Source organism: Athene noctua, chromosome 1 (genome assembly GCF_965140245.1).
Source record: "Athene noctua chromosome 1, bAthNoc1.hap1.1, whole genome shotgun sequence".
Classification (NCBI taxonomy): Eukaryota; Metazoa; Chordata; class Aves; order Strigiformes; family Strigidae; genus Athene; species Athene noctua.
Genome location: NC_134037.1, coordinates 33,307,014 through 33,874,348, shown reverse-complemented (window position 1 = coordinate 33,874,348; position 567,335 = coordinate 33,307,014). Strand labels below are relative to the sequence as shown.

The 567,335-nt window shown below is 37.3% G+C and overlaps 1 protein-coding gene across 5 annotated transcripts; it reads right to left on the bottom strand.

Annotated features, from left to right (window-relative positions):
- Positions 1-84,222: 84,222 nt before the first annotated feature.
- Positions 84,223-562,831, bottom strand: ADGRB3 (adhesion G protein-coupled receptor B3). Of its 5 annotated transcripts, XM_074895823.1 has the most exons (32): positions 562,551-562,831; positions 559,041-559,809; positions 374,769-374,879; positions 369,448-369,609; positions 361,262-361,426; positions 357,356-357,520; positions 356,361-356,525; positions 350,060-350,161; positions 349,401-349,507; positions 330,036-330,230; positions 323,412-323,480; positions 318,406-318,514; positions 291,552-291,698; positions 290,725-290,800; positions 281,800-281,902; positions 275,886-275,929; positions 189,265-189,391; positions 187,496-187,599; positions 183,973-184,075; positions 129,979-130,129; positions 129,342-129,411; positions 124,462-124,528; positions 122,188-122,273; positions 118,612-118,710; positions 118,107-118,278; positions 111,084-111,179; positions 109,682-109,721; positions 106,894-107,537; positions 94,555-94,590; positions 86,951-87,055; positions 86,161-86,188; positions 84,932-85,018 (listed from the first exon to the last, which is right to left on the bottom strand). In XM_074895823.1, the coding sequence occupies exons 2-31, from the start codon at positions 559,792-559,794 to the stop codon at positions 86,168-86,170; spliced, it is 4,395 nt and encodes a 1,464-aa protein (XP_074751924.1). In that variant the 5' UTR covers positions 559,795-559,809; positions 562,551-562,831; the 3' UTR covers positions 84,932-85,018; positions 86,161-86,167. The 5 variants fall into 5 exon arrangements, with proteins under 5 accessions (XP_074751920.1, XP_074751922.1, XP_074751921.1 ...); XM_074895819.1 differs by lacking the exon at positions 86,161-86,188 and having other exon boundaries at positions 84,223-85,018; XM_074895821.1 differs by lacking the exons at positions 86,161-86,188; positions 86,951-87,055 and having other exon boundaries at positions 84,223-85,018.
- Between the last annotated feature and the right edge of the window lie 4,504 nt (positions 562,832-567,335).

Below are 567,335 nucleotides of genomic sequence, written 5' to 3'. Positions count from 1 at the left end.
CATCATTTTCCCATTGATGAAGCAGGTATTTTACTTTATTCAGAAACTGGTCTTGAAGAAATAATGTTAGTTTTACTAATATCCTTGACTAGAAAAATATGCCTTTCAAGTTGTGTAGACACTGATAAGAGGATTATTTTACAGTAGGATTTTCAAAAATGAGGGGTGTAGTTCCTACTGAAAACTGCAGGGACTTCAGATCCTAGGTGATTTGGAACATGCTGGTTTGTGCTTAAAGTACTTCGGACAAGTACAAAACAAACGGTTTTCCTTCCCAGTTCATGAAGGAATTAAAAAGAAAAAAATCATTTTAATGAATGGAGTTGAACATGACAGTAGTTTTTATGTATTTAAAAATGCATTCCTGAAAAATTAATACTTGATCAATGCAATTATTGTAGAATGGTTTTCGGGCTTCACTAGTCATGTCCCCGCTTCTGATAGGGAGCAGAAGGGTACTGTCAGAAGCTGGATTGCATCTTTCCTGAACTAGCTTTGAGCACAGGGTTAGGAGATTTAATGATAAAGGACCTTTTTTTTTGTGCATACTATTTTTAATATGTGGCTCTTGGCCTTGTGCTATTTAAAGCCTGTCCAAATATATCTGACAATATGCTGTGAGATGCTGACATCTCTTGGAAAAGAGTGTGTTTGAAGCAGCAATTTTTCATAGACAAGACAAAGGTTGAGAGGAAAGACTCTTGCATGTGCTAGATGTGCAGAGTAACTTAGAGCTTGCACCATAGAGCTCAACACTACCCAGATTTTAGACAGTCTGGTAGCTGAAGATTCGATGCTGCTTCGCTCTAGGCTAATTTGCATCATGAGGAGAGTTTATGCTGTGGGATGGTGTGTGCAAAACTAGAGTACTAAAAAGGTGCTTGTTGGTTACAGGTGTGCATGATATAAACCTGGTGTGTAGCTTCCTGTGTTTGATCTATAAAGAGGCTTTCACTGCTGGCAGGGAATCAGATTTCTCTACTATGAGAGGACAACTTATCTAGTTGAAGAAGTCCCTACTCGTTGCAGGGGAGGTTGGACTAGATGAGCTTTAAAGGTCCCTTCTAACCCAAACCATTTGAAGAATCATTGTCTTGATGAGTTAGATCTCAAGAGCTATATTGCCTATTTGGGAATGTACCAAAGAGATGAACACTTGGTGGAAGCTGGTTAGGGGCTGAGCCTAGATTTTTAGACCTGGCACTTGAATTGTTTTAATCAACCCTTGCTATGAATGCAAAAGGTGTGGGCAGAACTTAGCTCAGAATTTAGAGAGTACTTGCTCAGACTATCTCATTTTAAACAGACTAATCCCAGGTATTTTTAAAAACTACTAATGCATGATTTGGGCTACCAGGCTTTCTAGATATCTGTAATTAAGGTGTTCAGAGATGTCCTTTTCTGAAGGTGTGCCTAACATCTGATTTACACTGTTTGAAATACAGCTGGGACTACCCACTTCATGCAGTCAACCAGCTGACAGCAATACCAGCCCAGTACTGGTAGATCATGACAGCATCCTCAATTTGAATTGAACAAACTTTTGTTTTCACACCTGGTAAAGAATACTCATCACTGCACTGAGGGAGAACTCTATATCCCTGCTGTCGAACTTGATGTATTGCAGACTTCTAAACATCTGTTGACATCGAAGAGAGAAAAGCAGAATCACCAGCTTCTATAGCCAACTGCTCTGTGGTGTGTCCACAAGCCAAGTGTGTTCGTGTGCCTGGCTGGCAGCAAATTATAGTTTTTGTGGTCTTGGAGATATTCCAAGAGTAGCTAGAGCGGTACTACAGCCTTGAAAAAAGCTGCATCATAACGTAATCAAGCAAAAGAGCACTCACTCATCCCTCATCCTGCCATGTTGTCCTGATGAACAAAGGATTTATCATGCTGTGGAACCAGTGCTACTTATGTGATGTGTGTCGAACCAGCATCAAAGTGCAAGACTTGCTGAGCAGACAAATGGTGCCAGCTCTAAGTGGTAACAGTAGAAATCCACATCCCACCAACAGGAGTGCTGCCTTCTTTCAGAGATGAAGCACATCTACTTTGTGCTTTAGAAAAAACTTAAGATCAGCATCCTGACAAGCTGTCATCCTCCTACAGTGGAGCAAGGAGCTGTTTTAATGCCTTTCTACTGTTCCTATAGATTGCTGGTGCAACCGCAGAAGTCGTATGAGGATGGTTTTGTCTCATCCTCTTTGCTATGTGTGAACAGTCCCTGTTTTGACAGGCTTGCTGGATGTGTCTTCACAGTTCCCAGTAAGGCTCCCAGGTCCCCTGCCAAAGACACAGTGATAAGTACGTCATTCAGACTTGGCAAATCTACAGTTGGGCTGGATGAGTACGTGGAGAAGGGCTGCTCTTCACGTACATGAAATTTGTCTTATGGAATGCATTCTAAATAGAAGTGTTTCCATATTAGTGTCCTGTTTTAGGCAAGTGACTGAACAAATCTCTTGAGTAGCATCAACTCTGAGTGTCTGATATGATGGGGATGTTTTGAACTGAAGAGCTTGTCTCATAAAATAGCTACCATATCACTCCTGATAGTATTACTTTTAATCTTACTCCATCTGTTTCTGAAGGGCCTTATGTAGATTTACCTATTAATTTTAAATTAAACCTAGGACTTCCCTCACTGTTCTCCAATGAATTTTTTTTTTAGGTTTTGTGATTTTTTTCCATTTTTTCGAACTTATTTTTTTAAAATGCTTTTTCTGGATTGTCATCAGTTCTGTGGGCAAATGATCTCCCAAGTATTTTGAAGAATTCACTCATTTTGTATAGTTGTGTTGTAAAATTTATCCTCAAGGTAGTGTTGGAGTTACATTTATGTAACTTGGTTGAGTTCTCCAAAGTCATGATCTGCTAATGGATAAAAGAAACTACTGCCCCATTGTTGCTCTCTGACATGGGTGTATTGTTTGGACTCTTTCCAAAACTGTTCTCAGTGATTCTTTTTCAAATCCTCAGCTCTTTAACTGCAAAGATTATGCTTCTAGTTGGCATATGTACTTTTTTTTTCCCCTTACATTTTATCACAGCTCATCCAGCATCATTATTCTTTGAAATATGCCAGTACTTTCAAATATGTAATGCTCCTGTGTGAGCATTTTCAGTTATAAAACTTTACATATTGGACTTGACTATTAAATTTCATGCTGGATGAGAGCTATTCGCCGTACTGTAATGGATTCAGCTAGCTGCTCCCGTTCCTGCTGTTCTGAAGTGGATCCTGCTCTGTAGTCACCTGCAGTGTCTGTCATCAATATGAAGAAAAAACCAAAACCTATCTTATGTGCTCCAGTGGGGAGTTTGGCAGAGTATCTCTGAAGTTGCCCAGCCCCAGAAAGCCATACTGAGTTTTTAACTACCCTTGAAGCACTTCTAGTTGTTTGTTTGCCATTGTGCTAGTCTCAAGAGCTAGTAGTGAGTCACATTGTTTACATCTATATGTTCATATGATTAGTTCTTAGTTATGAAAAACTCTCTTCTAGAGCAATGATGTATGTTTGATTTTAAAAAGTTCCTAGGGTGGAAGCTCTAGCCCCAAAGTATTAAAATTACTTTTGTTATGGCTCATCTTGCCCCAGCGATAGGAATGTTAAGTGTAATTGTCATAATATGGATACTTCTTTAACATTTTATTAATATATAATTTGATGCAGCATATATAATGTTTAGTGTAAATTATTTTGCATTTAATCATGCTTTGAGTTATCAGAAGTGAAAATTATCAGAAACAGGGAGTTCTCATGAATCAGAATATTTTTTATTTTACCAGTGAAATACAAAAATATGTATCTATAGAAGTAAAACAGTGCCCCTTTGAATTAAGAACACCACAGACTGTCCCTTAGGTAAGGAAGGAATAGGATGAGGATGAACATGAGTTATGTTGAGCTACTTCAATAGCTTGATGCAAAAGGAGCCCCCTCTGTGTATTCCTGCTGAATCTGGTGCTTGGCTAATCTGTTTGAGAGCTGATGCAGTTTGCTACTGTAATAGCAAAACTAGCAGAGACTAGGGGGGATGAGAACTGCATGACTGAAGCAGGGGGGAAAATGCTGGGGAGGGATAGCGACTGACCTTCTCAGGACAGCCAGCAAATTGTGCATTGGATCACATGGAAAGTCTTTGGAAGATTATCCATCCTTGGAAGACTCCAGAAAGACAGCTGTAAGAACTAATGTACTTTACCAGGAATGAGGAAGTCCATGTCAGGGTTGCAGGCTTGGATATTAAAGTGGTACGATACTCTTCTAGCCACTCTGGAGGTATCTTATCTAGCTAAGGCAGACCTATGTCCTAGGGAAGTGTGGTCACCAAGGGCTCCTTTCCTCATCCCTTCCCTTTTTCTACCTCTGTTTTTTATCACACCCTAATCTGACTTAATCTTTACATCTGAACTGGTAGTACCTAGTGTCTTTTTTTTTTTTAAACAAATAATATATCTTCGAGTGTTTTGCACTACCATGACTTGAATTCAGTGTGGTTTAAACAGCAAGTCGATAACATGACATTTTTCATACAAAGATGAACAATTTGATAATGTGACATTTTTCACACAAAGGTGAAGCAGGTCTCTGGTGTGCCTTAGAAATAACCAGCTCCCTTGCATGTGGTTCAGGTATCCAAAGAGCAACAGACTTGAATGAACTAGGGAACAGCTGTCACCCTCAGGGGCAGAAGCCAAGCTTTTTAGTCAGGTCACCACAAAAGAGTTCTTGGACTGCTGAGGCACTGCAGTGCATGCTTGCTCCTTGAGGGTCCACAAGGAACTGATAAGACAGAGATGAGCTGGCTCCTCTCACCTGCCTGTTCCTTAGAAAGTAAATGTGTTTTGCACTGCTTGAGCAGGTGGTCTTACAGCTAGCTACAGAGTAAGCTAGGCTGAATTTCATGCCCTGGGGAGGAGCCCAGAATCATCTTTGAGACAAAGGTGAAACACTTCAATTATAATAAAAAGTAATCCTATAAACATCAGTAAGAAAACGGGAAAGGACTCCTCTGACTCAGAGCGGGTCCATCAGAGGACTTACTAGATTTTTATTGTGCCAGGCTTCACTGAAAGGGTCACATGACTGACTCCTGTGGGCTGGTGGCTGGAAGAATTAATCCAGTCATGAAATGATAAAACGTAGCTTTGAATAAAGATTGAACAGATTAAGAGAATACTTCAGTAAGTTACTTTAAGATTGGTTAAACCTGTTGAACTTTATCCTAAAATAAAACATTCTTCCCTGTTTCAGCCGTTATGCCCTCTCATCCACCCCCCCACCCCCTCCTCAAAAAAAAACCTGATGAGATGTCAGACCCTTTCATTTATGTGGGGGAATTCTGTGATGATGTGTCAGAACACTGAAGAAAAGAGCAAGACTAGTATTTCTTTCACTTGGAGAGCTCAAAGTAGTGGTAGTAGTCAGAAAAGTCTAACCCTGTCAGATTCCAAGAAAAATAGTTGAATAATTAGTAAGTACCTGGAAGCTTGCCAGTAGATAAGTAGCAATTGATAAAGCATTATGGGCAGAGAAGAAAGTTCTGGCCTTAGAAAGCATTTTGACAGTCCTGATGGGATTCTGATAAGTGATCTCAGGAAACCTACTAGTAGGTAAATGCAGAAGTAATTGGAGAACTGTACTTGGAAGGTATTAACTGATCATTAATAAACTAGGAAAAATGTGTCTGTCCTGGATCCGGTGTTATACAATAGTAGCATTATAGATGGACCTGGATGACGGAATGGAGGGTAGATTTCAGAAACTTGCAAATAGTTTAAGTCTGGGGAGGAGTGCAGGCACTGTAGAATTAAAATAATAAAATTTAAATGTTCCAACAAATGAAAGGAACGGGTGGGTGATGTGATTAGGCAGAAAGCCAAAATGAAGAACAAGTGGCTAATATTCCTCGTGTAGAAAAGGCTCTAGAAATTACTGTGCATGACAGGCTTAACAAGTAGAGCTTGTGGCTACTATCTTTTTCATCCCTTAACAAACTGATGGCAACACATAAATGAATAGCTGACTTGCAAGAGCTGTGAAATCATTGTTCAGACTGACCCGGAATACTTCCTGCTGCTCTGTGTACTGCATTTCAAAAGCATGTAAGTAAATGGGAGACAGTTCTCGGGAGGGTGACAGGATTGAATAGGGGTCAAAATATGACTTACAGGGACAGGCTGGATGAACTTCTGAGAACTCTAATAGCAAGAACAGTGAAGTATTGGAACTTCTTGTTTAGGAAAGTTATAGAGTGAGTCATAGGAGATCCTTGTCTAGCCTGTACTTTCTTTGGAAGGAAAGTGCCTCTCTTAACTATGTCAAGAAGCTGCAAGATCCTGCATTGTTTCCATGTGCTTAAACTGTTAAAGTCTTGCAGTTGGACTAACCAGCACGCTTTATAGCCCGTACCTCTTAACATCTGTCCTCTGACATCCTCTTGTTGGTGGACAATGCTTTTAACCTGCTATTCAAGATTTTCTGGTAGTCTGTTTGTTACTTCCCACAGGTGAGAGTCAGTGAAGAGAATGAAGGCAGGGTGTTGGACTACATTTTATAGCATAATGGTATTTCCATGTTGATTTAAAGTGTTATAGGTGTCCCAGGTTATGAGTGTTCCAGAGGCTAAATTCACACTGTAGAAAGAAGTGGCCCATCTGAAGTTAATCCCCTGTTATAGTGGTTTGTACAACAAGTTTTTTTCAAATATTGTCAAGGAGCTGATAAAGTTGCAACTCTAACTTCAACTGATATCTCTTTAAGAGGGAAGACCAAGGCTGAATATCCACTGCTGGTGACTGCTGAGCAATGAAGATAAATTGGGACAAAAAAATAGATATCTGAAAATCTGTAAATCTATTTTAGTGACATAAAATTGCTAATGGAACCAAGCTGATTGGGGACAGAATTTCTGAAAGTTAAGCAAATAGAGAAAATGAAAATGTGATAATATGCTGCGCTTAAGTGATATATCTTCCTTCTCCCTCCCCATCCCCCTGTTAAAGAGCACTTGTGTTCCTGTTTTCACATTGGGACACTGATAACAAGAGCTGTTCAGTTAAGGATAGCAAGAAAATGTTATTCATAGAAGAAAGTGTAAAAAAAAAAAAAAAAAAGAAAATTGTTGTAGAAGAAAATGCAGCTGATTTGATGACTTACTCTTGACAGGATAAACATTCACCTCAGCTGTCTGTGCATTGCTTACAAATAAGATTGCTTATACGTTCCAGTCTTTTCTTGGGAACTGACTTAAGTTATTTTATGATTTTTGACTCCTTGTTGTATGTGCCCCTATGAAATACAGATAATAACCTTTTTAATATTTTCTGGAGTTTCTTCTTTCCACAGCTCTGATCTTCATGAGTTCTAGTATATTAGATAAAGAACACAAGGATAGCTGTAGCGTGGGTCAGACCAAACATCTGTCTCATCCAGGCTTCTGAAAGCTCATGGATTGAGATAAAAATATGACAAATGTGTAGTGATGCTTTCTGAAACATTTTCTCAATATCCACTTGTTCATTTGGGTCTTGCCTCTTCTCTCTGTTTCCATCCAGAATTCTCACCTCATTTGTTTTTTTCAGTTTCTCTGCTCTTTCTATTGTGACTGTCATATGTATGGAAAATTCTTTGTGGTTATTAGCAAGGAACAACATATATCTCATTTTGTGCTGGACTTTCTCACTGGACTCTCATTTGAACCCATTTTCTTTTCATGTGCTGCTTTTTCAAATTTTAAGCTGCTGAACAGCTCATGAGTTCTTGTCCTTTATTTTCTCAAGAATTCTTTTCCTCTGTGATTTTACTATCATTCTTTAAGAAATGGAAAAATCTCTCCCTCCACCTTAATCTTATCTTTATCTCCTAGCTATCAAATTAGTTTTGAAAACTGAATTCTTAAAATCTCTGATTCTTCTTCACTGCCTATCTAAAAAAGAATTAGCAGTATCATTCTGTAATCACTTGTGTACAGGTTTGCCTCTTACTGTCCTTTTCAACTAACTTTTATTCCAATTTATATATAAATAATATAACTTCTATTCCAACTATAATCTTCCTCTTTTTGTTTTCTCCAACTTGGACGAGGTGGTCTACTTTTTCACTCTAAGACACTAATGAAGAATCTTTACTCTCTTTCAACAATGGAGGTTGTAAGTACTAAATTATCACCATGTTGAGCACTTCAGAATATTTCAATAGGTATGAAAAAAAAAAAATCATATTTCTCTCATCTGCCTGGTTTGGGCTCTAAAGTAGTCCCTACACCATGATGGAGGGCTTGGTTTTTTTCCTTTTATTTTCCTTCTCTTCACATCCCCTAGTTTTATTGGCTTGGACACAATGGCAGTCCAATGTAGCTGTATCATATTTGGTTGGTTTACAGCCTAGACAGATAGTGTTGTTATAACCTCATCTACTCTTTAGACATGAGTACTGGTAAGTGGAGAAAGAGGCACATGGATATACGAATTGGGTATGATGACTGTAGGTAAAGTCCTTACCTTGAAGGTTTGGTTTTGGATTTGCTTTTGGTCTTATTTCAACCATAGCCTTGTCCTCAGATATCCCAGTTGTGTTCTGTCTTTCAGGCTGGTGACAGTCTTAGCGTTTCAGCCTCTGCTACCTGAAGTTGTTCTACTCTATTAAAATCAATATTTACTAAAGGAAGGGTTTACATTTGTTGCTTTTAGTAGTGTCATTGTCCACTTATACTGAATATCATTCTTTCTAGCCTAGCTGTAGTGGATTGACCATGGCTAGCAACTAAACACCCATCCAGTTGTTCACTTACTCCCCTCACTCTCCCGCAACAGGATGGGGGAGAGAATCAGAAGAGAAAAACCAAGAAAACTTGTGGCTTAAGATAAAGACAGTTTAACAGGTGAAACAAATCTGTACATCCAAGCAAAGCAAAATAAGGAATTTCATTACTTCCTATCAGCAGGCAGATGTTTAGCTGCTTACTGGACAGCAGAGCTTGGTAGTGCGTAATGGTTACTTGGGAAGACAAATGCCATAACTCTGAATGTTCTCCCTGCCTCCTCTTCTCCCCGAGATTTATTGTTGAGCACATTGTCATACGGTACAGGATATCCCTTTGGTCAGTTGGGGTCAGCTGCCCTGGCTGTCCCCTCCCAAATTCTTGCCCACCCCAAACCTACTCCCTTGGGGAGCAGCATGAGAAATGGAGATGGCCTTGATGCTGTGCAAGCACTGCACAGCAGCAGCCAAAGCACGGGGATGTTATTAATGCTCTGTTAGTCACAAATGCAAAACACAGTTTCATACTCTCTGCTATGAACAAAGTTAACTCTATCCCAGCCAGACTCAGTACACTAATTAATACTTAAATGGACCTTTTCTTTCTCCTTAGTTGCCATCTGTGTTAGTTCTGTGTAACTCATTGTTGCCTGTGAATATCACACAGTTGTGTCTGTTTCTGTGCATGTTTTGTTTGGAGAATATGGGCATTTTGTAAGGGGTTGAAGATTCTAAGTGCTTAATTACCTAAAAAATTATGTATTATCATCCTTAAACAAAAGTGAAGCTATAAAGGAAGTCTGAGAGAAGAACTGAGTACCATTTTCTATGGCTTCAATTTAGGTCTTGACTATATTTTCTTCCTAATTTCTGGCAGCAATAAATTTTCTCCAGGATTCACAAGAGCACCCCTGAAGTTTCTGTTACTGGACTTGGTTGAAAGAAAGAGTTCAGATCAGATGCTTCTATAGCAAAAACTAACTCCGGATCAACCTTTATGAACCAAAAGACTGAGTCCTCCTCTTTTGACTGTCTGCATAAGTGGCAACTGTGAAGATCCTTGTGTTGCATTTTGGAAGGGTTTCTTTAAAGCAGTTACAATCCTCTAGGCTGTGGTTAGAGTTCATAAGGTTCGCTAAGAATGAGCATCTTCTGGTTTTGTTTCATTCAGAAGAAATTACAGTTTGTGCGTGGCAAGACTGTTCTGCAGTGTGAACAAAAACACAAGAAGTGGGATGGTCAAGAAATGGATCTATACTGGAAAAGTAATCTATTTGCATCCTTTGTCTTTGGAATCAACGATAAAAATGAGTTGTTCATTTCTGAGAGGTCTGATACCTGTGAAGTACCTAAAGGGGCTGGTGTTGGTGCAAACATAGTGACCTGGGTGGCAGTAGAACATACTGTGCAATGACTGTGGTAAAACATGCTGGCCTTTTCACCTGTGGGGTGAAACAGCTGGTGTTTGACCTTTTTCTGAACCTTCTGGGATCAGGCTCCAAGAATCTATGGGGCTTAAAAGCAGCCTTTAGCTGTGCTTTTAGCTTTCTGTGTCTAACTTTTTGCTGCATGGTGTCTTACTGCCAACAGGAGGGACAAGAAGTACTTCTGCTTTCAGCCCTGATCAGTTATGCTATAGTTCTGACTTTAGAGAACTGCCCAGAATGCGGTATGTTGGGAAAAGCCCTCCAGCCAAGGGAAGAACTGACCCCTAGTCTGCTGTACCTTGCCTAAATTAATTTATTACCTTAGCATGATGATGCAAATACTTTCTCTTTTGCCCTAGGTTGTATGTAGTTAAAATATTTTTGTGTGTCTTAATTAAAGTGTGTCAGGTTCTGAAACTGTTTCCCATGGGCACCCTAAGTTTTCAGGAAGAAATTATGTTGTGTATGACTGATTTGGCACTTCTTATGGATACCTTCCTTGACCCTAGTCAGAAAGTAGGCAGCTGTGTGCCTCATTCTTAAGCTGCTTCCCTATTTGCTTTGCAAGGAGCCAAAGTACATAATTCAACCCTGTGTAAATCCACACCTTATACTTGTTGCAGGAATGCTTGAATATCATGACTTAAATCTCTCGACTGCACCATTAAGGATTTTGCATGTTTGTGAAGAAACTGATGAGTAGCCACATCCTTTTGTTGCAGCTCCCAGCACTCTAATTTCAGAGCACCGTTTACTGGAAGGCCAGAATCAACAATGCGGAAATTAAATATCAGAAAAAATGCGGCCTGTTTTGCCAGGGCAGCCGGACCGTACCTGCGTGTCAAGTGCTGCTGGATGCTGCAGAATGATTTAACCCTTTATTCTGACTTGCTGAAGCTACGAGGGATGAAAAACAGTAGTTGTCATACTTTCTTTTATTTGCATTGAATTTCATTACTGCAAATGTAGATCCAACTGTTCATTTCAAAGCCATGGCTTATACACAGCACTTTCTTTATAAGTTCTGTTCCTTGAAGTGTTTGTGCAGGATGACTAATAACAATCTCATTAAATCTTCTTTCTTGTTCTGTGAAGATTCACTCTGAAGGTTAGTATTATTTGCTTTGTTTGAATGGGTGTTACAGCTAAAATTTTTGCACTGAAGTGAAATACATTATACTGAAAAACTGTCAAACATGCTCAATTCCTGTTACCATAGGAATTCATGAACAGCAGAAGACTATATTTTTAACAACCTTTCATTTTTTCTTGGAATCCCATTTTATTGAAATAGGTAGCAAGATAGTGTTTTGATTCCAGAAAATGTTGACTGAGGGGTTAGGACAACAGGCCAGCCTTATTTCTCTTAAAGTCGTAATGACAATACCAAATTATCACTATGAGAAGAGAAAATAAGCCTAGCTTTTGTGTCTCCTGAGTCTTGTTTTTCTGAAGGCTCTGGTGTGATTCAAAGATTCACAGCAATGTTAAAATGTCATGCGGCATTATTCTACATAGAGCTCATGTGGGAATCTGCCGCAAATGAAATGCAACTCCCATCAGCTGTTTCTGCTGTATTTTCTAGATGCAAAAGTAAACCCCCACTCCTCCTTGGAGGAGCTTGGAAGTACAATGTACTCGAACTCATGTATGTACACTGGTTTTTGGACAGGGCTTTGAAGTAAGATGACTATGGAATAACTGTATTTCATAGTCCATTTCAGATCAGTTTGGGAAGGGATGTTGTATATCACAAGACAACAAATCATTGAAACATCTGTAATTTAAGATAGTTTTCCTTGATCATATAACTGGAAAATAGCATAGCAATTTCACTGGCCAAAAAGCTTCAGTCTTCAAAAGAAGAAAAGTAAAAAATCCCAGTATTCGAAAAAGAGTACAGGAAAACTTAAACACTAATGACTGAAGTAGCCACATGGCTGAAGGACCATGAAGATTATTGAGAGACTGCAGCACCTTTCATATGAAGAAAGTCTGAGATACCTGGCCTTGTTTAGTCTAGAGATGCTCAGGGGCCATCTCCTCAATGTATAGAATACTTGAAGGGAGATTGTAAAGAAGACAGAGTCAGGCTTTTTGTAGAGCCCAGGACAATGGGCGCAAACTGAATACGGGAGGTTCCCTCTGAACATCAGAGAATGCTTTTCACTGTGAGGATGACAAAGCACTGGCACACAGATTGCTCAGGGAGTCTGTGGAGTTTCCCTTCTTGGAGATATTCAGGAGTTATCTGGATATGGTCCTGGGCAACTGGCTCTAGGTGAACCTGCTTGAGCAGGGGGTTGGACCAGGTGGCCTCCAGAGCTCCCTTTCTACCTTAGTCATTCTGTGAAAATCAATCCATAATTGTTGTAATCCACAAACCTCTTTCTCAGAAAATGACTAGTATCTTCATATTTCCCACCCTTTACTGCTTAACAGCAAGGTTCTTGAAAAATCCTCCTTTATTTTGTCTGCTCACATTCTCTGTCAGTTCTCACTTTGGGTTTGATTCATCATCTGGTCAGTCTCATGTTTTATCCTCTACTGGAGATAAATGGTCTCCTTAGGTGATAATGTCTTCATGTTCAATGTCAACCCTTCCTTAGTGACCTTGACGAAATAAGTGAGGAACCCATGGCTAGCTGTGAAATGCTCATGACAAGTGCCTTTATGCTTGTGTGTGTGTATATATACATTTATACATACACACACATACAGGAATACATATATGTGTCAGCTGTTACAAATGCTTACATGCTGGCCCAAATGCTCCCACAGCCTTCTTGTCCTCATCTCATTCTAAATTTGCACTCTTCACCTGTAACTAGATTTACCTGATGGTTGATTGTAAGTGCTAGGAATAAGAGCTCTCTGTTTTAATGGCTTTGTGAAATGTCAGCAATAATGGAATCCAATCATGATCTACATCCCTCAGGATTCCTGTAGCATAGACAAATGGTTTCTGCTCCTATATTACTCAGTCCCACAGTGCAGGGGCTTTTATTATTTTCAAGTAAAAATTAAGCTGAAGCCCACTTATATTTGATCACTATTAAATAAACGACACACTTGTTATTTAAACGCTTTTTTCCTATCTTGTTCACATCCTTCATTATTATAGCTTATTATGGGCTTTAGATTAAGGTTTTAATGATACAATCGGGTTTTCAAGGTATTCAGCGGAGGTGATTCTAAAATGTGGTACTTCACAAAAATCTATTTCTAACAGCTCCATAGAAGCCACATGTGAGAGGACTATTGTCATGCTGAAGAAGTCTACCTGAATACAGAGTTAAAGAATTCTCTCCAGTGCTTCTTTTTCTATTGAGAGTATTGTTTCAGTCTAAACTACCACTTATATATATAAAAAAAAGAATAACCTGGCTTTGTTTTTCTATCACAGGTTTGGATCTTTGGACCTTCAGCCATACTTCATATCTCCATTATTGCACCAGAATTTCTGAATGTTAGGAAGAGTATTGACTCTCTGAGGAACCAATCCTTCTTTTTACTGAATACTACCTGAGTCTTCAGAAGTTCTGTATTTTTTTAAAAAATTGAAATAAGTGATATGTATACAATAAATTCATCATTTTTCTTCTCAAAAGACTATTTGAGCACTTGCAATGATCAAGCCATGTTAAATAATCCAAGATTTCCTTTTATAGCTTTAGTAGTTCTTGTAAGCACATCTAAATTATCTCTCTCCTTCCCTGCTCCAATAGCAACCAAACAGGCCAAAAAAAGTGAACATTAACCAGGAAGAAATGCTTGTTATGTTTTTTCTTGAAAGTTATAGAAATTCCTTGGCTGTTTTATCTCTTGGAATTCCTTTCTGGAATTTCATGAATTAGAACACCATATCTCTATCTGAAGTGACTGCATCCGAGTAAACCCCCTATATAAAGAAAAAAACTTTCACTTTTCAGTAATGTCTGTCTTGGAGAACCTGTGGCTATCGAATCAGTCAACAGGATGTTTTTGATTATGGCTCTGTCTGTAGATTTCCATAATCCTGTAAAGTCCTGATTGAGAAATAAAATTAGAAATGTGAGGGCAGCAAGAATTGAAATTGAAATAATAGTGGTATTGAAATTGTATATTCATTTAGTTATGTATTTGGGAAGACAATTACTTATTATTTAGCTGTTCCAATTCTGGACACAAGATGTTTGTAAATTCTAATTTGGTACTCAACTGTCTGTCTTAGATTTTGTTAAAAATTACTCTTCAAGGTGAAAGGTTAGATTGTTCTGAGAAAACAGAAGTCTGTCTTTTCGAAGCTCCCTTCTCAATAATCTAACTCCTACACTTTTTTTCTCAGGAGCCCTGAGAAAGCTGCTTCTTTTTTTTTTTTTTTTTTTTTTTTTCCTTGAGGAATGGAAGAATCTCTAATATTCTCTTCTATAACTTATATCTTCTTTGGTTGTATTTTTAATACTGGAGAAATCTCTATGTTGTTCAAAGCTACCAGTTTAAGGAGATGCAAAATTTGCAAGCCTTGTATGTCCTGAATGGCGCTACTGCATGTACTCACCCCAGCAACACACAAGGCTGAGCCTACAAAGTTCATGCTACAGTGCATGCGGCCACAGCTGAAAGTGTCATGGTGGCATCTAAACCATAAATCAGTACAGTTCAGTGTGTTTATTTTACCGTTTTATGATGATGATGTTTGTTTGTTTGTTTTTTAATTGGCTGGCTGAGGGATCCCTATCAGTGTATGTATATGCAGAACCAATCAACTCTAACTCCTGTGGGAACAGTAAGATATTCTGTACTTTGAGAAATCAGATTTTAATTTGAGGTATATACAGAAAGTTAAACTCATTGAAATAAATAAAATTTAAGAAAACTGAATAAGATAATCTCTCCAAAGAGCTAAACAGTGATTTATTGGCTGGTCTTAAGGTCAAGAGTTACAGATGGTCTTGTTTGCAAGTAAGAATTATAACTTCTTTATATATAGCAAACATGTCTTATAATAGGTTTTTGCAATCAGTTATTTTTAAAGTCTGGGGGTTTTGGTTTTTGTTTTCAAAAAGGGTACCAAAGCACATTCTAAATGAAATGGAACCTTTAAATTCAGGTCCAGATAATTTTAGAAAATTCAGAAGCTCCACTGAATATCTTTTAACAGCTAGTTTTAGCAGGACTTTTCTGAATTGGCAGTAATCCAACTCATTGACTCATGGTTTTAGAAAGTGCTATGGATAATTTGTCTAATGGCATAGCATAGTGCTCCAAAGCAGAGTAAATCACAATGCATGACTTGGATGTGTGACCAATGTGTTTTGTTCACTGGGTCAGCAAGTAATTAAAGAGAAGATTCAAGCCCTGGCACGCAACAGCAAGCTATCCTGAGGAAGAAAGTTACCACCACCGCTATAAACTCTACCAACCTTCAAATATTTTCTATTTGCCCCCTAATCTCATCAGCATAAAGTCCTGTAGTGACTGCACTACTTGTAGGAGTCACTCCTATTCACAAGTACAAAAACAGAAAGATTTTAAGAGCTTGCACATCCTTTTATTTTACATCATAATTCCTCCTCCATCTCCCTTTTTTGTTTTCTGTTTCATCTACTGACACTCCAAAAAAAAAAAAAAATCTTTGCTTGTTTGCATGTGTGTACACTTTTAAGAATACTTGGATAGTCCAGATGAGGAAGATGCCAGAAAGAAAATTGCTTTCACTTAAATGTATTTTTGAAAAGTGGAATATACGTATTTCCTATCTGCATAGAAGTCTAAGGAGAGCTGTCATCTGTAGATTTTTCTATAAGGTTTGTTTGATTACTTTTTTGAATGCTTTATTAGGGACACCTGAGTGGGAGAGGGAATGAGAAAGTTCTTTCAGTCACATAAAAACTTAAATTTATGCAGGAAGATTTAAATGGCTTTTAGGCTGAGAGCTAGGGGAAGTAGTATTTTAGTTATGAATCCCAACTATGGAACTTAACCAGCAGCAGTAAATAAAAGCCTTACTTGGCTGAATATTTTAGAAGATGGCTACACCTATTTTTAATAATTTGTAGGATAGATCAATTGCAGTGTTAACTTGGATTCAACTAACTTGTCTTCAGTCTAATATAGCAGGAATAATCCGTAAGTAGCATTTTAAAAATTAAAATATATAATGTTCTAAAAGGGCCATATTCTTGCAGCTAGCCAAAAGGTGTGATAGAAGCCTGGTAAAAATCCAAGAGACCCTTTCCAGTCCTTGACTGTCAGAAATAGAGGAATTCATGACACAACAGACCTTTTTATCTGAGTGTGGAGAAGTTGCACTTCACATTTTGACATGCTCCTCACAGGGAAATTTGCTTCTCTGTCCAAGGAAAGAAAGGAGTGTACAGTGTCTACTTCTTTTCTGCAAGACTCCTTCCCCATCGTTTCTCTTTCCGGATGCTGTTTGTTCCAGCTAGGTTAATCGGGCATTCCAGGCAAGGGTATCTGAGTTGATGAGACACCATTTAATCTTTTCCTTTCATAGCAGCTGAGAACTGAATCTGCCTGATGGCCATCTTTTTCTATTCCCTGACACTTGCTTAGGCCTGTAGCTTTCTTTTCAAACCCACTTCTTTTGATTTCTAGGAAGAAAAGCTATGTTAGATTTTCTTTGTTTTCCTTATAAAAAACAATGGTATTAGAATGCCAAATATCTGCACTTAGAATACATGTTCTTTTCTCTATTGTTCAATCAGGAAAAGGTCAATTTTTAATGGAAGTTTTTTACTCAGTGCGTGGGCTCTGTCAGAGGCTTTCTTTTGTCCATTTTATTACTAGTGCCATATTTTCTGTTAATAAGTAGACACTTCCCATCTGTATGATTTTGTGCAGCAGTAGAGAATAAGGTGTTTGCTATCTTTCACTTCTCAAGAGGCCTGCCTCCTGGCTATTGATAGTGATATTGCACACAGTAATTTCTCAATATAAAATTGGTACTGAGAAGGACTGACTTTTTGCAAGACTGTCTTTTCAAATATGTGAAGGCTTTTCCATGACCTTCTGTCCATCATTGTATATTCCTTATGGCACCTCAACAACCAAGCAGGCTTTTGGCATAACTAGCAGTTACTCAGTCCCATATCAGGCTTCAGTAGATTTGTGTGGTAATTCAATAGGTGCTTTATCTTTCTCAGGAGTCTGAGCTTCTTCAAGCTACTTCACCTGCCTCACTGTCTCCTTATCATATAGCTCCTTATCATATACAGAGTAGTTTTGACTCTGGACAGGCTCTCTCCCAGCTCTATGTTTCAGTCATGCACTAAGGAAAATGGAGTGTTCCCTATCCTGACTGTGTTGCTTTACCCTTATCCAGTGAGGTGAGACTGCAGTGGCAAAACAAATTCAGGTCTTATCTTCTTGATGTCATAGATACCTTAGTGAGCCTGTTTTCTAAGAATTTTATTTCCTTTTGCATTTTTGAAAACAAAATCTTAATGAAATTTGCTTCGAGAAGTTTACTGCTTCCTGGAGGTCATAATAGAACCTCTGAAATGCTGTGCTAAAATAACTTGCTGTTGTAGTGTGAGATTAGACATTGTTTCATGGTGTGGATTTGAATTAATGTGTGGATTTCATGGTATGGATTTGATGTGGATTTGGTGTTTCATGGTGTGGATTTGAATTATGGTAGCACATTCTGATTAAATGATTTTGAATTCTTAACATGCTTTACTTGACATTATTTTTCACATCAAAATTAGAAATAATTAAAACCAGAGAAAATTATTTTCCATTCAAGAGCTCAGAACATTTCCTTCAAAATATTTCCTTAGCCCTCACTTAACTGCAGTTTATCTGGAGCTGGAAATCACCCACAAAAGAATGAGTGAAAGGTGAAAATTAATTCTACAGTGATCCTGAGGATGACTTTTATACTGAGGATCATTAAGAAACAGAAATCTATTTGCTGTCTCTGTAGCAATCAGATAAATCATGTTGAGTCTAGACACCCTGTTGTGGATACATCAAAAAGAAGATGTACTCATATGTTCCTCTAAGTGCCTCAGTATAACATTTAGCTCCTGCTAATGTTCACAGAATATCCATTAGACTTGCAGTCACCAAAGCTGACTCTGCAACTAAATTTTACCCATCACTGCCTAAATTCTGGTAGTTTCAAGTCACTTAGTTCCTATCTTTTTTAAAAGTCTTGTCAGTATTGACAAAACAGACATTTGCTTTTGGAGGAGATATATTCTGATGCATATTTAGATGTCATCTAACACGATTAAGTGTATGTCTTCCCTCCCCTTCCTCTTTTAGACACCATTGATTTAAGAATCAGGCTGTACAATGTTTTTCCACTAGTTCTGAAGTTTTATTGTCTTGTAATAAATCCACTTTGTACACACTACTTAAATATTCATTGAGTGAAAGACAGAAAGCAGAACAGACTGGTTCTGTACAGACTAGCAGTTAGGGCACCCACTAGGGAAGGAAAACATCATCTTTTTATTTCCTGCTCCGATAAATACTTAATATGAAATACTGAAATATTCATTAATAAGTGGAATGGTATCTGACCATATATGAAGTAACATCTTAGCCTGCATGAAGTTAAAATGAAGGAACTTCTATAATGACCCTGAGGAAAGAAGGTCCAACATCTGGCATGATGTATAATTAGCTGGTTGTTAGGAAGTACTGAAAGAAAACTTGCCACCAGTGCTATTGAGAAATTTCTTTCTGTGGTTTTATTAGGAATTTGAACTAATACAGATCTGTTACAATGTAAGATGTATAACTTATTTCCATTATATTAGGCCCAATGGGACCATAAAAAAAAGGTTTTCATTCATAACTGCTTGGTCAGTACCAGGACTAAAAACCAGACTCTGCATATTAAAGAGCACCTAGAAATAATGACATTTCCAGTGTGCCATGAAGTGATGAGCACCAAACTAATTTATTTTTGTGGAGAAATTGTTATGCTCCACATTAATATTTGATGCATAAAGTACAGGGCAGCAGGCAATATATTTCAGTGAAGTAGAGAAGTTCAGCCTTTTCCGAGTGCCGACTAGGTAGTAACTCATGAAAATGTGTTGCTCAGTTCAATCCAGGTCCTAGTAATAAAGTGGGTATTTAGTTACCGGGAAGATGCAAGTAGTAGAAGGCCACAGATGGATGGGCATGTCACAGAGACTGCCACTGAAATTGCCATTAGATGGAAGCCTTTGTTGACCTTCAGCTGAACGGTCGAATCCTAAATGGACAAAGAAATTAATCTAGTGTCTCTTTCTTGCCTTTTGGTAGTAATTAGTCTGATAGATCTTTTCCCCTCTTTACTGATCGGAGGCATTTGCACTCTATGGCATTTAAAAAAATTCACGTCCACCATAACTTCTCATATATTTGGAGCACTGGTAGGCGGTGCGTAGGTAAGGTGAGCAACTAATCACTCATTATGCAGTTCTGCCTATCAAACACATCTGCTACTTTTTTCTTAGTATAAAACACTGATAACAGTTTTGATCCTTTATAAACAATTTTTGGGAAGTATTTTATATAACACAGATAGTTAGCCTTTAGACATTACACTGTTATTTGGAAGCAATGTAATCATTAACTACATATATTTTTCTTCTTCACAAATAGCCTGTGAAAGGTTTAAAACAAAGGTGCTTGTCTGAAAATGTTTGATGATATCATGTAAACATGTTTGAAATTATGGCTTTTTATTACTTTTTGTAAAATTCTGTATTCAGGTGTTTATTAGTTATTGAGAAATTATAATATTTTTTTGTGCTTTTTTTGAATGTTTGATTAGGTGATACAGAGGTAATGAACTATTCTGCCCTCCCAGCAGAATTTGGTTGCAAATTTAGCCTGTGTTTAGTTACCATGGTGATAAGGGTTTTTTAATATAGCTTCATTCTTTTACCCTTTTATTCTTTTAATGAACAGATGTATGCTTCGATACTTTTTTAAAGCCTTCATACGAACAAAAATTTGATGTATAAACCATTTGCAAATTCCAAATGAAATATCGTATCAGTGTGGTTGAGAAGAAATATTGCAGATGTATCTTTCTTCATATTTGTAAACAGCTTCCTTTTAAACTATCAATCTAGGCAATATATCTCTAACAAAGTGCTAAAATATGTGGTACAATAAAAGACATTAATGTGGTGGTTTGGGCTCCTTCTTTCAAATCCCTTCTCGTGAACAAAAGACATTCCGGCTTCTCCCTCTCCAACTGTTTAGGACACGAGTTGTTCACTCCTGAGTAATAATTAACTCCTCTTGGACTTGTATTGATAAGATGTCAATAATGGCAACTATTCCAGAACGGAGTATTCGGTGCAAATCTGTAATGGCCATAGAATGTGTGCTGGAAGGAAACTAGAAGGGTCACCTTATCTATCCTCTGATTCAAGGGTGAGATAAACTATTTCTTACAGCTTTTTTCATTCCTGATGACCTTCAAGTGGCCAAAACTCCACAGTTTCTTCTGGATCAAAAAGAAATGGAGGAACTACATGCAATCGATTGAAGTGTGAATGTGCTAACCTCAAAATTCTATTCTTTACATATCCATGCATGTTGTGTAAGCCAAGTTGATTATATACTTCTGTGCCAAATCCTGCTCCTATATGACCCAGCTGTAGCAACTGTGCATGAAAAGAGGTTCTCTTAGAAAGAGACACCATCATTTTTGTGACAGCAGTGCGGAGAAGGGAAGAAGGGGCCTCACTGGCAGACACAGGTGTAGGAGTCTATTATGTTAAGCTAGAGAAAATTTAGTTATGTCTTTACTCTGTGGATTGGTTATAAGACCCACAGATAACAAGATTAAGACAGATTCAAATTGAATTTTGAGTCTTAAGTGCATTTTAAAACTGAAGACATATACAGTACTATTAACGATGAATAAATTAATTGGAGATTTATAGGAGCATTCAAAAGCAAGACGTGCAGCATGTAGGAGGGGAGTGTGGGCAGAAATAGGAAATGACTGGCAATGTAAAACTGCAGAAGTAAAAATATTTAATTGAATTATTGTGATTAAGTGATCTGGCTCTGAATGCTGAGATTTGGACTTTGGGACAGTAAAAAAAAATGTTTCAGGCAAAAAGGAAAGCCAATCTGTTTTTTAGAACAAGGACTAGCACATACATCCAATAAGGAGATACCTTATGCTTGAATCCCTGTTTCGGTGCAGGCCTTTTTTTCCTATTAACTTAGAAAGTTTAATAAAAGCAGCTAGCAAATTCTTTTGAAGGTGGTATTTAAAAATATCTACTTCTTTTTTTTTTTTTTTTTTTTCCAGCATGGATCTTAGAAACACTACAGATGACATACAATTTTTTCCATCTTTTGAACAATTCATTTAATTTCTAAAATATTTTATCTGTCTGTTTTCTTACATTTAAAAATACTTAAATTATATTTACAGTCTAATAGTTTCTTTAAACTTTACAATGACTAAATTTCTCAGCTATATTTGTAACCCCACAACTTCGTGACCTATATTTTCCCAAAAGTAGTATTAATGTGAGACCTTTAAATATTCGGTTTGTTTATTTCACTGTCTAAAATAATATCCTAGATTTTCAGAACACTGGATACAACTATTACATAAAGCAAGTAGTGTAAAATAAACAAAGATAAGATGTATCAGTGAATAACTGTAGTTTAACTTGTCAGCTGAACAGAGAAATTATGAGCTTTTCAAACATTACAATGGCTATTAAATTTTTCTCAGAGTGGGGGTGAACCAATCCCACTGTTGGTGATACTTTTGCCAGCAGACCCATTTCTTTGCTTTTTCAAGGGTTTCATCTGGGGTTCCTTAGCTGTCCTGTCCTCCCTGTCAGAACATGCAACTCAATCACATTTAAACAATATTATAACTTATTTTAAAATGAGTTTACCTATTGCAAATCTGTCTATGTGTAGTGTAAAGTGATTTCATGGCACAATATTTTTTAAGGTAAACAGACTCCAGATGTAGCTATAGACTCACTAGACTCTCTTCAGCACTTCACCTGATATATAGCAAAGGTATGGCTAGTTGTGCATAGGTCTAGAGTGAGGGGGAAAAAATTCATCCTTTCTTTCTGATTGCAGATAGATAACAACACAGAGACAGCTGTTACAGTATATTCCAGAACTGATATTCTGGTGTTGACTTATTTTAGGCGGAGTAGTCAAACTGGTTTAAATGGTTTAAATGCCACTAAATCTTCAGCTCATCTGCACTTACATAGGATGCAAGCTTGCCTTCATGTAAACCTGTTCTGCATTACACTCTTATAGCTCTGATTTTAACTTCTCTTTTTAAGGAAAATAATCTGTTGCACAGATGCAGAAACCTACTTTTGGTCTTCACAAGCACAGTCTTTCAATATCCCTTAATCACAACAGAGTAGGAAGCCTAGTTTCCAAATAGAAAGTATCGTTGGCTATGCTACTGAAGATGGCTAAGAAATTCTCTTGCATGCCAGAACCTCTTGGTTGACAGACTATACGGTGACATCTATATTAATGTTTAAGTTCAATTCAGGAACATGCTTTTGATGTGAATCTTCTGACTGTTCCTACTTTCCATGCTTTGAGTTGCACTGACTGTGGAGAAGTTTCAGACTGTGTGAACTGAAATGAAATCTTCAGAGGAAAAGCCAGTGTGCTCCAGCCACTAGGGAATGTTCAGTCTATTGGACCAGACCAGAGGTAATCTGCATGAAAACCTTCAAAATAAAAATACTGTGGACACATACCATATTCTCAGCGCCAAATATTTGTCTCTACAAATCTTTCCCATTGTGCAGCACTACTTTTCAATGTAGATGTAGCCTGCTAGATCTCTTTTTCTGTCTGATCTGTTTACTTACTGTTGAAGGAGGAATGGACACAGTAGGCTTGAATCCTTTCTGCAAATCATATCTGGTTCAAGCTAACCTTTTTTTTAGGTAGTCCATTACCAGTAAATCACAACCTGTGCATCTCTGGCTGCTTGAATAGTGTGCTAGGTGTTTAACAGCAGAACTTCATCTTGCACTTCAGGCATTTAACCTCATCACAACCACTTAACACTTAAGGTAAGGAGAAGAGAGAAAATGGTTTAAAATTAATCTAATTCAAAATACAAAAAGTCTTATTTATAGTGATACAAAAGAAACAAAAATGAGTCGACACTGTAGATTTTTCCTGTTATTCACTAACATTCTTTTGTCTTCTCTTGACTATTGGCTAAGTGGCAAAATGACACTATGATAAATTGGTCCTGTAATTGGTTTATTATGATACTGTTCAGATGGTTGAAGTGGGCTTTATTAGCACAACATTAATAATCGAGTCCTTTAGCAGAAACAAAACAATATAAAAATTATTTTGGTACCAAGCTTGCTTCCACCTTGCAAGCACAGGGAAAGCATTCTTCAAAAATTTGCCTGCTTGCTGATAGCCTTTTCAGTGATTTTTCATGAGCTCTGTCATACAAAGGGTGAGGCTGTTTAATTTATTTCTATTTTCTAATTCAAGTAATGTATGTAGCAATATTCTCACCAGCAATCCATAGCATGCTGCTGTAAAAAATGGACTCTTGCTCCACTTAAAAATATCCTGAGTCTGGGAACCAGCATGAGACTGTAGTTATTTGGGATGCCTCTACCTCCCTCCCAGCTCCTCCTGGTATGAGTGTTGCTAGCTCTTCTTGTTTCTGTGTGTTTTCTTGTGATGGCAAGAACTCCTATATGTTTTGTTTAAAGAAAAAAAGTCTGTGTACCTGGTGGAGAAAAAGACATTTTGCTGCTGCAGACTGCTTCAAATGGGAACCTTATAAAGGGGAGAAGAGATAGCATGTGCTTTTCTCAAGAACAGCTTAGGCCATGCACTTGGGCCATCCACACAGGGAACACGCTGGAGTGTAGGGCAGGATGGGCTGAGAGAGACTATGTGGAGACTCTGCAGTTTATGCTCTCCATGTAAATATGTTGTTGGCAGAGAATATGTTTGTTAACAGTCTGAAGAAAATATTTTTTCCCTCTGTAGATGGATTTTCACTATTAATAGTTATACGATTTGTGTTAATTGTGTCCTAACAAGGCATTTTGTGTCTTACAGTAGGTGCACAGTGGAAGAAGGGACATAATTTCACGTCAAGGTTTTGGTCAATTGAAGATCCTGGCCCAACACTTCAGTCTCCTCCATGTCCCTAGCCCTGAAACAGGAGGATGATCCTTAAGGAAGGTGTCTCTTTTTTCCACTCTGTTGCCTGTCCTTTGTTGGTATAGGGAAACTTTGGTCCTGAGCTTTTGTTCTAGCTCTTGTATATATCCAACAATAACTGATTATTTTTTAGAGAGCAGCAGAGAAGGATGTAAAAGATCATTTACTACAATAGCAACAGCCTTTCCCTTTCAGTTTCTGTTTCCTGACTCCTCAAACCACCAGGCAAGACAGGACATTTGTACCCAGAGGACAGAATGAAGCACAGAAGTTATTTTTGTCTTAAGTGATAAGTAGATGTTAAAACAGTTTGGCTTATCCTGTTAACATGAGCTTTGGGTTTGTGTCAGCAGAGCAGGACTGAAGTGAACTAAACAGCGCTGTGAGAATCCATATGAGAACTACAAGAACCTCTTCCAAACATTGACATTCAGACCTTGTGTGAACCTGCTTCTGAGCTCCCTTGCACCGGGAGGGCTGTGTTTGAAACTACCTGTGAGGATTTACATATACTGCCTGAGATGCTCACCCTTTCAGTCTTTAAGTGAGAATGTGCAAAACTGGCTAAAAGCTGATGGCTGTACCCTCAACGTTACAGGGGTCAGAGTGATATACTGCTGCCAATAGCGGGGGCTGTGCTATGAGTCAAGGCCTTGTTCCTCACTCACATCATAATGCAGGGCTTGTGTAACTGTTATGGGAGAACAACCTAGGAAGTTTTGTGCCAAATTCTCTCCCAGCTTGACCCAGAATTGTTAATCCCACTTTACCTGTTTCAGGTTGTGTCTTCTCAAAAGACATACAGAAGAACCTACATGGTTAAACCAAAGTCTGAGTGTATCCAGCACACAATAGTTTGCACTGAAGGTGTCTGGAAACCTGCAGAAAGCAGGATGGGACTCATCTGTTTAATACCTTTATCTATCGCCCTGGAGGAAGTGACTGAGTGCTCATAAAATTTGTAGATGACGCCAGACTTGGGTGACACTAGTTGATATGCTCAAGGACATGGCTGCCATCCAGAGGGATGTAGACAAGCTGGAGGAATGGTACAATAATGACTTAATGAAATTCAGCCAAGTCCTGCACCTGAGAAGGAAGTGCCCCTTCCTATGACACAGTCTGGAGTTGCCTGGCTGGGGAGCAGCTGTGCAGGAAACGTCCTGGGGGTGCTGGTGGGCATTGAACTGAAGTTGAGCCAGCAGTGGCCCTGGCAGCAGTGAGGGCCAACAGCATCCAGGGCTGTAACACTAGGAGTACAGCCAATAAGCTGAGCAATGGATTGCCTTCCTCGTCTCAGCACTTGTTGTATCACGTCTGAAATACTGTGGGCAGGTTTGAGCACCCCAGTACAGGAAAGACATCAATAAACTGGAGCAAGTTCAGCAGAACTTGCATTGTCTTCAATTGCTATCAATTTGAGGCTTGAGATGCACAGAGGTGATGGGCTCAATTGCTGAGTGAGGTGGAAGCAGCTACCCCCTACCCTTGCAATGGCCTTCACTCCCATTTTATACTTTCCACTCCACTATCTTGCGTTTGAATTTTGAAAGCTGCTTCCCACCTCCAAAGCAAAGTGGGATCTCTGGGAGGATATTTTTCAACAAAGAAGGATTTTAAAGAAAAAGATGTAATTTCTCAGTTTGACTACATACCTCAGTTTGAATCTCGTCATAATTTGGAAGCTGATATGAAAGAATGGGCCTGAAATACTATTTTAGGGCTGAATATTGCCAAGCCTTGTGGGGACTAAAATTCCCAAACTGCTCCTTCAAGGCCTTAAAAGCTGTGAGTCAGGACTCAGAAAATCATGTCCTGGGTTTGATAATAGGAGTTACTTATCATGATACATTTAGATGTGTCATAACACATTCAGATCTATGCCTTCTGACAATATCCTTTTGACCCTTCTGGCTTTGTGGCTCATTTTCAAGCTTTTCCCTGTAGCCAGAAGGGTTTTTTTTCCCGACTTTTTTCTGGCTTTGCTTTTTAAACAATGTAAATGGATAGTAATGGTCTAGTGTGTACAGACAATGTCAAATCTAAAGTTTTTAAGATAAAGGTCCATGATTAAAATCTATGAGCTGGCAACACCAAAAATTGGATGCACATATTGTAATTTAGTCTTATTTTAGATATAATTTATATGGATGTACAATATAATTCTTATGTCTATAATCATAGTTCCTCCTAATTGACTGCTTAGCAAGTGATTATCACAGTAATTCCTGGGGTTTAATATCTGTAATAAAATAATGTTTGCTTTATCTCTTCTAAGAAGTTCATTGGGTCCAGTAAGTGCATCAAAATTCTTCTCCATAGCAAAGAAAAACAGCTATCAGTGGAGAATTTGTACCTAAGTAACAGGCTGTTTAAAATTAGGATTTTCCAGGGTGAATTATTACTTGAAGGTTTACACTTAGAGCCATACAGTCAGCGTTTATATCTGATGCCAAGCTGCAGGGAAATATTCCTGACAATGTTTTCCTTGCGCCCCTCACTGACTGATTGAAATTTACAGCTGACCTCCCTGACAATAATTCTGTCAGAGGATCAGTCCTTCAGGCAAATTGCCAGCTCAGACATGAAAATCTGCAAACGGAAGAATGCAGAAAGCCTTTTGCATTAAAACTGTAGAGATGTAAATTTTCCCTGACAAAGCTGGTGTTGTGGCTTCTTTTGCAGATTTCTCCTTCATCATTTTTCTTCCAACTGAGGAGGGAGAAATGATATTTTTCTAATCCCAGGGCATGTCCAATCATACTAAAATGCTGTTGTACTAAATGCCAAGGATTCATTATTGTTCTTGAATATTTGTCTCTCTAATGGAACTGTGTGGCCTCTGAGAAAGTTTCAGTTAGTTCGCAATTCCAGGTATCAAAATTACTTCAAAATATCAAAATAGAAGGGTTTCATTATGAATTAATCTAAGGGAAAGAATATTTTCATTGCAAGGGTTTTACTGGTAGGTCATGCCCCTTTAGAGCTTTATGCTCGTCAGGTACAATGTGCTGTAAAAAGTGTCAGTGATTCAACAGGACACACTTTTTTATTAACAAATTGATACATGGGACAATTTCACAGGTGTTATGTTACTGAAGGTGCTGGTTTTGAGCTGGGAAATAATACATTCATCTGTGTAACTATGTTCTGCATGATGATTCACTTTTCATGTAATTAACAATTTACTTCTCTACCCACGCTCTCTGTTGTCTGTTGCTGTGTCCTGTAGAATAAGTACTGTGTTTCAAAGATCAGGAAGATGAACCTAGAATTTAATGAATAATTAACATGCAGATTTCATAGGTGAAGTGCCTTAGAAGCCCCAGGAATAAAAAATACCATGCAGAAGTACCACTCTGACAGGGTGAATTTATGTTGAGCACAGACATGATCTCAGTTCAATTCCTGCTTCATTTGGAGCCTTTCCAAGTGGTTACAGGTAATTCATTTTAGGCTAAAGTTTTTGTGTCTGGTACCTGTAGCAGACCACTGCCCTTGTGAAGGTATGTTTCACAGAAGCAGTCAGGAAACTGAAATAACATCACTTATGGCCAAAAGCTGACAGAAAGCTCTCCCAGGCAAGAAGAAGCAGATGATGCACTCAAAATCTTTTTTTTTGGCCAAAAGGGAATACGTTATATGTACATGCATACATATGTATATGTATATGCATATATAACACTTGAACTAAGAATTTATTCTTAGGCCAGTGAATACTTTAACAGTCTAATCAAAATAAAACAACCGTTTGCAGTCCATCTGCAGTCCATTTGCAGGAATACCAACACTCATTGTCCACATTGATTAAAAAAAAAGAAATGCATTTGACAAGTGCCACATGACAAATGATTTCTATAACATAAAACCTAAAGGTCATGTTTCCAACGTTTACTCTTTTCTCTTCACTGTTAATCTTGTACAAGCAGGTTAATGACTTTGGTAACTTGTAGAATGTTCAGAGCCCTGGAATTCTGTATTTGGGGGGTGTGTGTGTGTGTGTGTGAGGTGGAAATATATATATATATATATATATATATATATATATATATATATGTACTGACAGATTAAAAAAAAAAAAAAAAAGAGACATGAACCAGAGAATGAGATTTAATAACAAAATTTGCTCATTTTCCTGTGCAAATAATTCTACTGACTTTTGCAAGACTACTGTAAAGTGAAACTAAGGCATTCAATAATAATAGCTGTCAGTTTCCAAAGAATTAATCTCTTCCTGCAACAGAGTACTGTCCGTTCTCCTCCTGTATTATACAGTTAATCAACATCCATTTCTAATGGGTTGTTTTATCTGCATGGGATTATTTATGATTTACTTATGCACCTAGAGGAGTATGTCTAATGATAAGCAGTGCTGATCCTCTGTACTTACACACTGGCCACTTATCCTAGCTTCTTAAGATGGTATCTGAGCTTTGTAAGACTATCCCCTAGTAACTGATATTTTTGTACCTTGTTACTTACGGCTATTCCATAACTAATTCTCTCAATGCTTTTGAACTTTTGTCATTGAAGAAAGGGACTAATTCTGATGAAAACAATAACTGAAGAGTTGGAGGTGAAAAGGGGTAAAATGCAACATAGTTTTCCAAAATGAGATAGATCATGCCAGGCTGTCGTGGGTGCAGGGGGCGCCTCGGGGAAAATGTGTGTAAGGAGGGGCAGAAAATGCCACAGGGAGAGCAGGAGAGAAAACAAGGTCAGAGGAAGAGGAGGTGCTCCATGGCAGAGCAGATATCAAGGCTGCGGCCCACAAAGGGCCCACGCCGGAGCAGAGAAAAGAGTGAGGAGGAAGGATTGGCCAAGAAGAGCTGTTATGGGCTGACTCCAACACCCGTTCCCATCCCCCTGCACTGCTCGGGGTGAGGGAAACGTAAAAGAATTGAGAGTGTGTTGTGGAGGCTCACAAATTGCACTCCGAATTTTCAGTTGGTACTCCAGCAGTTGTTCATAAACAGCAGATCTGAATGTCCATGGGAGGGAAAAAACCTATTACTGCACAATCAGTTCAATACATTTCTAGGATTTAACCACAATCCAAAATGCTCAATCACTCACCTAAAAAGTGAGGGCTCTTAACCTCAAGGAGTTTGTTTTGGGCAGCATCCCAACCCAAGGGGAGCACCCTTGACTGCAGCCATGCTGCTCTAAAGGGGACTGGCTCAAAATGGCTGCCCCAAGGGACTCCATTTTTATCCAAGCTGAATCTGATCTGTGGTCAATGTCAGTGCCCATTGGCTGAGGGCCCAGTTATTGTAAACACCTGAGAATGAGGACACAAAAAAGGAACCAGCAGCCTCTATGTCTCAACAGTCAGGAAGACCCATCTCTGTCAGGGTGTGTGCACCTGCCGTAGAGTGAAGGAGTGAAGTTGAGCCTGGGAAGAGGGAGGGTAGGGGGAACATGTTGTTTTAATGTTTCTGTTTGTTTCTCATTACCTGAATCAATAATTAAATAGGTATTTTAGTTGGCAATAAATTAATTTTACCTGCACTGCATCTGTTTTACCTGTGTTGGTAAATAGTAAGCAATCTGCCTTCTTTTATCTCAACCCGTGACATTTCTCATTCCTGCTTGCCTTTTCTCCCCTTGTCTAGTTGAATGGAGAGGGGAAAGGGAAAGGTGAGCAGCTGAGTAGGAGTTTGGCTGTTAACCAAGGCTAACCCACCACACAGACTAATTTCATAGATTCCTTTAAAAACATTTTTTTTGCCTTTAGTAGCTGCAGACAGAACTTGCTGTCCTGGAAAAAAGCTCTTAGTCTTACCTCTCTATCAGTTTGTCACGACCATATGTGGAAATCTAGTTTGAAGTCTGAGCAGCTAGGGAAGCTCTAATTGAAACTTTTTCATAGAATCAGAGGATGGTTGAGGTTGGAAAGGACCTCTGGAGGTTATGCGATCCAACATCCCTGCTCAAGCAGGACCACCTAGAGCCAGTGACTCAGGATCATGTCCAGATGGCTTTTGAATATCTCTGAAGTGGGAGACTCCACAACCTCACTGGGCAACCTGTGCCAGTGTTTGGTCACCCTTGTAGAAGAAGTGTTTCCTGATGTTTGGAAGGAATTTCTTGTGTTCCAATCTGTGCCCATTGCCTCTTGTCCTGTCACTGGGCACCACTGAAAAGAGCCCAACTCCATCTTCTGTACATCCTTCCTGAAGGTATGTAGGAGATCCCCCCTGAAGCTTCTCTTCTTCAGGCTGAAGTGTCAGCTCTGTCAGCTTTTCCTCAGGAGACATGCTCCAGTCCCTTCATCATCTTTGTGATCGTTTGCTGGACTCTCTCCCATATGTCCCATGTCTCTCTTGTACTGGGCAGCCCAGAACCGAACACAGCACTCCAGGTGTGGCCTCATAGGTACTGAGTCGAGGGGAAGGATCACTTCCAATGGCCTACTGGTAGCACTCCTCCTAATGCAGCTCAAAATACCATTAGCCTTCTTTGCCACAATGGCACATTGCTGGCTTGTGTTCAACATGGTGTCCACCATGTCCCCCAGGTCCTTTTCTGTAAGGCTCCTTTCCTGCTGGTGGTTCCCCAGCATACACTCGTGCCTGGGGTTCTTTCTCCACAGCTGCAGGACTTTGTACTTCCCTTTGTTGATCTTCATGAGGTTCCTTTCAGCCCATTTCTTTACACTGTGAAGGGCCCTCTGGATGGCAGCACAAACCTTGAGCTTTTTTTTTTTTTTTTTTTTTAAATGGAAAAGAAGATGATCAAAGCTTTTGGAGCTTTCAAAGTGGACAGGTTATGCTGGAGAGAACCCTTCACCAGCCACAGAAGGAATAGACACCATCTGAAGTTCAGTTATGCAAGGTCTGGAACATTTTAGGTAAGAATTTGTTTTGCTTTTGGAGTAATAAAATGGTTTTGTTTGTGCTGGCTACCAAAAGCATCAAATGTTCACCTGGCAAAGGGTCTTTCCAATCTATATCACAATCTGTCCCACTGAATCAGGGAGCTTAAATGAGAAACTCAACCCTTAACTGTATTAACAGAAATACAGTCAGGAAAAATGTAGACTTAAGAAACACAGCTGATGTAAATGAGTTGCATACTAGGTATGCTGACACAGAAGTTATTTTGTCTTCTAGAGTAAGGTGGCAGCCTTGGTTAAAGACAAACTCAATATATTTGTATTTTATTTTGTTAAAATTGTTTCATATGGTAAGTTACAAGGTTGAGTATTGACATAGCAACAAGTTGATGTGTTGACATCAGCTTGGTGAAGACAATTTCTGTAACTAAGCATATAGTTCTTTAATGATTTTAATCAGTATAAATGCATTAACTAATAAAATGAAGAGATGTTTAGAAAATTAACACATTCCATAGACAAATTAAGATGAAAAACTATGCAAAAGAAGGTGGTTTAAAGGAAATTTTCCATCACTAGTTCTCCTGGACCTCATGGATTTTTTCTGCTAGGACATGTCAAGGTAAACTAGGAAGTCAGATCTAGCCTCTGAGCAGTAAATGCACTACTTTATTCCTGCAGTGTTTTCAATACCTTTATTCTGCCTGACCAGTGACGAATCCGTCTGGTATAACAGATGTTGCGTGAGCCTTGTCTCATCTCATTCAAGTTGGAGTACAGCAGAGAAAGAGGCTTTTCTCTCTTGAGGGAGTGTCCATTTATTCTGAAGGAATTTTGTCTTGTAAGTAAATCTGCATAGCTAAGGCAGCTACAGGGTGGTGACAGATTGGAAGTAGAGGCAGCTCTGAGGTGCTGAACAGTGTAGAATGACTTGACTTGAGACCCTTGTTTAGGAAATTTAGTTCTGCCTTAGAGGGATGAAATGTTTGCAGGATGGACAAGGACTGTTTAGTAAATTACTCACAGAGGTAAATTTGAGTCCTAAATAGTCATGGTTTAAGCTGATTTTGTTTTCAGAGGAAATCTCTAGATAGGTCAACTGAGCCCTTTGTCAATGCTGACAACATACTTTCAAAGAATAATTATTTCAGCTTTAGTGTATATAGACTGAAGTTTCATGTAGTGAGTTAGAAATATGGGGAAGAAATATGATAATCTACAGTGGTGAAAGTAGAATGATAGATCTATACTTTATGAGAGTGGTATTTCTGGATTCATATGCCAAATTCACAGATGATCTGTTGAAGTTTAAGTAGGGGAATGTACATCTTCATAACATTCTCTAGTATATAATCTGCATCTCTTAAACTATGTATATTATAATCTTGTTTTATATAATTTTTGAAATTGGAAGACGGCTTACACTGGGGTTTTAGAATTTTTTTCAGAGTCTAGCAGAACGGTGTGAAATAGTCAAAGCACAATGGCATTAATTTAAAAGAATGGCCCTTGAGTTACTTGCATTCTCCTTTAGCGTGGGATAATAAAAAATACAGAACAGCAGAGATAACTTTGTTCCTACATGTAGTGGGCCAAATTGCAAAGGTCACGTGTAAAGGTTGCGACCTATATAAACCAGATTCTGTGGGAGTGAGAAAGAAATAAAAGTAATATCAGCTCAGTGTCCCTTCCACCCATTTGCATTCACCTCTGATTTAAACCCAGTGGAGTTGCGTTTTAATGAACCATGCATTCTGGTCTTAAGACACTAATGTAAACTCTTCCAGCTTTGATTAGCCCAGGCAGCAAGGTATTAATTTTTAAATGGGACGTTCTCTGCAGGGAAGCTTTCTGCCAAAGTGTATCTTAAAGTCCTCCTTAAGATGGAAATCTAAACAAGGTGCCAAAGGATGAAACAAAATAGGATTATCAGCTAAATTTTACTGGGAGAGATTATATAGTAAAGATTGTCTGTAATATTACATTGCAGTGAAGTCTTACTCTAAGAATTACTAATAAAACACTAAAACATTTATCAGACTCAATTATGCATATCTGCAACCATTTTGTGGAGCTCTTCATTTAGCCATAGCTTTTAAATAAGTAAAAACGGACAGATGCATTAACTCTTGTCCTCTTCCCAAGCCTTTATTCCACCATTAGGTTTGCTAAACTGAAAAGCCTCCTCTCAGAGGATGCATTTAGCGTTTGATAGGGTAACCTCTCAGTCTGCACAAGAGCTTGAGACAGCAACAGCGTTGCCAATATACACACATTGGCTCCCCTGCTTTGTCTCATGCAGTGTTGGTTTGTCACAGGCTGTTTGCTCTGGATCATTGTAGAGTTTAGGAAAAGGATGGCTGCTTAAGACTAATTTGAAATTTAATGGCCACCATGACAGCAACTGGTATATGCTTGTGTATACAGAGGATCATATTTAGGAAGGGATTCAGTGCCTTGGGAGAAGATGAATAATACATTTTTCCCCATGACTAGACAATTACATCTTGCAGTTTAAGGCACAGGTCTACCTTTGTTCTAATTAGGATAAAGAATTTTCTTGATGGTTCTTTTATGAAGATTACTATGCCCAATTCCGTTTGAAAATTCCTTAACAGTTTATAATTTCTGGCCATCCGTCAGTGGCCTGGTAAGGCATAATAACTGTGTCCTGTTCTCAGGCATTAATACATTCCTCCGAAGCATCTTTTTCCTAAGCCATACTAGTCATTATAATTTACCCTACATTCCATTATGCTTTAATTACCTGATCATCTGTGCAGATTATGGTTCAGTATTAAAAAAAAAAAGAGAGATTCACAATGTTTGTCAGAAGCAAATGCCCTTTTCTTAGCTTCACAGGCCGTGTATGTTTGCTCCAAATTAAGCTAAGGTTGGTAATTGGAGAAATGAAAGAGCTTGTGAACTGAAAATCAGTTTGGTGTACAGGAACGTATGGCACAAAGAATACTTTCTTATGAAATATTTTTGTTTCTTGCCTTTTTATGTACCTATAATTATTTATGCTAATTATAACTAAAGTAGAGATACTTTACATGCACACGAGACTGGCAATTATATGTGACCTCCAAAACCAGAAACTTGTAAGAAACAAGTTAGAACTACAATGTTAGAAAATACAAGCCCTGCTATGGGAGCTTCTGCATCTAGGCCTGTATTTGTCCTGGAACAAAGGCAGTATTCTCACTCCACTGCACAGAAGCACAATTTGAGTTTAGAATGAAGCACTTGTCTCTTACAGTTATGTGTTATCCAGTTATAATATCAGAGAACTTGTTTAAAAAACCCTGTTTTCTTTTGGTTGAATTTAAGCCAGATCCTTAGCAGGAAAAATTGTCTTGTCTCTGAATTCAGCAGAAGGTCTTGATGGATTATGAGCAAGTGAAAGTAGCTGATTACCTAGTATGGAGGGTACTGATCCCTCTGTGATATGGAATGGAGAGCCCTGTGGGTTGAGAGCCTTTGTCCATCACTGCTGGATGTCCACAAAATGGCAGACTTTCCTGTTCCCTCATCCCCCAGTTCCCACTCTTTGCTCAGGAAGGCATCTCATCCTAAAGATTTTGGCTGTATCACTGTTTGACTAAAGAGGTAAGACAACAGCATTTTAGTGCAAGGTCATAGCAAAATTCCTGCCATGTCATTTAGAATCATGCATAGAAATATGCTTTAACTAGAAATAAAAAGATTCTGAAGAGGGATATTCTTTAGTACTTTAGTTAGGAACTAAGGTAATAGACGTAACTAAGGTAAAAGAGATCAAACTTTTTTTTTTTTTTTTTTTTTTTTGGGTCAATAGCAGACAGTACCAGAATTATGGTGTATTATTCAGACTAATGCTTTATTTGTGTGACTCCATCAGGTGATTTCACGCAAGTTTAGCTGATGGGGTAGTGATGTGAAAGAAGTATGGTAGTAGCAACAAGTTAAATTATATTATTCTTTTGCCTGCAACTTGTGGAAGTAGCCTTTGAGGTCCAAGTCCTACACTGAGAGGAGGGACAGGTGTTAATTTTATCAATATCTTGCAGTTCTATATGCCATTCACTTCATGCTATGACAGTAACAGATTTAGAATACATGCCCATCGTTTCCATACTCACCCCATTATCTAGGCTTTACTGTTACAGTCCTGAATCTTTGGCTTTTTTTTTTTTCTCATATAGGTTCTCATGGATCCTGTGGACTAGATGTATCCTGATGTAAACGGGAGACAGGGAGGCCACAATCATGACATTTTAGACAGGTACCATGTCAGACAAGGACATCTGGCATAATGTCTGTGGCAAGGGACTGAGTCAGGACTGTGACATGATGGTATTAACAATAATTGTGATTGCCAATGGGATTTTTTGGAGAAGAGTAGGATTTATTTCTTGTAGAGTCTGTGACGAATCCTGTAGATGTGCACAATGGCATATTTCTGATAACTTTATTGGCTTCAATGCTGCTACTCTCATATAAAATATTAAGCAAATTTGTAAGTACTTGATGGTTATGTGGATGAAATGGTTCCTTTGTAACAATTGGAAAATTTTCGTGTGCAAAAGAAATCATACTTGATAGTCTTTGCCAAACTACTTGGAATGGTTCATGTTGTCACGTAAATTTTAATTTTTATTGTAAAGGTATATGGGGAGGAGAAGTATCATGTGATCAGCCAGCAGCTGATGTTAGGCACTAACTTCAAGCCTGCTGGACTTAAGCCACAGAACCACCCAGTGCCTTAGTTCTTTAGTTATAGAAAAGCAAGAATGTGTTTGCTTAATTAAAGGTTGAAGTCTGCATATATTATTGTAATGACATATAAATAATCTTAAAATAAGGTATTCCCATTCCACTGTCCAAGGTTATGTGTATACAGTAACCTTCTGAAGTGCAGTGAAGGCAAATCCAAATTGGCCCTGCATGAGCCAGCTGGGATCTAGAAGCCCTGTATCTCTTTTTTGCACAAATGCACATCCAAGCTGAGACGGCCTGTTGATTTGGATAAAGTGTCAGATGGCATACTCTGCCTTCAGATCTTGATTGGATGTCCATATTATGTGTGAATGGTACCATATAGGCTGAGACCCTTGGTTTGCCTTGATCTTCCTTGGTACAGGGATCTTTTCACCACCCTTCACAGATGAAAGCAAGCAAAATGTTGTTATATATCTATATGCATCAAGTAGTGTTAGCCTGAACTGGATTAGAAGGGAATAGATTCTGATCTCTTCCCAAATGAAGAAAGATTCCTGAAAGATGCTGCTTGATTTATGCTATCATATACATGTCATTTTGATTCAAATTAATTTTTTAGGTATTGGTAGCTGGCCGTATGAGTGAATTTGAATATTTGAAACATACATTTACATGTCTGCTTTGATTATATGCCTCTATCTTGTGTAAGGATAATGGATCTTGCAGGTACACTCGTGAGACACAGTACACACTTCAGATCACTGGCTGTTAGTACGTGCCAGGTTTAAAGAAGCTAGACTTTAAGGGACTCTATAACAAATGGACCAAAAAAATTGCTGCAAGAGATTGAGTAATGTAGGGAAGAACAAACAGGAAATCAATGGTCTATTTAGCTTGCAACTCTTTGGTGTTGCATCTTACATTTGTTTGCACAGTGTCTCATGCTTTGTATTTGTTGGCAATATCATAAACATATAATTAATATAAATTGCAATTCGTGATATTCAGTGATAGTCCTGAAAGACTGTTTGCTGAGGACAACTAACTAAAATGAGAAGACAAGTTCCACATGAGGTGCTTGGCAAGATAAAATAAATTCATTATAAAGGATGAAAACATAATTTGTGTAAACCTGACTTACGCATAGCTATATCACCTCCTACAAAGATAAATAACAACAAAAAATTCCAAACTTCCCTTTTTAAGTCTTCAGTATCAAGGATTTGCCTAAGCAATGACTTTGTGAGACTGAGCTCCCTAAACGCTTTTGAAAACAGTATGCTGGAGATAATAAATGAGTGACTCAATGCTTTGGCACACTCCTGAAAATGTGAACAGTTGGGACCACAGCTAACAGCAACAGATGGGGACTTCTCCAGCTTTGAATGTTCAGTAGGAGGCCACAGTAATTCTGTAAGCATGCCAAAGAAAACACCAAGTTGGAATAAATAATTACTAGGCTTGCGGTCTCCTAGACTCTTCAGTCCCCAGACTTGCCGTTCAATACCTTCCTTCATGCCCACCTGATTATTGGACCTTCACAACCTTTCTCATTAAAACCAGTGACAAAACTCAGCCCAGACTGCGTAGAACCTCTCAATTTCCTGCATCACCTTTAAAAATGTCATCTTTATGTCATCTTGTTTGGAGACTGGCTGAAGATGTTTCATGTGGAAGCCTTGAACTGTATGGACCGTTATTGTCAGTGTTAACACCATTTTACGTGGTTGGTGCTACTTTACTCACAGCACAGTTTATGAATGTCACCAACACTTTCTCTTATGTTTTGCCCACTTCATATCAAGCTGCATGCTGAACATTGCACCTCTCTATTGGTCCACAAGAGAGGGAAACAATGGGGAAAGGATTGCAGTGATTTAACTGTTCTACTGATACTTAGCTTTCTATCACCATGTCAACCAACAAGACTAAATACTTAGGCTAATGTCCAGGGGTGACCAAGACACATTTGACAGCTAGCCAGTCAGGGACCATACTGCGCTGATGCCAATGAGTTGGAGAAAGCATCAGTCAGGGAGGAGAGGTTGAGATGAGACTTCTGACACTTTTTGATCAAGACTTGAGATTTGATTTTGTGTCTGCCTGTGATACTGAATTCTTATTTCCTCTTAGATAATAATTTTGCAGCATTCTGGGCAAGATTTTATGGGCAGTATAGTAAGTGTTTTCTGTATGTAGAGCTTTCACCATGAGCTGTGAATCTACCATTTCAAGGATTCATTAGCCCTGGAGGTGTAACTACAAATATAAGTTGTTTAAAACACAAACAACTATATGACAGGTGCAGCCCATACATGAAGTAGAACCTTGCAGTGCTGCTTATTACAAGCCTCCACGAACCGTTTGGTGGTTTCCAGATGATTTCAAGACATCTGTTTTCACTAACAGAACACATACTGTGTTGGAGTAGTCAACTGGAGGTAAAAAAGGCAGGATTCAGTCCAAATTATTGGAAACCTAATCAATACAGCTAACAAATTTTAAAATGCAGTTTAGCTAACCAAATTCAGACATCTACTCTAAGTGATTTGAACTAATCCTGACTCATCATTGACTTCACTGGGTGGATCTTAACTGATTACAGTCAGAACCTAGTATACTTATAGACACTCCCATGTAGACATCTGAAAGTAGGTGTATTACTCTGGAGTTCACTCGCATTTTGCTTTTCTGGATCATATTCTGACACTGTTAGAATCAGAGGAGGTTGACCCCTAGCAAAAAAAAAAGGCTTTTCAGCTTGATTTTTCTAAGCTTATTTTTCCGTTCCAGGTTTAGAATATCTGTTGTCATGTGAAATTCCATACATTAAAAACATCTTCTCTAGGTGTCACCATAAGAAGACAAACTAAAAGTACTATTTCTGATTAATTATTAATGTGTGTGTGTGTATTATTTAGCTTAAATATAATGTAAATTGGAAAAGTCTGAATTTAAGGTTAAGAATTCTTTTCAACTTGTGAAATTAACAGCAACAATAAGCATGTGAGAAGCATATCTGTATCCATAGCTAAATCTGTATCTGTATGTAATTAGACATAGTTAAATACATGGCTTCCTAATATTAATGATTGTTATTTTTCCCTGTGGTATTTTGGAAAAGTATGATATAAGGCTTAATTGTGGCAATTTCAAGAAATAGAACTTCTTTATGAGAATCATCAGTTTGTTGGTTAAGTATTCCAAATGGCAGAGATCTCTGTGAACTCTGCTCCAAAATCTACCATAACACTCTGTAGTAAGTACTCTGTGGGCATCTAACATATCTGGTCCAAAAGCCCAGGAGACTGACTAGTGCTCACTGAGTGTGACTTTGTAGAGAAGTGAATTTCGGATATCATATTCTTTATGATGAGCCAAGGGAGAACTATAGGCTATGTCTGCCTCCCTGGCAGCTCAGTCCCTCCTTTTACAGACATGCGCATAGGTGAAACAATTTTTTCCTTGTCAGTCATGACAGCAGTCAAAGGAAGGAAGATATTTTTAACTTTTGCTCAAGAACACAGATTAAGCAGTCTTGTACAAGATAACAGAGGAACAGGACAATGACTTTGTATACCCTGAGTCACAGCTCAATTCCTTGCCAACAACAACCTCCAGAGAAAGTTTCCTCTGTTTCCATAAGAATACTTGTTTGTCCTGTGCAAGTAGGGTGATGTTAGTTCCCTGTTGCTTTATAATATTCCTGCTATTATGCTACTGCTGGTCAGGCAAAGAATATCAGATAAACAAAACCATCTCCACATGTCAGTAACATACTCAGTAATTAATCATACTGAAGTTAATTTGTTTAAATAGTTAAATCTGAAGTGGTGTATTTTTCTAGCTTTTCAAATGTGTAATAAAAAAAAAAAAAAAGAAAAAGATTTATTCCAGCATGGGCAGAAAGTTAAGTACAGGATAAAAATGATCTGAAATCTATATATTCCACAAGGAATGAGAAAAAATAAGCAGAAGCCTTACCAGTCTGATAATGAGGCTGTGGGAGGTAGAAAATATCAATAAAGAGTCCAAAAAAGCTGATCTAAGCAATGATCTAATGAGCTCCTATTTCATAGCATTAGACTTTTTTCTTTTAAAGGGGCATAACCAAATAAATAACCTTAGACATGATCTTGTTTTAAGGTCATTCTAATCTTGTGGAAATGTCCTTAGTGTATGAGCATTGATTTTGTTCTTAAAATATTTCACTTTAGGAGAAATTTGATAAGGTAGTAACTGCTTATAGGCTCTTATGACCCTTTTTTCCCCCTAATGTCTGTGCAGGAGCCAAGAAATCTTTCCATAGTCTTTTTTTTTTTTTTTTTTTTTTTTAAGTAATCTTGGTAATTTCATTGTGATGAAACCAAATCAATTAATTGTAGTCAACTGGGAATTAAGTGAAACTCAGATATTAGTAACTTAAATGGGCCACAGATCTCTGTCTGGGGTTTGACTGATCAAGAAAGAAATGAGTGTTTAATCCAGATCCAATTAGATCTCCCAAATTTCTAGTTTCAGAAATATCATTAAAATATTGGTGATTACATTTGATTTTGCCTGTTTAGGACTTGATACTGTGACATCTACCATATAGCTTGAGCTGAAGTTCCATTTCTTTTCCATCTTTACTTCCCCCTCCCCTCCCCCCTTTTGTTTAATTGGTGCTTCCCGGAATCCTATTCTGTAATAAAGGGAGTAAACAAAAAGAGGTGGCCTAGGGCCACCTAATGCATAAATGGGTACGATTGTTTCTTCCATCTCTTGCTAGTAGTTCCATATGCAGCTGTCTGCTCCCACCACTGCCTTACTAAAATCTACGAGGTGCTGCTTGCACACTGCCCAGTCCACAGAGTGAGTATAAATGAACAGCAAAATGGCTCAGTCTGTCTTGGAGAAGGTCACAGGGAAGGGTACAAATACAATTACTAGATTTGTGGCAAGGTAGAATGGAAATCGTCCAATCTGAACCTTACTTGGCATAGGGCTTACCAATACCTTTACTGTGCATGCCCAAAGGTGGTCCCAGAGGTGCTCAGCGTCCAGAGGGATGGTCAAGACATGTCATGAGCAAGAAGAAGTCCTCTGCTTGCCTGAAAAGATGTAATGGACATGCTTAGTGCTCCTTCCTTTCTTAAACTGACAGGTTGTACCCACAGAAGCAAATAGGACATGCAGATGGTTGCCTTGAGTTACCTTAACAGATCAGCGGAAACCTGCAGAGCTTTCCTGGCAGGAATGTGCCAAACATACTGACTTGCAAGAGGTGGCAAATCAATAGGAATCTTATCACTGTTGTTTCTGTGTGAAATCTTAAATTTCATGGCGCATTAAGTCACAGTTCTGTGTCACGTTAACCTAGCTTTGAGAAAGCAGTAAGTTTCAAAGAATAAGGGGTGTCTTTAAATGGAAAAATCTGTTTTATATTTGGTCAACTATTAATCTGAACAGAATTTCAGTCTTTCAGACTTGTTGATTCATGTATTAAAAGCAGAGCTGCGATGTAAAGGTTTATGACTAAAGGCAAGGTAGGTTAATTACTAACCAATGGTCTGAAACCAAGTACCCTGCAATATCATTTAAGATTTATATAGTGGTGATTAATTAATGCACAGTCTGGATTAAGACCAGATAAAGGGAAAAAAATGCTGGTGGAACAACTGTGATTGTATAGAAACATTCTCTTCTGTTTTTCTGAAGTGCCCGATAAGTCCCTGAGAACCACTGCATTTTTTGTAAGTAAACACAACCTTATTTCTATTGCTATTTGATGCATATGGCATATTTACCAAGGTGTTTCAAGTTGGGTCATGGAACTAATTGAACCAAGGTGTGAAAATACTGAGCTTAATAAGTCTCAGCCTATAAAGACAAATTGTCTTCCTAAACCAGTTCTAATTATAACAGATTTCTAACTGGAGCCTGTTGAGTTATATATGTGCCTTTAGATTTCAAGGTCTTTCTTGTTCATGTTGCATCTGCTGCAGATTTTGCATAATGATCTCTTGATAAAAATAAAGGTATTCTTACTAGAAATAAATCCTCATTTTCAGACCAAGAAAGGATTTTACTGCTGATCAATGACTTTCAAATAACTTTATTCTTCTCCATGAGCTTTCAACCAAAATGGCTTTCCTCTGCTCAAATGAGGCTATGGAAAATAAAAAAATGGCTATAAAATCTGAAGTTCAGTACTTAATTTTATCAGATTAATTGATTTATGGCATAGATTTTTTTTTCCTTTTTTTCTGTTTGTGGTGAAATACTTGTCCTTGCAAGGCTATAAGTCTGCACAGAAACAAAGCAGGGTCAAGGAGAGGGAACCCACTGCCAACCTGCAGAGATGGTAGACAGTGTTCTGTGCTGCTGCACTCCAGCCTACTTATGTTAGCACAGGAGGACTTGACCCTTGAAGACCATCTTTTCTATTAAAATAATTTAAAAATTACCCTCTCTTCTTTAACAGCATTTTATAAGTGGTATGTTTCTTCCTATTATTCCCCTTTAAAATATCCTAGTTTATTTTCACCAAACCAAATGCTGACTATAACCTGGATTCCTTTTCTTGACAGCATCTGCATCGAACCAATGCATCAGACGGATGCATGCTAGTGAAATTGTAGGAACAGCACAATCAGAGGTCATTAAACCAGCAGGAAAATCACTTGCCACATTGACTATGGGTGAGAATAATTTGGCGAGATATTGAGCACAGATTGTCCCTTGTGAGTGCCTGAAGCCACCCTTTTCTAAAAAATTGCCAGCAGGTTGGAGGCGATCATTGAAGAAAGTGATTGACTAATACAGCTTTAACTTGTAGCAACAACAAATAATTATTTCAGCACATGCCAGAAGGAAGGTATATTCTAGTGCAGCTTTGGATTTGGACCCATTCAATGCTTGCATTGAATTTTTTAGTCTTCTGGAGGCAATATCCGTAAATATTGATTGAACATACCCGGTGATTTGAAAGCAATGACTGCAACCTTAGGTCAAAATTTGCATCTTTTAGTGCAGCTGAAATCTGAAGTAGCCATCAATAAATCAATGGAAAAAGGCCCTAAATTGCTGTAGATATCTATAACTATTTATTTCTGACTGTAGTCTAATCTATATTGAGAATATAAATAATGGCTTGTATGGTTTATGTGAAAACCTCTCTTTTTTGAATTAAAGGAATATGATGTAAAAACAGAAGTTAGATGAAGTAAGGCTGTAACTCACACTATGTCAGTGCAGGGTTGCTTTTTATTGAACACTTATTGAATTTCTGGGCATTTATATGTGAACTGAACAAAAGATGGAGTGTACACCATTTTCCTTGAGATGCCATTCCCCAGCCAAACAGATGTCAGTGTCAGGGATATTTGCTGATTCCTCGATTTTTTCCTCCTAATTGGATTTTGTTACTCCTAATTATATAGACTTTTACTATTCTAAAGGATTAATCTTCTTTTAAGGAATGTACATGGGTATTAGTAGCAGACATTTTTTCTTCAGTAATAAGCTACACAGTTGCCAGTTTCAAATGGGTGTACTGCTCAGTCTATAAGGACTGACTAATTGACGATGTCATGCCAAATATTTGCAATATTTGAAGAAGGCATTCACAGGGCATTCACTGTAATGGTGGGGTGTTTCCCAAAGCTTTAAAGAACAGTAAAAAATATTAATCTCAGGTAGCTAAAGGAACTTTGCTCTGTCACTCTTAACCAGCCTTAACCTCACTTTTAGCCCCAGTCCTTCATTTTCAGAGCTGAAATCCTAGCAGTCTTGTCTGAGAACTGTTTGATTTCTGTGTTCAAAGCAGGCTCGGGGCCTGCACAAAGAACCCTTTTCCTATCTCAAATACAACTCCTAGCCCATGACGTCTCCTGAAGCTCATTTCTTTTTCTTAGACAGGGAGGCTTGTCTTGAATATTAGTTTCCTATTAAAGGTTGCATTGGGCATACCTGCTGGGGTGTGTGCATCTGGGGCTGCAGGGTGACCTGTGTAGGAGGAGGCAGGAACTGCCTGGGGAGGTCATGGCTAGTTCCAGATGGCTCAGCAGCAGTTGGAAACACGACACTGTGCCCCAAAACTGCAGGCAGTCAGAGGGGAGCATGGCCCTCGTACGTGTTTAAGAAAGGGTGGAAGCTGAGAGAGGCAAGAGATACATGTGGGCTCACCTGAGGAGTTCTGTGCAGACACATACGAGGAGACACAAGAGGAAATGTGTGGAAGGGGACACTTGCTGGGGACACAGCTGGAGATGCACTCTTGGAAAGAGGTGTTCTGTGACAGAGCAAAAGCATCCCTGAGGCGACTGTGGGTCATGGTGTGAGAGGTGACTTGTAAAAACAGGTCCTGAAAGAAACAGGCCTGGAAGAAACAAGGACTGAGAAAAAGAGCCTGAGAAAAAGATAAAGGTTAATGAGGGGAGTGGAGGCCCTCTGAGCTAAGGAATGTCTCAAACACTCACAAGTAATGAAACTAGAGTCATGGGGTGGATGGTATGGAGGTCAAAGCTAAGGCTGCCCAAAGAACACAGGATGCAGCTGGAGGAGGGAGCCTGTGGAGACAGGACGGTTCTGCTCTGGTGCACCTGGTCAAATTTCAAGGACCATCTGTGCAATGAATTACCTTTGCTTCATTATTCACAAAATGCATATTAAAGTTAACACCCCTGAATATGCTAACAAACAAGATTATGCTAATTACACCATCTCATGAAACACCTTACCCCTTCCCATACATGGGATACGTAGGTGTGTGGGTCAACCTAGGGGATGGACCCAAGGAAAGTGGATATAAATTGAGGGGGCTGGGTCCGGGGAGTGAAGTGAAGCGAAGAAGGTTGATACCTCCTGGAACCCTCTCTGGCGGGATCGATGCAGGAACTCAGACCAGTGATCTCTATTCCTGTATTCTCTCCATCTTCCTCCCTTCCTTTTCCCCCTTTTTCCTTCACTACCATTAAGCAATGCAAGGCATACTGTATTGCTTGCCACACTCATTATATACTTAGCCAATTATTGTGTATCCAATTAGTACATTGTGGGAAGTTAATAAATATTTGGACTTTGAGACTTGTCTCACCATTGTCCACTTCGCTGGGGATTTGCAAATCTGAGTTCCTTGTCTCCCACGTCTAAGTGGGATGTGACACATGGGTGACCCATGCCAGAGCAGGGACACTCCTGAGGGACTCCAGCCATGGGTAACCTACACTGGGACAGGGATATCCTTAAAAGGATTGAGGCCTCTGGATGAGCCAAAGGGCAGTAAGAAGCAAGGAGCAGTGAAGTAAAACAAGTAAGAAACAAGGAGGAGCAGAAAGAAACCATTACAACCAGACCCCAACCTCCTGCACCACCCATCGCCTCACCCAAGGGTTTAGAGGGCCTGAGTGTAATGCACGCTGAAAACAAGGCACCTGGGATGGGGCAGGGTGGAGAGATGCTGGAGGGAGAAGAGGTATTGGACTGAAGCTGAGCCTGAGGAAAGAAGAAAATAGTTTTCACTGATACACTGTCTTCTTTTCTTAATTCCTAAACATCTGAATCACTAATTAAAAGTTTATATTAAATGCCATTAAATTAAATTAAGTAAAATTCCATTAATTTAGACTGTTTTGCCTGCCCAGCTGTGTGCTGACCCAGCAGTGCAGGGGCTCAGGCTCACCATGGCCTGAGCTGGGTGTTGTTGGTTTAACCCCTGTGTCGGGGCCAGTGACTGCTGCCTCTCCTGCTTCAGCCTCAGCTCTGGGGGTGGCCCTGCTGGGGAGGGGGGACACCCTTTCTTCTTCCCTCTTCCCCCAGTCACTGCCTGACAAACCACTGCCTTCTGTGTGTGTGTGTGGCTAGGAGGGCTGGGGCCCACTGTCAGGCTTCAGCTGGCAGCTCAGGAGAAAGAAGATGAGCAGTCCAGAACTGAGAAGAAGAAAGCCCCACCACGAACACCACCCTCCTCCAATGAGGAAAGCAGGATGCTGGTGGTTTGTCGTAACACCTTCTGCCCCTACTGCTCAAGGAGCAGGAAGCTCTCATCTTGCATTGTCCAAACTATGTTGGAAGGATGAGCATGACACCCAAGAAGAGAGGCCCTTATTTATAGGCTTTCCTGTACGACAATGTTAAGGTTATTAAACAGGCTTTTTTAAAAATTAGTTTGGATAATGAGCGTTGGTATTCCTGCAAGTGGAGTACCAGTAACTGTTGTATTTTATTTGACTGTTAAAGCACTCATTGGCTTAGCAGTAAATTTTTAGCTCCTCATATATAGGGTGTTTTCTTTTGCTCTTAACAAAATTTTTGAGAATAACAAAGGACTGCAGACGATAGGCAGACTTCCCGCTAGTGCGCTTGTCAGGTGAGGATCTGAGGAACAGAGATCAGCTTTTTCGGCTTGTCTGTCTCCTGGGCTTTGGTGGCAAGATTGTACTTTTTACACTGGACCTTGTCCGGAGACCATAGTGCCACTTCAGCCTTTAAAATGCCAAAGAAAGAATGTCCCTAGGGAAATGCAGGGCTGGAGTAGACCTCGCAGAGTTATCCAGCATGATCCTCTCTTCTGAAGCATCATAAAGATTCATTCCCAGATGAATATCAGAGTCATCAGAAACCTTGAAAGAAAGCATCTCTACAACTTTCCTAGGTGTCATTTCACTTCTCTGTGTCCACTTCTCTGTGTCTCTGTGTTTAAAATTTAGGGGTTTTATATATTCAGGTTTCCAAACTGTGGGCAGCTCTGAGAGAGCAACAGTGCACTGGCTCAAACACAGGTCGGTGGCCAAATTCTAAACCTGAAAATGTAGGCACAGATCAATGTTACAATGGATGCACAGTCCACTATGGTGAGTCTACTTCCCAAACGAAAATACGTTCATGTACCCTCTACTTACCAGTCTGGATTTGTAACCTATAACCTACTGACCATGTCTGCCTCTCCAGCCTCATGCTCCATACCTGCCCTGCATACCTTTAAATACTTAAATCAGGATCACCCCCATAATCTTCACTTCCCTGTTTCCTTTTGTCACACTTCACTTCCCATTTCCCTTTCTTTCACCTACTTAAACCTGTCTGACCTCTGCAGCCACATCTTCTGTCTCACCCTGCTCTTGCAGCTAAGTCTGAAGTGCACATCTCAAGCCTAGTTTTGGCACAGAAGCAGCTGCTGCTGCGTATCACTTTGAAGTGGTTCATGCAGCACTGCTGATATTTGTATTTACAGTGTGAGAACAATTGATCTAGGTAATATTTCTTCAGCCTTTTCAGAAGAACGTGGCTCAAGACAGTTTCTGAGTCCTTGCTAAAGCAAGATACATTATATCTACTGCTTCCCTTTAATCCATTATGCCAATTATATTGGCAGACAGGGACATTAGATTGGTTTGACATCATCAGTTCTTAACACACTCAAGTGGGCTGTCTTTTATCATCTTACTGTCCTGCTGCTTTTGAATTGATTGCTTAAGAGTTTGTTCCAGAATCTTTCTGGGAATTGAAGTCAACTGTTCTGTAATTCTCTGGATCCCTCCCTCACACCCCTTGTCTCCCTCTTTTTCAAGATTCCCTTTTCCAGTCTTTTGGGACTTCTCTGGTTGAAACTTGGTAGATTTCTGAGAATGTTCTTGAGCTCAAAGGGATAAAATGGTTTGTCCTGATTCCTTTTCCCTATGCATATGGTGTAAGTTGTAAGACCCTGCTGAATTAAATACATTAATTTACTAAATATTGAACCTATTTTTTTGGCTTACTTTCATGATGATTGTTAAATTTAAATTTGTTAAGCCTCAGCAAAGTAAATTTGGGAGGAGTGAAGCCCAGAATATAAACAAATTTTCTGCATCATTTGTAATTGCTCTTTTTCCTGGTCCTCTAACTTTTTAAAGCAAGGGACTTCCTTTAGTATTTGTAGAAATTTATATTACTCATAGATTATATAAATCCTGTTTGACAGGCTGTAATCTTCTTCATCCTTCCTTCTTATGTGCCTTAATCTTAGCAGAGAAACAGTCCCTTACAGATGCATAAGACTATTTACCTTCAAATGAGACAAGTGACTAAATGTCTGGATTAATAGAGATAAGTATACAAGCACTGCGAGAAAAACTACTGTGTCCAGATTAGGAACTGTATTATCTTTTAGGCTTAATAACTGACTTATGCCTTTTTAACACTAACTTTTGATCTCCTCTGTGGTTAGATTGTTTCCATCTTTGTACCTTTTGAACTGGCATCTCTCATAAACCCAAAATTCATGTACATATTTTGAATATTTCAGTCATACACTTGGAGGGAGGGCAGAAATGGTTACAAAAATAATGTCTCAAGTGGAGAGCAAAAGCACCTTGTACAAGCCAGAAAATAATATTCTTATGGGAAGTTCTAATCCCTTTAAAATATTGCTTGATATTTATGGAGCAACTTCCACCAGAAGATCTTCAGATGTTGTTGAAAAGCTAATTGATTCCACTCTGGTGAATTCTATGAGGTAGGAAGGAAACACCTAAAATTTGTATCAGGAGAATCAAGCACAGAGGATAAATGACCTATCTCAGGTTACACAGAAAGTCTCGGAAGGGCCAGAATTAAAAAACAGGCTCCTGACTCACAGTCCTTTGTCTTGCTAGCCTTCTCCAATGTAAATAACTTCTTATAGTGCAATTGCCTTCTTTAAAATGGAGTTATTGCTTTGCTCTAATAACATTAGAAAAATAAAAATAAAAATAAAAATAAAAAAGAAGAAATCACTTTAGTACCCATCTATTGCAACTTCCCTTTATTCTATTTTCAAGGACTTGGTCTACAGAGAGGCTTCACTGGGCATACAAGATTCCTCTCTTTTAATTAGAACATTAATATTCCCACTGTTTCCTTAGCTTCTAACTAAGACTAATTTTAATTCTTCCCCCTTCAGTCACTTGGCAAAGAATGTGAAGACTTAGTATCAGGATGAGGTTCTGTGTGCAAAGCTTTCTAAGTCATAAAACATAAGGCTGTGTTGTTATATACCTGTCATTTTTTTTTTTTTTTTTTTTTTTTTTTTTATAGCAGTATCCATGCAGACAAATGTCACATTATCTCTGCACCACAGCAGGATTCATTTGCTTTGCTCTTTCACTTCCCAGAGCAATTTTTTCCTGTATTTTGAACTGAAGGGAATTATGTCATGAAAGTATGTTTAAAATGGTTGCAATGTAACAAAAAGTTTACGTCTCCAAATAATAATAAGAAAAAGCCCTTCCAATCAGTGTGTTGCTTAGCAACATGATACAGAGAGCTGGAAGTGACTGCTGGAATTCATTTGAATTGACAAGGGATCTGCAAATGAGTGACAGAGCCACCCTAGCTGGCAGCTCTGTCAAGAAGCTGGAAAAAAGGGATGACAAAAACTGAAAATTACCAATAGAGAGGGTGGGATGACCTTCAAGATGAGAGGGATGGTGGACTCCCACAAAAGAAAAGAAACAGCAAAAAGTAAAAATCAGAAGGGAAAAACAAGCGAAAAAAAAAAAAATGATTAGGACTCCATTCAAACAATTACTCTGGTCAGAAAATATTATTAAGGTTCATCCCTAACCAATTACAGGAAAAAATTGTGCATTGCAGATGTGAAGTGCCATGAATAGGAAAGATTTGGGTATGTGCATTTGCACAACCCAAAGTGCAGTTATCCCTGCACTTGTTCACTCACACACTTGTGTGGACTTATGAGGGAGCTGGGAGCTGCCTCTGCAGAGCAGGCTGGACATGCTTCAGTGACCTGTATCCCAGCTCCACTACTCTGTGATGGGAAGACCATAGAAGGGATAAAAAAAATTTAGAGTATTTCTTTATGCTCTGTAAATTTGATGCTCTTGAATATTCATTCCCATTTGAATAAACATGAAAACAGAGGCTGTATCAGTAGCTGTTAACGTGTACATCTTTGAGATCACAAGTCAGTCATCACATGTTTTAAAGTGGTACAGGACTACCAGTTTTTCATCTCCAGTCCAGATGCACACAGACACCGAGGAAGTCAGAGCTGGGCCAGGCACACAGTATATGTTAGAGCAGGCATGGGAATACAGAGCAGGTTTTCATTCCCTGGCATTTGAACTGAATTTTCCTATGTCTCTCAGAGGCTCCAGACTTCCTTTTCCATAGCCCTTTGCAGTTTATACTCAGACTTGGTATGTATGAAAGTGTGTGCATCAGTAACTGTTAATATACTTTAAATTTCTTTCAGTACTTCTCACCTGAAGGCTTTCAAAATGCGTTAGAGTTTTAATGAAAAGGAATATACACCAAATTCTGCTTATACTAATGTCAATTCATAATAGCTGTGTGAATTTTAATGGTGGTGCCAGATTTACACCGCTGCATCTGAATGCAGAATGTCAGCCACTGTGCCTGCACTGGTAGCTTTGGATGTGCAACAAACACAACACATGGTAATGACTTCACCTGTTCCCCTGAAAGATTATAATCTCTGGAGTCAAGAGTGTCAATTCTTTAACAAAAACAGTGTAGCTATTTAAAATAGGCTATAATCCTGTGGGAAATGATCAGAAAAACTGTATGTTGTGTTGTCTGACTTCATCAAAATTATAAATGATGTATTTGATTTCAGATGATTGATTATAGCAATTCCTTCAGTCCTTCAATGGATCACATCTGTTATCATTTACAAGAACTGAAATTAATTTAGTGTTTTGAAGCAATTCATTATTTAGGTACTGACGTAAATTTACATGTTTCTGTGGTGTTAGTCTTTACTCTCTAATTGAGAGAAAATACCAAGTCTCCTTATATTCATGTGTTATTAGCAACTGCATAAATATGTGAGAAGTGAAAAAAGGTTTTTTCCTTTCAAAAGCACTAAATGCCTTTAGGCCAATACCACATTCCATTAGTTATCTTAGTGTACATGGGGTTTAGCCATGCTTTCTTCAGAATTTTCTGAAATATGAACAGATATTGAATATTGAGAAGTCCACACAGAAAAAAGTGAAAATGGATGTAGTATTAGTCTCAAGAAACAGGAAGAGAAGATAGTTTTGTCAGTTGCTATGCTGGTTAAACAGCAGATTCCCAACCGTGTTTGCTTTCTTTTCTATCGCACGTTGGATATGTGAATGTCAGTCCATTTGTTTCCTCCTCTGATTATTCTCTCCTGATAGACTTTGGTCATGATGTTTGTGCCCATGATTAATGCTTTCTGCTGTCCCTGGGTGGCTGGAACCATCTGTCCCATCTGGGTGGAGGTGAGTGGGCCTGTTATTTACTGAATACAACCTATGGTAATACAATATATTTTCCATTAGCATTCAGGAACTTCTTATTGATATGGAGCATTGTGCTGTATGTATTCAGTAACATGTTATCAGTGTTGGTCCTACAAACTTCTCATACTATGAAGTCAGGTTCAATACCAGGATCACTACCTACAAAGCCCTTATTGCTCTGAGCCCAGAGGATCTAAGGGTATGTTAGCATTGTGTGGCAGAACTCAGTGCAGTGGTTCTACAGCTTGCAACAAAGAAGTTAGCAGAGGAGTGGAAAATGGATGTGGTAATTTATGGTCAGTGTTAGGTTAATGGTTGGGCTAAATGATCTTCAAGGTCTTTTCCAACCTAGATGATTCTGTGATCCTGTAATGTGACAGTATGTCCAAGATGAACAGATTTCAGGACACCAGCATGGATGCATATCAGCTCCTGTAGAGAGAGACCTCACTGCTTTGCTCAAGTAGACATAGTCTGAAAGGTCTCCTACCAGTCTGTGAAGACTAACTTATTAGTACCCTTCCTCAGGTACAAGTGAACTCAGTAATCCATCTGTTCATATCATCTGTTCAGTAGATGAAGATTTCTCAGAGGTTGTTTTGATCAAGATCTTTTAGAAAGAAGGAATCACCTTTGCAGCTACTGCTTTAATGCCCTTAGTTTTCCATAGTAAGTACGTGGCAGGTATATTTCTCAACAAAGCAAACATCCAGAATTTGTCAATCTGGAAGTCTATTCTGCTTGTAAAATTCTCCCTGTTCAGAGAAGTCAAGGGAGTAAAAGCTTCATACTTGACCAACATTACTCATGTCACCTTATGCTCTGACATCTGGTACTAGACACTGGGGTGGCACGAACAGGACAAGCACTTTTGTGGAACTCTCCGGCAGCTCAGCTGGGACAAGCTGGCTGCTTCCTGCATGTGTGCATGATACTGCTGGGGCTGGTTTCCCTGCTCATATCATTGAGACTGATGATGTATTGTGGGATAACTTTTGTTCTGTAACTTACAAACGGCTTGTGTGACATAACATTTTACTTAGCACTTACCAGTTTTTAAAGGGTAGCATCATCTTCTAGCTAAAATGCTCTATTTCAGAGTTTATTGTATTTCTGGTCGGTTTTGAAGAGATGACAGAATAGAATGTCCTTCCTTTCTCTGGTCCTCTGTCTTCTTTCCCCCTTGCTATGGTAATCTAAGTGCTAAACACAGTGTTCTCTCTGAATGCTACAGTCTAAACCTGCTGCAGCCCATGGTTGCTGTATGTGCGGGTCTGACACTCTCATGTGTCAGTGACAAAAACTGTCATCTTTGCCTATTGCATAGACTGTGTTTATTTCTCACAGGTCAAGATAAATAAATGGAGGGATTTGTGTAGGTGGTTTTGTTTTTTTGTTGGGTTTTGTTTGTTTGTTTGTATGTTTGTATGTTTGTTTGTTTAACTCAGCTGTCACGTCCTTGTTAGAAATGCTCTGTTCTTGGTCTTGAGGGAGCTCTCAAACCCAGATATGGTGGGTGACCCAGATGGTGCCTCAGCTCAAGAAGGGGATACTGAATAGAGTGGAATATAATACTTAACAGTTTACAGACCACTGCTGCAGCTTTCAGGCATTAAGGGCAAAATGTATTAGCTGCTTTAGAACAAATTAATAAATGAACAGAATTGCTGAGGAGAGGGCAGAGTGCATAATTGGCATCAACTATGTTATCAGGACATGCTTCAAATAGATAATGGTTTTCAAAAACCATCTGAGAAAATGACCTACTTAAAAAAGGCACGAGAAAAAAGCCAAAACCAGACTTGTGCCTGTTTCTGGTGATTATTAAAGTGGAAATTAAAAGATCCCTTAGTGCTTTCTGAAGAGAGAAGAGGAAAATACAGCTTTCCTGGCCTGTGCTCCATCTGCCAATAAAAGTGACTTTAAAGCCTAAAACTTCATGTAAGTTACTGCCAGAGCTACAGTAGCTATTGCAGTTGCCAAAAGAGGCATTTACAATGCTGGTATCTGACTTATTCCTATGAATCCCTCTGAGATGAAGACAGCACTCCACATAACCCATCTACTCTTTATTGGAAATTACATTTATAGATACACAGTTTTATACAGTAATTCCTTTTGTCCCCACTGTGACACATCAACCACTCCTTGCCATGTCAGTCTCCTCTAGGAGTAGATAGAGATGTTTTTCTGCTGCTTTCTGTACTCATATAAATGTTATATCTATTACCAGAGCCTCTGATAACCTGAAAACAGAACTGAAAGGAATTCTTTCATCCAAAGAAATGGCAATGGTATCCCAATAGCTTAAAATGGTTGTACTGAAATATTTTTATATTTGCCATGAAATATAACTTTTATTTTACTGTTCATCCATTTTCTAAGCTTTCTAAACATTCATAAATTAAGTGAGAATTAACAAAAAACCTGGCACGAAGTGTTTAACACATTATAAAAAAGGTAGATAAGGACACATCTCTCTTGTCAACTCTGGATTAAAAAACAAGGGTAGACAGAGATAATGAAATGATTTTATATTTTTAGATTATTTTCAGATTATAATACATAACATTTTCATCAGTCTGTGTGCAAATGCATCATATAATCATAGTATTTTTTAGTGCCAGAACTGTCATTCGCAGGAGCACATGTGAACATGGGCTCACTGTCTCATATGAAAACTGTGGTCCTGTTTTCCACAACAGAGCAAACACAGGTCTGTGCATTGTCCAGCTCCTCTAACTGTTAATTTGCTAATGGAAACAGTGCCAGCACAAACGAGGAGGATATTCTCAATATGAGAGCAGACCTAAATGAAAGCTTTGCAATTTATTCTGTGTTTTTTCCCCCTTTTGTTTTGAAAACTAATGATGGCAAGAACTGAAAATTCTCAGGTTTTTAAATGTGCATTTATTCCTGATTTTCTGCAGCAAATAATGCTTGGTCTGCTAACCACTCAATAAATAGCTTGTCAGGAAGTAGGTTCATTCTGATTTGTGATTAGAAGACTTCTGGAGATACAGCAGCTCTTGCAATTGCCAAAGTCGGTGCTTACACTACTGATACCGAGTATGTGAAAATACTGTGTGCTGGTGTGTGATGTAGACTGAGTTGTCAGTGATGGGCGGCATTCTTGACCGGGCTCCGAGTTTTTAACCCTGCACTTGAAGTGCCCACATGTTCAGCACTCCCTCTAGCCTTGCATCCTCACAGCTGTTATCAGCTGGGACATTGACAGGTACAGAAAACGGGGTGGTGACCTTGGTCCTTAATGGGTAAGAAGGAAAACTGTGACTGAACCTGGAGACTGGATCAGGAAACCTAGTGGAACTAGAGTAAAGAGAAGAAAGGTGAGGAAAGATGTCACTTGAGATAGAACCAGTTTGTGAAGGAAGAGCTAATAGGCTATACCTATCCATCGAGCAAGCTAGCTCCCAAGCTCTAGCTGTGAAGCCAGCTAGTACTCTCTGGCCACATCTAAACTGTGTCATGGTTTCCTGCTCCAGAACAGAGTGACTGCACCCAATTTGATGGTTGCCTATCTCTGGCCACTCATGGCCCTTTCCAGCAGCTGATCTGGGAGAAGGCTAGCTGGCCCGACTGAATACATGGTAGGGGCTGTTCTAAAGATTTATAAGTATAAAGTATAGATGAACAACTTTTAGGGTCAGTGTTTATGTCCTGGAACACTTCAGTTTCACAGTATGGACAAAATCTTGAATGATGCTAACCTACTACTCCTATCAGTTATCCAGTTCAGGCTGCATGTGTTTTTTTTCACTACATAATAATTTTCCTCTTGTCTCATGTGATAGTTGAAATTATGCCACAGAAAGGAGTTAATGAGGAAAGATAAGAAATTATGTTAAAAGATTATTACCAAGGCTGCAAAATCAAGCTTTCAAAAAATTTGAAAATGCCGAAGTACCTCTGATGCATATACATTAAGACAGCCTTCAACCACATAATTGCATGCTATTTTTCTCAGGACATTTGGGTCACTCAGTGCACACAGTAGATAGCCTTAGTTTCTCAATATGTGGATAGCCATCGTGGTATCTGCTAGTAAATAGCTTCTATTACAGTTCAAGCACATCAGTCATTTTTGCTGACTGTACTAGAAATCAACTGAAGATGTTATTTTGTTAGACTTGTGTAGGGAAAATTATGAAAACTCAGAGGAAGAGGTTATATATTAAGGGAACCAAAGAACAATCAGTTGTAAGGAGTATATTTATATGTGTGTGATAGACATCAGTGTATTTAATTTATTGGTGTCCAGCAAGGCCAGACGCAGGGGCTGGAAGCTGCAAGCCCACCTGGATGCAGGAGTGTTCACTGCGCAGTAAACCCTTAGGGCAGCTGTGGTTTGGACTAAGCACTGACTTACAAGGGCAACGTGAATGTGGGGCTGGCTGCAGCTGTCCCTGTAGAAACATTCATAGCAACTATGAAGAAAGTTGTCAGTGTGGGCTTGTCAGTTTGGCAGCACAGCCATGCTCTGTTTGTGCTCCCCTCTGCTTTTCCCTTCTTGCTGCCGGGATACTAAGAGGACAGAGTTGTGTGCTCTGCAAAGAGTGAGACTGTCTTGCAGGTTTGTATTTGTGTGTTCTTTTTTCTTTGTTAATGATACTATTATCCTATAGTTCTTATGCTATGAACACAGTTTATTACTAATAAACAAAAACTCTATTTCTAGTGTTTTCCCTCAGGGGGTTCCAAACAACAGTTACTTACGGATAGAAGCACTGTCACCTCCTGCTTCTTGGACTGTACCAGAGTGCAATGATCATCTAGTAAATGGGGTTTATACATAACAGTATGGAAGCTTGTTCATACTGCCAGTGGCTAATTCACTGGTAAATGCTCTTAAGTCTATTGGATTTTGCTCAGTCTTTTACCTGAGCACTAGTCTCCAATTTAATTAATTACTGACCAGTCCTAGCAGTATCTTTTATGTTCTTAAATAAATCACCTGCTCTTTCTTCAAAGCTCAGCTGGCTTTCTATAGCAATAAAGCATTACTTAACCTAATCTAAACCCTTTTACAGTCCTTATCACATTCAATCTCTCTACCAGGCTATCTGTGAAGTTGACCTGGCTTCTCAGAAAAGACTTCCTCTTTCCTTGGAAGTGATTTCTTGAGTGATGCCCCATTTTCAAGGAGACAGCATAATTCTCTAACGGCTCTTTAAGAAATTAGTCCTCTTCTTAAGGAAGGGTTGAAGAAGTCTGAGTAGCAGCATCTTTATCTGGCACCCTTCCATTCCCTATGAATGATGGTTGTCTCTTCAGGCACTGATTCCACTGCTTTGATGGCTGCAGTCTTGACATTTTCACAAACTTTTCTTCCATCTCCTGGGAGGTGTGTTTGAAAACTGTTTAAATTTATGGTGCTTTGCTTGACTGTGCAATGTTTTCTCAGGCAAACACAGAGGCCAATTAACTGTGGTAAGGGTCCTTTATTTGTCCTTCAGCTTTGCATAAGAAACCGCAGTTTCAAAATAGAAATGGTTTTGAAGGATCATAACCGCTTAGAATTTTCAGATATTAATTTTTGCTACACTTTTAGCAGAATGTGATAAATAGTCTCTCTTCCTGCAAAGTATGCATGTTTTTTTAGCCCTTAGCAGTCTGTTACTATAACTAGTCTTCAGTGAGTATAGTTCTTTAAAGATAGTTATTTCTGCAGTCCTTCACAACTCTCTGAAATTTCCCCAATGGTGATACTAAATTGAGGCAAACATCACTTTTTAGAGAGCCAACATTCAGAGTGCAAAAATTCCTCACTTTAATAATTCATACTGAGCAGCATTCAACTTAACAATTGCTCATTTGGATGAATAAACAACATGGGCTGGTAGCTCAGCTGGAGTAAATTAGTGTAATGTTTTTTCAGTCACTAGAGTTATAGCAGTTTAGACCAGTGGAGGGTTTCGTCACACAATTTTATTTAGAGTTTTTTAAAATTTATTTACTCTGGCATTCATAACTGTAGTAGATGGCAACTTCACATAATTAATTAACTGATTCATTCATATAGTTCCCTTGGGAAGTAGGGAGGTACAGTATTCATTTTACAGATGATCAACTAAGGTACAAAGGGACATTTTGAAAAGATATTGACATTTCTAAAATGTCCAGTGTCTCATGCTTTCAAAAAATAACATCATAGAATTGCAGAACCATAGAAATTTTGTCTGGAAGGGACCTCTGAAGGCCTTGAGTCCTCCCACCTGCCTGAAGCAGGACTATTGCTGGTACCAGAACAGGTCAGCCATGATTTTGTCCAATTAAGTCCTGAAAACTTGCAAACATGGAGACTCCATAACCTTTCCAGGCAACTTGAGTTGCATTGACCTTATGATGATTTTTTTTTTTCCTCTCTAATATTCAGTTTGAACTTGCTAAACCACAGCTTGTGGTGTTGACAATTTTTATTTCTCTTGCCACTTCTGAGTAAGGCTTAGCTCCATAATTTCTGTAATTGTTTCAAGGAGTGATAAGCAGGCAATTAACTCACTGTTTACCCTCTTTTCTGTCAAATTAAACCAGCCCATCTCCTTCCACCTGTCCTTGTAGCTCATGTGCTCGCAGCCTTTGACTGTCTCAGTAGCCCTACACTGGACACTCTCCAGCTTCTCAACATTGGATTCACCAACTATATGTTGCCTTTCTGTACCTTCATATCTTTAAAAATGTGATCCAAATACAAAGATTGAGTAATTTGCTCAAAGCCAACCAAGATAGTTATTAGTCATATTTTCCAAGGAATTTAGGAGCCAAAAGAGATAGATAGGAGATTAGAGAGATTTTCAAAATTACCCAGGCACCTAGAAGCTTCTTTAACTATCTAGTATAATCTTGATCTTCTTCCTACTGACTCCCAGACAGCCTTTCACTTACAAGATCATAGAGTGAAGCATACAGCTTTAGATCCTATGTGTGTAGCAAGGAGGCATATAAAGATTTGTTTGGAAGGATATACAATGATTGATGGCCTGCCAAGTATTGTCATTAATGAATTCACGTGAGATTTGCTTTGCTGTGCTTGAAAGGCTTGTTTTGGCCTTGATATTTGTTGGTTTACACACAGGTTGTTAACATTTCAAATCTTTATCCCTATAAATATCCCCAGAAATTCAGAAATAATGCAGAGGTACTGTAAGGTCTTTGGATATTGTTCAGCTTCCAGAATCGAGTGACTAAGGTTATCATTTACATTGTTTAATTTATTTATATTGCCATTGGATCTGGGAGCTGTAATCATTAACCAGAGGACTTACTTCAACTCCATGCACTGTTCAAATGCAAAACATAGCAGTAATCCTTGGTCCAGCCAGTATTCAGCATAAGCACATGGAAACAGGAAGCAGATGGGTATAAACATGAGGGGGAGTACAAGAAGCAGTAAAATGACATTGATTAGAAGGATAAACACCACGGTGAGGGTACCAGAGGATACAATGAATTTTATAGGCAACACTATATTGGAAAAGGGGTGGGGTTCTCCTTTGTGGTAGAAAAATGCGATTGAATTGTGGTCTGGGAAGAACGAATAACAGCTTTGCATCACCCATGTTGAGCATAAGATGATGACAGGACACCCATCACAGGACTCCCATGTGACAGTGCAAGGTTTTAGTGAGGACACAGTAAGGTAGGAAAAAAATGATCTCTAAGTTTCTCTGTTGGATGGTGTAAAGAGCTGCTAGCTAGAAGTGAAAGGACTTTTGTCTGGAAGGGAGGAAGCTGAGGCTGCCCATGGATGACTGCTCTCTCTTTAAAAGTAAATGTGTTGAAACTGTAGTAGGTAGGAAAGAGCTTGGTGTGTGTTCAATTAATCTGGGGCAGTTCTTTTTCACACCCTGGGAAGAGGAGGTAAGAAGTGAGGTTGACTACTTGGTAGAAGGTTCCATTTTTGTCCATCTCCTTTCAGCTGTTGCACTACTACCATTTCTTCCCTTTGGTGTTTTAGGCAGTATCAGCTTGACAATACTTCTCCTTCAACATTGGCCTACCACTGTTCTACAAAATTTGCAAGGAAACCCAAGTCCTGCATCAGTCTGCAGGGTTTTGTAGTGTAGGTGGCATGCAGTGATGGCAGTCACTTTCATCCCTGTTGCTGTTGACTGTTCAGATGGCACTTAGTGTTCAGGAGCTGCAATGAAGTTTTGAGTACCTGGAGAAATTTCTGTCTCATTAACCCCTTCCATTATTTCTCAGCTCTTAACAGCAGGAGGTGAGCAACAGGAAGATCACAAGCAAAGCAGCCAGTTAATTAACACATCAGTGTACCATCTGCCATACCTGACTCACCAGAGAAGAGCTCTGATCTCACTGCTCTCACTGACCTTACCAAGAACCTTATTAAGAGCTGAGAGATGGGGTATGTTAGGTATGAAATGTAGAAAATACAGGGAGGCACAATATATAATGAATGGCACGAGCAGTTATGGTAAGAATTAGATAGCATCCTAGTAAGGGGAGGGAAGTGGGGCAACCAGTAAAGAGGTCTAGTGGAAGAGTGAAGGCTACATGAGAGAATGACAGTTATCCCTAATGATTTATTCCTCTCTCAGACATGTATATTAAAAAAAATTTAAAAAATAAAAAAATTCTTATGTCTAATAGCATAGAGCTGAGTATAGGGGTTGGCCCTGATTTTGCCTGTATAGTGTCTCTGTTGACTGAACCACTGTGAGACACTGGAAGCATGTGGATTCATCTCACATGATAAATTCAGGAATGTATAGATGAGATAAAAAGGATTTTAGTTCAAATTCTGAACATTCTCCTGAAAAGATGTGAAATGTGCCTAGAAAATTAAATATGTCTTTCTCACTCAGGTAACTCATATTTGAAAATAATCCCTGTGGAGTTTCAACTTTAACTAAAGGATTTAAACCACACCTGTCAGTGTGAACCCTGAGCTAGCTACTGTATTGAGAGAGATTTATTTCTTAATTTGTTTCCTCTGAAGATACCAGTAGGACTTGAATCTCCAAAACTAAGTTTTATCAGAATGCATACACTAGAGAAAATGTGGAGTGAGAAAGAACAGAAATAAAGGTGCTCAGTAGGAAGACCCCAGCCCACAAGAAGACAGGGACAGGTCTTGTCTTTTTCTCTGGGTGTTCTCAGAAGCCAACAGCCTTTCATTCCTGAATGATAGTCCCCTCTGAGCTTTGTTGTATGTCTGCTCTTTGCCTTTCTCACGAGTCTGCTGGCTTTGACTCCTTTTTCAAGCCCCCTTTTTGCTGAGATTTCTCACTTTTCCCGAGATACAGGATGTTCTTGATGTTCTTGCTCAGATGCTTGCAAGAAAGGCTCAATCTCCCTGTCTCCTCAAAGCATTTTGCCAGTATCATCTTGCCCAGACATACATAATACTCTTTCTAAACAAGAGCATACAATGGAAGCATATTACAAACAATGAAGAAAAAGATACTACTTGCCATAGCTGTGAAATAACATTTGTCTGTAAAATCCTAACATAACACAGTTCTCTTTGCCTAACCCCTGTATTTTGTAATTAAATGTGGATGGCAAAATTAAAGAATAAACTCCTTTATTTAGTTTATTTTATTTAAAAATATTTTTTATTTAAAAGTAATGTAAAGTATTTACGGTGATAAAGTCTAAATCTCTTTGAACTTGAATAAATGAATTTGAATAAAAAACCCTTAAAATAATATACATCTTAATATGCAATTCTTAAAGGTCTTGTACTCATATAACCCTAAGACAAGCAGGAATATACAGGACAACTCACCTAGCTGTATAAAGTTAGTGTTCTGAAAGGTTATAGCAGACTAAGTTTTTCCTATTACAAACCAAGTAGGTCTCCAATGTGTGTGACATTTCAAATACCTTTGTGGAGCAAAAGAAAAGGACTTGTTGGATTTATCTCAACTGTGTTGCTGAGCTTGAAATAGAACTATGTGACAAAGTTCTGAAATACAGTTCTTGCTTGTTCTTTAGCCTCATCCAAGAAGATCTTAAGATTTTTCTTCTACAGCCTCTTTCAGGAATTCCTTTCTAGCCAGTCTTGTTTTTCCCTTCAATGTAATGCCTCTCACCCAGGCATCTAGCACAAAGCCTTCAGAAGTGTCAGGTAAACACAGTAACCCCTGCTCTACCTCACCCTTTGGTTTCTAGCTAGGCTTGGGTTCTCCTACTGCTCCTACATAATTTGATAGGGATAATCTTTCCTTGTCTGACCCTGGCTTTTTTATTCTCATCCTCCAGCCATTTTGTATGACTTCTGATACTATCAGACATGACATTCTTTCAGGTCCCTAAAGCAAATAAGCAGTTTTAGATGCCTTGCTCTGTCATTTCATTTTCACCTTACTTTATCTAACTACTTCTTTCTGTGCCTGAAAGTCTCTATTTCTACCTTTGGATTTACCTGCTAGACATTTATATTAGCATACCTTAATTTTCTACCTTTTAAAGAAAGCAATGTGTACTGAAGCTACACTTTGTTTATCTGACAGCTGAGCTCATTACATAAACAAACAAATATTTAAGGAGTAGTCAAATATTTAGATTCAGGAGCATATATTTCTTAAGTTGATCCTAGTTTCTCCTTCATTTAAAATGTAAATGCACACTGTGATTTACAATCGTATTTTAAAATAGAAAGGTCAAGATAAAAGTCTTGCTTACATTCATCTTTCCACCTTGTTTGAGAATGACAGGTCTGGAGGTTTCCAAACAGCCGAAGGTGCTCCTGATTAAAACTATTGTCTGTTTTGGGGCAAAATGAAAAAGTGGACTGACTATAAGGTGTTGGTATTTTGTCTACATGAACCAGAGAAAAGATAGAATTAATGATCCAGTTAGGCTCTCTCACCTGAAAAAAATATTAGATGCTATTACTGCAAATGCGGAGAGACAATTCCTTTTAGGATTTTGTATCAAATACCATTCTTCTTTGTGTCTTTTAAAACCTCAGTAATTTGCTGGTGCTGTACAGGCAGCCAGTGCTAACTGGCTAAACACTTGCAAGTACACTAATAAAACACTCCTGTAAAAGCTACAATAGCCATAAAAAAAGTCAGGTCTTTAAGTTAAGTAGCACTTTCTGAATGTCTACAGTAAACACCTCAGGAAAGCAGCTCACACTGTTATCAATGGCACTGGAGATATTTATAATCATTTATAACACAATACATCAAGAACAGAGAGACCTTGCATTACAAATTTTGCATTAGAGCACATGTAACAAACAGTGCATAAGACTACTATAAAAACATGGATATATATTGAAAGTATATTCACCCTTTTATTAATGAACCTTTAGAGAGGTTTTTATATTCTTCCATATATTTCTTGCAGAAACTGTCCACTTGATCTATTATATCCAATAAAGAGACCTTGTTTGCATTGACATCTACAGTCTTGGAAACAGATAAATGGAAACTATCAAAATTAATGTATTGATAATGGTTATCTTTACACTCTTAGTTCTGGTGTGCCATAATCCAAAAATATAAATGGCTTTAACTAATCTGAAGGAAAACAGACCTTATTTTTGTTTTATGAAGTAGTACTGTGATGCACAGTGCTGTAAAACTGAGTGAGTCGTTGCAAAGGGTTTAGATGTCTACAGCTAGGGCCAAACTGTCAACCCTTCTCTATGTGTACTGGGGAGCAGCTGTTCACTGGAGTAGACTCTCTGACTTCAGCTGGTGGTAATAAGTAAATGGCTGGTCCCTAAAAGTGACTAAGGACATGAGGAGGTCATAAAATTTGTTTGTCTGAGGAGTAATACCATAAGCAATTCAAAATACAATGCAAACCTTTTAAATAAAGGCCAGTTAGAAAAAGTTCTAGCTGTGAGAAAGTCTCCTGACCGTGACTGTGGTGTTTCATAAAATGTTTTTAGAGTGGTGTAACTCCACTGTGACTGCCACAGCAGAGTGAACTATTGAGTAAGTCCCTGAAGGTTACACGGGTTTCAGGTCTCTTTCACCTTAGACTTATTATTGAGCAATATCTCTTCAGGTCAAAATTTTTAAAGGCATGTAAATGCTGACCTTGTTTTATTGCCATCCTTTTTTTTTTTTTTTGTGTTACCTATGAGGACTCAAATATTTTCAGAGAGAGATCTCTTATGAGGTACAGTTATTGCAGATGTATGAGTTGCAGGTACAGTGGATATTCCCAGGTTCTGCTGTCAGATAAACAATAGTAATTCAAGTTATTCCTGCTTACTTCATTTCAAGTAAACACTGAGCCATTTCATTTTAATCTTTTTAATGTAGCTCCTAGGAGATCTATATCTGGTTGAAAAACTGTTTAGGTTGGGCAAGTACAGAGGCTTAGGCACACACAATAATTCCTAAAAAATGTAAGTACGGGAGATCTATAGCTAATAATAAGTGACTATGTGGGAAGGAATGTTTAGGGTCATGACAAAATTACAGGCTGAGCCTGCCAACTACTTGGCGGTTCTGGTCAGTTAAAACATTTTGTGTTTTATCTTTGATAAAACAAATGCATTTATACATGCTGTTCCTGACTGCCAAATGTCACCACAGATCTGAGATCTGAGGGAGGTTTTGATACAGAAATGACTTTAGGGAGATGTGGTAGTGTCGCATGGAGTATTCGTCATTGCAGTAATTAACGTAAGCAGTAATGACCTCCAGGTCAGTTAGATTCTTATACTTAATGACTGTCTGAGCAGTGAACATTGCCTCAGGCCATTAATTCCTCCAGACAGTCATTTAAGTGTGACTTAACTGACAGTCATTCTTCCCCAACTTTAAAAGATACTCACAGCTGGTTTCCCAAATTTTCCCTATTGTTCAACACTAGGGAGTGCTACACCTTCTTCAACCAGAAACGGTTTAAAAGCATGCTAGTGTACACAAAATTTCCTGAAAAGGTTATCAGGCTAATAGTTCTCAATCAACTTGGACTGTAGTAAGGTGGATGACATATACACCCATTTCTCAATACTTATTTTAATTTGATGAGAAAATACATGCTGGGCCTAAACCATTTTGCGTTTAGATAATCTTACTGTGACATTAAAGTACAGAAAATAGCTGCAAACTAAACTGCATTATGAGGATACATATCTATTCCTGTTTATCTGAGTCCATAGCAGCAGATGTTATTGTCATACTATCTGAAAACCAGTACTGCCTGAGCTTATTTAATTGCTGTTTTAAAAAGTGGGTTCAGGTACCAGTCTCTTCTGCTGTGTGGATTTAAAGAACAGTTTAGCATAGTATTTATTCCATTACATTATCTCTGTAAATCTTTCTAGAAATCTTGAAAAGGTCTAGGATGCATAAAAGAACTGCATTCTCATTCTGCAGCAAACGAATTGAAGTTATTTCAATAGACGCAAGGTTAGATAGCAAGATAACATTTTCAGATGTCTTTCACAGTATCTGACATAGAATAGTTTGCAATTCAAGAGTTTATTTCTCTTATTACTTTGACAGTTCAGGGTCTACTAATCGGGCTGTGTACCTGTGTTCACAATTAAATATAAGTCAACAATAAATCTCTTCTGTGCAAGTGCTCTCCTTGTTTTAAAGAGATCAAGTTGATCTTCTCATTTTGATGGAATAACTCAATAAGCCACTGGAAATGTGGCTAGCATAAAATTCAGTAATGTAGTTAGAAGACAAATTTGATCACTTTTTTTTTTTTTTTTTTTTTTTAAATTATGGTGATATCGTTACCTAGTGGCTTTGCATCTTGATGGGGGAGATGGAAACAATCAAATCCAGTCATACTAACTGGATGTTTCAATTCTGTTCCATATAGGAGAACCAGTTATAATTTTGCTTCAATTAAAAAAATTCCATTGAATTGCTCATTGGCAATCCTAGCATATGTCAGACTTGATTAAAAAGAATAGAAATGTACTGTAGAGGTTTGGGTAATCTCCTGAGAAGTTTTTGGGAACTGAAATGAGTAAAAAGATTTGAAGAAAAATCAAGTACTTGCATTAAGAAAAAAAGTAGATTTCTTTGCGTAGTAAGGGTCGTATGACAGATGAGGCTGACAGTGAAACTGTGTATCATTTCTGGATGTAAAGGGTTCATATGGAAGATATCCTCTTTGCCCAAAGAAAACTAACCAACATTGTATTGACAGATGGATTAGTGTGAATCTTATTTCATGTCCATTGAATTTCCTATACTTTGAATCCTTTTTCCAGCAGTCATAAGTAAATTACATCAGCCCTGGTATAATCCATTGGATATGTACTACTACAAATTTGTAATCACAGTTCTGATTTCCCTTCATACAGAAATGTTTCCATTCTTCACTAATCCCTCACACTCCTAATCAGAAAAATGTAAAAAATTTTAGATATTTTCCAAATTGTGTTATATCTTATCAAGAATACAAGCCTTCTGTTCTATGAAAATTCTCTGGTTTGGGAAAAAATGGCAGTGTTTTCTGAATGTTAAGGATTTTAGGGAGAAATGGGAAATACATATCTATCAATTGGCTTATCTCCTTAAATATTATAAAATGTATTTACTATATATATGTGGAACCACAACAGTAGAGGTATCGAACATCTGAGACTTGTCAAGGACTCATGTGTTTTATATATGTATTCAGAAGTTTTTAATCATATTTACTGCAGCAAATCATTCTGTAGTATGACCTATCTCCCCCTACAAATTACAGTTGTCTGTTAAAAACTCAGGGGAATGTAGAGGAAATGATAGCATAGGTGTGGTATCTCATCATCCCTTGCCTGTTTGTTTAGACCAGAGGTACATAGGTGCCTAAAACATCATGTAATTGCAACCTTGATTTTTAAACTAGTCTTTAGAAAAATTGTCAGTATTGTAAAAGGCCAGAGGCACTTACTTCTACTTTCATCCAGAAGGGTTTGATTTAACATTTTGTCTAAAACAGCAGAAGCTTCAAGCCTGTGTGGAATAAAGAAAGCATTTTCATTACCTATTTGAATTTTGGTCAAGGGTTCCATTATGAAGAAATGCAAAGAGAAATATTGTGAAGAAATCACTCTTTCTACTACCACTTTCCATTTCAAACTCCAACCTTTCATTAACTTTCATATTTGCAGAAGACAGCTATGTTATATTTTTGTACCTCTTTGTTATGAACTTCTCTCGCCTTTTAGTTCTCTTGGATTATCCTTTGATTCTTCCCAAAACGGTTTCCAGCTTTTTGCTGACACCTTTGCATTGTTCTTATTCATAGAGCTCATTTGACTTTTGACTTTATGGAATTCTTGTTGACCCTTTTTAGAAACATCTAGGGGTTAAAGATTGAATCCCAAATGCCTATTTAAACATCTTTTGACTGTCCCATATTTATCATACTCTCATCTTTATAGACACTGGTTTGTCTGTCAAAAAACCAACCTCCTCAGTCCTACACCTTCACAATTTTCTCACCCTCTCATGATTCAGAAGCAGCATGGGTTGCTTGAGGTTGATAGCAATGTTGGTAGGAAAAGACCTCTGGAGGTCAACTTCCCCCATAGACCTAAGTTATGTGCCCTAGACCCCTGACTGTCTTGGAGACTCTGCTGTACACTCTCCAGTTTGTCCGCATCCCTCTTGAACTAGAGGGAACCACAACTAGGCACTAGAAACTATTGCAGATGCATTTCAGCACTGCTGAGTAGATAGACTATAGCTTCTATTACTAGCCATGATTCTCTTAATATAACCTGCTATATGAATTGCTCTATTTGTGGGGAGAGCATACTTTTCACTTTGGTGGTCCCAGCAGCCCACAGGGGGTTTTCAGCAGGGTGATACCCAAGGGAACTACTCCTAGACAGTAGCCCTATGTCCCTGATACCCCCTTTCCTCAAGTCCATTTCTTCTTCCCTAGTTGTCTCTTCCGTCTCTCTGCCTCTGAGTTTATTGCTGGTCTTTTTTGGTAGACCCCAGCTGCAACTCCCTTCTGCCTCTGATCTTATGCAGGTTATCTTCAGCTGCAGATTACTGAAGCCACAGGTTGTTTGAGGACTTGTTTTCAAAGGGTGAAAAGGTCCTGAAATCATGTTTATAAATTTGAAAACATAGCAAAAAGAACATGATGGATTGTATTTTTTTCTTTGTTTCAATACCCATACCATAAAGACAGAAAATTAAATTTCACATATGGATGGTCCAAGTTTTTTATCACTTGGAATTTTTACAATGGGCTTGGATAGCTCATACTGCTCTATCTCAACCAGAAGTCATCAAATGCATGCAGGAAATGCATTCTGCGTCCAGTTTTATGAAAACAGTTAGATGAACTGATAATAATGCCTCTGGCTTTCAAAAGCTGGGTAGAAGAGTTTGTCATTAGAGATTATCATCCTACATATGTTTTGGGGTTTTTTTTACATTTTTTATTAACTCTGTGTGAGCTGAAGAAAAATAATACTAAAACAGAATAGTATTTCAGGAAAATAGGAAGAATATGGTGCTTTATAAGTCTGTTACTTTTCCAGATAGAAATAAAGCCAAATCCTGTGAAAAGGTATAAGCTCCAACAGAGCTGCCAAAGTCTCCATGGAGTAATATGTGGATATCTGCGGCTCATGTATCAGGCAAATTTAGAGTGACTCTGTTCTGATACAGGAAGGGAAAATGGTGAGAAGGGAAAAAAAAAAGTACCATTAAATCACAAGACATATTGCATTTCTTAATGAAATCAAGTGGGCATTATAAATGTTATCACCTACCAAGACTAAACTATCTAGGTTCCAACTATAGTTCAAACTGTTTTCAGTGCTAAAAGGTGGCTTAGAGCCAGATACTAATATAAATGTTTTGAATTGCCCCTTGAGGAATCTCGTTCTTGTTCCATGTTTGTAGAGGAAATGGGGATACAAATTTGAAGATGATAAAGTGTATCTTTGTGAAGATCCTCTTTCTCACCTCACCTTTCCAAAGGTTTTCAAAACATAGTTTTAAAAGTTGTTGGTACTCAGAAGAGGAAAAACAAGCATATGGGACACAGATTTGGAAACTATTGCATGATGGATCTGTACTCAAGACGTCAGCCTTCTTTCTGTGGTAGGACTGGGAAAAACTGTTGAAAATAAAGTTAATTTGAAATTATGTTTTTTTTCTCTGCAGTTTGTATGTAAAGAGTTATTACACCAAAGGTTGATGTTTCTTTTCCTTAATTTCATTTAGACTACTTCCTTCATGTGCATGGTTCATCAGCAACTGCAGTCACATTTTAAAGCACTGTATTCAAGAATATCAGCCTGTTACCATGACTTGTGTTTCCAAAGCATTCAGGGACACGAATAATCAGAAATCATGTCCCTCACAAATTGTGTGTAACTCAGCACATCCTTCTAAAGTAAGTGCTGTTAAACATACCAGCCCCAGCAGATCTGTTAAGCAGTATTGTCTTACTTTATTGCCTACTAAAGTATCTTTTTCTGCAGGCCTCTTCAGGCTGGTGATCATCAGGATAAGCCTTCTAAACCCCTTGGTAATAAGGGATAGTCAGGGTCATCCAAAACAGCTCAATCCAACAAGAATTCATGTGTCATGAGTAGTAGCTCTAAGGGAGCTCAGGAAGCTGTTTTGCTGAAAGATACTAATTATTGTACTGTATTGTACTGTATTGTGCTAGGTTTCAAGTGTCTAGTTTTGGTCCCTTCTGGTTCAAGAGGGATGCTGTGTAACAAAAACTGTCTGGCGATAGTCATTCCCACTGTAGCTATGATTAATGTGCACACTCCATACTGATTATTCACAAGTCTGAGGCCCAGAGTGTGATAGAAATATTCTTCAAGTTTGGTATTGATTTTTCTTATCTTCATGTTATGAATTTCTTTCTGCCCCATGACTACTCCAGACTTTCTTCTGAAAAGTTTTGAGCTGGACCAGTATTTCTGTGGCCTCATGACAATATATTCCTATTGCTGTGTGTTTGGGAGGTAGGTCAAGAATAGTCCTCAGCAAACAGGACTGATTTTTATATGAGACGCTGCAGTAACTATCTTCACACGTATTTATGAGATCTCACTTTGAGCACTATTTGCTCTGTCTTTGGCTTCCAGCCACCTTACTTGCATGGCAACAAGCAATTTCTGGAACAACCCAGCAGAATGTGAGCTGGTTTATTCAAATGGTGGGGTCAGACCACTATTATTGCAGGTGACTTCTGCCTGAGCAGCACCTGAGATGAAGGCTGAATATTGAAAAGAACATGACTGCTTGGCACTAAGTTGAACTTCTAAAGAGTGTGCTCAGTTGCCAGGAGTAAGCAGATAGGACTGCAGTGATTTTATGAACCAAAGTCTTCTCTTGCCCATTTGAACATTCTTAAGTCTTTATGCCTGACTACTGAATGTAGTATGAACTCACAGTGTAACACAGGCATTTGTTTGACATCATTAAGCTTAACTAAGGTAAATCTCTAGTGTAGCATTAAAAGTAGAAAGAATTTCTTGTATGTGCTCAGGCTGTGGCAGTGTGTACATTTATAATAATCAAATGCTGAATGAATGGAGAGTTTCTCTGTACCCTGAGATTTTGGATTACAGGCTGTGAATCCTTCATTGCAAACAGCCTCAAACACTACCTTTCCAAATTAGCAGTCATGTATTTTTATAGCAAGTCTCATGATTTATATAATAAATTTATATAATGATTTTTTATTATTTTATTATTTATGTCTTTTCAATAAAATGATTTATAAAACTTCATAATTTTCCTGAAACATCACCTGCTTTTAATAATTTTAAGATGTCAAGAAATACACTTCATGGACATTTTAGGTATAAGTTGCAATAGCAAGCAATGAAATCAAGCATACATTGTAGTTATGCAGTATCCTAATCCTTTGCAGACCTATCTGTAATTGACTACCCCCATAGTTCTCCTACCTCACCTCTCTGTTATTTTTCCATCTACATCTTGCTCTATCATGTACCTCATCTGCTATAACTTTTATCATGTTGTCTTACAGAGTGTCTGGCCCAGGACTATTCTCTTTTTATATTCTGTTGAGTCTCCCTGGCAGAACCACTCATTTCTTTTCTTGTCTGTGTGTGCTATTCTCAGCCTACACCTTATTATATTCATCTTCACTCAGTTGCATTTCTTTTCTTTTTTCTTTCTCTCTTTTTTTTTTTTTTTTTTTTTTAAGAGCTTCTGTGCTTCTAATCCATAAGTCATTGCAGGAAGGACACACTGATTGAAAACCTCTCTTTCCAGGCAGAATGGTAAATTGCTTTTCATTATATGATTCAGATTTCTCGAAGGCTTCAATTTCACCTAGGTCCACTTTTATTGAAAAAAACACAAAGACGACCGAAGCCAAATAAAGACAAAACAAAAATATCTTTTAAAAATGCTGTTGAAAGCAAATATTTTAGTTTTCATATCTTTAAGTGCATTTTACTGCAGGATTGCAAAATGTGATTTTTACAGGCTCACCCTAGACGTATTGCTAAAAGCACCCTGGTGATTTACTGGTAGGGCAAAGAAAAACGAAGGAGAATTTCAGCAATAGTATCTTGCATAGTGGCAGGGAGGATTCAGTCTAGCCTAGTGTTCACAGTTTTGCTTACAGCAGTCTAGGAGTAGTTGGTTGTGGGATGCTGGATGCTCTTTTTAACTTGACTGTGATGAAAAGCCCCAGCGACAGCATACCAGAATCTGGGTCTCTGGTGCTGCTTGTGGAACAAAATTGTCCCCTTCAAGATGCGTTTCTCCTTTTCTTCCATTGGTCATGCAGTAAAGAATTTATTTCAAAAGACTAACTCACTTGGTATGAAGAAACTTGAAGTTTGATTTTGCAGAAGAAAAGTGACTTATTTCTTGGTCATTGAAAACCCCACTTATAATAAATGTATCTGTTCTTCATTCACAAGCTAACAAAGGGTATGGAACAGCTTTTTACACAAAAATAATGAAATTGCCGTCAGTTGTGGAAGGGCTTAAAAACACAGTTTCCTCCTTAATGTCTTTCTGCAAAGACACATGCTCACAAACACGCACACATATAAATGTCAGAGTCAAGTCTTCAGCAACTGTGAAAGTTAATTTTCTTTGCTTCATCATATTTTATTTATTTATTTATTTATTTATTTATTTATTTTACATTTACTTCAATTCCAGAGCACTTATCCTGTCTGTAAGAGTCATGGAAGCTCTAGGCAGACAATCATTTCATAGTTTATCTGAGGTTTGCCACATTTCATACACATATTGTACATTGTCTCATGTCCTCATACTTGTACCAATCTGTTAGGATGGCATAGTTTCAAGTTGGTCAGACTTGCCCTAGGGAATCAGAGAATCTGCTAAGTTTGGTATGAAAAAAGGAACAGGATACTAGTGAAACTTTCCCCTCTTCAGAACATCTCATATCTGTAGTATCGGTGTGCTGGAGGCATTTTGGATTAACTTCTGGAGAACTGGAGGAGACCATTATATATTCCCTTCAGACTTTTCAAATGATACATACACTGATCCAGACTCTGAAGGAGCACCTCAAACTGAACTTAAATCATCCCAACCTGGCATATAGCAAGTTTTGATTCAAATAAAGATATCTCAAATGTGCACTTTAGGTGAAAAACTGTTTTTGTCTCTCTTTGCTCAAGCTCTCGAAAACATAACCAGTTAAGGGCTGAGCGATTGTATTCAGGATCAGATTCTCCACATAATCTTCTTCATACCTATTACAGGTTGCGAGAAGCTTAATGCTTGACAATCAGAGTAACAGCTTTGTTGTGCAGGAGGTGTTATTTTTCCATCTTCTGGCTTTTAAAGACAGACTGAACACATATAATAAAAGATTAGGTGTGTATCTGTGACATAATGTATCCAGGAAATTGTTATTATGAAAACCTTATGACTAGTTGTTAAAAATCCAATCTATTCTTCTTAATAAGCATGAGGAATTGCTAAAGCCCTAAATGCGAGTAATATAAATTTTTTTTTTTTTGATGGTGCCTAAAAGGTAGGTTGTAGAGAAGTTCCAAACAAGACTGAAATTCTCAGCGTTTCTGGAAAGATTCATAAAGTGTTTGGGACATCAATAATGATAGCTAGAGTTGAGCTTCTGCCTCTTGCCAACGACCTATCCTTACCAGAATCTTCCTGTAGAAGAGGAAGTGTTTTGCTGATTTATGTGAGAGAACTGTTTGCATATATATAAAATGATAGAAGAAATTTAGTCACTTTACATCCACATCAGATGTGTAAGTCTACATCTACACTAGCATGGGGAAAAAACTAACTAGTTTTTTTTTTCTTTGCTTACACTGATATGAATAAGAGAGAGCTCTGAGGAGACCCATGGATTTATTCCAGATTTATGGTGGTATAACAAAGAATAAAAACTGGCCTAAGTTGCCTATCTTTCCAGGTGAGGTGATTTACCTGCACTTAAAGTAATTTCATCTGTAATGTTTCTTTTTTTATTTGGGAGTAAATCTATATTGTTCACATGTAAAAGAGAAGGATTTTCCAGTACTCAGGAACTTGAAACTGTCAAGTTATGTGTGTTTCCAAGAATACTCTGATGAAGTGCAATCCCTGAACCAGTGTATTTCAGAGCGTACAGTAGCAAATGTCACATCCCCTGCTGACCAGAGCAGACGTTGCTGCTCCCCTTGTTGAGTGGGTTCCAAATTTTGCAGGCCTATACCTGCATCTTGCATGTGGGAATTAATCCTCAACCTGACTATATTAGAGCTGACAGCCTTCCAGGCCCCTCCAGCTGTCACCAAAATAAATTCTCCACCAGCCTTTCCACCTGTGTAGAATTCCTTAGGTGACAGAGGATACATTTTTCTGATTCACATCATCTGTGGTGACACAGATCACAACGTGGCTGCAATAAAGCTGAAGTATTCCCTGACAAGAACTCACTGGCTTGTCTTTTTCTCATCCAGGTTAATTCAGTTTTCATGAGGTTTGACTCTCATGCTGTGGTTGTGTAGCATGAAGCTAAAAATCCTGCCAGCTTCACAAATAGATGCCACAGGTTACAGGAGGAGTTGTCAGTCAAGGTTGGTGACTGGTGTTTCATAAAACATTCACAACCTGGAGAGAACTGTGGGTTGCTTTTGCTAGCTTTGATGTGGAAGCGGGACTAACTAGCATACCACTGTGTCTCAGTTCACAGAGAGGGCAGATAGGCATCTGGGAACTGCTGAGATGAGACACCCCTTTGAAATGGTAGTAAATTTCGCAATACTCACTCCTTGAGCTAGGAAAACAAGGAATTGTAATAATTTGGTTTCTGATCACCATGAAATGTCTTTGATTGCTTGAATGGCTAAAGGCTTTTTTGGAGAGGCTCTTGAGACAAAAAGGTAATTTTAGCAGCCTTACTTAAGTCCTCCTATCTCTTTCCAATCTATTTTAGACTCTGTTTTCTCTTACAGTTCCCTCAATCTTCTCAGTACTTTTCCTCAGGCAGCAGGCCAGCAAATGAGAGTCCACAACAAAGCCTTTAGCGATTTCATCATGCTTAATTCTTCCGAAGGTAGGATGGGATATTTAACTCCTTTTTTCCACTAAATGGCTGAGACAGTTCACTTTGTTTTCTCATCCCTCTTGCATCTAGATAATCAGTACCACTGTCAAGAAGGTATGGCAGGAAGGTCAATCAGGTAGACGCATCAATTTTCTTTACACATCACAAAGAAGCGGCAGTGCAAGGCAAAGGGTAACATGCACCTTTCATCAGTCTTAGGCCTGAGAGAAGGATGGGCAAGTAGAGACTTCAATTCTCTCATGCTTTAGAATAAGAACTAGCAGTAACATGATCTTCATGTTGGAGTGCAGCAATGGTATCTGGTCATCTCTCGTTCAGGCTTGGGAGAATGAGGGTGTGCTTCTACACTGAGGACAGGAATTTAGATTGTAATGAAAGGTAATGAAAGGACTTCAGCACAGGCAGAGAAGGACAGTTCAGATTCCTCCTGAAATCACTTCTGGCTTAGGCTGTATTCCTGGAAGACTTTGAGTATGGGAGGACAGGAGTGTACAGCTCCTCAGGAGCTGTGAGAAAGAATCCGTTTCTGGAAAAATGAACAACAAACCTGCTGGCAATGGACACATATGTTGCTGCTGTATGTCCCTTCTGTATGATACTGCTTCTGCCTTGGCTGTCCCTGGCCTGCTCTGGGCTGGCATCCTGCTAAGAAACGAAAAAAAAAGCTTTGTGCTCTGACATGTTTGTACGCCTAAGACCTGCGTATGTTTGATGTGAGTGGTGGACATAGCAGCAGCTGAAGTACACACTTGCTCTGTCCCAGAACAGGCTCTGGGGTCTTGAGCAAAAACTTTCTCTTTCCAGCCTTTTCATTTCCCACTGCAGTCTAACTGCTTGCCCTCGGCTGCTGTCAGTGAGTAGTGAGTGGCTGCAGTGGGCCCAGGGCAGGAGTTTTTCTGTGAAGCCACTGACACCCCCGAGTGGGGGGACAGTAGAAGGTGTACTCAGCCTCCCCCTCAGAAACAAGAAAACAAGTAGAATGAATTAATGTGTCATAACCTCCATTTTAGGTAAACCAATAGTCAGTTATGGCTAATAGCAATATGGTGTAATACAGTTATTGTGTTAAAATAATATTAAAAAATGTTCATCATCTATATTTGAAAGTAAATATACCACTATCCTGAAATATCATTCATACAGGTTTTTATTATTAACTTTTAATAAGTGGTTAGCATTTTTTAAAAGAGGCATTTTGAAAGAATGGCAAATACTTCAATGATTCACTTTCACTGTAAAAACGATATCTTTCTTAGTCAACAATTTAATGAATGCTAAAACCAGTCATCTAGCTACAGTAATCAAAACTTGTGTAGAAAGGCAACCTGGTAGTTTGATAAAAGTTTTAACTGTATTAATATTTACCCCATTAAAGACTAAAATCAATATCTAAGTCACAGCATAAGTCACAAGTAGTCAAAACACAGCCATTAAAGAAAGTTAAATATGTTCTGTTGTCTGTGGTCTGTGTGATAAAGTCAAATGTGGACAGAAGCTGACAAGCATTTTCTGATACAGCAGCTGGTATGACGACAGCTACTTAATTACCTGAAATACATGCTTGCATTCAAACAGGTTTCCCCACACAATTTAACTTGCGCAGTATTTTTTCCTGTTCCATGGAAAAGGTGTTCAAGCAATGTGTAAACTGCAGCCTGTTAAATGCCAAGCATTAGCTCAGATCCATCCCTGCAGAACTGAAGTGGTTTGAAGGTATGACATCTGCAGGAGCTCATAGTTTTTTGTCTTGTTAGAAGGATTGTAACCAATCTAGGATGCTAATGGGATGGCAGTGGATGAATGGACAACCAGGTTGGTAAACAAATGGTTGGGTGGTTGGGATCACAGGGGTTGTGGGTTTAGAGGTGGGTAATAAATGTGTTTGTCAAAGATGCAAGATCGTGCATTCTCATCAGGTGTGCAGATGACACCAAACTAGAACAACTAGTTGGTATGTCCAAGCAGGACTGCCATGTAGTGAGACAGGAGAGATGGGCCAACAGCAGTGTGCAGCAGCAATGTCCAGCGATATCTTGAGTTGTATCAAGAGCACAGCCAGCAGATTAAGGGAAGGGTACTTGTTATATCACATTTAGGATACTATGTCCTGTTTTGGTCTTGCCAGCAATGACAAACTGTACTGAGTGCAGGGTATGTCTGCCAAGATGGTTGGGGTCTGAAGCACTTGCATTAGGGGTGGGGAAGCGAGGGAACTAGGCTTATTCAGTCTGGAGAAGAGATGGCTTGGTGTGGGTCACACCTAACAGCATTCCAACTCATGGCAGTCTGGATCTTCCCATAATCTTATGATTAGCCTATGATCCTATGACTGGGTAATCGGAGTCAGATTTGCTCCTTTATCCTTATTTTTCAGAATGGATCAGAGGGAAAGACAGATAGCCATTTGTTTTCTTCAATATCTTGTCAAACATATATTTTAAAAAATTGTATTGTAATTAGTAACCTTTGGTTGATACCTTTTATTCCTTATTATTTAAAATCAGTTAGAGAACGTATCTTGAGAAAAAAAATATTTAGGGACTAGCTTTAGGAAACTACACCTCTCCATAAAGTTTTCTGCTTCATTTCTTTGCTTGCTGTGGTACATGAATGGCCAAGACTGGAAGTAAATGCTGTGGAGTTGAACTTTCAAAACAGTAAAAACATAAAAAATGACCTAAGAGTCCAGGATTTTGTAGCCAAGTACCTACCAGCTAATACCCAACATAAAATATGCTATTGATTTTTAGCTGCAGTGAGCTCTCTGGTGTCTTCAGATCATTGGAGTTTTCAAAGCTCTCCAGCACGTTGCGATTTTAGGTGGACTGAAAATGGAACTAGAGGTCTTCATACCTAGTTCTCTAAGAGAGTTAGCAACTTCTTATCCAAATGTGAAAAGTGGACCCTCTCTTTAGAAGTCATTCTAGGATGAATACACTGAGTTCTTAAGATCTGAAGTTCTGATGCACACTACAAAGACTGTCATACTCGAGTAGGTTTCTTTAATACAGGGACCTCTTGCTATGCAAACATTAATTTCTGTGAAGAAGACAACGTTGCTTTCCCCTACAAAAATGAATCAATTTTTTCTTGCTATACCAAATTTACAAGAACATAGGGTCTTAAGTGGCAACATTAAATTAAAAAAAAAAAAATCTACTTTAAATATTTTTAAATTCAATACAGATATCTTTGTAATGAGTTTTTTTAGAATATGAAATTTGCATATAAATTTACAGGTAAAAATTAAACAGTCTCTTTTCTATTTGGATATATGTAAATATTATAACACCTCTTAGGCAGTTGGCTAATTCCACCAAAATATAATCATCAGGTTATAGCCAAAGGATGGTGCTGAGGAAGACGATTTTGATTTTGACCTTTTTTTTTTTTTTTTTTTTTTTTTTTTTTTTTAAATGATGTGTGATGGAATTATATAGTTATTTTGGACTAAGAATTAAGTGTGGGTGTTTTTTGATTTTGCAGACCTAATAGAGAAAAATGTGTGTTCTCCTCTTTTAGAATAATATTAAATGTTTACAATTTTCTCTCATTTTTTTAATTATGAGATAATGAGACAATATTTTTTAATATAGTTTCCTATATAGTACCTAAAAGCTACCATTTACAATGCAGTTAGAGTTAGGGTGTAAAACAGAACACTTTTCCCTCATTTCTTTTTTTTTTTTTTTTTTTTTCATGGTGTAACAGGTTACCTTTTCCAGGTCTGAGTAATCTCCCTTGGGAATTGACTGGGCTTTTTTGTAGCATCTAAAGACGAAATGGATTTGTTACGGGAGTGGTTGAGAGACCATTCTAATGTTTCTGTGGCAAAACCAGTGTATATATTTGTTCTCAGAAAGCATGTCATGAGTCTATCCACTGAATACTACTGTCTTTATCTGCTCTGAGGGTGGGAGTGTCTTTCCTTCTTTGCATAATTATCTGCTGGTCAGTAGGCAGCATGAAGAAGCTGGAAAGATTTCTCATCCTACTCATCTTAGAAAGGCTTGAACCATCACCTTCTAACTTTCAGGAAAAGGCTGAAAGTCAAGTTTAACTTAAAGTTAAGACAGTATTCCTGGTAGACATACTTGTCATCTTCCTAGTTCAAGTCTGGCCTTTGTGTCACCAAAAATATGAACACCAGAAGGCCAGAAGACCACAAAGAAGAAGTAGCTTGACTGTTGCTTAATAGTTAGGAGAATCTCTCTGAGTGAGAAAGCAAGACAGTAGTGCCAGGTCAGTACGGCAAGTGTTTGTATTCTACATCAGACATTTGTGGCTGAAATCTAACAACCAGCTCAAAGCATAACATTATAATTTTCCTGGCTCCATGACTCCCGCATCCCTGGCTGACCCATATATAATCTTCCAGAATGTGTTTTTTCACAATCTGATATTTAGCAGATTAGATTGTCATGGATTTTGTGTCCTTTACCTTTCAGGAGGATATGAACCTGGATAATCTGCATGAAGAATTTAGAGGGCTAACAAAATTATAGAGAAGATGAATTATCTACTTGAACAGACATAAATAGTCAGAAAAGGAGCAGGCAAGGTGGATTCTGAGTAAGTAGTGGTAATGTGTAGTAGTGAGGATACCTATGACATTCATATCAAGTTGGAAAACATGACATAAACCCATAATTCTGTGTCTCTATGGAGTGATAGGTGGAGTCTGGATATCCCAGAGCATCTTGGAAAATCTTCCCCCGGAGCTGGATTCACCTGTCCAAACACCAGTGTCTAGTATCATTTCAGGTGTGGGATGGGGTACTGCTTGGACCAGAAGGGTGTAGGTCTCCCTTAAATTGTCTTTCATGTCTGCAATCCCCATGCAAATGTTTCAAAAGCTATAGGGCATCTCATATTAACTGCACCCTGCCTCTAGTAATGGGTAAACTGAATTGGTCTTTAGGCTCTACTGACTGTATTGACCTGTTGTCCACTGATTATAATGGGAGCTTAGACATTAGCTCACGCTGATGACTAAATCTGGCTAAATCTGGTGCTTAATCTAGAATAATTTTATTGCCCTTAGGGGGCTTTTAAATTCTCTATGCAATCAATGGAAAGATGTTAGTACTTAATTTAGAGAACTGGCTGGGTCTAGTTTGGCTTCAAAGATGCCTCCCTTTTTCTTTAGGTTACAGAAAGAACCGAGACAGCTATGACAGGCAGAGTTAGATTGCCCTGCAGAGTTCTGTGCCTGAAATATTGGCAAGACAGTGTTTTAGTTAGAATTCTAAATGAAATAGAATGTATTCTGCCTATCTGTCTTTAGAAACCATAGCTAATTATTGCTTGATTTAAGAACCTAATTACTAAAAACAGAGCTCTGAAAAACTTTTCCTAATACACAGTTTGTGAGAAGAGCAGGAAATAAAGTAGTTAGGTTCAACGAGACACTGAATAAAAAATTGAACATACACACTGATCAATTTCAGTTTACTTTTTATACTATGAGGTCCTTCAGGCATCACCTTTTGCAATTTCCTGAGCCAACAGCCTTGGGACATAATACAATAAATCATTGAATTGATGATGGGAAAAAAACACTAGCTTGTTGCTGTTCTTAAAATTCGATTATGAGAACTAGATTTTAAAAAGTATTTCAACTCCTAAGGGTTTGATCCACAAAAGGGCATAGATTTTTTTGATGGTCAGCATGGCATCATAGAAGGTTTAGGTTTCTGTTTCCTACGGTTGATGGCATATGTTGAACAAGGTACATTATTTGCTTATACAACACATGCAAAGAAGTAGGTGTCTCCAGCCAGGATTCACAAATAGCTGCTTAAGTTAATCAACAAGAAAACACTGAGACTATAGAGTTGTTTCTTAAATCCCACCTCTCTTGAGATACAGGTGCTTAACTTTTAGTAACAGGGATGAAGAGTCATGAGCAGCAGCTCCCAAACCCTTCCCTGGCTCAGGTGCCCATTCTGGGTTTTAAAGAGTCAGCACGTGAGTGTACGTCACTCTGAACACGGGGGGGTTCAGTTGGGGGAAGGGGGGGTTACAAAAACTGAACAAAAGCTCAGAATTCAGCACTTTCAGAATGTGGGAAACAACTACTATTCCATCTGAAAGCATTCACATAGCCCTTGCTCACTTTCTGACTGTAAAACCTAACCAGTGGGTGTAGACAACTTGCTGCAGCAGCAGTGCTACTCAAGAAAGTCTACATACACAGCACCAAAGAGAAGAAAAAGCAGAAAATAAATTACTAAAGTCCACTTGTCAAGACGATTATTTAAGAGAAGCTGTCTAGTGCCCATTTCTTACTCAAACACATGGTCATGTATTTTCCATTAAACTGTTAGATAAAAACATTAAAATTCAGGTATTTTTGAAGCTGGTTGGGTATTTTTCCCCTACCGATTGAAAAAGCATTTTAGAGGCTTCATGGCTGAGTTTTTCCTTTTTCTGCAGGGATCAAACAGAATGCTCTAATGAGTTCCAGATTTACTGAGAATTATTTAAGAACTTTAGCAGACCTGGAAAAGCTGTAAAGGAGACAAAGATAGTAGAAATGAAGGAAGGGCTTCCATATGAGGACTAACTGTGTGGGTTTGTAATCCTGAAAAACTGTAACTGTGGGCCTAGAGCAGAAGCCTGCACAGTGAAGAAAAGAAGTTGAATTGGTTAGTTATTAACTGTTCCTTATAAGAAATAATGAGGTATAAAACAAAACTAGTTCAGAACAAACAAGAAGAGCAGTACAGTGCAGTTAATCTGAGTAACTCATTGCCACAGGATGGTCCAATGCAGCCTATGTAAGAGACAATTTTGTCAAAACCAGATAAATGGCTCTTCCTTTACCTTGCAATTGTAATTAATTTACAGAACATTCCAGTGGGAGTGTTAGGGTTAGTAATCATGCATATATTAACACCAATTGATTTTTTCTTAGTAAAGTCTTTTTTGCTTTCCTTGGTAAGAAAGATGTTTCTAGAAAAGCAGCATAGTGTACAGCACTGTACTTGTTGATACCTGGCTCAAAATGAATCACAGCTCCCCAAACACATATTCAACTGGGTACCTCTCTGTTTACTTCCCTCAGCAGATGAGAACAGACTCGATTGCACAAGAGAGCCCTAGAACACTTTGAGGGAGGGAAATAATGTTTGCTTCATACAAACTGCTTCTTGCAGCTTATCCAGAGATACGGTACAACCTCGAGCTAATGCCTGAGGAATGGAAAATCTACTATCAATACACAATGTCTCCATCTGCTGATTGCTAACAGAGATTTTCATATCCTTTTGCATAACCCAATGGAAAGCACACTGCTAATGCTATGACAGATGGATGCCTGCTTCCAAGCGGGAAGCAGACCTTTTGTTAAATCTGGTCTCTAAGTACAGCATTGCCTAGCAACTATGGGAAATGGAGGCAAGCTAAAGCATCAGAAAACATTTCACCTGGTGCAGCATGGGGCTGGGGTTTTTTGTTTGTTTTCAAAAGAAACTACCCTAGTTTAATCCTGTGTAAAACAATATTAGGTTATTTATGCTTTATCACCACAGAAGCAAATGATGTCCTTACAGGAGTGTCAGGACAGCATTTCCCAGAGAACAGCTCTGTTTCACTGATAATGGAGAAATTCAGATCCAGTAGCGAATCAAATGGAAAAGACCCTTATCTGTTTGTGTCTTTTGTTACAGCTTTGTCCTAAATTTTCATTGTAAGGAGTCATTAGCATTACATATATGCCGACATTAAGCCTATGACACTCCCAAAGGTGCATCAGCATGGCAGCACTGCTATTATTTTTCTCATCCCTTGTAGCAGCATTTAGTCTCTCCTTTTTCTTTCCAAGAGATATTGCAGAGTATGAGCTAAAGCTCAATCCTCAGAAGATCCTGGATTAAATAATATCACATTAACAAGAGTCCATGTAGCAAATAACCTTGTTAGTGCTTTTATGACAGCAACACTAAGCCCCTTTACACAGCCTTGGATGTGAAATCATGGATATCCTGAACTGCTGTCCAGGTGATCTATGCAGCTCAGCTAGATTTTCTGTATATACTGCTTCCCTATACTGAAAAGTCCAGGCCATATTTTGCTTAGCATTGACTTGCCAGAAGAAAATCTTTCTCCGTGTATGTATGTAAGAGGAAGACAGAGAGAGAGAAACTGCATATGGTCTTATATTATTATTGATGTGTAATTAAACTGTTGAGAAAAGGAGGTCTTTTGAAAAAAAATATTTGCTTTTTCTATGTAAGTCTAGGGAATATGTATTTTAAATTGAATTAAGCTAAACTCTAGGCTGAGCTCAACTGCCTCAATATACTCTAGTGCCAGCTGCAGCAATGTTAGTTAGATGAGCCCTCAAAGGCCTGAACTTTTCTGGAACTGCAGCTGGAGGACAGGTGAGGTAGTACAGGGCACACCAAGCAGCACTAGCCTGACCTGGCAGACAAATGCAGAGCCCCCTGTCATCTTTGCATCTAGTACAATGTAGGGAGTTCTGACTCAATTTCTATTTGCATGTAATGTAATGCCAAACATCAGTGCTCTACCAACATTGAAGCTAGGGCATACAAGTTTGTGTTCTCCTGCTATGTTCAGTCTGACTTGCATCTTTTCAGAGACATTGATCAGCAAAGCTAAGTATGTGCAGCATCTTGCTTACAGAAAACAAACTCTGCTTTAGTATGAAGCAGTCAAATTGGTAGGCAAATACACTGAGTTTCAGCATGTTCTTAATATTACTAAATATGAAATACATAGGAAAATCAAAATTTCTGTGCAGGGCAGCACAAGCACAAAGAGTCACGGAACATTGCTGCTCATACATCTCTGGCTGCTGTGTGGTACATAAACACCCAGGCTAATGCTAAACCTGACTCAACTGGGTTATTAATAACAGCACAACTGGGTCAGCAGTGTATTCAGTGTAGACCAATTTATCTTGTTTCCTGGGTAAGTCTGCAGCCTACCCTAAGCTTTCTGCAGTTGTAACTAGACTGCCATTAAAAAGGAATTATGCGGTATAAAGCTTATGCAAATAATCTTTGCACTATAGTTATTGAAATACCAAGGTGATCTAAATTTGTATATGTTTAGATCGATCAAGGAGGAATCTAAAGTTTATACCTGGATTCAGTGGCCTAAGATTCTTGATTTGGTCTCAAAATTTAGAAATTTTGAAAAACCTTCTCTGCTTGAGACATATCTATTATACTGGATGAAATCCTTAAAATATGTGCAGTTTCTATTATATATCTAAAGGGAAAATAAACCCTTTTTAAGTTAGAACTTGATATAAAATAAGAGAGTTTTCTGGTACACTATCTGATCTGAGGTGTGATGTTAGTAGGCTGTATAGCCAGCCTTGCCAGCTGCCTCCTTCTGTATCAGCCTCTTGATAAAAGGCGAGTTCTGATTGATTGATTGATTGATGTATTGCAATATTGAGTATTGCATCATCTAACTTCTAGGCACCTACACCAGTTAATGGACTTGATACCAGTTTGGTAGCTAATTATTTTGTGCTGAAGCATTAATTAGAGAAGTCTACATTCTTCATGAGATGCTCACTCGAAGTAGGCAAAGTCAGGCTCCTTTTCATGACTTAAGTACTTTGCTGTGGCCTGGAGAAAGTATTTTCTAACTGAAACACTTTCCTGAAGGTTGGTTCTAAGTAATTTTCTCTCAGCAGGTGAATGATATTCTCCTCCTACCACTGCTCTGGGTTAAGATCTTGCTGCCAAGCCTCTATTCTAGTCTTCTTTTCTTCCTAAGCAGATTTGTGGTCGTGTTTCCTTCCTCTCTAAGAGCTCTTCAGCTAGTAGGCTGCAGCATATTCAATTCTGTACAGCAGATACTAAAATAGTTCTTGGAAACATTTTTCTAGAAACATGGCACCTGAAGATTTGAGATATCTGCCTCTTCCCGCCACCCTGCCCCCCCCAGTTATGCTGTAGATGAGGAGAGATTTTGAAGATCTGCTTTTGGTTGTAAGCAGAGAAAGGGGGATTTAGTCTCTCTATTCCTAATTTTTTAACTGTATTTTCTACATAAATCATGCTCTGCTCTTGATTTATAATATGAAACACACTTTTTTTTTTCTTTTTTTGTCTAAAATACTTCAGAATTTTTTATCTTTAAAGTCTTTCCTGTTGTTATACAGCAACAAGACCATGCACAAGAAGTAATGATTCTCAATTAAAATTTTCTTTGGGTGCTGTGCATTGAAATTTAACATTTTCCATTATTCGTCTTTCTACAATAAGACAAACATTTTTATAAAACAGAATAATTGTAATAGTATTCTGACAAGTCCAATTTATATGGTACATTGTCACAAAAGAATACCTAAGAAAAAGCAGAATGGCTATACAAGCCTGCTAATATGCTTTAGAAACTCTTTGAAGGAGCTAGAACAACATGCTATTAAAACTCCAAATACATATTCGATATGCGTGTTTTTAAAGAAAACTTTATAAATATCCAAATTTAAGATAAACAAATACAGAATAAAAAGCACTAAGAAACTGATATGTAGACAAAGGTTTATTTACACCATACAACATTTTAAATATTTTATACACAGCTGCAGCAGAGAAAGCTACTCTGAGCTTTCTAGAGAAAACTGCAATAATAAAGATGTGAAATATATTATTCATATAAAAGTGAGATTATTACTTTATTGCATTTAAAGCAATGAAGAATGTAGCTCAACAGACATTCATTTAATGACAAAAACTTTGCTTTTATATTATAAAGTAAAAAGTGTAGTAATGGCCAAACAGACTGTTATAAACTTTAAAAACTGCATAAATATATACATTGTGCTTCATGGTGAAGTTTTTTGAAAACTAAACCAAATGAAGCTGTTACAACATGAATCGTTGCTTGAGGTTTATCTATAAAGATTACCTTACAAATCCATTCCACGGGTACTTACAACACACGATGGTAAGAATTGTACACCTGGTTCTCCACTAGCTGCACTAGTGGGAATATACTGTACGAAAAAAACCACTGACATTTGGCACAGGAAGAGCCTGACGTAAAGTAGTCACAACGTTCAGACAGGAGTGTCAGGATTCCCAAAGTCTCTTTATTGTCAGTGCAATGAATTATTTTTGTTTTGTTTTTGTTTTGTTCAGTTTGTTTTCCTTTTTGTTAAACTTCTGTTTGAAAGTCACCTTCTTGCACATCTAAAGGCAAGTTCAGACACTTCTCCCATTCTGCTGGTCTGAGTTCTAAAGCATCTTTTGCCTCTGTGTCTAATACATTTATTGTTGTATAGTGTTGGTAGTCGCCTGTGGTTTTGAAACTGTCCCATGGAGCCTTGCTCGGTGCTGAGTTCTCCTGAAGACCAAAGAAAGAAGAATTAAAACCAAGGATGAAATATTGTGTTTTCAATTTATAAGGCTGATCACTAACGTGCTCTCATGAGACACAGAAGCCAGAGAGGGGAAATGACTTTGCAGGGAGCCAGGCTGGCGGGTGTTCAGCACCGTTGCGACTCTTTCTCTGTGAACAATCAACACTTTGGCAGGCTCCTCACCTGAGCTGCCGGCTAAGCCCTTTCTTTCACAAGAACCAATGTATGTGAGGAATGGCCGAGTGATCCAGTACCAATAGCCATCTCTGTAACAGCGGTTGTGTAGAAAAGTGAGAGAAGAGAAGGTAATTGAGAATAGCTTGCTGCCTGAAATATGGAGTGGTTTGTAACAGAGATTGCCAGCTGGATTTTAAATTGGGGCAGGTGCATGACAGAACCATGGAAACCTAGTCCTTGAAAATGCTGAGAGCTACCTTGTTTTACAGGCTGATGAGCTCATGTATACTAGGTTTAACATGCTGAAAGCTGCTTATTTTGCACTGAATTATTTTATTTTTTAATGCTAAGTTTTATAGTGTAAAAGACCAATTTAATTAGTGATTCTGCTGTAACACATTGGGTGGGACTTAGGTGCCAAAACACTAAGATTTTTGCACCATTACAGATGCCTTTGGATTTTCTGCCTGATCTCCAACTATCTCTCATGAGAGGTGTAGGTCTCCCTTGAGACTTGTGTCATCATTGCCTGTACCATGATGTAGACTAAGATACCTGAGGCTGTCTAAAATAGCCTGAGATGCCTATATTTAGGTACCTGGATCACTCTCTGACTGTCTTACAGATAGACCATTTCTCGAGGCAGCTTTTATTAGCAGACCTTTCAAAGACATAACACTGATGTGAAACGGAGTAAACACAACTCTTCCACTGAGATTCCTTTTGAGATTTTGAATTAATTCAAGCTTTACATGGACAGCAAATCTCAAATAGGGGGGTGAATGAAAACTTAAATGTCAGCAAAGCTCAGAAGAGGGAGTGAGTGACAACTGGGTGCAAAATAACACATATCACAGCTAAAGGTTCATCAAAGAATCAGGGCCAAATTTCTGCTGGATTAAGATGATGTAAATGATGTAAATCCATTGGCCTCATATCTGCTTAATACCTCTTCTTCATGTCTGTGAGCAGCTCTTCTGAAAAAGTTATAAATACAATGATTCTAGCTCAGTTCCATTAAATACACAATTTTCACATTATGAAATTATATATAAAATTATTACTAATCATAATATTACTGCTAACAAATATGTCACACTAAATTAGCTGTTTTAATTAGGCAGAATCAACGATTTCCTTGCTCTAATTATCAGATGTAGTCAGGGTGTTATGCATGTGTGTATGAGTGTGTGTGTACAAATTTGAATTATGATGATAGCAGAGTCAACTCAGGATGATTTAATTTTTGCTTTTCCCGTGGTAAATATTTATAAAGCTATTATGGAAAAGACACGGCATTACAGTAACCCTGTATGTTTTCTGGACCATCTCATGTATAGGTGAATCTAACTGGACTTGTTTGTACTAACTAATTTAATATCTGCTTGTCTAGCTAGAGGAAAAGCCCTATTGGCCAAATTACATTAGTGAGCTGCTTTCTCTGTATAAAGTCCTTTAGACTTGGGACACACATACAGATTTGAAATCTGTTCCCTACAGTTCAATTACCTGTCATCTATAATGATGTCAGTGAGTTAGTTATGGTCTAGCTGAAAAACCTAATGAGTCTCGTTACAGGTTAGATTATTGAAAATATCTTTTGTTCTAATTTCTGAGCTATCTAAAGGTAGCACAGAGTAAGGTCTTCTCAGGAAATAACACTGAATTCAAAGGACTCTTGTTTCATTGTTGTTGTTAAGGATCCATCATATTTTAAATATCTAAGAAGGAAAACTTACCATACTGCCTGATTTTGGTACATCCCGAAATCTGTCCAGTGTCTGAAATTTCTGATTTAACTCTTGAAACAATTCCATGTGCCTCTTTCTTGTATGCATGACCTTCTGCAAAATGGAGCATAATTGCTTGCATTTATAATTGAATCTGGGCTTTTTTAAGAGAAGCATTATTTTCCCCAACATAATAAAGTAAATTGAATTTGGTAGGGCCATCTTTTCCCTATAGACTTGACCAGTGGAAGTGAATTGCACTGAGCCTTCTCTCTGCTGTGTTTAATGTTCTTCCTGTGTACAAGAGACTGTTTGTACCCCACATTTATTGAGTTGCTGAAGTTAAGGGACACTGTTTTTGTGCTAACCTAAAAGTGTTTTGAGAATGATGGTAGTTTCTCAGAAGGATACTTCTCTTGCACATTAGGAATGTTTTCTAGAATTTCTGTTTTCATCATGGATGATAATATTTTAATTTCTATAGGAATGCAACAGCAGTTTGAAATCATCCCTATCGGAATAATTTTTTGAGAACACTGAACTCAGAAATCTTGGTCCAAAATGGAAAAGCCCCAAATGTTATGTTGTTGTTTTGGTTTTTTTTGTGGTTTTTTTTTGTTGTTTTTTTGTTTTGTTTTGTTTTTTTAATTAGACATCTCTTGTCATTCAGATCATCATAAAATAAAGTTGAAAAGGCATTCATATTAAGAAAAGTAGGCACTATTTTTCAATTTTACTTGCTTTCTTATGTCATGGACTGGGCAATTGGAAACCAGTCCTCCTCTAGCCCATGCACAGGGCACTCTTCCACAAAAACTAATTATATGACTCCTGTGCAAGAGTTGGGGATCCCAAACAGCCCCCACAGTTGGAGAAAACCCCTGGCCATGTATTTGTCTTGGCAGCTACATGGAGAATAAAGCCTGTTTTGAAGCCTAGACTGTCAAGGCTACCATCTGCATTGTTTCCAAACAAGCTCACACTGAGTTATGGATTCAGACCAGCCTCTGGAGCAAAGCTGAAGGCTGCTTTATTGTTCTACCAGTCTCATGGTTCTGTGGTCTGGGTGGACAGGGGACAGGAGGGACCAAGGATGCTTCACCTCAGTCCAACAGCAGATGGGCTCAGCTTGGCTTTTCTTAAACTTTTATAACTGCTTGAACTTGAGTTACAGCCAGGGCAGCATCAATAATGATGACAGAAAAGGTGCAGAACACCAGCCTCAGTGCATATCCACTAATTTTCAAGCCTGATTTTCCCTGAGATTGTACATGACAAACCCTGCAAACTTGTGTACACAGTGCCTGAGTGTGACCCTTCCCAGCAAGACCGCTTCTGGCAAGTCTGGATTAGTACCTTTTAAACTGGAGTGGGAGTAGCTGACCCTCAAATAATGCTTTACCAATACTAATTTTAACTTTATCTTTCTTTTTCATTCTGTGTTTATAAATTTCATGAAATATGGCTTCTATCTTGGCCATGCATTTCTACTGCCATGCTGTAATAACCATATTATCCTTAATAAAGCTACACCGTAACTTAAGAATCACAGAATCATAGAATGGTTTGGGTTGGAAGGGACCTTAAAGATCACCTAGATCCAGCCCCCCTGCCATGGGCAGGGACACCTCCCACTAGCCCAGGTTGCTCAAAGCCCCGTCCAGCCTGGCCTTGAACACTGCCAGGGAGGGGGCAGCCACAGCTTCTCTGGGAAACCTGTGCCAGTGCCTCACCACCCTCACAGTGAAGAATTTCTTCCTTATGTCTAATCTAAATCTACCCTCTTTCAATTTAAAACTGCTACCCCTGGTCCTATCACTACATATACTTGTACACTTCTGGGAACAGGAAATTGGCAACATCATTCATAAAAGAGACATGAGATACAGCAAACAATTAAAGACCTATTAATGTGAGTTTTGGGTGAATAAGGGAAACAATTTTGCAAGATTTGGTGAGGAACTTGCAAAATGTAAGCTGATCTAAATTTATGAGGGAAGTTTCACTTAAGTGACTTCCTAGGGATTCTTTTAGGCTATTGCTGTTATGGTAGACAGGGATATGTAGCAAATTTCACATATACAGAATTTAAAAAAGAAAGGTTCTACCTCATAGATTATTATTGGCTGAAATAAGGAGACATGCTGAAGGGAATAAAACAAATTTGGTGGGTTAAAATACTGGTTCTAAAAGCAGGAAATAGCATATGACTGTGAAATAAGTATCTCCAGTCGGAAACTTTTTAATAGAAGGTTAGGAATATACTGAATGTTACTTTCTGATATTTTTTTGAATTGTGTACCCAAGAATTCATTAAATAGCAAATATGAATAATGTAAATGTCTTACTCAGTTCATTACATTATTCCTGAGGAGAAGCAGGTGGGAGGAGAAATTAAACACTTGCAGTGGAAACTCTTCCAGAAAAAAGGCTTTACATTTTTTTCTTAATAGCAGAATGACTGGTATGCACATCTACCTATGGATCTTTTGGTTGCTTTGTGTTTTTCTGGCTTCCATTCCATAATTCCTACCCACTGACACCCGCCCCTCCCCACTGCTTATAAAGAACAATCTGAACTGAAAGTGCAGTAATTTAAATTTTCAACTTTAACTTTTCTAAACTTCTTTTAAATTCCTTGTTAGAAAGCATCATATTACCTCCTTTCTAAAAAATGCGGTCTGTTGGGTAACTCTTTCTCTTTTATGAGAAAATAACTCAGAGTATTTGTAGGCGTTTAATCTGTCTTCTCTATTAAATGGGAAATATGGAAAATGCAGCTTTATCAATCTCAGAAATACACAATTTTTGTCAATACAAAGCTGGAGATCTTGACCAATATATACTAGGATGATTGTAGTAGCATCAGGACCTGAACAGGATGGAAAAGCAGCTTCTCATGCTACCCTTTAAAAGCACATTTTCTTTAGGTGCAGCTGGGGATTTTCCCATTAATGCCACATTCCCTCTAGAAGCACCTGAGTTAGCCACATTTTCCTGTGGTCTTTCCTGCAGGCTCTGTAACTCCTGTGCCTCAAACCCTAAAGGGGGTCAGACTGAACTGAAACCCCTTCTACATTTCTACTTGCACTCACAAGTAACATCACGTGTGTTTTGAACGAACTAAGCCTTAGCTGAGCATCTACTCTCAGAAGAGGATTCAGTGGCTATCATCAAGATGAGAAGCACTTCAAACATAACTCTGTACCCAGGTCCCTTTTTTATTTATGACAGGTTTGTAGATGAGTTCAAGCACAAACATTTTCATGAAGGTTTGTGGTCAATCTTATGAACAACAGTAATAATAATAATAATAATAATAATAATGTAATTCAATTTGTCTTGGAGAATTTCTATATTGTCACAGGTAAAAATGTACTCTCTCAAATATTGTATGAAATAGCTAAGTGAAAAGAACAGATGGGGGAGTGCCTTCCCAGCCTTATAATAGAAACATGCTGTGTTTTCAAGATGTTACAGGTATGATCAGCTGCCAAACGTAGGAATGGGAAAGGATTTTTCCCTGCAGGCATATTTTTTTCACCTTTGTCTTTGAGACATGTCTTCAGGTTAGTAAGAGAATGATTTTAAACTTTTGTGTGAGTTTATAATGTTATAATGAATAGCTATGGCAGAAGAAATTCCAGAAGAATGCAGCTCCAGCAATTAAGGATCACTTTAGTAGTATTGCTGGGGAGACTCTCCTGCTCTGTGGAAAGAAGACATTTCGGTATTCACACTTGTCCTGCATATCTTTCCTCTCCCTGATGGGTAGAAGCTCAAAAAGAGCCAGCGATCACTTGAATCCTGGGGAGCAGGGTAGTAAGACACTTTTCTGAATTATTTGACATAAATGTTATTACCAGCATAGATCCATTGAATGCCTCATAGAAAGGGGGGAGTGGGGTGGATGACTGGGGAAATTCAGCAGTCAGACCCTCTCATAGAATTAAAAGCTAATTGTGATCTTGAATCTTAAAATGCATGTCAATAATACTGTTTAACTCTTCTGTATGTTTTTTATAAGTGTCAGTGCACACCTATTATAAAGTCCTCCTGGGAATTTCCACAACATCTGTATTTCTGTTCAACATAATTAGAATGAATTTTATTTGATCTGACAGCTAAGTATTACTGCTGAACCTTCATGAAAGAGCTACTTGTCCAGCTTTAGGGAAAAACAGAACATAATGACTGGGATTGGGGGGCTCTTAGCTGCGGTCACCATAGTCAGCAGCAGCAAGGATCTAAAATGTCCAGACTTATGAATTTTGGTCATGTTTTGGATACTGGACTGCATGAATGAGTCTAAACTAATCCTTGGTAATAGCAAGATAAGAGCGGTAAAGCTGTTGCATGTTGACTGTTGATTTTATCAAAATTCAAATTTCAAATAAATTACTCAGTGTTTTGCAAAATCTAATAGTGGAGAGTATATTATTTGGCAGCAATACTTTCTGTCTACAGACTAAACCCAGTATGTTACAGTCTGTCTTTTTTTTTTTTTTTTTTTTTTTTCTACATAAAGGCATAATCTAAGAATGTAAAGGGAAACTATTTAAAAAGGGAAAACAAGATACCACCTAGACTCCTCTCTAAGATCTATGGTAAGGGCTGGCCAAATAGGATGCCATCATTTTCTCTCTCCCTTTCTTTTAACTGTAGACATAAGCCTTCTGTAACACTACCCCGCAGTCACAGGACTTTTACTATTTGTAGCCCATTGCAAAGGCTCTTGAAGATACACCTGTATTTCTACATATATTGGAGATAACTGGGACAGAGAGTATTTTATGGCATTGAGTAAAGTCATGATTTGCCTGTGTTCACACTATATAGCAGCTGTATTTGAGTTTCAGCTGTGGTCCTCAGGAAAAAAAAATAAATTATTTGTGTGTTTCTTTGTTTTTATTTAAATTTGTCTATATTGAGGCAAGTGTTGCATTGCAGCCCACTAGCACAGTCTTTCTTTTTTTTTTTTTTTAACCAGTGAAACTGTGACTCTACTGTAGTAAGTCAAACCTGTCCAAGACCATTCTCTGACACCATCTAGCATGGAATGTTCTCCATGAATGCTACAAAATTGTTTTAGTCTTCAAAATAAGAAGTCTACAACCAATTGCCTATTGCGAATGGTACCTAGGTTGCACTGGTTCCCTAAGGACATTTCAGGAACTGTTTGGAGAGACAAGGGTGATCCAGACTAAAATAGTAAAGGTCATTCTAAAAATTCATCCATATAAAAACTGTTGTTTTGGAAGCCAGGAATATTCCCCCAACTGCCTTTAGTTAGACAGGCATAGCCTGAGGATTTGTCTTGTATGATACAGATAGACATGTGTGAGAGGTTGAGGGTGTAGAGACTGCTGGAAAAGTGTTAAAAGAAAAAGTATAGAGAGTGCCAAGCTTGTCACAGTCTTGTCCATACTGTGTATTTAGCATGTGTTGCCCTCAGAACCACATCCATAGCATTTGTTATCCTCAGGACTGTGGAAGGATGTTGTCTCAGAGAGGACCAGCTGGCACTGGTCACAGACAAAGCAGAGAAAGTGTTAAACATTTAAGTGGTATGGCCAATCACTCCAGCTGGACCGCACCTCTGGGCTCTGTTCTCGTTTGAAGTGAAGCTGCTTTGAAGTACCAAAAGGGCAGTGCTTTGGCCACACAACACTATCTCAATTCCCTTCATCACTATGCTTTGCTGAGCGAAGGAATCTGAGTGGCTATTTGAACATTTTATGGCTTATTTTGCTTTACCTCAGACAGACAGCCACGCTATGTGTGAGGACACAGGAAAGCCTACAGGCTTAATCACAGGAACCATAAAACAGGGAGGTGAGATGTGGTTAGTTTGAGTCAGTACTTTGAAAACACAGCAGCAACTGGCACAGCATCACTGTCACTCTCACTTCCTCAGCAGTGAATCCTAATGGCCCCATCCTTCCCTCTTTACAAACAAATATATTTTCCTGCATTATAATCATATTTCTAAAAATATTAGGTCATGGAGCAATTATGCTACAAATAAGACAAGAAAAAGGTGTAAGCATCTTAAATACACTATGTGAGTCAAAAGAAGATATGTGATGGGAGGACTGATTCTTGAGAGCAGAATGTGTACAGCATTGTCAGTGTTTATTTGGTGTTGGATTTTGCTCTCCTGAGTGATAGGAAGAATGTTTTAGTATCTGTTGCCACCAGGAATGTTCTCATCATGAACAGCATGATATTCCTACCTTTCAATAAAAACCATTAAAATTCAGAATTCTTTATATCACTATAATTATAAAGCTTTTGTTCATACTGCTTTCATTTCATTTTAGACTTGCTTGCTCATCAGAATTTTGTTATTGATTCATGGCTTTTTTTTTCCTTTCTATGCATTGTTCCTAAAGCATATTTAGGATAAGCTTTTAATTTTATTTTCCTTAAACTTACTGTGTGAATCTTTGTCTGGTGGATTATTTGAGACATTAAATGACTGCTTAAGGTCACTATACTCTCCGGGTGAAAATGACGTAGGAGATTAAGGCATGATGTTAAACTACCAAGAAACCACAGTCAGACACAAAAGGTCAGTATTTCAGCAAAAGCAGGTCGCAACAGCAAAATTCTCTCCCTGCAAGGTTTCTATGACCACTGTTGTAGTTGCATTTTGCTAGTTCTGTCTCTTTCTTCTCTAGGGACTCGAATCTGAAAGTACATGTGCTGTGCTTATTGGCCAAATAATAATCAAAAATGCTTTTCTTTGCATATGCAAACAGTGAGGGTGATTTATAGCTATATTTGATATATACTGATCACTGGATGTTAAAGTTTAGCTTGAGATCTGTAGGTTCCATGTAACTATTACAATTGTTCAACTTGCATGAACCTATGCAAAAACTCCAAATCCATAAATTCTTAACTTTCCCTTGAAAACCAACTCCTGTATGGCTTCTGGTAGAGAATAGAGAAAAATCTCTCAGATAAACAAAACTTTAAGAGACCTAACCATACTGACTGAGATAGAACAAAATGGTCATTAGCTAGCACAACCAAACCTTCTTATTCAATGTGAATATTCAACCTGAAGAACCTTACATGAACTTGATTTTTTAGATAGCATGTGATCCGTAAGCTTTTGCAACTGCAGCACTTTGTCATCAAAATTTTGACACATTCATAATCACTATTTGGATGTGAAACTCGTATGTCAGTAAATCAGTACTGAATAAAGAGAGATAGAAAAAATGATTGACAATCTCCTGAAGAAAGCAACCTTCTGCAACACCATGGCCTGTCCTACAGAAGTGACACACTTTTTCAATAGATAGCCAGCAAAATAAAAAAAAAAAAAAAAGAAAAACAGATGAAAATGAAGAGGCAGAGAATTTAAAAACTGAAACCATGATGGTTAATATTGCAATATGACAGTTTGAGCTCAGAATATTTTACAAACAAGTTGCACCAAAGTAGTTTTAATGAATTGCTCACCATGTTCTGTACAGTACCAATTGAACAACCCTATGACATCTCCTATGTCAGAAGACTAAAATCTGCTAAAATGAACACTTCACATTTACTTTTAGGAAAATACTTTTAATAATCAGGAATAATTCAGTAAAACTTACTTCAAAGTCAAGGTCCGAATAACGTGATTTTCTTCTCTATTAAGCAGTAAAAAAGAAAGAAAAAAGAGGTTTCATTAACAAGGGGACTATTCACCAAATCATATTAATGAGTCTAAATAACATTCTTGTTTTTCTATCATATATATATTAGGAATTCTGTGAGAGGTTGTAGATTTTTATCTTGATAATTTAAGATTAATGCATGACTTTGAATACAGTTTTTTTAGACCAGTATCATATTCTTTTATCTGAAATAAACCAGACTGCATTTCACCAGGATGCATAATGTGCATGTTACTTGCATGCAATTGAACCTGCTGGTGTGTAAAATGTAACTATTTCTGTACTTTCTGTGGTATTTGCAAATTATCGTTATGTTTATCCTTTTTACACAGCTATCTATGATTTAGGTTTGTATAGGTATACAGAAATTCTTCCTTTCCTACATCAGGCTTACATTGGTACAACTCCATTGATTTTAATGGAATAAATGATAGCAAAATCAAGCCGAAGCCATCTATACTTTCCATAGCTTCCACTTGTTTTTTTTGCAATGAAAATCTGGATGGAGAAAGCAATGATTTTGTTTTACACTTATGACAAATCTGATTCAAAGCATCTGATATAAAGCAAGAATGATTTACTAGTGAAATAATCACTTGTATACAGTGCAACAGAATATGATTATTTAGACATATCACAAATAATTTAGCACATAATTTTTTACAGAGTCTAAAAGAAACCAATTATAAAGTCAAATTATATTAGAAAGAAGCAGAAATATTATAAGGAAGAGATAAAAATATCTTTTTTCTTCTAAGGTTGGAAATTGGATGGCTTGCAATAGACTAAAGAGATGTAGAAACAGTGGCTGGAAGAGCTGAAAAGAGTTCAAAGAACATGTGAATGGAAAGAAAAGATACATTCTCCTTCAGGAAGGAGAGTTAAAGGAAAGGAAAAGTACCCCAAGGAAACAAAAAGGCTTGGTGCTACAATTTAACCCTAATTTTTGTGTTAGGATAGGATGGCTTTAAGTTATGGTAAATGAACCTTTTCAGATTGCTCCTACTTTCTGCAGTGAGATACAAATCAAACCCATTAACTCAAGATGAATAATGTTACTATCTTCATTAGACTTTGATTCTACTTGGTTTAACAAACACACAGGTTTTAGCTGTTTTGTTTTCTTGCAATCAAAATAAATAATTTTACAACTCTTTCAGTTGTAGAAAGTGGAAAATGTTTGGTCTCTGAGCCCTTGATAATACTACTTTGTGACATATTGTCTAGTTTTGTAGTAAAATTTTGATACTCCAATCCACAGTAATATGAAGAAGAGCACTATAGCACTTTTGACACACTGATGTCTAAAGAGCTGGGAGGCCGTATGACAGAACAGTCTATAAAACAATTCAACCAACCAACAACAAGGTTTGGAGAAGCTATCTTTAATCAGCTAAGCTTGATTTAACCTAGCACATTTAAAAGAGAGTATTTAAAAATAAATTAAATAATTCTGCAAAAATAAGTAGCATGAAAACACGAAAACAGCAAAGGTCCTGGAGGCAAAAATAATACGAGGATATTATACCCAAATTCTTAAAGTAGCTAAGTTCTTACTTCTCACTCATATTAAGGGGACTATGGTACAAGTGTATCTTGACACAGGCTTTCATCATTCCACAGTAAACCAGCACCTGAAGAAATCTATGGATCTCTAATGAGGAAGGACCTTTTTAAGGTGCCATTGGAGCACATCTACCACTATGAAGGCTCAGTGGCTACAAAAGAAGAAACTTGTACAGCAGATAAGTGAAGTTTACAGGAGAAGCTTTGAAAAGCTATTTTGAAGCTACAGTTCAGTAATAAACCTGGTATCATTGAACTATCTGACTGAGAATCCTAAGTGGAAACTGAGAATCCTAAGTGGAAACATGGAAAATTTAGGAAGAAATGTGTAGTTTGCTAGATACTCTTATTTATAAAACTGGAGCATTTGTATTTTGCCTTAAGTCTGCTTGATCACACTGAAAATATTCTTGGCATAGCTGGATTATTAGGCTTTGTAGCCTATCACTGTTTACATGGTAAAAAGACATATCTAACAGACTGCAGCATATTTAACTGTGTTGTCAGAAAGTGTTAACTATTGCAATTTTGCTGATAGATTACACAAGTTATGACCAAACAGGTCATGCCACAGGTTTATCTCAGTGAGTATATTTGTAGGGCTCAACAAGAACCTGTCACAAACACATTTATTTTAAACTTACACAGAACATCTGTTCTGTGCTTGTTCTTCACTTTTTTCCATGGCTGCATACAATGAAATACAGCACAAGTGCTGTCAAAGCCTGTTCTCCTCAAACATAAAAGTATGTAACTGCCACAGGTCTGTAAATTTCTGAAAAACAAAGGATGCTGGTTATGAATGTGATCCTGCATCACTGAAAGTCATCTGCAATATTGTCACTGACACCACTAGGTACACAGTCAGGTCCTCCGGGCTATTAGATCATTGCCTTGAAATGACTGTAGTGTTATTTTTTGAGAGAGAAACATATTCAGAAGCATGAAGTCACTGGGAATCTTGATTTATGAGGATGGAAGTTTCCCTTCAGTCCCAAATGGAAGTGATCATTTTTCTCCTAGTTTCTGTATGATATACAACAAGCTTAAAACATGCAAATCAACACTTTAATTGTTATTATATATATATATATATTTTTTTTTTTTCCTTAAATGCAGTTTACTTGTGTCTCTTTTGGCTGATAAAAATGTGGTTTCCCACACATACCTAAATGCTTTCAGAAATCAACCATCTGGCTCATTCTATAATTTAAATTAATGAAAGCTAGCAGCTGAGTGGAGTAAGGGGAAAAAAAAAGTCTCTTGCATCAAATGAGTTGCTGAACTGGTTACACCACTATGTTTCTTTTCAAAAAGCTGTTTCTTTTACCCACCTGCAGAACAGAATTATTTTATCCAGCATAAAAATTAGACTAGAAGCTGATGTTTTTTTCAAGGATCAGTTGCAGATCGATTTGATTATTAATGTCAGTAGAACATAAATAACAAGTAACTGTAAGAGATAATATCAAATGTTTTCCCTCTTTAGTATTTTGTATTTGGCCAGGTTCTGCAGTGATGCTGCAGGAATGATGCTTCAGAAATGACACAAGGGCAAGTATAAAGTGATATTTCTGCTGCTGTACCCTCCCTAGTTCTTCAGTGGTTTAGGAATTTCCTTGGGAGGAGCTTACTCTGTTGAGCTTAATAACACTTTTTTACATTATTCCATTAATCTAATCATGTTTTATAATAATTCTTAATTTTGACATCAAATGTGCTGAGGTAGTAAATTCCACAACTTAAATATGCATAGCGTGACAAAGAAAGTAATTTTGTTTATCCCTTTGCCATTTAATTTGATGCTCCTATTTTTTATATTATAGGGAATATGAATAATCATTCCTTATTCACTATTCACTCATCTGTCTTCCAAGCTGATGAGCTTTAATGCTGAAGACCTGCAAGGGTAACTAATAAAGGGACTTCCTAAAAAGCTGAAGACACATGAAATTATTTAGCATCAGGGAGTTAACTGGAATAATTCTGAAGAAGCTCAGGGGTATTGGTAAGTAGTGAACTGCAATCCATGCGCAATTACAAACGCTACAAAAAAAAGGTCAAGTCTCCATTTAAACAGGTAAGGATCTGAATAGCCTTTTCTCAACAACTCCAGTGAGTTGTATTAGTGTTCTAAACTGGCAGAAGTCAAATCAGGCCTGTAAACTGGGGAAATTTCAGATGACCGCAGCAAAAAGTACTTTAAAAGAGTTAATGACACGGGATCAAAGGAAAAGTTAAAAGAGTGATACAGCTTTAAACAATGTTTAAATATTGGCTCTGGAAGAGGCAAACACAGAAGCTTGTTCAGAAACCTTAGAAGGATATAAACACTGGTAAACAAAGATGGTGTGAGAAAAAACTGAAAAGCTGTAATTCAGACAAAATAGTGAAAAATAAAGGAAATTCCAGAGATGCTGTTGGGAATAGAGAAAATTTATTTTACTGTGAAATAATCTGCTAACGGAAACAGTGGAAGCCCTTCACTCTAGTCTTGAAAGTGAGGTTTGACTCTGCACTGGGGAAATGTGCTGTAGAAAATGTTATTCCATTGCTAGAAAAGATGACCTGACAAGATTTTTTCCATCTCTGATTTCTACAGCTCTTTGATCTTAATTGATAAAATCCATTTTACAGAAAAAAAAAAAAAAAGAGATCCAACTTTCATGCCAGGACCAAAGTGAAACTCTGAAAAGAGGTCTGAAGCAGTAATTAATTTTAAATCAATTTTACTTTGTACTAATCATGTATAGCTTCTCTGTGTAATTCCAGAGCAACTTTAAACTCTGCTCACTGAGGGACAAAAATAGAATACTGAAGAATAATTTCCATAGAGCATGCACTAATCCGCTGGCACCAGGAAAGAGCTGCTCTCACTAAATGACTAATAAAATCCCTCTCCATCTCTGTAAAATGACAAATGCCTGGTTTTCTCCTTATTCTAGCCAGCATTACACCACTACCTGATTAATTACACGAGATACTCCTGAAGATATATTGCATTGTGCAAAGTATAATTGAAACCAGAGATACCATATTATAGTGAGGGCTATAACCATGCTTCTATTAATATAAAGCCTTATTATCAGCAGTTTATAATTCACTCTGAGATTAGATTTGACATACAAGATCTTAGCCCTGGGAGGATTTCTTTCCTGAACAAAATTAAAGAAAAATCTTTTTTGGCCCTCAGAGATATAAAAGTGGAATGTGGATAGACAGTTTTGATTTAAAATGTATTTTGTGTGTATATAACTGGAAAAAACATTAGTTTCTGAATAGAAAATTATGTTGGCTCTTAGTTCATAACATGAGCTAGACATAAAGCAAGTACATTTTCATAAAAAAGTGGATTAGCTCTTTAATGTGGGAATTTTAAAATAAGCTAGCAAATTTAGTGCATCAACACACAGCACAAATGTAATTTCAGAGATACCAATTTAAAAATATTCTGGCAAATTATTTTGCTTTGCTGCTCCCTTTTTTAATAGGAAAACCTGCATATGTCTTTACTCAATAAGCAAAACCCACTTGTTTTGTGTTTCTGAAGGCTTTGAGGAAAAGCAAGGCATTTCTTAAATGGACAAGCAATTGAAAATAAGTTTCTTAAGGACAGTATGTACATAAGATAACTGCTTATAATATCAAGTCTGAAATATATGCTGTACTTCATCATGCTGACTAAAATTTTGGTTCTTTAAATCTTCTGTTACTAGAATCTATTCTGCCTAATTCTACCCCCACTCCTGTACAATAACCTGAAAATAAGCTGGATCAATTTCTGAAGTCAGAGGAATCTGAGACCTACTCATTCAAGCAAAAAAGAGGGTTGTTATGGGGCTAGCCTTCATTTCACTGAGTCACAAAACTGGCAAGATCTGTCTCTACAGCTTACTGAAGAATGAAATGAAGAATGGGAGGCAGAGAAATCTCAGATACAGAATGCCTGAAAATGCAATGTGGAAACATGATAAAGAGGAAATTCCTGTGGTGCTCATTTCTTTACTTCTTCTCTCTCTGTCTCTTTACTTCTCATATCATAAATCAAAATGACTCCACACCTTTTTGGTTTTGTTCTGCCTGATGCTCTGGTACTTTATTGACAAGACTGACTGTTTTAACTGCGTATTTCTTCTTTCCTGGTTTGTTTTGTTTTGTTTTTTTTTTTTTTTTTTTTAATTGTAGACCTTGCTCCTTCCCTGATGCTTTCACTTCATTCTTCCTAATACTTTCATTTTAAGCTTCTTCTCCATTTCTGCCATCTTTCTCTTCCTTTTTCTTCAACATGCCTGTCTTTCTTTTCTCTCTTCTTTATCTATACCTTTACCTTTTCTTTGCACTTCACTATTTTTAATGTATTCCTTTATTTTCTCAGCTGTAACAGTTTTTCTTCCTGAAGTCCCATATCAGCAATTTGGCCAAGGAGCTCTGGAGCATACTTTCTTTGAATATGTTAAGAGATCTTATGAATGAATACAGGATTATTTTGGTCACCCAATCAACTTCCCATCTAAGGGCTTTGTGTCTTTCTCCACATAAAATCTCATAGCAGAAGCTGAGACAGAAAAAATAAAGAAAGCAGGTATGAGACTGGAAAGAGAATCCCAGTCCTTTACATGGCAAACAGTTTGGGAAGTCCTTTCCTTCCTGTTATAAAGCAGATGCTCTTTCTTCCTTTCAATAAATGTTTCTATGTCCTTCCTTTACATGCCCTTCCTCTTATGATAGTTAAAAGTCTTTGGCTCCTTTCAGCTCTTTTCAATTTCTGCTCACATTACACTAACTATAGTTCCCTTGAAAGAACCCATCATTCTTCTTCCACAAAGGTAACAATGGAAGTCTCCTCACATAGTCAGGCAGCAGGCGTCTACTCCTTCTTGCATTTTTTTGCACAATGAAAAGAAAAGAATTACTTATCCTGGAGATATGTTGAACAAATCAGCTTCTTTCTCTGCATTTAAAACTCCTAACCTTCCCTTGCATCTAAGTGGTTGGGAATGCACTATTTCACTTCAAAGTAATTTCATATTAATGAACTCACCACTCCGAGTATATATTTTCAAAACAAAAACCATTCCAAAAGAATGTATTGAGAACACTTTCTTCATTAAAATCAAAACACTCTGAACTGAAGGAACACACTCCAAGCCACTTTGATGCCAAGGTAGCAAAGCCAGTTTTAATCCAAGCATATAAGGGTTCTGCAGGAGATTAGCCAGATGTTCAATTACTCCTCCTAAGAAACTCCGTAATGTACTAATAAGCCTTCCTTTGCCTATAATCGCATGAGTACTGTTGGGTGCATACCAAACAGAATGAAAAATCACTGACTTGCACATTGTGAATCTGCAGATCCTTAAATTTACACTTATTTGGACAATATTTTTATGTAAATATTATGGTATTCTCAGACTATCTTTTGAATGCTGAAACTGTTCCCTATAGAATAAAGCATTTGATTGTTTCGAACTAAGCATTTTCTTGAGAAAAAAATATGCAGATATAAAAACTAGAAGACTGTTTATGACAAAGTGTAGGATTCATCTGACTAAATGTAGGATACCAACATTTTTGATGTTTATGTCTGAACTACTCATTTTGGCTTCCTCTGTGGCACCTGAAGAGAGGCACCTGCAGTGAGGGCATGTGATTTACTTCATCCTGGAGCATATGTCTAAAAGTGGCCAAAAATTGCCTATTTCTCTCCATTGACTCTAAAGGGGAGCCAAATTTGAAAAGCTCTTTTTCCATATCAGAAGGGGAATGCCTACATTTAGAGATCTAATGGAAGGGGTGATGGATCCTCCCTGAAAAGTATGTTCTTGTGCTGATACCATAGTTGTGTTCCAAAACATCCATCTCCAAAGACCACAATGAATACAAAGACTAAATCATAGAATTATAGAATGGTTTGGGCCAGAAGGGTCCTTAAAAATGATCTAGTTCCAGCCCCCCTGCCATGGGCAGGGACACCTCCCACTAGCCCAGGTTGCTCAAAGCCCCCTCCAACCTGGCCTTGAACACTGCCAGGGAGGGGGCAGCCACAGCTTCTCTGGGAAACCTGTGCCAGTGCCTCACCACAATCACAGTGAAGAACTTCTTCCCTATATCTAATCTACTCTCTTTCAGTTTAAAGCCACTACTCCTTGTTTGCTCACTACATGCCGTTGTAAAAAGTTCCTTTCTAGCTTTCTGGTAGGCCTCATTTAGGAAATGGAAGGCTGCTATAAGGTCTCCCCAGAGTCTTCTCTTCTCCAGCTGCATCTATTCTCTGAACAACCCCAATCCTCTCAGGCTGTCTTTGTAGGAGAGGTGCTCCATTCCTCCGGTCATCTTCATGGTCCTCCTCTGGATCCACTCAAACAGGTCCATGTCCTTCTAATGTTGGGGGCCCCAGAACTGGACACAGTACTCCAGGTGGGGTCTCACAAGCGTGGAGTAGAAGGGGCAGAATCCCCTCCCTCGACCTGCTGGCCACAGTTCTCTTGATGCAACCCAGGATACAGTTGGCTTTCTGGGCTGTGAGTGCACATTGCTGGCTCATATCCAGCTTTTCATCCACCAGTACCCCAGAGTCCTTCTCCACAGGGCTGCTCTCAATCCACTCACCGTTCAGCCTGTACTTGTGCTTGGGATTTCCCTGGCCCATATTCAGGACCTTGCACTTGGCCTTGTTGAACTTCATGAGGTTTGCATGGGCCCACCTCTCAAGCCTGTTCAGGTCCCTCTGAATGGCACATCCCTCCAGAGTGTCAGCCGCATCACACAGCTTGGTGTCTTTATCAAACTTGCTGAGGGTGCACTCAATCCCACTGTCCATGTTGCCAACAAAGATGTTAAACAGTGCCGGTCCCAGTACTGACCCCTGAGGAACGGCACTCGCCACTGCTCTCCACTTGGACAGCAAGCCACTGAACACAACTCTTTCTGTGAGACCATACAGCCAATTTCTTATCAACCGAGCAGTTGATCCATCAACTGATGGATCCAGTTTAGAGACAAGGATGTCATGTGGAACAATGTTGAATGCTTTGCACAAGTCCAGTTAGATGACATCAGTTGCTCTTCCCCTATCCACCAGTGCTGTAATCCCACTGTAGAAGGCCACCAAATTTATCAGGCACGATTTGCCCTTAGTGCAGCCATGTTGCCTGTCACCAATCACCTCCCTATTTTCTATGTGCTCTAGCATAGCTTCCAGGAGGATCTGCTCCATGATTTTGCTGGGCACATTGGTGAGACTGACTGGCTTGTAGTTCCCTGAGTCTTCCTTTTTTCCCTTTTAGAAGTGGCAGTTACGTTTTGCCCATTCCCTCAGGACCTGTGGATGTACCTTATCAGGTCCTATGGACTTGTGCACCTTCAAGTTCCTTAGGTGATCTTCAACTTCATCTTTTACAGTGGGTGGTTCTTCATTCTTCTAGTCCCTGCCTTTGTGTTCTATGACTTGGGTGGTGTGTCTGGAGCACTTGCCAGTGAAGCCTGATGTAAAAAAGCCCATGTCCTGGGTAACCAGGTCTCCTATTTCCTTCCAGAGAGGGCCCACATTTTCCCTAGTCTTCCTTTTATCACTGACATACCTATAGAACCTCTTCTTGTTGCCCTTGATGTCTTTGGCCAAAATTAATTCTATCAGGGCTTTAGTTTTCCTAAACTGATCCCTGGCTGCTCAAACAATTTCTCTGTGTTCCTCCCACCTGTTCTTGCTTCCACACTCTGTAGGCTCCTTTTTGAGTTTCCTGTTCATCCATGCAGGCCTCCTGGCATTTTTGCATGACTTCGTCTTTGTTCGGATGCATCGCTCCTGAGATTGGAGGAGGTGATCCTTGAATATTAACCTTGTTTTTCAGGGAAGTGAAAGGGGAACTGCTCCTACAGAGCAGAAATCCTTCTGCTTTTATGTTGGACTTCAGGTGGGACAGCAGTATAAGCTGATAAGAGAAAGATTCTTCCTACTGCTCAGGATCTTTAGAGATGTTCTAGTCATGCTCTGTCTGGAAAAACGTGGGCAGAATGATCAATGTCCTGCTGCAGGTTTAGCTGCTCTGTAGAGTCTGACAAAGCCTTGTCTTTTGGAAGGTCTTGAAATCTAAAATGATACTGTACTGACATAAAAAATATTCTGAAAAAAATCTCTTGCACTCCCTTTATTTTGTTTATGGCAGAAATAAAAGTTAATCCAGCTGGTCAGTTCTAGCCAATAGCATTTTTGGGCTTTCCCTCAACCATTGCTTCTTACACACTGCACACATAAAACCACAATCATATTCTTTATTTGGCTGGATCTGCTTATCTGGATCTGCTTGAGACTCTGTTTTTCTTTTATGTATATTTTTTTCATGTTCCTATCTTCAATTAATTGCAGCACATCCTTATCAAAAGATGAAGTAATGCTATATAATCTAGTAGCTCTGAGAACCACAAAGGCAGACACAAAAGCCAAAAGAGTTCCTTTCATTTCTGATCTGCCCTAATATCTGGTTTTTTTCCTAATATATGGAATTATGCTGGGTTTGGTTAGGTTTAATAATGTAACTGTTTACAGCTTTCTGGACAAAAATACAGCTTTCTAAACCTAATATGTTTACCAAGTTAGAAGAGACTATATATTTACTACCATATTTTACTATGTTTTACTATATTTTCTACTACATACTTAATAGTCTCTTCTGATCCTAAAAATGATATACAGAATAGTGATCATCTATGGTGGGTGGGTAACTATATCCCATCCGAGACGTAAGCTTAAAATATGATACAAATACAGTTAAAAAAAATGAACTCTAAAGGAGCGGTACATTATACTCAAGATTTTCAGGCACATTTTCTGAAGTGGCCACAGGAATTGGAACTCTGTGTAAGATGAAATAATTATTGTCCCAATTTTTACAACTTAACTAAGGTCTCCTTGTTTTCAGGTCTCCTAGATGGCCTTCATCACCAATGGAAAGAAAGCGGCATCACCAGAGAGCAATTAGACCTCAGGTAAAATGGATGGTATAGTGGCAGGTATGTCTATTTTCTCAAGGAATTCTGAACCTTCCCTAGATATCTCACCCATATGTCTAATCTTAACCAGGCTGGATTTGAGTCTCTATATCTGACAAAAAGTATCTGAAAAACGGTATTGTAGATAGACAGGACAGGATACTACTGCAAGGTGAGTTAAGCTATCCTGCTTCTGGGCTTGCATTAAATTGGAGAACCCCTGTCACCACCTAAGATGTATTAAGTAATGTATCTGAGCTGAGGGCAGTGACTTCCTTAAGGATGCAAACTTGATTTGAAAGAGCCTGTCTGTCTGAGCACTGAGTGGGCAAGCACTTGCACTATCTTTTACAAAGAAGTTTGAAAATTTGTCCCAAGGTTATACACATTCACTTTAACAACAAACAGAAAGTGGACACTGTTTGATTACTTGCAAAGCCCCACACTTCATTTTTCAATTAATTATTTCAGTTAAATTATGTCTTGTAAAACATTTGATAGTACACACACAATATAAACAGCAAAAGAAATATTTCACTTTCAAAGACTGTAAAGGCATCTTTTGAAACGAAACTAAGTTCTGTTCTTCTGCCCAAACTCTCCAGCAGATACACATGTACAACTTTAACTCTATTTAAAAAGAAATATCCATAAGAATCCCCTGTTCTATGAAATACCAGCTACAGTTCTGTGTCTAACAATTGAAAAATCAGGTAGTTACTGCTTCCCTACACAGATGGGTCCAAACATTATATATATATATATATATATATATATATATAAAATTGCTTCAGGTTTGCACATACAGTACAATTTTTTTCCATTTGTAACTTCTTTCTGAGACTAAGTAAGTACCATATTTTTCTCATTTGTATTTTTCTTTCCCACCAAATGCTGCATTTCATAACATTTGAAATACAGGTGAAATATATTTCAATTATTAAGGAGGCCCAAATATGAAATCAAGTCCACCTCACTGGTGATTTTACATAAATAAAGGCTCCAACAGGAGTGGCAGTATTTTATACTTAAATCTTAAGATTATGTAAATAGCTTTCACTTTTATAATGTTTAAATCTTACAGATTGTAGTAATGATTTCCTTTTAAAGGCTTTTCAGTTCACTTTGCAATCTGACTGGAATCTAGGATACTCCACATGCAGTTCACCTTTACTGCACACATCAGTTGTACCAATGCCTGCACACACATGCAAACATGCATAAAAAATAAATCAGTAAATGGTGAACTACTGGATGGAAGAATCCAAGATTTAGGTTAGTGAGAGCAGAATCAGACCTATCATATCTGACACAGATATGATTGTCAGCAATAAAATGGCAAATATTTTCAACTGCAAGTGCTTGCAGCTAGGGTCAATGATTATCATTTGTATCTTGCAGGAATACTTTTTCTTCTTGTATCAACGCAGCAAGTTCCAGTGGACTTTACCTGGTAGGTCATGAAATCCTTTGCAGTTGTGTGGAATGTTAAATCTCCAGAACTACAGAATTTCATACAGACTGGCTCAGAAACTCTAATCTTGTTTTCTAGGTATAAACACCTCTGATAATAAGAGAAATATGAACAGCAGTGTATGATTACCAACAATAATTTATACTGAATTAAAACATTAGCTTCACCCCTTAGACACACAACACAATTTATTGTCTTACCACGTAATTAGAACAACAGAGCGTGCAATTTTTTTATGTACCACTGACCTCTAAAGAGCTCATTGATATTGTGGATCCAGTTTCACTTCTTGATAATCCTGCATTGTCATCCAGCTCCGAGGCAATGAAATTCTTCACTGCTGTGCGGGGCTCAAATGGTAAATTCTGCATATGTTCCTGGGTGGGAAGATGCTGGTCTAAATTGATATTAAATTGGTCCATTACAGAGGGATTCATATTGAACTCTGGATTAACTTTGTAGTGCAACAGCCTTTCGTGAGGCAGTGTATCCATGCCTATATTCATTTTGCTCTCATCTTTCAGTGATGGCTGGGCATTTACTGAGCCCCGGGGCATGACTATATAGTCGCTTTCTATCATCCGTTCTTGAGGGTGGACTATGTCCATATCTGCACCTCTCAAATTATCATCAGTGCATAAATACACAGTCCTCCGCAACTCACTGTTGTCTTTTTTCAAGCACTGATTGGCCAGTTCACTCATACTCATAGGCATGTGGAGACCTGTTGGTTGCTGGATGATGACTTTGGAGATGATGTTTCCAGGCAAGGTAGAATAGCTCATTGCCTCAGGGTTTGGTCCCTTCTCTTCCTCTTCATCATTTAGTGAAATTCTAGAAAGTGTTCCTGTTATAGTAGCTGCTCTGCAAGGTCCAATGTCTTTATGCAAAACTGTGGGTCAGAGAACAGAATTCTTACAACATGCAACCATGTCTGCATAACACTGCTTTTTTTGTGGCGTTATTTAGCAGCATTTCCTTTAAGAGTGCATCTAACTTTTTTCCTATCCTTTTAATAACTTTTATTCTATAAATATTGTTGTGGTTTGTTTGTGTTTTTTTTTCTCTTTTAAATCAACATCTCTATCTACTGTGTATAACTGACACAGATCTCTGACTAAGCCTGAGTCATTTATATAAATTAAAACCACTTCTTCATTTATTCCTAATGCTTTACATAGATCTTAGGTGACCTACAGCTTAAGCAAAAGCCTGCCATGTGGAACTTGATTAAGGGTTTTCCAAAAAATGCACTATGACATCTGTACTGCCATTATTAACTCCACATAACCTCTTGGAAAATGTCAAACAGATTGTAAGGCAGAATCATTTTGTCAATCCACTGTAATGACCTACCATCGTTGTTTTCCAGCCATTCCACAAACCACAGCATTATAACTATGATCATGTGTTCCTGAGCTCCTAAATGTTTCTTTTGTGTTAAATTATTTTTTAAATAAATGTGACAAAAAAGTATCCACATGAGGAAGAAATTCCACTGGTATCAGAAAGACATATTTTGCTGCAACTGAAAAAGGTTATAAAGAATATAAACATGTCTCATAACACACTCATAACCCACTTTTGGTATAGACCTAGGCCTTCCTGATCAAACCTGTAGCAACATCCTGTAATTTTGGGGGGGGATAAGCTCCACATATAGAAGTTATTAATCCTGCCATAGAATACAAAATTTCCAGGAGCTCTGAAAGATACATTCAAAAGCAAAGCATCTATTCAATCACAATTATTGAACTTAAAAAGTAAATATGTCTGTAATTCAACATTTGTAATGAAAGAAAAAGGATATATTGTAAGAAAAAAATAAATTGAAGTAACTAATTATTGGGCTTATTCCAGCTGGGTGCAAGTATCTTCTTTTCCCAGTTGAAAATATGTTAATTCACAACAGTGCTATTTTGTGCAATAAAATCTAGCTCATGGGCTGAGACATTAAGACAACCTGAAGTATCTCAGGTGTTACATTTACATCCCCTTTGGTAGCCTGAGGGCTCCAATGACCCAGATCACCCGATATCTGTCAGTTCAGTGCCATGTTCCATAGCAAGAAGCTCATAAGGCAGGCCACTCTCCCACCTCACACAAAACTGCCTCTCATTCTTCCATTATGAAAAGAACAGTTTGTCTCAAAACAGCAGTGCACAAATGCCCAACTTCTTTAACATGATCAGCTTTCTTGGCTCCCCATGTAGCCAGTGAAGAGAGACACTGTCCTCCAAGATGCAGAACGGCTGAGTCACGCTTCTGCTCTGACTCACCCTGTGCAGAGGACAACCCTCTTAGTCTTTCTCTCTTCATTGAAAACAGAGGGTATCTAGGCAGGATTGCCTCCCTAGGTAAAACTGTCCTTTGGGAATATTTCCCAGGTTTAAAAATTTCTTTAGTGTTTAAAGGGTCATTTATTTTACACTGTGCTTCATTTAAGCAAGGTCGGCAAATAAACTGCTTAAAATAGGTTATTTTCAATATGCAGAAACAGACATAGCTGACATTAAAGATCATGTCACTGAAATGTCTTTAGAAAAACAACTTGTTCCGATACAGTGAAATAAAATTTCATTTTCCTGCTCCCGTATTAACTACTTTTGATTTCACTTAGAGCCCTAAAAAGTTACTGTCTTTAAAACTAAATCAATGGATGCATCTTTCATATACATAGCTTTAAAGATACAGTATGTAATTTTTTTTCTTTTTTTGGGGCAAAGGGCATTAGCAAAATGTCTGTTTTACATTTGCTTGTGTACTAGGGCAAGGAAAGTTTTTTGTGCAAGACTGATCTTCTTTCCAAAACTGTTTGCTTTCTAATAGGCAATCATACCTTTGGCTGCTTCCCAACTGCTGAATTCTAGTAAAAGGCTTTTGTAGGAAAACAAAATAAATGTATTTGTATAGTGGTATCACTTTTTTTGTTTACATTTATAAATACGTGTTGTAAACAATTTTCTGTTTTTCATTTCACAAGGAACTAGTGCAAAACTTCTTTTTGTTGGCTAAATACTCTGTCAATGTTCTTACCTGACCGACAAGCAATGTCCACGTCCTTTTCAAAATCAGTCTGTAACAAGAAACAACGAAACAGGACAACCGTTATTAATTGAAAACTAAACCACAATACCTTTTTGCCAACTAGCGCTTCCAAAATGTCCTACTTACAGAGTCATAGTCTCTTAAAAGTGGTTTCTTGTTGCTGAGAAGGTGAAGTGTATTGTTTTACAACAGCAGAGCTTTACAAAGTTTCCTAAAGTATAACTGGGTGGTTTTCAAAGTATGCTGCCTGACCAGAAAAAATAAAATAAAATAGGTGGGAGTATATAATTTTAATAAAACGATACAGTGTATAGTTTTTTTATGTATATGGAAGAGTAACTTCTATATCTCATGGAAGGATCATCTTTAAGGAAGCTTATCATAATAATTTTAAAAACAGAAGTATGAAAAATAGTCTGCAATACAAATTACTGTGAATAAGTGTAATCCAATTAGTCCACCCTGTCTGAAACTTCATTAATTTGTTATGAAGTGGTTATTTGTTATATAACATTCTGCCCATCCTTTCTACTAATGCAATCATGTCAAGTTTGTACTCCCTGAAAACAACTATTATTTCATTGGGCAAAAATGAATTGTAAGAGCTAAGAATGAATTTTAACAGTTGAAAAACCAAGCACACTTTTCCCAGTTAAGAAAAACTATGTATCCTCTTATAGAATTCAAGTAATTTTGAATTATGTTTCTATTTCCACAAAAAGTTTATTGCATGAAAAATGTTTAATAAAACTGACCTCCTTGATTCTGAAGTCCAAACATTGGATTCTTTTTTGAGTCATAATATTTTGAAGGGCATCTGCTTGTTGAGCCTTGCATTTTTTTTAGGGCCTAATCCTCTTCCCGTTATAGTCAATGACAAACTGTCATTGAAAGTGAAGGGACCAATATTTGTTTTAATATACTATCTAACAGTATTAGTAAATCCAATTTGGCATACTAAGCCATTCACCATCTCCGTAATTCAAGCCACTAAATAGAATCCCCCTCTTGAATAGCACTTTTTCCTTTCCGAATTAAAAAATTTTTCAACCCCTCATGAAGGGAAGACTCTCAAATGTATCAGTGGTCTTTACACCAACAGTAGAGAACGCCATGATATATTATTAGGTTACGTTCTCATTTTCTTGTGTAAAAATCTTTTGTCATAAAGAACACTGGTGGAAGATACTAATTCACTGTGCTACACTCCATAAATGATCTCACCAATAATTTAAAGGTTGCTAAGAGATTTAAGCAAGCAGATAATGACCTAAACAGACTTATGCTAAGAATATTTTGGCTGTGCATACTTGCCATGTACAGTACTGTAAGTTTTTTCTTTTGGATAAGAGCACTAGATTAAGAGTCGAAGAAAAAAATAAAAGCTAACCATGATTTGAGCATGTCCATTAGGAAAAGAACTTGAAGAATCTGCATTAATTGGATCCTGGCAATTTCTCAGTCGACATCTGAATGCATCTTGAACCTGTGAAAACAATATCTTATACTGATTCTTGTGCAACATCATGTACTCTACTCCTATTAAATATTAATTAATCTGTATGGAATGCTATGCATGACTTTTGTTTAGCATACTTAATAAATCATAAGCAGTAAACATAAATGCTTATTTCTGCCATTTCATACATTTGCTATAATCTGTGGCTGCTGCAAAGTCTGTCAGTCTACCACAACAAGACCACAGAATTAGATTTGCCCATGGACAGAATTAACTACTAGTCAGTGATGATCTGGTACTCAAGTCAAATCTTTACTGGGTGATAATATTTGGCTTTGCGTTCTCATTCAGTTTGGTACAGGTCTGATAGTAGGATTAGACATACTATTAGCCACTGCAAAATAAAATGTATCTTCTACTTGATAAATGTAAGATTCTTGAAAGACAGTTCTTAACAGTTAATATAATCAGATACATAGTGCTGTCCTAATTATGCTTTAAAGAATAAGCCATTTTGAATTCTGGTTCCAATCATAAGCTCTAACTCAATGCATAGAATCTCAGGCATCTCTTCTAGGAGGAAAACTCTTCAGACCAGGTAAATATCTTCTGTGTGAGAACAAGAAGAAAAGTGGACTATTTGCAGAGTTTGTTTTATTGAAACAAAACCAAAAAAAAGGAAATTCTCAGAAATTACTGTTTACTAATATGATCTATAATGCAAATTTGACGATGTCTCTAAAATACAAGTATATGTGAGGAATTATCTTTTCATAGAAAAGGCCTTTTTTTTTTTTTTAACTTCGATTTTGGGCAGAATGCATGTCTAAAGAAATATTACTATGTATGCAACACTTATGTGAGAAAGATGTGGTTCAACAGAGAGGCACATCCAAAAGAAAAATCCAGTTCCTGTTTGCTGACAGTGGAATGGAAATAAATTTTGCTGCTTTCTCACACATACCATAGCAGGGACAGCAAGGCAGCTTTCGGAATGGAAGGGATATTTTCACCAATACTTTTAAAGTATATAGAGAATATTTCTTTTGAATGCATAACCTAATTTTTTTCACTTCTATATGTATCCTCAGGTGCATTCTAATATAGTAATATAATCTAAATTTTATAATGTGAATTTTCATTCCTGAAATGTAAGTATTCATATTTGCAATCTGATTGCAAGATATGACTTGGAAAATGGGAACTTAGTTGTGTGACCTCCAACCAAAAAAACCTAGTATCATTTCTTGTTTGAATATGAAAATACTCTCAATGGAATGCCTACAAAAATCTACATACCATTATTATCTGTAGAAATTACTTGATGTCTTATATTAATAAATAATAATTAAAAGGGAGAACATATTCTACTCATGGACATTTTGTGAACAGCAGAAGAGGAAAATTCATTAATTGTTGCTGATGAAAAGGGGTCCCCTTTCAATACATCATACTCTGCGGCAAGCTGTATAAGAGCTTTCACAAATAGGAAAATGAAAACAGAAAAAAAAAATATTTATTTTTTGTAATTAGGAAGCATTATTTTAAAGTGCTCAACCCTTAAATGAGTAAGAGTGCTCTGCAGTCTTGATAAGTGACTGCTGCAGATGGAGGAATACTAATATAGAGCAGAAAGAAGAATGAAGCAAGGTGGGAAGGTCTGAACTGATTTCAAAACACCTAGTCTTCCCACATGTGGTAGGGTAATGTAAAGTATGCTTGGCCTGTACCATGACTTTAAGCACTACTCTGATTTTAAGCACTACCCTTGCTGTGGTTTTCCACGTGACATAATTTAATTCTCCCAGTTGTTGCAAATTTAATCCAAGACTCCTCTCACTTTATCAGTGCTGAAGTAAGGTCACACTTCAGCCTTTTGTGCTCTTGCATAAGCACTCGCAGAGTGATTTGATCAAAAAAAAAAAAAAATTTACTCCATCTAAAGTATCCCCAGCTGTGCTGAATCTCATCTCAAGGCTCATGACACTTGACCCTAAAGCACTCAGAACACGTTATGTGACATCTCATTCCATGCAGTGGCCCTCATTTTTGGGACTCTCTGTTCATGAAGCTTCCCCAGTTCAGATAGCTCCAGAGATCTCAAGAATCTCATGTCCTACTTTCACTACCTTCTATATTAAAGTGGTGAAACTTGATGCTTCTTACAAGTGCAAGCAGCATATGATTTGAACATGTTAACAGAATGTCAAATGTAGCTGTATCCATCATATCAACATATGTTGCAATTTCTAGGTGTCCTCACACAAGTCAGAAACAAAAAGGCTGAACTTTCTAAATGCCAACTTATTTTTCCAAATTGCTTGTTCAAACTTGTTGTTTGAATAAAGTCTTTATATTTTGCTTTGAAACATAATCTTGTTCCCCACCCCCTTAAAATCAAGTTACAAGATTTTCTTAGAGCCAGGCAGAGCAGGAGACACAGATGTGATGAACATGCAGATACCAGGGAAGTGGTTTCCTTAGCAACAGTAACCAACTCCAAGCTTTTATAACTTACCCTCTCCCTACTCATGCACTCTATTTTTCTCTTGCAATACAGAAATGTGGGCTTTATACGCCAACGATGCATTTAATCCAAATGCTCTCTAGTCAGCAGAGCACAGCAAAAGGAGAAAACACATGTGGGTTCCTCCCATCACCAGCATTAACAGGAGTTACTCAGTGTGATTCAAAATAGCTTTAGACAATCTCATGTTAAAGCAGGTCAGGCAAACTGGTTTGCTCTGATGGAGAAGCTTCAGCACTAACCTCTCCTATCATGCTCTGTTCTGTGACACATGCCTCACCATCTTCCAAGGACCAGTTAGGTATTTAAAGAGCAAGAAGAGGAAAAAAAATACTAGGCTCTCTGGACTAAGGCGGCAAGATAAAGCAGTAATACCTAACACTTTGCATTTTTCTTTCCTAATTCCCAAATGGTCTCTAAGAGGTCTCATGGTTAAGTATTTTATATTTATCTTAGAAGCTGGGAAACAGAATTGTAGAAAGATTTAATATCTTTCCAGAAGACACTGATAGAGGGCAGAAACAGACACAACACATCACTTAGTTGCCTTCTAGTTGTATGTCTTAATGAACCTCTCTGGCTTTTTGATGCAGCCCTTGTTGCACAAGATTACTGATAGAGCATACTAGAGAAAGTAAAAAATGTTTCTATCATTTATGTTTATATCGATATAACTAAGAGGAAAATATAAGGGGTCATATATATATATATATAATTGTAAAATTCTGTGTCTTTTTGTAATGTAACAACAATAAAGGCACAGTAAATCAGGGCTGTCCTCTTCTTTGTTTGAATTTTATGGTGATATATTCCACCTCATACTTTTTTTTCTGACAGTCAGAATTATTGTTTTGCCTGTGCTGGCATGCTATAAATATTAGATCAATCCTATAGGCTATAACTGAGATAGCTTTGTAGCTGTCATCAAGAGTGACAAATATGTTGGCAGGGTTTCCCTGACAGGCACTGGCAGAGCAAAATGCTTTTGCAGACAACAGAAAGTAACAGACTAACTTTCAGCTGGGGAGGTATCCTGTGCAGTGCAAAGACTGCAAGATGGCCACTATCTTGGCTTGCACACACCTAAGGGTGTCTGGAGCTAGAAAGCCAGACTCTCTAGAGCCAGACTGAAACATAAATTACTGGAATAACATCTCTTTCTGTGTAGGAACTTGTTGCAGTAAACAATTATGTCTTCGCTGCTGCAAACTGGTCTGTCTAAGTGCAGACTGTACACATTGTTGAAACCAAAATTGTTTCAAGTGCATCAACTTTTACTTCTTTGCTGTTCTTGAAGAGCTTTCTATTAATTTTCTTTTCCCATATAAAAAAAGCCCACCTTAACTAGTTCCTCAGGTGTTTTTCACAGTTTACCATTTAAATCCGGAGGTCTAAAGAAGATTCAGTGTGCTCTGTCAAATAGAATTCAAACAGCAATATGTCTAGGCTTCTTTGTCTTCCACCACGACCGCTATCATCATCTTGACTGGAGATAATCTACTGATTAGTGAATAAGATGTCTCTGTACATTTAATTCTGCCCATGATCTCATGACTGAAGAAAAAACTCCTTTCCATTTTTGATAAGGGACAACTTTATCAAACCTAGGGCCTCACTGGGAAATCTTCTCATGAGGTCTTTTTTTTTTTTTTACAATACCATGCAGATAGATTGATCAGTTGTTTTATCAAATGCCTTTCTTCTAGAATTAGGTATAATTCTCAAGACTGGCTTGCAGGAACAACTCCTTCAAGTAGTTAAAGAAACAATGATTCTTTGCAGTTATATACGTATATGTGATCGATTAAAAGAGCAGCCAATAAACTATAACTAGCTGATTGCCTACACAAAACAAATTCAGATTCTAAATTCTTGTATAAATATCTTTATAAGCAGATAATTTTGCATATTGCTTATACTAGAACCAGTGAGTTAAGTAGTTCAAGTCAAGGTATATGAAAACTGAGCTTACTTATAGAAAACACTAATTCCACCTCTTATCACCACAGTCCTACCTGTGAGTAGGGTCAGACAAGAACATTTCCATAAGTTCATCAATATCTAAGCAACTCCTGGGAACAAAGCATTTGCAGCAAATATCTCTCATTAGTGTAGGGAACCTGTCTTGAATTCAAGGCTTGGGGCATTGTGGGAAGATGCCCATTCAATTTAATCTTAAGCAGTTAAAATATTTTTTTTCCCAAATAAACTCCTGCATTACTGCATTGAGGCAGGCTTTAATGTCTGATTTTTTTTTTTTTTTTTTTATTTTAAACACTGCTACGCCATATTATGTTCAGAATTTCTCATGGGTTTTGGTCCATTCCTTGACAAAATCAATGATAATAAATAACTAACAACTGTTGTAACCTCTCTGCACCCTCACAAAGGACACAAGAAAATGGAGTGAAGTTGCACCAAGGGAAATTCAGACTGGACATCAGGAAAAGGTTCTTCACTGACAGGGTGGTCAGTCACTAGAACAGGCTGCCCAGGGAAGTGGTCACAGAACCAAGCCTACTGAGAGTTCAAGGATCATCTGGACGATGGTCTTAGTCATATAGTTTAGTTTTAGGTACTCCTGTGAGGAGCAAGGAGTTGGATTCAATGATCCTTATAGGTCCCTTCCAACTTGAAATATTATATGATTCTATGAAAGATAATGCTGTTTACACTGCTTTTCTTTTGAAGGCTTCATCTGTAACCTTGAGCTAAAGATATATATTTTTAAATAAAAATGGTTCCTCAGTATAGTAAGTGGGAGGTGGTAAGCCCTTTCCAGACTAATTAATACATCCCAATGGAAATACAGGTTTCATAGACAGGAAAACCAGTATGGAGCTGTCATTCTCTCTGCTGAAAATAGTTGCAGTGTCTTACCGTTTTACTACAAGAATAGGTGAAATGATTGTTTTCCATTCTACAGATGAGAATACTCTCTTTCACAGATGCAAATCATAAGGGGAAAGAAAATGCTGTAGAAAATAAGGGGATAGCAAGACAGTTCTACATAAAATAGATTTGTTGTGAGTATAATTTCTTATCTTGAACATATACTGAACAAAAAAAAAATTTGGAAAAAGAAGAAAAAAGAAAAGGTATTAAAGGAGACAACCCCTTCCACTATGAAAGCTGATAAACTAAGAGAAACAAAAGTTTAAAGCCTCTAGAAGCTTGAATAAAGTGGGATGAAGTCAGCAGAATGGAAGGTACTAATTTCTGCAAGATATTGATAAGTTTTTTCCTTAAAAATTTAAAACTTAATTCTTCCATAAGATTGTAATGTATGCATACTCTGTAGGATAGTGATATAAAGATCATGCAAAGTGGTACACTACTGAAAGAATGAAACAAATTATGTCACTCATAATTGTGAGTTTCAATGTTTAAAGGGTATGAATGGTGGAAAGAGAAACCATTGTGTGAGATTACTCACTCAGCATTGGCAATAAACTTTCTTAAAACATCTTCCTGTTTTTTTAGTCTTGAAATGCTTTTCGATAACTCCTGCACATCATAGGGAACCATGCTAGACATTGTAATTTGGTTTACTGGTGTGGTAAATATCCTGAAGTTGATAAATGGCTAATGCATAGGTATGGTATGCCAGTGGACCATGTTACTGCTCTCCAGTATAGCTCCACCTGCTCATTTTTGATAGACAGTCCCACCACCACAGATCTGCCAGCAAAGCTGTTGTGTTACTGTTCTCAAACCTATCTCAATAAAAATGTAGGGTTAGTTAGAAGGTTAGATAGGTTAGAGAAGCTGTCACCACAGCCAGATTAAAGAGCACTTGTGTGGTAGCTTTGACATCAGTTTTCAGTGGTGACAAATTCTGTGGTGGGTGGCCCTGTGCTGTGAAGGGCAGGCTGCAGTACCAGCTTTTTCTTGCTGCTCTCAAAGCATTCATCTATCTTAATCCTCACTGTCTCCATAACTTAAGTATGTTACCTTAAGTATGTGCCTGAGTTTGTAGAACTGAAAGGGTAGACCTTCACCAACGTAACACCTCATCTCCTTGTGTCCTCTTTCAGGGACAGTACAAGCAGAAATAGTTTTGTGTTTGAATCAGTTTTAGAGACTGTAAAAATCTATAGTTTTTGGTCCTCGGGAAAAGGGCATTCATATTAGCATTTCCCTATACTCACAATATTGAGAAAGCCTAACAAACTGAATTTGGGACTGATCAAAAGCCACCTTTGATTAAGCGGGTACAGTTTTATATTGAAACTGACATTCTACACTTGGTATTAACTGATCTTCCTCCCTTCTCTCTTTCACTTGTTCTTCTACATTTCACCATATAATATTTTTCTCCTTCTATGAAATACATTTCAGCAGAGCAAGCTGTATATAACATTAAAGAGCAGTTGGGATATTAACAGGAGCACAGTCCTTTAGAAAACTGGGAAGCCATTCCTCACCTCCCTTCGGAGAATACAATGGACCATGACAATAACAAAGCCTTGTAATGAATCAAATACTGCAAAAAGTATCTGAAATAAGATTGATCTTTTGTCTGTCATGGCCAGAACTGCAGACATCCAAGTCAGGGCTAGAAGTGGCAACACCACACAGGAACTCCAAAGGGATGCCCTATTGAAAAAAAGAGAAAAGCAGCATTGTAATATTGTAAAAAGAGATTAAAAGATCACTATTAAAATAAAACATATTTAAGGATGGCACTTTATCAAGTTAACTTGAAAAACACAGACAAGAATGTAACAGTGTCGTACTTTATGTTCTAAAGAACATCCTGTATTCAGTTAATAAAGAGTTGCTTTTTTTTTTTTTTTTTTTGTTAAAAAGTATTTAAACGTGCTCAGCACTCTATACAGTGTTAGCAAACACAGTTGTCATCATCAAACTATTGTCTCACATGCACTGTATAAGATTTGTAACAAGAAGATGTAAATGATCAGGACTAACATGGCATTACTGGCGGTGGTGGCTGACAAAGCTGTTGTTGAAACTACTCCACACTTGGCACATTTGAGCGTCAAACCGCTATGAGGCTCACTCATCTGACTGCAAACAAACAGAACACCCACAAAAAGAACAAAATATTGAATTGTCACCAAAAAACGTTGCTACTGAAATTTAGCTTTTAAATATGACGTCATGCAGAAAAAGTAAGTAGACTTATTCAGGATGAATGCTCTATGTTGTGGCAAAACTGCACTTTGAATTTTACATTATTGTTAGCTTTAAATGTTAATGTTATGGGGCTTAATTTCATGCAGAGTCTATTGCTTCTGTTTAAGCTAAAAAAAGGCCCCAAATGTCCAGTGATCAAAACTGCTCAGTACACTCAAGTAAACGTAAGCACGTGCTAGGATAGACACACAAAGTGAAATCCCTCTATTCAGACCTGTTAAAAAACTGTTGCAGCTCAAATTGCTTGAGAAAGAGTATAAGACATTTAAAGGAGAAGTATGAAGTATGTACAGTTACAGAGCATTAATAGGGAAAGAAACCTGTAAAATGTATTCAAGCATCAAATCAGTATGGGAATACTGTATAGTCAGATTTGTACTAGTGATCTGAACGGCCCACTAACATCTGAAGTGATTTTATTCATGCCACATGAAGGTCTGAATACAGGGCTTGAAATGTATGGAATCTGATGAAATAAGTATCAGTTTGTACTAAAAAAAGGGTGACCTGTTTTGCATTTTAATAAAACACAGTACACAAGCATTAAGCTGAAAGCATTTCGTATGGACAATTGTACCTCGGCACCTGTCAGAAGAGTTAAAAGGCAAAACCTGGAATTTAAATTTTCTTTTACAGACAGCATGCATTCAAATTCCGGAGTCAACTGAATAAAGACTTTTGCTATTCCTTTTCTTTCTGGTGTCAGAATCAGAAATAACCACAGCTGACTGAGATGCCACAGGAAGGACACTTTACCTATTCCTAGCTGGCAAGTGGTCAACATGGTGAAGATAGGTACACTTCAGTTTTTTTCCCAGTTCTTTCAACCAATGGAACTCCTTTTTATTTCCAAACCCAGCATTCAGAAGATTTTTAGCATACTGCCCAAAACAACATTGAACTCTAGTGGTTTCCATTTTGATTAAAAAAATGATGATTTTCCATTAAAAAGTTCAGTATATTTTCCATAAAAATGCAGTTATTTTCCATAAGAAAACAGTGAGAACCATGACCTTGCATAAGGTGATCGTGGGGTATGAAAATAACTCAGTGAAGCCACATCAGTTTACACCAGTTAAAGATCTACATTAATGAATGAACTAGAAAAATGCCTTGGGTAAGCTTAAACTAAGCTTGGGAAAATACTTCATGACTTTGGCAATATTTCAAAACTACCAGACTGGATTATTCTCTTTACCTCTATAGATCTGTTCTGGCTCTTGCAAATAATAATAGACCTTGTTGTGTATACAAAACAAATATAATCTTTCTGTCTGGGCATATATCTATGCTATCCCTTATGCCAGGAAAATGATGGAGATCCACCAAAACAAGTATTTTTATTTTTTATTTTTTTTTCCCACTTGTTGATTCTCCATATGCTTATTAAGGTCGTAAAAAGCATATTGACTAGCATATTTTACCCCGTTCACTGCTTTAAATCATACATAAATGATTTCTACAGCTGAACCTTTGACTGAACTTTTGACAGGTATGAGTTTGCCAGAAAGAATGAAGTTGGCTTCCAGAGCATGGCTGGCAAGAGATACTTGAGAAATGAGTGACAATCCCCTTTTTAGTGGAGGTCAAATGCTACACCAATTTCTATGCACCAAAGAATGACTCAAGACCCATCACCTGCTAAGTAGTATCAAGGAATGCTGTTGCCAAACCACCATCTCATACTATCACAGAAGTTAAGACTGTTTCTCATTAGGATATCTACATGCTTTTCCAGAATAGTTGGATTGTTTCTCATAGAATAATTTTTAGTTCTTTATCCATTTATTTTTAATTAAAATACCTTTTTACTATGTTGCACAATTAGGAAGCAAGTTCTTTGTTTCATCAGGAAAGTATGCTATAAGCAAACAGACAGATTTCTATACCCTGCAATTGAGTAGCTGCAAAAAGAAGTGCAGTTAAAATCTAAGCTTGGATATCCTTAGAAAATGTACAAAGCCAAACCTATGGCTGCTCCAACTCCTTAAATCACTGGAATTAGGCCAGATGTGAATTTGAATTGTTGATTACTAAGTTATTACTACTCTTGAAATAATTTGGGTAGTTCTGTAATATTCTAGATTTCATCAGTGTTATTACACAGTAAAGAATGTTGATTGAGCAATGTAGACAAAAGTAAGGTTAAGAAATCAGTACTTTCTAGTGAAAAAGGAGGAAAAGAGAAGGAATAAAACAAAAACTTTCAGTACGTAGTTGTCAGAATGATGGTGAGAGAGTTGAAAACCAGAAAGAAGTAATTGAATTAATATTAAATCAAAATCACACAGCTGAAGTATTTATCATAAATCTGCTCATCTAACCAATGAATTGAACTTATTAGGAATGCTACTGTTAGTGAAATGGTAAAATAATTCAAAGTGAAGCTGTAATAAATTTACGCATAGCAGTAATGCACACCAAAATGAAGATATCAATGCTTATCATTGCTAGAAATGTAGATATTTGTGGTGTGAACTACTAGCTGGGCCAAAAGATAATACTGGAACATACAGCTGCAAAAAATGGTTACTCAGAGTTTAAATATACATTCATAAGCATTAAGAAGGTGATGATGCACTTGAGAAGGTGAAATATTTTTCTCCAATATGGAATGAATCTAGGTTTGCTGCTCAGTACTTCAAATCATTGTCACCCACTGAAAAAGTTTCTGATACCACCACTGTCTTAATCCTTTCGTCTCATGATAACAAACAGAATTTGAATGTAAATGCAAGTAAATAATCAACAACACAGAATTTCCATTTACCTTTTTTCTTGTTTAGGTTTTAAAACATGGGTTTTTTACTTTGCAATCCTGTTACACTAATTTAGAACACATATCTATGTAGATATGGATGTAAGAACAAAGGCAAATTCTTCACATAGTCAGAATGGCAGAATAACGTTGACCTCAGTAAAGGATATACTGCTGTAAAATATACTTTATAACAGTTTACACAAATGAGTAACATTTAGTAATTAAATTTGACAGCTAGACAAAAATAATCAGTTCCTTCAGCACACACAGTTCATAAAACTCTTTTCCTAAGTGCAACAACTTTACATGTGTGACAATCTTGTGAAATCTCTGCTCAGATTTGTTTAATCCTCATTTGTATTAACTTAATACTGTTGTACTTGTGTTTTATTATGTTTAGTTTGTATAGTTGCATTCCCTCAGGATAATGCAACGGCAGTTTTGGAGATGAATGGAATCTGTTAGACACACTGTTACACTGATATAAAAGTTCAAAGCACAATCAAAAGCATTTTTTGTGAATATCTGTGATTGAAAATTGGTGATACAATTTTAATATACTTTGAAATAACCCAGTTGCTGCTTACCCCGCTCTGTGTTTGAGCTTTTTATCTAGGATTCCATCTCTGGAAACAAGTTTATTAAATACCAAAATGCCAATCACCATATTGACCTGTCAAAAAGAAAACAAACAGTTGATCTTTCAGTTCCTGAAATAAAATATTATATCCTGTTACTTCAGAAAAAGGCTCTTACAGGACTTCAAAATGCCTCCTGTTACATTTCTGAGTACTCCTTCAGAACCTGTGTAACACTGTCCCTCAGCACACCAAAGGGCTGAATTCTCAATGGGAAATACACACACTCAACAGGCTTCGTTTTGAATCTTGAATTATGCCTGCTATCAAGTTATATGTGTACATGTCTGCTGGCCAGAAGCTTAAGTACTATAGCTTTAATATTTGCTTGGTTTTAATTGCAACTATATACCCTATTCCAGGAAAATGATTGCATTTGAGTTGTGCGCACAGGGAAGAGCTAGTCAGAGCACACGATGACCGTAACTGTGTTCCTTTTTAAGCATTTATGGCCCATGTGGGTGTTCCCACTTATGCAGAACCAGCCTGTGGTTTTCTGAATCTTCCTGCAGATTAGTCACTCTATATGTCATTCACCAAAATGCCAGTCTTGAGCCTTGTTTGACTGCAATTTCCTTTTTTTTTTTTTTTTGTGGGCCAGGTAAATGCCCGGGGTAAGTCTGTTTAGCTGCATTAAAGTAAATGGTGTAATGATCACATGCACGGGTTGAAGACCTAACAAAAAATTTCAAGTGTTTCAGCAGTCAGACTTTGGCACTTAATGGACATACTAATGGTATTTAATGGACAACTTAATGACTGTTATTATCCATTTGTATTCTTGAACTGAACTCTATGAACCGTGTCTCTACATGGCCCTGCAAAAAGGTAATACCAAGTTCTGAATCTATTAAATAAATGTACCTTTTTTTTTTTTTTTTTTTTTTTAAATTAGAAAAGGGTAATCCTTTTTTCCTTTCAAACAGATTTTTCAAGACCCGTGCCAAAATACCTAATTGTTGCCAGTCTGTCCTGCCAACTCTTTTCAGCTTTTCTTATCATCACTTTATTTTCAGCATTTACATTTTTCAGCTGATGTTATATAATTCTTTTGCTTCATACACTTAGGCTTAAGTGGCTGCATGGAACAGCTCCTTCCACAGCTACTAGCTAATGGTAGGGCAAACTGCGACTGTGAACTTCAAGCATCTCTGAACAAAGCTTGCCAATTACACAGAGAACATAGAGTTCCATGTGAAAATTATGACTGGCTTTTTGTAAACATCCTTGGCTCCTCTATCATGACAGGGACTGTGAGTTGTACAAAAGGATCCTGGCTTGACTCCAGGCAATGATGAGACAAACTCTATGGGAGTAGTAAACATCCATTTCATGAAAATCCGTGTAGCTAAATGGCTGTATCTTTGATGACTACTAAGAGTGATTCCCTTTTGCAAGGGAAAATCAGAAATAACCGGTGTTGATAGAGCTACCTTAGTATAAAATTGGTGGAGCGGAATGAAGAATTAGATTCAAAATCTGTAAGGGAAAAATGCTAAACAAATTATTGTAAAAAATCCATACAGACTGCAGAGCAAATGACTGATAGCCAATGGCATATATAGGGTGCAATTCATCCTACCCTGAAGTAGACACCTGAAATGCTTCTAATAGTTTAAGCTCTAAATGTCTGTATTTTTGTCCACTGACAATGAAACATGGCTGGGATAACTAGCTCAGATGCAGAAATCTACACTGCAGATGTCTACAATTAGGCAAAGTGAAACCTACACCTAAATGCATTTTGAGACTTGTAGAAGATTAATACACAAATGAGTAACATTTCTCAGCTATGATCATTTTTTTCTTTGCCTTCAAAAGCAGTAGCCATGGAGAACTTGCTGGCTGGTTCCACTCCTTATGTTGCTTTTGCTGGCACAGCGATACACTGCCAAGCAGCACTCTATCAAGACTGTCACTGAACTTCACAAGGCAGTGACAATTGCATAGATGCTACTGATGGTAACTCAGTGATGCCTGTAACAAGTTTTCTGTGCCACTAATCAGTACATTATCCTTTCACAGCTTACTGTGTAAACATGGAGAGATAGCTGGTATAAAGAAGTAATACAATTAAATGAATCATGGATTCAAAATACTGAAGGTATGTTAAACAATACTAAGCTCAGTATTTGCCTCAAAATGTAATGCTAAGCTTTTAAAATTTAAATAGCACATTCCATCATTTCATATGAAAATACTGGAAATTATATTAATGTTTACCAAGACAACAGCAGCTGCAGGTCCAACGAAAGCATAAAGTAGCCCTCCTTCAAGAGACAACCAACAGCTGGAAAGAACAATAGAGAAGAACTAACAAATTAAAAATAAGTATAATGCATTGCCAAGAAAACATTTATAATTACTACAGCATGAGATTCTTCTTGTGTGTGTTCAATCCTACATATAGATATTCACATGCACACACAAAAGAAGAATTACTTTGTTGATATGATGATATGAAGAGTTGAAAGTTATTTCCATGACCAATTTTTAATGTTTCAAAAGTTGTAATGTGAATTATACATATACTGAAATGCCTAAAATGTATTAAAAGCACAATAGAAAATAAGTTTGCAAATCTTTATTGAATCTTCTCTAACCATTTATGATGAGTTAACTGAACAGGACTTGCCAGGTAGGTATCTAGCAGCATTTCCAACTTACAGTGTCTCAAGGTCAAGTACCTGTAACATGGAACTTCAGAAACAACCAGGTTTCTACATATCTTCTCTTGTCATATGGTAATTGCTGTTAGAATTGGGTCTTATAGATAATATTCCCATGGGAGAAAAATCATGTATGACCTAACTGTTCTGTATTCTATAGAATATTTTGCAAACAGCTTAAATGTATATTTTAAGGCATCTAAAAACTGTATTTTCTGGTGAGCTACTAATCTTGCAGAGTTTGTCGTATTGCATCAGGGCTTTCACTGAAACCCATCAGATTTCCAAACACAGAGCGCTTACAGAATCAAATTCTAAATATTTGATACACCATAATGTAAAGCTTTCCATATCTGCAAAAGATCAGGAGCTTTTCACACACTGAAGTAAATGCAGCTGTGCTGTTTTCCCAGTGATTACACATTCAAAGAACTGCATGTTTATTTGAATACATGATCACACCTACATATAAGAAAACTCAAGTATATGCATTCAAATAATTTACTTGGATCTGACATCCAGAATCATTCACATCAGAATCATATGTATCTTCTTTTCCAGTACTGGTTTTGCACTTTTGAAGACCAAGTTACTTAAATAGAAGCACATCATAATATTAATGGTCTGTCAGGGCTGGAATTCTAACTGCAAAGAATTAAAGTGTTTCCTGTTGCAATGAAGTCATTTAAAATCTGCCACGTGAACCCAACTGCATCAGTGTGCTAAATTCTGGAATGATAAATTGATGTAAATAGTTCCTATCTGCTTCACCGTTAAAAAGGCAATACGTGTCAGGCTAGTCTACATCCCACCTCAAAAAACAACTGCAATGATAATGTTCAATTTATTTTTGTAATGTCAAAGAAAAATGCTTTCAAAATTTTCTACAATTTATCCTACTATTTTTCTCAGTTCTAAGAAGGGGGAAATGTATTCACAGTGCATTTCCCTACCACTATGAACTTTTAAATTTAGTGAAGATGACCACTCTGCATAACTAGGACATACAATTAAAATTTTTATGTTTATTGGGAGATGGAAACATCAATTCATAAAAATTGTTGATGTATTTTACTTGAAACATAATTTCAGTTACCTGTGCTGAAAATAAGGGTCAAAAAAGTGGTTTTGGTTAGTTTTTTTGTTTTTTTGTTTTTTTTTTTTTTTTTTTTTTTTTGTTTTTTTTTTTTTTGTTTGTTTTTTTTTTTTTCCGATAAAAAGAAAACAGTTTCTACTACAAAAAACTTTAAGACCAAGGGAGAATTTTTTATTCCCTTTCCCATGCCCTGAAGCAAAAAGGCTGTACAAAAGACTGGCTTCCATTTAGAGGCAGAGCTGGAAAAAAATGTAGTTGTCCTCTTTTATTTACACAATCTGAATTTTCAGCAATCTGATTTTCAACAATGTGTGACGTTACTAATTCAATGTATTCAGTATCTTCCACTTGAAGAATCTGAAATGCATTTTTTCCAAATTTTTTCCATGGAAGACTTTCTGAAGACAGATTCTCAGGTGTCTTCATATACCATAAGGCAATTGTTGTCAATTTTTTACTAATTTTTCCTTCTTTTTCTTTGCTCTAATAGCTTTCTCTGTGCTTTATAGTTGTTTTTATTTTGTTGCCCTGTTCTGTCTTCCTTCTCCCTGATCCCTACATGGCAGAAAGCCATATAACTTGATTAGTATTAAGAGCGTACTGGTGGTTTTATGGGACCCTGTTATATGATCATAAAATTCTGCTGAGTGATGAAGTATCTGTGTCCTGTACATTTTGTGAGTTGTTTGATGTTCTCCAGGAGAAAGGTTCCTTCTCTTAGGATAGCATGACTATGACAGAACTTTAATTTTTGCTAATATAATGAATTCCTGGAATACCTACTCATTAATATATAGCACTGTATGTAAACATGCGTAGGTCACATAGATTTATTAACTGTAACTTGTAGTAGTGGTGCTTTCATAGCTCTGATCATCTGAAGAAAGGTAACAACATATTTATTTTTCTCACAGAAGTAGTTGGAAAAATAACCAAGCTTTCAGACACACAAATCTCTTCCACATATCCTGAAATATCTCAAAACTTGTCACTGTGTTTTTTTATTATTTTTAGGAAATCCCTTCAGCTTCTATATCTATATGAGTACAAATGTCTGTGTGAAATATTTTTCACATGCAGTTTTAAATGTACAGTAATATGATTATTTAATAATTGGGACTGAAAGAAAAAGATAGAAATGAGAGACTTTTGGTCACAGAACTGATTCGAGTGTGAACAATTCATGCCACCCCCACCAGTCATACACCGTATGATACTGCTTCAAAGATCCTTGGACCTTCTCCCTTTTCATCAATCTCTTCATGTGTGGGACTATGGGACTGGAATCAATTTCTTTATTTTCACTCTTAATTTTCTCCATTTGAAACTGTCGTTTTTCAAAAATTGCATCTTAAGACCAGGAATTGTTTGCCACAGGATGCATTTCTGATGACAGCATGCATGTAACTGATTGCAGCCAAACAGGCCAAATATAGTGTAAGCAGTTAAAAAACTTATGCAACGTCTTTAGTGATGGAGAAGGAGCAGGACAGGAGCTCTGCTTTTATATCACCCAATAGTTGTTATGGGACACAATTCTTCTGAGTGGGACAGCACATCAGCTGGTGATGGAGGACAAATCTCATTTCCTTGCATTCCCCGTTCTCCTTATGTAATTATGATATCAAATACCAAGAAAATGTATTTGCAAATAAAATGGCTGCATTATGGTTCGATTCGTCCCTTGTACACCTTCTTTTGTGCTTTTGTCCCACAGTAGCATGTTAGTTGAATTTGGATCCTGGGAGAGGAGCTGTTATATGCACAGAGACGTGCTCTTTTTTACTTTACAGGTTGGCCTTAATGAATGATTTGTTGCTTTGTCTGAATATTTCAGTACACCCTCTTTTAAAAATGCATTCAGCCCAGGAAGGAAGCAGGAAGCAACACTAACTAAAGCAAGTAGTCACACATTAATAATTTCAGTAGAGTAAATGCAATGGGATTGATCCTGCAAGGAACAGAGCTACATCCCCAACAGGGTCTGGACACTGTAATCTTGTGATTTGTAATTCTCACAGCCTAAATGGTTCTCCAGTCCTGGTTCAAGGACTAAATAATGAAAAAGCCAGCAACATGAGTAGATATTAGTTAGAAAAAAATGTCAGAGGAGTGGGTCCTCAATATAATTCCCAAAAGATGGCTAACCATTGTTTCACTAATGATTGCCAGGTAGCTATAAGTGCAAGTTAAGCACTTAAGTAAGCCATTCCCCATTAAAAAAATATGAGACGCATGCTGTCACATTTTAAGCTAAAGACCTCAGAGGTTAGAGATGGTATTCAGGAGGAGATTTGGTTTTGAATCATTATCCACCCAGATCTGGAATGAGGGTTTGAAGCCTTCCCCATCATGTCCCAAGATGGTTGGACACACAGGGCAGGGAGGGGGAATCCTGATCTCACTCAGTGATGGTGCTAAGGACAATAATTAAATATTCATTGAAGCAAGGACTTGACCTAACTCATCCACATCTCTGATGAATGCCCTCATTACGAGGCTACAGAGTCATATTTCCTCTCCTTCTGTCCAGATGCATACTAAATTTCTTAGACAACATGAGGAGAGCTCCAAACCGAATGACTGAAGGAAACTCACTCTTGCATATATAACGTCTCAGTAGTTGGAACACTGGCAGGAGGGACACTCAGACCAAGCTTCTTCAGCAGGAGACAACCAAAGGGCAGCCTCACTGCGGAGTGAAATTTTCAGGGGGCTAATTATGCACTGAAACAGTCAGGTGGCTAAACAGGAACTCTATTAATAAAATGTAAATGAAGTATACAGATCTCCTCCTCGCTGCCTCTCAAGTACAGCCCAGTCCAGGAAATGGTCTGGATCAGGCACTCTAGGAGAGAGGGGATGTTTGGGAAAGCTATTCTGAGATTTCTGCAGGGCTTTGGCTCCAAGCAGCTCAGGGGCATTAAAGCTGAGGTACATGCTTGGTGGGCAAAAACGTGGGTGCCAAAGACACTCCTGCCAGTAGTTTTAGACATGCTTAGAGGTTGGCAAGTACTAGCCATTACATTTAACATTCTTTATGGTAAATATATTTAAATGTTAGGTGTCTAAATGGACCTAACCCTCAGTGTTTCTAAAAGGCTTGCTACTTCAAGAAACCTCACAAGAAATCCAGGATCCCTGGTGCTTTATTGAGCTCAGTCCAAGACTGGCATATGGTTTTCTCTTTGTCCTTTAGTGGACCACTCAGTGACTCTTAGGGCAGTTCCAAGTGTGAATAGATACCTGTAGAGCCTTTAGACTATGCTATGTAGTTCCTGATGGGTATGACAGTCTTGTTAATTAAAACCATAATTTATCATTTCAGATTGACTTACTAGTGGGCTGTTCCATATCCTTTTGTCTTGGTAAAGCCTATTGATATTGCAACCACTAGTGCTGGTAAACCTGAAAAAAAACAAACCAGTAATAACCATTAGATGCTGAGTAAAATATTGCTATTCTGCCTGGACAAAAAATGACAGAGCAAGCTAATGCAAAATGGCCAATTTTACATGGAACGAATCATTTAATGAAACACAGTGCTATTGCAGGATTTGTTTTTCTGAAGCACTGGTAGGGAGGAGAACACTGTTTTCTGCCCACGGTGTACCACTTTGATGTAGCTAAATTACTGGTACATTTGACAGGTCTTAAAGTGAACTAGGAAGAGGCTTTATGAATATTCAGTGAATGTTTTTTCTTGTTTTATTTTGATTTCTTCATACTACACTACTTCGCTGAAAATCTTCTAAAATTTTGTTAAAACACATTTATAAAAGAATGCTAAAATATACCCCAGCATAGTTTGAGCTTGAGATAAAGTGGAAAGGCTCCTAACCTAGTTTTCTTTTTAGTAATGTGATGTCTACTATCTTTCAGGTTTACTGAAGAAAATGATTATATTCTTGACATTGTCTCTGCATTAAATGTTTCATTTCAATGATTCTGAGGAAATGATTTTTACAGACTTACCCCATCCAAGGCACAGGAAACGCTTCCTTATGAGCCGTGTCCTAATTTTTCCAGTAACAGCCATATATGACTGCCACGCTTCTGTCAAAACCCAACAGAATGAAGCTAAGAAGAAGAAGTGTAAAAATGCGGTGGTTGTGGTGCAGATGCCCTGCAGGGAGCAAAGAGAAGCTCATGCTGAATACTCAGGGACACTCATTTCTCTCTTCAATTCAAAGAGTTGTCATATTCTATCATCTTGACCTTTATACTTAGCATCAACTCCCCCTTTACGATGTGGTGGCCACAAGGAGAGAGAAAAAGACAGAGGGGTGTTGCTGGGGATTAGGCAGAAGTTTTGACTTTTTCCAAACACTGAGTGCTGAGCAGGGACAAAGAACACAAAATAAATCATGTCAACAGATTTTTCTCTACACATTTACTTTGACCAGGGAACCATCATAAGGCCATTGTCGTAAACAAGTTACAATATTACTGATTATAAAATCTCACAAAGCTGAATAAGGAAAATGTGGGGATACAAATGTTCCTAATTGTCAGTTACGTTTTCTTTTCCTCCGTGCAGAAAGATCCTGACTGTAAATCTGAATTTGAGGCAATAGATTGATTTATTTGATTTTTTATTTAAATCTTACAGAATGTTGACCTATTGGAATATACTGCTGGAGATCTTTTTAGTCACGTTTAAGTATCATAACCTTAACGGTTACCCTGGATATTGTTTTTATGGCTGTCAGTCATCTGAAAGCAGCTTTCTTTTGTCACTTAATTAAACTTCACATTGTGGCTCATTATATAAATGAGCTTCTTCACATAAATTGTGATCTACCCTCCGTTGTGCTCCCTAAGAAGCCTGTTGAAGGCTACAAAATGCAGTGTCCATTGTACCCCAGAACCAAATCTACATCAGTAAAGTCAAGAATATCCTTATCACAATTTATCAAAATTTGAAGTGTCAAAATTATATCAAGGTAAAAAATAATTCACATCCTCAATATTAACAATGCAAGATCATACTCGAGAAATGTAGATATTGTTTTGATGATTATGTCTTTATGCAGCATACACATCCAATAGTTATTTTACACACAGTTAATAAAAGGCTCGTCAATTATTTTTTTTTTTACTATAATCCCAGTTCAGCAAACTATTTTGAGCAAATATGCAAATTCCTGACTATATATACATGGTTGTATATATCGTTACTGGTAACTGCAAAAATTTGTGAACAAGCTGTATATGACACCATGCATGTTTTCTAGTTGATTTTATTTTTCTAATTGCTTTCAGGTCTTTTTGTTTTGAATTTTCTATTGTGTTAATTTTCTCAGATTCTTATCTGAAATCAGCTGTGTTGGTACACTCCAATAGTTATCTGAAATACTTAGCTGATAGCTGATATCAGCTGATATTAGAATTAGCTGCTATCAAACTTCAATGTTATGCACTTGAACAGTCAAAACTTAATGATTTCCTGCTATGAATTTACAGATGTGACCAACACCTTGTTTTCTAATCCTGGGTCAAATTGTCTATTTAAATCGGGGGGAAAGGGATTCTATATAGTTATATGCAAAATAACTGTTGTTTATTTTTAAAAAGTGAGGAATGTAAACTGGAAAAAAACAGCAGATCCTGAAAATGCGCTAGTCATTTCATCCTAGATTTTGCCATTAATTCCTATGTTTAGATGTCCCTAAAGTATGTGGATTCATAAAATGCATCCTGTTAAAGCGTGACTGGTAGCAGTATTTTCTGTATACGAAAAATAAATACTTATTTAAAATGAAAGTTATGCAGTGAACCACACAATAAATATAAGAGAAAATACAGAAATGTCCTTTCTTTTACTAGCTGGCTCATATGTTATGAATTCCTATTATGCAGCTTTAATTTGGTTTCCTATCAATATTTTCGTAAAAGCTAGCATATTCTGTTGGAATGAGATTTTGACACTAAAATGTCTTTTGCAGGATAGTACAGAAGCTTTTAGGGAGAAACTGCATAGGTAAAATATGGTATTACCCTGAAAAAAATGTGAATATATTTTTTCCCTTATAAATAATGAAAATACAAACAAATTCTCATCTTTTTGGTGAAAACATTGCTAAATTATAGGTGAGTTTGGATTGTAGGATTGACTTCATAATTTATCCACTCTATTGAATGTAAGATAGAAGATGCTAATCTGAGACAAATGTGGACATGTCTGTTCTAGTAGAAAGAACTGTGATGAAAATGTTAATGATCATGTTGATTACAAAATGAGAAGACAGAAGCAAGTGTTATTAGAAGTGATCTGTGCTTTAGCTGGAATATATGACTGCTGATTATAACTAACTCTTCTGAATGGCAGACAGGGGTCTTTAATGAACACCGATGGTAAGTCTGTATCACTGATATAACCGTGTATCTGCATCACATGCCATCAGAAAGATGCAAATCAGCATCAAAACACCACCTAACAACCACTGTGGGATTCTGATGACAGAATCATGTTCAGACAGTGCTTGAAGTCAACTCAGTTTCCCTCCTTCCCCAGCCGGAGAAGTGGTCCTGGCAAATGAAACTCCTCTCTCCCATTTATAGCCATGGGCTCAGCATGGTTGACAAATACCTGCCTAGAAATTTGGCTTTTATGTACTTCTGTATTCCTCCCCTTTGATAAACAAATAAACAAACAATGCTGTCCTATCATTTCTATTTCCAAATATGAACAAAAGTTCATTTTCACTAAAGGCTGTTATCAAATGGGGCATTGAGTATCTCTAGCCAGACCATGATTTTAGCAAGTACTTTATTAGTACTTTTTTCTTTCTCACCAGGTCATGGTCTGCTCCAATTTCTCCTTCTCCCTCTCCTCTTTTCCCTTGCCATGGGACCACCACCTCCCCTCACATTGCTATACATGCAGTATCATCACTAAAACCTTGTGGCCCATCACTCAAAGAAAGTTGCAGTGTGTCAACCTGTCTGCACCAAGAGATAGCGGTACTCATCTTCCCCACTGCTTTAGGAGGAGATGTTTCTTATTTGTTTCTAAATCTAGTTTATTAAAATTCACTGAACTAATTACCTGTGCTGAGCACCTGTCAACTTGCAACAAAATTAATTTTAACAGCCTAATTTATTCACTATTTCTTCAAGCTTCTGAAATTAAGTCAACTCTGCTATTCTAACCTCCTCTTCCTCCCATTGCTGTTGTTCTCAGCAGCTCATATTTAATTCTAATTACAAGTGGGGGAAGGGAGCTTTTCTGTCCTCAGAATGCACAATTTCAGGAGCTTTAATTGAGCCTCAAGTGTTTAGCTAACTTGAATATCTAAGTAAGACCATTCATCCCTTCTTTATAAACAATATACTATTGAAAGCAAGAGTTCACATTAGGTATCAATTGTTTCCTTCTTTCATTCTTGTAAGACACCAACTCCAAATAAGCACAGCTGAGAAACGTAAAAAACACTGCAAACTTAAAGCTATTTGTTCTAACAATTTATTTTTTAAATGTAATAATGATTAATAATATAGAGAACATTTATCCATATTTATGACCTAGAAAAAAAGAGGTTAGAAATGTAAATGCAAAATAATAATTTATCATTATTTTTGGAGCATCTAGTGGTTATTTGTTGTGGGTTTTTTGTGTTTTTTTGGTTTTTTTTGTTTTTTTTTTTTAATAGAACAGTTTTTTTAACAGCAGTGTGAACAGGTCTTCCACACAAAGAGGGTTATGTAAGGACACCTGATTTGTCTTCTTGCCCTGAAACAGGTTCTATTTGCTTCAGCAAACTAGTTGCCCATCTCTGGGTTCTTATAAACAGTATAAGAAACAAAGTTACTGGAAAATGAACATAAAAAATGAAACCTGTAATGGTGATAGTAAAATAAATAGGGCTAAAATTCACTCAGGTGGATTATGTCATGAAGTAGAAATGAAAGTAGAAAATCTTTTTTCTTTTCTTTTACAGGCTTGAGTACTGCTAACACAACTTGTTCAAGCAAAGAATTCAGGAAATTTGGTAACCATATTGAAAATAGCACTATAGTGGAAGGAATTGTTCTAAAATAATGTTACTCGTATTTTAAACTAACAGCAATGAAACTATTTATTTTAATTAACTTACAGACAAACTTGCAGATCTTCTAAAAATCTTCTCCAATGTCCTTAAAAGTTGAAGGCTCAAGTGGTTTAATTTCATTATACTGTGTTCTGATATCTGACATGATAACCCAAAATAATTAGCATTTGACTTCATGAGCATTTATGTGGAGAGATAGGCACAGTTAATTATTATACTGCAGGATTCTATGTGTGGTATAAGACTGTGAATGGTAACCTTTACTTGGATTTTTAGAGCAAGCTAATTTTTCAGTGAAACAATGGTGGGTTTTGAGTGGTTATGTGATCTCCCCCACAAAGATAATGAGCAATAACTAAGGACACTCAATTTTTTTCTTCTTCTACTCAATCATTTTTGTTAGCCCACAACAATCAAGATGTCTTTCTAGGTTCTGATAAATAGCTTGTAATCTGGCTGTAAACGGCCCAGCTGTTTCTGTCGTTCTTTTGGTTTAGTTTACAACTATAGTCTCACAAAGGACATCTATATCAACAGCACTGCAATGCCACAGGAAGATATTTTCAGTGTCAAGCTTTGATTTTTTTTTTTTTTTTCATCATGTGCAAATCACAATAGTTGTTAAACTTTGGGGCCACTACATGTGCCCAGTCTCAGGGTGCAGTAGAATTTGTTCAGCTATTTTGATTTAAGGTTTATTTGTCTGTCATACCTTGCCTTCTCTTCTGGCATCTGTCCTCTTATCTGACAGTATAACCCCAGTGATCCTAGGCAATGCTCTAAGTGTAACTGAAAGAAAACTTATACTTTAAAGAGTAAGCTTTCTCTGTATTTGCACTTTCCAGACAAACTTTAAGTATCTGTCTTATTTTCACCTAAAGTTTCTAAAGACAGATTCAATTCCTGCTCCTCTTTTTCCAACGTTTACCTCAAACGTATTTATGAAAATTACCTCTCTATGAGTAAAGCATTCACAGGCTTTATTGACACTTACGAAGAACAGTCAGAATGTCTCCCATTTTTTCCCAGGTACAGAGTCCAGCAATAGAGGTGCTGTTTGTGTCTGATCCACTAAAAGTATAGTCTTCTTTTTAGCTTCTGGCCTTTGCAGTTAGTTTTCTTCTTCTTTGATAGTTGTCACCTCTATCACTCAATACCCTCTGCATTTAAATTTGATACCATATAGTTATACTTCAGCATCCTTCAGTTATGTCTACAGATAACTGCTGGGTTTTATCCAAACTAATTCCTCTGCTAACCACTATTCTTCTCCAGTCCTTATAATCATTCTATCAATCAATTAGATGTGAAGGGATAGGCTGTTCGTTTTTTGGGATGGAAAAGAATTCATGAAAGTTGCATACTGCATGTGCAAACCTTCCTTGCTCTGTCGTATGGCAGGATCTGTCAACACTAGTATCAGTAAAGGCATCCTTCATACACTGGCATGCCGCTAAATTGTCAGTGAATTCCTTGGCACAGTTTTGACCTGGGCCAAAAATTGCTCTCCCAGTCCAGGCCCACACACAGATTGAAGGAGAGCCTGGGCCAGGAACCCTGCCTGATGGTCAGCTTGCACACAACCATCCTTCTGCCCTGGAGGGCTCAGTTTTAATAGATGTAAGATGTGTTGTGCTAATTTGCCTTGGGGCTACAGAAATATTTGTGGCTCATTTTGGTTGGGATAGAGGCGAGACGTCCAGCTGGATAATTCATAATATGCTCAGCTATTACTAACATATGAGAGAGTAAAATTCATTCTGTGTTGTTTACAGAATTCTCTGGTCTCTGTCAGTGCAATGCACAGGTTTGTAATGTGTTAACTCAGAATTGCTTTCTTGGTGGCATGCCTACTGTAAATTGAAAGCCAGTTGGAAGACAGTTCCTCATACAGTTTCCTTATGCTCATACTCATTTTAGACTTCCCGGTTTGTAGTGTTATTGCTAGGTTATATTCAAGCAAATGAGCTAGCTCAGCACAAGCAATATTATAGAATAGGTTACTCAGAGGCAATTTAATTTCTTCGACTACAAAACCTGGCAAGGGAAGCTCTTCCCTTTTTGCCTTTGTGCTGTGAACATGTATATTTTTCTGGGTAGGCAGGATATGAAGGAATGGGATCTTCTAATTGTTTACAGGATTAAATCAAAAGTTTGTGGAAAGACTCCCACTGATTTAAATGGGCTTTATATTGGGTGTTGCATTTATAGAGTAAGGGATGAAAGGTTTGTCAGCAGAGGCTCGTGATCTTGCTTCTTTTCCTAAATATTTAAAATGTCTACAAAGTATAAGATTAATATTTCTCTGGTAAGTGAATACGGCCTACTTCACATCATGAATTTATTCTGTTGACTTTGATGTTAAACACTTTAAACAAGATAAATATCAACTCTGTCAGGACAAAATTATTTAGTATTTTAACTATGTCCTCACATGAATCTGTTGTGAAGTTTATGAAGCTCAGAACAGCAGGTTTTCAGGCAGACATAAAAGGAAATAAGAAGCCATTTACTAGTCTGAAGCATAAAATCAATTTAAATACAAGTTTTTCAACTTCTTCCTGACCAGTTAATCTCAAATTGCTATCACTGCCTTGTAAGAGTGATGTTTCCCTGTGTCAGAGAACACCCTTTCCTAGTTCTTTTTGTTGTATTTGTAATTTTTAATTTTTAATTTATTTTTTTTTAAATCAACCCTTTTGGGTGTAAAGTGATCGTGCTCAGTTCAGTTAAAAAATTAGAAATCACTAGAATGTTTTGTTAAAATAACTTCTTGATTACTGAGCTACTGAGGAATGACTATGAAAAAATTAAATTGAAGATGATGCTATCCTGAAAAATTAACTCTATAAAAATAACTTTGTGAGGTTTTGCATTACCAAGTCTGAAAGGTTTCTTATTTAAAGATGGATAAAATATAGATTTGTGGATAAAATATAATTTGTTTTTTGAATTGATGGGCAAGCAAAAATCAACCTGGTCTCTGAAAACCATTGAAAAATTGAAGTTATTATGTTCTTGCATATCACTGAGGGTAAAAAGTATTACAGAAGCAGAACTGAAGGTGCAGTGTGAACACAGGGACTGGATTGATACCGATGAAAGGGCAATTTGGCCTGAAAAGTCTCCGTAAATGGCTGTGACTCATAGGATAAAAGAGAAGGCATGCTGGCTGTCAGAGTGGTTCTACTGGGCTGTCAGAAACAATTCTCTTTACTTGGGAACTATGCAAACTAAGGTGGAGATTCTGGATAAATAATAAATAAGTTTCACTGATGTTATTACACTTCAGTTTCCAAGACAGTTGTTTTTCAGGAACTGTTTTTAGACTCTGAAAATTCCATATTGGATTAATTTTAAAATACGGAATGCACAGTGTGCTCTCAAATGAAGACAAATGCTCTTGGCAGGTTTGAAAAGATATAATAATGAAACAACTGCATTAACAATGAAGTAAAGGCTGTTTGGCTATAACATACAACAATGTGCTATATGCTCATTTCAGTGTACTACATAAAGATGCGCAGATTTTTAGATCTCTCTTTGGATTGTTGCAATTAGAAATATTTGGCTGCATTATCATACTAATGGCTATACCTGTTTGGAGAAGAATGAAGGATTACAAAAGCCAACAGTCAATTAGAATGATGAGCAATTCCAAAGGTCCTGAGTCTTCCTAAAATTAATTTATTTAAAAGTTCACTGTGGGGGCTGCATGAGTAGCTAGGGGCAATGAGCCAGGATTGATAATGAAGGGGTGGCTGAGCTAAGCACAAGGGTTACACATGAGTCAGCAGTGACTGCAGCTAAAAAAAAGAGTAGTTCAGAAAACAGTTGAGAGGGAGCTCCCTATGGAGTTCTGAGAAAAAGAGGAGGAGGTGTCTGGGCACTGACAAAGGCATGGAATTGAAGAAGCTTCCTTGAAGAGATAGTGTAACGTAAAAGAGTAACAGAATAGATACTGATACGTTTAAGACAGTGGAGCCTGATATGTGAGACCTCAAATTCCTATAGGAGAATCCAAGTGCAGCCAGTGAAAAGTGATGTCCTGATGGAAAAATTACCAGGAAAAGTACTGACTGAGTAGATAGAAAATAATGCCTTGTGTTCTCCCTCAGTGCTACATGGGTAAAAACTTGCTGTCAAAGAAGTTTTCCTTTTAGGAAAATGTGGCTGTCACTTGAGTGACTACTCTTAAATCAGATCATCTGTTTGCTGTATTTTAAGTTTTGATCTCATTTGCTAACAATAAAATTGCTGTAATATGAGGGAGTTTCCAAAGCAATCAAAATAATGACTAGAACGAGAAGTTTAATAACAAAGCCTGTAGTTGCCTTTCACTTAGTCTGACTGCAATGATTATAATCCTGCCATATGAAAACAGTCCATCTTGTCTGGGATATTGGTGTCAGCAAATATTTGTTCTCTGCATAACTGTACAAGTCCATCCCTTTACACAACTGACTGGACCCACTGAAGCAATAGTTTTGCAATGTTACTACAACACTGCCCCACGTCACCTACCCCTATTCTTTTTACGTTTATTTTTTAATCACAGTTGTATATATGTGTCTTAAAAGTCTTTATATAAGAATAATGGTAACAGAAAAAGGATGATTTTGAGCACCCTCAGTTTCAAGCGTGTCCAGTTTTCTTCAAAGGACAGTGTCTTTTAGGATTAGCAGTTTGCAGACAGTGAGTAGTCCCTGTTGAGAGAAGTAGTTTATGTCCAAAATGGAAATAATCCAGGAAAGGAAGATAGTATCTACATTACTGTGGTCATCCAAAATCTTCTTAAACCACATAACTTGAGGGTTTTTTTCAAAAATAACTGATAAAGTAGATTTTTAAAAGATACAGTATGGCTACATCTCTTTGTACTTGCAAACAAAATGGTTTAGAAAGCACTCACTCATCCTGCGGCCAGCTGGAATGACACAACAAATGTCTACATTAGTAAATTTCTTTGTACTCCAAAATAAGGTGGCAACATCCAAACTGCCTGCTGTCACTGGTCCCTTGCCAGTTCCAACTATCCCAAACTCAGGGCATTGACTGGGATAATGTTAGTTAGTGTGGGACAAAATTGTGCCAGGACGCATGCTAATGCTTCCACAGTATGGATGACTTCATGCCAATGCTTGGGGTCATGCCCACCTACAGAGGCGTGTAGAACACTTTGGCTTTGTTCTCTTATCCAATAAAGCATGTGGTGGTTTTGAGCAAACGTGGTGGGCTGTCCTCGGCCAGCAGCTAAGCACCCACCCAGTCACTTGCTCACTCTCTCCTAGCAAGATGGGGGAGAGAATTGGAAGAGAAAAAGTGAGAAAAATTTGTGGGTCGAGATAGACAGTTTAATAAGTGAAGGAAAAAAAGTGTGCACCAAGTGATGCAAAGGCAATCACTCACCACCTCCCACCAGCAGACTGTTGCCCAGCCAGTCTCCAAGCAACAGCTACCTTTGAAAGACCACCACCAGTTGTATTTCTGAGCACATTGTCATATGGCATGGGATATCCCTTTGGTCAGCTGGGGTCAGCTGTCCCAGCTGTGTCCCTTCTCAATTTCTTGCCCACCCCAAGTCTACTTGCTGGCAGGGCAGCTGAGAAATGGAGAAGGTCTTGATGCTATGTAAGCACTGCTCAGCAATAGCTAAAACATCAGCGTGTTAGCAACACTGTTTTAGCCAGAAATACAAACCACATCACCATACAGGGTCCTGTGAAGAAAATGAACTCCATCCCAGCCAGACTCAGTAAAGAAACCTAACACTGAACCTGAGTAGAGTGTGTGTGTGTGTATGTCCTCGTATGCCTATGAAGAGAGGAGACCAGCGGCTTTTGAATCAAGCACTGTCCATATAACATACAGGCATACATACACAGACAGGCACTTTAAAAAAAATTAATTTAAATGCATCTGAAAGTTGTTAATGTGATACATATATGTATACATGTGGTTTAACAGTTTTTACTGTTTCATTTAATTGAAAACCTGATTTTTATTTTATTTTTTTTTTTTCAGAAATACGTACTTTTTCCCAGTAGCTTTAGAATCAGATTACACATTGTCACACTAGAAAAGCTAGTGGAGGCAGAGAGAGGCTTGGACAGCTTATGCATTGCAAAGCAATGTTTTCAGCAGCTAGAAGACAGAGGAGATTGCTTTACATCTCTGTATCAGAACATATCAACCTGTGTACCTGAAAGTGAGCACAGCGTGAGGGGTGAAGAACAGAATCTCCAATTCAGGCAACTGACAGTGCCCTAGTTCATGTACATCACAGTTGATGCAAACTTATTATACAACAGCATCATGAATCACATTAATTCCTCTTATGGTCATGATATTAATTTGTAATGCCTTTAATGCATTAACCATGAGTTGTTTCAGAGGCCATCCATCTTTCTCTTCACTTCATGTAGAGATCCATGTAATGGTGATGAAGCTGACCCATCTACAGGATGAAATTTCAGCTGGAAGAAAGAGATTCCTAATAGAGGGCTCTTTTATGCAAAACAGCTAAAAAACTTAGGCTATAGAGTCCCTCTACATACAGGATAGGGAAAACACTGAGTAATTACAAGTTTCTAATGATATTAATGAAATCTCAGTGATTTTGCATAGAAGAAAGATTGTATAGCAGTGGATACATGTGCACATTGAGGAAATCAAAGAAATCAGTTCCTCGGGGTACACTGCATCTCTGACTGACCATCAGTTCTAGTCACTGTATACCATGGTTTCTGCCATGACGGGTAATGAGGTAATTTATGGAAGGTGAAAGAAAAAAGCAACAGTATCCACAACCAGAGAGAAGAGGTTGTGACCACACATGTATATGGAAAATCGATTAAGAATGGGAGAACAATAGGTAAAAAACCAAATTTCTCCATTCAGTTAATATTTTGACATTAGCTTCTACTCACTGCTTGCACAAGAAAGCAAAATGTTAAGATTTTTTTTTTTTTATAAAGTGTGAAGTCACTAATGCTGCTTATACCTTTGCACTGTCTTCCAGTAAGGAGGAAATTCTGTGAGGTATCACATTCATTCAGTTCTCTTTATCTGCTATGTTAAACCAGTAGGATAAAAGGGTTTTGGTAATGAAAATATTTATGCCAAAGCAGTGTGGAATCTTTCACAATGATTCCTTTAATGTGAGTATAAACATTTTTGAAGTTATGATTATTAACGAGAAACTAACAACCTGTGTGCTTTAAGGAATAAAGAATGAAATTATTTTGTAGAGGGATCAGATGCAGCAGGATGAGTTATAACTAGTAAAAGCTCCTGTATCATATTCATGCCAGATACCTTGATTAAGGAGAAATCTTTTTATTGGTGCTGGCTTTCTTGCCTGTATTTGACTTCCTTCTGTTTCTCCTCACGAAGCCACAGAAAAGGTTTAGCTGAGTTAGTCTATACTTGGGTGTAAGGTGAGGTGAATCCACTCCTGTCATCACAATCTGGAGGGAGAGCTGGGACATCATTACTATCTGGATAGCACCAATTCCTCACAGATACAATCAAGCACAAGGTTCTTCTTCCAATGTGCTCTAAATATATTCTTCCTATGGGAGTCATTATAAGGAGTCTTGTTAGGACCCCAAAGCTCTCTGCAAGGCCTCATATCTACTGTTTTCACCTTTGCTTAACTCCTAGGGGGTCTAAGAATGTTAGCCTCTTGTTGGAGAAAAAAGAGGTTTCCAAATGAAGAAGGAAAAATTTTGTAGAGGAACACCGGAGAGACTGCACAGAGATTTCAGCAAGATAAACTACAGAGAAAACTAGTGCCTAGCAACATGATAGCTTTCTCCAGGTGGACTTCAGCTATGATCTTAGATAATGCTCACCAAGGAATTTAAAGACCTTCCATTAAAGATGCCTACAGCAATATAAGAGTTACAGTGTCTCAAAGTTTGCTATATATTTCAGGAAGAAGGGAACCAGAAGGTCTACATGATCAGTTTGAAGATGGCCAAACCTTCATTTCTGGGCTGTGGACACAAACAGCATCAAGAGAAGCAGGCAGTATGCAAAGCTCCCATTATGAACACTTGTTTAAAATTTACTTTATTCTTGTATCTGTGCATTTTTCATATCAGAGAAGATGTCCTGAGATTCCCATATTTATCTGGGTTATTCAATCTTCTGCTCCACTCATAACAGAACAGTGGCCACTTGCACAGGAAAGATATTAATGCTTCGTAAGAAGGTGATTTGTACTCCCTAACGAAGTGCATGAGAACATTGTGTGAATGAACATATATTCTACCAGAGGATGGATTTAAATAAAACTACATCTTTATTGCTTTTAGTTCAGTGTCTTGAAATGTATATGCTCTGTGCCTGACTCAAACTGAAGTCTCCATGACAGAGGACCCCCCCGTGCTCTCTCCCTCAGTGCTGGTACAGAGCCGAGCACTCTGGGACACCTGATATACATGACGGCTAATAACATAATCACTCAGAGTGATGCCTTGACAGAAGTTTAATTCTAGTAGTGTCTTTACCCCAGGAGATTTAATATAGCTTTGGGGACAAGTACAGTAGTTAAAGCCAGGTAGGAAAAGAGCAAATGCATTTCTTGAAGGCTTATTTTATATATTAGTTAAAGGGCAAACAGAACTGCTCAGTTTACAAAACTGCTAATTTATCTTCACCCCATATATCAGAAGGACTGATTTTGCAGCGCTACTTACTCAAACCTATCATTGCTTAATAAATTACTCATGTGTTTCTGACTGCCTCTTGTCATTGATTTTAGCTCTAGTCAGCTTTAAGTGTGCTGTTATTTCTTGGTTCTTTCCTTCATTAATATTACCTTCTCAATCCACGCTAGGCACATAGTTTCTAAAGATAAATTGTTTTCAGCCCTTGAAGGTGGTAATGCTGTGACGGCTTTATGGTAAGTGCTTGCTACTAATTACTTCAGAACTACTGTTGAATCAACTTCAGCCAGATGAGGCAGATATATTGTGGTGCTTTTTTCCCCTCTCTTTCTCTCCCCTGTAAATAACTTTGCTATTTTTATCCATTAAAAAATATTTTTAAAGATTATTTTTGACTATTTTATTCTACATTTAGTTGGCCGATTGTAAGATAGCTTTCTGTCTATATGTAGCACAAAAGCATTGGTTGAAATTACTAATGTTTTGGGTTTTTAAGCTTTTCTGGTGAAAACACTCATTCTAATTACTCAATTGATCTCAACAAACTATCACCACATAAATTTCAAAACTTCCTCTTATAGTTTCTTATTCTAATTCACAAACCATCTAATATTAAATTTTCAATTAAAGAAATTGCAGAGTTTATAATATTTGAAAGAAAATTGCTGGTGCTTAAAAATATAAGCACATTCTGATGAAGCTGAAATGATGACACTTTGGCTAGTATCACAGCTCTCTGGTTTTTGCATGAAACATAACAGCCAACAGGATGCAGCCGATCATCTGCAATTTTGTCTGAGTGTTGGATACACATGAATCAGTCTCATCTGTGGCGCTTTTTAAAATTTACTTCCAGTTATTGTGAAGGACTGTAAAGACAAACAACTCCGCTCAGGATACAAATAATGTGATTTGCATTCAAATAAAAATGTAAGTGTTAGAACCAGGATGCTCAACATATTACTTTATTTTTATATCATTGATACATCACAAAATTGAAATGTGGAACTCACTGCTTTAGGATTTGAAGGTAGCCAAAGAGAGAACAGGCTGCTAGATGTTTTGGATGCAGTCCTGGCTCAGAAAATCTTTAAATTTCTGACTGCCAAGATCCAAGAAGGCATATCAGAGATAGGATCATTCATTTCCTGTTCCTATATGCCTGGTTAATGTAGACAGCACGGTGAATAAGACAGATCACTTGGCTGATCCGATTCTGCTGTTCTTATGTTCTAAAGCTGGCAGTAGCAAAATTATATCAGATGATTTTAAAAATCAGGTCAAATCATGAGGGATAAGAATTCTGCCAGTGTGAAGAAAAAACTCTTTCATCTATATAGTTGTGAGGAACAGGCACTCCTCTGATGGTCTGTTTAGAGACAGGTCCAAGATACTCAGTAAAAGTCCCCTGTACAGGTAGCCCAAACCTGCACCAGCTGCTTTCACTCCTGTACTGTCCAGGAATATCATCCCCACTTCATTATAGCCATCACTTTTCAGTCTTATCTTTTTTCTATCCAATACAGAACATAAGTTTCAGACCTATTGTTCTTACATGAAATACTTTGATTTAATATAACTGAACAGGATTTTATAAAAACAATTTTCCTCTATGTTCATACAGGTTTCTTTTACTCTGTGAATTTAACGGACTTTTGAGGTAGTCAGTGCCACAGTTCTCAGGGTGTAGTCCTACTTCCTGCTTGTTTGTGGGCATTTTTCATACATCAACAGGAGAGAGGCAAGGATATTATGAGCCAGAAATGTAAACCTTCCAAAAAGGAGAGATTAGGTATGAAGTGTAGTGTCAGAAACCACTTGATAAGGTACTGAAAATTTGTAAATTTGCTAGTACAGTCAGTGAAACTGTTAGCTGACTGACTGACCTTGGGCAATTTTTATTCTCTTACTGTCTGTACTTGCCTTCCTACAACTATAAAACAGTAATGATGACACACACGCCACTCTCATAAAACACTCAGACTCGAAGTGGAAAAATTACATATCTATGCATATTTGGAGTAATTGGATTTCAAGTTGAATGCATCTTTCTTTTTTTCTTAGTAATTTTTTCTCAAAGAACAGGAAAGTTTTGTGGAATGTCTTTGAAATATCTGTTAAAGGAAAAGGTCAAATATAAAGTAAACAACCACCTACTCTTCCAAACTCACAGATGTTTGTATGTGGACATTATGGTTTATCTTTCTATCAATATCTGTCACTCAACAGAGTAATGCAAGAAGGGGGAGAGAGAGAGACAGAGATGTGAAAAAAAATCTAAGTAGGCTGAAAAATGTTGTCATAGAGACTGATTCAGACATTATAAAAATAGCTCTATGTATTGTTGATATCGTCATTTTGCTTTTTGGTTATCTACCTGACTGAAGCAGACAGCCTCAACAAGATGCCTGGAATCATCAAAAGTAAAGTAGCAAGTCTGTGGAGGATCTCCCAGATTATTTTGAATCTGTGACTATCTGCAAAGTTGGGTTAAATTACTTGATTCAAAATCTAGTAACATAGCTCCTGGAAGACAGGCCAAGAAATTTGTCTCTTTACAGCTGTTTTGTTGTGTAGCAGCTTCCTGGCAATTATATAAATTCTCTTATTTTAAAATGAAAAAGAAAAACAGTAAAATCACTCTTCTGTCCCTTCATAATCACTGGAGTCTTTATTAGGAACAAAGTTGCTGTGCTCTTGTTATAAAATTACTTCGTATATGTGCTTATGTTTTTTTGATTTTTTTTTGTGTGACTTGAAATAAAAAAGTAAGATTCTTGAAATTGCTGGCTGGAGATACATATATATTGTAGTCTTTTTACACATTTGTAGGCAGTAAAAGCTATTTGTAGCCAGTAAAAGCTAGCAATGGGAGTTTAACAAACTGATGAACAGGACATTAATTTAGGATTAATTTTCTGTTAACAGAAATACTGAGTTTTCCACTCAGTTTTGATAGAAGAATCATTGCCCAGTCCTTCTTGTATGTGCTAGACACATTTCTTAGAATTCTACTTTTAAAAATGTATTTCTTTTCATTTCACTGCTAAAATAAGAAGCTTTCAGGATAGGAATGCTTCAGTCACTGAAATAGACATTTTCAGACAAATAATTCTGATACAAAAAAGGAGTAGTCTGCAATAAAAAAGCGCAACTGATACTAATGGCTGTACTTCTTCCCACTCTTCTTGTGGCTTAGCCCCATTCAACAGGACTGTGGAGCCTTGCACTTGTTTATTTTATCCTAGCCAGTGGACTGGTTCACCTTGTTCTTATCCTACTTTTCTAGTCCCTGGTTTGATATTGATACAACAAGCATACTTATACATCACTTCTTTCAGAGGTGAGGGATTTGAGACATTTACTTCGTTGCGTTGGCAAAGCTACTAGAATTAATGGAATTATACCTGCCAAAACATGGTGATAAATTTTAATGAAATAATCTTCCTAGTGCAACTGAAACTGAATGGGCCAGATCTTTGCTCTTTGTATGCCTTTTTGTACTGGCAAGGGAGTAATTTGCCTCAGGAAACTCTAAAGCCATAATACTTATGGATATTTCACAGAATCACAGAATCATCTAGGTTGGAAAAGACCTTGAAGATCATCATCCCCTTTCCCAGTAGTGTTGAGGTTTGGTCAAGTTAGGTTTGCAAAGCTCATAAAACCCTTGGAGCTGGGCCTGGGTTAGAGTTTCCTGCTAGTTACAGATGGGTTTGAGGACAAAGCTCACCCTGATCAGCAGTTTTTGCTTGTTTTGTCTGGACAACAGATTTGTTTTGACTGGTATTTCTAGTGTTGGGAAATGTCAGTTTGTTCACCAGAAAAGAGCTGTGTCTTTATACCCACAGCTGAAGCAGTAGGTTGGGCAGTAGTCTGTGCAGTTGTCCAGAGAAGAGGACTCCAAATTGCAGAAGAGTGAGGAAAATAAGCAGAAAGAATATCCCCATTTGAGAATTTTTCAGCTGAAGCTCAAATATTAGGCATCTTTGACATGGTCGCCCACAGTGACACAAGGATTGGAAAGAATCATGCTGTCTAAAGGAGCAATAAAGAAAAAGAAACCTTGCAACACTGCTGCAGGGGTGAATTAACAGGGAAAAAGGAAACTTCTGAAGGAAACTCAGCTCCAGCATTCTTCAGTAATAAAGCCAAGATTACAAATGCCTGTGTGATAAAGGCCATTGTGAGGTCCTTGCTCTGTCTAGAGACTTCAGCAGCATCAGTGGCTTTTAGTGTAGTTGGCAATATCAGGCAAGCATTCTGATGTATGCCACAGGTGACATTGCCGAAGACCCTGTGTGTCGAATCCTAGGGTGACAATGGAAGAAAAGGATACAGTAAAATACAACGGACTTTTCATATTAATAGACTAGGTAGAAAGATTTGCTAAGGCAAAGCTTATTGGAAGATTCCAGGACCAAGAGAGGGGAAAAAAAGAAGCAGCTTTTAGCTGTTGCAGTTCAGTCTTGATGAACTCTGGAAATACAGAACATTAAAAGCAGACACTAATAAAAGACAAGATGGCTGATAGCATCAGAGATACTAGTTTGCCAGCACAGCTCTATTTAGACCTAGAACTCACACTAGGAAAAGTGAGGTCTCATGAAGCCTTAAAAAATAGGAACATGGTTTACAAGTTAGCAGGTTAAAAGGCAATATTGAGGAAAAGTCACAATTGTGAAAGAATTAACTGAAGCCCATCAGGGAAGTTGTGCATTTGTAAGGACACGCAGTCAAGAACATGTGTTATATGTAGCTCACTGGGCATTAATTTGAGTGCCAGTGGCCAAAGCATTATCACAGTCAGATGTTAGTGTAGGTTCCTGGCAAATCCACCTAGCTAAAGAATCTGTTTCATTGTACACGTGCATCAAAGCCCTTGTCAGGAAGCTGTGCCTCTAATGGATGTTGGTCGTGGATCTTCACCACCTGAGCACCTCCAGAACAGTCATTCAGACTGTCAAATTGGCAGTGTCTTTCCACACTTCTGAAACAGAATTGGTTGTGGCTCAGAGACAGTTTCATTGTGAGTTCTAACATCCAAATATATGACCAAGATGTGTACATTTACAGCAGAGATGTTAACACGGTAGATTAATAAATGGAGGTTTGAGGTCCAACAAGCTGATATATCTCTGAATGAGAATATGAATTGGGAAATTCGTGTGACATGAATAAACAGGAAACTCAGTTGCTTTTAAATGAAACTCTAGTATTCAGAGTGTTTCTAATTTAAGACGATACCTGGCTATGACAAATGGAGAAATTTTTACAGACTATTCTTAATTCTTACATTTATAGAGTCACATACATGACTCTATAAAAATTCACAGGAAAATCCAAAATAAAAGAACCACTCTAAGACACTTTATATTTTTTTTACAGAGTCATTCTATAACAACAGCAATGTTGGGCACAGCTTCTTGCGGTCAGCATGACACAAACACCAAACATTTGGGAGAAAATGGCCATACAAAAAGCCTTTACAGAACTTGACTGATAATCTTAAGTGGAAAAGGAGACATTAGCAGTCAGGTTTTTTTACTCTTGCATTTTAACATTAAAAAAGCCATAAACACTTGGTGGAATTTTTGGCTTTAAAATTCTTGCATGACATTATACATTGCACTTCAAGATTTTTATTAATTTTTTTCAGCACTGAATGCAAAGGCAAAAACACTCATGGCAGTGGCCACTATCCACTGCTTAAATTAAACAGCTACCAACAAAAGAAGAAAAGGCTTTAAAGAAAGATTTTCAGATCTACATTGACCTTGTCCTGGAAACAATCCCAGCATCTGACAGTTAATTTCAACAAATTAGAAATGAATAACTAATGGATTAGACTTGCCAGAAACCTGTGTAGCTCTGCCAAAGAGCAAGGTATCAGTGAAGTCAGCATCAAACAAACTTACTATTGTATTGGAAGGACTGAATTGATTTGCACACAACTGACGGTCAAATTTTGAAGAAAGCACTATCTAATCCATATTGTACTTTAGACAGAGATCTTTTCCAAAGTTTGAGTGACATCAGGATGCAAGCAAAGTCAAGTGCACCAAGAACAATAACCTGTGTGGTGGCTTGCTCTGATTAAGTGAGTTCAGACACTAGGAGAATAAGGTGATGAAAGTAAGCAAATAAAAAAATATACCTTACCAGATTCTAGAAAACTCTTTGTCAAGTGGTATGTAGTGTTTTTAGTGTTGTTATTTTAGACTTCATTTTGGGGTTTGTTTTGTTGTTGGTTTTTTTCCTTTGTTTTTTGTTTGTCTGGGGTTTTGGTGTGGGGTTTTTTTTTTGTTTGTTTGTTTGTTTTTTTTTCCTATGAAGAACATATGAAAGTTCCTGTAGCAGTGACTTTGCCAGATATATCAACTTGATTACAATTTAAAGACCTCATCACACCATATTACACGAAAAGCAAGTCAATATTTGCAAAATGCAGGTTATATCTGCACCAGCAAATTAAGCAAATTAAGCTGACCAAGCTATGGGTCCAAGCACCTGGCAGGTGATATCCATACTGCTGAACTACTAGCATGACCCCTGCCACGGTCTCTGTCAAGCAACACTTCCCCTACGCAATACCCATCACACTCCACAGGACAGCACAGGCCAACAAGCAGGATGGATGCATCCTGCCTCTTCTGGAAGGCAAGAGTTTGTATTGATTGTCCTCAGACCCAGAGAACATTTCCTGGCCAATTTAATTAATTATAGATGTATAGACAGAGACATGGAGTTTCTGAAACCTTGTAACAAAACATGGATCTTATTTTCTCTCTCTCAGAATGTTCTCATTAATGCTTCCCTTACTGCCTCAAAGCTTAATGTAGAAGTCAAAAACTGCAGAAAGGTTTCTGTAATTTCTTTTTGCTCAAACATGCCTGGGTACCTATTATATGAAATATTACTGGTGGTCCCTCTTGCCCTCTGCATTTGTGAAGTGGGAAAACTAATACTTTGCTCCAGAAGCACTGTCAGGACAAATACAGTGGTGGATGTGAAACTCCTAGACATTGAATTATGAGAACCACACATACCTTTGATTGAGTCTGAGGATTATATAGAATTTTAAGACAAAGACCAAACTAAATGCATTTCTTAATTATCACTAATATCTTCATGGAAATATAAAAACAGACATCTTGCTTTGCCTTCTTTCACAGACAAGCTGTCAAGAAATAATTTATCTATACAGTACATTTACGTAATTTAATAAATGGGCTTTATAGTAAAAGACTCATTTTTTCAGTTTTACAGAATTAGCAATACTAATATTTCTACTTCTGCCCTTACTGTGACTTTGTATTACCTGTTCATGTTTCAACTAAAGCTGAAAACTTTTCATATCTTTTCACATTTTCTACTGTTCAAACTTACTCAGCCTTTGGATGCCTTAGTACTTATCCATTCAGTTGATGAATAAGCACTGAGCGTCTTTGTATGGTTTTTTTTGTTTGTTTGGTTGGTTGTTTTTTTTTTTGCACTTGCTTAATATGAGTGCAAAGCAGGAGTAAATACTGTTGTTTTGAGTTTGTGGCACTTAGACCCTCTTTGCACAGGAATAAATGGTTACATGAAGACAGTAAAGAGTCAAGCCTTTTATTTAAGGCTTCCAAATAACTCTGTGTCAAATTATTCATAGTGCAGTACTTTCAGCTGAAATGTTTTGGATGTCCACAATGTATTTGGCAGATCCCCATAGTTTAACAAGACCTTTTTTTTCACCCCTGAACAGTTGTGTGAAATTACTACAGAATTAAATAGGGGTTGTGAACATAGTCTGAATTCTTGCAGTTTATTACTCTTCATAACTGCTGATACTATACAAAATGTATTAAGGTACTACTACAGAAGCAATTAAACTGGGATAATATGCAAAAGTGCTTTGACCTTTCCTATTAAAATATCAGGTATCAATTATTCTCTTTATTCATTGTAGACAGAACAAAAAAGCTTATATGGAATCAGGAAAAAAACAGGTCATTTAATAGGAAAAAGCTTTTGGTAATGTAACCCATTCCATGGGTAATTACAGGAGCATCAGTATTCAGAAATAGACATTGTTTCTACAGGTAATGATTCAGGACTAATGAAGTCATTCCAGATACAATGTGATGGATAAGACAATGTTAAACAAAAAAATTGAAGAAGTATTACTAAAAGCCTTTATTTAAGCAGTTGCATGTAAAACCATCTTAAATTTTGCAGTACGCTCCTTGTTTGAAAGCCGTTCCCTATATTTGAAACGGATGACCAGTATAAGTAACAATCACCAAAAAAGCAAGAGAGTAAGCAAGTCAAAGTAGAGATGAGATCAGTCTGCATCTATAGGCCAAACTTTTCACTGATATCACTCTAGATGTCTAAGCACCTTTTATAGTTTGCTGTTGACTTTGGAAAATCTGATGTGCCCTCCTGAACCACACACATAAATCTGCTTTTTTCTGGAGGGGGTTTGTATGTGTGTGGGTGTTACTTTTGGATTTGCTACAAACTTATTTCTCCATATTGGTGGAAGTACCACAATTGTGTCAGATGGCTGTTACACAAGAAAAACAGGAACATCATTTCTTACTCTTCTACATTAGTTAGTTTTGCTTGAACTCAGTTGCTGGTCCAGCAACTTCACATTTCAAATTACATTATACTCTGTTAATGCAAAATTTTCAGGTAAAGTAATTGAAAACATATCTCATTTATTGAAAATAAAGTGCAAGATGGCTAATTCAACACATAAAAGGTACACTAATCAAAGTCACTTGGCTATTACTATTATTGGTTCTTTTAGGCAAATACAGTTCCACCACTATTTCACCTGATATTTCTATCTCATGTCTAGGATTTTATATTCTTTATTCTCCACTGCATATAGAAAAATATAGACTTGCTTTGAAAACAATAAAAATGTATGTCTGGCTTTGGGCACTTTTGATATCCATATGTTCTCAGGGTTTTAATAATGGTTTAATGCACTAATATAATTCTATGTGCTTTTTACATCAACATTAACTTTTTAACTGAATTTTATATATTTTCTATATTTTTAATTACTTTTCCTTTAATATTTCTAGGGTTTATTTAACTTTTATTGTGGTATTCTCTCCTTTATTTCTGTAACAGCTATCAATCTCCACTGCATAGATTCTTCAGTATTGCCACTCTCCTGTTCTCCTGTATTAACTTTTTAGCTTCATTTGCCCCAGGCATACCCATCTGTCACACAAAATCAACTTTAATATGCATCAAGGAAATCTCAGACCCTTAATCAGGGAGGGAGATAGCAAAGAAAGGGTATATTTGGATATTTATCTAAAGCTTCATTCTGGAAAGATGGATTTATGATTTGTGTCCTATACAGAGAACTCATCTTTTACCATGCAAGAGATATGACCATGGGCAATCCAGTCCTATAATCATTAAAAAAGGGAAATACCCTGTCACTCTAATATTCTGTCCAAAAAGCCTAAGTCCTGCATATTCTGCTGCTAGCTGCTATTTGTTCTATGTGTGTTATTGTATTCGCTCCAGAAACCAGGTTTCAGGAATGATGGATAACACATCATTGCACAGGGTGCCAAGTCAGCTGGTCACTGTGTTGGGTCTCTTTCTGATTTAACTGTCCACCCATTTTACTTTACATCCTCTTCCCCACTTTCAGTTGAAACTCTTAAGTCTCCCCATTCCCAGTGAATACTGCTGTCATTATGCCATGTTAGACATCTTTCAATTATGATGATTACCTTGCAACTGAGATAGGACTTTAGGCAGCTTCTATTCATCTGCTTTTGGTTGTTTTGTAAGTAGTGGCTTGCCTTGTGACTTAAATGTTTTAATTTGTGTGATGTGCTGACACTGATCAAAATTAGGAAGAAAGCATAATGGTGCCATGACCTTGCCTCAGCTAGAAAACTTGCATAAGATATTAGAAAACTGCACAGATATAAATGCGTTTTTGTCTAATCAATTAATTATACTGTTCTGAGGTTAAGTTGCTCCTCACTCTATTTGTGCAGGTTAACTGATAAATCTACACAAATGCAAGAAACAGATTTTGATTTTTTTTTTTTTTTCAAAAAAAATCCTTGTAGGACTCTTTAGTTATATAAAATTAAATGCAGTAGAAATGCAATATTAAAAGAAGTTCAAAAATTCACTTTCTTTACTGATCAGAATAGTGTTTTATACAACAGAGTCTACACAACATTTTGTAATGAGCTCTTTAGGAAATGATGTAACTCATATTCTGTAAGATAAATGGGCAAATGAGAAGTGAAAAAATTTAATACATCATATCATGTTCTGTAGATAGCAACTTAGACAACCAAATGTGGACAGACAGCAGAATCTCCTTTTACTTTCTAGTAAAGGTAAGCAAGTAGTGTTCAGAGTGATTGGTACAAAAAAGATACTGATCATGTCTGTAAAATTTTGGCTTTGGTAAGGCCCTTCAGTTACCCCTACCATTCAACCAATGACTCTAAGAAAAAGTACTTAACATGGTAAAACTTCAGAGGCACCTATCATCAAGTTATTAAAATATTAACTGATTATGTCTTTTGCAAGTGTATGGAACAGAAATATTGCTGCCCCCCAAAAAAGAAAACCCGTATTTGCAACTCAGTCTGCATTAAGTGACGAGCTATGAGGCCTACTTTTCCCTCAACAGATGAAACCTGACAGAAAGGCCAGCCTGGGAAATCTTTTAATGTCATAGTTTCCAAAAGACTGTATTTTAAGTTTTGAGTCTACCAGTTTTAACCTGTATGTGACTTAGGTGAATGATGTGATTTTTTGTAATGACAAAATACAAGGGATATTACTTATACAGCAGAGAGAAAACTGAAAGTCTGAATCTTGAAATGGAAAAGCTTGTACAATATTGTTAAGATAAGGGCAAAGACTGTTATAAACAGAGATTTGTAGGCATGAGAGAGAACTCAATATTCTCAATATTAGCACATGCTTCTCCCTGGGTGGCTGTCATTAGTCTGTGAGCATATAAAGATCAATTGCCATCCTCTACTTTGGAAAGGGTAACTTTGGTGTATGAAACAATACAGACAAGCTGATAGAGCGATCTCGTCACTAAACTATATAATGTATAAATAAGATAATTTTGATTTAAAGAAGAATCTGCTGGTGCTTTAATAAATTTTCAGTGTCCAGTGTTAGTTCAGAGAGGTTTGTTAGAGAGAGATTCCTCTGCAAGACTCACATGCTTGGGAACTCTCTTCTATTATGAGTCTTCTTTGACAGCTGATCAAAGAGAAAATTGAGAGAGAGACTACAGCTGTAAAAAAAATTGCCAGCAGTTGATGGAGTGTAATCAAGCGTAGCTGATAGACTACCAGTAGCTTGATATGCATCCTCCCCTTAAACAAGGACACTGCTAATGGTTCAGGCGTAACAGGGAGGGTTTCAGAACCCCATTTACTAGCAGACTTAGCCAGTAGCTTGAAAAAGCTAGTGGTCCAGAATGGGCACTCTGATTGTATTTGGGTTTGAGGAGGTTCCCTCTTCCCTGGAAACTCCATGGGGCAGGTTGTCTCAGAAATAATGCTCCTCCTTTGCCAGGGTTGTGCCCTCACAGTTGGCAGCTATGTGTCTGCAGTGAATATTTCACATCTATGTCTTTTCTCAATGGGGAAGACTGAAAAGTATGGAATGCAGCTTGAAAATCTACCTAATTACTACAGGGTAGTAGGATATATACTAGCAATAAATCTGTAAACCAATCCCCAAAGAGATTATTTTCACAAATCTATGTATGCTGGGTCTATACTCATCAGGACAGGTTACTAAATGAGTTTCGCCTGCCTGGTTTGACAAAGGATGAATTCAGGAAAAAAGCAGAGTGAGAGAAGCTAGTGATGTACTAAAGTCATGCTAGTTGTGTCATCTTATAATTGTTTTCTGAATGGGATGGAAGAGGAAGGTATCTCCTGTCATTGTAACATTGAACTAAGTGGAGAAGCCTTTCTGCCTGGATGGAATTGAATAATGAAAACTGTCATTGCACAAGTCCATTCTGAAATATTATGGTATCTGGTTCTGACATTGATATGTTCAGGCCTTCTATTTTTCTCAGTTAATTGGGTAAAAATTAATAACTTCTGCCCATTATTGTGTTAGCCTATATGTTGGAAGGGATGAATGCAAATAAATGCGTAAGTGTAATCTCAATTAACTGCTGAAGACTCTCCTGGAAACTTCTCGAGACTGTCCTGGAAGGAACATAGTGCCATTGATCTGATTTAGTCAAAAAGGGCTGGGAAGATTTGCAGTAAAAGCAATATTCTTCCTACAATTTCAGTAGATTATGCTCAGACTTGTTTTCAAGATAATTTGAGAATAAACTTGACATTTATGGAAATATTCAGGCAGTAACTGAGTAATTTTGATTTTGAGAAAGAGATCCTTTCAGAGTCTTCCCCTTGCCCCTTTAAATGTCAGAATGTTTTAATATTCATTATTTTTATACCTGAAAGAAATATTGGAAACCTCAGAGAACATCATGATTGATATTTTTACTGATCAACTTAGAGTGCAGGGAATCTTGAAATCAACCTAGAAATATAAGACAGGAGATACAATATTGTGCTTCCTACACGATGGTTTTCTAGTTTTACTTCTCTCTCACAACTTTAATGATTTAAAACAAAATTTTAATACAACTTTTCTTGTTAATTGCTTTTGCAAGAGATTGACTGTTTTATTCTGATGTGACTCTTGGGAGACTGAGATACTGACTGAGCCTCGCTAGCTCACCTTGGCAGGAAACTTGTTAGCTCTCTCCAAAGGAGGTAGGAAAGGCAGTTTCTCTCAGATATTTGAGAATGCAGACAAAAAAGGGAGATGGAATGAGCTGGAATTCATTGTTTGTTTCCGTTTAACCTCCTGCTAATACAAATTTCCAATAATGGATGAATGCTGATCCAGGACAGCCCATGTTGACACTCTGAAGACCTTCTGTTCAGAACCTGAAATTATCACAGCCTTTAGTATCTTTTTTTTTTTTAATTTCTAAATATTTTAAATTACATTGTCCAAATAGTTTGTGTTTTCTAAGGTGTTAACTGCAGTTTCCATCAGTACTAAGAGGCACCATAAAGTCACTGATCACCCTAAACCAGTCATTTTTTCAAAATTCAAACCCAAAATAAGGTGACAAAAATGCTCTGACACATTAATGAGTTGCATGTTGGTTGTACCTGCACACTTCCATTTTACTGCTTATCACTATATTTTCAAAACATGAACCATGGTATAATCTGATGGCCAACACAGTACCCTGACAACCCATGCCCTCTGCACCCTTACATAATTACAGGCTTTGGAAATGTTTCCCCTGACTCTTTCAGGAAGGTGGAAAACTGGTATGTGTTTTCTTTCTTCTTCAGGATTCTGTCTTGCCTTAAGAAGCACAGACCAGCCTGGCCTCAGCCTATATATCTGTCTTGAAGTCAATGAAGATAGCTTATTTCACACAAGGTGAAACTCTAGCACTCTGTTTTACTTCCCCTGGTCACTAGACTCCTGTGACTATTTAGTGGCCTTTGCTTTATTATGCATCTGTCACAGCATCACAGAATCGTCTAGGTTGAAAAAGACCTTGAAGATCATCCAGTCCAACCATCAACCTAACACTGACAGTTCCCAACTACACCATATCCCTTAGCACTAAGTCAGCCTGACTCTTAAACACTTCCAGGGATGGGGACTCCACCACCTCCCTGGGCAGCCCATTCCAACACCTAACAATCTCTTCTGGAAAGAAATGCTTCCTAATATCCAGTCTAAACTTGCCCTGGTGCAACCTGAGGCCATTCCCTCTTGTCCTATTGCTTGTTACTTGGTTAAAGAGACTCATCCCCAGCTCTCTTCAACCTCCTTTCAGGGAGCTGTAGAAGGCGATGAGGTCTCCCCTCAGCCTCGTCTTCTCCAGACTAAACACCCCCAGTTCCCTCAGCCGCTCCCCGTACGACCTGTGCTCCAGACCCTGCACCAGCTTCGTTGCCATTCTCTGGACACGCTCGAGTCATTCAATGTCCTTTTTGGAGTGAGGGGCCCATCACTGAACATAGGAATCGAGGGGTGGCCTCAGCAGTGCCGAGTACAGGGGTAAGATCCCTTCCCTGTCCCTGCTGGCCACGCTATTGCTGACACAAGCCAGGATGCCATTGGCCTTCTTGGCCACCTGGGCACACTGCTGGCTCCTGTTCAGCCGGCTGTCAATCAACACCCCCTGGTCCCTCTCTGACTGGCAGCTCTCCAGCCACTCCTCCCCAAGCCTGTAGCGCTGCTGGGGGTTGTTGTGGCCCAAGGGTAGCCCCCGGCATTTGGCCTTATTCACACTCCTCCAGTTGGCCTCAGCCCATGGGTCCAGCCTGTCCAGGTCTCTCTGCAGAGCCTCCCTACCCTCAAGCAGATCAACACTCCCACCCACCTTGGTGTCATCTGCAAACTGACTGAGAGTGCACTCGATCCCCTCGTCTAGATCATCAATAAAGATGTTAAACATGAGTGGCCCCAACACCGAGCCCTGGGGGACACCACTCGTGACGGGCCACCAACCGGATTTAACTCTGTTCACCACAACTCTTTTGCCCCGGCCATCCAGTCTGTTTTTTACACAGTAAAGTGTGTGCCAATCCAAGCCACAATCAGTCTTCATGTGTAGTGACAGTGTATAGAGCACAATTCAGCAAGTGATATGCAACAGATGCACACACACAAAAAAACCTTCAATAAATTTGGTGCTAGCCTACACATGGTTGTTGAAATATCTTGAGAACTGGTATATTCCAAACAGGGCTGCAAAGGCTCCCACCTGGAGCCCTTGGTCATTACTGGATGGAAGGTGAGGGAGAAACACATAATGATGTCTCCTTTTTTATTGCTATAGTCTCAGTGAAGTCCAGTTGTCAGCTTTGAGATTGGTCTTATATTACCACAGTATTACTACACTGGGCTGAGATCATATTGAAATGATCCTCCAAGGGCTACCTGAAATAACCTTCTGGCCATTTTATCTCTGTAACTTGACATTAGAAGACATTCAGAGAAAAACACATGAGCTGCCACAGTCAGTTACTAACTTAAAATCATTAAATGAGAAGCAAAGTATGTAGACTGATGGGATGTTCTTTGTCAGATGAAATGAGAGAAACCAAACCTGCTACTAGTATAACCTGGCCCGATGCTGGCAAAATCAGTGGAAGCTGGTTGCTTATTCCAGTAATCTACTTGGCTCAGTGCCTTGTGGTCTTGCCTCATGGGGCACTAAAAATGGCTACATTTTAAAGGACAGTGATCACATGCAAAAGTGGAATACACATATTGCTGAAAACACTTTGTCACCAAATGGCTCAGAAAACAGAACAGGTAAAAAAATATTTATATTGGTTGGTAATAGTTGGTAAAATCAAACACACATTAAGATTCAAGGTAATTAAGAGAAGATTTCAGTGGATTAAAATGTTGTCACAGGATAATGGTCTCCCACTGATAGATAAATTCTGAGAATATTTGCTTTCTAAATAAGAAGCATTAACCAGTAGCAAAATACTTAAACCATTCATTAGTTTCTGATGTAGTGAGGAATTAAACAATTAAAAAAGAAACAAAACAATTAATTGGTACTGGGATGGTGGAGTTGTAACAGTTACAATAAAGACCAACCTTTAAATTGGAAAATAATGCTTTGTCTGATTGGAACTCAAACCTTGCTCACAGTGATGGCAAGGCAAGATGAGAGCCAGGGACAGAAAAAAAAACAGTTGGCAACCCTGTGGGAAAATAGAAACCAGCTTAAAACTAACACAGATCTAAAGTCTTCTTTCTTTCTATTTCTTTCCCTTCCTTCCTTCCTTCCTTCCTTCCTTCCTTCCTTCCTTCCTTCCTTCCTTCCCTTCTTTCTTTCTGGGAGGATTCTTTTTTGCAGTAAATTTAAAAAACTATCAGTTTGTCTACACATCCAGCCTTGCTCTTCCTGTTCACATATGCCATGAGTACGACAGTCATATAAACAAATTACCTAGATCTGACTTTTGATTTGTATAGTGCATCCAAGAAAGAGTACATGAAATTTTAGATAGGTCTAATTTTAATATCTATAGGATAAAGCTTATAGATATCATATGAATAGTTGACACAAAGCAGGCAAATTAATCTAATATTTATAAAGGTACTTAGGTCCCTATCACTTCAGGTGCCAAAATGCAGAGCTTCACAGTCTCTGTGTTGCTACTGCCTAATTTAGAAGGCATTTATTTTCGACCAGGATGGTTCTTAAAGCACACTGATTTCTGCCAGAAGGAGTGTACAAATCCCTGTAAGTGCTGATGTTGGCCAGAATTTGAATGGGAGACTTAATGAATTTGAAGTTTGTCTCCCTAACATTTTGGGATAAGCCTTATAGATTGTATATTGTGCTTTCCCAACATCCTAGCAATGCTAGAGAAAAACTGTTATCCTAGTGAAAAGATACTAGTGTACAGGAATAACTGCCAGAACTGGCAGAGACTTTTCCTCTCTTCCTCTTTCTATAGAAACTTTTCCTCTGTTGACAATGATAATTATCCAGTGAGGCTAAAAGAAATTTTTAGCTTGATAGTGAGAAGGTAGGGAAGGATAATGACTCTAAACTTGTTAACAGGAAACTTATCCATGAGACCTGGTCTCTAGGCTGTGTTCCAACTAATATTTAAATATTTTACATACAGGGAAATTTCCACGGAAATGAGAAAAGTCCTTCAAAGTACCCATCACTAAGCTGTTTGGTCACTCCTTGGTACATGAACATGTGTTTTTTGCTCCTAATTGAGCTGAGGAAGGACATGAATTCATTCTACACATCTCATCTAAGTACTTTAACTCCTAAACACCATTTAAAAATGGGGGAGGACTGACCTGAACTTGGTGATTATGATTTTCATAAGCAGGTAGAAGTGCTAAGATTACAACAGTGAGCTGTAAACCTTTCCTCAATGATTTCTCATTTTTACTGTAGGCATTACTGACTCAGCACACTGATAACTGTGCACACTTTTACAAGTATCTTAACTTTTTCTACCTTTGAACAGTGGAGTCTAGCTATCTTATATAAGGGCACAGATGGCATTACTTTTTATGGCTTTTCTGATGAAAACCTTCCACATTACTGAGTTAACACCTAAACTCTTACTGTGGATCTGGACCCAAGATAACATAGCTAGCTCAAACACTGCTTTATCCATGTAAAAGATCCAACTGGAATTTTAGACAGCCATTGACTTAATTCAGCCCAAATTAATGTGCATAACATGAGAAAACGTATTATACACATGTCATTTCATCTGTCTGTGTATATCTGTTGCTCTAAAATATACAGTCATTTTTCAGGTTGTTCATAATTATAAATTCTCAACTCTAATGTTGCGGTGCAAGACAGAAGTATTTAAAAGCCATATTTTAAAAAAAGAGTGTAGTAGTTGTAGTTCACTTATGTACAAGTATGTATCTCCATAGAGAAGGCACATGTATACATGGTGTCAAGTAATCTGGCAGAAATGAAGATATAAATGATATTTTATTTTCTTGATAATTCAAATAACTTGTTCTAATATATACACTGTAAGCACTTTAAAATACACTTTTTAAAACTCTAGAGATATTTCTCCTCTGTCTCCACATACATTCAAGAATAGAACTATGTATAAAGTTCATAATAAAGTTAAGTTCCAAGTCAGCAAAAAATCAAACTCTCTAGAGTCTATTCTTTGTGCTGCTACTACATTAACAATGGTATGCTCATTTAGCATTTAACAGACGATTGTACTTGACATTATGTACAAAAAGCTCTAATCATGAAAGCTTGGGTAATCTAAAACCCATCCCTGACAAGATTTCACTGCTGGAAGTCTAATTTCAAAATGTCAGCCAAGGCTGAGGAGCCATATATTACATGCTCATTAAATGTAATAAATCCATCACAAACTTTTCAAAATTTGCTACAATCTTGCCCGTAACCCTGGAATGAATGTGAGACCATACAAAAATGAAAAAATGTTGCCTTTCATGCTATGTGATATATGAAAATGAGGCTTAATAAGGCTAACTGCTTTTATCTTTCTGCGATTTAAATTATACTTTCCAACTATTTAAGTGACTGGAAATCTATAAGGTCTCTACATCTTTGAAAGTTCACATTTTCTAAATATATGTCTTCACCTCATGGTATGTCATAAGTACATCACAAGGGAAAGAGTATAATGACAAAAAATTTAGAAAGACTCTGAATGTAAACAGCTTTATCAGTGTGACCTCTTCTTTTTAATTTAAATGAAACTTTACGCTGTAGTTAAAAATCCAAACAAATCTGACGTATATATTAAATATACCATTTTAGAGGTCCTATTTTGTTACAAAATGTGTATAGAAACCAGTGTTACAAAATAGCCCTCTTCAGATAAGTGCGCAGACTAGTCAACATAAAAAATGGGGCACCTACAGTTAGTCCCTCAATGTGACAGGGAGCAGTGCAGCGCACTGATCCTAAGGCATCCCTGGATGCACTGCTCCATCACTGGGAGCAGTGGGGCTGTAACAGCGCCACACTCCCACCATCTGCTGTGCATAAGCCTTTGTCCAAGGACCAGCCTAACTGCTGCTGAAGGACTGCAGCTGATGTGTATTTAGGTAGGCTTGAAAACTCTCTAAACATATGATTACATCCTATTACAATCAACTGCACATTCCTGTTATGGAATTATAATTAATATCAACACTTTCATGCACAAATGCTTGGTATGTTATAATCTTTGTTTAAGAAGGTGTTACTGACAGGCAGTTTGGTTTCACACAGGATCAGAAGGAGGAAACATTTTTTAAAATTTAAATTATCTCAGGACAGCATTTGAATTCCACAGCTGTTGCTTTGTATAAATTAGTCCTGAGTTTTACTTCCTACTAGTTTCAGAAGAGCAGAAGACTCCCAACCACATTTTAACCTGAAGACCAGTAGTACAGAACTTGACAGTGGGAACTTAGGAATGTATCCATTCTTCACCCAGAGCCTGGCTCCCAGAGGGAAAAAAATGCAGTGTTAGGCGTTTTTTATTAGGAGGTTGGCTCTGTTGCTGTGGGTTAGATGTACTCTCAGAACACAGAACACTTAGGCCCTCCAAAGCTAGTACTTGGGGAAATATCTGGTTTCTGTATCATACATGGGTTTGGAGGCAACTAAGCAGTTCAGCTCCATAGAGAAAGTGTGTTTTGCAGCAAGTATGAAATTATATTCTGGGAGTCTTGAGATTTTATATATATATATATATTCAACTAAAGGTGTCCAGATTTTGTTTCTGAATATCCTGCAAGACTCAAATGTTTGAGTCCTTCCACAAAAGGCAAAACCACGAACCACTACATTTGGCACAGAATTTGTACTGACTTCAGTAAGTCTAGACTACTGCATTTTGAAAGATATTTCACACTTATCATTGGGGGAATAACCCATGGAAATGTGCTTAATGCTTAAAATATAAACAGATTTAAATCCAATAGTCTATGCATCTGTAATATTTTCAACTGCTTTAAGTTTAGCCGCTACAATGTAATTAGAGTTGATGACCAGTGTGCTTGCATATTCACAGAATCACAAGATCATTCAGGTTGGAAAAGACCCTTGGGATCATCGAGTCCAACCATCAGCCCTACTTTACAAAGTTCTCCCCTACACCATATCCCCCAACATCTCATCCAAACAACCCTTAAACACATCCAGGGATGGTGACTCCACCACCTCCCTGGGCAGCCTATTCCACTGTCTGACCACTCTTTCTGTGAAAAATTTTTTCCTAATGTCCTGTCTGAACCTCCCCTGTTGCAGTTTAAAGCCGTTCCCTCTTGTTCTGTCACTAATCACCTGTGAGAAGAGACCAGCACCAACCTCTCTACAGTCTCCTTTCAGGTAGTTGTAGAGAGTGATGAGGTCTCCCCTCAGCCTTCTCCGCCTCAAACTGAACAGTCCCAGCTCCTTCAATCTCTCCTCATAGGATCTGTTCTCCAGGCCCTTCACCAGCTTCGTTGCCCTCCTCTGCACTCGCTCCAGCACCTCGATATCTCTCTCGTACTGAGGTGCCCAAAACTGGACACAATACTCCAGGTGTGGCCTCACCAGTGCAGAGTACAGGGGGACTGTCACCTCCCTACTTCTGCTGGTCACACTATTTCTGACACAAGCCAGGATGCCGTTGGCTTTCTTGGCCACCTGGGCACACTGCTGGCTCATGTTCAGCTGCTTGTCAGTTAGAACCCCCAGATCCTTCTCTTCCAGACAGCTCTCCAGCCACACCTCCCCAAGCCTGTAGCCATGCATGGGATTGTTGTGGCCCAAGTGCAGGACCTGGCACTTGGCCTCGTTGAAGCTCATCCTGTTAACATTGGTCCACACATCCAATCTATCCAAGTCTCTCTGTAGAGCCTCCCCATCTTCATGCAGATTGACACTCCTGCTTAACTTGGTGTCATCTGTGAACTTACTGATGATACACTCTATGTCCTTATCAAGATCATCAATAAAGATGTTGAACAGAAATGGTCCCAACACCGAGCCCTGAGGATCACCACTTGTGACCGGCCACCAGCTGGATTTAGCTCCACTGACCACCACTCTCTGGGACCGTCCATCCAGCCAGGGCTTGACCCAGCAGACCGTTCAGTCATCCAGGCCATGGGAAGTCAGTTTTTCTATGAGAATTAAATGGGGAACTGTGTCGAAAGCTTTTCAAAAATCCAGGCAGACAACATCCATAGCTTTTCCCTCGTCCAATAGTCAGGATATTAGTATTTTAGCATATTAGTACTTTCAAGAAAAAGGTGAGTTATTAGCATTGTCTTATTAACAAAAGTCTCTGGATAAATGCTAAATATCATCCTAAACCTTCTAGTTAGATTAAGAAATAAATTCTTTCTACCCTAAAGGTAGAGAAGGTTTTGAAAATCAGGCTAGGTTCTCTATGGCACATGAACTTTTGCTTATACATGGCAAAATCAGTAACTGAAGAGCCACAAAGTTAAAGTTAAATCAGTTTAATATTACATTACAAATCTATACTAATGTTTCAGATCAAATATTAAGTTTTCTGCTGAAATGGAAGAATCTAGAGGCATAAAGAAAGTGGCATAGTCACTCAAGAGAGCACAACCTGTCAGTTCTTTTTGTAGAAGGATTGGAACACCCACCGTCCCCTGGGAACCTGTAGGCAAATCAACCCCACTAGCTGTTTAAAAATGTTAACATGGCAGCCTTGTCACTATTGTGATTGCTCACAGAAAAACCTAATAGAAATAGTAATAAATTCAGCTGGATATAATGTCATGACTACTTAACATAAGACATGACTTGACTCTCAGCTCACTGAAAAGCAACTGTATCATTGCACAAAACAAGATCCAATTCAAGCTGCTTGCTCATGGACCCATAACACGTTCACAGCTTCTTATTGCCATAAAAGCTGATGATACTTCCTTCTTACAAAATAAAATGCCACGAATGTGAGACAAGTGATACAGGAAATCACATGATGCGTAGAACCAGATGTCAAATATGCAGAAAAATATCCAATGTACTTTTACAGTAAAGACTTCAGCTACTGTCAAACTCATTAAAAGGCTAAACATTATTTTGAACTCTGAAATATTTCTGAAGTAAGGAAGGCTTATTGTTAATTGAATTGTTCAAATCAATAAATATTAACTTACCTCAAATGAGACTAAAGGAATATATAAATGGTACTACGTACTGATATTTATTAGAATATTGTAATATAAAAAAGAAAAAAAAAAGGTATGTTTTTGGTTTTCAAAAGAATATTTTTCAAACATATCTTCAAAGAAAACATCAAAAATAGCATATTACCTTTTGATTCAGTAGCTTACGCTGTGGGTTCCTCATGCCTTTGTGTTTAGATATTTTCGTTAATTTCTTTACGTATCTACCACATTGCCTTTGTTTTCATCATTTGCTCGTATTGCAAATGCATCAACAAGACGTTACATTTTGACATCAGGATTCTCGTTGATTTAATCACTAATGGGCTGTATGGTCTCATGCATACTTTTAGATCACATCATAATAAAGGGAGCTGTGTATTTGAAAGTAAAAATTAATATATATGACTGGTTCCTATTTGGAAAATCCTGCACTTATCAGTATACACACATAGGCACGTATATATACTCTCGTACATACATGCACAAAGAAATATTCTATAGGAGTTTCTGGAGTTCTTCAGCATTTATTCCAAACTGCTCTGGAATTGCATATTTTCAAGAGATGCACTGAATATTCTCCAAGAATCTAAAATACAGATTTATTTTTTTTTTAAAGAATAATTCAAATACAGAACACTTACTATTTTGAATGAAATATACAGGACTTTTCCATAAGGGTGTTAAGTATGTGAAACTTGAATTATTGTTCAGGAACAATGATTTAAAAACTAACTGGTACACAGAGCTGGGTGATAACAGTCACTTCAGATTTTTTACAATGCCACAATCACTACAACAAAAGGCCTGTCTTAAAGCGAAATGTTGCACAGGTCCCAGAGCTTTGGTGGGGCTCCGAAGAATTCACTTCAGAATTAGGGTCTAATTCAGTTGCAGGCACTATCATCTATCAAATTCTGTTGATTAAATGTTCTGTTACTACAGTTGTGTAACAAATGGTTAGATCTTTTCCTCTGAAATACACTCAATGTCTTGAAAACTGTCTCATCAAAAGAGGTGGCTTAAAAAAAAAAGATTGGCAAAGAAGGGCATCCCACAAGTAAACAGGTTAGTATTATGACAAATACAAATTTTGCTTCTGTGTTCGATTTGCCACAATTAGTCTTTCATGACATTATCTAAAAGTATATCAAATGTATGGTATGTTGGTATTTTGGCAGGCATAGTCAATATAAAATAGTGTTCCTTGGATAAGTCCTATGTGAAACACATTAGTCCTGTTCCAGCAATATCTGTGAAACTACTTGGGCCTTTCTCCACTCTGGTGCCAACACATACTGCTGAATAAAAATCCATAATTTCCAAAGCACTGCAGGGTTTTAAGCTTAATTTCAAAGCGCTGCAGGATTTTATGCTGCACAACCCCCATTACAATCTGGGGGCATTGTGCAGCTTAGAAAGCACTGTATGGAAAATCTACCCCTAAATGAGAGTTGGGAAGGAATGAATCTCCTATTTGGAATTAAAGAAACGGAAAGAAAAGGGCCCATTCTTTTACTCTTTAACAAGCAGCTAGAAGAAAAGAAGAAAGAAATATTTGCTACTATCTTTGAGCTATTTTGTGCTGAGCACTTGATAGAAAGCAATTGTAAGCTAACTGCTTAACCAGGCAGCAAAGGGTTTACGGCCTGTTTGCATTTTGAAAGGAATACAGAGGAGGTGAATTAGACTTCAGGCTTGATTTTCACCATTTATCTTTATCTAGTGACTCATACCTATGTGCGATGATTGTGATGGTTTTCAAGTAGTTCTGCTGTTACACTATACCTGCCATTTCATAAGGGTTTACTGGCTACAGGTACAAGCTGACTGACAACCCAGCCCTGTTTAATTTTTGTCACCCAGCCCATAGTTTAACATGGATTTTAAAAGGTAGATTTTAGTAAACATGGATATAGTGCTAGATACAGAGAAGTAACATGGTGTTCTGAATATCAATCTAATGTTCTCAATCTCTGACAGCACAGAGATAAAAAAAGGCCTAAGATCAGCCTGGAAGGTGGGTGTGTAATAAACAATCTGTTTATTTATTTACTGAGTTCAATTTTCTCTGTTTAAAATGTTTAATTCTTTTGGTGGATTGAAAAACCCCAATTTTATAAAGGTAGATTTGATTTTTAAAAGGTAATATTAGTCAAAAATTAATCAAAACCCACCTGGCCTACTTTAAAAGATAACAGAATAGATTGAGACATGAGTATAGCATGGGAGATAGTGACATTCAGCTTGCTAAAGAGAAAAAAAAAGCCACACAGTGTGATTTCCTATAATAGCATAAAGGCACACAGGAACAGGGCAATCACATGACAGAATGGATGCTTTTGCGAAGGGACTTCAGAACAAGCCTTTAGATCCTTGGGCTCCCTCGCACTTATGCATGAGGCAGTTTCTCAGTCCTGCTCTGTGCCGTGGGGCCGTCAGAGTGTCAATGATCACTGTCTGGTCTAGGATATAACCCCCCCAACTAGGGCTACTGAATTTTGAGTGGAAGCCTTTTAAATAATTATTCCACAATATGTGAAAATACTACATACAGCACCATTGCATAGTATAATTCTATAATAAATAGATAGTAATATAGTTTCAGCTCCCCACTGTCTTTTAAACTGTAGTTCAATAACAAAAAGAAAACAAAAACATTTGTTTTTGAGAAGCACAGCAATGGAGAACTGCTTGCACACCATGGAGGTCTCAGTAGTATATGATGAGAGTCTCACTGAGCTATCACATCTCAAACCAACACTTCCCTTTATTTCTCATTTTTCTATCTGTGGGGCAGAGCTACTGCATTCAATTGTTATAACCGAGCTTGTGTACTGAGTTTACACAGCCAGGTTTGGGTAGTAGTGGGGCTACAGGAGTGGCTTCTGTGAGAAATTGCTAGAAGCTGCTCCCATGTCCAACAGAGCCAATGCCAGCCGGCTCTGAGATGAACCCACTGCTGGCCAGGGCTGAGACCATCAGTGATGGTGGTAGCACATCTGTGATAACATACTTAAGAAGGGGAAGAAAAACCTGCTGCAGAACAGCAGCAGAAGAGACAAATGAGACTATGTGAGAAACAACTCTGCAGCCCCCAAGGTGAGTGAAGGAGGAGGGGCAGGAGGTGCTGCAGGCACCGGGGCAGAGATTCCCCTGCAGGCCGTGGTGCAGCCCATGGTGAGGCAGCTGTGCCCTGCGCCCGTGGGGGGGCAATGGGGGGGCAGAGACCCATCTGCAGCCCGGGGAGGACCCCACGCTGGAGCAGGGGGATGCCCAAAGGAGGCTGTGAACCCGTGGGAAGCCCACGCTGGAGGAGGCTCCTGGCAGGACCTGTGGCCCCATGAAGAGAGGAGCCCACGCTGAGCAGCTTTGCTGGAAGAAATTATGACCCCATGGGGGACCCACGCTGGAGCAGTTATGAAGAACTGCAGACTGTGGGAATGAATCATGTTAGAGAAGCTTGTGGAATACTGTCTCACATGGGAGGGATGCCACCCTGAAGCAGGGGAAGAGTGTGAGGAGTCCTCCCCCTGAGGAGGAAGGAATGGCAAACAGGTGATGCAACCCCCATTCCCTGTCTGCCTGCAATGCTGGGTGGGAAGGAGGTAGAGAATTTGGGAGTGAAGTTGACCCCAGGAAGAAGGGAGAGGTGGGAGGAAGGTGTTTTAAGATTTGGTTTTATTTCTCATTATCCTAGTCTGATTTGATTGGTAATAAATTAAACTAATTTCCCCAAATCAAGTCTGTTTTGCCAGTGATGGTAACTGATGAATGATCTCTCCCTGTCCTTATCTTGACCCACAAGCCTTTTGTTACATTTTGTCTCCCCTGTCCAGTTGAGGAGGGGAGTAATAGATTGGCTCTGGTGGGGCACCTGGCATCCAAGCAGGGTCAACCCACAACAGCTTGAAAAGTTTAACTTATCCTCCCTGAGAAAGGGATTTTGATAGTTTGAAGGCAACAGCAGAAGAGATCATAGCCATTACTATGAAGAGATTATCTGTTGAGAAATTTGACAGTCAAGGCAAAGGAGAACTTCATCAGAATGAAAAAGTGGACAAGAAGTGTAGAGGGACAAAGTAAGTAGGAAGATCCCTGCTTCGCAGGAAAAGAAAGAGAGGCAGAAGAGAGGGTGAAAAAAATAGAACAGAGAGGATCTTTCCTTCTTCTAAAATGTAAATCCTTGAGGAAGTTGTTTCTGTCAGAATTCAGGTTGGAGCATTGGACAAACCCTCCTATAGTCCAGGGACGTTATGGGTTCCTCTGTAAGAAATGATCTAGAAACAAAACCCACCCAACTGGCCAGAGCCACTAAAGATTTCAGTACTATAGTTGGATGCTGCCTCTCTTTCCTATGAGTTCCAGTGCCTTGTCATTACCAGAAAGTTGTTTACCAGTGAAATTCAAATGCTGAAGAAAACCCACATGATCAGAAAGTAAGCCATCTTCTCTCTTTGAAAATGGAGAAGACCCATGTAGAAGCCCGTGAATTCCCAAATGTTGTCTTTTATCATAATGTTGGATGAGAAAGAAACAAGGAAACAATATCAAGGAAGTCAAACAAATGGAACGGTGAGGAAAGCCAGAACAGAAGTAGATTACAAATCATAAAAGCAAGGGAAACAATAAATGAAGAAAGAAGATAAAAGAAATGAAGGGAACAAAAGAAAAAGAAAGGGGAACTGATGAAAGAAGTGACTGTGCAATGACCCTTTTACTTTCTTAATCATTAATTTGAAAACATTATTTTTTTCACATGAAGGCCTGAAGAGAAAACCTCCACTCACTATGAACACTTCTTGCAAGAAGGAGATAGGAATAGAAAACGCAGCCATCAGGACTAGGACCTTTCCCTCTTCATGCCACACAGCAAGGGCTGTGTAAAGTGGTTCTTGGCTCCTACCTAAAGACAGCCTGTCTGGAAGACTCTCCCTCTCTCCTCCTTTCTGACAGTCAGTGACAGACATCATGCCTATGGAGCTCAAGAAGTACTTTACTCCCACCCAAGAAGTGACCTGCATTTTTCACAGTAATTAGGGAGTGAAATAATTTTACTGTGATCCTCTTCTCTGAAAAGCTAGCAGTACCACAGCTTTGTTTTCACAAGGAGGATTTTCCCTTGGACCAAGAGTTGGTGTTCAAGAGAAAAAGAATGGGTAGCTGTCTTGTCTACTGAACATGTTGGTCTGCTGTTCTACACTCAAACTTTCTATGGCCTGGAAGGCACTGCATGAAATTAAATACAGAATAACTGTGTTGTTAGTAAAACATTATCTTAGTTTTTAGCATTTTTTCTTCCTAATTAGAAATCATTAGCATATATAAACATTCTTTTGCCAAAATGTTTTGAGCTCTGTTCCAATTTAGATTTGGTTATTTTGAAAGGTAAATAACCATAAAAATATTAAGCAAAATTCAAAGTTGCACATAAAGCTCAAAGAAATACAGATGTTTACCATAAGCTTCAGATTGAAAGCAAATGCTACTGTATTGTTTTCAGTGTGTGTGACTTCAAATTGCTCCTAAGTAACATAATTATCATTGACTGAGCCTGGGCATTTTATTATATAGAAATTATGACTTATTAAATAATGCATTAGTAGCATTTTAAATGGAATAAAATCCGTTCAGTTATTTTAAACCATTAACCGCATGGCTAACCACATGATTAACACCTGGCTCTACGTCTCCCTGAGTATCAGATTAAACTTTAATGTATATGGGATGCAAACAGTTCCCATGTAAAACAATATGTACTAAGAGAATATCTGCAGAAAAAAAAATAGTATCTTAGTGGGAGGAGATGGATTTTTATCTGGCACAGAGCTATCTTTGTGGAATGCACTAAAATCAGTGAACATCTAAGCAGAGCAGGGAGTATTTTAGAGAAAGATATAAAGGTGCTCCACTCATTCTGACCACATGCGTGGCCTTCTATGTTGTAACCTCTAACTCCTAACATGTAAATCCTTGAGGAAGTTGTTTCTGTCACAATTCAGGTTGGAGCACTGGACAAACCCTCCTACAGTCCAGGGACGTGATGGGTTCCTCTGTAAGAAATGATCTAGAAACAAAACCCACCCAACTGGCCAGAGCCACTAAAGATTTCAGTACTATAGTTGGATGCTGCCTCTCTTTCCTATGAGTTCCAGTGCCTTGTCATTACCAGAAAGTTGTTTACCAGTGAAATTCAAATGCTGAAGAAAACCTACATGATCAGAAAGAAAAGCTTGTATCCTATGAGCTGTCTTCTCTCACTGAAAATGGAGAAGACCTGTGTAGAAGTCCCTGAATTCCCAAATATTATTTGTACCCATCTGTGTATGGAGCAGAAGTTGTGATTCACTTATATACCAGCTTTTGAGGCCTACATATTTAACTGCTATAACCTGTTCAACATGTGAAGTGCTCAGTGGGTGACACTTCCAAATCAGAAGTTTCTGCTAATGCAAAAAATAAATTAATACTTTGGTTCCACTTGTCTGTGATTGTAATCAATAAGAGCAAAGTTTGACCCCTTCACAGAACTACTGCTTCTAGTACAGCTCCTCCCTGTAGGATCTACTCCCCTCGCTTGTGTTGCTGGGTGGAAAGAGAGCATATTTTTTGCTCCATACTACCTGACAGAGTTTCACACCCTAACTTCTTCATAACATCCACTGCTTCTGTGTATCAATTAACATTTGTAGTGTTAAAATGCTCAGAAATGAAGGCTGAACAGTCTTACTACCACTGAAAGTGTCCTCACCTCTGTCCCTCTCTCCATGCTTCTATAGGAGAGCTGAGAGATCTCGATGTTGACATTGAGAACAGAGTGCAAGGTTGATATATTTACTCAAGGTTTTTCCTATGGGAGGGGCAAGTAGGAATAAGTTGAGGCTCTGACTGGAGGGAGAAATAAAATAAAAATGTTTATATCTGTTAATAAATCAAATTGAAAATTTGTTGATGTTGGAAATACTCCCAGAGCCTTAATGATAGGTTTATTTTTATCAACAACAACAATAATTAATAATTAATGCTACATGTCTCTCAGACGCATCTTGGCAACTAAAATTAGCAAGTATAAAATGTTACATTTTAAATACTATACTTAGCATGATGTCTCCTCCTACAAAATCTCCCAGACTACATCCATGTCCATCACGCCCTGGATGACAAGATAATAGCCAAATTACCTTTGGAAAGTTTATATCTGTATTCTCTCTGGTCCTCTGCTGGGAATTCTCTTAGTGGATGCTCTGTGACCTGCACAGATCAGATAAATTTGCCTGCAGAGCCAACCACTGAAATCAGTGCAAACCTCTGTACACACAGCAGTGCCTCTAAACCAATTGTGCTGACAGGTTTGGATCATTGTAGGAAAGCAATCTACCCTTCCAGATGCCAGAAGGCACAGGATTTTTTTGATTTTACTTTTTTAACAGTATTTAGAAACTGGGTAATGTTTTATTAAAGATCTATTTCTATATTTTAGAAGCTACTGAAAACAAAAGCCTCTAGTAAACCATGGTGAGAGATCCAGACTGTCACAGGGCAGTATTGTGATTATGGGCCTAACAAGTTTGGAGAAGAAATAAGCTAGGGACTGTGCTGAAAGGCTACTTGTTTTGTGCATTCATAATAATCCAGTTTTTATTCCCTTTTCTTCAACACCACTTATACAAATTCCTTCCAGAAGTTTAAGGTTTCACAGTGCACTAGCAGATTTCTGCTCACCGGTTTCTAGGGGAGACAAGTGAATCCATGTGACCCAAACCTGTCCTTCTAGCTGACGCATGATGACAGGTTTAAATATAGAGAACAGAAGGACTATGACCTGAGATTAGCAAAGCCTGTATGAATGCTTACTATTTAACTAATACAGTGTAATACTGAGAGATACCAAGGTCCAGTTGTGCTGGGTGCAGTATACAAATATCCTGAACTCCTGCAAAGTGCTTCTTTGACAATGAAACCTCAAAGTGCTTTCTTTGGCTCTACTCTGCTTACCATACCTTTTCACTGAAGTATTGAAACCGAGACCTCCAGGGGTTCAAACACACAATCAAGTCATCACGGCATAACAAGTGTCAGCTGAGCTGTATCAATAACTGTGTGCATGCTCCTAGCCATGGCAACTGCAAGGCAACACAATTTGGCTTCGTTCTAATTCATTTCAGGCTTTGCATTTGCTACTGGCAAAATGCGCACACAGGGATTAATGCCACAACTTGAAGTTTTGAAAGCTTCCTATCTGAAATTGACAGACAATTTCCTACAATTATAAAAACATGATTGATTGTTTAATGACTAATATTTAACTAGGGCAGATATGTTCTTTAGATATTCATGGAATGCGATTAAGACTTCTCAGTAAGGTTTAAAAATCTGACCAGAATATATTTTTACTGATGTTAGATACTATTGATGAATCTTCTATATTAAGGAAGAATTCTTTAGAAATTAATGGAAACAGACACTTGTTCAGGTTTAAACCATTACAAATTTGTTTCTAGAGCAATTTTATGGGATGAGTTCATGAATAGCTACAACAGACAGAGTCCACCAGCAGTTCTTGTCCATCATTCATAGTCTTGATACTGAGGTCTAACTATGATTCCTAACAAAACCATTTTTCTTCCATTGTAGTACAGCTGCAATGCCTTGTGGGATCATTCAGTTCAGTGAAATGTTATTACGATTTTGTATTTACTTTAAAAGATAAGCAGTGCCAAAAATTAAGGGTTTATAACAATAATTAAATTGCTAACACTCAAGCCTGAATTCTGATTGACGTGACATAAGAGGATATGTGGTAAAAAAAAGAGACTTGAAAGCCCTCTTATTTTTAAGAAGTGTAAAATCTCAATGAAAATAACAACAGCTTTACAATTAATCCCATCTTTTTAAAATCCAAGTTTCAATAGCTGTAGGTTCTGACACATTGGGCTTTGTTGTCCTGTATGGCTCAGCTAAGCTTGTTAAGGAAGCCATTCTCATTTTAAGCCTTCACCTAACTTTAAGTGGTATTTAAAGAATAATAAATCTATTTAGATTTCCTAGCCTAAAGAAATTTTTTAGCAAATATGGGATAGGTTGAAGATGTGACTTTTTATGAAATGAAGAGCATAGAGCACAAATTATATGCCATGCTACTAATTAGAGACAGATATATAATCACTTACTAATGGAACAACATTTTGTGCCAACCTTATTCATACTTCCTTCCAACTGCTGGACTCCTTGTGCCAGATATATTTCAGTTTTCTTCAGAAGAGAGAGATACTAACATGTTTTCCATCCTGTTTTTAAACCCAGAAGTCTAGTGCATACTGAACTTTCCTGACATTTCAGAAATTCTATCAGTTTTAACAGCTTGAGGCCTTTTTATTACAAACATGTACATTTCCCTGCAGGGTTCTGGAAATCTCACAATTACATTCATTAAAAATGTCCATGATTATAGCCAAATGCATGCTTCGTAAATTTACCTTTACAGTTTTCTTTCAGTAATTATTCTGAGCATAATTTTCTATTAAATTCCACAATATACCTACTTATTCATTCAAAATGTCAGTTTTATATAAATTTTGACAAAACCATCAAAAGAGAAAAATACTAGAACACAGTTACTGTCAAATTTTTCAGTACCGCGTTTGATGTCTATGGTGTGACTCACTGAAACTCAACATAATAAGCATGTAAGTCCATGAAAACAAATATGAAAAGGTCATGTTTCAGTAGTGGTCTAAAATTGCAGGCACTACAAGCATTTTACACTAGGACTAAGAGGATCTCTGAATACATAATTTTGGGTCCCTAACCACACCGAGGAGTCCCTTTATTTGACAAGATGAGCATCCCTTTCACAACAAAGTCCTGCTGTGATCCATAGCATCTAACAACATTGTTCTTTCTCATGATGCAATTAATATGCTCAGACCACACTTAGTGAATGCTGACTCCAATGAGTTCAGCACACAGTGACCAGTTTCTTTCTCAGAAAGAAAAAGCATGAAAGGTCAGAATTTGTGTGATCATCTTTGGCATTCGATCTGATTTTTGGTCTCAGTCTAGAATGGTGATTCACAACCTGCTTGTCTCACTTCCCATAAAATTTCACTTACCATCACTTTGTAGAAGAGCTAAGTGGAAAAGGGAAGGAAACTCAATGCTTTTCTGTTTGAAACCTGTCTGCTTGTAGCCAGGCGAACAAGATTCACAGAGGAGGGAGGGAGGGAAAGAAACTAACTTGAGATCCCCTCTTTTCACACCTTACTAATTTTTTTTTTTTTTTTTTTTTTCTCCAAAGGCAGACAAATGTAAAATGAATAAACAGGTTCTGGACATAGGTACTGGAACCCAGACCTCAATCTCAGCACCTGAAAACAATTATCATTTCATAGGAAGTTTATTTTGGCCATGACTTAAAATCAGTCACAAATTAAATAATCTAATAAGGTACAGGGTAGGTTAAACTCACAATTGCCCAGGGCAGAGCCTCTTGTACTTCTGGAGTGGCTGGTTTTGGCTGCTGTTCAAACAGCATCCTGGACTAGTTTGATTGAATCTAGCAAAACATGATTCACTTTTTTTTATTATTATTTTTTTAGTTTCAGTTGCTGCAAAAGCAAGAGGGATTCCAGCATAAAAAATGAACCGCTTCACTAGCAAGCTCTGTTTTCAGAACTGAGTGTGCTTCAACCAAAGTAATAAACACAAACCCCATGATTCACAGAATCACAGAATCATCTAGGTTGGAAAGGACCTTGAAGATCATCCAGTCCAACTGCTAATCTAGAACTGTTAACTACACCATATCCCTCAGTGCTATGTCGATCCGACTTTTAAACACCTCCAGGGATGGGGACTCCACCACCTCCCTGGGCAGCCCATTCCAACACCTAACAACACCTTCTGTAAAGAAATGCTTCCTAATATCCAGTCTAAACCTTCCCTGGTGCAACTTGAGGCCATTCCCTCTTGTCCTATCACTTGTTACTTGGTTAAAGAGGCTCATCCCCAGCTCTCTGCAGCCTCCTTTCAGGGAGCTGTAGAGGGCGATGAGGTCTCCCCTCAGCCTCGTCTTCTCCAGACTAAGCACCCCCAGTTCCCTCAGCCACTCCTCGTACGACCTGTGCTCCAGACTCTGCACCAGCTTCGTTGCCCTTCTCTGGACATGCTCGAGTCATTCAATGTCCTTTTTGGAGTGAGGGGCCCAAAACTGAACACAGGAATCGAGGTGCGGCCTCAGCAGTGCCGAGTACAGGGGTCAGATCCCTTCCCTGTCCCTGCTGGCCATGCTATTTCTGATTCATTTTTATACTGATTCTTCAACCACCTCTGAGCCTGTTTCTCCCAACTTCTATGTGACACTATTTCTAAAACTTTAAAGTAAAAGTAAACATAGGGCTAGAGAATACTTTTATGAAAAGGATCACAGGACTGAGCCCCATAGCTTTTTCAGTATAAAGTATGTGGTGTTAAGTAAGGAAAGAATACCCATTTTACAGATTCTGATCAGACCAATCTGAGAATCAGACCAATCTAACAGTCCATTATAGAACACTCTCACTGACTTGACTGCAAGTTATATAGCCCTAAAAGCTCTGACCTAGGAGAATACAAGGAAAAAAATGTAAAACTGCAGAAATGAACTTTATAGTGCATGTCAAGGTTAAACTGTACCATATGTTTCTGAAAATATGCAGACACAACAGGGACTTGTAGGGAAGTATAAATAAAATTCAGTACAATACGTAGATAATATTTTGCACAAAATTTACACTACTGTACCTTAAAGGATAGTGTTTTAAAAGAGGTTGTGTTTACTAACATGTTTCATTTTGTTATACAGGAAGAGTAATGATGTAATAATTACCGTAGTAGGACATAAGATTTACACTGTGTTTATCTCAGAGTTGTATTTTTTAATGCATTATTTTACCAGATAGCACTATAAAAAAATATCTTAGTGTGTTTCTGTATTTTATTTGGTTTATGTGACAAATGGATTCTATGTCTACATTCTTAGAAATGGTAATCCACATAGGAGAATCCATGTAGGAAATTCAAGTTTCATATGCAAATGGAAATGACCAAGTAGCTGAATGCTGATTTTTGGTGTTGCTGTTATTATCACTATCACTTAAACTGCTTTGTCTTGTGAAGTCTATTCCTATTGTATCTTAATTTAAAAATCCTTTTTACTATTGTCACTTTTTTGTCACTTTTTAAAACTAAGATTATGTAAATGAAAGACATAAACATTGAACTGCTTGTAGGTTGATCTACTTCCCATTGACTGCTTTTCTATTTCCACTGAAATTCAACAAATAAGCAAAAGACAAGTAGAAAAAAGGTGTGAAGCCCAAAATAGCTGCTTGAGTCATCAACAGATTGTCTGAGATGATTCAAACAGGTGTTTGTGAGAGAATTAGTTATTTTTCTCAGGGCTGTGGGGGTGAATTTTAGAAGAGAAAAAACTACTGTAAACAGATCCTGAAGAGCAAGGAAGAAAAAACCCACCATTTTGGGAAGAGTAGGACAGCAGAGGGTTACCTCGGGGAAGTCTGAGCTATGTTTTTTCTTGTGCTAATGCAGGACAGCAGAGGCACACATGCCAGCAGGAAACCCAGCACCACAACCAGTGAGGAGGGAATAGACTACACCTGTGCAACATTCCTCAGCACACAGGTGCAATGTGTGGTGGCTTGAGTGGGTGGGAGAAGACCCTCACCAGCCGAAACACACTAGATCTGGCACTAGTGTGAGTCACGGGTCAGACACAGTCTAAGTCTCACGGGTAAACTTTGGTAAATATTGGATTTCCAAGCCAATATCACTTTTGCTTTTCAAAATAAAGGTCATTAAATTGAACTCCAACAAAGTTTCTCACAATATTCTTGCAACTAATCTAGGAGGTCACGGCTGGATGAATGGACAACAAGATGGATAAAAAAACTAGTTGGAAAGGCATGGCTTCCATCCAGAAAGACCTAGACATGTTGGAGGGATGGGGAGTGAGCCGAATATGAGTCACCAGTGTCCCCTGGCAACACAGACAGTTGACAGCGTCTGGGGCTGCATCAAGAGAAGTACAGCCAGTACGTTGAAGGATGGATTGTCCTCCTCTGCTCAGCACTTATCAGACCATATCTAGAATACTGTGTCCAATACAATTGGGTTGCCCAGTACAATTGGGTTGCCCAGTACAAGGAAGACTTGATAAACCAGAGTGAGTCCAGCAGAGGCGACCAACATGCTTGGGAGGCTAAGGAAGGTGGGCTTGTTTAGCTTGGAGAAGACATAGCTTCAGGGGCATCTAACAGAAGCCTGTAATTGAGAAGATGAAGCCAGGCTCTTCACAGTGATGTGTGGTGGGATGACAAGGGACAATGAGCATAAATTGAAACAAGAGGAGGTCCAGACCAGGTATGTGGGAAAACATTTTAACCATGAGGACAGTTAAGCAGTGGATCAAGTTTCCCATGCAAGCTGTGCCGTTTCCACACCTGGAGGTTTTCAAGACTTGAATATATAAAGCCCTAAGCAACCCATTCTGACCTTACAGCTGACCCTGACTTGAGAATGAGGTTGGACCAGATGATCTTCCAACCTTAACAATTCAGTGATTCTAAAATAATTCACAGAGCTCTTAAAAGGTTCTGGGGTTTGGAGGCAGAGAACACACGCTGATAGTATCTACCCAATTTCTTCCCTGTAACTTGCTTACAATCAAAATGTCTGTTTTGTTTAGAAATAGCAAACTGAATGATAAAGTTGATGCATTTTGAGAAAGAGTGGCAAGCACTTTTGAGAAGAATGTTACCTTCTCCTCTGAGGCAGGTAACAGTAGCATGAATGACAATGTTTACGGATCTTGGGTAAGAAAGATCTGCTCCCAGAGGTTCTCCTGAGAATCTAAAAGCAGGTAGTTCATTCAGCTAATATTAACAGGTTTTGTCAGAATTTGGCATGGTAAAACAGTTGCTTAAACAGACCTACTCCTGTAATAGTTATGCAGTTAAGTGGGCTCTTCTCCCGTTAATTGTTTCTAAATTCCTGAAAAGACAGCAGGCAGATGTGCATGGTGCAGTGCACTCTGGTTGCTGACCTATTTATGGGTGTGTTTCTGTGATGGACACAAACTCTGTAGCTCAGCTGCTCGCAAAGCTGTTACACAAAGAAAAAGATGACAATCACCAGAGAAAGTGTTAATTTGGAAGTTGGGTACTGGCAAAAATGGAAGGACATATTTTCACGGGCTTCAGCTGCTTAAATGGGGGGTATTCCTCTGAAGTTCTCCAAGCAAGACCTGAAACACAGAGTGCTACTGCCTGACATACTAAATTCCCTACTCCCTCATTGATTTTCTAACACAACCTTAATGCTGTGTTAGCATCATTTCTCTGTTCATTCCATCTGCTCTTAGGTCTCCCCCGCTGTTTCCTAGGAGATATATTGCCCTGATGCCTGCATCTGTAAGGCAGTGGCAGATATGGGGCAAGAACCACATGGTTAGAGGCAGCATTAGGACCACCTGAACATTTGCAGGGTTCTCAGGGGATCCTGCCACACACTGTTTCTCACAACTGGAGAGAGCTCTAGTTACACAGTCAGCTGCTTCAGAGTGCCATGGGAATGGGATTCTGTGCCTTCTCAACTCCTTTCCACTTCTATTTGCTTCTTTCGGCCTAGAACCTCTATTTAAAAGAAAAAGGCTAAAGTGGTGTTACTTTTGTACAATTGGCCTATTTAAGAAACATTCCAACCTTATTATCTACAAAAATGTATGGGATTTTTGACGATTTACAGTGCATTTATCAAAACTACTGATTGCTTATATTATGCTCTTTAGGTGTTCAGGACGTGCCTTTTTCATATACTTTCAGGTATGATCTAAGAGACAAATTCCAAAATGTAGTAGTAAGCATAATAAACTGAACATTGCAATTAAACGGGGATGACACAGAATATCAGGGTTGCTAAATCTTGCCTTGTGCCTTAACATCTTCCTTGTTCTTTCCTTGGCAGGCACACATAAAACTGACGATGGCTAACAAAATGTACGGAATGACATTTCTAAAAATATGACTGCTTCTCACAAGTGACCCCAGCTCCAGCAATGAACTCTTAAGTACGCTTGGAAACAGATAATATAGAAAATAACCCACTTTTGCCCATATGTATAATGAATTCTATGGTTTATTTTAAATTGTATTAATATTTGTTTTCTTCACAGGAAAAATAGGTAAATAAGAATTGTTTACATCGAACAGCTTATGTGTTTTTATTTAGGCAGAACTATGAAAAAACTAAGGCATTTTCTGAATGTATGCAAAAGAAAAGCGAATTTATGAAAAGCCCACATAATATTAATCAATAACTTATTGGGGGTAGAGAATGTCTTCATTAAATGGGATCAGAAGCACAGTAAAGATTTATAGCTTAAACATTAAATGTCCACATATAGAAGAAATACAATCATTTTTCTTGATAGCAAGAAGAACATTAGGAAACATAATATAGTAAGAGTTACGTTACAGTGAAACCTACAAATCACTGATGGATATTTCCTCAAACAAAACTGTCAGTCTCTTTGAAGTAAATATGTAATGCTTTTGTAGGTGTCAGGGATATCTAATTTGTGAAATAACAGATATTTGAGCAGTTAAGTTATACATGAAAAGTGTTACCCTTCCTTAATTCAAGAGATTTAATTTCAATGTTACAGCTAAATTCAGCTGTTAAAAGGCTATCTCCAGTGTATCAATTCCATATCCTCAAATTCAAATACAATGATGTGGCTAACATTTAACACTGAAAACAAAACAACAGACAGAAAGAAATACTAAAGTAAGTTAATATGCTTCTCATGTCTAGTATAACACCAACTATCTTTAAACAAGACACATAATTAATTTCATAATATTTTTGCAAATTCAGCCTTCAGTGACCTGTATTTCAAAACAGGATCTGACAAAACAAATCTCTTACACAGTCTGAAACATTAAGAAGGCTTTGAATAAAGTTCTTCATTTTGAAAGCTTTGGGAAACATACTGAAAAGAGCAGAACATTTCTCAGCTGTGTCCTTCAATAAAATGCACAACACGTTTGGCTAAGAAGGAATAAAGAAGCAAAGCTTTTCTGTTGACAAAAGGCTTTTTTGCTATCCCAATCCAAATCTTCCAAGTGAAACCATACTCCTCTCCATGCCTCCCATCATGAACTATTCTAAAACAAGCTAAAAAGCCCCATGACCTAGACCTCTGGTCTAATGTTGATATCCTCAAGTTATGGAAACTGCAGAAAAAAAAGTTTTTTAACAGGGAATATTAGAAATGGAAAATCTATGGTAGCTTGAAAGAATTTAAACTACTTCAACACGTCCATTGTAAATATTTCGTCCATTTCTGCCTGTGGGAAATACCCTGATCTTTTTTATCAAAAAAAGGCAGAACTTAGTTGAACCAAAGGGAGTGCAATATTCAGACTCACTTAGTGTCCACTAAAAGAAGGTGTTTGAAAAACATCGAGGATACACTCAGCCTTCAAAGGGTAGAGCAAGTATCTATGATTTACATAAAACAGAAAATAACAGAAAACCTGCACTTATACAGACCAAGAGACTCAATATTCTTTTATTTGTCGCGGATGTCAATGGGCATACCAAAACGAACCAGAGAAATTTCCTGGAGATCAAATAGCATTGAAAGGAATAAAAGTACTTGCTGCAGTGTTTAATGCAGACAGAGAAAATCACAAATTGCAGACAGACTGACAATATGCTGTTTGTTATAAATACATCTTCGGTATGCTTAATTTACACACTGTTCAACTTTAAACTGGAATTCAGCTTTGATGACATTTACAAGCACCTAGTCTCAAAGGGAATATACAGAAATATAGAGGTGGGGACAATTTAAACTCAGAAGCCAAGCTAAACTAAAGCATGGGAAAAGGAGGCATTCTTCAACTTTATGAACATCAGAAGCATTCTATGGACATTAACTAGGTGCCCCAGTAATATGAGAAGAGTATGAACATAAGAATGAGGACAGAACAGACTAAATAAACTCCCAAACCTGGTATATCATATTTCTCAATTTTTCTCCAATACATTAAACAAACTGAGCTTATCTTCTTGCCCTAAAACACCAATTCAGCCTTTATTCAGGAAACAATTTCTGCTGATTTGAATATTACATTGTCTTGATAAAATATTCCCAAGATTTCTCGCAAAATTTTCAGACAAACACTAAAAATCCAAATGGTTTGATTTCTAGTAAATAATAAAATCTCAGAAACAAATGTAAAATGTTTTTCATCTTAAACCATAGGTAAGGACCTGATTTTCTTTCTAAGGTTCCCATTTACAGATTTAATTTTCCAGCTCAGCAAAATGAAAACATAAATTTTCCTACAGATGTCAGTATTGTAATCTAGATCTATGGACTAAAAATCAAACACCGTCTTCTTCTGGTAATATATGATTTTTGAAAATAAAAAAATCAGAACTTGAATTCAAACACATCTGATGCCAGAACACATCCTTACGAACATAATGAAGTCATACCTGGATCTGATTGCTTTAATTTGAATGAGGTTTTGCTAAACAGTGAGTTTAGCTGACTGTTTTGTTGATGGGGCATTCACAGGCTAGCCTCTTGCAATATCTCCACTTATCAGTGGACATAGGGATAAAAAGATTTTTGGTCTATAACAAGGAGTATCTTCCTTGGTATAAAAAATTTATTCTGCCTTTGATCCATTAGAGGTACTCCCTGGCTAGAAGCTCCCAGGTGGTACATGTATCAAAACCAAGATGTGGATTGAAAAAGGAGTGTAGTAAAAAGTGATATTTTAGAGTCATTCTTCTGGCCACGTATTCAAAATGTAAACTTTGTGATGAGTTGTTTTTTCTGTCAATTGTTTCCTCTGAACATCTCCATTTTTAGTATCTGCTGTTCTCAGAAATAAGTCAATATAATATGACTCTACTTTCAGGAGTTCAGGAAGAAGTGAGGGAGCTCAAGGAGATTAAGATTAAAAGAAAGGAAGTAGATTAGGGGCTCGTTTTAGCCCAGAGTTCCCTGAGTCAAGCATCAGAGAAAGCTGCCAGCATACCTACGGAGCATGCTATCACAGTCGTTCTGCCCTCAAACCCTGATTCCACAGTGGCCATATACATAGGAACTTTCAGCTACTGAACCATATTTCTTCTTGAAATCCATAATAAAATTGTATATATGACTACACATGTTAGTGCTGAAATTATAGAGAGGCTTAAGACTTCTTCTGCATTCTGACACTTGGAAGTTACTCGTGCATTTCAGACTTCTTTTCCCCTGAATAAAATCTAAGAGTCATGTATTTCTTCTGCAAATCCATATGTACCTCTACATACTTTCAAAAATTTAAAGCATATTATTATGCTTTAATATTGTAATAATTTTGTTAAATTATGTGTTGGAAATGACTGCTTGTTTTGGATATGCTTTAAAAAGTACAGCTATTGACTTGCCACTGAATTTACGAAACTTGTGGCAGCTAAATTTCTAAGCATCCATTTGAAAAGAATAAATTATTAATCACTGGTGTGTTGCAGAAACACCAGCTATCCTATAGCAGATGATAAACGTATTTCATCAGATATTGGAAAACTTAAGATAAGCAGTGCATTAAGTAGTGTAGCACAGTGGGATAAAGAATTACTTTACAGATACTTGCTCACTCCAAAATTTAACACCATTCTATCACATACTGTCCTATTCACCAACTACACAATTTTTTATTCCAAACTGTAGCTATAGTTAATTTTAAGCAACTACTTATTGCCACTTCTGAAAGTTGCCTAGCATCACTAGGCACTGGGTGATGCCTCAAAACACCGACACAGCCCTGCTCTACAGGAGAGGGACAAATAACGACTATGTTCAGAAAGACTCTGAGAACAGATTAGTAATACATCAGCAATATATCCCTAACTAAGGTATGCAGGGTTATTACTTTCTTATAGCTACATCAGTCAGAGATTTATCAGTTCTATAGCTTGTTATGAGGTCTGTTTCTGCACATTTTCAAGAGTAGTACTCTAACTTCTAAGCAATTTCTACTAGTCTTTTGAGTACCAGTGTGTTAATAAAAAGACAAAAACACTGTAGCACAATCCTATTACAACTATTATAATGAACCAGAATTTGTGCTTTTGATGTTGAGTCTTTGAACTTTTTTGCTTTGAAATTTAGTTATAAAACATACAAGTCTACCACAGAGAACACAGCTTATCCAGAGGGAACAATACCAAAAGGGATTTTTTGAGGGGGAAAAAAATACTACAAAAGACGGTAAATATTTTCCCTTGTCTGTTAATATTTTACCAAAAATGCCGAGTCCTATGAGCATAGGATGTAATTATTTTAAGCTAAACACAAACAAAACAAAGATATCAATATTTAAGTGTAAATGTAATGCAATCCATTATCATACCTTGTTATGTGTCTGAGTTTGTCCAACGAGGATAAGGATATTTGATGAGATAATAGACAGGCAGAAATTGATTAGAATTATTGACCTCTCAGACCTGATGTACCTGTTCAAATAAACAAAGAGAGAGTACAACTTTTCTAAAAGGAAAACAACTAGTAAATCATATGAAGCTTTGATGCAATTCTTGCAGTAAATATTGGAGATATCCTGAAAGGTATGCGATCTGTTTCAAGTGCTCAAACAGAGTATCTATCACATTACAAACATAGAAACTATGATATTTTGATAGATATTCTGCAATTCCCTCTTAGTATCTTGGCATATTTTAAAAATAATCTATTAATGCTTTTGTAAAAACTGCTGGCAACACTGTTATAACACCATACTGATAATAATGCAGGTTTGCATGCGTTCATGTCAGGAACTTATGCTCTCTGCTCATCCCTGGGAATATCCACAGCTGGCATAGACCACTCACAATAACTAACTTCAGCAAAAATATGGTGATTTAAATAAACAGAAGATCTAGTCCATCATGCATAAATAAAATCCAGGTTGGTTGATGATACTATGGTGGTGCATTTTGGAACGTGTTATTGGGATAATGATAACATTAATCTAGAAGTTCCACCATATTTACAAAACAATTTGTATGAAGAAACAATAATACTGTCATATCTTAATCTTCGTAAGACCTAATGCCAAAAAATATCTAAGTTTGTACAGAAAGATCAAATTCTAACAGTGAGCATCACACCGTCTCTCTTGCAAACTTATCATACACATTTTACAAATATGTTTAGGATGAAAGAGTCAAATACTAATATCACATTTCCTTATAAGATGCAAATGTTCCCATTTTTTTATATACAGGACAGAAAAAGAATGATTATGGTTTCAAGTGAAGTACCTTACTGACCTGATTTTCAGAGCTGCTAACAGAGTAAATGTTGACTGCTGAAGTAAATGAATGTTAAGGGTGCTCAGTTCCTCTGAAAACCATGCCATATGTTTATATATTCTATGACCTATACTACATGATTCTCACTGGAGCTTAGTTAATATTGCTGTCTCCTCCTGAACTCTACACCCATAGCTGACACTCTGAGGAGGTCATAACAAAGGGTGTTGAAACCACAAGAAATGCTGAGCTTTGAACATAGAATGAATTGTAGTCCATTTTGCTCAGCTATCAACTAAGTAATGTAGCATTACATTTTTTAGTTAAGAAGACAGAAGAACCCTGATACCACAACCCACATTTTTCCTTAAAATATAACAATGTTGTTAAGGCTAGTTCTATGCGTTTGCAAACAAATGCAGAGTCTAGTCCCTTTGTCCACACAGTCAGTAAGCTGCTACTTTTTAAATTGTTAACTATTGATTCACCTGGGCCAGTTCCTAACACTGAGTATCTATGGACTATAGAGGATCTTAGTGGCTGAGTAAATACAGTGCAAGCAGGAGCTCATAGCATTGACTTAAGCTAGGGAGTTTAGTTTTTCTGTCAGCCCACTATTGAGGAAGAGGAAGGGGAAGGGGAAGGGGAAGGGGAGGGGAGGGGAGGGGAGGGGAGGGAAGGGAAGGGAAGGGAAGGGAAGGGAAGGGAAGGGAAGGGAAGGGAAGGGAAGGGAAGGGAAGGGAAGGGAAGGGAAGGGAAGGGAAGGGAAGGGAAGGGAAGGGAAGGGTGAATATTTGACTGGTATAGAATTTATTTTTCATTTTGAATTTTCAGTTGGGGGGATCAAATTAGCCAACCATAAAAGACTGCTAACACAGCCCTTCTATGGACCAGAACACCTCTACCTTGTATCACTTCTAAACAGGCCCTGCCTTTCAAAGGGAAGGTGCGTGTTCCAAGATGTAAATACAGACATAGGGACAAACTATCAAATTTGTCCCTACCCCTAGATTTATAAAACAATCTTATATATATTTAAGTTCCAGTGTCTATCTTCTCCCTATAATTAGTTACTATGTGCTCTTGAGAAACATGTTGAAGGCAAAAGTTAATGATCCAAATGACAGTTGTCATAATACTTTCAAATTATCTCACTGATAGAACACTGAGATCTATATGAGTTATCTTTTCTTCAGCTGGATCAAGAACCCACACTATGTCCATAGGACATCACATGCATTTTTTTATCCGCTTGGAAGTTACTAGAATCATAGAATCATAGACTAGTTTGAGTTGGAAAGGACCTTTAAAGATCATCCAGTTCTAACCCTCCTGGCATGGGCAGGGACACCTTCCACTAGACCAGGTTGCTCAAAGCCCCTTGAACACTTCCAGGGAGGGGGCATTCCCAACTTCTCTGGGCAACCTGTTCCAGTGTCTCACCACCCTCATTGTAGAAAATTCCTTCATTATATCTAATTTAAATAATGGAGAAGACCAGTTCCACTGAGCATGACAGTATTTCCATCCAAGTGCTAAATATACCAGGGAGTGCAAAAATAACACTATAATTCTTCAGATGGGAATTATATCCTGAAATACTCTCATTCTTAGCTTTGACAGACAAGAACTGATCATTTTTACACTCTTTTTATTATAACTTATGTAACTAGATATTCTATATTTATTACATATATGTCTAATCCTGTAAGTCTCTGTGGCTACATAAGAGAGTGAAAGAGAAAAGGGTGTAAAATTACCAAGCTGCTTCTAAAAAAGCAAAATTCTATTGGTTGATTTTTCGTTACTCTAAAAATTATTATTTTCTCCCTGTGTTTGTTCTTACTCGCATAAGAACCTATATTTCTTATATTATGGAAAAAAGTTAAATGAGAACCCATGTTCGCTTTTTAAAAACATTTATTCCTTTGCATAACTTTTCCTCTTACTTTTCTATTTCTTCTACAGTAAGAGATCATGCTATTTCTCATCACTTCTCAAATTAATTTACTCCATAAATATCTCTTGCACTTCTAAGTCAATATAATATTTTAATACAGTAAACTCAAGATGGGAAGAATGTCTGTTACTGGAATGTACCACCACACTATTTGAGACTACTTAATTTTGTGGTCTTCATTGAAACTTATAAATTATCCACCAAAGTGGATAATCTCAAAACCAGTTAACTGAACCTCCCTAAATCTGCAATATCCGATGTGGCACTTTGATATGTCATTTTTAACACATAGAAATTTTGTTTTGAAATGTAAATGGGGGAAAACCAGTCACAGGTATAGGCCAGAAGCCTCACAAGAAACATATCATATAGAAGAATCCTGTAAAACGTTAATTGGCACTGTGAATACACCCCTGAAAGAGCAATACCATTTACACTGGAGAGGGGAAAGAGTGGGCCATACCATCACCAGTAGGCCAGGAGAGTAAAACTAATCCATCACATAAAAAAATTTAGGGATCAAAACATGCACTACATTTGGCTTCATTTTTTTTTTTTTTCTTTTCCATATAATAAAAGTTGCATCTAAGGCTCACTTTAAATTTTAATTCAACTAAATATAACTATGTATTCACATTCAGCTTTGTCAAACCATTACATACCTCCATAGCGCTGCATAGACAATGGCTAGGGTGATCAAGGCCAAGCATGAAAGACCACTGCCTACTATTAAGGTCACTGAGGGTGTACCAGATGATTCCATGATCTGTAGGTTACAACAGACAACCATGAAGAAAAACCATCCTCCAGCAATTTAAACAAGTCAAAAGAAAAAAAAGCAACAAAAGCAAAATACTAAAAGCAGCCACGCTGTCACAGATAGCTTCAGTAATATTACTTATGAAGCAGAAATCAACTTAATTCCAAAACTGATCCATACATAACTCTGAGATCTGTTTAATTATTGATACATTCCTCAGAGGCCTTTGAGCTTTAAAATCCCATATAATACCCGCATGGTATTTTGAAAAATAAAAAAGTAGTAATATTACAGTGTAATAGGAGACTGTGATGTTAGCACAAGTTTAACTACTCCCCAGTTAAAATTAATTAAAAGATATAGTTCTCTTGAGAAACAGCAATATTTAGAATTGTGTAGTAAACAGCTCGGTTTCACATTAATATATTAAAGATCATCCAGTAATTTGTCTCAGAATTTGATTCATGCTTGTTACAGAATTACCAAACTTTCTGACTTTTAATAACTTTGACTTCAATCCACTATCCTCACACACTTAATTTCCTTGGGCCTCTGATTGTCTAGAAGGAATGGCAAGATATCTATGGCAACAATATCATAAGCCTTCTGTAAAGATGCTACAAGTTTAGAATTATTTCATTTCTATGCTGTGTATTAATAAAAAATGAAAATAAATAAATGACCTTGAAAACAAACTCGCTTTCCTTGCTGTAAAAGAAACTATTATAATCAGATATCAGGTAATGTTTATTCCCTGTGTGCATATGTGCTCATGTTCTGAAATAGGTATTTCCTAATACAAATGAAAAAAACCATAGATCTAAAAGTTTGAAAGGATACTGTGCCTGGTTTGCCAGAATCCTTTTGAAAGCCTCAGGGATGTATTGTAAATTACATTTATCAAGATATCTTTTGTCACCCAAATAGGAGATAAGACTGATGTACTTTTAGGCCAGATTTCAGGCAGAAAGTAAAATTTTATTTCAACCACTTTGTTCCAAACTGGTTTACTTTGTTATTAAAAAGAGTCTGATCATATGCTTCCAAAACCAGGGGAACGAAATTATGCCTTAGCAGGATAACTTCACAAATATTTGTTTCTTATCTATTTTTACATTCAGTAATACTGGGAGTGTCTGCTTATACACTTAATGTCCCCTCTTTCTCATGAAAACTTGATTATCTTTCTTACATCATATCAACAGACTATACAGAAAATCTGTGCTGAAAACGTCCAATGCAGATCTGCAATCTGTTTAACTACAGTATCTAGGGTTTTCCTACCAAGAGCAATAATAGAGCCCTGTACATTCCCCTGGAAAGGCTTGCAACCTTTAAAAAGCTTGTTAAGTTAATAATTGTTCAATACAAAAGTTTTGAACACATTTGCATCACAATTAGAAGGCTTTCTCTGAAAAATTCAGAGTTCGAGAACATGCAAATTTCACTAGAATTTAGTTATATCACAGAATCTGGAATTCATTTCTCTGAGACACTGTAGACACCAGGAGACTAACATTTGCCTACCTGCAATATTAAACAATTCCTCAATGCAACGTCTGAAATATACCTGAGAGGAAAGCTCTATCAGTTCCCCCCCGCCCCCCGCAGCCCCCCCGCCGTTGCCTTTTGCATTAAAACTGGATTTTTTTTTCCCCCTTTGTTACTTACTATTTCTCTAGGTTGCTGAGCCAAAATGGCGAAGGTAGAGAGACGATCACATAAGCATTTCGTATGGGATGCATCGGTAAGCACAGTTTTACATCCCTGGGTGGACCAGGTTCCCAAAGAGTCGTTCCTGCAAAGGAGAGAGAGAAAGAGGGGGGGAAAAAAAATCGGGATAATTACTCCTGACGGCCAATTCCGTGAGGAGACAATGCCGTTTGATCGCGAGGAGAGTGGAGTGTAGTTCCCGGACAGCGGAGAGGTACTTGTGCTGGGGCAGGACCGGCGCCGGCGGCGCCCCCGCGGCGCGGCCGGGCGGGCGGGGAGCGGGGCGCGGCGCGGAGCCGCGCGGAGCGGCGCGGAGCGGCGCGGAGCTGTCCGGCGCGGCGGTGCTGACAGCCCGGCGCGCTGCGCTGCGCGGAGCCCCGCCAGCCGCGGCAGCAGCCGCCCCCTGCGCTGCCAGCCACCTCCGAGCCTCACCAGAGCACTGCGAAAAACTCATCGGGGGAAGAGGGGGAGGCTTTTCTCTCTCTTTTTTCGCCCCTTTTCCTACCGGCTCTGCTTCTGGCCCTTTTGTGAAATATGTGATGGTCGGGAGTTGCAGTGTCTTTTTTTTTTTTTTTTTTTTTTTTTTTTTCCCCCTCTCCCGTGTGTGTGGCTTGTTTAAAGGCAGATGGTTCTCAAACGTCTGTCTGGGTTATGCCAGTTGGACTGGGAGATGCCGGATCTTCTATTCTGACGGCTATTTTTGCTGAGGTTTTTTGTTTTTTTGGTTGTTGTTCTTAGTGATCAGCCTTAGAAATTTCACCCTGGAAACGGCAGCATCAGATGCCTCCAACTCTTGCCTTAGCTCCAGCAGAGGGGTGGATTTCAGTACAGCAGCACACAACATCACCAAAGAGACACACGAGTTCGCCCTCCAGACATCACTCAGTCAACTCGCCTTTCCCTAGCTCCCTCCCCCTTCTCGATTTCTTTTTCCTGGGGTGGCAGCACCACACTAACCCCAAGCCAAAGAGATCATTTGCTGGCACCTTTCACCAACCACCCCTAAACAAAAGAAGATGATTAACACAGCCCCCGAATTCAATTAGACATTCAATATGCTAATGCAAGGTCTGAAACCCACCCCAGCAGAACAATAAAAATGGTATCAACCCACGTTTTCTTTGTGCGGGCAAGGAGAGGGAGAGACAAAAAATCATCTTTTTCCTGAACTGCAGCGGGGGGAAAATAATTTCTACAGGAAAAAGGGGTTGGCTTCAACTAAAGCAAACCTACTATCTTTACATATGTTATGTTTAGAGAACAACAATTGGGTTTCTTATTTCTTTTTTTCCCTTCCTTTCATGTCCAGGGAGCAACTGCAGCAACTCTGATGCCAGCAGCAGCATGCACGCTGTCAATTCCTGTCCATTTCACCTCAGGTCACTAAATGACTTGAAAAAAGAAGAAGGAAGGTGGAAGAAACAAGGCAGGGGAATAATAATTGCCAGTCCCTGTGATCACCCTTGTTACACCTCTTTTGCCTTGACAACCCACCTTCGTGAGTGATTCTATATGCCAGGGCCCTCATGCAAAGGCAATTTGTTATCCTAAGCCTGCTCTCAGAGCGCAGTTCACCCCAGCCCACCTCGGCATTTTACGCCTCTAGTTTTTGAACACGCACCAGATGTAACCCTTACATAGTATTGTCTTTGGAACAGTATCCTGTAATAAGCAAAACAAACAGCAACTGAGGGAAACAATTGAGAGAAAATCACCAATTCTTCAAGCCACTAAAGCTGTCTATTAGCTTTCCTTCACAAATTGTGTCTTTCAGAGACCCACAGGCTAAATCAACACCCACTCTGAAAAATATAGTTACATATTCTAAATTCTGAAGCATTATCTTCTGGATAACTTAACCAATTTACTTTATTAGCTTTCCTGTCTCTTATCTTATTGTGACACATAGTTAAGGCCAAATGAAATGCATTTATCTGTGCTGATTAAATATTAAAGAATGATAGCTTAAGAAAAATTGACATGTTTTAAAACAAAAGCATGGTATTATTCATCCTGAGAATAAGATTTAATGTATTGGATATATTGAATTCACCCTAAGCTGAAAAGCACTGGATGCACAATACATACAGTTAGCACTAAATCCTTGCAGATGGTGTCCAATGCACAGAGTTAGACAAGTTCTAATTATAAAAGTAGACAACCACAGAGACCAGCTTAATTTAAAACAAAACATCTGTTACAATTATATTTAAATTAGTATAAATCATGGGCAGTCCACCAAGTTTAGAGGGGTTCAATCTGTCCAAGTCACTTGTGCAAACAGAAAATTCCGGTCATATATTAGCTGTGCAGTTCACTGTTGCACTATATCGCCAGGTATTACAAATGCACTGCCTATTTTGCAAAATATCTTGAATACTACTGAAAATGGAATTTCCAAAAGCACTCTGAAATGAAGGAAGTGCTCTAGTCAAATTTAACAATAAGACATCCATTGACACAGCAGGAGCAGAGTCAGTCTAATATGGACACTTTTTACATTTCATTGTTCATTTTCAGTGATACACTTCAATTTCTTGCCTAGCAGCACTGTATTTGAATATGTAACAGATGAAAATTCAGTGATTAAATATGCTCTATCTCTCTTTTCTAACCAATGAAGTTAAAAAAAAATCCTCATTAACAAATATGTTTGTAGCCTGTTGAAAAGATGGCTGACAGAAGCTGTGCAGAACGTTACACTAACTCCATGAAGGAGACGGAATTATAAACAGAATCCAGAAGAAAAGTGTAACTGCGATTTGTTGCATGATGCTCATGCCTGCAGAAGAGTAAATGTATGATTAGTAACTCACTGAGAGATGTTGGACGTTTTGACTTGCTGACATAAAATCAGTATTTGGTTTTAGGTATAAAGTAAATAAGGAATGGAAATATGTTGTTAAAACAGATGTGTTATATTTACTACACCTCAATGCTGAACTATTTATGAAGTCCTCTATATATGATCTATCCCTCACAATGCAACTCTACTGGGCCAATCAGAATCTATCTCTTATTTGGAAGTTTCATTCCTTTTTGGTGTGATCTTTGAATGTGTGTCTAATGTTTAGGGTTATCATATGAATAAGCAAAGGGGCACCTATTATTCCTGTGGATTTTTCCTGTTATGCAGAAAGCTATAAAGAAGTGACAGGTGCTATTAACACATGTTCTATTTATATCAAGGAAAATTATCGAATTGAAAATACGTAGCAAATATAGATGTAGGTTCATGCCCATTATTGGCAATTTTTTACTGTTCCACTGAGCTACAGATGATTTAATCAACCTGGCAGAATTCCCATGATATAAGCAAAGGAATTCCCAAGAAGCATATATTCACCATTGCAGATCCTGTGTCATGCTGCAGCTAAGGCTGGGGAAAAAGCAGGGGAAGCAGGGAAGTAGGGAAAAAAGTCTACGTAGGATGTAATTTGGGCCCATGGATCTATGTCTGATATGACATTAAGCACCAAAACAACCTCAGCTCCTGCATTTGCCTGAGAGTGTGTCCTTCTCCGTGTAGTCTTACACTTAGAGGAATGCTGGGGTGTCTTTTCAAAACCCTTTCAGAGTTTAATGTAAACTTCCTCGTTCTAATTAAGAATTGGGAACATACTGTGCAATAAAAATGATGGACAAATGATGCATAGAAAAGTATTTCAATCATGTATGATATAGAAGAAATAATGTGATTTTCACTCTAATAATGTATTCTGCAGTATTGCATGGTATGTAAGTAATGCTCACTACTGAAAACAATTATATGACTGTCTCAAATATTGAAATGGAAATGTAGTTTATAGGATAGGAGCATTTCTGTAGAATAAAAAATTCATTCACAGACACACCTGCCAATCTGACACAGACTGATGATCAAACTACATTTGATATGCTAGCAACTATGTTTCCATTATTTTGCAGTGTTTTTCTTGGTCTCATGACATGGTTTACCACTTACTACTGACATATTTTGATAAATTAATAATATACATGTCTTACTAATTTCATTGTTTTGTCTAACATATTGATGAACAAAAATCAGCTATGACATTGCTGTCAAAACCACTCAGTAAAGGACTTCACCTCTTATCATACACTGTCTACCTTATTAATTTATTTTCAAGAATTTTTTTTTTTTTAATGAAAGGGTTATTTTGGAGGGAGATGTTGTGAGACATAGAAAAAGGAAGTTAACAATACTGTTAACTTTTTTTTTTTTTCCATGATGTCAACTAGTGATCAAAGTAGTTGCCTGGGTTTTGATCATCATGAATGAAAAGTTAACATCTTGGCTATATATATATATGATGGTAGTTTACTTTAGTAATTTCTTTGATGATTGATATCTGTGCTTAAAGTAGGATGCGAAACCCTTTCCATCATTAAGTTACATTTAATAATAGCTTTGTAGAAAGCAAACTGCACAGGAGTAAAGAAATTATAATAGTCATTCTCCTGAGGTAATTTTAATTCTCTCTACTTCTTAGGTCATTATACATTTTGTTATCTGTTCAACTACATGCTGTTTTTCCTTTGGGACAGACTTCGGTATTCCAAACCTGTTCTCCGTAAAGAATGACATATAATGTTGAGAAGCACATGGAAAATGCAGACTTAAGAATTTTTTAGCCTAGCGAAATATAGGAAAGAAGCTCATGGGCCTTCTGAGCAGCAGATTATGTACATCACTGTGTCTGTTCAGATGTGCTGGCTGGCACATTAGTGAAGATAAAGTCCTTCCAACACCTGCTTACTTCTTTACACCTGGACCTAAAATCCCAAGAAAGCAATAGGGAAGGCTCAACTGCAGGAGTCTTCTTTCAGTTGTGCATGTCCATATGTCTGAGACATGACCTAACTCTTAGTATGCATAATTTCTGCTGTGATCAATCTTATCCCTACCAGTAGTATATGGCAACATCTGGTTTATCTCCACAGTTTTTACTAAAGAAAAAAAAAGTAAAGAAAGAAAAAGAAAAAACAAACAAACAAACAAAACCCAACAAAGGTAGATGCAAACACACTTTGCTTAATAATGTCACACTTAAAAATGTAGCTTAACAAAGTATTGTTTACCCTGAAATTGTTGATATGATTAACATCATGTCATTATGACTTAGGGCTTTTTTTCCCCCTCACACAACTTAGAAAAACTAATGCATGAAATCATGGAAATGAAAGAAATAGAATGGACAAAAATAACTGTCTTATGACTACATGTCTAAAATACTGCAAATGTCCCAAAAAGGATGTCTGAATTTGTGTGGTATCAGAAGAAAGAGCTGGGTGGTGAATATCTTGCAATTGGATCTCCAAACAGAATACTATGGGGAGTTAGTTTTCATAAAGAATAAGGCAACTTTTCTAATTACGGCATCCAAATGTTTATTCTTCCTCAATTACATACTTGTGAATTTATTTTTTTGCCAAAGAAAGTAGAAATACTGGAAAAATTAATTTTCTTGCTGATCTTTATATTACAAATAAATCCTATCTGACTAAATTTTTTTTTTTTTTTTTTTTTTTTTGTAAAACAAATGTGCATCTGGGCTCTGGAAACCAAACTTTATTCCAATGTGATTTAAACCAGATGAGATATTAAATCCTAAAAAGTAGGGTTTATAACAGAGCCATTGTAGTTACAAGCATACATTGTTACATTAACTTTCTAATAATGTACAACTCATAGAAAGGTCTAAAAGAAGATAAAAAATTACCTGAGTTACCAGTTTGACTACTATATACAAATGATTCATCAAAAGAGGAGCTATGGAAGTGAGTATTAATGCTTGAGGGAACATTTTATTACTCTTTAAAACTTTTCTGTCCATACAGTTTAGGGTATGATCTAGCACACAGTGTGCAGAAGCTGTGCTGTAATCAATAGCTGCCCTGTACTGCAAGTGTATCAAAGTGTAAAAGAAATACTAAAGGACTTGTATGACAAAAAAGGGATGCGACAAATACTAGGAGTTTCCTGCCTCCTACTGAATAGTTCTTGATTACTGGTGCTCTGTACTACTGTATAACACAGAGTTATCATTATAAGAGTTACAGGATCCTTCCATGTTTCTGAACAACATCAGACAAACTACAGTCATTCAGCTCTATTTCTCTATTTTAAAGACCCTAATGGATGGACATTTGAACAAGACTATTGCCCCTTTCCCAAGATTATAGAGAAAATCTCCTAAGAAGATGAGTATTGGTGCATCAAAGAAAATGAGGGAAACCAACCACTTTCTGTAGCTTCATCTCTGCCTGACACTATAGATGGTCTCAGAGAAAGTAGCATGGGAGTAAGTACTGGGCATTCCTCTGATATACACACTGCCAAAGGATGTGAATATCTGCTGAGGACTTACGAAAACTATGACTTCTTTCCTCATGGACGTCCAGCATAAATGGAGCAGAAAAGAGGCCACACTTCCCTTCCAGGGTATCTTTGTCCCAAGACAATGATTTCCTAGAAACTACAGGAAGCAACAGAGGGATATTATGACCTTTGGAAGAGGGGCCAGGTCTCTCATGAAGACTATAAAGATGTAGTGAAGTTATGCAGGGAGAATATCAGGAGAGCCAAAGCACAACTAGAGTTCAACTTGGCTACAGCTGTTAAGGATAATTAAAAATGTTTCTATAAATTCATTAACAGCAAAAGGACAATTAGGGAAAATCTCCCTCCTTTACGGGATGCAGAGGGAAACATGGTAAAAAAGGATGAGGAAAAGGCTGAGGTGCTCAACGCCTACTTTGCCTCAGTCTTTAGCAGTGGAACTGGCTGTTCCCTGGACACCCAGCCTCATGAGCTGGGAGATGGGGAGGGGAAGCAGACTGAGGTCAGCACAGTTGAAGAGGAGGTGGTCAGAGACCTGCTGCACCCCTTGGATGCACACAAGTCTGTGGGACCGGATGGGTTACACCCAAGGGTGCTGAAAGAGTTGGCAGATGTGCTCGCCAAGCTGCTGTCCATGATTTACCTGAAGCCATGGCTAACTGGGGACGTCCCATTGGACTGGAGGGTGGCAAATGTGACACCCATCTACAAGAGAGGCAGAAAGGAGGATCCAGGAAACTATAGGCCTGTCAGTCTGACCTCGGTACCAGGGAAGGTCATGGAGCAGGTCATCTCGAGTGCCATTAAGAGTCATATAATGGACAACCAGGGGATGAGGCCCAGTCAGCATGGGTTTATGAAAGGCAGGTCCTGCCTGACAAACTTGATCTCCTTCTATGACAAAATGACCTGACTATTGGACGAGGGAAAAGCTGTGGATATTGTCTACCTGGATTTTTGAAAAGCATTCGACACAGTTCCCCATAGAATTCTCGTAGAAAAACTGGCTGCTCATGGTCAGGATGAGCGAACGGTCTGCTGGGTCAAGCCCTGGCTGGATGGACGGTCCCAGAGAGTGGTGGTCAGTGGAGCTAAATCCAGCTGGTGGCCGGTCACAAGTGGTGTTCCTCAGGGCTCGGTGCTGGGACCATTTCTGTTCAACATCTTTATTGATGATCTTGATAAGGACATAGAGTGTATCATCAGTAAGTTCACAGATGACACCAAGTTAAGCGGGAGTGTCGATCTGCATGAAGATGGGGAGGCTCTACAGAGAGACTTGGATAGATTGGATCCGTGAGCCAATGTTAATGGGATGAGCTTCAACAAGGCCAAGTGCCAGCTCCTGCACTTGGGCCACAACAATCCCATGCATGGCTACAGGCCTGGGGAGGTGTGGCTGGAGAGCTGTCTGGAAGAGAAGGATCTGGGGGTTCTAACTGACAAGCAGCTGAACATGAGCCAGCAGTGTGCCCAGGTGGCCAAGAAAGCCAACGGCATCCTGGCTTGTATCAGCCATAGTGTGACCAGCAGAAGTAGGGAGGTGATAGTCCCCCTGTACTCTGCACTGGTGAGGCCACACCTGGAGTATTGTGTCCAGTTTTGGGCACCTCAATACGAGAGAGATATCGAGGTGCTGGAGCGAGTGCAGAGGGCAATGAAGCTGGTGAAGGGCCTGGAGAACAGATCCTATGAGGAGAGATTGAAGGAGCTGGGACTGTTCAGTTTGAGGCAGAGAAGGCTGAGGGGAGACCTCATCACTCTCTACAACTACCTGAAAGGAGACTGTAGAGAGGTTGGTGCTGGTCTCTTCTCACAGGTGATTAGTGACAGAACAAGGGGGAACGGCTTTAAACTGCAACAGGGGAGGTTCAGACTAGACATTAGGAAAATTTTTTCACAAAAAGACAGTGGAATAGGCTGTCCAGGGAGGTGGTGGAGTCACCATCCCTGGATGTGTTTAAGGGTCGTCTGGATGAGATGTTGGGGGATATGGTGTCGGGGAGAACTTTGTAGAGTTGGACTCGATGATCCCAAGGATCTTTTCCAACCTGAATGATTCTGTGATTCTGTGATATTTCTTATTTTCATAAAAACAATAATTGAAGCAAACTGGTAACTCTACTACAAATTCTACAGTGTATTGCTGTCTCCCTTCCTTCCTGATGAGGTCTCATTTATTATCAGTCTGTAATCTAATTTTGTCTTTCATTTCAATAAAGTCTTGATAAGTTTGTTTACTATGAAAGGGAAGTATGCCTGATAATGCTGAATGACCAAGACAACAAGGATCATGTTACATTTTGAAAGCATGCATTACTTAACTGTGGGTACCTTCAGAGATCAGAATCTTCATTTAAGTTGCTGTATGACATATTTGGTTTCTTTGGGAAAAGTCATATATAGTCTTGCTATGTTAAAATTTATAATCTCAAAGTTTGCACTAGTGAGTTTAGTAGCATTTTGGATATGTATAAAATTGCTCAGTTTCAATTAGGTTAATTTTACAGGATAACACTATCAGATATTTAGTAGGAAAAAAAAAGATAGACCTTAACAAATATTTTATTAGCTTTCACTCCTCACAAAATCAGTAAAATATTTCATATTCATTTGTTCAGGCTATAAATATTTATGTAGATTTATAGTGATCTCAGGAAAAATTGTCACGTAGTGTTTACCCAATGATCAGCCTATTAAATGTTTCGCCCTGCACTATTATTCACAGGGACTCCTAGGAAAAAGGATCCTTATAAAATGTATATTGCCAGGGGCTGGAAAAGATTAGGAGCTCAGAAGTTTATCCTGGAAATTAAGAGTGTCAAAGCCTGGATCAGGATCATAGGTATCATTAATGTTTCTTCCAAATGACAAGATTAGCAATAAGGCATGGTATCATTAGTTCTAGTTTCAAGGCCAGCTATGGCCAGCAGGGAGTGGAACAAATGGGAAAGGGAATTGATAAGGGAAAGAACAGAAGCTGGGCTTTCATCACTCTTACTGTTACAACATCCTTTGCTATTCTAGATTGAATGGACAGATAAAACTAAAAACAGTACTTGTGCAGCCTCCACAGAGAGTGCTTTGAATTAGGCTCCAGAGATGCCAACCATGACGTCAGAAGAAAGTTAAGCCACAAAATGAGAATGGCAGAAGCAAACATGTCAGGCACTGAAAGATCCTCATTGGTCTAGCGATGCACAGGTCTCTTGCAGCTGGATGTGTACATGTTGCCTTTCAAAATCTGAAGTTAGGTTCACCTCGAAGATGGCCAGCGGAGAGTCCCTCTTTTATCTAACACCTCAGTGGTGGTGAGAAGAGGTGAATTCAATTTCCTTCTCTACATGAGTCGTGTTGAATAGTTATTTTGCAGCAGATGACCTAACTGCAGCCCACAGTATATTCTGGTGTGAGAGTATCCTCACCCCTTCCTGTTGAAGTAGGTGCTCAGTGAACAGAACTATGCATTGGGCTAGAAGGTGAGGCAAAGCACGGACTCTGTAGTCATACTGCAGGAAGACAAGGATGGGTATCTGCATTCCAGCTCCTGCTCCACTCAGTATTGTTCAGCAGACTGATCATTCAAACAGCAGTGTCACATGTTCTCCAAAGATCCTCAGGTTTTGTACGTTTGTTCATATCTTAGCAGCATGACTAAGAACCTTCCTGGTTGTCAGCCCCTCCTGCCCTCTGTCTTGTGATATCACCTGCTGCTCCTACACAGTCCCACTGTGCATACTCAACTCTGTTACCAGTGGGTTCCCTGAAGAACATGCTGTGGAGCTATGGAGATAAGTCATCTCAGCGTCCAATTTTAAAGAAAGAAGTAAAGATGTTTTTCTGTCCACTTACACTTTGAAAACAAACTTAAGCCAGGCTGAGATAAAACAAAGAAAGAAACAAACAAAAATAGGACATAGTTACAAATGTTTATAAGACACAAAAAAGAGAAATAAAACTGATGTTTGTTCTACTGACACAGGGATTATGTCAGCAGTATGTCTCCCCTTTTATCCAGCTGTTATTCTGCAAGATTTCCTAAACATTCAGTTTATAAAGAGTTCTATTTTCTGTATACATTAGGCCTCGGGTAATGTCCTTTTCCTTGTGCAAGACACTTGCTTTTTATAACCAATCTTCTTTTGTATGTCCTCCCCAGGAGTCTAAACAGATCTAATCTGTTTTTCCTCAAATGGATTGATTTCTTTCTTGTTTGGGAGATAATCTCACCATCCCTCTTAATTAAAATAAGTATTTTTTTTTTCTTCCTTAGATATGTTTCTTTGCTAGATCAGATGTTATCTTATGTGCCTGACTGGCCAATTAACAACTGCTTCAATAAGAGTAATGCTTATCTCCCTATTCTCTCTTTGGTGAGTCAGAGTACACCCTGACTGAACCTGCACCAAATCTTTTATTGGTTATCAGGCTGCACATTAAAACCACATTTGATACAAATATCCCAATAAGACAAAGGCATAGAGCTTGTTATTGGCTCTTGACTGAGATCACACACAGTAATTAGCCAGTTTGAGGTGACAAGGGGTTTGTAGTGACTGATGCTGAACATTTTCAGGTGCATATCTTTTCTTCAGTGAAAACCTTAGCTACGGATTGCAAAAGTGAGTAGTCTTTGCCTTTCAGACAATCAATATTTAGTTATAATATGAAAGACTAGGAGTAATTGTGATCAGAGGGAATTAGAGAAGCTTCCTTACTCCAAAATGCCCTACATCCTGAAGACTGGGTCATTCCTCCCAAAAAGGTTCTGAATTTTGCAAGCACAGATAAGACCTCACTTTGGGTAAGTCTGTCCTGTCCTGGGTGAATTTTCTAACAGCTGAACCGCTGGACAAAAGAGCTATAGTATAGGTCTTCATACATGTGCTCTCTGTTTTAGGTAGCAGCCAATTCACTACTAAGTACCCATGGAGGTTGAGGTGCTGAGCATGTTGGAATGAAGACTTGGTGGCCAAGCAGCTTAACATAAAAATCATAAGAATCTCTGGATTTAGGATTCTCCAGAGTTGTATGGTGGCTGGAAGGGAGGTCTGACAAACTCCATTATGGATTGAGGTACCCATAGTGGCAGATGAAGCTGATAGATGAAGGCTGTACATTGAAAATTCTGTAATTCACAGAGTTAACTTTTATGACATTATAAAGTAATGCATCTTTTTGTCTTAATATTTTTTTTTTAAGAGTGGGAAAATCATTGTGATTATAGAGTCAAATAAAGTCAAGTACAGATTTAGGAAATAGAGGCTCTTTTGTTTAAAAGAAGATGTAAGAGGTACCTCCTTAATGTATACTTTAGACTATTCTAAGCCAGTCTTGGCCCTGATGTTTTTGCCTTTCAGTAAGGCTTATTACCTTAGGACATTATTACTATGTCTTCTTAGATTCCAGACACAAAATGGTTTGAATGTAGCCACTTTGGAATGCAGTTATGTGGGCTACTGCTCATCTGAGTCTTCCTATTTACTGACCAACTGCCCAGTAAAGTAAATTACACCAAACTGACATGCTTTTTAATACCACTTCACACCTGTGTAATGGTAGTGTTGGCTAAAACAAAGTCCACTGATAATGATAATCTCCGGATATAACATCTAAACTGTTCCACTGTGTTTTTTGCTAGGAGTGCCTGGACACAGGCTAGAAGAAGGAGGTATGTATCACAGTGCATCACAACACATGAAAACAGACGCTTCCATGTTTCATCTGGAAAATTCTGGGAAAGTAATGTGGGTCTGCACTGTGCCATGTCTGGACAACAAACTTTATGTACCAGGGATTGTGCTGACTCAATAGCATAAGGGCACATGTTGCAGAAGAGGCTACCGTGGTGCACAAGGTTCAGTGGATTCTGTGGACATGCTCTGAATTTGATCTACATGTGTGCAATATGTCTGATGGAGTCACAGTGGAACAGACAATTTGCACTTACAACAACCATATATCTGGAAATCCCAGAAAAATTTACTGCACTGAATAGTGGCAATACAGAATTTAAGACCTCCTACTCCATTTCAGCTAGTCACATGTCAGGTAGATTGTGTGTTTAGACAAATGTGATTGCTGTCATTAAAAACTACATACGTTGGTTAAGAGGTTGGATAAATGCTTTTGTTTCACAGTCTAGGAAAAAAAAAAAAGCATAGAGGAGGTGTTGAGGAGTACGAGCCTTAACTAGATGCCAAAAAAAGCCTGTCTGAACATACGAGAAAAGCTTACGAGACTATCCACTTTCTTTCACCTCATGAGAATATTTTTTGTTTGTGTGTGACTTCCATATGTGAAACAGCACAAGAAGAATTCCCAGTGCTCTGCAGGTACAGAGGTTGTAATAATGGGCTTGTCTTCTGTTGGCTGACAAAGTTGGTGAAATCTTGAGCTTTCAGGTATAGTGGAAAAGGACTGAAAAATGTGTCGCAAAATAATCAATGTTAATACACTAATAGTCTACCCATTATATAGCAACTTTCAGCTGAAAGCCTTAAAATAGAAAAGGACAGTGTCACCCTGAATCTTAACATGAGGCCCAGGAATATTAAGAGACATCCCTAGGACTCAAGGCCAAAGTGAAAATGTGAACATAAATTACTTCTATGCTCAAAAGAAAATGCAGCCAAATATAGTGTTATATTTTATTCCTTCTATTTCTATATAGAGGTCTCATACACTATTTTTGATGCTGTATATTATGCCGTATAGAATATTGAAAGTATACAGATCTAAATCATATGCAGTAACATTATTCAGTTAATGTTGCAGTTTTTGCAGAATGGAATCAAGTCTCATTGGCATGAAAGGCATATCACATGCTGTCTGTCTGCCTGTAATGTGTCACATAGATGTGGCATGCTTTAGCTGAAAACTCCAAATCTGAAATGACTTTCCCTTCAGTCAGACATAGTGTTGTAAGTAGAAACTGCTACAGCATCTTCTTACATTTTGAAGTAATTTGCATTCTGTTATGTGCTCATGCTACTTGATGTTTTAAAAGTGCAATAAATAAAGAATACAATTAATTTAGATTACACTACTTGATCTGAATTATATACAGACTACTTAGTACATGAAGCTTATTAGCTAGAATATATCTCCTAGAAATTACATAATGATGAGTGCAATTGCAATCATTGTCTGTGCCTATATAGTATTCAGAGAATGTCATGAATCCTCTTCATGTCAGTGCATGCTGTATATTGATTGGACCTGTCAACTTCAATGGAGTATCCTCAGTATAACTCACATCAGAACCTGGCACTATATTTTGATCTCTCAGACAGCTAAATGATATCTAAAATTACATATAAGCAAACATCTTTCTATTGACTATGCATTGGAGAAAACTTATGTGTATATTTTAATTCAAAGATGCTAGAGCATGTCAAGCGCATGATGTGTTCTTCAGTTATATTAGTTTTTGGCAGGGGTTTGAAACAGCAAAACAGAAAATATGACTATGACTATGCCACTCTAAAAAAGTCTGCGATATGCCCACATTTTGAACACGTTATGCAGTTCTGATCTCTTCCTAACTCAAACAGATCTACTGGAACTAGGAAAGCTATAGGGAAAGGGGACAAGGTGACAGAAGATATGGGACAGCTTCCATATGGTAAGTCCCTCCAGTCTGGGTAAGAGGTGGTCAAAGGAGATCTGGTAAAGGTCTGTAAGAGTGCCACAGTGAAAACGAACCAGAAATGATGGGGTTTTATTCCTTGTAATATAAAATCTAAGGGCATTATATTAAATGGTTAGGTTCTATATTCAAAACAATAGGAAGTATTTTTTCCTCACAGGGCATAGCTAAACTGGAAATCACTGCCACAAGAAGTTTTAAATGACAGATTATGCAACCCAAAAGTGTGATTAGGTAAATTCACAGACAAAAAAATCTTTTAAGGCTACAGCACACAAAGATAAAAAATCTGACTGTACATCACAAACCTGTTGGAATTTAGAAGGCATACCAGAGGAATATCTACTAAATAAGTACCTTGTTCTTATGCATTCTTCTAGGGATTTGTTAACAGCTACTGTGGCTGCCAAGATGTTGGGGCTAGACTAATCTGATGAGATTGGCTTACACTTTTAACTATTACTCCTGGTTTAAAGATTTTGTTTTCAAATTAATCACATTTCAGTTTGCTGGTTGTTACACACTGCATATGTGTTTCTGAGGTGAGCAGCTCCAGTGTCAGCATGACCTGCAGCAGAGCACTCCAGTGCAGTGAACAGGGGGGCTTCTGAACTGGGGGGGCCCAGGGGGAGCCGAGAGAGTCGCCAGGAGCCTGCAGCTCGGCCACAGCAGCTGATGGGACCTGGTCAGGGCCAGGAGCAATGGGGGACAAGTCCCCATCTGTGTATAACCAAAGCCCTTAGGGAGCGCCAGCGACCAGGAGTGCTGCCAGTATGGCAGGGGAAGGGAAGGGAAGGGAAGGGAAAGGGAAAGGGAAAGGGAAAGGGAAAGGGAAAGGGAAAGGGAAAGGGAAAGGGAAAGGGAAAGGGAAGGGAAGGAAAGGGAAAGGGAAAGGGAAAGGGAAAGGGAAAGGGAAAGGGAAAGGGAAAGGGAAAGGGAAAGGGAAAGGGAAAGGGAAAGGGAAAGGGAAAGGGAAAGGGAAAGGGAAAGGGAAAGGGAAAGGGAAAGGGAAAGGGAAAGGGAAAGGGAAAGGGAAAGGGAAAGGGAAAGGGAAAGGGAAAGGGAAAGGGAAAGGAAGGGAAGGGAAGGGTGTGCCAGAAGGGAAGGGCGCTAGAGCCCTGCCCGCTTGACCAGGGAGCGAGGGTATCGGCCCAGTAGAAAGCCATGTGTCTGCTCTAAGCTCTGCACCCACCATGACTGACGCAGCTGCCCAGCCAGAGCTCTGGTGGGAGCGTGCTGCCACCCCAGAGCCAGGCTGCAGGGCGGGTCCTGCTCTTGTGTCCGTACTGGATGGCATCAGTGAGCACAGCTGTGGGAGCTGTGCCCAGGGAGAGAAACTCCTCCACTCAGTGACAGAGTTCAGGGAGGAGGTCAGTAGGTTGAGGAGTATCAGGGAGTGCAAGAGAGAGGGAGGCTACTGGAATAGCACCCCACCTTCCCTGGGAAAGGCCCGACAGGCAGACAGGACACATGGCACAGAGGATTCCCTATCCTCTCCCCTCCTGGCTGAACACAGTGACTCAAGGGACAGGGGGCAATGGTGATGGGTTCCTGCCCCATGCGTCAGGCACTTCTCCTCTGTGAGTTCCCCCCCTCCCCAGGGGCCGTTGCATAATAGGTTCTTGAGGCTCTGCAGGTGGAACCACACAATAATGAGTACAATGGTTCATCTAGCTTGGAGGTGTCACTTAGGTTAAGTTGTCCTATGCCCTGCATCAAAACTGCTTCCATAAAGAGAAAAAGACAAGTCATTGTCATAGAAGTCTCCCTTCTGAAGGGAACAGAAGGCCCAATATGCAGACCAGACCTGCTTCTTAGGGAAGTCTGCTGCCTCCCTGGGGCCTGGGTTAAAGATGTGAAGAGAAAGATTCCCCCACTGGTACAACCCTCACAGTATTATTCATTATTGATTTTTTAGGTAAGCAGTGATGAAGTTGCAACAAGAAGTCCAAGGGCAATCAAGAAGGACTTCAGGGCCTTGGGTCGACTTGTTAAGGGATTAAGAGCACAAGTAGTGTTCTCTTCTATCTTTCCAGTTGCAGGGAACAATGAGGGAAGAAACACGAAAAGCCAGCAGATCAATACCTGGCCTGGTGTCACTGGTAGAATTTTGTGGTTTTTGATCATGGGTAGTTTTACACAACACCAGACCTGCTGGCAACAGATGGGGTACAGCTGTCTCAAAGGGGTAAAAAGATTTTTGCACAGAAGTTAGCAGGGCTCATTGAAAGAGTTTTAAACAATATTTGAATGAGAAAAGGGATAAAACTAGACTCACTAGAGAGAAGCCTGGGGGCAGCATCCCAGTGTTTGAGGGACGTGCTAGTGAGGTCCTTCAGTCTGACAACTCAGTGGAGATAAGGGATGGAGATCTATGCAGCAGCAAAGACGCAAGGATTACTGATGTGTTAAAAACCATGGAAGTGCCTGAGAATGGTCATGTAGGAATTGGGGCTTCTCCCCCTAAAAAGATGATGGGATCAATAGCCCAACTGAAGTAGATCTACACCAATGCATGCAGCATGGGCAACAAACAGGAGAAGATGGAAGCCATTGTGCAGCAGGAAAACTATGACATAGTTGCCATCATGGAAACATGGTGAGGTGACTCACACAACTGGAGTACTGCAACGGATGGCTATAAATTCTTCAGAATGGATAAGCAAGGAAGGAGAGGCAGTGGGGTATCCCTGTATGTTAGGGAGTGTTTTGATTGTTTAGACCTTAATGATGGTGACAGGATTGAGTGTTTATAGGTAACAATCAGGGGGAAGGCCAGCAAGGCAGATATCATAGTGGGAGTCTCTTATAGATCACTCGACCAGGATAAAAAAGGCAGATAAAATATGTATAAGCATCTGGGAGAAGTCTCAAAATCACTAGCCCTTGTTCTCATGGGGGAATTCAATTTACCAGATGTCTGCTGGAAATACAATACAGCAGAAAGGAAACAGTCCAGGAGATTCCTGGAGTGTGTGGAAGATAATTTCCTGACAAAGCTGAGGAGTGAGCCAGCTAGGGAAGGCAACCCACTGGACCTGTTATTTGGGAACAGAGAAAGACATGTGGGTAATGTGATGGTTGGAGGCCATCTTGGGCACAGCAATCATGCAATGATAGTGTTTAGGATTCTTGGAGAAATAAGGAGGGGGATCAGCAGTACTGCTATCTTGGGCTTTCAGAGGGCAGACTTTGGCCTCTGTAGGAGACTGGTTGACAGAGTCCCTTGAGGGGCGGTCCTGAAAGGCAGAGGAGTCTGTGAAGGCTGGACATTCTTTAAGAAGGAAATCTTAAAGGCACTGGAGCAGGCTGTCCCCATGTGCCAAAAGATGAGCCGGTGGGCAATAAGACCAGACTGGCTGAACAGAGAGCTCTGGCTGGAACTCAGGAAAAAAACGAGAGTTTATGACCTTTGGAAGAAAGGCCAGGTAACTTAGGAGGACTACGAGCATGTTGTGAGGTTATGCAGGTGTCTTGGGTTTGAATGAGTGTCAGGGGTTTTTGGTAGCAGAGAAGGGGACTAACAGTGGTGGCCCTCTCTGAGAAGCTTCTTGAAGCTCCCCCAGCATTTGCACCAAGGCTGAACCAATTAGCTGCACCTCTGTGCTAATGTATTTAAGAAGGGAAACCTGGGAGGAGTTGTGGGAGTTGTGAGAAGTTGCAAGGAGAATGTCTGTGTGAACACTGAGATCAGTGGAAGGAAGGAGGAGAAGCGGGGAAGGCGTGCCAGAGCAGAGACTCCCCTGTATCTTGTGGTGAGAGAGCAGGGCCACCCCCCTGCCACCCATGGGGGTCTGTGGTGGACCAGATACTGTTTTGCAGCCTGTGGGGTCCCCATGTTGACCTAGGTAACTGTGCCTGAAGAAGGTCAGGACCCCAGGAGAAGCAGCCCTTGATGTTGTAGTTTGGCTCTGGGAGGACTGCAACATGCAGGGGTGACCCGCATGCCCGTGGGAGTGACTCATGTCAGAGCTGGTTTGTGGAGGACTGTCTCCTGTGGGAGGGGGACTGTGCTGGAACAGGGGGAGAATGCCAGAAGTTCCCCACCCCGGGGTGGAAGAAGCAGCAGGACTGACTGCACCTCCCCATTCCCTTCCCCCTGCACCGCTGAGGAGGAGGAGGTAGAAATAACAGGAGCAAAGCTGAGCCTGGGAAGAAGGGAGGGATAGGGGAAGGTGTTTGCAAGATGTGATAATGCTTCTCACGGTTCTACTCTGTCTGTTAACTGTTGTTGTTGCTAGTGTCTGCATTAAATTTATGTTCTTTTTTTTTCCCTAAGAAGTTTGTCTTTTGCGTGTGATGTAACAGATGAGATAATCCCTCCCTGTCCTTATCTTGATTCCTGAGCCCTTTGCTTTACTTTCTCCTTACCAGCACTGGGGGGGGGGGGGGGGGGGGGGGGGAGAGGGAAGTGAGCGTGGTATTCAGTTGCCCTCTGAGCTCAAACTATGACAGCAGGGAGAAAAATAGAAGGGCCAAAGCCCAACTAGAATTTAATCTCGGTATTGCCATAAAAGATCATTTAAAATGCTTCTATAAATACATCAGCAACAAAAGGAGGGTTAAGGAAAATCTCCCTCCTTTATTGGATATGGGGGGAAACATAGTGACAAAGATGTGGAAAAGGCTAAGGTACTTAATGCCTTCTTTGCCTCAGTATTAAGACCAGTTGTTCTCTGGGTACCCAGCCCCCTGAGCTGGAAGACAGATATGGGGAGCAGAACAAAGCTCCCATAATCCAAGGGAAAATAGCTAGTGAACTGCTGCACCACTTAGAGACACACAAGTCTATGGGGCCAGATGGGATCCACCCAAAGGTACTGAAGGAGATGGTGGAAGTGCTCACCAAGACACCTTCAATGATTTATCAGCAGTCCTGGCTAACCAGGGAGGCCCCACTTGACTGGAAATTAGAAAATAAGATGCCTATATACGAGAAGGGTCAAAAGAAGGATCCAGGGAACTACAGGCCTGTCAGTCTGACCTCTCTGCTGAGGAAGGTTATGAACCAGATCATCCTGAGTGCCATCACATGGCACGTACAGGACAACCAGGTGTTCAAGCCCAGTCAGCATGGGTTTATGAAAGGCAGGTCCTGCTTAACTAACCTGATATCCTATGACAAGGTGATGACACAGTGGATGAGGAAGAGGCTGTGGATGTTGTTTACCTGGACTTCAGTAAAGCCTTTGACACTGTTTCCCACAGCATCTTCCTGGAGAAACTGGCTGCTCATGGCTTGGATGGATGTGCTCTTCACTGGGTAAAAAAATAGCTGGATGGCTGGGCCCAAAGAGTTGTGGTGAATGGAGTTAAATCCAGCTGGTGGCCGATTACAAGTGCTGTTCCCCAGGACTCATTACTGGGGACAGTTCTGTTTAGTATCTTTATCAATGATCTAGATGAGGGGATCAAGTGCACCCTTAGTCAGTTTGCAGATGACACCCAGTTGGGTGGGAGTGTTGATCTGCTCGAGGGTAGGGAGGCTCCGCAGAGAGACCTGGACAGGCTGGAGCCATGGGCTCAGGCCAACTGGAGGAGGTTCAACAAGGCTCAGTGCCGGGTTCTGCACTTGGGTCTCAACAACCCTGTGCAACACTATGGGCTTGGGGAAGAACGGCTAAAAAGCTGCACAGAGGAAAAGGACCTGGGGGTGTTGTCAACAGCTGGCTGAATATGAGCTGGCAATGTGCCCAGGTGGCCAAGAAGGCCAATGGCATCCTGGCTTGTGTCAGCAACAGTGTGGCCAGCAGGGACAGGGAAGGGATCTGACCACTGTACTCGGCACTGGTGAGGCTGCCCCTCGATTCCTGTGTTCAGTTTTGGGCCTCTTACTACAAGAAAGACACTGAGGTGCTGGAGCATGTCTAAAGGGCAACAAGGATGGTGAAGGGTCTGGAGCACATGTGCTATGAGGAGCAACTGAGTGAACTGGGGTTGTTTAGCCTGGAGAAAAGAAGGATGAGGGGAGACCTTAGTGCTCTCTACAACTACCTGAAAGGAGGCTGTAGCGAGGTGGGTGTCGGTCTCTTCTCCCAAGTAACAAGCAATAGGACAAGAGGAAATGGCCTCAAGATGCACCAGGGAAGGTTTAGTTTGGACATCAGGAAAAACTGATGTACCGAAAGGGTTGTCAAGCGTCGAAACAGGCTGCCCATGGAAGTGGTCTTGAGTCACCACCCTGGAGGTATTTAACAGATGTGTAGGTGTGGTGCTTAGGGACATGGTTTAGTGGTGATCTTGGCAATGTTAGGTTAACTGTTGGAATCAATGATCTTAAAGGTCCATTCCAACCTAAACAATTCTATGATTCTACACGCATACTAAATCCAAGACATAGTGCTGAGACAGCAGTATCTTAGCTGAGCCTCAATATAATTTTGAGATACTATGACATCCTAAATTTACAAATTTAATTTCTTGACATCATATAAGTGGACATTGAACAGAATTGTATTTATTGTATTATTTATATTATTTGTACTCCCTGACCCTTCGAATGGTAAAGTTTTAATCCTAGGCCAATAACATCTATTCTGCATTTAAAAATGTCACTGCTTTTAAGTCCAATACCTAGTAGTCCTGCAGGGCTATAGGCAATAAGTTGTAAAGGGAAATTTTCTCTACTTTCCAATTGGACACACAGACCTTGCTTCTAACCCCGCAGGGCTGTCAGCTATCAAACTCTGAAGTCATGACATTTTAAAGGAAATGTATGGAGGAGTTATTTTTAGCTTACTTTAGAAAAAAATTATTGCTCTTTTTTTGCCCTATGCTTTCAATGAGTAAGATATCTAGTTTTACAGGTGGACATGTATTAAAATAATACTAGTAAATGCTTTAAAGAACCTAACTTATTCTAAAGGTTATATGATATAAATTCATGCAAAAATGTTAGCACTTGTGGAAAAATGAAGGAATGAAACACTCAAGGTCAGAAATACAGAAACACGGACCTCAGCTGCAACTTTTCTTATGGTTGTGTTTTAATGTCTAGTGCCTTATTATCTTTCAGGCCATCTCACATTAAAATTAATTGAAATGACTGCACCTTTAGTTGAATTAAGCCATCCTTCATTTTCAATGATATGTTAATTAATACCAATATGTAGTACAATGCAAACTGGAATTTCTGACAGATTTCTATACAAGAGTTGCAACATTACTAGTACTAGTAATTTAATTCTTGATGTTAAAAAATGTCTGCTTTGGAAAAATATTAGTTCACTTGCTTTAAAACTGCAAATATTTTACTGCTTCATAATCCTAAATTTCACAAATTTCCAATTTTGAACTCAAATAAATATATATATTAAAAATTAAATTGAATTAATTCCACTTCTACTGAACTAATTTTAACTCTGGAATAACTTTCTGTGAAAAAATATTTTAAAATTTAGATTTTTAGTGTAGGAAAAGTAATTCAGAAATACCATAATCCATTGCTTCTCTAAGACCATGGTTCAGCATAATATTACATATGTCTATAACTTCAGATGCCAGTGATTTCAGCAAATTTACTGATATAATCAAAGTAGTTACATGCTCAAATTTCTAGTGAAATCACAGGCATTTCCATCTCAGAATCACAAAATATCAATGAATTAAGCTTTAAAATGGGCCCTTAAAATAAGTAAGGATCACTGGTCACATATTCCAGATGGTGAAATTCTATGCTGTTGCACTAGATAATCAGAGCAGATCCTTCCTCTTTTAAATCATAACAATCGCTAAAAAATGTAAAGACTTTGCATATTACATTGTAACTTATGTTGTGGAAGATCTTTCTTCTTGAATTAAGTACTTGCTCAAATAATTGATCATTACAGTTTCAGTATAATTTGTGTTAATAATATAAATTATTTTTCATGAATAAGCCCTTACTACATCAAATAAAAAACTAAACAGATTTATGTTAATTTAATATCTTTTTGCAACAACTAGTAGAATTAGGAATCAATTCCAACTCAAATGCAAATAATAATCATAATCATGGAAACATACTTCTCTACTGAAACATATTTTAAAAGTCCCTCTCTACATGTAATGCAATTCCTTTCCCTTAGCAGCCCCTCCTCTCCAATTTCTAAAAGAAAAATGACTGATAATACATCTTGTTGTTCTCATGATTTCAAACTATTCGGCTTGATGTTTTTCAAATACTGCAATTCCTAAGGGAAGTCACTTGAAGTCCAGAGTACCTATACAAGGTCATGAGTATGACGTGCTGAATAGTCAGGAAATGATTCCCCTTTTTTAATTTGTTGACAACATCAATAGGCAATTAAATATGTGCTAGTAGTTGCAAAAAAATGTTTCTTTGTTAAGTAAAGTTCATGCTAACATTGTCCCACTTAATTGTCATTCATTACTGTTCAATGTCGTTGGGAAAGGTACTTTTATTGGGAGAAATCCCAGTACAAGTGCTGGCAGAAGTCAGCAGAGTGCAAGAGATCATGCTGCAGCACTTTCTACCTGGATACTGTAGTTCTTCCACGGGTGAAACCATGTGAAACTCATGAAACATTTCACATCAAATTGTTCAGCTGGAGAGGGTTTCATGGAAGTAGCTACTAGAAAAATGAACACTTGCATCTGAGAGAAAATATTATTGATGCAGTTGCCCTTGTGCTACCCATGTGAGGTGTGGCATGAAAGGGAGGACTTATTGACAGAGCATTGCTGGGAATACAAGAACGTGGATGCAGCTCAAGAAGGACCATGGGCAGGATACTGGAGCAGCCCCGAGGAAAAGGAAACACTGCAGTACTTAAGCTGGGTGTCTGGAAAAATGGAAGCTTATTGCATAATGCCTCTGTGTATATTCTGTCCAACAAATTCTTTTATGTCTGTATGAGGCAGATGGCACTTTAATTAAAGGTTCTGTAAACTTTCCCAAAACATCTTTGTGATTTCTGTGTTCAGCATGTTTATGTAGCTCCCCCTGCAAATTAACAGGTTTTCAAATATTTAACAATGATGCATGGTTGCTTCTGCTCCACGAATGAAGAGAGAATCCAGCACCACCTGCATGATGTTAATATATGTTTTGGTCAAGACTACAGTGACTGTGGTATATAGAAAGTGCGATGGCAAAACTGAGGAATGAGATAAGACCGTGAGGGAAAAACTGCCTTGGACATGAAGAATATATATTTAGGGGTTTATGAAAGTAAGGTTAATACCCATTTTTGCTTGTAATTGTATTACAAGCTTATGTTGTAGAAATATTTTTTAAAAAGCTCTGGATGTCCCTGACTTCAGTATTGTCAGTAATGAATGCAACATCTTGGCATATTTGATTTTTTCCCCTTAAAACAATTTTCAAAGGCATCAGATACGCTGCGGGGGGTGGTGGGGTGGGGAAGTGTTCTTACAGAGAAAAGCATGCAGTGAACAGTTCCTTCTCCACAAGGTAAAATAATTTCTAGACTGAGTTATAGAGATATGTTCCTTTTTTGTCTGGAGCCAATATATATTTTTGGTAGCTTTCTTCCAGTAGAAAAACAAATACTAAAGAGGACTATTTAAAGTTAATTAGAAAAAATAACAAAACTATGTGAATAGGAATTTATCTCAAATTACGGAAATCAGCTGTGTTCATAAGCACATTTACCTCAAAACAATTAATTTCTGATTTAAACATAAATTGATGTAGACTTTAAATCAACTTTGTAAAAATTACTTTAGAGATAAATGTAAAGACAAAAAACAGCAGCAACATTAGACTTCATCGCTGATTCAAATAAAGTCTGCCATTAGATCTTCTATTTTCTTCTTGAAATTAAATTATTTACATAGTACTTTTGATCCTTAAAATGACAAAGGAAACCTTGGTATACAAGACGTATCACTGTTCATACATCTGAGCTTCTGAGCACTCACACAGTTGTGCATGCAATGTTATATAGATAGACAGTCCCATCTTTACATATGTAAGCCATTGAAGGATCTGGTTCTAATGCTATCATGAATATAAAACTGCGGTTTTGACAGCTGAAGCTGAAATGCAAACAATAGCAACCTGGTTGTAGGTTGCTACTCCTGTGGACAGTGTAATAGAATTTATATAAAAATTTATCTGAGTATTTGCTAATGTAGACAGCGCTCAAGTCTGCTTCTTTTTGTGTACTCCTGTTTACAAGATTTCCTGTGAAATTGCTGTCAGAAACTACAAAGGTCACATTAAATTTTTGTGGAGGTCTTTCTGGATATGTTGCCTTTGTGTCCATGAGGCAACATGTCAAACACTGTTGTAAATGCATGTACTGTAAAGCACTGCTTTCCATGACAAGTAAGTCATCACATGAATGAAGGGAAGAGGCCTCCAGCTATCTTGTGACTCCTACATTTTTCCATTTTACCAGTTGTGGGTCCTTTCATGAATACGCAGCATGCTTTATATGCTGGAGGACTAGAATCATTGTTTTAACTGTTCCTTTTGACTTTTGGGTAAATGAAAGGAGGTTGTTGCATAAAAGAAGAGACAGCATATAAAATTACTAAAGCTTTCTTTTGGAAAAGCAAATTCCTCACTACCTCCCAAGGGAATTATATGAAAAGCTCATGCAAACAGAATGTGTATATTTTTATGACTCTAGCTATGAAGTTACAGCCACATACGGTATTTCATTTTGTCTTCACTATCAACCGCAATTGCTCCTCTTTCCATCTAATCTTTCATCTCTGCAGCTCCTCTTTGGAATCTCATTAGATTAATGGGTCACTAAAACATTGTTTGATCATATTTCTCAACCACCTTCATCAGTTTATGAGTCAAGCCTGCAACATATGAAAGCAAGATCATTTTTACCCTTAATTCCTCTAACATATTTTAAATATTCAATGTTAAGAAAATAGCTGTTCCATCCCACCTTCTCTTCTGTGTCACAAGGTAGTAGGTATTTTAATTCAAGACTACTATGAAAAATGGCAGACTACACAGATTTCAAATTCATCTGACAGATGTGCCAAATCAAATATACAACAGATATGACAGTTGGAGGATATGCAAAAGAAATTAACTCTTGAAGGACAAGCAAGGGCAGCCCGAACTGGGTACTGGGATCTCATAATGCCAAAGCAGACCTAGCTAAGTATCTGGCATTTGGCTTTATATTGTTGACAAACTCTGTGATCTGATGTTTAGATTTAGCATCTTCTATTCCACTTAGTGCCCGAAGAAATATGAGACATGAAATATTCCCCTTCCTGTTCAAGTCAAATGAAAAAAGAAATATATCTGCATCGAGAGAGTATTTTTGTAGTTTAATCATCCCAGTCTACTGAAACCAGGCATCAGGGCAATGTCCAATTAAACACACAATGTTTGATGAAAAAGCAAAGTAATTTGAGACAGTACAGAAGACAGTAACAAAGAGGATCAAAGATCCAGAAAACGTGACTGATGAGAAAGACTGTAAGAACAGGCATATTTAATTGAGGGAGAAGAATATCTGAGAGGAAACATGACAACAGTTTTCTCATATACAAAAGGTTGCCAGGAAGAGAAAGTACTGTCCTGTTCTTTTCCACCAGAGACAGGAAAAAAAGTGCTGAGCTTAGACAGAATCAGAGGCTACTAGGGAAAACTTTCCAGCTGTAGAGATATTAAAGCCTTGATCATTCTGCCTTGGGGAGCCCTGGAATCTCCATCATCTCAAGTTTTTAAGAGCAGATTACAGAACAGTCTGCTGGGAATGAGCAAGACAACAGGGTAAGTGATCTCTTGAGTGACCTTCTTCACTATGTGCTACAAGCCACTGTTTTCTTCTAAAGGGATCTGTGTTTGTTGCACACTCCTGAAAATGCTGAAGTGCCTTCCACAGCCAATGACTGTAATATGACCATGCTGCATCTTGTACATTTGAGCACAAAACTGGGAACTGGACAAGCTAAATGCCTGGCAGTTTATCAGCATGGTTTCGAGAGCTGTATGACTCTTTTTGTTGTTGTTCTTATTGTGGTATGCTTGTTTCAGGATTTGTACAGATGTAACCTATGAGATTTCAGAACTGAGCAGAACTCTTATGCAAATGCAAATACAAAATCCAAAGCCAGCTGAAGTAAGCAGAAGAGTTTCAGATGGCTTTTATGGCTTTGGAGCAGGTCTGTGAGGTGGGTGTGTCTAAGGTCAGCTGTGTATCTGTGTGTCTGTGCTGAGGAGAGGGGGAAGGAGATATCTATACAGCCACTTACTCTGACTTTGAAACGCTGGCTTTATGTAATTGACTCAGGGGTGTATTCAAACTTCCTAATTTATGAGTTGAAATAACTGTGGCATTTAGGCTCAAAACAGAAAAAATGAAACTGCATAATCTCTGGGGTGGACAGGCTCCCCATATGCCAGTGAAGAGACTTAATCTCTATGTTTATATGAAACACTTACTATAATCTGAATACATACTTTGACAATAAAATTGAACATGTTCTTTAAGCATTCAGCTTATCTTAAGTGCCTGAATAGTACTTCAACAGGAACATAATACAGAACATAAACCAGAGTATCATGACTCACAAAAAAGGGAAGTAAAGTTAAAACATTTAAAAGGTCATATTTCATTTTTAGATGATGCAGAAACTATTTTATATGTTCATAACAGTCAATTGGAAGCAGTGGAATTTTCTTGGTAATTTGTGAAGCTAATTAGTTGACACACTGAGAAATCCAATATATAAAGCATACCATTGTCAGATCAATGATAATAAGAAATAGTTCTGTTGATTTTTTCAGTGTTTTATTGTTGTATACAGGGACACAATAATATCGCAGAAAATTGATTTTCTGTGGAAAAGTTCCCCTGTTAAGCATTGTATTCATCATATTGGAAACCAATGAGATTTTTAAAAAGAACTAATAGTTAAGCAGTATTAGCAAAGTTCTTTCCCCCACAATGTTAAATTCAGGTGGTTAAACTGAATAATGAAGTGGGTCAGTGATCCAACCGCAGAGTTTCTACACAATGGCCTCCTGTGAGGCACAATGTTCTACGTGAAGCCATTTAGAGTTGACAAACCATATCACCTCCCAGGAGGTAGATAAGGCCCTATATTGTACATTTTATAATTCCGCAAAAAAACTTTATGCGTTTTTTATTATCATTGATCTGTGCATACAACTCCTGTTGAGTTGAAATAGAAACTTTGTGGACCAAAGAAAGTACATGCTAATATTGTGATATGTATAAACAACTGAAAATCCAAAGTCAAAGTGACGGGCAATTAGAAAGGACATCTTTTATGAAAGTTGTGTTTTCTTATCAAGTGTCAGGGCCCTGATTTTGACAACAGGCTTGTTGATTATCCTGACAAATCTATAACCATCTTTCTCCATAATCTTTTTCCATAACCTCTTTTCTCACCCATTCCCAGAGGCTAGGTTTCCCCTGCTCAGGGTCACTTCTGATCTGCCAGAACTGCATAACTTTTTATCCGCCTGCTGTGAAAACATCTATGCCATAAAAAAAAAAAAAAAAAAAAGGTGTGAAAAGCTGGGACCTCCATGCACACATGCTTCACCCATTGGTTTAGGGGTTGCATTTAAGCTCAGGCCCCTGCCCTTGTCCCATGTCTGTGATATGCTGTAGTTACACTGTGCTTGACCTTGCACCATGCCAGTCCTGACTTTGTCTTGCTAGCTTGACTTCACAGCCTGATCTCAGACCTGCCACATCACTACAGGCTGTCTGATGATCAGTGGGCTGTGACTGACCCCGGACCCATTCTGCTCTTCTTGTTGGCATACGTGGGACTGCATCTTTCATCTGAGCCTTGCTGTCAGCCTCAGCTCCCAGCTCACCTTCCCTTCTGGATCTGCCCTCTCCTGCTGCTCCCTGATGTCAAGGTGCTGCACCACAATTCGAGTACATACACATAGGGGACAAGTCTAATGATAGGGGCCCTGAATGAAAGTTCTTACTTTTATCTCAGTCCACTGAGGGCGATCAAAAGTTTCAGCACCTTTCTGAAGGGGCTGTGAACCTTATTAACCAGCTTTGGGAAAAACTGTATTATCTACTACAGTGAGTGAATGTACTGAAAATTAGTACAATACATTGAACAGGGAAGGACCTTGAGATGTCTTTTCCTGTGGTATTGCAAGAATGTCTTACAAATGTCCATTAACTAATTACATTAATTAGAGCTTCTCTCCTATCTCACAGGAAACATTCAAGTTCTGTTTGACTCTTTCATACTTTCTTTGAAATCTTGGCCAGGCAGCAGGACAGGGTGCTGTCATCCTAGGCTGATGAAACAGCCTTACAGATTTGCATACATTTCCCAAAGTATCTTATTCTGTAAACTGACTCCAGAGTAATTTAAAAATTTGTATTTGTATTACTAAGGTTTGTTTTTCTTCATCTAAGAAGAATCTTCTCCATCACTCATGTTTTACACTTCTGTCCTGAATGCTGGTTCAAGGCAGGTCCATAAACACAGGGCTCCATCACAATCCTACTTCCAAGTAATCCCAATAATAGCTTCAGCAGTAGTAGAAAATAACTGTTTTCCTGATGGAGGTGAGATGAACAACAAAAAATTTCCCTTTTCTCCCTACTAAAACATGGTGGGATGCAATGTAGATACTAGGCATCTCTTGTTTAGCCCCCTGAGAACGCTTGGAGAGTGCTTAGCACCCTCAGCTTAATGTGGCAGATCTAAAGCTTTTTAGCTGGAGCGGATCCTGGTTGATTCAGGATGATTGTGTAGGCACAGTGGATGTATGTTGTGGTCCTGGCACATCTGGTGCTGTGCTTAGCACAGGAGGGAATACAGACAGAGAGACTCACAAAGTTTTGGGGTGTGTGTGTGTGATCCTGCTGTGCTCCTGAGAACTTGCATGGGCATTAGCACAAAAATATTTTTTAAAAATATATATGTGTGTTATGAGGGGGAGAGAAACTTCCCGGATCTGTGCTGTGTGAGGAGACTGAGCTGCTGTATCTCATCTGCCAGGATGGTGAGCCTTGCAGCATCAGGCTGCAAGCAAGGCCCCAGACATTAAGTAATATGCATATTTCAGGCTGAAATGAGCCACAGACAGAACACAAGAATTATGGAAACAATAAGTAAAGGAGATGATGATTGTAGAAACACAGGTAGACCCCTTTCTTGCAATGTAGAACAATCTTGGACTGTGGCCTGTGTCCAGGGCTCTCAAAATTGCTGATGCAGAAGATACCCAGAATGCAAACATGATGCAAACGTGCCCAGAATCTGAAACATGTTGCCTCATTCTGTTCTCTTGGAATTTAATTTGGTTACAGAAACAGACTTTCTTTAATTTGATCTCTTTACTCCCATGAAATTTAATTTCTTTCTTCAGAATGATTCAACCTCAGCAACAGTTGTGGTTGAAATTTTCTTCTCTGAGATGGAAGAGGTGGTATAAAGCTCCAGGTATTCATGAGGAAAATTAGGGTAGAACTGTAGCTTCAAAGGCAAGTGTTTTTGAAAGCCATCATATAATGCATCATATAAAAGGCCACTAGACCATCATATAATAGATGGGTGCGTCACTGATCCTCCTTAATGAAAGCAACAAGCCAATTGTCCATAAACATGTAGATGTCATCTACAACTGGAAAGTATTTAATTATAGCATGATTGAGATGTCTAAATCTCCATGTCTGTTTCTAATTAGGTACCCAACACTGAAGATTAAAATATTTCAGGTACTCTTCTTTAATATTTCCTATCGTCTGATGTAGTTGTCTCTGTCCACTGCATTCCCTGTTATGAATCCCATTCTGAGGAACCTAGTTCTCTCCCTTCTCTGTAGATCAATGACACACTGAGGGAGACTGATCATACGTCATTTCCTTTATTCGTCCGGGGCAAATGTGCTCTAAATTGTCACAACTGCTTGTACTGACTCCAGTATCAAAATTCACTATGGCCACAGAATAAAACCTGTGTGATGCAACAGAGTCACAGGTCCAGTATTTTATTTAGTTTTTAATGTATAATTTCTTCAAATATAAAAACTAAAAAAGCCCAAGAAAAATACGCCTTTAAAAGCATTCTCCCAAGAACAAAGCCGGGGTAGTTATTAAGACTAATCACTTGAAAGACCCTGTCTGAAACCGCTTTTTTTTTTTTTTAATTTTTATTTTTATATTTATAGACAATATTCATTAGATAATGCAAATATATTTTCCTTCTCTCACTATCACAGATGCTACAGTTGAAATGATACTTTAAGGCTGCAGTAATTAACTATGTTCTGAAAATAAAAATTTTAAAAACCTCAAAATGTTAACCACACTTTAATTCACAGGGCTATAAAATAGGGGCTTTTTGGTAACACAAATTAATTTCAAATTCCCTAATATTTATTAAAGTTCTCATGCATGAGGTTGCTGCTTGGGTTTTGCTCAGTTAGAACAATGCTTGTGAAGAATATTTCAACCTTTTTTTGAAGTCCATCCTAGCAGCCAGAGAATGAAAAACATTCTACTGGCAAACTGTGGCAAGGGTTTTCCTTTCCCTTCTCTGTAAGTTTACTGCAACATTTGATATTACAAACCACAAAATTTTGCTTTCTACTCCTGAAACATGACTGGGAATTACTTGTATTACACTAGAATGCTTCAAAGAGATTCAACATCCTGTGGAAAAATGTTAATCATCCATATGGAGTCAGAATTGAAGCATCCCCAGGGCTCAATAATCAGCCCTTTATTATCTATGATCAATGTGCTACCACTGGATATTTATCAGTCATTATACGAATTACAGCATGGGAAAATGCTTTCACTTTTGGGCAAATACTTACATGGACTGATTGGTTCCTCTGCTACAGTTGTAAAAACTTGAAGGTAACCTGGGAGTGCTTTCTGGCATCTGTGACAAATCTTTTGGATTCCTTTAGTAACAAAGTAAAATGTTCACTGATGTTCTTGTTTTTCTGGCTAGGATTTGATCCTTTTTCTGTTCAGAATAGCAGGTGATCATATCCTCATCACCCTTCATGTGTTTCTGTTTTTCCTGTTTCTTGTACTCAAATGTAAGCTGATAGTTAAACAGCGCTACAAAACAAGGAAATATTCACTATGTTGTCTCCTCACACACAATTATCAATTTGATATGATGAGACCCATTTTTTAATGTCAGAAATAGTATCTTTATCAATGATCTGGACAAGGGGATCGAGTGCACCCTCAGTCAGTTTGCAGACAACACCAAGTTGGGTAGGAGTGTTGATCTGCTCGAGGGTAGGGAGGCTCCGCAGAGAGACCTGGACAGGCTGGAGCCATGGGCTGAGGCCAACTGGAGGAGGTTCAACAAGGCTCAGTGCCGGGTTCTGCACTTGGGTCTCAACAACCCTGTGCAACACTATGGGCTTGGGGAAGAGCGGCTAAAAAGCTGCACAGAGGAAAAGGACCTGGGGGTGTTGTCAACAGCTGGCTGAATATGAGCTGGCAATGTGCCCAGGTGGCCAAGAAGGCCAATGGCATCCTGGCTTGTGTCAGCAACAGTGTGGCCAGCAGGGACAGGGAAGGGATCTTACCCCTGTACTCGGCACTGGTGAGGCCGCACCTCGATTCCTGTGTTCAGTTTTGGGCCTCTTACTACAAGAAAGACACTGAGGTGCTGGAGCATGTCTAAAGGGCAACAAGGATGGTGAAGGGTCTGGAGCACATGTGCTATGAGGAGCAACTGAGTGAACTGGGGTTGTTTAGCCTGGAGAAAAGAAGGATGAGGGGAGACCTTAGTGCTCTCTACAACTACCTGAAAGGAGGCTGTAGTGAGGTGGGTGTCGGTCTCTTCTCCCAAGTAACAAGCAATAGGACAAGAGGAAATGGCCTCAAGATGCACCAGGGGAGGTTTAGTTTGGACATCAGGAAAAACTGATGTACCGAAAGGGTTGTCAAGCATCGAAACAGGCTGCCCACGGAAGTGGTCTTGAGTCACCACCCTGGAGGTATTTAACAGATGTGTAGGTGTGGTGCTTAGGGACATGGTTTAGTGGTGATCTTGGCAATGTTAGGTTAACTGTTGGAATCAATGATATTAAAGCTCCCTTCCAACCTAAATTATTCTGTGGTTCTATGATTCTATGTACTCTATTAATGTCCTAACTTTGCTTCACCAAAACTGATTCTCTCTCATGGTGGTCCCTGTAAAAATTGTAATAGGGCCCTGAAATTAATTTTATCTTTCTCTTAGAATTGTATTTGTTTATTTGTTTGCGTTTTTTTGCTAATTCTCTTGAACTCATTGTTGTTCTGTCTGCCTTCTGATGAGCACTTGCTCTTCTAACTAGTTTGTTTCCAGATGATAATACAGTAGAAAATTTTCATCATTAGTCATCAGCAATTCCTTGTGAATCCAAGCAGAATTTTCTCTAGCCTCTTACCTATAATAGCTGTCTTTGACATAAGTAGACACTTAATTCTCCTCAAATGCTTCAATGTGTTCTGAAGTGTTGTGCTATTTCTTAGTTCTGCTTCATTCTATCCAAATGAGATTGGCCTACCTCCTGTGGCTTGATCAGCTCACCTGTGCAGGTGTCACACAGGTTTCTCTTCTCAAGGCCCTGATTTTTAATCTGTACCTGCTTCTCTTGAATAATCTGATCTGTCAATGTGGGCCTAAATTTCATTTATATGCTGATGACAAACAGATTGATGTTATAAAATTAGCCCTTAATATTTCTTCTGCCACATCTGTGCTGCCTGCTTGCCAAGCTGATGACAAGGTTGGGATGTTTAGAAATTTCATACAATTTAATGCCTCCAAAATATACATTGCTTCAGGGGGAATAGGCAACATTTTAAATCACCATCTTTTGTAAGTCTGTCATTGCGGGCTCACTATAAAGAAATTTGCAATAGCTAGAACTGAGATTCCAGATCTGGCTCTAAAATAATATGTGTATTTTTATACATTAAAATCAGGCACTAGAGTTCCAAACCTATGCACCTAGTACCAATGGTCAGCATAGCCACTGGCAATTTTGAATTTAAATTTAGCAACTACTTTGTCACACTTTTCAGAGTATCTTTTAATTTTATGTAATTATAGATGGAGATTTTTTGAGCATTTAAAAAAAAAAAAATTACTTGGAGACTTTCAGTGTTCTTAGGGTGTTCTTGACATAACAATTAGGTTAATGGTAGCTGATGGCATCAGGGACAAACTCAGATTCGTCCCAGTGAACATACAATGGAGACTGTCTCTCAAACAGAAAGATTTCTGGTAGAGCTCTTTGAAAAGCCTGCAGTGAAATCTGAAGCCACGTTAATCTTTCCTGGTTTTGCGTTTTCTCTGCATCTGAAACACAAGGCGAGCACTTTTGTCTGTTGAGAATGGCTTCCTGAATGAACAGTCGGTTTTGACAAAAAGCAGGGCCTGCTTTTCCAAAGTAAGGTGAAACTCAGTTCATATTTAAAAAATGAAGCCATCCAAAACCTCAGGAATTTTAGTCTAACTTAAATTTGAAAATCAATATTTCTGTCAATAGGGTCTGGAATTCAAGGCAGTCTGAAAGTTTGCAGAAAATGTTCACAGTCTTCATTTCCAGCCTTCTCTTTCTTAACATGCGAAATAATTTCTAAAAACATTACATATAAAAAAATTCATAAAAGTAATCTCTTAGCTCTAGATGAAAGGAGGTCAGTTGATTATAGTCTCTCATCTCACGTGTCAGGACAAGAAGAGCATGTTCAGATGGTTTGCTATGAATAAATGCAATGTATTTTTTAAGTAGCAGATTTCAGCATTTTCACATAAAGTTTACTGAATACATAAGAAGATTTTCCTTACAGATTCCTGAACAAGACTTTTTTAGGTATATTAGGTGATTCCTACTTTGTTGTTAGCATGACAGAGGCATTCTTTTATTTTCTTACTTTGAATCACAGATATTTAAAGGAAATCAGTCTTCCTACCAATCAGACCTAAAATTCCTGAATATAATCAAAATCAGGCCAAACTTCTCTAGTTATACGATGCTACACATCGCCTTTAAATTCTATAAATATGTATAGGAAAATAAATTTATTCAGACTTTCAAAACCAAAAGTTCTATAGGAATGTTTGAGGAGAAAATTTTATTATTGTGAATACTTGTTTCTCCCGCTGGTCATCTGATTAGTTTTGTTTGTTTTCTCAATGCTTCTCTTTGTAGCTTAAATAAGGAAAAAAAAAGGTTAGAAAGTATAGGAAAAAAATAATCCCTGGAAAAGCTATATTGCCTGCATTTCTTTTCTCACATCCTGTTGCTTAATGCATTGATCTCTGTGTCAAAAGCAGAGTTTCCTGTTCAAACAGAACTGATGGTGGCAGAGTGCTAGCCTGCAGCTGGGCTTGGAACTCACACAGATGGGTCAGCAGCATGGTAGAGTTTAAAACAATACAAATGTTGGCCTTCTTTTCCAGAGGTGATAAGGATGGCATCTGCTTCAGGATCTCATCAGGAAGATTCTTTGGGTCAAATCTACAGCTATAACATGATCCCTAAATGTAAGACTTTGGGTTAAAGCCAGCAGATGAAGAGAGTGGTGTGGTTATTGGCTGAAGCTGGACTCCCCAGAAAAGACAAGTGGAACTAAGAAATCCTATCTGCTTACAGATGTGGTGCAAAAAGAGAGTAATCTTCACTTCAAGGATGAACTGTGAGCTTTTGGTGTAAAGAAGCGTCACTGAGTACATGCAATAGTATTGCTCTCATACAGTAGACCTAGACCATAAACTTTCCATGAAAACTGTAAAAACACTCAGGTTATACAAGGATGTGCTTGGAATTCATAACAGGAACCTGTAGAAGCTTTGGCATTGCAACAAAAATCTTTACACCAGTTTTTGGTCATCCACAGTTTTAAGCTAGCCACAAGCAGTTCAGAGTTGCTTTATAGTTTAGGCTTGAAAGGGTGGGCCAACTGCTCCAAGGTGAAAGTATTTCACTACATTAGGATCACTTATTCAAAGTCTCAACTGAGATTTTAGCAACTTTTGGGGTTTATGTTAGCATATTTTTTAAAGGTAATGAAAAATATATATTCATTTAAAAGAAGCTTTAACAGAAGAATGAACAACAGCTTTGTTCCAAGTACGCCTTGTCAAAAGAAGACAGAAATTAATTCTAAGGCAGGGTCAAACAGATTTCAATATGCAGGATATCTGCATATCTCTTGACTTCAATTCTATTTGCTTAGCTGTTAAACCTAATGCTTGTTGATTTTATTCATAACATATTGAGCCTGGCCTGCTTTGCTTTACTTGTTTGTACCTCTTCAGCTATGGACAGCAGGCACGAACTGAGTTTAGCCAGCTGATTAAGGTGACTGGCATCAATGGAGCACTGCAAAACAGAACATACCAGTAAATGTGGCCCTTCTTTAAAAAGAAAGGTCAAGTGTTGAGCTCCCCTCTAACGCTTTAGCAGGCTAAGGAAAATACATTGTTCTTAATTTTAAATATAAAGAAGCTCACAGATCTGTGGTTTTCTGCTAATATGGAAATATGTTTGTATTTGATTAAATTTCTGGGCAATTTGACATATTTCTGTCTTTTTTTTTTTTTTTTTTGTGTATATATATCAAATTCAGATGCCAATACATCAATTCCACAAAGTATGCATACAGATTTCACTCTTGTTCCTTCACATTTGTGAGCATTCAGATGGCTTGGTATGGAATTAGAGAGGTGCTATGCATAAAATTTTGGCATTGGTTGGGATGCTGCTCCAGTCTCTGGTTTGCAAATGCCTAGAAAATTTTGGGTCAATGGTTTTACACAAAAAATACACGTAATTGGGCTGAGCATCCAGCAGATTATATCTGAATAGTAGGTAGTGCTTTCTCTGACTTTGTTTTATGCATAAACAATAGTATACTACACATTAGGCCTTCATAACTCAGGATAGGTTGTAGGTGGACAGCATGCACATAAGCGATCAAATCTTGCATTGTAAAGACTTTAAAACAAACCTGCAAAATACATTAATGCTGATGCACAAGACCAAAGGAAGAATTGGGGTAACAACTGGCTCTCCAAATACTGATCAGCTGCTGCCTCTGGCTTTCCCAGCCTAGCACAACAGATGATCAGCCAGTTCTGTCAATGATAACTACAGCTGTTATTTTGTGGGCCGTATACAGAAAAGCTTAATAACCTGCAAGCAGTCCAAGGTCTATACATATTTTGTGTGTGATACAAAATGAAGACAGTGTCCCTTTCAAAATGATAATAAAGACTTCAGAGCAAAGCCCAGATTTTCCTAGCAATACTTTGTCATTCACAATAATTAAACAGAAGGTTTTTATCATGATACTGCTAAAAATTCAAGAGTTAACATCAGAAACTGAAGACTTGATATGAGTTTATATTTATGTGGTTGGTTCAGATTATTTTTTTTAATTAAGTATTAAAAATAAAATTAAATTGAAATTCTAGTCATGTATCTGTAATCTAATCCAGAATTATTAAAGGGCTTCAACAGTTTTATATGCTTTTCACTTTGGAAAGATTAGAGTTTGGATCTAGAGTCCATAGCAATTTAAAGTTATTGGAGCGCTTCACAAATTGGAATTCTAATTTGGAAGAATGAAGGTCTCCTAAAAAAATGTGAAGCACACCAATAATTTTAAATTATTTTCTAGTTTGCAAGCCCAGAACCCCTACCATTTACAAAGAAAGACACTTATAACAAAAAGTAAAGTGCTGCAATAATTTCAAATCAGTGAATATGGTTTAGAGTGATCCTAAGGCACTGAAGTGCTACACTTTCTTTTATGGAAGACCTTCAATCTTAAAAATATAAGCAAGTCAAAGTTTCATCTCTGCAAAACTGAAGATACACTGAACTGATTATAGAGATAAGCAACACACATATTACAAAAGAGGTCATAAACATTTCAGATGCAACTACACAAAAAACATCTGTGTGTCTGTGAATACAGCTGATAGCTTAGTTTTTCCTGATTTATAGGTTTTCTCATTCATCATTATTTGTATCATATATAAAATCAGTTTAGTAGATCAGCCTAGTTGGTGATCTGTTTTTCCTCTGAGAAAATATATCTGTGTCTAATTTTACCTGCACTTTTATACATACATGTGTACAACAAAAGCACTTTTTATTTCACTGTTGGGAGAGAAATAAAATATAGTGGTCCTGGTCCTCACTGAAAATACAAGGCATGAGAAACAAGTTTATACACATTTGAGTGACACAAAGTCAGTGACGTGATCTCACATCAAAGGCAGCTCATAGTGGAAAAAGAAAGATAAAATAGTCCAAATACCAAAACTGTGGTCTAAGATCTGATTTATATTCAATGTCAAAGTGACAACTCTGTTCTGTCTCTCTGATCCTGCCCTGTGTCTGCTGGAATTAGTTCTGGGTAAGCTTTGTTTGGAAAACCCCATCTTTCAATCAGCATGGTTATATTTTCTATTTTGTATGTTATTTTCCATATTAACAAATATAATTCATTATTAATTAATAATTTAACCACCACTTGACCTTTTTCTCTCTATATAGAACTTCCACTATTTCGCTAGTTTTGGAAACCATACATATTTGACCTCATAGTCTCTAACATCTTTTTATGCAAAAACAGTGATCTTATCTTCCCTGTTCCTTGACTAGCTTTTGCAACACAGATTCCTTGATGATTTCTAAGCCTCAGTTTCAGTCCTCACTTTGCTCTGAACACTTTTACAGGTTCTTTATGTTTTATGTGACTCTGATTATAGTTTTTTACTGTTTTTTTCTTTCCACTGTGTTTGATCTCTGTGTAGCTCTCAATCATTATTGATCCTTCTTGAGTATCTCAAGAAGGTCAATATCTACAGCTTTTTCATCTCTTTTGAGCCCCATCTAACTGTTTTTTCAGCAGTTTCTTTGGAGTTCCTATTTTCTTTGCCCCATTGATTATGAAAATTTTGAAAGCTCTCCTCTTTTCTATCGTACCTGCATGCATATTTCTGAATATACATTCATTTAGGTCATATTGACTTTTCACTTCTTTCAACTAAGTTTCTTGTTCCTTTACAGATGGTGAGAGAAGATTTGGAAAACATAGCAGGGACAAAGCAGGCAAAGTGGGCCACAGACAAAATCAACCTGAAGAAATTGATCACTGAGTCAAATTAGTTTGTAGCTAATTAAGCTGCTATTGAAATGAATTGCGAGCTTAAGCCAAACTAGTTATCAACATGGCAATGAAGTCACTAAAATTGAAGGAAAATAACACACAGTTGCACAACAGTGGATCTCAAAAATAATTTTGCAAGTGAGGTCAACATATTGTTATGTCACAGGTGGTAAAGCTTTTGTACAGAAAAGAAGTGATTTTCCTAGCGTCATTCAGTATTGCTGGGAACATAAAGTATGTTCCCAGCCAACTGACCTCCTTGCTCTGCAACTCTGCTTCCAGTTTCCCCCTCTCTCATTGCAACCTATCAATATCACTTGCACAAGTACAGGCTACAAAAGAAGCAGAGACAGGAATAACATTCAGTGAACAAGTATTCACTGCATTCAACAGCGAATTCCTGAGAAGCTTAAGAAGGCTCAAGGGAAAGACCAAAAACAGAACAGTAATGCTGACCTCCTTTTCATGATGCTTGGGGAAACAGATTCAGAAAAGTATTGGAGTATATTAACGAGGGACTTGATGCGCATAATAAACTGCTGATTTTGCACCTTTGAGAAATTCTATAGTTCACTAACAAAGTTACATTTTAAAAAAGCATTAATGTTCCCTTATTATGTATGTTATAATACATTTTCCAAATGGAAAAGGCTTCAGGATCAGACCAAAATTCATAACCATATTCTGTTTTTCTTCCCTTTCTTAATTCTATTCTCTAACTGAAATTTCCTAATTCCCATTTCTAACCACAATGGCTAACTGTAAACTTGTTTTTCTCTCTCTGCCATTCATTCAATTAACACATTTTTTCCAGGTCTCTCCCTTCTACATATCTCATATCTGAGTAGGTGGTGAAGCTTTCACTTCTATCCCACCAATCTGGAAATGTCTCTTAATTCGCTTTGAGACACTTTCATTTCAAAGTTACATGTCCCCCATCTATGACCTTTTGTATGATCTGTATTAAGAAGGAAAGTCTCTTCAAGCACCTCTTGAATACATTACCAAAGAAGCTCTTGGTGCTTGAGAAAGAAAAATAGTCCTGCTTCCAAAATCTTACAGTATAAGAGAGAGACACTATGTTACCTCTCTGGTTCAACATCTTAAAGTAATTCAGTTGATACAGTTTTTACTTTGCTTACAACTTAGAAGTCTATCTAGCAGAGTCAGTTTTTCCACATAAGTTCAGGCCTTCTTTGAATATTCTTTTCTGACTACTTCCTCATTAATTACAGTATAAGACACTTTTCCCACAGAGACAGGTTCTCAGTCTTGCCTCTAGCACAGCAGCACCATTACAATGCATCTTGTCAGTGTTATGCTTGGTGATTTCCATGCTGTGTCTGGAGTCAGTCCAGCCTATTGTCTTGCTCTGACTCCGACTTCAGCCTCACCCACCCACTCTGTTCCTTTCCTTCTGTCTGTCTGCCATGATGATTTGTGCTGTTATTACTACTGACCTAAATATTGATGACTCACCTTTTCCCCCTGAGTAGTTTCTCCTTGACTCCCACATAAAAACACCCTTATCTTCTTTACAATGAATGGAATTGATGTGTGGTTAAGAAGGTTAAGATCTTATTAATTAGACATACATTTCAAATCTTGTACTAATCCAAAAGAAGTAGTCAAAGACTTTCTGAAGTCAGTGATAGATGCATTTCTATACCAGAATCAGATCCTTGTCCAACCTTGTGAAGGTATTTAGAGCCTCACAAATTCCATTTCTATTGGCTTCTGAGTGACTTGAAACTTGTATTTAAACTTGGCTGTTTAAATTCATCTGGAGACCCATTTGAAGATTTACAGATGCTGGTTACTATGTCTTTTGTGCTCCTGCCCATTTGGAACTAGTCTAGTATTTCCATGTGACCTAACATGATTCCGAAGGAGGAAGCTAAGACTAATTTCATTTTCCTCATTTTTAAAGCAGATATACCATCTGGATTTTCAGAAATTCTTGTAACTTAACCTTCTGAAGTGCAAACACAAATTCTGCCTATGTCAAACTTCTTGTAAATTAAACTTACAAATGAATTATAACTCAAGGCCATTGGAGATCTGAGCAAAATTCCAGAGCAGTCAGGAGTGACCCTTCCATTGGTGTCTGTAAATACCCATTTACACATACACACAAACAGTTCAGTACTCATAAAAATGAGAGATAATTTAAAAAAGGTGTTCTTCTGTTGTGTATATATTTTTTTTCATTAAGACTCTAGTTATCTTTTGTTCAAAAGTGATTCAACTTCATTTTAAGCATCTAACTTAGCTAGAGAATTACAGAGGAGACCCTGTTGAGCCATGTCCCCATCACAGAGTTCTTTTTAAACAATTAAGTTTTGTAAGTATTTTGATACCATTTTGCTATTCAAGTGAATACTCTTTTTTTACAATGAAAAAACAAAATCCCCAAATCTCCAAAACGTAACTTGCCTGTTGACTGGGGAAAAGTGATATTGTCAGACATTTTGTGTCAAAGAAGTAGGTAATGAATCTTTTTGATCTATCTTTAGAGCACTCCAGATAACTGTGAACAGGTTAAATCAGAAGTCAGACAGATCAATAGCAGAGAGGTGATGGAGTCATTGGACCAGATCAACACTAGCAGCAGAAAAGAAATGGTCACAGGAAACTGAAAAATTATGGGGAAATCTAAGTGATTTCAAAGAAATATTATAAAGGAAAATTCAAACTGTGGCTAAGGATAGATGCTGTAAAAGTACTATATAGAATCTCCCTCCAATGTATACTAGGTTCCTACTAAAGAAGCACAGTGATTTTATATAAACAGGGTTGTGACCGAGGAACAGAAATAGCTGATCAAAATGAAAATATTGCAAACTGAGACTGTTTGGAAAACATCAGAATGTTCACATGCAGTTCTTCACCTTTTTCATATTACATGCTCTATCTTTGTATTAACTATATTGAGTTTTTCTGGATCATCTCCAGCTTGAGCATATTTTCCCTTTAGCTGACCAAAATTATACCTAATAAAGTAAAAGTCTTAGAGCACCAAACGCTATACAAACACTCAATTAACTTCAACTAGACTTTTCTCATGTGGCCATTACTGCACTATCTGCACGGTTTTGTCAAACAAGCAGAGAGGCAGGTTGAGAATAATGATGCTTGGAGATACGCATTTGAACATTTTTCTCCTTTTTTTTTTTTATGCTGTAAAGTCAGTGGAAATATCCTGAAACTATTTGTAAATGCAGGTTGAATTTACTGGGTAGATCTGTCTGGAAAAAGTATTTTGGGGAAAATTCACGAAAATGGTAGTCAAAAAGATGTAGTTCTCTTTTTCTATCCCCCTGGGTTAAAGCACTGCCATAGGATACAGAAAGTCTTCGGTTCCCTTTCTCTGTATTTCCAGAGGAATATGAATTCATATGCCCTACTTCCCAACAGAGTGCCTTACTGTTCTGAGAGGGAATTATGGAGCAAAACCTGTTAGCCCCTCAGGCTGAAGCAAAATACATCAGCCATCAGTGAGACACAGAATAAGAACGTTTCACAGTCACTTTTACCTAGAAGTTAGGAGGTAGGTAATTTTCCATGTTAGAGGGAGGGAGGTTTATAGACTGTTCTTGGATGAATCTTTAATCATAGGTATGAAACGGAACTGTACCAATACTGACACTGAGATCATCTTCCCACTTCCATTCCATTAATTCAGTTCAGTAAGAGCTGTTTATATTTTCAAACACATCTTTTTGCCTTTTCGACTTACATAACTAGCTCTCCTCCCTTCTCTATTCTCAAAATGTATTCAGGGTCCTAATTCGATTCACCATTGTGTAACTGAGACCCAGAGCTTTTGGGAAGCAGATTGCTGGCTTTTATGACATCACCCACAAAGTGTAGTTATTTTAAATACAAAGGCACTTGTCACTTCGCAGCAGCATGCATTCCTTCATGGTATTCCATGGTTAGTATAGTTTGGGGTTTTTTTTAAACTGTGGAGAGATTGGTGAACCTTTTCCCTCCATGAGAAAGATTGTGTGAAACAGAGTGAAACAATAGCACAAAAATAATCATGGACTGATATCTTGACATTGCAGTTCAACACTTCTGAATGAAACAGCACTGATACATGGTAGTTTTGCAATATGTCTATGTAACATTATGATGCATTTATCAGAAAGCTGTAATTGGATATCATTCCACTGTGACTGGCTGCAATTTCATCCACTGACAAAGTGGCTCTTCAGCTCTGGGAATCTGCAGAATTCAGAAGTGCAGCAGAATCCAACTTTCTGACAGTGATCTACACTCTGAAGAAAGAGACAAAGGTTTCCTTCACACAAAGGCAAAAAGATCAAGCTATTTCACTTTATGTCCATGGGGAAATAGCACAGTCTAAAGATATCCATATCTGAAGGTACAAACTTGTAATGACAAATTCACGAGCTGTATTTCATTCTTCTTTGTTCTGCTGTTTTGTAATCGGAAGCTGGCTAAAAAAAAATTTGAGTATCACCTGTCTTTAGTTACAGATACTGCTACAGCACTTTATCCAAATTTTCTTGCCTTCATACTGTTTTTTCTTCTGTGCTCAGAACAGGTTAGTTGTAATTTTTTTTTACATTTGAGACTGCATTCAATTTACTAGCTATAATCACACTGTGACCCAAATGAAACAGATGATAGAAATGACACTATACATTTGATCTCTCTGATGTTCCTATTCAGGGCTACAGAAGAACCAGTTAACAGAAATCATGATTCTGAAACAATTTTCCTATGCAAAGTGAAGATCTTTGTAATCTCCTACAGCAGCTACTGATTAGGCCCCTGTTCTAACATTTAGTTAGAAACCTGCATGGCGGGGATTGAGGGAGAGCACAGCAATACAGTAGTGTTGTAAGAGGCATTCTGCCTGTTCTCTTGTACAGGGGATACCCAAGGAAATTTTTTTGCTGAAATATGCTATAAACAGTTCTGCGGCAACAAATAGTTGTATTTGTTACCCCCTCATTTTTTGTGTTAATCTAGTTATCAAAAAGGCTTTAAATAAATGTTGTATCATTTCCTCAATTGCCACTTGGTTTGATAATTTCTTACTAGAAGGTGTATTTTTGATTGACAGAATTCATCACAAGTTATCTTGATTTTAGGTTAGCCCTCAATAACTTTGGAACAATTTAAACCAGCATCGGCCAAATCTAATCTGATTTCAAGGGAATTGACTGTATTCTCTGTCAAAAAACATCTACAGCTGAAGCAATTCCAGTGATGTACACGTCTACTATAACTGTGCTGACAAATTTAACAAGTGGAATGTAGTCTTCTACTTGCCCACGTCACTGTACATGAGAGTTACTTTCCCCATATAATAATCCCACTCATGTAAACAGATGAGCTAGTTAGGCATTTCTTAGGCTACTTCATACCATGCTCTCCATTGTGGAAGCAACTCCAAGATGTATTGCTTCCTGAAAAACACTGAATGCATTGGACTGGATAGCAGTAGTGCAGTTGCTGTTACAGGCTTTGAGGAGATAAAATTTAGAGCAATCTCTTCTTGAGGTCATTTGGTACCTTTAGAGAACAGAGTGACTTCCATGCATCCCTGAGCATAAGAACAACTTTGTCTGGATCTGACATGTGGTACTGTGTACTGCTGTACTGCAGTGGTCTGGAGCCAAATGCACTATCTTCATTCACAGAGCTGCAGTTGCTCTTAAGAAGTTTAAAAATGCAGATATTCTCTACTTGGGGCAAACCAGATGAGATTCACTCTACGTGCTTTGCACCGATTTTACTGTATAATACAGCTGGGCTTACAGATGTTCTCAATCGCTGAGATAATGTAACACAGCCAGAGCATACCAGTGAACTGAGCTCTGAATTTACAGTTAGGATATACATTTCATCAGGGTTAAAAAAGTATATTTTCTGCTTGATAGTTATTCTCTTGCTGGAGAGATGCACAGGGGAAGAGTACCCGCCCCACTCCTTTTTTGAATCTGGAAAAACTATGGAGGACGTCTAACAACACTTATCTCTCTCATTGGCTATCAGTGTGAAAGTAACAGGCATTGCTAGATTGGTCGTACAGACAGTTATGGTTAAAAAATTTGCACACTGGCATCCCTCCCTCCCAATCAAAATACCACTTCCCTCAATAAGTAAATGATTAAAGAATCACTTTTTTTACCAATAGTTCCATGTCATTAGGATCAAATAAGAACAAGTTATCTGTGACTATTATCATTGTGGGAAACCGCCCACTAGGGTCTGTTTGTTTGTTAAGACAAATAATTCTGAAATGAAAGAAGAAAGATTAAATACTTCAGATATTAATCACTCTGGAAGGAATCTTACACAACACTTGCAAGCACTTGTAGCACTACCACAGTGGAACAGAAAAAAATCTGTTTTATCTCAGCATTGTCTCTGATGTGGAAAAGAGCACAGGAACAAGACAAGTCTACAGTGATACAGCTCTGGATATCCTTTGAGGGACTTGGGGACTTCCTGACTTGGAGGTTGCATTTGGACCACTGTACTTAATAGCATTTATAGACCTGTCATCAGTGAGCATGCCTAAGAGGTTTTGGAATTCATTTAGATTTTTGGCTTTTAGAACATCCACCACATTCAGCTTCACAATTTAATTACATACTAAGTGAAAAAGTGCTTTGTTTATTTTAAACCTCTTGCCTGATAATTTCATTAAGTGCCTCCTCATCTTCCATTATTTTTAGGTTTCTGCCTTTGCAGTATTTCTAGTTATTTGCAGTGCTCCAGAGTGACTGCCACGATCTTGTTTGATTAATTGACATGACCTTAATATCACATTCTCTCTATTCAGGCATGAAAGTTCATTTCATAGAGATTCTATGCTACATTTTGATACAGCAAACTTAACTCACCCTACACTACATTTTAAGGTATAGTTGAACCTGGCTGTTACATTACCTTACTAATTACCTAACACTGATCAAATTTATTATATTTATTATACAGAAACTTGCAATTCAATTATTGCACCTTGTTAGACTTCCAGCATACATATAGGATCACTGATACCTCTGGTGTTTTAGTACCTATTTCATTTAATCTTCTTCATTGGGATGACATTTGTTTGGTTACTTCTTCACTGCTTTTTTCTTCACTGGTTCCTTTTTCCTAGGATAAAAAACTTTAACTTCACATTTCAGGTATGTGTCATTATTAAATATACGCTGTTCTATATCTGACAATTTTCCATACATTTTAACCTTCCCTATAGTGTTTGAATTTGATGTGTAAGTAGCCTAAATTATTCTGATTTAGCTGAAGTTCATGTTTTTTGGATGGGTTCAGACGAAATGTTTTCTTGGTTCTTAAATCCTCCTACAGAAAATGTGGATGATTCCCTACAAGTGATATGGTTTCCTACATCATGTGAATGAAACGGGAGCATCCCAAACCTTGTTAAAAGGAAATTCTCTTTAGCCTATATTAGGTTAACATTTTACTTTTGGGTCTTCTCTTTTACTCTTTTTTATGTCCAGTATCCACACACTTCACACTCACTACAGTGATTAGTTCCTTCTGAAGAGGATGTCTAAATGCTTTGGATGCTCCAGCACATTTTCATTTAGTACAGAAGTCAGGCATACAGTCCTCACTGGAAACTCAAACTAATTGTCTATGTCACTGATATAGATAATCTGATAACCTAATTTTATAGCCTACTTGTTCTAATCAGTACGGAGTACGCAGAGTGCAATAATATATAGGCCTTCCCTAGTCTAAGGATATGCCACGGGAGCCCTTCTATTATCTTTAACCCCAAACGCTGTAGGATTTTCTTCTTCCTTGATTACCCTGAGACTGTTACATGGGAATACAGTCTGCTCATTGATGTTCTTCAAAGATTTCCTTACCTACTTCTCTTAATTTTCGCTCCCTGTTCCTGAGGACGGAATTGCTTGTCACAAGTACTATAATATTTGTTAAACTTTAGAAATATGCACATGTACACCACACACACACAAATATATTACACTTTATATACTACACTTTGCAAACACATTTTTGTACAACAGTGCAAAACACTGCATTGTGATCTCAGGTTTAATTCACTATGAGCTGGTATTTTGAGCACTGACACATGCCATAGAAGAGAATTGTAAAATGCCATTTTGATATGGTGGTTTATCTGATGATCATTCACAGGTGAGGGCAATGATGGTGGTGGCCCTCCAGTAGAGAACAGAACAGTCAGGAAGGGGAGAGGCTCAGTGAATTATTTTTAATTCAAGAGCATGTGATGGAAAAATATGCAGAATCATTTTTCTTTAGTAAATCTTTCATTCTGATTTCAAACTATGCAGTCTATTCTAAACTGCATGCATTATAGATACCAACTGTAATTCACTTAAAACATGTTATAGATAATATTCCACTCCTCTCATCAGTGAAAGCAACATATTCATTCTGAAGGTGGCTGTATGTTCTCCATCTCCTCCAAAGTATTTTCAGAACAGCAGTTCAGAAGTAGAAGAAATACAATAATGTCTTCAAACAGCTTTGGGAGAAAGGTATTAAATTTGTGTCATTCTCTCCAGCAGCACTGAAAATGGTTTATGACAAAAAAGAAAATAATATTTTTTTTATGTTTCCTTGGTGGTTTCAACAGTTTTGGAAGACTATCTCTTAAAATTGAGAGATAAATGATTTTGTGGTGTTTTTTTACTGATATGGATTAAAAATAAACTAACTGCATGGATTAAAAATAAACTAACTGATTTTTTTCCTCTTTGTGTGTCAGATTTTACTTTTTTATGATCAATAACTCTACTTCTTTCAATCATACTGAGATGCTCAAAAAGTCCAGTGCTCTGTTGGATGCTTCATTATTACACTCCAGTATCTGATAGCTGGAAGCATTAAGCATGTAGAACAAGAAAGAAAAGTAATTTTTCAACATTTTACAACATCCTCCTAGGAGAACACTCCTGGGAGTGTTCTAAGGAAGTGAAAGAAGCAATATGGGCTTTCCATTTATGGTGAGTCTATTAATCAAAGGACTGATTCAATTCCATTGAATTTTGACTGAGTAGGTCCCACAAGATAAGGCTCGTACTGAGCTGCAGTGATGTTGGCTTCCCATGTAACTCAACCACTTACAGACAGAAAAAGGGCTGCCAGACACAGCATGATTGACCTGGAGGAAGAAATACTAATGCATATTAGGAAGAAATGAAAGTTCTTAGGGCTCAATCATTAAACAAGATATTTAGGTAGTTTTGGGGTATTTTTGGTTGCTATCTGTCCACTTCAATAATTTTCACCAATGGACTTCCCTCAGTCATATATATGTGTCAAGGAAAATGTTACTTTTGAAAAATTTTTTTTTTTTTTAACTTAAAATTAACAACAGAATATTTTTCTCCAATTAAAATTTATATGGAATCATATCTGTTTATTTTCCTAAAGCCCACTGTCTTGTGAAAAGATGACAGTGATCACCTGCACTCACACGCTGAATAATTCCTGTTGCCACTTGCAACTGCTCATCAATAATTGCAAGGCTAACATGGAAGATGAATATGAACTGTAGTGTTAAAAGAAAAATAAAACACATAAATAAATACATTCTTGAAATAATCTTTTTGACCACAGTGGAGCTGGCAAATAAACAATAGCTAATATAACCAAATTTTACAGATGCATGACGGACAGGAAGGAGATGGTATATATGGCCATTTATCTTCCTCTCTCATTTTTGAAGCTCACTATTTGTATTTTAAGAATACACTTGTCCACTAGAGAGTACATATGACTGAAAGAAAGAGGTAAAGATCCAGGCCTTACAGAGTATCAGATCATAAATGATACTTAGGAGTGTCAGATGAGAAAACATGGTTGTCTTCAGAGTTCATGAAAGTTGTTTTCCTTTTAAATACTAGCATTAGACTGACTGAATAAGATGGATAGAAACATCTCTACACTCACAGTCCAGTAATGTTTCAATTTTTCTTTTGCCTTTATTTTCCTTAATAAAGTGGCAGCTTACTGTTCTTTATGATGTGGAGTTTATAAAGCACTTTTATAAAGCCCTTTTTTTTAATAAAGCATATATTTATGGAACTTAGTGACAGCATAACATCAGTTACTACATCTTATGCAAAGCTAAGAAAGCTCTCCAAGAAGTGCTGTCATTTCGTTTGTCAGGCAGAGCAGACAAGCAATATCTGCCTGGTAACCCTGGCTAAAGTGTGTTAGGTTGAAGTATGGAAGGCATAGTCTTTTGTGGCGATGATATTTTTAAGTAAATATGCAATTGCTAGTAAAGGCCACAAGGTTTGTGTTGACCTGACAGTGTGGGGACTCAGGACTTGCCTTCCTCTACCGATTTATTTCAGTTGTGACAGCAGTTATATAGCAGCCTAAAAGTGTTTTAGTTTAGCTTTATAGTAAAAACAAGTAGTTATTTTGTGTGTGAACTGAACTTTCTGACTGCAGAATAAAATGACATGTGGGAGAGTGCAGACGCAGGGTAATACCAGAGGTCCCACACAAGAAACACAAACTGCAATTAATACAACCGCAAATCACAATCACAACAAATCACAGTCAATCAGTGTTCACTACATGCTTGTGACCTTGTAAATCAAGTAAAACCAGCTGTGGAGCTAACAGAAAACTGACTGATCAGGAACCAAAGAAAAGAAAGGACATGTAAGCAGACTGTGTTAAAATGCATATAAAAATAAAACCAAGTGTATTCAACACCAAGGAGGCAGCAGCCCCCACCCTGAACATTGCTTTTTCCTGTTGATGCCCAGGATGCTGATGTCTCACTGTAACCCATCCCTCCGTTCTGCCCAAGGCAGACAGACACCATCAGCTTAGGACCCAGGGGAATATTGTACAGGGAGTGAAAGACCAGAGAATAGGGGTAGATAGTAGGAAGATTTTGTATAACAATGTTACCTGAAGCTTTTCTGTATTAATTTGGTTTGTGAATGCTGGTAGTATTGTAACTGAACTAACAATAGATTTGAATAGCCTGTTAAGATTTCAATTAGACTAACAAAAACCTCTTAGCTCTACATATAGTTGTCCGCTTCTGCCTGCAACAAGATTTTGAGTGTTACTATAGATACCAAAATGGGAACTGGAGAAGCTTCTAAAGGCCCCCTCCTGGTATCATCCACAGACTAAATTTCAGAATGTTCGTAGTACTTTCAGGGAAGAGGGAATATTCTAAGTAGCTGGCTGAAGGTAATGCATGATTCTGAGTCAGTCACACAGTGTAACTGTAGAAAATGCAGATGAGAATAGGCTCGTCATTTTGATGGATGGACCTTGTTTTATTTTTATTTATTTGCAGTTTATTATATGCTACATTTCCTTATGAGAGTGGGGCAAGTCAACTGGCAGAAATGTGATTGCTTGCTTTGTCCTAGTGTGTCCAAGGCGGGAAAAGAGCCTCTCTATAGAAGGATGACGACTTGTTGCCCAGCAGCATTTAGGCACACACAGCTCAAAGCATCTTCTAAACTGCAACAGGCAGTGTGAGAGCTCAGCTAGAAGGCAGCCTAAACCAAAATTGGGTATTTACAGACTTTTGAAAAGAGGAGGAGCAGACACACAGTAAAGACTCTAAGGTGACATTTTAGAAAGGACTTCTAGGGACCTAGCAGGAACTACAGTTTGCTGTAATGGAGCATTTGCCGTTTTCTGTACCAGTTTGTTTTCAATTTTTATTTTTTAAAATTTCTTGCATTGCTTAAAATCACGCATGCTATTTCTCTCTTATTTTACTCCCCTTGCTGATGGTAGATATTTTCATTGATTAGAGCACAAGATTGGTACTACATTCGTAACTGACTTTGTCTTTTTAAGATCCCATGTTTTCTAAGAACAATAAAAGAACAGTCCCTGTAATCATAAAATGTGTTAGGAAATATCCAGTCAAGGAATCCAGTGTCCATTCAAGGGATGTTCTCATCGTTGGAAAATACATAAAATGTGTCAAGTTTGTCTTAAGTATGTTCTATCATCTTTTCAAAAGACTTTTTTAGTGAACCAGCTGAACTCTGCCCTGTTTTAGTCACTGCTTGCACATTATTCTTCTTAGCCTCTTTATTTACCCTTTCATCTGAACGTATCTAGTTTTGCAGTATTTCTTCTAGCCTAGTTCCATCACCTGAACTGAAAGTTATTTTCATGCACATATGGAGAAACTGTTGTTACTGTTCTGTAAAATCACTTTTATATGTACCAATGGCAGTACATCATGGAATCTCAATTTATCTGCTTTCTTGTGATTTACAAGACCAGTATCTTCCAACATACCAGCATTTCAGATTATTTCCCCAAGGTGAACAGGGTTTCGTATTTCTGAGATGAATATAATTTTTCAGTTTTACCACATTTGTAATTTCTCAAATTTCACTTTATCTTTTTCTTTAATGATATGCACACTCCTTCTATCTTCAGATTTAATTAGTTTGCTCTTTACCTTTTCTTTCAGCTTACTAATATAGATATTAAACAAATCTAACTCTAGCCAACTCTTGCTAACAAACACCACCTCTTTTAAGATTCCTCCTCTTAATATGTTGCTGTTTATTATTTCCATTTTTTGTGCTCATTTAGGCAGTTTATAGTCTGAATGGTCATGATTTTATTGAAGGCAATCCTGAATCAAATTTTAAAACTGAAAATTCCTAAGATGCCATATCAAATTCTTCACTAGAAGCCATATATATTTATGATCTACTTCATTCCCATTGCCCATTAATTTTGTAATTGCATCAAAACAAGCAATGAAGTTTGACTGATGAGATACAGTTCTTCTAAAGCCTCACTGCCTATTGTTCATGGCTCTCTTATCCCAGCTATTAATGATGGAATATTTATTTAATTGCTTTACAAGGAGTTCAAATAATATTTACGGCATCATAGTTGTCAGTATCAATCTTTCTTTTCTGGATATCTGTATCACACTTACTTTTCTCTATCCATCTAGTACATTCTCCTTCATCTATAAGTTTTTAGAAATGAGCATGTGTAGGCTTACTGAAGTCAGTAATTCTTTTGAACTCAAAGACAGCATGTCATTCTTGCCTGTGTTTGGAGTATATTATTAATATTTTCATGAACAGAGCTTTTAGAGGGCCTGCTTCCATAGATATACAGGATGCAGGGTCAGGTGGTATATTCTGAACATTAATCCACAGACATTTGGTCCTGTTTACAAATATATCAACATTCTCTTCAGACTTACTATGCTAACTGTCATTCTTAATTGACACACAATCACTCACATTTGATGGCTCTTCCAGAACATGAGTGTGACCGAGCATTGGACCAGGCTACCAAGAAAGGCTGTGGAGTTTCCAGCCTTAGAGCTATTCAAAATCTGACTGGACGTGGACCTGAGCGATGGGCTTTAACTGGACCCCTTTGAGCAGAGGGACTAGAGACAGAGACGGAGAGCAGACCTCCAGAGGCCTCTTCCAATTTACATGTTTCTGTGATTTTATGAACTTAATTTATTGAATGCTTGATTTTCAATCTGAAATGTTAATGAACTTCCTATATTCATCTGTTCTTTTGTCAGTGTTACTCGTGCATATATTGCTACTCCTTCCCTGATATTTGCTCCCCATTATAAAGTGAGAGAGATCCTTTCAGCCATGGTTTACATATATTTTCTGTGATAACAGGTGTTTAAAGAGGCGTTTGCTGTTTCAGGTTTATTTGGACATTATTAATTTTATCTCTTTTCTAATGCCTTTTTTCTTCAATATTTTTTTCTCTTAAAAACCTCCTACTAATCACTTCCAATCACTGACAATTGGCTGAGAACACAGGCTAAAAAGAATACAACATGGACCTAGGTATACATCATCCAAATGTGGTAAATTGAAACTTACTGATATTATATATTCCTACATAATTTTGTGCATCATTATGAACTTAAGATGTATAATGTGCACATAAATTAGATTTGAATATGCCAATTGTTTCTAAAAGCTATACTTAACTATATTATACATTTTGGGAGCATGACTTTGGATCCATAGCTGGCTCACATCCTTTAGGGTGTGAGAAGATCCATATTTGTGGTATATTGCATCAGCTCTCAAATGGATTTCTATCTGATGATCAAGTATGACTTGATCCACAAATCAAAATAATGAGGTAGGATAAAACCCTTTTAGATACAGAATCTCGTCCCGCCAAAGTACAAGGCTACTGGTCTCCTTTTTTTCCAGGCCAATTGTAACTGTAGATGGGTTGGGTAATCAAACTCTCTTTTTCAACAGAAACTAAGTCAGGCATCTTCACTCAGCAGCATTTGAAGTAAAATTCCATAACCTTAATAAGTTCCACTGTTCTGTGCTGTTGTTCCCAGACAGATTGTGCCACCAGACAGTGCAAAACTGTTCCAAATCTTTTCACTGGAACTGATAATGGATCAGCTCTCTATCAAGTATCTTGACCTCTTCCTGAAAAATTATCTCTGCCCATTAACATCTCTCTAAATCTGGACTATATTATAATCAGAGAACTTCCCAAATGGGATAAATTGGTTATCTCTGCCCTTCTTTCTTTATAATCAGTTGATATATGTGTGTTATGTTGTGAATCCAGTCCTCTCACAGCTGATTCCCACTGTCATCTGCATGCTGATAAATCCTTACACTTCTTAACTGTGTTAATACAGCTGTCCATTTCTTTTCTTCTCTTTGGGGGAGAATTGAACTAAACAGTTTAAAAAGTGTTGGTCTTGAGCTTTATCTATTGTAGGTATGTGCAGTTGATCTGAGCCATTTGCACAAATTTAAATCAGACTTAGCACTGTTAGCTCCATACCATGTACTCTGAAAGAAAACCAGGCCTTCTGAAGCATGCATGAAGTTATCTTGGAAGTTCGATACCATATTCCTCATCCCAACAACAGCTACTTCCATCTCACGATATTTGCTACATTTTTAGATATATCTGCTATTGTTTCTTTCATTTTGTAACACATTTATGAGTTTAAAGTTTAAAAAGAACTTTGCAATTTATTTTAGAAAAACTTTTATTGTCAATCCTTTACAACCGACTTCTAATTTGTGCCTGCAATCAACTTTGTGACATGATTTTATGCATGTAATTGTGAGTACAAATCACTGAATTCAGATGTATAATTGCTTGAAATGCTTGTCTAGAAAGCCAGGTAGTTACATGTCCAAGGAGAGATTTGCAGACTGTTTGGAACTCAGGTATGTAACCACGGATAAAGAACATACTAAAATAGCCTTTTTCACATCTACAGAGAATCTCTGTGTTTAACATTCAGGCATGCACTCGCCATCAGATCTGTTCTGACTGGATATACAAATTAAAAGATAGTCCTAAGAGTTTCCTAAAATGTTAGCTATAATGCTTGAAGAATAAAATGTGTTTTGGTTACATTCATTATAGGCCAAATATTATTTGGAACAAAATTACATGTCCATTACAGTTACATCAGGATTCTCTTGATCCATGGGAATATCGCTGAAATTAAAGATTTAAATGGAGAAAGGAGTAAAGGTATTGTAGTAACACAGAAAGATCCCTGTAGCATCTCTAGAGAACTAAGAGTGAAAAAAACCCCTACAGCTGAATATTTTCCACACTGCAATAATTAACTGACTAAAATCCTTAAGGTATGGTCCTCTCCTGAAAAGTCACTGTAAAAAATGATAGTATATATATTATATCTGACTACCTATTACTGAATCCTCTCTATTTGTAGCATTTTCATATGCTTTTTACTTAACAACCACATAAGTATTTCTGATACCATCATTTAGTCTGTGGAAATTTTAAGATCAGTAGAAATATATTCAAAATGGAAAAGAAAATAACTAGGTTCTCTCCAAGATATCAAGTTAGACATTTATTGGACCCTCTCTGGGCTCCAAGAACTTGTGGACTAAGCACAGTTAACGTGAATTCTTAGCAACAGACCTGAAACTCTATGATATTATTCTAGAGAATCCTTTTAATTCTTTTTCACCGCTGTGCATTTTACTCCAGATGTAATTAACAGAAATCCTTCTCAGTATATGAATTTTCAGTACTTGTATGTGGAAAAAAAATGCTTCTTCAAAAGCATAATGAGGCTTAAAAGAAAGCAGCAGAGTTATGCACAAGGATGGATCAGGGTATTTATTAAATACCAAACCCAATCTGTTTCCAGATGGGCTTTATATTACTCAACAATTCCTGTTCTTAATTTATAAATAAACATAAATTCATTAAATCTGGGTGAAACTACTAGTGCTAAGAGTTTTATTGGATTTTACGGTGAAAATTTCTGGAAAAGTTACATTGTGAGGCCCATTTCAAAGATAATATTTCACAGTAAGGGTAATATTTCAAAGAAATGCAGGTATGTAAGTACAAAATAAACTAAGGAAGCAAATTACTAAATGAATGTGCAAACTTCAGCTTAAAAGCAACCGATCTTTTAAACATGCCAAAAACTGAATGCAGGACTCTGAACTGCTGCTGTAGCACACAACACTTAAAAAGCATTCCCAACACTTAATCTCTCCTTGGCAGCTTTCAAAATACCTGAAGTGTCTGAGACATGCATTTTTACAGTGATATAGGCATTCAGTACTTCCTGCAGGAAAAAATTAGAAACCTTAATGTCCCAGCAGTTAACAAGGAAGTATTGATAGATTCTCCATCTTAAATTTGTTTAGAAATCCAGGTAGAGTCACAATGGTGAAGGCTGCAGTACACAAAATTGCCCCATCCCACCTGGCTAAGTGCACAAGTCTTTGAATCAGCACCTACGCTTGGTTGTGAAAGTGAGTCTTGGCATACCCTGGTGCCTGCGTACTTTGATGATTCACACTTGGAATCTACTACTTGCACCATGGCTCCTTTCTGAAATTTATGTGGCTTCTACAATGAGGAGCAGGGTGTGTAGATGGTGTGTTCATGGCCATATCTGGCCTTGGTATGGGACATGGGCTAGAAACACATTTCAGAAACACTCTTGGAAACAGCTGGGAATTCAGAACTGATACTGCCTGCTAAAACCTAGAATACCCTGCACCAAAAATGGTTTAGTCAAATCCTGAGCAGGATAACTCTACTTAAATAAGCCTTACTACTTGACAGTTTCCTTGGCTACAGAACAAAAACTAAGCAAGGCAATACTATTAGAATAGCTTGTGCTCCTCAGACCCTTTTGTTTCAACAGAGGCCATGCTGTTAAAAAAAAATTGTAAATACACGCCTGCTACCTGTCACTCCCCTCCTTTTTTCTTCCCGATCTCTGTCTATTTGGGCTGGAATTTGAATTTTAGCCCAAACTAACTGCAGCATATATGAAGGGTATAACATTCCTGGTATATGCCTCTATTAGGAAATCAAATGCGATTAGATTACTTGACTCCAAAAAAATAATCAGGGAATTTAAAAGGTATTTATGTTGATTATTAGGATTGTAAATTTTTCTGTATTCCTTTATTTAAAGGTTATTTCAATTCCTCTTAAAGATACTCATGGATGCAACAAATTCTCACAAAATTTTAAGAAGCAATTAATTACAGAATGAGAAGATCAAAAAGGAAAATTTGATACCTATCTACACACAATGAAGAATTTGGAAGCAAGCAGGGGATCTTAGAGCATGAGTCCAGAAGGAGGGTGAGGGACAGGGAGGGAAGGGGATCATGAATAGCAGAGTGCAGGGGCAGATCCCTTAAGATTTTACCTTGCTGGTTCTGGCTCTTGAATATAACTTCTGTATTTTACTTGGGAAAACACTTGCATTAGGACCAATGCAGTGATTAGATAATACTGTTATATTTTAATTTAGGCAATAGAGTCTAAAACTAGGTACTGATTCCTCTCAGTGCTTCATGTGCAAGTTAGAGAGGGGAAGAAAGAAAAAAATTCTGACTTCACTCAGGTCAAACCCATTCAAATGACTAAACTGGAGGTTTGAAATTTAGAAGGGAAAATTTAGTTTCTTTCTACCACTTTCTTTCTACTCCACATTTCTGCTTTCTGAAGAATAGTCCTTTTAGTGTTCATGTCCCATTGACTCATTTCCTCTTAACCTTTCAGGAAAGGGCTGGTGGCCTTGCTTCTTTTCTTTCCCCTTCTATTTGCTCTTCCATTTTCTACCCATCTCTTGCTTGTTCAACAGCCCGTCTTCTTTTTTTATTCTCAATTTAACTTTCTTGCCTCCCTTTTGATATCCTTTCTTCTGTTTCCTCCTTTTCTGGATTGCACATAAGCATATAATCTTTCAGTGTTTGCTAATGTATTTAGTGATAACTATCCAATCCCTCACAACATGGGAAAGAAAAATTTGCACTAACTGTTCAATTATTTTTTTTATAAAAGGGTATCTGAGGCACCACTCTGGTTGCTTCACAGCTGCAATACGAGTTCTTGCTTCCCTCTTCAAGGCTGGATGTCTCTGCCTCACATTTATCACATTTCTGGCCTACTTTTCCTTCCCATTTTTCCTCCCCCAATTTTTCTTCTAATTTTACTTCTGTCATTTTAATTTTTCCTTCCCAGTCTTTGTATATCTTCTTCCTCATTCCCTTATCCTATTTCTGCCCTTCCTTTCCGTTTCTCCATCCCCCTCTCTCTGTCATTTCATCTGTTGCTTGTTTGTTATAATCTGCTTCGTTTATGTCAGTGAACACACTAGAAAACCACACCTCTCAGTGGGTAACGTTTACTCAAATGTCTCAGGAAGGGAGAATGCCTGAGTTCTTGCAACAAAAGATGTACAAAATAGAAAGGGAGAGGAGAAAGAGGAAAGAAAACTGTGTGGAGCTGCAATTACTGTAAGTCTTTCTACTGATGTGGTTGGATGATATATGTCTGAATCAGAAAGCCTTCACAGTCACAGGTGTGTAAAACCACCTACGCAGAGTAACTCAGATTTTTTATGTCCTTTACAAATGCTCTCAAGCTGCACCATGGTTTGAACAACACTTACGTTTACCTTTTGAAAAATGGTGTGAAGAAGAAGTATTGCTACCACATTTACATTTTTATAGTATGGCTTGCTCTGAAAGTGTTAGAGGAGATTGCCTGGCTTAAAGCCTGGCTCAATGATTCCTGGAGGATATTTTTTCCTGCAGTATCCAACTACCATATGGAGTGCCAAGTAGCATAAAAGAAATTTCAGAAGCAATTCCATGATTACAGTTACTATACATTAAAGGCACAGAACTATTGTAAATTATCTGTATAGTTCTCGCATAATAAATTGCTTTGCTCAGATCACAGGTGACAGGCTTCCATTACAGATCATTTTGTTTAAATGCATGGCAATCTTTTTAAACAAATGACTCCTAGCAGCAGAACTCCTGTGATTCTAACAGTATCTCATTCCAGCACTGCCATTAAATGCCTCCTGGGTGACCTTGAGCAAAACATTCTCCACCCCACTGCCATGGTTGCCTCCCGTCCTGTGGTCTGCCTGACTCAGGTATTTAGACAGTGACAGTCTCTCTTTGGGGTAGAGAGATCATTTTATCACTTTTTAAATTCTTAATACAATGGAGCCTACACTAGTCTCTAGGAATTTCTGTAATAAATATTTATTAATAATTATAAATAATCATACTGATAGGATGAGTTTTGGAACACATGACTGGCAAACAAATGTAAGAGTCAATGATTTCAAAGATTTGGGCTTGAGGATAAGTTGCAATGAGCAATGGTTGAGGACCATACAAGAAACACCACCTGTGAAGACTTTGATTGAAATGACTCAGCACAGGAAGGACAGAGGGAGGATAAGAATCCAGTTCTCCATAGCAACTTTCAACTCCCTTAGATATGAAGCTATTCTTTCCTCTCCTGAAATCGTGTGCTATTTGTTATGATCACTTCCTTGTCCATTGAAAGAATTTCTGCCCATAGCCACTATCCAGCTCCTGGGCAGCATTTACTGCTCCTCTTGGCAATCAGAAGCGCTCACTTCTATATTCTCCTCAGAGCCCCTTACATTTTTTTTCTTTGCTCTTTGTCACCTTTTGGACCCTTTCATTAATTGGACTTCTAGCTCTGTAAGATCATGAAGCTCATAGGAAGGATTTCAGTTCTTTCCCAGGAAAGTCCCAGTAGATGTACACCCTGCAGTTCCTGGAAGAAGTGAAGGGATGTTCTAAACATCTTGAGCGATTTGCAGAGGACACTGAGTGAAGTAGGTGTCTTACAGTAAACAAGAAGTACAAGATTATGGAATTTAAAACTGCACCAAAGCACATATGTGCAAAATGACTGTATTAAGATTACATAGAGAACTTCAGTACCGGAATTTTTCAACTTTCTAGAACTCTAAGTGGGAAAATTAATAATACTGTTTGGTTAATAATACTTTTTGGTTTTATGGAACTTATTAGGCTTAAAAGATAAACAAGCAAAACTTCTCAACCTCCCAGTTTGAAATCCCATTCTATTTCACTGACAACCCTCTAAAATTCAGAAATTTTGTATTTTTTTTCCTTCAGGTTCTGAGGGGAGTGTATTCCAGTAGTCAGAGCCTTTTCATTTTACCACGTTTTATTTTCACTGCACTTGTTTTTCACCTCTCCTCTCCCCATTTCTGTTGCAGTCTCCCCTCCTTAAACACCTTTTACTCCCTCCCCCACTACTGCTTCAAATCTGCCCACTTGGTTTCTGTTGCCAACATCTCTCTCTCCTACTCATCATGCCAATATTCCCTCTTTACAACTCCCCCGAGTCTTCCTCTTCACTCTCAGACTTTGCAGCTAGGTTGCTTTTTTCCTTGGGCATCAAGTCACAGGAGTTTTTCTCTTTTGATTTTCTATAGCTAGGCTCCACACCAATGTTTTGGTGTGATCAGAAATCAATTCAAGAACACCTGAAATGCCTAGAACAGAGTCAGTCTTCAAAAAGTTCAGCAATCAATCGCTAATGAAACTCTATATAATATACAGAATATGAGATTTTTCAGAAATCCTTATCCTGCCTGAATATGGGATAATTTTTTCACTGAGGTGCCTACACACACATATATTTGACAGTGATGCCACTGCATATCCCGGGCCATAGTCTGCAAGACCTAAACCTTTTCAAAGAGGGAACTTTAGGTACCAGGTAAAAACAATATAGTAAATTCTACACTAAGAAATTACTCCTGATTTATCTGAAATTTTACCCCCTTTACATTTTAGGCAGAGACTAATACCTGATGCACCTACAATAATCGGTTCAGTTGTATTTAGACAAAGTTGTAAACAAATGAAAATTTAGTTTTATAACAGAAATTAGAAGATAAATTTAAAATCAGATGTTTGCCACTTGTGCTCCATAATGCATAAATGTACACAGTATCTGTTTGTTCCTTCCCACACTGTGTTAACTTCTGCAGGTATCTGTACAATTTTTCCCTCCTGTCCCTACACAAACATCTGAGAACTTTTAGGGAGCTGGGGGCTGAATAGATGAGCAGTGCTAAAAACGTCTCTCTCCTGTGTCCCTTCCAGGTACTGCAGTCTGTTGAGATACAAACTCCAATCTCTGAAGGACTGGCCTCTCTCCTTGCGGGAAAGAAGATCTTGAGAGAAACCAGACAAGGAGTGGTAAGAGCCAGGGCCCTGTGGGCACTGCTAGGACATCATGTCCCTGCCCAGCTCCTTGCCCTGGGGCTCACCTCACCTACCGACGGCCCAGCACCCCGTGTCAGCCCCCGGGCCGTCCGTCCCTGCCTCAGCGATGGCGGTGTGGCAGCCCCGGCCCCAGTTCCCCTCAGCCTGGCCCTGCCCGGCCCCGGGCCCTGCCCGGCCCGGCCTCAGCCCTTCCCCAGGGAGGTCCCCGATGCCCGGGGCTGGGGCTGCCCCGGTGCCCCCCGGCCGCCCCGCTCCTGGCCGGGCGGTGGGTCGGGCTCTGCCCGCCAGGCCCTGCCCTGCCGGAGCCCGCGGGAGCCCCCGCTGCTCCGGCCCCCACTGCGCCCCGACACCAACTGCAGAAGCACTGCCTGCACCCTTCGTCTTGTCGAAGAAAGTCTTAAACTTTAGGGAGCAGCGAGGCCAGTATTATTTTATTCTGTTGGAAACAAATCAGAGTTTCTAAGAATTCTTTACAGCCTTAAAGTCCTTAGAAAGGTAAGAAAAGGAAGAGAAAAAGACACAGTCTGCCTTGTGCATTTCATGCACTGAGGAATGGTATGGATGATGGAGAAATAATGAGTTCACTAGGCTTCAGTGATAAAAAGGAAATAATAGAAACTCGTAAGTACAAGAAGTCATTGGAAAGCTTCTTACAGATGATTACCATGATGCCCTTGGACATGATGCTTATTTTTCTGTTCCTGACATAAATAGAACATAATAAATAATAAGCAAAAGGTCAATACACTGCATCATTTATGTTGTTTTGGGAAAAAAAATAGTAGTTTTAAAGCACTCTGAATATACTTTTATTTTATGGATCTCAGTCAAATGTGTAAAATACACCCACACATTCACACAAACACACTTTTTTTCTAATTTCAGCCTGACTTTTAAAGTAATTTTATTTAATAGGTAATGTAAAAGGTTATTTTTCTGAGATTTCTCTGATACACATAAATAAATCTAACTTAACTGGTTTTCCCTCTAGCTACACAGAAGCATCTTCTAAATAGTAACACAGAGTGTTTATTGCTTTCTGGACAGGGAGGGTAATCATGCTGCTAGGGACCCCTCCGGAGGGAAGCTGGCAACGGGCTGATGAATACACAGTAAATGATTTCCTGAAAAGTTCTGATAGCTGAAAGAAATGTTAGTTATCAAGACTTCATGCTTAATACAAGAAATACAAATAATCTAAACTGACTGTAGTCTTAATGACTGTAAAGAATATGTGTCTACTTCTTGTAGCAAGGAAGATAGATGTTGTTTTTTCCTATCTGCAGTAACTCATACAATTATTTTCAGAGAGAGTGAAAGGAGAAATGGAGAGGAGAGAACAGCTATTTTCTCCAGCTTTCTGGTTCTGTTGTCTCAGTGCTAACTTGTGTAAGTAACTGGGATGAAGCTGTGAAATGCATTTATAGACACAGAGGATCTCGAATCTATAGTGAGTTTCTCAGAGAAGGACCAAATTAGAACCGCAGCTTGAAATATTATTTCCAAACAAGCTTTTAGAATCATCAGAATAGGTCTGCTGTGCAACTATGAAATAGCAGTACCTGACAGTTGTTATCTTAGCCTAACATATGAATATAACACAACTGCCAGAAGGTCCAGCTGCTTAGGAATAACCACAGCCAGTTAGACCAGCTCACTGATGCCTGCTATCACAGCCAGGTTATTACTCATTTACCCAGGGCCACGGGCAAGCGAAATATTTGCTCCTGCCTCTCAGCACAGCCTGTATTTGTTATGAGTGCCCATGTCACACTTTCAAGTTCCCAACTGCAGTGGAAAGATGGCCTTAATAAAGTAAGATTGGCAAGAAGAATAGAAATGCCACTTCCCCTTTGGAGAAATTAGGAGTGGAGAATGGAGTTTCAAACCTCACCAGGATTGATCATTACTGACTTTTCTGAGCTGATGATGAAGGAGAAAGAATTACATCTGTAGTAACTCTGATAACTTTCACCTGATCACCAAGAACTCTTACGACAATGTAGGCAAACATACTGCATAGGCGTGAGCTGAAGTACACTGTAAGGGCCTGATCTCAACATGCTGTAGTTAATAACACTCCTTCTGATTTCAGAAAAAAACTTAGGGACTTTTTCCTTCTACTCCCACTCCTATTCTCCACCTCCCACTCCTGACATATTATGAGAAAAATCTCAGACACATGATGGAACAGTTGATTTTTTTTTTTTTTTATGACCCACTCAATCAGAAATTAAAGAAGCACCACTGGTAAAGCACCACAGTGTATAAGCAGCAGAATAAGCCTAGTGCCTTTAGCACACTTGAGAGTGACACTATAAATGAGTCTGTACAATTCTTCTTGTCGTGTTGTAGATGTTACACAAAATTCTGCACCAAATATATGTTTTCTTGGATTTTGTGGGAAGCAAATACTAAAAAAAAAAAGACAGGAGAAATGGCCAGCAAGTGAATTTCACTTAGATGAAAAATGTTGACATGTTGGAAGATAAATGTATCCTATAAAGAAGACAAAGTTAAGCCATCTTGTTTTCTGTCCCTTTCTCACACAAACTATGCAATAGAAAAAGATCATAGAAATCTCTCTTGCAGACAACTATACAGCAATACTAAATAATTCACTAGATTCCTCCTGCAGACCATGGCAAAAGTAACAATATCTTTGCCCTTTCTGAGTGTGATCACAGATGAAAAAAAAAATACACTAAATCTGGATATAGTTGAGTTTATTTCTAAACAGAGTGATGGAAATGACAAGCAATAATAAGAATTAGATTAGTAACTCTCAAATATTTAGAGCACAGCTTATTACTTTGCGTATGTTAAAAGGTGTCTAACACTAGGGTTTCTAAAGGAATCTTAAATCCTCATTGAACAGGAAAAAAAAAAGATAAAATGTCATGGTCAGTCTGTATACTTTAAAATTATTGTCCATTCTTCTGTAATTTATTTAAAAGTGCAGTTACTGCTTCTAAATCATAGAAACTATGCAGAAAACAAAAATCTATTTAATTTCACTATTGAAAATTTTTGCATACATACTAAGGATTTAACAGGTTCAAGAGAAATAAGCACTAGAAAGTGATGCAAAACAGTGCCATCATTTTCAGGAGGAGCTGCTGGTGGTGGGAACTGAAAAAGTCAATGATTGCTTAATGAATACACCTTGAAGTCTGTACAAATTCCTGCTTTTCTACTCATAGCAAGCCATTTGACTTACTGGCTTGTTTCTCAAGATATCGTGGCTGTTTAGACAGAAACTCTTTAAGGCAGAGATTATCCTAATTGTGAAACACTGGATGTGTGTTTGTACAGGTCCTACCAAAAAGTCTTCTCAATCCCTTCGGTTCCACCTAGAGGCACAAGCGCACAACAGCAGCAGGAATAGCCAAAACGTACGTAGGGACTACGAGGGGGCGAAGGAGATGTCGCTGCTCTTCGGATCACAGGGAAAAAAATATGAAAAGTTTAGAACTACAAAAGTATCAGTTTTACGGATTTGTGTTGGTGGCTGATTCTCAGATCCAGCGGAAGCTTTTCCTGTGTTAAATACTTTTATAAGTCTGTTCCTTATGGAGGTAGATCCTCTTGCGTCTGAAGTACTGGAGCTGAGCTGCAGCCTTTCCTGCAGTCATCACTATTATTACTCGGTCCTGTACTTACATGAAGTTTGCAGGAAGTGAGCCAACTAGTTCAGGAAGGGGACATATCCAGATACATATATACTTGAACAGAGAAAAAAAACCACAGTGTGATCATGAGTCCCATTTCCTGAGGTCAGTTTGGTCAAACTGGAAGGTCAGTTTGTCACAGGAGGCAAATTCTGCTAAAATACACTTTCAGATTGAGTTGTCTGAGGGTTTCTCTTCTCCTATATCTGCAGAGAACTCTGGATTCTGTGATTAAGCTACTGGAAAGGAAAATGTTACAATGATAAAACATTTCTGTGACTAATTTTTTAATGCTGTGAAAAACAGTAATCTTAATTTATGACTCATGGTTTTCCAGTATTAATATCCACATATAGCATGACCACTATAAGACTCTTTTGAATGTTATCTTAATGATATACAATCATGCTATGAGATGCCAAATCTACTTAGAAATGAATACTCAAAATACACAGTGCTGAAGTTCACACCTATGTGATTACACTTCAGACATATTCAGCACAAAGGTTATAGATCACATTCTCATCTGATATGGTCTGGTGTTGCTTGACAGATTTCAAGCTAAACTTAATTAGAGCAGATGAGAATCTTCTTGTATGTGTATTAAAACTCATTAAGCCAAGCATCGTTGTTGAAGACTAGTCAATAAATATGAAAAAAAAAAATTACATGAAAACACATGGGTTGATTATATTAATGTCATTCCATATCTCTTTTATTAGATATTAGTCTTCTGAAGAGCTATTTCCCATGAAAAAGAGAGCCAAGAAGTAATTCAATACTTTTAAGACTAGACTCTTCATGTTTTAGTGTTTGTACCCTCAGCAGAAGCAGAAGAGGTGTTCCAGAAGCTTCCTGATGCAAGTTTTCTCCCAGAGAAAATCTTTCACTCCAATCTGACTATTTGCTCAGGTGAATAATCTTTTGGATCAGGTAAAAATCTTTCATATTGTCAACAGGAGAAAATTTAAGAAAATGATAGAACTCTTCTCTGTATTTAATTTTATTGAGTCAATTTATGATCACTAAATCCAAGGTTATATCACGCAAGTAGCTCTTGCAATCAGTGTGTTTATTGCTTAACAAAACCAACTTTTGAAATGACAGCATAGAGCATTTCGTTCATGAAAATAAAAAAATCTATCAGAGCTGGCATGTTGAAATAATGAGATCCTACCATTTGTGTGGTACAGGTTTAAGTCATATTTATCTCCCTAGTAACTTTAAAATAGCCTTATTGAAGGTCAAATCTGACATTTGTATTTAAGAAGGATATCTAATTCTATTTCATTAGAAGCTACTTTACCCACTTTTCCCAAATCAATTTTGACTCAAATAGATCACCACTTACTTCTTTGTCCTCCTCCACATCATTAATGTGCAATATTACATCTATGTGCCCTACTTTTGTCACTCATGCTCAAGAATGATGAATTCAGATTGAAAGTGGTGCAAAAAAGGGTTACTACATTTTCTATGCCCTGACTATCCATTCTGAAAGCGAAGTCTAAAAGACCTTAAATTGTTAAATCTAGCAAAACAAAGATTGAGAGATATTTGAGAACAGCAGTTATATCCACCAGGAGAATAATGACGAAAAAGAGCGGTTTAACCTGGACAACATTGGCACATGGACAAGTCACAATCTAAGAGGTTTTGTGATAGAGCCTTAATAACAGAATCTTATGATGTGATTGCCTGCCAAAGCCGGTTGCTGTACGCAGCGACCCAGGAGGCCCTGTCCAATCCTGGAAGAGAATGCTGTGATAACGTTTTGTTGCAATTAGAGTCTTTTACTTCTCAATGGTACTGTGAATTTCCAGTACAACTTTCTCCTGCATTATTCTGGAAAGACATCTGTAATATACATTAATGCTTTTCTAGGTTTCATTTCTTCAAAGGTTAAAAAAACCCTTAATTAATGAACCATGTATGTACCAAAGTTGGTGGCAATTTACTTCAGTAAAATAAAAGTTAGGTGGTTCGAAGATGTATCTGAATTTCTGAGGATCAACTATCTGAAAATAAACCATATTTTGCTGTTGCATGTGACCTTCATATCCAAATCAGTCTACCCTGAAGTCTCCATGGGGCAGGTGAAAAGTTGTTATATCCACTGCACATACTTAATGTACTAAATAAATTCAGTTTTAATTGCAGTGAAGTTTGAAACTTATTTAAAATTTCTTGCATTTGAAGTTAAATTTATGAAAAAAATATTGGACCATTTAAAAATAATTTATCATAGAGTAAGTCCACTACTAAAGAGACTCAGAACACCTTGATTCAAAATGATTCAAAATTCATTTCACTGGCACCCTTGTAACAGAAATATATATGTTACAATTTAATGCTTGCACTCTGTTCTGAAGGTAGTTGACCATAGCATGCATATTTGCATAAAAGTGGATGAGGAAAATGAAAAGTGAAAACTGAATATTTGTCCCAGTGAAGAATGTCTTTGGCTTCTATTTGGAATAGATGTATATTTAATTACAAGACATTGTACGCACCTGTAAAGTTCCAAGGATAAATTACAAGAAAGCAGTACATGGAAATGTAACACTGCCTGAGCAATCCTGAAACAGTGCCAGAGACAGTGTTGTTAAGTACCAGCACACCCATCAAAGGAGGAGATAGCCACAGAATCAGATGCTTTTACAACAGCTAGAAGAGACATATTTTGGGTCATGAATTTTCAATCATGTTCTGCATGTGAATTTGTACACATGGGAGAGCTTTGGGGGGAAGGAGTCAGCATGAATGTTTGCTGCTCAATTGTAAGTGATGATACAATTGTAAGCATATTATACAAGCAGACAAATCTTGATTCTGCCTTCACTTGACTGCTAAGTATAGAAAAAATGTTTATGTGTTCAGAAATTGTTTTAAATGCACTTAGGTAGGGATGGAAATGGGATGACCTGCACGGACACATTACTTGAGCTTGTCAGAATGCACATGTAATGTAGAGGTTTTCTACAATGTAGATGAAACCCACCCAAATTTCACGTTACTGATCTTCACAGGAATATTACTTTCGCCAACTTTTTTTAGTTCTCTTGTAAACAGACTTAGAATTAAAAATAAATTTAAAAAGGAGGTGAGCAGGGAAGAAGAAAACTAACAGTACTATAATTTCTCTGAATTTTCCTGCTAACTGTTCTTACTTTGATAGTAAAAGTCCAGATAATGGTCTTTCACTTTCAAGCATGCAGAGCAGAAAATTTTTTGGAGTAGCTCATATTAAGGGAAAGTGGCTTCTACCCATTGTTTTACCCAGCTTTACCTCTTGTTATATAATAGGTATGCCTACATCTCATGTTTATATATCTGAGAGTCTGGCATTTGTGGAGCGTGGCTGGGTGGGAAGATAGAATATTAGGAGAAAAATGGTGCTATAGCTACCTAGCTGTTTGATTTAATCTCTCTCTCCTGCATTTATAAATGTTGAATCTTTCCTGACTCAAAAATATACACAGGGTACCTTGTAAAGTCCATCATTTATGGAAATAGTTATATTTGCTTAACTCTACCCCGCTCAGTTGGGAATTACGCACTTTCTGTCATAATGTTATATGTGTACTTATGACCTTGTAAGTCACAGTGACATTTCTACAGTTGGTTCTCTTCCTGAAACTCTCTCTTTCAGTAACAAACCCCAAACCTACAAGCATGTTGCCTGATTAAGTGTTATGCTTGGTTATTTTCAATTTCTATACCAAGTTTGCATATGGGATAATAACAAAAAAAATTTAAAATTCATTCCAGTACGATTGACAATCCCAAGAATTCTAACTAGAAGAATACATTCAGCTGCTGGAAACACTTAGAACTATAAGTAACTCTTAGCCCAGTCTTTTCACTGGGGTGTCTTGTACTCAACATAACAAAAAAGCATGATGTGCCCATGCAATAAGGCACAGTGGATTTGATTTAGGTATTTGTATCTTTTAGAGACACTGATGTTCTGATTAAATATATTGTTCAACATGAAAACCTGACAAAAAAATAATATGCCTTGCTCAGATAATAAAATGGGCAGTGTTTATAGTAGCTTCAGGAATATTTAAGAAGTCAAATAACTCTTTAACTCATTTTTTTAATGATAGGAAGTATAGATTATTTGTTATGAGCACCAGGGCACTGATGTTTAGCACTGTCTGGTTGAAATTAACATATGCTTAAACTAAATTGGAAACTATAGTTCAAATATTTAAATTCTCAAAACATTACCATAGAAAGACAAACTTTAAAAAGATGTATTCATTTGCTGTGGAGGAACATAAGGAAGACATAACCTAAAAAATTGCTACAGAAAAGCTAAGAAAATGAGAAATATTACCTTTCCTCAGTGAAAGAAAATTACGTGTAGTTACTTGAATCACAGTCTTTGCCCAGATTTTTACATGACCCTTTCTAGAATGTAACAGCATACAGAAAAATATGAGTATCTCCCTAATCTATTAGGAAATATAATAACATGAATGTTTTATATTCCTAATGCATGAATCAGATTTAGTCCATTCATATACAGTACCGGGTACAAAAAGTGGCTTATAACAATGTTCCTTAGTGTGTATATATATATATGCCTGGCTATAAGTTTTTTTGGTGAGCTCTGACTTTCAGTCAAACTGTGAAATTCAATTATACAAATTTTGGAGTATGAGAGGCAAAAATATACATCTAGAGAGATGAGAAGATCTCTGTATTTTATAGCAGAGCGATAATATAATTTTCTTGAAATTATATAGGAAAAGTTAAGAAATGCAACATGAACTGAAATATCGAGAAAAAATATTGCTTACAGGATTTTCTGCTACCAGACAAAGCAAATGTATATTTTGTACCAGCAGTGGACTGAAACAGATGACTTTTTAAAGAACTGCTGAGTCAATAAGTTTTCTGTTTTCTTGCCCAAAAGTCTCTCTCTATAAAATCTAATATGTCCAGTTCCACCTAAGGGCTACTCTTAGAGACTTTTTGAATGCTCACAACATGAACATAGAAAGAAACTGCAATGTTAAAGTAACCTTTCTATCCAGAAATTTCTCTCTGAAATCACTGTTGATAGTCTGGAAAATATTTCCTCAATGCTCCTACTGATTTTAAGTGGAAGACAGACAACTCTTCTGGCCTAATAAATTTCTAACTTCTGGGTCTTAATTCATACCAAATTTTTATACAGTGCTTCCACTTATACTACTCTGTATCAAGCACTAAAGGAAGACAGGGAATTTCATTGTCCACATGCAGCACCTTCAGTCAGATTCTTCCTTTAATCTGTCCCAATTCTACATTTAAACACTGACCAGGACCACTGGCTTTCTGACTGGGAGCCCTCCCCTCGCAACAAACAAAAAAGCAAGTAGTCAGATACCAAATGTTTAACACAAGGGAAAGTGGGTACACACACATGCAGACAATACTCAGCAATGCAAAAGTTGCTATTATTTCAGGCTTCAATATTGAATGAAATGAATTTACATGAATGTGCACTTATATAATCTCAATCATATATCATAGTCTTAATCAGATATGCCATTAGCAGGTATAGTTAAGAAATTACTATGGTCCCCCAAAATATTTTTTTTCTAGTTTGAGATTGTTCCTTTGCCATGATATAGCAGTGATTTTTCTCAGTTCCTGAAATAATTCATTCTACTTTACAGAATCAGAGAAAACTAACCTGACTATGCTGAGCTGTTTCTACCACAGCTAGGCTATCAGTATCCAAACCAGGTAGATGAAGGTTGTGTAGATATATTGACTCTATACTGCAGTACACTGCAGAGACTAGGTGTAGAAATAGTTTGTGAATGTTATTTTTCCCTTTGCATCTAGATCTCTTTGGAGATAGCTGGCATCTGCAGTGATACTTGAAATAGTGATCAATGTTACAGAGCACTGGATAGGAAAATCAAGGAAACTAGAAATAGCAAAATGTGGGATGCTTCTTGGTAGGTGTTATTTTGCAGTTCATCACAAGTACAACACTGAAATGTTGCCATTAGTCACATATACTTGTTGCTGTTTTTATGCACACAAGGAAGACTTAAAAATGAAGAGAAAGCCATCTTCCACACTAAACAACATCATCATCATTATCTAGATATCAGTATTTTCCCCTCTCAGAGGGATTTCCTCTTTACTTTCAAAACCTCACAGAATGGGAAAGCAATGCAATATATACCAGCAAATATACTCAGAAAATTTGCATCTCTCTGTACACATATAGGAGGATCTGGAGGGTTTGAGGGTATATGATGAAGGATTTTAAATAATATTTTGGAAATTCTTCTAACTTAATTTTTAACACAGCACCTCAAAATTTCTAGTCCTAAATTGAAGAAGACTTCAATCGTGCAAACTTACAGATATTCTACCCCCAGCAGCGCTACAGGCTTGGGGAGGAGTGGCTGGAGAGCTGCCAGTCAGAGAGGGACCTGGGGGTATTGATTGACAGCTGGCTGAACAGGAGCCAGCAGTGTGCCCAGGGGGCCAAGAAGGCCAATGGCATCCTGGCTTGTGTCAGCAATAGCGTGGCCAGCAGGGACAGGGAAGGGATCTTACCCCTGTACTCGGCACTGCTGAGGCCGCACCTCGATTCCTGTGTTCAGTGTTGGGCCCCTCACTCCAAAAAGGACATTGAATGACTCGAGCGCGTCCAGAGAAGGGCAATGGAGCTGGTGCAGGGTCTGGAGCACAGGTCGTACGAGGAGCAGCGGAGGGAACTGGGGGTGTTTAGTCTGGAGAAGAGGAGGCTGAGGGGAGACCTCATCGCCCTCTACAGCTCCCTGAAAGGAGGGTGCAGAGAGCTGGGGATGAGTCTCTTTAACCAAGTAACAAGTGATTGGAGAAGAGGGAATGGCCTCAAGTTGCACCAGGGGAAGTTTAGACTAGATATTAGGAAGCATTTCTTTACAGAATGGGTTGTTAGGTGTTGGAATGGGCTGCCCAGGGAGGTGGTGGAGTCCCCATCCCTGGAGGTGTTTAAGAGTCGAGTCAACAGAGCGCTGAGGGATATGGTGTAGTTGGGAACTGTCAGTGTTAGGTTAATGGTTGGACTGGATGATCTTCAAGGTCTTTTCCAACCTAGAAGATTCTGTGATTCTTGAGTACTGCCCCCCTGTAGATTTCAGTCAGACTATTCACAGGATGCGTGTTTAAGAAATCTTAATCTAATACTCTGGTGGGATGTGGGTCTCAGGAGAAATTGTGAAACAAGAAAATCACATCTGAGAATTATTTCTTTGTGAACTAAAACATCCAAATCTTTCTGAGTTTCATCTGATTTTTAAAAGGCACCAAAAGACGAACAAGAAAAGGCCTGATTCAGTTCAGGTTTGGACTGTTGCCAGCCCAGAGACCAGAGAAACTGTTGCTGGGGGGTAGATATAAAAAAGCCATGTGTTTAAATAACATGGTAATCATGGCATTGGGAATAAAAGTCACAAACCTTAGAGTTACATGTTTAAGTTTCTTTGAGCAGTGAATAGGGAGAGTAAGGCACTTGAGAACAGTATTCATGAGCAGCCTTGAGTAAAGCACACATAAAACAATCAATAGAAAACTAGTAAATGAAATGTTTAAAATTCAACTTTGTTGGCATCTACAGGGATTGACACCTGAAACCACTTTCCATACACAGATAACTGTTGTCATACAGATGACAAGCTGATTCCCTTTTAAATGAAACTGCCAGAAAGATAGAAGCAGTGCTGCCCCAAACACCTTTTACCCCTAAGATGGAGACCTGGATTTTAGGTCCTCATCAGCCAGTAGTTCAGAAGCATCTTATCTCTGGGACTGGCAACTCTAGATTGAAGGTCATTCCCTTTACAACCCGTTGAATTGTGCCACAGTCTGCGTATAAAGATACAATTCACAGGGGCAGAGAACAATAGGGAGAGCTATCCTAACCGAATAATGATGCCTCTTCTCTGGAAAGTGTGGGAATCTTGTTTCAGGGACTTCTTATATATTCAGCAATAAAGATTCCCTGGGAATTCACATGGACTCAACATGTTGTGGCTTCACCATCCATCTCTGCCCTCTCCTTACTTTTTGACCACTGTAGAAGTCAAACAAGCATATCCGGGATTCAGATTTCTCATTTGTAGAGTGGTAACTATTTTCCTTTTTAAAATTACACTGACAAGGGCTAGGATACAAGTATCATCTTTGTAGCAGCAGCAGCAGTTCTTGTAGCATCACAGTCGTCTTGTAAGTAGAGAGAGTGAATTAGACAAATGTGCAACTTCAATACATGAGGAATCATCCCATAGTGCACAGCTCTGGTGCATCTTTACCACTACTAGCAGTTCACACCAATGGGAATAATTACTGATAGGCAGAAAGGAGATCGCTTGACTTTCAGGTCTCTGACTGAGGTTTTATGGTGAGAATAGGCTGTTTGTCTGTTGTTTGTTTGTTCTTAGTGATAAACACATCCAAAGTTAAATGGAAGTCACTGAAACAGAATATGATACTCCATAATGCAATTCTGATGCAGTCTCTTTTCAGAAAAGTGCTGTACTTCTATTGCCCTTATTTGAGCACAGGGTTTCAGTGTATTAAATTCTCCACTGTATCTGTTGATGAATGTGGGTTTTGTTCAAAGGTTTCTATATGGGTCTTCTGTAGTTTTACTGAGGAAGGAAGTGTACAATTAAAATAGAAAATGAGGACTTTGATGGTCAGTAAGAGTATTAGAAACAGTTTTTTCCTGCAAAAGCAGATATCAGATACAACAATATCCAAAATTAAACTATTTCTTTATAACCATAAATGGGACTACTCATGTCTGTTTAGATTCCCAAGGGTTTGCATGGCATCATAGTTCTCTGTCCTTACTTGAAATATGCTTTTTAAGACAGGAGTACTTTTGCTATTATTTTTTTTTTTCTTTTAAACTTCAGCTACAATTGTATTGTGACTTTAAACTACCTACTGAAGGTTTTTTTCAGCAGATAAATAATAGACTTTCAGTTCAGCAAAGCAAGAGCTTCAATTTAGGGAGACAAACAGTGCCAATAATTTGACAGACAAGCTCATTTAATGTGCAGATATCAAACTAAACTCATACAGATTGAAGATAATGAACCTACTTATATAATCAAGTTGAATACATGCTATAGAGCATTTTGCTATATTATGGTCTTGTTTTACATTTTTCCACTAAAAATTAGCAATAGGGGCTAATCCATACTTCTCATAGGTGATGAAAAAAAATTACAAGTGTCGTTGACATTGTATTTTGTAAAAATTCTAGCATTTTCACCCAGTTGGAGAGCGAGCTGAAAACACAAGGTACATTAACTTTGGTATTTAAAAATTACTTTATATGCAAATATCCCAAAAGACTGAGGAAAAAAGCACATAGACTGAAGTAAAACTAACTTCAATTGAATAGTTCTAAGTTAACTAATTGTTTGCACAAGAGCAAAGTAAGTAAATATTGATTTGGAAATCAGAACACTTTTTTTCTGAAAATAAATACAATCCTCATATTATTCATTGCCTTTTTACCATTCAAGTAACTGCTTGGGAGCTTCCACACATTTCACTGATTACATTATTGTAAAGGGCAAAATATCCCTCAGACTAAAATTTCATTATTTTTACACATCCTTCTGGAAAGACTGCATGAAATGTAATAAAAAAATGTGATTTAACGATGATCAGAATTTATGTCCTGTACAACATACTGAAGAAGAGGCTAAAATATGAGGTTTAAGGGAGAACTGAGACAAGCCAAACCCAAACTTGATACCATGTGGAATTATTCAGTGCATGGTACAGAAAACCAATTTTGGAATATTAATAAGAAGGAATTGATGAAAGCCTTGTTATAATGCTTCTGATAACGTATTGTTAATTAGTTTTCTTGCTATGTAGTCTTGTCTGCTGACACAGGTAATCCCTGAAACCAGGATGTCTGCACTTAAATAGGTTCTACTTTGTATGTGTGAGTGCTATCTGTCTTGTTAAATTAATTTCAATACATAGGAAAATGAAGGTGCCAGATCAGTGGGTAGGGGAGAGGGGTGTGATGTAAGCCATTCCGTTCTAGCTTTGAGTACATCACCCACTTCAATTAAGAAAGATAGTGAAAAGGTTATTTCTGGGGTTTTAGCCTTTAGGAACTGATGTAAGAGGCAATCAAAAGTACCAAGATGCAATAGGCATTAATACATCATGAGATGTTTGTGTTCTGTATTTGTGTCACTATGCAGAATGAGACTAGATTTTCTGCTTCACAAATTTCAGACCTTCTCATTATTAAGAAAAAAGGCAGAGGAACCATATAAACAGAAAGTGTTAGCCTGATTGATTCTTTGCCTGTGTAAAATGATAAATGGTACATGCATTTTATGACAGTAATTGAAATCTGAAAACCAGAACTGCTTAAAACCACACAAAATGTTGAGCTGCAGTAAAAAAAAAAAAAAAGTCACATATATGAAATCCTGGGGCTGTTTGCACATTGGTGATGAACTACAGTGCTTGTAAACACATACTGAAAAGTCTGTTCAATACCAGCTATGGCATTCACAAAGTTAGGCAAGATTATGGTTTTGAAAATGCCACAGATGTTAAATATCAGAGAATTCTGTGTTCTCATTACAGATGTTGTCATGAGAATGGATTGACTGTGTACCACCTTCATTGTAGTCTCTGCTTTGTAACTATGATAACACAATGGAAGGCTGATAATATATTAAAGATCTTTTATTTCATAAGTAAGCTTGTAAAGAAGGCAGAAAATGCCTCACAAGTGCTTTTGGGAACATAATCAACCTTGTACGATCACAAATTCCCATCTTTTATTATCTTACCTTAGAGTGGAGATAAGGTAAAACATTATTTTGTAAACCCCTGATTCTTGCTTTTTTTGTTTAGAAACTAAATACTCTGTCTCATAGCATGTCTTAGTCCCAATGAGGGCTCATTTCTCATTTTATTTCATTTAAAGAAGTCAATCAATTTCATTTCGTATTTCCAGTATTAGCTTTATTGAATGCGTTGCCTGTCCTCTGACAAGATACTGATACCTTGTATGTTGCTATTGGAGGATATTTTCTCCATAGAGTCACTGATTGTCACTATGAACTTAATGATGAATTACAAAGTTGGAAAACGTCCACCTCCAAAACCTACAGACTTTACTCTGAAATTTATTGTTCTATACCCAGTGAGTTTGATACCAATAGCATATTTTCAATATTTTTAATTATGCTTATTATTCTTTCTAATTTGCTTGCAAAGAAAGCAGCTCTACAAGATCATTGCTTGTAGTCTGATGGTCAGGGAAATCTCCTGGAGAGGGAAGACTGAAAGTTTGAACACCCTCGGAGTGAGGAGGGCTTACAACCCCTAGTATTCCACAAGGACTTTAACCTTAGGATATTTTGCAAAAGGTCATCCTGATCTCTTTATTAAATATGTGTTTACCCCAAGGACACAATTTGGTAATCCACATCCTGAGGTAGAAATTGATACATAGGGCAGGATTCAGTTTGGTATAGAAACTTCTAAATTAAGGTACCTCTAGGCATTCAAGGTGTCTAAGCTTCTATCAGAGTCAATGGAGATCTTGTCAGTACAATCTATAGAGCCTAGGGGACAGCTTACCTGTAGTAGGCACCCGATGACTGTGGCACTGGCACACATATGCATTTGAGCATTTAATTTTCTTAATTTTGCAGTTAATTCTGTTGTTAACAATTGATTTCTTTTCCTACATACAATAGTACTAGAGATGTCTTACGGTGTTTTTCCTTCACCTGCTTTGAAGGGCATAGGTTTCTTCTAGCTCTTGTAGATATATCCTGAAATTGTTCTACACAGATATATTAAGACATCTAAATTGAGCCTTTGATATATTAACCCTCAACTCTAGGGCCTATTCAAACACATTTACATATCAATTCTTTCCAATTTCCTAGCTCTATGCAGATTTCTGGTACAGTCTGGTTAACAGCGAAGAGTAAGTGTCTTGTTCAGTTGCTGCGAGTCACTTCTTCTAGTTCTTACATCTCATATGGTTGTCTGGGACATTTTGACACCAAGTTCAAGGAAAAGAAATCAACCTGCTGCATTCGATAGCCTATGTTTTAGACTTCTACACTTAATTCGGACACTTGAAATGCAGTAAATCTGGCCAAAAAAAAAAGTGCATGAATCTTTGCTCATGTTAACAAGATAGTGTTTTCGCATTTGCATCAGTTTGCATTTGTAAGACACCTCTTCTTAATCTAAACAAAATAAACTCCAGAAGGGAAAGTATTAAAAATATCTGTAAGGTTGACTACTGATTTCAAAACCAAATACAAATAATATCAAAAACTTATTCACATCTCCAAAACACTGACCCGAGTGTTTATTGGGTTTTGTGATCTATGTTTTCTCAGGAACAATTGCATTAATCAAAATAAACTAAAAATGTAAAGATCTAGGCAAACCAAAAGGAAAAATAGTTGTATAGGTTAAAAAATGACATTTGGGTAACAGTTTGAGCTGGCAGCAGCACAGAGAGGTTGTAAAAGAAAAATATCTCTAAAACAGCATGCCCAGTATATATAGAAACTCCATACACAGCAGAACGTGTAAGAAAAATACTTCTCACCTCACTCCCAATCCTCCCTGGTTCTTCCCCACAACTGTCTGAACAAGCAGCTGCTTTGTTCTCCCAAGATTAAGATGTCTTTTGTCTGTGATTTCAACTTGTATCATCACTCTTACATAGTTGTGCACCTACACACTAATCTTTTGTGGTTCCTTAAAATGACACGTAAGAGATGCTGGTATTTTTATGGGAAGATGAGAGTGAAGCCAGGACCATGTGGGTTCTTTTACAAGTGCTAGGTATTTTCTAGACTAAGATAAGTAATTCTAGGTCATTGGGTTGTGGACCTAAAAGCACCTTGTTCTGTAATTTTGGCTGAAACACTGAGTCATATGATATTTAGACATCTGCATATTTCCTTGACTCTGATTAAAATTTTTCTATTTACTGGAAAAAAACTCAGAGGAATAGAAAGTTGTGTCTGATCAGAGTTTTGTTGTGTAAATCTATTACCATACCAGAACAGAATGGTCTGCTTCAGATGAAAAATAAAACCAAAACATATTCTCAGCAGTTGATTGTACATGGAAAGTTGATTGAAAGAGGGGGAGGGGGGAGAGAGAGACATGTGGTTTTGATAAATTTATCATAGTTTTTCTCCTGCATTTACAATGAAGAACATACCATGTAATTCACATTAAGGTGTATGTTATCTAATTTAAGATTGGTATATGTTATTTAACATAAATAAAAACATGTAGAATCTGACATCAGATAAATATATATTGCACTATGCAGAACATGCCTTTCTATGTAGTACAGTAATGAAAATGATGTTTCATATTTTCAATTGTACTTCATAGGGGGGTGGGGATAAATATGTTTTACATGCTTTATTCCTCAAAGATTTCAATCTGTATACATGAAATGATGAAGTATGTGTGTGAGTACACACACAATTTGTGTACCTAAAATGTCAAATTTTGACTGTCCACTTACAAGAAAAAGGAGAAGGGGGGGAAGAATGGGCTGAAGATGAATGATGTGCATAGAAAAAGATACTGTTGACTTTTTCTTCTACATGCTACAACATGATACAAAAGTATAAAAGATACTCAAAAAGATATAGAATATCTCTGGAATACTGCTGACTTTCTGTCTCATTTTAGAATTCCTGTAATAGCTGCATGACGCTATGTTGGCTAAATGTAAACAGAAGTTGTTTGAATGAAATAATTCTTTTACGTTTTAAATAGATCTTTTGTGTTATTATCTGATAGTTGACATATTTATATTTTAAGCTATGTTAGTATTATATTAAAATCATAGCGCTTTTTTTTTATAACCATTTAAAACTGAGAATATATCAAAGAAAGTACTCACCAATATTTTAAAAATACACTGAATGTATCTATATTGCAGTCAAAATTGCAGTCATGAAGTAGTATAAACCTCTGGTCAAAATAATGTACTCTTTACATGCTAAGCACCCAAATATATCAAATTCATTATAAGGAGTGATCCCTTTTTCTGGTTCTGTATTGCTCTACACGTCAGTATATGCAGTGCCTGAACTATTGCTGTTCAACTTGATGGAATAACTCCTGGATTTGTGCAGGAGTGTTTCTGGTTCTGTGGTCCCAAGCTGGCATGCTGTTTAAACCTGGGCCTTCAATGGATCTATTGTTAAACTTGACATATATATTTATGTTAAATGATGAATTGATAGTAACATGATGGCATCTCATTGCGTGGTTTTGATATATGCAAATATATTTCTGTAATTTAAAAGACAAACATTTCCTCTGCTTCCATAGAGTTATGGGGAGATGGAACAGAGAAGACAATTGCTAGAAATTGCATCATTAGGTAACATGTAGCATTGGGAATCATAACCATAGCCTGTGAAATTTAGAATTATATTATATTCTCCATTGCTTAGAATAATACTATGGATTGCAGGATGTTATCCCCAGCACATGCACTTGAATGCTTTTGTATATTACATTTAGTTAACTGGATATGCAAGAAATCTCTCTTACTCAACATTATCAGAGAAGATGATGATAACATTAAAAAATCATCACAAATACACCATGCTTTCAGCTGAAAATCTATTCAGCCATAATCTAGCAGCTATTCAACACAACAGGGTTTTTTTCATGAAATTGCTTTGCTTGAAGCTGTTCATCTAGCATATTACCTTCCATTTAAACTTGTTTAAATCCTAATATACGTTTATATTATTCTCATTAAGATCTGGCCATCTTGCATAGCTTAAGTTTAATAAAATATCTTCTATTCAAATTAAGTGGTAACAAGTATAAATATTGTCTTTACGATCTTTAAAACATTCCGAATTTTAACTGATAAACCCCAAAACATTATTTTCAATATTTTATCCTTGTTTCTGGACATTTCAATTTTATGGCAAGTTCAGTTCATACCAAGTATATTCCTTTAATCAAATGTCAGAAAATGTAAAGTTGGCCTCTACCATTTCTGCTTTAAATTAATTCAACCAGCCTAGCTCATCGGAGAGAATGGTAAGTTGAACTGTACTCTCATTAAGCAGGGCTGAATTAAATCCAGTAAAAACATAGTGTATGGTAAAACTACCCCACATATAACATAAATTGGAAGATAAATATAAGTTCATATACACTTTATGCTTTCTCCGTGCTGAAGTGGAGTGCACGATGAACTAGTCCTCATTTAATGACTTGATGTTCTCTTGATCTGTTTACCTGGCACACACCAAAGAACTGTTTACGCAGGGTAAGATTCTGAGTACCACAGACAAAACAGTATGGAATGGAAGCATGGATAACTAAGGGAGGATCAACAAAAAGACAGCAATAAACCAGTATATTTTATTTTAGGTTTTGCTGCACATAAATGATGCAAGTCCACTGTTACTATGCTACCAACATTTCAATGCATTTTTCTGAATATTGGGATGTGTAAAGAATCAAAGTCTTAAATCTATCTTCGTTACCAACTCGGCACAAAACTTCTTGGCTAGATTCAGATTCTTAAGTCATCATTCATGAAAATATCTAATAATTTAAAAAATAACATTTTTAAATTACAATGGCCTCTGGGAGTCAACCGTCCAGAAATATATATATATATTTAAAAACCAAATAGGTTTTGAACCAAATAGGCCTTTTTCAAAAATTCTAGATTAAATACTGACCAGATTTTGTCAGTGAGGGTATAAAACATTGATTGACGTCATGGATGGGCACGTGAAGGTCTTTGCTTCCCTCTAGTGACTGGTCTTAGGAGAGATTTAACTGAATCTGCTCATGTTGCTCAACTATGGCACAGAGATTCAGCAAAAGATTAATTTTGTGTACAGATACCTAGGAGGTCAGTGAGATGCTGATACAGCATTAAAGGTGTATACTTGTGACAGCACTTGATAAAATATGGCAGATTTAAACTGGACATGTGTTTGATTGGTTTTGATGGTGTTTTACTATTTTATCAGACAGATATGATTTCAGTGTTGACGATTCAAGAACCACTAGGGTATGACCTCTAAAGTGCATTCCAAAATACTATTCAAAAAATTTCTTTTAAGGTCATTTGCCATACAAACACTGTTCTTGTAGAAATACAGACCAGTCTTTGATGAATTACATGATGTTTGATTTATCAGAGAGAATAGTTAGCAATTCAGCAGACATCAGTCATATTTAGATCCATGCATTTGGAAGAGAAGCATTTCTATGCTCTGCAAATGCTCAAAAATGTGTTGTATTATATTATATTATCGTCATCTAACTACTAAAAGTAGATTTATCTGTAACGGTTGTATTTCTGTCTTTCTTGTACTGACTGTAAATAAGTTTAAAAGGGACAAATACATGTCTTTGCAAAACTATGCAACATAATTTACTTACAAGCAATTTACACACATGAACTGTGCCCCTATTGTCAACGGAATGAGAGAGAATGGGAGAAGGGTACTTCCTACAGCTCCTTCTCACAGGGATAAGCAGTATTCCCCAGATTTTTCATCTTCCTGGGTGATGCAAGTAGACTTTTTGTCTAAGTTTGGCATAATAGACAAGGACCTTTAGTGCTGCTGCACTACCTTTGTTAGATAAATTGAGCTAAATTCTTCAGGATGGGCATCAGAATGAATAAGTAAAAACCAGAAATATCATTATAAAACTATTTAAACTTTAGAGATTTGGATCATGGCAGGGAAAAGATATCAGCTTTGAAAACCTCTAGAGCACATTCTCAGTTAGGACTCAGGAATTTCGAACTCTTAACTCTACCAGGATTTGATGAGTGACCTTAGACAAACAGCCTTGCTTTCATTATGACCTACCTTCATTCACCTATCTGTAAACCAAGGAGGATGATACCAATCTCTGTGTTAAATTGCTTTTAAATCTACAGATGTAACACACTTTTAGAGTTATATGGTATAAATGAGAAAGGTTGATAAACTTTCACAGCTGTAATTGTGCTATATTGTACTTTAGGAAGCTGTATTGGATTTGGCGAACACTGTTTTCCCCTACAAGAGTCAATCCAAGTCCAGCACCATGCTGGATTCACAGATCCCAAGTGCTGCATTTCTTGGTAAGGTATTACTAGGGAAAACAACGATTACATTTTATTTGACTTGGTAACATTCATCAATTTTTCTGGAAACATAGATACAAATCCAAATTATAACCAATTTATTTTCTGTTCTAAAGTTTATTCAAACTGCTTAATTATCTTCTGCCCTCACAATACACTAAAAAAATCTGTCAAAAGACCAATTCAAATATTTAAATTTGATTATGAAGATACAACCACTAGTTCTTCTAATTCACATTTCAGAATTATAATTGCCTGATATTACAAGAAACCACTATTTTTAGTTTCTGAAAATCTACATTTACATAAAAGCAATAAATAGCAATTGAGTTCTCAACAAATGGAGTTGATTAATCACCCAGTAAAAATTAAAAAGAAAGTGAACTTATTAGCAAGAATTAATTTGATTTCCTTTTTTTGCTATAAATCTCAGCAGGCCACGTAAGCTCTGTTCATGGCCGTGTAGGTGTTAGTGAAGAGCAGTGTTATAAAAAAGAACTAAATTATGAATTCCTCCCATATATACTGATTCATTTTGTGTACGATTTAAGCAAAGAAAATTTTGGTCTGACTTTTTCAACATAAAGACACTTCATTTTATATTGTACAATACCTACATATTTCAGAACTAAGTACTCCTGCATTACAGTATAATCTTAGTAGTTTGTAAATTTTGAAATTTTTAAATGCATGGCTTGAGCAGTAGTTTGCCACTTGATCTGATCTGATTCAAACCAGACAAAGCCTTTTGGTTGTCTGCAAGGAAGTCTGGATTAGGTTTTTAATTCCATATTGTTTTAATGAAAAAGAATATGACTCTGTAGAGTCTTTTGATTCTTTATGCAAAACTATCAGGAACAGAAGATTATGTAGTGTGCTATTACACAGGTTCCATTATGGAAAGTTCTTCATAAAAGTAGTTAGTCCAGAAGGCATTTACCTTTTGAATAAGTTCATTAATGTTAAATCTTCCATTGCATTCACAAACATAGGCATAGAAGCTAACATGGAAAGAAAATTTTCTGCCTTGAAAAACAGGAAAAAAATCTGACTGAAAAGCTGGACCAACAAGTCTGTTAGAAGTTAATGGAAGAAGCAAATCTTCAGCTGGCCCACATTCCCAAACTATACTTAGATAAATTACTCTCATTCAATTTTTATTTCACTTATAGAAAAGTATTTTTCCTCCATGTCTTCCTGGTGACAAAAATAATATGACTGTGAAGTTGTATAAATAAGGGGAGGCTACTTTTCATATTTCCAGAGGAAAATTCTGATGTAGGATATTCTAATTATTTGATGATTAGCTTGAGATATTTTGACTTATAAGGAGTTTTCGTGAACATGTTTTCAAATGTTTGCAAGGCTAAGCCAAACAAAGAATAACTGTAATGGTCCATCATGGTAGTCTTAAAAAACAAAATGGAGAGGAGAGAGACAAAGCAGATCAGAATTTCCTTCAACTTTATCGTAAGGCAACAAAATAAAAAAATTGTTTTGCTGCTATGCATGCAAGCTTATATCCTAAATCTGAGTTGCATTCTGCCCTATAGGCAAATATGTGAGAAAATCAGAAATAACTGGTAGATTTTTCTTTATTTGCATTGAACAAAAACCTAGATGGACTGTTTCTCCACAGCTGTATCTAGGGACAATGGGAGAAAAATAGTTAAAAGCTCTAGTTAATAGATAAAAGTTAAGAGCCCCAGAATACTAAAGCCCCTTCCTTAACCAGTGTTGTGAGATGTCATGTTGCACCACACACAGCTGTGAAGCACACCAGCAACAACTGACACTGTCCTGTGGAGAAGACGTGTGCCCACATTACGTACAACACATTTCTAAAAGAATGAACACCAGCTGCATTTTTTTGCTAATTGATCTGTAACTATTGAAGCTCCCATGTGAGATGTCACCTCCTTCCAGTGACTGAACCTGTTTACCCCATCTTCCACGCCCTCATTGTGATGGTGTTAGCTGGGGATTGCATGTGAGGGTGGTACTCACAATGCTCCATACTGCAGCACCTAGCTTCCAGCCTGTTACTGTGTTTTGAATTCTGGGCCCTGGTTCAAGAGTCCAGGGGCTGGGTCCACTAAGGCAAGTGAATAACACTGTCAGGCCAAACTTTCATGAATGCCAGAGCTCCATACAAACTCTGTTATGGCACATATCGCAGGTATAAGCATCAGAAAATCCAACAAAGTTCAAGAGAACTGTTCAGCCTACAAAACTGCCACAGTAGATTGTATTATTTAAATGGAAATGTATGCATGCATATAAGGATTCTTTGATCCCATGGTCTTACATAGCCTTGCCTAGACTTACATAAAGCGAAACAGTGCTAGGAAAAAACACTGACAGTGATACGGCTAAGATTTAGGTGAGGCATGGTGACAAACACATGGAAAGAGTGGTAAAATTAAATATAGAGGTGCTGGGAATCAGCTCCCTAACCCATGAATATTTTCCTAAATAATATGGCAGAATTCCAGCGGGACACGTTGCAAGTAACACACTCCAGAGGAGCCGACAGCGCAGTGAGCATGGTCTGCCCCTATGAGGCTGAAAAGTGTGTTTCAAACTCCTCAATTAACTGTTATTTGAGGAGTTTGAAACACACTTTTTTTAAACACTGAGAAAAAATGGAAAGGCCAGTTCCTGAGGTCCCCAAGCTCTAACCATTGGATTACTTGCTGGTTTAGACTATCTCTGCTGTCTGCCTCTCCCTTCTTCTTTTCCTTTCCAGAAAGGTAGGAGGGACAGAAGAAAAGCTTTCAGAAGTTTTGTTTCATCTTAAAATCTTTAAAATCACTTCTGTGGGGTACAAAAGTCAGGTCTAATACCTGACCAAATTTTTTTTTAAAACTCTTTGTGGACTGAGACACTGGAATTAATGTATCATAAGCAGTTCCTGACAGCAGGGATAGTTTTTTCATGCCAGACAATGTAAAGCCGAAAATATACGACTCTTTCTTGATTTTTTGTTTGTTTGATTTAAGGAAACAAAATTTTTTGTCCTCAGAATATCCATTACAAATATTCTACACATTTTCCCATGCACTGAAAGGAGAAGCAGACATATCCTAAGACTTTACTGAAGGCAACGTTTAGAATACATTTTCTGAAATGAATGGATGAAGATATCACTCCGATTTTTGAGGGGAAAAAAATCACCATTTAAATACCATTGATGCTACCAGCTTCATGTAGGGAAGCTGGAAGTATCAGAGGAAACACCTACAGATGTGCTCTGTATTTTGTGAAAATCAACTGAAATAAAATGCTGAATTATTGGATTTGAGTTTGCCCTTTATAACACATGACATAATATTTTATTCTTTATTTTCACTGTCTAAACATTGAACACACATTTGACTCGTTGCCTATGGAGAGGGCACAAGCCTGCCAGCTTGATAAATGGAAAAACTCATAAAATATCATCACAGGGAAGAACGACCCAATCTCATAGAAAGAATGGATTAAAATTGCTTTTGCCCAAGTTAGGATGACCAAATTATCACAGGTAGCAATGGCAGTAGGATGAGTTTGAGGACCTGGTGTGATTAAAGAGCTCACAGATCCAGAACTTTCTTCAAGGATGGATGACAGGGAACTGTAATCACTGATCAGTCTCCTGAGAAGCATGCCCAGGTAGACAAAGCTTCTCCTGTTGTTGGCGAAGTATTAAACTGACAAGATAAGTGGAGGAAGTGTCATTTACCAAATGTGAACTTGCAATGCATGCAGATAAAGATGTGGGAGAAGTGGCTAAAAAGGTGGCAAAACCCATTAGAGGTTACTGCTGGCTGTATGACAATGATAAAATCAGTTTTCATCTGAAAAGCACTTAATTTAAAACACCCATCTCAGCATAGACTACTGATTAGTTAAGCACCTTCAGCTAAAAGCAGACTACTTTTTGTTGGGTTTATTCCAAAATGCTTGCCAAAACCTGGTTATGCAAAAATTACCCAGTTTTGAAGGACATGAGTACAGCACAGCTCCATAGGATTTGTAATGTGTATGAGGCACATGATCCATCAAATCCAGCTGCCTGCTGCTGCGAGTGGCTAATTTCTGAGACACGAAAAAGTGGAAAAGTAAAAGAAAAACAAGCTACCAAGAACCCAACATCATCAGGGGCACCTAATCAATTGAATGGTCCTCAACATATTTATTCATAAAGATTTATAAATTATAGGAATCAGTCGAGCATTATAGACCTTTCATGATCATTTTAAACTCATGGTGTCATAATACAAATTCTGAGCTATTCTTGAGTAAATACAAATAAAATGCTCAAAACCAAAAGAAAAAACATTAGAAAAAATAAAATCATGAATCAACTAATGCTTCCACAGCTAACATTAAGGATCTTATCCTGAGGGATGGAGGAAAAAAGTAGAATTTTGCTCTTGCTATTACACACTCAGGTAAAAGATAATGTAACGTTCTCTTAAAATAACACACATACAGGTGTAAAACAAATTACAATGGTGTCCATGCAGACCTTACTGATATATCCTAACTTATTGTGAATATTTGATGGCTCATATCACTTTTCAAAACTGATAAATATCCAAGAATACCTGAAATCTTCAAATACTTTAACATCTTCAATTGCTACTTTTAAATAATATGACTAGAAAAGATCCACTTCAGAATAGAAAAGCATGTTTCTCCCTCAAAACCTCAAACTATTTTATGTAAGCTTTATGTAAATTTTAGATGTTTCAGAAAATCACTTTTGAAGCATACTGAAATGAGTACTTATATGTAGCACTAAATTTCCCTATAAACAGTACTACGAGTAATGTATGCAAAACAGGTGGCAAGCACAAAATATTGTGAAGAGGAAACGTTTCAAATGTTTTGCATTCCATGTGCACATAATAATACATATTTGAAACATATGTAATTATTTATACACTTATTACATACATACTAAATACATATTACCTAATATCAAGTCTTTCATGTGCTTGATTCCACACATTTTACAGAAATGGAACATTATGAAGTTGCTGTCAAATAACTGCATTATGATTCTTTTGTAGAGGTATAGACCATGGTACTACTTGTATTTGGAATGATTTCTAATATAATGTCCAAAGTTTCTCATTTCTATATTGTAACGTTGTTTCTCAACCATCAGTGTACTGATGTAAACCTGGGCTCAAGGATAAAAGCACTCACAAAATCATAGGCATACAATTTCTAACACTGTAGATGAGTCTGTAGTATAAGACATACATAACATACCTGGACAAGAAGTACAACAGACTCTTTAAAAAAATTAGTATGGCAACCATATAGGGATCCTTCCTGAAACATTTAACCAGTATTTAGGCCAAGTTCACCATGGCTTCAATGAGAGATTTACCGTGAAAGATTAATGCAGCAAATTACAGCTGCATAAATTTGGAATTCTTTTTAAACCACACTGGTTTTACTGCTTTACTTCTTTACAGCAACATTTTTTGTTTTGCTACGGAAGGGACACACTGAAAAAATTAGCAGAAGACTGCTAGCAAGCTTTCACTGTTTAGCATACAGCTATTATTTTACTAAACTAAAAAGAAAATTTGTGTGAACTAAAATGAAGATTGCTGTGGGCATCACTTGAAAAATAGATTTCTCCCTGCAGTAACACAAATGCGAGCCTTCCTTAGTTATGTGTCTGATCATTTACCCACTCACTTGTTGCCCAGCAACTACCATCAAGGAACTACAGTTCTTAGACATCCTCATTTTAATCTTGAAAAAGAAGATTAAAATCATTATGTGAGTAATCTCTTCCTGGTGAGATATTGTATTATTTCAATTTACATAGCTGCAGAAAGGAAGTCAAGTGACTGGAGAATCTAGTCCTTTCACTCTGTGAAAGGTTCATTTTCCCTGCCCTTGTACCAACCTGTTTACTGACCAGCTACTTAAATATTGTTAGGTACTTTGTAATATTTGAGCCATAGCAATAGAAGTAAACATCTGTCACTTACGTTCTTGAATCATCCCACAGCACACAGTAGGGATTCAATGTGCCCTAAGAAGAAAACAAACAAATCTATTAGTTACTGGTATACAAAAAAATGTGCCATGCTTGATCTAAACATTTATTTGGGTCTCCTCCTACAAGATCACACTTATACTCGGATTGATACCACTGAAACTGAAAAAAGGTTAATTCTCATGGAGTATTAAAAAAGTACTCAAACCTCAAAGCAGAGGATTTGCTATATTCCCTCTCTCTTAGATAAGTTAAGCATAAAGTTGTCTATTTATGATATCCTAGAAGAATTTAAATATAAGAGTTAATCTGTTAAGAGTCTTGACTTCACTGAACATTTCTGGTTGTGTTTAGAAGCAGAACTTTAGGCCCCTTGGGAACCTGGATGTCAAAACCAGTAATGCCTTTAAAGATGTTAAGCATAAGTTGGGCAAAATATCTGGAGGCTGGGATTTCAGATGACTCCTCATTCAATACACAAGTCCTTTTGTCAGTTAGGTCCTAAATCAGCAGATAATTTTGCTGAAAATAATTTTTTTGTTGTTGAGCTTTACAATTCCAGCTCCAACCTCTCTGAAGTCCGTGGAAGATTTCTGATTTGATTTAGAACAGAATACAAATCTAAGTTTATTACACATCATTAAGCTTTGACTAATTTTTTTTGAAACTGAACTGTCTTTATTATTAATCATGGTTAATTTCCTGCCTAGGAAGAGTTAAGAAAAAAATAAAGTTCAAGTTTTATCCCTAATCTTGTAAACCTTCCTTTATCAAAACTCAGATTGACTTAAAATTACTTAACTGGCTAAAAACTGCAAAAGAGTATTCCTGTTCATCCTGTTCAACTAAATATTCCCAGAAGTCAGAACTACATAAACAAATCAGATATAAAATACAGAATAAAAAAATATTTTTAACAAAATCACAAGTGATTTGAAGAAAGATTAAATAAACACACTATTTGCTTATGTCAACATTAGTGTAGTTCTCATGAACAGTGTTAGTGCAGTAGATATAAATATGATTTCATATAAACAAAAAACACCTTGATATTTAATTCTGAAAAGTGCTTTATTTCAAGAAAAAACATAGCAACCTGTGAAGAATTCCAGTATTTAATTCCATTAAATATTTTTCTTCCATCCACCTCTTTGTCAAAGATAAAAAATAACCTTCTGAAGATGCTTGTGAGAGAGGCATTTAGGGAAGTTTTGATCCTCTCCCTCAGTATTTTGCTGACTGCATCAAATTTTATGAGTGTATGAATATTTAAAACCAACATATACTTATGGCACTTGATATTAACATAGCACTGTACAAACATACATAAAGATGTTTCATTCCCTGAAGTATTTATAATATAAAGAAGAGGAAGGAGAAGAGGGCACAGGACAAAGCACTGGACAACAGGAAAATTCAGAGATTCAGAGGCCAGGTCCTGCACCATTAGCCAAAAGCTTTCAGATACATTTGATAGAAGAGGATATAGAAGGATAAGAATCAAGAACAATGGAATGACAGTTCAGAATTAACCTTTTTGCAAAATGTCATCATTAGGGAGTATTAATTTGTATCCTAAGACTGGGTGAAGAAATTTTACTTGCAATCTGATATAGCTATATGCATATTAAAAAAAGTACTCCTATAGCTGAATTGTAATAAGACATTGATCTGAGACATGTCTTTCCTAGCAGCAGATATCATATGGTTTACGCTCACTATTCCCATGGTGCAATTAGAAAGAATACAGAAATACTTTCAGAAAAAATGTCCATTATAAAGAAATCTACAAAATAGAGGGAAATAAAAGCCTTTGCAGAAAGCTGAAACACTATAAAACTGCTGCTGTCAGATCACATGCTTCATTCTCTTGGAAATGTATTCAATGAAAAAAAAAAGAAAAGAAGTATGCTTGGCCATTGCAGTCACTAATGAGAGATTAAGCAGAAACCTGGAAAACAAGATAAATATTACTGCTGTTCCTTAAGAAGGTCTTGTGTAAGGGTTCGCTCTGCCAGGTGTGGCAGCTAGCAAGGGCACAGTAGCTTCAGAACTTCTTCCCCTTTTGAAATCCTGATGAAACACTCTTCAAGCACTGCAAGAACAAGAAACCTGTCTTCCTATTTTCTTCTTCACCCTTAACCTGTTGCTTTTTTCACAGTCATTCTGGGTCTGGCCTCACACTGGCAATGTCTCCTCACACTGTTGTCGTTGAGCTACCTCCAAGAGCCAACGCTCTCTGCAGTAATCTTCCATCACAGCTCTTGCCAGTTATTACTTAGCTGCAGCTAAGGAAGCAGCTACTGTGTTCATTAATGTTTACAACTGTTTCAGTACTGATTTATATACTACAGTACAGGATATCTCAAAAACAGACGTATGTGTGTTAGTGTTTATGTATATGTCTCTCTGCCTGGCATATAAAACTGAACTTTCAAGATGTGATTGGCAACTTTGACAGATATGCAGCACAGTGCCAACTGTATTTTGTAGCCAGGGTTTTCAATCTCACTGAAAGCTTGATGTCCAATGCTACCGCTGCCTCCTTACTTTAGTGTCCCTGGAGTAAATTTCTGCGCTGTCAGGAGGTGAGAGTTCACAATCTCTCTGGAGCAAATAGGATTTTGTTTGAGTTGTGTACTTTTAAAAAGATTACTTTGGAGTCTCTTTAATCAGGCTACTGGAAAAATGTGATCACATTCTTCAACATGTTCACAGTGCGCAAGACCAAATACCATGTTCTCTAATGCATTACAACTCACATTCTCATTGTGTCAACTATTATATTTTAATCTCTCTGCAAATCCAAATACCATATGATATTCCAAACAGCACATGTAATTGTGATTTACACTTCCTCCAAAAAAGTAATCCTCTGGTTTTATTAATGAACTGGCTAATTTTGATATAAAATGAAGCAATGATGATAAATTTTGAATAAGTGAATAGATTTTTAAGGCTAAAGTGGATTAAACACATTAACTTTTAATAAATGATCACATCTACCCATCATTTTTCATAATCTCTTATCTACTGAATTTGGTCAGTGGATGGGGAGGTAAGAGAACAAATGTGTAGGTATACTCCTATACATTAGTAGGCATGATCCAGAGGTTGCTTAGAAGTTAGTCATGAAACCAATTTGGAAACAAACTGTTCTTAATGATGAACAGCATTTTAAGAACAAATGTTTGAAAAGAACAAGAATAACAAGAAGAACCATTTCAAAATAATCAGATGAAAGAGAATGTCTGTATTTTATTTTCCATTTAATAATGAATCTATTTAATTGACATATGATTAATTGCCAGCCATTAATATATGTTTAAACACTAAAGATACAAAAAGATAAAACTAGTAGTAATGTATGTGACACATAAAGCTTGTTTTATAGTAATATAATTTACTAAATTCTTGTTTTCAGCTGAGAAAATTATACCAAAGAAGATTAGAATTATATTATGAAGGCAAGAAACACTCAAAATTACAAAATAATATTTCTATGCAACTACAGCCTTAGTTCTTTAGATCAAAGTCCCATTATGGAGGCTAAGACTTGAACATAAAAATCACCATATGTTTAAAGACTAAAACTGGTTTTCATTCCCAGATTTTCTAGAGCAACATTTTGTCATTGTATCTGCTGATCTGACTCTTACATACAGGTGGATTGAAATCTTATTTAAATGTACTGTGTGTGACTGGAAATTTTTTCTAAGTACTTGATGATTTTCTGGATTAACGTATAAGACAAAAACTGAGCCAAACGGAAAAAAAAAAAAAAAAGTCTCTGATATCTATTGGCAAGGTTATTGTCTTTCTGCCTTGTCAAAAAATGAGCTAATACAATACTCATTAATAGTCTGTTACTGAAAGGTTGACAAAGCAAGGTGACAATCAGTGTCTCTAATGTGATCTTTTGTAACAATGAAATTTCAGTTCATTTCCAAGATTTTGAAAGTTGGCAAAAACCTGATCTGTAAATTACTCAAAGGGATGGATTAAAACAAAAAAAAGATGAAAAAAATCCCTCTCTAAGAATTGTCTAGAATTTCAGCTTTTGGGAACAGCGGTTCAACCTTTCATTAGTCTAGTCTTGCCTGTGTTGTGTTTAATAGCTTGTGTTTGACATACAAATATTCCCAATGCTGACACGTTGCTTACTAATTTTTTTTTTTAATTTCTTTTCTAGCATAAGTGACCCAAATAATAACAACATTTTTTTTTCCTGTTACCCACATTTTTGCAAACAATAATTCTAGTTCCAAAATATAATTGTCATACTTCAATATTTCTTATCTACAACTCATGTAAGTAGCCCCACAATCATTGTTAAAATAATGGAAATTAGCTTTGAGTAATACCATAAACTCTTCCTAATAATGATCTTAGCAAGATCAAAATAGATGTTTTATTTCAAAGGTGTGGTTTTTGGTTTGGTTTTTGGTTTTTTGTTTTGTTTTTGTTTTTTTTTTTTTTTTTTCTTATATATAGGATTAATTTATAGTCTACTTTAGCAAATATTATCTTTTTAGTGAAATTTCTGAGAGGAACAGAAGTTATGTTAAAGACTGATATTTTTTCTTAATATATATGATGGAGATATATTAGGTTGGACACAAAACAAAACAAAACCCTAAACCTACCCACCGTAAACATTTTAAAATTAAATAGAAACGGAGAACCGTAAAAAACAAAATCTCCACAATTTGTCAATAAACTAATCTTACTGAAAGGTAGAAGTGAGCTCAGTTTATGTCCCTCTATTCCTTTCTCTTTCTCTACTTGTCTTTGCAGCAAATTTCACTGAGTTGTTCTTTGTAGTATTTTTTTGGGAACTGAATGGTGGGTCATGATGACCACTGATGGCAAAGCAGTAATTTTCTTCTAACCTTTAGTAAAATATAAATTAAAGATCTAGAGTTCGAAGAGTTTTCTTCATAATTTTACCCAGAGACACTAATCCAAATTTGCTACTGAATGAAATATTTGGAACTCCTTCAGTGGAATTGTACCTATATGACCATTTTGGCAACTATTTAGAACAAAAAATGACAGCTTTACAGTCTTTTAGATAACAATACTATTTACTAAAGATCTAGTAACTATGTCTCTTCTAATCATCTTTTTATTACTTTATTTAAAGTAAATCTAACTTTTAGCAACATAAATAGAGCCCATATGCCATGCCTTCACAGAAATTACTCCTATGCTTGTATTTAACATTATTTCCTGTACATCGTACATGACAAAAATTTCCTGCAGAAGATTTATTTTATTCTCCCTGTGACTGCTGGGAGATTGCTGACAGCAGAAAGAAAAACTGTTAATATTTTTCATATAGTTAGACACAGAATCCCCTTTTTCAGATTTAAAACATTTTTAATGTGAGATTAAAGGCTGAAAAGTACAGAATTAAAAAGAATTGCACAAAAAAATCTCAAACATTTATAAGAATTGTAAGCTAAATTGAAACCAGAGCATTTTTTTTTCAAAGTCTGCTACAACAGGGTAGGTTAAAACTGTCTTTTGAGTATAAAATAATGAAAGAAAATAAGAAAGGCCTGAAGAACTATGTAGCTCTATGACCTATGCAAGGAGCAAAAGGTTAAGTAGTCAGCACAATACTACATTTTCAGTTGTATCCATCAGAGCAGTTAATAGGTAGAAATTGATGGTTAATGAAAAGCTCAAAAATCACAGAACAACAATTAATTTTGTTTTGCACATACACATGCATGAAACAGTTACACATTCCCTTCAAAGTAGGGTAGACTGTTCCTGGACTTAAGTTTTATCAGTTAAACTGGGTTTCATTACCTGGTATTTAAAACAACCCTACTTCTTTCTTTCATATGATCTGATAAATACTCTTGGAAGAACATATCAACTATCCTTGTACTTACGTTAGACAGATGGGCCAGTTCTATCTCCAGAAAAGAATCTGTAGTTTTGGGCTCGGGTCGTATAGTAACAACGATGATTTTTGAATTAACAACCGTAAAATTCCTGGGGGAAAAAAAAACAAACAAACAAACAAAAAACAAACCACCATGTGGAAATGAAAGATTTAACTTCATATGAGATTAAATGAGGCTTCTGATATTACATTTAAAGAAGTATCTCATGGGCATTTTTCATTACTTTAGTTGACAAATATTCAAGGAGAAACTATATTTGGAAGTGCTGGGTGAAAACATTCACTCCAATCATACTTTAAAGACGGAAAAGCAACAATGATGGCAGAAATGCCATTCCTTAAAGTATGATTCACTGATTGGAACAGTGTATTGATGCACACAAATACTCTGTCGATGTTTGAACACATATTACTCGCTTCTCTCAACATAGATCCACTAGCTATATTTTAAAGTGCTGTGTTGGACTTTTTTCTGACTATTAACTGTAAAATTGTGAAGAAGGATGAATGCAATGGGGGATTCTACAATTCTGTTGATTTCGTGCTTGTGAAAAAACCCTGTTTCCAGTTTTTGAAAAACCGTTGCATTTGCTATATGAGTGGGTAACTTCATCATCTAAATACTTTTAAAGATATAATCCATAGTTGTGCCCCGACTGAAATTCCACCAAAACCAATCATTTCATATATATGTGAGATTAGATTTGGTTATGTTATTGTACCAGATTACTCAAAAGAACAATTTTCTGTTAATTTCTCTAATTTATCATCAATTTCTCTCTCTTCATGTAAAACATGGATCACTGTTTTGTAGCTACCTTTCTAGGACACTTAGTATTGCCAAGGTTATGCTAATACAGGCATAAAGACATGTTGACGTGATGTTCATATCTGAGATACTTGCTTCTTATGACCCTGTCAGGCTTAGAACAAACATCTGTTATCAGTCCAAATGTTTCTGATGATCATTATGGCATTTCCTTTGTATGTAATGCTGTTTTCAACACCTTCTACTGATCACACATAAACAAACATAAAACCTCACAGAAAGACATATTCACAGGCAGATGTTATCAAAGAAACTAGTCAGTTTAGATGTAATTATAACAGACAGTATAAATATTCTGTTGTTGCTGTTTAATTGCTTATTTTATCTAAGGAAATGGTATTTAGAAGAAGATTCCATTTTGCTGGATCATTGAAACAGGAATTGCTGTGGCTACAGTAATAGAAAACTCAGCGGGCACTTCGCTCAGCACAAGGAATTAAATTATTCTTTTGGGGCAAGGTATGAATTCTAGTCCAATTTTACTCAACTATATCATATAATGGAAATATAATGGAACTGTCTTTCTATTTTACTTAATTCCTATTTCTACACTTTGGTTGAACTTTTAAGTCTCACATATCATGGATGAAAACATATCTCTCTGTCAGACTAACATTTAATGTTTGGCAAATTTTCAGTACGTCCTGTAGAGGAGGAATAATGATGGTACCTTACTGTACATACAATAGATGAATATCTATAAAAGTTCCTAAGTAAGGCATAATTTAAAAAAAAAAAAACAAAAAAACAAACAAAACATATAAATACAAAACTGATTTCTATAACAGGTCACAACAAGTGGAAGTAGAGTTTACTTGCTATTGAAAGATTTTGTCAGTTTTGGAAATTCACTTAAGCTAATGTAAATACTGATACTTCAGTACTTGATCACAGCCAGTCGTTGTGATTTAGAAATGTTTCCTTGCTGTATCGAATTTTTGGTAGAGTTCTAATGGTTCTAGGGTGAGATCCAAAAAGAGCATTTAAGGTGCCTAGACCATAACCTTAGTACATCAATTTTACCTCAGTCTCACTGAAACCCTATCAATCCATTTACATTCTCAAGAGCCCCTAGCAGACTGTTTCACCAGAAAATAGATGTAACTGGCTATATCATTGTGAAATGAAATCTTCATCACTCATTGCTGTCCTGTTTGGGCCAAATGCCTCGTTGTATATCACATATTTAACTGTTTAGATAGTTTCTGGAAGAATGTAATCTGGCAAGTATATTCTAAACTCACATAACACCTTAAAATGCCATTGAATTAAGATTAAAGCATTGTAGTCACAAGAATTTCCCTCAAAACCATAGTGAAGTGCTATTGATATATTTGCTGAAGATAATTTTTTAAACAACAGCTTGATGCTGCAAACACTTATTTAAGAATTTAAGTAATCAGTTTTTCCGAGGAGGTGGAATATGTGAGTTTCAGTCCCTCTCATACTGACAATGACATAGAATGGGAATGACCTATCTCATACATCCTGGGCAAGTGCATTATCTTATAGCTGTTTTATGACGAGTGGAGAGTGACTTAACCATTATCTCTTTCTCCAAAGAAGAATCTAAAATTTGTCTTTAATGAGAAATGGACTTGTATAGCATGGTGCTCTGCTGACTGTCCAGAAAAATGCACATCAGGGTCAAATTTTGAAAATTATTATTCAAAAAATATATTAAATTCCTTGGAAACTATGGCTAAGTAAATCCTTGAAGATTCAAGAGAAAAAGTTTTATTGAGTAAAGGCTCAAGAAGGGCTACCAGCTCTGCCTTCCTAGTGTTGTTTCTGATCTGAATTAAAACCAGCATTAATAAAAGAGCTATTTCACTAAGATCTCTTCCTATTTGAGTATACATTTTGAAGGTATCCTTTTATATAACAGTATATATATTGATTCTATGTGATATGAAATTCAGGTTTTGTTTTCTTCATAGAATCACAGAATCATAGAATGGTCTGGATTGGAAGGGACCTTGCCATGGGCAGGGACACCTCCCACTAGCCCAGGTTGCTCAAAGCCCCGTCCAACCTGGCCTTGAACACTGCCAGGGAGGGGGCAGCCACAGCTTCTCTGGGCAACCTGTGCCAGTGTCTCACCACACTCACAGGAAATAATTTCTTCCTTATGTCTAATTTAAATCTACCGTCTTTCAGTTTAAAACCATTACACCTCATCCTCTCACTGCACTCCCTGATAGAGAGTCCCTCCCCATCTTTCCTGTAGGCCCTCTTTTGGTACTAGAAGTCTCCTTGTAAGGAGTTTTCCCCTCTAGACTGAACAACCCCAACTAACTCAGCCTGTCCTCATAAGGGTCATCTTCATGGCCCTCCTCTAGACTCACTTGAGCAAGAACATATTGGGGGCCCCAGAGCTGAACACAGTCTACAAGTGGGGTCTCACAAGAGTGGAGTGGAGGGGAAGAATCACCTCCCTTGACCTACTAGACATACTCCTCTTGATGCAACCCAGGATACAGTTGGCTTTCTGGGCTGCAAGTACACATTGCTGGGTCATAGTCAGTTTTCCATCCACTAGTACTGCCAAGTCCTTCACTGCAGGGCTGCACTTAATCCACTCATTGCCCCGCCTGTATTTGTGCTTGGGATTGCTCTGAGGTATGTGCAGGAATTTGCGCTTGGCCTTGTCGAATTTTATGAGGTTTGCATGGGCCCACCTTTCTTTTTAGAATGACTCTATGTTACTGAAGAAAAATGAACTTATGAATAATATATGTTGCTATCACAAGACAACATAAAAGAAGTTATAGTTTGATGTATAAATGTTGCATACATCACAGAAAAATTATGGATTCTATAGCAGTAATGATATGCAGTAAAAGCCCATCTGAGGAACTCCATCCTCAGTCTAACAAAGTTGACCTAAGAAAGTTTAAAGGTCTTTTTGACTGTACAGCACTCGAAGGAGGAGTTTAGGAATGGAGTTTCAAATGGGGAAAGAGAACATTTCAGTGCAGGAAATTATAGCAGGAAAAGTACAGTGGTTCTTTAACTGACGGGAGAAAAAGCTTCCTACAGAAAAATAATTGATTCTTTATTTGTTCTTATTTGTTAAAGGAAAAGTTAAAAACTATCTTAGAGTATGGAATTATGCAATGTATTTCTTTAGAGTGCCCGGGAGAGGAATTATATATAATGTCTTTTAGATTAGTATTATACTGAGAATCAATTTTCTGTGAACCTAACAATAACATAACTGCTCAGGGATGCATGAGATAGGGAAATAATATTCAGTCTATATTGCTCAAAATATTCAATATTTCAGTATATTATTTTTTAAAAATCCATATGACATTACAAGAACAATGCAATGCAGTAAAGCATATTAAATAAACTTTATCTGATTCTGTTTTCTACTTGTGCATGAAAAAAATTTCTATTTTTATAAGAAAAAGTAATTTTCTCCTATTTTTCCTAACCTCTTCTTTTAACAGTTATGGCAAAATTCTTTGAATAAAATACATTGTCCAAAAAGTTCTATATTAATGTAATTGCCAAGTTCTCATCTCTCTGTGTTTACAAAACTTACTTTTAACAGACTCTATGCCAGTAAACACAAGAAAAATCAAGACCATATGGTAAAAAATGCAGCTAACTTTGGGGATTGTGAAATATATTGTATAGGCTATCCTAGATAATGAAATCCTCATTTTACTCACAGAACACCTGTGATGTACCAGATGGGGATTCTGTGGTTAGGTGCTTTGAGAGATCTTCCCTGAAGATATATTGAGATATTCTTTCTTTATTTGTTTGTTTATTTTAAACAAATACATTCCTTGTGATGATGTAGAAGCTTGCATAACTTTTAGTGCTGATATAAGGAATGTATTAGAATGTGTGTCACCTTTGCTGTTCTGGAAACTGCAAGCAAATATTTACTTTACTCCTATCCTAACTCCTGTAAAGCCAGGGACTGAAATCACATGGGAAGTTGTAAAGCTTGCAGCCAGTAGAAATCGTCTCTTTTATCAGGTTGTCAAGGTGTAAATGATGTGGCCTTTGAACTCAAACACAAGCCCACTTACATATTTTACCTTGTTTTATTGTTTTGTTTATCTTTACTCCCACTATTAACATATTTTGTCAACTGTCATTTAGAGCAGCATCACATAAGATGCTTATTCAGAATGTTTTTTTAATTCATAGTGAGTAGCTACCACACTTCTAAGCATCATATAAAAACTAGATGATGTTACTTCCCCTCACACTTTACAGTGTTTGCTCCATACACGGTGCTATTGTGGTGAAGCATTCCATTATGTTCAGCACTAATATGGCTTATCATGATAATGTTTATTACAGTTAAATAAGATTAGTATAAATAGTAATTTAAACCCATGTAAGATGACAGTTTTTCACTGCAACACGTAAGGAAACAAAAATAAACCTTTCCAAATGTAGTGGGATGTAGAGAAACCTACATTTCATTCATGTACCTGAATGAGTGTAAAATGATAAACCACGCCATAATAAAGATTCTGTTAAAGCCTGCATTGCAGTTCTAATTTTTGCAAAGAGTATAATCGTTCAACAAATCTAGCACTAACCACAGTTGCAGCCTTTTTCCAATTCAGAATTCCATCTGAATGAACATTAAAATGGTTTGAATGCATCAAAATGCATGCAATAGCATTTAGTACCTTCATCAATGACATAGACGGTGGTATTGAGTGCACCCTCAGCAAGTTGCTCACGACACCAAGCTGTGCGGTGTGGTCAACATGACTGTGGGAAGGGATGTCATCAGAGCAACCCTGACAGGCTTAAGAGGTGGGCCTGTGCAAACCTCATGAAGTTCAAGAGGCCAAATGCAAGGTCCTGCACATGGGTTGAAGTAATCCTCAATATCAATACAGACTAGGGGATGGAGGGATTGAGAGCAGCCTGTGGAGAAGGATTTGGGGGTACTGGTGGATGAAAAATTGGACATGAGCCAGCAACATGTGTTTGCAGCCCAGAAGGCCAACTGCATCCTGGGCTGCATCAATAGAAGAGTGGCCATAGGCGGAGAGAGACAATTTTTCCCTCCCCTCTACCCTGCTCTGCTGAGATCCCACATGTAGTACTGCATCCAGCTGTGAGGTCCCCAGTACAAGAAAGATATGGACCTAGAGTTCCGGTCCATATGGATGTTAGAGTATGTCCAGAAGAGGGCCACGAACATGGTCAGTGGTCTAATAGATCTCTTCTATGAAGAAAGGCTGAGAGAGTTGGGGTTGTTCAGCCTGGAGAAGAGAAGGCTCTGAGAAGACCTTATTGCAGGGTTCCAATACTTAAAGGGTACTTTACTATAAGAAAGATGGAGAGAGACTTTTTACCAAGGTCTGTAGTGACAGAAGAAGGTGCAACGGTTTTAAACTGAAAGAGGGTAGATTTAGATTAGACATAAGGAAAAAATTTTTCACCGTGAGGGTGGTGAGACACTGGCACAGGTTGCCCAGAGAGGCTGTGGCTGCCCCCTCCCTGGCAGTGTTCAAGGCCAGGTTGGACAGGGCTTTGAGCAACCTGGTCTAGTGGAAGGTGTCCCTGCCCATGGCAGGGGGTTGGAACTAGATGATCTTTGAAGGTCCCTTCCAACCCAAACCATTCTATGATTCTATGAAAACATTTTGAAATTGTGCCACCTTTGAGGTGCTATTTTAAGGTCATTAGATCAGTTTTGAATATGATTGCCATGGGCATAGAAATCCAGCATGATACACTTCCTGATGAGATAAGACATATAAGCTGTAAAAGTTTCAGTATAACTTCATTATAAATATTAAAGTGCAAGGACGTACTGAGGCGCTATATGCCAAACAGAAAAAACTAGAGGTACCTAGGAATGTGTTATATTTTTATATCACAGATTAATAATGACTGTTATTCCTTATTCACATACATAAGAGAAAGAAATAACGCTTGTTTCCTTTTCTTAGGGAGCTGAGAATTGTATTCAAATAATACTGAACATACTCAGAGGCAAAGTAGGATATCTTAATATCTGAATTTCTAAAGACTTAATTTATAAAAAGATATACATAGATTCTTAGATCATTTTGCTTTAGAAGCTCATGAAACCTCTCTGTGAACTGAAATGTACAGAGAAATGGTCAAATTTGCTGTGTAAATCAGTAACCAGCTGAAAGTAGAACAGATAAAAGCAAAAAATTTGGGAACCAAGATGCACATTCTCATAGTCCACAGTACTTAATTTACTGTATTTATATGTCATTGTTCTGCCTGTATTCCTGCTACTTGGGATGCAATTGATTCTAGGGAAAAATCTAGAATGGCATATAAATCTTACTTTTCTAATGTATGAAATAAAAGCCTTGAGCAGATTTTCATATAAGCAAATACACAGCATTCAAGGTTCACACTTGTTTTCTGTAAATTGAAACTATTAACCTATGAGATCTGAAAAAGCATGATCTAGAGTGTGGTTTACAATATAAAGGTCTGAAAGGTATATGGCCACCTTGATGTTTTCCTAGGATTGGCAGATTGTCTCTAAAGTCTGCCAAAAAGGACTGACTACAATAGCCATTTGGCTCTGTTTCTCCGAATGTGGGAGAAGAAAAAATCTCTCACAAACTTCTCTTCCTTCCTGGCTAATTTCAGGAACTGGCAGAACAAATGAAAAGTGCTTAGTGACATTTCAGAAGTGGATGAGCTGTCATTTATATGATGCCTTAAGCATAGATGGCTCTCACCAGCACTTCCCAGGCTTCCAGGTGTCCTGCCAGGACATCACTGTTCAAATTGAACTCTACCTTAGAGACATTTCTGTTCCTAACATTGCAGCTACTTATTGCACATTGCAACTTTAATGGGAAGTGCTTTTTTTCCCCTTAGGACTGAGTCTTTTTTTGTTTTCAAATCGATTTTGGCAAAAACCTGTTGATTTTTATCCTTTGTTTCATATACTGAATTTTTGGTTAAATAGAGTAAGGGAAAGTGATTTGGTGGTTTCCTAATTACTATCCTTTCTAATTATTGTGAATTCATTAGCAGCTATTGTGACACAGTTTGCACCCATTTCTTTTACTGTAAAAGGACATTAGTACAACAATGGCGCACAGGATCATGTGAAATATGATAGTGTTAATGAACAAGTGATAGGACAAGAGGTAATGGCCTCAAGTTGTGCCAGGAAAGGTTTAGACTGGATATTAGGAAGCATTTCTTTACAGAACGTGTTGTTAGGTGTTGGAATGGGCTGCCCAGGGAGGTGGTGGAGTCCCCATCCCTGGAGGTGTTTAAGAGCCGGGTCGACATAGCGCTGAGGGATATGGTGTAGTTGAGAACTGTCAGTGTTAGGTTAATGGTTGGACTGGATGATCTTCAAGGTCTTTTCCAACCTTCAAGATTCTGTGAAATTCCATGACCATGAAGTTATGTTAACCAGTAATTTGAGAAGAGGGGGTGAAATGTATATTTCCAAATTGTCTGTTATCAAGTACGGAAAGAAAAAAGTGAAACAGCAGACCCTCTTCTTTTTTTTTTTTTTTTTTAATGTATGTGTATGGCTCTCATAACTGACATCCCACAACTGTTCAGGCGCATGCATGTCTTGTTTCTAAAATGGATCCTCTCTATAGCTCTGCTGTCCCTTGTGAATAAAGCTTTCACTGAAAAAGTGCTTGGGAAACTACTACTAGAGACTTTCATAGAAGTAGAGCAGACAACCTTAGTACATCAGGTTATGATGTCATTACTAGATCAGTTGTACTAAGTGGACAAACAACAGTTTGAAGCACAAGTATAAGTGGCCTGAATGTTAATGCACATCAGTGTGCATACTTCTAATCAAACATTTCTGTAACTAAGTTTAATATAGACAACATAAAATATAAATTAAGCCAATTTGATAAAAAAAAAATCTATTTCTATCATACGAATGACTAAGCATGAAGGAAAGACAAATATACGCATATATACTTTAAATACCAGGAAAAAAATCCAGCAATACCAATATGCGAATAGTCTTAGTTGTCTGCTTTTATCCTGACATGTAGTGTAGTTATGATCCCAAAATAGTTTAATTCATATTGTATTTATGAAATGTCTTACCTCAAAGTAGGCAAAATCAGTTCTAAATTTTTGTATAGCACTGCTCCAAGTACAAATACAGTTGATTCATCTAGTTCTGAAAATAGTAAGGAAAAAAGATTTTTAAACTCTCTTTCCCAATCCTTCATCAGCATAAGAAAATGTGAGTACCATTTATCTTTCTAGCATAAATTTTATTTTAAACACACCATCATCATTTTGAATTATAACCTGGAAGTCTGTCGTAAAGATGTAGCACTATCAGGAATATATCAACAGATTTAAACCTCTGAAAAATCACATTTTCAAAAAATCCACCATTGCGTACTCACATCTAAGCTAGTTCATTTACCTTTATAATTAAGTATCCTCAGAGGCTGTCTTTAGAGTTTAATGTCTCGCAAGTAAATTTTCTGATGTCAGAGATCTGCACTGCAACAGTGAACAGTATGTGAAGTGACAGTAATTTGCCTGCTGCACATCCTTTGGTGAAAGTTAGGTGACCTGTTGGAATGGTCCAGTCTGTTGTAGTGGAGGAGCTTCAGGGGGTTGAGCAGAGCTGCACTTCAGGTCACCTTCTACCACCACAGGTACAGTCCTGTGCACAATAACTAAGCATTGGCTCTTCAGTGTAGAAAATAACGTATAGGATTTCTGCAGCACTTTTTGTTCAAGATGCTGAAATTAAACCCCATCATTTCCCTCTGGGATAAACTGTGGGTACTGGATTTTTTTTGGAGATGGTAAAATAACCATTTCTATATCACACAGTGGTCCTATGAGACAAATATCCCGAGTCCCCTTGTTAAAGGTAATACAAAAATCAATATGCTGATATGCTTCTTTACCTGTTGACATTGGGGTGAAGATATTTTTTGGAATGACAACCCTGTCTTCTGAGTTTCGTGCCCAATCAACCATTCCTTTTCTTCCTTTCATGGGGAAATTGATGTCAGTTAAAACAGATGCGGCAGGAAGCTTCTGAATGCTAGCCACTAGTAAGACAAATCACAAAATCAAATAAAATTGTCTTTCATACCTTAAAGCATCCTACAATGATAACAGTACAGCAATAACAAAAAACGTTTAATAATACATTTTGAGTAATGCAGGAATCTATGGGACATTAACTGGCACAGAAAGTGTAATCTTCTGTTTATCATGCAGTTCTGCTATGGATTAATTGTGTGGCATTGATTGTATCATTTGTCAGCCAGATTCTGATTTAGTTTCTTAACAGAGATTATTGAATGTACTGGTTTATACCCTGAAATTCACACATAAGGACATTGTTGTGTCTTCAGAGCAAATTCTAAAATGATCAAATGTGACAATGAAGGGAAGAGGATGCTGCAAATTGCTTTGGGAAACATAACTGTTAGATGCGGGCTAATGAAGCAGTAACAGCTTTTATTCCCTATACAGGCACAATTTCAAGACAGACCCATTAAGGAGATTCACATTTTAAAAGACCTCATTGTTTCCACACAAATGAGAAAAATGTAGTATAGCAGTTGATTTTTTTTCCTTGAAAGAATAAACCCTATTCTGAATTCTTAATTCTATTTTTTCCATCTAAAAAATCCCAACTCCCCAAAATCCATCACTACTATATCTGTAACAGATACAGAAAGACAGAAGAAAAAAGTATCCAATCTAATAACAGGGAGCTTGGAATTTTGTTTACTCATTCACATTTTCTCTCTGTTTTCTAACTCACCTATTATCTGGAAATCAGTTTCAGCTTTGCTGCGAAAGTATGGAGTCTGACTCCATGGCAACACTGACAGTGTCTAGTAAGACTCAAACTACTTTTAAGGAACTGACAGGGATGCAAGTGTTTATGTACACTCAGAGAAATGACAAACACCACATTTGGAGCACTAGTTCCATTATTCATGTAAGCCATGTTAATAGCAATTTCCTGTACAATGCTCTTCCTAATCAATTTATGAAGAGGCTAATGTAGTGGTAAGAGTTTGGACATCAGGACCATACTTTGATCTGCATAACGATTTCACTGCAAGGGCTCTGCAAGGGAGTTAAATATAAAGACAATGGGGGACAGCTGTAAAAGCAATCAGAACAGCAAAATTAAAGTAGAAAACCATTAGGTGCCTCATCAGTGGATTTTATTTGAAAGGAAACTGTAATTCAAATCCAAGAAAAGAGGAAAATTAAGAGGTTAACAATATTAACTCTAGAAATGTATTCCTTGACAACTGACTCTCAGTTTCAAATTAGACTGGTTATGTATCATAGAATCACATTAGTGAGGTGTAGGTACTTGAGGTTATTTCAGGCTTTCCATTATAAAACTATCATCAGGGCTTTACAATGCTAGTTACAATCTCCTTCGGGCTACAATTGGCAAATACATTCCCAGCCCTCAAGGGATGTTTAGTCTTGTGAATTCTCAGGTAGTGTGTGGAGGGAGAAGAGTTCAGGTGTTTCAGAATTACTGGGGCATAAAAAGGACTGCATATGTTTTCACATGCAATCAGTGGTTATACAGAATATATTAACATTGTAAAAATGGATATTTTTCCATAGACCTTAAAATCTATAAAGAATTTTATTTTCTTTTCACATAAATAAAATCAAGCCCACGGTTACTTAATTTACAAAATTAAATACAGCCTGTATAAGACAATACATTTTTTTAATTTGCACTGCACTTATCTGTGTATCTGCCTATCTATCTAATTAGCTAGTAGAACTTTTATATTTCATCCACCTTTCAGATGACAGTTTCCTTTATTGAAATAGAAAATCAGTGTTATTTAATGGAATCCACTCTGCAAAACAGAAAACCACTACACGACTGGATAAATGGTGAGGGCTTAGGATATTAAACATCTCCAGTAAAATTTCTGTATTTTAAATAGGCCCATTGATCACAGTACCTAAGCACTACTTAGAACCAAAGATTCCAGAATATTTTTTAATATTTTGGTGATGAATAAAATAAAACCTAAACATAAAATCTAAACATTTGGCTTATGGCATATATGCAATAAATACATGTATTTTTGGGGGCAGTGTTAGATTTATGGTTGGACTCAATGATCTCAAAGTTCTCTTCCAACCTAAATGATTCCATGATTCTATGATTCTGTATACTCCCATTCATGTTTCAGAAAAGCTTTTCTTCTACTCACAATCAAACAAAAGTGTCTTATTTAATTTCACAGAAGATGTAACCTTAACATCCTGAGGATTTTGGATCTTTGCATAGATAAAGAAAGTACAGCACACACAAACCAATAATTGAAACATATTTGCCAAAATACTTGCTCCATGTCCTGCAAAGTCTGCCTCTTACAGATTGTTATGGATGCTCTCAAAAAACCAACCACCAAAAAGAAAAAAGTTATTATTAACACAGGTATCTAGCTCTCCATAAATTACAGGTTTGAATGTCTGTGAGAGGAGAACAGAACAGCTTTCTAGGGTTTAAAGGCAAACCAAAACGCAGAACAAAGTTCCACTTCCTGGGGTTTAACAGCAACTCAGAACGCTTTATCACTCACCTGGCAAGTGAGGGCTCTCAACCTCGAGGACCTGCTCAGGGCAGCGTCCTGACCCAAGGGGAGAGTCCTCAACCGCAGCTGCTGCTCCAAGGGACGAGCTCAAAATGTCTCCCCCAGGGGACTCCATTGATACCCAGGCCGAGTCTGACCTGGAGTCAACAGCGGCTCCCACTGGCCAAAGGCCCCAATTGCCACGAGGCCCCGAGAACAAAGGCAGCCCGGAGCTGCTACACTGCAGCAGCCAAGAAGCTCTGCTTCATTGCGTGGATGCACCTGCCACACATATCCACACAGATTATTAGGTCCTTTTTAGCCACTTTGCTGAATGATTCCAAGAGGATGTGCCTAATAATTTCACACATGGCACTGACATTTGAAGGTGTAGATAATTTAATAGCATCTGACTGGAGGGAACTAGTTCAGTCTATTGGCATGGCCAGGTGGATACATGAAACAGTTCTCACCTCTTCAGTGCCACTGTGAACTGTATTTAATTTTTTAAAAAATAATATTCTTACTAAATATTAATCTACAACTTGTTGCAATGAGATCTCGGAGCATGACCAGCTATATTTCCATTATGAAATGCAGCTTTGCTGCTCTCTAAATCAGTTTTAATAGGCAGCACAAAATAGTTATTGTGAGCATTATTTTTGTGTTAGGCTTGTATTTGAAAACACTGGTCCAAATACTGGAATCCAAATGATTCAGTTCTGCAGTTGCCACACAGGCACATTGCCTTCTCATTTGGAAAAAAACCAGAAGTTGCTGGGTTTTTTGTGGTGTGGTTTTTTGGGTTTTTTTGGGGTTTTTTTTTGTGTTTTTTTTTTTGTTTTTTTTTTTTTTTAAATTACCATACCAAAACATCATGTCCTGAATTGGTGAGACAGAACAGTAGCCAATGAGGATATTTACAGGCACTGTGGCAGAAGTGTTTATACACACAGAAGAGTTGTATAATACTTGAAAAAGAGTCAATGAGGATATTAATAAGAATGAGAATGTAAAGTGGAAAATAAAGATGAAAAAAGAGAAGAAAAAAACTAAAATGAAAATTATCTAATCACAAGTTGAAGAAAATCTGCACATGTCATTTTAAATTAAGGAGCTTTGAAACTTCCCATATACACTGTATAGAGTGTGTCTTATTGTCTCAGATAATACATTGTTTGAGTTATTGCTGTAATACATACTCCTGTTCTAATCTGAATATATGTTCTTGGACTGTTTATGCTGAAGACATAATACTGACAAGTAACCACCCTGGTCATTCCTCAGATCATTCTTACTGTTTGCACATACCCTGCTGTAGACACAATTAATCAAAACTTTTCCAATATGGAAAATTGTAATTTTTATTTGTATTATGGCAATTCCTATTATATTTCCAGGCATTGCTCAAAAGAAAAGAAAGAAAAAACATTAAGAGCTTGCATTAATGTGAAAAAAATCTTTAGTTTTGACTTAACCAGCATGAACCAGAAATGAAAAATGCACTCAGAGTTCTGTGTCAGGAAAAGTTTTAGAGACAGGAAGTTTGAATGTAGAGAAACTTTTTTAGGGTGCAGAATACGTTGCATTCTTTCACTCTCTGGACAGCATCTCTTGTTGTGACTCCTATACACTTTCAATTACAATTTAAATGAGATTCCCAAAGGTTAAAAAAAAAAAAAAAAAAAAAAAGAGGAGGTAGAAAATGGAATCTCATCTATGGTACTTGACTGTATTTAACATCTGAACAAAGCAGGAGGTAGAATATAATCTTTATTTTTTTCGAAAACCAGGACCATCATACTTCTGAATCTTGCAGGTGAAATTTATATGCAGTAGATGGAAGAAAACCTCACCTAGCTATAAGGTGGAACACAGGAGAAAAAGGTCCTTCTTTTCAGAATTCTTTGAGCGTTCTTTTGATGCACATTGGTATAAATTACAAGACAGTGGTTCAATTACACATAAGAACACCTACATATTTGATAACTACATAATAATTATTGATTCAGAAAAATCTATTTAAATAGTTTAGTCTAATCAATTTAGTGATTGCTTTGACCCCCTAATGGATTCATTTTAATATTCTTTACAAATACAGCTCCTTTTGCCTTTATATCATTTTCATGTTGCAGTTGCAGACAACCTGTTCAACACCACTCTGCTGAAAATTTCAGAATTGGCAACTACAAAGTGTTCTTATTTACTGAATAAATAAAATATCTTTGGAACTGATTAACACCAAACTCATAGGAATGGAGAACTTTCCATGACTATCCAAATGAGCTGATTATACACAGTAATATGTGAATGAGTTTGGAGCAGCATAAAAGTGGTCAATGTGTGATGAAAATTCTGAGTGAAATAAAAATTGCGTAGTTCTTGTATGCTAGCCCTTGTAGATCATAGCCTAGAATAGAAAAGCTGAAATGTATTGCTATGATCCCTGTAGCCATGAAAGAGTTATAAGATGCCTAGTGCACTAGTAGCTCTCTGACTATCTGGTTTACTAAATAAAAGACAAAGCAATGAAGTGAGATGTATGAATCATTGTCCCCTTCTCTTTACTATCCACTCATTAGCCTGCCATGTTCAAGAAAAACGTAACATTTCAGAATCAGCTCCTTGAATAATATTAAACGCTTCAGAACAGGAAATCAGATTCACTGAAAGGCATGACAGAAAAAAGACTGAATGTTTGCTCATGGACTAAAGATAACTCCAGCTCTTACAGTAGAGATTTAGGTTTTAAAATTACAACACAAGCCAATTTAAACAGTTGATTCTTACCCTCATAAAAGACTGAACCCAAACCTTTAGAAAAGATGTTCAAACTACTGACCTCCTTATTGGATGAGGGAAAGTCTGTGGATGTTGTTTACCTTGACTTCAGTAAGGCCTTTGACACCGTTTCCCACAGCATTCTCCTGGCAAAACTTAGCATAGGCATACACTTTGCTAGGTAAAAAACTGTCTGGATGGCTGGGCCCAAAGAGTTGTGGTGAACAGAGCTAAATACAGGTGGCGGCCGGTCACAAGTGGTGTCCCCCAGGGCTCGGTTTTGGGGCCACTCCTGTTTAACAGCTTTATTGATGATCTGGACGAGGGGATTGAGTGCACCCTCAGTCAGTTTGCAGATGACACCCAGTTGGGTGGGAGTGTTGATCTGCTCGAGGGTAGGGAGGCTCTGCAGAGAGACCTGGACAGGCTGGACCCATGGGCTGAGGCCAACTGGAGGAGTTTCAATAAGGCCAAATGCCGGGGGCTGCCCTTGGGCCACAACAACCCCCAGCAGCGCTACAGGCTTGGGGAGGAGTGGCTGGAGAGCTGCCAGTCAGAGAGGGACCTGGGGGTGCTGATTGACAGCCAGCTGAACAGGAGCCAGCAGTGTGCCTAGGTGGCCAAGAAGGCCAATGGCATCCTGGCTTGTGTCAGCAATAGCGTGGCCAGCAGGAACAGGGAAGGGATCTGACCCCTGTACTCGGCACTGCTGAGGCCACACCTCGATTCCTGTGTTCAGTTTTGGGCCCATTAATACAAAAAAGACTTGAACGTGTCCAAAGAAGGGCAATGAAACTGGTGAAGGGTTGGGAGGACGGGTCTTACAAGGAGCGGCTGAGGGAACTGGGGGTGTTTAGTCTGGAGAAGAGGAGGCTGAGGGGAGACCTCATCACCCTCTACAGCTCCCTGAAAGGAGGTTGCAGAGAGCTGGGGATGAGTCTCTTCAACTAAGTAACAAGCAATAGGACAAGAGGGAATGGCCTCAAGTTGCACCAGGGAAGGTTTAGACTAGATATCAGGAAGCATTTCTTTTCAGAAAAGGTTTTTAGGTGTTGGAATGGGCTGCCCAGGGCGGTGGTGGAGTCCCCATCCCTGGAGGTGTTTAAGAGTAGGGCCGACATAGCGCTGAGGGATATGGTGTAGTTGGGAACCATCAGTTCTAGGTTAATGGTTGGACTAGATGATCTTCAAGGTCTTTTCCAACCTAGATGATTTTGTGATCCTGTGATTCTGAGTATGAATTCTGTAGCATTTATGTACTTACAAAAGAACCTACAATGCTGGATCTGATTCTCCTTTCTGTTAAGTGATAACATTCTGGGTTTGTTGTGCTTAACAGCACAGTAACTATGTTGATCCCTAATTTACAATCACTTAAGATACAGAGGAATGGGAATTAATTGTTTTTAAAGGCATCAATGCCTTGACTGAATTGGAAAATTATATACAGAAATCTATGGGATTAACATAAATTGTCACCTTCTGTTAACCCTCCCTGGTAGACCAAGAAAGTAGAACTCTGAATCTGATTGCATTTCAGTCACAGACAGCAGAGAATGGCTATGCATATTAGCAGCATTATTCACTCTTTTCCTGTCCTATTCGGACTTTTCCAGTGACAGTATAGTAGACATATATTATTCAGCATTTAGTAAACTTGAGTTTATCACACAACAGGTTTGGATTTTTCAGACAGAGGATATTATACTGCCCTTCTGGGACAGCTGCTGCTGAATTTAATTCAGAGTAAAATAGTCATGAATAGAACTGGCATTGTCAGAGTTGTTCAGAATAAAGAATATGAAAGGATTTTTGTGTTAAAATTCAGAATACTGAGTATTTCTGCAAACATTGCTGTTAAGAAGACCCAATTAGAATCTATTTATACATTTTAGAATTATTTTGTTGACCCTAAATGTAAAGCCTTTGGTTTTTTACAGAATAAATAAACTTTTAAAGTCATCTCAGGTTGGATACACAGGGAACAAAGTCTTGTCTGGGTCATCATCAAAGAGCCAGATGGACATATTGAAGATTATATTCATAAGATTTGTTCTATCTACTTAAACTCCATCATTTTAAAGACAGTCTGCAACAAACACAAATGATGAAGCCCCCATTTGAAGGAGACCATTTTGTGGATCTCTGGATTTGCTACAGAACTTTGCATCTGAGCAGGCTTGATCTTCTTTAAAATACTTCTCTAGGTACAAATATAAATCCACCTCTTACCGCCCACAAGATTATGTATAAAAGAATGACTGTGGTGAACTGACATCCTCTTATATGAATACAGAAACAACCAGGTAATTTTCCATCTGCAAATAATACTCATGAAATCTCCCAGCAGTGAACTAACATCAAACAATGGTCAGAAAAATGTTCCTCAAAAATTATAACAGATCTACTACTTCTTATGACTATCAACATAGGAATTACGTCTTTTTAAATCAGAACTTTGTTATGCCTTACTGCTCCATGGTCAAAGGACGGATGTTCCTAGAAGCCTGATGTGCACTTGAGTCCCTGAAACTCATCAGGTCATAGCAGCTACCCTTTGACTATTCAAGCTTTGGGCAGCAAGACACACTATTTCTATAGGCAGAAGTAGAAGTAGACATTTCATAGATATTTTCACTAAGCAGGAATGAGTTCTTCATGAATCCTTCCTTTGGTGTCAAGCAAACTGTGCCTTGAATGGGACTGCTATTTGAAGGTTAAGAATAATGCTTCAGGTTAATCAAGAAGCTACTGATCGCTGATTATTTCCCTCCTCTATTCCATAGACAGTGCAATGGGGAAAAGAGGTACGCATTACCCTTTTTGTTGTAAAAGAATATATTTATCAGTGATAAAGACCTTAGGAAATTAATGGAGTCATTTCTATTTTGAGCTCGCAAGTCACTGCAGTCCTTTAAACAACATGAAGATTAAGTAAACACATGAACAGTCACATAATTGTATGGTGCATGAATATGCTCCCAAAAGCCTATAACAAATGCCAGTAATACACTACCATATCAATAATATGACCAGTGTAATATTTAGGATGAGTTAAAAAGCAGCACGGCTTCAGGCAATGATCAACATACATTTAATAAACAGATCTCTTCTGCTAATTACATATTTAAAAAAAAATAATAATTCATAGGCAGCAGGCAAGTGTTTCTTTCTGTTTTTTTGTACTTTTGTTGTTCAGTATGAAATTCTGTATTTCAAGAACAACTCAGGAATATACTAATCTCAGACTCATGAAATATCACATATGCATATGTATTCTCTTGAGTGTTTTCTGATAGCATACTTTCTATGATAAAAAGTCTAGCTTGATAAAATTAAAATAAGTAAAGCATAAGATTCCAATTCTTCTTTTTCAAAACCTTTCCTTGTATGTATATGTATAGGTATGGAAATAAAAATAGAAAATAAAAAAATAAAAGTTCAAACAGTAATTAGAGCATTAAGAATTGTTGTTATGGACAATAAGATCTTTCTTGAAAAAAGAATATATGGAAACTATTGAAGTCTACTCCCTGAGAAACAGTTAGTGTATAGAAATGGCTACAGGATCACAGAATTTGTCCATGTTCCAGATGCTACTTCTGCATGTCCCCCTAAGGGAAAACAATAATAATCCTAGCATTTTTATAATTTTATTTAATTAATTTTTTATAATTTTAAATAATCGTTACTATTTACCTAGTATTAATGCATACTGTAAGATGAGTATGTCTATTTGCAGCTGGCCAATGTGGAATGTAAATAACAAAATCACTTTTAAATTTTGCAAATCTGAATCACAAGTTTGAAGAAAACCCAGCTGAACTAGTGAAAATGAAAACAATTGTTTTATCGACAGTCAGAAGAAAATGCGTTCTCATGATAAATGGAATGCTTTCTGAAAAACGTCTTATTTAGAAAAATATTTTAAAACATAGTAGGAAGCTGTACTTCATGAACTAGAAGACAACTCCATCTTCGGGGAGTTATATTGAAGAAGATGAAGACATGAACAGCCAAAGAGACCCTGAGCCACATCCAAGGTACTCTGTGTTTCTGAAAGAGCTTTACTTTTTTTAATTCCTCTTAGCGTTACTGCGCATTCATGCTACTAAGGTCTCCCTTAGTAACTCTTGCCTTGTCATAAAGCAGTTGTCAAGAAAATGAAAAACTCAGCATAAAGTAAAACAGAAGATGGAAGCTGATGCAGGAGACAGAATGAGTTGGCATTTAAGTGCATGAGTTTTAATATTACAGACATAAAGGTAAAAACCATGGTAATACTGAGGGGCAAGGCCACTTGCAACACTATTTTAGGCAGGAGCCAAGCATTTTTCGATAACTAAGGTGTCTGGAAAAAGTCCCTATACTGGTGATTCTAGCTGATGATGACAGAAAAGGAGAGTGAGACTGAAGGTAATGTTAAGGTAGTGAGCTCAGAACATGGGAAGCTGTCATCAGAGAAAAGGAGAAGGCAGAAAAACTGAGAGATATAATTTATATATTTATTAGGTTTACTGATGATTAGATATCCACTCAGAACTATTTAAAAGATAGACAGAAAGGACTTGTCAGAGGACAAGAGATCAGTAAGGGGGCAAACAGACATGAAAAAAATTAGCAGGGAATTGATAAAAACATTCTCTCAACATTACATTGCTTGGGAAGCTGAAGAGCTCAGGTAGAATGATCGCTTCCCAGAAGTACTAAGTTGAAGCAAGGGAAAGATGGCCAATGTCTTATCTCTAGGGAAATGACAACTAAATTCAGAAATCTAGGGAGATGTGAACTAAGTTATGCAGGATACTGAAAGGTGATATAAGTGAATTCTCAGGCATGGATATAGAAGATTATAAAAGCCATACACTGAGGAAACAAAATAAAGCACGTGAAACAATATATGTTTCTAATCACTTTTTTTTTTTTTTTAGCAGACTAGAAACAGATTTCTATTATATTTAATTACTGAACAGCTTTTTTAATCATACAAAAAGTCATCTTGAATAACTTTCAGATACAACTATGAGCAAATTAAAACTGAGAGAACTGCAAATTACTCTGGCATAGAATCTCTGAGCATTAATAGTATGGAAGTGGCTAGTGAATCCTAAGTAGAGCCTGATTAAAAGCCATATCCTGCAAAACAGTAGATATGGAGGAAATGTTTGCAGCTTGCCCTTATTTTTACCGCAATTCACCAGGCATGTACAAATTTCTCATGTGCCTTTCCAGAAGTGTTCCAATCAGAGCATCTTAGTGCTTTCTTTATACTTTGGCTCCATTAGAATTGAGCCATCACAGACTCATCACACCACACCTCACCTCACCTCACCTCACCATCACACCACACCTCTACAGCCTTAGCTGCCCATGCTCAAAATCAGCTCTGATATAATGCAACTTTCTAACTTTTGATCAGACTACTGTGAAAAGGGCTGTGAGAAGTGGGGGTCTATGTCCCTTCACTCAGGAGCTATGCTTAAGCTTAATCATCTGTGACCGTGCATGGCCATGTATTTTCACAGAATCACAGAATCGCCTAGGTTGGAAAAGACCTTGAAGATCATACAATCCAGCCATTAACCTAACATTGACAGTTCCCAACTACACCATATCCCTAAGTGCTAGTTTGGTTGTCTGAACCTTGACTTGCAGTTTTGATGTCAAGGTCAAGCAACCTTGTACCTGCCTTTTCACTATGGGCTTGCCTGGAGATCACTGGACCAAATCCTGACCCTGATGCTGTGACTTGACTTCCTGGCTTCTATGTCAGTTCTGCCTCATCACTATGGACTTGTCTGGTGATCCAGAATATTAACTGGGCCTGGCTACCATCACTGACCTCCTCTGCTATTCTTTTGTGGGTTCTGTGGGACCACACCTTTGCCAGTGAGGCCATCATATGTGCCCTGTTGTCTTCTGGTTTCCCTCACAGAGCAGCCCACTCTTGCTTCTCCCTGAAAGCACCTGATAAGCAGCAACATCTACATGGTAAATGATTTCAAGACAGGCTTGAGGAGAGTCATACAGAAAAACTGAAGCAGAACTGTTAGAAACACAGGTCCCTTGTGTCTCAGTTTCATGTTCAAGCCATGATTCTAACCTTCCTCACAGGAATTCATAACTATATCTTTGTTTTCTGGAGGCATGTCTAATTCATCTTGAATGTTCTCCATGGAGGAGATAAAGTGGATTAAGATTTGCTTAAGGGATTGCAAAAAGTTGTCCTGGGGCACTGTGAAATCTAATTGTCAAGATAATGCACACATGGTTTATTTAGATTGTTTACATCATGCGTGGCACAACAAAAACTTAGTACCTCAGTGGGATATATAGACACTATCCAATATAAGTAGTAAGTTACATTAATTGGGCTGTGTTTGACTTACTTGTTCACACTGTTGAATTCTAAATTAACTTTAATAACTCAGGAGAAATATCTCAGAGTTATTATGGTCATTTCAATAAAACAACTGCACAATAAGGAGATGCTTTAAAAAACATCTAACTAGAAAATTGGGCCTATAAAGAATGACAAAGGTTAGTTATTATGAGCTGTTTTAATGCAATCACATGAATCACTATCGCATGTGGACCTCGTGCTCAGCTCTTGTTATCCAATTCTGGTCATCCCATCTCCATCATCCCCTGCTTCTTCCCTCCCACTCCCCCCAAACAAGAGGCTTTTCATGTTTATCAACGTTGTGGGAGGAAGCATCAAAAAGATCCAAGCAGCTAAGAAAGGAAAGAAAATCAACAGTCAGATAGACAACTAAGTCAAATATTATACCATTGCTGTCTCCCTTGTCTGAATTCAGGTGCCTTACATGTTCGTTAATTTTGGGTGTAGTTGACAGAGAAATATAGGGAAGCCTAATTAAGGCTGCTTGTGTTGCCTTCTCAGGGTTTTAAAAAATCATCTGAATTTTGTATATAATGCACAGTGATCTTACACTGCATTTTAGGAATACTGGATTAACCCTTGCCTGTGACTGAGTACATAAAATGGAAGCACATTATTCCTGAGTTCAGTGCAAAGCTGGTCAAAATACTTAACTCAAGATAAACATAGCATTATAACTGCAGCAGATAGGCTTCTAATTCTTAAAAAGTCTATTGGGATTCAGACCATCTTTTCAGACGCCCTTACAGTGCCTTCAGTTTTGCTTTTACATGCAGTAGAAAACTACCACTTTGGACAGTTAATCTGTAGAAACTACCATGAATAAGCAAACACCTCTGGTTTTCCTGAGGCATGACAGATGCCATCAAAAGGAGCCATCACCATGACTGGCTCTGCAACATTTGCCTTACTAACATACACACCTGATATGACTCTGCTGTCTCTTTGGCACTACATCCTATATGCAACCTATTTTCTGTTACAGTTATTCCAATACAAATTTTGGGTTTCTTGCTATTGCTGTTTAATTTCTTGTGCTGTTAATTGCAGTGTGTTTATGAAATGTATTTTTTCAGAACAGGAGTCCTCCAAACTGAAACTATATGGCTTTGGCTAACTATCTCTTATTTCCTGGACAGTGCCTAGAAGCTCTATAAAGTTAAAATTAAATTCTACAATACTCCAGAAAACACAATTATATTGATGATATAAAGTGGAAAGGAAGAGTTTACTCCAGACTGTTTGTGCATGTTATTTCATAAAACATCATGGAGAATCCTTTTTAAATGGAATATCATGAATGTGAATATGGGAATAAGAAGCAGAGATGGATTTTTTTTTTTTTTTTTCCTATGGAAATGTGATTTTTGGGACCCAACAACACAACACAATTGCTTCAGGTAATTTCCTTTACTCGAAAGCACTAACACAGAGTGAATTTACATGCCAGAGAAGCTACTAATTTACTGAAAGCTGCAAATTCTCTTTGAAAATAATCTATACTTCTAGTCTTGCAAAATCATTCAGCATCAAGTATTCTACACCTGGGTCCAGTTTTGCTATTACTGCCATGCCATATTTGGGATAACTGTCATTATCACCACTGTCATTATTGCCACAGTCAGATATAGGAGATAGCCAGAGAAAAAAATACTTCTTTCCTTCCAATAGTATTTGACCACTTAAAAATTACAAACCACAGTCAAGGTGGCTTTCCTAGTAAAAATCATTCCCTGGAGAACTGGACAATCAAAAAGTACCCTTTCATATTATTCTTTTTCCCCATCATATCCTGATTATAGCATGGTTACCCAACAAACAGTACTTTACAGGATGCTGGAAATAAAATTGCTTTTTTCCCTTTGGTTATTTCCCCCTCTCTGTTCCGTGTAGTTTTTACAGTGCTACTGCTTTTATAGAATATTTTTGATATACAAAATGGGTTTTCTGTCCCTAATCCCAAAACATCTAAATGGTGTTTTATTGGAAACCAAACTAACTACACTCTGGTGGCAAACATTCATAAAAAAAAATTTCTAAACTGAGCAAAAGAGGAACAAAGTTAAGGGTCAGTGTAAGGATGCTCAGCTATTTGATAATATTTCAAAGCAGTAACTTTTCTGCAGAAGTACAGATGTGGACAGCATAGTCTGGAACTGCCTTCATATGAACTGTGACTAATAATTAAATCTTGATCATTTAAACATTTGAGTTCTAGACTTACACTATGATTTTTGCAAAGGGACATCTGAATGGTAATGAAGCATTTTCAAAAGGTGCTCAATGTCATTCAGCAAATGAGACTTTCAGTGCATGTGCTGAGACAACATACTGGTTGCATTGCTTGGAGCAAGAAATTAATTGGACATAGAAGAATTTTTTTCCTAAATGTTACACCAACATTCACATAAACATTAAAAATGAAACTGATGAGAATTTAGCATAACCAATATAAGATATAAGCAATATAATCAGTTAAGTGAAACAGCTGATTTAATCACCTTAATAGGAATAAGCAAATTTTATTATTCAACAGAGGTATATAAGATTGGAAATTATATACAAGATAGGAAAAGAGGGGGACAGAAGTCCTTAAACTAAATATTCAAGTATGTTTTAATAAGTAATTTCTTGGGTTTTTTAATAATGACCCAATATTTAGGTTATGTTTATGAAATTTTTATATTATGCCTTCCTTAATTTTTAGTTCTTTCTGTCACAGATTAAATTCAGCCTGGGCCCAAATTATTAAACTGAGAACAAAGAAACCTCACTTGAACAGTAACTTGACCTTGCTTTTCTTGTATTCCTGAGAAAACCCTAGCCACCAACTACAGAATCATTTTCTCCCTTAGTCCGAACTCCAATATACTATAGGCTTGATCTGAACGAAAAAAATCCTACCCATTTAGATACTTCTACTAAATGAAACTACTTCAACATGAAAGATTAAGATGGCAATATAAACACTGAGTCCCAATGTTTTGTATCACCAAGAGTTTCAAATGCTGTGAAGAAACAAAATAATAGTTGGGCAATTTAGCAATTCTGAGCTTGTCAGACAGCCTGTGATAACTGTCCACCACAGCTGGAGGTAACATAAATTCATTTAAGCTCTTTTAATGGAAAGTTTGGCTTTATTCCAATGAAGCACTAAATCTAAAAGAAATTTAGAAAAAAAAAAAAAATTGCAGGTTGAACAATCCCATTTAATGCACAGTTATAGCTAGGAGAGACCTTAAACATTGCTGAAACTGGTGACAGTGCAGATTAATGTGAGCATAGAGAATGCTGAGTGACAGGCAAAAATTTGGATGCAGCATATGGAGCTATCAATAGAAATTATATCCATAGGAAAAAAAATCCATAAAAAGTGTGCATGTGACTCACTTGACAGAGACTCCCTCAAACCATACATTTAAAAGTTCATGAACAAATATGCTGTTAGATAATTTAAAGATTAACAAAATTATGAACAGAAGAAAATATTCTAATAAATGCCTACAAGAAGGAAAACTGGCCAAATTCTTACTGTTACTTGCTTCCTTAATTTTCAAGCTTTAAAAGAAAATTCCTAAATGCATGCTTCAAGTATATTCAAAGAACAAACACATATATTCAGCAAACTCCCTCTAATATCTTGTCAAATAAAATGATAAACAGTATAAACACTTCAAACTTCTCTGAGCTTTGCTGTTGAATACCATTTCTAAATAAATGAACTAGTGCCATATTTGAACGTCTTACACTATTGATGTGCAGTCTCTATCATTTCAGTTTAGGAGAGGTTTGGATATCTCTAATTTTAACTTCTGAAAATTATTTCTAAGTACAACCAGAAATGTAAAATAGATGACGCAGTATAAAATCATCAGCCATGTTTTCCAGTAGTGGAACTATTCATCCAAGAAACAGGTATAAGTTCAATTTGGGAAAGTTAAATGACAGTAATTTTGCAGAAATTAACTTTTCTTTGTGCATTGTTGACTGTGAATAGAAACCATTATTTTTCATTGCCTAGATAGTGATGCAATTTTCAAAGCTAAATGAGCATTAAAAACATTCATTCTATGCTTCTGCAATGAACAATCTAAGATACCTAATGGCAAAACAAGACGTTCTCTTTAATCTTTATGAACATATTGTACCCTCCTGAGATAAAAATGAGAAAGGAGGGGATAAGCTTGCTGTATTTTTGATGTTTCCCTCAGAAATGGGAGAATTCTTACATGTGCAGATGCAGCAACCTCTCTGACTGCCAGTCCCTGAAGATCCAATCATCCTGATTATTGTCCCACAGCTTCCCCTTGGGCAGGCCAGTCTCTTTTCATTCATTTGCTTTACTGAGATGAAATTTTGGTGCCAATATAGGTAGGAAATATGTTTCACCAAAGGGCACAATTTATACACATATGAATGAGTTTCCAAGATCTGCCTTTGAAATCAGCTCACATTCTAGCTATGCTTCTCTACAACAGGCCCAGAGATTTTCTGAACAAGTTACTATACTCATCTACTATTTCCTCATAGATGTACTTGAAATCTATCCCCTTTCAAAATACTTGACTACAGACTAAAAGAAAATAGTATCAAGCCATAATATTTTAATAGCAATGTTTAACAAAAAATGGCATATAACACTGCTAATTATAATGTAATTGGCACTAAAAGTGGAAGACCTTATAAGTATAGCGAAAAGTTCCACAAAGTAAGTCATTAAAGAACAGCATAAGCTTTGAACCACAGATTGTATGAAAAGTCATTCCTGTAATGAGATCAAATATCTTTTTTATAAGACTATTTCCAAAACTGTATTTTTAAAAGATTTGCAGAGAATGCTGCCTATGGCTGATTACATGTCTCCATGTATGTGGGCAGTGTTTGTTAAAACAGAAAAACAACCACAACAATGTCAAACTATCTGGCACCGCTGCAGGGCAATTTAAGCATTTGTGCTCCTTGCATCTAGTAACATTTGAACACAGCAGGCCACAGAGCTGTATCACATTTTTTTTTACTGAGAAAAAGTTCTTCCTACTGTAAAGAAGACTTAGAGAAAAAAAAAAGAAAAAAAGAAAAAAAGGAAAATAGTCTTTTACAGAGTTCCTCCTGAAATTTTCCAAGGTGTGAAAAAGCTACATTCAACCAGAGTAGAATTATTTATATTACAAACATTATCAAAGATCCTCTATCTCAGCCTTGAGCCAGAAAAGCAAATAAGGTCTTAAAACTCAGCTGAAGTCAAGAGAACACAAAACAAAACTCATGAAATGAGTGAAGTTACAGGTTCAGAAATCACAAGGCACAAAAGATACTTCGCAACTTTCAGAACCTGTTTTAGATTTTAGCAAAGCTTTGGGATGGCTTCAAATTGATCTTACTGACCCTGTTACCATTATACAATCTGATTTTAACTGAATCTTAACAGAATTGGGAAATATATCCAGTATCTTTGGTCCATATACTGAAGTCTAACTCTCCATATTTATAAAAAAAAAAATAAAATTATACAGGCACAAACATAATTAAACAGAATTATATCTGCATATGTTTACATGGCTTTGAAGTTTGATCTTAACAGTATCTTACAGTTCCACTGCCAAAATAATTATTTGCAATAGAAATGCTTTTCTCTCATATTAATAATCCACTAACATTCTCACAAAACTGACTTGAAAAATGGAAAATGCTTATCCAGTTTGTTAACTTACATAACTGTCAGGCTATGCAGTTTCAAAGATGCTGATCTGTACTGCTATTTGGAATTAAAACCTACATTCATCACTGAGGGAATCATATACTTTTTCATCACAGTAGGTCAATTTGTCTCATATTCTAGACAGAAGTTCTTTCCCTCCCTTTTCTGTTTTTTCTTCTGTTTGTTGTTTCTTTTTTGGTTTTTGTTTGGTTGTTTGGTTGGTGGTTTCATTGGGGTTTTTTTAATACTTTTTTTTTTTTTTTTCCTGAAAAGCCGGAAAATAAAAACAAACTTTGGTAGCTGGTAGGTCACATCCTTAGCTTGGTATAAACTATGCTACCTCCACATTCACAATGGAGCTCATTTTTGGGTAATAGACCCTTCTCTGACATACTGCAAATAACAAGCAGATTTAATAGCTAAGTCTTTGTAAGCAATATTGTCTGTTGACTCCAGAGTCTCTGATAGGAAATCAATGACTCTGGATAGGAAATCCACTGACTTTTGTGAGCTTTTACCAGCTGAAGGTATGATTCCTTGGTTTTATTACTATTTTAACTAATTTATATTTTGTAGGCTTTTCCTTTAATTTGATTTAATTTTCCTTCTTTCATTTTCACTGTTGAGTAAGTAACAACCCCCCGCAGAATTCGTTAAAAATGGGGGTGAACTTTGCTATCTACACAGCTGCACTTAGCCACACCATTTCTAGCTGACCACGTCTAGCTGATGTACCACCAGACGATGGCTGGACGCTCATGTGGTGACTGCCTTACAGGGACGCAAAATTCCAGAATGAGTCATCAGTCTGTGTAGAATGGCATCTTTTTATTGGACTGGGTCACTCTGGTGCCTCCCCTGCTTAAAGGGAAGACTGTATTGTCTGGAATATCTTGTCACTATACTTCACTGAATATGGTTGTTGCCTCTTGGCACTACCTTAATATGAAATTATAATACTCTCTTGGGTGTGTATTTACTCCATTAAATCAAAGCTACCACCACAGACTCTTAATTTCTATCCCCTTCAACCTCATTCTATATGGAAATTGTTGGGAGTCAGCTAAAGATGCAGTTGTCTGAGGCAAAGGAGCAAATTAACTCAGATATTTGATTTCTCAGGGCAACAAAGTGCACCTGTTCAAAAAATGGCCTGTCATAAACCAGATGATTCCTCTGGAAAACACCAGTTTTTAATTGCTCATGTAAAAAAGGGTCCTATAAACAGAAAAGAGTTTACAAAGGTAGAAATTTAGGAATGATACGAGAATCTAAGTTACATAATTTACAAATGATGTAAAAAGTTAATTCCACAAATGGCTGCTGACACTGCTTTCTGTTTCAGTTGGAGGCATTTTTTAATTTTTTTTTTTTAAATTAGACTGAAGCCTGGATGTTTACATGTTTTATAGTTCCCATTTTTTTAGAACCTTTTACTCCACTGTATCTTACTTAATATAAGGTAGCAAAGGGAAACACCTTGGACTATTTCAGTTTCCTACACCACCCATTTAAAAATACTGAATGGTTAATTTATTTAGCTGATAATTAATAGATTGTATACATAAAACTAACTACTGAATTATGATTACTACTATGAATATATTCATAGAGTTAAATTTTTATTCACATTTGTGAAGATTGTTTGATAAAGATTCATATAGACATTCCCTTGATAGTAATTTTTAATCTTAAGTAACTGAGAGCTGTATTTCCTCAGGATCGCTGAGTATGCGGTTTTAGAAAAGAGAGAAAAAGAAATCTAGTCTTTTATGCACTGTTCACAGCTAAGTTTTCAGGGAACGTGAATCATTTAATAAGCTTATCTGATATTGAGAAAGAAATATGAGCTCTGGATCATTTACTTCAGGCATTAAGTCCAATGCTGTGATGAGTTAGACCTTCAAAGTGTGCATGAAGTTTTTCCCCTTTAATCAGTGTAGAAAGATTGAGTCTTCTGAAAGCCATCATATTGATCTGATCAAGGAATTGCTGAGGCTGCTGCAAAGGAAATGATATGAATATATATGGAACAGAAGTATATAAGGGTATAAAAAGATTCCAATTGATCTTTCTCTGTAGATTTCCTATTCTTTTGTCTGAAAACTGTCTCTTCTGGTAGCCTTTAGCAACCAGAAGATTGTTATATATGGTTTGAGCAAATGAAGAATAGGAAAACAGTAGTGACACTGGCTGTGTATGAATCTTGGAAGTTGAAGGATTTTTTGAGGAGGGAAAAAAGAAATGTGACAGATGCTCGCTTTCACATAGAAGAGCATCTGCTCAACCAACAGTTGGGGCAGGAAAGACTGGTGGGCTACATCTGAGTGTGAAACAGAGGATTAGCACTAGGAGTCAATGTCATGAATGAAAATAACAGGGCGAAGAAGGCAGAACTTGTAATTGCTTTGACCACCGTGCTCACTATCCAAGAACAGAGTGTGACCAACTATGCACCACAGTGCAAAGAAGAAAGCATTAGTTATGCCTAGCAGGACTGGCTTTTCATCTGGACTATCCACTGAACCATGCCTTGACATTGTTTGGGCAGGTGCCAGGAATTAAACAGTATGAACAACTGTGGGACAGTTCTCAAGCCTGCATTTGGTCCTTTTTAATTTATTCTTGATTTATGTTTAATTTATGTTTAAATTATATTTATAGACACAGTCATAAAAGCCAGACCCTAGCCTGAAACAGGAAGATGATGGTCACTGACTCTTTTAGACTGTTTTGAGAAGAAATGGGATATTAGAGAATGGAAACTGGCAAAAGTCTATATAGCAAAATTACGTAATAAAATATAAGAAAAGATTGTTAGTTAAATATTGCTTACTTTGCCGTGTATTTTACTAGTTATTCAAAAAATAGGTAGAAATCTGAATATATAAACTCTACATGAATTAAAGGGCACTTCTGTTTTTATATCTATTAGGAATGTATTTCATGGCAAGACCATGCAAGTTTCATTTAATTTTTACCTTGTGAAAAATTTTTGACACAACCAAACATACTTGTATTAATCATGACAGAGGTATTTATACATTAAATATGACACACTACAAGGAATGATTCCTCTTCACCTTAAAAATAAGAAGTGCAATCCACACAATGGGTCCTTAAAGGCTGTACCCTTAAATTTTGCTTTGTGAAAACATTAGTTATTCTGGAATAACTTGGCAGAAACAGGAGAGAGATTTTAATGGATGTTTCTGGCCATTCTATGGAATTTGCATTTTCATTTGTCTGACAGGTCCAATTTTCTTTCTATTGGGAGAAAATGTTGAAATTTTACTATCTCAATTTTTATTAAATACTAAAATATCCACTTTAAACTTCACAATACTGTGTTTTAGCACGACATAGCCTCAGAACAAGTAGTAATTTAATTACAAATTAATTCTGAGTACATATGTATGTAATTATTGAAATAGTTGTTTCCTGACTGAATTTTAGACATTTTCTTTACAACTTTGGACAAGTTAATATCAGTGATGTGTTTTTTTTTTTTTTTTCTGTCTTCTTTAATATATTTGAAAAAAGACCCTTTCAAACATTAAAAACAATTCAGTCTCTTGGTATATTTTAGGCCAGTACAATATTTATGATATATGAGTCAGAGGATCTCAAGTGCTGCATTTAAGATACACATCACTAACTCTAATACAAAAAAATAAGCAGACCAGGCAGATACCATTAGGACAAGTAAACAAACCATATAATGTGAAGAGGTTTCTAGAGAGTATGAACAGGAGCTACAATTTACAAGACCTAAAAATCTTACCTTGGGAAAAGCTTAATGAACCCACAGTAACAGACAGAAATCCAGCTTGCTCATTTTCTAGGATTCCCAAAGCTTAGCAAGTTGTACCATTGCTTGTGTCTTACACCTAGAGTAGGTACATCTTCTGAAAGCTCCTTTGGTCACTAACATTTCTACATATCTCTAGCTAGGACTGGAAAATTTTAAGATACACTCCATAAGCCTACAAGGTTATTTAACCTTTTGGTATAAATTTCACGGATATGATCATGGAATGGAAGATTGAAGGGGGAACAACAAAGACACAAAACAATGGACACTGTTTTAAAATTTTCTCCCCTGTAGCATCCTAGACTGTCTGTGAAGGCAGAAATCAGACTTTGTTCTCTGCCAACATTTATAAAGCTTATCTAAGCAGCTAAGGATGAAGTCTTAAATGAAAAATTACATGTTACTATACTGGATCAGATTACTCATCAGAGTACCAGTGTCACAGTAGCCATTTTTAAGCAGAGAGATAACAGACTGTTAGAAGCTGATTTATGCATGAAAGCACAGCTTACACCTCTTCATTTTTTCATATAATATCATAGCTAGCTGCATTCACCACGTAGACGTCTCTTTGTTTTTATACCTCTTAAAACCTTGGCCTCATGCTCCTTCATAATTAAATGTGTTAATGTATAGTTTAGTTAAGAATCTTTGTTTTTCCTGTGAGAAAGATTAAACAGTGATGTCAGCCTAGTTTCTCTTTTATTCACTTTCCAGTTGCGTACATCTAGTCCCTTTTAACAATCTGTTCTCAAATATCTGTTCTAATCATTTCAGTTCACAATCTGTTTTTGGTTGGGTGTTTGTTGTTTGTTTTTTGTTTTTTGTTTTTTGTTTTTTTATCATGTAGCACTGAACCTCTGTGTTTGCAAGTTTTATTTACTCACTAAGTAGCACTCCTCTTTGCTTTAGATGACATGAATCATTCAAGCCTAAGCTAGTCACCAGGCTGTCTTTGTAGCCAGTGGAAGAACTGCCAGAAGGCAACCCTTGCCCTTACTTTAGATGTCTGAGATGGTATGAATTGCTCTCCTGAGCAGTAGTTTCCCTTGACTATAAAGGAAGAAAACTTAGGGAAATTTTGGCAAACTTTGTGATGCTTAAAGTTAGTAAAATGAATCCCAAACATATAATCTCAATTGAAAAGAGCACTGCAAGTGATGGCTACTGAAAATTTTTTTTAAATCTTTATTTTCTACAGACTGCTGGTTTTGCACACTAATGCTGTTCTTTAAGCTTTGCTCAAGAGTGACCATGGGATTTTACTGGATTCTTTTAGGTTTCTACATTATGTATGGTTTGAACTACTCCCTCTGACATGCTCTGTCAACACTGAATTTAATCTGCCAGTGGATATCCCATTCTTTTCATTTTGCTATACCCCCTGGAGATCTTTTTTCCTGTCTTTGACTAGTCTAAATAACTTTGTGATATCTGCATATTTTAGAACATTACTGATCACTCAAACATCAGCATTCATAAAATTAACATTAACAAAAAGTGTTTTTTTCATGCTGAAAATTATGTTTATTTTCTGTCAGTTCCAAATAACATTCATGAAAACACACTGCACTTCAAGATTATTTGGTATTCTCATTAATATCTTCTAAGAGCTGTAAGCTTGATTTTTGACAAGAGAGTCTTCTTCAACAGTTTTTTGGCTGCTGATCTTAATTTATTTGACAACAGAGAGAAAATTTTCCTTTACAAAAGAATCCTAATCTGCCATAGAAATATCTGTCTCCTAATACTGCTCCCTTTTTCCAGTTCCACATTACACCTATACATTTAAAGACAGTTATGTTTCTGGCACTCCAATTTTTCAGTCTAGCAATTTTTTTAAAATTAAAGCATGAATATTTCTTGATAGCAGTTCAGCCACCTTTTAGTACATTTCTTCAGAACTCTTAGTGGTTTACTGCATAGGGACCCCAAATCAGCCAAAGCCCCGAAGTGGATCTTGTTAGGACTTCAGCTCTCCAAAAACATTCAAAAGGCTGTTAAAAGCCAAGATTAATTCTTTGATCTGAAATTAGGAGCTCACCTTTTAAAACAGAGAAAGCTGAAAACAAGTAGTTAACACAGAATAGCAATATGGTTTAAAAGTTTTTCTCCCACTGCATGTTGTATCCTTGCAGGTGGGCCTGCGCTTTCAGCTAATTCAGGGACTGAGTGTGTAGCAAAAGGTGTTTTTTCACACTATCCTTTTCCTGTGCTTGCTCATCTGGTCCTGAGGAGGAGGAGGAGGTGGAGGATAAAGGAGAAAGAGCAGGATGAGGAAGGAGACTTCCACCTCCTATCAGAGGATTTTATTTCACTTAATAATTTCTTAAAGGAATATAATATAGAACTGAAAGCACACAAAACAAATACCATCTATCCCACCCATGCATGATCAAAGCAAATTGTTGCTTTTACATTTGTTAAATTTTTCATAGCATATTCTCTATCCTTGAGACAACAGCTAAGAGAAGATGGGCCTTGCTTTAATGGAAATGCATTTGATTTGACTGAGCTGCCTAAATAAACTCCAAAGAGCAGATATTGGTTTATCTGAATTTGAAACCAGTTTCTGATGCTTTGTTCAGAAGTAACAAAAAACTGGAGTTAGAAACCACTACACTGAAAAGTTTAACAGTGGCATGGCAACTTTCCTCATGGACCTTCTTAGCTATCTCCAATGTATAGAAATGTAGCTTGGTGTAGGCTATCATATAGTTGAGGTAACTTTCATTACTTCCCATGTGCCATGAGCTGAGGATCTACAATGGACAGTCATTGAGCATGGCTGTTGTGTAGCAATTTTTTAAGCCACAGTTACTTGCTTCTGTGACTTGAAAGAAAGAGGAAATAAAATTCCACCTGTGGAGGATCTCAGGAGATTAGCATATCTGTCAAACAGAATTAGATGTTCAAATTGTATATGAACCACTACAGTGCTGTTCAATTATAAATGAACCTGTAAACTGAAATTAGCAGAAACAAAGAAGTCAGTGCAATACTGTGACATTTGCTACAGAACTGGATTTTTTTTTTTTTTCTGACAAGAAGCAGCAGTTCATCTTTAGTACTGAATACTTTTTCTCATATATCTGAAATGCAGAGTGATTCTAAAATGAAAATATACATCTGAAGGTGCTGAGGGAATATTTTATGGTAAATAACTGCGGAATAACTATTGAATAGTCCTGTTTAAAGATGCATATTGGGCCTCCTTTCTGCAAATATCTGCTTCTTGCATGGAAATGTGTTTGCTGACTTAAATGACAAGAATGTTATTACAAATTATAAACAAGATCTCACAGATTTTTAAACTCTTGTTGATACAGCAGAATCAATGCTAAGAGAAGACAACTTCATAGTTCATTCCTCTCAGTTGAGATCAACATAAATGTTCCCTAGGTTCCAAGTACGTAGCCAATCAGACACAGTTATGCCAGTCCCTTGAGGATAACTTCACTAAAACTGAATTACTCTAGATACATTCCTTCTTTCTTTGTGAAAGTAAGAAATTACTCCTTGCTGATAACAACCTTCAGTCCCCATCTCACCATGTCACCTGAGCTCAAGTATTCTGGTCAATGAGTTGCATAGCAGTGACCTTGTCCTTTTTTGATTACTGACTGAGCAGAGACAATAAACTCACACAATATGTCAAGGCACAGAGCTAGGTAGTCAGAATAAATGTATAAATTAATTTTACTTTCCTCAGTTTCTTTCTATTCCTTTGATGGTTATATAGTTAAGAACAGACCCACTCTTGAGTGCCTAAATATATCTTACATGTGGGAAGAGAAAGATAATCAAAAGAAAGACTGTTAAGATTACGCAGCTATCTAGACTAGCCAGTGCACAGCACAGTTGCTGATTCAATTGGAAAGTTGTTGCTGTTTCCCACTTGAAGCCATGAATATGTAGAGAAATATATTATTTAAATGCATCTTCTGAAAATATTTTCTACTGTTTTTTTCACATTTTTCAGAGGGCAAACAGATCAGAATGCAGTACAACATGCCAAGCAGCACAGGCTGTGATCTTCAATTCTCATTCTTTTATTTTGTCATAAAAAGGCCATGGAACAAGCATTTCAAGAAACTGTCTTTTCTTTATAAATTCGTACAGGGTCTAGCATAATGAAGGACTGACAACTGGAAGGAGCTGTAAGTGGTACTACAGTGCAAACAGTAAACAACAGAAATAATAAATCACTGGTTAAAAGCTAAAGTTCCTCATACTGCCTACTGAAATGTTTTAAATATTTTAAGACTGCCAGAGTTCTTTCTGGTGAGTTCTTTGACATGTCTCCAATACAAGGCTGTGCCTTACAGGGGCTACTGTTTACAGTCCTGTCAATCTATATATGAACCGAATAAGAATAATAAATATTTACTATTGCACCACAAGTGTAACATTCTAACAATTTCCCTGCTTTATTCTGCCAACTAATTTCTAAATGACTATATTTTCTAACTAATTCCACTGAATTGCTGAAGAACTGACTGACATATAGATGCAGGAAGATGATAACTGAAAATCTGAAAGAATTTATCTACACCAGAAGTTTAGCTATCAGACAAACAAAAAATTTGAACTTGTTCGTGGCATAAAACTACCTCATACTTTCCTGGCATAAAACTATCTTATACTTTCCTGGTATTACAGAAGTGCACCTATACAAAGATAATTGAGTAAGGAATATACTAAGCAAAGACAAAATGCTTAGAAAAGAGCTTTTCAAACAAATATTTTTTGTTGTAGAATTTTAAATAAAATGCTGTGATATTGCAAAAGCATTTAGGGCTACTAATAAGTGAAATTCAGTTGCTAAGAATCTTCATATTTGGTATTTGTTATTATTTGACTACCTTGCCTGGCACTCTCCATTGCTGAAAACAAAGTTCAAAAAATAAAACTGAATAATATTTTGAATCTGTCATACACAGAAAAAAAACTGATTTAAGAAACCGTAGGCTTAAATTAATTTTGGCAACTAATAGATTTTTTTTTAGATTATTGCTTATCTGTTTATGATAATTATTATCACACCATGACAAAATGTATGTGCAAAGTCTGTTCCTTGGGAGAATAGAATGGATCATGTCAACAAAGTTAACATTTCTCAAGCTATTAAGGATATCATTATTACCTTAATTAGCATGATTTTCTAAATTAGAATTTGAAACACTATATATCCTGGAAATGCTCTAACATATCCCTAGAATTCATAGTATTCTGATGAGTATTTTCTGAATTTTATTTAGAGTCTGAAACTTTGCATTTAAATCTTGAGTTATGATTATGAAGTCCAATGTGTAAGGCATACCAAGTGTCTTAAACCAGCGGGGAGATAACCAAGCAACAGAAGTAATCTGGAGGAGGAGAAGCAGCCCAATCTGGATTGTGATAGAAGCAGCCACTCTATAGTACATACTTGCAATTTCAATAGGTCATATATTTGATAGAAGAAATTCCTATTTCTTACCTACATTTCCAGTCATTAGGTATGAATTCTGAAAGTCCATCATTCCCATTCCAACAATGTGTATAAAATCTTCAATCACCTGCATTAACTCCACTGAGCCTGGATAGATCTAGCAAAGGAAGGTTTGACATGCTGTTAACTATAATATCAAAATCTCTACAGCAGCAAATTCAAATAAAATCTAAATGCCATCAAATGAAATGTAAGATTTAACAGTCAACTTGCTCTTCCCATGTTTCAATACCAAACATTTTTTGTCACAGTAGAACAACCATTTTGTCATTAGATCCTCATGTGAACAGACACTGCTTCCCATAAAGCTGTGTGAAAACAGCTTTGTGCTAGAACTGTGGAATGTTTACTCTAAGTCACTGCACTTATAAAAAAATATTTACTGGCCACTACTTTCATTAATGGTTAAAGCATTTCATATTCCCGAATAATTCTAATTAAAATATTTTCCCTTCCTGTAGAAGATATCTTCAATAACTTCAGAACTATTGACACAAACAGCTGAATGCAAATCTTACCATGGCTTCTCCAGCATAATAAACCTTTGTTGCTTTAATCAATATTTAAGCAATATAAATTGTTACTGTAACACTATTTTCATTGCTGATGTGGAGAAGTAGAATCATAGAATATCTGAGGTCAGAAGGGACCTCTGGAGTTCATCTAGTTCAACTCTCTACTCAGAGCATGATCAGCTCTAGCAGGTTTCTCACCTCTACATCCAGTTGGATTTTGAACACTTCCCAGGATAGAGAACCCAGGTCCTATCTGTGCAACATGTTCGAGCATTCAATCACTCTCACAGTGAAAAGTTTTTTCTTATATTTCAGTGGAATTTGCTGTATTTTAATTTTTGCCCATTCTTTCTGTTCCATCACCAGACACCACTGAGAAGAGTGGCTCAGTCTTCATTACTGTCTCCTCTCAGGAATTTTTAACATTGACTGGATCCCCACTGAGCTTTCTCTTTTCCAAGCAAAATAGTGTCAGCTCTTTGATCTTCTCCTTGCATATCAGATGTTCTGGTCCCCTACATATCTTCATGGTTCTTTGCTGGGCTCATTGCATTGCATCCATGTCTTATACTGGGGACCCCAGAACGGGGCACAGTAAACTAAGATAAATTGCAGTCACCTTTGCATTGCTAATGCAGTGTCTCAATATGACTTTCAAATTGGTAAGGACTAGCACATTTCCAAGAAATGTAACCTATTTGCAAAGCTGTAAGCTACTATGATCACAAACACATTAAAATTTTTTTATATTTAACAATAATGATGCATCATCAAAACTGCATTGAGGGTCAAACCAGTTATTAATAACCTTAAAAATTCTGCTCATATCACAAACATGAAAAATAATTTTTTGTTGTTATGGCCTGATATGAACAGGACAATTTTCAGCAATACAGTATTTTGCAATAGAAAAAGCAAATAGAAAATGACCTGTTCATGATGCTTTTTCTTCATATCAGTGAGATCTCCAAATTTCACTTTATGAGCAACATTCAACTCATTCTTTCCACTACTGGGACTGCAGACACTAAAAAATGCCTATAGAGACAATAAATTCCAGCATGCTGCACTCCATCTTCATTTGCTTTATCTGTCTATATCCATAGCTGCTCCATTCAGGATAGAGAATTGCACAATATGCTTTGTTTTCTACATTGATCTTTTTATAAAAGTTAGAGCAGTAATACCATTTCTATGAATAAATTGTTGTTACATTTATGATCTTAATAGGTTGCAAATGCTGCTTCATGTGAAGGAGACTTAACTTCCATTTTTTAATTGTAAATTACTGATGTAGTAAGTATGGTTTTTGCATCCATCTCATTCAGAGCACACATACTCCCAGATTGTGTACTATGGATAAATTTAAGTGAAAAGATTTTTTCACCCTAGTTTTTTGCACGTAAAATTTTATAGTAAGAACTTCAGCAGAGACTGTTGAACAGTCAGTGTTATAGAGGTACTCTTCATTTTTATGTATCTGAAGTACTGGTTAATCAATAGGATGCCAACAGATGGTGATGAAAAATATGCAGAATAGCTCCTGTGTTTTGAAACACCAATATAAATTTACGCATTGTACTCTTTAACAAAAGCAAGTATTAAAGCGAGTGCTGCTCATCTGAATGCTATATAACCTGTAATTAATGGCATCAACTGCTGGCATTTAATCTAGAAAAAAGGATGTGCTGAGGCATTGCAGCTGTATACTTGATAGAAAGTCAGCAGTTTGCTGACAGTGAGTAAGATTTTCTTTCCAGCAAAGAATCCAGAAAACAGGCTAAGAGAGCTAGGCTAACAGTAGCTGTGGAGTTCAAGAAAACCATGCAAGCTGGCAAAAAGAGTTGGTTGGACTGCCCCTTGGTTTGTCATATTTCATTACCAAAAAAAAAGTAAGCTGAGTGGCTGAATTGGAAACAGAATCACCTTTACTCTTTTTTAATGAGTCAATAGTGTTTGCACTAGATTGCATTCACAGCACATAATGACTTATGCACATTCTTTTCAAGTTCAATTCCTATCTTGATTTTGACCTAAAAAAGTCTTTGCACAAGACATAGTAATTTAAAATAATACTGTTTCTGTTTTAAAATCAAATTCTATTTAACCATAATGTTTCAGTGTTTTATCCAAAATATGATAGAAAATAATATTCTGTATAGAAAAAACTGTTTGTTTTCAACACTGAAAAAAAAAAAGAATTTTAGGTGTACTTAGGAGTTCAGCTCACCCTTACTAGCCAGTACAAAGAGCTATTTGTTTCAATAGTTGCTTTAAGATTGCTTGTGTAACTGCCCAAGAACAGTAACAAGACCAGTGGTATAGTTATTTTGGGTGACATAGCTCAGGAGCCTAAGATTTAGTGAATTCCCCAGCTTTGTAACCAGGTAGCTATGGTCCCGCTGCTCCTGCATTCAGCTCATCTTGGTGCTTGGTTGGGTTCCTGCCTGCCTACCAGTGATGTACTCAGGTCCACAAGAAAATGAATTACCAGGCAGAGAGAAAGAGCTACAGAAAGGAAGAAATAAGTTGTCCCCTCTCCCTTTTTCAACACTACTTCTTCTACCAGCAGCACTGAGGGGTGAAAACTGGTAATTTGTTGTTCCCTCTTCTATCTCCATGTTCTCACCATTTCCTCTCAGGTGACATCCCCTGATCTTCGCGGGACAGGTGGTGGACATGGTATGGACAGGCAGTCAGAGGGGAGGTAGAAGATGACAAGACTGGTAACATAAGGAGTGGTATTCTGTCTGTTCATTAGTGGGGCTAAAATAGTTGCTTAATATTGGTTCTTTAACCTTAGTGCTGTTTATAGAAACTGCCCACATACATGTGTTTTTGCTGCTTCCATCCATCACCACTGAAGAAAATGACATACTTAGTCTATTTTTGTAGCTGGCTCTTATACAGAGAAAAAGAAAAACAACAAAAGAAAAATACAATTGCTGGCTAAATTACAATGGGTCAGCTGCAGCATCATATGACCACTGCAAGGTTTGAATTGGTAGCAAAAGGTCCTGATCTTCTCTTTCTTAGTCATATTATAAAGATGAACATACAAAATTGAAGTTAAATAGCTTCAAAGATCTTCAAAATCTAGTGATTTACTGAGAATCACATTAAAAGTGAGTAAATTTCAAGTATCAATGTAACACAGTGGCAATGACCTACAAGAGCAGACCAAAGATCTATGTAAGGTACTTTCTTGCCTTTGACAGTGGCAAATAGATTTCTAAGGAAGTGTATAAGGGGGCATGCACATAGCGATACTTCATTTGGAAATCTTCCCCAGCTTTTAGCACTTTTTTTTTTTTTCCCCAAAAAAACTTCCTTAAGCAAAACCAGGATCTTTCCATAACCAGTCCTATATGGACTTTCCTTTCATTGTCTGTTTACCTTTTTAACTCATGTACTTTCAGTGACAGTGAAGTCCTGCAACCTGACTTTCTGTAGAAAAAGTATCTCCTAGTATTCATTCTGAACCTGCCACTATTTTATGTCCTTTATTTATTTTACAAGAAATACTAGTGAATAGATTAGCTATTCCTGCATCACATTCTCCAATCCACTCCTTATTTTAAAAGCTTCTATTGCACATAAGCGCAGTTGACTTTTTTCCATACTGAAATATTTGCTTGCTTTAATCATTCTTCATATAGAAATGTTTTACTGCTTTTGACTACCTCCATAATTTTTTCTCTGTACATAATTATCTGTTCATCCCCATTGCCACTGTTACTTGTATCGGAAAAAATTTGGTAGTTCTGTGGTAGAATGTAAATATTAACATTGTCCCAAAATGCTCTTGGAATAGGCAAGTAGAAAATACATATATGCTAGCAAAAAATTTGTTTCATTTGGATTTTAAACTCTCCTGTTATAAATTAATGATTTTTGTTAGACTTTACTATTTTGTAAAGTACTATCACAATATCTAACTTAGTCCTGAAATTCATCAGTCTTAAGGATCAGAATTGTTATTATAAATACAACCTTTTAAAAAAGGTCTACTGCTTGGATTTCTGTAAGTTCTTTGGTGGTGTTGTATGAGTTCTTTAGGTGAGTTCTGATGTGTTCTGTTTAATAAAAACATCACTGCAGCTAGCCTTTAGTAGCATTTTTCAGATTTCATATGTATTTCATACAACACGAAAAAGAAAGACATAATGAGTAATACCATGGAATGCAATGGAAATCTGTTCACAAAGAGAAGCACTTTATATTCTTATATAACTTTAAGGAATTAGCCAATGGGTTCTGGTATTACTCCTTTTTGAAAAGGATCAGTTATTTCCAAAATATTGTCTCACTTAGGATTTCCTTTCATCTACAGCAGCGTGTATGATTAACCTGATTTTTGAAACCATATATTCCACTTTATCATGACTTACTGAAATAATGTGTGGAATCTGATGCAGTGACTGTCAAAATACAGTTTCTAATTTTTTTAATTGATGAGTTACAAAATGCAAATCTTACCTGTTGTGCATCTTCCCATTTCTCTTTATTTTCTTCATCTAAGAGGTTACTAATGATTTGAAAGAAGTTCTGAAAAATCAATTAAATAGAAGTCAAAGTAGAATTACTTTCAATGACAGAAACAGTCATATCCTTAAATTGATGCTAAGGAAGTTTGTTTTTCTCTATTACAGATGCAATTCTGCAGCCTATTTTCTGTCAGTGGAAGAGATGAGACAACAAAATAATATATTAGACTGATAAAAGAGCACATATATTTTATGGTTAATTGTTCATTTTTGGCCATATATTCAGGTTCCATACTACTGCTTTGTATAAAATATAAACTGTTTTAAACTTCCTAAACTTCTAAATGTGATGGTGTTCTATTTTCAAATTGCTCTCATTCCAGAAACTAGACAACTACATATTTTCAAATAAACAAAGTATACTATGAAAACGCTAGGCTCAGGGTCACTAGTTTCTATTCAAAACATGAAAATGATCCTTAATGACCATAAATAGGGCATACTATGGTATTTTATTGACAAATGCAGGGTGAAACCAGGTTCATCTTACTTTTTAGAAGTTACATTTGCCTTTGTTCTTTTAATAATTTCAACAGAAAAGGAATAATTAATTTCTATTTATTCGATGCTAAACTGTTTATCTGATTCTCCTATTCATTTAACCGTAAGGAAAAAATATTTAGCATTTATTTTTTTTAATCATGCATTAAATCAAGCATTAAAAAAAAAAACTTTCTTCCAAGTGTTTCCAAAGATTTTTCCTTTCTAATTTTGTCTGCTCTCTCTATCAGTTTGTATTCCCAACTTCTTCACCTAAGCTAGGAATTTGTGCAGTCTGTTCGTCTCAGTTCTGTATCACTTTTTGTGGAGAATGTCAATTTTGTCTACAGCTTGTCAATTATAATTTATCTGTTCCTTCATAAAAGATACATGTAGTTTCCACTGACCTTAGCTGAGGAGTGCAATTAAGATCCTCACAACCTCTGAAAAACCTTTTAGTGGAATACCAACCATAGGACCGTATTGGAACTCAGATTAATCCCTCACCTGCACTTACTTTTAGCCATTTTGGGGGCATAAATAGGGCTTAAATAAGGTTTAAGCAAGAAGTAACTTTAACTTACTGTTTAATAAAAGCACAAAGCATTTGACTGCATAGTGAATATCAGAGATCAGAAATAACTTCCAACCTTAGAGTACTATGGATACTGTGGTTGTGCTTGAAAAGACATTCATGTCAAAATATTGTGGAAATTTTAGGTGTCTCACAACCATGTAAGTAAAACATTGTAGGATACAAAATCAAATAAAACTTGTGAAAACAATTTTTTTTACATTAAAATTACTTTTACATAAAAATATTTTTACCAGTTTAATACAGTCCTTACTGTAACTACTTGGCAAGTGGGATGATCCATCTTTGCCTCTTCATTAGGAAGTTAATTATGCTAACCATAATACCTACATGAATAAAAACTGCTTTAACTTGGAAAATTTAACATAGCTGTGACTGACACTTTGGTGAACTTGGGCAAAGTAATCATGTACATTAATGAGGGCACACTTCTCTCACTGAAGTCAGTAACAGAATATCCATAAGCTTAAGTAACACAAACCTTCATGAAAAGAAAGGAAATGTCTCAGCAAGTTCCTGTGAAAGTGACAAGTATGCATTGGGGTGCGATGATGAGGGATAAAGACAGGACATGAAAGAAAAATGTTCTCATTGTTTGATCCAATTTGCAGTGATACAGAAAGGAAATTTCCAGTTAAGCTGAAGATGAGTAAAATGTAGCTACATATAGCTTATATACCAAGAATACCTTTCATGCAAAATACTTAAAAGTATTTACTTAAAAGAGTAATTTAGTATTCACCATAGTTTAGGATTTGCCAGTTTAACCAGGTTGGGAAATCATAATTGCATAAATGCAATTTCAGCTAGGAAAAATGTATAGCTTTATTGGTCCCCCTAATAAAATAAACCATACTGGTCAAAGCAGTTGCATGGCACTATAACCACATCTACTCTAGGACATTATGATTTTGGCAAAGAGTTCTACTAGGTAGGGTTGGCTTTAGGGGGATTTTGCCTCAGGAAAACACTTTTAAAAGCATGATAGTTCTGTGCTCTTCCAGTGTAATACTGTGGAGATGCAGTGGACAGAAATTTTAGCTAACTTTAACATGTTAGGGTGCCAGCAGTAGTCTATCTGCAGCAGCACGGAGCTCAGTGTGTGATAATTTATCATACTAAGAAGCTGGTTCAAAGCTAGTTTTGCACTACATTGCAGCCACTGATTCCCCTGCAGAAACAGTCAAACAGTCTAAGCCTTAATTGAAAAAGTGTCCATGCCTGTGTAATGAGATCTATCTGGAGTAGCCTATATCGCCTGAAAATCACACAGGAGGTATACCTGTTTCTTGTAGATGAGAAATGCCATGGTTTTGCTAATAATCTTATGTGTTCAATTAATCTTATGTTTATTTTAGTTACATGAAAGCATTCAAATTATCAATAATTAATAGATATATATGTGAAAAAGTTTATAAATAATTCTAGACTCAAGCACAAACAAAAGATGACTAATAATTGATTTAATATGTACTTTGTACTTGCCAATAAACCATAGATAGGGTATATGAACCTAGTGACAAGAATATCTTGCTTCTTACGATCTTTTTTTTTTCTATATTTCTACCTCTGGTTGATGTCATATCTGTGGTAGCAGTGAAGACTGAGATGTATGAAGATTTTTCAGTCAGGAATATCGGTGCTTTGTGAATTAAACACAGAGACAATTAAATGGCTTTGCTGCTTCAATAATGAATAGATATGAGATGCACTCCAAAAATGTGACAGAGAAACAGGGGTTAAAAAGTCTTTCACCTGCTTTGACTATTCTCTTGTTCATTGCATTAATGCTTCAAGAAACAACATTGCCCTTTAGTAAAATGATTGACAGGTATGAAGGATAAATTTAAGAAGCATTATGGATGTGATCTCATGGTATTACTGCAGTAAATGACAGACCCCCTTGTAGAATCAAGCTCCTTCCTTTCATGGCAGGTCTTATGTATTACTGAACTGGCCACCATAGAAAATGTTGTGACAGCCAGGGCCAGATTTTGAAGTCCTTTATTTTTACCCAGGCTTTTCTCAGGATAATGTCAGTTATAGCTGGGAATGAACAATTATGTTTTCCTAATTTAATTTCCTTCTTTTCAATCTTTTTCTTCTGTAATACAATGGTTGCAGTTGTCTGTTTTAGTCCAAGTCCTCTGACCCTCTCTGCAGGAATAAAGCTGTCATAAATCCTTTTATACAGCTAGAGAATAATTCCTCCCTAGGAGGAATTAATGGATAGCCTTAAGTCACCTCCACTTTTGGACTTCAGCATAGAGAGTGTGTGTCTGGGAGGGGGAAGGTGGGGTAAAAAAGCATTGGGCAATCCTGTTAATCCCCTGACTGACAGCAGTGGTCCCTGTGGCTAATATAAATGGTATTATACCGCTCTAACTTCTTTAGGGAGAAACCTTGTTTCCCATTGGTCGTTGAAACAGGATATTGTACAAATCACTTTGTCATCCTATTCTGAAAGGTAATTCCTTTCCTGCCATCCTGACTTTAAAAGGTAGTTCAAGCACTCATAGACCAGTTCCGGAAAGTGTCTCAAAATGTTATTTACATTATGCTTATTTAAAATGTTAATTATCTTCCAGGTAGTCCCCTTCTTACACAAGTATAGCACAGTGGCCACCTCATAGCCTAAGTGTACTTACATAATATATTTTAAAGTAATTCCCATATTAAGAGAAAGACGTTGCTTGTAGAATAATTGCATAACTCTTGTTTCTGCTATTTCTGCTACAATACTGCTATTTTCAGTCACTGATGCAGGATACCTTCCACATTGTTTAACTGCCTCATATATGGTTATTTTTCTTCCTGACACTGTATATGTAATGTATACATAAATATTGTTGAAATAAAAATTAATTTTTAAATTTTCAAAAAAGGTTAAAATATGCAAAAAGAAAACCAGTCATATAATAAATAACTAGATGCATATTTTGGAAGCTTTGTTTTGCTCTTGGTATCTGTTTGCCTAAACACGGTGGCTTTTTCTATGCATTAAATCAGGAAGTGCCATCTTCACTTTGAGTAATTAGCCTGAAATTTTCAAATTTGATCTCACTTTTCTGTTCATTCCTTTTTTTTTATGGAGTCTCTGAATCACATCTTTTGCACTATTCATAAATATTAATACTGGATATAAGCCAGAGATTGCAGACATTAGAGGAACTATCCAGATAGATGGAATGTATAAGAAGCAAATATACTCAGACTTACACATTTTTCCTTTCTCAGTTTTAAAGGAGGTTGAGGTGTGGGATTTTTTTAATGGACCTTCAAAAAATACTGTTACCCATAATTAATAATCTACTTTTCTGATATCATACAAAACGATAAATTATTTTCAGGGATTTTAAACCTCACTCATGCTTTTCTGAGAATTTGTTTAAAACAAAAACTCAACATCTAAGAAATTATACTCTTTATCTAGTGCAAAGAATAAAATGGAATTCATTAGAACACCACACAGAGCTTCCTCAGAAAGAGTAATCTTGGTATTTTTGTGCAAGTTAATTTAATTTTAACTTTTTTGTCACTTACTTTGCTGATGGCTAGAAAGTATGAAAATGCATGATAGTGGAAATAAAAATTAAATACAACCCTCCAGAGTATGGTAGCATATGACCTACATTTACATATGGGAAAATCCTGATTTCCTCAAAGTCGACAGTAAAATTCAAACTGATGTTACTGAGTCAGGATTTAATTTTATATCATTAGATGTCAGTAACAGGAACATTGCTTAGTATATCCCCTATGCAAATCAGAGGCTTCATTCTGATTTCACATACTTTTCTGAACACTATGCACTGTTTTTTAGATTTTGCCTTAGCTTGCAATTTGTCTTTTTTTTTTTTTTTTCTGTTTCAGTGCCTTTTTATCAGCAGGATTTAAGAGCTCTTGTTATTTAGGCATCCAAATCCTGAGATATGGGTAGTTCTTTTGTTTGATAAATCCTGCATTATTTCATTCACAGTACGGTTTACCAATTTTTGCCTTTTTTCATTTCTTCACTTCAAACTGATTAATAAAAAATTATTAAAATTGTACTAATCATTTTGCCAGATTCTGACAGAATACTATTACATAATTTGGAAACAGCTGTACATTGCTGAAGGGAACAGAACTTTTGGCACTGTCATTAGTGGGAAAAGAATCAAATTCTCTCTAATGTGTGTAAAGTGCAAATGACCTGATCTACTAAGCCCATGAACAAAATCACTTGTGCCAAGCAGTTTCTCAAGGCTGGTTCTACCACAGATTTCTGTTGAGCCTGTGAACCATGAAAAGTCACATTGGGCTGTCAAACTGTTGAATGTATGAAAAGTTTTCAGTAAATAACACCCTGTTTAGTAGGAAAACTTACTGAAAGTAGGAAAATATAGTGACTCTTATACAATTAAAAAAAAAAAAAAAAGGATTGTCCAGCCAGAATACTTGATTGTCCAGCCAGAATACTTTTAGAAAAGCACAGCTCAAAAGATATTACTTCCAGCTGGCTACAGGCCAACACAAGAAATGGTTTTATATAGAAGTTTATTTTTCTTTGTGGATAGAAAGACAAGAAAACTGAAAATATAATAGCAAGATCTTAAAAACTTAACTCGGAAAAAATGATCTTCTCCAAAATACCTCCATTTATCTGTATGCATATATTCCAAAACCTATTTATAATCTATGCTTACCTTTACACAAACAAATATGTACACATGACCTGCATTAATAACCTTATTATGAATTTATGAATGTTCATTAAATTATCTTTTTCATAAATAATATATATATATCTATCCTCTTAGTATTCTTTTTCAGTGCATCTACAGTCTTTGAAAAGTGTCTAAAATTCTCAGGTATAGATGAAACCAATATCCTGATCTGGAAGCCCTGTGAAATATTTATTTTAATGAACATTACACAATGAGTTGTGCAGCCCATTATGTAGAAATAATTATAGTGGTTTTACCTCTGATAGTATTTTAATTAGCATGTCGTACAGGAAGAGTTAATCTAACATGTGAAATGGAAGACTCGTATCAAACGTACTATCCATCACTCCTGTGCACTTTTAATGAGCTTTATTTATTTGAACTGAAGAAGCAATGCCAGAATTACATACCTAAATGCTGTGGATAGATTTTTGAACTGAAATGAACTAGAACAAACAACACTAGCAAATTGCTTAGTGCAGCAAAATACCAACACATCCCTATCAATCAAACCAAACCTTGAAAGTGAAAGATACTTACAATTTTACAAAGAAAGGATTTTACATTTTTTAATTGCTATCTTGTTTTGGATATTTGTCTCATTAAATGTAGCTGACATCCTATTTTACACTTGTATCTTAGTTTTAAGTGAACAATATTTATGTCTATCATTCAGAAGATTTAGTTTCCTCAGTGGGTAAAATAGGTGACATGCAGTATACTGACATGAACTCCATCAATTGAAACATTACCTTTACAGTGTTTCTCTTACCTGCACCCCATCAGATGCAGGGATATAACTTGCTCTTTTAAATGTGTCTGTAACATTTCTGAGAATTTCCACAGAAATAAGAAGGTCCCCTGCATAAAAGTTTTTCCTCTGAGTTAAATCCAATAGTGTCTTGGTTACTTGGGACATGCCATCACCAGCCAACATCCTCTGTCCCTTGGCAAGGTGCTCTTTAATCTGTAGCAGAAGAACAAAATGAGTATCAGAACCTACTTTACTGAGAAAAAGGTATGATAAATGCTAAACAGACAAAAATATTGAATATTAAAGCTATTATACTATTAAATCTTAAAGCCATTATAACAAAGTTCATCCTGTTAAAGAGAAGAAAAAATAGTAGACTATGATGACAGAATTATTATGTTTATCAGAGAATCATGGATTTTACACTGAAAAATTCTGAAGCTGTCATATTTCACCCATTTGCTTCTATTTGGACACCAACAGTTTCTTAACAACCATGTTCTCAAAGGAACTCCATGGGCTGGACTGCAGCTTTAATCTACTGCCATGATGTAGCAAGGAACTGATCTTCCCTAGAGGAACAGCTGTACAACCACTGTTGCCACTAAACAACAAAAAGCTCTGAAAGGAGTAAATGCTAAGGCAGTCCTTGTTATTATAAAATCTAGTTTGCTAGATGTATACCCTCCATCTCTGCCAGCCCAGCTTGGCTAGTCAATACAAGAGCAATGGTTTAGGTGGAAGCTGATTATGGTGCTTTCTTCTGTAGCACTAACAACACAAAGGTGCTAACTTGGAACAATCCTGTTTGTTTTTTCAAGAATTGAAAATTAAATTATGAATTGTTCCTGTGTATCAGCCAAGAGAGCATACTTTGGTGGTAGTTCTCCCTGTAGATCTGTACAGGGCGTATGTAACATATATGTACTACATATATGTACAAAACATATATGCAGGTAGAAGAATCCTCCTGATAAGAAGCTGAACTTGTGGATCTGATTAACTCTTAAAGCTGACTCAGCATCCCAGGAATATGCACAGTGTATCACAAAGATGTCACAAAGCCAAACAAGGCTGAAAAAGAGTGCAATGGTTTAAACAACCTATTTTGAAATGTGCATATAAATTTATGTATACAAACACAAGTTCTTCCAAACTGAAGCTAAAAGAAACATAAATGACCTGAGACCTTAGACCTTACTCTAAGCAGGAGGGCTAAAGAGAAAAATCTGTGCAACTGGCAACCAAAATGCTGACATCACATCTGTGAATGTATCTTCAATTGCTTTTTAACTTGGCCTTATTACTGACATATAAAGAGAAGGATGACTAATCTAACAAAATTTGGTGGTGAAGGAGAAGGAAGAGTATAAAGATACCTTTTGTCACTTCCAGATCTCCCCAGCCACTTTGTGTGGATATATGGGGCCTCATTAAAAACAAAAAATAGAAGGATAGATATGTAGTAAAAACAGTACAGTGACTAGAATTTTCAAAATAACTTTCATTAAAGTAATTTTTAAAATGCAATTATCCTTTAACATACTCAATCTAAATACTTTTTTCTTCATGCTATTCGCTCATACTTTGGTTACATTCTTAACCTGTCTTGAGATAAACTAGACATATGTAACACAGCTGGGGCTGGGTGAAGGGGTTGTTTCAACTTATGTCTATGGCCTTAAGTCATCTTTGTAGCAGCTGGGGATTGTTAATGGACCACAACAAGCTTACCCAAACCCTAGAAATACTTAAGACTTAAGGGAGAACACCTGCCTGCTGTAGAATTGACAGGGAATGAATCTGCTCTATACCATGAGTTCAGAGTTACAGGCATGATTATACAATCAAATATTTTCAACAAAAGTTTCAGTGAGAACTGAGGCAATTAACTGGGTTTTTTTAACAAATATTTTAGCAGAAATACCTCCCTCAGTCTTCAGAATAATATAATAAGTAATTTGACAAAAAGCTTGCTTGCAGAAATCCTTTTGTTCAGTTTCTATTCATTTTAGAAGGAGGCTTTGAAAGTAATCTTATAGAAAAATAATAGTGGAGAAAAAGGTACAAGAATGGAAGAAAGTTCATCTGAGTAAATTCAGGGATCTGATATTATATACATAACATTATAAACTACTTTCTTGGGAACAAGCAAAAGCACACGAGAATTTGATTTGTGATTGTGCCTGTGAAATGTTGCTATTTGCCTCATCTGCTCCCAAGCTGTGTCTGGGTAGCAAATTAAAAGAGCATCATCTAGCACAGTAACAAGAGAATAGCAGAACTTTTGCGGGAACTCGTCCAGCTGTTCACTGACCCCAGAGCGTATTTCCAGATTTTGAGGATTAACAATGTTCAGTGTATCTTTAGTCAAGCCCAAAAGATGTACAACATAGAAGACAGTCCATAAAGCTGAACTCCCAAATCTAACATATGCCTCAGGATGTATTGTGGGAAAGGCATCACACAAGAGAGAACAAAGAGGTTCTTTTAATTCCAGTAACAACAGCAAAGAGATCAGTCCTCATAAAAACTGTACCACACTCTTCTGCTTCTATAAAACACTGGTAGGAAAGTTGTCAAACTATTCAATGTGTTATTTTATATTGCATTAATTTGCTTCTTTTTGCTCCACCTGTAGGTTCACCCCCCCATTTGTTTTTCCATGCTCCTGCAAGACTTTAAACTCACATTTTAAAGATGTCAGGTGCCAATTTGTTGTTGGTTTTGGACCATGAATAGCACACATAGTCTTGGTCTCAGCTGATTTTGGAATGCAAATAATAAATTCAAATGATCCTAATTTTGACTGGTTTTTAGGCTTTTGAGTAAGTGAAGCTCTGTTTCCAGTGAAAAATTTTGCAGATATCTAGCAGCAGAAGTGGGAGCTGTAATATACAGACACTTCAGTGTTTTCAGAAAGACATTTTGATTGCTTTTGGACATAACAATAAAAAAGGTCTATCAAGTGCCCACAATGCCACAGGACTAAATTGTTACACTTACTTCAGAAGTATCCAGGGTTGTGGTACAGGTCGTTAAGTACTTCAGAATTCTTGGCTCCTAAAGTTACAGCTCAATTTGGAACTCTTTTTAAAAAATGGTATATCCTGAAAGCTCAACTTTCCAGCACAAGTACCTTTCCTCCTTTGGGCCACATCATTCATACACAGCTTGGTGAACACCTTTTCTTCACTCCCTCAAGCTCCAAACCAGAAATTCCTTCCCCTGATCCTTAGCTACCTCTTCGGGCCCACACTGCCTTGAGTTAGACTAGCAGCATACCCTTAGAAGTAGCATAACAAAAGTTAGTTCACAATGTTTATAAGAAAGTGGGTGAAAGAGTTAATTAGTAAAAAGTTTTGACTACAGACCGGCAAGCAACATGCAGGGCAGGGTAAGAATTAGCAGCCTGTTTATTTTCAGTTTATTACATAATGTATTTTCTTGCTCTAAGACAGCCTACAGCTCCTCAACACAGCTCTAAAATCACAGGCCATTCACTCAATTGATATAAACTGATGCAGCACTAATAAAGCCAATGAAGATGTCCAGATTAGTGTGAGTTGAAGGTGGTGGATTACTTGCACAGCTATCACAAGAATCTTTCAGTATGAAAATAGAGAATATTCTCATCAGTAGTTAATGTCTTTCTCACAGTACTGCTTATTTTCTAGGCTATGGTCACTGTGATATTATGCAATGTCCAAGAAAGCTATTTTGGTCACCACTGTAGGTACTTGTAGTTCTCTGTGAAGGTCATTTTTTAGTGGTCTTACAGACAGGCTCATTAAAAATAAAGTTTATGAGCCGAGAGATAGTGAAATGAAGCAGCTGTTAAAGTGACACTTCAGTTGTCAGCCTAACCTCTAGCCGCCTACACTATACGGCTGCATACTTGAAAAATTACTGAAATGTTTAACTGGACTTTGACTCAGGGTCCAACTGCTGTTGTCCCTCGATTGTCAGAAAGTACGATATAATTAAAATGCCTCTTTACAAAGTCAGAGCTCCTAGGCCTCCGGCACTGGAGTACAAATTTATTACTGCATAATAATTACTGGCAACTTAACAGCTAGACATGGTTTAAAAGGACAGAAAACAATGAATCCTCAAGAAACCGATAAAAGATTTAAAAGAATGATTAATTTGAAGAGTAACTATGCTATCATCCTTTTTTCATTACTTTTTAGGATGATGTTGGATTCGTGTCTATGTATTACCAAACATGTCATTAATATATTTTATGGCAGTGGGGACTATAATAACCTGAATTAGGAAACCTTGGATAGAATTGAGGAAAGATAGTTTTAAATAAAAATATATCCTGAAATTGCTTATAATCTGCAAACCACTTTGCTTTGCACCTCCACAACACAACACTAATATTTTGTAAAATATTTTTCATAATGCTCCTAAGATGTGGAACGGGAAGGAGTATTCACATCACCTGCAATAGCCACTTGAATTACACAACTGTATTAGAACCCTAAAGGCTCTTGAGAGTGTTGGTTCCTCTACAGAACAACCCAGAACACCTGAAATCTTATCTTGAATGCTCTGAATCACATTTCTTGACCTCTGGGGCTTCTAATCTTCAGGCTGAAATTGTTGGTACTCCTTCAATAAATGTCACCTCTATGACAGAGTAACCTGCTAGGCTAACATGGAGCGAGTGGTGAACAGTGTCTACCTGGATTTCTCCAAGGCTTTTGATACGGTTCCCCACAGCCTCCTCCCAGAGAAACTGATGCATTATGGTCTAGACAAGTGTCTGTGCTGTGGGTGGGGAACTGGCTGACAGGCTGCATCCAGAGGGTGGTGGGAAACAACTCATTTTCAAACTGGCAACCTGGCACAAGTGGGGTCCCCCAGAGATTGATATCGGGCCCAATGCTGTTTAGTAGCTTCATAAGTGATCTGGATGATGAGACCAAGTGTACCCTGATGAAGTTTGTTGATGATATCGAACTGAGTGGGGAAGTAGATACTTCGGAATGGAGAGCCATCCTGCAGGAAAACCTAGATAGGCTGGAAGAGTGGGTTAACAAAAATCTTAAGAAGTTCAACAAGGACAACGGTAAGGTCCTGCACCTGGGAAAACATATTCCAGGAGTGCAGCACAGACTGGGATCTACCCGGCTGGGGAGCAGCTCTGTGGTAAGGGACCTGGGGGAACTGGTGAACAATAAGAGTGAACAGTGTGCTGCTGCATCAGTGACATAGAAAGCCAACAGGATTCTGGGTTGCATCAACAAGGGCATCACCAGAAGAGATAAAGAAGTCATTATCCCACTCTACTCAGTGCTTGTCAGGCCACACCTGAAATACTGTGTTCAGTTTTTGTCCCTGCTATACGAAAAAAATGTGGGCAGGCCGAAGAGGGTCAAGAGGAGGAACCACAAAGATGATCAAAGGCCTGGGAAGCCTGCTGTATGAGGAAGGGCTGAGAGATTTGGGTTTGTTCAGCCTTGAGAAGAGAAGGCTTAGGGGAGACCTTATCACCATGTTCAGTATGGAGACTTGCTTTTTTCAAGGAGTCACATGGCAAAGACAAGGGATAATGGGTAGAAATTACTCCTGGGGAAATTATGATTGGACACAAGAGGAAAATTCTTCACAATGAGAACAATGAGCCACTGCAGTAATCTTCCAGGGAAGTAATGGATTCCCCAACATTGGATACTTCTAAGAGTCATGTGGAGAGGGTGCTGGGCCATCTCATCTAGACAATGTTTTTACCAAGAAAAGTTGGACCAGGTCATCCTTGAGGGCCCTTCCAACCTGGTATTCTATGATTCTATGATTTTACATTAAACTTACTTTTATAGTTACCAGCATTGAGGTCCAGAAAGGTTGGAAATAAAATGCTGAAGTCTGTGGGCTTGAAGTTAGGCACATAAACTAAAAAGGCAGAAAATATATCTTTGGCACCGGAAATATTCCCCTAGGTATAATCCTGCAGTTAATCGAACTCATGCAGCATGTTGATGTTGAAACTATAATGTGATGTCATTGTGAGAAAGCTCTCCCTTTCAGCTTTGAGAAAAACTTAATTAAAGGGTGTTTTTTTCTGGTTGTCGGCAGACAGTCCTTTAACTCTTTTAGCACAGAATCTAGAAGTTTCATTTACTTTCCTTTAATATAAGTAATTACTTACAATTTGTTTGTTTATTTTCATGATGCTTTAGTGTTCAAGAATATTATTTCATCCATCTTTTGAAAGAAACAGAGTAGGGTCTAAAGATACAGCTATGCGTCTTCAGGTATACAACTGAATATTTATAACCTAATGTCATATAAGAGTCTTTTTCCTTCTCTATGCATTCAATATTTTATGAAGGAGACTGCTAAAGCAATATAAAATAATTTTCCATTTTCTCATCAGTGAAAATAGTTAGTAATCTCTAACTAGATCACAATACCATAGTAATAAATAGTTTCTGCAGAGAATAAGGAAATCATGTATTCCTCTTGTTAATAATAGAAAAGGGAAAAACTAATTTGTATACATTGTGTCAAGAAAGATTACGGATATATATTAAGGAAAACTTTTTAACTGTAAAGGAAACTATGTACCATAGTGTACCTGAAGGGAATATGCAGTCTTCCATATAGGAGGCCTTAATAACAGTCAAGAAAATAAAATGCTGGAATAATGCGAATATTTCTGATACTTATGGGAAAGACTTTTGGGCTGGATGATCTCATGAATTTCCTTTTGATTCTATAATTCTGTAACAGGTCCTTGTAAATATTCTGAAACCAAACAAGTCTCCTATGATTTGCCCCAGTCATAAACATCAAAGTTTAAGGATTGCCCTGAAACTGAACTTTTGCCTACCTCCATTTATCCACTGTCACAGAACCACAGAATAAAAAAGGTTGGGAAAGGACCTTGAAGATCATCCAGTCCAACTGTTAACCTAGCACTGACAGTTCCCAACTACACCATATCCCTCAGCACTATGTCAACCCGACTCTTAAACACCTCCAGGGATGGGGACTCCACCACCTTCCTGGGCAGCCCATTCCAACACCTAACAACCCGTTCTGGAAAGAAATGCTTCCTAATATCCAGTCTAAACCTTTCCTGGCGCAACTTGAGGCCATTCCCTCTTGTCATATTGCTTACTATTTGGTTAAAGAGACTCATCCCCAGCTCTCTGCAACCTCCTTTCAGGGAGCTGTAGAGGGCGATGAGGTCTCCCCTCAGCGTCGTCTTCTCCAGACTAAACACCCCCAGTTCCCTCAGCCGCTCCTCGTACGACCTGTGCTCCAGACCCTGCACCAGCTTTGTTGCCCTTCTCTGGACACGCTCGAGTCATTCAATGTCCTTTTTGGAGTGAGGGGCCCAACACTGAACACAGGAATCACGGTTCAGCCACACCAGTGCCGAGTACAGGGGTCAGATCCCTTCCCTGTCCCTGCTGGCCACGCTATTGCTGACACAAGCCAGGATGCCATTGGCCTTCTTGGCCCCCTGGGCACACTGCTGGCTCCTGTTCAGCCGGCTGTCAATCAACACCCCCTGGTCCCTCTCTGACTGGCAGCTCTCCAGCCACTCCTCCCCAAGCCTGTAACGCTGCTGGGGGTTGTTGTGGCCCAAGGGCAGCCCCCGGCATTTGGCCTTATTGAAACTCCTCCAGTTGGCCTCAGCCCATGGCTCCAGCCTGTCCAGGTCTCTCTGCAGAGCCTCCCTACCCTTGAGCAGATCAACACTCCCACCCAACTGGGTGTCATCTGCAAACTGACTGAGGGTGCACTCGATCCCCTCGTCTAGACCATCAATAAAGCTGTTAAACAGGAGTGGCCCCAACACTGAGCCCTGGGGGACACCACTCGTGACCGGCCTCCAACCGGATTTAACTCCATTCAACACAACTCTTTGGGCCCATCCAGACAGTTTTTTACCCAGTGAAGCGTGTGTCCATCCAAGCCATGAGCAGCCAGTTTCACCAGGAGAATGCTGTGGGAAAGAGTAAACAACATCCACAGCCTTTCCCTCACCCAATAAGCAGGTCGCCCTGTTGTAGAAGGAGATCAGGTTTGTCAGGCAGGACCTGCCTTTCATATACCCATACTGACTGGGCCTGAGCATCTGGTTGTCCCGCACGTGTGGTATGATGGTGTTTAGGATGAGCTGCTCGATCAGCTTCCTGGGCACTGAAGTCAAGCTGACAGGCCTTTAATTTCCTGGATCATCCTTCTGACCCTTCTTACATATGGGCGTCACACTGGCTGATTTCCAATCTGTCAGGACCTCCCCAGTTAGCCAGGACTGCTGGTAAATGATGGAAAGCGGCTTGGTGCACACCCCAGCCAGCTCCTTCAGCACCCTCGGGTGTATCCCATCCAGTCCCATACACTTGTGCGTGTCTGTGTGATGCAGCAGGTCACTGACTGTCTCCTCCTGGATTGCGGGGGGGTTGTTCTCCCAGTCTCTGTCTTCTGGCTGAGGAGGCTGGATTCCCTCAGTACAACCAGTCTTGTTATTAAAGACTGAGGCAAAGAAGGCATTAAGCACCTCAGCCTTTTCTGCATCACTCGTTACCATGTTTCCTCCTGTGTGTAGCAGGGGATGGAGGCTCTCCCTGGTCTTTGTTTTGCTGTTGACATACTTATAGAAACATTTCTTGCTATCTTTGACTGCTGAAGCCAGATTAATTTCCATCTGGGCTTTAGACCTACTGATTTCCACCATGCATAGCCTCACACTATCTTTGTAATCACTGTGAGTGGCTAGCCCCTTCTTCCAAATGCTGCAAACTCCTTTTCTCCCTGAGTTGCAGACAAAGCTCCCCGTTCAGCCAGGGTGGTCTTCTCTGTCATAGGCTTCTCTTACAGTACCTGGGGACAGCCTGCTCCTGAGGTATTAAGACTTCCTTCTTAAAGAGTGTCCAGCCTTCCTGGACCCCTATACCCTTCAGGACTGTCTCCCACGGGATTATGTCTAGCAGATTCTGTCATGGTGTACAATCTGCTGCACCAAGTTTCGGCTGATACTGTACCTCAATCAGCTTTTGCGCACTCAGGTGACATCACCTTAACCCTGTGCCTTAAGGAACTTATTCTAAATTTACATTGATGGTAAGAAAAATGAGGATCGTTTCACTATATATAGCTATCCCACTGTCATATACTTTAAATTTTTTTTAGGGAAAATACTCCTCAAAACAGTGATTTGTTTTTAGAGAAAAGGAGCCATCTTAATCACATATAATCCTGTGCTGTTCTAGACATTCATCTCAGGCAAAATGAATCTCTGCACAGATGCCAGAGAAATTGCATGTGCTCTTCCATATGTGATGCGGTGTTGGAGAATCTTTGAAAAAAATCATGTAGTATCTGTGGAAGTCTAACATGTTTTTAGAAGAAGAATGTGAACAGCTCAGAGGAATGCTTGGTTATTTCTGTATCCTCTTTTTCTACCCTCTTTCACAAGAAGACTCCTATTATTCTGCTCAAGAGATTTTTTTTTTTTTTTTGCCACTTTAGCCCATTCCAGAGTCTTTTTTTTTTTTTTTATCATCATCAATATTGTCACTTATTTTAGTCCTTGAGATATAACCACCAAATAGGTGACAGATAAAGTCATTATAAAGTTTCAGTATTTTGATTTCTGTACGGATTCAACAAAATATTTTAATAGATATTTTGAAGAGATGAGACTGCTCTTCAGTAAAGTAATGAATGGCTCTAGGGATCAGAAATAAATAATCATTAAACAATCACTTTTGGATTTTTTTTTTTCTTCTTATCACTGTGTTTGTTGACCAGGATTTCTATAATGCTTTTATTAAGTACTGGTATTAAATGCTCCAATTATCTGTGATTAAATCCTGCTCATGTTGGCATGCTATGTGAGAGATCTTGTTGTTGTTATTGTTGTTTCCTTTTTTAACCAGAGGGCATGTCTTCAAGATTTTTGTTATCTATTTATAATGCAACTCGACAAGAGCAAGAGTTGAGAGGAAAAAGAGAATGAGGACTCTGAGAGGGTTGTTTTCATTCTATGACAGACATAACATTGCTTGAGGTAGAGTCTCCTGGCTCCCCATCCTGACTGAGGCTGGGGATCAGAAAGGGACATACTACAAATGATTTGTCTTTCTTTTTTTCTAGTACATGGTCATTCTGTCCCTAAAACATAAAGCTCTGATTAACTGCTTCGATTTATATGTTTATTTGGTTTTAATCAATTTATTTATTTATTTGATTTTACATTTCTATACAGTCATTCCAATGACATTCACTACTGTTTGCAAGACAAACCAGAATGGTTTCTTCAAGGAAATTAGTATTATTGGGGAGCACTAATTTCTGCATGGAGTACTGTATTAAGTAATAGGCAAGATAAAAATCCTTTGTGCCTCACATACTTAACAAATCTGAGCTTAAACATGGTGGCAGAATGCAGCAAATGAAGTAGTGGACAAAAAAAAACAGGGAAATGACTCTAAGTGTAAGATGCTGTAACCACTTCTTTGCTGTTAGCTGCCTGGCCAAATTCTTGCAGCTGTGTTGGAGTGAAGGTTCCCACAGTTCTGGTAGACTTTAAGGGTAAATTAGATAAATTCTTTCTTTATTGAGTTCCTAAAAGGCCTTCATCTCTTGTTTTTTCCTCTGACCCTACCCTAGTGGAGTTCACCTGTTGGCTACAGTGTTGGTTGGTTTGGAATATCAATATGATCAGGGAACACTCAGCTGCTCACTGCTGCAGTAGACACAGCAGCAGCAGCAACCACAGGAGCACATTTCATTTAACACACAGATTACTCTTTGGTGAACCAGACATGGAAATGATTATGGATGCTGAGATGATAGTGGGGATTTGTCTTTGAATTTAATAAGTAGGATTGGTTGGCTATTAAAAAGCAGATACTCAAAAGCAGAAAGGAAGAAAAGCAACTTACGCAGTTGAATTAAGTTGTGGTGTGCCTATGCAGAACAGCAGGTAAATGTTTTCTTCCACTGTATAGGATCTCTAAGAATGAGGTGCATGTGTACGTTGGTGAGATTAAGCACTATAATTTCATGAATGGAGAAGGTAGCACAGTACCTTTAAACACATTTCACTCTCCCGATCCTAAGATGCTCATTTTTAGTGCTTATTGTAATAGAGGCAGTTATGAAAAAGCAGCCATTCACTTAGGATGGAGCAGTTGGTTTCTAGCTTACATATTTAATACTAGTGGCTGAAGTATTGGGTTATTTCCTCTCTTTGTAAAAGTGCACATTTATTTACAGACAGTGAAATAGATCTGTTAGAAGACTGAGGAAGCCATACTGACTTTATAACATGCTGTTAAAAGCACTCAAAAAACCCAATGTTTCAGTCCATGCAATGAGTTTGGCAGAGCAGAGCAGGCAGAGCCTTCTCACAACGAAGTGAGTGCCCTCACTATCAAGCAAACAGCAATACTGAAGTAATCAGCTTTTTTCCTGAAGTTTTAATCTTCTCCCATGCAGAATGGGAAAATGTTAGAGAGGCAGGGGAAAACTGTTGCCTGCCACAATCTCTTGATCAGTTGCTTCCTGATGAGAGAGAACAGTTTGCCATCCTCCTGTCAAGATACGGAGGAGACAAAACAGAGCTGACTCCTGCAGATTCTGTGCTTACAAGAAAGGCAAGACAAGGAAAGCAGATCATTTACTGATATAACTCCCCTGCCTATCAAAGGCTACAAAGGTGAAGATAAAGAGCTGGCATATACCAATATAAGGATAGACTGAGGCAGAACAAAAATGTTCGTTATTGAGGCCTGTACATTCAAATCTACAAAACTAAGCATGGCTGCTTTGCTCTGCAGCTATATAAAAAGAAATGAAGCACTAAACTAGCAAAAAAGGAGTAGTAAAATTTTTAGGAGGAAGCATTTCATTCCCCAGAGTACAGCAGTCATTTCAGTGAGGAGTACATGGACAGGCTGATACGCTGCCCTTGTAATATAATTTGGAAAAACAAAATCATCTCTAATGAGCTGCAGCTGAGCAAATCATTATTCACCTCAGAGTTCTTTTTATCAAATTATATTTTAGCCAAGCACTTGCAAAACTGTGAATAACACTGCTGTGGAAAAAGGGGAAACAGAATTATAGTATGAAGTAGAAGCAGCAGAAATGCATTTTTATGGCTATATTATCAGTTTGATATGCAAAGATTCACCTGTGTAAGTTCCCATACTCCTTCATAAGTGCTAATATCTTGACACCAGTGTGATATTTCATATGCAGATTTTTCCTTCCTAACTCTCAAGAGTTAAGAGGTTTTTCAGTTTTTCAACTTCCTCTTTCTGATAGAAAAGTAGCCCAGTTTGCACAAATGCAAGTTTCATTTAGTTGTCATATCACTTAAACCGGCAAAAGTTAGTATCTTATTTTTATCAAAGCAACTAAATGTAGAATTCATCATCCAGGTTTGAAAATTGTGCTACATAGGTTTAGAAAACAGGCTGTATTTGTAGAGATTTTCTGATAGTATTGGAGATGACCTTCAGAAACAAAGTTTCTTGATGACAAGCTTTAGTCTTCCTCATTATTTATGAGCACAGTACAAATCTCTTCCAAACTAATGTCCAAAAGCCATTTATTGGAAATCTCACTTTAGGCAAAAGGACTATTCTAGTGCATGCCGAGTCAGTGATATATTACCAATATTTTTAAGCAGATCCCTCACTTTTTTTTTTTTTTTTTTCTGATTCAATAAATCCTATCAGAATACAGGCATAACAGAGTAGAAAATAGAAATAGCCCTATATATTCAAATAACTTCTCCATTTACAAAAAATCAGTTTCTAATATTCTGTACTAAGATCCATTAATGGTTTTCATTTAAAATGGTCATACAGCTTCAGATATTAATTTCATAACGATCTAATAAGCTATGAAAACTCATTGTTCTTCCATACTGACCTATTTTGATCGCATTTTGATTTTCTGCATTAGCGCTGATTCAAGTCTCTTGTTTCTTGGTTTTGGCTTTTTGCTTTTTGGAGGGCTGGGGTGAGTGGTTTCTTTGCTTTTGTTTGTTTGGTTTTGTTTGTTTGTTTTCTAATTTAGGTGGCTATCATCTGTAGAATGGATTAAGATAGATCAAGTCTTTGGCTCTGCCTCTCAGAAGCAGTTGTTCGTACAAAGGATGATATAGGATATTCCTAATGCCGGGCTCTTGCTTCTTAGTCTTGCTTGTAGTGTACTAATGAGATAGGCTTCGAGAAAATATGAAAATGAAATGAACTCTTATTTGAGGTATTTCACTGACTGAAGATATCTTTCTTTTATGAAAATATATCTCAGAAAAATACTAGTTCAAATTAACTAAGTACTAGCTCAAGTAAACGATTTTAGTTAAAATAATTAGGCAGACCATTTTCTGCTTCCAGATCAAAAGAAGATAATAAGCAATGAGAATACTTCATAACATTATGCAGTCTAAATTTGGGTCATTAGATCATCATCTAATCTGCCTTTCTATATATAACAGTCCATTAAGCTACTAACAGATACTCTTAAAGAGATTAAAATATGCTAGTTAGACCAAAGGAGTTCAGCTTTCAGAAAATGAAACTATTTGCCAAAGGTGGAGAGAATAGACTTTAACAAGGTCAGTAACTTCTGCTATAGTAGTAATTGATTTGGTAAAATGGTCTGCAAACCCAAATCATGTCTATCCCACAGTGGGGAAAAAACCTCCAAATTCTGAGAATATAACATGGAATTAAAGAAAGCAGGGAAATTCCTCCCTATTAACTAAAATCTGGTGTTCAGTATGTGACCAGGAACTATCCATAAGGAACTGAAGAAAGGATATCCCCTTCCCCTAGATCTTGTTCAACCTCTTTTCTTCAACTCCATCCACAATAAAACAGACACTTGGAAGACTTTGCTGTAATCTCCTCTTTCTCAAGAACACATTTAACAAATTGTGCATCGCTGAACAAAATATTCCTTCTTAGCTGCAATGACCAATTAACAGTCCTGAAACACTGTACTTGGCTAAGGGCATTTTCTTAATTCAAAGATGCAGGCAGTGCAAACACACTAGGGCAATACAAGAAATCCAGAACAAAACCTGATATATTATCTGTGATGTTTCTTTTTGTGTTCATCAAGTTGTTGCTTGATCCTCTAGGTCACGATTCCAGAAGACAAAGCAACACCTATTTATCACTTTGCATTTTCCACTTATAGTGCTTTAGTAAGAATAATCCTAATTAGATTCTTTAAGTATTGCTATTAGAGCTAACCAAATAATTTCTCAAGCGTTTATTTCATGTATTTTGTCATTTTTGTCCCTTAATTTGTTCAGCGAATAATTTTTCTTATTAAACCAGCTGTATAAGCTGGTCAAACAGTATTTGTTAAATTCATTTGATGACTTATTTGTACCAAATGTTGGATAAATTATTCATGACTAATTGGTTCTGTTATTCAAAGAGATCTAATTATCATTCCTAGTTTCAAAAGGGACCTGTATTCTGTAGTGCACAAGGTAAAATAAACTAATGGAAGTACAGTCTGTACATTTGTGGCACAGCTGAAGTGCATCATCCTCTTAACTGCTTTTACTCAAGCTTCTACACATGAATTGTGTAGGACAGTGTGCCCTTGAAAGATTAAGCTGATGGCCAACCTCCACTCCACAAGCCAAACCATTCCTCTGCACTATTTCATCATGTTCCAGTGTATAGCCTCTTCAGAGGCCCTGTAGTTATATTTTTACCATGCCAGGGATCTGTGCTGTCACATATGGAGAGGTATGAACATTAAGAAGGAACAGTGGCTAGGCACTAATACAAAAGACCAGAGATAAATTTCTTGCTTAATTGGTCTCAGTTCCCCATCAACAACAAATGGAGATGTAGTACTGATCTCAAGCACATGTTGAGGTGATATATTAATTAAAGATTGTGAACTACTCTGGAACTATTACTATAGAGTACTAAGTACAGTATTGATATATGTATCAAGAAGTGCTCCACGTATCCAGACAATTCTTTTTAACCAATGGAAATCCTTGCTTTCTTCTGAGGTGCCAGTACCTTGCATCTGATGTGCCAGTACATGCCTATTCAAGTACAGGCAGTAATTCTGCCTGGCACATTTTGTAAGTGGTTGGAAAAATAGCTAAATTATTAATGATGCTGGGTGTTATGAGCAAAGTATATTATCTTTGGCATTATGAGTGTATTTTTAACTTTACTGACTCTTCACCTTTTGCAAATAGACTTCCAAATAGATTTATGAAATGAAAAGATAGTGCCATTTTAGCATGATTTACATAGCTACCATATTGTCTATGTAAAAGTCTTAAGATGAAGAACATGAAGCACTAGCTGGCTTTCTGCTACTTTAATACTGTTTATTAAGGGTTGAAATTTGTCCCATATCACTTCCAGGTGAGTACTATATAGAGAAAATTGTAAAAATACAAGAGGTTTTGTGCATGAGGCAGTGAACCTACTGTAGCTACATATAATAAGGAAACAGTCTTCAGGGGTCAATCACCTGCGGTTATGTGGTAGAATTCTACACTATATATAGCATAGGATTCTGGCTTAATGTGAACATCTGTTGTTTGTAGGAAGAAAGTAAAAACCATAATGGTATTAGAGTGGAAGTCTATGAATTAACTTCTCAGGATTTGTGTGAATTTCCAATTTTCTGAGTCATGGGAGTCACAGAATCAGAATCATGGAATGGTTGAAATTGGAAAGGACCTCTGGAGGTCATCTGGTCCAATGCCCCAGCCCCAACAGGGTCATCTAGAACAGGCTGCCCAGAACAATGTCCAGATGGCTTTTGAATGTGTCCATGGATGGAGACTCCACAATCTCCCTGGGGAACCTGTGCCAGTGATCAGTCACCCTCACAGTGAAAAAGTGTTTCCTGATGTTCATACAGAACCTCTTGTGTTTGTTTGTGCCCATTGCCTCTGGTCCTGTCACTGGGCACCATTGAAAAAAGCCTGGCTCCATCTTCTTTGCACCCTTCCTTCAGGTATTTCTACACATTGATAAGATCCCTCCTTAGCCTTCCCTTCTCTAAGCTCAACAGTTTCAGCTCTATCAGCCCTTCCTCATAGAAGAGTTGCTCCAGTGCCTTAATCATCTTAGTGGCCCTTTGCTGGACTTCCTCCAGTAACACTATATCCCTTTTGTACGGGGGAGCCCAGAATTGGACACAGCACTCCAGGTGTGGCCTCACTGATGGACACATGGAGCCTTGAACTTCACTACTCACAATCCAAGCTGCCCAAATGTAAGGTGTTTTTACTATATAAACAGTAAATACAGGTAAATAAACGAGCCATGGTAATATTCTCTAGCTCTGAAGCCAATGAGCACAGACAGCTTGTATCCCTCAAGATAAGCTCTCTTTTCTTCCTCTGTCCCAGAAAATGGTTTTATTGCCTACTGGGAATGGTTTCTGTGCCATGCTATCCTCTAAAGGATGCTAGGCATTGTTTGGGACAGTGCTCACTGGTATGGTCTTACAATCATTTCAAGACAGTGTTTAAGCTTGGGCAGTCACCCTGTTTAGATTATTTACTAGTATAACTGTAAGTTTCCAGTCCAGAGTCTGTGTAGCCAGGTTAGCAGGGTCTGTGGCTAAGGCAGTATTCTCTGGCTCCCAGCATATGAAACGCTTTTCTTCAGGGAGTATTTACTTGGGCACAGCACCATGTGAATTCAACTACATGACTTCTGGGCTGGTTCTGGGTCATATGTGGTTTGTTTGGAGGGCAAAGAGACAGGGACCTGTATGTATTCTTCCAGGTGGGTATGCTTTAATGTATTAAGTATTATATGTATATTATGTATATCAAGTGCTTTAAAACAACTTCATAAGTATATTTTTTGAATACTATACACCTACTTCTGGTTTATGTATTTCAGGCAAGAACTGAAAAGGATTCAGCTCAGACTCAGATTTTATGGGAACATTCACAGAACTGAGTGACAGCCCCCACTATTTCTGGTCTGAGTTGGTAAAATAACATTATTGATAAGTTAAGCACACTGAGGCATCTCATAAATGCTTTCATAAGCACACATATTTATTACAGCAACACTGTCTGTCAGCAGCTTCCTTATAAAGCCTTATTTGCAGGGATTTATAAAGCTGACATATGTATCGTGGGGGGACAAGCCTACATTTGCAGGGCAATGACCTTATAGGTCTTTATTTTCTACGATCCTTTAAATATGCTGTGCTGTTCACTTTGAGAAGCAGTAAGATGTAAGACAAGCTGATTTTCTTTGTGAACAGTTCATGAGTGTAAAAGAAATCCACTTTTCTCCTTTAATTTTTATGCATCTAAACTGGACTGAAATTTTGTGCAGCAATAAGATGATGTTTAGATGCTTGTGTAATTTTAAAGAAGCTTTAGCTATTTTAAAATGTTATTTGGCAAAATATTATTTCACAGTGTCATCAAGTTATATTTAATACTTTGTAAAAGGAAATATAGAAGAACAGATAAATCTGATCTGGGTTACAAATTACTTCTTTTGTTCAACAATGATCCCTTCTTGCCAAGCAGACTTGCAGCTCTTCAAAAAATATTGGTGCCTCACCAAAAGTTAGCCAGGTAAGTCAAACCACTGAATAACATGAAAGAGCATTTCCCACTGCTTGAGTTGCTTATGAATGACTTCTAGCAATAACATAAAAAGAGAAGTCTGAATATCACTACAGAATCAGTGTCATGAGGAATGAATGTTGATACAAAATGTAAAAAGGTTAAGAGCAGAGGAACAAAGGTCTAAAGGGATGGTCTTCTGGTCAGGCAGGTCAAGATGAATAAATCCCTTAAAATATTTCAAAATCCTTTAAAAATTTCAGAAGGTTGAAATATTGAAATGCAAAAATAGCAAGTAGAAGAAGTAATTTGCCATGCTTTGAAATATCTCAATATTTTCAATTGCAAAATGTGATTTTTTTCCTGCAATATGACATTATTAGTATTTAGAACTGTTTATCTAGTACCTACAGTCATTGCCTTTATTGTGCTATTTATTAAAATACATATTCTAACCAAATGAAATACAAATGTATTGCTGTTCATGCCCATAAAGTATGTTTAAATATACTATATGCAGCTGTTGCAAAAGAATAAAATATCAGAAATATAAAATGCAAAACAGTTACAGCCAACTGAATGTTGTTTTTTCCAGTGTGAACACTAAAGAGACAGAGCAACATGCAGAGAGCTATATAAAATAAGGAAGTTTCTCTGTAGTGGGAAAAATTGCTTTGACACATTATTCTGTTTATTTTAAAAATAATGCTCGCTTTGGCTTACCCTGAAACTGAATCCCAGGCCTCAATAAAGTTGGAATCTAATGAAACAGAAATGCAGCTCAAAGGAATTAATCAAAATCTTCTCTAAGTAGCAAGTCAGATTTGAGGAATGATAGTCAGACTACTACTTTTCAAGCCACCAAAGATTTTTAAAATGCTACAGAAGTGTTGCACTTGGTTGAAAGGTTGGGAAGATATGAAGCACACAGCTGTATTAGTGCCCCTCTGCTGAATGATTAATGGAGCAGTGGCCTTTGGAAAAGGAGGCAGAGTAATAAGAACGTCAGTAAAATATATCATGCAGGCAAAAACCACTGTCCAAGAGAATCTTCAAAGGAACTCTTCCCACAGTAGTATTAACCTGGATGAATGCTTCAGCTATGAAAATAGAACGCAGTGAATATACCTAGCATATACCATGGTAGGATATTTCTAATGCAACATATACAATGTATTACATCTATGCATATAACCATATTTAGGCAGTAGATAAATGTATAATGCATACGCTTTGCAAAGAAACTTTGTTAAGAATACTGAAAAAAACCCCATAATATTACTTCATCTAGAGTTACTTTACTTTTTCCAAGACACTGCAATAGCTTTACCCTATAATAATTTCCTATTGTTACATTTGAAGGTGAAATTCTAAATTTGATATCAAAAAGAAATATCGTTTCTGACTTCCTAGTGTGCAATTAAAGAATTCAAGGTATTATAAAATTACTCAGCACGTCACTCTTCCAGTAAATTTAATTTATTCACATCTCATTTCTAATAAGCCAGAATATATCTTACCTCTGACCCCCATCAAAATTTCACATAGTGGACATGAAAAAAGGGAATCTGATTAATTTTTTCCATTTCTACAGTAAGATAAAGCTTCTTTCACTCAAACACAAGTAACAGATAAGATCAAAATTATATACATTAATATAAATTATACTTTTTTAGGTCTATTTTCCTCCTGGCATTTCTTACCAGAAATCTGACTTGAGTGTAAATAAGTAAGGTTTTTTGCAATGATTAGTAATGAATAAACAGGGCAAGTACTAAAGCTGGCTTTGCACCTACTGAATGCTGCAAGTGTCTGTACTCATTTGATATGCATCTAGCAAAACTTGGATGTTCCCAGAAGGCCACTCCATGAACACTGAGAGAGCAGCGTCTGCTAGTGGTGCCTGTAAGTCACAAAGAAGACAGACGTTATTTACGTAAGTGAGAACAGTTGCAAAGAATGAACCTTATTCAAACTACATTCCATGCTATTTTAAAAGCACACACAGAAACAATTTCATGCAATGATCATCAGTATATAGGGAGTAGCATAAGATTCTGAAACACATTCCAGTGTTCACTTGGTGGGTTTTTAGCAGTGTTTTCTTAATTAAAAAGATTTTTATGTTTTGCTTCATTTTCATCACTTTGCCTGATAGGTTCTGTCAAATTGATTTCTTCTCAGCTTTTTATTTCTGGCTATAATGCATATATTTATCTGTATATATATTTATATATGCACCACAGAACCATGCATATATGTAAGCTATAAGACACAGGGTATATGTATATACTATATGTATGTATATGCACATGTAAATATGTGGGATTTATATATATTCACATATATCCATATATACACATGTATAAGAGTCTAGTAATGATTATATCTAGAACACAATACAGAAGATTTCTCCCCCTTTTTATCATCATATAATTTCAAAGTAATACTGTACCTGTGGCATTGAGGGGACATCGATTGAATGCCATGTCCCCAGCTGGGGTCCTTTTCCACACCATTGACATCAAATAGTCTTCAGGACATATTTCGTAAGGTGCTGCCATTTAGAAATGAGAATTTAAATACAAACATTAATGTAAAACAGGTATTTTATATCAGAAAAGTAAGTCTTCAATCTTGTCCTAATTCTTCCTGAGATGCATATGCTAACATCATTTGGTTTCATTTCAAGAATGAAGTACAAAAATGAAAAAAATGCAAACCCTGCCATTTCTAAAATATCTCTGTGACCATATTTTTTTCATATAGTCTATGTCTTTATTCTCCTCAGCAAACAAACATTCTTTAGGTTGTAGCTGCAATGTTAATAGGTTTGAATCTTGTTGCTCTATTTTCATCAATGACATTAAGCATCTATCAGAAGATGATGATACTTAAAATGTCATGATATGATGCTTATCTTACACTAAAATTTTTAAAGATTTTTTAAAACTTAAACCATATGTGAAAGAAACAGTTCTGAAACCACAGCTGAAACATTAAATGTGCTAAAGGTATCAAACGAGAGTTGTATATTCTGAAGGCCAAAAAGCAGGTTATTTTTTTGAAATGTGTTTCAGCACAAGTTGGAATTAAGCAAGTATAGTTAATAATGTGAAACTGAGTGGCTGTAAACCAAAATGGCATTTTACTGACTCCTGTAATATCATTCAAAGGGAAAAAATATTTTCACAATTTCATAGTAACAGAACTGCATGGTGAAAAAGAAGCTTCTAAAAATGCTTCGTGTTTCATTTTCACATGACTTACATTCCTCTTGCTCTTTGTATTTTTACTGTAGATTCCCAGTTTATAATTTTTGAATAAATTAGATTAACACAGCAAACATCTGCCTGAAGTCATCTCACAACTTAAAAGTACTGGCAAATGCTAGTTAGTGAAATCTAGTTTATTCCAAGTTCAACAGAGAAAAGCCATGAGTTATTTAATATTACATGTATTACATGAAAATTGTAACCCCACTGTATTACGGCAAAGCGGTTACAAAACAAGAAAAAGGAAAAGAGAAAGGAAATTCTACTGCTATAATAGATGGGGTGATAAGGCAGAAAGCTATTCAGCGATTCACCCATGGTTGCATGGGAAATCTCTAGCAGAGGCAGGAAGGGATTACAGCTTTTGCCCATCCCATTACCTAAACCGTAAAACTGTCCATCTTCCCTGTTTTGTACTTCTGCTAATGTAAGAGTGAGGGGAGTAAGGGAACTGTGAAGACTTGCACAAAGCTGTACCTTCTCTTTGTGGAGGACAAAGAATACCTTGCAGATGGCTCAGTAACACTAATATGAATCACAATTGGGCAGAAAAATTTCTAAATTTGCCTCACCATCAGCATTCCTGAATCATAAAATCAAGACAGTTGGTGCTGCTAAAAAAGCAAGAGTTCCATTAATGGCAAAACCCAAAGAAAGTTGGTTATATTCATAATTTAGAATACTAACACTGTTTCAGACATACTCAATAAGTGAATACATCAGGCCAGTACTACAATGGGAAAAGCAGCTGGTGAAAAAGCAAATGCAGTTACCATCCTATTATGACCTTAAACGTAAAAGAAATGTTCTGATTTGGGGAGTGTAAATTAACATCATAAAGAAGTAATATTATAAATTACACAAATTTGCTAAAGCTTAGAGCTCTAAGAAATATATTTGTCATGCAGCTGTGGCCATTTTAAATGCGTTGTGTTCACTAATCAACACTTTAGGTATTGATTCTCAGAACAAGAACTCTTACTTCCCTTCAAATACTTAATGTTAAATGTGGTTTTGTTCTGGAAAAAAACACACACATGCCTATATATGTGCACTTACTACATCGTATTTTCTCTTTTATGCTAGCAACTAACAGGTAATATCAAAGATTTCTGGTTTATTTGGAAGGGTACAACTTGTGTCTTTTTGCATCACACTTTTCAGAACTCAAGATTGTGTTTTAACATTAGCCTAGTGCCAGAGAATCTGTGCACCTGTGTGTTGTGTTCAAAGTAAAAGGCATTCCCAAAGTGCAGAGTTATCAGGAAAGAGGTGTGGGAACAAGTCAAACTTGGAAGAGGTATCACTTTGCCCAGGCAAAGAAGTTTTCCTGGTCCCTGGCTGACTCTGTACCTTGCAACACACTGTACAAATACCCTGGATCAAGGAATACTGTGCGTGAAACCCAAACCAGTTCTTCCCAAAGATAAAATGTATCTGGCAGAGCTTACTAAACAGACATCCACCCACATTAAAGCATCTGCGAGGCTCCAACCCATGTTGCCTATGGAGACATTACAGTCACGCTGGAGTGGTATAATATCTGAGTTAAAAATCTTTGCTGGCCCTGCTGGCTCTGCTCAGGACCAGTTCAAGTATTTCTGTAACTATGGCACAATTAATTCATAACACACCCACACAGAACTGTGAGTTAGCTGTACAAAATCGTAGAGAATTGCTAAAAGTTAGAAGCAGACAGCAAATACTGAGGTAAATTTGCTAAAATTGGCAAATAGAAAGCATCTCTTTCACTGGTGATGTGATTCAGCAATGTCTTCCCACACAGAGCATGTACGCAAATTTACCACATTATACCCCTGTGATGATAGGCCTGAATTCATCCCACATAAACACAAACACTCAACAAATTCAGTGGTCTGGAAGCACAGTCTTCCTCTGACATTAATGGTGAGACGACATGCATCTCCAAGAGGCAATCAACCCACCTGGGATCTGAGGAAGCTCCGTATAACACACAGACAAAGCAAGAGACACGCACATCCTCACAGAGTTTATGACCTACCTAGGCAGCTAACAAATATGTGAAAGGGTCACAAAAGGGTGAAGTGAGTTAGCCAACAGCACACAGCAGCTCACAGATGAAGCTAGAACTACAGTTTCTCTCTTAAATCCTAATTCAATGCCACAGGCAAAATTATCTTAAAGGCAATAGAAAAAAGCTTTTGAACATCTTGTAGAATAGTGTTGTAATCAGAGACAAAACAAATCCCAATGGTTTAATTTTATTATTTAGTTGTTGACAATTATTTGAATCTTCCCCCTTCTCATATTCTATCTTATGTAGCTAGTATTGCCTCTGAAGAAACCTTCTATGTTCTGTAAGAAATTGTTAACTAGCTTTTGGCAGCAGTTGTGCACTGTTATCTGTTTGTTAACAAACAAGGTAGTTTATAATTATTTTCAGTAATATTTTGATCAAAACAATTCCTATTTTATGTTTTCTATGACTGACAATAGGCTTATGAGAAAAATATTGAGGATCTGTTTTGAGTAAAAATTGGGTAAAGCATAAATATTTGAACATGCATTGAATTATTTTAGAATTAACTATTATGAAATTAAGTATTTCTGGAAAGTGATATTGTATTATTGGAACCTAATACATTCTTAGAACTGTCATAAGAACATGGTCCTATTTTTAAAAAAACAAGTTTACAGAAGTCTACTCTGAATAATACTGTACTTTGTTTTCAGTCCTCACATCTCCTAATTTTTACTGACACATTTGATGGGACTTACCTTATTTCTCTTACACATTTCTCTAAAACAGTTTCTGATCAACTTGCCATGTAACTCCTTATCAGTCATGGATTGCAATTTCTTTTGTTACCTATCTGTCCCCTTTATTCCTATGAGACAGACCTATTGTTCATTCATCCTGTCTAAGTTTTCCACAGTGATTCCTGCATAGCTAGCTGCTTAGCAAATCTAGACTTTGCACATTTGGGATACAACAAAGGAGCAATGACTGAAGACAAAATATCTTCAGATCTTTGTTTTTCGTTCCCAGAATATTACACAATGGAAGGAAACAACCACAGTTTTAAAATTTATAATTGTGAATAGAAATAAATCACAAAGAAAGATACTCAACATTTGTCCAGAAACCAAGCCATTTGAGAAACCAACTCTCAGATAATAGTTCTGAGGCTGCCTTGCTTAGCACTGCTTATATTCAACTTCTAGGAGTGTCTGATGTAACTCAGTCCCCGCTCAAGCTATTTGAAAACAATCACTGATTGACTATGAAGAAAATAATGAATAATGTTCAGATAATGCTGAACTCAAACTACAAAACATCCAGTCAAGATTTTCAGTCAGTCAAGTAAACAACTCCGCTTGCAAAGTATCTTATTAACAGTGGCCAGCATCAGGGTTTTGTTATCTTTTTGCTTCCACAGATTAAAGTCAGCTATAATTTGATTTTCTGTGAGTCTATAGACCTCTGGGTGATACAAACAGCTGCAGCTTCATCCACTTTACAGATATGTTATGCAGATCTACAGAGCTGAGGATCTGGTCTTACACTAAAGGAAAAGCAATGCTAATATAAGAAGAAAAAAAAAAAAAACCCCAACATTTTAGTCCCTCATGTTTCTCAATTATTTACATAGAAAAGAAACCACTGAGACAAAAATAGCTTTTGTAAACTATTTTAGGTCTACAGAATTTGGTTAGACTTTAAACAATCATCTCTGTATAGCACTTTTCAGTTTTGCTTGGTGTTTATAAAATGTAAATCTGTATATAATTTCATAAAATTGTGGTAAATTATCCACTGTCAACATTTAAATCTGAGGTGCTTTAATAAATGTCAGTCTAGAAACAGAAAAATGAAATCTGTTATTAATGTATAATCTTCTGCACAAGTATAGCTTGTTAAAAGATGCTTTATGTTATGGCTTCTATAAGCATACTGATTCTAATCTGGAATTAATCAAGTAAATAAATAAATTTACCAAACAGCAAATAAATCTCTGTGTGCATTTGACTTGTGAATACATCTGTAAAATATTTTATTAACAGCAGGTGGCAACCTTTGAAAATTGGACTGTAGCAGCATGATTTTACTTTAAAATATACAAATGCAAATTATTTCAAGAATGATTCTATAAGCAGAAACTGGTTGATCTGAATGTCTGCTTATTGAGAAGATTCACACTAACTTTCTGTGCTGTGCATTTATAGAGGAAGTCTGCATTACTATGGAAAGTATAAATTTCTTAGGAATCCAATACAAATACTGTTTTGTATGGTTTTTCAAATCATGAATGTCATATTAAAATTAAAGAGATCATTTGAGAAGTTAAATTTCGTTACCTTTTCCAGTATAGTATTATAACTTTATCACTACCAATAGTCCTTTTGTTGTTCTTTGACTGAAATGAGATTCATTGTTCTACTATACTGCAAATACTTTGAAAACTGTTCTTTTATGGCTGTCAAGGGATAAATATGCTGCCTATGAAAATGTGGGCTTTGATAACATAAAATTCACATCTGACATATTTCCCATTTCCTGACCCAAAGCATCCCTGCCATTTATGTCCTTTCTCTGGCTGTCAGTGAATATAGCCATTGAAATGTCTAGAAGTCAAAGAGATTGCTAGATTGATTTTTGCCGCTTCCTGGCTTGCAGTTTAGAACACACAATTTCCCAAGTGAACAGCTAAAACATCCTACACTACTTACACCTTATTTGTTATCTTACATCTATTCAACAAGGCATTCTTTTACTTTAGGATAATGTGTCTTTACAGATAAATATGATCAGATTCACCAGCTGTTCTTGTTTATTCATCACTTGAAGAAGCTCAAAAGCACACTTTTATTAGCTTTCAGTGGGAAAGACTTAAATCTGTTGGAAGGGCAAAGTAAAAAAGTCTACAAAGAAATATATTTAAACATTATATTAAAACAGGAAAGATGTACTTTTTTAATTTTAAATGACTTTTCTTCAGATATAAAATGCTGCTCATGTATTCATTCATTCTATACAGTACAGTAAGGTTCACTTTCTCCTTTACTGCACTAGAATTTACCCCAAATATATTACAAAGACATCTCTGAATAAAAGGAATTCCATGATTTACAAAACCAGCCCTGATATTCTGAGAAACAGTTCACTCAAAGAGAGTTTCTGTAGCAAATCATTGCTGCTCCAAATAATATAGATGTACCTAGGCAATGTAATATATTTTTCTGATAACTTCCTTTACTACAGTATTTTGATTTATTTAAAACATGATGCATTGCTCATATATTCAATAGGGCTAGTTTACACCTAGCTACATAAACACAGCTCTACTGAGCAAAACATCAGTGACTTGTCTAAAGCAAGGCCAAATATGTCTCCTTATGGTTATTGCTCTATGGAAGTTGATCTTGTCTTTCCTAAAGATGACCATTAAGGTAATCCATACTGTATTTTAAATAACAGGGATAATATTTGCATCTCACCGGGACACCTCTGTTCACTGCACCGTCTAACTTCCTCTCCGGTTCCTTCACACTGTTGCCCAGTCACGGCAGCACCTTGACAGATCCTTATCCGCCTCTCCCAGCCACCGTCACAGGATTTGGAACAGCCACTCCAGTGGCCCCACTGGTTCCACTGGCCATTTGCTGTTTGGAAAAATATAATTACAGTTGTAAAATAATGACAATCATAAACGGGGATAGACAGGTTATTCTTTACTTGGGTAAGAGAAGAAAGCCCCTCAGATAAAACTAACAGTGACAGAAGTGGTAGATGTAGGCCCAGGGAATACGGGGAAGTCTTTATTTGGCTCCTAAATATGGGATTGTTGTCTAAATGATGTGCATCTCACGATAAAATAAAAAGAATTGGCTCAAATAAGCTTTTACTTAAGACTGCAAAACAGACATTGTCCCTTTTATATTTTTTTTATATACTTGTATAATGCGGTTGTATGGCAATGATACACATTTACAACGTGCATAAGTACCCTTTAAAAAACTAAATGAAAACATTTTTGCATGTGATATTTTAGGAGCTTGATTTTTACATGCTCTGACAGTGCAAATGAGGCTTAAATGTAGGTATAAATGTAATTCACCCACCCTGGAAGGCTGCTTTTATATTGCTAGAAGATCATGAAGTAGTCTCAGTGTAAAAGAGAATCAGTTCATACACGTTCACTTTCTAGGTTCACAAAACACTTTATGAAGTTTTTTATCCTTCAACATATCCTTCTAAAACTGCTGAATGTCCTTAAATGGTGATAAACCCAAAAAGCTGATATGCAGCCCATCATGCAGCCTTTCCAGATGTATTCTTTCCCTCTGGAGGCTGCTGCTCTGCCCCTTTGCACCTGTGGCGGCCCGGGAGCCTGCTGGCGTACTCCCAGTGCCAGGCTCAGAGCTACTGGCCAGACTGGCCCCTGAGTGTCTCCTGAGCAGGAGAGGCAGAGCTGCAGCCAGTCGGTACTCACCGGTGCACTCGGGATTATAGCACTCCCGGCTCTCGGCCCAGGGCCCTCTGCACTCAGAGCCGCCGTGGGCCGCCGCTGTGCACTGCCGGCTCCGTTGCTGCGTGCCGTTGGAGCAGGTCACCGAGCACTGGCTCCAGGAGCTCCACTCCTGCCACTGTCCGTCAACTGCCGCGGCAGGCACAAAAGAGATGGAGACAGCAGAGTTACCACCTAAGCTGGGCAGGGCCTTGTGGCTTCCTTCTAGGTTAGGGAGTTTCAACTTAGGCCTGAATGCAGCCTCTTGGACTGGGCCTAGCCTGAAGACACTTGATTTCTTACAGCAATCAAATACAGAAACCGCCATTATGAGCCACTTGAAAATAATTTAGAACTGTTTTCCTTTTTCTTCAAGTGAAGAACGTTTCATCTCCTCTAATTGTATACTGATATAACAATGGATAAATTATGATTTTGCCCACATAGCATACAAGGCTTTATTAAAAAGACTAGTCTTTTTAGGCAAAAGCAGGGGCCAATCTTGTATCATGTGAACACTGAGCCCTTCAAAGTAATTTATTACAGCTGCAGAGATCACTCAGATGGGTCAGCTTATAAAATTCTTAGTCCTGACTCTGAAAATTGGTTTCTCTAGTTGAGTAGGAAAAGGAAAACAGTAGTTACAACTTTGCTTCACATACAGTCTCTGTTCTCTATACTTAGAATCCTGAATATACTTTTATCATTCATCCTCCTTGTAAAGCATATTATCCTAGCTCTTCAACATTCTTTTGAGATAAAAAGTAGGACAGAAATGGCCTGCCTTCCTCCTCAGGTCTGCTTCTGTGTTTGCATCTTGCATAATCTGGAGCACAGGTCGTACGAGGAGCGGCTGAGGGAACTGGGGGTGTTTAGTCTGGAGAAGAAGAGGCTGAGGGGAGACCTCATCGCCCTCTACAGCTCCCTGAAAGGAGGCTGCAGAGAGCTGGGGATGAGTCTCTAATCAAGTAGTAAGCTATAGGACAAGAGGTAATGGCCTCATGTTGCACCAGGGAAGGTTTAGACTAGATATTAGGAAGCATTTCTTTACAGAACATGTTGTTAGGTGTTGGAATGGGCTGCCCAGGGAGGTGGTGGAGTCCCCATCCCTGGAGGTGTTTAAGAGTAGGGTTGACATAGCACTGAGGGATATGGTGTAGTTGGGAACTGTCAGTGTTAGGTTAATGGTTGGACTGGATGATCTTCAAGGACTTTTCCAACCTAGACGATTCTGTGATTCTGTGATAATCTTCTTTCTGAATTTGTCAAGTAGAATTTTTAAACAGTATAGAGTGATGAGTTCTGTATTTAGTATTTTGTATTAGCCCATATAGTTAAGTTTGGATGAATATTGTCATGAGTAAAGGTTTAAGACTGTTATATTTAATTTCATATTTCATACAGTTTCTTGAGGTAAATGAAAATATTAAAAAACTCAAACCAATAAAAAATATAAACCAATTAAATTCTCATAGAAGTAAAAAATTATATGGTCTATAATATATAGGACTAGAGAGTATTTTTGAAAACGGGTTAGCATTATGAAATGTGCTATTACTGATTGTGCTAATTCAGAATCCTGCATTCATGCAGACTTCAGCAATCATCAGTTCCTCACTGCACCTGCAGTTACCCAATATAAACTCAAAATGTAGGTTGTAATACAATTTTGATTAATACTCATCCTTGAAAACCTGGTTTTATAACTACTATCACTATAAAAGCACTACCACTGAAAAAGACAAACTTCACTTGGTGCACTTGCCAGCCCCTGATTTCAGGATTCTTCTAAAGGAGCGTTGGAATAGCAGCTTCCTGCATTGATGGTGTCAATAATTAGTGCTTTAACACACTGTGTCTGTAGGGGTACATCACTGTTTAGTGAAATACAGAGGTGAACTATTTTACTGTTGTTTGACAGTAACCACAGAACATTTCTATCATTTCAAAGATACTATCCTTATCTCAACAACCAGTGAATTAAAGGAAGAGAGTTTTTGAGGCTCAAGTTCTGCACTAAATATTCTGTGTAATGCCTGGTTGTGAACCACTTCTCAATGCAGATGCCTCTCAAGATATGAAGCTGCACCCTGATAATTTATTCAGCAGAGAATGGAAATCTTTCCAAACATGGAAGCTAGTTGCACTCATTAATCATAAAAGCTTTATGTGAAGAGGAAAACATTATGGAAATTACATTTCAGTGCACTCTCTTCAGTTTTATTCATTACTATATAGTATTATTTAGGGTAGGAAAGATCGAATCAATTATTATATTGTCTTTGGAGAAAACTCATTCTGTAGCTTCTCATATATATTTCATACATCTCCCTTCTTTATCTTTAGGAGCAAACAGCATGTGAGTTTTCTCTATCAGAAATACCGTTAAAAGACTAAATAATTCAATATGAAGATTCTCTTATAAAACTGAACATTCAAATTACAGCAAATCTTAACATTCAGCAAGGATTTAAACTGTTACTTTTAAATGTAATTAGTATATAACTTCCTCTGGTGAAAGGCATTTAGATACAATTGACTGTTCAAATTCCAGAATTCTCAAATAAATGCTTATTTTGACAGATTAGGTGTAATATCTTCTGTGTTTCTTTGCAATACTGAACTGAATACATTAATTTCTTCTCTGCTATTTTTATTTGGCATTTCTCTTGTTGTCAACTCTTCTTCATGCTCATACATCATGTTAATTACTTTTGTGTAGGCACATGTAAAATTGCACAGCTGCCAACTTGGCCAAAAACTGGATTAATTCAAAATTTTTGCAGCTGCATTCAACACTAAAACTTTTCCACAAATTTTGTCCTAAAGTTGGAGTATGCGTTGCTGAGCAGAAGAAAAGCAAGATTCAGGTTTCATAAAAATCACAGAAATTTAATTTTAATTCTATAAGGGCAACCTTCACACTCTCAGACAGAACTCATGAAAGAAATTTCTCACATTACAGCTACCTGACACCTTTCTAGTACCTAAGTATTACTATGAGTTCAATAATCATAAGTATATATAATCATATTTATGTTTATTGAATTTGCTGTAATACTTAAGCATTATATACATTTATATAATACTTAGGTATCACACACACATATATATAAACACATATATATGTATATACATATATATACACACATACTGAAGATTTTGGTCAAAATTAATCATAACCAAAGAACAAAAATTTTAAAATCAGTTTTGAACGAATATATGATTTTTTTGAGTTAGTTTCAATTGCAGTGAAGATTTAACATGAAGTCTACACAGTGTTTACTGTTAGGAGTAGTTTTATGAAAGTGGTTTAGCAAAAAACTCCCAGAAATGAGGCACTTAAAATCCATTTCATAAGGGCTTAACTGGGATTCAAATAATGCCCTAGCTTGTGTCAGACTTTCTCTCTGCACACATGTAAATAATACCCATTTGGAATAAATAGCAATTAAAATTTTACAGTTTCCCAAATATGTTTGCTGCATGATAAATAAATAATTAAAGCGAACCTCTAAGCAAACATAATTCAAACAGATATGGTAGACACAAACTGTGTGACCTCTGAACGTCTCCCTTTAAGCCACACTCAGAAAATTGTTTGCCTTTTGGTTCTCCAAGACCCATCCTGAATCAAGATTTCCTACACAACATACTGTGCCCTACAGAGAGTATCTTGAAGAAACTGAGGACTGTCTGTTTGTGTAGTGTCTTGAACAGTTACCATCATGATTATATCCTTTAATCCCTACAGTCAGACTTATGAACAATATTACTCCACCTACTCACTTTGCATAACTTTTTTTTTCTGTGTGCAAAGGGCAATAAAAGAAATCAGAACAACGCACATTGAATGCACTGTAACAAAGCAGAGTTGCTATATGAGCTCACCAGGGCAGAGTGCAATATTGCAAGGTTTATGTTGTGTTTCAGGTCCATCACATGATCTTCCCCCATACTGGGGAGGTATACATGACCTTGTCCTAGTTCTTTGGCCTCGACCACATGTGAATGAACACAAACTCCAAGGTGACCATTCCTCCCAAACGCCATGTACTGCAACAAACCAAACAGATTTTAACCAGAAATAGACACAGAAGTAACAGAAGGATTTCAAAATAAACAAGATCAATATTTTAAATGGGAATTACTTTGCCAGTTTCAAGGAAATCAGTACATAAGTAATCTTCAGCATTTGCAAATAAATCCTTTATAAAATTTAGCTAATTTTAATTTTAAATGTATATTTTCTCTAAAATATATTTAACTTCGAAGCATTTTCTCTAGTCTTTAATCTCACTGCCACATTTTCTTTTCATTCATGATTTTAAGAAAGATAGCTTTCCTTTTCTAAAGTTAGTTATGGTGTCTTTGGTGCTGATGAGATAGCCCTGATTTTCCGGAGACTAGTCTTTGTGAAAATCAGGCATGTACAATGATTTATTCTATCAAGATATCAATAAAAACTTGAAGCAATCAAAACTAAGCTTTCTTTTGAAAATATAGGAATAAATGCAATCATTTCTTACTGTGTCGCCAGAATAAATAGCCATTTCCTTACAATCATTTAACTTGTTTAAATTCTGGTGGAAACATGGCAGCACATGTGCTTGGTTATTCTCCATGAAAATTCCAAGACCACATAAGCAAAAGAGGTTTGTACTATTTCCTTACGTGAACATATTAATTGATTTAACATACACAGTAATACATGCATCATTCTATCTTCAAAAACTATTCACCCAACAAACTGCAAACACCTTCAGAAGTACACAATAAATTACAAACACATAACAATATTTTTATATACAAGTATTTAATAAAATTTATATAAAGAATCATAGAAGATGCATCTTTCTCTACCTTATTTTTTTTCCACTGTAGGAGAAACTAATATAAAATATCCATATAAGCTTATATACCATATGCATTTCCTTTTCAGAAACAATTCAAGTTAAATTTTCAGAAAGTTTTCTAATATATGATAGTTAAGAATGTATTGGTAAAACAATTCCATACATGCACTGGTAAACCAGTTCTTTATAAATTGAAAAATACTGCAAAACTTTAGTTGTTTTTCTTCTGCTTAAATAAAAACAGTTGCACAGGTTTAAATTAGGCATTGTGAGAACAGGAATGTAGTAATGAGAGCTGTAGTAATGCTAGGCATTTAAGAGAAATCCATAGACTTAGTACCCAGACTGAGCATCACACCTGGTATCACATAACTGTGTGTTTCTGCAACCCTGTCTGTTTGAAGGGTGTCTGGAGGGTGATACAGTGTATAACATCTCAGTGTATCGTTGGTAAAGATTCACAACATTACAGAAGAGATTTTCTGGTTCACTTTTTTCAGCACTGTGAAAGAACGTCTTGTATATTGGTTTCCTTTGCCCTGAAGGTACGTATCACCTGCCCAGTTTCTACGAATAAAACTCTTTTCTTGTAGGGTTCAGAATAACATTTCCTGGGGTGAAATTCAGTTGCCAAGGGTGTAGAAGAATGTTCAGCTTCCTGGCATATTATCAAAAAATCATCAGTAAGATCAAGGGGAATTCTGCATTTAGGAAGGTTCTATTGCATTTCATTAAAAGTAAGGAAAACTGTCATTTCAGATGCTATGCTGAGGTAAAAAATTTGTTAACTAACTTCTGAGAAATTGTACCAGACAGAAAATGTCAAGCTTCATTCAGGGAAGATTTAACCCACTAGATAACAGCTCAACTGATGAAAGATTTTTAGTTGGTCACATAAAACTGGTCAACAAGCAAAATAATTATTCCACATCCTACATGGCCAGCTTTTTAAAAATTATCTTCTTCTAAGTATCACATCAATCTGCAATATAATAGCAAAAAACCCAAACCCCAACCCTCAGGAACATTCCAAATTAATGTTGAAGTGACAGATTTTAGTCTAGTTGTTTTAGAGACCTTAATTAACTGTGGCATTTTGGTCAAAAACAGGAAACCTAACTCTTCTAAAACTAATAAATTGATGCCTACATCTGCATATAATCCCTTACATTTCATCTTTTCTCAACAGGTAGTATACTTAGACAGGTATTATACTCTGATCCAGCCACATGATCTGAAGATATTTTTCTCATTGACAAAATAGTAGATTCTGATTCCAGACATATTTCTAAGACTTAAAATGTTTTATCATATGAGAAAAATTAATGAGAAATCAATTTCTCAGATCCAACTCCAAACAGTAGTCAGTAATAACAATGATAGCATTTCATCTCCTGATATCACAATGGTTCATTGAGATATTCAGGTGCAACAAGAAGTTTAAAAAGCACAAAACTTAGCAAACCAAAATTAATCCAAATTAGAAAAAGATTATTCTATAAAAAATAATAAATTAGAAAGGTCTTGACACTAAGTAGACACAGGCTGAAGTTCTCTAGGGTACATACAAGTTTAAATCTATTGTTTAATTTGGAGTTTTGATTTGATGCTGTCAAAATATTACAAGTTAGTTGTTTTTATTTAAAAATGACAGAAACATGTGCTGAGAGGCTCTTTAAGGATACTATGTTGAACCAAAAGGTGGTATATCTCTTCTGACAAAAGTGACTCCATGTTAGCAGCAAGACAGAATAATTCTTTTGTGATTTTGGATCTGAACATAAGCCAGAACAAAATGTTTCACTTTGGGTGGACTCAAACTCTATCCTATATCTATTTGTGGTTTTCAGTAAGCTGTGTCCAAAATCATCTTCCGTGACAAATTTTAGCTCATTAAATAAAAATTTCACTGTAACTTCTTGTATGTATATTTGAAACTAGTACATAACTAATAAAGTCAAGGATAGAAAAGGCGTAACACTAGGAAAACAACCAATGTCAGTAAACAAATATCCAGAAGAATTAATCTATTCAATGTATTACAGAAGTGTCCTGTATTATCCAGATCAGCTTTAAAAGAATATCTTGATTTCAAATTTCTTACCTTTGAATATTTTTTCTGATATTTCATTTACATATTCTTTCTTTAATAACATTTTCTAAATGCAAAACACCCTATAATATCTGATGAATTATAGCCAGATGAGCTATGCCAAATTACACCAGATGGAGAGCTGGCCCACAGAGGAGTTACTGTTTTCTATAACACAGTTTCAGATGAAAGATTCATTATTTGGGACAAAAATATACAGATTATTGCCAACTTATCTGTTAAAAAGATTGCTAGCACAATGAGTTTGGATTACTGCAGAGTGTCTTTCTCTTCTCTCTGCCACTCTGTGAACCTAATCATGTTGAAGTGAACACCCACAGTGTTCACAATACCCAACTGCTGTGAAGTGGGAGGAGGCGTGAGGCCATGCTGGCCTTCATCCTACAAGCATATTTTGGGAGATTTTTATTAGGGTTTAAATGCTTTTGATTTGTTCAGCTTCAAACTGAACAGATATTGGAAAGCTATTAAGGCCACTGATGTTTCACTGTAAGTGTTACTGGTCCAGTACTGTTTAATATCTTCATCAATGACATAGACAGTGGGATCTAATTCACGCTCAGCAAGTTTGCATACACCAAGCTGAGTGGTGTGGTTGACCACATCCTACAGTTGTGGGATGGGATGCTATCCAGAGAGACCTGGACAAGCTTGAGAAGTGGGCCCATGCAAACCTCATAAGGTTCATCAAGGCCAAGTGCAAGGTCCTGCAACTGGGTTGGAGCAATCACTGGTAGTAATACAGGCTGGGGGATGAAGGGACTGAGAGCAGCCCTGTGGAGAAGGATGTGGGGGTACTGGAGGATGAAGAGCTGGACATGAGCCAGCAATGTGTGCTCGCAGACCAAAAGGCCAACTGTATCCTGGGCTGCACCAAAAGAAGCACAGCCAGCAGGTCAAGGGAGGTGACTCTGCCCCTCTACTCCAGTGAGACCCCACCTGGAGTACTGTGTCCTGCTCTGAAGTCCTCAGCACAGGTAAGACATAGACCTGTTAGAGTGGGTTCAGAGGAGGACCACAAAAATGATCAGAGGGATGGAACACCTCTCCTGTGAGGACAGGTGAGAGAGTTGAGGTTGTTCAGCCTGGAGAAGTGAAGGTTCCAGGGAGAACTTATAGTGGCCTTTCAGTACTTAAGGGGGCACTTATAAGAAAGATGGGGACAGACTTTTTAGTAGGCCCTGTTGTGACAGAAGAAGTATGGTTGTAAACTAAAAGACTGTACATTTGGACCGGATATAAAGAAAGTTTTTACAATGAGGATGGTAAACAATGAAACAGGTTGCCCCCAGAGGTGGTAGGTGCCCCATCCCTGGAAACATTCAAGATCAGGTTGGACGGGGCTTTGAGCAATCTGATCAAGTTGAAGATGTCCTGGCTTACTGCAGGGGATTTGGACTAGATGGACTTTAAACATCCCTTCCAGTCCAAACCATTCTATGATTCTATGGTATCTTAGTTTACTATGGCTGAATAACTCCATCTAAGCAGATGCTACATTAATGGAATTTAAAAAATTAAATTAGAGGGTTTGTATGCACAAATTTAAATTCACTTAAGTGCTATAGTTTCCTTTTGTATAGCTTAAATTGTCTTACTCTTCCTCTCAAGTGAAGGACTGAACTTCCAGAGCATAGTTTACTAACAATGAAGCTATGATTTTGTTACTGTACCATGCAGGCACATATATCAAAATGTGCAACAGGAATATGGCTAAACTTCATTGATATAAGCCCCGAGGGAAAAAAAAAAAAAAAAAAAAGGCAGAAAAGTAAAGCAGTCTTAGCGTATCACACCAGTCAAAATAGAGTTTTTGAGCATACAAATGTTTTAAATGATTTAGTGTATTCCTGCTCCTGACATGTCTTGCTTTACCCATAAGCCTGAAAATGATGAGCTTCAGCTAAATCTTGTGGTAAAAGTTGTTGAAGAAAATGGAAAAGGAGAAATAAAAACTAACTCAGATGATCTAAACTTCAAGGAAATGATCCACTAAACTGAAATGAATCAGTGGCACTGTAGTGTACTGGATCCTGAGATGTCCTTGCCCACAACCAGTAATGACGGTTACCTAAGCTATGTTTTGTTGCATACTATGCTGAACTTTTCTAGAAAGCTCTTGATTCCAAGACAGACTGAATTAGCTAATGGACTCCACACCTGAAGTAGTAGTGGTACAGAACAAATATAAATAAATTAAAAATTATGTGAATAATGATTCCTTCATGATTTTACTTGAATTATCAGGAGTACTATTTTGAAATTTAAAGTTTCATTTCAATACTAATACATATATATGTTTATATGGTGAATCCCATTCTGAAAATTTTCCAGGACAGTGAGATCACAGAGAGATGTATTTCCTAACATCCCAGTGAGTATCTTAGACAGTAAAGGTAGTATATGAAGGCAACAGATGGTAATACTCTGGAAGACTTGCAAGTATTTGCAAGTTTAGCAGGTTCCTTTGAAACCTGTGGATAGATGTTTGACGTATAGTCCAGTAGGCCACACTTTTTTTTATTTTGAATGGGCAACTTTTGATTAGGAGACATTATTACAGCTCTCAGAATGCCCTCCTCTTACCTTTATTAATGATGCAAACATATAATGAATATGCCCCAGTAGATTTTTTTATTTGTAGGTTACGAGGAGAGACCACTGTAAAGTTTCTGTATGTTTATCACTTCTAGTTTATGCTCCACCATGTAAAATCTTGCTGTGACAACAGAATCCTAAAGCTGTATGGAATGAGTGGTACAGGTCTGGGTACACAGGCCAGATCCCAGTTATATATGCATATGTTTGGATTGTTATGCCAAATCTGTGTTTTAATTATAGTAGTATACAAATTGTGTATTTTGTTATGCTTTGACCAGGGATAATCCTGAACTATGCAACTCTCCAAGACAGGATACATATTTAGGACAGATGATATTTAGGCTAATAGTTAAAGGGATGTTTGAAAAATTAATGGTTCTATGACTAGGAAAACACATTTCTAAATTGCTAATCTTGCACACTGCCACACAGTAGTGACCCTGTAGCCAGAGACCAGCATAAGTTAATAAGGTTATTGTAATTATGTGAAACAACATGAAAGATTAAGCCCAGAAGGCTAACTATTTAGAAAAAGTAACTCAGGATACATAAAGATTATCAGAACCAACTGTGCTGATCTGAAAAAGAAAATATCTTGGCACTATCACTCTTAGCCAGTGAGAATTGGTAGCCATTCCTCATACCAGGCATCTGGAAACAAAAGCTGTACCCTGAATTGGGTGTTCATGTGTAAGGAAAGAGCCCCTTTGTGACCTGAGAAATATTGAGCGGTCTTTTTGTGTGAGCATTGTTTAGAAGTTTGCTAGACAATGTGATATTTAAGAATTAACTTTTTTTCCAGTTTGATTTGACAGGAAATTAATTACCTTGGCTTTTACATTACATGGATTTTGTTTTGTTTTGTTTTGTTTTGGTATGAAATGTTCTCATTCCTTACTGGAATGAAGATAAAATTCTGTAAAGTAGGTGATTTAGATGCCTTTCCTCTTCTTAGGTAGTACTAAATGACAAGAAAAGCAGGCAGAACTACATGTCATTGAGAATGCTGCACTGTGTGTTTTCATCTTCATACTTCATGCAGTTTCAAAGGAATCTTTAAATCTATGATTGTTTGGAACATTTGTTCTTTTCTTTTATAGTTCTCTTTTTACACTTCTTATTTTTGTACTATCAAGTCAAGAGTTCTTTTGCAATGTATCCCACCTCTGGCAGACATTACACTAGCCTCACCTTTTTAGAAACAGCTGCCATTTTTATATGAAAACACTTCAAATGATCGAACTCAGCCCTGCCTGGAAATTTCCATATTAGAAATGTTAGAAAATCCTATGTGAATTTTACCTAAAGCACAGTAATAAAGCATTAGGTGCTGAGAGCGGTTCTTATTACAGTGATGGTTTATCTAGATGCAATCTTTTAAGTTGCTTTCCATTACAGAGGTTTCCTAAAGATCTTATAATGCTGATACACAAACCCTGATGGGATCACATAGGCACTTTCTGTGGGATATTTTTCAAGACACAGTAACAACATGAGCGTTTGATTCTACATATTACTACTCACTGAGATAAAGTCCAGGGAATTCTCTGTGTATGACAGCTAGTTTACCTCAAAAATTGAGGGATCTTCCTCAGAAGCTGAAAATGGCTCACCACCCTCCTGGGATCAAACCTTACAAAGACCTGAGGAATTTGTGCATCTGAAGGGAGGCGTATAGGTTTTCTGCATTTACTTAATGAATGTAGTCACAAGGCATATGCCTTCCCTTTTCCTTCTCATCACAGATTAATCAGATCCACAGGTAAAGTTTAAAGAAATGAGATGTGCCCTTTCAGCAACTAACTTGAACATGACTGTCTCTTCTCCTTAGTGTGTAACTACTGCTTAACTCCAAGTGTGTCCAGATCTCTGAGACAAAAGGAGTAGGAAAACTGATGCAAGACACTGATGACCTTTAACTTGTGTCAGATGTAAGAGAATTACTTTTCGTCTGATCTTTCTTCCTTTGATGGGCAGCTGTTGCCCTTTCCTGACAGAACAATGTTAAAGGAAAGTCCATGAAGATCTTACTGTGTAGAGAACATTGTCTGGCTCACTGCCTAGAAGACAATATTCTAAATGGTGAAACAATAGCAGTGTCGAATAATATATGTTAACTTAGCCCACCCTGTTAATCAGTCTCTGCTTCTTGATGTATTGGCGATCTGGATTTCTTCCTTAGTTTGTATTTTGTACTCATGCTATACCTTCTCTCTTCTGACTAAAAATCAGAGAATATAGACTTTTTAAAAAAATCTGAAACTGTCAGAAAAAAGGGACTCTTTTTCCATACCTTGTCTGTTCTGAAAGTAAAAACAACAATCTACATGACAAAATTTCACAGCTGAATAGAATTACACTTCTCTGCTCTAATTGAAATGTTCTTATGAAATTTGTTAATAATAATAAAAAAATAATAAAAATAATAATAATAATATAGTTGCAAATTCTTATCATTATACAGTTCAAAAACATCCACAATTTTATTTATTGGCTGCTAACACTACCTGGACAGAGGGCAGTGTTATTGCAAACCCTTGATTCTCTTAAAGGGCCGCTGCAGTGTGTCCCGTAAGGTGATACACAAGTTCTGGTTCGCACCTGCGACCCTTGACCACAAGTAACTGAACACGTACTCCACTGCGCCCACTCTTCAACACCAGATTCACCTGTATTCAAGACAACAAACAAACATGAATATAGACATAAGTATTAATGAGACTTTTTTTTTTTTTTTTCCCAAAAGCTTGTTACTGTCTGCTCTTTTAAATCAAAGAAAAAGGTACCACACCAAAATAAGTATTTAAAAGTTCATGGAGTGAAGCAGCTGTGAAAATATGCAATGAATAGAAAATAAATACACCTATAATGTTGCAGTCACATAATGCCTGTCAGAGGGAAATACTTTAATCATTTAGTATCATTTACAACTTTAAGAGAAGGACTGCCCTTCAACACTTGAGAAACAACACTGCCCTCGGGATGCTAAAAGAATTTAGACAACTCTTTTTATATAATAGTAAAGGATTTATCTTTAATATTTATACTTATCACTCTAGAATGAAGGCTAGGTAATAGTTTAAGGAACTCCACCAAAGGGAATCAGGATTTTTAAAAAGACCCAAACCAACCCTCTAATTTCTTGTATTTTCTTCAGTGGAGGAGAGTCGTTTAGCATTTGAAAGATGTTCCCTGGCAAAGAGAAGCACTTTGCTTACCAAATTTTAATCGGAACGGTGGGATGGGAACTTTGGTTTGATCACTTACTGCACAGATCTACTCCTTGCTTTTGACCTACAGGTGTGCTAAACTCTTGGATGTGCTAGATCTCATTCCTGTGTATAGTACATGTTCAAAATTGTCAGATGTGATTTATTAATACCATACATTTGGATAGTGTAATTTTTTTATCATTGAGAGATACAACTTTTTTTTTTTTTTTTTTTTTTAAAGCAAGTAATGTGTAAAGTTTTCTTGCATGGATGTTCAGGAAAGAATGCTTCATTTAGGTTCCATGAACAGCCATACACACAATTCTGGAATTCCTTTACCAAAGACATGTTCAGAAAACTGGATCCCCTGAGTATTCTCAGAATGCAAATGTAAAAATAATGTGAATATACCTCACTGAACATTGTGGATTTATGTTTACCTTCTTTCATTAAAAATCAGTATAAAAAGGCATGCTGAAGCTTCTATTACACCCTCTATTTTTAAACCTAAGTCCTTTTTGAAACAAATGGGATTTTCTGCTTTAAAATTAGTGGCATGATACAATCTTCAGTCTTTAATAGCTTGCTTAAAATTTAAGTTATATCAATATACCTCTAGTCTTCCAAAAGTTCTGATATTGGTTACAATCAAGGGAATGTCTGCAAACCAGGAAGACTCTCGTGTTATTTTCCAAGAATCCAGTAAATGACATACTATTTCTTCACACTGAGCTTTTGTAGCAAGCATCTGTCCAAGCTCTTTCTGTTTTGTTCCCAGAGGCCAAGCATGAAACCTTTGCAAAATGCTTGTCTCTGCTAGTCCTCTAGGAAGCAATTCTAAGGCTATTCAATGCTTTTAAAAAAAAATGTGCTTCTTATTCAGTAAGAAGACAGAATGCTTTATAATTAGCACACAAATCCCTCTGCTTTTCATGAAATTATATACAATTCTAACAATTTCTATGGACAAGGACAAATCAATGAGATTTTTTACATACAAATATTCACCAAAGTGATTTTTGTAGTCATTTTCTTTATCCGTTAGGTGATAAAAATGAGAAATTTAATCACTGATTATTGTTTTAATCATTTTTCTGATATGAATTTAGCATTTTGATTAGGTTGTTACATGGCTTGGGTTCAGGTTAGATGATATAATATGGCAAATATAGCTAATATGTAGGTAGACATTAACAATTATACAATACATACTATAAGTCCTATGTACATGGTAAAAATACCTGTATTACTATGGGTTTCTAGGCTAATATTTTTTGTCTTTTCCTATGTTTGAAGTTTGACTTTGCCTTTGTTTAAATGGTTTAGTTGAAAGGTCAAACAGCAGAAAAATCAAAGCTGTGTTTCTCAGGGTGTTTCTCATTATGTAAAACAGCCATATATACTCAGTGTAAATTATCCATTATCCAACACAGACATGGTGACAATGCATAGCTAATAAAATACAGAAATAAAGTATTAAAATTTAAAGTTTTGGATATCTTAAAGTAATAAAAAGCTCCTCTTAACCCTTGGAATACGATGAAAAGTAGCAGTAACATGATACTGAGAAGTGTGATTGTATTGAATTAATTTTGAAATTAATATTAATTATTAGAAGTTCTGAGCATATATGTACTGTCCATTTACAAAAGGCAGAATCTAGCAATATTCTTCAACATATGTAAAGGATAGAAGGCTTAAACATTTGCTGGAACAAGATTCTCCATATCAACATGATGTAAGGTGCAAAAAGAGTGATATCAGAGAAAATAAAGGACAATTTTTTCTCACCAGCTGCTTCACTTCCTTTTGCACAATGCATTATGGTTTTTTAGTAACTTTTAACTTTTCAGAGTATTTTGTACTGCTGTGAGTATGATTATTACTTATTTTAAAATATTTTAAGATAGGGAAACATCTTCACAGACATATAGTATAGTTAACTATTTTTAATTTAAGCAAATAAAGGCTTCTTTATTTCCTAGAATAAACCTAGATTGCCTACATGTACTGTAAATACATATTCTATTGTTCTCTTTATCTGTTTTCCATTTTTTCCTTTTCTGAACTGAAAATTTCCAACGGGCTACTTTTCATTTTCCTTCTAGTTTCTATTACTTGAGAACTCTTAAATTTTTATATCTATTGTATTAAACCTACAATCTAAAATTAACTATTGGCAATCTACCAAGCCCTTATTCTCTGCTGTTGCTTGATATGTAAGAGGAAACATAACTTACTGTATGGAAGGCCTCATTGATTTGTGTAACACTTACCTGTATTATACTCTCTAAATCCCATAACACCTAAGGGAAGGATCAGTCCAAACATATAAAATGACAAATATAGGACAATAAATTATTCACAGAATATTATTGTTTAAAATAAAATGTTTTACTGCCTCAGATCACTCACAAACAAACAGGAAAATGCATATTTTAATACCACATTTTAAAACTCTTCCATTCCCAGCAAAATTCGTTGGATTAAGTCCACTATTCTAACAGTATTAAATGCTTTTCAAAATCTTTTATAGGACAATTCTCTACTCCTGTCTCCCTTCCTTTTAAAACAATATAAACATTTTGTTGCAGTTTTACATGTTTTATTATTACACAAAATAAAATATTAAACAGGCTTAAAATATAAGAAACCTCATAAACTCAGTATCCATTTACTTTAAAGGCTATTAGACTTCTTAGTACATGGGTAAATTCATGAGATAGGTATGTTAGAAAAAACCTTATGAATCAGTTTAAGAAGATATCACATTAATTATATCACAAGAAAATGGATGCATTAGAGGTGAAGAAAATATGCAATGATCACTACAAAGGAAAATCAAAATGAAGAGATGAAAATTAGTATGTCCAAAAAGAGCACAGTATTACTTAAAATGTGTTAATCTACAGTACGTAAAATATAGATTTCATCAAAGTTGGACATGTAAATTTATATGCTCTGCTGATATATCTCACATGCTTTCAGAACAGGACCTCGAAAACCAAGCCTGTATGATTTTGAACGTTCATCTCCCACTCAACACACACAATCCATCAGAAGGTGCTGGTATAAATGCTGCATTTATAATGCAGTTCTCTAACACCCATAATAGATGCACTGCAATGCATGACTAGAAATTATCAAATACAAGTTTTACCTGATAATACAAAAGTTTTAGGGATTTATATGAGGAAGTAAAACAGATTATCTTTTTTTTTTTTTTTTTTTTTTTTGAGTAATTGTATGAATTCAAGAAGCAGCATAAAAGCAAAGGTGTTATTCTATGTAGTAAGCAACTAACACTCTAAGTCTGAGCTAGGTATGTAAGCAGTAAGTTCTACTTGCCTAAACAAAAACTGCATGGAGAGCAAGAGGGTTCTAGGCTCCCTTCTTCTGCTACATTTGCTTAGAGTAGTATCAACTGAGAGTTAGCCATAAAAGTAATCCCACAGATTAATAGGAGGGAAACAGACTTTTTCCCCTTCTAAATTCTTTACCAAACAGATCTACACTGATTGGCTTATATATGTATTTAGATTACTTAATATACTGATTTCTCCAAATCTGTTAAGTAAAGCACCCTACTACTAAGTCAACATGCAATATAACTAGAAGCAATTATAGCTCTTTTACTAAAGTGAATATAAACTGGAAGCATTATATATGACTGATGCAGGCATATTTTCTAGGTTAGTAACTATGGAATACAGAGTAAGTTGTTTCAAATCCATACAATAATTATGGGGCACAAGATTTTCAACACAGTAACTTACTGGAATGCAGTGTGTAGGGAACCATTGAAGAGATTTTACCAACAGATACACAGATCATTACTGATGTCAAAATGGGCAGAAGTTTTGGTATATGAGAGCTTAATTCAACTCACCACTGAAATTTTATCATTTAACCTCAAAAGCAGCTGTGGTTACTGTTGGTAACTGTTGGTAAACAGGATTTTTTTTTATTTTTTTTTTAAATTACTTCAGCTCTAGGTTTGTAATATCATTTTGGTATCTTTATCTAAAGAAGATGAAGTTGCTCCAACAAAATTAGAGTATGCTTTAGATGAAAAACTGTTAGATAATTTGCACATCCAATTAAAAACTACTTACGGCCAATTTAATTTAGCAATTATGAATCTGCAAACTAGAGAATACAGTGTTGTTCTGGTCCAAAGATAGTAAATGCTGAATGTATGCACATTAAAGTCACCCTACTAATTAATTAATTTGATAAACGCCTAAAGCTGGGATTAGACCTCAGTCTATTTATATAGAAATTCTGAAGCATGTTCTTAACATCTTTGGAAGAAAGTTAATATGTCAGAGTCAGCTGTTCTGTGTTTTGTACATGTGAGACAGCTTTTACTACTAAAGAAATTCATGCTTACACTAAATGTTTCAGTACCCACATTCACAGTGCATGTTTTTGTATGACCTACCTAATTCTCAGCTACTTTATTTATGGACTTTAACTGGTGAAAAAAAAATAAATGATTCAAAAAAAGTATCAGCTTAGAAAACTGACAAATATGCAGCAAAAGATTATGGAAACATGCAGTGGTTTTGCTAAAATTAACAACAGTAAATAGAAAAATGTAACTGATGTATTACCAGTTTGTGCCATAAATTTAGCAGCATCAGCTTGTTCCTGAGGGACCCTTTTCTCATGAACAGATCGAGGTCGCTGACTTTTAATTGTATGATCTCCCATCATTCCAAATTCTAAAGACAGAATAAAGGTTTATGAAAGCTTGTGTGTAGACATTTCTCAAAAGTCACATACTGTCTCATGCAATATGTTCCTAAACATACCTGGAAGTTGCTGGTAAGAGTCAGGCAAGTGATCATGGCAGTTAACATCAACTTAACTTTGCTACGCTCAGCTTTTAATAAATAAATACTTAAATTTGTGTCTGCTGCTTTTCAAACATGGTTTTATTGTATGAACCAACATTCAAGGTAGTGACACATACTATATATAAGCTGTTTGACACGGAACAAAAACAATTATTCAAATGCAGACATTTTATTCCTGTATTTTGAATCAGTGCAAACCACACACCTGAAAATGATTGACAGTGTTAGACATTGCTGTTTTATGGCAGAGCCTGCTGCTCCTCCAGAGGACTTCTATTTCTGCACTTGTCTTTCAGGCTAATGAAGCCTTCAACAGAGATAATGAGTCATCTTTGGGAATGGTGGCAATGCAAAATAATAATAAGTTAGCCAATGAACTGATTAATTTTTAGGCTGAATCCAGTAGAACAAGTGCTTGTGAACTGTTTCCTTTCTGAAATCTGTTATAAAGACTATAAGTTATATCTTGCCCTCAGTATTTAAAACGTCCGCACTGATTTTAATAGGGAAATCTATGTAAAAAACAATTACATAAAGGCCCAGAGTGTGGGAGACAGAAGTGTTTCATTTTCCATCCTATTACTGCTGTCATCTTCCCGCTCTGGTCCTAGCCTTCTCACCTCAGACTCCATTTTTCCTTTCGTGATGAAATGTGGGGGGTCCTTTGCACTTAGTGGGGGGGCTGCTGTGTCTTCAGCACAATTCCCTCTGGTCCTCCCAAGCACACACAGCTGCCTGCAGCTTGGTGCTAAATATTCAGTTTTTGTTGGGACTCTAATTTAGAAAGTGTGTGCTGGGAAACATGGGTTAACATTGAAACTACTCCAACTACAATCACATGAAGTTTCTGATGAGGCAGAAGGTGTCTGAAGCACTAGGAATATAAACATTAAAAAATACTTTTCTGCTGGACGGTTACCTTGCAAACACAAAATTCAAAATTCTCCCCAATTTGTAAAGTTATGAAGATAATAAAACTTACCTTCCTGCCTCAAAAGATTCAAAACATTATATAAGATGTAAATGCTACTAGTATTATTTGCAAACACATTGTTTTGATAAATCGTTGAAGTAAATATACTAAATTTCTGTTTGGAGTAAAAAAAAATAAAAAGCAAAGATATTTTTAAGGGGTCAATCAGCAGAGAGAGAATTTTTTTTCGCTCTAGTAAATTATTTATATATTTCTCCAAATTAGTGTTCCTTTTTTGTAAATATTCATTAATGGTACCACTTAAAATATAAATTTAATTATTCATTTGAGAACAGCAATGCAGTTTGCATGCTAAAGAGAATATTTGAAAATCTAATTAATAAAATATATTTTGAGAATTAAACATTCAACATTTTAAATACATCCCAGAAATAGATATAAAAGATAATTACTATATACACATACATCCATATGTCATGTATATACATATATGTATGTGTATACATATGTGTTATGAATATATTTATTAAAAATACGCCTCTTCTACAGCTCCTCTGATTTACGACAGCTTTTTATTCTGTGTGAAATCTCTTACTATAAGTTTTACAATCAATATTCTAATGCAAATTAAGATTAAAATTATATTCTTACAACTTTAACAAGGTGCAATACAGATGACCATTTAAACTGTAATTACCAACATGGTGAAAGACAAGAGACTTTACAGAGTTTTTGCCCTGAAGTGGCTGCAAAAGCAAGGCATGTTTGCTCTGAGTTTGCTGCCTGCATGCTGCCTGCTCATTAGGCAGCGTACAGGATATGGCACCATTCTTGCAAAAGACTTAATTCTATATTTTAAGTTACAGAGTGCAATAATGGAAGACCTTTGCTGGAGGAAGGCTTTCCAGAGGCATACAGGGAGGTGGTGAATGCTCCAGTACCAGTCCTGCAACGTCCTGTGCTTGGGGAGGCACAAGCAAAGTCCTGCAGGACAGAGACCTCTGGTGAAGAGGCAAAGGAAAGTTTGGGAGATCAGTTTCCAGGGTTGTGGCTTATACCCAGTGTAGCTCCATTCACAGCAATGGAGGTACTCACGAGTATCACCAAGCAAATTAAACCACAAGTTGTTGATGTAAGATCTAACCATGCCTCAACTTTTTCCTTTTTGCACTTAGCAACAACACATTTTTAGTTTACACATTCAATTCACTTCAACTATTTCTGATGGTCTTTTGAGATGCACTTTTCAATTAATCTCCCTTTGATATATTAAGCATTTATATATATAAAAATAATAAACATATATTAAAGTTAATGTTTCATAACAAAGATAAAAATATTTCTTTGTAAGTTTTATTAAAAAAAAGAACTAGACTTATGCAGTGCTCATTTTCATATTCAGCTTAAGTATTTAAACAAAAGCTGCATGAGAACAAAAGCTGTAACAGGAAATGCAGTGTACTGGCATGGGTGAGGACTTTTAAGGCCTCATTAAAATTCAGGCCTCATAAGAAAAGAAAAATAAGGGTCAAGTACATTTTCGTAATGGGATCAGAAGTTTCCAGTTTCTGTGTGCAAGTACAAACAGTGCTCTCAAAATTAACCTAAGCAGCTCAACAGCAGTGCATTTTTATGAAGCATTTTATAATAAAATACCTAACTTAAGTGACTGCCATAGTTTACAATAAATGCTAAATAGAATAAAACTTTCCTCCATTTTCAGATCCTAGCTAAATAATGAATGCAGAAGATGAATTAGTTATGCATTTGTTTTCCCTCAGTACTTTACAGAGGAGAAGTATTTAAAAGCTTTCTGGGGTGGGAAAGCGTTTCAACCCAAGTCAGCCTAAAGTATGACTAAATGGCACAGTGTTTTCAAGAACCTGTTTGTGTGGGAAAGGTGATAGGAACTATCTTACTCTAGACAGTATCTGGCATAGATATCCCGGTCAAGTCAGCATGATTCAAGATCCGATGTCTGGAATATAATATTGAATGTTTGAATTGAGATTCTGAATAAAGGATTTTTTCTCATTCTCACTGTTCTTACCTAGTTCTTGCCGCTGAAAATAAGTTTTATAACCCAGAAAAAGGTATTTTGCAGACATCAATTTCGGAACAGAATTTTTTGGCGATGCCTGACCTAATTTTCCCTTGGGGGAAACAGGACAGTCCTTGCCTCAAACACTGATATTAATCAGATTGTTTCATTAAATAAAGAGGGGCAATGAATCTTTTCAGCAGCAGATAGGTACATGGCCTGATCCCGAAATCACCAGTGTGACTTTAAGTTAAATCTGACAACATGAAAGGGTTTTAATGCTTTTTATTACATTGTTAATGCTATAATCTACCTGCATGAGAATAAAACTCGTAAAGAAATATCTCAAAATGTAAATAACAAATAGCATTATGGAGAACTTTGAATGTATCATTTTAACCAGACCATGACTTATAACAGATCATAACATATTCCAAACATTTGTGGTAGAAAATCTGAGGTTTAGTTATCTGATAAAAGAATGTATCCTGATGTCAGTGGTCCTTTGGTGGCTATGGAAGTACAATAGTTTCCTGCAATAGGCTGCATATTCTTTCTCTTCTCAGCTGTACACAATGGATCAATACCTGAAAGTATCTTAGCAATGCATATATCTTAATATGGATGTGATTTATCATTTCATTTTACATATAACTCTGAAGCATGTAATATAGTTCCATGCCTTCTAGGAGTGAAAAAAAAATAACAATGATGTCTGAAATTCCAAGGTTTACAGTTGAGTATTATTTACAACAACTCTTATCTGTAGTCCCATTGGCTTTACCTTTAGTTTTATGTTATGTTATGGGAATTTTTATTCCTATTGAGTAACCTTTTTAGTTTTTAAAGGAGAAGCTAAAATCTTGCGGCCAATGTAGGTGTACGTTTTTAGGAGAGAAGAGAGGTGCCATGTGCTCTCTGTAGGAACAAAGAAGAAAAAACATCTGTTAACAGTATAAAAATGCAAGGTAGGAAGACTGAGCAATACAAAAGAAAAATATCAGCTTTGCAAGGTTCTACTCACCAATGGTTAGTTTTTGCTCTTTGACAAGTGGAAAATCATTAAAGGTACATGTCAAACAGATTTTATGCCTAAGCTCTTTAATAGTATTTGTAAACCTGTTACATATATATCCTAGTCATCAGATGACATTATAAACCATTGGTTTGGCTTTTATGGCTATTTTTATGTCACATTTCACAGGACCTTCACAGTAAATGTAAATGTATTGATCTGGTTATACCATCTACTATGAATTGTGCTATTAATGGCACAGAACACACTGGCGATAATAAAAAAAAGGCTTTTTCAGCATAGTAGTTGGTGACAACAGCATGAATGAACTGTTGAACTGAAAAAAAAAAAAAAAATGATTCTGAGACATTTAGGGTTACCCATTGAGGGTACATGAAATGTAAAGCAACCTCTGAGAGTTTCTTGTACTGAAATTGTCTGGAAGGTGAGATGGTGAGCAGCTCCCTGAAGGCTGATCAGACCCTTAAAAGCAAAAAGTGGCAATCGATTCCCCAAAGTGACTGTTATTTTCTTCTCTCACCCACAGCACTCTGGCAGTGTACTTCATACTGTCCTACCCACTCCTGAACTGTAAATAGTCAAATGAGTGTTTTAAATTACTCTTGAGTACGGAATGAATATTAAAGGCCTTGCAGCCAGAACGTGCATTAATGCAAATTGTCTCACGTGCAGTAGCATGGCATCCTCTCTGTGCAAACACATAAATGTTCTTCTAAGAAATTATGCAAAATGTTTATGTAAGTCCCAGGAAAGGGGAAGTAGAGGGTGCAGAGAGGGAAAGGAAGAAAAAGAGGGCTATAGAAATATATAAAGAACCCGATTGTTTAATTTTTGGACTGAGCTATTAACTGATTTCAATATGATCTGATTAATTGCAGACTTCCAGGAAGTTGAAAAATTTTCCTACACATTTAACTTATTTGTAGACCATTCTACAGTTTCTCCCACAAACATACTATTGCAATATGCAGCGGTAGGTTTCTTGTCACACTTGCTGCTGGTCAGTACAGTATCTTCTGGTCACTAGATGGCAGAATGTGTGTTGACTTAGAAGCACAATTTTGCATAGAATTGAAAAGTCGGGACTTTCTGTTTCTTTTGCACTATAAAATTATCTCTCACATAATTAAGAAAAAAAATCATTACACTCAAAGGATGGAGAGGTTTTGGTTTGGGTTTTGGGTTTTTTTTGGGTTTTTTATTTCTTCTTCTCTAGGGCTAGAGATAAAAAAACAAAACAAAACACCCAAAGGAAATAAAACATAAACTGCAGTTGTTTTTTCCTTACAGTGAACCCTGTGACAAAAGAGAATAAAATCCCAGGAGCACTCCCTTCCCTGTCTCCAGCCCTGCTTCAGTGTAACAGGGCACCCAGACTCCACAAGGAAGTACTTGTTCTCAAAGGCTGCATTTGCAGGACACAGAGCTTCAGGGCATTGGTGAATTTAATCTCTCTGCAATACCGATTTAAGCTACAGCTTTCTATGGGAACCCCTCAAAATGATATTTCCTCACTAGGCAGGCAGGTTGCCAAAATGGTTACGTAGCTATTAGCTGAACTAGATTTCCATGGGAACCTCTTAGCGAATGTGGAAAACGTTCTTAAAACAGTCTTTGCCTACTTCCTACATAGATCCTGGTCCATAAAAAGTCCTCTTTTGGCTCTCTAAAACAGTATAGAAGAGCTTTGACCAGTTTCATACTGAATGGAATAATTTCTATCACTAGAGTGAATTAAGATCTGAACTGAGCTGTATTTATGAACACAGTGAGAAAGGTATCCTATTACTCATGAAAACATGGAGAGGATTTTAATAGTAGTGGAAATATGAAAGGTATTTGTACTAAGGAAGTAATTTTTTTTTTTTATTGTAAGACACTCTTCTGTTTTATCAAGTAAAAGAAAAAGATAGGTTAACATTTGTAGGAAATTAGATATAAGATTTCCTGTCTTTTGCACACAGAGATATACTCATACATATATGTATGCACTATTTCATCTTTTTAAAAGTTAGGGAAAATAATTATGCATTCTAAACAGTGAACATACTGTACATAGTTAATTAGTTTTTGTTTGTCTCTAGTGACACCCATTTGCTCCCAGGAAATAATGTTGGATTAATACTACTGCTGCCATTTTTAATGACATAAGAAATGAAATATTACTGAATTAAAATATAAATTATAGCACAAATTCTGATGACCTAGACTTTCTTGTGGCAATGCAATCTGCTGTCTCTCTGTGCATCTCTGCAGTGACTCCCTTGGCCAGCCATTATCTTTGGTGGCATCTGAACCTGTTTATTTGTGGTTACAGATTTAGGCTGTGAAAAATATCACAAAGATGTAATATTTATTCACTTTGCATGTGCACAGAATGTTGAAACTGTGCAAGCTCTATTACTTGCCTTCTTGGGCCCAATTGCTCATCACCTTACACCTAGACAGGAGAAACTGAGCATGTAAATCTAGATAAGTGACTCATATCTATTCAAAATGAATGTAAAATGTCACCACAGCAGGTAGTGTGTTTTCATATGAACTTTGCAGAATTATAACTATGCAAAGAGGAAAAGGAGAGGTGAATGAAAGCCCAAATTGCAGCTTTACTAATTTTTATCTACTAAATCTGACATCTTTATAATTATCATGGCCGGTATGCAGAAGTTGCTCTGCAGTTCACATTTTTCCCATTCAAGTATTTATCTAACAATCCATCCCAAAATGTTTGTATGCAAACTAAAATAATAAAACTGATCAAAGTAATTTACATTATGAAGTTTAACATTAAAATCCTCTAAATTCAGCAGTGTATTATTTTCTCATATTCCCTATTGTTCTCTCAAGAAATTCATGGATGTAATAAGACATTAAAGATTGAAAACAGAGGGGATTATCTTTATTTATTTTTGCTTTTTAAAATGAAGAATCTTTAATGCATTATCTTGTAGTATTCTCCTCATTTTAATGTTTCTGCTATTATAACATATTCATGTATATCCTTTAAAAATTTAAATCATAACATCATAATAATATTTTGATATCTTCATTGCTTTTTTACATTTCATACTATTTTATTTCTGCATTAAATATTTTGGTTTTTTCTTGTATTTAATTAATTGAATTATTGACACGGTTACCCAGTGCAGTAGTTATTTCAGAATAGTAACATTTTTATATAAAGTCTCTTTTTACTAAATACTGCAGCAAGCTACCAACATATTAAACACAGGCTAATATGTTCCTCTTTATTGCTCTATACATTTACAACTCAAGAGAAGATAACTGAGGATAAACTGTAATTTTCTAAGCTATTCTTGAATTCAGTAACTTCATTCTCTTTCTTTTCTGTTCTAGAAACACTGAAAAGTAAGTAAAGGTAACTGTAGAAAGCAGAATTCACAAGGACATCTAGACTATTTCCTTGCCCTGGAACTATTTACCGCAGACATTCCTGCAGATGGTTGCCAAATCTTTTCTACATGATAGAAGTATTCATTAAACATTTGAGATTAATTATCTATGAATTTATGATAGGGAAGTTTAGTGCCTGTGAAAGATTTTAAAGCTGTATGAAGAGAAGGAACAAGAACCATTGTTTTAAATAACAGGCCCTGCAAACTACTCAGTGAGCAGAGTCAAACTGAGTGTAGGGTTTTTTACAGTGGTAAAGCTAGATGAAGCTAAATAATATTGCAAGCCTTTTCAAGAGCATTTTCTTGTCCTTGTTTAAGTCTGCTAAATTATTTTTACAAAAGAATAATAAAAAATGGAGGAAGTGTCACTGGATGTGAATTTTGTACATTACACGTTTATCATTTAGCAGGCTGTTTGTATACAGACATCATGGGTAGCTGTTAAATTGTATGGGGAGAGGAGAAGGGGAAGGAGAAGGGGAAGGGGAAGGGGAAGGGGAAGGGGAAGGGGAAGGGGAAGGGGAAGGGGAAGGAGAAGGAGAAGGAGAAGGAGAAGGAGAAGGAGAAGGAGAAGGAGAAGGAGAAGGAGAAGGAGAAGGAGAAGGAGAAGGAGAAGGAGAAGGAGAAGGAGAAGGAGAAGGAGAAGAGCTTTGGCTGATGTAAACTGCCCTAGTTCCACCTAGACAGGCCAAATTTTGTCAGCTAAGGCTGTGGTCTAGACACCTGTTCCAAAGACCTACTCTGAGCTAAGAGGTTTATAGAACCTGTTTACAAGGATGCACAGCCTTTGTTAACCACCAATGGCAAGTTAACAACCACATGTATGCAATTTCAACATACTATTCCACCTGTTTCAGCCTGGGAGATGTGTGTATGGCACAGCCCCCTGACAGGTAGTGTTGCAATGGTTTCCAGAATGGACCTGGAACCTCTTAAAAGGTCTAAATGATTATGGTGACACCTATGGCCTTAACAAATATGACCCATAAATAACTCTTCTCTAGTCTGTGTAATTCTGTGATTTACCTTAATGGGAAGCATGACACAAATGAAAGGAAAACCAGCAATTCAAAATTTAAACCTCAGAACCGATTTTCACAATAACTAAATCCTTCCTTCAGAAATACATGCGTGGGACTTTAAGCAGGAAAATTCATAAGAGATTTACCCCAAAACTATCAATCAAATTCACCTGTATCTAGGTCTTTCAGGATTTTGAAAAAATCTATTAGATGTTTTCACTGGATTTAGTAAAAGCACACTTTTCTAGGTTGCTGAGATTTTCAGACTCAGCAATTAATTTATCGATTTTGAGGACCCATATATCACACTGAGGCTAAAAAGCAGTGTTCACTTTCACTCTTACTGCATAATCCAGATTTATAGAAAATATTTTAGCTCATATGTTAACACATGCTTCTCACCTCTGTGGCCCATAGTGTCAGAGAGGACCACGTGGTTGGCTTATTTGACAGGTGTTGCCCATTCTATGCCTCTATAAAAGCAAATTAACTGTTTAACTGCAGAGCTGAGCTACATAATGTAGAGTTTGTCAACCACCTCTAAGAAAGTTCACCTTGAAGCTTGCATTAAAGAATACCAAAGGTTCATGGTTTGTCTCTTACTTAAGACCAGATGAAATACCTAATTCCATCATATAAAAAATTATAGCAGAAAAATTCACCTAAGAGTAGATGTAGTCAATGGGCATAATCTGTCTGAGCACAATGTACTATTCTTAACTTAGGAACATCAGCACTTTACTGGGTTGGGAAAATGAATTAATTAGAATTAGTGAGACTATGATAATGATGCTCTACAGGTCTACAAAATACACACATTACTCTGAGGGCCATTGGTATACCTTTTTTTTTTTCTTTCATATCCATAATTTTTAAAATGCTGTTCTGTAGCTGTGACACTCAATCTCTGTGTCTGCTCAATCATAGCAAAGTGCCTCCTGGTCCAGTTCTCTGATTAAATTAGAAAGCAACAGAAAACACAGTCTAGTCAACATGACATTGATACTCTGGGAGAACGATGGGAATGACACTACTGAAGCGGTATCATCCTCAGAGGTGGAAGAGTATGCCTTCCTTACATCAATAAGCATCAAAGTATCTGATTTTAGTATCCTTATTGTTTCTACATCCCTACATGATGTCAGACACTTGAATCACTTCTTTTAAAATTCTTAGGCATCTCCTGCAAATATTACTGCAACAATCTATACCTTTTGACCTCCAGAATGATTAACGGAAGTGTACTCTATGGAGAATTGTGGCCGCTTCTCCTACAGATGTCAATAATAAGGATCATTAAAAAACATCTATTCCCTGACGGCTGTGCGTACATCTCATGTAACTCATTTCAGCTTGTCAGCATATTATGATACAATGTGGTTACCTAAAATCTTAGTTCATCATGATCCATCATTTGAAGAAATTATGCCAATAGTCAACATATATGAATGTCTGGAGATTACAAGCAGGGATTTTTTCAGCGAAGATGATTAGTTCTGGAGTAAGAACTATAGTTTGCAATACTCATTAAGATGGGAACTCTGACTGTAACATGTAAATGCATTCTCAGAATAACCTATTGTTTATGGACATAGATAAACCGGTATCTCTTTCACTGAGAAGTGTACAGCTAGTGGTGTTTTACTTAGTGCAAACAGACTTTCTCCCAACAGCTGGAGACCTACAACTGGCATGTGTATCAGGGCTTTCTAAGACAGGCTTAAGACTGGAATCTTATTATGCTGCTCCTAACTATGAACCTCTTTTGAATTATCTGCATAGTTACTTTCACATCTGCCCACAGATATACTATAAATCTCTCCCATTGCCCCTACTCTGCTGTCTAGAAAGGACTGGAAAAGAATGGGCTCGCTAGGTAGCTCAGTAAAATGGCTACAAAAATCTCTTTTATACAAAGATATTTTCAAACAAAAAATTGCATTTGCTTCAAATTATGTTTTTGCCTCTTGTGTGTTGGCTCTCTGAACATATTCTAATGTTTTAGTTCCCTGAAAGAAGTGTTCTCAAATACAGTCTACTGTGAGCATGTATAATGGAATATTTATGGTAAGCAACTTTTGAATCTCCTCACAAGAGACTTAATAGTATATATTTTGATTGTCCAATCGGGAATCAGAATCAGAAATATAAAAGCTGTATGTCTAGTCACAGCTAGCCAATATGCATTGTAAGCTGGAAATAAAAAACTGTGTGTATTGAGAAATAGAAGTGTTTGTGGGTGGAATGAATGCATTTTTTTAGAGCAGCTGAAGTATTGGGGGAAAACAGACAGATTTTTGGGCACACAAGTCTTCAGCTCTGAAGTAGAAGCATCACACTTCAAAATTCCTAGGCATTTTATTTCTGACACTTACAAACCTGGACTTGCTTATGTACTTAAGACTACTGTGGCTCTACCACTACAACAATGAACAGATTAGAGATATTTCACATTCAGTTCAGTGGTTAACAGATAACTTCAAAATGGAAATAAGGCAGATGACATTGTAAGTTCAGAAAATTCAGAAAAAAACCCACTGTTTATGTTGACTACAAAAATTGTACAGTGTATATTATTTGCTTAAGTCTAGTCATCAAGAGCATGTTAAGTAGCCAGAAAAGCTAATGTTGAGGCTTGCAAGGTACCAGTTCTCAGAAGACCACAGAAAAAGAATCCTAGCTTTAGACATAATACAGAGACTACTCACTCTGTAGTGATCTTGTGGAATAATTTTTACATTTTCCAGGATATATTTAAGTTTGATTTTTTTTTTTTTTAAAAGGTTACTTCAACTTGGTATTGATTCACACCTCAAAGTAAAGTATTTCCAAAAACTGAAATCTTATTATTTTAGAAATAACTTTAGGCAAATACATACAATTACGCTTTTTAAAAATCATTATTTGTTTGATATATAAGTAGCAAATTCCAATAAAATCTATTCAAGGAATCCTAGGTTTCAAAAGTAATGGTCCATTAGTTTTAATGAAGGTTTTGAAAGTGCTGCAGCAATGGGTCTGCAAAGCCTGACTGAACTGGAGTGCTCTGTGCCAGAATGGACTCTGGAGCCCTGAGGTAGTTATATCTCCAGTCAGAGCAGTTTATTTGCCAGGATAACTGCAGAACCCATTGATGCAAGACGTGATTATACAAATGCCCACATGCTAACATATGTAAAACATCTCAAAAGGATAGTCTGGGTGCACAGGATCTATCTCTGAGAAAAGGGCTTGGTGCCACATGACAGCACATGTATAGCATTTAGGCCATAGAACAGATGTTCCCATTTCTTAATTTATATTTTTTTAAAATTATTACAAGTTCCCAAAAGACATGAAGCAGCAACTTTTTATGTAACAGATTCTGTCCAAAAATAAGTCATTAATGCTACTATACAACCCCCTATATTGGTAATCACAGTTAGCACTTACATATAATTTTGATCACTTTCTGTGGTGCATTTCAATTATTTTGAAAGAACAGACAAGTCTCATCCTTGCTTATGTTGTGGTTTTAATATCAAACATCAGAGTAACATCACCCACAAATGATGACACTTTCACCTCCACCAGTGTAAATCAAAAGTCATGAAATAATGGAATTAACTGCTGTGTGAGCAGAATTGGCTCCAGGTGGATTAACTGCTGTGGTTGCGAGCAGCGCACAGGACTGACAGACCTAGAATAATAAATTACAATTTTCTAGCTCCTTTCTTTATGTTCTGTTTGACCATGTGGATTCTTATGCATATCAATACAATTTAATCCTTAAGATTATAGGAACAATTACAGCTAGTTAAAGTGTTATTTCACTAAATCCTTATTCATTATGAGGTCAGCTTGGATTTGCCTCTAAGTGGCAGTCTTTTAAAACGTAGTGACGATAAATTATTCCCAATATTAAAAATGGGACAGTACAATAATTCATGAGAAAAAGTGCCGGTAAAGGGATTGTCTTTTGTTGTTACTGTTACCCTCTGCTGTTCTCTTGTATTACTCCAAGGCCTATCATTGTTACTGGCAAGAAATGTTACAGTACATTGGGTACATACTAAACTGAAGTTAGGAATGTCAGCCACTACACCTTTGTTATGTTTCTGTGGTGGGACCTGGGCAGTTTACTAAAAAAGAAAGAATTGATTATCCTAGGCTGTATCAAAAGAAGCATGGCTAGCAGGACAAGGGAGGTGATTCTCCCCCTCTGCCCTTGTGAAACCCCACCTGGAGTACTGTGTTCAGCTCTGGGGTCCTCAGTATAAGGGCACAGACCTGCTTGAGCAGATCCAGAGGAGGCCATGAAGATGACTGGGGAGCTGGAGCACCTCCCTGTGAGGACAGGCTGAGAGAGTTGGGGTTGTTCAGCCTGGAGAAGAGAAGGCTCTGGGGAGATCTTATAGTCATTCCAGTACTTAAAGGCGGCCTACAGGAAAGATGGGGAGGGACTCTTTATCAGAGACTGATAGGACGAGGGGTAATGTTTTTCAACTGAAAGAGGGAAGATTTAGATTAGATGTAAGGAAGAAACTCTTCCCTGTGAGGGTGGTGAGACACTGGCACAGGTTTCCCAGAGAAGCTGTGGCTGCCCCCTCCCTGGCAGTGTTCAAGGCCAGGTTGGACGGGGCTTTGAGCAACCTGGGCTAGTGGGAGGTGTCCCTGCCCATGGCAGGGGGTTGGAACTAGGTGATCTTTAAGGTCGCTTCCAATCCAAACCATTCTATGATTAAAAATCATAAAATTCTTGTGTAGAAAAATTATTATATGTGATCACTGGACTACTGGTGCTGTTCTAGACAAAGCCTGTAGCAGTCAAGAAATACAAGAATATTAGTCTGAAAAGAAGGTGCTATTCAAAGCATATAAATAAGACGTAAATTGTTAAATAAAGTAATTCTTGCTAGCCCTAGAGATAACTCTTTCTTTGTGTGAGGGAGTCAAAACACAGCTTGGGTATTCTAAATAAAAAGACTTAAAAATCGAGGATCTGAAAAAGAACCTGCATAAACACCACTACTTCAAGGTGTAAGTTGTTGGGAGGGTGTTCTTTCTGGTTTCTCTCATGCCCTCTACAAGGAGTAGAACCTCTCACACAACTTAGAAAACTTACAAAATTACTTCTAGGACAGAATTTGAAGTAGCAGAAAGGAGACTGCTGCAGGCTTCAGGGCACTAGAAAGATCTGGGATCCTATGATTCTTAACTAAATAACATCTAAAAAAAATGTCAGCCTAGCAAACAAATGGAAAACAACAAAAAAGGAAAACAAACTTGTCAAAAAAGGAAAACATCTCTTCAGAAGGAAAGAAATCACTTATGCATACATGTCTGATCTGAGCCAATCTGGCTCTGCTCACTTCACTGTAGGAGGATTCTAGGGTTGAGGAAGACAGAGGGTAACTTAATCATCAGGGCTTCTATTTTCATTGGCTGTATCTGAACATAATTCAGAGCATCCTTAGGGTATATAAATTAAAGTACTTTTTTTTAACTGCTCTGCTCGACTAAAATTTTAGTATGTTTTATACATATATATATATATATTTAATTTTATTTACATCACTATTTACTATAACCTCTAAAGTAAGTAACTTTTTTCAGACGAAAAATATCATAAACAATTGCAGGTGATTATTTTGGTTCACTGTAACAATATGGAACAAAAGAACAGGTAAACATTAAAACTAATTCAGGACTGACTGCATGGATGCTGTACCAGGGCATTCCAGTGGGAAGTAGGTGATATTTTTCATATAAAGAGCTTATTTCATAAAAAAGCTGTTTCAAGGCCAGACTCATTGATTAATGTGAACTATGATAAGTTTCAGACAAAAGAGAAAACAAGAGGAATAGCATTTTGTAAAAGTTGAAATAGCTTCTTTTTTTGCATTGTAGCTACAGTCTGAAATTGAATTCTAATTAAAAACCCTCACTGAAAATAAAAGTCCTTTCTGACACATTTAATTCAGCCACAAATACTTTTTGTCTGTCTCATGAAGCAAAAAATCAGTTATTCCAGAAATTGTATCAAGGACTGAATTTGGAAAACTAGAAATGAAAAAAACTTTATTGCATCTACTCAAGTGCACTAGGTTTTACATTAAAAGTAAATTATTACTTCCTACATTAGGCTTCTTCATAATAAAATAATAGCAATTTTACCTAGTGAAAAAGAAATAAAAGAATCATAATTATGTGAGATGTAATTCAAGAATCATAATTATATTGAGCATATACACGGATAAAATATTAAAGGCAATAACCAAATGATAAACAGTTTCGAACACTGTTCATCCCACCCCATAAGGCTGTTAAGAAATGAATATTTATAAATTTATAACAAGTATGAAATAGTAGTTAAGAATCTTTGAAACCCATGTACCTGTTTATATTTCCTATTCCATATACTTACACACTGATGGAAAAATTGCTGATATTTTCTGCATGCGCTGAGGATGAATAAACTGAGCCACTAGGAAAGTGAGTACCTAAAACCAGTCATCTTATTCTGCTTCAGACTTGGCATACTGCTTCATGGCTGTGAATTTTTATCATGTCTAATCTATTGATGCTGCTGCTTGTCAGCTGCAGTTTTCATTAGGAAAAAGGAGCTACAGCTGACGGTAGGGTTTGTAGGAGTTCATAAATATTCTGCTACTGTTCAAAACTGCTGCACTGAACTAAAAGCAGACATATTAGCTGAATTTTGAGCCCACATGAAAGCAGAGCTATTAGACTATAAAGCATGATCACTCAACATGTTAATTAAAGAATAAAACCTATCAAACTAAATATGGTGTAATTTTTCTGACCTGGTCCAGCGCAGAACAACAATCCAGCTCTTCAGTTGTTGCTCCTAACCAGGAGCTTTGTATCTTCATAAACCTTCCAATGGGATCTCTCTGAATACTGTTTTTGCAATTGTTTTAGAATGGAAGGGGTGCATAGTGTGTGTCTGTCTCCACTTCTCTTCCTCCCTTTGGTGACTTGAGCAGACAGCTGACCTGTGATCCTGCCGGGCCACAGGACTCATCGCAGTGCTCTGTGTGGGGACCCTGATGGCTGAGCACCAGGCTGCCCTCAAGAGCTTGTTCTGTGGCCACGGACAGCCTGGTAGGACATTTTCCTTGATCATCAATACAATGTTCCCTAAGCATCTTCTGCTTGTACATCACTTTAAGGTCACTTTGATATAAATAACCAGTGACAGATGAGGCCTGTGGGGTGCTTGTTAGAGAAACAGTGGTAGGTATTTTATTCAAAGTCTGATCAATCGTAGCACAGCAAGGTTCTGGAGATCTGCATATGTCACAGTAGAACCATAACAAGACCTTTTCTTCTTCAGCCAGAGTCTGCAAATTGTGAACAGGTCTGCTTATAGAGTTTGGTGAATCCAGTGATCTTCATCTAGAGACAGCAAGATCACCCAAGCTCTGGGGGAGAGCGTTGTCTCCCTTATGAATAAGTACAATCTCATTTGGACCAAGATGACTAAAGTTATGCAGACAGATCTGATTGTGAAAATGGGAGCAACATACTCACTTCTCTTGAGTCAGTCAGCATGGCTGTCAAAAGTGCCTGAATAGCCTCTGCACCAGGACAACAAACAGGCCCTCCTCACTGAGGCTCACATCTACAGGAAGCTGCCACTGCTATGGCCCTGGGGTGTTAGGAAGGGCAAAATATAAAGCTGTTCTGTGCTGTTATAAGTCAACAAACATGAGGGAACATTGGTTTAGATTTATCGCATCTGACATAGAAGATGGACCTCAGAAAAAGAAAGATATATTTCTTAAAATAGAGGTGGAGTTGTTTGGGTTTTGGTTTTTTTTTTTTAAGAATAAGAGGAGGCCTGTTTTTTTCTATTTATATATTTATTATTCTTTCTTTTAGGAGAAAATTATCCGAGCGGCAGTGCTTAAGGTTCATTAGTGTCATTTAGAAAGATGTGCTTTTGATAAATGCAGCGCACATATTCATATGACTGTATGATTGGAGAATTGTTGCCCAGCCAACTCAGGCTATGTAGATTAGTGTGAACTGGAGGACCCAAATTTTATTTTTGAATTCTTTAGATTCCCTCCCAATGATATCTGTTTCTTTTTTATTGTTATTGCCTTTTAAAAGCACTTCAATTTCAGAGTATTTTCTCTGCTTTCTCTTAAGTGTTTAGGTTCCTTTGGTACATAAGAGCCTCTGAGCTGTACAGTTTTACACAGTACTACATGAAGTCACAAAAATACCTCACATCCTTCAGATCTTTCTATCTGCCCCCCCCAACTTGCTATTTGTACACCTAAAGTTTGTTTCTCCCTTTTATGTACCAGCATTACACTGTATTCATGTTAATTTCTCTAAACATCTCTATTAATCTAATTAATTAATCTCTCTAAATCCTCAGGGCACAACTATAAGCAAGAGGTGTAGATTCTTACTGTTTATTATTAAAGTAAGATACTGATGTCATCCAGCAAGACTGCCACATCTTTAGAATTACTTACTACTCTAATAATTGTTTTGGTCAGCTATGGCTTTATATTTACTCTTTATGAAATACTGAGAAGACTCAGACTTGATACTGAACACTGGGGAAACCCATTGCTAATCATACTACTTTAAGATCTGCTGGTGGGTCAAGTTGTGTTTCATTTAGCTTTAATGTATCTATACATTTATCTTTATCAACATGTAACAGAAAAAGGAAAAGTTTTGCATCTTGTATTCTGTTTGTTAAATGGAATTTGTTGTATTCCTGTACAGAAAGTAGCATTAGAAACTCCACAGTAAAATATTTACCTCCTCATTTTTCTTGGGAATTACATGCAGTATTTCAGGAATATAAATCTCCTTAACATGTTCAGATAGGCACTTTGGCTTATCAAAATCTGGTTGGTAAAGTATGAAAAATTTGAAGAAAAAAAAGAGTAATATAAAATTCCTCTTTTTGGTCATATTTGTTCCAGACTTCCTCTCTAATATCAGCACCAAGGTTGAAGTATTTCATTATTTACATATTCTGCTTTGAAATATTCTTTTTTCAAAAGAAGTTTTTTTAACTGAAGGTCTTTTAGTCTGGGAGCAAGTACACTTGCTAAAATATGTCAGGATTAGAATAAAGTGTTAGATGGAAATTAAGTTTTATACTGAAATTGAATACTCATGTGAAAATACCAAAGTGACTAGGTAGGGATGATGATGCAAAATCTGAACATTGAAGTTAGCACAGTGTGTTAAACAGTATAAACTATTGCATTACTGTAGAAGAAGCAGCCACAGTGCAAGAAATGAACGAGTTGGAATGCACATCCTATCTGAAAAGAATAGGAAATGCCACAGTAGTAGAGCAGTAAATGGAGAAGGGCCAACTGTATATTTACTAACTACTTAGACTATGTAAGAAGAGAATGAGAGGAGATGTTCAGCATCAGTAAGAGGGAAAAGGAAGGTATGAAAGTCTATTATTTTTATTGCATATGCATATACACATGGAATTAAAGTCTCCCACGCTAGAACCCATGAAATACAGTTCAGTCCCAAATTACTACTTGCTCCATAAATGTTATACTAGCAATGGTAGCATTTTCAATGTATTTTTTAATGATGAGTATTTCTTATCTAGCAATAATGGACATATCTTCATTAGACTTTAAGCCAAAATTCATTCTTGATCTGTCAGTTCCATTTCCACTAAAGCTTTCTGTAACCTACTTGTAAGAAAAGCAGTTGACAGTTGCTTACCCACTTAACTTCACCAGGCTTCAGTAAAGGAAACCTCCACACTTGTGTTTAGCACACAACATACAGAGCTCAGTCACAAGTAATTATTCTTGTAAACTTTCAAAACCATATATCCATACATTTTAAATAGCCCTGTGTTTCTACCTGTGTCAATACATCCTGTATCTACAACACACATTTGGGGGATTCTTTTTTTCCTTCTGAAATAATTTTGTGGGGTTTTGTGGGTTGTTTTTTGTTTGCTTGTTTGTTTGTTTTTTAATTTTACTTTATTTTAATGTATACTAAACAGTCCTGCATAGTTCATCTAGAGAATTCCTTCATATGATACAGAGGTGATATACTGCACCTTTGACACAGTAATATACATCAAGAATAGACAGAAATAGAAAACCAGTCAGTACAGGAAAGAACTTAGACAGAGCTCTAAGTTCACCCTCAGCTGCTCAGTAACTAAAAAAATACACATACTAAAGTATATACATTTACAGTCATCAGTAAATTGATGAGATGGAAGCACAGCTCAGATGGCAAGAATGTGATTTGTGGAGTACTTCCTGCTCTATTGCTGTGTAGAGTTGTGTACCAAAGAAGGAAGAAGTACTTTCTCTGCTCTTGTGTTACTCCAAAATATGAACACCTAAACGCCCTATGTAAATAGAGCAAAAAAAGTAAGATAACAAAAATGGAGAATAAAAAGTTCTTATAAAGCAGACAAGGAACTATAAAGGGTGGACAACTGGGACAATTTTGAAACACTAAAAGCAATGCAAATCTGTTTGTGTTATATTTGCAGTGATCTTTCCCCACGTAGGCCATTTAAAGTGAACAAATGCAGCTGGCTGGAATGTAATGTTGACAGCTCCATAGCTCTTTAACCTTTCTTTTCTGTTGCCCAGTCTCAACCTGCCTTAGTCAAGATCATTACACTGAGATAAGTAAAAGGAGCAATCTCATGGGAGCAAAGCTGTCAGTTTACAAAGATGATACTTTTTTTGTGTGTTCTGTAGGTTTTCTCTTCATGACCTATGTATATTTGCTCACCTTATGTCTCTCCTTCACACAAAACTGTTGTGTGTTTACATTTGGGAGGGATATAAACAGTCTTTATAACTTCAAGTTACATGGATTTTATTCCTGTTTTATAAAAATAGAGCATATCTATGAGAAATGTTATCTATTTTGTCTTACTCGTTATATCTTTCTTCCATGACCATAGTTTATTTTAGTATTACACAGAAGTATGCTTAACATGACATCAGGAAATAAAATTAAAAGCCTCCTTCCAATGGTATATGAGAATCCTCTTTTAAAAAGTATATGAGAATCAAGACTTCCATTTTTAAGAACCAGAAATATATTTTCAATTAAAATGCTTATAACATTACAATATATTTTGAAGGAATTTTGAGATCCGAAATTTTATTCTTTCAGAGGCACTTCTGGTAACAGAAAGACATCATATTACAAATAAGCTCTACATGGTATTATGGACCATTAAGTACACTAATTATTTAAGACTATTCAAAATATGCATGCCACAATGTGAGCCAGAGCTGGCAGTCAGATTAACAAAAACTACAGCACAGCAGCTGTCTGTGATGAGCAGAACTTTCACTTGCCTTGAAAAAATATTAGTGATTTTTTCTCCATGCACTGGAAATGTCTCTCACACTACTGTATCTTCTACTGAAATCACAGTAGAAACATACTTGATTTCTACAGCTGAATCATGGCTTTATTTACATAACTATTCCCTCAAACCTTCCCTCATGGGCAGATGTTTGTCTACAAACACATTTTCAGGACAGATTGGTGAAACCTTTTGAATAATTCTATGCTTTGAACAAACAGATCCTCAGATGCTTTCTATAAATAGAATTAAAAGATATAATAATAACAACAACCATAAAAACATCTTCTTAACCTGGTATGTATGGCCCTATATCATACTTGCCAATATAACTACATTCATTCCAGTGATGCCAGGCCTGACTGACAGTGTTATAAATATGCAAGTAATCAAGAGAAATGCAAATGCTGCAGCTAAATTCCCTAGCAAACTTTACTACTTCATAGGAAATTTTCCCATCTTTACTCTACATCACTGTCTTTAAAATCCCCAGAGAAGTCAAGATACTGCATACACTACATGACAATGAAGCCATCAACATCAATCTCATTCTCTGAACAGCTACCATCTAAATTAAAGGGAAAACTTTTAATATCCATATTAATATACTTATGCGTGTATTCCAGTGTGACCAATTGGGTAAAAAGGTTGTAGATGCAGCTCTGATCCTCCTTGTCTCACTAATCCTCGTAACTCCATTTGACTTATCATCACAGACTTCTGTCTAAATATATAATTATGTGTTCCCTTTTAGTAATAATATATGCTAATATTGAGTATGAAATTAGTGAGAATGTAAAATACTATATTTAGTGTTATAAAATGTTGGCTTTTAAACCTGTATTAATTATTCATTTTTGTGTAGTAGGTTTCTCAATGCATGATAGACTTAGTTAAGTATATATCTGGGATATCATATATTAGTCACTGGTGAAAAAGTAATTAGGAAGAGAACTCTTCAGCTTCATTTAGACTGATTCTGTGGTTGTACATGCAAATGAAACGGGCAGGTACACCTCTCTTGCTACCTAAAGCCACTGGCCATTAAACAGTCTAGATGCTAGGCTTGGGATAGCTCATGAATACCTATAAAAGCACTGCACTTGAACTGGTGGACTAAATTAGTCATTCCAAATTAAAGTGTCACTAATTCATTTTATCTTACTTGTTAAATTAAGCTAAAAAGAATGAGAGCCTCTGTAACTCTGAATGAGACTTGTCCACAAAGTAAAATAAGTAATTTATTTTGGGGTCACACCTTCATCTGATTCTGAATTTTCTATGGCATTCCCACAAAGACAAGTCTGGAATCTGTCTCCCTATCTCACTGCGCACAGTTCTGTAGATATTCAGGTTTTTTCATCTAATCTTTTCCTTCTCTCTTGAATGTATAAGTATTTGACATCTGAATGATAGACTTTAAATTTCTGTAATTTGCAAAGCAGTAACAGACACATTCATCCAACAGCTACTGGGCAACCTGTCTATTTGTTTACTTTTTTTTTTTCCATGCAACCTCTGGTTTTGTTGCAATGGAACTTCTGCAAGATACTTACATGGTTCTGAAAAGAATGCTAAGCTGAATGATCATCTTTAAAACTCCCTTTTTTTTCAGTAGCAGGTTCCCATATAAAATGGGTAACAGGTGTTAGGAGAAAGGAAAAAGATCAGACCTTGAGTGTATCGATCATGTCATTTTTTCACGGTCACAAGATTTCTCTTGTGAGTTCCAAATAAAGGAGCTCATCGGTTAGTGATGGCCTTTCAATATGACCCAAAGTAACACAGCCACAAATACAGAATATATTAGTAGAGCAAAGATTATGAAGTAACAAAGTCTGTTTTCAGCCTTTCTCTTTTGAGTCAAAGTGTATATCAGTTGAACAGACTGAAACAGTACTACCTCAAATTATCAGGTTGGCTTTCTTTTTTAACAGATTGACCTGACTTTCCTCTTTTCCTGTCCCTATGTGGAATAGCTATGTAGTTCTCCGAAAGATTCCAGTGTCTGGCCAGTAGTCTTCTACACACTGAGGAGCAGATACTCAAAATCGTCTTGGATTTTTTTTTTTTTTTCATTGTGTATTTCAGTCAGCAAATTCTAGCATAGTTACATTTAGCTTCAGAATTTCAGAACAGCCTTATTAATTAAAATGAATTATAAGGTAGAGTCCTTGGATCTCCCACAAGGTAAAAACCACAAGCCCTGCATGTTACGAAACTTAGAATAAAAGCTTCTATTGCTATTTTTGCACCATTCAAAGTATATAGCCATGTTTCTGACTTTTGGCATTTGCAGGATTATTTGCAAATATGATTAATTTGAATACTGCATGTTGTGTTGTGATCATGTGGTCCTTGAATTAATATAACTTGCAAAAAAGAACTGGATTTGTTTAGTCCAGCTCAGTTGCCCTCAAAAGTATAAAGAGAACAGTGGTCAGTTGACTCCATGTTTATAAGTATTGAACAAAAAGCAATTTAATGGATTTAAGCTTAGAACAAGTCAGACTTAGGGTAGATATTAGGAAGAAATGTAAATACTGGACCAGGAGTTCTTTTCCTACTAATGTACGGACACCAAATTACTCTATGATATTTACTGTGAAGTATGTCTGTAGAATGAAATGTATCAATACCCATTTGCTCTACCCATCCTAACACACTTGTCCACCACACACAGACATCCCAATCTCCATAAAGGATATATCTTTTTTGATTACCTAGCGCCATAAAATACAATACCTATGAGAAATTAAAAATAAACCTTGTAGAACTATGGAATACACAATCCAACATCAGATATACATTGTTAATTTATTTCTCAGTGAATTAAAACAGGGAAGTTTTGTGTATGTTTTAAAACACTTGTTGATCACATCATATTCAAACGATACAGATTCAGGCATTTTAAAGTGACTGAACAACAACTGAAAAGAGGGATAACAGGCAAATTAAACTCAAGATCTTTTCTTTCTCATCTCTCTCCTAGATAGAAGTTGCTTTTTATGAAAAAAAAAAAAAAAAAAAAGAAAATACATAAAAAAGGAGAGAATGTAAGAACGCAATAAAGGCTTTCACATTCAGTAAATCTGAACAACTGTTTCCATTTTGATTCAAAACGTTTCCAAAAACTGTGCATATATACATACCATATTTGAAGTACACATCTTTCTATATAAAAAAGCATAAATGAGAGCAGAAATATTAAGAAAAAAAATGGTCATGTATATCTTTTTTTTTATATATTTATATTTTGAATACTTCTGAATAAACCTTGATGTGACTCGCATACTGAGCAGAGTACCTACACATCTGGTCCTATCTATTTACAATTCTTGTCCACGAACTGCATTCTAGATGGTGGCAAACCCACAACTACAACTCTTCTCAAATGCTGCCATCTAAAGGCTAAAACGAAGTACAACTATAGAGAGAGATCTGTTAATACAACCAAAACCGGCAAAAATGAGCAAATGGGAAATGGTTCACAAATGTACAAAAGTGGGAAGTAAAATACAACACTGCAGAGTTGTTGCTTGGGTATCACGCACAAAATCCCGTATGTATAACTACTCTAAAATACTTCGGGGATATATTTTTTTTAAAGGACAGGTCAACATTAAGGTTTGGATCTCAGTAATATTACTGAAACATCATTACATTTATAAATCAGTTAAACAAAACAGTAAACCCAAAATTATTTATACTAGCTGAATGACTTAGAATTATGACACCACTGAACATCTCCAGACTTGCTTTCTAGTTAAAAATATGCTTCCTCTAATTTGAACGTGCAATTCATGTCAACTCCTTTAAAAAAAGAATGCACAATATATTTGAACATTTGTTACTCTTTTTATGTCATAAATATGCAGGAAAACATCATAAGCAGGAAAAAATGAGGTAGTCATAAAAATTAAAAAAAAAAACCAAAACCAGAAAATCCTGCCTAACAAATATTTTGTTACAGCTAGATAGGTTTTCCATGTGAGGTAGCTCTTAAGAGACAGAGGTTAAAACACCGGCTAAAACTAAGTGGATATTTTCATTACCCTGATAAAAGGTGGTTTATGTCATAGGAAAAGATATTTTATGTCATATGAAACATAACTAAACTTAATTTACTTTTAATTTGTCTGCCATCTTTGCTATGCTTTAAACTATTTTAATGTAAAAAATAGAATGTTAGATGTTAAGTATATAATCACTAGACTTTGTATGAAAGGAAGAAAACTAGACTCTATGACAGGAAGAAATGAATGGATATTTGAAAGTGTAGAGTTCATGTACTACTGTAGCTCTCATGGTTTGAGAATAAAAGCAAAGCTAATTCTGCAGATACAGGCAATATCTCATATTATACCAGCTAAAGAAGTTAGAAAAAATAAATGCAGTTCTGGGCTTCTGCACTGAAAACTCTTTTTTCCCCCAATTTTGTAAGTTGATTGGATACCTTCCCCTACAAAACTTTGATGCACTTAGTGCAGGCAATATATTTTAGACCAGCATATTTGACATTAACAGTGGTAGCTTCCCCATCCCTGACTTGCATCCCTTTTCAGTGTCCTCTGTCACAGTGGGACAAATGAGAAAGGCAAAATGAAATCAGAGGGAAACAACAATTATGTCTTTTTTTAAATTACGGCCAACAATTACCCAGTTGCACTGGTATTGAAGAGTCAGGCAAATATGTATAATTTTGCCACTTCAACTGCTAGTTTTCTGATAGGTAAAAACTGAGTTTAGGAATAAGAGTATCCAGATCTCTTTGCTTGTGGACTAAAGTGAAATTTCAATTTCAGTTTGCATGAAGGAAGGCTATTTAAGATTTCTTTGGTTATGCTTCTTTATTTCCTTGTTTTGGCCTTGTTATCTTCAGTAAATACTTTAAAATCAAAACTACAGGCAATGCCATTAAAAAAAGTGTCATGCAGCCGATCAATGGAAAAGAGTTTCACCAACAGTTATGAAAAACCTTGTTCATTAGCAAAAAATGTTAGTACTTTTACCATATCTAAGGAATGCCTGTATTACATCACTGCAGTGACAACATCCCCTACAGGACTGCCATTCTGTATATGAACATCCTGGTGTCCTTCATTTGCCAAGGAATATGTGTTTCATTTTTATTTCAGTTCCAGTTTTCTATTCTACAGCATTATCCAAATTAATACTCCCCACCAAAAGAAAACAGTAGGTTTAGATGATGTCATCCTTTCAGGTAGCTGATGGGGCTGGCCCACAATGCTGTTGACATGACTGATGACAAAGTAGGTATGGCAGGATACTCAAGATGTTCTTCAGTCCCTGTCTGGAAAGTCTCTGTACTTCCTTCTGGCCTGTGTGTCTGCTTCCCTCCCCTGTGGGGCTGGGTTGTAGACAGAGAACAAATCTGGACACAGCAACTGAAATCTGCTCCCAGGTTCTAATAGTTTGGACAGAATTGAGCAGTATTAATAAAAAAATAAAAAATAAAAAATAAAAATAAAAAAAAAAAAAAAAAGGACTCATTACTCTGGCAACTTGGGAAAAAAATCAGATGTTTTAAAATATTATTCCGGGAAACTAATGTTGCATGCTGTTTCCTAGAACATGGGATTTTTTGGCAATTGATCGAGATAAAAAAAGTTTTGGCTACTTATGACACTCATTATTTTTGTTAATGGCATTATTTTCCATTGTTTTCATTTGGCCAGAATTTTCTGCAAGATTCTTAGTAACAATCACTTAATAATGCTGTGCAGCACAGGACATTTCTATAGTCTGTAACAGTGTGCACCACATCGATGCTCAAACAGCAATCCAGCTCAGTAAGCTTGCACAAATAACACATTTGCATACAGATACACTAGTGTGGGTCTAGATGTAATTAAAGAAATTTTGTCTCTACAAGGCTAAGCAGTTTGGGTGCTTTATGAATGCTAAGCTACTGATTCTGACACTGAGGGTGTTCGGGAAGAATTATTTGGGCACTTCTGCACACACCACAGCAACTAGCATAGATCACAGAACACAGATTTCAGAGGAAATCTAATGGAAAGAATAAGAAGGCTTAATCTCTTCTTCAGGGAGTGTACAATGGAAGTAGTTCTGATTTGATTCCTTCTCATGATAACCACTGAGATTTCAGGTGTGTCAAGTTCCTAAAGCTAACAAAAGGACTAAAGAAAACAAAGAGAAACTAAAAAGTAAGTATTCTCTACTACATTGCAGTTCACGATCTTATGCCATATGCTTTTTTTCTGTAAAACCCCGATCTTTTTGATAATGTACTGTGAAAGACTGACAAGCATTCTTGTAGCCTTATTCTGCAACCTTCCTTCTGGCTCAGAAGGAATGTCCTTTAGGCCCTTAGCACTAACCATGAGCTTCTGTCTGATTCCTGTAGATATATTTCAGATACCTTTCTGAAGTGTCATACAGTACCCTTCTAATTATGTTTTGTGGGAAACATGCTTATACAGTCAAATTATTTTTTCTACTCATTAGCTGTTTCCATCACAAAGAGGTAACAAAAGAAACTGTAGTTAATAGTATGAGAGGCCAGTTCAGGACAAATACAATGTTTTCCCATCACATCCCATCACACAAGGTTGCCATTTCTCCACTTTTTAAATGTCTGTCCCTTGCTGCTAACACACAAAATTGAATGCTGCCTGTGGCATTTACTGTACCTTCATCTGCTGGATTAAATGTTGTCTCAGCTGCTCTACTCTGTCCCTCAGGGACCAAAACCATTACCATTCAGAATACTCTCAGCAGCAGAAGCAGCAGAACACCATCTCATCCAAACTAACAGCATAAAGGTGATAGCTCACTATGATACTAGCCTGTTCACCTTTTTAGTCATTCTTTTTTATGTTTTCCTCATAGTTTATAGTCTTTTTGGTATCAAACAGGGACCTGAAGGATTAATCACTCTCTTCAATTCCTGACTGCATTTTATTAGAAGTGAGCCAGAACCCAGAACTGCTGCTGGGCAGAGCTATGTGAAGGATGGAAATTTTATTTCCAATAGGATTATCAGATGTGCAGCCTGAGAAGACAGGGCAATGGCTCAATGATCCAGGAAATATTTCCAGTTCCTTCAGGTTTCTTTTCATCTTACAGTACTACTTTGGAGATTTCAAAGTTTGACTTCAATCAAATTTAGAATGGAAAGGAACAAATTTCTAAGTTCTCCACTGAGAAAAAAAAAATAAAAATCCTTTAAATTGTTTTAGTTGAAACTGCTTCTTGTGCAATTTGATGAAAGAGTCATTTGGGGAACTGGCTTTGGACATCCTTCAGTTGCCTCCCTGATTTCATCCTGAAATGATTCTGAGAAAACTGACTGGATCTCATCCCAGTTGAGAGCAAGAAGCTTACTCCAGTAGTATACCATTGTGCTCAAATTACCAGACGAGTTTTGCAAAGATATAGGTGTGGAGATAAGCTGTAACACACTTATAAACCAAATTAAATTGTGCAACAAAATATACCAAACTGCAGTGATGTTGGGAACAATACTGAAAGTCTGTAGCTTCAATTCCTCTCAAGTTATAGTATTGTGAGAAATCACACTGCAAAAAGCTACTGATAACACCTATAACATCCCCTTGTTTCTCTTGACAGTTTTTCAAGAGTAGTTTTTATGAAAGCATGTAAACAAAATAAAGGTACTTGTAAAACCCTGAAGCCTGATACGTTTATTTTGTTTAATGTTTCCTTTTGATTTACCATTCTCAAAGCAATGCATATATATACCTCAGTATTTCACAATTTGTCATTAGATACATTAAAAAGACTGCCAGATTTAGTTCCTCATAGCAAGGCCTTGGACACCTTCCAAAATAACAATATATTTTAAAGATTCTTTGTAAGTATATAAAGATTTAATCAGTTGTGTCTTTTACCCATGAAAGCAGGTGTTCTCATCTTTGGAAGATACCTTTTAGTATTTGGTGGCAGGTGGAAACTTAGTAAGTATTAACTACTGTGAAATGAGAGAGCAGAGTGATGTTATCTCTCATTCATACTCCTAGAAACTCGGTCATATCACAGTGTGGACTTAAAGTTCCTGACAACTAAGTTGAGAATGAGAGAGAAGGGAAGGCTAACACAAGCATCATTTTTTAAAGTTACAGATGTCAGTGCTTATTACATCTGCAATAAGCATTATCCAAATACTTTGTTTGGGTATTCACCTATTCCTGAATGATAAGCAATTAAAAAGAAAATACAAAGCAACCAGAAAATTCTGTATATAATTTCAGCTTAAACTGAAACTTCTGAACTTCATTAAACTTCAATTAACTCTTGAAAATCATAATCTTTTATCTTACTAATTTCAGCCATAACCTAAAGCAAGAACAAAATCCATGCAGGAAGCTAGGCTGATCATGGAGAACACTGGAAACTTCACCCAAAAAAATCTATTGACGTTACACTTCGATACTGTTTCAATACAGAAAACCTTGGCATGAGCTTCATAAAACCCTAGAAATTTTGTAACTCATGCAAATAATACATGTGAGCCTCCAGGTCGGTTGACCGACCTCTGCCTCTCCCCTTATGGTTACCTACTGATTCACATCATGAGAATGAATCCATACATTCTCAGGGGAGTTCAGACCCCGGGACTTTTTGATGGAAAGATTTCAAGCAGATTTGTATTTGCATTTCAGGCTTGGAAAAGTCTTACAACTCCTCTGTTTTGGCTAAGGGATCCATGTTGAGGTACTGGAAGTATCTGTCGTAGCTTTTTTTGACGTGGCCCTGGGAACATCTAGACAAGTACTGGTCATACACTTTGTGTTCAGGAATACCCCAGGCACTGCCGAGAGTCCGTCAATGGGCCCACCTTTCTGAAGGAACAGTATATGGGTACACTCGACACCTCCCTAAAGAAATGGAGCTAAATGAAGCTCTGACCAGGTTCACAGAGTAGATTTGTGGTCTTTTTGTTTGGGTTTTTGGTTTTTGGGTTTTTTTCAAAGCTGGTGGAGTTGAAAGCAGAAGTCTCACCTCCTTTCAAACAGTCACTCACATTTTTGGACAGGAGTCCTATTATGAAATCCTACAATCGGTGCACATATGTGATGTCTGCTGTCTACCCTCGTGCTCATCTCAACTTCAAAGCATAGTGCTTGTTTACAAGTTCATTAAACCCTTCCCCGGGGATACAGGTGTCAAGCAATGAAAGGTGACTGCTTAGATGCCAGTGAATGCTCTCTTTAGAAGGGAAACATTTTTGAAGTGGTGAATAAGAGTTTCTCTTGACTGCTATGTTAGTTTAAGTTAGTAATGATGACAGTTCCCCTAAATATATAACTAGCTTCTAAATATATTATTATTTTACTTATAGATTATATTCAGACACTGTTCAGATACTATTTCTCAAAAGTTTTTGTTGCTCTTTTACATTTTCTTCTCATTTTTAAAGTACTTTGCATGAAGTATAGTTGCTGTTTTCCTCTACTCCTGAACACCTAATTTTGCATTATCTTCTGAGGTTCTGTTGAATTTCTTAGACTAACATAAAAAACTCCACCATTATCTATCTTACTTATCTTTCCATTTCTCCTGTAACTCCTTTCTCAATATGCTGTTTCTCAGCTTCCCTCTGACATTTCACACTTTATTCGTTTCTTATTCTCCTCTCCCCTCTTCATTTAATATATGCTTCTGAAGCCAGTCACCCTCCCTTCTTGTCCATCTATTTTTTTCCTCCTGCCAGCTGGAATGTGGCTGTTTGTCACTTGCTCTATTATGGAACTGTTCCCACAGTATTTCATGAAAATAACATCAGAGTCAGTATTCTTCCAGAAGTTTTCATCTTATTTTTCAGATTCTGGATGAGTGGGAAGGGTAACAGCAGGAGGAAAGAGTCTGATTCTAATCAAAACCAACTGTTAACCATAAAATATCTCACCCTCTTTGAAAAAGTCCTTTTAAGGACTTTGTGAAAGCTTTTAACCATCATCACTACATGCTCCCTATCACTGATACTCACACCTGTTGATAGTTATCTGCCAAAAAATGATAACATAAGAAAGTGAGATCTGGGATTCATAGGCAATTGAGAATGCCAATGTAACAGGCTGATATACAGCAGGTGCCTTAGTGACTCATGACGGCCACCTGACTGTGCCAAAAATGTATTGAGCATGGTATCTTTTGTGGAAGCATCCCTCCTGCTGACAATGATACCAGCTGCCAAAATGCACCGCAAAGGAGTAAATCTAGCAGACTTCAGGTTACAACTTTATTGTTTGAAAAAGTTCAGCAACACAGGGAAAACTAGCTGCTGAAAACTACAGTTAAATACCTGATTTCAAGTGGATCAGAATTTTGTGTTTTAATGCTTCTCGGGTAGGTTGAAGTCATATGCATCCTGCAATCTCTCCCCCTTCCTATAGGGCTTCAGGAAACGAGTAGGAGAGGGAGCCACACAAAGTGAATTTAGGAGTTCAAGTGCCAAAGGTGTTGGAGTTGTAAGGATGAATAGAAGGGTAAAAAAACAGAACCAGCCTGGATGTGGTAGCAGCACAGCTGGTTTTAAAAGGGAAAATCCTTCTACAGCCTTCTTTTAAGAGCTGCACATGCCTTACGTAATGGGACTTGAATCTCAGTTGTCCCTAGGCGCTACCACAAGCCGCTTGATTAATAGTTAAACATTAGTACAGTACACGTTAGGCTTATTTCATAGCCACCCAAGTAATTCTGATTTAGTGAAGCAGCATTGGAAATAGAACCATTATAGTTCACACTAGCTTAAGGACACCAGTGAAACTCAACCCACAGATCAAGATCAGGTTGTTGCTTGCGATGTCATCAAACATACCTGTTAGTCACGAGGCAGTAGAAAGGCAACCCCAGTATTTTGTCTTTTTAAGCATTATCTGCTGTGAAGTTGTTGTCAAAGCTATCTTCAAGAGCCTGTTTTATGTGTGAATGTCAGTGTGGTCTCAAAGCAAACTCTTGAGTCAGGCTGACTTTAAAAGTATAGATTTATTTGCAGGTTTGGAAATATGACCTTGTACGACAGACTAGTTAGGCTTGGAATTTCTAGACTGCTTCTGTATAATGTCTTCAGAGTCTTTTGGACCAAACCCAAGTGTGATCGCTTGGAATGTTTATGTTTATATTATTCATATAGTTCTATTATAAATTCTTATTGTTCAAACTGCAAAATAATTTATAACTCTGAAGTTAGGATTTTAAATTCTGAACAGCATGTAAAGCTTCTTTCTACTTACAGTAACTTGAATTAACAAGAACTAACTCCTCTACTTCAGCATTATCTAGTCTGCAATGAGCCGAAGTAATTCTAGAACATAGGAATGTTGCCCTCTCTGATCTTCACTGAAGATCTTTTAGTCAGATTTAGTACCAAAGCACTAGATTTTTAATCAAAATCTGTGGGAGGTCTGCATGTACACAGGTTTAGAACATACTCAGGAGATATGGACTAATGATAAAAAGATTTGCAGTGTGAAACTGAGAATATATATTTGTCCATAGCAGCTTTTGGCACTAAGAATTACCAAATGTGAATCTGTATTACAGTTCAATACCTAAGTTTGCTTTTAGATAAAGCTGATATGAAATAATATTCATGTGACATAACAGTGTTAAATTGCCTTCATAGAGGAGTAGGAGAAAAAAGAACTAAATTCTGGAGGAGATCTTGCTTTAAAAATGAAATAAGCTTTCTCCCTCATTTGCAATATTTATAAATTTAGTTGTCAAATTGGTTTTGCTATGCAAATGTTGTTTACTTTTTGTCACTGTCACCTTTCAGTTCCTATCACCATAAGCTAAGTACTTAAAATCGAGCTTTGAAGCTTCTGAACAAATGATGAAAATGTCTTCCACCCTAGAAAATTCAAGGCTCCCCACTACTAATTAGTGCTGCTAATATGTTTGTGGCTTTTTTTCTTTTTCAAACAGTGCTTGAAAAACATTTGGAAGTGCCTCCTGTATTTCACCAATCAAAATTATCATGGGTATTGTCTTTTTGTATCTTTGATCAAAAGTACCATTATACAAATAAAACCAGCAGCCCATCAAGTAAATTTAATTTAGCAACCATCTGTAGCAGGCACTGTATCAACATGTAAAGATACAGTTAGTTTTCACCGGAAAAATAAAAACAATACCTCTAAGACAGGTTTTATATTCCCCTTTTCCATTCTTATATAAGCATGCTAAAAGTGGGAACCAGATAACTTATTCCACTGACAGGAAGAATCCTGGACTAATAGAATTGCAAACTTCCTAAAACCACTCTCTTCCTAACATGCTTCTGCTCCAGCACACTCATTTATCCACAGCAAACTCCACAGGCAGGTAGGTATACATCTTGTGGCTTCAACTGGTTCTATTTTACAGCCAAAAAAAGACGGTATGCCACTTTGAAAAATGTACATGAGTTTAGTCATAAAGTGGGTATAAAAAGCATAAAGATGTTCTCATTTCTTTGATGGACGCAGTAAAGTTAGTGGTTTGTGCTTGTAATTTGGGAGTGATCTGTTGAAGCTATAGTGAATCCACACAGGACTGGTGGCTTGTTACTTTCTGAACTATATTTACTTGGACAAAATCAGCACAGAAGAATATGCAAACAAGAATTCCCTGTTCATTAGCAATTCATATTCACTTGCCACATTTAAGAGAAAGAGATACAAGGAGCAGAGTGTGGAGAAACAGACCCAGTACATGTTGATTTTCTGTTTTCTGCTGAAACATGTACCAGCAGAAAACTGATTAGAGAGAAAAAAAAATCATTCCGTCTAATAGGAGCTAGCAAGGAACATATGGCATGACATAGATTGTACACACTGAGACATCAGTCAACATGGCAAGAAGCTGAAGCAACATCCACAAATTACAACCTTAATTGCTAAAAATAATTAAACAGATTGGCAGACAACTTAAAAGTCACACATTGGCATCCAGTAGCCATGGAAGTGAATAGAACTTAGTGATGTAAATATTGATGCCATTTATCGTTTTAAATATCTACCCTATTATTTAAAATATTTTTATTTGAGAGTTTTAAAAATATCCAAATCATGTTATGCCCACGTTTGACTGGGATAACCTTCTCTAATGCATGGGGTATTTTTAGCTCATTCCTTTTTCTCACTGTACCTCTACATACTGTATTTGAATTCTGAATCAGTTAGATGTTTATGTCATTCCAAGTTTTCCAAAAGTATCATAAATTATATGTGGCTGTAAACATGAAAAGTGCCGTAATTTTGAGAGAAAGGAAAAAAATTTTTTGAAAGTATGGGCAAAATCAAAAGTTATTTTCCTTAACCGTCAGGGAAATTAAAACCCCAAATGGAGCTTCTAAAATTTTATTTTTCCCAGCTGTAGCCTGCTGAAAGCTGACTATTAAGGAAAAGGGATTTTCTTAAGGAAACATTTTGATCAGAATTTCTCCTCATATATTTAATCAGAAAAGTGAACACATTTAAGGAATTTTGTGCAATTTTATTGTTTTGCTCAAATAACCGACTCATTCTCAGTCATAGACTGATGGAATTATGTACAATGTTGTGCATCCTTCCCTGAAAAGACAGCATAATGTTATATATATGCTGAGCCTTCAGTAGAGAAGCACTGACAATTTACTAAAAAGGTAAATACCTGAGTTTCAGCTTTCCAGTAAACCTTATAGCTGCTGAATTAAATGTGAACGTCATCGTAAGTGGAAAAAAAGTTGCATGACAACAGCAAAATAGAATTCCTGCCTTTTTCTTTGCAAAGAAACCCCAACCAAATTAGACTTGTTCATATTCATGACCTCTTTTTCTTTCAACTCTTCATGAATATTCAGTAAACAACTTTTCTTCAAAAGAATATTCATGGTTACCGAAATCTCTGTAAACCAGTGTATGCAAGAGTATTTGCACTAGCGTGCTAGCATATTGAAAAGCTCTTTTATTATTTGTACAATAAATTCATTAACTGATTAAGAACATTCAGTTCGATTAGAAATAGAAGGATCCCTCTTCTGCTTGGGAAGCTTGGGCCATCCAACCAGAGAGAGCAACCATGCCACATGACTCACGGAAATGATCCTAAGAAATCAATAGCATAAACTAAATAATCAGTTGTGAGCGCCGTTCTACAACGTTTTTATGCAACCCACCTACCGAGTAATTCAGAACAATTTCGTTAAAAGACGCGCAACCCGCTCGCAGAGGATTCGGGCACAGAAGAGTCTCGGCTCCTCCGAGCTCTAAACAGCCGTCGCCGGCTCTGCCGCCAGACCCGCAGCGCGGCCCCCCGGCCCCGGCCCCCCGGCCCCCCGGCCCCGGCCCCGGCCCCGGCCCCGGCCCGGCGGCGGGCGGCAGCAGGGGCAGGCGCGGCGCGGCGCGGCCCGACCCGCCCCTGGCCGCCGCTAGTGGGAGCCGGGAGACCGCGCAGGGGCGGCGGCGGGCTGCAGGCAGCGGCGGCGGCGGGCTGCCGGGCTGCGGCCTGCGGCCTCCCCTCCTCACCGCTTCCGAGCACTCCTGCCCCTAACCCCTGGCGAGCGAAGTGCTCTCGGCTGTTTCATAATTAGAGGGTTATGGCCTGAAAAAAATCGCAACTGGATTTTTAAATATGAGCTAAGTCGGCATGCCCAGCTGATTTCTAGACGTTTCCTTTCCTAGCCTTGCTTCAGTTGTAAAGCGTCCCAGTGCTCCAGTGCCACAACTTCAGCCCGAGCGATAGCAGCCCTAGAGATCCAGTCCTGTGCTGAGGCTCTGCGTGGTGTCCTCGCTGCACAGTTTGCACACGATTAACTTAATACTTCGTTAACTTACCAAGTGTTAATAGCATGACACCTGATGTTTACAAAGGATACTGAAAGGATATGCAGAATTAAATGTAGTCCTTAGTATGTACAAAAGGTTTTGTTAATTTATAGTGTCCCTTGTTCCCAAAACTCCTTTATGCAGGAGTTGCGAAAAAAAATGTCGCTTAAAAGCCTGTATGACCACAGCTAGAGCTGCATGAGTACAATGGCTCAATATAAATACAATTCCTGTGATTAAATCTGCAGTCATAAAAACACAAGCTAGCTTTCAGGTGTCCTGTTCTAATCATGTATTTTAGAAATCAAATCTGCTAACTGCAGCACTTTATTTTAGCATGTTCATGAGAAACATTGCTTTCAACAACAACAAAACTACTTTTTAATTTGAGATTTTGTTAAAGGTAAAAAATCAGAGCCGGGGATAAATTGAGCAGTAACATCTAGGATGACAACAGATGACAAAAAATCACTACAAAGGATGTGTTGAAATGGAGCTGGGGAGATTAGAAAAGAAAGCATGTCAGAGTCTCTGATATTTTTTCTAGGAGAGACAATTAGGCATTTTCGGTGAGAATACTTTCACTAGCGTGGACAAGAAAGAAACTACACTGAAGAGCCAGAACAGAATTAGGAATCAGGAATTAGATACTATTGTTACCTTGTAGCCCAGTATTCCTATGGCTGATATGAGACCACAAGCTTTGTACTGAGCTTGCAAGGCCTCAGGCTTGCCCTGTCTGAACTGTTCCAGACCTGCCTGCACTAGCTTTTTTCCTACAGAGATATTTCTAGCAGACCAGGAGGCTATGGCTATTTTTTTTTTTAAAAACGTTTGTCTTTCTATGGCACAGAAATTGTTTCATACAGAAAACAGTAACAAGCACTTACTCCTTTCACACAGACACACCCTGCTGAAGGTACTGGCCTTAAGACCCAGAGGAGGAGTGGAAGGATAAATGTAACACAGGAAAAGGGTTGAAACTGAGAAGTGTGTTGATTACAATTTTAACTATATTATTGCTATTATTGAGTCTTTCTCCATATAGAAGAATCCCATTTTTTCCTTTAATAATGCTAGAGAAACATTAGATTGATTGTATTGCAAGAAAAGTTAAGTACAAGAAGGAGAGTCCAGAGATACTGGGCACACAGAAATCTTAGGAGAAATTTCAGTCCAGTAGTAGGAAGAAAGAAGGCATGCAGAATAGAAAGGAACATCAAAAATTCTCAATTTAGAATAAAGTCGGCAATACATTAGTGATAAAAAAAGAACAACTGCGTGAGGGGAATACTTAAGAAATTATCTTGAAAGTTAATAAAACGCTACAGTGATTGAAATGTTTACATTGTTACGGTTTTAGGAGGTTTTAAACTTTTCCTGTTTAACAGAAAACCTAAACTAAATCTCCAATGAGCTGTAACTACTGTTTGTCTTGAGAAAGGACAAGACATTCTGAAATGGTTAGTGAAAATGGATCTCTTAGTCATATCCTCAAGAGGCAGAAGTAAGTAGACACTGTCTTCTAGAGCTCCCTGTAGCTGAGGAAAACACAATCCCCAGTTCTTACTTTGCCTGTTGATAATTGGGAATTTGCATACCACAGGTAGCTGAATCTGCCACACTACTTGCTAGGTCTGAGGCATGTCTCTATGATAGGGCCGTGACTTCTCATTTTTCAATGCTACATCTTTTTTTGGATAAAACTGCATCTGAAGCAACTAAGGCAAGAGACAGTTGGGATTAAAACAGATACTCCATTTCAGTAGAGATGTGCTAGATATAAAGGTACTACCAAAATACAGATGTGTTAGTTAATACTATGCTTGGATTTGCAGCTGCCAGAATTAATTGAAGGCTATCCCAATCAAGCAAAAAGGACCAAAGCACAAGATCAAGCACTGTCCTATGAACATTCATACTGCACGGGCAGTGCTTGACATGTCTTTGGCCAGAGCCAGATTATGATATCCCAGTCACCTCCTGGGCGCGACTGTAAGTGGTGTCAAGGGGAAACCAGGAACCAGACAGGGAATTTTACTTAATCAATTGCCAAACAACACGAATTGCTGGTCACTCTTTTAGGTACTGGGAAAAAGAAGAGTATAAACAACTAAACAAGCACACAAACATCTATCCTCCCCCCTCCACAGTCTCAGCTTTCTATATTTTCTTCACCGGTTACATTCAGTCCTCCAAAATTTCACTGGGGAGGGAACAGGTAGCGGGGAGGCTGAGGTGATACATGCATAACAGTTTTCAGCTGCTCTGAGCAAAATACTTTTCTGCCAAGTCTTTCACGCTGTGCTTACTGCCCTTCATGATTTCCTGATGCTCTATTCCTAGTGTCCCTGTCCCAGTATGGGTTGCCCACAGCCACAGTCCCCAGAGATGTGCATACCCCTATGGCGTAATGTTCCTCCCTGGATGCTGGTCATACATAGACCTGAGCAGGGCCATGAGCTCCTCTGACTTGATGGTGTTTTGGTGCCTGGTGGGTTTTCCTACCACTATTTCTGCTGGTCCCAGTTCTGAAGGGAAGAGCATTTAACCAGGTGGATGAAAAATCCCATGCCACTTTCTCTCAGAGCCAGAGCCAGAGTAGACCCTGAGTTTTAGAGTTTACTAGTACAGATACAGTCACAATGACTGTCTAGTATTTTCTTAATACTTTGACTTGTATACCGTAAAATCATTCTCTACTTAAATTTATGTTAGCTGAAAAGTCTTATGTAATGGGTTTAAAACATGAGTATTTTCCCTCCTCCAGGCATGCCGGAGGAGTTAGGTCACTGATATAAAAATAAATAATTCTATATACATATAAATATTCATATTACATAAGAAGAATCTAGTGTCTTGAAAACATTCATTAAGTTTTGAGACAGCCGGGCATTGACCAAGAAAACAACCATCCCAGGCAGCTGTCTGACAACCAACCTACTGACTTTTGAGGTGTGACACAGGGATCCTTCCTGCTTGCTTCTTTCATTTGACACATATGCGAAATAGGCTGCTTAGGTGCTATGGACTGCTCTGTCACATGCAGCTTAACCCTCATTCATAAACACTATCTCATAGCTCTGAATAAATTAAAGTTGAAATAGATCTTTATTTTGCAGTATTTTCCTTTATAACTCATTCTGATTTTTCAGTACAAAGTGATGTGAGACCAAATACAACAGGATATAATCAAACTGCAGAAGGTCATACTCCTAGGGTGATGTTCAGTTTTATAACGAGTTGTACTTATTTTTCCCAAAATTAAAATCAAAAAGCTCAGTTTTTCAGTCTTAACAAACAAAATGCCCAGATATTTCAGTATATCGTTCGAGGCTATAAATTATGAAATATAATTCTTCTCCTAGTCATATTGCTGATAGTACTTAAGAATGCATCACTACGCACAACAGTACATTCGCTCTGTCTCCTGCAATGCACAGTACTAGGTCTTAACCTTCATGTCCTAGACAATTTCAGTACTTTTGATTTCTATTCACCTAATTTTTTTAGTTTTTTTTTTTTACTTCTCTAGGGGACTGTACCATCCTGTTAAGCTTTTTCTAAATATTTTTTTACATGAGTAGTAAATAATTTTTCTTATCTCATTATAAAGATAATTTTAAAGTCTTGAGTTATAACTTTGTCATGCTTTATGACTTTGGTTCCTTTTACTTATCCTCTTAATTTTTCTGTATTAGAAAACTGATTTTATCAAACATAGCCAATAAAAAAATCATCTTGCAGATTTAATGCAATGCCAGTAATTAAGTTTAGATTTTCAGTACACTAAGAACTGACTCTGCCTTCCCAGAGTTCTAGTGCATACAGAATGACTCATTTGAGTATGGTTTTTCTCACCTTATTATTTATTCAACAGACCTGACAGTTCTTGTGAGATTTCCATTTGTTACTTAATACTGTACGTCAGAAATATATGTATTCGCTCCCAGTGCAGAAAATGTATTAGTTAATTTTGTTCTTGAGGGGTATACTCAAAGAATCTATCGTGTGAAAAACAGAAGTCACATATCTACTTAGAGAAATATGGATCATAGTTATAAAAAGGGACTGAAAAAGTAATTTTTCTGTCAATCCTAGTGTCCTAAATAATTTCTGACAGGTATTTGTCTAACCTTTTCTTAAAAACATCCAGTAACAGAAATTCTACGTCACTGCACTCCATTCAAAAATCCAATCAATCTTTCTTTTAGAATCTTTTACCCAGTGTCCCATGATGCCCTTGAAGCCTGTTATTTGAGAGCAGTATATCATCTTTCTCATCATAGCATCTATTTACCTATTCAAAGACTGCTATAATGTCTTCTTCACTTTTTTCAAGACTAACAACTTCAAATACCTTCCTCGGAGGCCATATTTTCTAGACCTCTGATCAGTTTCACTGCTTTTCTCTGCACTCTGCAATTGCTTTACATCTTGCTTGAAGCTTGATGGAGTACTTGACCTGAAGCCTTACCTGCATTAAGCAGAATGAAAGGATTACTCCTACAGGTTGTATTCCTGTTGACATATCCCAGTAGGATATTTGCCTTGTTTGCAATAGCTTAATAACATTGACTCATGCAGAATTTGTCACCCACTCCAAATCTGAGATCTTTTTCTGCAGAACTTCTACCCACTTAGTTGTTTCCTGTCTTTCACTGCCTACATGCAGGACTTCACATTCCTCTTTGCTGAACTGTACCAACTTCATATATGAAATTTATTCACAAGAAATATATACTAGTGATATAGGTGTTTGTAGACACTCATTGTGGAACACTAACCAAGAATTATAGAAGATGCTAACATGAAAGCACAGCTTTCAATTTCATCGCTTATTCTGATACCAATATAGCTTTAAGCATTCTTTTCTATAAAACCCCCTGAAAATCAGTTAATATATCTGAAAGGGAACACCATTAAGGTTAGAAAGCTCAGTGCTGAGGTTTTTTTTTTCCTTTTATTTCATTGCTGAACTGACAGCCTTGGGCAGCAAAGTCATCTTATTCATATGCAGACAATTTCAGCCTGAACAGTGGGAGCATACACTTATTCACTAATGTGCCTCAAATCTTGACCCTGGAGAAATCACTCCTTGTAGTTCCAAGTCAATTCGTTTTCCATATCCATTCAGTTCTTGGTCAGTCTGCCAGCATTGCCTACAGCAAAGTTTTTGGAACATGGACGATTCTGTAAGGACCATGTTAAATGAACAGGCCTATAACTTTTTGGGGCTGGTCTAAACAGAAACCTTGTACAATTTTGACTGTACTGATAAAGTTGAACTGTTACGGCTTTTTAGTGTGGATTCACTTCTTTATCTTTACCATTAATTGAGCCACAAGGCAAGGGAGCAGGGAGACTCCTGATTTAATCCTTCATTACTATGTTTTTCGTGGTTAATCCAGTTTAAGGGGTTTCTATTCCCCTGTCTCTGGGCATTCACTCAGCCCTGCTTTGCACCCCTTTATAGTTCCCCACCATCCTTTAACCTGATGTTAACTTTTTCTGGGACTGTACTGCAAAGAACATGAGTGCTAAAATTACAGGAGTTAAAAGTGCTAGTTTTTGGAGGGATCTGCTGTTCCTGTTTGGAGCACAGCCATACTTTGGCTGAGCAAAGACTGAGATGGGGTGAGGTGGGACACCTGGTGAGATAACATGGCTAAAAGAGGTGAGGTGTGGTAACCTCCTAAAACACATTCCCCTCTACAGAAATTTTAATATCATGTTGCTGCCTTACTCTCTAATCCACCTGTTAAGCCACATTGCTGGGGGGGGTGAAAATCAGAATCAAAGTTTTGCTTCAATGAATAGTTAATTGTGCAAGAAGAAATGGCAGTAAAAATGACAGAGACTGAAAAAAGATGACCCCCATGGAACTGAATAGTCTAGCTGTCTGGTGGCTGCAAACCTATTTGAAATCAGGCCAGTGAAGCATTTGAAAAGTAACATCTTTAAGCACTGGGTACAACAGGTAGGAACTAGCTCCTTCTCAGGAAAGACCTGACCTGACTTTCACATGTAATCCAAAAGCCCTGAGCAGAGACATATGCCTTACTCTGACCTTCAAGGGACATAGTTTATCCCCACTTCCCTTCATGGTGTTTTCTACAGACTTGTTTAATCGTGCCCTTACTCAGAACCATGCTGAGTTTTGTCAGACCCATTGTCAGTATCTGGCAGAGTCTGACAGTGCTGTGTAAAGATATCAAAGTCCACTCTAGCTTCCTACTGCAGGGAGCCTATCTTCTCAAGGTACATTAGTCTGCACAACATGCTGTACAGTGGACTGTTTCAGTACCCAAACTAAGTATTTCTACAATGGAAAGCTCTGAAGCACACAAATATAATATAGACATACCTTTCCCTCAGGTGTCTCTCTCCTGTGAGGCATTGTACAGGGACTCTGGACATCTAATTCAGTTCTAATGATTTGATTTTGCTAGCCAGTGGGATACCTAAAAATGTAAAATTACCCCAAATTTCTTGCTCAATTGAACTTTCTTTTTATGAAACACAGGGGTATTTAAGAATTTCAGTCTTAGGCTTTTCAATAAGATTTAGCATCCTAAAACTGTGATACTCAGAGAGAGATAGATAGCAAATTTCTATTGAACTCAGTGAGAGACTAATACTCTCACAGAGCTATACCTTTGAGAACTGGGTTTTATAGATGACATTGTAAAAAGGGCATAGGCATCTAAAGTGGGACATAACCAGGATTTAGGAACTGAAATACAAAACACAGCTGCTTGAAATATCTGCTTTGCTGCTGCCTACTCATGTCTGAAGTCTGCAGAGTTCTAAGTTTCCAAAAATAAAGCTCTCATGGTACCTAAAGTTCTACTTTGGGATTTGCTAACAAGAGAAGCACTGATCTTAGACTAAGCCCTATCGGGCTTCACAAACTAGATTTTTCTTTACTATGTTTGCAGAAATGACTCAATCTGTTAAGCCCTGACAGAGCAGACCTATTGTGCTTTGTTCTTCGAATGAAGTTGAGTATGACAGGTGGGATTTGAAGAGTTAAAGCATTCAGTCGCAATAGAGTTTACAAAAGCTTTCTTTTCTATACTTGTCAGAGGGACTTTGAACTCTTATCTCCTATGAAAGTATTTTACACAATAAAAATAATAAAAAAAAATTGCTGAGGCTATTTCACTTTGTATATAATTTGTGAAGTCAAAAGAGAACATGCAAGTATGACCATGACTCTTAAACAGTGGCTTAAATAACATATCTTGCAAAATGCTAAAATGTCAAAATATTTAGGAGGTGAGGGAAGTGAGGCCTCCCTGTGTCCCAAACTAACCTGTAACCACTAGAACCCTCTATACACTAGTGAAAACATCTGAATTCAGCTTTGTTTGCAAAGTCTGTTTTACAGCTGCAGATTTTTTTAAGCAATAGTTCAATGTTCATCAAAAAAATGTAAGGCTTATCTGAGTATGAGTTCCATGGCTTCCTATAGTGAAAGGATTTGGTATCTGCTAAGGCAAAAGCCATCAGTTTCAAGCAATCTGGTTAGTACTGCAGATAATAATTAAAAAAACGGTTAAAAGTTATGAAAAATGTCTACTTCCTGCCCTCATTTTCCTTGTGCCTTTACCTTCAGTTGTGCTCACCCAGGTCCCAGTGGAGATTACACAATCACAGAGTAACAGCACGTGAAGAGCTAAACAACCAGGTGAGACAGCACATTCCCCGTTTTTGATCTCTGCGTGAAGGCTGGCTGAGGACAGTAATCTATTTTATTAAAATGTTCAAGCATATGATTACTTCCTGTGAAGAAGGCTAAGATTGAAACATATGATTGAAATTAAGTACATTATTGAGTGCTGGTTTTAGCTGGGCTAGAGTTAATTTTCTTCATTGTAGCTTTTTTTTGGATTTGTGCTGAAATCAGTGTTGATAATACAGAGGTATTTTAATTATTGCTGAGCAGTGCTTACACAGAGTCAAGGCCTTTTCTGCTTCTCACCCCACCCCACCAGCGAGTGGACTGGGAGTGCACAAGAAGTTGGTAGGGGACATGGGACAGCTGACCCCAACTGACCAAAGAGATATCCCATATCATATGATGTTATGCTCAGCATATAAAGCTGGGGGAAGAGGGAGGAAAGGGGTGGTGTTTGGACTGATGGTGTTTGTATTCCCAAGTAATGGTTGTGTGTGATGGAGCCCCGCTGTCCTGGAGATGGCTGAACACCTACCTACTGATGGGAAGTACTGAATGAATTTCTTGTTTTGCTTTGTTGCGTGTGCAGCTTTTGCTCTACCTATTAAACTGTCTTTATCTCAACCTATGAGTTTTCTCATTTTTGCTCTTCTGATTCTCTTCCCCATCCTACCGAGGGGGGAGTGAGTGAGCAGCTCAAGAGCAGACCAGTGTGTGGTGCTTAGTTGCCAGCTGGGGTTAAACCATGACAATTATTTAAATATGTTTCTGAATAGGTCATGTTACCACCTGAAATTATTTGATAACCAGGCCAGTAAAAAACACATTCAAACAGCCACTCTCCTAAAAGGTCTAATGTTTCAACTGGCAAAGATAATTATTTTCACTTACATGATAATCTTTCAGGGACATGGCTGAGATGCTGTATTACGGAATTTTATCAGTATTTCATTGCTGTGCAGTCTGTTGCAGGGATAAATACAATATAAATCTTCTATTTCCAGTGGTGTCTGTCTCACAACTTGCTTGGATGCTAAACACACTTGAAAAAAATTATGCCTTCAAATACTAAGGAATTATTTTTTTTTCTTCGTTGACATTAGTGTGGTATGAATGAAAAATAAAAATAAACCCCCCACAATTTCTAAACAAATCTCTGAGTATGTCATTTTGAAGAGTTAAGAATAATAATAAGAGTTAAGAATTGCTTGGCTCATTATTTCCAGTTATAATACACTATTGCTGAAAATACAATAACTGTTCAGCAGTTGTATGTTTAAGGTGAAATTCAACTTTAATAAAATAAATAGTTCAGTTTCTAAGAAAAAACAAGCTCTGCTGAAAACAGTGCTCCATACTTCATCTTTTTTTACTTAGCTACATTATAAAAGAAAAAATAAAACTTACAAGTTACTTACTGTGCCTGAAGGTTCCCAGAAAACAAGAGGGAAGAGTGAAAAACTACAAATCAAGAAAGTGATAGTGGCCTAAATGCAAGCATCCAAACTGCTTAAACTCATGGACTGGAGCTCTTTTTCAGTTGCAAGACCTTTTTAATGTCTGCAGTAATCTGCTGAGACAGCCCAGCAATGGACAAATGTTTGATCAGGAAATTGAGTATGTTGACACCTTAACCTAGATGTACTAATATATTAGTTTTTGATCTTGAAACAAGAATAAAACTCATCTGATTAAATGTGGATCACCTATATAAAGTAGGTATCTATAAATGAGCTAGACGACTAGATTCATTTTATAATCAATGAAGAGAAGTAGGCATTTTTAGGGCCTGATTCATCTTGTGATTCATTTTGTGTTCAGAAAAGCAAACCATACATGATCAAAAAAACCTGCTGGAGGCCTTAAGTGTAAAGTTAAATTCTAGCACATAGACAACTGACATATGTTATAGATTATTATGTTTACATAGAAGTATATGTCACTGCTTTACTTAAAGCCTATTAGACTGTAATAACATTTACAGTATTACATAGCTTCTTGTATTGTTACTGTACTTCTGTAAAAAACAAGATACATTAAAACCATTAACAAGGAAGGAACAAATTTTCTAACCTATAGGCTACTGAGTAAGAAGAGAAACACCAACTTCTTTATTCATTTGGATATGTTTTTTTTCTCTTGGAAGTCTTCTGTGAATCATCTGTAGTTTACAACATATATGACTATAACCATATACTTTTCAAATAAACTATTAGAAGAAAAAAAAAAAGACACGTTTATTCGTACATAAGTCGAAATGAATCTGCTGCAGTTTAATTACCATTTTGTCGAAAATTAGTTTTATATTCTTTGCAATTATACAGTGCTCTAAGGCACTTTGAGAAAATCACTCTATGAAACTATACACTACTTTATAATTTAAAAAATCCCTAGGAATTTTCTTAAACTTTGCCATGACACAAGAATAATGCTACAATTTTAATGACTATACTAAGATAATAAATGTATAGAATAGCAAGAATTTTCCAGACAAACTTCCTGTCATTCTCTTATTTACATGCTAAGTTTTCTGGTCCACCCAAATTAGATCCTAAAAATCCTTCAGTGGTTCCTCTGAAACCCACCCTCATTGACCTTGTTGGCTGCCGCAACATGCTGGATGAGCTCAGCCGTTAGCAGTCAAAATGGGAAGAAAAGCATTACATGCAGAGTAAGTACTCTGAAGGACTTGGTTGGTCGACTAGAAAGTCACTTATCCTTTACATATATATATAGTCAGATGATGTTATAAATACAGTTTTTCAGTTAGTTCTTAGTTTCTTTTTGCTATATGAAGCTTTCCACTTTTAATTTGTCCATTTTCTGAAATACTATCATCTTTTACTTTGCTAAGTAGCACCAAAAATATTGCCAGTATTCATAAAAATGGATGTGACAGTAAAAACTTGGGTAGCACTTGGTATTGAAAAAGCCAGTCTCTGTAAAAATGACATTTCAAGGGCTAAACTGGAAAATACATTGAACATTCTTGCAGATCAAAATGCTTAATAAGTGTTGATTCAAATGCACATTTCAAGTCATAAACTAATCTCTCCAGCAGAGGTGCATACAGTAGAGAAAAACTGCCCCACACTCACTGCTGCTGCACTATTCACAGGCTGCTGCACTATTCACAGGACAACAGACAACACAAAATAACCAATTACAGACTAGCTTAGCTGAAACATTATAGAGCTAGCAGTAGCCACTGGCTCATGAATAAGAAGTGTCTTCAAGCAAATTGGAGATGTACCACAAAATATTAGTGACAGTCTAGTGAGTATGTCCTAGGTTCTATGAAGCAACATGCAAATATATGGAAATATGGATTACTTCATCATTAAATTTTGTTAATGCACCACAAATTTTAGTCCTGATAAGTTTGTTCCTTCTTTCTCACACAGGACTGAAGAGTGCCAGTAAAACACCCCACCAAGGGTGTCACTTGATATTCCAGTCACACTGGGGACGTGGCTTCCCATTCCTGGCATTTCAGCCTGTTGAGTCTAAAGAAGTAACTTATTATTCTGGACTCAAAGACAACATTTTCCACTTGAGACACAATTCCAACAAAATTAATGTCAGATGAGGAAAGCATTAATTCATTTTCCGAGTAAATTGTTTATCTAGGTTTTGACAGCTTGTATTGTTTCTGTGCGCAATGCTGCAGGCAAGAGAAGTCTTAAAAGCAAATAAAAAATAAAAAAGAACGGGGGAGGGGAGGTTTTTTTTACTATTGAAATATGCACAGACAACATTGTGGGCAGAGCAGGGTACTTCAAAAAGATATCACAGTTCCTTTTTTTTTTTTTTTTTTGGCATTGGCCCTAGCACAAGTGGATTATATCTACATTTCAAATTTCATTAAGAGAAAAAATCCATACCACTCTGTTATGAGGAAGGCTTAAATATGTTTGTTTAACTCCATTGAAATGTAATTCCTGCTCGCTATTGTAGGATTATTTTGGCAGGCATATGACAAATTAAATTTTTCATCTTGTAAAACATTATCCCAAACAACATCAAAACTTGATAAACAATGGACACAGAGACCACATCTGGAAATGAATACTAATTTCATCTATTCACATAACTAACTTTATTTGTATACCTTTCCTCCTATATAATCCAAACATCATTTGCATCTTTTTACTAAATATTTTTATAAACTACTTCCAAATGTTCTTTTGTTCATTGCTTAAATGAAGGACTACAATAATGAAAACAAATTATTTTATTATTTTATCTCTCATGAATATGACTGCTGTGCATGTTGCACAAATAAATGTTTTTTAAAAGCGGCAGTTAACAGATCTTCATTGCTGATGTACTATTTCACCTATTTCTCAAATACTCTGTACAGAAGGAATAAGATTGTAACTAGTGGGTCCTTTATAAAAATATCAACCATAAAAGTTAGCAATTTAGCAATATCTTCCTGAGCTGGACACATAAGGCTGTCTGAAAAGTAAAATTATAGTGCTCTCACTAGAAGATATTAAAACAGATAATTTACCAAACAGGTAGACAGGTTATTCACTTAAAAAACCAACCAACCAACCAACCAAAACAAAACATCAAACTCAAAAAAAACCCCGAAATAAAAAACCAAAGCAACCCAGACACAAAAACCCCCCCACCAAAACCACAACAAAACTCCCAAACTGAAAAGGCCTAAAGTTCTTGTTATACTTTATTCTATTAAATTTCAGTCAATTCAGTGGAAGACAGAAAGACACAAGACCTCACTGAAGATAAAATGCCTATCTGAAGAAAAGTTGCTTATGTAATCTAAATAAAATTTTTATACAAATTGCTTTTATCTAAGTTTTCTCATTATGTGTTATAAGCATAGTAACTTCTGTGCTAGGGTATGAAGTAAAAGAAATGTGTTTTTATTTTATCTGTAGATTCATATACAACAATAGGACAGAATTGGATATCATATGTGAAACGTCTATGTGTTACATTAAATGAAGCCAAGTTATAAGAAAACAAAGGTCCTTTATTACAATTCCATATATACTTTTCACAGAAATAGAAGTGTTATTCATAGTGTCTTGACTAAATTCTAATGTGGGAACATCTGCAAATCTAAATTTGGCCTGTAACTTGAATAATGCAATTTTTATTTCTCTGAAGGAATTATTCAACTGTTGGAGATGGGCACAGGAGAATTCATGCATTCAGCATTGGCTAATTAATCAGATCTCTAAACATTCCTGTGAAGTTACTATTCCAGTCTTTAGATATGGAAACTGAAGCAATGGGTTAATTGACTCATCTGAAGCTAGAGAAATATTTTAATAGCAATACAGAACTAATATAATTAAAAACTAAGCTTCCAATTTCTCAAATGACACAAAAACTGCTAGTTCTGACCCTTCATTAAAATATTGCTGGAGTCATGTCAGAAGAAAGGTTCAGTCTGAACTGTATGCATGAAAGCCAATATTCTAACAGTCTGAATGAAGAAAACAACCCTTATCACTCCCCAAAATATAGGAAACTAACTCACGTTACAGCAGCAATTATGAGCAATCACGGGCAGTTTATCCACACATGGTGTAGACAAAATCATACTTTATGCTCTCATTTCATTTCTTGTGGATCTGGGTAGTGTGGCAGGGTTTTATGGACAAAATCTTTCCTGTGACATGTGTGTCAAGTTTATTAGATGAGTGATACAGTATTTTTTTTTTTTTCTAGTTTATGGCCACTGCACCATAAACTATTCATAGGCTTCCAGTTTTGGATTAACTGATCATGAAGGCATGTTGCAAGTCTCAAACTTTGGAAAGTCTCATTTCCAGTGAATCTAACATGAGAGACTACTGATTGTAGACAGACACATTATATGCATACTTCCCAGATCTCAGATCTGTATTTTTATTAGCCATGCTCCCAACTAAGTGATGGGACAAGACATCAATACGCACCAATGCCCCTGCTCTCCCAGGCTCTCCCAGAAAGGAGGAAAGGAAACCAAACCTGATAGAAAATGACAGCATTCCCTGATCTGAACAATCAGGATCTCAGGACTCCAGGTGCCATAAAATACATCTTTCCTGAAATCTGGACATATCCACAGCTGCTATCAGGGAGATAAATATACTATTTAAATAATTTCATTACCTGTCGTCTAAAGAAATGAAACTGTTTCATTTTCAAGTGTTATAAAACATAACAACACTTAGTAATGTAGGTCTCGCATCAAATACGTCTATACCATGTATACGTATATACATGGTATATACATCTGGCAAGCTTTCAAGGCAGACTTGTGTCTTCCAAAACTGAAATATGTGTATAAGCTCAGTTCAAGATCTGGTACATTAGAGAGCTCCTTTCCTAGCAGCATCATCAACAGTTTTTATTTTGCATATGACTGCACTTGTGAGTTTTTTAAGCTACAGCTTCTGAAGAGTGTGCCCTGTCAGAATCTTAGTTATCATTAAAAGGATTAAGTTTCTAGCCCTCACTGATACTGAGAAAAGTCTGAAAATTATATGCAACTGTAAATTTCAGAACCCAGAGACAGAATACCAACAGTATTATTTTAAAAATAACCAAAGTAAAATGCACAACATTTGAGCCAGTTACATGATCATTGATGCCCAGCAGATGACTTGAAAGCCTGGGGGTAGCAGCAGTCTTGAACTGTGTTCTATCCATACTCCCCACCTGACTCGTAATGGATTTTAAGTCTAGCAAGCACCACCATTTCTTTTCAGTTCTCCAGAAGAACTTCACTAAAGTAATACCTTCCATATTTGTGTTGGACAACCCAAGACAGGATAAAATCAAGACTGTAAAATATCCTATTTAGCTGATTTCTCCCTTTCTGACTAAGTCATGTAATTCAAGCCCTGGGTTCCTCTGTTACCAGTGATCAATGCATTTCACGCAGGTACATGTTTTCTTTTAAATCGGGATACTCAGGATTTTAGTTTATAAAGGATTAAAATAAGTGATTAAAAGCTCTTATAGCCTGATTTAGCAGATCAGAAGTGGCATTACTGCTTAGTATACCTGTAGGTATCAGTATACTTATCTAGAGCGGTGATGATCCTATATGAATTAATTTTACAGAAAAGATGGTCATGGTTATTCACCGCAGTGAGACTATATATTATTAATGAGACTGATATGCAAATGAATCAGTGAGTACAAAGCTTATATTAATTCTTTGCCAAAAACTTGATGCAAATCAACATCTGGCTTAGTCATGGGAGCAGAGGCAGTCCCATCTGTCTGGAAGTGAACCATCAGATTAAAAAAAATCAGAAAGGAACATATAATTCCAATCCATCCTGTAAGGCAGTCATCCCTGAGAAGCAAAAAAATTAGGATGTTAAGGCTTTAACCATTCGAACTGAAAGACTGCTTAAAAAAAAAAAAAAAAAAAAAAAAAAAGAAGCAGTTAGTATTATTGCATTGCGGCCTGCTGGAAATGTTGCTGAAATTACTGAAGTTGAAAAACTCAGCTGTGCTTCCAAGGTTGGGTTCATTATGACGGCTAGTCTCTTGAACCCTGAGTTAAAAACCTTTACAGCTGATGCAAGATATGTGGAAGGGAAAAAAAAGGCAATTACAAGGCACCCCTGCTGGAAGGAGTTAATTTATTTAGAGCATTCAGTGATTTCCACTCTCTCTTTCTTTTCCTCAAGAACCAGGTACTTCTCAGATCCAAACCCCCAAATAGCCCCTTTTGTCACAACGGGATTCCTCTTCACCTCACTTCTACTTAAACAGCTTGCACAAATGTTTTGTTGCCTCCTGAGCTTGATTATGGTTCTGAGCGGACATTTAACTTTCATCAATAATGTTAGACAGAAATCTATAGTATTTTTTTCTCAGATTCCCCATAGGTTTCAATTATGTCCTTCTCCTTTACTGGAGAGACAAATCAGAGACCTGGGCTCTGATGCACTGAATGGTCTCCTATTGATGGACTAGTAAATGTCTAGACAGGTGTCGTTCATCTGTATTGCACTGCAACACAGACAAGATATATGATGTATCAGTAGACGGAAAGTGACTCATTTAACTTAATTTTGACTGTTTTGAAGAGAGAAGTAAAGCATGAAGAGATTTCCTTTTCCACGTTAACATATTTAACTCTGATGTGCCTCCTGTATATGAAATGTTTATTTTTAATTTCAAAATGCAGCACTAAGGAGAAGGTATTTATTGTGGTAACTGTGTCAATAAGCATCTACTGCATTATTTATGGTAAATTTTATTCTAAACTTCTATTTTCAGTGGTAGTTTCAGGAAGGTTTCTATTTATGTCTTCAAAGGTATACAATCTTGATATAAAATTTAAAAAATATCTTTTCGGAAACATTTGGTATTCCAGAAGCCAAACTCAAATAAGGAAGATAGAAAATAATTTAGAATTATGTAGAATTATGTAATAATGTAGAATTATTTAATTTCTTTTCAAAAATCATTCTTATTTATAGTTTATTTCTCTAAACAATCAGTGCTCTCAGATAAGTGTCCTACATCCTATGCCAAGATCACAGACTGTGATGAAAACGAAGGTGTCAAATAGCAAGTGGCTTTGCCAACAGTACTACAATATTACTTTCAGATATGATGCAAATTATTCTTAAGATCTTAAATTGTTTCATGTAACAATGGCTATAGTCATAGCCCATACACAGAAGTAACTTTCATTTGCTAAATCAGAGTCAATGTTCATGCTCCTGGTACTACTAAATCAAGCATCTTCCTGTGTTATATAGACTGTTATTCTTTAGTGTTGGAGCCCTACAGATATGCTCAAGGAAATACACATTTTCTTCCTAATAATATCACCTCAGCAAAATAAATGTCTAAGATCACTTAACACCGTACAAATACAAGTGAACTAGGGCTCCCAGATTTTCTGCAGACTTCCATTATTACATTTTAAATATGGGGGGTGAAACACAATGTATCCAATTAAGTAACTTTCAATCACACAACATTTTTAATTTATATCATATTCTAGAGCAATATCTTAAAGACCGAACACAAAGAGGTTATGTGATTAAACAAAGAATATGGCACAAACCTGTGATTGGATGGACTGGAAAGCATTGGTACATAGCTGCAGCACACCAACTCCACTGACTCCACAGTTGTTGCAGTATTTAAGTACCAATTCAGCATCAACAATTAATTTTTCTCTACTAGCCCTTCCAGAAGAATACTATCAGCACAACAGAAATGAACAGACCTTGATGAAAAATAGATGACAAATGCCACTTCAAAATGGATGGAGGCAATTTCCTGTACAGGTAAATCCAGACCCAAACACTTCAGCTCTGCCTGATATTTCAAAAGAACATCTAATGTTTATTAGCTCTAGCGATCATTTAAGAATTGAAAACAATCAGTTAAAATTCAAGTAATTTATGCAGGAAACATACTGAATGTGTTCTCCTGTGCAAATTTATCTGCTTCTGTAAAAATCTATGTAGGGAAGATTTATTTCTTCTGTTACAGGGAATGTGCACCATGCTTAATCTAAACATAAACGTTTCCTATTCTACAGTGATGGTACTGTAATATTGTCAGCACCACAGATGAAAGGTAGATTACCATACTTTACAAAAAGCTAATTTCTTGTAACATTATGATTTTTATAGGGACATCTTTAACTCATTGTCTCAGTTCCAAGGTGTTTACATTTGCTTTACCCTGGACCCATGAATGACTAATTTCTGATATGAAAAATTAATTTCAGAAAAGGAGAAAAAAGTCAGTTCAAAGTAGAAAGGTTTACCTTCTTAACCCCTTAACTTGACATGTACTCACAAGACCAAAGACTTCTCAGAGCATGGTAGCTTTCTGTTGTAAGGAAGGAGAGAAAAACCTTATAAAATAAAGAGCATGATGGTAACAGGAGTAAATCAAACTTCTGTTACTTTCAGATGGACCTTTCTTTCCGTGCTTATTCCTTTTGTAGGATCACCCAAACTCACACATTTTATTGGTTATATAACTTTATGACTTAGGAATTCACATTTATCTCTGGTAATGTTTTCATCTTACCCATCTAAAGTGTACAATCCTATATTCTTCTGATTAACTACACAGCTATATGATGTCATCACCTCTTCTCTAGCTTTGCTAATGTCTATTTTTGTTTAATTAATTTAAGTATTTTCAGTAAAAAGAAGCCTAATCAAAGCATCACTTAAGTTACTGAAGTACTGAGATGTTCTTAGGATAAGCAAATTTACATTCAGTTAAAATTTTTAACCACTACACTTCAACTACTTTGGAAAAAACATGGTTCAGCAACTTTCAGAACAGGATTTTAATTTGAATTGATTGCTTCAAACTATAAGTAAAGAGAATAATAAGACAATAAGTATGCTGCTGTATTGATATGCATTCTGCATTGAGTCTACTGCATACTTATTTTGAACACATGCAGTATTCATTATATTAAACAGCCTATACAAATAGAAGTCTTTTTATTAAATAAGGTCTTAATCTTGAAAGGTAATTGTGTTTAGCCAGTCTGAACTCCTGGTCAAGGCAAATTCATAGGCCCTAATCCTGCAATCACACCTCTGCTTGAACTCAAGGATGTGAGCAACCTCACTCAAGTGTTAAATATGCAGGACCACAGGACCATGTTTTAGTGTTTTCCAAGTTGAGATGCTATTGCAGTGGAAGATTGATTTCCCTCCTGTTATTTCAAGCATGCATATAACTTATTTTAAAAATATTGTGAGAATACTTCTGTGAATCTAATTACTTTAAAATACTTGAAACATTAATAAAACTAAATTAATGATGGAGCATCTTTAACTCACTGTCTCAGCTTCAAGGCAAATTTACATTTGCTTTGCCCTGGACCCACGAATGAATAATTTCTGATATGAAAAATTAATTTCAGAAAAGGAGAAAAGGAGAAAATAATCAATCCAAAATAGAAAGGTTTACCTTCTAAACTCCTTAATTTGACAGATAATCACAACAAGATTAAAGACTTCTCAGAGAATGGCAGATTTCCACTGTTTATACCCTAACAAGAAGCAGAAACTGGCAGTGGTGGCTGGCCTGACGTTCTTCTCCAGGGTTTAGTCTTTCATGACATAGCTGGAAAAAGATCTCTGTTCTTCCATTTCCAGGTTTGAACTTCAAGTTATTATAGTCTGACACGGAACTTTTTTAGCTGATGATCTACATTACTGTTTGTTCCAGTTCAGAGGAAAGACGTTTAAACTATTAGAACCAAAATTGCAAACCTGAATACTTTGGAAATTGCAGGGTAGAAAGTCCAGGTATCATTCCCTCTGCCTGTAATAAGGCTTGATCCAAAAGCCTAATGACCATATTTTGTGTTAGAGAAGAACTTACATGGGAACCATTGTATCGGAAACTTGTTTGACTTATGAAAACTCCTTCTGAGAACAACAATCTTTTGGGAACTGCAGAATCCGTCAGAGATTTCCCAGGAAAGAAGAAGTATGAGAAACTCAGTGTAGCAATGGAAAGCATGAATATGGCAATATTTTGTAACTTTCAAGGAAGGAATAGGCAGAAGACAGTAAAAAGATGAGAACTTTGCTCCTAATGTGTGTAGATGAAGCAAGACAGCCTTGTCTTCCTCTGCCTCCTAAGAACTCCCCACTGAAGATTCTGTGATGAAAAAATTGCAAAATGAGGCTTTCAATATCGTCTTCAAAAGTAAGGTATAAGGAAATCTCCATTTGCTGTCAGCTCTCAGATTTATAGCAGTTCAGCATGAAGCACTTTCTTTAGAATATCAGTATAACCCTTTACTCAGGATTACAAAAGGGACCTGCTGTTCTACTCTTTGTGTTCGTTTAGTAGTGCCTCCACTTTGGCTCTGTACTCATACACAGTGTATTGTGTTAATTCTTGAAGAGGATTTTATTTTAAAATAAATAAATGTATTCTTTATTCACCCAAACGGTGTTTATTTAAAAATTGAAAACTGGAAAAAAAGTAATGTCTAATAAGAAGACCAAAGTGGATGTTATCATACGAAAAAAAGTCATATATACATTTGTGTATCTAGCACTGGGAACACCTACCTCAGAGACTCTGTATCCATTACCTGCACAAATGGATCAATGTGTGCTCTGTTTGCAATGAACTATTATTCCACATACAACCTTAGGCTACATTTAAAAATATATATACAATATAGGTATATGCACCTACGTACATATTTGTATATGTGTATACACGGTTGCAAAGAAAACGTGAGACCAGACATGGCACCCAAGGCAATGTAAAATGGAACTAAATGCCTGTTCTTGCAGATGCATGCATCTTAAGTCTCAGCCTTGTAACCATTAGCTTATGGCTGACGTAAATTATAGTAACTTAGATAAAGTATTTGGGTTTTATTAGTAATCTAGAAAACATGGTTTCTCTACATCTGATCTCCACTGCAGTCATGGTTGTCTTAAACTGAGTGTCAAATACTAGAATTAGTGTCAGGAATCAGTTTTCCTATTAGGAAAACTTCAGAAGTCAGGATGCTTATCTGAAGGGTACTAATGTACCCTAATATAACAGCAGTATATATTATAAAATAACAGCAGTAGAGCCAAAACCAACTTTTCATACTATTTTTCATGTTTTCTGTTTCATAGTATCTCTAGTTATTTTATGATGGTTTGACTTGGTGTGCTGATGCCACATTACATAGCAGAAAAGAGGACATTTTCTTATCTCAGCAGTGGCTGGAGATACTTCAGTCAAAGACTGTGAGTGACAGTAAAAGGAAAAAGAACTGTGCTACACACGTTCATTCTTACTACCTCATTTTGTTTAATTTATGCCATCTTTCTAACGCTTTCTTAAAAACTATGGTATACATTATTTTACACAAACGTGAAAAGATTCATTAATTTGTTTCAATCTTCCAATTTATTTTTTAAATAATTTTAGTTGTCGTGCTCTGTGAGATCTCTGTAAATTTCAGCTGTGTCTCTCATGCATAGATGGAGGTTTGCTGATGGAGCTTCATGTTATTCACTGTAGGAATCATTGATACAAATGTCCACCAGAGAAATCTGCTAGTTCAACCAGTTCATATTTTGAAACAATGCTATACATCAGCTTTCATTCAAAAATTGCACATTATCTATATAAACATCTCCTGATAAGCTAACAAGTCAATATCATAACACTTAAGATATAGAAACTGCAAAAAGCATTTTGCACAGAGAAGGCTATTAAAACCAAGAAGTACAAAAATTTAGAAAATTATTTATTATCTGTCCATTGTGGACAGATATTCAGAGCATAATAAGGTGTAGCATCATCAGATTCACAATGTAGGTGGGTGCTGCACCTGGAAGTAGCCAGCTGGTTTTCAGGCAAGATGTGCATTTGGTAGTTGCTAAAACTCGTTATGCTGAGAATGCACAATTTAACATCCCTTAATGGTGAAAACAGTATAATTACATTTAGGAATAACTACAATCACCAGTCAATGAATGGAAACTTTTTATTAAGTTTGGAAGGGGGAATCTGCAAGAAGAGGTAGAAGAAGGAGGAATACGGGTTTTTCTATAATGGTACAGTGGTCTGTAATCTACACCCTTCTAATCTTTTCAGATACCGATTGGGAGGGGATGGTAAGGGTAATTCAATTTTACTTTTAAATAAATGTAATTTTCCGTGAGTAATTATGTTCATCTGGCAAGCTGAACAGCTAGAAACAGGGAAAACAATAAACAGAAATGACTCTAGCAACATCTTTCTAAAAAGAAATATCTGAGAAGCTGAGACAAGAACATACATGGTTTCCTGGCTGGATTAGTTTTCTGTGGGTTTGACACTGCTCTTAAATACTCTGCTGATCAGATGTGGACGATAGTTCAGAGGTTTTGTTTTGAAAAGAAATTATGATTCCACGCTACCTCATACAGGGCAAAATCCATCTCCCATGTCCATAAAACCAGCTGTGTAGTCCTGTCACTCCCTGTCACTATGTCTCACAGGGATGATTCCTTATATGCTGTTCCAGTTCTAACCATTCTTATGTAGTGACAGAATTTAGAGGAAAAAAAAAAAAAAAAAAAAAAGGAGGAATTGTTTCCTCCCTGCGGAGTCTCTGCCCTAGAAAGGATGAGTAGTTCTGTCCTCAGCCAGAAAGCTTGGTCCCTTATCCAGCTGGTTTATACCCAGCTACCAGACAGTCTTGAGCCTGGACCAGCTCATTTTTCAAGATTAGAAAAGCTTCACAAGTGAGGTGTCAGAAGGTATGCTTGAAGCCCCAGAGCCATTTGTAGAAGTCTTAAATGTTGCAGGTCTCTGGGAGTGTAGCTTAAAGAGATACTGGACTTGGCAGCAAAGCTAGCCAAACATATTAATGTTTCTGCATTACATCCTGCCCCAATCTTCTTTTTCCTGCTCCAGGGATTTAAGCTTCCTCTTCCACATTTGTACAGTTGTTTATGAAGCTGTGCCACAATCTGCATCACTAAAATGATACAGGCTAAAATCAACTTATTTTGGGGAGGTAATTCTTCACAGTAGCTTTTGTCCAGTTACACTTTTCACTTCAGAAATAGGCAAGAGATTGGGAAAGACATGACTGTGGTTCATTTGTTAATTCGGTTAATTAATTTATATTAATTTGTTAATTTATGTTAATTTGTGGGTTTAATTTAGGGGGTAATTTGTAATTTATGCTGTCTGGAGAGGTCTCTGTATATTGGAGTGACACTATATTCTACACAGGCCCAGCAATTCTTCATGTGTAATGTCATCATGTGAAATATCAAGGAAATGAGAACTGAAGTTGCAATTTACCACTGTGAAGAGTCCTGCTCGTTGTGATAAAGTATTTACCATGAGAGTAGAGAAGGACATGTCTTTGCTTCTGCAGGGTCTGTTATGCAACATTGCAGGTATTTCTCAACTACAATTTAACAGATTCCAGGTTCAATTTCCAATACAGCTTTTCCTTTAGGTAAACATTTTTCCCTTCCCTTCCTCACTGAAAGTCCAGGATGATCCGAAAAAGTTCTATGTAGGAAATAATAGATGATGGAATAAATTTGTAGATCTATGATAAGTACTAAATAATTGGTTCTCCACAACATCTCTTTGATGCCACATCAGGAGGCTACTGTGATTTAGCCAGGAAACTGTTGTGTACACACAAGAGGAACATTTTGTTAATCAACCTATTAATGTTATTACATGTATTTGTTGCTATTTTCCAGCTCCTTAAAGATAAAAGATGATTCCTTTTAATATTCTCTAAAAATTCCAGCAAAATCACCTCTGACAATCCAGTCTGGTAATTGTACCATATTTGCTAATGGAGCTGCAAGAACAAATACGGTACAAGATTCTGCTCACATTTATGACTTTTGAAATAGAGAAGTAGTAGCCAGCCGATGAAGAAGAAGGAAAGAATTTATAAAATTTGTGTCATAACTAAATGGTTATAACTTTGCCATATTCAGACTGTATCCACCTTTCCTAGTAAAAATTACCTATATTAAGAGAATAGCCAACAACAGGGAAAGCATCATTCTAATCAATTTATCAGGTGCTTAATTACTCCTTGCATGAAAAAAGAAAGGTACAGACCCGTCAGCTCTCATTAATGTCTTTTTTTTTCTGAGTGGGCAGAACAACCTGAATTCTGACTTTTGGATTTCACTTTTTGCATTTCAACACTGTCACCCAACAGTGAAAAAGTGTGGCCGACAATACACTGGGAGTCGGCAAACTTCAAAAAAGAGACACACTTGACGTGTAGAAAACCAAACTTCAGTAAGATATAAAAACTAGATCTAAGCATGTACCCTTTTAGAAATTGGAAGTGAGTAACTGCAGTTTGCATGTGGCGCACAGTCACACACCGGAACTCACCACGCAGAGAAAAGCTGCATCTTAAAGCCCATGAGTTAAGTGACTGCAATGTACAGACCTGTACTGACAGAGCTGGTCTTTACACTGGAGACTGATTTGAACTGCAGTGGTTATAACATCAAATGTTAAAGAACTGCTTTAAGGAGTACATTCAAAGTTAATTCCTTTATTTATGAAGTAACTTTTCATACACTGATATTTTGTTTGCAAGGTTTTTATGTGCTGAAACTAGGCTAAGTCTAGAAATGTCAAAAATAATATTTGTCAGTGAAGAGTGCTAACTGATGCTGATTATGATAATCCATCTGATTCATAAAAAGATTAAGCCTTTTGTTTTAAATAAACGCATCATCTTCCACTATTCTTTCTGAAGGTCAGCATTTAAGTGCTTTTAAACACATCTATTTCTTCAGTGTGCTTCTTGGCATTTACTGTACTGCTTATTTCTTGACCTTCATCAAGGTAAATTTTTTTCCTAAGTGTTTTTATATTTTGGCCAAAGAATAATAGAACTTCTGTGTTCCAGTCTAATTAAAAATGGCAAACAGTACTACTTCCAACAAAGTTTTGCCTCAGCTTTCACTTATGGTCAATGTTGTTCAGAGATTCTGTCTTTTTAAAAATAAAAATACTTGTTTCATCAACCACTGGTTAAAATTGATCATACAAAAGAAATATGAATGACAGCATTGAACCTTCTATAACAGAACCTTTTTGAAGGCCCAGCCTAAAATTGTGTGTGGTACTTCCCACAGAAAGCAAAGAACATCACAGACTTGCCAGTTTCTGCTCTAAGTAGAAAAAAAAAAACCCAAACCAACAAAACCCCCCTTTGACCTTCTGAATTTGCTTTCTGTAACATTAACACATATATAAGCGCATTATATATATTGCGGGTGTATGTGCACATATGAGACATAAAATTTAAAAAAAAAAGTTATTGAATATTCTGCAGAAACACCAAGTGTCAGAATGTATTCAACACAATATAGTACTGAAAGATGCTAACAATATGATGCACCTGGTGTAGGAATTTACAGAGTCAACCAAGAAAATATGTATTCAATTGCAATGTTAAGCCTTAAACAATTTTACTGAAAGATTATTACAAAGTTGAACAGTTCAATGTAATTTTGGCTGTATCTGAAAATTATTATTTTTTTAAAATATGTAAATACTTTTCTCATAAATTTTCTTCAGTTCGTTTATACAGAAATTGCTACCATGAGTCATGCTGCCTGTGTCTGGAAGGTAGTGTGGAATGCTTTCAAAAATATAACTGTTCTTTCTATATTATCACCATTTTATATTAACCCTACATTATGGATGGGAAAAAAACTCAGATGTGTTTTTTCTTAAAAAAACCTTAAAAGAGAGAGAAATTTCACAGTACATTGTCTTTGAAAGAAGTGCTTGTCTTTTTTTAATTACCTGCACTGCTCCTAATTCTAATACAAATAAATGTAAAGCAAATCATCTTAATTCATAGATATGAATATCATTGCCATATTAGCATGATATAATGGCTCAAGTTTATCACAATAAAAATTTATTTTCCCTATGAAAATGTTTATTTTTTCAGTGAAAAAAAAAAAAAAGTGTAGACATTAACTGAAGATTTTTATACATTTGTACCTCATTCTCCTATCTAGTTCATGAAGAGATTTTTCTGGGACAGACTTTGCCTGCCTTGGTGCACAAACAATGCTGTATATTAGCAGCTGGAAAACTTGAGTTTTTCCAGGTTCTGACATGCAGCTGGAGTGTCTGATCCACAAAAGGAAAACCAAATTGCATTGAGCTCAAAATGAAAATCACTCTGAAGACCAGAAACTGATGAGAAAAAAACATAATGAAAACTTGTAGGTAAAAAGAAAAGTGAGAAAATAGTGCTAACACCTTAGTAAGAATCCTTGAGCTCCCTTATTCTGATGTTAGAAACACATCTACAAAGATGAAAGAACGACAGGGCAAGAAAATTCTTAAACGGCAAACATATGCAAAATACAAAAGTTGCTGGTTGATCTAAACCATCTGAACCACAGATTCAAATAATTTTTAATTCAGCAATATTTGAAATTTAAATTACATTTTATTTTTCTCTATTATTCAAATATTTGTACCTTTGGTAAAATTATAAATTAATCTTGACTGCGTCTTACTTCTGTTGCAATCTATTCTCTCTATGTCAGATTGTAGTGCTCAAGGTTATTTCTTGCTTCAGTGTTCTCCCCACATTCCTACTTTTTTCTTAAAATATTTTTCTTGTTCCGGATTATTATTCATGTATAATTATTATTATTTCATATCTGAGTAGGGTATACCCTAGGGTTTTCTGTAATATCCTGGATGCTTTGACATTTTCATTTTTTGACAAAGTATTAAAAAAAAAAAAAAAAAAAATCCATCCACTTGGGAGTTTTTTGGTTAACTTAAGCAGGATAAAGCAGAGGTAAACTACAATCTATTACAGATTTCTTCTTACTTAAAAGGTGTTTACAGAAGAGGTGAAAGGACAAGACGCAATGGTCACCAGCAACAAGGAAAGCTCTGACTGGACATGAGGAAAAACCCTGTACAATGAGGATAATGATGCCTGGGAATGGATGGCTCAGAGATGTTGTGAAATGTCAGTTCTTGGAAATCTAAAAAGTTGACTGGATAAGACCCTGAACAACCTGATATAACTTTGAAGCTGGCTTTGATTGGAGATAGCAATTGAATTTGATAACTTCCAGAGGTTCCTTCCAAAGCTTTGCTCACACAGTATGCTCACACAGTAATCATTCTCCCAATCGAGTGCTAGCTACTTTTTGTTCTGGTTCTGACTCATCTTGAATTTATGATCTGGGATGTCTGGGTGAACACATGCTCTGAAAAACAGGTGTTAAAGCAACTGGCTACAGATGTACCTGAGTCCTCAACCTGTCTACTGGTTTTGAGAATGTGTATTAAGTTTCAGAAATAATAAGGTAAGAAGAGGTAAGAAGAGTCTAGCATCTGCCTCAGCTGTATATTCTGTCCAGAAAACAATTCTGTTAAATATAGTTGGTGGTCCTCAGACACATGGACAAAAAACTAAGAAATCTGTTTTTATCCCAGCAAATCACCATATTGAAAAAAATAAGCATATCACTGTATCAGTACTCCTCTGCAGCCCAGTAGTAATTTTGATAATGACAATACTGTGTACTAACCAGACAAAAACTGCCCTGATTTTACATTTGCAATCTGTATCTTAGAAGCATTCACAAAAACGTACTGTGAGAAATTACCATTTAGACTGTAATACTGCTCTATACTTTCAGTCCCATGATGTGTACATTTATTTTAAAGAGAACTAGGATAGCCTTTCAGATGAAATGTATTAAGTCTTCTTGTGGCATCCATACCATTAATTTATAATCACAGTGCTTTGGGAACAGGACTGAAAAGCTGATACTGAAAGAAATAGTTTCCATACCGTTGCCACACTGGTTTGGAAGGATAAAAAGTACCGAAAAAAGGATGAAAATAGCTATTTGTCCTTGATGGAAGCTGTGTGTACCATAGAGTCAATGACTACACCAATAACTTAAGCAGAGCTCAAGCTCTGTAGTAGAGCCCTTCCTGCTTTTAAATCGCTAGCACACTGACACAGATGTGGCTTGGGTCAACGAGAAGAGAGTTTCAGAGCATCCAGAGCAAGGCTTTGGAGCCACCCTGGGCCAGGAGATTTGAGCTGTGCTTTACCAGCAGCCAGAGAGTGGTCCCTTGCCATTTCATTTGCTAGCACATGTAGCCAGGGAAACTACTTTACAACAAAATATTCTTAAACCAGTTACTTTTTTTTCAACAAATTTAGCAACTATTAAGAAAGACTTCATGAGAAAATACTTCAGGTTGACTACTTAAATTATGTATTTCATTAGTTATTTTCTTGAAATAGGTCTTAAAATTTACTGCAATTTCTTGCTGGATCAAAAAATGTGTGTTTTTTGCTTTGTTTTGTTCTGTAATGACTGAGAATCCTAACAGATACAAAAGTACTATTGCTGTTATTTTAAGGTACAAATCGAGGAAACAATCCAAATACCTCATAAATAGAATTATTTCCTAAGTTAGAGGTAAATTGTTGTAACTTCATTAAGGAGTCTGAAGATACTGCTATCATGTCAGCTCTGTGAGGACCAGGAGGGGAAGGGTAGGGGAGCAGATGAAACTTAGAATTTGCTGGCAGTTTGGACTGAGATAAATAAATAGCTATCTGCTTCAAAATTTAGAAATTCACTTAATGAACCAAGCATTTCAAACAAAGAATACATGAGAGGTTTAAGAGAAATATTTACATCCTAGGAGAGCAGGAATTCTAGTACAGGTTAGCAATGGCATTTATAGATTAGAAACATATTAAACTAAACTCTTCAGAATTCCTCATTGATTTTGCTGAATGCACCATCAAGAAATCTGACCTGTTTTAAAGTATATAATAAAGAATTTATTGGAATCTGGTTTCAGCCTTCACCCCTCTCCCTCCCCAGTACCATCACTTCTTAAATTCCAGAATCAGATAATTCATATTTTGACAGCTGAGAAATTGCAACACAGAGAATGAAGTGCTCAGAAACTTGAATGTTAAGAATTGCCTTACACCAGATAAGAGGTCCCTGTAAATTGATAGTCTGTAACTGGCAGTAGCCATTATCAGATAAGCCTTTAGAGGAGTGTCTCCAACTTCCTGTGAAGAAAAATACTGATGCACTTACATACTGAAGGCAACAACATACCTTCCTTTCCCTGTCAACCTCAGTTTTAACTTTCTCATCTCTAGCAGCCACAAGCAACAGTCTGCGATTTTATTCTCTTCTCTAAAGCACCAAGCCTTCTCTTAACTCAGTAGAATAATATAAAAATATCTGTTAGCCCTTTTCTTGACCATGTGTCCCTTGACTTCACTTTTACCAGTTTTGAATTTTGGTTTTAAAAATAGCATTTTGGAAGAATGGTTGTTTGATTAAAAGAAGATTGAAGAAGAGCTTTACGGAGAACCTTAATAATGCAGACTACTGTCTGCATAGCATCGGTTTTAGCAGTAACAGTGGAAGGCAAAAGACAATATGATTAGAGGAAGAGCAGCCACAGAGGGCCTAGCTGAAAGGGTGGAAATATTTACAGAAAATAAAAAGCAATTCAAAAAATATAGGAAAATGGTAAAAAATATACAATAAAGGGATTGGAAAAGGGAGCAAAACATCCTAGGACTTCTGGCAGTGTTATAAAGATTTTATTAGAGAGTAAAGATAGATTTTATATTAATTGAAAAAGTGGGTTATACATATTCAAATAGTTTAGCTACACTTCCTTCTTTCATTTAACTGTAGGGTAGTATTTTGGTCACATTTCACGCAGATCTGATCCTACTTTCCATGAATTATAGCTGCTTAATTTCAGCTAACACATTGCAATTTGCCTGCTGAAAGATGAGAAAAAAATTAAATTGTCAAACTCCACAGCTGCTGCAATAATAAAATGGTTTCTATATTTTTCTAAACAATTTCTTGACTGAAATCTCAAGAATGATACTTAGAATTTAATTATAACTTTATTTCAAAGTTCTTAACATAATCCATTTTTTTAGTATATGAAAACAACTAGGATATTAAATAAATGTAATTTTTTTTGTCTATTCAAGTTTATGAGCATGGGCCTCAGAGAAAACAACTGGACAAGAGAATCGAGCTCACTTCATTTATGCAACTGTGCAATAACATTTTAAACTAGAAATAGGCCACAGAGCATCTATCCTGCAATTTGCTACTCATTGCAGGTCTCAAATCTCCTCCAAATATTTTCAAACTATTTTTAGATTTGCAGGGTAAAATAATTCCAAGGAACATGACAGCCATCTTAGAGAAAATAAGCAAAAGGCATAGCAAACCTTGGCAAGGATGTAAGATGAATGCAGTCCAGAAAAGTGAAAGGGCATATCGTACTACACACCAGCAAGAATCAAAATAATTAGTGGCCAAGCATACTGCATGCCAGCACCACCAAGTGCAGTGCAAAACAGAGTTATCTTTGAAACAACATTCAATGTGATAATCTAAGTACCAAAAGCAGTCTAACCAGAGCAACACAGGGTCTAACCTGAATGATTGTGCTCTGGTCAGGAGTGAGATCACTTCCAGAATTTGAGCTAGTCAAAATTACTTCAGATATTACTACACTGGAGGTGACACCACCAACAGTTCCGAAATTCCTTCCTTCAAGAGATAACACATAAAATATAAAAAAAAAAAAAAAAACAAAAAAACCCAACATAACACAATGAATACGAAAATAAAAATCAAAACCTACATAAGCTACAATCTTATGGATGGTGGCATTCAACTACAAAGATGTTACCTGAATAACCAGCCTTCCATTTGATAATTAGTCTGCAAAAATTTACCTTTACTCCAGATGACAGAAAACACAGAATCACAGAATGGAATGGACCCCTGGAGGTCATCTGGTCCAGCCCCCCAGATCAAGCAGGGTCACCTGAAGTTAGCTTCTCAGGACCATGGCTTTTGATTATTTCCAAGGAGAGATACTCCACAACCTCCCTGGGTAATCTGTGACAGTGCTTAGTCACTCTCACAGTGTAAAAGTGTTTCCTGATGTTCAGACACCTCCTGTGTTTCAGTTTGTGCCCATTACCTCTGGTCCTTTCACTGGGCACCACTGAAGGGAGTCTGGCTCTGTCCTCTGTGTGTCCTCCCTTCAGGCAATTACATAAATTAATAAGATGCCACCTGAGCCTTCTCATCTCTAGACAGAACAGTCCCAGATGTCTCCGCCCTCCCTCACAGGGGGACACTTCAGTCCCTCAGTAATCTTTTTGGCCCCTCACTGGACTAAGTGCTCCATCTCTAATCTAGAGCAAATGTGTTCTCTGGAGGTAATGCAGCTGTGAGGTACTACAGATGGGCATCAAGATGGGGGTTTCTTGGGCAAGAAAAGGGCTTTTTCTGTACATATTGAACACTGAGAATACCTTTTACTCTGTCTCTACTCCCACCTTCTACTCTCATACACAAAGAACTTTCATATACGTATATATGTTTTCACAGGCACGTGCACATATACACATTTATATGTGTGCACACTTATCTCTCTCTCACTCCCAACCCTTTTAGTATCACATACAATGCAGTGTCACATAAGCAGTAATGCTACTAATGGAGGAATAAATGGCCATTTGATTATGGAAAGGAATTGAAGGAGCTGGGACTGTTTAGTTTGAGGAAGAGAAGGCTGAGGGGAGACCTCATCACTCTCTACAACTACCTGAAAGGAGACTGTAGAGAGGTTGGTGCTGGTCTCTTCTCACAGGTGATTAGTGACAGAACAAGAGGGAACGGCTTTAAACTGCAACAGGGGAGGTTCAGACTGGACATTAGGAAAAAATTTTTCACATAAAGAGTGGTCAGACAGTGGAATAGGCTGCCCAGGGAGGTGGTGGAGTCACCATCCCTGGATGTGTTTAAGGGTCGTTTGGATGAGCTGTTGGGGGATATGGTGTAGGGGAGAACTTTGTAAAGTAGGGCTGACGGTTAGACTCGATGATCCCAAGGGTTTTTTCCAACCTGAAGGATTCTGTGACTCTGTGTGATTCTGTGAATTATTCTTTTTAAGTGCTGTACCCGGCATCTAAAAACATTAACTTTGGGGGCATTACAAATGTACTACATTAGCCAGTTTGTAGTAGTAGCTTGTGTAGTCAGCACTCTAGTTTTTAAATGTGACAAAGCCATATTCTGAGAACTCTCTGCTGCAGGCTGCTATGGATAGTTCATACTCAACCTACTTCAGAACATCAACTAATCCTTACGACAGCTATGAAAGGCAGATATTACCACCTTTCTTTAGAGATATACTTTCAACTCTGTGATGCAAGTTATACTAAAAGATGCCCAAAGTACACAACTTCGTTACCTGTTACCACCATTCAGTTCAAGGAAATTGTACAATTTTCTAACTGGGGCATGATCAGCTTGGGAATGAAAATACCCGTAAGAAGAATGGAAATATGGTTGTACATTAGAAACAATTACTCATAAGCACCAAGGATGAAGTTCTCCATCAGAAGAGCTGAAGACAGTAAGTTAGAAACACCTTCAAAAGCTCATGAAAAGACATAACAACAGTCGTACATTATCTGGTCTACTCCACTTTTTTGAGCTTCCTTCTGCTTGCCAATCAATTTGCATCAAAACTAGATTTAATAGCTACCTTTTCTAGACAAGTAAGTGAGCCAAACAACCCGGGACTATGAAGATAGTATGTTTTAAATCACAGGGACTTTCAGACAAAAATGGAAAAAGTGTTTTTCAGTGGCTAAAACTAGTTTGAGGCAGCTATATCTCAGTGCAGAACTGTGTAACCTGGAATCTGCTTTCTTTCCTATTAAAGAAAGAAGAGCCCAAGGAAAAATCTGATCTCCGCACCTCTCAAACACAGAAGTGGGAACACAAAGTCTGCTGCCAAATAGCAAAGGAACATAGTGAGGATTCATGCTTAGATATGAGAAATGTTGTTCATATTTAAATACAAATGTTGTTTATTAGAGAAGGGAATCTTTCATGTGAGGACTGCACTCTGTACATGTAGACCAACTTATTCCAGTGAGGCCCCATGAAGATCAGGCCTCTATGCACTATAGCAATAGAGATAATTTTTATTGGAAACACTGTATTGAAATGACTGAAGTTAATGAACAGGTGTTAAAACACATTTTACAAAATGAAGTGTATGTAAATTCATCATATGACAAAGACCTTGGGATGTTCTACAACTACTTTCTAGGTACGGCTGGACCTAAACAACCCTAAAGTGGGCATTTATTGGTGGCCCTGCAAGACAATCAGGACATCTGTGTGCACTGTGCTCGTCCCTTGAAACTCGTGGGGCCTGAGGAAAATTATGTGAGCTAATAAGGGATTAAAAAACCACAGAGGTGTCCAGAAGTACTTCTTAACTATCTATCTTCTGTGTGCTGTGATCCCTCCAGCTGCATTTAAGGAGCTGAGACAACACCAGTTAAGCCCACCCTTAATACAGAGAAATGGAGATCCTTCCCACTCCTTTCTTAAATGTTCTTTCTTCAATACTTAGGAAGAACCTGGCAAACAGGTAGGGCTTTGCAGCATATCCTGAAGGTCAGCAGTGAAGAGAAAGAAAAAATAAAACTTGGCATAAAAACAGCTGAATAAAGGACTGACATCTTGCCACCATTATCTATTTCCACAAGAGGTAAATGAGGTCATGCCTAACTGCATTTATATCAAGCTAAGCAGCCCAAAAGAAGAGCTCAAATAACCCTCAAGGCTTGCCAAGGTCCTAAACGGTCATTATCTTACATAGGACAAATTAAGGGACATTTACTGAGGGACTAGGAGAATCTTTAATTAAGGTGAAGAATAAATCCTGTATTGCAATCCTTATACTTGTTTGGTTCCAAACTAGAGCATAAGTAAAATAGGTAGATTAAAGTAAAAAGAAAAGAAATAGATTCTTCTATGGGAACCCGCACATCTATGAAGCTTGAAGACATAAAAACATTGAAACTCTCCAAAACAACTATATTGATTTCTTAAACCAAACAAATAGAAAAGAAAAATGTCTTCTATTTAATGTTATCCTAATTAATTCTGCAAGCATTGTTCTTGTGCTCCTGTGGAGTTAATTACAAATCAGTTTAGTATAATTAGATATTAATATCCTCAGCAATATTTTCTAATAACTCTTAAGTTAACGGTATCATTGTTTGATAGAGATGTTTTATCTGTGTAGGCCAGATCCTGCAGTCTGGCAAGAACCAGCTGATTTGATTGCTTAAGAAATATTGGACAGCATTGCAGAATCTGGCCTTAACATTAAAAATGTTAATGATACAACAGGATTCATGCACATTGTTTTTCAAAGCTATCCAAAGAATTCTGGCATACATTATTCACATAGAAACATTCCCCTCTTTTTTCCAAAATTCAGAGCATAGTATGAATTTTCATCTCAATATTTACAAACACATTGCAAAATATAATCTTCAGACTAATGTTATCTAAAGAAAGATCACTGACCAGTAACTAGAATCCTTTGGGATGTGTGATTGATAGGCAGATTTCTCCCAGCCCTTATAGTCCTCTTTGGAGGCATACAGCCACATAAGGCAAAGCATGGCCACCACGACTTCAGTTTTCTCTCAAATGCAGAATGTAAGACAGAAATTCTAAGCAGAAGTCTGAAGGGTGGAAGGAAGATTATGGGAAATGAATCAACACATGAACAACATGTAGCAGGTGAATACAAGGTCCTTTCAGTCTTTTGGCCACCACTATCCCACAGCTCTGTTCAGACTCTGTGAAATTCCCAGCACTACTTCCATACATTCAGTAATTATGGAGTTTCTGATTCTTCATGTAAATCACAACCACATGATCAATTTAGCATCAGCTCTGTATACAACAGAAAGGCAGAGCTCCCAGTATCTTCTAAGCAAGTATCAGTCTTCAAAATATTTCCAAGGAAAGACAGAGACATAGCTTGAAATCCAAAGAGATACCTAACTGTCATTTTCTTATTATATGTTTCATTACAGACTTCAGTCCATACTTGGTGTATGAATGTTATATAGACATTAAGAATCACTTAATATTGAGGGTGTGAACAACAGTTTTAGCTGAAGAAGTTTCATGAAAAAACAGGTATGTTGATATCTTGCTTAACGTGCAACTCAAAAATCCCCCTCATGAAAAATTTTGGATGATTTTTTAAGAACTTCCTATCTTAAGAGAACTGTTTTCAGCAAAGTTCAGCCATAGGATTGGTATTTCTACCACCTTTTTGGCAGTGGTAACTGCAACCAGAAAGAATACCATGAGTGAGAAGAGTAATGAGGACCAAGTGCCAACAACACGAAGAGGGAGATGCTGGGAGCTCTGGAGGCAGATTCTGCAGGAGAAGAAAGTTGCTATTGGGGCAATAGGTTAACCTGTACCCTTTGAGACTTGAAGATGGAAATTATAACTACAGGCTTATGACAGGTGGATATATGGAACTTATCAAAGGGAAGAAAATCCATATTGCTTTACTGGAGGATACCACTAACTTAAGGTTGGTGGGAAAGTGGTTTGTGGAAAGATAAGGCAAAGAACATGTCTTATTTAGCCAGGTAGATTTATGACTCTTGCTGAGCTTAATAGGGACCCTTCTGCAAGAGATCAATATTCTCCGTTAGTAGGTCCATCTATGTATCTACGTCAGTACCATGCTATAGAACAAGATTAATTGAGATGGTGAAGCAGCCTGCATTAGAAGGTGTGGGAAATTAAGCTGAATCCTTTGACTTCTCATTGACTGTTAGAGGCTCAAATACAAAAATTCTTTCATCTGTGTAGGATCATCCGTACCATTTTTTGACATACTGTGGCCAGGGCCTTTATATCCAGAGGTATGAAAGTAAAATTAGAGTTGTCTGCTTCATCAAAAAAGCAGGAAAACATCTGACAGAGACTCTCAGCACCATTTTGAGTTTGAATGGCCACTGTGGTCTTAGAAACTCTTGGGTTTTTTTCAAGTGCTATTTTTTGGGGCTCTACAGCTTTTTCTTAGCATTCTGTTGTTTGAAGACAGGGTATGCTATACACTGCGCATGAGAAACCTGGACAAGAAAAGCTGTAGTAGTGGATAAGAAAAAATAACAGAGGATCAAAAGAAAAAGAGGAAAGAAAAATAAAGAAGGACCTTTGTAACAACAATTTTTAAATGGAAAAACAACTCCACCATGAACTATTTTTGGGTCCCAGCAAGACCAGATCATGCAGAACTCTGCTTTGACTAAGTGGTTGATAGGATCCATAATGGCACATGTGATCTTGGCTTAACTTATTCAGGCTGCAAGACTGAGGAAGTGAGGAATCTCCTACACATATCCCAAAGTTTAAAAGCAAAATTTTCCATTTGAGTGACAAGACAAATGAGCAACCTCTCTGTGAATGTATATGTGGACTTTCACTACAGAACAATAACAGAATTTGTCAAAGCTCTAAACTTAAAAAAATAGCTGAGATGAACCATGGTAAAATATCAATATCTTAAATTTTCATTCCAAATCATATAGAAAGTTGCCAGATTCTTCACAGACTGAGAACCGTGTTATCCATGATCCAATACAATCATAAAAACCTTTATTGAATTTACAAAGCATAGAAGAATTGAGTCATACACCAGGGCAAGTACAAATTTTAATTATTTCAGGAAGATAGAGATATAATATCTGAAACCCAACAAAAGGGCAAAGAATCATAAGCCCTTGTCATTTTATTCCCTTAGCTGTTATAATAGAATGTGTGTGTGCATGGCTAGATACATATGGACACACAAACTCTAAGTACAGCAGTTAGATGACTTACTGTTTGGAGAAGAAGAATGTAAGCAATCAATATTATTATCATGGAAAAACACTACATTTGTACATAAGGTGTAATATATATATATGACAATAAAGTATTTAAGTATTCATAATTAAATGTACCTCCAAGAAAAGACTCAAATGAGCAATTACTCCCTGCCCAGCTTTTTAGTTTTATCTTAGTCTTTAATCTTTATCTTTAAACTGAAGGACTTGGGGTCCGATGTGGTGATGGTCATGCTATTGCAACCAACTGGGGAATAAGCCAGGCCAACCAGAGCAGCGACAAATTCTCCTTGGCTGCCTCCCAAGATATGAACCAGAAGATCAACCATCTCAAGTGTATGTATACCAATGCACACAGCCTAGGGAACAAACAGGAGGAAGTGGAGCTCCATGCACATTCAGAAAGTTATGATATCATAGGAATAACTGAAACATGGTGGGATAACTCACATGGCTGGAGGATCGGAATGGTTTGCTATAAGCTGTTTTGTAAAGATAGACAAAGAGTGGAGGAGTCACGCTCTATGTTAACTTTGAATATGTATAGAAGGCAACTACGGTGATTGTGGATGCCCTATTGAATGCCTCTGGGTCAAGATCAGAGGGGTTATGTCCGAGGGGGATCTTACAGTGGGCACTTGCTACCGACCTCCAAACCAAGACAATAAGGCCAACAAAGCAGTATTTGGGTCACTTAAGCAAGCTTCGAGTCAACAGAACCTGGTTCTGATGGGTGACTTCCACTACCTAGACATTTGTTGGAAGAACACTGCAGCACCTCACATGTTACCCACCAAGTTCCTTGGTTGTGTAGAAGACTGCTTTCTCATACAAATGTTAGATGTGCCAACCAGGAATGAGGCATTGTTGGAGTTGCTGCTCACAAACCAAGAAAATCTACTTTGTAGTAGCTTGGTTACTGATAGGCTTGTCTGTAGTGATCATAATATTGTGGAGTTTTGAGATCCTACTAAGTATGCTGAAGGTTAGTACTAAGACAAAGATCTTAGATTTCAGAAGAGCAAATTTCGGGCCATTCAGAGCTCAGCTAGGAGGGATTCTGTAGGAAGCTTCCATGGGGGATAAAGGACCTAATGACTGCTGGGAGTTTTTCAAGAATGCTGTCCTGGAAGAATAAAACCAGTTCATTCCCTTTAAAGGTAAGGGAATTAGGCAGAGCAAGAGATCCCTTGGCTTAACTATGAGCTTCTGAGTCTGCTGAAAACCAAAAGACAAGTGTACCAGAGATGGAAAAGCAGATGAATACCCGTTGAGAACTATAAAGGCACTGCCAGGGCTTGAAGAGATGCAGTTAGAAAAGCAAAAGCTCAGCTTGAATTGAAATTGGCCAGAGATGTCAAAAACTACAAGAAAGGGTTCTTCAGGTATGTAAACAACAAGCAGAAACAGAAGGAAAATATTGGCCCCCCTGTTAAACAGGAGAGGTGAATTAGTCACCGTTGTCTGTGCTTCTCAACACTTTCTTCATCTCTGTCTCTACCAGCACTGCTGGGCCCAAGGCCTTGGGAACAAAAACCCAGGTCGATGCAAACACAGACCCACTGTCAGTGAAGGAAGAGTTGGAATGCAAACTGTTACAGGAGCTTGACCCCTACAAATTTATGGGACCTTGACATTATTTGCCTGAGGGCGGTGAGAACTAGCTGGTGTTGTTGGGAGGCCACTCTCCATAATCTCTGAGAAATTATGGAGCTTGGGGGACATCCCAGAAGACTGGAAGAAGGCTAATGTTAACCCCACCTACAAGAAGGTCTTAAAGCAGGATCCAGGAAATTACAGGCCCAGCAGTCTTCAATCCATGGATAAGTTATGGAACAAATCCTCCTGGGACTATCACAAGACAAATGAAACACGTGATTGGGAAAAGCCAGCACAGATTCACCAAGGGCAAATTGTGTTTGACAAACCTGATTGCCTTCTACAACAAAGTAACCTGCTCGGTTAACATGGAGCGAGTGGTGAACAGTGTCTACCTGGATTTCTCCAAGGCTTTTGATACGGTTCCCCACAGCCTCCTCCCAGAGAAACTGATGCATTATGGTCGAGACAAGTGTCTGTGCTGTGGGTGGGGAACTGGCTGACAGGCTGCACCCAGAGGGTGGTGGGAAATAACTCCTTTTCAAAATGGCAACCTGGCACAAGTGGGGTCCCCCAGAGATTGATATCGGGTCCAATGCTGTTTAATATATTCATAAGTGATCTGGATGATCGGATCAAGTGTACCCTGATAAAGTTTGCTGATGATACCTAACTGAGTGGGGAAGTGGACACTTTGGAAGGGAGAGCCTCTCTGCTGGAAAACCTGAATAGACTGGAAGAATGAACTAACAAGAACTTATGAAGTACAGCAAGGACAGTAAGGTCTTGCATGTAGACTGGGATATACTCAGCTGGGGAGCATCTCTGTGAAAAGGGTCCTGGGGTTCCACAAGCTCAACATGAGTGAACAGTGTGCTGCTGCAGCAGCAAAGAAAGACAACAGGATGCTGGGTTGCATCAACAAGGGCATGAGCAGCAAAGATAAAGAAGTCATCATCCCACTCTATTCAGGGCTTGTCAGGCCACACCTGAAATACTGTGTTCAGTTTGGGTCCCCTCTATACAAAAAAAATGTGGACAGACTGGAGAGCATCCAGTGGAGGGCAACAAAGATGATTAAAGGACTAGAAAGCCTGACCTATGAGAAAAGACTGAGACAGTTGGGTTTGTGGAGGTTGAGAAGGCTTAGGGAAGACCTTATCACCACATTCCAGTATTTAAAGAGTGGCTACAAATAAGATGGAGACTCCCTTTTTACAAGGAGTCACATGGAAAAGACAAGGGATAATGGGTACAAGTTACTCCTGGGGAGACTCCGATTGGAGGCAAGAGGAAACTTTTTCACAATGAGAACAATTAGCCATTGGAATAATCTTTCCAGGGAAGTGGTAGATTCCCTGACTTCAGACACTTTTAAGATTCAGCTGGGCAGACTGCTGGGCCATCTTGTCTAGACTGTGCTTTTGCCAAGAAAGGTTGGCCTAGATGATCTTTGAGGTCCCTTCCAACCTGGTATTCTATGATTCTATGATTAATGTCCTTAAACAAAACCACTATGAATAACAGAACTTAAACGGAAAAGAAATCTTCTAAAAGATTTCTAAAATCTTTTAGACTTACCTCTGACACAGCACATTTCTGGTTCATAAATTTGGCATAGGAGAGAAATACTTTACTATATAAGTAAATACTATCAAGCCCAACATCTTGGGGCATAGTTTTAGAAATAAATCCAAGTGATGAATTTACTACTTCATTCCATAAACCATTACAATGATTAATTGCTCTCATTCTAAGAAGGTGTAATTTATTGCTGATTTCACTTCACCTAACCGCTATCATCAGACATTAGACCTCATGCTTCATTCATGCAGCTCCATCTACCATGACCAAAATTTCTGCTCATCCTCTGTAATTTTTAACAATATTTTTTCATTTGCTATACATTATTTTTACTATGGTTAAAGATCTTGTAGTAGCTTTCTAAAGTTAAAATAGCTACCATCAGCTTCTTTCCTGCAATGCAATTTAAATATTTTACACTTCGCATTGCTGTGTATTCCTGAAAATCTTTTGCTTCACCATCAACTTATCTCTAAATTAAGTGATGTGGTCCTTTTGTATGCAGGCAAAATATGAAGCATTCAAAGAAACACAAAAGTAAATAGCAATTGAGAATATTATTTTATTTTTTCTTTTATATTATATTTCAAGAAGTAAGTCAGCAAAATTTCTTCAAGGTCTAGCAAAAAATATTTACCATCTAAATTAAAAAATTTGTTCTGATTTTTCTTCACTCTTTTTGCACTGATGTATGTCTATTACTGTCTGTAGACTCTTCTGATTTACATCAGAGAGCTACAATACACTCACTATTCCTATACTTTTACAGATTTGTACATAATTTATTCTATTTCATTTAATATTATTAAGTGTGGACTAAGAGTACTGTCTGAGACCCTACCCTGAAGGCATTTTATGACATAAATGTTTAAGGAGGAAATTTGCTCAGGGCATTTTTTCTGCCACTAAGTTCAACATAAATATTAATATCGTACCAGCTATATTTTTAGAATTTAATTTTTAGTTCAGTTTTATCACTACCTTGCAGAGAGGCAGTTTTAAACTGTGCTATTTTAGCCTAGTAAAATCCCTTGTGCTGTTTATCACAATGTATTATATGATGTTTTTGTCACAATTTCAGAAATTTTTTCAGAGGTCTAAATACTGCATTAACTTTACTTCACTCCTTTTATGGCTTAGATACAGCTATATTGACAGAGACTCATGTTTATAAAATTGTATTTATCCTGTTCTAACTTTAAAAAATATATTCTGATCACCAGAAAGAAAGGAATTCAATTCAAAATAAACACTTAAAACCTTAGTAACTTTCAAATAAAAAGTCACAAAGTTGAGTTTCATTTTTCAGTGAAGAGTGGAGCTTTATCAAGGAAGGAATAGAAATATTGTCCTGTTTGTTAAATGCTTTGGGTTTATACAATGGAAGGGACATCTAAACTATAAACATTGGATTTAGGGGATTTTATAACACAATTTCATTTTAACATACGGAACTGTGATTGATTTTATTTCAGTGTGTTCTTCCTGCTAGTAGAAATGCCAGTATTTTCAGACATAATTTCCTATGACTATCCACATAAAGGAAGGAGGATGCTTGTTACAAACTCATTTTGATGCCATGGACAAGGCTCAAAAATTGGAGGAAAAAACCCGCCCAAACCCACATTAAAATCTGTGGAACATACAGCCCAGAAAAGCTGTGGAACCTCCACCTTTGCTGGTTTCCACAACTCAGGTGGACAAAGCCATAACTGGTCTGACCTAGTACAGGAATGATCCTGCTTTGAGCAGGTGGGTACATTAGATGATCTTTAGAAGTCCTTTCAATCAGCTTTTCTATGACACGGTGATTCTACAGTTCCATATTGCCCAAGTACACTTCGAATGTACTGTGTATACCTACAGTCACCAGGCATAACTTTATGCTATATTCTCTCCTCCACCTCTTAGTAATAAGGTATGTGAACTTGGAAATGGACCTAGAAAGAAGAAAGAGGAGGACAGATAACAGACTTTGTGAAGAAGACAGAAGTGATTCTTCCAATACCTTAGATGCTGGCATGCAAATGCAGAAAAAACATGATCAGAAAATCTTAACATATTATAAGAATGATGACGATAATGACTTAACTAAAATAACAGATGCTCATTAAAAAAGTTGTATGTCTAGAATATGAATAACTAAGAGATTAATGGGAGACAGAAAAAAAGGTAGCTGTATGGGTGAGTATAAAACTGATGAGATGATAAACATACCCACTAAGTATCAGTTGTCTATTATCAACATGGAAGGAAATATCAAAGGGTCCCAATGTACTTCAACTTAGGTCTGCTAATGAAAAGATTTTCATTAGCAGCATTGATGATGGAATAGTGAAAATGCTTATTAAGACAGCAGATGACACCAGGTGCGTAGAGATCCCAGATACACTGAAGACAGGATCTGAATTCAAAAGCATATTGAAAAATTGAAGGAATTTTTAAAAAGGATAGCATTCAAAAGAGAGAAATGCAAGATGATCTATGCGGAAAAAAAATCAACTATGTCACAAGACAGAGGAAAAAAATGGCTAAATAGGTCTTCTGGTGGATAAAAAATACCACACTGTTGTGAAGAATGCATACATGATACTGGGTTGTTTAGACTGGCATGTATCTTACACATCATATGAAATAATTTTTCAATAGTCTCAAGATGCATAAGACCTCAAATGCAGCACTGCGTGCAGTTTTAGGCACCGCAGTTCAAAACAGATATGTACCAGCTCAAGGATGATAATGAGAATGATCAAAACAATCTGGCCACAAAGTCTGGAAAAACTGAATCTGCTCAGCTGCAGGAAGAGGAGCATAGGATAGTAGTGCACAAGGATGTAAAAAATTATTGGCAAAAAGGAGGAAATGTTTTTCCTATGTCCACAGCTGACAGAAGAAGGAACTAATATTACAATGAGAAATCAAATCACACTAAGGATTCAACCTAAAAACTAGTAAAAACTTGCTGAAGACAAGGGTGGTGAAGCACTGAAATATATTGCCCATGAATGCTTAAACGGGGATGTGGTGGTGATGGTGGTCTCATTAAAGGGCAGGTTTAGGAAATACCTGTTAAGCATGAGAGTCATAGTGGATTCTAGCCTGGAGCAGAGAAGTAGACTAGATGGCTTTGCAGGGTCTATCCCAGCCCTAATACTATGAATATATGATGTTGGTTTGTTTATTGTTTTGTTTCAGGGAAATATCTTTTTTTTTCCTCCGGGACAAAATTGCCAAGAATTCAAGGGGCTTTTCCCCAAAAGTCTCATTTTTAAAGCTTGCTGGTAGGCTGAAATTGTCAATTGAATTCTTCAACAGTAACTAAATATAACTCCTCAGATAAAAGTATCTGTGCACTTTAGAAATTCAATTACTTATATGGAGGAAATAAAAATGTCATTATTTTTAATTTTTTATTTTTAGGAACTAAGAACTTGGTATATAGCTAAGACTGTTTCCTGTTGGAAATAGTAGAAAGGACAGGAATTATCCCTGCAACCCTTCAGTGATCCCTTCCTCTGTTCTCTTTCTCTTCTCCCAGAAAGACTTACAGTGCTTTTGCAACAGACTTTCAAAAGTCTGAAAAATTTAAAATGCAATTGCCAATACACTCGGTGATCTATGTTGCAAGATGACAATAGATGAATGTTGTCAGAGAAGGAAAATATAATGGAGGAAAAATTGTATTACCAAAAAAAATGTGTCAAATGGCAAAAGTCTTGAAATTAATATCTGGAAGGAAGTGAAATCTCCTATGACATGTGTTAACATGGCCAGACAAAATGCCCATATTTGAATGCTTCAGGCACACTACTATAAAGGAACTGAACTTTTCACTAAATAATTTATGCTAAAATATGTATTTTCTGACATTAGATTTCACTGCTTGGAAAGAATTGACCTGATTTACATAATATTCTTATGCTGAGGATCTGACTCTAAAAAAGACCTGGTTTAATAATATGTTTTTAACACAACTTCCCATTGCATATGTCAAGTTAAGTTGCATCCTAGAGTATTCTTCATCAATCAATACCTAGGGACATAAATATTAAAGGATATAAACCCAGACAAATTGCAGAATTATCACTGTCGTTTGATATAATATTACTTATACAATTCAAAATTCTTTTTTCCAAATTAATTTGTTAACACTTCAATCAAGGAAATCAGGAAAACAGATTAGATTTTACTGCAACATTTTCAGAAACTCAGTAGCAATTATTGTTTGACTGTATAAGGGAAGAGGCAGTGAGGCAAAAAAACTCCACCCAAGTGACCAAAACCACTTTTGCAATTCAGCAGCACTTTATTTAAAACAATATTCATAGTGAGCATTTGCCCCAGTCTAGTTTTCATGAGGTGAAACTAGCCATGCTTAATATCTAACACTTCTATGCTAGATCCAATCTATAGATACTGAATTATGGTAGCAAATATTTTCCAAAATTATTCTCATTTTTTAAATATGGGAAACTGAAACATTTAGTTGTTCAGTTCTATATCTTAAGTAACAGCGTGAATCAGTGATGATGGTAGAAATAGAAACAGAGTTTCCTGGCTATTAAACCAATACATATGACATGAACTAAGCACAGTTTTCCAGGAAACTGAACAATCCACATATTACTAAAATACATTTTAGAAGTATACAGAAAGTTAAAATAGGGGTTACCAGGTATTATAAAAGGAAGGGCTTCATCTGACTCGTTAATATAGGGTATGTAGGCACTGGGTTGACAACAGACAACGTAGCAACACATAAAGTAGGTTATGCTTCAACTCTGCTTAGTATCTAGTGACAAGCAGATGGATGAAAGTATCTGTCTGTTCTCTGGTTCACAATTTAATTATGCTTTTGATACAGTTAGAATATGTGAAAATTTGTGAAAGAATCTATAGAATAAGAAGCCTCAATGGTTAGGTATTACCATACAGATCTTAAAAAAACAAAATCAGATCAACTTCAGATTACAAAATTTTATATAAACGTTGATAAACCTAGTGTATTTATGCCCTATTGGGAAAAAGAAAAAAAAAAAAAAAAAAAAAGTATTAAGAAGAACAATTGGAGTAAAACCACAGTGGTATGAAAAGCTTAGAAGTCTGACAATATTCTAAAGTGCCTTTCTCTGTTGATCTTCAAAGAGAGTATCTAACATCTCTTAGTTACCTGTTCATTCTGTCTGGGCTGAATATATCTGATTGCCATGGTGTCAAAGTATACAACTTTTTCAAGTATAAAAGACAGAAATCACTTCTGTTGAATGAAATCTCTGTCAATACAGATAAAAGGTCAGTGCAATTTTATCTATAATATGGGATAAGGTTGACCCTCAGAAGAAATGCTTTGTTGCTTTATGGACTGCAAAACATAGTCTTTTGACATATTAATTCTTTTTTCAGACTTTTATCTGAAACGATTTTGGTGGATGTTATAAAAATAAGGCATTATTATGATGGGATTGTTATGTACCCCTTCTGTTAGAAAAGTTCATTACCATCACATATTTTTATTGACTGGTTAACTCTCAGTTGCATGCTCTCCCTTTCATAACCATCACTGTTTCATGAATCCATATTAAAATAAAATTGTCAGCCATAAAAAGGTAAGACAGTAGTTTGGAATAGGAGTTTCTATTTCAAATACTTGTAGCAATCTGTGGAATTAATTTAACAAGTAAAGTTTTCAGGCATGTTTAAACATATAAAGTGCCCTATGGGACCTAGAAGCCCAAGGTTCATGCTTGAAGTTCTCTGACAAACAATTACTTTCCCCTGCACCAAAAGCAATACATGCAATGGAGACTGCAGTCACTTTTCTAAGCAAGGTTGCTGTCAAGTTGATACATACATAAAATATGACTAGCTCTAGGTAGCTATGTCTGAAAACACCTGCCTAAAGTGGTCTCATAAATAAAAGGTGACTAAGGAAGACCGTATTAGATCTGTAAGTACTCCTTCCTCTTCCAGAAAGGATGAATATTTTTCAAGCACATAGCTGAAGGCAAGGGGACATAGATATGATACATGAATACTTTTATGTACACACAGAGGTTTACAATTTTGCTTCAAAGATTTTAGTCTTAGTATCACATGAAACACAGACTTTTAAATGACTAAATTAAGTTTATAAAATTCCTTAATGAAAATGAAAACAGATAGTATCAAAGTAATTTGTGCTTAAGATGTAAGAAAGTTAACTAAAGCTTTTCAATATGGCCACCTTCTAATTCAGTCCTTACATTACCCATTTACAGTACTTGAAGCTGGAATTTAATGCCAGTCAAAGTTTATAAATTACATTATCTACAAGTGAATTATTTTTTAAGGTACAGGACTTAATGACTGCAAAGGTTTTATTGGTTTGGAGAGCATTTTATAATTAAAGAAAGGGGAGGTTACACTAACCTATACTTAGCATTAAAGATTATATACTAACCAGAAATGTTAACGAGGAATTAGGCACAGAGCTCCTATTATTGCTAATGGAATTTTCATGCTCCATTCTCTATGCACCAAGTAAAAGATATTGTTTGAAGAAGACATTGTTTAAAGAAAGTGCTGCCAAACTGCATACTGCAGAACAAGATACAATTTTTGAAAAGATATGTGTGTTCTATAAACATCAGCAGCTTATTTCATGTATTATTGCTTGAATGAGGTTGTGTGTATTTTACTCTTCTTTGAAGTCCTTGTGTAGCTCTCTGGACATCTCAGTTTGTAATTTACCATGTGGAAAGCACTGCTGCATTTAAAGGGTCTTTGTGGACATTTTTTCCAGATTACTTTTACTGTATGAATACAAAGAAGAGATTCTCACTGGCAAGCTGTGATACCACAGTGCTTACTTCAGACACCTGAACTCCTTATGGAGATCTCCCCTCCTGCTCGTACAAATGATTGTCAAAAGACAAGATGTTAGATAATAGTTATCCTCTTCAATTCACTGAGGTAGCATCTAATCTGATCTATGGATACAACCCATAATGTGCCCCTCATCACTCATCTGTTCACTGTAAAGATTAAGGTCCTACTGATAGCGCATTGCAACTCCTGACTAACCGGCATGTGTTCTCGAGGTTTCTACCTATCATCTCCATTAAATCTGTGTAAAGTTCAGGTGCTTCGGCAATCACATTAACTGCCTACTGTTAAACAGTTTAAACATCTGTCTATACGTAGACCTGTACTGCAACATTTAGCTGCATTGGCATTCAGAAAAAGTTACCTTGGCAATTAATCCCAATCATCCTTAAACTTTAAGTAGGGGAGAAGTAGCGTTTATTTCATCTGAGAGTAATGTTTTGGTTTTTTACATATGAAGCTTTTTTTTTTTTTCCATTTTCTCTGCAACTATCACACTATGTCATGTACTATTTTCACAGCTATACTCTTAAGTCCAGCTCATCATGGATTTTTGCAGTATGTGTTAATGATAGTTATAACAGTTTCACTGCTGTAATTTTTCTGGTGCCAGGAAGGAGTAAGTATTGTCAAATACTGAATTTTATATGAAAATGTATTTGTCTTTGAGATTTACACTAACTATAGATCTCGTTCATCCTAAATACAGAAAGCTCATAATCTGTTTTTCTTGTATTTTGAAGTATATTAAAAGATACATGTGCAATCATAGTTTTTTTTTAAAAATGCATATATTATTTGTTCAGCACTTGAATATAAACTAAATTAATTTAGTCAAATCTCTCAATGAAATGTTTTCATAGCTGGTAAATTAGGTGGCCTAACTTCATCGTTTCCTTGCAATAGATTGCCAAACCATGCATTTCAAGAAGTCAGTGCTCCTGAAAAAAAGCAGGCTTAGCACACTACAACTACCATCTCAGCAAAGAAAAGGGGTTTTGCTGACTTTATGCAGGATTTTTTTCTCATACAAGCTGCTTAAGTGGGTCACTATATCTTATTAGTTTACTGGCCTAAGGGCAATTTAAAAATTTGACTGAATCTTATCTCTGTATATAGCGCTTTAATCTTATTCCCACATATTTATGCTAGTTGCAGAGGAAAGCTGAATAATTTCTTTGTGATTAGAAAGTATTGGAATTCACAGGGAAATTGATGTCCCTCTGGGAGCTCTGGAACTGATCATAACTTTTATAAATGAGGTACACCCTTTGTAGGAGAGCTCTCATTGCCACATTGGTTCACGTTTTTCCAGTTTTTTTCTTCCTTCTTCATTCTTTACAATTACTCTTGATAATTTAACCGTGGCCGTTGAGTCAGCAGTGTCATTATGGCAGCAAGCTAACTCCTTCTCAAATCAATACGAGCCTTTCTGTACATTTTCATGAGAGTGGGATCAGACCATAGGAACGAACATGACTAACAGGCCCTCTGGCCAGCTGACACACCATCATAAATATGTAACTTCACAAAAACCTCTGTTTCCTGGAACTACAGCTGCCAGGGACAATTTACTTTTTATTTCCTTCGCAGCATATGAAGGAGTAAAAGCAGGATATAATCCTATCTCTAGACTGGTGATGTTACCAACACTCATGCTCAAAGATAAAAACAGGGATCTGCATGAAGAGTGCCATTCTTGTCAGGGAAGTAAAATCTTAACCCAAAGGATGTTAGTTTTAAATGACAGTAAAGAATTTCTGGATTAAAGGTAAAGTACACTGGTATACACATTATTAAAACTGTGGGAATTACTCTACTTAAAAAACTGTAGTATAAAATTATTTTTGTGCATATACATGATAAATTGTGAGACATCACTACTGTAAGTGCAGACCAAATTTCTCTAGTAAGGTACCTGAAAGCATACTGCACTTACTTGGATTAGCATTGAAAAGACAGTTTTCTAATCCTCAGCAATATGCACAGATGAATTTTTGTGTCTGAAGAATAAGACAGCAACAGAAAGTTAGCAGACTCAGCTATTTACCAAACTAAAGAGTAATACTGCATGAGGAATACAGAAAAGCAGAGCTAAATTAAGCTATACCATTGTCTGAAAGTGTATATGTCCATGGATCTGAACATTTCTTTAAACTAGTGCAGAGAAATAGTACATTTTCTTTTTACATTTAGTACAAGAAAAGAGGAAAGCTTCGTGTTTTCAACACTGATATTTTTAAGAACAGAAAGAACAGAAAACACATGCTTTTTAAAGTATTAGCAACAACTATTTAATAATAATGTATAATAATATAATAATAATAATAATAATAAATAATGTATCATCTCTTTAACCAAAGTTCTACCAGTAAAATTTCATTGCTTAAAGCTATTGATATATACTGGTCTATTCCACAAATTGTACTGATAAACAACAAAGACAAGATTATAGACCAAATGAGGAGTAGTGGTCAAGATGAAGCCATGTTAAACTGCAGAATTCAAATAGGTCTACCATATTTGCTTAAAAAAATAACATTGAAAACTAGAGAATTGGCAGAGGGAGAGAAAGATGAAAAGCACAAAATCTTTCACATAGCAATGTTTATTGTTTAGGAAAAAAGGAAACATCAATAAGAGAAAGATAACAGTGTTCAGTGAAGGTGATGGTGAGACAGTGAAATACATTAGAGATGATCACTTCAAGAGGTATATTACTACACAACAGTAACCACTTTGTGCATGGATATTTTTAAATTGCAAGAACAACCAATAGAGCACACTAAACCCCTGTGATAACCTCCACTGAGTTGTCAAAAACTGATACTGGGATTCAATTGTGAATAGCATCCTTTCTAAGAACTATTGAGCAAAATGTCCACATACATGACATGGTAGGAATACACTTCAGACAGAATGTTAAATTCAAGTTTTGTCTTCTTTTACCCTTCAGGAACTAAATGATAATGTGTAAACCTACAGGTGTCAGTAACATCTTTAAGAAATTCATACATGTTAGTTTGTATCCCTTTTTCACTATGCTTCAGTATGGAACTGGCATTAAATGGCATATAATCACAAGTAGGTGTCAAGGGCTTGTATTAAAAGTAACATAAATCAATGTTGAAATCTCTAGCATCAGTCAGCAAAAGAAGTAAGTTTATACCAAATTTAGACAGAATTTCTGCCTGAAGAGGTTCCCACCTCTTCTATTCACTCCTTAACAAACCTAGGGCTTCATGTAACAGCACCGATTCTCTTGGGATGGAATTCATCAGATAAGTTTAGATATATTTAGTGGTTTGTAATCAAGAGTATCTCCAGAAGATCCAAATCCAGCAACAATATGAAATTCCACTGACTGATTGAAAGGTCCAGTCACTGCTGATGGAATTCCTAATCCCTCAGTTACAGAAATGTTGCACTTTCTCTAGTTTTAACTCCTAAAAATTATATTAGAAATTGGCAGTTTGTGGAGGTACTCTTGATTCTAATTAATGTGTCCAAGGAATTATTTCAGAATAAACATTCCTAGAAGTCCTCTGAGATGCCAGTTATGTTGCATAATGGAAGCTTGATGTAGGTGCTATTCCACAGATGTGATACATCTCTATAGATTAGGATTTCCTTCAGTTGTAGACAGAATTTCTGTAATCTGTAAATTGTTTCTCATACCATTGAGTAGTTCAATCAGTTCAAGACTCAAGAATCTAATGACTACAATCTTCCAAGTTTATAGGAAGTTGAGAGTATGATTTCCAGCTTCTGTCTTGATTTGAGCAATTTGCATGTTCATAGTTCCACATTTAAAAAATCTTATATAAAACAAGATTTACTGTCTTGCTCCTGAAGAAGGAAAACAATTTCTTATATGCTGGCACTCTTGGAAAGAATTTAAAAGAATTTTAGTCTTCTGATCCTGAAAACTGACCACATCTGTCAGTTTTAGTGTTAGAAACCACCGGCATTTCAGGGAGGAAAAAAAAAAAAAGCACAATAAAAACAATAAAATCAATAATTCCCCATGCATTTGACAAGAATGAAACAGTTCAGAAATTTATGTTCCCTGAATCTTAGTAGCTTGCACCTTTGAAGTTTTTCAGGTGGGGGCCTTTTGTTTGGGATCTGAGGGATCTTTGACTTCTGGAGAATCAATGTTCAGGGTAACTCATGAATATGATGTCGAAATATGAAAAAACTTGTGTATATATATGTGCATTAGAATCTTCTCCTTTGAAACAAATCATTGTCTTTTTTTTGCTTTTGTATTGAAAAGTTCTTTTATAATCAGAACAAGCTGCACATTATACTGTGATATATATTTATATAATCATATTTGTCATATTTTAAAAGGAAAACTGGATAGAAATCAAGGATTGATGGCATGATAGATAAAGGGGAGGAAAGCATCCAAGGACACTATCTTCAAACAGACATAATCAAGCATTTTAGAGGACTGTGAAGCTCCTTGTAAAGGCACTTAAATTGTGACATGTGGATATTTTCTACATCAGACAGATGTCCTTCCTACAACATTTTCATGCTAAAAGGAAGAATTTTTTTTTCTGCATATCCACCTGTCTCCACTGCATTTGTTTATCTCATCAGAAGAAAAACACTCTTTGTCTGCTATGACTTTGAATGAAAATATCTACCGTCTCTGTTGTTTTTCCTTCAGTGATATATTACATATGGTGGAGAAAGGAAGCAGAAATGCAAAAATTCCCAAGCAACAGATAGGCAGACAAAACGTTTTTAGGTAGCAGCTGTTGTTCTCCTCCTGGTGCTGACTCCTGATGTTTTAGCTTTCCCTTCTTTGGTAAGGGTGTGTTTTACCGTTTTACTGCTAGTTTCTTCCCAGTTGTAATACATAGCTGAGGATCAGGGAAAAAAGCGGTCTCTTGCTGAACTGACCTTCCTCATTATAAAATAGACACTTGATAACTATGGCTGTCACTTTAAATTACATTTTTTATTTTCAATTTTATTTTGGTGAGGAGCTGTCTCAGTTAACACTGACACAGATACATGTCTTACTGCAAGGCTTGAGCCCTTTTTTTTTGTTTTGTGAAATACATGAATAAGAAGATTTTTTAAAAAATCTCAAAGCAACCAAGTATTCTACCTAGAGGTCACTTTCCATACTCCATCAGAATTTACAGCTTGTTACCTCAGCTCTGGCAGATGGCTGGTGAGAGAGAGACAGGCAACTGATGCACCCAACTATTCTATATTCTAGCATTACACAATGAAGCTAGAGGGACCATTTTTATTTTGCTTTAGTTTTGCTATTTCATACATAATCTAAGCATTCTGCCTGAGTATTCCTTCAAGCAACTTGTAGAGTTTCACTGTAGTATGGTGAACTAATTGTTAAGATAAGAAAAATCTACAGGTAGGTAAATAAATATACCAGCTCATTCTTAGAATCACAACGGTAATTAAAAAAGAGTGATGAAGCCAGAAAAATAAATGTCAGATATAATCTAATTGCCTAGGCAACATAGGATTCTGATCATGTTGTCCAATCCCTGTCTTCCTTAACATAAAGTGATACAATCATAAGAAATCTTTGTAGGAGGGTTTACAGCTACATGTGGTAATTTTTTCACATGTTAAAACTCTTCTTTAGAAAAGTCTGAATGATAGCTTTAGAAACATGGAAGCAGTTGTGGAAACAAATCAAAACAGTGCAATGTTATCGTCAAAACTAATGACACAGTCACAAAATTAAGGAACTGTTTAAGGTTTACATATTTTTATTATGCCTCATTGTGTTTCTAGCTATATCAATATGATGACAAAGTGAATACAAACACAAGGTATAATAAATACATAATAATTTGCCAGGATCTTTTATTTGAATTATTTACACTCCAACATAGAGTGCAAAAGACTATGGTCATATCAAGCATTTAAAACTTTTTCCTAAAAAATGCACATATACTAGAAATCAATGTTCCATTTTGATCAAAATAATAAACTGACATTTGAAGTTATCAGTATTGTTTATATCATATGTTGCTTTCTTAATTTACTTTTCAGTTTAATATTTTTGTGTTGCTAAGAAGAAACTGTCTTATCTCTGTGGAGTGATTTATTAATCACTTTATTCACAAATCAGAAGATGTAACAGAATCAGTGATCAGCTACCTATGGGAATATAGTCTGTGCTTACTTGAGTATTTTGGCATTTTCACAAGACTGTTTATATGTGCATAAAAATAACTGAGAAAGGAGAAAAAGCCTGAAGCTTTCTCCCATGTTAAGCACAAACATGTGAGGCTGAAGCTACATCTTTCAGCTTCCTTTTGGTCCTTACTTATATAAAACAATTTAGATGGTGATCGAAATCCTCCATCTCTGCCTTTCTCCATCTCGCTCCATCCTTCCGATTTTGCAACATCCTAAATGTCTGAGGTTTATTGTTTAGCTGGACTCAAACAAGAGGGCACAAGTATTTCTTAACAATAAAAGCACTTGCTGAGAAAGTGGATTAACTGGCAGTGGGAACAATTCAGCTTACTTTTCTGCCCTTCCCTAACAACAATGCAAAAGTTAGAGAAAAGACAGAGATCTACAGTTGGTACAGTATACAGGCACTTGCTTTATTATCTGTTTATAGACATTTTTAGATGAAGACTGCTTTGGCAGTCTTCCAAACATGCATATATAATACAGGGAACCACTTTTATTGTAAAAAAAGAAGTGTTTGCTGGCACAGATTTCAGACTTAGTTGGCTATCTTTTAAATCAGCAACTAAAGCTCAGCCCCTGCCCTACCACCATGGATAAAGTGGTCTTTGTTACTTGGGCAGAGCTGAAAGGAAGAATTGAAACTTACTCTCTCCTCCCCCTGGCTTTGCTTAGATCAGAACTCCCTAATTAGACTTTTTTTTCATTCTTGATATATTCTTTTCTGAATCATGAACATTTTTACTTAAATGATATGTTTGTCTGGTTTTGTGTCTGAAAAAAACCTTAAAAACATAGTGTTTTACTCAGATTTGACTGGATTGATGCTGTTACATTACTTTTTATTTTTTCTTTTTTTTTCCTAGGTAGTTTCATGAGTAGTAATCAGAAGTTATTGCTTATAAGAAAGCAATAAGTTCAGATTGTGAATTTCAATTGTGGTCTCAGGCCCTAGGAAAAAAGTTTTCACAAATCACACACAAATCCTTTGCAAGTGGTACTTGTTAGCTTCTTTCAGCCAAGAGGCTGAATGGATATGGAAATGATCAGGCTGAAGCAACACAGACCTGTGCAGAATTCATGCATTTATAAATGTCAGACAGCTAGTGAGCCCAAAATGAGCTTCCAGCATGCCATGTAGTTTCCCTGATATCAAGCTAAACAAAATACAATGCCTGTAGAAACATGAGTCACACTGGATTATTAGTGATTTATAATCAGGTTTTCTGTTGCATTTTTGCATGAATTATTCTTAATTCTAATTACACCCTAATCTAATATAAATAACATTGATTATCCCTGGAGTCCTCCAAATGATATGATAATTGCCTCTGTCTATGAGAAAAGTACTACAGGCAAAAGTGGTTCCAGGTACCAAAGGTGACAAATGTGGAGGTCAACTGCATAAACATATGCTCAGCTCTATAACTGCATATAGCTTCAATCGATACTTTCTTTTAAAGCAGAACTGGCATCAAAACTAGCTTGTACTAATCATTTTGATTCCACTTACTATTATCTTGGCCATTGTGAAGCGAGGTCTATGGACACCATCCTGTTGCAAACAGTAGTCTCTACCTAGACTACAAATCAGTCCTTCCTAGTGTTTGCTCTCCATTTTGGACTAAAATTAATACACAGTATCATACAGGGCTAACAAAGAAAAGGCATTGACTTATGTGTTAGGCCATTGAAATATAATCACCCCAGATAATAAAGAAGCCTCAGCCGAGGAGAGCTGGTTTATTAGCACGGAGGTTGCCTGGTAACAGGCGTTTGGCAGGTGCCTGTTATCATTTGATGAAAGCTGATCAGGGAGTCGCACTGAAGAAGATTGGATCATTATAAAAGAACAGCAATTTGCCCTTATGGCTCAGGTTGAGGGATCTAATACAGCAAGTGTCTACTGAGATAAGAGGTAACTTTTTTTCTCACTGTAGAGCGAGAAATTTCTCTTTTTACAGGTCTTGCAGGGACATGACTGAGCTAGAGTACATTGGGGCTCTGTGCAGAGCCTCCAGAGGCTGTCCTCATGCCTCATGGGCTGATCTGGGCACTACATTGAGGCATCTTCCAGTTTTCTGCTCCTCTATGGCTTCTTTTGGTTTTTTTCTCAAGCAAAAGCAATGCGTTTAGAAGCCCTTCACCATACATAAAATGCTCACCTTAATGACAAAGCGTAACTCAAAAGCCTCTGATCTTTACTGAGACTGTAAGGGGAGAGAGTTTAAAAGTGTGGGAGATGCTAGGCTGTGCTTTGTACACCTAAAATTGTAGGTTCCTGTACACAGAGATCTGACGAGTATCTCAGAATAAAATGCAATCTTACTCACATAGGGAACTTCCATGTTATCAGTGACTAGATCCCCCAGCAGCTATTTAATAAGTAATGAGAGGGAGTTGCTCAGTCAGTTGCTATCACAAGGTCCCATGTTCTAGGCTAGGTGGATGCTTTCTAAATAGGGAACTTTTTTTCACCTTCCAAAGGCCTCTGCAGTTATGATTTACATTCTGTGACACTACAATTCAGGAGAGTTATAAATAGAACAAAGGACAAGATCCAAATAGCAGACGCAGCTAAAGTTTAGGCAGAATGTTTATGACAAATATTTAAAAAAAAAAAAAAAAAAAAAAAAGGAGGGGAAAAAATCCCACCAAAACCTTCTTAGGAACCTGAAATCCCTTGCTATCTAACATTAGCTGACATATTATTTTATAAGAAGTTAAAACTACACTTCTGTCTGGAAGTACTCCTATCTAGAGAGTCTAGTTATTCCCTAAAACTGTTCAGGACTGCGCAAGTAGGTATTCCTGTATCTGGTGAATGAGCTGACTTGCCCAACTACATCGAGATCACGTCTGCTCTATCCTCTTTCTCGGCTGTATTTCAAGAGAAAAATAAAAGTGATGTAGTAACTAAGCCCTGGACAGGTTTTGACAACAGCAAGTAGCTGTAATATTCTGAGTGTTCCAGTTAACAGGTCAGCTCCTCAAACTGAGTTTATGCAGTTTCTACTCCAAATCCTCCTTAGTCAGTACTTTGATTTCCATTCAAAAGGCAGATGCCCAACTTCTAAGCACATCACTGCTTATTAATAAATTAGTACCAAAAAATATCTGGTAAAAATTTCTAGAGATATTCACTCAAGGAATTCAGTGTTGCTCAAATTTTGAGCAAATGAGTTTTAGTCATAGAGATGTCAAAGAAATCACATTAGACTTGGAACTTGAGTTGTTGCACTGAATGGTGATATATTTCATATGAGATAGAAAGCAACTTGATGACAGGGTTACCAAAAGCCCTTGATGCAGAGGCAATTAAATGAGACAGTCAAGGCTCTGCCAACACCCTTCGCAGTAAGAACCGCTCACCCCCACACAATACTTTGTGCGAATGTCATGACAGAAAATTAATTTCAAACTTTGTATCCAGCCAATAACTCTTGTGGCAGCTTTTTTTTTTTTCTTCTTTTTTTTTTTTTTTTTTCTGAGAATGTGACTTTGGGCAAGGCTTCTACGGTAAAAAGAAAGAATTTAGTTTTTTTTTCTGAAAGTATATTTATCCAGTCTTCTGCTCCTCACAAGGATTTCAAAGACCCAGTCAGTTGTTCTACCTAATTTGAAGTCTATATCTTACTTAAATTTGAGAAAAGTATTGGTTTATCTGCTTTCTGTGAGCCAAGGGAGAGATTAACTTTTATTTGGAATATTCTTCTTATATTACTCTCTCTAAAAATCCTTCATTTCAGTGACTGAATAAGAAGGTGTCTTGTGGGTACTTAGTGAAGTATGGAGCAGAAATCCTCCTAAATTTCTATTTTATTAACACAATAGCTTTACTTATTCTGGAATTGGTTTTCAAAGTTATTGAGGCATTTGAAAATGCAGATAGACTACAGTGGGATTGACAAATGCCCTTGAACAGTCTGAGCTACTTCCATGCTGTATCAAATATGTCTGAGAAAAGTGCTTACCTGCATCCTTAAGCATCTGACTTTCACATTTTTGTAAACTAGCCTTATGTTTTAGACTTCAAGCATATTCTAAGTGTATTTCATATCACACGTTCCTCAGGTAGCTAGGCAGCGCTATGCATGGTGTACGTGTCACAGTACCTTTTATGAGCCTACTTATAAATGGCACAAAGACTGGAAACAAAGCAGCTCATGTTTACAACAGTTATTCGGGGGGGGGTGTGGTGTGTGTGTGCTCTCTCTTTTTGCTGAGTTTCTGTACTGTTCATAGTAAAAATCTATGAAAACAATATAAGCAAATTATAGTTGTTATTTTTTACTTGGGTATTCTACAACAAAAATGGAATTTAAACAATCTGGTGAGGACCTTTATGTGAATGAACCATTCCATTTAAACATTTAATTATTTATGCCCAAAGCTACAAGTTTAGGTTTGTGCATATGTATTATGTCCATATCTGTTTGTGTAAAATGCATCACTCTGTGTGAAACAAACTGAAAGGGCTAAAGCAATAAATAGAGAGAAGACACTACTGCATGCATAACTAGTGAGCTCCCGTCTGGTATACTGTATGCTTCTCTGAGGTCTGATCCGTAGAATATTGAAATATTGGACAGAGTTTAGAGAAATGCCACAAGAATGACTTCAGATTAAAATGTTGAGGAACACCATCGATGGTTTGATGATGCTCTACAGATGGATAAAGTAGTGTCCCTGTGGTCTTTCAAGGTCATGAGAGACAAATTTTGTCTAGAAATTAAGTGTATGCCTGGAATAGAGATTGTAGTTTATCACCATGTGATGAACTGGGTTCTGTATCATGGGGGATTTTTAAATAAGGACGATGAGGTTTTGGGTGGTTTGCTTTTTTATTTTTTTCTCTAAAGCATATTCTACTTAAACAGCTAATTATTAGATTCTATGCAGGAGCAACAGATAAATACCATTCCTTTCCATCTGCAAAAGTTACACAAAATGAACCTGTGGATCTCTTCTGGCTTCCTATTAAACACTAGGAGAAGTTCTGCTCAACATCAGACAACTAACAGGGTGTGGTGTATATATTTTTAAAAAGATCAATAATATTAAATGTTGTTACCTTGCAATAATTAAAAGAGACAAATTCCGTAATGATTTGTCAACGTTCTTGCATCCTTTTGAAAAAGAAATCCATCTGGCCACTTCAAATTCACTGAATTAAATTTTTCCATTCAGTGGTAAAAGAAATGCTGTTTCTTTAGTATATGTAGAACCTTCAATGTTATAATGGCTATAAATATGCCAATGCTAAGTCATAATGATCAGGATTTTGCTCTTCCTACTCATAAGTCTGAAGACATCGCATTTTTCTACCTTTCACACAGCATACTGTCAATATACTAAAATATTGTACAGATAAAATTAAGCAATGTACGTAAAAAGCTAAAATGCTTCACAGTACAGAGAAAAAAATTGGAAGAGGAGAAGTCCCCTTGAGAAGTGCTTACATCTCATCTCACCCGCGTTCTATACTATCTAAAAGGTTATACAACTTTCTCAGGATCTTTAGATTTACGAGAATTTTCAGGGGAGGTCAGGATTCTCTATAACCGAGGCTCTGGTCCATCCACATAACTTCAGACAATTTCATGTACGCCCTCTGGTAAAAGAGCATACCTCTACAGGCAGTTGCCACTCAGGTTCTTAATGAAATACAGTTTTGAATTTTCTCTTCTAAGGCACATGCTCATTACTTGGCCCTGTCATCACTCTTGGTATTAAAAAAAAATAAATAAAAAATGCTTTGAACATTATTGTTTAAGAGATAGCGACAAAACCAGATGTGTGAAAGATGTTCTTGTCTGAGTAGAGAGAGGAGAGCTGACATAATTCAGAGCCATTTCAGCGTTCTCCTTTGCCTGTTTAGCAATACTGTATCATAAAGCTGTGCACTGTAAAGCCACTCCTGTTTTCTAGTAAGAGAGGTAGCTGCATTTCAGTGATGCATGAAGTAATTAATCTATGCAATTTATAAAGCACTTAGCATTCCTTTGGGATAAAAAGCACTTAAAAATATAAGGTATTAGTATTTCTTATGTGTTTAAATTGTCAAATCTTCTTACTTTCTTATCACTCAAATCAGCTTTAAAATTCACTTTTGCAGTGAAACCCATAAATGCTAATTCACTTCGATTAAAAATCTATTGCCTGCACATCATTTTTAATGGAGTCAGGTGCTTGGGTAGAATACCCCCTTGAATCTTACATAGCCAATATGCTGTAGAGCGCCTGTTTTTCCTGCCATTTCTATCCATGTGCAGGAGCAACCAGTTCTTTTGACTGACTCACAATCTAAAAAGCCTTTTGCTGGGGTCTAAAAAACATTTGGATTTGTCTGCTTTTCTTCTTCAGGATTTGTTACCAGAATGATAATGAACATATGCAGGGGTTCATTATGCACATACTTTCTTTCCCCTGTTCCTCCTCACTCCTCCCACTCCGCAAGGTTTCACTAAGTATAGGATGCTGCAAATGCTGTTTTCTAATCCTTCACCCAAATGCCATTTCAGTAATTCTTACATTGCTGAAGAAAGCTTGTACAAGACTTTCTAGTTAAGTGCTTTAGTGTGATGGGACTGTGGCTGACATTTATGTCAGCCCCTTCTCTGATTTAAAAGGGGCAGAAGTGCTTGGCCAGGGCAGAGGGGAGGGGGTGGCATTAGCATATGTGCCCTCACTGCAGCTGCAGGGCTGAAATTGGAATGGGGCTGGATATGAGTACAGGTTGGAGCACCACAATGAAAATAATTTTCTACACATTATTGTATGATTTAGCAAAATATTGTTCCCTTTAAATTATTCAAAGAAGTCAGACTGAAAGAAGCCTATGATTAAACAAAATTCAAAACAAATTACAACAATTAATTCTTTAATTTAGAAATTTGTGAGATTCAAAAGACTATGCTTCAGAAAACAAGTATTACAGCCTAATAGCTTTTTTGACTGCTAAAACTGCAAGTCACCATGGCTTAGAAAGCAGCTGTAATAGTATGATCTGAAGATACATTTCTTAGATCTAGCCAATAATTTGCATGTTAAGTATCCTATGAACCTGAAACCATTTGGTCAATAATCCATATTCTCTAAGATTTATTTCTCTTTTAATTATTACTGAAACTTCAGTTGTAGAAAAAGAATGCCTAATGATGTACTCTTAGTCTTCTTAATGGAGGACCATCATGTGCATTACCCCAGCATAAGAAAGTGAGTTAACGACAGAGATTTAGCTTCAACTCTGAATTTCCTGGCATTTTTAGGCTCAAACAAGACCTTTAATGTTACTTTAATGTAGTTTTTGGTGGTATAATTCTTCTTAATTCTGTCCGTTTCAGTCCTTTGATACTTTATGAATTACTTATCTCACATTAATAAGGCTTAACATGGAGTATTAACCTCCTATACATTCCTAATTAGTTTTTAATGAATTTTAGTTTCCTTGTTAGAAAAAGAGCTAGCTAGCTAACTACCACAAATTTAATCTCCATTACTGGAGCATAAGACAATCACCCCTGGGGATGCATGTCCTTGAGATTTTCACGTTAAACAAGCAGCTTTATAAAGGAGTCAAGGAAACTTAATACGTGTGTCTCAGCTTACTCCTCAACTTTGATGGTGTAATGAGTCCTGAACTATTTATAACTAGTGACACAAAACACTACCTAAGAGATTTCTAGAATACGTTAAGGTACTGCAAAAATTTAAAAGGCCAAATTGATATCCACCTGACAGCCTGATATACTGCAGTAGGAAGGGAAGAGAAAGTGAATTAGTGCATTTTCTAGTACATGCTTTAGTTCAACAATAGCAACAGTCTTGATATTATATGCAATGGAAAATATAATTTTTTTTGACCTGATAATCATACTTTTTCCCATGAATAGTTTTGTATGTGGATGAATTTTAAGAAATGTATATATGAGCTATAATTATATTTTGTGCACAGTACAAACAAACGTTGCAAGTAACTATTTTGCAAAGGAGCTACTGCAGTACAATTTTTTTCTTCTGTTTTGACAGTGCTTTAAATAAATATAAATGTGAATAAAATTTATGAACTAGTGCATTGGGATAATTAAAACAAAAAGGACAGCATCTCATTACAAACTGCAGCAGTAGCTCAGTAATGAATTTCAAAAAGGTTTTCACTGGGAGTACACAGGATGTTGCTGAAGCAGTGCTCAGTGCCGGCATCGAGTCAGAGAAGCACAAACCCTCTACACCCTTTGGCTCTGTTGGGAGGGTGCTACAATGAGGATGTTTGTCATGATGGTTCTTCAGTTTCAGATGTGATTTACTTGTTGATTCACCGAAGCCCCATAATTTTGCAATCAGCGTATACTGCAGAAGCTATTTGTCAGTCCTTTATACATCTCCTGGAGGATGGGGGAGAAGGTGTGGCTCTTCCAGGTTGTTGTAGGAGGTCTGCTGTGTAGGGCTCAGTATCTCACACATTGCCTTCTCTGACACTGTTCTACCAACTATATGGGCATTCTTGGCATTGGATGTATGATTTTTTAGAATGAGATCTGAAGAGCTATAGTTGAGTGAACATCTATGTTGAAGTGGTAGACTGCAATTGCATATGTCAGACAGTTTTCTAAGTGCAAGTAGACATTTTCTTACAATAACAAATTGTATTTGGTTCTTTTTTTTTTTTTTTTTTTTGTCAGCAAACTGGAGCAAAAAAGAAATGATAGTGTCCCACACAGTGAAAATGTATACATGTACAAATACACATTATTAAAACATTTTAAATGCAGAAATCCAACATGAAATTCAACTCAAATTCATTTAAACAATGTTATTCTGAATCCTGAAATCCTTTCCATAGTGTTTTTCCATATTTTCAATCAGAGAAAGATTATAAATATGTAATGCTCATCATTCATGATGGGGAATAGTCACTATGCTAGGCAAAAACAGATAGCTCAGTGTTTTAACAGCTGAATTTCCAGACTAAAAGCATAGATTCTTCTCTGCGGATCAAGACCAACATGGAACTCTGCATATGCCATGGATCTTACTGGGACAAAGGCCTGGCACAGTAGTCTCTGCATCACCACTGAATTTCACTCATTAATCTTTTACTTACAAATAGCAGTAATAAATACAGGGTTATCATGCATTAATTACAATGCATGTTGCATGTTGAGACCTATCACTGTGTAGCAGCTGATGGGAAACAGAACAGCTGAAAATGAAAGGCTATCCAAATCCATGAAATGCTAGAGGCAGCTTAATTACTGATTAAGTCGACACACAAAGTACAGATACCATATACAGATGTGGTTTAGCTGGGTTCACAAACTTATTAATTTAATTCATCTAGGGGTTAGCAAGCTATAACTTGGATGGTGCAAATCATCAGTCCTCTCCATCAGAGGCTGTCATCAGCCCATGACCCATCCATGACTGGCCTCAGCCAGTGTGAGGCTCTCGTGCTCTCACACTGTGTGATGGCTCAGGGGAAAGGGAGTACCCTCTTCAATACACAAAAAAGCAGCAGCTGTTGGAAAGCACTCCTTTTCCCTAAATCCAACATCAGATGACCAGGGTGTAACAAGCAGGCCAGTGCACTAGACAGCTGCTATCAGATAGAATTCTCCATTCACTGGATGCCTTCATCAACCCCTCAGTTTTCCAGATGGTTAAACCAGCCATATCTATCTGCTTCCCAGTTTGAGAGAAATACCACTTTTTCCTCATACAGTTCTGAAGATTAAAGTAGCACTGGGACTATCAGAGGGCTTATGTGCTCTTTCTTCTCTTACGCAGGAGGTCATTGTCCTCTCTCTCCCTCTCTCCCCCATCTCCCACCAACTGTCTCTTCTTCACTTGAAGAAACTGCTGGTGCCGTAAAAAATATTTTCACTCCAGTCATTAATACTTCTTCCTGTATTTTCTTTACTCAGTTTCCTGCCTCAGAGTACTCATGCCTTCTATTATCGAGAGAAGATGCAGATCTGCCTAGGATGAAGGTGGAAACCAATGAACTTTTCCAAACTCTCCTTTGCTAAACCTGTTCTCTCATCTCATTTCTGTGCTGGCAAGGACAGACAATATTTCCAATCACACCAGAAATATGTGAGGGAAAATATGAACCTCTCAAAAGACCTTTTTTATTTTTCTGTAACAGGAATATATAACCAGGACCAGCTTTAAATGTATAAAAATACAATTGACAACGTACAGATGTTTTTTGGCAGGAAGAATGGGAATTATAAAATTATTTTCTAAAGCTATGCAAGTAGATCGCTAGCTATCCCTCATTCTTGTTGTTGAGTATGTCCAGAGAATTCCTCCTGGAACTCACTGCTAGCTTGATCAGTGGATGAACATCTTGTGTTTCAGTCATTATACATGGTGTACATACATACTAACATGGTGTATACACATACTAACTTGGCATGTGCAACCACATAATTCTACTGAGACAAACCAAGTTGATCCACCACTCAGTTCAATGTTATACCACTGCATTTACTCATGGCCCTTTGATGCATATGCTTTGTTACATTTCAAATAAGTCTTTGAAACTTTGGCTCACTCTTAAACATTCTATTTCTGTAAAGCACACAGAAGCTTCTACAAAGGACTATGTTAACTTCCTGCAGTGATTACATTACAGTGAATTATGATACTTCTGTGGTATTTCCTTGACTATCACAGCTGAATTGGCCAAACAGACACTTTTTCAAACTATATCATATACTCATTTTAAACAACTAATCCAGCACTGCAGTTAATCATGAATGTGGGTACAATAGCACCAATAAAAATGTAAAACTGAAAAGTGCAATTTTTACAAAATGGCGGCAAAAACCTCAAGTTCTCAAATTGTCATTGCAGCTTTTGGCAAATCCTTCAGCAAATATTGACCTTTTTAGATTTTACAAGCTTTCAAATATATGACAAGATCTTTAGCATTTAGACCATTCAAACTCTTCTACAGAATACACTTATTTAGACCATTCAAACTATCTTCTGTTGAATACATTTATCACAGACAAACTTGAGAAAATTTTCTAAAAAACGAAAAGATAAGAAAAAAGAAACAAAAGTAGGACATTGTCAAATAAGAATAGCTAGTTGGCAGGTGATAAGCATGTGCAAGGGGAAAGAATAAAGAGAAAATAGCTTGAGGGCATCATTGATCTCCAAGGTGTGTATAGCAGTTCCTTCAGTGTCTGCTTCTGTTAGTGGAGTCAGCTTCAACCTTGCTCTCCACCCTAAATATCTTTCTCTCTTGAGTTTTCAGTGTCTTCAGGGAATTTTTCTCTCATTGAGATGATTACTGTTGTTTGCATATTCTTCTCTCAACAATTTTAGGATAACATGAACTATTTAATACCTTGGGTGTTATTCAGATGAGTTCTTGACATGACACTCAAGTCCTCATGAGATTATTTAGGTTAAGGTTAGTGATTCATTGCCAAAATCAGCAACAGAGATTCTATTATACAGACTGTCTGAGGTTGTGATTTTACCTTTTGACAAGTTATGTGGGTTTTCTTTTCTCTCTAGTATCTGATACCTTGAGTTTCCCCAGTTGGTATTTTTCTCATTTTCATTCATGCAATCCTGAGCCGAGTATAGCTGCATATTTGTGATATGGCCAGACTTGCTTCCTTTGGTGCAGCTGAATTACTCAAAGGTGGCATACCCCTTTTTGCTTTGCTCTGTCACAATCACACACGCATCATTTCTGAACCACTGATAAGAAAGGTTGCTCATTTAAAGGAAAGGTCCTGGCATATCCAAGGTCCATAAACACTGCTGTTGATCCCAACTGAGGAACAGCTAGGTGCATCCTTCCATTCAAGCAATGATTCTTAATCTACTTCCCTGTTTGAAGCTAGTCAGTCTTCGCAGTACCATCACAACACTAATATTTAACAGATAAGAGATAGATTTCACACTGATAAATATTCCAGTGATCTGTTTCTAAAAGTGATGAATGGAATAGGATGGTTGGAAAGGCTTCTGTGCAAAATCCCACTGTGTATACTGCTCAGACTTTTGCCAGTTTTGCCAGTAGGCTCCTAAACTTACACGTCTGAAATGCTTAAGGAAGATCGCAATTCATGTTTATTCATGTTTCATTTTCAAACAGATTTGGATAACATGGACTGAAGTAACAGATTCAAATCAAATCTGGATGCAGAAATTTAGAACTATGAGGTGGTGTTTTCGGGGCTTTGTTTTGGTTTGGTTTTGTTTATTTCAGACATATAAAAAAATTAAAAAACTACTAGAAGTGCAAAGGCAAAATATACACCTTGAACAAAATAGCTTGTATATATATATTACTAAAGCTGAACAGTTCAGGGATCAAAAGCTTATAAAGAAACTTTGCTCTTGAAAATCTCCTTAAAATAAAACAGTTTCAGCTCATTTTAGAATAAAAGTGTATGCCACTAACATTATTAATAAGGAGAAAGAGAGGAAGGAGGAGAGGGACTGCTATAGAAACCACTGAAAATGAATCAATAGAAGTGTATTTAAAAAATCAAAACAAAACAAAATCCCCAGGGGAAAAAAAAAAAAAAAAAAAAAGCATTGTCTGAAGGAATCAGAGAAAGGCCTTGCCTTCCCTTGCCTTCTTATTATTTAGTATATCCAACTTCTTGGCAAAGATTTACTCCGAGAAGAACTTGCCTATATTACTATAAAGATTTCCTAAGCAGAGAAGCAGTTTTCCTCCTCCCCACCCCCACCAAATAAACAAAGTTTAAGTAGAGTACTAATTACCCATAGAAACATCTTTATACTGGAAAATGACTACATAATGTATCATTGCTGGTGAAGCTTACAAACAGATATTTGGTTACATAGATATTTAATATTCAAATTTACTTGAAATCTTGTAATCTGAGAAAAGGCTTTGACTATCTGTAGAGTGAGGGAATGGCCACTGGAATAAATTGCTGGTCCCACTAATTAATGGCCACTGGAATGTGATCCATATGTAGTAAATCACAGGACAAGTCTGCATGTTGCAAACAGCTTTTCTATTCTACAAACAAGAATGGAAATGAATCTGTGAAATGCAAACAGTTTTGGCTTACCCTGTAGTAATGCAGAAACATGGCACATGAAATTCACGTTCAAACCTATGAGTTGCTTTATATACATTCTAAGTAATTGTCAGATGATCTCCTGAATATGTATCTCTTATCTTGTTTAAAGTTAATACCTGTAGTACCCTCAGAAAGACCAAGAGTCTGAGATAGAGAAAAGGCATGCTGTGTGTGATTCACTGATTTGATTCATTTTTTTTAGCCAGTGGGCTTCGCTTACTGAGGAACATTCATATCAGCCTAAAAAGCTTTCTTTCCTTTTTTAAAAAAAATGCTTGTATAAATTATTTATAAACTATTGCTATTACACCACAACTTGCACTGTTTCCTCCTGTTCAGATGTATGAAAAAGTGTATTTTAAGAATTACAGGCAATCAAAGTGTGAGATCCAATCCATCCCCGTATTTATGGGATTTTCAGATCTTTAGTGAAAAGCTACTTCCACATCAAGTTGACCTATTGAGTCAAACTGTCAGTATGATTCTTCAAAGGAAGGAAAAATAAAGAGTAGCTCAAAGCAAGTGATTTCTATGTCATGAGCTCTCATTAACTCAGTCTTTTCTACCAAGGGTACCAGACAGTACTGTAGTGTAGACCACTGCAGCTATTAAAACTTTCCTTAATTGCTAAATTTCAGGGTAATTTAAAGGTAAAACTGGGCTGAATAGAATTGTCACCTAGGCAGTCCCTTTAAAATTATTTCTTGAACTAATGCTCAGTCAGGCAAGAACTGCCTTTCTCAGCATTTTTAATTTAGACGAAACTGAATTATTTATTACTTGTGCACCAAAGTGTATTAATTTTATTATTTTTTGAATCAAAAATTTTGCCTATTTTAGAATAGCAACGTCAATCTTATTGATCAAATCTTGCATTCTTCTTTGAAACTTTCCTGAAGAAACTAGGTGGTATCTAATTTAGCTGGAAAATTCAGCTGTATCTTAAATGATTAGACTTTTAGTTATAAAAGGAGGTATTCTGTTTGCCTAATCCAATGGTCTAAATTTCATAGGCAGTCAGAGGAGAAGCCCAGAAAATGTAATTATGATTGTAGATTTAAGATTTAAGTATTATTGAGGTATCTCCAGAGATAAGCCCAGCCCACTAAAGTGAGGGGCCAGATTACTCAAGTGTGAGGACAGATAGTCAACAGGAAGTTTTCCAACCTCTTGAAATCCAATCTGTCTGATCCTAGCCTGACCTATGCACCTAGATGCCCTGGGTCTGTCCTATAACTGTAGGTTAAACAGACATCTTCCATTTTTCTTAAGTACCTAAACACAAGCCCATGGAAATCCTTCATTAGAGCGCTGTCTCTTCTTTCTTCTTGAAACTAAAGCAATGTGCAACCAAAAATACAAGAATCACCGATCCAGACACAGTACGCCACAAGTTGGCCTGCATCTTAAGCTAGTGGTGAGAGTAATCACCAAGGGAGCACATAATGTTCAGCTCTTCAGTTCTCTGAAAGGTTATACATTTCACAATATTAAATACAAAACAAAAACAGACCTGGGAGAAATGTTTTCTCAGAGTAGGGATATATCAATCAAATCTAGGTATACATGCAATTCACAGCCCTGAAAACTGGGCAGATAGGCTGGTATCTTAGATTTTGATGTTGTCAACAGTATTTAGGTAGATCACATGCCAGCTAATGTCAACATGAGCTGAAGAATGGGACTGTAATTCAAGATCATATATTCATATTAATATCACATGGGGTTTTTTTTAAAAAAAACCTACCAAAACAAATCTTCTATCTTCTTTGTTAGAGGAAATGAAATAAAGCTTACATGCTGCCCAAAGGGAAACTGATGGAAGAATGAAGATAAGGATAATAGAAAGGATTAGAGAGTAATGCCATATCATTGGTTGATTAGAAAGTCAAAAGAACATGGGAATGGGTTTAGATTTCAGGTCACAGAAAAGGAAATTTGTAAGGGGAGTAATTGTTGACCTTCACTCATAAGTAATGCCCCTTTTTTGAGGAAGAAAACTTCATACATGCATCAGTACTTGTAATCATAAAAAGGATATTAATGCTGTTATTTTCTGCACCTGATGGTCAGCCTGTACCAATAAAGCATGAAAGACTGAGTAAGACTATTTAATTGCATACCAATATGGTAGTGAATAGCTGAGTTTGTGATCAATCTCACGAGTGGGATAAAATTTAGAAAAAATATTTTGGCAAGTGTAACAGAAACAGAATTAAGCCTATCATTGCAAGAAGTCTCCATTTTCATTATGTATAATAGGGAAATTCTAAACTGTTTTTTTAAAGATAAAAATCTAAATCTAATGATCTAAGAAAATAATAATACTAAAGGCAACTATGTAAACAAGTAATTTTGTATTTGAACCAATTAAAACCATAATATACAGTCAACCCTCAATTAGGAATCCGGTTAATGGTGCATGTTATGAGCTGGTTTCTTCCATGTGATTTAAAGAAGGAGCTTATCTAGTTGATATGATCTAGCTTATGTTGACATGAATCCATATTTATTACTTCCTTTATTCAGTCTGAGACCATGGCAACAAAAGTAAGTCTTGAGCCTGACTGTCTAATTTAGTAGGAGAAAGTAAACCTGTGCTTTGAGGGTGATACTTCTTGGGTTTAATGTTGTCAGCAGCAATGACTTCTCTTTGACTGGGAAGAGGCTAAAGAAAGGTTCCACAAGACAGCAGAGGAGTGGCCACCGCTACATAAAGCACTGAGGCTTCTTGGGACTCCTAGAAAGCATCTACAATAATTAAATAAACAGAAAGAGTACTACCTAAAAAAAGCACATTCCCATGATTATCCACAGTCATACTGACAGCACCAACCCCGGTACTGTTTTGGATCAGCAGACATTCTCACTGCACAGTGTTGATGCATCCACTGTGTTTTGCTGAGTAAGAGCTTTACCTATATGAACATGAGCAGTGCCGTGCCAGTCAGCCCTGGGGTCAAGAGAACAGCTCCTGCCCCACTTGGTGATACAGATACAGCCCTACAAAGGAACTTTCCATCACAGTTCATAAAATAATACCTCCAACAAGTGCTACAAAGATGAACAAGAAGAAACATGATGCATGGCTAGTATAGTGTCCCCTGCATCTATTATCATGACCTTGGTAATAGACTTTGGTCTTGAGATAAAGAAAACTGCTAAAGCATTAGATAGTTTATCTGGACTTTTCTGTGAGTTTTACAAAGTGCTGAATTTATACATATATATATGCAGCATATATACATATTTTATATATATATATAAAGAAAAGGCATCAGCCTCCACCCGTCATGCTATAAAAAATATCAAAAGAACCTCAGATAGCCACAGAAGTCTAATGAAAAATTGTAAATCCACTAGCCTGTGTTCCAGGATAATTTTCCACAACTATGACCTGTTTGGTGTCTGTGATAACATTACGGTTATGTTGAAACACACTGAGGTGTAATGGCAGCTTTATTTCTTTTACTAAACACTGAGCATCCATTTAGGTTGAAATTAGTATAAGCAGAAATTTAAAATCAACAGGTAACATTAAAATAATAATAAATGACCTTGCAATGAACAAATCTTAACAATTATCCTACTGTTTACATCTTTAGTTTTTCAGTTTTCTTAAAATGATATAAATTGTTCTATTTTAAATGAAAAAATGTCATGGAACACAATTTTTGAAATCATTATAGTTCAAGTACTTACTTTCTATCTTTGGCTATCAACCCCTAAAAACCCCTTTTAAATTTGGAGGGGTTTTTAAAAATACTGTTATAAACAAACAAATATATAAAAATATTATGTTATTTATGTTGGTTTATCAGAGTATAAGTACTTTAATATAATCACACAGAAATATGTATTCTTTAGTTTTGTGTATTTCCAGTTAAGCTAAAACCCCAAGTAGTTATTTCTCCAAAGCTGCTTTTGTAAATCAATCTTATAACTTAATTTGAGGAAAAATCCAATGAACCAATGAATTAGAGGCTCAAATGGATTTCTTTCTCTACTGTTTAAGCATTTTCAATAGTAAACATCTGAACTTATGCTCCAGATTAATTAGGTTCTTTTGTAGCATCTTGATTAGCTTTGGACTGACAGTAATTTGCAAAATTTTCCTTATTGCCTTATCTTTCATATTGGACATTTATTCTTCTATTTAATTGCTTTCACAGAAAGGTTTTTGAGATGGTTCAAATATTATTCTCAATGTCTGTAAACTTTATTTTAAGATATTTTTGTTTCCACTAAATTTGCTTTCTTCTTTAAATGTCCTACTGGAAAGTATTATCCGCAACACCTTCCCTTATATGTCTCTCTGTTGGGATGGGAACCATCAATAATGGAGCTGTGATACATCTAATTAAATAAGTTACAACTGAAGAACACTGAATGAGATGGCAACCTGCATTTCTCTTATTACAACATCACTTGGCTTGTTAGTCCTGCTTTAATAGTTATATTTCTGGATTCTTGAATGAGAAGTGTTGTGTCTTTTTTATTATTAATATGTATTATCAAATACAAACAATGTACTGTGCATTTTACAAGGCTAAAAATAAAGTTCTTCTCTCTAAATATTACATTGGGATAATTTGGCAGATCCTAGCTGAAATAAAATACAGGAGTCCAAAAGAGAGTACATGAAAAAAGAAAAACCCTTTTCAGAAAACAGGAAAGTGAGAACATGTAGAAGTAGAAATTATTCTTTGTAGCTTTCAAAAGAACATTCAAAGAACAATGACTCCACATAGGCACTGTATAAATCTATTCCATTCACCAGCACACCACATGAGTAAGGCTCAGCTTCCCTTGTTCCTTGCCCTGTATCACTAAGGATAGGCTTCATATCACCTAATTTTAAATGGCTACACTGCAGATAGCTGCATCTCAACTTCCTGACCTTCCCAATTCCTTTACAACCAAGGGAGATAAATAGGATCTTCTAAAGCACAATTCATCTTAACTACTTTACATGTCTGTTTTGGAAGAATGGTACTTTAGAATTAAAGGTTGCACCAGATGATCTTTTTAGGTCCCTTCCAACCTGGGCTGTCCTATGGTTCTATAAATCTACTCTTCTTCTGTAAGACATTGACAATAAAAGGAGTTCAGAAGATCAGGTCAGATCTTCAAATTGAAATGTTGAATCTCATTCTGCATACCTAAACACCATCTAATGGACAAATTCTTTCGCTTGCTTTCTTTTGTATGTTCCTTCCAATATTTAAAAGTAGTCCCGCTACAGAAAGCCCACTTAAATATGTCCAAAACCATCCATCATAATTTTGGAAAAATTTTGAAGATAATCAGTTGACATTCTCTGATGAAAATCATTATTTGCTATAAATCTAGACCCTTTAATTTCCAGTGTTTTCTGAGGAGGGCTGCTGCGGTTTGATGTTTCCTCTTTGTTTGCTTTTTAAAACCTTAGAAATCTATTTAATCTTCGATATATTTCTGTATTTTCTATGCTTACATAAAGACAAGACATAACATACAACCTAAAAGCAACCACACAGCTGCTTGTTCATTCCCCCACCCCCCACTAGAGTGGGACAGGGGAAAGGAACAGGGAAAGAATCAGAAGAGCAAAACTGAGAAGACTTGTCAGTCTAGGTAGTTTAACTGCTGAAGCAAAAAAGGAAGACAAAACAAAAGAAAACAAAGCAAGTGATGCAAAGGCAATCACTCACCACCTCCCACAAACAGACAGTTATTCCCAGACAGTCTCTGAGCAATGTCTACCTCCCTAAAATGCACTCCCTTCAGTTTTTATTGCTGAGTGTGAGATGGAATATCCCACTGGTCAGTTTGGGTCAGCTGTCCTGGCTGTGTGCCCTCTCAACTTCTTGTACTCACCGAGCCTGCTCGCTGGGGAACAGAGAGGCAAAAGAGAAAGCCTTGATGCTGTGCAAGCACTGCTCAGCAATAGCCAAAAGACTGGTATGTTACCAATACTGTTTTAGTCACAAATCCAAAGTACAGCAACAAATGGGCTGCTATGGAGAAAATTAACTCCATCCCAGCCAGAACCAGTACAATATACAAAATTATATCATTAACAATGAGATGATTACTGATCTACCTACTCATGCTTGTAACTTATTCACAGCAAAACCATGTATTTGCATGAAATAAAGAGTATCAGTAATTTAGAGGGAAAAAAAAAAAGGTTATGTTGTAATTATACCAACACCAACCATTACAAAGCAGAATAATGATTACCTTTACAGAAATCTAAACACATCAAGACACAGAAATGCATCTGAAAGATTGAAAGAATTTTAATCCTGAGTCATAGTATTATGCAGAACTACAAGGCAATATCCGAGACAATTTCTTACTTGTATTTCAGGTTAAATTGCACATATTCTTAAAAAATAAAAAAATTTGCTTTTCATAATCCTCCTTCTTATGTTATTGAAAGGGAAGGTCTTTCATTAATTTGAAGGGTACCAGGAATACTGTGGGTATTACTACCATGAATACTGACTAACACTATTATGAAATGTTTCTCTTTGCATGTGGGGAGAAAGAAAGAAATGTTTTTATGAATGGGACAACTTAGAGACTTTACAGTTCATACCTAACTTGATCTTTGCCTGAAGTGTTATACAGAGAAAAAAAAAATGATGCTATGTTAATACTCACAGCTCTTGGTGGTCTGTTACATCCTAATGATTTTTTTTGGAAACCGTTCTAGAGCCTGCCACATGACGAGACCATTCAAAAGCAATTGCAACAGTATGATGTAACTTCCTCACATTAAGAGTTCTCTAAATTGTTATATTTCCACTGAACAAAAATCTTCACAACTATAACAGAATCATAGAACCATAGGTTTGAGTTGAAAGGGACCTTTCAAGGTCATCTAGTCCAAGGTCCCTGCAATGAGGAGGTACATCTTCAATTAGATCAGGTTGCTCAGAGCCCCGTCCAGCCTGACCCTGACTGCTTCCAGGGAACATGCTGGATTAAATTGTAAATAATGAAGATACAAATATATATAAATCATAGTTATGTACTATATATTTGTTCTGTCATTACTGTTGTTTAATCTCACCATACAAACTTGAGAATTCAAACTGAACATCATTGCTTCTAAACACTAACAAGTTAGATATTTTTGACAGCTACAACTAGCCATATGACACTTATTTTTGAGGCACCACTGACAACTTTATTGCACCTCTTGTAATCTTCAAGCCCCATGTGCTTGTCAGAGTGGCGTGACACTCCTTTCACAACTGCTACAAAATGACACAGAAAAGCTAAATCAAATAAACCTAACTCTGGCTATTCAGGTGTGCCTCTCCACCAGACAAAAGCAATCTTACCCATTAAATAGTATTGATAAACCACAGTAAGACATTCTGGTTTTTCTTCTTGTTTCAGACGACTGTATTGACAATTACTGGCATTGCAGTGAAAGACTCAGACAGGCTTATACGTGGCCAGTAGATTCAACAACGTTTCAAAATCAGGCATGCCTTTTCTGTGCCTGCGGGTCACAAAGAGGTGGACAGCTCATATGGTATTAACCTGGTTCTGGACCAATGTACAGACTTCGATACAGAATTCAATTTAATTTCTTTAGCCTGTTCTGAGGTGGCACAACAATTTTCTTCAGGCTTAAAATTTCTTCTGGCTCAAGGTTAGGGTGTCATACTTGAGTGACAATGAATCAGGGATACCTGAATTGGTCTATCTTGAAAACACCTTAAATGAGGAAGACCAGACTTTGTCATAATAAGGTGACTTTGCTAATCTTAATTTTAAAGAAAATAAAAATATCAAGAACTAATTTTTATTTCCTAGCTTAATTAAGGGCTCTCATGCCTTCTTCAAAAATATTTTTATGTCCATCCATTAAATCTCTAAGAAATTAAACCTGTATGTATTGAAATGAATTCTTAGGTATTCAGAAAAATAGGTTTATTATAAAGTTAGACAGATAAAGCTGTCAGCCTGGACAACACAAAGACCAAATCGGATGTGCCTCCTATCCTCCATAACAGCAGCAGCATGAAAGTAAAATGAAAGAGAAATCCTTCATGCACCATTTGTTTAACTCAGATTACTATATAAACATGAGTGAAATTAGACAATTAATGACAGATCTTTACTGTGAGACATATGTTTTCACAGTGCATTTATACTAAAACAAACAAACAAACGGTACAGTGCAGCTGTTAATAGTAAGACAAGAGACAAAAAAGACCAGTAAAATAAGCCTTTATTTTCAGTGCCGAAAATTTTGCTTAAAGCCAATATTTTTCTCTTTTTTAAATGGAGACCTATGACCATTTCACTGTGCACAGCTGTACATACAGTCTTAAAAAGAGATCTTCTGGTATGTCACAGAATGTGAAGACTGCCTTAATTCTTGCTATTTCCAGCTTGGCCAGAACTGTAATGGACCATGCATTTAGGAAAACACTGTTTTCATGGGTTATACTGACGCAAGCGTTAACATTTTCACTCCTGTTCCAGCAGCCATATATCAGTTAAAAGGCCTACATCAATGCAAAAATGCTCTCCAAATTTCAGGGCTTTGGCCAACAGACAACTCTGCCAGGGCACTACTGAACTCTAACCTCTGAACCCCACATTGCAAACTATGATGAACAGGTAGGAGTCCAGAACACAATGAAGGAGAATGTACCCAGTGGTAAAGTTGTAGCCATGTGGTGCTACAGGTAATCTGTTAGGCAAGGAGACTTCAATAGTTTTATCATGTAAATTCTTCTAAATTTGCTAAAGTACTTTTATATTGCTACAGTTTTACCAGCAGCTCAGCACTAGGAGGACACAAAAATGCATTAAGGCATCTAACTCAATCTCTCTAATTCCTGCCATCCTGAACTGTTATTTTACAGTTTTCTAATTTTAATTAGACCTCTGTGTTTCTGAAAATTGAGCAATATTAATAATTAAATATTAGGGCAGGAAAAGCAGGGTTAATGGCATCAGACATCTATACAAAAGTGGAGTATATTATCTAGGACAATTAAGAAAGCTTTTATTTATAAATTAAGATTTTAACAGGTCTAAACTTATCAGTACATATGCCACAAAACCACATTGCTACAACACTGCTTCAGTATTATTAACTTCATAATAATAATTATTTAATACAACTTTGTAATTCAAAATACCCCATGCTACTGTATGTTTGTATAAAGAGGCCACAGAATCATAAGCCAGTCAGAAAGCTGGTATAATCTGATATATTAAAAATGTGCAGCCGCTATGGCTGCCAGGATTTCAGTATTTCAGTACTGTTAGGTTCCAGAACATTCTCTTCAGAGATGACAATGTCTTAGGAAAAAGCTTCAAATTGCATTAATACAAACGTAGCAACAATAACTAGTACTGTCACGATTTAGTAATGAATAGTGAAGTACAAATAACTGGAAATAGGATGGAGAAAGGAAAGAAATGCAGACGATCACACTTTAAAGCACTGCAATGAATTTATCATTACTGACTTCAACCTCAGATTATATTATTCTGAATGTTGTTTATTATGTCTCTGTTACTAGGGAGCTTACCCCGTTTGAACTCTGACATTCTCATCTCTGAGAACTGATGGAGAATTTTTGCATTCATTAACCTTAATATGCTTTTATCAGTCTGAGAATTAAAAACAAACAAACAAAAAGGCAGCTACATCCTGAACGGTAAGAGATTCAGCTGCAAAAAACAAAGTTGCTGAAACAAGAACAAAACGTGACAGTAAAAACCCATTGATAAAATAGCTAGTGAAAGCAGACTTGAGTAGAAAGGGCTGAAACTGGAATAAAATAATCAATTATCAATGGCCAAGGGGCATCTGATATGTGAAAATAAGAAGGATTTTCCTTTTTTTATTTTTATTTTTTAATTTTTTTTTTTTCCCACCATACACACAGAGCATGCTTTCATATCTGAACGACGGATTTCATTTTAAGGAGAAAACACACACACACACAAGTTACATGAGAAAAACACTATAGAACATCTATTTTTTCACATAAAGGGCAGCTGCTTTGTACAGGATAATCTTCAAAAGGTAAATATGCACAGCAGGAAATGCTCTATCAAACCTATAAGCAAAAATTTGGTTATTTCTTGCTTCATGTGGTATCCTGAGACATGAAATTCTGAGTAACATTTTTGTCACATTTTTGCAGCCCTGAAGCTACAGCTGATATTTAGAGCTAAAAGTAAAATTTTGTTCATTTAAAAATCACAGAAGGTAAACGATGATTAATTATTAATTCCCAAAATTCTTTAAAATAATTAAAATTGCCATTGTGAACACACAACAGACCAATAAAACACTGAGCCTCTGTAGGTCTATTAAATCACAGAATCATTCAGGTTGGAAAAGACCCTTGGGATCATCGAGTCCAACCATCAGCCCTACTCTGCAAAGTTCTCCCCTACACCATATCCCCCAACATCTCATCCAAACAACCCTTAAACACATCCAGGGATGGTGACTCCAAATGTCTTGGTAAGTCTTCTTTAGGTACCTCCATACTGGTGAAGTTAGTCTTCACACTTCTGCAGTGGGGATTAAATGCTGCTGTCACTCATACTACATGAATTGTTTGTTTGCACATTCTGACCTGGGAAAAATATTTTCTGTGGGGAAGCCTGGGTGACAATGGTTCATGCCAGAGTCCAGATCCCACATACTATACAGACACAAGCTAGGATGTCTAATTCAGTCCAAGGACCCTTCCTGTCATCAATAACTAATACATTTCAGTCCTACTGTAACTAGCTTTGAAATCTCATTTTATTGTATTATCTCTCTGCCAGCTGAGTAAGATAAGGATGCCAGAATAAAGATGATGAGGAGGAAAGTGGAACAGGAAAGGCTGGTTTACAATTAATAGGCCTGTCTTGTGGTTACTTTCTGAGGGTATCAGGCTTATCATAACAGATGTAAATCGTACTTTAAAAAGCAATAATCATTTACACTTGATTTTTCACTGAGGCAATGTTCAGAGATTCTAATTTCATGAGCTGTTTAAGACATAAATTCTAGAAACACACAGATGAGCCCACTGTGAGTTAAAGAAATAACATAGATACATGAATTATCAAAACTCTCATGATGTGTGACACATCAAAATAAATGCAAGACACCTTATTCTCATAACCATTTCTCACTAAAAGTCCAATTATCACACCCAGAATTCTTTTAAGAGCTTGGTTCTGATTTTCATTTTCCTACTACACGCTAGACTGAAATTATGAGAAGTATACTATAAAAGCCACATTTTGTATGCTTTGAGCTTTTAATATTTCATTATCAGTTTTGTAGTATAAAAAGGTGTGCTTTCCTTCCCTTATATGCTGTCTACCTGGCAGTGCACGTTTGGGCCAAAGTAACACCTCTAAGAAATAACCTCAGAAGAGGCAATTTTGCAAATGTTCTCTTCTAGGTACAATTGCCTTACAAAGCCTCCATTACAATTATAACACAATTCTAACATTTACATTTCAATTTAATTTCCTATAAATGTAAATATCTTTATAGTTTTACAGTGGACTCACATTGGTTAATTTGGAGATAAAAATAATAAAAGCAACTTAAAGTTTATTTGTTCACTCAAAACACATTTACTTAGCTCTGTGTAAAATTAAATTGTTTTTATTCACATCAAAAATGAAAGGTGACGGGCTTCAAAGTCTGAGGTCTTGAGATTTTTAAGGTCCAAGAAGAAGCGGTTTCAAAGATATCTGAATCAAAACACAACATGCACAGGTTTTCTACTACCCCTTTCCAATCAATGCAAGTTACTCATACACTGCAAACAAAAGAGTACAGCCTCTCCGGGAGAATCCTATAATTTTAACTGCACCCTAAAACTTGAAATTCTAATCCTCACACTATAGCACAGGAACAAATAATGACAATTGACATCAGGAGCCCTCTCAGTCTATTATGTATTTCATCATTAAAGACTTTCCAGCTAAGCTCTCCAATAGATGAAAGATATCTTTATGTTGACCCTGTCTTGAGACACACATCTAATGAAAGGTTCCCCCATGTCTGACACTGCAAAATCACTCAGACACTGAAACTGTGAAGTGGGTTTGAGCTTCCAAAGCTACCTGAGGAGCATCTCTACAAGTGGTAGGGGAGACCAAACAGATTCAGAAGAGTTCACTGAAAAACAACAGCATGCTGCAGAGAGGACTGTCCTCCATCAGCCAGTAAAAAATGCCAGCTCCAGGTGTTTCTGATCTGCTGCTTGTGGTCCTCCTCATCTGGGTGCCTGGCCCAGTGCTGCAGACAGGTGCCTTTTCCACTCAGGAGAAAATCCATTGCATTGACTTTCCACCAACTGATCCTAAGGTTTTAGTAATAGGAGAGCATTCTTTTGGTGTTTGGTTTTTTTTTGTTTGTTTTTTTTTTTTCCTGTTAAAGCTGTAGCAACATGGTGAAAGGAATATGAGATTTGTGGAAGTAAAAAGGGAGACAAGGAAAAGAAGTCTGTAGCTTTGTGCAGTGTCATGAAATCTGTCATATATGTGCCACTGGACCAAAAGAAAGCAGAGAAGACTCCATAAAATTAGTACAAAGAATAAACAAAATGACATCTAAGTACATATTCCCACGTAACTGGCACATGTCACTGACTGCTCTTGGCTTTAATTAGAAAAATTTCAATTATCCGTGTGTAAACAGAGAAAAAAGTGGCATTTCCTAAATAAATATTCTTCAGTCACCAAAAGCAGCAGCAGACAAAATGGACTGTGGATATTTTCAAACATGTCCTGAACCATCAGGCATGAAGTTCCATGCTTCCTCCTGTCCTCCTCCTTCCAGCAATGTTGCAGTCCCTCTGGAAATCAGGCTTGTTCCCCAGGGTGAGGGCAAACCTGCGGCATACCAAGCTCCATACTGCCATGACCAGCTTTCCTCTGGGATATGTCTTTGGCCCCACTCAAACCTCCTGTCAGCCTTGAAGCCCTTTAATCACTGTGAATTTTATCTTTTGCTCTAGCACAGACATAGCAAATTCTCCTTTCTCTCTGAATCTACTTGCAATATGAAACTAGCTGCAAGTGAATTTTAAGAGCGGTCCAATCTTGTTGAGAGGCCAAGGAGCAACATCTTCTGCGCATTATGTGGACACCCGTGAAACTTGGGTGGGAGGGGAGTGTCTGGCCATGCCTGGTGACAACATTCAGCTGAGTAGCAGAGCACAGCTGCAGACAGACTGCAGGAAAATTTTAACACCAACCAGAAAGACTCAGTAAGTTTTGAGTACTTCCCAGGTTAGACAGCTGCTGAGCAGGGGGCATTTGGATTGCCTAGATACAGCCTTACACCTAGAGTAACTGGCTTCTAACATGAAAGATAATAGTCAGTGTGCCATTTATGCTGTGCCATGAGGGAACTCAGACGTGCTGCACTTGCCTACCTGGTATGAATTCTCCTTTGATAGTTACCAGATTGCCTATTAGTTAAAGCAGTATAAATGTAGTACACATGGTTTATGTACCACCTGTATATTCACAGTTCTGCCATGAACTGGGAAATTATAAAACTTTTACAAACATTGATTTTATGGCAGACTGCCTCTGGGGAAAATCACATCTTTTGTTAAGGCAACAGCTTTCTGCCAAATGGAAATCACGTAGCTGAAAATTCCATTCTGCATTGTCTATTTAACCTCTGCTTGTAATTTTTGTGGGTTTAGGTTTTGTTTTTTACCTTCCATGCTAAATAATGCTCTGAGCATCAAAAGATAATGCTGGCAGACATCCAGCAATGGGGCATATGCAAAACAAGAAATATGAAAACTTTTTTTTTTCTATATGATGTGTCTGCCCTGTATGTGGTACAAGTTAAACCAGATATATGCAAAAATCAGGTTATAATTATCTGTTGCAAACTACTGCAATGTTTGGTATTATAATCTGATAGGATTTTGATTTACAAACACTACTTCTATGAGGATACATGTTCAATAAGATGGCAAAATTATCTGATAGCGTCTTTATGCAATACTGATCAGTAGCACTAAAATTGTGATCAAAAACTAAGGTATAGAATATCACTTATCTGTCTGTCCCTTTTAGTGTAACTGTATGCTGTATAAGAAAGGGCATAAAAAAGGTGGTTGCAGGTTTTTCTAATGATAAATTCCCTTCCCCATGTTCAATTCCAAAAATATATTTTGTTGATTCTTTTCCTGAAGACAGGAGTCATTTACAAATAGAATACGGACAAAAGAAATTGCCAAATTTATGGTGTGTGAGATCAACTGATTGTAAAAATGTGTGGATTTCTGTTCTTCCATAGCTATGGCCCTGATTCGGAATCCCACTTTGCTACAGCTAAGAGTTTGGGAAAAACTGCAGGAAAAAATGCTGCCTGAGGTAGACATGATTAGTATATTCTGTCTTAAGACAATGAGGTGGGAATAACCTATAGAAAGTGACTTTTTCCTTGACTCTTCCTACAATCTCACCCTTAACCATTCATGGCAGAGGTGCATCACCATGACTATAGAAATGAAAGAAAGAGGATGAGCTTTTCAGCATCCTGATTCTTTTCCCTCTTCTATACAGAAAGCAAGCATACAACCAAAAATCTACATAGGAAAAAAAGTGATGTATTGTAAATGATTAATAAAATATCCAGAGGTCAATAAATTCTCATCCTATAGTCTCCAGGAGCAATTTTAATCTAATAAGAATTACATTGTTATTGGTATGCAATATTGTAATTCAGTGTGACCAGTGGACATGGTATTCAGTACCAAAGAGCCAGGAAAGCAGCAGGTCCAAACTATCTGCATTTCATTTCAGATTTAATTATTGCAATAACATCTCATTTGCTTCAAGGTATTGTAATTATCTTCTCATTTAAATGCAGTAGTATCTTAATATGAATGCAGTTAATGAGGCAATAGGTTGAAAATGTCCATAGCACTGGGCTTTAAAGTAGAACAAACTATTTTAAAAATTGATCATCACTGAAAGTTAAAAGCATTTTCATCCTGACAAATGCAGAATATACACTCAAGTCATTTATAATAATTTTTACAAATTGCAGTGAGTTTAAGTTAAAAATTGGTAATAAATGCAGGCATTAATTAAGAGTTCTGCTACTGCATTTGGCAATTTAGACTCTATCAGGCCATGATTTAAAATGTAAATGTTCATTTAATTTGAAGACAAAGAAAGAAGAAAAGACTATCACAGCAAGCTTTCAGTTCCCTTGCACATTAATAAAAGTATTCTGGTCTATTTATAATTTATCTAGATGGCAAAAACCATTCCTCCAATAATATTGTGTACAAATATTAACTTTTTTTTTTCCTAATACCTACTGGATTACATACCTTCAACATATATTATTTAAAAATAATACTCTTAGTATGATTTATAATTGATTTTGAATTGTAAAGTGTTCTCTGGAAACTTTAAAATAAACGATTATTCTGATTTGCAATTTAAAAGTCCCCCAAAGCCCATGGAGATGTTCCTGCATAACTGTGTTGTAGCCCTAAAACACTCATATCCATAACCCAGAATAAGGTGTTCCCTAAGAAAGTAAATTATTTTTTTTTTTTATGGCATTGACAATATTTTGTCATTATTAAGTAACCTATTATAAGCACGTCAGACTGCACTAGTTATTTCCCTGAGGATTACTTGGAGACATTGCAACTGATTGGTACCATTTTCTAAGTCATTTCTGCTGCCTATAAAAGCTTGAAACACTTGGTATTTTTCAAGTTGACAATTTCTATTTGGTCATCAGAGACTGTCAACATTTTAAATTAAGAGGTTTTTTTTTTTTAAAAAATCAGATATAACATCACATATTCGACACACGGAATTTAAGATGATTCAGGACTACAGCAAAAGTACTTTGCTCCTTGAGCATCAGGGACAATCACAGGCACATGGTTTAAAGAAATTATTTTTTGCAAAATATGGTAAGGTTGCCATTAAATTATTACATTATTTTTCTCCTACATCACTTACAGTTTGACTTTTGATCTTGCTCCAAATACTTTGCTTCGGAAACTTGAGGTTTTTTTCTCTGTCCTCATCACTGTCATCCTTTCCCCATTTTTTATTTCCAACCCAACAAAGCGATTATAGGCCAGAGAATACTTGTCAGAATAGAGTTTTCTTTTACTTCAGTTTACTTTAAAGTGAATTTTGGCTTCATTCTTTCTGACTTCATCGAACATCACTATCTGGTAACATTTTATTCTCTTTCGAACTTACAGATTTTGCTTCAAAATTAATCTGTGAGGAGAGGAGCAATATGGAGATGGACTCAGATTATTTTGTACATATCTAATACGCTGATATCACATCATATTTCCCAATCATTTTATTCAAACTTGTGTCTTTCTGTGACCCTAACACAGCTAAATGTTAGGACTGCTTGCAATCACTTCTGTGTTTCTACTGATTATTGACTAGCTCTGGTTTGAATTTTCTAAAGCCTTCAGCTATAGCAGATCCCTTTCAAATCTTTGATATATTTTCCCTTCCCTGACTTTCCCTGCTCCAACCTGACTACCATAAAACTTGCTTTTTTCTTTTTTCTTTTTTTTTTAAATAACCTATCAAAAATTGTTGCACGCACTCATACTAATCGTCTTGAATCTGTTACCAGCAACTGCAAATCCCAGTGGGACACATATGCTTTTGCAGTACCTCCTGATTAAGATGTCCCAGAGTTACAGCTCTGTGTTCAGAAAATATAATACTCTCTTCGCATGTTCTGCTCTGCATGACTTATGCCTGCTGTGCTAATCAGTCATGTTGCTCAATAGCTATTCTGAGTTCTTATTGCTTAGTTTTTAAAACTGAAAAATTGATTCAATCAGGATGCTGCACGGTAACCTTTTTAGCAACTTAAAACTGTCCTGAAATGTTCATGCTGTGGAGGTAAAGACACAGGGTATCATCTCATGCAAATCTCCCAGCACTGAGATACAGCAACATACCATGTCATCACTTTGGAGACCTTGCTGACAGTTTTCATTAATGAACATTTGTAATGTGAGGGTCTGATTTTAACAGCAGAGTAACCACTGCAAAGATGGCAGTACCACTTCATCCCAAATGATTAAGCCAACAGCTCTTTCTGTATTTGGGTACAGCCACAGGGGCATTGAATCTCACTAAAGAGTACACTTCCATAAACATCTGGCTATTCCTTTACCTTTCCTGCCATCAGTATTACTTCTTTCCTCATCTTCACCTGTCCAGGAGTTCAGAGCAGGAATATCATGGGATCAGTTACATATTCTGCAGTTTCCAATGCTCCATGCTCTACTACTGTGATCTGTTATTCTTTATTCTTGCCCAGAAATTGGTCTGCATTCTTCTGCCCAGAAATGAGGCCAACATTTAGACAGGTGTCGTAATATTGCTATACTATAGTGCTCTACTTTCACTGATGGAGCAGACATTATTTTTATCTGTCCTAACCTTCTAGAATCAGCCTTCACTTCCTTCATTCTGATAAATAGGCTACCAAATCCTAGTATCTTGGGAAGAAGGGTTCTCTGACTTTAGTTCTTCATCCTTCCCTCTTTGTAAGCATTACTGTCCTTTTCTGTTTTCTGCCTCACTGTCGCAGTTTATGTCACGTGCAGGGAGGATGTTAGTTACAACGTTTTCATCCCTCTGAGCCTCTCCTGCATGGATGTGGGTACTCTCATAAACAGCAGAATTTTTCTTTTCCTCTGTGCCTGCACAGAGCCATCTGTAGTGACAATATAGCATTGCAAAAGTCATCAGTGTGCTGAACGTTTCATCTAGCTCTATGTGCAAAAGCCAAATGTCAGGTGCCAGATTTATGGCTCCACAGGATATAAATATTCTCTCTCTGGAAAGGTCACATAAGATTATCATCAATATATGAAGCAGACAGTGACAACAGTGTCCATTTCAGTACCTTCAGTTGTTTGGGGATCTATAATTTGCTGTGCAGTTGTTTTACAACCACCATAATGATAAGCCAATATGCAGTAACATTATCTTCTGATTCTACAGTAATGGTCTTTCATAGATTTCAAATCACAGCTTTGCCATGAAAGAGCAATTTCCTTTGAAAATGGCTTCTTATTCCTGGTTGTATAGAGCTGATTTCTTATACTTTACATATGAAGTTCATGAGTTGTCTCCAATCCCTAGCTTACAGGACTCATTTCCCATTGGAGTTCTCCAGAATTTGTTTTTAATTAGTCCTGGGCTGTTACTCATTCTAAGAAAGCTTTTCCCCCCTTTTTTCTTTTCTTTTTTTTTTTTCTTTTTTTTTTTTTTTTCCTTTTATTTGATTTACAAAGAATTTTAAATAATTATATCTGGTTCTGGTTCATCCTTGAGGAGTCACACTGGACTGCCTAGCTGAAGCATAACCCTATGGTGTCTTACTGCTACTGTTCCTGCTTTAATTTTGACATCTTATCCAGATATTTTTCTGTCCAGAGTGTTTAATCTTTCTGTGTTCTAGGACTGAGGCCATACTCTGATCCTTCACCCTTTCCACATAAAATTTTGGTGAAATACTTCTCTGGTTTGTCTCTATTGCATCTGAGGCTACCATAGCTCTCATTGCAGCAAGGCACTTCCACGCTTTCATTGCCATGTCTCAGTAAACATAACTTTTACAAGCATGGACTCCTGGCTGTCATTTGTACATACTGGGAGGGAAGATAACACCTGATTATTCTTGTTTACTCATCTTTCCAGGATTTTAATTATTCCCTTTCTATATATTTGCATGTTAAGACTACTTAAGTTTAGATTACTCTTTCAGACCAGATGGTATTTCGAATGGTGTCCCCTACACCAGTTTCATTAAAATGTCCACATTATGTGGCAAGAACTATTCACAATATACAGAAGATCTATTCCTTCATACTTGCATTGGATTATTTAAGGATCGGTACAAGTACTTTAAGCTCCCAATTCACGATATTGGAGCAAAGGCAAGCTTTAGAGAAACACATGCTTTCCCCTTACAGTCGTCTTTTTTGCACAGTGAGATCTATGACCTCAGGCTCCTATGTCCACGGAGTCTTCGTTCTGCTTTCTCTCTCTGCTGTAAAATTCAGACACCTCAGTACTTCAGACATGCCAGTACTTCAGTGCTGTAATGAATATTGCTGCAGTAAGCACGACTGTAAGAAACAGAGCTTTCATGTGCATACAGCATGCTCAGACTCTGCTGTTTCCAACTACATCAAAACTGACTTCAATTATGCCCTCAGTCCACACTAATATATGTCCTTCATGAAAAGTGTTCTCTTTTCAGTTCTGCCGTAACCTTCATTATCTTTCGCTCAAAAAAAAAAAAAAAAAAAAAAAAAAGGCCGTTACAGCTAAGAGTGCATATCAGAAACTTAGGATAAAGCACATGATAGAAAAACTATAATTGTTTCAATATCCCCAAAAGTCAATGTGAAGGTTAAACTGAAAAGAAATTCAAGTATGTGAAACACACAGCATAATCCCCATGCAATCTAAGTTCTTGTACTGTAGTAACACCACAAAGAAACCATTTGGTTTCTGTTAGGATTTTCAGAACTTGTGATTCCAAATCTCGTTAAACTGATTTTTTGAACATATTGTCTGCTTTTTTCTTGCTAGTTTCACACTAGTGAAAGATAATTCACACATTTCTTTACCTTGGCATATCTCAGAACACAGAGCGAAGAATGCCAATGTTTTTGTGAATATACATATTTAACCCCTCCGCAACTGCTCTTCATTAGCATTTGAAAGAGTGCCTTTTAAGCAGTCAGAAATACAAGACAAAGTTTGTAGGTAGACAAGATGATGTTGATGACGATGATGATGATGATGATGATGATGCAAACCGATGTCCGTTTTTTCCCTAACTTTAAATTTTCAGGCATGTAAGCCTTTCCTGGAAGCAGAGGCAGTAAGCTTAAAACCAAAATATATTCTGTGAACAACTACTTAAGTGGTAAATTTCTATGTGTCTTAAAAAGGAGTTTAGTAGAAGCTAATCTATTGAACAAAATAATTAGTGCAATTGACTCAGGGTCCACAGTATATGTATTTTAAGGGACTACTTTTGATTAGTTTTAGTATGATCCAGAAAACTGAAGGCCCCAAGTATTAAGATGCACTCCTGAAGCTCACTTTCTGGTTTGCTTTTATTCCATAGGAATACCTGGTATCAATTCTCAGCTTGTTCTTTGCCATGAATCAAGCACAGTAAGTGGAGATGACTGGGAGATCCTATTCAAAAGTGAACACCTTATCTGCACTGAAATGACCACATAAATGCATGCTAATTTGCCTCTATGATTGACCTAATTAAACTGAGTTTACAGCAACATTTCCCATCTTCACTTAGACCTGTCTGTATGCCAAAAGCTCACCTCTATTTCCCCCACATCCCAGTCTCCTCAGCTTGTACAATAAAAGACATAACCATTTCTGACAAATCTTCCCACATTTCTATCCTTAGACCCTCACGGCTCCAGCACTGCTATTTGCTAAATGCGTGCATGCTTATTCAACCATGAAACTAAGGAAGATGGGAACTGGCTACCTACACTCACTGTCCTCTGCCTAGTTAGTTTATGGCTTCTTATAATAGAAACATGGCCAGAAATGGAAAATTTTCTTACCTGAAAGCATACCTGGAATTCTGACAATAATAAACCCACAGGATAGTAAGTTCATGGCCATTTTGTTGCAGAGACTGTTGATTGTCACTGGCTACATCAGAGTCATTTCTTTTTTCCTAACAGCTTCAAATTAGAAGGCAGAAATGGATTACATCATTACTTCCCACATATCAAACTTCTTTTTTTCTTCTTTTTCCTTCCTGAATGGATAGAAAGATTGTATTTTGCCTTGTGGGTATGGGAAGTTTCCTCTCACAAAGGAAGCTCAATGAAACAGTGAAGAAAACTTCTGCAAGACTCACTTAGTGCCCTAGGCAACATGGAAACAGCTGAAAAGCACTACTAGATAACTCTGGCACAAGTGTACTAATGCATGAGTAGCGTATCATCAGAACAAGAATGCGTGTTTGTTTACAGACTGGGAAAAAGTTATTGTCCATTGTTTCTATCTGTTATTTGATTTTGGACACTAATATATAACATAAAGCATTTTGGTTATCTTTGCTTCCTCTATGATACTGTAATAAGACACTTTTTCTTCTATAGTACCATTTCCTCTCCTGGCCATATCTGTCCCATCACTGCCTCTCCCCAGTGGGGTGAGCAGAAGGGGTGCAGCATACTGAGCGTGGGAAGCACTTATTTGCTGGAGTTCTCTTCTGGACAGCTCCAGCACTCCCCCTCACTGCACTGCTCTGGCTTTGTGGGGTTTTCTTCTGCTTTTCATGATAAGCCAAATTCTCCTTTCTGTGTAGAAAGGCTGTGGGTGGATTGTGCTTGATCTGGCAGTATAAGTGTAGAATAAAAAAAATCTAAAAGGTTTTTGTACCTTAATAGGAAAGCTCCATTAAATTTTGTAAATAAAACATCACTGATGATGCAAGCACAGTCTGGGAAGACTGCTAAATTACAGGGGGTGCTGAAGTAGCAGAGAGAATGACGTATGTAAGTCTACAATACAGGTACATCTTATCTGTTCAATAAGAAAACCTTGAATTTTAAAAGATAAAATTTAATGGCCTAAATGTACAAAATTTTAATTAAAAAAAAATGTGATGTTACATTTATTTTAAATAGATTGTCTATATTAACTTGGTTTTAGAATTACATTAATGAAGCACAAACGAAGTTGGTAGACTTCGTTAGCCTAACACTTCCTATTAGGCCAGGACAACTGAGCATCTCTCAATCTTGCTCTAGTGCAATATGTAAAGACTCACTGTTCTCTAAAAACAGAAAAACAAACAGATTAGTCTGAAGGTTGTGCGCACCTTATTGCAAATGACTCTTAAGATGAACCTAAAATTTAAACAGCCAACCCATTTTTTGCATATTTTCTTAAGAGAAGATGATGTCTTCCATAACACCTGTGATATTTGTACAGGCTAACAGTAATGCAGTAGAGGACCTAAAATAGCTATTCAAACTCAGTCAGTTGTATTTGTGGGACTAGGGATTTGAGTAAATACTGGCTCCACTTGGTCAACTAAAGATACCCCCCAAGAGAGGGAAATTAACACACACCTAATAAACCCACAAAATTAATTTAAAACTCCATTTGATATGTGTGATTTTGTGTGTTGTTTCAATCTGCAGTAATTTTGACATCATGCAACAAAAGCAAAGGTAAGATACAGGAGATTTAAGTATTTTCTGAAATAATTTCCAACGTCATGCATGATACCCTCTGAACAAAAAAGCCTACATTAGTGCCAATAATACACTTCTTAGTAACTGACTGTTATTCCTGAGATCAGATTCCTTTACTATCAGCAACTTGAGCTGAAGTATGCCATTGGAATCTATAAGAGATGCCATCCTGTAGGTAATCCTGGTAATTCAACATTTTGTTTAATCTAAAACCTTTTTTTGTTTGTTTTAATGACAGTATGGATATAACAAAGTATCCCAGTTTTACATTTTTTAGTAAAAGGATATTTTTTCCAATTTAAAATATTTCATTTCAACCTGTATAGGCTCAAGTCAGTCCCAGTTACCATGGCTCTTTACACTTTTACTCCCACCAACAGATAAAACTCTCAAACCACTTAAATCACTTTCACGCCATTAATGGTCTTCAAACTTCCTACAACAAACAGTAGCAACCAGAGAATTAATAACAATGACACAGAAGAAGTCTGAAAACCTTTTATGCTACTGATCTCAGTACATTTGAAAAACTGCAAAACTTGTGCTGTATCACTGATGTAGCCTGACCCAAATGCACAGAGGTGATTCAACCAGCTCAAAAACTATAATGAATTTTGATGACTAAAGTCCAAGGCACCACAGCTCTAGCTCTCCTGAAGTACTTGTTCAAGTAGAAATAAATAACTGACCAACTGATTTAAAGCAAAATATTTCAGTCAAAACACTTAAATTGCCTTCCATCTGACTGGAAGTATTTTTTTCTTTTTTTTTAATTAAAAAAAATTATTTTTTTTTTTTAAGTCCCCAGTAAACTTAGTTTTGCCTAAGCTATACTTTCTGATTTTAGAAACTACATATAAAATCCTCAACCAATTTAGAGATTGACATTCTTGAGCTTGAAAAGAAAACAGGAATACAAACAAGAAAGAAGGAATATTAATTCTTCCAGTATCCTTATCTAATACAGTTTGTATTACAAGCAGTCAGAAAACATGTTAATTTTTGGTAAAATCAGAGGAAAGGAGGCTACCTGGAACCTTGAGTTCCAAGAAGGGGAGCAGGCAGGGAACCAGGCACATGTTCCCAGGCTGCAGGGGCTGCCTTCTTTTCCTGGCAAAGGCAAAAGAACTTGTTTCTAAAACACTGACAAAACCCCCAAGAAGCTATACTCAGATTGTGAAGTTATGCTGGCATTCTCTTGACTATGTTTATAAGTAGTGATCACTTTACATGAAGATATGCCCAGAATCACTGGAAATTACTTGGGCAAAGTACCACAGGAACAGCTTATAATGTTTTCAGAAATGTCTTTGCATCAGTTACAAGAAGTGTGCTGCAGGAAGAGGACGCTGAAGGAAATAGGACTTCAAGTAGTGTTTTTATCACAGTCCCAAATGGAAAATAGAAAGTGACTCCATCTTATGATGCCCTGAGATACTAGGTCTAGATGGATGAGCTACAGTGGAAGCTAAAAGCAAATGTCCGGTCAGAAACAAATTAGTCCTCTCTCAAGAGAGCTAAGGTTGTCTAACTTTGACCTCCAACCAAGAGTCTGTTTTATTATCTGGATGTATCTGGTTTTAGCTATTCTTTGGTGTTAATTTTGTTTTGTACTGTTTAGTTTCCCAGCTTTTCAAAAATGGAAAAATGAATGATGACAGGAAAGTGACTTTTGCTTTCTAAGTTTTCATAACTTAGCCAAACATGAAAGCTCATTTGCCTGTAAAAAAGCACAGAATGCCCTTAAGGTTACCATGCCCTCACTGGAAGGTAAGATTTGATTAACTCATTGACATCTAGTCACAAAAGTTTCATGAAATGGCCCAAAATGCTGAGCTTGGCTGCCTGACAGATGTGTTGTGGAACGCAGCTCTATTATGATTTCTGCTGCATATGAAGCTCTAAAGGGACATGAAATAAATACGCTTACAGATTAAAGAGTGTATATTAAGTCGATAGCCTCAGCATTTAGTGCTATATTGGTCTTTCTTTGCCCTCACAGTCATTAGAGATTTTTTTGCCATAACATTGAGCCATCCCCTTCAAATCCATCAGCCCCCTGAAAAATCCCAAATATATAAGCCCCTGAGCACTGCTCACCCCAAAAAGCCCCATCTGTCTTAGTCAATATGCAGCCACACATCAGCAACACCACAATTCTAACATCGCTTATACCAAGTGAAATTCAAAATGCTGCTTACTTTGCTGCTTGCAGTGATAACAAAATTATGAGAGCAACAACAAATACTGAAACCATTCAAGCAAACAAACTAGAATACACACTAGGGTTTTGTGGCAGATGCATGCTAGTGCTTTCTCTATGCTTTCTTCCTCCCTTGATGTAATTTTTCCCTTTGACCACATCTCACTTGACATCAAAAAAAGTCATTCTTTCTTGTAGAATGTGCAAATTGGATGTATGGTATGAGATGAAGAAGTGTAGAGGTAACATGAATCTTAAACTGACAAATAAAAGAAGAGCTGGAAAAGAAAGTTAACGCGAAAAATCTACTTGTACATATTCCGAATTCTTTGAAGAGCTATGTGCATAGTGCAAGTTGCAGCAGGCCTGCAGGCGACTTTAATTTGCATGAATGGTTCTAGCACAGAAGCGAAGGGCTGGATGATTAGATGACCTTGGCGGCGTTCTGAGGGTCACTGAAATGCAGTTTCTTCAGTCAGGCTCAGAGGGACTCTTTTGATAAGATATATACCAGTATTTTTTTTCTTAAGATTTTTCTTTTCTTTGGCAAACATAATACCAGGTGCAGTAAAGCTGTAGTATTATCAGGTAAAATTTGACTGTTTTGGAAATTTGAATATTTCCCTCTCTGGTTATTATCTGTATTCTATTTACAGATGCATCTTGTGATTTTAGAAGTATTTTGGGACACTTTACAGGCTATTACTACTCATCATGATCCTAGACAACATAAATTGTGTTTCTTACAAGATTTGGATTAATTATCATCAAATCAGCACATGGAGAACCACTACATGCCCCTTTCCCTCCCACTTCTGAGCTACAGCAGCGGAAAATATGCAGGTAGTATGCTTCAGGCAGCAAAAGTGGCAGCATTACCAGGGTTAGATACCTATTTCCTAATTCATTCAAACAGTTTCTGCTCACTAGTCACTAATTAAGTCTGTTACATTTTGGCTTAATACCATTAAACTGAATATAGTTATCACCCATGCTGTTACTATAGGTAAACAAAAAATAAATCATTCCTACATAAAAGATATTATTCTAATAAAAAATGAAAGATCTTAAAATGTTAAGTACAATGCTTGTGCCTAAAATTTAAACACAAACCCAGTAAGATTCTATGAAGCAGACACTCACATTCCTATGTTAACGAGAATTATTTTTTTTTTTTTGGTGATAGTTCAACTTTTCAATTAGATCAGTCTATTTCATGACTAGGAAGATGGGTAGGATAAGTGCAGGAGCCAGTAAAGATGATGAGATAACACAAGCTAAAATGCCAAACATATGTAAAGCTATTCCATTGTTCCAACACATTTCATCTTCTAAAGAACCTAGGCATACCAAAAATAAGACAACAAGATGACACAATGGAGAGAAAAAGGTACATGTTCTACAGAACTCTGCTCAATTTTCTTGACCCAGAACTAATATCTCACAGGCTGATCCACTCATTCTTGGTTTGTAGATTTGATTACTTCACCTCATACTCAGAATTGGAGACAAGCTCCTTAAAAAGATTCCATTTAGTACAAAACATTAAGGTTTAACTGCAATCCATTTTGCTTGGCAAAACGGATTGTCACAGACATGTCACTTTTGCATTCTCTCTGTGTTAGTTCCCTCTGAATTCAGAGTCCAGTTCAAGGTCTGTGTCCTGCTATTCATAGCCCTAGGAAATAATTCTTTTGTGTAAGGGGCCATTCTGGTTGAGTAACCTTAGACAGCTGAAAACCACAAAAGCAGACTTGACAAAAACTAACAAAACGTAACAGGAAGAGCTTGATCCACATTCATTGCTAAAATAACCCTAAAATTTCTCATCATATACTTCAGAAGGCAATTTCTCCTTTAGAAGTGACTGCAAAATATGCATGATCTAAGCCCATCAGCAAAGGAGAACAGCAAGGTTGTGTCCCACATTTAAACAGTGAACGGTGTCACTCATGTTGCAATGTTTTAAAAAAGAGAAAAAGCAGTTAGAATTTCTCAGAACCTTGTGTAGGGCTGAGCTACAAATTAGAATATGCAAATGTAAGTGTCTACTTTTGAGTGATGTGTCTAAACTCTGATGATAGCCCTTGGGAAGCTAGTGCAGACAGTGGAGCCTGGAGAGCTAGTCCAGGCTCTACTGCTATCCTGTTGATCATCATTCTGAAAAATCCACATCAGTAACTCTGTAATATATTCTCTTTAGCCCAGAAAATCCCCTAACAAATATAAAAGTGCTATTCATTTTGATAGATCCTCCCATCACAAATCAGAATTAGGCTTTCCATTAATCCTGCTGTTTTCCAAACTCTTGCAGTTTTACAGGGAGTCTCACACAGTATTTTCTTCTTTAACACTCCAGTTTTTGTATTCTCTTAAACCTATCAACATCTTATCACTCTCTTTGAAAAAAAAATAATTTTAGATATGGAAAACAACATGAAAATATGAACAATAAACACGGCAAATTGGAAGTGATGATAGAAGACATAGTCATTACCTAAAGACATATCATCAGCTTTGGTAAAATTTTCAAATATCGGTATGTAGAACTATCAGTGCTGGTCGTTCTTCATCCCACAAGCTTGGGCATAGCCATAGTCATATGGTCATGGCCATAGAACTCTCACATATTTTCAAGGTACCTTAGTTACCTTCCAAGTCCACCTGACACAGATACCTCCTCAGCGCTGTCTGGTTTGAGAGCACAGCTGATCAGTAACATTTTTTGTAATTACACATACAAATTCTGACGACAGACCATCCCCTGGGTAATGTGGGAGAGTTTTGAACATATAGCTTCAGTTGCACACTGTACCTACCTCAGAGCTCATGTTTGGCAAGAGCTGGTGGCTGCTTTTCACCTACACTTTTAAGAATGATGTTCTGTGTTTGAAGACGAAGCACTTCAACATACATGAGCTTCCTCATCCTTTAGAATAATTACTTCTTAAACTTTCTCTATCATCTTATACACTCCTCTCTATATTTTGCTTTATATTAATTATATTTCCCACTGTGGGTAAATAAAGAACCCTTTCTTTTTCTTTTTCTTTTTTTTTTTTAACTTTTTATAACATTTTCTTTACCTGTTTTTTTTTTCTTCATAAGGAAGTCAACACTGCAATTGATAATAAGCAATTATCTTCATAATAGTCCTGATTTGCTATATCATTGCAATGTTTTTCAGAATGGAAGAGGCAAATGAATAATTCTGAAACAATCATTCTGAATTCATTTTTTAAATCAAGGTTTTAAATTTTATTTTAATTACCTTCTGCCCAGTTATTTAATCAAGTACGACTATACATTTAAAACTGTCAAAAGATTTTTCCAGTATTTTTCTCACAGAAAATATGTTTTTTCTTCCTGATTTCAAACAAACTCTAAAGTCACAAGAAAATTCATAGCATTTAGCTTTTATTCTCCAAAAAGCTCTGCTTTGAGGCCTGTCCAAAATATCACCTGGATCATACACGTTTTGTAAGAGGATCTGTTATGGAAAAAATCTATGGGTAAGTAAAAATGTCTCTACTCTTAGATGTTACTCAAATGATCCCTTGCTAAAACTGCAAACTAAACAAAATCATTCTGACTGATATTGTATTTGCTAGCAGTTATACCATCATGAGTGAACTGCCTAATTACATAAACAGCCATGATATTTCTGGGTCAGTTGGCAATTGCATTTGGAGGCACAGGAGTCCCAAGGAATAACTGAAAGTCATAACTGGCAAAAGCTACATCTGCAGTATTTCTGTATTTAACTTAAGGGGCAATGATACAGTCACTCAACATTTGTCCACCAATCAACCAAATGCCAAGTCATTATTTTAAGCCTCTGGACTCAATATGCAGATCTGATTTTGTTCCTTCACAAGCTAAGTAGCATTTTTCAGATATTAAGAATGAGACTATTGTCAGCATTTATCATACAATAGACAGGCTTTAAAGAAAAGACAAAAAACAGAGATTTACAAACATATATAAAAAGCCCTTGTCCTCAGTAAAAGATGAGAATTTAACATATAAGAGAGAAAGCACATCCTAAGATGAGGATATGTTGAAGCTTTAAATGTATATATATTACTAAGATGAACATTTCTGCATTTCCAGTTCCTTCTTCAGAATTATTCCTCATTTACTGTTCTTTAAATGAGAAGAGAATTAGAGCTTTACTTTTTTATTTCAGCACAATGTTCTTCATTCAGAAGATCGAGTGCACCTTTTTTTCCGGGGAGATTGCTGTCCATAGGCCTACTGTATGGAGGGAGATAGCTTTCACCCCAGTATGAACAGTGCAGGGTATTTGTCATCAAAAGCAGCTGAGGAGAGGCTGTGATCTGCTCAGCCTCATGCTAGCTTTTGTCTTGCTGTTCTTTCTGCAGTACTTTCTATTGCTTCAGCCTAACCCTGTCCTGGATTTCTCCCTGCCAGGTACCACTGACAGGTATTATTGCCATCGTAAGATATCAAAACCATAAGGATGGAAATTAAAATATTTTATAAAGTTTTTCATTTGCAGCACTTTATTTCACTGTTATTAATAGATATTGATGGCACAAAAATGAAAAATCCATTAATTTGGATACAAATACTGCAGTCTTTGCTCATCAATCTCAGTTAAAGTTTGTTTGCATAAATACTAAATTTAGTCCTTACACTCCAAAATAAATAGACAACTCCCCCCACTTCCACCCTCCACAAAAAGCTTTTAGTTGTAGCACTTGGAGAAAAAGGCACATAAAGCCCATAAATGAGTCAGACCAAACTACCACTTTAATCAAACTTGTAGTACTTGGCTGTAAAACACTACAGAAAAAGTAAGAAAAACTGAAACACCCTTAAGGATAATTGAACAAGCCAGGACTGCCATCATACAGGGAATAAATATTGGAAAAACAATAATCTAGAAAGGCTGATGCTGAGAGAATTAAATTAAATACCATGGAAGTTAATTACTGGGAAAGTAAAAAGTGTATTGGAAGGAGCAAAAGAAGATAGACAAATAAACCTGCTACCAACTAAACTTGATTCCAACTATTCCTTCTTCTACTCCCCGTGGTATGTAATTTACAGTGACTAATCTGACAGGAGTAGATTCACATAATGAAAGAAGAATAAAAATTTAGCCCACAATTTTCCTACTTTATTGAATTTCATCTGTGTCTGATTATTGGAACTCTTGGTAACTTACCCTGGTGTTACAGATTAGAAAATGACAGAACTTTTCAAATTCCCTTTCAACACTGTTTATTCTTTGGAGAAGCCATCTAGTGTGCAGCCACTCCTCTTCCGTGGACAGCTGAGTGCCAAAACCATCTATGGCATTCATTTGGTGTTCATTTCCTCTCCATACGGGTGAAAAACACTCTGTTTTGGATTACAGATACCTATTTCGCGTTTCACCTAAAGACATATTTCACATAGCAAAGATGATGGGAGAACATTCTCTAAGGAGAGGGCTGAAGAGTACAAATTGCCTATATACTTCAGTTGTATTTGGTACTTCTCCTGTTGGTCTTCAGTTGGAAGGACACCGGTTTCACAGCAATGACAAGAAGTAGCCCAAAGAACATGAAATGGAGCGTGGGAGGTGTAGTGACCCCAATCAGAAGACTATTGTACATCGAGGAGTTAGTGATCCACATAACAGGCAACATGAGTAGCCACGGGCCTGCACTGTCCTGTACTACACTGCATACACAGCATGGCTTTCAAGCCTGTGTTATGTTGCACTTATTTCTTGGCTGCAGGATAAGCTTAGATGGCTAATTGTCACAGAGGAGGCTACAGACAGCTCACACTCAGTATCGGTGGTTACACCACCTGTGTCCTTGGCTTTACCTTAAAGTGAAACAGAAAGTTATGCGAACATCTGTTTCTTTCATGGTAGAAATGATGAATAGAGTTGTTTTCCTCCAAGAAAGTACTAGAAGAATTCTAAAGAGTGCAATGCTGGCAAACCTCTCCACAGACAGGTTCTGCACCATGTGCTGTGCCCAGACTGGGAGTCCATCCGATGACACTGCACAACTTGGGATTCTCACATCTGAAGGACCATGAGATTACCTATCCTATTTTTCATTTTTCTGTTAGTTCCAATAAATGCTATTCTCAGCAACACCTTATGGAGTCTGAGTGCATTTCTTACTGTGATCATAACGAACACTGTCACTACTGGGGTCTAACACAAAAGCCATATAGACTTGGGAGTTAAATTGCCCTCAACACTGAAACTCTTGCTACAATTCTGATAATATCATAGTTCTCAGTGTGGTAGAAATATGTTTTGCTACACTTCCTTCAAAAGTCAGGTATAAAACTGATACAAATCTCACAAATTTACAAACTTTCATTATAATTCCAATGCCCACTTGTTCTCAGAAGCAGCTTAATTAAATATCAAAAGCTTCTTCCTTTGAGGTTCCATTTTAAATGGATTATATTAAAAAAATATTTTAGACAACTGAAATGAGTTATAAAGATTTACACAGAAAAACTTTAATTGCCTTTCGCCAAACTATTTCAGTGCAGCACTATGCATTCAGAACTACTGTAAGAGATAAAATATTCTATCACGCTCTTGAACACAGACTGTATCATGATACACTATACATGGATACGAGGAGGATGTATGTTCCATGCCTTGATGTTAACAAGGCACACTTTGACACCGTCTCTCATAATATCCCTTTAGCCAAATAACTGAAATACTGACTAGATAAGTGGAAAAAAAAGGTGGGTAGAAAACTGTCTGGAATGTTGACCTTAGAGGATTGCAATTAGCAGCACAAAGTTCAGCTGGCAGCTGGCTAACTAGAGGTGCCCCTGAGATTGACAGTAGGGCCAACGATATTTAAAGTCTTTTTTAACAAACCAAATGGTGGGTCAGAGCTCACTCGAAAAGTTTGCAGATGGCACCAGAGACAGAGACAGACTTAGAGCTGGACAGCGGCATGATGAGAAGCAGCAACAGACACAGGTTGCAACACAGAATCATATAATGGTTTGGATTGCATGGGACCTTCAAAGTTCATCTAGTCCCATCTTCCTGCCACGGGAAAAACCATCTTTCATTCGATCAGATTGCTCAAAGTCCAGTCCAACCTGACCTTGAACATTTCCATGGATGGGGCATCCACATTTTCTCTGGGCAATTTCTCTGGACAGCCAGAGTCTCACCACCCTCATCACCCAAAATTTCTTCCTTTTACCCAATTTAAATCTACTGCCTTTCAGTTTAAAACCATTGCCCCTTGCCCTGCCACTACAAGTCTTGGTAAAAAGTCTTGCTCCATCTTCCTTATAAGCTCCCTTCATGACAGAAAGGCCACTATAAGGTCTCTCCAAAGCCTTCTCTTCCCCAGGTTGAACAACCCTAACTGTCTCAGTTTTTCTTCATAGAAAACATGGGATATTCAGACTTTATGTACACACTCACCATGAGGGTAGTCAAACACTGAAACATGTTATCCAGATAGATGATGGAGATATGCCCATGGAGATATTAAAAACACATCTGTAATTGTCCCTGAGCAACTTGATCCAGTAAGTCTCCTTGGGTCAAGTGATAAATACTTAACATGTCTAAAACATGAAAATTCAACCCACTGAATACAGCTGGAAAAGGAATTCTCTTGTCATCCTATGAATGCTTCAAAAATCTCAAATATTTTTCCTGTCTTTTAACATAATGTGAAAGAGAAAACATTTAAAATTTTCACAGAGCATTTTTTTTTTTTTTTTAGTTTGGTCTAGGTCATTTGGTTATGACCTTTAAGACAATTGTTTCACTAGGATTAGCTTATTTCTCAAAATGTCATTTGCTGGTGAAAAAAAGTGAGGTCTTTCATTTTAAAAAGGTCAAAAAGCTTTGACCTTTTCAAAACTCTTTTGAGAAAAAAAACTGTCAAAAAAGTTTGGTTTGTGAATAGCTGAATGTAGTTGTTACAACAAAACAACTCCATTGTGCAGACCACTTTGTGGTATAGCCTTCAGTAAGGAGAGATTGTCTGACTTTAAAAAATGCTTACTCTTTCAACTTTTTTCTGTCTGCATAAAGCAAAATTTCATTTTCTTTCATGACTAGCAGCAATCTACCAGGAGACAACGATTAAATTTCAGTTACTAACATATTTTTACTTCCAACCATAATTTGCAGTAACAATTACAAATAAAAATGCATAAAATCCTAAATATTTAAGTATTTTTAATATCGAATATTAGGTATAAAGAAGAGAAGCTAGAAATGAAAAAGTTTCTTGCTCAGTGATAGTGAGCATTCCTGTCTGTGATACAATGTTTTTCTCAGCCTGTCAGAACTGCAGCACCTCTGGGCATGACATTTCTCTTGGATGAATGTTTCCTGCACACTCTGTTAGACAACGCATACTGATGCATTGATTCCTCAAAGGTGACATCATTACAAGAGGCGTTATCTGTTTCATGTTGTCAGAAACACTGTCCAGCTTTTTTAAGCAATCTTCTCTTTCATTTTGTTCTTCCCCTTTCTTTCACAGAGTATTTTTTAAGAATAATACTTTGGGCAATTATTGGCACCTTCTGCTACTTGTTGAAACAAAATTTCATACAGCTTCTCACTGTGAAACACCAAGAAACAAATCCTCTGCATTTCAACTAATTTTATTTTTTTTTCAAGGGTATTTTGCAACACCTTTCAAAAAAAAAAAAAAAAAAAAAAAAAAAAAAGGGTATAGCAACATATTAGTTCCGGTGTCACACTAATAACTTAAATTTTGATTTTGGTAGAATCCAAAATACTGAGATATCCTAAACATCCATATTCTGTCCCAGGTTGCTAATACTGTTTCTGAGTTCCAGGTTCAAAAGCAATTAAAAATAATCAAGAGTTAAGTAATTTCATTCTAGTTTTGCAACTGGATCTGTGAAGATGGACTTTTATTCATTTATACACTTTCCAAATCATTCTGAAGTTGCTGAAACTATGCAAAAATGCATAGACCTATTGCACTGTTTCAGACTGCAATATCATGATTTAAAATTGTACATGATGGTCATATAGAAATGAATTATGGAAAACTTATTTCACAAAATCGATAAGGTGTTAGCAACATTAATTCAGCAACTTCTATCAAGCTGCATGAATCACTCATAGGAGGAGAAAGAACGGGTATTCATGTAGCTCACTGCAGACTGTATTAAGAGAAATTACGAATTTAAATTCCCTGCAACCTCATACAGAAAGACAGAAGTGCCCGTAGAACAGTGACTCAGAATACCTAAACCAGACTTCTAAAAGAGTAGATGATATGAATACTTCAGATTTGCTTGACAAGCAGAAGCAATACACTTGGTCAGATATATCCATATCCACCAATTACAAGACTAAATTGACCAGAGTAACAGGATTAGAACGAGGTAAATCTGGCAGAAATTCATGTCAAAACTGCAAAGGGATGCCATACTCATTTCTCTACTCTGCCAATAACCCATGGTTTTGATTTACAGCTATTCATCAGTAGCCTTCACTTCAGCAAAAAGCTGCCAGTTCTATCTGACTACCCAGATACAATTTTATCTTCTTTTCTGTAACAGTAGTTCCTGGAGGTCTTAAGAAGACAGTGGTATCCTCACTCCCCTGACAGTCACTGCCTGACAAACAACAGTCCTTTGTGTGACCAGGCTGTGACAGCGAAATGTAGAAATAGCTGCAGGTGGATGCAAGGCTGGGAGGGAAGGGGCTGCTGAGGTCCTCCTCGGGAAGACGCAGCTCCCTGAGAAGCTGCAGCATCCCCTCCCAGCAGCACTGGTGCTCCTGACCTCGGCACCCAGAGGAGACCAGCACAGCAGCATAGAAAAGGGACAGATATTCGTAAGTCTTATTGTATAATAATAATTTTGAGTTTTATTCCTAATGAAGCTGTATTACATTGGACAAAAAGCACTTGCATTATTGTAGCTGGGTAAAACAACCATTTGGTGCATTTCATTGTGATTGTTCAGGTTTCAGTTAGGCTAACAATAAATCCTTATCCCTAAATATATATATTTCCTTCTGCCCAAGACAAGATTTTGAGCATAACAATAGTTAAGTATTTAGTGCAAATTTCAGTGGGCTCTTACCAAACACCAATTCTGAATGATGCATTTATGCAGGAACCAAAGAGGCAAATCACCTCCCTAATGGTTTTCTGAGGAAAAAAAAACCACCACAAAACAACAATCAAAACTTTAAAATATACTGAACAGGAGCATAATTCCTGCTGAAGTATTGCCGTCTTTTTAGTCTCTCCCTTTCCATCAGATTTTTAACTGTATTAGCTGCAGTAATAACTGCTATGGAAACTGTTACTGTTGCTGCAGTGACATCAGCGCTGGTCAAAATGGTGCTTCAGAAAGAGAAATGAAAACACAAACAGTATTCTGCTGCTCAGGGTTTTGTTTTGTTTTTCTTGCTCAAGCATGCCATACAACTCAGAGACATTTCAGACTGTCAGAAATCAGGACATTGTAGCCGCTGGCTGTCAGGGACTTGAACCATCATAGCTGCTGCTAAAACCACTTGCAGGTCCACCAGTGGGGGACAGCAGTGGCGTGGACAGACCAAAGCTCAGCATGGCACTTCCATTTTTCTGACGGTATCCCAGCATGTCCTCAATTTTCATTGCCCTTGCACTCAAAATTCCTTCTTCCTCCCTTTTTCCTTCCTTCCCTCCCTCTGCACATCCCAGGGAACACCCTGGAGTACTCTGCCACCCTACCCCTGCTTATGGCATTCTCCAGGTCTGAAGAACCAGCCCTCGTTTACAACCTGGTCACAGCTTGTTTACTTATTTCATCCTACAATAAATAACAGCAGAAGGAAAAAGATAATTTTACTTCTCACTAGTTCTTCAGAGAAAATAATGATGTAAGCACTTGAACTACAGTAACAGAAAGTAGCATCAGTTATCTTACATGGACTGTGGCTCTTCTGTTCTAGGTAAGTAATTCAGCCCATCCCTAGGTCTAGAGAAGATCTGGAAACAGAAACTGAGTTACAGGAGGATAGGGAGAATTTTTGCCATTTATTTTTTTCAGGTATCTTCTGCCATAATTTCAGTAGATAGTCAGAAGTAACTGTGTTATTTAAAAAAGAGAAATATCACAAATTTCATCCAGTTCATTGTGACTGAGACTAAGAAGAACATTTGCCATTTGCTCTCTTTTTTTTAAAGCAGGAACAACTCCAGTGCAACTTCCAGCTGGGAATTTAACACTATGCAGGAGGCTGCCTGATTTTCAACAGCTGCTCTCTCCTCCCAGTCCTCACGGCAGGAATGGTCATTCTATAGCCAGTGAGCCATAACTCCACAAATCATGCATGAAGGTTGCTCTTGCTGTAGTGCTGGCAGGAGGCAGGACACCGCTTCAGTCCTGCTTAACATTTCTCAGAAACAGTCTTAACCTGGTGCTGGCTCAGCGTGCCTATGTGCACCAAAATAGGAAGGTAAGACACAGAGGTTTTCAAACCCTGCAAACAACTAAGCATTGAACAGAAAGCTTAGTATGAGGTCTATGATGTATTGCTGTTGAAATTTCAGTAAAGCCAGATATAAGTAAGGATTTCATTGGAAGCTCGCGTCCTCTATCTTAGGGCCTCAACAATGCCCATAGCCAGTTACACTGTGATTTCTGGAAAAAGTCCTAACTGAATTATCAATATTATCTTCCTCTCAAGAAAGGGCAGCTTACAAAAAAAAAAAAAAAAAAAAAAAAAAGTAACATCTGACTTTCTTTGGTAAGCAGTGGGGAAAAAATCCCATTTACAAATATATAGGAATAAAATTTACTTCTGGGACTAGCAAAATTAAATTGAAATACACTTTCCAAATGTTGCTGTTGTCACAAATTCCATCTGTTCTACAAGTTAAATCCTGAGCTGGGAATACCACAAAAAACAGAACAGGGTGCAAGCCATCAGAAGCTCATTAAAAGAAGCACTTAAGTACATCTTTTAGAAATTATCTGTATTTATGAAGTTGCTATAAAAAAAAAAAAAACAAACAAATGTAGCTGAGGCATTCATGACATAGAATCAATCCCCAGCTAATTTATGCATCCAGAAAACAACAAAAAAAATGGAATCCATATACCAAACAAATAAATATAATTTAACAATTTTTTATTGTTATCTTTCTGTTAATTTGGTAGAATATAATCAGTTTCCTTATTTTCACTGATTTTCCACAGTGCGTACCTACATAAGGATTCAGTAACTGGTTTAGTATAGCTGGTTTTGAAAGCATGATATATCCTAATGACTGACAGGATGACAGAAGAGGTTTGACCTGACTACCACTTTCATAATGAAGTTTCTCTGCTCAAAGAGCAATGCAATTGAAGAGCTGTATTACTTCTTTTGAAAGGAATCTTCCATACTTTGAGACAGTGATCCCAGTAGACATTTTTTTTCCCAAGACTACTCTCTAACAGGGACAAAAAAGAAAGAAGCTATTTGAAAGAAACTATTTTCATGTTATAAGATGGCATTTTTTTCAGAACACAGAACTAGGGGAACTTCATGAAGCTAAAGCAATACGATTCATTTCTCAAAGCCAAAACACTCTCTAAACTGAAGACATCAGAAAACTATTCTTACTTTGAGAGGTCTGTAAACATCATCTCATTTGCTAGCTGAATTCTAGTTGTTACTGTAATATATGTTAAACCACTTTTTATAAGTAAAGATATTTCTTTATGAGTGAAAATGTCTACTGACCTTTTGAAAATTCATTATAATTTGTAGCTGAACTCTCAATAATAGATTTACAATTAGTTGCAGTCAGTAACTGCTTCTTAACCTGTAAAACTGATAGCTCTCTTGCATAAATGCAACATACTAATTCTTATATTATACTAATGTATTCAAGATTAGTGCATTTTTGGTATACGTAAGAAATTAATCAACTGTGTATAATTAATATGGATGTAAAATATTAGTAAAAATATTATCTGCTAAAATCTCTTGAACTGAATTTTATTTGCAAAATGTTCACTAAGATATCAATTGCCATATTTTTCTTCAGAATTTCTTTCATGTTCTTTACCGAGATTAGGTCTACTGGGCTCAAGAATCATCCTTTTAATATGCTACCATTTGAGCTATTACATTGCTCAAACGTCATAGTAGGAATAAGCCACACAAACAAAAAGTATGTAATTAAATTAGTGACACATTAAGCAACAGTAAGAATGTTTTGACTTTAAAAATCACACTGATACACAGCTATAATAGATACCATGTTAAAAAACCACTGCCCTGCAATTAAACAGTATAGGTAATTGCTGAAGTTTCTCTGTTCTCAAAAAACAAAAAAGTATTTGCAAAATGGTATTTTTGAAAACCCTTGTTATAGTTTTGTTCAGTGAGTAGTGGTTCAAGGTCCATCAGATGGTTTTCTATTTAAGTTCATATCCTAAAAAATTTGCTCACTTCTTACACAGAAAAAAATCCACTAAATTTAATGGAATTTTGCCTGGCTAGGGAGCCTAAAGATCCCTGCATTAGGGTATTATGCACCATTTGATAAGTGAGAAAGTAATGACTCAGAAAATGGTAATAATTTATTTTGGTCTACTCACTCCTAAATGGGGGAAAATATCTTCTCCTGTAAATTATAACTGTCATAAATCTTGTGTCTTCAAAACTACATTTTGACCAACATTAAAACGAAAAACAAAGCAAAACAAGGTGGCAAATTCATTCTGGTTTTAGGCTTGCTTTTATGATGTCTTCAATCATAATGAGCAAATCATGGGTCCTCCAGATAAAACTGTCATAGCAAAGTATCAGCTATAAGTTCTCCTTGTCTAAAGAAGCAGTAGGAAAATACCAGCCCAGCCAAAACAGAAGACATCAATGACCTTGGCACAACCATGACCACCAGCCAGGTGACAGGAAAATGCAGCACATCTCTCATGACAAAAAACTGTCATTCATTATGTAAATTGAGGCTGAACTCTTCCTGTATACTAATTTTAATAATCTTCATAACATTAATTTTCAGAACCTTTTTCTTTTCAAACTCCAGAAGAATTATACTGATAATGGAATATGTATTAGAAGGCATGTAAGAAAGAGCCTTTTGTATAATGAGATTTATAGTGGCGGGGGGGGGGGGTGGGGGGGAACGGGGACAGGGGGGACACATGACGTTCTTTACAACATCTGTTTGCACAGGTTGCCCAGGCATTGTGAACTCCTGAGAAGACAGCAGTTCCTTAATTGTCTAAGCATTCATTGTCATAGCTTTTCATCTAGCATCCAATTTTGCAGTTAGGATACCAAGGAAAAGAGTATTTAATATGCCTTTACACAGGATTTTTGTGTCAGATCTATTAACTCTCATTCATTTGCCTTCAGCAGAAAACAGCTTTCCTGGGGTCATTTTGCAAACTTTCCATGAGTAAAACAATTCGGGGCTAAGAAGATGACTGAAAAAGTTTTAATTACCTATGGTTGCTGCACAATACATTAGAAAAGAAGTACAGAACAATCCTGCATGCTTGGGATGCAAGAGATGAAGGGGTTTTGTCCACAGTAGAAGGATTTGCATTGTACTGATTAAAAAAGAGAAAGGTGAATATAAAATGGGTTTAGAGACATTACAGGAGACTTTTTTTCTTCTCTAGTTATTATACAGATTTTATTATATAAAGACTAAAAGCAGATTGAAAAATACTGGTGTTCCCACTACTATTTATTCAATACAGTAATTTAATCATAGATATTTAAACTTAAAGTAATGAAATTCTAGTTTAGATGACTGAAAGGTCTTCTCAGATTACATGTCTTCCATAATCCTACTGATACCTCCTCCAGTTTTCTCTTGACCAACAGATCCTTAATTCCTTTATGTGGAATGTAACAGCTTCATCAGGAGGGGTACTGAACACACAATTCAGTTTCATCCCAGACACATCTACTGCCTGATCATTAGGCTATTCTCCTGGAAAATGGGCACATGGGTTTGAATCCCTTTGACATCTGAACAAACTAAACATTAGGCTATTAAACAAAGATGGGACATGGCATGAGGGTGGTTCCCAGAAAGAAATTATTTAGTTCGTTCATTCATTCATTCATTCATTCATGCATTCATTCATTCATTCATTCATTCATTTCATATATTGAAGAAACACTTGGGTCAGGAAATGACTCAGGACTGAAATGCCAAAAGAATAATAATGCTTCCCAGTAGTGCTGACTAAGGTGCGTAAATCTCAGAGACATATGTAATTTAAGATGTACTTCTGTGTTCAGCATTTCCTACTGGCTAACTCAGAGGCTCCCTGCTCAGCAAACTGCTTTTTCTAAACCCTCTTCTGAGACACCTAACTCTGATATACACTGTACTGGAAGCCTTTGTATTTTAGTATCATAGATTTAGATATCAGCAGGTTATGAGCTAGGTGCTACAGTACTATGCAGCTGTGTCTCATCCCTTTGTGGCTTAACAATCATACAAAACAATTTAAATTCAGATTTTTCAGCTGATACAAACTTGCTCTACTACCTCAAGAACTATGCCAATTTACAGCAGTAAAAGGCTGGCCCTGATTGTACAATTAAAGCATGAGCAACTATCAGTCATAATAAACACTCACAATCCATATATGAAAGGGAAACCAAAGTGATAAATGCCTTAAAACTGACATAAGATCCTTAATTTCTGTTTATACAACCCGAAGTAATAGGCAAAGTGAACACCAGCTTGACGGCATGTTTGTTTTTTTTTTCCTAGACCTGCAATTTGTACACAGGCCATAACCAAGATCTGATGAGTGATTTGCACAGATTACCTCATAGCCCAAAGGAAAGAGGCATTCTGTGAGAATGCTCAGTCGGTAGTTGTCCTATTACAGAATGACAAGTGATTTGATTGTGATACACAATGTAAGTGCTCTGTTCTCATTAAAAATGAACATGCTGTGGGAGACTTTTACCACTTACTCTACAGGTACCCACTGTGAAAAGCTAAGGTATAATGAATATGTAATTCAGATATGTCTTTTATGGAAAAATCCAATGTACCCAAAATAAAACTTGGGAAGAACCCCTAAGGTTAGATATAATTTTCCTTGCCTGTTCTACCTACAGTTTTAAATGAGGTGACTTGTCATCTCTGAGCTATAACAGCTCTCCTTTCAAATATTTACTGGATTGCCATGTCAGACTGTGGTACATAATACTATAATATAATAGAATAGACAAGCTATCTGTTACATATTATAGCTGGAGTTCTATCTCTGCCACAAGAAAATTACATAGTCTATACACACTCATATAATGCACATAGTATTTCTGTGGAACATTTTTCATTCATCCTTGGCTACCTTATCTGAAGTCTGCCCACTGCTTATATGGATGGTGTCTGGTATTCTAATCATCTGGTAAGGTCCTCAAAATAAACTCTTTTAGAGAAAACAGTAGCACTGACACAGATTTTCTTCTTTTTTTCCGAGCCTGGAACTCCAACCCTCAAACATACAACCAAAATAAATTAAAAAAACACCCACCGATTCAGCTAAAAATGCAGAAAAGGACAATATTTACTGCTTATAAAATGACAGGTTTAAAAACTTGTGACCAAGCTTTCAAGGTGAAATTATTATCCTTAAGAGGAATATACCAGCCTCGGAGCAAGTTATACAATACTTACTTTTAGTATTAAAAATATTCATAAATTCAGCCTTCAGTCTGTGAAATACAGCATTATAGACACGTTACACAACTACACAATAATATTTATGTGTTCCTCTCAAATGTCTGCAGTTGTATGTTTGAAAACTAAGGCATCTGAAGCATCACAGAGTAATAATGGACAACAAATAAGATTTTGTGGTCTGTTGTTCTGTTTTGGTTTTTTTAAACAATCCTCTTTGAGTAAGTATCATGCATAGAATCATAGAATATATAGAGTAGGAGTAGTGCCAGTGTCTGCAGAAGTCTGTCAGAGTTGCATACGGCTTCCTCAGTCATTAACTCTCTAGTCACTCCCGTTACATTATACACATCCATCAAACCTGCTTATCTGATGAAATGCACACATATATCTACGAAGTTGCATCAAATTTGAAATGCAGTAGAAAGCTTGAGTGTGTCTAGAGCAAAAGGTAACATGCTGTAATGTTAATTTTAATTAATTCTGTTAATTTTCACTTCTCAAATGGTCAGAAAAAGAATTACTCTTTTATTTTCAATCACTGAACAATATTTTTGGATAGTGCTGAAATGGAACCAATTAAAATATTTTGGTACTCTCATCAGCAATTCTCCTCCAGTTGAAACTAAATAATTTAAAAAGAAAGTAAAAGTTATTAAAGGAGCCAGATTGTCTCCTTCATGGAGCATAAAGCCAAAGTCAAATGCAGAGCAAATCAGAGACAGAACTAATCAGACGTGCTAAGAAAAAATTAGTTTTGTTCTACATTCAGCAGATATATCTGTACTTGGAAAGTTAAGAGACTCTGCTGTAAACACAGTTCACTGCATTTAATTGTTTTTGAACACCCCAAATGGACCTACACATAACAAGACATACACGTATTGGAAGAGCCACAGATTTGGGCACAGGAGCCACTACAGAAGCTCCTTTTTGGACAAAGAAATTCTCTAATCTGTTCAGATTTATTGCATTAATATGTTCTATTTCCTTATGAACTGAAACATACAGAACCCAGTTCTAAAAACTCTGCAGCAAGTTCTAACTCATAAAAAGGCTTATCAGTGGTGTGGTGTTGGCAGGGGTCCTACCCTACCCATTTTCATTTGTATGGCGTAGCACTTTTTGTCCAGAATCAGGTACTACTTCTTCAGACCTAACAGACCCAATTCATCTCAGCCCTGGTCTTTAATGATCACCTGGTTTAAGAAAATATTTATTCTGAATCTGAGGAAAATTCCTTATAATTTTTCTTGAGTTGAAGTCAAGATGATTTCAAACATTACACCAAACCACAAATGCATATAAAGTGTTATATGGTGTCTGGTCAAACTTCATTAGTTAAACAATAACCACTACTGATTTTGTGTATCTGGAATCCAGCCAGTCCTCAAGCAACTGGAAGTGGGAAGGGAATAAGGAGTCCCCTCTTTTTCCAAAGCCTCTGCAAATGCAATGCAGAATTGCAGCAGTCTTAGCCAGCACTCAAGGGAGTATATGGATTGCTGCCAAGTTTTCTATTCAAGAGCAACATACAAACCAAGAGTGATAAGAAACGTGGAACAATAGCCCTCCCGTGCCCCTGCACTGATAGCCACTGGCCTGCCGTGCTAGAGATCGCTACTACATGCTTCCCCTTTCAAGGGATGTCACACTGCTACCAGGCAAGATCTCTTCTGGTGCTGCAACAGGAGCAGCACTGTACATTTATCTCATAATGATTTATGTGAATCCTTCCAAAAGAAAATAACATTTCTATGCTGGGAAGAATTTTCAAAAGCTTCTAAGTGCAAACCTCAAAAGCGTATTAGTCACTGAGGTGCCTCAGTCTCACTGAGGGACATGTGGACCTAGCTAACTAGAAATGTATCTAGTATGAGTATCTTTAATCTATCTCCATCTATTCACATGTTAAAGGGAACAGTACTTTTTTCCCTATAAATTAAAAACTGACATTAAGAAAGCTTTTAAAATTAGTTAAAAGTCATCAGTAACTTAAGTGCTGCTTCTAAATTACTAACTGAAAATAAACCCATGCTTTCATCCTTATCTTTATATTTGAAATACATATGCAGTACAAAAACATTCAAACATATAAACTAAAACAGAAGCATCACTAGTTTGAATAAGAATGAGGCAATGGTAAACCTGATGATAGTGTTCCTTGCACAGGATCAACAGTGTTGCTAGGCACTGCACAAGTATCAGCTCAGCCAGTTATTTCACTTTTTTTTCTTATAATTTAACCTGTTATTAAGAGGTTAGGTCGAGTGTTCTTCATTAAGGAATCTGTTATGAATATCTTATATTTATATTAACTTCTGAAAAACTGTATTTCTTGTGTTTTATATTTTCAGCATGTACTTCATACCCTCAGACACCAGTACTATGAACTGTATAAAAAATTCTGTTTACTGTTATAGATTTAATATGCTCAGCTACTTTACATGAGACATACATTATTAGAATCTGGAGGTCAGAAAACATTGATTAACATGAATAATAGAGAAAAAGGTTTGACAGGATATTATTTTACTTCAGTATATAATTTGCAAGTGTATAAGAACTCATCATCCATATAACTGAAGTTATTTTTAATCAGGAAGATCAAGGATTAATCTGATATTCTTTCATCGCATAAGCTTTTATCGTATGTTAATAATATAACTTTTATGTAATGTTAGATGTTGCAACTCATCAAACAGTAGAAAGATTAAAGTAAGAAAAAGAAACATATGTAGGTCACACTGAAAAAAAAATATAGACGGAAATAATGAGAAACTAGAAAAGTAAACAGACACAAAATGCTAAGAACAAACAAATGCCATCAAAAGAAATTTAAACAGAAACATGAGAATGTGTCACACAGAAAATGAGAATACCCCTGGAGAGCACACATTCTTAATGACTGCATAACAAAATAATCATTTTAATTATTAGTTGAGGAGGTCCTCTTACATTGCTTGGCAAATGTACAAAATTACCCTTTCAAAAAAAGCCCCAACCTGTTGTAAGCAGGATCCTTTAATAAGCACAACACAACAATATGCCCCTTAGGAGAAAAGGCTTTGTAAATTCCTAAACTGTTGAAGATAATGGGAGCTCTTACATAAAAAAAAAAAAAAAAAAGTCAGGATATAGTACAAATGTGATGCTTAAATATCAGATACGATGTGGAAACTGAAATGTATTTGAAGTACCACTTAATCATACACTTGTCTAGAAGCTAATCAATTTTAAAAAGTATCTAATTTTATAACATTAAATAAATTCTGTTGTAACCATTTCACATGTATTTGTTATCAAAATGCTAAATACAAGGACAAAAGTACAGCTAATGGGAATGCATTCTGAGTTTTAGAGTACCTCAGTGAATGCAAACTGTAAGTCTATAAAACGTTTTTCTTATTCCAGAAGGAGCAGGTCTCTTTCCCTGCCTGTCACTGAGTTGCAACTGTCAGCCAGAGAGAGCCCTTATCTTAATTTTTTTCCTGAAGATGGTGATCAAAAGAGAAGATGTAACGTTCTATTTTGAATTACAAACATGCTGGCTTGTACTCCTGCAATTTCCCTTCTGTCTGGAGACTATCATGGCACTACAACATCTAATGCTTGATATTCTACTTAATCTCAGCTACTTAGAGCATTTGAGAGGAACAAATACAGAAGAAGGGACAAACACTCTCTCTGTAGCCTCACACCATCACAGTCTGCCACATCAGGAGTGTGAAATCATAGTAGGGAAAGGGTTGAGACTCTACAAAGGACCTGAAAGAGGAAGATGAGGCTGTAAGAGTTGAGAGCTTGCACGGATTTGGCCCATTTAGCTGCTTAAAACACATCACGCTGCTCATCTCTGAAGCACTGACAAAAAGAGGATGATGATGATGATGTGGCAGGTAGTATCTTTCTGCCTGCTTGCTTTTGTGAACGGACAGTGGAATGCTCTGCCACAGTAAAACAGTTCTCAGACACCAAAGAGACTGAGGGAGAAGAAGGAAAAGCACAACTATGACTTTGAAAGTGGTGCGAGACAATCTGTCAATAACGAGTCACAGCATGTCTAGCAGCTTGGTATTTCCTTGGAATAGAGTATCAGAGAGTAAGGTAAACTTTCTGGGACACAGATAAGTATCCCTTTAGTCCAATATTCTGACTGTGTACTTCAGAATACAAATGTCAGAAGCTCCCAGTACCCACATCTTCCTGGTCCCCTTCAGCCAGCAGTTAGCTGAAGTACTAAAGCATAAAGGCTCACATCTCTTTTTTTTTTTTTTTTTCAGTTTAATGTAACTATGACATCCCCAATGTCTTACAACCCTTACTATGAGCTACAGTTGGTTTTTTTTCCTATTCTGAGCAGACACAGTTCACTTAGGATGCAACAAACTGAAAGAGCATTTCAAGTTACTCCTCCCGACTTGAATTAGCAAGTGTCCATAAACAGCACCATTCACTGTCAATATACTTATTCAACTAGTTTTGTTTCACACTGAAGTTTTTCACTATTCTCTCTTCCTGACTAAGCTAAGCTATTGCATCACCTGTGACTGAAAGGCACTGCATCTCTGACATAATGTCTTCATTTGAATGACTGATAAAAATGCATTATATATGTAATGCCATAATTACTAGAATTCAAGCTTCCAAGCACAACCTAAACCTTTTCACAAGTTGGTAGACAGATAATAACATTTTTCTTTATCAAATCTTATATTACTTATAATATGTCTACATTTTGAACTAGAAGGCACACTCTTGAAGATTTCTTAGTAATTATTGCCTCTGCTTCACAAAGCCATTAATTCCCCTTCTTCTCCTTAGTAAATTAAAAAAAAAAAAATAGCACAGACTCATCATCACCCTCACATCTGCATGATGTCTTCTCTCTCAGTGGCAATTACTCCCAAACTTTCTCACTGACCTTTTACTAAACCTTTTCATACTCCACCTCCCAGTATAGCAGTATCTTCCCCTGAGCTCTGGCAGGAGAAAGGTTCCTACACTCACAGGGTCTGTGGTTCACAATTACTTGCTGTGGCCATGTATACAGTCAAAGAAAATTTACAGCAGAGTTCCAGCAGCTCAAATATCCTAAATGGTGTCTATTTGGATAAACTGATTTTCTCATGCCAGACACACAGGGAGTCCTTGTCACTAAATGACAACAACTGGTATAGGTGCTCTCTCTCTCTCTCTCTCTCTCTCCTGCCTGGAGGGAGCACTTAATTCATCCTTCTTGTTCTGATACTGACTAGTTCCATAATAAATTAGTCTTGTTTGTATTCTTCATTCAGTGATTCAATAGCTAATGAGTTGATATTTACAAGGTAGGTTTAGAGAGGAACAAGAAAAAGTCTAATTTTTCATAATATGCCTTCAGTCTATTTTTTACATTATTTTTAAGCTTCCCATGCCTATTCGGGAATCCAAAGCTGAACAAATACACCTGGGGAATCTCCTGGAGACAGGTGATCACACAAGGTTATCTACAGATTTGTTCATTTTCTTTTCCTGGTCTCTGATAAATAGGCCGATATCAAAGCATTATAAAGCTCACTGCTCACTTTTTCTTCTTTACCTTCTCTTTTCCTGTTTACTTACTTTTTGATAATTTGGTCTTTGCCTCTCAATTCACCTCAGGGTGATTTCAACCAGGGAAGTTGAAATCCTACAATTCTTATGTAGCACATAAAAACAAGAAAAGAAAGTCCTATATTAGTTAAAGGAGAAAATGTACTTTTTTTCTCCGATTTTGTTCTATAATCCAGGCAGCATAACTTGCAGTCACACTGGCACATCTAACCTCAGCAATGCCATGACAGTAATCATGTTTAAATGGACCTATTGGATACCTTAATGGAACCATCTTTTGTTTGTTCTTATAGAGACAGAAATACCTTTCCTCTCAGCTCTTCAGGAAAAGCCCTAAAACTTAATCTGTTTTAAAAGGTAATTTATGCTAAGGATAACAGGCAGTTAGGATTAGAGACATTACCAGCTATTACCAATTTCATATCAAGAACCCTTTTTTGAAAAAAATTGTATAGATACATAAGGTATTTTAAGATTAAATTTACTGTATATCCTGATTTTCTCTAGGCACAGTAATTACCTTGTAGCTCACTCTTAACACAAATTGATTTTCTCAGTTTTCTAAGACTATGCTCGATCTCATTCCCAAATAAAACACTGTACCTACTCAGAAAGTGGAATTCAGAGGGAAAGCAAGTAAATGATGAATTAGCCAATACTTCAGGAGAGACAGGAGAATGTGCAACTGCGATCAAAGGTAATGGGACATTTTACTCCCCTTAGGATTTTGAGTCTTAGCCTTTTAGCTGGGATTTCTCTCAGTGAAAAGATGTAAATCTGATTTAAAGCTCAGGAGCGATGCATCCCATCAAGGAGGAAGTCAGGTAAGGATGTCAGAAGGCCTGCATGGATGAACAATGAGCTCCTGGACAAACTCAAACACAAGAGGGAAGCCTACAGAGGGCAGAAGCAAGGACAGATGGCCTGGGAGAAATACAGAGAAACTGTCTGATAATTCAGGGATCAGGTTAGGAAAGCCAAAGCCCTGATAGAATTAGATCTGGCCAGGGACATCAAAGTCAACAAGGAAAGCCTCTATAGGTACATCGGTGATAAAAGGAAGACTAGGGACAATGTGGGCCCTCTCTGGAAGGAAACAGACCTGGTTACCCAGGATATGGAGAAGGCTGAGATATTCAACATCTTTTTTTCTTCAGTCTTCACTGGAAAGTGCTTCAGCCACACTGCGCAAGTTGTAGAAGGCAAAGGCAGGGACGGGAAGACTGAAGAACCACCCACCATAAGAGAAGATGAAGTTCAAGATCATCTAAGGAACCTGAAGGTGCATAAATCCATGGGACCTGATGAGATTCATCTGCAGGTCCTGTGGGAACTGACGGATGAAGTGGCTAAACCACTATCCATCATACTTGAGGGGTTGTGACAGTATGGTGAAGTTCCCACTGACTGGAAAAGGGGAAAAATAACCCCCCAATTTTAGAAAGGGTAAAAAGGAACACCCAGGTAACTACAAGCCAGTCAGTCTCACCTCTGTACCCAGCAAGATCATGTGGCAGATTCTCCTGGAAACTATGCAAGGGCATATGGAAAATAAGGAGGTGATTGGTGACAGCCAACATGGCTTCACTAAGGGCAAATTGGGCCTAACAAATTTGGTGGCCTTCTATAATGGGGTTACAGTGTTGGTGGATAAGGGAAGAGCAACTGATGTCATCTACCTGGTCTTGTAGGGCTGTCCCTCACAACATCATTGTCTCTAAATTGGAGAGACATGGATTTGATGAATGGACCACTAAGTGAATAAGGAATTGTCTGGATGGTATCACTCAAAGAGTTGTGGTTGATAGTTTGATATCTGAGTGATGAGCAGTGACAAGTGCCATTCCTCAGGGGTCAGTATTGGGACCAGTGCTGTTTAACACCTTTGTTGGTGACATGGACAGTGGGATTGAGTGCACCCTAAGGAAGTTTGCTGACGACGCCAAGCTGTGTGGTGGTGGTTAACACTGTGGAGGGAAAGGATGTCATCCAGAGGGACCTGGACAGGCTTGAGAGGTGGGCCTGCACAAACCTCATGAAGTTCAACAAGGCCAAGTGCAAGGTCCCGCACATGGGTCATGGCAATCCCAAGCACAAATACAGGCTGGGCAGAGTGGATTGGGAGAAGCCCTGCAGAGAAGGACTTGGGGGTACTGGCGGATGAAAAACTGAGTATGAGCCAGCAATATGCACTTGCAGCCAACTGCATCCTGGACTGCATCAAAAGAAATGTGTCCAGCAGGTCAAGGAAGGTGACTGTCCCCCTCTACTCTGCTCTCATGAGATTCCACTTGGAGTACTGTGTCCAGCTCTGGGGCCCACAACATAAGAAGGACACGGACCTGCTCAAGCGAGTCCAGAGGAGGCCACAAAGATGATCAGGGGGCTGGAGCATCTCCTTTATGAGAACAGGATTAGAGAGTTAGGGCTGTTCAGCGTGAAGAAAAGGCTCCAGGGAGACCTTATCACAGTCTTTCAATACTTAAAGGGAGCTTGTAAGAAAGACTGATACAGACTTTTTACCAGGGTCTGTAGTCATAGGACAAGGGGCAACGGTCTTAAGCTAAAAGAGGGTAGCTTTAGATTGGACATAAGGAAGAAATTTTTTATGATGAGGGTGGTGAGACACTGGAACAGGTTTCCCAGAGAAGCTGTGGCTGCCCCCTCCCTGGCAGTGTTCAAGGCCAGGCTGGACGGGGCTTTGAGCAACCTGCTCTAGTGGGAGGTGTCCCTGCCCATGGCAGGGGGTTGGAACTACATGATCTTTAAGGTCGCTTCCAACCCAAACCATTCTACAATTCTATGCTTCTATAATTATAAACAGTGTCTCTTATAAAGAAATGGTAACCTCAGTTAAGGGAGACAGCGTCAGTAAGCTCATGGTGCTTAGTTACCGTTTCTGTTTTGGTTTGGTTTTTTGTTTTTTTTGTTTTTTTAATCATCTCATGCTCTTCCTGACTATTTACTTCCTTGATAGAAGCTTCTGTTTTGTGATAAAATCTAGAAGTATATAAATTACCTAACTATGGCCTATTCCTGTTTTCTTTTTCAAAGCTAGCAGCCAAGCACTAGGACAAATAGCAAGCAATATCACAAAAGCCACTCGACCTCTGTCATGAGTTTAAGTCTTTTTCATACGTCCACTTGCACTTCTACAAAAATTCAGAAAATTCTACAATTCGGCAGCTACCTTTACAGAAATACTAATATTAAAATACTGCCTTCTGCTACTCTGTCACTGCTGTTAATAGGGATAAAACATCCCCCAATTAAACACAGCTTTCTAATTAAGGCCACGGTATTATTAACTGCAGCACTGCTCTTCCACAAGAGAAACACAGAGGATTAAAAATTATCCGTGAATAGCCTACGGGTAGTCTAAAGCTGATAAAAAGAAGAAAACAACAGTAAAGAAAAAGGTTAACATCTTTTACATAACTCATTCCATAAAGAGGCTACTATTAAAAACTCAGTGTCTACCAACCATTAACTTAGCTCAGCATCTGATATATTACTGCTATCTCTTTTTTTTTTATTTTTTTTTTTTACTAAAAAAGTGCCTAATTTCTAGAGAAGCTAAAGAATCATGCTTAGTTTTAAGCTTAGTCTATGTGTGACTGGCCTGTTTCCTTCGATGAATGGAAATTACTGACACCACCTCCGTTAATCTTAGAACAGACTGAATAGTCAAAACAATGCATTTCATTATTGAACATTTTCTTTGTATGATTGTACCTCACCAAATTAGGTCACATAACTAACATTCTTGCCCCTCCCCAAATCTTCCATTAGTTTTGCTTATTTTCACTACAATCCTTTTATCTCCTGAAAGGATTTTCAAGCAAAATTTATTGACAGTGCAATTCTGCTATTGACTCTTGCGCTTTTAGAGAAAATTAAAGTGCACTGAGCCTCCCTACTGCAGAATTTTTATTCTGAGGATCCTGCAATTTATAAAAATTATTAGGTATAACAGATAAAATAGTTCACAGCACTCTAAAATCTTCATATATTTTGTTACTTTTTCATAATGTATAGATTTATCAATGAGGTTTCTAAATGCACATTAAAGTCTTACATTAGTTTAATTTCTGATTTCCATTTTGGGTTAGATAAAAGCTTCTTAAGAGGTAAAATGGCTCCTATTAAAATCACCCCTTTTGTCTCTATTTTGTTGGTATTGCTCCAAAGAACAAGCAAGGTAGAAAAACCTATTTGTCCTCAAAAACATCGTTCTCTAGTCTAGAATATTTTTTTTTCTTTGATGGCCAGGACTGAGGACTGAGTGACGATTAGGGACAGCTTAACTTGCAGTGACTGGTGAGGTTTCAGCCTGCATTTTCTTGGGGTCTCTGAGCTGTTCAGCAGTCACATCCTGAACCCCAGTGGTTTACAGCAGTGGTTCGGCATAAAATATCATGATGGAAGCTGTGACAGTTCATCAGCTTACTGACAGGCAGTCCAGTATCTGTGCAGTGCAGGTGGTGAAAAGAGCTGGAAGCACTAACGTCAACATCCATTAAGCTGTTCCCAGTTGTCATTCAGATCCTTAAGCAACCACTCAGCTGTCTGGATCATCCTGCATGATATAGTCAGCATATACCTGCCAATTTTAATATTTATCCCAGGAAAAAATAAAAGAGCTTATAAGCAGCCCCTCATCTAAAGTGCTACTAGGTTCCCAGAACTTATATTCAGGAGTAGGGAGCAGTGATAATCTGCTGCAGAATCACGGGGCCAGGACGGTGACAGAAGTGAGAGTGACAGAAGGTCAAAAGCTCCACTAAGACACAGCTCTACTCACCAAGCTATTGAAGAGTAACTCCAGTGCATACATTAAGAGGCTTTACTCATACATGCACATCTGAGTGTATTTCATGATAGGGCTTTTTTTCAGTAATATGGAGAATTCTCTTTTTTATACATAAACAAGGGGAGGAATGTGGATTTAGGTATTTGGAAGAGGTATAGGTTGGTTATTAATCAGTACACAGATAAAGATAAACAAAAAATGTTGCAGTGAGAAAAAAAATCGAGTCATCACCCTTCTACTATTTTGCTGTTCAGGTTCAAAAAGTGGCAGTTCTCAATGTGTTAACACACTTTCCCTAGCTGTTGAACAGATACTCACATAAAATGGTAATTTATGGTTTCAATGGGTTCTTTTAAACTTGTTATTGTAAAGCAGTGACACTCAACTTCAACAGCATTTTACCAATCAGTTGGGCATCTTGTCCCATGACCTTGTCCCTGCCCAGTTCTGCCATGGATAGTTTTGGTGAGCTGTTGACATGCTGGTGAATATATCTCAGGAAGAGACAGACTCCCCCTGGATAGAGCATAAACCACCAAAACTGGTTTTGACCTTCTCTACTCATTTTGTCTTTTTTGTCTTTTTCATCACTTTTTCTGAGTATGAGTTCTTGGAAGACTGAAGGGATTTTTTTGGTGGTGTGGTTTGTTTTTTTTAAATTAACATAGAAAAGTCAATCAAATCTATGAAACTGAAAATCTGAAGGTTTTCTTTCTTAAATTTCCTTATTTTTAATAAATTGATAATTCATTTACCATAAAACCTTCAACATCCTTTAATCACTACTAAATAATAACAATTGAACTACAGTGCTATTTTCATTAAGCGGGTTGAAAAGATTTCAGATACTGAAAGAAGGATGTTTTCACTCCTCATTTTTAAGAAATTCAGTGCAATGGTCCAGGAACATCTCTATTAATGCTGCAAAAAATGAATTTGTTATAATTAGGCCTTCATGAAGATAAGATCAGCAACTTTAAGAACTGGTTATGTTATCTAAAAATCACAAAAGAGTCTTAGAAAAAAGTATTTGTTCCCTCATTTATACATGGCAGCAAATGAAAACCATTGTATTCTTCAGAGCTTTTTTTCCCTGAGATGTGTAACAATCCCTGTTTGGATTGGCTTGGTCAGACATCTTTAATCATGTGCAAAGGAAGTGGCAAGCAGGACACATGCAGCTTGAAAGTATAAAGTAATTATTTATTTCATAACAGACACAAAAGATAGCTCAGATTTAATAAACTATCAAGCTAAACATTAATATGCTCAACACATCCAATAAAATACCTTGAGTCTTTGCCGGCATGGCAGGCATCAGTTGGAGGAAAAAAGGCTGGTCTCTGCTGATCTGAGAGACAAATCCTCAGTATCGGTACACTGCATCATCCACCCCATCCAGACCATACCAATGACACTGACCGGTGATCAGGCTGACCAAGCAATTGCCTCTTTTTTTTCACTATTGCTGACACAAAGGCCTGTGACACCTTTGAATTATACGTCTACTAATCAGGACATAATTAATATTCTCTTGCCTTGGTTCTGCATATGATTATACTAATATAGTGCAGCTGCTAGTGGTATGTAGGTATTTTGTGATGGCGTAGCCAGACAGTATGTGAGCAGTGTGATCACTGGAAACGAAAACAAGGATTGGTGTAGCTGCAGGTAGGAGCCATCCAAGTAACAAATGTTGACAGAGAGGACAAAATAAGCACAAGGGACAGTGCTTACACACAAGGAGGATGACTGGCAAGACAAAAAGGAACCTCAAGATAAACAATATGAGGAGCAGAGGAGACCGCTCCTTTGGGAGGAGTGCAATCGCATAAAAATATCAGGCTTAAGCACTGAAAAGCAGAGAATGACGACAAGCTCACTTCAGTTGTGACTCTTCTTGTCAATGAGCTCAAGACTGACCTCCTGAGCCTCTACGACTAACAACAACTAAAGACTGTAGAGATCAACTCTAATTAAAAAGCTTCAGCTCCATGGTATTGTATATTCACAGATAAATTATTATTCAAGTGTAAAAGTCTAACAGTTTGGTATATGCAGTGATAATTCATTATTATGTAAGAACTGACTATTAGCAAGAAGTGTGTTGCTAATTAATGAATTTAGTAAAAATCCAGTTTTACAGCTGAAAGCTGTTCTGATTTCTTGGTCTTCTGAATGCTCCCATTGCAGAGATCTCTTATATATATACATATACTCGGTTGTAACATCATATTGGTATTTTCATTCATGAGCCCTTGAACTTCTAAGAACCCCCATCAAAAAAATCCTGCTTCCAACTGTAATTTTACATTACCTTCCTACAGGCTCTCTCAGACCTCTCTCTCACCCCTTGACAATTTCCCCAAACAGTCTGAGCCAAACTTATGGAGTGGGGCCATATCAGTGCTGTCCCTTGGATCCAAGCAACATGGGGAGTTAAACCCCTGCGAGCGGGGGGATAACATTAGATAGAGATTACAAAAGAGACAAGGTTACAGGGCTCAAGCTTCTATAATATGGAAACTATTGGAAGTTGTAGTGCCATAATCTTCCCTTCCTGACAAAGTTTTTATGATTAATGTTATTTAGTACAAATGTAGGGTCGTGTTTGTTGCTGTACTCCAGTCCAATACTGATTTTGGGTTTTGTTTTTAAACTGTATTCACTCTTCATAAACCTGTGATATATTGGATAGATACATGCTGGTAAGAAACCAGAATTTCCCTGAAACAGTTTCCTCCTGCCCCAACCCCATCGAAGTATTCATTTAAGTAGCAGAAAGGAAAGGCTTCGTATCTTCTTCTGGATCTACCCAAAGCTGTTGCAGAGGTTACTTCTGTCTTTTTTGTCACTGTCGGCTAGCAGAACAGTACCATCTTGACATCTTAACTAGCAAAAAAACCCCATGAGACTGATCACTCATTCCATTTTTCTGTAGAGGTAGTAACCTCGAGCTAGCCAATGGTAATAGGCAGCCAGTGGGCAATTATGTATTAAACAACTCCCATCAGTTGTAAAGTGAATAGCACTAAGCCCTGAGATTTTAAATGCTGTGGCTGCAAAGAAATCATGAAGAAATCATATCAAACATAACAAACATAGCATGTCTAACTGTGTCTCCAGACAATCTAGGAGATAAGAGGGAAGCGAATCCAAAAGTACCTTCAAATTACTTCACATATTTCTGTAAATTGCTAATTCTGAAACTCGATTTAGATATTTCAATTGGCAGCATTGTTAACTATTCCTACTAAAAAGAGGTAGAATGGTGATCAAGACTATAGGTTAGAGAAATTGCTTTGTATTTGGTATCACAAGAGGGAGCACTTAAAAATACCAATATTTCCCCCTTCTTCCACTCCTCTAGCTCAGATCTTCCTATGTATAAAGAAATCAAACCCAAACAGCTCACTCGAATAAACAAGCACAGTCAAAGCCTTATCATAACCATGCCCAGGAATATCAATGGAACAAAATATCATGTTTGATTATATTCTGAATACCTATGCAACTTGCTAAAAGAAGCTTTTGTGACAAACGTAAGAAAAAAGTTATTTAGTGAGTAGGGATGGAAAATCATCACACTTTGTTTTCAAGTTTCACTTTTGATCATAGGAATCAATTAACTGGTTTATGCTCATTACATTCAGACTAACTGGTTCTGGAAATGATTTGCACTCTTCCCAATTTGCTACTTGATGTGATGTGGTTCATTACCTAAAGTCTTGTCTGGATGGATGGATGAAGGCAGAAAGCCATTCACACTCCATATAGTCAGACATGAGCCTGTTTTGGACAAGAAGTAATTTAGTAACACCAGAGAAGTGCCACATTCCAGCAAAGGGGCTTTACAAAAAGGCACAGAAATTCACTAATGTGGTTACATCAGTTTTGGATCAGAGCTGGCTCATAGCCAGAGAGCTCAGATGTCAGCAGAGGAGCTGAGGTCCCCCCACACCCATTCATGCGGATGTGCCTGGAGTCATATATGGCATTGTTTGACAGTACAATTGTCATGTTTTTCACAGGAGACCAACCAGGGTACAATAAAACTCTAGTGCAGAGGTTCAGTATATAACCTATACATTAACAGCTCCTAAATTATGGTATAATTTGCTTCACTGAAAATGGGAATTAACTTTAAAAGCTTAAACAACACATAATTTGCAGTATTCAGGGCTGTGTAACTGAGACTTAATCAAACAGATATTAATTATTACTTATCAACAGGGATACCATGAAAAACAGATATGTATTACATGAAAACAGGATTATACAACTGATGAGGATATTTTCTCCTTCCTTAAAGTTCAAACTATATTATTAAATTGCATATTGTTATTATTTAAAAAAAAAAAAAAAGTATGCTCTTCTACGTGCTGTTTATTTCACCACACTAAGAATGAGGAAATAGGGCACTTTTCAAAATGCTTTCCAACAATTAGGAATGCCGAATTTTAGCCGACTTTCTGCATGCTGGTTAGGTACCCTAGCTGAAAGAAGGAGAAAGCCAGCAGTTGGCTGAGTCATATCAGTAGAACAACTGCAGCACTTGTAGAAAATTACATACTGTCCTATAAAACAGAGTTTCTTTCTGCTGATGAGAAATAAGGATACGGGAAAATGCAGTGTGTGAATTTACATGTGAACTTCTCATGCTTACTACGTAAGAAAAACAAGAAAAAAGAACAGCTAAACATGTATTAACAAAGTTGTCTTCAATTTGGTTGCAGTCAACAGCTCAGTGTCCAAATGGAGATCAGTAACAAGTGGTGTCCCCCAACGGTCCATATAGAGACCAGGGGATCTTGACAGGCTAGAGAAGTTGGTCCATGTGAATCTCATGAAGTACGAGGCCAAGTACAAGGTCCTGAACCTGGGACGAGGCAATCCCCAATGTCAATATAGACTGGGGGATGAATGGACTGAGAGCAGTCCAGTAAAGGACTTGGTGATACTGGTGGATGAAAAACTAGGTGTGAGCTGCCAATGGACATTTGCAGCCCAGAAAACCAACTGTACCCTAGGCTGCATAAAATGATGCATGGCCAGCAGGTTGAGGGAGACAATTCTCCCCCTCTACTCTGCTCTTGTGAGACCCCATATGTAGTACCGCATCCAGCTGTGGGGCACTCAGTACAAGAAAGACATGGACCTGTTAAAGCAGGTCTAGAGAAGGGCCATGAAAATGATTAGAGGGCTGGGACATCTCTCCTGTGAAGGAAGGCTGAGAGAGTTAGGGCTGTACAGCCTAGAGAAGAAAAGGCTCCAAGGAGACCTTATCACAGCACTTCAATACTTAAAGGGGGCTTATAAGAAAGACTGATACAGACTTTTTACCAGGGTCCATAGTCATAGGTCAAGGGGCAGCAGTCTTAATCTAAAAGAGGGTAGTTTTAGATTGGACATAAGGAAGAAATTTTTTATGATGAGGGTGGTGAGACACTGGAACAGGTTGCCCAGTGAAGTTGTGGATGACCCATCACTGGAAGTGTTCAAGATCAGGTTGGATAGGTCTTAGATCAAACTGATCTAGTGAAACATGTCCCTGTCCACAGGAGGGGTGTGTGGGTGGGTGTGGGTGTGTGTATGGATGGTGGACTCAATGATCTTTAAAGTTTCCTTCCAACCAAAACCATTCTATGATTCTGTGATTCTATGATTCTATAAATTTTCTGGAGAAAGGAAAAGGTCCAGATAAAGCTAACATATAGTAAAAGAGATGCAAAACTTCAAGGAAAATGTACTCAGAGAATTAGAGGATGATTTTCAGAAGAGAGGGATTTATTCAGTAAAATTCTGCAGGGTCCTGTATGGGCTCTGGCTCTATTAATATTTTTAATAACACTGGATAACAATACTCTAAAGATTACATGCAATAATTCTAAGCTGGTAGAAAGCAATGACAATTCACTTTTTTTTTGGGGGGGTGAGTAAGGGCAAGTACAGTGTTCCTCATTTAAGCAACAGCTACACAGACATTGGAGGAACAACTTACTAGGTAGCAATTCTTCAGGAGGAAATACGGAGGTTATGTTGGAAACCTAACTAAATCAGATTCAGCAATATTCAGTAGTTCTCAAAAAGCTAAATGTTATACCTGTCATCTGTGAGACATGAGAAGTAATCTGTTTGAACTAACAGCTGGTTGAAGTTCTGCATCTTGCTCTGAGAACTGCTCTTGTAGAAGGTGGTTCACTTGGAGGCAATCCAGAAGAGAAAACCAAGAATTATAAAGATATGGCAAGTGATCTAAATGGAAATGTTGAAGAAATTGGAGACAATTAGCCAAGAAAAGGGAAGAGTTATGGATTTTTGCAAGGTTTTGTCCAGGATGATCACAGCCTTCAGTTACAGAAAAGATACCTGCCAAGAATAATTTTTTTTTCTTCATATCCACAATAATAAGAACTGGTTACCAAGAAACATTTGCTAGAAATAAAAGAAAAAACAAACCAAAACTTTTATTCCTGGACAATCAACTAATTGATTCAGACAATTTTATGAGAAATTTCACATGATATAATAAAATCATAATCTGAATTCAGAGCATTGTGTAGACAAGGAACCAACCTAAAATTAAAACTTTTTTTTTTTTCCTCAACTTGTACATGAGGACAAGATGGACCTGAGCATCCCCAGACTTTCCATAAAAGACAGACAATGTAGAATTTGCTACATTTGTTTGTAGTACTCCTGGGCCATATGGGAGAACACATTCACATCTCTAAATTGCTAATATTTTTCACCATAAGTAAGTCTCCCAGTTATTACACTACAAGGTTATTGTCCTTCCCCTACAAGTAATCTGTTTATAAAGAACATAGTTTTAACAGCAAAATTGAAAGGAACTTAACAGAAATCTAGTGCCTTCTGGAGAGGGCACTTTAAAGCTCATGTACTTGAACATGGGTGACCCACCCCCAGTTGCATTTTCTATTATTTACTGCATCTCATTCTTTCTGTGTCCAGTTCCAAAGAGAAATCCAACCCTTATGACTTACACAGACCCAGAACTTCCTATTTCAATGAATTACCGTTTTTCAAGGAAATATTTTACTTAAAAATATCTAACCATCCTAGTGAGAAGCTCCTTGAGATAAATGCCTTTACTGTTAAAAAACAAGGGATAGACATGTAACATAAGAAAAAAAAAAATGTGCAACATAATATCTGGTCCAAAAATCGCTGTTTGTTTGGTTTTTTTCTTTTTTCCCTAAAAATCTCTATATTAGAAATCTACTGAACACAGACAAGTGTCGCTATGTATAGAATGACTAGGGGAGTTCCATGAGTGCAAGAGTAGAGACCTCAATGTAGCTTTTAAAGGACCCAATTTTTACAATAATATTTTTTATACAGATACAATGCTCAATGTACTGACTAAGTTTAAAGGATTGGGATTTGAAGAAGTAAGGCATAGTGCAAATTTATTATACTCCTACCAGATTCAAGGTTAAGCTGAAGATTTTCTTCTACTACTGCTTATTTAGAAGTCAGAGTCAGATAGATGAAATGACAGACATGAAAATTCATATGTCTCAGATTTTCAAAGACAAGTTGCACAAACACAGAAATGAAGATTTAGATTGTGAAATGAAAATACACTTGTCTTCTACACAGATACTGTGATTCACACATTCTTGGGTTTGGTTTTAAAGGATTTGGTTGAACTGACTTGAATTTTTATATTTTGAACCGTTTTTAAATATTTTTAAGTAAGAAATGGAAGAAATGGCATGTTAGTTACGTAAGCAATCACTGATGGGCAAATGACGCAAATCAAAGATTAAGAGATAATAAAAATTATACTACAATATTTACAAAAGAATACACTTAATAAAATCCTGATTGGGTCAGGAGTTTGCTTTGAGAAGTAAGGGTTAAACTTATCTATTAACTTGCTCATTCAAGAGCATTCCCTGAGTTGTGCTAATAAATATTATCTGTAAGAAGTTAAATTATTTTATGGGTGCTTTAGCATATCAAATCCCACTACCATTGTCTTCATTGGGAAGAAAAAGAGAAATGAGCATTTTACAGTGGGATTGGGATTTATTAAAAAAGGATTAAATAATACTTCTGGAGGTTGCAAAACCTTTCAGAATAAAAAATGTGATTTGTAAATTGCCAAGAATTTTACCATAAATTGTTTATGGATCAATCAAATGATGGCATAAGATGCAGGTGTAGCAATAGATTTTATAAAAACTCTGTCCAGAAATAAAATATGCCATCGGACTTAATATTATGTAAGCTTACAGCTTGTGCGCTATTCCAATGATTAAATTTTTACTTACTGTATTTTTAGTATATGTTCCTCAATAAAAAGGTTAAGAAATCCATCTATACACTGTTGTATAAAACCTAATGTCACATTTCTGCTGTTTCAAAGCCTGCTTCTCTTGGACTGAGTATCATGAACGATAGTATAGATTGAAATTGGACCTTTTATAAGAGGTCTACATGCTAGAGGCTGAAATCGCTATTAAAAATTAATAAATCTACTGATGTTTTTAGATTAAATGGAGTTACATACATATATAGGATAATATCTGATATAAAGTCTTGAGCATGTTAAGGTACAAAAATCTGTTATTCTATTGGCCTTGTGGATCTGATGGAATCTAAAGTGAAAGGCAGAATTTTACTGCAGACAAATCATTGAAGAAATGTAATTCATACTTTTACCTCAAAAGCCCAAGGTAGGATATATATGAGAATACATTGACAGTGCAGAAGTAGAATTATAGTTATGAACAAACACCAAGATACAAGGCAAAAAATAACCTATTATTGAATGATGTATAAGTCTGGAAAGAACACATTTATAGCTTTTTCTCAAAGATAATGTTGGATTTTTATTTATTTATTTATTTATTTCCATATACCCATGTTCTGTATTAACATTCATGTTTGGTTTTTCTGCTATTTCCTTGCTCTCTTGTGTTATAGAAGAATAAACAAAGAACAAACAAAGCAAGGTAACTTGTCGTGTGCAAACCAAGAATATATACAAAATGCTGTTTCAGTGTTTCTCTGGTGGTCTCATTACCTATGCACATAAATGAGTTACTCAATATAAAGTATAATTCTCTTTGGAAAGGGTTTTGCAATGACATCTGCTAAAAAGATGAGATCTGGCATTTATCTGTAGCAAAGACTTTAGAAAGATCTATTTTCTCTTAAATTAAGAAATTTTTATAAGGTTCTTCTGTACAGAAAACAGCATGCTGAAAAAAAAAAAAAAAAAAAAAAAAGAAATTTTCTTGACATTTTGCAAACTCTAACACATTCCTCCAGGCACGAAGTTTATTTTTATGTCTTCCCAGCAAACTACTGTGAAAAAGACTCCAGCTTTTTTTTTTTAAAGAAAAGCAGTATTGTTTGTTTATTTCTTCTGTATGAGAAAAGCTGAAAAATATGCAGGTTCTTTGAATGATGTACTATAAAAAATAACAGAAAAGTTAAAATTTTCTATAGAAAGCAGCTCTCTGTGTGCTTACAATATCAAAGTAGATTATTTCCAGGACTCATTCTTCTATTTCTTTATACCCCTTTCATTTCAGAGGTCATTGTGTCCTTATAAATGGAATTTCACATTCTCTTGGGGGAAAAAACATGTATACTTTTTAAAGCCACATTTTTAGAAAAAATACATTATCTTAATCTATTGTAATGTATTTTCCATTAAAAATTCCTTCTTCCTTCAAATACAGCCTCACCATGCATCTGTTCATAAGAGCACAGGAAATACTATACTGTATCTAACAAGAATATATATAAATTAGCATCCTCTTACCAAAAGTGTCTTGACTAGGATTTAAAATATGTTAAGCGTGGCTCCAAACTAATAGAGCATGCATTACAGTTTTTTGAAATTTCTATAAGCTGAAGAAATGAGCCTTCTAGAGTTCAATACAACTCACTTGACATATGTCAGAATCTAAAGTTTTCTTTAGCATTGACTTTTGGAACATATAAGAATATACGTCCTAAACACATTTTTAAATCTAAGATAAGCCTTATGACGGTAAAAGAAATCCAAAGCAGACAGGTTTTTTCCAAACATCTAAAAAGTAATTATTTTGTGCCATATGAAAAGAATTAAACTCCTTTCTTGTATAACTGAGGATGTTCTCTTTTATTCCTATAGCTGTCTAATCCTTTTGACAAAGATCTCGGTCTCAGTGAATTAATTCTTTGCTTTGGTGTGACATGTTTGGTGTATTTAGCCCTAAGACAATCTAGGGGTGACACAGGAAATCATTGCAGGCTTTCCCCAGAGTATATTCTTCTCTCGTCTTGAAGGAATCAATCCTGCAATGAGAAATTGAGAAGACAAACAAGAAAAAGTGCTGGAGGCTGAAAGACTGCCTTTACCTTAAGAGAAGAGAAGAAACTCCTGCAAAAGAAAATCGGATTTCTGTATATCCTCTGACCCCTTAAGAACTCCTCCAGGGTGAAGTAAGCCTGCTTTTTAAATGAGAAAACAGTGATCCCTGGAAAGGCTAGGTATGTTTTGCAGGTCCAAAATGTTTTCCAGAGATATTTAGGATAGAATTCACTTTACAACAGAGAGCCAGGAAAAATGCTATGCACCAGTTAGGTTCCATTTCAGTCTCGCTGTAAGCACTGAAATATATAATTCTTGAGCTGGTTTTCTTTTCTGAAGTAAGTGACAGTGTAATACTCAGAAAACTCAATGAACAGAAAGGTTCGCCCTGGGGCAATGATTTTGGTTGGTCCAATTTGCTATCCCATGAGCTATTAAACCTTCCTACCCACACTTAGTTTTGTGTCATTTATGCCCACTGGTCTTTCTGTCATTCATGTATCATCCTTATCTGTCATTAAAATACCAAATTAATTTAGGAGTTAAATTAGCCTGCTTTGCCTATCATGGTTTAATTATCATACTTCATGTTCAGGAGGACAAGTTTCCTTTCTTTTATTAACTTATTTATTTATGAGAATATACAAATCCTTTACTATCAGGTCATAATGTCTTGAAGGGAAAAAGCACTGTGAGTACATACATATGTGTGTGTATAATATATGTAATATATACTATAGTCTATAATATATATAATGCAATTCATTGTAATATATTTGTTGAGTAAAGAAGGTGTGACAGTATGGTCTCTGTACAATGGATTGGGAAAAAAGCAGAAGTGCTGCATGAAACTTTAATATATATATTACATAATTCTATGACTCTATGGTTCTAATTTAATATCCTTCTCTTTTGCTCATGTTTATTGCTGTCTCTTCAAGCTTGCATACTCAGGCAATAAACTTCAGAAAGTGTGGTCTTTGTCTTTGAATACTCCCTTCTCGAGTCCTGCAGATTCCTGCCAGCTTACTAAGAATAATTAATTTTATTTGTAATTATTATATCTAGTGATTATGTTCATGCTCGTGGCTTTGAAAATTATATTGTATCTAAACAGATGTTGCAGGTAGTTCTGGTATTCAGCCTAGATTTTCTACTTATTTCATTCAATTAAATACTTTTAATTATATGTCGTGGAGTTTTCATAAATAAGTCTTCTTGAATCAAAATGGTATTTTAATACCCTTTAAATATTTGGGGACATACTGCTAGCTGTGCCTAGGTACCTTTTAGCAAGATATTTTTTATTGCTTTTAATCTTCTGTCCTAAACTATTCACTTCAGTGTCTTCACTGTGGTTGCTCTTCTCTGAAGTCTGTGATGCACCATGATCTTCTTTGCATAAAAATTAAAGATTTGTAATTGTTTATCCAGTACATGAAGAACAATTAATTTAAGTCAGAAGCTGCATTTTCAGTCTTTGCTTAAGTAGAGACATTTTGGTTTGAGTTTCAAATCACTATCAGACATCTCTTCCTCTCTGCAATCACCTCCAAGTATCGTTTGCCATTACCACTTTCAGGATTACCCCTTACCATTTTATTTCAATTCATTCCCATGACAGAGAATTAGTTTACAGTATTCTGAATTCTATTACCATATGTCCTATCCACATTTCTAATTGATAGAAGCCTTTTAGACTTTCTCTCAGTTCCCACTAGTATTTGCATTTCCTCCTAATTTATTGTTGAACTGCAAGTTTCACCAAGCAGATTATTTCCTTTGTTAAATCATTACTGAAGATGTGAATTCAAATGTGAATTCATGAAGATGTCAGCACCTCACTGCTTGTTATTTTATGGTGCTTTGTACAGCCCACAGTCCACTTCTACAAACTATGTGAAAAACTAAGTCATAATTATGTTCTGAAGGGACATAATAGAAGTCTGAATAAAATCCGTATATATGTACATACACTCTCATTTAATACTTTCATTCACCCATTTAATTTTTTTAAAAAACTTGTGTTTATAGTATTAGAATATATTTAATAATATAGAAAGTCATAATTATTAACATTTCCACAAAGTGATATACTTTCAGCCTCTTTTCACAGCTTTGCTAGTCTAGAAACTAGATTCTTAGCAGACTAAAGTTAACCAATTTCTTGTTACATCTAAAAAATGGTTATACAATCCTGCGTTATTTATTTAGTTTAATAGTCTAAAATGCATAATTCCTGTGCCATTGGATTCCTGCATACTCATATTTCCCACAGATGACCTTATTTCTCGTTTGTCAAGTTCTTCTTACTTTTTAATTGTTCTAGAATCACCCTTAATTTCTTATTCCTAAAAAGAAGCTTTTTAACTCAGCTATTTTAAATATGATTAATATCATCCCCTTCAGTCTTTCCGGTATTTGTTTTTTCCCTATGATGTTGTAAGAAAATCCTTATTATCTTAACCCCTTTGGCTAGCATTAATCTATTTCTCTTTTTATTGCTTTATCTCTCCCCAACAAGCTTTAACTTCGAATATTCTTGTCTGGCTGCCTCTTCTCTTTCCCCTTTCCAGAACACTATTCAATTGTGATTCCTTATCTTGTCTTTCAGTGCCAGAAGCTACCAACAGCATGGTGCAGCTGTGACATATCACAAGCAAAAGGGAAGACATGCAAACATGCTCTCACTTCATGTAGGTGAGTGACGTAAAATACTGTAAGAAACTATTTTTTTTTTAATACAATCTCTTGGTAACACTGAATCTGACTTGCTAAATAATAAACTGTTTTAAATATCTAATGATTAAGGCTGACATAGCCATAATTATTTTTGAAAAAAATTTTCTAAAATTATTTATTAGCTATTCTTTAGATTGACAATTGGGGCATTCTGCATATTGTCAGTGTGGTTTAGATCATTTGACTCCTTATTAGAATACTACAACCTGAAGCATGTTAAAGAATAACTAAAAAAACATGGACCATCACAGTGACTGACAGGAGTAACAAAACTCACTGACAACATACACACTAGCTCTGATTATGGGTCTAGCTATTTGCTGAATACTGATCCATGTGCAGACTATTAGGGATCAAGAAACTCTCCCTATGAACCAAAGAGAAGACTGAAATAAAATATGCAGCTCAACTACTTTTACCCCGAGCAAGGGATTGGACTATATAACCTTCAAAAGCCCCTTCAAACCTAAATTTATCACAGAATCACAGAATCATCTAGCTGGGAAAAGACCTTGAAGATCATCCAGTCCAACCATCAACCCAGCAATAGCAGTTCCCAACTACAGCATATCCCTCAGCGCTATGTCGACCCGACTCTTAAACACCTCCAGGGACAGCCCATTCCATGCCTAACAACCCGTTCTGTAAAGAAATGCTTCCTAATATCCAGTCAAAACCTTTCCTGGTGCAACTTGAGGCCATTAACTATTGTCCTATCGCTTATTACTTGGTTAAAGAGACTCATCCCCAGCTCTCTGCACCCTCCTTTCAGGGAGCTGTAGAGGGCGATGAGGTCTCCCCTCAGCCTCCTCTTCTCCAGACTAAACACCCCCAGTTCCCTCAGCCGCTCCTCTTACGACCTGTGCTCCAGACCCTGCACCAGCTTCGTTGCCCTTCTCTGGACACGCTCGAGTAATTCAATGTCATGTTCAGCTGGCTGTCAATCAGCACCCCCAGGTCCCTCTCTGACTGGCAGCTCTCCAGCCACTCCTCCCCAAGCCTGTAGCGCTGCTGGGGGTTGTTGTGGCCAAAGTGCAGAACCTGGCATTTGGCCTTATTGAAAATCAGCCAGCCTGTCCAGATCTCTCTGCAGAGCCTCCCTACCCTCGAGGCAATCAACACTCCCACCCAACTTGGTGTCATCTGCAAATTTACTGAGGGTGCATCTATGAGTCTATTTCATATAACTTCAGAAGTATTTTGGGATCTATTCACAAACATCAGGCTGAAAGTAAGACGCTAGCCTTAAGGCACCACCCTTAAAATCTCTTGGAATTTATTATTACATCTGGTTAAATGAACACAATGAACTACTATCAAATATGAAAAAAACACAAAAACTTAATATGCATTTATAGCTTGAAAAAAATCTCTATTTCAGTCATGAGTTAAGTTGGAAAGCTTGAGCTCTGGTCTTCTGGGACTGCTCAACATCTGAATCCTGAACACCACATCACACCAATGGAATGCTAAAATAAAACCAAACCATAAGTATGGCCTCCTAATCTAAGTGATCTTCCATGGACTATTATCAGTTCTAGAAGTTAACCTGCAACAAAAAAGTTGTCCAGCCAAGTGTTCTTACCCAGCTGATGTAAACGATTCAAGCTTCCAACTTCACTTACCAATGTTTTCCAGGGGTTTCCCAGTTTTCACTTTACAACTATTTTCTATCTATTCAGAGGAGAATCTAAAACAAATGTGTAAAGCTTGTATGTTCGCAAGCATTTTTTCTAAATTCAGAAACATCAGGACTGCTACAAAGAACACCAGCACTTTGTTAATTTATTATATTAGTGTGGAAGTAGCCTCAGAAACCAGGATCCTGTTGTTCACATAAACTTCCCAGACTTACTGGTGGATGTACAGATTGCCTTTTGATAGCTGAATATCAAAAATTTCCACAAAAATACAGGAAACAAACTAATACACATATAAAGGAATAAGAAAGACACCATCTGTGTAAATTTAGTAAAAATAATAAACTCAGAAGATACTGTTTAACATCATTAGGAATTTTGTTTAAACATTTTAACTGCATATTTCTCAGTGAGATGGCATTGATTTGTTCCAGATTACCATGGATTTGTACATGAATGGAACACAAAATTGTTAGTGCTATAAAAGAGTACTGTGTAGTTGTGCTTATCATGTGACTAATGAGTGGTGTACACAAAAACGAAACTTCTTGGAAAATAGAAATATTCACTCAAAGGCTGTAGGGGACACCTGTGTGGACAAAGACATTTATGTATGATATCTGGCCAGAGTTCAAAATTCATGCTACTAAATGTTCACCTGGGAGAACTAGGACAAATTCAGCTGTGGCAAATGGGCCAGAGACAGGGTGACTAAAAAAGGGAGGGGGTAGTTTATAGCATTTTCTTTAATACAAAACAAAACAAAAAAAGTAAAATAATGGTGTGATTGGTCATTAAAGCTATTCAGTGATACAAATGAAGATTAACTGAATAAAGACAGCTCAGAGAGCAAGAGTGCTCCCAGCACCGTTGCCAGTCAAAAGCACATAGATCTAACATTGCCCTGAAAAGGTCATCAGTCCATCTGTTTCTTTGGCAGAGGTGACAACCAGCCTACATGGATTACTCTCTCCTAACAATATTTAACATTCTGTAATTCTCAAAACAAACAGAGAAAATTGCATAAAAATCCAGGGGACAATCTAAATCATTTCTATGCTATTGCAGACACAATGGGCTAGAAAGAACACAATTATTCTGTGGTAGAAAGCACTGGTTTCAACAGTTTCTGATAAGCTAGATCCTCCTAAATGAAAGTGTAAATGATTTATGATATCATTAGACTCAATTGTCTCTATGTCGACAACTATTTTAATTTCTCTGAGTTTATGGTGTGGTTTATTATAAATAATTTAAACAAGAAGATGTACAACATACATTGGACTATTTATTTCAATCATTTCATTTGTTACATATTGGTATTTGTAAATGAAAGTATTTCAATGCTGTTTATAATTCATGTGATTTCAAAGACCTCTTACGTAGTTTAGATTAAGGCGTCACATCTGAGTAGACATCAGTGCATTTACATACAGAAGATCTATTAAAAATGTAGTAATCATTTGTGACAGTGAAACCACTGCAATAAGAAAAAGAAAATCTTGATTAAATAACACCTTTGTCTTTGTTAAACTAATGAGTAACTAACGTGTAACTTTGCTTTTATACAACCAGGAAAAAGAATGCTATAAATAATATCGAGAAATTTCACTGAGAATTTCATCTTTAAGAGATATGTGGCTCTTTCTAGTAGTACTTGTGCTTAAACTGATAAGAACCCAAAAGTAGAGAACATGAAAGACTCCCTAGCTCATGTTCTCCACTTCAGTCCTACAGACATTAGTGGAAATTAAATACTAATATAAGAAAAACTTGACAAGCAGAATCATTAATATCTTCAAGGTTGCTACAAATGGATTAACTCACAATATTTGTACATGGTTGAGATACCTGTTTTGGTGACTAAAAGGGGACTGAGCAGAATTGGAAGCTTCATTTCAAGCAAGTGATGCAGATGGCCTGGAATTAGCTCCTGAAGTGCCTATGTGGGGACAACCCTGCTCCCGATGGGCCTCAATAAAGACTTCCAGGACTGCACACTGTAATTTCTTCTCTCTTCAAACCTGGCTGGGGACCTACGTGACCATGTAATGCTGCTGTGCATCAGAAAAAGTCATCTAACCTGCTGATAACCAAACCTCTATGCATTCTTGGGTATTGCTATATATCTGAGAGAGTAGTGAGCTGAACCCAAAGACTTTTTGCTCACTTTATTCAAAAATACCAGCTATGGAAAAGGATGGAATATGACTTTAATATATAAATATGCTACTTAAAGTAAGTGTGTCTTAAGGAGAAGATACAAGTTCATGGTCATCATTAGCCTGAAGAAACTTATGTATTTTCTCTTTCCTGAGATAGTGCCCTCACTAGTAGGCAAAGGGCTCATGTTAAGTGTCCGTATATTCTGATATTCCTGTGAAATGGCAGCACCGCAAGAAATAAGAGAGCAAGATTTATGGGGTCACCAGAAGCAACTCAGAGGAAACCTTGCTCTGTACTGGTGGTTAAAGTGCCTCCTGGCTGAGGGAAGACTAGACTCTGGGCAATGTACACATTTAGTTCACATCATAGCTTAACCCGCTGCAATTTGGTTGCCTGCCTACACATCACAGCAGTAACGGGACTTGCAGAAATGAATAGGGCATGGGCTGGAAGGCATATCCTGCTTTTTATGACTGAGACCTTTGTTGTGCATAAAACCAATGGAGAAAACCAGTGGAAGCTCATGACACAGAGCAACGGATTTGAAGAGAGTTCATAACACAAAGGAATCATGCGCAAAGTAGAATGTAAAACTGGGAATACTGGACTCTTCACAGACCGTTCAACTTCAACTGGTTGTGTGACTGGAGTGATGAGGAAACAAAACCAGGAATTAAATACAGGGAATCTATTTCTTTGTCCAAGCCCGAGCATTTCTTGGGCTAGCTGAAATAAAGACTGGGTTTTATTTTGTTTTGGTTCTTTAGTTTGTTTTTGGGTTTTGTGTTGGTTTTGGTTTTTTTTTTTCATTTGTTATTCCTACAAAGCTTCTATGTTTGTTTACTTCACCTTTTTTATGCCCCAGAAGGGATAAACTGTAAGCTTAGCGTACTAATAAGACTGGAGTTCTGTGAAAGTGCAAGCTTCTGGGAAATCTGAGGGTTTAGCTGAAAGAGTAATGTAAAGAGCTTACAACCTAGAGACAAGACAAAGCACAAGGAGACTGAGGGGAAAAAAAAGAAAAAAAACATGCTTAGAGCCAGTATAATTTCAAGGGAAGCTTAAGCACGTATAAACCTTGTGTATGAGCTGCAAACCAAGAAGCCTGCTCAGTATTTAGCTGTGAGCTCCATCAGGGCAACGTGACAATTTCTAACAGAGAGCTACAAGTTACAAATACCAAATATGCTGAAATGGACTTTGTGGCCTGAGGGTCTGTCTTATGAGAGGAACAGTGTGTGATCATCCTTCAAGTTAGCATGCATATAATGTATTCTCTGATCAACACAGCACTTTGTGTCTTCGCCAGCACATCTCTACTACCATGAGCAATGTGTGTCTGCCAAAGGAACAAAGGAGAATACCGGGGGTCTTTTTGCCTGCAAGCCAAAGGGATCCCTGTCCTGAAATGGCAGGGTTCCCAACCATAGTACCAGACACCATCTTGGTGTCCTATCATGATAGTGTCCTTCCATAGAAAAGATTTCTCTACTACTTTTTTATTCAAGAAATAGCCAGTGTACCCTATGCCAAGTCTCCACTGTTTCATTTACTTGCATATTTTGAATTAATCCATGTAACAGATGTAAATACTTTCTAAATTTTCATCTTTTCAGCTGACTTGAAATCTAATTTTCTCCCTTTATAAAGGTCTGCATAGATTTCTTTTCAGAATACCACAGTGATTACCCCTAGTTTGCCAAAAAAGATTACCTTTAATTAACAGTATTCACCCTTAAAATGTATTACAAAGACAGTAAGTAGTCATGAAACGTAATTTCAAAACTTGTAATGATAACTGAGCTGTGAGAAAAGACTGAATGGACAAGACTTTTAAATCCTTGGTTGGTATCAGACAGGTAACAAACATCCAAGTTGACCGGGCTATGCAATTCACAACATTCTGTGCTGCTAGGAAAATAACCTGTATTTTTTAACTGAGATCTCTCTTAGCCAGAAAAACAGCAAACAGATTGTTGAAAAGACCCACACTGATTTTAATGCAAAATTGTTCTCTAAGATCTTCCATACCTGGCTTTCTGAAGTCAAATATTGCGGTCAAATTATACATGCACTAGGAAACGGACCTTAGAAATTTAAAAAATACTTTGACGCTAAGCCACAGCATTATTGTAAGCTACTCAGATAGGATTTTAAAAAATAGCAGTTACCAACCTCTGAAATCTAATTATTGCTGGACAGTGTTTTGTCAGATCACCAAAACATGCTATGTGCTTGCTTTTGCAGTTCTCACCTCATTCCATTTCAGTAAATTATAAATTCTGTTGTTAAGATGATCTTTTTGTCATGTTTTTTGATAACCTTTGCTATGTATACTCACATCCTTTGGGCCACATATTCTTCCAGAGCTCACAATACAATAAATATTATCTTCCAATACCTCATAATTTAATGCCTTTCCTTAGAAAGAAACTCCCTGACAGTGGCTGTCAGCTTCATGTTCCAACACGTATCGTATATGTTTGGTAAAAGGAAAAGTTGACACAAAACCAAGCATTGAGAAGCATCTATTCCTACAGTAGTTGTGTCAGTCATAGCCAAACATCAGCCAGCTGTCCTAAAGTGATTCCTGGTTTTATCCAGATGTGTCTAGTGATACCATCTGTCAAATATAAATTAATAAGGTGATACTACTTTTTCTGTCATCTAACGCAAAAAAAAAGATAAAGGCTTTAGAATGCTGACATTTTTTAACAGATTCCATTCAACAGAAAAGAAAAAAAAAGTACAATGACGATCACCAGTGCCATGCTTGCTGACTAATTCTAAATGCTTTTCGGCTTAACCTTGTATCCCAATAAATACAGCTCTGCCATTGCCATTAAAAAGCCTTAGGACATGTCAAGTATTATCTGAACTTGTCTTGTTTTTCTGAACCTTTGTTTAGCTTGTTTATTGACCAGCCAGCTATTGCCTGATTTGTTTAACTTTTGCTTATCTTTGTAGAATCATATTCTTTTTATAGATGGCAGCAACATACAGTTATTCTGTACAGAAAGACATACTTATTACCCCAGCATAATGATGCAATGCAGAAGAGCACAGTCATGGCAATGAGAGAATGGTTTGAGAGTAGAGGTGTCCAAGCAGGATGGCAGAGGGGATCTCAGAGCTAAAGAAGAATACACTGATGATCAGCTAAAACGGCGCAGAGCTGGGAACTGGACAAAACAAGGTTCTAGGATAACAAGAACAAACAATATTTATTCCACTTACGTAAAACAGTCTGTATATAGGAAATTTGTTATTATTTTATTATTAATCATAGAATCATAGACTGGTTTGGATTGGAAGAGACCTTAAAGATCATCTAATTCCAACCCCCTGCCATGGGCAGGGACACCTCCCACTATCCCAGGTTGCTCAAAGCCCCGTCCAACCTGGCCTTGAACACTGCGAGGGAGGGGGCAGCCACAGCTTCTCTGGGAAACCTGTGCCAGTGTCTCGTCACCCTCACAGTGAAGAATTTATTCCTTTTATCTAATATAAATCTACCCTATTTCAGTTTAAAACCATTACTCCTTGTCCTATCACCACATTCGCTGATAAAGAGTCCCTCCCCATCTTTCCTGTAGCCCCCTTTAAGTACTGGAAGGCCACTATAAGGTTTCCTCAGAACCTTCTCTTCTCCAGGCTGAACAACCCCCTGATCATCTTCATGGCTCTCCTATGAACCCCCTCAAGCAGATCCACGTACTTCTTAATTATTAACATTTATTTATTTGATAGTATTTTTTTATTATTTATTGTTGTAATTAATTTGATATTTAGATACATTATTTTTATTAGTACAATACTGGTTTCTTGTTCTAATGTATGATTAGATATATTTAAGGTACCCACATTTTCAGTTGAGAGTATTTACTAGAAAACCTGCTTTTAGTTAGATCCCATTTATATGAATAATCTTGTTGATTCAATGAGATAAATTGTGTACAACTGAACAAAAAAATAGGAATTTAGTCATGTCTGAAAAATATTTAGTTCCTACAACCTGGCACACTTGGGTTCCCCTTCATGTCTTACTTATAATAGAAATTCTTTTCTTGTAAAGTTACTGTATGCTTTATGTTATCAGGTGAAAATCTATTTTTTGCAATACTGCAGATTTCACATGGACAAAAATCCATTATCCAAAACCTTAAAAGCATGGAATAGGAGATAAATGTAGGAGTCCTCCATTTCCTTCATATATTTCATCTGCAAAACAGACAATAAAATCATACTTTCACTTCAAGCACCAGAAAATACCTGAAGACAACATGGATTTGATTTTCATCAGATCTATGGGGAAAAAGAAAAAATATTTCAGGTTTAGCACTGATGGCATAATCTATATATTTTAAGTACCTGTATGATACTGATTACTGAGCAAACTATAAACTTTGATGTATTTATCCTCATAATATCACCACAAGGCAAGACAGTACTATTATAACAATACTGCAGGGAAAGGAACTGATGCACAGAAGCTGTATTTACAAAAGAAATCAAATAAATTTACATGCCTCATCATCACTTCCAAGGCCTACATCCAAAACGGGAACCTTGAAAATGTTGATCTCGGGGCAGCCCACCCAGCTGGTGTCTCAGAGCCATAAGCAACATGCACAAGGGGCACACAAGGGTGGGTCTGGGCACTGCCTTAGCTGTGAGAAGTAGGAAACTCATGAGAGTCACCTGCACCTATTTGCCAGTAGGGCTGAATCCAAAAGGTGGGCTGGGGTCACACCTGCTTGACCAAGGTTTGCATAAACCACAGCCAGAGATGGCACCCTCCTTTTATAATGGGATCCTCCTTTGTACTGGGTTTGTGTGTGGCGGGGTTTTGGTAGTGGGGGAGGAGCTACAGAGGTGGCTACTTCAACAAGCTGCTAGAAGCTTCCCTGGCTCCAGGTCGAACTCATCAGTGGCCAAGGCTGAGCCAAATAGCGATGGCGGCTATGCCTCTGTGATAACATATTTAAGAAGGACAACCTGCAGAGGAGGACGAGGAGTGAATGGAATACCTATGCAAACACCAACGTCAGTGAAGGAGAAAAAGGTGGGGAAGTGAGCCGGAGCAGAATTTCCCCTGCAGCCCGTGGTGAGAGGTCAGGCTGTGCCCCTGCAGCCCATGGAGGTCACTGCCGGAGCAGATGCCCACCTGCAGCCCATGGAGGACCCCACGCTGGAGCAGGTGCCTGTGCCCGAAGAAGGCCGGGACTCTGAGGGAAGCCTGTGCTGGAGCAGTCTGTTGCTGGGAGGACTGCAGCCCACAGGAGAGACCCATGCAAGGAGCAGTTCAGGAAGAGCTGCACCCCATGGGAAGGACTCACATTGGAGAAGTTCATGGAGGACTGCCTCCCATGGGAGGGACCCCACACTGGAGGAGAGGAAGAGTGTGAGGAGTCCTCCCCCTGAGGAGGAAGGAGCAGCAGAAACAATGAGTAATGAACTGACCACAACCTCTATACCCTGCCCCCTGCGCCACTGGTGGGGAGGAGGTAGAGAAATCGGGAGCAAAGCTGAGCCCAGGAAGAACGGAGGGGTGGGGGAAAGGTGCTTTTAAGGTGTGGGTGTATTTCTCACTGTCCTACTCTGATTTGATTGGTAAATTAATGTTGCTGGTGTTCAAATTAAATTGATGGTTTGGGTTTTTTTTCCCAAATCAAATCTGTCTTTTGCCAGTGACCATAATTGGTGAGTCATCCCTCTCTATCCTTGTCTCAATCCTCAAGACTTTTATTATATTTTCTCCTCCACATCCCACCAGGGGGAGGAGTGAGAGAGTGACCACATGTTGCTCAGTTGCTCTCTGGGCTTAAACCACAACATCCTTTTATAATCTTCTGTGTATATACTGTCAACACAGACCTGAACAGCCTGCAAACAACTGCAGCACTTGGAGCAATCTGGACTCAGTGGCTCTGATTCTCAGAAGGTTTTGTCTTGTCAAGAAATAGAAATATTCTTGATTTTTCCCGAATTTGAAGCTGCCCCAATTTTTGTCCATAAATTAAAAATTCAGTGGACTAAAGAGAACGAATATGTAATAATTTGAACGCTCATTTATGAGAATCATCAGTTCCAGGCCGGGCTCCAAGTATTTTTAAGTATATTACATTCTCCTGGGACAATAACTATCAAACTTTTCTTCTCATCATAATTCTGCTTCAAGGGGTGAAACTCCTATCTATTGCATTCATGAACCCAAATAAGAGCATAACAGCTGAAGCCCTATGACCATAAACATAACTCCCACAACTTTATCAAGTGTTCGAATTGGCTAATATCCCAGCTTTGGCACCCTCCTCCACTCCAAGGAGAATGAACCTTCATGATACTCTCTGTATTATTAGTGACTTCCTAGACATTTGGTGCAGATGGGACCAGCTGGACTAGGCTCTGTACTCACATCACACCTGCAGTGCTGAACATTTTTCCTCCTTTCCTTTGTCAGTATGAAGCACATCTATCAACCTTCAAACATACCAGTACGGAGCATCTGTATGTGTGCCAGTCACTACAGATATCAGCCAATGCCACAGAACAAACAAAACACTTCCAAGGATAAAACCATAACTTGTTGTAGTTCAAGCTGAAGTGCCCAGCTTTGAAGACAACTGAAATCTTCTATGTATACAGGACAGAAAGGACTGCAAAGAATATATTCATAGGATAGAGAAGAAAATGCTGTATATGAAGAAGTGAACTATTTAGGATTCGAAGAAGTATTTCACATAAAATATTCAGACTTAAGATTTTCCAAAACCCTTTTGAGAAAAAGTGCTCTTGCATGAAGCATGTACAATATAATTCCTCATAACCAATAAATAGCACAAGTTAAATTCCCCAATTTTCTAATCTGTAATTTAAACCCTTTCTAGCTGCACTACAGGAATGAGCTCCAAGGGCTTCGCAGACTCATCCCCGAGCATTCTGTGCACACTTTCACAGCAGTCTGCACCACTCTTTAATGGCCAGCAGGAAGCCCTGGATAAAGGTATCTTGGAGTCTATTTTGAAGGATCCGCCAGTAATACTGTAACCAAACCTGGTATTGCTGCCTAGAAACACAATATGATGTAACTGGCTGCTAATATATGCAAAACTGTAGGCAAGGGTAACATGTATTTACCGCTTTTTCATAGACTTTTTTTTTTTTTTTTTTTGGCAAATCTAAACCTGGTTGAACCAGTACTACTGTTCATCTCCAGTGAAGTGAAGTGAAACTCTTTTTTGTGTCACTTTTTGGTACGATGGAGGCTTAGCTGGGCCATCACAGCACACCCACCCAGCAACAAGATCATCCAACTACAAAAACTCCTAGGTGGATAGTTTTCTGCTTGGCTGGTGTGCTGACATAGTTCAGCAAAGGGAAAGGAGTGAAGCCAGAGCAACCTCAGCAGCAGTGGGGTCTCAGATGCTCACAAGCAATTTGTTAGAACGTACCTCAGTTGATGACACTGGTTAACAAATTCCCACTTAACATAAGGTGTTTCCAATGCTAGTTAGAAGTGGTAAGCTTGGAAGTCCCTGTTAATCATCTTCCACAGCTACGAGTCGGAAAATTGCTCTTTTGATCTTTCACCCTCCCATCACCTTTCAGTGAAGCTCTTCAATGGCACACAGCTATCAGCTATGGCTGGAAGTTATAAGCCATGCTATAAACAAACACCCTCTCTGCATAACTGATGAATGAGCTAGCAGTACATGAAGAAGAACAGAAACCACTCATCTCCCAAAGTGTTTTACAACTCCTAAAGAATGAAAGAGAGCAAATTGGTGAAAATTACCCAAAAGGGGATGACACATTGTTCTCCCCATTGTCACCAATTTTCTATCAAGCTACCAAAAAAATGGATGGTATTCAAAATTTATATTTTTGTTGTGTTTTGACATTTCAAACTGAGTAACTGAAAATAGCTTGCTTCCAAATTTCAGTTGCACACATTTTCAGCACTATCAAAGAAATACTGAGTATGTCATATGCCTCGTTTCCTCTTCATATAATGAAGAACAAAAATAAGAAACTGAAGTACATAAAGAGATAGGCTAACCAGCTAAATGAGAAAGAAATGCAGCAAGCAGTTTAAAAAAAATGGGATTTTTAAGAACATCTGCTTCACTCTACCAAATGTTAAGGATGGTTTCAAAAGTAAAACTACAGAGAAAAAATATCTTAATTAGTAAAAATTATTAAATAATTTGCTTTGGTAGAAGAAACACATGCTATCAGTGTTTCACATCTCTTTTGTGTCTAATCTAATCTTCATGTAGACCAAATTATAATGATGGCATGGTGAATTTGCCCTGAGTAAGGATAGTAATTTGGCCTTTGCAGAGTAATGTAACAACACTGGTCTTAGACACTGTTATTATAGATTGTTTTTATTAATTCTGATAGTGGTTAGTCCATCAGAAAAGTATGCTAATAATTTGACAAAAACTTTATTTATAAATAAACTTTTCTAAGAGATTAACAAAACTGAGAATGACTTTGAAAAATTTTACTGTCTTCCTCTTGAGATTTAACTAGCATCAGAAAGGGCTCAAACTCTGAAATATTAATAAATCAGTGATGCATAATTTGTAAATTTGTACTTTATATCATGTACAACTTTCTTTATCCTAAAGAGCATTTTATATTTCTTGTTAACAGTGAATGCAAATAAAGATCAATGGAATTCTGCAGTGATCTTTGTTTTATTACAATTACTGCATATTTATAAATGAACAGCGAAACTTCAGCTTGAGAACTACAACTTTAAGTTAGAATCTTTTGATAAAACACAACTGAATGATTAATTCCCTAAGAAAAAGAAAGTCTCCTTTAAAAATTCCTCTGTGTATACCAACACACAAAGCAGATTCTTGCATGCTTTTGCAAATAGAAAACTAAACAAAACAGCAATATGGATTGATTTGAACAGAAGGGGATAAATTGCTTGACAAAGAGCACAGGAGAACATATTAAATGTAACAGGTCATATAATCACTGTATTATACAAATGTATAAATTATAAATATGTAGGTATAAAACACTGCATAGTAAGAAGAAATGCAGTACCTGCATTATGTCATAATATAATTCCATGTAATGCCACTGACACCTAATAACTGAAATCCCACTGTGTAAACAGAATCACCATTAACTTCTGTTAATGGCTGTTCTACACTTGAACACTTCCACATTTGTCAAAAGCACAAGCAAATCAGAGGACAAGGTCTAAAATACAGTAAATATATTGTATATTCCGCTCACCAAAGCAAAATGTAATAAAAATATTTGAAGAAAAAAGGCACAGCTTACTCGTATGAGAAAGGCAAACAGAGAAGGCATGACTGGTCTGAAATATTCGATGGTACAGGACTCAGTACTATCGAGTACTTGGTCACTGGAGCCAGCAGCAAGAGAGTCAGAATTTTGTTCCTAATTTGGATATGCTTTGACTTCAGTCTAAACACTTCATTCTTTATATCCCTTCCCCATTCTTTATCACTGGCTCCGATTTATGTTCGGTGGTTTTTAAAGTGGAGGTCTCTATCAGCATTTGTGCCCAGCTGAGAACAGTCTCCACAATGTTTGATGTGCAATAATACACATAAATAGAGGTTTAATTCAAGCAAAAATGGCAGCCTGGAGAACCAAAATCCTGGGTTCTTTTGGTTATAACACAACTTTCAACATACTATTTCACTGAAGCCATGAATGTTTTAAGCAAGCAAGGAGCTCATGAAAAACTGATATTCAGATCCTATACAGTACACTTGTGATCTTGCTGAAGGCAGGGCGAACACTTGACTGCAGTAGGCTGACCTTTCCCACAAAATAAGTAACATGCCATCTTATTAGTGTGAGAAGTGCTGAACAAAATACTGACAGGATCCAGGATACCAAAGAAAGCACTGCCCAGACATATAAAAACCCCAAGTATATTTACTAATAAAGCATTTAAATAACTGGAAGCAAAGCCATTTATATAGGCTTTTCATACAACAAAGGAAATTGTCTGGGTATTTTCCTTTTTGAAGGTATCAGAAAATTCATTTATGGATTGATCCAGATCCCACCAAATTCAGTACACATGTGAAGCGCTGATTACTTTTGCACACAAACTTCTAAACAGAAGTTTCATAGTTTACTGAAGTAAATCAGGTGGAAATGATCAATACAGCACAAACTGAAGTACAATCATTAGTGATAAAAGCATATAATCATTGAAAACAAAGGTAGGGCTTATCGATTAAAAGAGATTCTGGTCATTCATGATTTTTCTACAGTGCATCGCTTCCAAAAAAGAATATGAAATCAAACTTACATGGCTCTGATAGAGCATCCTATTATGAGTGGTCCAGAGTGACCAAAATATTTACCAGGAATATAAATGTTTAGGGCGATTGTTTTCTTTCAGCGAAGTAAGTCAAAAAAGGCATTATATGAAGCACATTGGAAACCATAGGAGATTTTGATACATTTGTTCAACTGGGAAGCAGACTCATAAAGAAGAAACACAATGTCTCTAACTGATTTAATGAAAGTTTCTATGATGATTTTGGAGGAACATGTTCTGTGAACATTTTAGGAGAAATAATGTTAATGTAAAAAATTATTTAAAGTGAAATTATTTTTCTTTACATTCTAGATTTTCACTGAGATCAAACTGCTTATAACAGTGTTATAATAAACTGCTCATAACCTGAATGGTAACAGGTTATCTTAGTATATTGGTTTTAAGTTTTTGAACAGTATTTTGTAAGTCATAATGAAAAAAAACTTTCACACAAAATTTGAAAGCCTGTTCTTCCATTAGTACTCGTCCTTTGTCCCTTTGAACTCCTGGATAAAAGAACCACAGCAAGCAGTGGGGGATAAAAATTATTAAGAGTCTTTCAATTATGTTACTGTACTCATTCAATAGTCTGGATAACCGTTTTATTTATTTTGGATTTTCTCAATTTTGCTTTAGTCTCAAATAGTTGTTGCATACTAAACATTAAATATCCCTGTAGAAGTGTATGGTTGTTATGACTCCATTTTCTGATTTTTGATCTTCCTAAACAAATCCTGCACTGTTTTAACAGTTTAAATCCTCTGATGGAGACACGCTATGACATGTTATTACTGCCTATGATTTTCTGACTAGGGGTGTTCAGCCTACCTAGCCAGCTAGTGACCTCTGGGTGTGTGATGAATATTATAAATTCATGGTAAATCTGTGAAACAGGAGATGGGCATTCACAGAATGAGATATAAAAAAATGTATACATGCCATGAAAGCTTCACAAAACTATCTGCATCCTACATCTTACTATTATTCAACAGTGTGTCATAAATTACTGTTCTAAATAGACATCTATTATAGTAAATCCTCTGCTAAGATATCCCCATTGTTTTCAGATTTGAAATCTGGGGAAAAAAAAAAAAAAATTAGTTGTTGAATATTGAGATGCTGGTACATAGTGAGCTGTTAGAATATGTGACAAAGTAGACCAATGCTACATTTCTAGCATATTAAAAAACACCTACTAAAATAATTTTAGAGTGGCTGAACAAGATATACACGATTAAGCCTGGAACTCCAAATGCCAAGATTTAATTAATGTGAATATCCCCTCTCTTCTTTTATTCGGTTGGATTAAAGTAAGAGGACGAAAGAATTATTTTCATTGTTTTGCGAGGGCCTCTGTCAGATATGGCAGTAAAACAGAGGGAAAAACTCTCTCCTAATCTCTGTCTATTATAAAAACCCACAATAACATTATGGCTTTTTAACAGTCACAGTAAGAAAAGACATTTTTGCATTCCTATGGTCATCATTGATAGAATTGTGTGGACTGACTACATGCAAAGGCTTTACAGGTCCACTAAAGCTGGAACTGAGCCCTGCCTTACTGAGAGAAACTTCATGAGACACTTCAGTCACAGCACTGAAGATCAAGAGAACGAATTCCCCTGAGCCCATAAATTCAGGACTCTGCCAGAGTGTTCACTGAGATCTATTTGCTAGTGCTTTGATCCAGTCTAAGCATCTCAGATGTAAGGCTATGGAAAAAGATCAAGATACAATGAAACTGGGTCTTAGTGAAAATGTGGCGATTTTCAATATTGCTTTAATCAGTGACACCAAAGATGATCTGCCTATGGAAGAAATGCTGATTAAACCACATATTTCCAAACCATTTTATTAAAAGAATAATACTTACAGCTTCCTTTTTGACCTAGTTCCTTTTATTGTTCAACACTTCAGCACTTTCAGAAACACAATCATCCATTGTATACTTGTCACATCTTTTGTAAAATGCAATACTTTTTAAAAAAAGAAAAATACTGACTTTTATCCGTTTTCCTAAGCCATTTATCATACACAAAATTGTAAAAATCTTCAGAGGTTCAAAAAAGAAACTGTAAGCCTTAATCTAAATGCTCTTTATTTACATTAAGGTTTGAAAAAGTGACTGGAAATAGTTTTGGGAAAACATTTTGCACTTCATTGAGTCAAGCTTGATGAAAGCCAGTCTGAAGGATGGGAGGGTAGGCATAATACTTCAGATAGCTGTCAGGTCTTTGCAGTTCCTTTCCAAAAGTCATTGCTAGGCAATGTCACCACCAAACCTTAAAGTAATACGTGAATTCGTAAAACAGAATCTTACCAAGTCTGGAGCACTCTCACAGTGAAAATTCCATTTCCCTCAAAACACAACTTATACTAAGAAAACTGTACATTCAGTTGTCACTGTGAACTCTAACAACAAGAAATCATTCTCTTAGTTATTGGTCAACCTTATTTTTGCTACCTGTGCCGATATAACTTGAGCCAGGTTGCCTGTGAAAACAAAATCTGCATTACTTGTCTAAATGTCTGCTGACACAAGTGATGAATTGTGTTATGTTTGTGGCCGGAATATTCTACATTTTGATTCCTCAACAAAGCCTCCAAGTGAACCACAAACCAGCTTTATACATACAAATACACTCACTGATGTGCTTGATAAATGCAACTATATCTACAGAAGACAAAGACACCACACTTGGAGATTTTTAGCCTTCTGAGGAAAGGGGGAAAATGCTTTAAACACTGAACAGAAGACAAAGAGTGTACTATCACTGAAAAATACTGTGAGGCTTAATTTGCTAACTGATTAGAACTTCTAGTAACAATCTGATGAACAACTTCCAAGTGCATTAAAGTAATTAAATAAAACATTGGAATAATTGTGTTAAAATTCTCAGCAACACCAAAAAAACCACTAAATACAGTGTAAAGCAAGTGAAAGAAACCTTCCATCTACCAAACAAAATTTCCACCCCCTCTACCAATCCTGGTTCTCAAGCTCATATCCAGGAAAACCTGCACGTCAGGGCAAGAATTAAAATACGTCTGAAACTGGAAACAAAATAGGTTGGGAACGTGATTCAAAATTTAAGGGGGGGGGGGGGGGGGGGGGGGGGGGAAGTGTTTGCCCTAAGCTGCTTCTGTCCTTTCCACTAAGCACATTTCAGAAACAGGTGCTTTAAATGGGAGAGACGCATCACCCTGGAATTTAGGGTATTTTTGCGAGCGGTACAATGGGCTACGGTGCCCGGAGTCCGGCCCCCCCCGCCTCTTCCCACGCTCGCCCCCTCCTCCAGGCCCGCCAGTGAGGTGGTACCTCAGGGTGGAAACCGGGGTCGGGCGGGGGGGGGGGGGGGGATGCGACTTTCTCCCTCCGTGGGAGAGGCTCCCACCGCGCCGGGGCCGGGGGAAGGGCCGCCCGCCCCTTCCGCGGGGCGCCGCTAGACTTGCGCGGGGCTGCTAGCGCGGATGCGTCTCCTGCGCGCCTTTGGGTCTGCGGCGTTTGTATTTTCTCACGGGCTCCGTGGCTTCCCCGTGCCTCTCATGACACACGGGACAGAGGTGGCGGGGGAGCAAACAGCGCCTCCCACCTAACTTTCAGGGCCCGCTCACGTGCGGTGCGAGCCCCGCGCACCCGCGCGGGCTGAGCGGCCGCGGCCGCCTCCGCGCAGCGCCCGGGGCTCCCCCGGGCCCGGCTCTGCCGGCTGCGCCCCGGGGCTCCGCCACCGGGGCTGCCTCCGCCTCCCGGGGCACTAATTAGCTCTAAACGACGTTAAATACCATCCCTGCAGCTGCACAGGCTTCTCCGGGAGGTGGTTGTTTGGTTTGGGATTTTTTTTTTTTTTTTTTTTTTTTTTTTTTCCGGGAGAGGATGTTCCCCGTCGTTTCAGATCGCCGTTCCCCGAGCTCCGAGCCGCTGGGCGCAGGGAGAGGCGCTGACCTGCAGGACACCAAAAGTGTCCCCCACCCCTCCCCTCCCCCCCGGCCCTGCCCGCGGCCGCTGGCACCGCGGCAGCTGGAGCAAGTTCAGCTTTTCTTCTCCCACAGCACTGGGGCTTGGCTGCCCTTAAAGAAAATCCTCTCCTAACAACGTGTCAATGTTACATTCCTCCACAAAGCAACTTCTATTAGGGGGGCTGGGAGCTTGGCACTGCCTCGCCACAGACTGGGAGCTTTGTGGCTATGCAGAAAACAAGGAGAGAGGGAACATTTCCTGCATTAAAATGCAATACCCTGGGCTCGATGATTTATCCCTTGCCGCATGGGCACATCCTCTCCTTCTCCCATTCCCGCAAGGCTGCTCTAAAGGACCCCCTCGCCCATGGGTTGCAGCCAGAGCCCCCCATCTGTGTTCAGCCTACGCCTGCCTTGTCTCTCATCCCCCCAGTTTCCTTCCCAAAATCACCCCTCAGCCTCCCCAAAATGTCAGGACACCAAAACAGGAGGTATGAAGCCATGCTTAATTGCTGGACCCCCTGTCTTCCCACCCTTCTACAACCCCTGTTTTTCCAGCAGGGACACGAAGCAGCTGCTGGGACTAACACAACAACCCCCCTCTTAATAATACTGCTATGAGATTCAAAGCCTTCATCTCCTGGAGCCGAGGCTGCTGGAGAAGGGGTGCAGCAGCAGCTGGTGGCCCCTTTGCAGAGCTCCCAGCAGGTCAAAACAACGTATCTTGTCCGTGTGTGGTGCTTCACATCTCTGGGCATCTCAGGCAGAGAGCTCTGCTGAACTACATTTGCTTTTGGTTTGGTTTTAGGTTGTTGAGGTCTGGCCCAGTTGGGACCAGGGTTTCCTGACCATGGTAAGTATCTTGGTCTTTTAGTCAGGTAGCCCTCATGCCTTTGGAAGCGTTTTCCTTGCAAAGTCAAGGGATCCTATCAAGAGGACCGAGATTTTGTAGCTGGGTGGTTGCAGTAAAGAGGTGGTGAGGGGGAGAGCGATTCCTGCCTCACCACCTGTGGGCATTACTGTAAGTGGGGGCTGAAAACAGATGGATCCTACTTATGAGGAGTTTAAACAGTTATCAGCAGAAGTATATGCTGAAGGTTAGGCCAATTTAGAAACGAAAATGCAGCCTTCCCTTCCCTGAGGGGATCTGCATCTTCCCCAGCCCTTTCGTCTCATCTAGAGGCATGCTGGAGTGGAGGGCAAGTCAAATCAATGTGAGTATCAAGGAGAGCTGGAAGCAGGACCTACACACCGGTGTGGGATTTATCCCCCTCTCCAAGAAGTACCTACCTTCTTTTGGCGGCCGTTTGGCTTCTCTGGTGAGGTTGCAGACCTGGGTGGTTTGCAGCTCCTGGGTCAGGCAGCCCTCCGTCTGCTCGTTGAGGGGCAGCACCACGTTATTGAGCAACACCAGGGACTGGTCGTCTATTCCCCATTCTCCCAAATGCTGAGGGCAGGTGCATTTTGTATACATGATCCCACAGGACTCGGTTCTCCCATTCTCGGATTTCAAGCAGCTCTCCAACCAAGTGCATAACACATGGCACCCAAACTGGCTTGGGCTCACCTTGTTCAACACCAAAAACTCAAAGAAGGATTTTTGGTCTTCTTCTTTTTTGTGTAATCCTGGGAAATCGATAGGGTAGACGCGGCGTATCTGAATAAAATTCTTATCATACTGCAGAAATACAAAAGCATTCTTGGAATCACAGAGCTGCATTATAGAATGGTTATTTTTTAAAAGATCCTTTATTTTTTCATGGGAAAAATGATCAAACTGATAAGCCAAGAGGGAAAAGTTGGAGCATCTGAAGTCCTTTTTGGAAAATTTCAGGTAAATACTGTATTTGGTCGGATCTGGATTTTCCAGCGTCCAAGTGCAGTTTGTGAAGTTTTTAGGAAACATTTCACTTACAGAATATGATCCATAAATGACCCCCTTCACCAGCGTGGAACACCAGAAGTCTTGGGCAGCATTAAATCCAAACATAACCAGTAGATAGGTGGAAAATATATAAATCAGCAAATTACGAACAGCCTTCATCCTATGTCATTTGGCCTGCAGGAGATGAAACGAAATAAAAATGCAAGTAGAATTCTTCACGCATTGAAAACCAAACTCCTTCCAATATTCGAGCCAGCTGTTTTCAAGCTTGCAGTTAGAGCCCCTTTCAGAAAGAAGGGCAGGTAATTTTTATTTTATAACGCAAGGAACGGTTTTGCCGCTGTGTGCACAGCGCCATCACGTGGCCACCGCAATAGCCAAGTCTTCAACAGTCAAATTAAAAAACAACATCTATTAGATTAATAGGAATGTCCTCTACCGTCTAGGATGTAGTCATCATGGCGTGTACTAGAACTGCTCAACTTTTAGGTTAAAACCTAGACGCCTTACCCGGCAGACGAAGAACAGGGCAATTTATTTATTTATTTATTTATTTATTCAAAAAGTAAGTAGCCTGCTATAGTCATATATGTGCATATACAATATGCACATGTGGAAATTTCACCGGAATAGCACAAGAAAGCCAGTAGCATCTCTTGTTATATATTATTCTTCTATTTGGTCCGAGAAGTAACTGTGAAGAACTACAGCTATAATTTAAAAACACGCAAATTATTATTTGTTACAGATGGGAACATTTCCTCACATATGCCCTCATGCCTTCGCTCTGGCCACCTAGTATACAGAGGTCTCTATAAAAAGAAAACCGAGGCAGGAAATACTGAGATTTATGTATTAATAAAATATTGAAACTATTGGACAAAGAAACAAAGACACAGACATATGAAACAAGTGCTGGTCTGACACTACCACTAAATGACAGCTTTTAAAGATAATTTCAGCCTGCTACAACCTCTTACGATATATAAAATGGATCACTGTATTAGTATCTACAACTGGTGTCTGTATACAGCTGCCAGTGCTACAGCAAGATCTCTGCACCTATTGGACTGCACTTGCCCTCTTATTCTGAGTATCTTGTACTGTCTGATTAGCTGTGTTTTGCAGATGTGCGCTTGAATGATGAAAGACATATTGCATTTTCTCTGCCAGTATCTCCAAATAAAGCTGTTTTACTGCACCTGTCAACCGTTACAGCCTCCACATGCTCTGTTCTCTTAACAGTGGCCTAGGATAATAAAGCGAACCTTAGTTATATTTACCTCTGTAACGTTATCCAAAAAATTCAAATTGAGCGTTTTCAGCATTAACCTTTGAGAAGTTGCTTATCTCTTACAAATGAGTAGCTTTTTGCCTTCTGCTGTCAAATGCAAGCAGACAGAGGTGATGGCAAGCTAATTTTAAAACTCTCTAGATTGCAGTCTTTTCCACTGTTGCTCTGTAAACAGAGGCAGACATACACACAGAGGCACCGCTACTGAGTTTTGATCTGTGTGTTTGACTAGCTTTTCATCTCCTCACCAAACAGCAAGGCATCTTCTGTTTCCCATTGCGTAACACACAGCAAGTCACCAGATTAAGCTCCCCTGAAGAGATTTTCGTATCTCCTAGATTATAATTCAAACTCTGAATCTTGAAATGGGCAAAGCAGCACCAACGCTAACCCTCTACAGTGGAGGTTTAAAAAAAAAAAAAAAAAAAAAAAAGCAGAGATGCTGCCGGGTCTATCCACACGGTCTTTTTTCTCCTTTCTGAGTGTCCATCTCAAAGAATATCACGGTCCTTCTTCTGCAAATAGGGTTGGTACAGCATTTAAGGTTTTAAAAAAGAGAAACTTGTTGGGAATTCTGGAAACAATTTTCCCTCTGCTGAAGCACTTTGCAGGCAATGCAGTTCTGCGCAGTGTTATTCAGGATGGTGTAGGCGTTGAAAGCCAATGTGACAATAAGTGTCTAAATTAGGAATTCCACCCATGAAAAAGGATTAATTCTATAATCTGGAAAGCAAAAAGGGGTCTTATTTGCTTTTCTGTTTGAAAAGGAAAAAAGCCTCTGACTTTTCCCATCCTATGTAATATTGGCACTAGAAAAATAAAGACGTCTGCAGTGCTAGGCTGTTTTCCGTGAAGAAATGTAATCAAATAGCCCTCATTTTAGTTGTGCGTTTGTTCATGCAAGGCTACTGAAACACAACCTTGTCTTAATCTCTCTCTCTCTCTCCCTGTGTGCATTGCACACGCACACACACACCCGAATTGAGTGTGCCAGCAGCATTTCGGTTAGTTTGCAGTACTGCTAAATACAAGAGTGAATCTGCTCACTGCAAGGATTAGGCACTCAGATTAAAAAGATCTTTCTTTTCCATGGAGGATGGGGTTAAAGAACGGCCACTGAGGTTTAAGGTTGCCCATTTGGGAAGGGGGAGAATCCTCTTCTGCTGAAAAGCAAACGGGCGTTTAGTTTGGATATTCCCCAAACTGATTTTCTAGGTGACACTGTAGTTTAGCCGAACATAGACGGCGCCATCACTCCACTTATTTTTTTTCCCCCAACAGAAGACCCACTGACTTCTCTTATTTTAACTTCCTATTAACCTAACATCCCCCTCACCCCCCTCCAAAATTACCCCAATCGTGCACAAACCTCAGGTTTTCTCGGTCTCGCTGGCAATTACTCTCAGGGAAGCAGACCTGTCGCAAAAAAGGACTTCTCTAACTTTTAAACTGCAGCGCTGAAGTAAATGCGGAGATCATTTTGTATGTGCTGTCTCTCTCTCTATCCTTCAGCAACAGCCTGTCCCCCTCCTCCGCCGCCTCCTCCCCGGAATCCCAGGCTAAAAGCTCTCCAGTCGTAATCCCTGGAAATGGGAAATGGAAATGCCCCGGGCACCCTTACCTTCCACTCCGAAAGCTGTCAGGCTATTTCTCTAAACCACTAGCACCACAGGCACACGTCCCAACAACAGTGATGGAGAGATTCCCCTTCTGTCGGAAGCACCGTTTCCCATTTTCCCCGGCTCAGGTTCAAAACCAAGATTAAAAAAAGCAGCAGAAGATAAAAAACGCAGCGACAAAACCCCCGCACGCCACACACACACCCCACCGAAGAAAAAAAGCAGCTCTGGCTCCGGATCCACCAAATCCAACCACATGAAGGGAAAGAAAATGAAAAAAAAAAAAAAAAAAAAGAAAAAAACCAAAAAACCCCAAAACACCTCAAACCAGCGAGACTGCAGGGGGAAAAAATGGAAGTGGCTGAGCAAGCGAAGGTTTTTTTTTTTGTTGGCTTTTGGGGGTTTTTGTTGGTTTTTTTTTTTTTTACTTGAAACAAAGTCTCAGCACAGCAGCCCGATGAGCGGCGATGCCAGGCAGGCGACGGTCTGAGAGGAGGACTAAGGCGCTAGTGCAGATTTGTTGGTGGGTTTTGTTGTTCTTTCTTACTAATAGACTTATTCCTCCTTCCTCCCTCCTCCTCCCCCTCAGGCACTAACGGCCGGACAGCGGCGGGGGGGTCCTTGGCTGCCGATGTCGGGAAGCGGTGTGAACGCCGGGCGCGCAGGGAGTACGGAGGGAGCGAGAGCGCGTCTCCGCCGCTGCCTCTGTGTGCGTGTGTGGTGTGTGTGTGTGTGTGTGCGCGCGTGTGCGTGAGCGCGCGTGTGTGCGTGAGCGCCAACCAGCCAGCCAGCCCCCGCGGGTGCCGGCCTGGGCCTGCGCGCCTCTGCGCGCCCCCTCCCCCCCTGCGCGCCCCTCCGCCGCACGCTGGGTGCGGGGGGGGGGGGGGTGCGGGGGGTGGCGTGCGCGCCGGTGCGCCCCGCTCCGCGCCTGTGCGCGCGTGTGCGCGGCGCTCCGCTCCGCCCGGCGCCGGCAGCGCGGCCCGCGGTGCGTTTCGCACGTCACGGGCGCTCGGGCCCGAGCACGTCCCAGGCGCGCTGTGTGCGCCCTCCGGGAGGTTCCTCTGCCCGCGGTTCCCGGCGCTGGGGCCGGCTGCGCCCCGGCGAGAGAGAAACTCGCGGGCGGGGAGGGAGGGAAAGGGGGAAGGCGGCGGGGGGGCGGGGGGGGGGGACACGGGACGGAGGGGGACACGGGCGGGGGAAGCCCGCACTTGATCTCCTTCCTCTTGTTCTTTCTGCTACAGCACAACACCCCCCCACACACACACACACACACACACCGCCCCCCCCCCGCCGTCGCAGCCCCAAGAGCTGTCAGCTCGGCACCGCGATGCAGATTGACGGACACAGGGCTCCGAGGATAAACCCTTTCAAACTGCCGCCTGCCTTCGAGTGGAAACAATAGCAATTTTCTCAGCGAGGCCGCAATTAACGCCGTGCTTATTCCGTGCCGGAGATACGGCCGTGCCCGGATCGCGGCCGCGTTGTCTCCGCCGCGGGGCCCAGGGCGGGCAGGGAGCGCGGCGACAGGGGGGCTGCCCGGCGCGGGGTGCCCGGTGCCGGTTCCGGCGCGGCAGACGCGCTGCCCCCGCCCGCGGGGCTCGGCCGGCGGCGGCTCTGGCCGCCGGGCTGCAGGCGGAGTTTGCGGGGCGGCAGCGGCTGAAGTAGCGCCGTTAGCGGCGGGTGGGGCCCGAAAGGCGGGGGAGCCTCGCGGAAAAAGCCTTGCTACAAGGCAGACACCCCTACCCTTTTTTTTTTTTTCTTTTTTTTTTTTTTTTTCTTTTTTTATTTCGGTACAGCTAGGTAGGGTTGTGTATGCATTTCTCTCTCCCTTCGGGCTGTGTCTCTCCTGCTCCCCAGGGCGGGTTGGGTTGTCCTCTGGCCCTTCCCGCTGGCGTGAGAGATCGGGGCAGTCGACGCGACAGCAGATATCCGGCGTGAAAATTAGGAGATGACATTTTAATAAATACTGCTGTCAGTCACCAGCTCGCAGCCTGGCTGCTGTGCGCTCCCACCACTGCCGTTCAGCAAGGAGAACAAAGCCCTGCCGAGGCTGTGTGGTCCGGCTCCCTGTTACAGCCTCCCTGCGCCTTCAAAGTTCGCGTGAAACGTGACTGCGTGGTTTTTAACGCGGCGTCCCACCCACCCTAATGAAACGAAAGTTTAAACTTCTGGACAACGTCCAGTTTTCTCCCCTACACCCCCCGCCCTAGACCCTGCAGGGTTTGAATTCCAGTAACACAGAGCTTTTATGATTACAATTACACGCTGCACAAATTCTGATCAGAGGTATAACTGGTCACAAACCACTTCTGACCAGAGTAAACTAAAGCACGGTTATATCTTTTTACTGTATTTTCCATAGGTACAAGCAGTAAACCACATCCCTGCTAGCTTTTGCAAACATAAATACTTTATGCCCCTGTTGTCAAAATAAAACAAAATATATCTACCCAAACCAAGGAAAACGTGAGAAATGTACATGATCTCTGCCCAGCAAATACAATGCAGTGAAAATTGAACTGTTACTGGCTTAGAGATAATCATATTCTCTCACATTCGGTGATACTCCATATTATCTGTGGGTGATCATCATGTTGCTTAAAATATTTCAAGGCAAGATTGTTTCATTGGCAGGTTGATAGAAACAAAACGAACCAAAAGTGTACATACAATGCAGCATTTAAATCCCTTTTTCACACACACACACACACACCCCTTATACTGAAGAACTTAAGGGTAAGTCACAGAAGAACATCCTGAATGAATGCTTTTGCCTGTTTCCTATGGCATTGGTAAGTTGTAGCTCCTTTAATCGTCAGTGGAAATGAAAATTAATAAATACACAATGTGTGGTAAACCATTGTCTTCAGCAATCCTAGGTATCCCAACCCAGCGATTAACTTCCATTTTTCAGTTTTGAGAAGACATGGCAATGCTGGAGAGGAATCTGGAAGACTCCTTGGCCTCTTGTCTACAAACTGAAGGAAATTATGGAAGTTGCACAAGCCATACTTAGGTTAACAATGGGAGCTGAAGAACAGAGGGATGGGATGGAATGGGATGGGATGGGATGGGATGGGATGGGTGGCAGCACAGAGCACTCCGCAGATTTCTTTTCAAGATTTATTGCAATTAGACTTGAACAATGAAGGTTTTAATTACTGGAACTAACTCTAAAACAAGGTATACCATTTGTAAGTACAGAAATACCCATGATCTGCTTGTAGCTGCCTTCCTACCTGAACTGAGGGCAACTTCAGAAATTGTTTGGTAGGTGTCATGCAGCTGCATTGGAGATAACAAAACCCTGGAATTTTGATAGTCTGAAATTGAGAATCAGGATATGTTTAAGTCTACAAAATAGAAATAAATAGAAATGTTACAATATATTTGTTTACATTGGAAATGCAGATCATTTATATTTGGAATGGTGCTATTTTGTATGTACGTTTAGTGCCAAACTACAGTCTGAAGGGCAGATGTAAAGTGAACCTATACACATCATTTGGAAATACTGAATAGATGCAATTTGTTTGAGTACCTCTGTTAAAACCTAGGAATAAGGTATTAATACAATCCCACACTGTTTCACGGGAGTACTGTCAGAACTGCATGGCACATGTGGTGCCATCTGTACTACAAAGAAAGTATCAAGGCACTGAAAGAAGTGTTATGTCGCTCAGTAGTAGTGTGGTGGGGATAGGCACAACATAGTGAATGCTAAATTTACAGTGCTGCTTTCTAGACTCGATGTGATTGTTTCAGCAAGGTTGGGCTTGATCCAAACTAGGAAAGAGGGAGGAGAGTAATATTTTTAAGTAATTTCTGTATTAGTGAGAAAAATGAGGCTTACTCAATTTAATATGTTGGATGGAATAAATTAAAGGGTTTGTTTAGTTGCTTTTTCCCCCCCCTTCCAATCTACAGTAGCACTTTCAGATCTTTGGTATCTTGGTCACAGCAACTAGATTATTTCAGTACAGGTTTTAGTGAACACAGCACAAAACTCAGCACAATATTAATTTGAATTATAATTCACTGACATTTTTGATGCAAATTTTAAGAGGGAAGCCACAGTTTAAAGCAAGTGGGTTTGGAGAATGGATTGTTCTCTCAATCACCTGTCACCCTTAGGGGTACTCTTTTCAAGTCAGGGTCACTGTTGCATCCTGCAGTGTCACTCTGAGCAAATAAAAGACATTCTATCTCCAACACTGAAGGTATGCATTAAAAAAAAAAATCATAAAAAGGTTTTTCAAAAAATACTTTCATATTTCATTCATAATTCTTTATTATTATAACCACGTTTAACTGACTGCAGAGTGCAGACACTTAGATGTTTCACTTTATTATGCACAATAATGAAAACCATGGTTATAGAGTCAACTTACAGGTAAGACCCAAGTGGTATTTTTGCTGAGCCTCTTAGCTTACGTAGAAGTGGCACTGGTCTGTTTCCTACATCCAAGGCCCTTTAATATCCCCTTTATCAAGCGCAGACTTTCTAGTCTGGATCACAGATTTTGCTGCATAACACCAAATTTCTGTAAGAATGGTATTTCCTTGCTAATGTGATTTAATTTAGTCTGAAGGAAAGAAACAAAATTCTGACCATATTACAGCTATTATAAAATTAAATAAATACTAAATATGAAAAGAAGAAAAATTTTTTGTTGTTCTAACAGGTTGAGAGTGAGTGTAAATTGGAAATAATTTCATAGACTTGTATACATTTTCTGATCCGGTATGTAACAAACCATTAAGAAATGTTGCATTTCTCTACTGCG

Bases quoted from the DNA above. Each gene is read 5' to 3' on its own strand.
- ADGRB3 (XM_074895819.1), bottom strand. From the start codon at position 559,794: ATGAAGGCTGTTCGTAATTTGCTGATTTATATATTTTCCACCTATCTA. The intron at 291,699-318,405 runs GTAAGAAATAGG...TTGTCTTACTAG, and splicing joins CCTAATGACTGGAAATGTAG to TGGCTAGCATTCAGAAGCTT. The intron at 87,056-94,554 runs GTAAGTTTTACT...TCCATTTTGCAG, and splicing joins ATTCGGACCTTGACTTTGAA to AAGGTCATGCATACAAGAAA.